This window comes from Stigmatopora argus, chromosome 6 (genome assembly GCF_051989625.1).
Source record: "Stigmatopora argus isolate UIUO_Sarg chromosome 6, RoL_Sarg_1.0, whole genome shotgun sequence".
NCBI classification, from domain to species: Eukaryota; Metazoa; Chordata; class Actinopteri; order Syngnathiformes; family Syngnathidae; genus Stigmatopora; species Stigmatopora argus.
The window spans coordinates 17,878,940-18,432,500 of NC_135392.1; the positions used below are offsets into that span (position 1 = coordinate 17,878,940).

General features: G+C 40.9%; 12 protein-coding genes, 1 long non-coding RNA gene and 22 other non-coding genes across 52 annotated transcripts in view; 30 read left to right on the top strand and 5 right to left on the bottom strand.

The window, feature by feature from the left end:
* The first annotated feature begins 490 nt into the window (after positions 1–490).
* On the top strand, positions 491–573 carry trnal-aag (transfer RNA leucine (anticodon AAG)). Its single transcript has one exon. It is a non-coding gene; the product is annotated as a tRNA-Leu (tRNA).
* A 117-nt stretch (positions 574–690) lies between these two features.
* On the top strand, positions 691–773 carry trnal-uag (transfer RNA leucine (anticodon UAG)). The gene has a single exon. It is a non-coding gene; the product is annotated as a tRNA-Leu (tRNA).
* A 117-nt stretch (positions 774–890) lies between these two features.
* trnal-aag (transfer RNA leucine (anticodon AAG)) lies at positions 891–973 on the top strand. Its single transcript has one exon. It is a non-coding gene; the product is annotated as a tRNA-Leu (tRNA).
* Positions 974–1,378: 405 nt separating this feature from the next.
* trnal-cag (transfer RNA leucine (anticodon CAG)) lies at positions 1,379–1,461 on the top strand. The gene has a single exon. It is a non-coding gene; the product is annotated as a tRNA-Leu (tRNA).
* A 117-nt stretch (positions 1,462–1,578) lies between these two features.
* trnal-cag (transfer RNA leucine (anticodon CAG)) lies at positions 1,579–1,661 on the top strand. Its single transcript has one exon. It is a non-coding gene; the product is annotated as a tRNA-Leu (tRNA).
* A 117-nt stretch (positions 1,662–1,778) lies between these two features.
* On the top strand, positions 1,779–1,861 carry trnal-uag (transfer RNA leucine (anticodon UAG)). Its single transcript has one exon. It is a non-coding gene; the product is annotated as a tRNA-Leu (tRNA).
* A 463-nt stretch (positions 1,862–2,324) lies between these two features.
* Positions 2,325–2,407, top strand: trnal-aag (transfer RNA leucine (anticodon AAG)). The gene has a single exon. It is a non-coding gene; the product is annotated as a tRNA-Leu (tRNA).
* A 117-nt stretch (positions 2,408–2,524) lies between these two features.
* trnal-uag (transfer RNA leucine (anticodon UAG)) lies at positions 2,525–2,607 on the top strand. Its single transcript has one exon. It is a non-coding gene; the product is annotated as a tRNA-Leu (tRNA).
* A 117-nt stretch (positions 2,608–2,724) lies between these two features.
* On the top strand, positions 2,725–2,808 carry trnal-cag (transfer RNA leucine (anticodon CAG)). The gene has a single exon. It is a non-coding gene; the product is annotated as a tRNA-Leu (tRNA).
* A 117-nt stretch (positions 2,809–2,925) lies between these two features.
* trnal-aag (transfer RNA leucine (anticodon AAG)) lies at positions 2,926–3,008 on the top strand. The gene has a single exon. It is a non-coding gene; the product is annotated as a tRNA-Leu (tRNA).
* A 409-nt stretch (positions 3,009–3,417) lies between these two features.
* On the top strand, positions 3,418–3,500 carry trnal-aag (transfer RNA leucine (anticodon AAG)). Its single transcript has one exon. It is a non-coding gene; the product is annotated as a tRNA-Leu (tRNA).
* A 117-nt stretch (positions 3,501–3,617) lies between these two features.
* On the top strand, positions 3,618–3,700 carry trnal-aag (transfer RNA leucine (anticodon AAG)). Its single transcript has one exon. It is a non-coding gene; the product is annotated as a tRNA-Leu (tRNA).
* A 117-nt stretch (positions 3,701–3,817) lies between these two features.
* On the top strand, positions 3,818–3,900 carry trnal-cag (transfer RNA leucine (anticodon CAG)). Its single transcript has one exon. It is a non-coding gene; the product is annotated as a tRNA-Leu (tRNA).
* A 117-nt stretch (positions 3,901–4,017) lies between these two features.
* Positions 4,018–4,100, top strand: trnal-cag (transfer RNA leucine (anticodon CAG)). The gene has a single exon. It is a non-coding gene; the product is annotated as a tRNA-Leu (tRNA).
* Positions 4,101–4,905: 805 nt separating this feature from the next.
* trnal-cag (transfer RNA leucine (anticodon CAG)) lies at positions 4,906–4,988 on the top strand. The gene has a single exon. It is a non-coding gene; the product is annotated as a tRNA-Leu (tRNA).
* A 117-nt stretch (positions 4,989–5,105) lies between these two features.
* trnal-uag (transfer RNA leucine (anticodon UAG)) lies at positions 5,106–5,188 on the top strand. The gene has a single exon. It is a non-coding gene; the product is annotated as a tRNA-Leu (tRNA).
* Positions 5,189–5,797: 609 nt separating this feature from the next.
* trnal-uag (transfer RNA leucine (anticodon UAG)) lies at positions 5,798–5,880 on the top strand. Its single transcript has one exon. It is a non-coding gene; the product is annotated as a tRNA-Leu (tRNA).
* A 609-nt stretch (positions 5,881–6,489) lies between these two features.
* Positions 6,490–6,572, top strand: trnal-aag (transfer RNA leucine (anticodon AAG)). Its single transcript has one exon. It is a non-coding gene; the product is annotated as a tRNA-Leu (tRNA).
* A 717-nt stretch (positions 6,573–7,289) lies between these two features.
* On the top strand, positions 7,290–7,372 carry trnal-uag (transfer RNA leucine (anticodon UAG)). The gene has a single exon. It is a non-coding gene; the product is annotated as a tRNA-Leu (tRNA).
* Positions 7,373–7,489: 117 nt separating this feature from the next.
* trnal-uag (transfer RNA leucine (anticodon UAG)) lies at positions 7,490–7,572 on the top strand. The gene has a single exon. It is a non-coding gene; the product is annotated as a tRNA-Leu (tRNA).
* Positions 7,573–7,689: 117 nt separating this feature from the next.
* On the top strand, positions 7,690–7,772 carry trnal-uag (transfer RNA leucine (anticodon UAG)). Its single transcript has one exon. It is a non-coding gene; the product is annotated as a tRNA-Leu (tRNA).
* A 317-nt stretch (positions 7,773–8,089) lies between these two features.
* Positions 8,090–8,172, top strand: trnal-uag (transfer RNA leucine (anticodon UAG)). Its single transcript has one exon. It is a non-coding gene; the product is annotated as a tRNA-Leu (tRNA).
* A 57,009-nt stretch (positions 8,173–65,181) lies between these two features.
* Positions 65,182–78,049, top strand: hrh1 (histamine receptor H1). Of its 3 annotated transcripts, XM_077603144.1 has the most exons (3): positions 65,182–65,375; positions 74,492–74,526; positions 74,649–78,049. In XM_077603144.1, the coding sequence occupies exon 3, from the start codon at positions 74,650–74,652 to the stop codon at positions 76,240–76,242; it is 1,593 nt and encodes a 530-aa protein (XP_077459270.1). In that variant the 5' UTR covers positions 65,182–65,375; positions 74,492–74,526; position 74,649; the 3' UTR covers positions 76,243–78,049. The 3 variants fall into 3 exon arrangements, with proteins under 3 accessions (XP_077459270.1, XP_077459267.1, XP_077459269.1); XM_077603141.1 differs by having other exon boundaries at positions 74,492–78,049; XM_077603143.1 differs by lacking the exon at positions 65,182–65,375 and adding an exon at positions 73,475–74,097 and having other exon boundaries at positions 74,492–78,049.
* A 2,018-nt stretch (positions 78,050–80,067) lies between these two features.
* On the top strand, positions 80,068–172,729 carry atg7 (ATG7 autophagy related 7 homolog (S. cerevisiae)). 3 transcript variants are annotated; one of them, XM_077601948.1, is made up of 20 exons: positions 80,307–80,351; positions 80,467–80,540; positions 91,530–91,698; positions 93,142–93,196; positions 99,265–99,382; positions 99,456–99,533; positions 99,618–99,734; positions 104,481–104,627; positions 105,885–105,973; positions 106,912–107,033; positions 109,790–109,880; positions 111,062–111,206; positions 111,293–111,451; positions 114,642–114,836; positions 121,622–121,846; positions 123,539–123,654; positions 125,783–125,858; positions 130,603–130,683; positions 137,115–137,237; positions 172,299–172,729. In XM_077601948.1, the coding sequence occupies exons 3-20, from the start codon at positions 91,545–91,547 to the stop codon at positions 172,329–172,331; spliced, it is 2,124 nt and encodes a 707-aa protein (XP_077458074.1). In that variant the 5' UTR covers positions 80,307–80,351; positions 80,467–80,540; positions 91,530–91,544; the 3' UTR covers positions 172,332–172,729. The 3 variants fall into 3 exon arrangements, with proteins under 3 accessions (XP_077458073.1, XP_077458076.1, XP_077458074.1); XM_077601947.1 differs by having other exon boundaries at positions 80,068–80,540; XM_077601950.1 differs by lacking the exons at positions 130,603–130,683; positions 137,115–137,237; positions 172,299–172,729 and adding an exon at positions 129,249–130,106 and having other exon boundaries at positions 80,068–80,540.
* A 60-nt stretch (positions 172,730–172,789) lies between these two features.
* On the bottom strand, positions 172,790–218,529 carry vgll4b (vestigial-like family member 4b). Of its 3 annotated transcripts, XM_077601952.1 has the most exons (7): positions 218,256–218,529; positions 213,391–213,482; positions 210,968–211,041; positions 188,831–189,050; positions 176,783–177,002; positions 176,598–176,715; positions 172,790–175,216 (listed from the first exon to the last, which is right to left on the bottom strand). In XM_077601952.1, the coding sequence occupies exons 3-7, from the start codon at positions 211,029–211,031 to the stop codon at positions 174,945–174,947; spliced, it is 894 nt and encodes a 297-aa protein (XP_077458078.1). In that variant the 5' UTR covers positions 211,032–211,041; positions 213,391–213,482; positions 218,256–218,529; the 3' UTR covers positions 172,790–174,944. The 3 variants fall into 3 exon arrangements, with proteins under 3 accessions (XP_077458078.1, XP_077458079.1, XP_077458077.1); XM_077601953.1 differs by lacking the exon at positions 213,391–213,482; XM_077601951.1 differs by lacking the exons at positions 210,968–211,041; positions 213,391–213,482; positions 218,256–218,529 and adding an exon at positions 196,224–196,597.
* On the top strand, positions 198,825–203,115 carry LOC144076151 (uncharacterized). Its single transcript, XR_013300750.1, has 3 exons — positions 198,825–198,972; positions 202,564–202,683; positions 202,787–203,115. It is a non-coding gene; the product is annotated as an uncharacterized LOC144076151 (long non-coding RNA).
* Positions 218,530–222,525: 3,996 nt separating the features above from the next.
* On the bottom strand, positions 222,526–231,434 carry tamm41 (TAM41 mitochondrial translocator assembly and maintenance homolog). The gene is made up of 8 exons (XM_077603889.1): positions 231,053–231,434; positions 229,648–229,830; positions 229,473–229,565; positions 228,812–228,962; positions 227,764–227,909; positions 223,539–223,704; positions 223,084–223,146; positions 222,526–222,989 (listed from the first exon to the last, which is right to left on the bottom strand). Exons 1-8 carry the CDS (start codon positions 231,188–231,190, stop codon positions 222,898–222,900), a joined length of 1,032 nt encoding a protein of 343 aa, XP_077460015.1. The 5' UTR covers positions 231,191–231,434; the 3' UTR covers positions 222,526–222,897.
* Positions 231,435–238,679: 7,245 nt separating this feature from the next.
* syn2b (synapsin IIb) lies at positions 238,680–326,599 on the top strand. Its single transcript, XM_077602496.1, has 13 exons — positions 238,680–239,544; positions 280,217–280,274; positions 282,265–282,356; positions 288,002–288,158; positions 288,750–288,839; positions 304,199–304,261; positions 304,446–304,588; positions 306,607–306,681; positions 306,762–306,864; positions 311,625–311,804; positions 311,907–311,973; positions 315,775–316,522; positions 321,930–326,599. Exons 1-13 carry the CDS (start codon positions 239,099–239,101, stop codon positions 322,084–322,086), a joined length of 2,379 nt encoding a protein of 792 aa, XP_077458622.1. The 5' UTR covers positions 238,680–239,098; the 3' UTR covers positions 322,087–326,599.
* On the bottom strand, positions 288,809–366,436 carry LOC144075469 (metalloproteinase inhibitor 4-like). Of its 2 annotated transcripts, XM_077602503.1 has the most exons (8): positions 366,270–366,436; positions 365,639–365,728; positions 337,889–339,710; positions 301,632–301,777; positions 294,565–294,662; positions 293,058–293,172; positions 292,836–292,960; positions 288,809–290,943 (listed from the first exon to the last, which is right to left on the bottom strand). In XM_077602503.1, the coding sequence occupies exons 4-8, from the start codon at positions 301,762–301,764 to the stop codon at positions 290,746–290,748; spliced, it is 669 nt and encodes a 222-aa protein (XP_077458629.1). In that variant the 5' UTR covers positions 301,765–301,777; positions 337,889–339,710; positions 365,639–365,728; positions 366,270–366,436; the 3' UTR covers positions 288,809–290,745. The 2 variants fall into 2 exon arrangements, with proteins under 2 accessions (XP_077458629.1, XP_077458630.1); XM_077602504.1 differs by lacking the exons at positions 337,889–339,710; positions 365,639–365,728; positions 366,270–366,436 and adding an exon at positions 302,044–302,269.
* On the top strand, positions 337,896–382,157 carry pparg (peroxisome proliferator-activated receptor gamma). 5 transcript variants are annotated; one of them, XM_077602499.1, is made up of 11 exons: positions 337,896–338,086; positions 359,061–359,205; positions 359,501–359,835; positions 366,307–366,573; positions 369,685–369,851; positions 371,818–371,956; positions 373,262–373,461; positions 375,979–376,093; positions 376,387–376,571; positions 377,199–377,442; positions 379,523–382,157. In XM_077602499.1, exons 3-11 carry the CDS (start codon positions 359,799–359,801, stop codon positions 379,768–379,770), a joined length of 1,602 nt encoding a protein of 533 aa, XP_077458625.1. In that variant the 5' UTR covers positions 337,896–338,086; positions 359,061–359,205; positions 359,501–359,798; the 3' UTR covers positions 379,771–382,157. The 5 variants fall into 5 exon arrangements, with proteins under 5 accessions (XP_077458625.1, XP_077458624.1, XP_077458623.1 ...); XM_077602500.1 differs by lacking the exon at positions 337,896–338,086 and adding an exon at positions 354,845–354,863; XM_077602502.1 differs by lacking the exons at positions 337,896–338,086; positions 359,501–359,835 and adding an exon at positions 338,340–338,359.
* Positions 382,158–393,690: 11,533 nt separating this feature from the next.
* terf2ip (telomeric repeat binding factor 2, interacting protein) lies at positions 393,691–412,763 on the top strand. 2 transcript variants are annotated; one of them, XM_077603448.1, is made up of 9 exons: positions 393,691–393,809; positions 395,078–395,307; positions 398,005–398,129; positions 398,719–399,563; positions 400,653–400,769; positions 402,215–402,740; positions 408,389–408,471; positions 409,469–409,750; positions 410,958–412,763. In XM_077603448.1, the coding sequence occupies exons 1-9, from the start codon at positions 393,771–393,773 to the stop codon at positions 411,177–411,179; spliced, it is 2,469 nt and encodes an 822-aa protein (XP_077459574.1). In that variant the 5' UTR covers positions 393,691–393,770; the 3' UTR covers positions 411,180–412,763. The 2 variants fall into 2 exon arrangements, with proteins under 2 accessions (XP_077459574.1, XP_077459575.1); XM_077603449.1 differs by lacking the exon at positions 400,653–400,769.
* Positions 412,764–416,683: 3,920 nt separating this feature from the next.
* Positions 416,684–467,260, bottom strand: iffo2b (intermediate filament family orphan 2b). Of its 4 annotated transcripts, none has more exons than XM_077602699.1 (8): positions 466,457–467,260; positions 440,930–440,990; positions 437,663–437,758; positions 434,239–434,400; positions 430,723–430,862; positions 426,761–426,932; positions 426,587–426,685; positions 416,684–421,484 (listed from the first exon to the last, which is right to left on the bottom strand). In XM_077602699.1, exons 1-8 carry the CDS (start codon positions 466,924–466,926, stop codon positions 421,251–421,253), a joined length of 1,434 nt encoding a protein of 477 aa, XP_077458825.1. In that variant the 5' UTR covers positions 466,927–467,260; the 3' UTR covers positions 416,684–421,250. The 4 variants fall into 4 exon arrangements, with proteins under 4 accessions (XP_077458825.1, XP_077458823.1, XP_077458824.1 ...); XM_077602697.1 differs by having other exon boundaries at positions 426,761–426,962; XM_077602698.1 differs by having other exon boundaries at positions 430,723–430,865.
* A 1,446-nt stretch (positions 467,261–468,706) lies between these two features.
* Positions 468,707–477,553, top strand: mrto4 (MRT4 homolog, ribosome maturation factor). Its single transcript, XM_077602974.1, has 8 exons — positions 468,707–468,814; positions 468,992–469,050; positions 469,130–469,233; positions 472,099–472,180; positions 474,553–474,620; positions 475,391–475,542; positions 475,791–475,867; positions 477,215–477,553. The coding sequence occupies exons 1-8, from the start codon at positions 468,787–468,789 to the stop codon at positions 477,374–477,376; spliced, it is 732 nt and encodes a 243-aa protein (XP_077459100.1). The 5' UTR covers positions 468,707–468,786; the 3' UTR covers positions 477,377–477,553.
* akr7a3 (aldo-keto reductase family 7, member A3 (aflatoxin aldehyde reductase)) lies at positions 477,506–484,642 on the bottom strand. The gene is made up of 7 exons (XM_077602973.1): positions 484,328–484,642; positions 480,385–480,572; positions 480,193–480,297; positions 479,580–479,676; positions 479,304–479,403; positions 478,400–478,529; positions 477,506–478,328 (listed from the first exon to the last, which is right to left on the bottom strand). Exons 1-7 carry the CDS (start codon positions 484,512–484,514, stop codon positions 478,167–478,169), a joined length of 969 nt encoding a protein of 322 aa, XP_077459099.1. The 5' UTR covers positions 484,515–484,642; the 3' UTR covers positions 477,506–478,166.
* A 6,615-nt stretch (positions 484,643–491,257) lies between these two features.
* megf6b (multiple EGF-like-domains 6b) overlaps positions 491,258–553,561 on the top strand; it is an 83,008-nt gene continuing 20,704 nt past the window's right edge. For 2 of the 3 annotated variants that reach the window (XM_077603515.1, XM_077603517.1), the window contains exons 1-18: positions 491,258–491,636; positions 496,180–496,314; positions 496,878–496,987; positions 504,173–504,277; positions 522,716–522,838; positions 530,656–530,778; positions 535,174–535,299; positions 535,661–535,783; positions 536,353–536,475; positions 536,553–536,690; positions 538,649–538,771; positions 540,352–540,474; positions 540,546–540,716; positions 543,976–544,107; positions 544,409–544,537; positions 544,612–544,740; positions 548,981–549,115; positions 549,187–549,321. In XM_077603515.1, coding sequence (XP_077459641.1) covers positions 491,533–491,636; positions 496,180–496,314; positions 496,878–496,987; positions 504,173–504,277; positions 522,716–522,838; positions 530,656–530,778; positions 535,174–535,299; positions 535,661–535,783; positions 536,353–536,475; positions 536,553–536,690; positions 538,649–538,771; positions 540,352–540,474; positions 540,546–540,716; positions 543,976–544,107; positions 544,409–544,537; positions 544,612–544,740; positions 548,981–549,115; positions 549,187–549,321 — 2,287 coding nt within the window. In that variant the 5' untranslated portion in view covers positions 491,258–491,532. The remainder of the gene's footprint in view (positions 491,637–496,179; positions 496,315–496,877; positions 496,988–504,172; positions 504,278–522,715; positions 522,839–530,655; positions 530,779–535,173; positions 535,300–535,660; positions 535,784–536,352; positions 536,476–536,552; positions 536,691–538,648; positions 538,772–540,351; positions 540,475–540,545; positions 540,717–543,975; positions 544,108–544,408; positions 544,538–544,611; positions 544,741–548,980; positions 549,116–549,186; positions 549,322–553,561) is intronic. The other variant, XM_077603516.1, reaches the window with a different exon arrangement.

A 553,561-nucleotide genomic window follows, 5' to 3' on the forward strand; every position in this document is an offset into this window, starting at 1 on the left:
CAGAATGGCCGAGCGGTCTAAGGCGCTGAGTTCAGGTTGCAGTGTCCACTGGAGGCGTGGGTTAAAATCCCATTTCTGACAGCCTGTTTTAGATTACAAAAATGTGATCTACTCTGACAAATTGGGTACTTTGTCAACCTTGAGTTCTGCTAAAAACCAGTTCGTTTACGGGAAGTTAGCCCAAAAACGAGAATTGGAGTCAGAATGGCCGAGTGGTCTAAGGTGCTGCGTTAAGGTCGCAGTCTCAACTGTAGGCCTAGGTCCGAATCCCCTTTTCTGACAGTCTTGTGTTTCTCTTAAAACTTGTGCGTTTATCCAAAGTTACCCCGAGTGTACAAGTGGGAGTCAGAATGGCCGAGTTGTCTAAGGTGCTGCGTTAAGGTCGCAGTCTCAACTGTAGGCCTAGGTCCAAATCCCCTCTTCTGACAGTCTTGTGTTCCACTAAAAACTTGTGCGTTTAGCCAAAGTTACCCCAAATGTGCAAGTGGGAGTCAGAATGGCCGAGCGGTCTAAGGCGCTGCGTTAAGGTCGCAGTCTCCACTGGAGGCGTGGGTTCAAATCCCACTTCTGTCAGAATGTTTTAGATGACAAAAAGGTGATATACTCTTAAAAATTGGGTACTTTATCAAACTTGTGTTCCGCTAAAAACTTGTGCTTTTAGCCAAAGTTACCGCATGTATGCAAGAGGGAGTCAGGGTGGCCGAGTGGTCTAAGGCGCTGCGTTTAGGTCGCAGTCTCCACTGGAGGCGTGGGTTCAAATCCCACTTCTGACAGCCTGTTCTACATTACAAAAAGGTGATCTACTCTGAAACGAGGGGTACTTATTCAACCTTGAGTTCTGCTAAAAACCAGTTCGTTTATGGGAAGTTAGCCCAAAATTGAGAGTAGGAGTCAGAATGGCCGAGCGGTCTAAGGCGCTGCGTTAAGGTCGCAGTCTCCATTGGAGGCGTGGGTTCAAATCCCACTTCTGACAGGCTCTTTTAGATGACAAAAAGGTGATCTACTCTGAAACATTGGGTACTTTGTCAACCTTGAGTTCTGCTAAAAACCAGTTCGTTTAAGGGAAGTTAGCCCAAAAACGAGAGTTGGAGTCAGAATGGCCGAGTGGTCTAAGGTGCTGCGTCAAGGTCGCAGTCTCAACTGTAGGCTTAGGTCCGTATCCCCTTTTCTGACAGTCTTGTGTTTCTCTTAAAACCTGTGCGTTTATCCAAAGTTACCCCGAGTGTACAAGTGGGAGTCAGAATGGCCGAGTGGTCTAAGGTGCTGCGTTAAGTTCGCAGTCTCAACTATAGGCCTAGGTCCGAATCCCCTCTTCTGACAGTCTTGTGTTCCACTAAAAACTTGTGCGTTTAGCCAAAGTTACCCCAAATGTGCAAGTGTCAGAATGGCCGAGCGGTCTAAGGCACTGCGTTCAGGTCGCAGTCTCCACTGGAGGCGTGGGTTCAAATCCCACTTCTGACAGAATGCTTTAGATGACAAAAAGGTGATCTACTCTTAAAAATTGGGTACTTTATCAAACTTGTGTTCCGCTAAAAACTTATGCTTTTAGCCAAAGTTACCGTAAGTATGCAAGCGGGAGTCAGAATGGCCGAGCGGTCTAAGGCGCTGCGTTCAGGTCGCAGTCTCCACTGGAGGCGTGGGTTCAAATCCCACTTCTGACAGAATGCTTTAGATGACAAAAAGGTTATCTACTCTTAAAAATTGGGTACTTTATCAAACTTGTGTTCCGCTAAAAACTTGTGCTTTTAGCCAAAGTTACCGCATGTATGCAAGAGGGAGTCAGAATGGCCGAGTGGTCTAAGGCGCTGCGTTTAGGTCGCAGTCTCCACTGGAGGCGTGGGTTCAAATCCCACTTCTGACAGCCTGTTTTAGATTACAAAAAGGTGATCTACTCTGAAACATTGGGTACTTTGTCAACCTTGAGTTCTGCTAAAAACCAGTTCGTTTACGGGAAGTTAGCCCAAAAACGAGAGTCCGAGTCAGAATGGCCGAGCGGTCTAAGGCGCTGAGTTCAGGTTGCAGTGTCCACTGGAGGCGTGGGTTAAAATCCCATTTCTGACAGCCTGTTTTAGATTACAAAAATGTGATCTACTCTGAAAAATTGGGTACTTTGTCAACCTTGAGTTCTGCTAAAAACCAGTTCGTTTACGGGAAGTTAGCCCAAAAACGAGAATTGGAGTCAGAATGGCCGAGTGGTCTAAGGTGCTGCGTTAAGGTCGCAGTCTCAACTGTAGGCCTAGGTCCAAATCCCCTCTTCTGACAGTCTTGTGTTCCACTAAAAACTTGTGCGTTTAGCCAAAGTTACCCCAAATGTGCAAGTGGGAGTCAGAATGGCCGAGCGGTCTAAGGCGCTGCGTTAAGGTCGCAGTCCCCACTGGAGGTGTGGGTTCAAATCCCACTTCTGTCAGAATGTTTTAGATGACAAAAAGGTGATATACTCTTAAAAATTGGGTACTTTATCAAACTTGTGTTCCGCTAAAAACTTCTGCTTTTAGCCAAAGTTACCGCATGTATGCAAGAGGGAGTCAGGGTGGCCGAGTGGTCTAAGGCGCTGCGTTTAGGTCGCAGTCTCCACTGGAGGCGTGGGTTCAAATCCCAGTTCTGACAGCCTGTTCTACATTACAAAAAGGTGATCTACTCTGAAACGAGGGGTACTTATTCAACCTTGAGTTCTGCTAAAAACCAGTTCGTTTATGGGAAGTTAGCCCAAAATTGAGAGTAGGAGTCAGAATGGCCGAGCGGTCTAAGGCACTGCGTTCAGGTCGCAGTCTCCACTGGAGGCGTGGGTTCAAAATCCCACTTCTGACAGAATGATTTAGATGACAAAAAGGTGATCTACTCTTAAAAATTGGGTACTTTATCAAACTTGTGTTCCGCTAAAAACTTGTGCTTTTAGCCAAAGTTACCGCAAGTATGCAAGAGGGAGTCAGAATGGCCGAGCGGTCTAAGGCGCTGCGTTAAGGTCGCAGTCTCCATTGGAGGCGTGGGTTCAAATCCCACTTCTGACAGGCTCTTTTAGATGACAAAAAGGTGATCTACTCTGAAACATTGGGTACTTTGTCAACCTTGAGTTCTGCTAAAAACCAGTTCGTTTACGGGAAGTTAGCCCAAAAACGAGAGTTGGAGTCAGAATGGCCGAGTGGTCTAAGGTGCTGCGTTAAGGTCGCAGTCTCAACTATAGGTCTAGGTCCGAATCCCCTCTTCTGACAGTCTTGTGTTCCACTAAAAACTTGTGCGTTTAGCCAAAGTTACCCCGAGTGTACAAGTGGGAGTCAGAATAGCCGAGTGGTCTAAGGTGCTGCGTTAAGTTCGCAGTCTTAACTATAGGCCTAGGTCCGAATCCCCTCTTCTGACAGTCTTGTGTTCCACTAAAAACTTGTGCGTTTAGCCAAAGTTACCCCAAGTGTGCAAGCGGGAGTCAGAATGGCCGAGCGGTCTAAGGCGCTGCGTTAAGGTCGCAGTCTCCACTGGAGGCGTGGGTTCAAATCCCACTTCTGACAGAATGATTTAGATGACAAAAAGGTGATCTACTCTTAAAAATTGGGTACTTTATCAAACTTGTGTTCCGCTAAAAACTTGTGCTTTTAGCCAAAGTTACCGCAAGTATGCAAGAGGGAGTCAGAATGGCCGAGCGGTCTAAGGCGCTGCGTTAAGGTCGAAGTCTCCACTGGAGGCGTGGGTTCAAATCCCACTTCTTACAGCCTCTTTTAGATTACAAAAAGGTGATCTACTCTGAAACGTTGGGTACTTATTCAACCTTGAGTTCTGCTAAAAACCAGTTTGTTTACGGGAAGTTAGCCCAAAAATGAGAGCAGGAGTCAGAATGGCCGAGCGGTCCAAGGCGCTGCGTTCAGGTCGAAGTCTCCACTGGAGGCGTGGGTTCAAATCCCACTTCTGACAGAATGTTTTAGATGACAAAAAGGTTATCTACTCTTAAAAATTGGGTACTTTATCAAACTTGTGTTCCGCTAAAAACTTGTGCTTTTAGCCAAAGTTACCGCATGTATGCAAGAGGGAGTCAGAATGGCCGAGCGGTCTAAGGCGCTGCGTTCAGGTCGCAGTCTCCACTGGAGGCGTGGGTTCAAATCCCACTTCTGACAGCCTGTTTTAGATTACAAAAAGGTGATCTACTCTGAAACATTGGGTACTTTATCAACCTTGAGTTCTGCTAAAAGCCAGTTCGTTTACGGGAAGTTAGCCCAAAAACGAGAGTCCGAGTCAGAATGGCCGAGCGGTCTAAGGCGCTGAGTTCAGGTTGCAGTGTCCACTGGAGGCGTGGGTTAAAATCCCATTTCTGACAGCCTGTTTTAGATTACAAAAAGGTGATCTACTCTGAAAAATTGGGTACTTTGTCAACCTTGAGTTCTGCTAAAAACCAGTTCATTTAAGGGAAGTTAGCCCAAAAACGAGAGTTGGAGTCAGAATGGCCGAGTGGTCTAAGGTGCTGCGTTAAGGTCGCAGTCTCAACTGTAGGCTTAGGTCCGTATCCCCTTTTCTGACAGTCTTGTGTTTCTCTTAAAACCTGTGCGTTTATCCAAAGTTACCCCGAGTGTACAAGTGGGAGTCAGAATGGCCGAGTGGTCTAAGGTGCTGCGTTAAGTTCGCAGTCTCAACTATAGGCCTAGGTCCGAATCCCCTCTTCTGACAGTCTTGTGTTCCACTAAAAACTTGTGCGTTTAGCCAAAGTTACCCCAAATGTGCAAGTGTCAGAAAGGCCGAGCGGTCTAAGGCACTGCGTTCAGGTCGCAGTCTCCACTGGAGGCGTGGGTTCAAATCCCACTTCTGACAGAATGCTTTAGATGACAAAAAGGTGATCTACTCTTAAAAATTGGGTACTTTATCAAACTTGTGTTCCGCTAAAAACTTATGCTTTTAGCCAAAGTTACCGTTAGTATGCAAGCGGGAGTCAGAATGGCCGAGCGGTCTAAGGCGCTGCGTTCAGGTCGCAGTCTCCACTGGAGGCGTGGGTTCAAATCCCACTTCTGACAGAATGCTTTAGATGACAAAAAGGTTATCTACTCTTAAAAATTGGGTACTTTATCAAACTTGTGTTCCGCTAAAAACTTGTGCTTTTAGCCAAAGTTACCGCATGTATGCAAGAGGGAGTCAGAATGGCCGAGTGGTCTAAGGCGCTGCGTTTAGGTCGCAGTCTCCACTGGAGGCGTGGGTTCAAATCCCACTTCTGACAGCCTGTTTTAGATTACAAAAAGGTGATCTACTCTGAAACATTGGGTACTTTGTCAACCTTGAGTTCTGCTAAAAACCAGTTCGTTTACGGGAAGTTAGCCCAAAAACGAGAGTCCGAGTCAGAATGGCCGAGCGGTCTAAGGCGCTGAGTTCAGGTTGCAGTGTCCACTGGAGGCGTGGGTTAAAATCCCATTTCTGACAGCCTGTTTTAGATTACAAAAATGTGATCTACTCTGAAAAATTGGGTACTTTGTCAACCTTGAGTTCTGCTAAAAACCAGTTCGTTTACGGGAAGTTAGCCCAAAAACGAGAATTGGAGTCAGAATGGCCGAGTGGTCTAACGTGCTGCGTTAAGGTCGCAGTCTCAACTGTAGGCCTAGGTCCGAATCCCCTTTTCTGACAGTCTTGTGTTTCTCTTAAAACTTGTGCGTTTATCCAAAGTTACCCCGAGTGTACAAGTGGGAGTCAGAATGGCCGAGTTGTCTAAGGTGCTGCGTTAAGGTCGCAGTCTCAACTGTAGGCCTAGGTCCAAATCCCCTCTTCTGACAGTCTTGTGTTCCACTAAAAACTTGTGCGTTTAGCCAAAGTTACCCCAAATGTGCAAGAGGGAGTCAGGGTGGCCGAGTGGTCTAAGGCGCTGCGTTTAGGTCGCAGTCTCCACTGGAGGCGTGGGTTCAAATCCCACTTCTGACAGCCTGTTTTAGATTACAAAAAGGTGATCTACTCTGAAACATTGGGTACTTTGTCAACCTTGAGTTCTGCTAAAAACCAGTTCGTTTACGGGAAGTTAGCCCAAAAACGAGAGTCCGAGTCAGAATGGCCGAGCGGTCTAAGGCGCTGAGTTCAGGTTGCAGTGTCCACTGGAGGCGTGGGTTAAAATCCCATTTCTGACAGCCTGTTTTAGATTACAAAAAGGTGATCTACTCTGAAAAATTGGGTACTTTGTCAACCTTGAGTTCTGCTAAAAACCAGTTCGTTTACGGGAAGTTAGCCCAAAAATGAGAATTGGAGTCAGAATGGCCGAGTGGTCTAAGGTGCTGCGTTAAGGTCGCAGTCTCAATTGTAGGCCTAGGTCCGAATCCCCTTTTCTGACAGTCTTGTGTTTCTGTTAAAACTTGTGCGTTTATCCAAAGTTACCCCGAGTGTACAAGTGGGAGTCAGAATGGCCGAGTGGTCTAAGGTGCTGCGTTAAGGTCGCAATCTCAACTGTAGGCCTAGGTCCAAATCCCCTCTTCTGACAGTCTTGTGTTCCACTAAAAACTTGTGCGTTTAGCCAAAGTTACCCCAAATGTGCAAGTGGGAGTCAGAATGGCCGAGCGGTCTAAGGCGCTGCGTTAAGGTCGCAGTCTCCATTGGAGGCGTGGGTTAAAATCCCACTTCTGACAGCCTGTTTTAGATGACAAAAAGGTGATCTACTCTGAAACATTGGGTACTTTGTCATCCTTGCGTTCTGCTAAAAAACAGTTCGTTTAGCGGAAGTTAGCCTGAAAACGGGAGTTGGAGTCAGAATGGCCAAGCTGTCTGAGATGCTGCGTTAAGGTCGCAGTCTCTACTGGAGGTGCGTGTCCGAATCCCTCTACTGACAGGCTGTTTTAAATGACAAAAAGGTGATCTACTCTTAAACATTGGGTACTTTGTCAAACTTGTGTTCCGCTAAAAACTTGTACTTTTAGCCAAAGTTACCGCAAGTATGTAAGAGGGAGTCAGAATGGCCGAGCGGTCTAAGGCGCTTCGTTTAGGTCGCAGTCTCCACTGGATGGGTGGGTTCAAATCCCACTTCTGACAGCCTCTTTTAGATTACAAAAAGGTGATCTACTCTGAAACGTTGGGTACTTATTCAACCTTGAGTTCTGCTAAAAACCAGTTTGTTTACGGGAAGTTAGCCCAAAAATGAGTGCAGGAGTCAGAATGGCCGAGCGGTCTAAGGCGCTGCATTCAAGTCACAGTCTCCACTGGAGGCGTCGGTTCAAATCCCACTCCTGATAGAATGTTTTAGATGACAAAAAGGTGATCTACTCTTAAAAATTGGGTACTTTATCAAACTTGTGTTCCGCTAAAAACTTGTGCTTTTAGCCAAAGTTACCGCATGTATGCAAGAGGGAGTCAGGATGGCCGAGTGGTCTAAGGCGCTGCGTTTAGGTCGCAGTCTCCACTGGAGGCGTGGTTCCGATTCCCACTTCTGACAGCCTGTTCTAGATTACAAAGAGGTCATCTACTCTGAAACGTTGGGTACTTATTCAACCTTGAGTTCTGCTAAAAACCAGTTCGTTTACGGGAAGTTGGCCCAAAAATGAGACCAGGAGTCAGAATGGCCGAGCGGTCTAAGGCGCTGCGTTTAGGTCGCAGTCTCCACTGGAGGCGTGGGTTCAAATCCCACTTCTGACAGCATGTTTTAGATGACAAAAAGGTGATCTACTCTTAAAAATTGGGTACTTTATCAAACTTGTGTTCCGCTAAAAACTTGTGCTTTTAGACAAAGTTACCGCATGTATGCAAGAGGGAGTCAGAATGCCCGAGTGGTCTAAGGCGCTGCGTTTAGGTCGTAGTCTCCACTGGAGGCGTGGGTTCAAATCCCACTTCTGACAGCCTGTTTTAGATGACAAAAAGGTGATCTACTCTGAAAAATTGGGTACTTTGTCAACCTTGAGTTCTGCTAAAAACCAGTTCGTTTACGGGAAGTTAGCCCAAAAACGAGAGTTGGAGTCAGAATGGCCAAGCGGTCTGAGATGCTGCGTTAAGGTTGCAGTCTCTACTGGAGGCATGGTTCCGAATCCCTCTCCTGACAGGCTGTTTTAGATGACAAAAAGGTGATCTACTCTTAAACATTGGGTACTTTGTCAAACTTGTGTTCCGCTAAAAACTTGTGCGTTTAGCGAAAGTTACCGCAAGTATGCAAGAGGGAGTCAGAATGGCCGAGCGGTCTAAGGCGCTGCGTTTAGGTCGCAGTCTCCACTGGAGGCGTGGGTTCAAATCCCACTTCTGACAGCCTGTTTTAGATTACAAAAAGGTGATCTACTCTTAAACATTGGGTACTTTGTCAAACTTGTCTTCCGCTAAAAACTTGTGTTCCGCTAAAAACTTGTGCGTTTAGCCAAAGTTACCGCAAGTATGCAAGTGGGAGTCAGAATGGCCGAGCGGTCTAAGGTGCTGCGTTAAGGTCGCAGCCTGCATTGGAGGCATAGGTTCAAATCCCACTTCTGACACCCATTTTTAGATTACAAAAAGGTGATCTACGCTGAAACATTGGGTCCTTTGTCAACCTTGAGTTCTGCTAAAAACCAGTTCGTTGACGGGAAGTTAGCCCAAAAACGAGAGTCGGAGTCTGAATGGCTTAGTGGTCTAAGGTGCTGCGTTAAGGTCTTGGTCTCCACTGGAGGCATGGGTTCAAATCCCACTTCTGACAGGCTGTTTTAGATGACAAAAAGGTGATCTACTTTAGAACATTGGGTAATTTTTCAACCTTGCGTTCTGCTAAAAACCAGTTCGTTTAGCGGAAGTTAGCCTGAAAACAGGAGTTTGAGTCAGAATGGCCAAGCGGTCTAAAATGCTGCGTTAAGGTCACAGTCTCTACTGGAGGCGCGGGTCCGAATCCCTCTTCTGACAGGCTGTTTTAGATGACAAAAAGGTGATCTATTCTTAAACATTGGTTACTTTGTCAAACTTGTGTTCCGCTAAAAACTTGTTCGTTTAGCCAAAGTGACCGCAAGTATGCAAGAGGGAGTCAGAATCGCCGAGCGGTCTAAGGCGCTGCATTCAGGTCACAGTCTCCACTGTAGGCCTAGGTCCGAATCCCCTCTTCTGACAGGCTTGTGTTCCTCCTAAAACTTGTGCGTTTAGCCAAAGTTACCCCAAGGATGCAAGTGGGGGTTAGAATGGCCGAGCGGTCTAAGGCACTGTATTCAGGTCGAAGTCTCCACCTGAGGTGTGGTTTCAAATCCCACTTCTGACAGCCTGTTTTAGATTACAAAAAGTTGATCTACTCTGAAACATTGGGTACTTTGTCACCCTTGCGTTCTGCTAAAAACCAGTTTGTTTAGCGGAAGTTAGCCTGAAATCGGGAGTCGGAGTCAGAATGGCCAAGCGGTCTAAGAGGTCTTATGGTATTTGATGAGTGCATCTGTCGCACTGGTCATCCAGGGTTTTTGGTTATGAAAAACCTGTATCCATTTATTAACAGTGACATTGCCCATGCAGTTTTTGATTTGGGAAAGTACAGGGTCCGTGTAGTCCTTGAGTTTGTGGTGTTCAAAAAGTTCCCAAATGGTGCAGGAAAAAACAGTCCTGCAGCTGAGAAAGGGCATCCTAGGGCCATGTTTTTATTATCTTTATTTGTTGCCTTGTTAGCCTCCGGAGTGGGGTGTATGAGGGGGTGAGGGACAGGCAGGGATGGTCTGATCCAGCAAGGTGAGAGAGGGGTGTGGCTCTATAAGCATGTTTGATATTAGAATAAATATGGTCTAGAGTTTTATCTCCTCTGGTGTGACACTTCGCGTACTGGATAAACTTACGCAGAACAGTCTTTAAACATGCTTTGTTGAAGTCACCAGCGACAATAAAGACTCCATCGGGGTGGTCAAGCTGCTGTTTGTTTACAGCCGCTAGCAGGAGGCTAAGTGCCATGCTAACGTTAGCATCTGATGGGCTGTAAACAGCCATTACAATGACAATTGTTAGCTCTCTAGGTAGATAGAAGGGCATGCACTGTACTGTCAAGAGCTCTAAATCCGGGGAGCAGTGAGTGTTAATGATCCTACTGTTGCAGCACCATTCATTGTGTATGTACACGCAAAGTCCCCCCCCTTGCTTTTCCCTGATAATTCTTTCGAACGATCATTTCGGAATAGCGTCCGGCTAGCTAGCGATACCTCGGCGTCAGGGATTTGCGGATGTAGCCACGTTTCCGTGATGAAAATAACGTTGCAGTTCCTGACAAAGCTGTTGGTAGCAAGCTGAAGTTCCAAATCGTCCATTTTGTGGGTGATGTTTCTGGCGTTGGTTAAGAAGATACTCGGAAGCGGTGCTCAGTGTGGTTGCTTCCTTAGCTTAGCAGCTAGGCCCGCCCAGCATCCTCCGTCGTACTCTGAGTGGGCTGACTATCCATGGACATCCCGGTGTTCTCGAAATGTCCTCGGGGATATTGTAGGTCCGTTGGTAATCTGTTGTGATGGATAAATCGCATCTCCTCCCGAGAGTAATTAAATCCTGGCGACTGTAGAAAAAGTTTGCCTCGCAGATGTTAGTAAATAACGATAAGATTGAGAAAACAAAACACCAAACTGGGGAGCATAGAGCCGCTGCACACGTGCGCGGCGCCATCTTGGATCTCCAATGTCTCCATGTAAAAACATGTTTACGCTGTTGCTAATCAATGCTAATGAATGCATGCAGAAGAGTTAAATGGAAAAAAGAAATCTCTAAAAGGTACAAGAGGTAGTGTCGGCGCCACAGTGCCAACGTGACGCTCCTATTGATGTGTTCGGGACTCCGCTCCATATTTGATCTCACAGGTTAGCGGGAGCCATATTCACTGATCAAAAAAGCCATATATGTCTCGAAAGCAATAGGTTTCCTACCCCTTCAGTACACATAGAGGCTAACCATTTCCAAATGAGAGAGAGACAGACACAGACAAAGAGAGAGAGATACTGAGACAGAGATACAGACAGACAGAAAGTGGATGTGTGTGTGTGTGTGTTTGTATGAAAACTATATTTGTCACACACTAAAATATACATTTTGTACTCATCCAGTGATTAGAATTGAGAGAAGTATAGCAAAGTGTTGCAAAGCCGAGCTATTGAAAAAAGGAACCTCTTTAACATCTATTAGGATAGTCAATTGTAGAACAAATGTTTGCCTTGGCTAAAGTCTAAAATACGCTAATTGAAGATAGCAGCTGAGCTTCGGGCACTGTGTGTGGTACAAACAGTTCTAAAATTGGATTTCAATTTAAAAATGATTGCAACCCCTACACCCTCATCCTTCTCCCAGGCAATTGTCATGAAGCATTTATGTCACCATACAGTTAAAAAAAATTTTTTAACCGTCTTTAAAATGTTTTTTGGTTTGTTTGTTTTTCACTGAAATAAGCATAGTAATTTAGAACGAGGCATTATAGAAGATTGGTCTATTTTAAAGACAGCATGTAGTGGCCATCCCTGGTATTGCAAGTTTGTTTTTTAGATGCTTCCGGGACTTTGATTAGAAAGACACAAGTTTGGGCCTTGGGCTACATAGTAGCAGCAGTGCAGTCTGCAAAGAGGTGTGTGTACAATAGACAGGAATAGGCTCTCTGGTTCTCTGGAGAGCTACAATGGAACTCTGTCATCAAAGTAGCTTTCCATCGACTACACATTGAAGATAATAATAATAATAATAATAACAATAATAATAATAATAATAATAATAATAATAATAATCGGACATAGGCCCTGTCGTCATTATCAACAACAAAAAAGCCTACTTGTCATCACACCCAGAAACTGCGTATGACGAAATTGGTGGTGCTTCTCCATAAGCTGCGTTTACTCGGCAAAAGACCTAAATAAGTGATAGTTACGGACTTGTAATTTGGCATTCTGCTGTTATGGATACAGGTCACTTACCTCTCACTGTCTTTCACTTACCTTCAGTCAGCTAGTAGGAGGCAGATCACCACCCAAACATCTTTTCATATTACCTCAGAAGGGAATGTGTGTTGTGTTACCGCAAATTTAGAGTTCTGATGGATGTGGGGAAAAAACTGTCCTTAAGCCTATTTGTCCGTACTTTGTGGAGAGAGCATAAAGCCGCTGCGTCAGTGCGCGCCGCCATATATATATCAACATATATATTTACACTACCAGTGATATTGGCTGTTGAGAACCTCCTGTGCTCATGCATTGTGAGACAGGTTAGAGGAAGTGTTGTAAACAAGGCAAGGAATCAGAACTGAAATCTAAATACTGAATCCAAACATTAGAAACAAACAGCTAAAGAACATTCACACACATATGTATGTATATACATACTGCGATGATTTTAAGAACATGGTTGAGAAACTGGGCATCCACAGATCGGGGAATGTAGGGTGTACTGACTAGAATAATGGAGGGAGATAGTGACTACTGTAATCCCTCAAATATTGTGGTTAATGTAGACCAGATATGGCCGTGATAAATGAAAAACCGCAAAGTAAGATCACCCCCATTTTAATTACCACAATACATGTTTTCGGGCCTATACAGAAATACAGTACAAGTACAATCATCAAAGTGAATATTTATTTACAGCTATAAGCATGTCAGAAGACTGTAATGTATTCATATCCAAATATAATGTATATATTTAAAAAATTAACTACTTTAAATACTGTACTCACAGAGAAAATAGTTCCTCTCCGCTTGATATACAGTGGTACCTTGAGATACAGTGATACCTTGAGATACGAGCTTAATGCGTTCCGGGACTGAGCTCGTATGTCGATTTACTCGTTTCTCAAATCAACGTTTCCCATAGAAATGAACTAAACACAAATGAATTCATTCCAACCCTCTGAAAAAAACACCAACAAGCAGGATATTGGAATGAAAAAACATTTTATTTGTAATTTTATATTTTTAATTTGTTCTATTCGCCATCTATTAATAAAGTAATAAATAACTATTGGTTATGATGTTTAATTGTATTAAAATTAGACGGATTTCGCGGAGGGGAGCGAGAGAGGGACAAAGAGAGAGAGAGAGAGACTTTTTGCACGGCAACACGCTCGCAACATAACATAAACAAATTTAAATGAACGTGAATTACAATACAGACACTCAAAAATACGTTTAATTTAACTTTACACCAAACTTAATTCTAAACTAGTTAAAATCTTTTATACCTTTCTCCTCCCTCTCCTTGGCTCAATTTGCTCAGCTTCCACCCTGACTTTCAGCTGCAGTTTTTAAAACCTATCGAGGGTTGTTTGCTTGTCTTCACTTCAAAATATTCCGAAAATTATGCACACAAATGTCCTCACAATAGGATAACGCACGACCACTTGCCAACTTGCCCGGGAAGTAATACTCCTCTCGTATTGGCGAGCAAGCTCCGCCATTCTGCAATGACTAACGGGGAAAAAAACACTGAAAAAATACAACGCTCCACCAAGTGCTCGTAGAGGCATTTACACGAGGGAGTTGCGACAGGAAAGACAGTGCCCATGTTGTTCTCAAAAGCAGCCTCGTACGTTGGCCACATTTGGCTGTATGCTCGTATATCAAAATGTGTCTCGTGTCTCAAGGTAAATATTTGCTGGAAATTTTACCCGTATCGCAAATTGCTCGTGTGTTGGGACACTCGTATGTCAATGAATTACTGTAGATTTAAAAAAAAAACAGGTAAATTGGAGTTTTAGTCCAAGTTCTTTGTCTTCCTGTGGCCATGGGTCCATTGTCCGCGGTATTTGCGGGATTACTGTACTCACCTGACAAAACATGTCAGGGGAAAAAAGGAATTAAAAACACCATTGCCTGTTATAAACCTGTATGACAAAACATAGGCTTTGTTCTTGTTTTTCAAACCATGAGGACAGTCAAACTTATTGATTAAGGCTGGCTTTTCCATGAAGCTAGCCACTAGCATCCCCACACATGCGATCCGTGTGAAGCCTGGCATCATCAGTTTGTTTTTAAATAAAAATGTCCGGCATCGTCTTGCAAAAAACTTTTCGCTGCCTGTTCCGGGGCAGACCTTTCTTACCGCCGAAACTGCGGACGACGCCACGGGCATGGGCCGCCAAAGCCGCGGGCATGGGCCGCCAAAGCCGCGGGCACGGGCTGCTGAAGCACCGGCCAACCCTACGGGTAGGGCCCTACCGTCCAATTCGCCGAGCAAGTTTTATTTTCAAATAAGTGCCATTGCGTAATGTTGCACGGGGCTCACATTTCTGATAAATATTGACCCTCACACAACTCCCGGGCGCTCAGAAAGGTCTTTTTTTTGGATGAAAATGATGTCCACCATCCGCTGCCCGCCTTTTTTTGTCAGTGCTGACTCCTCTATCTTCCACCATTTTCCTAGTGGCAAGCGGAAGCCACTCCCCTGTCTTCCGCTCGCCACTAGGAAAATGGCGGAAGACAGAGGACACAGCACAAGTTTCAGTGTGGATTTTTACATTTTTATGAACTTATTTTTCCAGATAAAAATCTGCGATTCGTGAATCTGCTGAAGTTGATGCCGCAATATTCAAGCGGTTACAGAGACACCTTGCTTTGTTGTGCTTCGGTTATCGCTGTTTCACTACATCGCAGATTTTTTTCTGGAAGAAAATAAAGAAGACAGGAATGCAGGGAATTACATACAAAACAACATTGTGGAGTGACCGCCCACTGTTTTGTGGAAAAGTATTTTGCATTAACGTGTTTAGAGGGTAACATCATTTAAGAAACCTCTTCAAAACCCTTTAAATGTTTTAGACAGGGACAACAGATAAGAACCTCTCGGTTCTAAAAGTAGGAAAATTCATCAAAAATCATGAAATTATTAGAGAAGACATTTTTACAGGTGGGAAAGTGTGTGTCTAAAACAGATTATAGCATGGAACAGCCATAAACTGGTCCCACTTGATGGTCCCTACTGCTCCCACAAAACCAGTCCAGCTGTTACATTTGGATGCCAAGATGCAGCTTTCCCAATTGTGCTACTGTTCAAACACCCCAGTGGATGGTGGTGAAGCCGCATTTGATAGACAGTTCTCTGATAGAATATCTGCTCCCTGCAGACTGACAGAAAGAGGAGAGGAAGCGAGAATAGCATGAAATGATGGAATGAGCTAACAAAGAACTAATGAAGTACTTTAATTGCCTGCTTAACAAAGCCTGCCCACACACAGGCACAAACGCACACATACACATGCACAGATGAACACTCACATGCACACATGGACTATTGTCAGATAATATGATATTGACAAGAACTCATTAGGCCATTGAAAAAAAATGACACAGACAGCGGTACCTTCTTCCCTAAAATGTCGGTGCAACATGGAGGTATTACGTGCAATTGACATGTGCAACACTGAACAACTAATAACCATTTGGTCTTTATCAGCAGGACATAAATGAACAACGGCTATCATTCCAGTCCACTGAAGATGTTCATTCTAATTAACCTCCATTACTTCTTCCTCAGTTTCACATTTTAGTCAGTAATTATTTTTCATCATTATTCTGACTTTCAGAATGATTTCAAAAAAAGAAAATAGATTATATAGTTGCGTAAATGAGAAGGAATGCCCTCCTTGAGGGAGGCCCCTTGCTCTGATCAATCTATCTATTTTACCACGCTTATCCAGGGTTGTGTGGCAGGGGCAACAAGAAGACATAGTTTCCCCAGCATGTCCTGGGTCAGCCCTCCAGTCTTCTCCCAGTGAGACATGCCCAGAATACCACACCCGGGAGACATCTAGGAAGCATCAGATGCCTGGGCATATCTTCAGAATCTCTATCTCAACAGATGTCCAAGTTAAGACCCAGCAGTATTTGATTTCAAACCAGCCATGTTCCTTGCAACTGAAACCCACCCACTTGCATTCAAATTAACGCCCACTTTGGGCAGAAGCAATGAAAGCTTTGAGAAATCGAGTCAGAACAAGAATCTCGCCTTTTCTCTAGCCAAAAAAGGGAACTGGTCATGGAACCTTTAAAAATGTCTTGCCTATATTTTTGTTGACACTTGTCACAGAAAAACAAATGGTGTTTATCATAAAAGGACTCTGACATAAAACACAAGTAATATAACTACAAGATTGAAAGTGTTACGATCTTTCAATACAAAGTGATTACCATTGAGCGAGCTCTCAACGCTATTTTCACTGCTTTTTTTACTGCACTCTTTCACTCAATACTTTGTCTTCAGTGCTTGTTCTCTGCTTGAAAGGTGGGTGACTGATTGCTATGGGGGTCAGGAAAGCCAGGCTGGGTGCACAACCAATGAACCCAGCCTGTTTTCTAGAGTCTCTAGGGCAATTTTGCCACATTTATCACCAATTGTAGTTGGGCCAGTGGCTGTGCTGTACATTCCAAGACTCAAACATGAATCCCCATCTTTTACCCAAATTGCACCACCACTGCTACCACCACTATTCACGTGTGCTGCAAAATCTGCAGTTGTAAAATACTTATCTATAGATGGGGGATTTTTCTAATGTAAAAAATAGAAGAGAACCCCTGAGAAATTAAAACATTGCTTAGAGATTTTCACTGATCTAGGATTACTAGAAATTTACTTTAAATCTTCTATGAAATAATAATGCAATTGACTTTAATGATAAACAAATATATTTTTGACACAAGGCCATCAAAAATGTGTCAGAAAAGGTTTAATGATAAAAGTATATCTTCCACCCTGTTGAGAATTGCTTCTTTCTCAACTACTTTCACCCTGCCCTCTAAAATAATCTCCAAACTGAAGGTGAAAAAAGCATGCTTCTCAGAGGTTTTCTATTCTGTTGTCGCATTGTGGCTGTCATGTGTGGAGTATTACCCATACTTCCGCAATACTGTAATCCTTCACCACTTCGCGGTTTCAACATTTGCGGCTTCGGTCCATCGTGTTTTTTTAGATTAAATATAAAAAAAGTTCATAAAAATGTCAAAATTTACGCAGAAAGTCGTAAATGGAAAACACTTCCCTGTCTTCCGCTTGCCACTAAGAAAATGATGGAAGACAGGGGACTGTCACTCAACTCAGCACAGAGAAAGAAAAATGGCGGTCAGCGGCACCTCCTGAAGATTCCATCGATGATCCAATGCCTCTCGAATCCGACGAAAAAGACATGGACTAAAGCTCTCAATTAGTTGTTTTGGTTTTAAATAGATTTAGATTTTAATACATTACAGTATTTTCATATCCCCATCTCATTTCATCTTCTTCCACTTTATACGAAGTCGGGTTGCGAGGGCCGGAGCTTCAGCAGGGAAGCCCAGACTTCCCTCTCCCCAGCTACTTCATTCCGCTCATCCGGGGGGACCCCAAGGCGATCCCAGCCCATCCAAGAGACATTCTCCCCAGCGTGTCCAAGGTCGGCCCGGTCTATAGCCTCCTCCCGGTGGGACGTGCCCGAAACACCTCCCAAGTGAGGCGTCCAGGGTGATCCTGATCAGATGTCCGATCCAACTCATTTGACTCCTCTCAATACAGAGGAGCAGTGGCTCTACTCCGGGCCCCTCCCGGATGACCAATCTTCTCACCTTATCTCTAAGGGAGAGTCCGGACACCCTCCGGAGGAAGCTCATTTCAGCCACATGTATCCGAGATCTTGTACTTTTGGTAGATAGATAAGGGTGGGAACATAGATCGAATGGTAAATAGAGAGCCTTGCCTTTTGACGCAGCTCCTTCTTCACCACAACAGACCGCTGCAGAGTCCCCATCGCTGCAGACGCTGCACTCATCCGCCAGTCGATCTCCTGCTCCATTCTTTCCTCACGCGTGAACAAGAACCAAAGATATTTAAACTCCTCCATTTGGAGAGGGACCTGATCCCTGAACCGGAGAGGGCATGCCACCTTTTTCCAACTGAGGACCATTGTCTCAGATTTGGAGGTGCTGATTCTTATCCCGACCGCTTCACAATCGGTTCGAATCGTTCCAGCAAGAGTTGGAGATCATGGCCTGATGAAGCCAACAGAACCACATCATCTGCAAAAAGCAGGGGTACACGGTCGATTGGTCGCCGGTCTTTTGGTCGCCGATCTTTTGGTCACCGGTCTTTTGGTCGCCCGGAAGGTAAGTGATAATTACCATTTAAATCGTTGCCTAAATTCCCTAAATACAAACTGCGAATTACTATTTAGTGTCATGAGCGGCCCGTTTGTCCCTCCTGGCGTGCCGTCAGGGCAGACGGGCTGCGGTAAATCTGGTGATGATTTCCTGTTTTGGTACTTAAACATCAATGAGTTCTAGTGTCATTGTCGGATCGTTTCCTGCATGCGTCCTGCATGCTGCTGCATATTCCTGCATGCTCCCATTTTGGTTCCAAGCCTTTGTTGATTTGTAGAGCCCTTTTGATTTATTAAAGATGTTGTTTTGAAGCTAATACCTCGTCAAATCCTACTTCCCCGCGCCTGGGTCCGAATCCACTCCCGATCACGCCACGACGACGCGGCGTGATCGTAACAGAACGATCCGACCATCATGGACCCAGCGGGAAGCCACCCACGCTCGCGCTGACGCTCTTGTCGACGCCAGCCACCCTTCTCGAAGCCCCCCAACCACATGGATTTAGTGGTAAGCTCCCCAAAATTTAGTTTATAATGGACACGCCGTGATATGGGCATCTCAGAGACGTTCTGGCAGCGGAGGAATCCCAACTAGGAGGTAATTCTGAGCCTCCTTCCACCTTTAAACCGACACTTCGCTCAGCCCGTCGCACCGGGCTGCCAGCAAAGCTAAGTCAGTACGTCCAAGTTCCTCGCTCGACCTCGCCCGTCCAGACGCCTCGCCCAACCACGACGTTCAAAATTCCTGTGCCGAAGCCACGCAAAATACTCCCTCTGCCACCTGGGCCGCCAGTCACACCCGTGCCGAAGCCACGAACCTTGCTTTCGGTGCCGCTGGCCCGCCAAGTTCCAGCCTGCCAAGTTCCAGCCTGCCAAGTTCCCGCCTGCCAAGTTCCAACCTGCCAAGTTCCAGCCTGCCAAGTTCCAGTCTGCCAAGTTCCAGCCTGCCAAGTTCCAACCTGCCAAGTTCCAGCCTGCCAAGTTCCCGCCTGCCAAGTTCCAGCGTGCCAAGTTTACCCCCCGGCCTCCCTGCCTGCTTTTCGCTTTTCATAGACATTCGGCATTAGGACGTCTAGAATATGTTCCCTTAGAGGGGAGGTACTGTCAGGAGTGGCCCGTTTGTCCCTCCTGGCATGCCGTAGGGGCAGAGCGGCTGCGGTCAATCTGCTGATTACTTCCTGTTTTGGTACTTAAACATCAATGAGTCCTAGTGTCATTGTTGGATCGTTTCCTGCATGCGTCCCGCATTGCTGCTGGTAATTCCTGCATGCTCCCGTTTTGGTTCCAAGCCTTTGTTGATTTGTAGAGCCCTTATGATTTATTAAAGATGTTTTGAAGCTAATACCTCGTCAAATCCTACTTCCCCGCGACTGGGTCCGAATCCACTCCCGATTATGCCATGACGACACGGCGTGATCGCAACATTTAGACATACTTAATGCCCTAGTAATTATTAGGCTAAAGAAAAGCTCAAAATTTCCCAGACTTTTATTGTTTTTTGTTGGAGAACTTATTAAGACCCTGACTGACATAGCTTCTTGAAGGGACAACGCATGTACATACAAACTCTTATACACTCACGCGTCGGCTCAGTGAAACTGCTTATGGCCATTGTTGGCTTTTATTGATGCGTAAACCATGTTGTTTTACCTTGTTTGGTCGCCGGTCTTTTGGTCGTCGGTCTTTTGGTCGCCGGTCTTTTGGTTGTCGCGGTCGGGGTGACCAAAAGACCGGCGACCAAAAGACCGGCGACCAATCGACCGCACACGAAAGCAGCGATGCAATCCTGAGGCCGTCAAACTGGACCCCTTCAACACCACAACTGCCCCTAGATATTCTTTCCATAAAAGTTATAAACAGAATCGGTGACATAGAGCAGCCCCGGCGAAGTCTCACTGGAAATGGATCTGACTCACTGCCGGCTTCGTGGACTAGACTCTAACACCGCTCATAAAGGGACCGGAGCCCACGTGTCAGGGGTTCCGGAAACCCATACTCCCGCAGTACACCCTGCACGACTCCCAGGGGGACACGGTCGAACGCCTTCTCCAAGTCCACAAAGCACATGTAGACTTCAAGAATCTCTTACATACTTGTCCACCTCGGCTAAATGCCCCCTTATTATTATTACAATATTATTAAGTGATTAAAACTCGTACAAATGCAATGTGGCACATATTTTCACACACCCACGCAGGGTACACGTAAAAGTCTAAAATGTATGTAGTAGTACCACAAAGTGGACGGCTTTCGGCCCTGATAGACGGGCTCTTGCCGCCATCTGGCGGACAAACACGAGTATTACGTCTCCCTATATAACAGGGAACAATTTCAGCGGCGCAGGGCACATTTTCTCATGGACTTTTGGCCATTATATTCTTTTTAAGAATATATATTCATTTTCTTATAATTTTCTCTAATTTTTGTGTGCTTCTCACATCTTCCATACAAAATTGGGACACTTTGACCAATTTTAAAGGGTTTAGTTGGTAGTTGTGTGAGGACCGTGGAACGAATTAGAGAATTTACATATAAAGTACACCTCTACTTACGAAATTTACAAGTTACGAAAAAAGTTCTGGAATCAATTCATTTCGTAAGTAGTAGTACGACTGTATGTTGGGGATTAAAATATAATAATCATGTGGTACTTCAATATATTGCCATTGAAGCAACAATGCATCATAGGTCAACATCCTTCAAACTTACTCCCTTGCTCCCTCTTCCTCAAATACCACTTATACACTGAAGTAGAAACACTGTCATGCCTGCCATTTGCTCTCATTCCTTCTGACACAAAGAAATACATGCACACAGACACGCACACTCACTCATGCAAACATTATTTATAGTATAATTACTTCCCTGCCACTTCCGGTGTGAGCCCATCACTCAATATTATCCACTGATTGAGGCATGTAGCAATAATATATATACACTATATATATCATGGATGGAAAAATCATTGAGTTCCATGACAAGGCCACACACAAACACGCAACTCCACACACCATCCATGAGGTATTATCCCTTCCAAAGGAAAATAAACGTTTTGAAATTCTATGATTATTGACACCAAATGAGGCTGAATAACCAATTTTCCTCATATCTATTCACATATGAATACAAAATTATATGCCAAAATTCACGGCAATATGCAAATTGCTTATGATGGTTTAGTTTATAGTTATAATTTAAGTCCACTCTTTATGGCTGCCTGATTGCAACTCCATGCAGTCTCTTTTAAATAGAAAAAAAAGCCTTACTCTATGCGGTCTTTTAAAAAAAATAACAACAAAAAAGCCTTACTATTCATGGTTCCTAAACTTTTCTACTATTATTTGAATGACTAGTGTTGCGTTCATGGCACCTCTGCTTGCAGGCAGACAGGTTGTCTCTGCTTCGAGTGCGCATGCGCGTCCACATGCGGCTCGCGTGAAGCAACGGCTGAACATCCTCGTTGAAAAAGTTAATTACAAATCTAACTTTTGGCAGGTTCGCACGCTTTCATTGTTTTATTCAAACCCGTAAGTAAGTGATCACTTGTGACCTCATATACATTTCAAGATGAGCAGATAAATGCTTTTATGTTATAGTTATTTAAAATCAATGACCCAAGATAGTGAAAAAATAGGAAAAATAGTGAAGCCCCTAATGCCTTTGCTTTATGCTTCAATTTTTACTAGGTGGTTGTGTGGTGTGTGTACATGCGTGTGTGTGTGTGGGGGGGGGGGGGGGGGAATCTACTCATCAATGTACTTAGTATTTGTTGTTGTTTTTTAATACTGTTTACATTTTGATGGAGCCGATTTAAGGTGGCAAACGAGCTATTAAATTTCACTTTAAAAAAAAAAGTAAAACCCCTTGATTCCTATTGTCAGGAAATAGTGACATTCCAGATCAAATTAGTGTGGATTCTTTTTGCCATAGATGCCTTAAGTGGGCCCTGAAGAGGTGGAAAGTAATTAGTAGGATTTTTTTGTTGAGATGCATATATATGTAAGCATGGGATCAATTGCTCGACATTGCGATTGAATGCCATTTGTATAACTCCTGTTGTGGCCTCATGTTAGCGCAGATGTTCTTCAACACTGTCTTGCCAGAAGATCACAGAGCTCTCAAGCTAATTGTACACCTGCAATCCAGATCCTAAGATATACCATAAATATGCCATTCAATTTGACATTCTGCAAATGTGTCACATCAGAGACAGATCCAGCAATTACCTGGCCTTTGTTTTTAACCAGAACAAATCTAAGGAAGCTAATTTTGTGCCAGTCTCTGAGAGCCTGTCGGAAAATTGCCCAAAATACCTTAAAATGTAGTTTTAAACTGAAATGACACGCTTGTGTCATCTTTTTATGTTCTGTTTGTGTCAGACAATTGGTCTCAAGTCATGGGGACTCAGTCATCAGTCTAGCTCACCAGCAAGTCTAGGACCAAGACAGACCAGGACTTTTGGAAATTGAGGCAAAGACCTTTAAAAGTTTCACAACCAAAGGTCAACCTTCTCAATTTAAAATAGTTTTAAAAGAGTCCCACTGGAGAATGACTTCAAAACAGAACTATCTCCTGTTGACTTACCCACATCACAAAACACGCAACTTTAACATTAAAATAAGACTGTTTAAAGCCTTATACACACTATATTTAGACTGTTGCTGACGTTCTAAAGAATTAACAGGAAAAAGCAAAGGAGGGGGACTTTGCGTGTTCATACACAATGAATGGTGTTGTGACAGTAGGATCATTAACACTCACTGCTCCCCGGATTTAGAGCTATTGGCGATACGGTGCAGGCCCTTCTATCTACCTAGAGAGCTAACGGTTATCATTGTAATGGCTATCTATATATTCCTCCAGATGCTAACGTTAGCACGGCACTTAACCTCCTGCTAACGGCTGTAAACAAACAGCAGCTTGACCACCCCGATGGAGTCTTTATTGTCGCTGGTAACTTCAACAAAGCGTGTTTAAAGACTGTCTTCCTAAGTTTATTCAGTACGTGGAGTGTCACACCAGAGGAGACAAAACTCTAAACCACGTTTATTCTAATATCAAACATGTTTATAAAGCCACTTCCCTCCCTCACCTGGCTGGATCAGATCATCTCTGCCTGTCCCTTACCCCCGCATACACTCCACTCCTGGGGGTAACAAGGCCACAAATAATGATAATAAAAACTTGGCCCGAGGACGCCCTTTCTCAGCTGCAGGACTGTTTTTCCCGCACCAACTGGGAACTTTTCGAACACCACAAGCTCCAGGACTACACGGACACTGTACTTCCCTACACCAAAAACTGCACGGACAACGTCACTGTTAATAAACGGATACGGGTTTTTCCTAACCAAAAACCCTGGATGACCAAGGAGACACAGGCACTCATCAAATGCCGTAACACCGCCTTCAGGTCAGGGGACAAGGTACAATGCCAGAGCAGAGCTGAAGAGAGGCATTAAAAAGGCCAAGGCAGCATATACAAGAAAAATTGAGGAGCAGTTCACAGGAAATAACCCAAAGAAGATGTGGCAGGGAATACAACATATTACCAATTACAATGACAATGTCTGTTAACGCAGATTCCTCACTAGCTGAGGAACTGAACCGTTTCTTTGCCCGCTTTGAGACTGAAAAATCAGACCCAGTCTCAACACCCCCACCACCACCCTGCAGCAGTACACTGAAGTTTCAGGAACATGAAGTGAGACTGGTAATGCGGTCTGTGAACACAAGGAAGGCTGCTGGCCCCAATGGAGTACCTGGGACGGTGCTCAAAGCCTGTGCTCACCAGCTGGCTGGAGTTTTCACAAAAATGTTCAATTGTTCCCTGCAACAATCCATCATTCCATCCTGCCTGAAATCTGCCACCATTATCCCTGTCCCCAAAAAGCCAACCATTGACAGCCTGAATGACTATAGGCTTGTTGCACTCACGCCTGTGATCATGAAGTTGATCGTTGAAAGTTGGTCGCCCGCCATATCAGGAATACAATCCCTCCCTCAGTTGACCCTCACCAGTTTGCTTATAGAGCAAACAGATCCAATGAGGATGCTATCGCTATTGCTCTACACACAGCACTGAGCCACCTGGAGCACCGTGGGAATCACGTGAGGATGCTTTTCATTGACCATAGCTCAGCCTTCAACACTATAATACCGGACATTCTGACTGACAAACTCTCCCACCTTGGACTATCCTCTTCCATCTGCTACTGGATTAAGAATCTTAACCCACCGTCCACAAACTGTTAGACTTGGTCCCAACCTCTCTTCCTCCATTACACTGAGCACTGGCTCCCCTCAAGGCTGTGTACTGAGTCCTCTTCTGTACTCCCTGTACACATACGACTGTACACCAACCCACCAGTCTAACTCCATCATCAAATGAGCCGATGACACCACTGTGGTTGGACTCATCTCAGGAGGGGATGAGTCGGCCTACAGAGATGAGGTCAACAAACTGTCTTCGTAGTGCTCGGGGAACAATCTCACACTGAACACCACGAAAACTAAAGAAATAATCCTGGACTTTCACAAACACAGCACAGATCTAGCCCCACTCTTCATAAATGGAGTATGTGTAGACAGAGTCCAGTCCTTTAAATTCCTGGGGGTCCACATCACGGATAAGGTCTCCTGGTCTACAAACACCACGGCAGTAGTGAAAAAGGCCCAGAAACGACTCCATTTCCTCAGGGTACTCAGGAGGAACAACTTGGACACTAAGCATCTGGTAACCTTCTATAGAGCCACTGTGGAGAGCATTCTGGCATACTGCATCACAGTGTGGTACGCTGGAAGCACGGCAGCAGACAAAAAGGCCATGCAGAGAGTGATTAACACTGCCCAGAAGATCGTCGGCTGCTAAGGTCAAAAGCATCGCTAACACCAACAAGACATTTTTTGGAAGCAAAGTGATGAATTAGAGTAAAACTCTTTGGCTGGAAGAAATTGCCAGCCCTCGTTACCTCAGCAGAGCCAGGAATATTGACGGGGACCCATACCACCCTGGTCACAACCTGTTCCTGCTGCTGCCCTCTGGCAGACGCTATAGGTCTCCCAAAGTATGGACAAAAAGGCTTATGGACAGTTTTTCCCACATCCGTCAGGACTCTAAACTTGCGGTAACACGATACACAATCCCTTCTGTGTAATAACTTCGGGGTGAGGTAACATGAAAAGACTTTGGGCGGTGATCTGCCTCCTACTGGCTGACTAAAGGTAAGTGAGAAGACAGTGAGAAGTAAGTGATCTTTTTTTTTCTTTGTTGGCATCTGTGAGTCAAACTTTTTCTGCAGTCGCCGGAATGTGTTTGCGCTCGGGGGGTGATGCGATGTATCCATCACGGCAGAATGCCAACGAGTCTGAAATTATCACTTATTTGGGCCTTTTTTGCCGGGAAAGCGCACCTTGTGGAGAAGCACTACCAATTTCGTCATACGCAGTTATCTGGGTATGATGACAATTAGGCTTTTGTCGAGTCAATGATGATGACAAAGCCTATGTCCGATTATTATTATTCGGCCGATATGCAAACTGATGCTGGTCGAGGATGAGGGGATGACAGGCTTTGATGTGTTTCAGTACCAAATTTTGAAAGCACTTTGTGATGATGACTGGGCAGTAGTCGTCCAGATTGTTTGTGGGTGACTTCTTGGGTACTGGGATGATGGTGGCCGATTTTAGGCAGGCTGGGACAGAGGCTTGTTCTTGTGACAGGTTGAAAAGGTCTGTTAAGACTGGTGCTAATTGGACAGCACGTCTTAAGCACTTTGCCTGGTATTTTATACTGCCCTGTGGCCTTTCTGGGGGTGACTGCACGGTGCACTTGTCTCACGTCCCCGACCTCACAGTGAGTTGGGTGAAGCTTTTTCCCAAGCTTGGTGTAGGATGTATTGGAGGTTGGGGTGTTGTGACTGGGTGCTGAGCTTGGCACTCAAAGCAGGCAGAAAAGTTATTTAGCTCCTCTGCCAGCTCTGCAGCCCAGCCCTTGTAATTGGTGAGTGACTGTATGCTCTGCCATATCATTCAGGGTTTCTCGAATTGCCTTCTATCTTCCTCTTGTCGTCGGCCTTGGAAGACTTGAGGCCTCTCCTCAGGTTGGTGCGAGCTGTGCTGTAAAGTGCCCTGTCGCAAGATCTGAAGGCTGCATCACGGGTCCGGAGGATTGATGGGACCTGGCTGGTCATCCACGTTTTCTGGTTTGGGTACACCTGGATGGTCTTCTCCACAGTGACAGTGCCATGCAGTACTTGATGTAAGACAGTACTGTGTCTGTGACTGTGCCCAGGTCCTCATTGTGGAGAGTTTCCCACTGTGTCTGTTCAAAGCAGTCTTGGAGTCAGGGGAGAACGTTGTCAGGCCATGTGATAATGGTTTGCTTTTGTGGCTTTGTTTGCCGGCTGAGGGGAGTGTATACTGGGGCCAAGTACAAAGAGTCGTGATCTGACTTTCCAAAGTGTGAGCGTGGTATGGCTATGTATGCATCTTTGATGTTAGACTAAACATGATCCAGAGTTTTATCCTCTCTTGTTGGACATTTCATGTGCTAAAATTTCGGCAAAACAGTTTTGAGATTTGCATGATTAAAATCTCCTGCAATTATGTGCGAGGCACTTGGATAGGCGTTCTGGTGATTGTTTATTGTGTCCATTAGTAGGGAGAGAGCAGTACTTACCTCTGCGTCCGCTGGGATGTAGACAGCAGTGGTGATAACAACGGCTATCTCTCTGGGCAGAAAGAAGGGTCTGCATCTCACCGACATGAATTCTATGTCTGGGGAACAGTGTGTATCCAGAACAGTGATATTGTTACACCATCCCTCCATTCACATGTGTGCAAAGTCCGGCACCTCTTTTTTACCTGAGTCGGGTATTTGTGGGTGTAGCCACATTTCTATGATTATTAATGGAGCATTCGCTAATGTAGCGATTAACAATGAGCTGTAATTCAAAATCGTCCGATTTGTTCATAATACATCTGACGTTGGAGAGTGTTAAGAATTATTTGTTATAAAAAAAATTAAGTTTTAAGACATATTCAAATTCACTTACTGAAGCATAGTGCCTGTCACTATCTAATCATGGGGGTTGCGTAGCGTTCTTTACAACAATGTGTGAAAAACAGTATGTAGCTCTGGGTGTTTGTTGTATAAACAATTTAGCTGTGTACTGGCAGTTGTAAAACTTTCCTGACCTATCTAAATATCTCGTCTTTATGGTTCGAAGGGAAGTGCCATATCTTCAGAATCTCTATTTCAACAGATGTCCAAGTTAAGACCCAGCAGTATTTGACTTCAAACCAGCCATGTTCCTTGCAACTGAAACCCACCCACTTGCATTCAAATTAACGCCCACTTTGGGCAGAAGCAATGAAAGCTTTGAGAAATCGAGTCAGAACGAGAATCTCGCCTTTTCTCTAGCCAAAAAAGGGAACTGGTCATGGAACCTTTAATAATGTCTTGCCTATATTTTTGTTGACACTTGTCTCACCAGTTATTTCAGAACAAAGAAAAGAACATCTAACAAGAGATATATGCTTGGCAGCGGTGGTTTAAGTGGTTGTTTCCTGAGTTTACACAACAGGTCCGCTCTGTTTTCTCCCACCGTGCCACTAGTATAAACAAAGAATTTTTTTAAAAATGACTAGTTCTGCTGTTATTACGTCCGGAATACAAATAATCCATTACAAGCTTGTTTTCCTTAAAGTTTCAAATAAAGCTTGAAGTCAATTAAATGACGGATGACAGTTTAGTTGTTGTGAGTGCACTCAACGGTATAACCATACTTGATGATTGGAAAAAAGCTGGTACAACTTAAAATGTACACTTATATGAGATACTTATGTTTTACCAGGTCTCTGATCTATAAAGATACACTTACAACCTTGACTAGTTGAACGGGCAACAGACAGGCTCACAGCAACAATACAAAGTGTATTGAAAAAACACATTTCATAAGTGTTTCGTGTGCCATGCTCAGCCTACCAAACAGTCCATTCCTGAGCAGATGTACCTAACAAATTTCCTGATGCCAAGTGCCACTTGTTTTTGGAGCTGAATCTAAAACAACCCCCCAAAGCAGGAGCAAATTAGTTTTTTTTTCAGTCCTCAGATTTTGGCACCGTGTTCTGCCCACACACTTGGAAACTCACATGCCTAAAAAAAAATTGAGTCACCTATTTTTCTTGTATACAGTAAATGATTCTAATTTAGTGACAATCCGTTGACTTCTGGCGATAGTTTGCCTTTTAAGGATCCCTGAAAAATGTAACAAAGCAATTGATTGTATTCGCTTTACACTTAATACAGTCCTATTAATTTTTTAGCCATTGTTTCAGTTTATTTTTCTTAGGACATTTTAGTGGGTCTACACATAATAGACATACTCTCTATGTCATATTGTTAAGTAAAACAAACTTTGAGGGCTATCTTTTTCTCTCAAATAAACTCAGTGAAACATAAGTATCATAAGTGGATTAATTTCAAATATAGTATATAAAGTGTGTGACAGAACCAAACTGAATCGGATATGCTTGGAGGCAAAATGACAGAGACAGATTACAGATTAAGTGTGCCACCTCCACTTTCCAACACTCCTTTTGGGTTTCTTTTCTCATGGTAAATGGATTCCCCCCAACTCCCCTGCCACTCTTACTTTTTTCTCCACGTTTTAGGAAAAAGTACTGGGAAACACTGAGCCAGGCTGGAGTGTGCAGAGCAGGACTAGACTGTTAATGGGACCCTGTGAATTCAGAGTGGGTGCCGCCGGTTTACCATTTGAAAGACGGAGAGCCTTGGGAAGGTCTGGGCAAGATGCTGGGGTGCAAAGAGAGGCTTCAGAGGATGCCCTTTGCTTCTCTTCTAGATACATGTCTAAATATTTACCATCAAGGAACATGTTGTCATTAGTCTGTAAAAACGTAAATACTGACTATAGTGTCATTAGACCAGACCATAATCCAAAAGTCCTACAAATATTTTGGGGGAAACACACTTCAGTGAGCTTTCAAAGTAACATAAAGAGACGTAATGTAAAGCAAAGCAAAATGACAGAGAGAGAGAGAGAGAGAGAGAGAGAGAGAGAGAGAGAGAGAGAGAGAGAGAGAGAGAGAGAGAGAGAGAGAGAGAGAGAGAAGAGAGATTTAGCTTAGTGCATTCACTTGTAAACTAAGATTATAAAACTTCATTTTTTACCAGTCTTTCATCTATCTTGTGATTACAATACAGTAATGCCTCGACATAGGAGTGGCCCAACATACAAGAAATTTGAGATGAGAGACTGAATTGAAGACTTTCTGATCAACTGACCCCAGCACGTGAAGCTGGGTTGCCACCTCTCATCTGCCCGAACACTCAGCACTGGCTCATCCCAAGGCTGTGTACGGAGTCCACTCCTCTACTCGCTCTAAACACACGACTGCAGACCCACACACCCTGAGAACATCATTGTGAAATTTGCGGACGGTACAAAGGTGATGGGGATGATCACAGGGGAGAATGAGATGGCCTACAGAGATGAGGTCCTTATACTCAGCAAGTGGTGCGCTCTCAACAACTTGGCGCTGAATGTCTCCAAAACCAGAGAACTCATCCTGGACTTCCAACAGATCAAGGCCGCTCTGCTGACCTCACTTGGAGGTTCTTATTCATTGATTATTTATCTCTACTATATATTGATTTTCTATGTCTGCTTGTTTGTTGTTGTGTTCATAGACTCAGCGAGTGGTGCGAACTGGCGCTGGACTTCAGGCGGAACAGGCCCGCATCACTCTGCTGACCTCACTTGGGCGACTTATTTATTCATTTCTTATTTATTGATTATTTATGTCTGTCTGTTGTTATTTTTTCACTATCTGGTGAAACCTTTAAATCTCAATATACTTGTATAATGACAATAAAAGCATTCAATTCAATTCAAAATTCCGAGCAAATATTTGTCTTGAGATACGAGACAAATTTTGAGATACGAGCACACGAGACAGTCAGGTGGCTGAGACGCGAGAGTATGCTTATGATAACTTTCTTGCCTCATCTCCCTCATGGAAATGTATGTATATCTACAAGCACTGGGTAGCGTTGCATTTTTTCAGTGCTTTTTTGCGTTAGTCAGTGCAGAATTAAGGGAAAATCAATGGGTCCAAAGCAAACAGGTGCAATGAAGGGTAGTGCGAAGAAAGCCGTATGGTGACAATCGATATTAAGCATGAAATAATAGAAAAACATGAGAGTGGTGTACGCGTGATGGAGCTGGCTCACCAATACGAGAGGAGCACCCGAACAAGTTGGCAAGTGGCCGTGCGTTATCCTATTGTAAGGGCATTTGTGTGTATCATTTTCCTAATATTTTGAAGGGGAGACAAAAGCAAACAACCCTAAATAGCAGTGGCGGGCCGTCAGGGCCTTCAAGGCCTTCTCTGCTGGCCTAAGAAATATCTGAATCATATTATATTTTTTCCATCAATACTTATTATTCCAAATGGTCTGTTAGCTTCCTTTCATTGCTTCCCCCCTGGTTGCACTGCTTCCAGATGTGTTTTCATATTGAAGCATTTAACCAATCACATTTCAGCCATTATTTGTTGCCAGATCAGATCTGCCTCAAAGCCTTCAAAATCAGTTCTGTGGGGTCTGCTGCATTAAACAAGACTGTTGCTTTTAACCAATCAGATTTCGAATTGGCAACCCCACAATGATTTTTCATAGGTGTTGGCATTTTGCTGGCTGGGACATGTCATTGCTTTCAGCAACTATGATTGGCTAGTAGGCGGGCCAAAGCAGCCAGAGATCGCAAACTCCACCCAAATGGCCGACAGTGGCAAAAACAAATGGATTCTGTTGCAGATTTCTCTCACAAAGCTATTTTCCAGACGGACTTTTCCAGAAAAAAATGGACATCATTAAGAAAGGGCGGTCAACTCCGAAGCTAGCAAGCCTGTTACAGCCGGGAAAATGGTGTGTGCTGCACTTTCAGTGTGCTAACTTAGCTCCACAAGCAAATAGTATATTGTTGTTTTGATTTAAAGCCATTTTCAAAACGGACTAAGCCAGAAATATGACAGGACAGGCTCGACTTTCGTCATTAGCTTCGATGGCGATCGCAAAGAAGGCAGAAAGAAAGGAGGATGATATTGTGTACAGTTAAAAAGGATTTTTGGTGAGTAAAATATGGCTATATTCCTAAATAATATATCTGAAAAGCTCCAGTGTTTGTATTTAATCACTAAATGCTGCTAGGATGTGGATTTTATCCCAGTTTAATTTTTGCCATTTCGCTATTGACGTCCATCGCTGTCTTTTCCCAAGGAAATCACCCCCCCCTGGCCTGGTTGTAATGTCTCAAAAGCTCCAGTATTTGTATTCAGTCAATAAATGCTGCTAGGAAGTGGATTTGACCTAATTTTAGTGCATTTTTTGTCATTTCATGTATGGATGTATCGATACTCCGGGCCCGGTTCTGATGTCTAAAAAGCTCCAGTATATGTATTTAATCAATAAATGCTGTTTTCGGCTGGATTTTACCCCATTTTCGGGCAATGTTTGCCCGTACGCCATTGACGTTTATCGCTGTCTTTTCCCGGGAAAATCGCCCCCCTGGCCTGGTTTTAATGTGTGAAAAGCTCCAGTATTTGTATTTAATCATGAAATGCTGCTAGGAAGTGGATTTTACCCCATTTTTGTGCATTGATTTATTGATTATTTTTTATGTGTCACAGCTCTAGCTGCAGTAGCGGTTTTATAGCCATAAAATAGTTTTTGAGGGTTGGATTGATACGTTGAAGGCGCTACCAGAAAATGCACCGCCCGCCACTGCTAAATAGTTTCCTTTTAAAAACTACGGCTAAAAGTGAAGGTGGAAGCGAGGCAAAAAGAGTCAAGCCAGAAGAAATGTATGTTTATATTATGTTACGAGCGTGGGTAGTTGCTGACATGCAAGGAGCTGCCAAGCCCAGTGAGAGAAATTTAGAGCTTAGGGTTTCTTGCCTAAAAACAATTAGTAGCCGGAAATTGAACTACGGATCCTTCAGTTCCATAATGACCAACCAACTGCTTTAGGTAAGCACTGTGCACAAAACTGAGGCGGTGGTCAGGTGGACCCCAAGGAACCTTCAAAGAATGGCAATTTAACAAACTGTTTTACCACCCGGCTGATGAATGACTGCTTGGTAAATAGAACAGTTACAACAACACAATGACAACAAGACAAGAGCTTAAGCTTTATTTTGATCTCACTGGCGAACATGCACTTCAGAAACAGACAGTACATTTCTGTATGGATGACTCTACACTTAAACATGGAAGTCCAAAAGCCTTTTTGTTTTGAAACAAAAATAACTGAAACATTAGTTGCATTGAGTCACACTTTGCGAACTTTTACAGGTGATTCTTACACACCAAATCTGTGCTGAAATATGTGTTGAGTCTCGCCAATGGGGTTCTGAAGCCTTCTAAGTTACTTCTGAGACCAAGCACCAAATAGGTCCACCGAGGACGCCATCGCCGTACACACAGCACCTAGCCACCTGGAGCACCATGGGAATTACGTGAGGATGCTTTTCATTGACTATAGCTCAGCCTTCAACACTATAATACCAGACATTCTGGCTGACAAACTCTCCCACCTTGGACTATCCTCTTCCATCTGCTACTGGATTAAGAACTTCTTAACCAACCGTCCACAAACTGTTAGACTTGGTCTCCACCTCTCTTCCTCCATTACACTGAGCACTGGCTCCCCTCTCCTCTTCTGTACTCCCTGTACACATACGACTGTACACCAACCCACCAGTCTAACTCCATCATCAAATGAGCCAATGACACCACTGTGGTCGGACTCATCTCTGGAGGGGATGAGTCGGCCTACAGAGATGAGGTCAACAAACTGTCTTTGTGGTGCGCAATGAAAAATCTCACACTGAACACCACGAAAACTAAAGAAATAATCCTGGACTTTCGCAAACGCAGCACAGATCTGGCCCCACTCCTCATAAATGGAGTATGCGTAGACAGGGTCCAGTCCTTCAAATTCCTGGGGGTCCACATCACGAACAAGCTCTCCTGGTCTACCAATACCACTGCAGTGGTGAAGAAGGCCCAGAAATGACTCCATTTCCTGAGGGTACTCAGGAGGAACAACTTGGACACTAAGCTTCTGGTAACCTTCTATAGAGCCACTCTGGAGAGCATCCTGGCATACTGCATCACAGTGGGGTACGCTGGAAGCACGGCAGCAGACAGAAAGGCCATGCAGAGAGTGATCAACAGTGCCCAGAAGATCATCGGCTGCTCTTTCCCTCACTGGATGACATTGCCAGCCCTCGCTACCTCAGCAGAGCCAGGAACATGGTCAGGGACCAATACCATCCTGGTCACAACCTGTTCCAGCTGCTGCCCTCTGGCAGGCGCTACAGGTCTCACAAAGCACGGACAAATAGACTCAAGGACAGTTTTTTTCCCCACAGTCATCAGGACTCTGAACTTGCGTTAGCATGACACACAATCCCTTCTGTGCAATAACTTCGGAGTGTGCAATAACAATGTGCAATAACTTAGAATTTACCTAGCCGTGATGTGACTTTTTCTACTTTTATATAACTTTTTTTTTCTTTACTGGGAAAACGCACTTTGTGGAGTAGCACATCCAATTTCGTTATACGCAGCTGTGTATGATGACAATAAATGCTTTTGATTTGATTAGCCAAAGCAAACAGCAATGTGGCACTGACAAATGTATTTTTTACTAAGCGAGAAGCATCGTGTGTTGAACTCTTCCTTTTATATCCTAGCCAAGTCCGGAGAAGGCAAAAAAAGTCAGAGTGATGGAGACAGACCGAAATCGGAAAGTAAGCCGTGGGCTACAATAACATTGCAAGACGTTCCATGACAACTGAGACAGGGGATACATTCCGCCCTATTAGGAACGTCACACTCTACATCATGACGACTAGGTCCAGCTGCCTAATGACCTATATAGGTTATTTCTCATGCTCACAAAATGTTACGGGGGACGTTGCATTGATATTACGCAATGCTTGGAAAAATATATAGTTTACACGCAGCTTGTTCTGTGTAACTTTAAATCAACCTTGACAGCCTCAAGCCTACAGCCGTGTTTGCCGCAATGTAGAAATGTTCCAGGCTAATTATACACGTAATAAAAAGTCAAAATAAAGCCAGGGGTCCCAATTTAGCAAAACAATTAGACAAATAACTGCGACACGTCGTTGCTTGGGAAGCTCATTTCCATCCTATACTGAATGTCACGAGTCAAAGCACGGCCCGCAGAGTCCGCGTTGCCCATTACAAATCAAATTCACGGAGGAATAAACAGGACTTCAGTATGAAGTTCTGCCTCAAGTAAGCGCGCATTCATGCGTCACGCGGAATAGGTCACATGGTCCCGAGACGCATGCAAATCATGGCGTACAGTGCACAGTAAAAAAAATACTTTTGTTGTCATCTTCATAGAGGTTGTGGGAGATTAGCATAGATTTACATTAATTTTGCATGGCATCCATATTTGTGATAGGAATGAACAATACAGGCCTCTGCATATTATGAAGCAGCGTTAGGGTCAAACTTCGAAGAGAATATTGTAAAATGATGTGGAATTTATTTCATGATGGGGCATGGGACATTTTTTTCCTTAAAAAGAGAAGAAAAATCTCAAAATAAGTCTTTTTTTCTTTAAATACACATACAGTATTCTCTGCCTCTGGCAAATAAGCACTAGACTGGTCACTCAGGTCAGCTGACCAGCTACTTCTAGTTCTGCAAGCCGATGAAAGATGGATCCACACACAACTCAGGAGAAAAAGGAATCGATATTTACAAAACTAGTATTTATTAGATAAAGGGAGCACGGCACCCGCAAGTATCAAAAGAAAACAAAAAGCACGACCAAGTCGGCGAATAGAACTAAGGATCAAAAGGTACAAAACACAAAAAGGCAATCATCAAAACGTGTAGGAGGTCTCAGCAGAGTGTTGAGAGTCTGCTAATTGTGGCAGGTGTTCTTAAATGCCGGCTGCACCAATCTGCCGCAGGTGCGTTGCATGACCTCGCCTCTCTTGTCTTAAATAGCCGCTGGAAAGGAGAGAGTCAATGCAGGCTACAGAACATGACGGTAGCCCGCCAGAGGTGGACGTGAACTGACGGAACCACCACCTCAGCCTTCTAGCCCGGGAACAATGGCGGCTGGAACCTATACGTTCTCATGAAGGGTAACCTACCAGTAGCCGAGCAGACAAGGGTATTGTGTGCATATTCAATCCAAGGAAGATGTTAAGACCAGGACCCCGGCTGTAGTAGATACACGCAGCATAGGGCTCTGTCTGTCCGTTGGACTGTGGGTGATAGCCGGATGAATGGCTCGTAGCAGCCCCCAGGTAATACAGAATACTTCCCAGACTTGTGAGACAAATTGGGTGGCAGGCACAGTAACTCTTTCAAATTCCATTTGCACAAGATCCTCAACCTCCCACCTCAGTGCACCAACAATCAGGTTCCCCGGGAAAATAGCATCCTCAGAGGCCCCCATCCTCCCATCCAAAAGAAAACAAAAACGACGAACAAAACTAAGGATCAAAAAGTACAACAAAATAACACACCCGAGTCAGCAAATAAAACTAAGGATTGGAAAGTACAAAACACAAAAATACGACCATCAAAACTCTTAGGAGGTCCCAGTGGACTGTTGGGCAAGCACGGCGGTAAACAAGGGCAAAGCAAGTAATATTCCGACAGTCTGCTGGTTGTCGCATTTGTTCTTCAATGCCGACTGCACCAATCTGCTGCAGGTGTGTTGCATCACCCTGCCTCACTTAGTTTAATTATCTGCTGAGAGGAGAGAGTCAATGCAGGCTACAGAACATGACACATTTGGAGGTTCCAAAGAAAAGCTGGCATCACAGGCTAAATAGATCAAGCCGGCCAAAGACAACTCTGGTCATTGCGGTTTCTGTTCATACAAATGTACCGGGGCAGGGCGAAGGTACGAAGGAAGGAGCGTAGGCAGGCCGGTAAACGTGGTGTGGACGTTGAGAGGCGTGAGGTCGAGGCAGGGCGAAGTTATGAGGGAAGCAGCGTGAGCAAGAGCCGTGAAGTCTGTAGGGGAATTTATGACGAAAGTACAAGAGCCGTGGGCATAGACATGGTCTTGGAAAACAAGAGGTAACGATGGACGGTACTGACTGGTTAAGGTGATATGTATATATATATATATATATATATATATATATATATATATATATATATATATATATATATATATATATATATATATATATATATATATATATATACGATCTTAATCCGTTCTGGGACTGAGATCGTATGTCGAGCTTTTCGTAACTCGAGCGAACGTTTCCCATTGAAATGAACTAAAAACAAATTAATTCGTTCCAACCCTCTGAAAAAATACCAAAAACACGATATTGGATTGGAAAAAATGTTTTATTTCTTCTAATTCGCCATCTATTAACAAAGTAACACATAACTAGTGGTTTAATAGTAATAAAATGTTTTTAATATAACTAAAATTGGGCAGATTTCGCCGACGGGAGAGAAAGACGCACAGGGGGGGCGGGTTGGGGTTTCGGGGGGACTTTCCACGACAACGCACTCGTAACAGAACAAACAAATTTAAAATAACCTGGATTAATATATACAGACACACTCAAACATACGTTTAATGTAACTTTACACAAAACTGAATTCTAATTTTGTTTTAATTTTTTTACCTTCGTTCTGGGCGGGTTAGCTATTTGCCACGCCTCCACCCTCACGTTCGCTATCGATGGGCTGTTTGCTGTTGTATTCCCTTCAAAATATTCCGAAAATGATGCACACAAATGTCCTCACAATAGGATAACGCACGGCCACTTGCCAACGAGAAGTAGTCATGAATGAGCGATCGCGGGAGCTAACAGGCTAAGGAAAGAATAACAGCCTACCCACGTATTGATTGTGGGTAATGAAGTTTTATTCTGAGAAAGGGTGTCATTGGCTATCGGTGTTGTGTGCACGAGTATACTTCATTACCCAGAAAGCCCTCTTATTGCACGGGCATGCGCGTTGTGCGTTTCCTGGTCGATGCGTAGGAGAAACTCGTCTGAATAATTCATTCAGTGCTCGTAGAAATCTGTTATACACAAAAGAGATGCGACAAAAAAAGACAGTGCGCTACAATGATAAACAGCCTCTCATGTCATGGCCTCCTGGCTTGGTCGCATCTCGAAATTTTGATCGTATCTAGGGCGAATTATTCGATCGAAATTTTCATCGTACCTCAAGCATGTCGTAGGTAGAGCTGATCGTAGGTTGAGGTACCACTGTATATATATATATACATATATATATATATATATAAATATATATATATATATACATATACATATACACATATATATATATATAAAATTGGAATATAGGTATATATATATATACCTCTATTCCAATTTTTTAACGATATATATCAGTGGCGGGCCGTCAGGGGCCTTCAAGGCCTTCTCTGTTGGCCTAAGAAATATCTGAATCATATATTATATTTTGTCCATCAATACTTATTAAATACAATCAGTTCTGTGGGCTCAGCTGCATTAAACAAGCGTCGATAAGACTGTTGCTCTAACCAATCAGATTTCGAGTTGGCAACACCACAATGCCTTGTCGCGGGCGTAGTGATACGTCATCGATTTCACCAACTATGATTGTCTAGTGATAGAGTGGATTAGCCAGAGCTACCAAACTGTATCTGGAGCGAGCTGCACAAGCAAATATATTGTTGTGTTGATTTAAAGCCATTTTCAAGACGGACTTTTCAAGAAAAAAAAGCTGGACATCATTCAGAAATGTCGAACAACTCCAAAGCAAGCAAATCTGTCACAACCGGGAATGAACATTTTCAGCACTAAATCGAATGCTAGAAATACGACGGGACAGGCTCGACTTTCAGCATTAGCTTCGATGGCGATAGAAAAGAAGGAAGGAAGAAAGGATGGATATGGTGTACAGTTAAAAAGGATTTTTGGTGAGTAAAATATGGCTATATTCCTAAATAATATTTCAATTGTATGAGGTTATTATTGATTATTTTTATGTGTCGCAGCTGTAGCTGCAGTAGAGGTTTTATAGCCATAAAATAGTTTTTGACGGTTGGATTGATTCGCTGAAGGCGCTGCTAGAAAATGCACGGACCGCCACTGATATATATATATATATATATATATATATATATATATAGATATAGATATAGATATATAGATATATAGATATATATATAGATATATAGATAAATAGATATATATATATATATATAGATATAGATATATATAGATAAATAGATAGATATATATATATATAGATATAGATATATATAGATAAATAGATATATATATATATATATATAGGGACGCCCCTATAAAAAAAAATTCTATGTGGCTTCTGGTTACGAGTTTCAGCGTGGATTTTCACATTTAAAATGTTTTTTTTTTTTAAATTGCAGGCCGCTTTGTAGAAAAGATGTTCATGTTTGCTTCATGTTTTTATATGAACAAAAAGTAGACAAATGCATTTGTAGTGGTTTTCAATGTGACAGTTTTACATTAAAACATTTAGAAGTAGAAACTCTGATGTCTGCTCCCTTTTTTCTCTACCTCTCAACCTGATACTTAAAATTAAGGCAACAGAGATTTACGGCCAAGTGAAACTGACTTTACAATCCCTCATGCAGATTTAATATTAGTCTTGTTAAAAATGTGAATTCATAAAATGTGGCAATCACTTTATTCGTATAAACATCGTTACTCACGTGTCCTGTGTGCCTGCAAGAAAAATCATCCTGCAAATTAAAAAAAAGTGTATTAATGAGTTAAATGCAGCGTGCTTTCATCCAAATGAGTAACCGCCACACCTCAGGCATTGGGAGGTCACTTTTTACAGACTTGATGAATGCGTTGTGAGTCAAAATTTTATCCAATTTAGTTAATGAAACTAACCTATTGTACTTAGATCATGAAAAGTGTAAGCGCTATCAATGTTTTTCCAATTAATGGGTTATTCAAAATGACCTATAACAGCATCTTCAAATATTTTTCACTCTATTGCGCTTTACAATGAAATATTTTATACATATACAGTGGGTCATACACTTATTTGGCAGCCATCAACTATGCAGGTTATCGCTCTAAAGTAGTCTGTAATTCTATTACAGGTACAACTGTGGGAAACAGAATTGTCTCTCTTATTTTTATAGAAGAAAACAAAAATAAAAAAAACAATACAGGAAGTCATTCATTGTGACTTTTAACCAAGTTATTCAATTTATTCAGTGTTTAGCAATTTTATATGAGCAAACTGCTCTAGTTTTCTCCGGTTTGAAGATTGTGAGTTCCAGTCGCCCAGTTTGAGTTTCTTCCAGAGATTAATCTGAGTTAAATAAGGCTCAATGAACACCACTTCAAAATAGTACAATGTTTTTCTCTCCTGATCATCCTTGGATTTTCTTTTTGCTATAAAAAAGCTCATTATCCTATAGCAAGATCCATCCGTTGCAACACTAATCTTTCCGGCACTAGAAAGCACATTTTCTTTCTATGATATTGTGATAGTCTCATCTCCCATCTCATCAAATTTTCTGAACCGCTTTATCCTCATTAGGGTTGCAGGAGGTGCTGGAACCTATGCCAGCTGACTCCGGGCCAGAGGTGGGGGACACCCTGAATCGGTGGCCAGCCGATCGCAGGGCACAAGGAGACGGACAACCATGCACACTCACACCCATACCTAGGGGCAATTAAGAGTGTCCAATCAGCCTACCATGCATGTTTTGGGAATTTGGGAGGAAACCGGCATGTCCGGAGGAATCTAACGCATGCCCGGGTAGAACATGCAAACTCCACATAGGTGGACCGACCTGGATTTGAACCCCGGACCCTAGAGCTGTGAGGCCGACGTGCAAACCGCTCACTCCACTGGGATGCTATCGTAATAGTATTACCATTTTATTTTACTCAGCATACTATATTAAAAATTGCATGTACAAGAAGCAAAAACCAACACAATAAGAATAGCAATATTCCTCCATATTAAAGTAGCAGGTACACTGTATATATTTCTGTGACCACTGTGGTTTAACTGAGGGGTACCAACACTTTAACATGTGAATAGATCGCAAAAAAAGGGAGACTATAGAGTCGACATGGTCGCTGAGTTCTTAGGGCGCCGGCCTCACAGTTCTGAAAGTTTACCAAACTAAATTTTGTCAAGCTATACAGCTTCCAGGGGAAATGTCCCATGGCTTGACAAGCTTCAATTCCACTTTTTTTGTTTGCAGGGGATTTATCTTATTTCAAATTGTCCTATTTCCGTGATATACTTTATATTATTAAATTTGAGTTTGACTTTGATTTATTTAATGAGGGACAGTACATATTAATGAACATATTTATATTCATGTTAATGAACATACATATGTAAATATGTAAAATTGTAGCCTAGGGCTAACACATGCGGCACCGTTTGAAACAGCATTGTGATTGCAATTTTGTTCGTCTAACAGCCAGGCTTTAAGATGATTGGTGAAGAGGTTCAGAGACAGGAGTTCACGTATGTTAATTGGTATTGAGTTCCAGGTATGTGAAGCACGGACAGAAAAGGTGTTTTGGCTGAATGCAGTCTTTTTGAAGGGAACTACACAGTCACCTCTAGAGCCAGCCCCTGTTGATGTGTTAGAATTTTTTGGTAAAAAATCTTGGAGTGGAGGAGAAACTAACATTGTGTTGGAAGATTTTGTAAACTAAGGGTCCATCTGCATATTTAACAGTATTGTTCAAGTTCAGGCGTTTGTGTTTTTTTAATCGCTAACAGTGGTGGTACGTTTTTTTTTGCTTTCTGTCCAATACTTTCATCCTGCCAATCTCATTTTCTGAACCGCTTTATCCTCATTAGGGTCGTGGGGGGTTCTGGAGCCTATCCCAGCAGACTCCGGACCAAAGGCGGGGGACACCCTGAATCGGTAGCCAGCCGATCGCAGGGCATGAGGAGACAGACAAACATACACACTCACACCCATACTTAGGGGCAATCTAGAGTGTCCTACCATGCATGTTTTTGGAATGTGGGAGGAAACCGGAGTACCCGTAGGAAACCCACGCAGGCGAACATGCAAACTCCACACATGTGGACATGACCTGGATTTGAACCGAGGACCCCAGAGCGCTAACCACTCGCTCCACCAGGCTGCTTCCAATACTTTCAGAGTTTGCTTATGTAAGGTTTCAATTGGTTTTAGTGTTGTTTCGCAGGCCGTTGACCAACTTGTTAGGCAGTAACTCATGTGTGATATGATCATTGTGTCAAAATATAATTTTGCTGACTCAGGCATTAGATTGTTTCTAATGAACCTAAAATTGGACAAATTCAATTTAATTTTATTCATTGTGTTTTTCTTGTCTGTCGTTTAAAGACAAGTTAAGAGTCGAGTGATCCCTCGGTTTTTAAATTCTTGGACTACATTGATTGTTTTTCCTCGGACAAAAACGTTGGGGTCACTGTTATTTTTCGCTATTTTTGAGAAGTACATACAGACAGTCTTAGATGTGTTTAAGTGTACTTGGGATTTTTCAAGCCAGTTATTCACGCTCGTCATTGCATCTGTGACTTTCTCTGCAGCATGTTTTTGTCTTTCACGTGGCATCATTGGCATACATTTGGCAGGTGACAATTGAAGGACAAAAGCTTGGCAGATCAATTATGTAAAGACTGGAGAGGAGTGGACCTACCACTGACACCTGTGGTACCCCAAGGCTGTTATTCCATGAAGTAGAATTTGTGTTTTGTATCCTGATGTGCTGGGACGGGCACGCAGGAGCGGTGCGCCTGGACAGGTGCACAGGAGTGGGGTGCCAGGAGGCGCGCAGGAGCGGGGAGCTGGGAGGGGAACGGGGCGCCGGGAAGTTTGACAGAAAAAATATAATTTTGAGTTCTTGCAAAAAACTAATTTTTTGACAGTTTTTGATTTCAGAATTTCATGTATACTTTCATACCTACTGCTGTTATTGCATAGTGGTGCGCCTCATATATCACATATACAGGGTGGTTAACTGCTTATCCTCACAAGGATCGCAGGGGTTTTGGAGCCTTTCCCAGCAAACTACAGGCACCAGTCGAAGGCCACCCTGAATCGGTGGCCATCCAATTGCAGGGCACAAGGAGACGGACAACCAAACCTACCCTGCGAAACTCAGAGTACACGGAGAAAACCCATACAAGCTTGGGGAGATCATGCAAACTCCACACAGTGAGGACCGAACTGGGATCGAACTCTCAACCCCAGAACTCTGAGGCTGATGTACTAACCGCCATTCCACTGGGCCGCCTCATATATAGGCAGTCCCAAAAAATGTACATACACACTTTTAATTTTTATAAATTTTATGTTTATTATAATTAAAATAACTTTTAACATTTCAAAGAATTTACAAATACCTTTTCATTGTCTTGGTGTGACTGCTCTCAAAGTGATATCCGTTCTCGTTCAGATACTGCCGAGAATGCGAAGGGATGGAATGGCAGATTCTCGTATATTCACGTTTAATGGTTGATCTCATCATGGAAATTCAGTTTCCTCCTTGATAACGGGAGGCCAGCGAGTTGTTGGGAGAGCAAATGGCTAGCAAGTTGACCACAACAATTTAAAGAAAAAAATCCAGTTAAATGAAGTGGATTTCAGTTTTGAGGATGGATGATTTCGCTTGCCATTTTGCAATATTTTTTGTTCGCATCTTGGGACAAAATGCTTCCTACTGAGGCTTTTCATAATCTGAATATTTTGTATGTATAAGCATTCTTAAGAAGTTCCATAGTTTCATTTTTTCACAGTCAATCAATTTAGCTTTGTTTTAAATAATCAATTAGCATTTGAAAACGTTTAATGAGTGTGGAAAGACTTACGTTTAAATAAAACACACAAAAGTATATTTGTACAAAAAAAGAAACAACGGTCGCAACTCCCCATCACCATGTTCCTTCCTTGTGCGCCACAAACCTCTTACAGAAGCTCCCTCTGCTGCCCCTATGGCACCCCCTAAAGATTCCATCGATGATCGAATACCTCTCAAATCTGACAAAGAGGACTTGGACTAAAGCTCCCAATACCCAGTTTTTTTGTATTTAAATCATGCGGAGAGGATTTCAGGCCCAGGGTTTGACAGATAGGTCCAGCACCAGATGGGTCGAGCAACAACCGGTGTGACTCATCACCATCACTGGCCTACTTAAGTCACCCTGAGCTTGACCACATCACTGGATCATCTTAATCATTTCACTGTTACTACCTTCTCGCGTTTCTTTCTGTTCATGTTGTCTGATCGCCAAATTCTTGTTTTTTCCTAGTACCACGTTTCTCAATCAACGGCTCTTGTGCCTTCGCCTCGGATTTTCCCATGGACTTCATGGCTCTCGACCCTCATGCCACATTCTCCGACCTGCCAATGCTGCTCCCCTTGTAAATCCGCTCTGCCTGGGTAAAGGCGATAAAGAAATCTTCACGATCAAAGCTGTGTTTGTGCCTAGTTCAATGCCCTCTGCCCACAATCATAACAGAGGAATTATTTTCACTGTGAATACAGTACTTCAAGTATTTACAGATTTTTTGTATAGAGATTTTACTATTTAGATATTAATACAATACAGTCTTTTCATATGCCACTCGCTGTAGCATTTAATAAATACACTTCTTGATAATTGCACTAGTGTACTGGTATTTTTGTATATGCATGAAAACATGTATGGCAAAAATAAGGGTGATCTTATTTTCGATTTTAATGGCCATGGCTGGTCTACATTATCCGCGAGATTCGAGGGATTACTCCTACTACTATTACTATTGTGCTTTGTACTAAGTTACTTTGCAGCTGCACATTTCTTCATGTATTTCAATTTTCATTTCAATATTTATTTAATGAATGCCGTCACATCATGTTTTTGTATTGAAAGGAAGGTCTGGTTTGCGGGTGACCCGGTGGATTGAGTGGTTCGCGCGTCGGCCTCACAGCTCTGAGGTCCTGGGTTCAAATCTAGGTCGGTCCACCTGTGTGGAGTTTGCATGTTCTCTCTGGGCCTGTGTGGGTTTTCTATGGGTACTCAGGTTTCCTCCCACATTCCAAAAACATGCATGGTAGGCTAATTGGACACTCTAAATTGACCCATAGGTATGAGTGTGAGCGTGAAAGGTTGTCCGTCTCCTCGTGCCCTGCGATCGGCTGGCCACCGATTCAGGGTGTCCCCCACCTCTGTCCCAAAGTCAGCTGGGATAGGCTCCAGCACCCCTCGCAACCCTAGTGAGGATAAAGCGGTTCACAAAATGAATGAAAGGTCTGGTTTGCACACAGATAAATATCTTTCATATTTGGTCTCTCTGTTTTTTAAAATATATCCCTTAAATGGGCTTTTAGATCAAATTTGTCTGAACTGATATCTCCACTGTACTTATCTTTATTTTATTTTTTAATATTCACTATCGTGAGTAATATTATTATCTACTCAGACTCTTAGAGCATTGCACATAAGTGATTTGCTGACACAAGCTGTACAAAGAGATGAAGAGGTTTGACCTGTGAGCCCCCTTTAATATGCTGTGATGATAGCTGAAGTAGTCTCTCTGCATTCAGGAAATCCTTTTGGGTTTTGTTCCTTAACAGATACCGAAACGGAAGCAGAACTGCAAGAAGGCTGCAGCATTATGTAGCAGCCTGGCGTGGCATAAAGACATCATGGATCATCAGTTCCTGACGCTGCCGGGCCTTGTGCTTTTATCTTAACGACACTCTGGGCATTCACTAACTTTATGAAAAGGAGCAAGGATTAATTCCTCTGACTCCCCCCGGTACCCACTGCTCTATCAAATGTATTAAATGTTGATGACTGAATATCTGTGCTTTTCTTTTCAAATACCCGCCGCCGCCAGCTCTTTTTACGTTATCATATTTCTCAGCTCACAGAGAGCCCCAAGAATCTTAGAAACTCTGACACAGTGACACAGAGACCGTCAACGCCCCCTTTTTGCCAAAACACACTGTACAGTAATCTCTCGAATATCGCGGATAATGGAGACCAGACATGGCCGCGATAAACGGAAAATCGCGAAGTAGAACCACCCCCATTATTCCTACCACACAGTGGCGGGCGGTGCATTTTCTGGTAGCGGCTTCAACGTATCAATCCAACCCTCAAAAACTATTTTATGGCTATAAAACCTCTACTGCAGCTACAGCTGCGACACATAAAAAATAATCAATAAATTAATGCACAAAAATTGGGTAAAATCCACTTTCTATCAGCATTTCATTATTAAATACAAATACTGGAGCTTTTCAGACATTAAAACCAGGCCAGGGGGTGATTTTCCCGGGAAAAGACAGCGATGAACGTCAATGGCGTACGGGCAAACATTGCCCGAAAATGGGGTGAAATCCAGCCAAAAACAGCATTTATTGATTAAATACAAATACTGGAGCTTTTTAGACATCAGAACCGGGCCCGGAGTATCATTTCCCCGGTAAAAAGACAGCGATGAACGTCGATACATCCGTACGTGAAATGACAAAAAATGCACTAAAATACTAAAATTAGGTAAAATCCACTTCCTAGCATCATTTATTGATTGAATACAAATACTGGAGCTTTTGAGACATTACAACCAGGCCAGGGGGGTGATTTTTTCCGGGAAAAGACAGCGATGGACGTCAATGGTGAAACGCCAAAAATTAAACTGGGGTAAAATCCACTTCCTAGCAGCATTTTGTGATTAAATACAAACACTGGAGCTTTTCAGATATCAGAACTTGGCCCACAATTGAAATATTATTTAGGAATATAGCCATATTTGTAATTTTACTCACCAAAAATCCTTTTTACACAATATCCATCCTCCTTTCTTTCTTCCTTCTTTCCTATCGCCATCGAAGCTAATGATGAAAGTCGAGCCTGTCCTGTCATATTTCCGGCACAGTCCGTTTTGAAAATGGCATTAAATCAACACAACAATATACTATTTGCTTGTGGAGCTAAGTTAGCGCGCTGAAAGTGCCCCACACACTATTTTCCCGGCTGTAACAGGCTTGCTAGCTTCGGAGTTGACCGCCCTTTCTTAATGATGTCCATTTTTTTCCTGAAAAAGTCCGTCTAGAAAATAGCTTTGTGAGCAAACAGAATCTATTTGTTTTTGCTTCTGTCGGCCATAGTGGGTGGAGTTTGCGATCTCAGCTGCCTCGGTACTGCTTTGGCCCGCCTACTAGCCAATCATAGTTTGTGAAAGCATTGACATGTCCCAGCCAGCAAAATGCTAACGCCTATGAAAAATCATTGTGGGGTTGCCAACTCGAAATCTGATTGGTTAAAAGCAACAGTCTAGTTTAATGCAGCAGAGCCCGCAAGAACTGATTGTGCAGGCTTTGAGGCAGATCTGATCTGGCAACAAATAATGGCTGAAATGTGATTGGTTAAATACTTCAATATGAAAACACACATCTGGAAGCAGTGCAACCAGGGGGGAAAGCAATGAAAGGAAGCTAACAGACCATTTGGAATAATAAGTACTTATTGATGGACAAAATATAATATGATTCAGATATTCCTTAGGCCAGCAGAGAAGGCCTTGAAGGCCCTGACGGCCCGCCACTGCTACCACAATACATGTTTCCGCACCTATACAGAAATAATTTCTGTATATATATATATATATATATATATATATATATATATATATATATATATATATATATATATATATTCCAATTTTTGAATATTGCTCAGATCTCAGGATCTTATCAACTTAGTTATTTTCAAAAACAAGACTAAACATGCTAAATCCGTTTAGATGTACGACACACTTGAAACGTTTTGGCACAGGGAAGCTTCAGGTGCGTGATGTAATCTGTGGATTTGAATGCCAGCATCCTGAAGGCATTTTTTCTGTTCTCCTCTTTCCCGCAGTTTGATCCCAACGTTGATGCAGAGGACTCATTCCAATGGCGAGATAAATAAATAAACATGAGCCATATAGATTGAGGCTGCTTGCCTTGGCTCGAGGGTCCTCATCAAGGCTCAGACCTTGAATCATTCTGGTCAGATGTTGCCTGAATGAATCGACTGCGACACCTTTCCCCATTTCATACATGTTAGATTCTTTGAAGACCATAAATTGTCCATAGATGTGAAAGTGAGTGCAAATGGATTTTGCCTTGCTATTACCTTGCGACCAGTCCACGGTGCATCTCACTGGATGGCAAGTTGGTCACCCCTGATCTAAACAAACTTGAGACATGTCAAGGTCTATCACATTTCCAGACAGGTCAACTCGATACTTCTTTGCCCTGTCTTCTCCTTAACATACCCAGTGCAATGCCTCATTTATCCCACACATACGCTCACATTTCATTCATTACTTTCATGTGAAAAGTGCATGTTTTAAACCTCTCTAATATGTCTTAAGTCAGTGTGTAAGCAGTATTTTTTATTTTATTTAAAAACATAGAAGGATCTCACTGAGTCCAGTGGAGCAGAGGATCAGGACAAGCCGAGATGGTCTGTGACCCACAGTGAGAGAGTGAAGAAGGGGAAAGCTGACCTGTAGTTGAGCACACATTTATAACCTAACTGTTTACTATTTATTACATGAATGCCCACAGCTAGAAGTAGAATGTTTGCGCGAAGCCTTTTGGCATGTTTGAAATGTTTACACGTGGGAAATAGAGCGGTTTCCATGTTTGCCATAATTACGATGAGAAAACTGTATAAAATAATGTGGCTGCATTTCTCCATCTGCCATCCAGCTGTACATACATTCTCTTGGTTTTGGCATCCTTTGGGTCGATTTTTGCTGAATTTGAAGAGAGGGTCAGATACACGCTCAATGGAGAAGTATCCAAAATCCCATAGCCTCAACACTGCAACACAAATATGTTTTTTTAATCTTAAACTGCTAATTTTGTGTACAAGTTGAAATGATTTGTTTTGTTTATTGCAGCCAACAGATGATATGATATAAACACTGTCAATATTCATTACTTCAAGTGGAATAATGTATGTTTTTGCAGGTACACAGTAAAATAAAGATTTGATCTAAACAGTCAATATTCATTACTTGAAGTGGAATGAAGCACTGGTTTTGCATCTAAAATGTTACACTTTGTGAAGTTTATTTATTATAACTACAAATTAGGATAGTTAGGGTTAAAAATAAATCGATTGAGATCTGAACCACCTATAAGTACAGTGGTACCTCGTCATACGACCGTTCGTCATACGGAATGCTCGTCTTACGGGGGAAATTTCGATCGAATAATTTGCCCGTGATGCGGTCAAAATTTCGTTATGCGACCAAGCCAGGTGGCCATGGCATTTTTTTTTGCATATCTTTCGTGTACGTATAACAATATTTACGAGCACCGGATGAGCTATTCAGACCAGGAAACGCACAACGCCCATGCGCGGGGAAAAGAGGGCTTTCTGGGTAATGAAGTATACTCGTGCTCGCAACAGCATCCCCGGTAGCAACTCTATCATAGGCGCCGTTCGAGGGGATGCGAACACAGATGCTACAAGCTAAAAGGAGCCGCTAGCCAGCGCCCCTGAAGCTCCCATGAGCAGCGGGGCGATCGCTGATAAAAGACTCTGCTCGTTGGCTGCTCATAAGAACATCGGGGGCACTAGCTCCCAACAGCATCCCCGGTAGCAACTCTATCATAGTCGCCGTTCGAGGGGATGCGAACACAGATGCTACAAGCTAAAATGAGCCGCTAGCCAGCGCCCCCGAAGCTCCCATGAGCAGCGGTGCGATCGCTGATAAGACTGCTGCTCGTTGGCAAGTGGTCGTGCGTTCTCCGATTGTGAGGACATTTGTGTGCATCATTTTCGGAATATTTTGAAGGGAATAGTACGACAGCAAACAGCCCATCGATAGCGAACGTGAGGGTGGAGTGTTTGTTCTGTTTACGAGTGCGTTGTGTGGAAGAAAAAAAAAAACGAAGCCCCTCTCCCCTCGGCGAAATCCGGCCAATTTTAGTTAGATTAAACACTTTATTTCTATTAAACCACTCGTTATTTATTACTTTGTCAATATATGGCGAATTGGAAGAAATAAAACATTTTTTTCAATCCAATATCCTGTTTTTGGTGTTTTTTTCAGAGAGTTGGAACGAATTAATTTGTTTCCCATTCATTTCAATGGGAAACTTTACCTCGAGTTACGAGAATCTTGTCATACGAGCTCAGTCCCGGAACGGATTAAGCTCGTATGTCGAGGTACCACTGTACTAGTTTCACTGTGCAACCACAAAAGTCTTGATAGCCTAATCATCCACATCACGACCCCATTGCAAGAAGTATGACATGTCAGAACCTGTGTGTTCCTAATATTTATTGATGAAAAATGACAATAGGCTCCAGCACCCCCAGACCCTTGTGAGGATAAAGTGGTTCAGAAAATGAATGATTGAATGAAAAAAAAAATGTTCTCAGTCATTTCAGAAAATTAATCTCAAACTCAATAGAATTATTACATATGAGATTATTTTTTTAGACTTTGATGATTAAAATAACGGTGGCCCGGTGATTGAGTTGTTAGCGTGGCGGCCTCACAGCTCTGGGGTCCTGGTCGGTCCACTAATTTTGTAAGAATGATCTGAGAAACACACAAATGAGAGAAAATTAGCATAACATTATTTATTAATGTCTTAAAGTGAATAACAATTTTGTATAAAATCTACCTGTGTTGAAACGCAGGGGAACAAGAGGAAGCAACGTAGAGAGACCACAGGAACACATGAACACACATCTAATAATTTTTTAATTTTATTATTAAGAGTATTTCCCCGTTGCTTTTGCTTTGTGATCAATAACCACATGAGTATGATTGACAGTACAAAATACAGCTCATCTCATTGGTCAAGTTTACTGTCGCCTGTCATGAAGATAGCATCGCATCATGGATGGCCCGAAAAAAATGCAGTTTTTTTTTAATATATACATACAGAACTTGTTTTCATTACAAGTTTACTTGAGAGTTTATTTTTTCACTTCCTTTTACTGCACAGAATGGTCTGTTTTGTATATTAACCCTCAAGACTCCCATAATCAAGTCTGCATGATCAATCACGTGTTCCTTAAAACCCCGTAGAAAAAAAACTGTTTAACATAGAGCACTGCAAAATGAATCAAAACAGAGGTCTTCAAACTGTCTCCCAGTGGTTATTTAACACCCATAGAGCTCAGAAAACAAGAGACATGATCATTTTAATTTCATGAGAGATTATTGCCACAGGAGGTTTTGTTTCATACGAAAATTTGACCCAGACGCCACGGGAGTAAAAACTCCTCCATGAATTGCACGTTAAAAAGAGAACATTAATTAATCTGTCATTTTCACCAGCATCAAAAAAGTCAATGCTGTAAGCCATTGTATAAAGAAGAAACCCCTGAACAGAAAAATCATTGCAGAAGCACACTAATGTTACATTCTGCAAGCTATACCCTTTAGTAACGTGTATTTTCTGGGGACTTGGATAGATCTCCCATGGTGCCTTCACATGGTAGAGCGCCTTGTGAATATCAGTACAAGCGGCTATGATTTATGGCAGCCCACAATAAAAATGGGTCACCAGTGGCTCCTTTATCATAGCGTAGTGTGAATAGACTGTCATTCTAATGTGGTAATATGGTACAAAATAATCATGGGAATGCCACGTTTTGAGGCGAACAAATAATGGGGGGGGCGGCAGATTGATTGATTGGGTAGTTAACCCGGACCTCACAGCTGGACTGCTGACATGCTTACATACTCAACACTGCCATATAACTAAAGGTTTAACTTGTGGGAATAGCCTTAGAGACATTTTTCTAAATAATTTGACCTTCCGCACATAAACTCAGAAAAAAAAAATCAGCTGTGACACTTCAACAAAATTTGTTTGATGCAAAGTATGAAAAAGTCTCAAGATCATGCTTTTCAGGTGATAATTCAAAATCGTTCTTTGATCTAAAATATGCTTGCATGTATGTGAAAGATTTTTTTTAAAACGACATTTTATTCTTACATATCGAAAAACTTCATTTCCTCTCAAGGTCAAAAGAACACATCATTGAATCTCCATCTTCATTCCTCCTAGTCATTTTTATGATAAAGAAACAATTTAAAAAATGTGCTGAGTGTTCAGGACTGAGGCGGCTTGGGGGACAATCGGTTTGCATATCATCCCAAAATTCTGGGGTCGAGGTGTAAATTCCAGTTTGGTCCGCACATACGTTTGTATGTTTTTTTATATATATTTTATTTTGTGTGTGAATACTTTCTAACACTGTACCGGAGGAATCATATGTTTAGGACACTTTGCACTTAATCTAGACACATATAAATCATCGAATATGTCACCATGATTTAACCGAGCAAGTCTTGCAAACATGATTGGCTCTCATTTCCTCTTCCCAATGTGACTTTAATGATTATGTCGACAACAAGGCAGCCCAGTGGTGAGAAGCCATTTTTCTCCTTGTCTCTATTTGCAGCGCCCGTGTTTCCTCAGAGGTTTCAGAGCAGTAGAATGGAAGGGGGAGGAAGGGTTTTTGGGGTATAGGACTGACTTAAAGGGGCTGGGGGGTGGTGGGTTAGGGGCAGGATGGTGGAGGGGTGCTGTAAGCTTCAAGCTGCATATGGAGATAAAGAGCAGACAGTGTGTAGGGTGGGGTGGGGGTGGAGAGGTGGATTAAACTGATTTTGACTGGCTCTGCTCCATTGTGACAGCAGCTACTAAAAAGCTGCACACTGCCACATGATGGACACGGCTTGGAATTGCACAGATAACACCCCCCAGCACCAGCTTCCATTTAAACCTCCCAAACCAAATCTCTCCCTCTCTCTCCCTCTCTCTCTCCCTCTCTCTCCCTCTCCCTCTCTCCCTCTCTCTCCCTCTCTCTCTATCTCCCTCTCTCTCACTCTTTCTCCCTCTCTCCCTCTCTCAGCCTCTCTCTCCCTCTCTCCCTCTCTCACTCTCTCTCACTCCCTCTCTCTCCCTCTCTCCTTTCTCCCTCTCTCTCCCTCCCTCCATTTCTCTCCCTCTCTCCCTCTCTATCCCTCCCTCTCCCTCTTTGCTCCCTCTAATTCCCTCTTTCTCCCCCTCTCCTTCTCTCTCTCTTTCCCTTTTTCTCCCTCTCTCCCTTTCTGCCTTTCTCTCCCTCTGTCCCTCTCCCTATCTCCCCCCTCTCTCCCAATCTCTCGGCCCTCCCTCCCCCGTTCTCCCCCTCTCTCCCCCTCTCTTTCTATCCCCCTCTCTCCCCCTCTCCCTCTCTCCCCCTTCCCCTCTCTCTATTTCTCTCCCTCTCTCCCCCTTCCCCTCTCTCTATTTCTCTCCCTCTGTCTCTCCCTCTCTCCCCCTCTCATCCCCTATCTCCCCCTTCCCCTCTCTCTATTTCTCTCCCTCTGTCTCTCCCTCTCTCCCCCTCTCATCCCCTATCTCCCCCTCTCTCCCGTTCTCTCTCCCTCTATCCCCCTCCCTCCCCTCCTTCCCCCTCTTGGTCCACCTGTGTGGAGTTTGCATGTTCTCCCCGGGCCTGCGTGGCTTTCCTCTGGGTTCCCCTTCCACATTCCAAAAAAAACATACATGGTAGGCTAATTGAACACTCTAAATTGCCCATAAGTATGAGTGTGAGCGTGAATGGTTGTCTGTCTCCTCGTGTCCTGCAAATGGCTGACCACCAACTCAGGGTGTCCCCCGCCTGGTGCCCAAAGTCAGATGGGTTAGGCTCTACCACCCCCTGTAATCCTTGTGAGGATAAGCGGGAAAGAATATAAATGAATGTGTGCATATGGTTGCGTTGTGTGTGTGTAATATTACACTTCTTGAGTCAAACCTTTATTTTTTTTCCAATCATATTTTTGATGTACACTTTCCTTTTAAATATCAGCTATTTCTTTGCATGTCACTGGATCATGATGCCCTCACATCACCAGCAAAGCCAGTCATGCATGAGTATTGGTCAGAGTTGTCACGGGAGGCATTTCACGTCTTTCAGAAGAGCCAAATTAAGAAATACTCAACATACACTATACTATGAGTATACACAATGAGATTGTTTTTTTTCTTCACATTTTGGCATCAGCAAGGGTAATGTTTTTGGATGATGACTCCCTGCAGTGTTAATAATTCCTGAAACAAATGCAGCAATACAAATTATGAATTTAATCCACTGCTGATGGAGTGAACCTAATATTAATTGGCTTCTATTAATTCTTGTTGTTCTGTCTAAAGCCTACACAGACATAAAAATGAAAAACAATGACGCGTTCATATTTGTGTGCGTGTTGAGGGGCAGGGGGCTGGTAGATTTGTCTCAAAATTATGTCTTCCGAGATCTATCAGCGAAGTCCAGAGCCGAGATACAGGGTACTCGGTCGTTTGGTCGCTGGTCTTTTGGTCGCCGGTCTTTTGGTCGCCGGTCTTTTGGTCGCCAGTCTTTTGGTCGCCCGGAAGGATATTGATAATTACCATTTAAATATTTGCTCAAATTCCCTAAATACAAACTGCGAATTATTATTTAGTCATACTTAATGCCCTATTAATTATTAGGCTAAAGAAAAGCTCCACATTTCCCGTACTTTTATTGTGTTTTGTTGGAGAACTTGTTAAGACCCTGACTGACGTCCCTTCCGAAGGGGACAACTCATCTACATACAAACTCTTATACACTCACACGTCCGCTCAGTGAAACTGCTCAGGGCCATTGTTGGCTTTTATTGATGCGTAGACCGTGTTGTTTTACCTTGTTTTGTCGCCGGTCTTTTGGTCATCTGTCTTTTGGTCGCCGGTCTTTTGGTCGTCGGTCCTTTGGTCGCCGGTCTTTTGGTGGCCCGTTGTTTGGGTCCGGGCGACCAAAAGACCGGCGACCAAAAGACGGCGACCAAAAGACCGGCGACCAAAAGACGGCGACCAAAAGACCGGCGACCAAACGATCACACACGGAGATACAGAGATTGCAATGATTCTCCAGAAACAGTCCAGCATATCCTCAAAGGGTTTACGAAAAATGCTAGCTGAATCAGCGTACATGGAGGACACAACTGATTGGCTGGGATAGTATAAGGATATATCTGCAACCAGTTTGAAACATAGTGCCCAGATCCCAATGAGCAATGCCCTAAAGGCAACAAGGCCAAGGTTGTGTGTTACTTCAGATTCCAGACTGACAAAGAGCTCCAGGCTAACAAATTGAACATTGGTGGTGGACAAAGAGCAGATGAGAATCAACTGGGTCTCACCCAAGATTGAAAATAGCAAATAGAAATCAACAGCAATGGATTCTAAATCAACAGAAGTGATCCAATATCAACAGGAAAAGACCCCAAAATGCCCTCAAATCAATTAGTCTTAAGGGTTTACCGACCATCACAGCAAAGCTAAACAATTTCTCCACAAGCTAGCACTTCTCCAGAAATTCCCTTTTCTAATAAGATGTCCAATTGAGTTTTTCTGCCTCTTACTTGTATTTGTCTCCACTTTTTTAAAATTTGTTGACACCATGAAATTCAATATAAGAATATATTTTCCTTCAAAGTGATACATTGTGGAGTTGGTGACCCTGGGCTAAAGCATTCGTTGTATTTACAGTTCAATTCCATCCCTCCTGACCGCCAGAGGAAGTGCTTTAAGTACTGAATGATCCAGTTGCGCATGTGTAGTGCGAGTACCATTACCAACAAATTAACAGTGACCTCAGGTTTTTGTATGGGCACGAAACATGTAGTGTGGTATGGTCACGATTCGTGCGGTGTCAAGCGTGGACCGTGGAACCCAAATGCAGGGAAGCAGGCAATGGACGAGTGCATGGAGTGCTGTAACAAAACTGACAGGAAGACATGGGGAAACGAGGAACATGGAACATGGCGTGGTAACTTTGCATGAAGCAAACGAAGCAGGGTAGAGCAGACAAGGCAGACGATCTGACAAAGACTGACAAACACACAGGGTTTAAATAGACAGACAAGGGTTGATTACAAAGTACACATACCTGTTCACACGAGAGAAGGGAGACAATGAGGGACATAATAGGCAAAAAGCATAGAAACCATCCCAAAACCCCAACTACACTTCAGGCACCAAGCGGACAACATGTATTGCTGGCCAGCCAATCAATCGCAGGGCACCAGGAAACAAACAACCATAGATGCTCATACTCATACGTAGGGGCAATTTAGAGTGTTCAACCAGCCTACCCTGCATGTTTTTGGGATGTGGGAGGAAACTGGAGCACCTGGAGAAAACTCATACAAGCCCAGGGAGAACATGCAAACTCCACACAGTGAGGACTGACCTGGGATTGAACCATCAGCATCAGAACTGTGAGAACAACGCGCTAACCACAACAACAACAAAAAAACTGTGGTATCAAAATTTGATAGGCATGTATTTCAGAAAAAAATGTTTAAGGAATGTTGCATATACTCAACGTTTCTCCACTAGTGACATGTAGTTTATATAAAAAAATAAAAAAATAAAGCTAAGAATTGAACAATTGTGGGTGATGCACCATGAGTGGCGACTGTTCATGTTCAAAATGTTCTAATGCGTATGATGATGTCATTGGATTTAGAGACTCCACTGCGTTTTTTGCACAGTGGGGGAGCAAGCCCGGTAACAGAGTCGATTTTATTTCCCGTTTTCACTGTCAACGAGAAGCCATTCTAAATTACAATCGTTGCAGTGTGGTGTCAGAGCTCAAGTTAATCTGGTGTTGAATGAATACATATCAATTGGCCATTTGGAAGGGATTTAGCAAGGTCCTGCTTGTGCTGTTTTCAACACATTAAAGCTTATATCTTACAGTTTCTGTTTTTGTTTCTCGTGAATGTCCTCAAGATATTTTCTCTTGAAATTGAGAACAATTTAGTGCTACCACCTCACTTGTCTGCTCCTTTCTCCCCACCAATTCCTTTGCTGTTTGTAATGTTCCAACACATCTGTTCCAGTCATGGGGTGTACTGAAGCCTATCCCAGCTAATTACAGGCAGGAGGTGTGGTTTACCCCGAAATGGTTAACAGCCAATTGCAGGGATGTTGTCTTCTTCGCCTCCATTGCAATAAGTTGACGGCATCAACCGACATTATGTGCATCCTATGAGTCATCCCATTTTCTCATCATTGTGTTTAAGGCCTTTTATCTGTATCTAGTGTATTATTCTTCATTAGAAACAGATGAGTGCGGTAAATCATAGCGAAATGTAAAAATAATGTTTTTTAATACATTGTGCAACTTGGTTTGTCAAACTATGACGGCCCCTATATGACCGGTGTCAGAGTCTGGTCTGAGTAGCCGGCAGTCAGTCGGATCCATTTCCAGTGGAGGTTGGATTCTGACCGGGCTGCCCTATGTCACAGATTCTGTTCATAACTTTTATGGACAGAATATCTAGGTGCAGCCGTGGCATTGAGGGGGTCCGGTTTGGTGGCATCAGTATTGCATCTCTGATTTTTCGCAGATGATGTGGTTCTGTTGGCTTCATCAGGCCGTGATCCCCAACTCTCTGGAACGATTCGCAGTGTGAAGCGGTCGGGATGAGAATCAGCACCTCCAAATCTGAGGCCATAGTCCTCAGTCAGAAAAAAGGGAAGGAAAAATGGAGCGGGAGATCGACAAGCGGATCGGTGCGGCACCATGGACTCGACATCGGTCTGTCACGGTGAAGAATGAGCTGAGTCAAAAGGCGATGCTCTCTATTTACCAGTCGATCTACGTTCCCACCCTCATCTATGGTCACCAGCTGTGGGTCGTGACCGAAAGAACGAGATCCCAGATACAAGCGGTTGAAATGAGTTTCCTCTGCAGGATGTCTGGACTCTCCCTTAGAGATAATGTGAAAAGTTCGGTCATCCGGGAGGGGCTCTGAGTAAAACCGCTACTCCTCCAGATCGAGAGGAGCCAAATGAGTTGGCTCAGGCATCTGATCAGGATGCCCCCTGGTCGCCTCCCTGGGGAGGTGTTCCTGGCACGTCCCACTGGGAGTCCGCAGGGCCGAACTCGGACACGCTGGGGAGACTGCCTCCCAGCTGGCCTAGGAACACCTTGGTGTTCTCCCGGAAGAGCTGGATGAAAAAGGCTGGGGAGTGGGAAGTCTGAGCTTCCCTGCTGAAGCTGCTGTCCCCGCGACCAGACTTTGGATCAGCCGATGAAGATGAGATGAGAGATATCTGGCATAGCCGCGAGCCGCCTCATAGTGTAGAGCAGGGGTCACCAAACTACGGCCCGCGGGCCGGATACGGCCCGTCAGCACATTTGGCCCGGCCCTCTGAACAATACCAGAGACGCTATCGGATTTTTTTTTCCTATTTGGCCTTGAAGACTGGGACGTTTTAATCTTGTGTTTGGTTCATTGCACCCCCGCTGAGCCCACAAATCATCCCAGTGAACTGGGGCTTCGCATTGCTTCTTTGGTGACACGCGCGGGGAGAGTGTTTCCATTTGATGCACGCGGGCACATCCACCAGTGCATGCGCGATCAATGTGCGAGCAGTGTTACCGAGACATCTGGACGATCAGAGGTGAGGGCAGAGCCCTGGGACCATCGCGGACTATTCAAGCATATAAAAACTGTGTAACCTGTTTGAGAATTGTTCTTTTTGACCCAGAGCTGTGGAGGGGAGCAACTCTGAATTGGATTTATATATTAGGAATAAATATCTTCTATGAAGAACCCAGAGAGAGTTATTTACCGTAATTACTCGAATATAACACGCAGGTTTTTGCAAAATAATTAATTCCAATAGTTGGGGGTGCGTGTTATAATCAAAAACTAATTTTTTTTTTTTTTTTTTTTTTTTTTTTTTTTGTGTCTTGTTACATGGCCCTTAGCCTGGTGCTTTTTCTTGCCAAATAAATTGAATTGAAATTGAATTGAATAAAATAAATTACAAATTTTCGATCGAAAAAAGCATTGTCAAACTCACTTTGACGCACGGATTTTACGTCATCTCGTAGAGCCGACGCACAGATTTTACGTCATCTCGTGAAGCCGACGCACGGATTTTACGTCATCTCGTGAAGCCGACGCACGGATTTTACGTCATCTCGTAAAGCCGAGACCACCACTGCCCCCTCTAGCCTCGTACCCGTCTCAGTTCACCCTCTCTCAGTTCAGTGTTATAATCAATAACTAAAATAAATTACAAATTTTCGATCGAAAAAAGCATTGTCAAACTCACTTTGACGCACGGATTTTACGTCATCTCGTAAAGCCAATCGGATGATGTGTTGTGGGAGGAAGAGGAAGTGGATGAAGGAAGCGTGGACGTTGATAGGATTCTCAACGAAGAGATGTATGAGAGGACAGACAAAGAGAGAGAGGAACTTTTCATTTGAAGGATTCTAATGAATAAATTTGTTTGAACAAAACAATCGTGAAACGAAGAAAAAAAGGTAAGATTTCTGATTTTCGTCAGCGGGAAATTTTAGGTGCGCACTATATTCGAGTACTGCGTTTTTCCAGATTTTTTTGGCCCAAAGTTATACCTGCGTGTTATTTTCGAGTGCGCGTTATATTCGAGTAATTACGGTAGTTATTATTTATTTCATAAATAGTTTTATTTATTTCCTGTTTTTTCTGTGAAGAACTCAGAGAGGGTTATTTAGTTATTATTTATTTCATTAATAGTGTTATTATTTGTTTCCTGACTTTTTTTCTGTAAGGAACCTGGAAAGGGTTATTTGGTTGTGTGGCTTTCTGGAAAACAATATTATTTTTAAGCTCCCCTACGATCGTCACACTTTTTCTGTTACAAACTGACAAACTGACACCAGCCCCCCATCAGAGAAGGGAAAAGTTATGTGGCCCTCACAGGAAAAAGTTTGGGGAGCCCTGGTGTAGAGGTTCACTCACCTGACTTCGGGGCAGGCAGGCGCTGGCTCAATTCCCGCTGGTGGTGGTATGATTGGGGGTGCGGATGGTCGTTTGTCTCTCTGTATGCCCTACGGCTTGCTGGCGACCAGTCTAGGGTGTAGTCCGCCTTTCACCCGAAGACAGTTGAGTTAGGCTCCCACAACCCTTTCAAGGATGGGCGGAATGGAAGATGAATGAATGGATGAATACTTTATCCGCACGTGGAGTCTTGTGCAGCCCCTAATACTTGGAATAGGAAAATTCTGGCAAATGGGATGGTGCTGGTGGTGGCGGCCTGCCATTTAATTGTCAAATTAGCACCAACGGAGAGACAAGAAAGAGGGTGACATTAAGGGACTGCAGAGCAGATTACATAAATCCTTCATTCACCTCACATGCCTGACTGTGTGACTGAAAAATGCGGTTGTGGAGGGGGACGGCGAGGAGAGGAAAGCAGAGCAAATTGGAGAAAATTAAATGGAAGGATGAGAGAGGGGTGGATGACGTTGGGATTGGGAAGACGAAGAAGAGAAGGAGGTTGGGGGGCGAGTTACTCATGAAAAGCAAAGTCAAGATGATGTAAAGGGCATATGAAGTGTCATTCTAATAAAGGCGGTTGCCTTGGCACACATACAAATAAAAAGTCATCACATGAAAACTGCTGACAGAAAATGTAGAAATCAAGACAGCTCCACACTGATTAGGCTATTTCCAAAGTGGTTATGCAATCCAGCAATTAACACACTCCTTTTGTGAAATTCTGCCTACTTTTAATTTTAGAAAATGTCTTCAATTATATGACTTTTTTATTGCTTTATAATGATGCTTCTTTTGTGGTTATTGCAAGCATGTCCTTAAAAAGAAAGGATGCTTGCTCTTTTTGTTAGTGTGTGTGTATGTGTGATTCATGCTCCTACAAATCCAAATGTGTGGAAATGGCAAGGATGAAGCATCCTGCTCAAGGACATAATAAAAATGGCCCAGGATTTATTTCAAGGCCCAAAACTCTGTTGACTAGCGTCATCTGGTGGAGATATCTGTTAATATCATGAAATTGAAAATCAAAGAAGTGATATGAAATTGCGGTCACTGGATGAAATTAAATGGCTGGCATCATGGAATGACATTCAAATACATTTTTCAAAACGTGCTAATAGGTTGTTTTTTTAATCATACAAAACTTGCAGTTCACAATATCAACATTACCCAGCAGATGTCACTCATAACTTACAAGATACATTTTGTTTACCTATTTGCTATAGTCTAAATAATATGCCATAACACTACCAGATTTATATCAATGAGTAATGTTCTCAGACTTTCACTTCAGTCTTAGCACTGTAATTTTTTTCATCCCTGCACTTTGATACTTGCACTAAAACACCATACGTTCTGCTAAAAACTTTAGTAGCTTTTTTAACTCACTTCATTTTTATTGTATATAAGGGTCATTTTCACATAATTCAGCAAATAACGGTAAAGACACTTTCAGAAAATGAATAATTTACAAAATGCAATTCAAGCATTCTGATTATCTCTAATTAGCAACACTAGCACTGCCTGGAAATATCTTAGCTGGAACTTTAATGAAAACATAATTAATTAAAATTTAACCTGGATTTTACTAGTCTGAGCTCCTTGTACTGGTGAATGATACGATATTGGTGCCCCATAAGAGCCACAAGGTCTTTCTCAAGGTCATCACAGAGTTTCGCAATGGTGACAGATTTTTCTTTCTTCTGGATGACAACAACATCAATTGGCCCATTATTTGTCATTCTGGTCTCTACTCCCTTCTCCCATTCGTGGTATAACACTTGCTCCTTTGATTGCCTTATGTCATCAGTTCCATCCCTGTAGATCTTTTTGATGTATTTCTTGCAGACAGCACAGTTTCTAAACATACAACGGTAAAGACAAAATTTATTAACGGTAAAGACACAACATTCCACCTCAGCCTTTGACATTGGTAGATGGTATTTCTTGGCACTCAGTAAATGATAGTGTTCTGCATGCATACACCATGCCCAGTTCATTAAAAAGCAAAGTAATTATGTTCACCAAGTTTTTAGGACATCGGTAAAGACATGGAATTGTTACGACATTTCACAGGTATGGTCCTTACCTTGGTTTTAGTTTCATTCTCATGGCTTCTGCTTAGCTGGCGTTGACAATATGGCTGACAACATCCTGGTACTTCTCCCACACCAGCCACCTGGTGTATTTACTGTGAATTTTTTGGTGTATTTCTCATGTGATAACGGTAAAGACACACTAACTGATATGAAAGGTACATCAGTAAAACTGTTTGCAGTTGCAATTCTTTTGCATTTTTCTCAAAGACAACTTGAGTGAAAATACTATTGAAACAAATCTAAACAACACATTCTAAATAGAGACAAACAAATAAATCATAACCCGACTTTTCATTCCTATAAACTGTGACACTAGATTCTGGACATCTAACGGAGTGGACAAATTCAACATAAACTGGCTCTCAATGTATTTGTGTCTCAAATAGATTTCTCTTAAAATTGGTGCCAAATGTAGTATAATATGTGGCAAACAAAGCAGTAGTAATTAATTTTTATAACTTTGTAACACATAAAGGGAAAGTCCAGGGCCATATCTTTACCGTTATTTGCTGAATTATGTGAAAATGACCCATAAATTCTTTTATGACTACTTATTCATGTGTGCACTTCATTGTAAAGCTTTAAATCTTATTGTACTTGTATAATGAAAAATAAAGGCTTTCAATTCAATTTTTAGTTTCCGTTTTCTAAACGTAGCAGTTAAAAAAACATCCATTCGTTCATTCATTCTCGGTACCGCATATCCTCACAAGTGTTGCAGGGGGTGCTGGCGCTTTTCCCAGCTGACTTCAGGCACCAGCCAACATGAATTGGTGACCAGCCAATCAATCGCAGGAGACGGACAACCATTCACACTCATACCAAGGGGCAATTTTGAGTGTTCAACCAACCTATATCCTGCATGTTTTTGGGATGTGGGAGGAAACTGGAGAACCCAGTACCAGTAAAACCTACACAAGACCAGAGAGAACATGTAAACTTATGTTATATTAAAAATCACATTTACCAAATACTTGACCGTCATTAAAATAGTCTCATCTCCTTTCCTGAACCGATCATCCTCATTAGGGTCACGGGGATGCTGAAGCCTATCCTAGCTGAGACGGGGGACACCCTGAATCGTAGGCCAACCGATGGCAGGGCACAAGGAGACGGACAAACATGCACACTAACATCCATGCCTAGGGGCAATTTAGAGTGTCCAATCAGCCTACCATGCATGTTTTTGGAAGGTGGGAGGAAACCAGAGTACCTGGAGGAAACCCACGCAGGCCTGGGGAGAACATGCAAACGCCACACTGGTGGACGTGACTTGGATTTAAACCCAGGACCCTAGAACTGTCAGGCCGACGTGCTAACCACTCGATCCACCGGGCTGCCCGTTAAAATAGTTAGTATTTTAATTAGTAAAAAAAACGATACACCAGTAATACTGTAAATGCATCTGTATTTGAATATAGGGGCCACCACATATAGTTCTGGTCAAAAGTTTACACACATACACTTGTCAAGAACATAATGTCATGGCTCTCTTGAGTTTCCAGTTATTTCAACAACTCTGATTTTTCTCCGAGAGAGTGATTGGAACAGATACTTTGTCACAAAAAAATATTCATGAAGTTTGGTTCTTTTATGACTTTATTATGGGTGAACAGAAAATAGTGATCAAATCTGCTGGGTCAAAAATATACATACAGCAGCGCTAATATTTGGTAACATGTCCCCTGGCCATTTTCACTTCAATTAAGCCCTTTTGATAGCCATCCACAAGCTTCTGGTTGAATCTTTGACCACTCCTCTTGACAGAATTGGTACAGTTCAGTTAAATTTGATGGCTTTCTGACATGGACTTGTTTCTTCAGCATTGTCCACAAGTTCTCAATGGGGTTTAAGTCAGGACTTTGGGAAGGCCATTCGAAAACTTTGATTCTAGCATGGTTAAGCCATTCCATTACCACTTTTGATGTGTGTTTGGGGTCATTGTCCTGTTGCAACACCCAACTGCGCCCAAGACCCAATCTTCGGGCTGATGACTTTAGGTTATCTTGAAGAATTTGAAGGTAATCCTCTTTTTTCATTATCCCATTTACTCTCTGGAAAGCACCAGTTCCATTAGCAGAAAAACAGCCCCACCCCATAATACTACCACCACCGTGCTTGACGGTAGGCATGGTGTGCTTGGGGTTAAAGGCCTCACCTTTTCTCCTCCAAACATATTGCTGGGCATTGTGGCCAAACAGCTTGATTTTTGTTTCGTCTGACCACAGAACTTTCCTCCAGAAGGTCTTATCTTTGTCCATGTGATCAGCAGCAAACTTCAGTCAAGCCTTAAGGTGCCGCTTTTGGAGCAAGGGCTTCCTTCTTGCACGGCAGCCTCTCAGTCCATGGAGATGCAAAACATGATTGACTGTGGACACTGACACCTGTGTTCCAGCAGCTTCCAAAAAAATCAGAGTTGTAGAAATAACTGGAACCTCAAGAGAGCCATGACATTATGTTCTTCACAAGTGTATGTAAACTTTTGACCACAACTGTAACTTCATCAAACAAGTTTATGTATGGGCGGCCTGGTGGCTCGAGTGGTTAGCACAAATGAATTAGTTCCCACCCTCTGAAAAAACACCAAAAATCAGGATATTACAATGGAAAAACATGTTTTTATTGGTTCTAATTCACCACCTACTCACAAAGTAACAAATACCTATCTAGTGGTTCTGATCTTCAATACTATAATGTGATATTACTCAGTACAGACAGACAGCGCGGACGAGAGCGAGAAAGGAAAGGACAGAGACTTAACGGCAACGCGCTCGCTGACTGTTTATTTTTTTAACCATATTAAACCACTCCACTCCATCTCGTTATGAATGTCACTGTGCAGCTTGGAAATGATGGTTAGCCCTTCATTGCACTGGCTTGCTTTGGACCCATTGTTTTTCCCTTAATTTTGCAACTGATTAATGGAAAAAAATGCAAAATGTACGGCCGGTGCTCGTAGAACAAGAAAGACAGAGCGATGCTGTTCTCTCGCATACTCGACCACTTGGGGGCCACATCGGGAACCGTCTGGTATGCTCGTATCTCAAATTTGTCTCGTATCTCAAGGCAAAAATGTACTTGGAATTTTCCTCGTATCTCACAATTCTCGTATGTCGGGACACACGTATGTCATGGTATTAATGTATGTCATTGCTCATCGTTGCTGCCAGTGAGTAATAATAATATTAGTGCCTTTTCACCACTAACCAATACAAGCAAGTGCACAAAACATCGATATAATATGGATGTGTAGACAAAACGAGAGGAAAGGGAAGCCAGGCGGGACAGTAAAAAACACACAATCACCCAACCAAGGAAACACACACACGCACACATACGCACACACGTACCTCCACCAAAACCACATCAAAACGTGCCATGTAGTTTAAATCCTCGTCTTGCATTGGATTTAAATGAATGAATCATAATAAAATTGGAAGGCAGCAATGGGCTCACAGATCTGGGGTCCTGGGTTCAAATCCAGGTCATGTCCATCTGTGTGGAGTTTGCATGTTCTCCGGTTTCCTCCCACATTCCAAAGACATGCATCAAGGCTGATTGGACACTCTAAATTGCCCTTAGGTATGGGTGTGAGTGTGCATGGTTGTCCGTCTCCTTGTGCCCGTGTGTCTCTGGCCTGGAGTCACCTGGGATCAATGTTCCCTCTAAGCTGCGCGCGTGCGCAATTGCGCACTACTCTTGTCTTCTCTGCGCACAGCAAATATGGAGCGCACAAAATAAAATCCCCTTTTTTTTTTGCTGTGAGGCCGACGAGCCAACCACTCATCCGCCGGGCCGCCCATTCATAGATATTAATCATTACATTTTATTATTACTAAATCATTTATGTGTAGTAGACATACACCTGCTTATGGCAGGTGTGATACTGGTGTGTGCCCACAGCGTACAATGATGATGTTGCTCACACCGGTACTCAGTGTGCTCAGGGAGGTTGTCTTTCTGCCCAGACAAACAAAAAATTAGAGGGAACATTGCCTGGGATAGGCTCCAGCACCCCCGGCGCCCCTAATGAGGATAGAGCAGTGAGATGAGAGATGAGATGAGAGGCAGCAATGGGACAGCGTTATCTTGAGTATGCAGCAATTAGATTATTACCAATGCCGTCCAATCAGTGAAAAGACCCCCAAACCTCCACCCACCCCTAAGCTGATAGAAGACACTCGTTACATACTATTTGCCAAGCTTCACAGGCTTCTTCCTTCCATTTTACTTCGTCGTCTACGGACAACTTTTTCACTTGAGGAGGGGGCGGCGACATTGGTGAATCAGAGCCCTCCAGACTCTGTCAGGTGTGACCGAGACATGGAAACGCATATAAATGACAACATTCGCGACTGAAATGCACAGTGGAATATTTACACGTCGTCTGGTAAGAGCCGAACCTTCTATTTTGTCAAATTAGCTAAAACATCTTCCTCTCGTGCGTCTAAATTACAATTCCGTATTCTAATTGAGATGTGTGGGCGTTTTTTTAACCTGCTTAAAAGTTGAGGGGTGCCGCTCAACAGGCTTGCGCGCTTCAGAAACCTCAAGGTTGTAAATAAATTGTTTTTTTTGTTTTTTGTTTTAATGATGATGATTCTGCGAACAGGACACGGAATGTGCACTTCCGCTGATAACCAGAGGCAACCGCTGTCATTACGCACAATTCAATTGTGAGGAAAGGGCGCAGACAAATAGTGTATTGCTAACTCGAAAATGATTACATTTAATCCATTTCCTATTCTGTAGGACAGGTTTACATTTTAGTGATGGAAGAAAGTAAAATTGGAATATGATTCGATTTTAACGAGCAATAGACATGATGATTCATTAAATAGTTTCATTTTTCAATCAAGTAGTCTACATTTTTAGTCAAATATTATCTTTGGAGCAAATTATTTATTTGGGATTAAAAGAATCCTTGGATATGAGTCACGGCTCAGTGTGACACAAAATACTGCGCCTCTACACGTTCTCATTTCTGTCTCTCATTTTCTGAACCACTTTATCCTCATTAGGGTTGCAGGGGGTGCTGGAGACTGACCCAGCTGACTCTGGGTCAGAGGCGGGGGACACCCTGAATCGGTGTCTAGCCGATCGCAGGGCACGAGGAGACCCTCTGCATGTTGTCAACACATTTTTTTTACAATGTAGTACTTTGTGTTTTCCGAATATTGTCACCATGATAACTAACGCATTTGCCAGACAGGATATGGCACAGATATACAGATAGGTTGTTCTGTGGGTTCAGGTGTGGATATTACCAACCATAAAACATGTACATAGCCTCATGTGAACCAAACCATCCAAATGGTAAATTACTTTATCTTTACCCAGCAACATGCTGCTTCATCATGTGTCAAAGGAACTACAAAAATGTCAGTAATATTATAATCGTGTGCATCTTCTATAGCTGATGTTGGTTACTCAAATTTCCATAATAAATATTCATTTATTCATTCATTTTCCGAACCACTTCATCCTCATTAGGGTCACAGGGGGGTGCTGGAGCCTATCCCAGCTGTTATTTTGTTTGTAAATGATGCACGCACACTGTAAACAAGTTTCAAAGTAAAAACACTTGTTTTAGTCCACACAATATCAAAGATTTTGAAAGGTGCTTTTACTTCCAAGCAACTTTACATGGGCCACTTAAAGCCAGTCCGCGGCCCAATATGCATTGTGGACTTTTGAAATGGAGTAGCCTTTTTTTTGTAATGCCAAACACATCTTCGTTAGTCTGTAAACCCTGAGTGTATTCGACTCATGGGCTTAGGAACACAATCGCCACCCAGTGTTGCGGAGAACAATGTTATGCCCACTTGATGTAAATTGAGGCCTCTTTTCATATTGTATATCGTTTCCTTGACAGTCCTCTTTCTAGTAATGTTCAATATTTGGATATGAGCCTAGTATTCCATCTTCTAAATATCATTCTCAGTGCCACAAGGAATTTGTGATTCCTTGCAAGTAAAAGCCAAACAGCCTTTAAAAATTGGCACCTAGTGAGACCAAGGATATGTGTAAATTGAGGCTTCAGTGTGTAAAGGAATATTGGTGTATAAATATAAGTACCTTGATACATGTAAACACGCAACTATAACCAAAAGGATCCCATTAGTAAGTTGGCCGTAATCGTGGCCGTAGTCATGGCCGTAATCATGGTCGTGATGCTGGGGGAAAAACAACAGGTCGAAGATCAGGCAAGACGAAGCAAGGAGGTAAAGCGAGAAGGTTCTTAAGAGTGAACTGATTAAGACGATCCAGCGACGTGGTCATGTTCTGGTTGGCTTAGATAGTCCTTGACGTCTGATGAGCCGCACCTGCCATTGGCTAACCCATCAGCTGCTGAACCTGACAGGAGTAACCACCCACCTGTCTGGCCTTGGGTCTGACAGACCAGGGGACATTTTTCCACTATCCATGAATAATATTTAATGATATTAGTGGTATAATGCAATTAATGTCAAATTAAGATCCCATTCAAATTATAATGATATTCAATACTTACTACAAGGGCAGATACCAGACACTTTCTAATGCTCCTAGAAACACACATGGGAACATAAAATCAACATTATATTGAATTTACTGGAACATTGTTTGATATGCCATGTCAACATAACACAGAATTATCAATGTAATTTATTCAGTGATTCATCATCTATGTAGTGCTTGTGCTCACAAGTATTGCAGGAGTGCTAGAGACATCTCAATCAAATTACCTTACGTTTTTGAATATTCATTCATTTTCTGGATCGCTTTATCCTCATCAGGGCCGAGGTGGGTGCTGGAGCCTATCCACAGGCCACAGGCGGGGGACACCCTAAATCGGTGGCCAGCCGATCACAGGGCACAAGGAGACGGAAAACCATCCACGCTCACACCCATACCTAGGGGCAATTTAGAGTGTCCAATCACCCTACCATGCATATTTTTGGAATGTGAGAGGAAACCAGAGCACCCGGAGGGAACCTAGGCAGGCCCAGGGAGAACATGCAAACTGTACACGAGTCGACCGACCAGGATTTGAACCCAGGACCCCAGAGCTGTGAGGCCGACACACTAACCACTCAATCCTCCAGGCCGCCGTTTTTGAACAGTTTTATGTTTGTGTAGGAAAGGTAGATTCTGTGCTGAGATTGTACAGGCTGTAGTGTTTTTTTACTGATGAAAAAATAGAAGGCACCTGTTAGGGAGAAGCATAGAGTGGAAAAATGTACCTGGTCACTCATTGTCATTTTTCTGAAAATGCCAAATGCCACACTCCATCCTAGAGAGTGAAGACTGGAAATAGAAGCAATGCACGCAACACACACATGATTCCATGGCAACAGGTATAAGCCCATTAAAACAATTCCTCTTTGGAATCAACATCAGAAATTAAAACCAGAGCATGTCCACATGTTTTAGATATGATTTTTCTCGCTGTTCTTTATAATATGACAGATAAACCATGCCATTTGTGTTTCAGTTTCTCTGATAACTGTTTGTGTCCCGAATTTGTGGCCACCCAATCACATTTGCGCTCACACTCACACACAATTTTAGAGTGTTTAACCATCCTACAATGCATGTTTTTGGGTTGTGGGAGTCCCTGGAGAAAACCCATGCAAGCCTAGGGGGAACATACAAATTCCACACAGTGAGGACTTTTTGTGTGCTGAGTTAGAACACAAAATTGTAAGTCAGAGGGGGAAGTGAGTGGCAAAAAAGATGCTTCCAGGTAGATTATACCATACAGGTTCGAACCGGAAGCAGAATCACCATCCCATTGTGCAAGGTAAGAGTTGTAATGAAATAATCCAAATCAAAAAAGCCCCCAAAAGTTTTCCAGACCTATAATTGTGTTGTAATATTATATCATAATAAATATCATATTAATATCTAATGTCACTTTTATATTTTATTCTAAATACATGAAATCTGTTTGAAAATAAGTGCTAAAAACGGGTGCACAATCTGAAAACAAATGAGTTCTGAATGTCCGGGGTCTTGGCAGAAAGACTTGGTCTCCTTTTGAAGTTTTTGTTTTATTTGCGCCTAACATGATATTGTACACAGCATTTCAATTTCAAATGACATGTTATGATTGTGTTATTTTAAGAGGTTTGTGTGTTCTATTTAAGATAAAAATATTTATTAAATGGGTGACATGGTGGAATGGAATCAGATTTGTGTCTAAACCGGGGTGGCGGACAAATTAGAAACAAAGAGGCAACATTTTAAACTGTGAGGGTCCAAGAGCCACACCTTATGTCAGAAGCAGTACAAAAAAATCTAATCTGCCAAATTATTTTTTAATTATAATTTATCATTTGTTTTTAATGGGCCGTGATGAATTAGAGTTTGAGTTTGATTTATTTGATAAGGGACAGCACATATTAATGAACATCTTTATATTCATGTTAATGAACATGATTTGAGGACCGGTGTGATAACTGAGCACTTCCAAGGTTCAGGGAAAAGACTCTGATTCATGGATTTGTTTACAATAGTGGTTAATGGAGCTATGAGAGATTATTTGTGGTATTTCATGTTAATACCGAGGGCTAATTTCCATCTTTTCTCCCTTGTGTAGGTATAAACGATGTGTAAGTTGAACGATGACACATACTAGACACATACACACTCAAACGTAGTACAATTTTAGATAGCGTCGTGATCGCAATTTTGTTCGTCTAACAGCCATGCTTTAAGATGATTGGCGAAGAGGTTCAGAGACAGGAGTTCACGTATGTTAATTGGCATTGAGTTCCAGGTATTCAAGTATTGTTCCAGTTCAGGCGTTTGTCTTTTTTAAATATCTGACAGTGGTGGTGCGTTTTTGGCTTTCTGTCCAATACTTTTAAAGCTTGCTCATAAGTGGTTTAAATTGGCTTTAGTGTTGTTTTGCAGGCCGATGACCAACTTGTTAGGCAGTAAGTCATGTGGGATATAATCATTGTGTCAAAATATAATTTTGCTGACTCAGGTGTTAGATTGTTTCTAATGAACCTAAAATTGGACAAATTGAATTTAATTTTATTTAGCGTGTTTTTTTATCTGTAGTCCGAAGGCTAGTTGAGAGTCAAGAGTGATTCTATGTATTTAAATTCTTGGACTACATTGAATGTTTTTCCTTGAACAAAAACCTTGGGGTGATTGTTATTTGTCGCTCTTTTTCAGAAGTACATAGAGACAGTCTTAGATATGTTTAAGTGTAGTTGAGATTTTTCAGGCCAGTTATTGACACTCGTCATTGGATCTGTGAGTTCCTGTGCAGCATGTTTTTTATCTTTCGCGTGGACAAATAGGACGGCATCATCAGCATACATTTGGCAGGTGACAGTTGAAGGGGTCCTGGGTTCAAATCCAGGTCAGTCCACCTGTGTGGAGTTTGCATGTTCTCCCCGGGCCTGCGTGGGTTTCCTCCGGGTACTCCGGTTTCCTCCCACATTGCAAAAACATGCATGAGAGGCTGTTTGGACACTCTAAATTGCTCCCAGGTATGGATGTGTGCGTGGATGTCTGTCTCCTCGTGCCCTGCGATCGGCTGGTCACCGATGTTTATTTTTTATTTTTTTCCAAGATGGCGCCGTTCACGCGGCAGCCAGTGGCAGTAGCTCTGTCCACTCTTATGTTTTTCATGTTTTACAGCCCTTCTATCTTTTTTTAATTACATTTTAATATTTCTTAATACATTCCTTTTTACTTTACTTTGTACTTTATACTTTTTACTTTGATGTTTTTACAACTTTCCTTGTTCTGTTAGCCTGGCTTCTTTCTGCTACTTCTTTTTTGGAACCATTCAGCCATGCCTACGCTGTCATACACATGGGACTAGCTGTTACAATACGCAGCAGAAGGAGCAACACCTCAATGCCGCTGGAAATTCGGAGCTGGACAAAAGTGCTGGGAGAAGAAGCAACGCTTCTGTCCAACCATTCCATCATGGGATAAGATGGAAGAGCTGTCGGCGCTTACTAGGCCGGAAACGCAGTCGAGGGGTTCTACTCTGCTACTGTTGTCTTCAGCTCCAGACTACTGAGGAACTGTGCGGATAAGCTTGGAAGAGTGACTCAGCATATTCCCTACCTCAGTCACAGTCTGCAGAAGTTTCTCATCTTGTGGAAGACTTCCTGTGTGTGGTTCCAGTTTTTGTCCAACTTTACAACGTCTTTTGAGTCTGTATCCGTGTTTGCTACCGCAACCAAGATGGCGCCGTTCAAGTGGCAGCCGGTGGCGGTAGCTTCGTCCATTCTTGCTCGTTTTGTGTTTTTGCTGCTTTTCTGTCTTAATGATTTGATTTGGTGATTCTTAATGAACCCATTTACTTTGATTTGCTTTGTACTTTGTGCTTTTGCTTTGTTGTTCTGCGGCCTTTGCGACTGTACTGTGTAACTTATAACTATGCCTTTCCTGTATCTGCATTCTCACCCGCTTGCTACTGTCACAATGAAATTTCCCAAATACGGGATGAATAAAGTTATCCAATCCAATTCAGGGTGGCCCCCGCCTATGGCCCGGAGTCAGCCTCGATAGGCTCCAGCACCCCCGGCGACCCTAATGAGGATAGAGCACTGAGATGAGAGATGAGATGAGAGGCAGCAATGGGAAGGCGTTAACTTGAGTAGGCAGCAATTAGATTATTACCAATGCCATACAATCAGTGAAAAGACCCCCAATGGTGTCAAATGCCTTTTTGAGATCAATGAAGACTGCACCAATGACCCCGCCTTTATCTCATTTTGATTTGATGTTTTCTTGAAAGAAACAAGCTGTTGTTTCGGTAAAATGATGTTTTCTCAAGCTGAATTGCAGCCTGTTAACGGTGTATGGACTGCTGTTAATGTGATCCTCAATTTTCTCCGCTACTATCTTTTCCAAGACTTTTGAGATGGCTGGAAAGATGCTCATAGATCTGTAGTTGTTGGTTAACGCGGGGTTCCCTGATTAGAGGACCGGTGGGATAACTGAGCACTTCCAAGGTTCAGGGAAAAGACTCTGATTCATGGATTTGTTTACAATAGTGGTTAATGGAGCTATGAGAGATTATTTGTGGTATTTCAGAAATGTGACATCCATGTTAAACACATCTTTTGCTTTGGAGCTTTTGAGGCCACTAGATACCGTTTTCTTAACTTGTGACTGCGAAACTATGTTAAGATTAAGAATGGGTTCATTGGTGTTTAGTGGTTGTGGTGGGTGATATTCTATTTGAGGGATGCTAGGTGTCAGTTCTTTAACGGAGTCTTAAAGTAATCATTTAAAGTGGCTGTGTCCTTTGGGTCACGGATTGTTTTCTCCTTCAATTGTAGTTCCTTTATTTGTTTGTGCTTTGAAGTATTTCCTGCCAGTTTCTTAATATTTTTCCTGATCTCTTTTGTGTTCCCTTTCTCAGTGTTATTTATGTTTATAAAGAAATTTGATTTTGCAGTTCAAATATATTTTATTACTTTGTTTCTTAGAGAAGTAAATGTCTGTCTGTCATTGATCATTTTTGTTTTAAGTGATATTCTGAGAGCATGGTCTCGTTTTTTCATTAATGCCTGTATGTCTTCATTTAACCATTGAGGTGACTATTTTTTGATGGGTTTTTTTCTTCTGAATGTAGACACTGTCTTGGATAATGATCATGAAAGTGTTACAGCTGCCATTAGTTGGTTATGGTAGATGTAATCAACCCAATTGATATTGTTTAACACCTGTGTCAGATTTGAAATCTCCCTTTTTGGTACTCTCATCTGCTCTGGTATGTTTTTTTGGGCGCATGTATATCTTTTTTTAGGAAGCTTTCTTGAGAATAGGATGAGGTTGTGAGCCCATAGACCTGTAGTCATATTGAACGTGTTTTGGATCCTCTCAGGTTTATTGGAAAAGAGTAGATCTATGCATGTTTCGGAAGAAGCAGTTAGTCTAGTAGGACTTTTGATTAGTTGCGTAAAGTTAAATTTAGCAAACAGTGATTTCAACTGTCTCTGATTTGATTTGTCGAGCCAGTTAATATTTAAATCTCCAAGTAAGATAATTTCATTTTTTGTGTCGCATTCCCTAAGAAGAGCTCGAAGCTGCGTGTAGAATGTATTAGAGGCGGATGGAGGGTGATATATGCCTATTAGAGTAATTGACATCTGTGGGGATAGTGATATTTTAAGGCTGATGCATTCTAGGTTGTGTACGTTGACCTATTCTATCTGTTTACATTTAAGGTGCTCCCTAACATACGGTTATGCCACGGTTTCCCGCACGGTCCCTTCTGAAGATATTGTATCCCGGTATTTGACATCCTGCCATTGGTGAATTTACATTTAGCCAGGTCTTGGTTAAGCATAAAAAATCAAGGTTTGAGTTACTTAATAGATTATGAATTTGGTCACACTTTGGTAAGATGCTTCTGATATATAAATGACCACCGAGGAGTCTCTTTGGTTTATGTCGTGGGTCCTATAGCGCCTTGGCTTGCTTAAGGGTAACCGTTTTTTTTCTTAAATAGGTACAATGTTTCTTAGACAAATCATTCTGGGACTTACCCGCCGCTGGTTTTATTTGAGCAGTTGAAAGCTGCCTATGTCCGTATAAAACACTCTGGGACTTACCAACCGCTGGTTTAGCTTGAAGGACAGGGAGTGGAGTGCACTAACAAAAACTTTAATAACTGTGGCAGGATTATGAAAAAATAACTAAGACTTTGGAATCAAATGACAAAATCTAAATTGACGGGAGGATGTAGGGAAATGAGGATCACAGGACATGTGCTTAACAAACGCAGACGATCCGACATCGACTGACAAACACACAGGGTTTAAATTGACAGATATGGGTTGACGAGAAAATTTGAAACACCTGGGTCACACAAGAGGCAGCAAGCAGGAGATACACCAGGACCCAGGGAGATGACAGGTGAACTCAATTGGCAATCATATGGACAGGTCAAACAGGGGGAAAAAACATAACAAAACTAATCCCTAATGCATCTGAACCCAGGACTGAATCCTTGATATCTGAACTGTGAGGATGTCACGCTAAACACTCATACACCGGGCCACCCGGCTCAGATTCAATTAAAAAACAGTTTCTGAGGTCTGTCCATTAAAAAGTATGTCATCACTAAAACCAAAGTTGGCAAGGTATCAGTGAAAAGCAAAGTGGTTAATGAATAGAATCTGAGTTTTGCTCAGCAAATACAAGCATAAAATGGATCCTAAGTGTAAAGGTAGAAAAATGTTCATAAAAAAATGACACACGTCCAACATGACAAGGAACAAAATGTTTGGTCGGTGTAAAAAAAAATCCTAAAAACTAATCCAAAACTAACTAAAGTGATAGGCACTGACCAAGTGACCAACCTATTAAGAAATATAAAACAAGCATGACTAATTCTAAAAGAAAATACATGGACTTTTAAGATGTGCCCTACTATTATGTTACCACCTACCATCAGGTTAAGATGAATGGCAAATTGATGAAATGAAATTCACGTCACTGACAGTCTTAACAATTATTCTCATTTATGTCTTTCAGATGTAAACAAAGGACTATTCATTGAGACACCAGGGGTATTCACCTTTTTCTAGACATCATTATTTTTGCTGCACCCTTAGAACTTGTTTGTCCATCCATTTGGGCAACCACTATCTGTTCTATGATGGGATTTGACCAACAGGCATTCATCTTGTAGGATGGAATCTGCTCTGTCTCTTTCCACGGTCCATCTGCACCTGAACATAAACAGTTATGACGACACCAGTGGCTTCAACAGCTGGAGCAGCACCCCAATTGATCCTGACACCTGGCCAGTCAACCAGACATTCCAAATCCATGGTCAAATGCACAGCATCCTGCTGGGTGTCTCTCTGGGCTCCCTTTCCCTAATCACTATGGTGATGAACGTGCTCGTTCTTTATGCTGTAAAAAGAGAAAAGAGCTTGCACACTGTGGGTAATCTCTACGTTGTAAGCCTAGCAGTAGCTGATTTGATAGTTGGAACCACTGTGATGCCACTTAACCTTGTGTATCTGTTGAAGGATGAATGGAAGTTGGGCAGGGCTATCTGCCAGTTTTGGCTGATTATGGATTATGTAGCAAGCACAGCTTCAATATTTAGTTTGTTCATCCTCTGTTTGGATCGTTATCGTTCTGTCAGACAGCCGCTGAAGTACCTAAAGTATAGAACGAGAGGAAAAGCCGGAGCAATGATATCCGGAGCCTGGTTGCTTTCTATGTTGTGGATTTTCCCCATTTTAGGATGGAGGTCTTTTACCCATGTAGAACTTAAGCCTGAAGAGGAAAACAAGTGTGACACAGATTTCCGCTTTGTCACTTGGTTTAAAGTAATCACCGCTGTCTTCAATTTTTATGTACCCTCAGTTTTAATGCTTTGGTTTTACACACACATCTACTTGGCTGTAAGGCAACATCTGCGAGATAGAGAGAGGATAATTCATTCAACAGATTCATTTGGAGAAAAAGACATGGAGCAAAATGGTGCATCATCAAATGACTGCAATACCCCCAAGAAAGGATGTGAAGATCCAGAGAAACTTTTAAGAAGGCAGCTTGATCTTAAACTTCTCGAGCAGGCCTACTCTCTTGAGGAATTGGAAAAAAACAAAAATGCCCTTTGTAGATCACACCGAAAAATTGGTGCACAGTATTCAGATCCAGGTTTGCCCGCCATGACAGCAAAGGAACATAAAATGTCTACAAAACCAGCAAGGGAAACCTTATCCACTAAGGAAAAAAGCCAGGATGTTCCCGTTCTACGCAGTTCACAATGCTTAGAACCAGAAAATGTTGGTGTATGTGAGAACCAGGAATCCTCTACAAATGAATATTGTGTAAGAGGTGTTGATGAGATCAGGCAGGTGCAGAGGGACACGTCCGTACTCTACAACAAACCTAGCCGCTCTCTGCCCTGGTCTAATGAGACTGATGGCCCTGATATGGACCCAGCAAAAGAGGTGACACTGAGACAGACATGGCAAAGGTTTATCGAAATCTCCGGTGAGAGACTACACAGTTTGAGGATCCACAAGGAGCACAAGGCGGCCAGACAATTGGGCTTCATCATTTCAGCTTTCCTGCTGTGTTGGATACCATACTTCATGGTCTTCACGGTCATGGCATTCTGTAGAGAGTGTGTCCACCAAGACCTTCACATGTTTACGATTTGGCTAGGTTACATCAACTCCACTCTCAATCCTTTCATTTACCCACTGTGCAATAGGAATTTTAAACGAGTCTTCAAAAATATTCTGCATATAAATTTTTGAATGTGTGAATTGTATCTGCAAAGGTTTTGTTTTCATTCTTTATGTTTTGTTCAAGAGGAATCCAAATGTTTGGAGCCAGAATGTAATCATTTTGTCCAAACAAATGACAGAGTGAATTACTTTGATAATGCTACAACCAATATTCCTCTTTGCTGTGTTTATGGTGCAGAATTCCTAGTTATCCTATCATTGATCACCAACACTGCCAACAAGAAGAAAAAAGCTCATGGACATGACATGACTTTAACAGTAAACTCTTTTACTCCTTTACTTAAACCATAATTACCACACATGTTCCAGATCTACCACGGTTAACTAGAAGGCTAAAATTTTGTGAGAAAGTAAAGTGATCTGTAGAACGTAATCATTACAAACAGCAAATCAACATACTTTCCAACTAGTGCAAGGTGACCCAAAACAGGCTCCAAATGTTCTCTTTTTCCAGAATAAAAAGTGCCTGTGGCCAGAACTACATGTTATCCCCGGGCCTGCGTGGCTTTCCTCTGGGTACGCCGGTTTCCTCCCACATTCCAAAAACATCCATGGCTGATTGTGCACACTAAATTGCGCCTTGGTATGGGTGTGAGTGTGCATAGTTTTCCGTCTCCTTCTGCCCTGCGACCGGTTGGCCACCAGGGTGTCCCCCACCTCTGGCCCGGAGTCAGCTGGGATAGGCTCCAGCTGATTATGAAAAATCCAAGTTGAGGAACAACTTCTGCAACCAATTCAGTACAACAGCTTTGGTCTTGGTGCACCACTAATAATGAGTGTTAATGATGACACAACAAGCAATTTGAGATATATACTCCTTTACAATGACCATTTCCTGAAAACACAGGGTTTTATTTCATTTATGTTTTTCTCCATTGTTATACATTAACATAGGATATTTTGTTGATTTTCCTTTGAAATGTAATTCTTTTTAGAATGGAAAACGGTACACTTTCCGTTTTCTTGATAATTTCCCATTTAGTTTGCCATAATTATCAAGTATAATCTACCAATTTCTTTGGATTCTACTATTTTGTGCTTTGCAGAAGATATGAAATGCAGTTCAAAGTTTTGGAACTATGGCACAGGGGTTGAGTGGTTAGCTTGTCAGTCTCATAGAACTGAGATCAAGAGATCAATTCCGACCTCCAGCCTTTCTGTGGTAAGTTTGTTCCCATTCCTGTCTCGGTTTTCCCCAAGTATACTACGGTTTCCTGCCATATCCCAGAAACATAAATGTTAGGGTGATTGAGCACTCCAAATTGTCCCTATGTATGAGTGTGTGAATGGTTGTTTGTCTCCTTGTGCACTGTGATTGGCCCGGCCGGTAATCAATTCTGGGTGTACCCATCTTACTACATATTATTAACTTAGATAGGTTCCAGCACCCCACAACCCTCGTGAAATAAGCAGCGCGGGAGATGAATGAAGTTTCAGAGGCTAAATGACAGATCTCTGTTTTTATGTATTTTTTGTCATTCACAGTTTTCAACACTACTTTGAAAAGAGATGAAAGCTTAATGAAAATTAAATCTTAATGTGTCTTTATATCCCTTTGATGAATCTTTATTGCTGCTGCTATGCATGTATCATCTGCAGGCATACTTTTCAGTTGGCAAATTGATGTTTTGCTCACCTCATTTGCCAGACCACCACTTGTTACCCACTTGCCTTTGGGATTTCATTGCAGGCGCAATGTTGGTCAGTGTATTCAAATGTATATATTTGTTGGGATTTTTTCTTTTGTTGTTGTTGGTGGAGTTGCCATTTTGACACATTTTTATTGTAATTATAATAAAGTTCAGAAACTTGAAAATCTTGGCTATTACTTGTGTGTATGTTTGTGTGTTGGGGTGGATATTTATTTATTGATTTTATAATTAACATTAAATATTGTTCAAATATATTGCTGTTTAAAAATAGACAGAACTTGAGTGATTCGAATTTGGTTCATCATAATAAACAGCTCTTAAAAACAAGAAACAATTCAAACAGAAACACAGCATTTATTTGGCTTCAGCCAGCATGTAGGACGTTATTTCCCACCAAAGTGAAGTCTAATATCTGAGGTCAAACATACTCTCGGCTGTTAAGCATTTACTAAATGAGTGTTTTAAGTGAATTTTTGTACCAGTGCAGACCAAGCCACTTGTGTTGCAATTTTAGACCAGACTGCGAATAAATGAGAAATGACGGAGTGATGGTGTGTCTTTCTGGTCACGCCCAGAATAAGTGACATTTCGTCTTTTAGACGAAAGGCCCATTTACTGTCACTGGCAGGAAGTAGGCCACTAGTTTTGTGCACACCACACTGGAACATCTCTACTGACCTCAGGTGGATGTCAGTGTCGATAACTAAAAAACCTTTCTGTGCAGAGCCTATAAGACACCTGGGATCAAAGTGGATTATGACAATGTATGAAAACGTCTTGCCCAACTTTCTGATTGACATTAATGAGTGTTAGTTTGCAATGTCTATCCTGTGCTATAATTGATCTCAAGTAGATTTTGGTTTTGACACCGTTGATGTAATTTTGCTAAAGCGAAAATTATATTAAAAGCAAAGGCTACTGTCAGGTTCACTATTAGCAGTGGCGGGCCGTCAGGGCCTTCAAGGCCCATGAATTTGGGAATATCTAATTATTAAATATTCCCAAATTCATGCACAAAGACAGTCCTGACATGCTTGACTGTCTGGGTATATTGCTTGCTGACGCGCTATGTTTATAATAGTGAAAAGGTAATGCGCGTGCCATATCATGCTTAAATTATGCATGACAAACTTAATTAGCAGTCGGCGATGACGTTTTCGTATGCTACCACTGACCAAGACAATCCAGATTAGTGCCGAAATGGGTAAAACGACATCGGTTTTACAAAAAACGGACAGAAAATAAATCCCGTAAAAAAGTTGTTATATGGCGTACACAATTTGAAATGATCAAAAACGTATAAAATACGTGAAAAACGTATACGTTGACAGGTATGTAACGTCAGTGCAACAAGATCATGGTGGAACATACACATCACTGGCATGTTTCTAGGGAAGTCTCACACATTATCGCGCAATTGAGCCTAGTGAGAGCAATCATGATTTCCGCCATCCAATTGCTGCAGACATTCTTAGCCCAAAAGCAAACAAGAGAGATTAACCTGAGATTTTTCCGTAGTTGCGACACATTTGTATCGCGGGTGCAGTTAGTGTAATTTCTAGGTTCAAGTTCCAAGATACAGGGCTGCCCGGCGTTTGAGTGGTTAGTGCGTCAGCCTCGCAGTGGGGGTCTTGGGTTCAAATCCAGGTCGGTCCACCTGTGTAGAGTTTGCATGTTCTTCCCAGGCCTGTGTGGCTTTTCTCTGGGTACTCCAGTTTCCTCCCACATTCAAAAGACATGCATGGTAGGCTGATTGGACAGTCTAAATTGTCCCTAGGTTTGAGGGTGAGCGTGAATGGTTGTTTGTCTGATTGTGCTCTGCTATTGGCTGGCCCCCAATTCAGGGTGTCCCCCGCCTCTGGCCCGAAGTCAGGTGGGATAGGCTCCAGCACCCCCCGCCACCTAAGTGATGATAAAGCGGTTCAGAATATGAAAAAAAACAGTTCCAATTTACATAGTAGGTAAGATACATCCCAAAAGTGAGTCACTGTGAAAATAGATTTGCTGTATGTGTTTATATAATTCGTTATCCTGGGAGAATTTTTGCGAAAGATGACAACAGACACATTATTAAGATACATGGTAATAGTTTTAAATTGAGAATAAACCAATAATCTTTGTTTTATAAATTACAACAATACATTCCCCTCTACGCTTTTTTTCAGCCGTGTAGTATTGGGACTGTCCCTAACTGAGCCCTGCCGAGGTCTGCGGTAATTTCCCAACTTCCTGGATCGTTTTCATGCCAAACAGCTTTCACCCGGAACGAATGGCAAAGCGTTTCCTTTCTGGATGTTTTGCTACCTATTGAGGATTGACGGTATTGTTTGAGGTGCCTCTAAACTCTGCAAAGGTTTCTTTGAAATAATACTACACAGTACACAGACAGAGACATCACTTTCACAATGAAGAGGACGAGGACCGGAACGTACAGCTTTTTATCAGTATTCTCATTCCTTGTCGTCTGTGCGTTTGTTTTAATGTTTTTGTTTTTTGTGTTTTACTCAATGATGTATGCGCCATAAATCTTGGCAAGTTTTCTTTTTTAATTACTTTTTTAAAACTCGGCTACTCTCTTAAGAATGCCCATAGTGCACCGTATCGTGACGTCACGCCGAATCACATGACCAAAAGAACACGGAAGTAAGGATCTAGGTAAGTGAATCAAACCTGGCTGGAATTTTTACAACAAAGGTGTGACTGTCTTTAACACACGAGCAAATGGAGAATGTAATTCCGTTATACTTTCTCACTCTTGCTGAACCTGCAGACAAACGTTTTGCGGGACTTTTATTTAGGGCACGTCAATTTATAATGTGTGTGGGGGACATGAAGCATCTTTGATGAAGTTTTACGCATTAAGCAGAAATGTGCTTATCTTTAAAACGTCAAAACGATGGTGGTACGCTGCAATCTCATCTAATCTCATTTTCTGAACCTCTTTATACTCACTAGGGTCGCGGGCGGGGTGCTGGAGCCTCTCCCAGCTGACTTCAGGCCAGAGGTGGGGGATACCCTGAATTGGTGGCCAGCCAATTGCAGGGCACAGGGAGACAAACAACCATTTGCTCACACTCATACCTAGGGGCAATTTAGAGTGTCTAATCAGCTTACCATGCATGTTTTGGAATGTGGGAGGAAATCGGAGTACCTATGGAAAACCCATGCAGCCCCGGGGAGAACATGCAAACTCCACACAGTTGGACCGACCTGGATTTGAACCCAGGACCCCAGAGTTGTGAGGCCGATGCCCTAACCCAGGGGTGGGCAAAGTGGTCCTTGAGGGCCGCTGCGGGTGGGTGCAGCTTTTTGTTCCAAGCCATTCAGCACAGACACAGACCCAGTTGAACCAATGGGGGATGTGCTGAAGCCAGAAGCACCTGACTGCAATCCACGGATTGCACTTCTAACATACCAGATTGGTGGAAAGGTTTCCTCTCATAGGTTGGAACCAAAGCCTGCACCCACTGCGGCCCTCTATGGAATAGTTTGCCCACCCCTGCCCTAACCACTCATGCCACCGGGCTGCCCTCCACTTTAACTTGATCCATCATTTAAAAAAAGAAAAAAAACACAAACCTTTTTCCCTACATGTTTGTAAACAACCTTCGGGTTAGCAACTGAGGCTATACACTAGTTCACATGTGTCAAAGTGGCGGCCCGGGGGCCAAATCTGGCCCGCTGCATCATTTTGTGTGGCCCGGGAAAGTAAATCATGAGTGCCGACTTTCTGTTTTAGGATCAAATTAAAATGAAGAGTATAAATGTATATTAAATTTCCTGATTTTCCCCCTTTTAAATCAATAATTGTAATTTTTTAAATCATTTTTTCTGTGTTTTTAGTTCCAAAATCATTTTGTAAAATCTAAATATATATATTTATATATTTATATAAAAGCTAAAATAAACGTTGTTTTAGACCTATAAAAAATTGATATTCGGGGCTTTTAATCCAGTTCTTTTAATCCATTTATCCATCGAAAGAATTTAGATATTTTGACATTAGAAGCAATATGGTTGCCACAACATCTTAAACTTCTGGTAAGAAAATTGTAATTTCTGTCATTTAGAAAGCATCAAGATAGACATTTCTTTTTTTAAAATTGAATAATTTGATATTTTGCATTTACAAAGACCGGTTATATTACCGTCCTTATGATATTGACCCTAATAATGTGCTTTTGATTCATACAGCATCTCAGAAATACCACTTGTGATGTTTTTTCTTAAGATTGTCCCTTCAAAGTAACATCATTTTGTACTCCCTATTAAAACCATGAATATGGAGGTGAAAATTGGGAATCGGGGGTGGCTTATACGCGAGAAATTGTAAAGTAAAAAAAATTCAAGGCAACTTTCAGGGTGCGCTTATACGCGCGGGCGGCTTATATGCGAGTAAATACGGTAATTATTTATCACCAAAAAATGAAACGGATAATTATAGAAGGCTTCTTTTCAAAAATCTCTGTTTCCGGTTACATTGTAGAATTTCAAAAACATGCATGGTAGGGTGATTGGACACTCAAAATTGCCCCTAGGTATGGGAGTGAGTGTACATAGTTGTCCGTCTCCTTGTGCCCTGCGATCGGTTGGCCACTGATTCAGGGTGTCCCCCGACTCTGGCCCGGAGACAGCTGGGCTTGACCCTAATGAGGATAAAGCGGTTACGAAAATGAGATGAGATGAGACTTACTGCTGAGCCATTTTCTGAATTTCCCCTTGGGAAACTCATTGCCTTTCGGGACAACCTATTTGATACCCTAAACTGTCCATAATTGTGATCGCGAATGTCTGTGGTTGTTAATTAAAGCCTTCAATTCTTTCAAAAGCTGACTATGCGCCTGTTAGGTTCATCCAATTGTATGTTTATCCTTAGGTTTTTCCAATTCAGCTTTCAATAAAAAAGGCATCTGTAGTCACATCACATTTAATTCTTGCAAGAGAGAATACATCCGGCAGCTCGCCCCACCCAAGATTATTCTAAAGAGCGGCATTATGTCCTGCCTATTTAAGGCTTCAAATCAAAACAATTACAAGGTTATCGATTCCATTTGCGTAAGCAAGAAACAAAACAATTCCATAATCAAGCAACCCAAGCGTCAACCTGGCGTCACAAATTAAAACAATATGCGAGTAATCGATCCAATTGCGTAAGCAAGAAACAAAACAATTCCATATCAAGCGTCACAAAGGAAAAACAATATACCAAGTTGATTGATAGCCATCCGTTGAGCCAACAACAATTTAAGCGTCCTTCGCCGATCTTCCCTGTTGAACTCGCATCTGGGGAAGAGGTCGACGCGTATCTTCAGTCCTCGGAGCAAGAACTCAGTGGATTGTTTTATGTCCTTTCGAACTCGTATCTCTCGACCTTGGCGTAGGCGATCAACACATATAACTATATTGTTTAATATAGTTACACATTTAGGATGAGCATTACTATTCCTAATAAGCAAATATATTGATTAATATAGTAAGCTTTATATTCATTGCAAACACATTTATAATAATGAATTACCCCAACATTCCCCCCTATATTATAAATTTGCACATGATCCCCTTAATAAAACTTCCTTTCAGCTTTATTCCATTAATTCCAAATGAACATATAGTAACATCCCAGAATAAACCCAACATTCCCCCCTTTTTTATTATATGTTCATTATTTATTTTATGGCAAATCCAAGAAGAGAGGGATATCTCCGTTGGCTGTTTTAATTTTACCCGCTTAGGCCCTACTCGTTCGGCAGGTCTGAAAGCAGAAAACAAAATCATTTTCGCCATATTTTCCATCCCCGGAACTACCATGCTCTTGAAATTCACTGCTGCTGTCAGCATTAGTAGGGGATATAATTCATGCAATTTAGAATTTGTAGGGGCAATCGCAGCGGTTATAAGTCGGCCCATCAAAGATCTTAAGCAGGGAATAATACAACACCCACATAATGTCAAAATCGTAGCAAAAAGGGCTACGGAAAATGCAACAAATTTGGGCCAAAATCCAAAGGACATGCCACCAGCTTTCAAGGGCGGATTCTCTGACTCCAGAATGCTCCTTCATATTGCGGTTGAGGGTCTGCAGGCCACTAATGGCCTGGGTGAGGGACCCACCGGGTGACGTGTTGTTCGGTATGAAGGTGCAACATTGATCTCCAAACATTGCACACACGCCCCCTTGCTCCGCAAGCAGCATATCAACTGCTATGCGATCCTGGAACGCCATAAGACTGGTGGCTGCCAATTGTTCCTTTATCGCCACAAATCCCTGTTCAGTATAGTTTCCAAGTTTTTTGACATTGTAATGCAGGTAATTTATCCAATCAACATTTTGTTTGGAGTAATTAAAAGAAAAAATATACTCCCAACCTGCTGCGATCTGATTAGCCAACTTATACTCATCTGGTACGCACCCTCTCTCCATGCCGATCGACGCCATTGCGAGGGGCCCGCCATCATACCGGATTTCTGTGCAGCCAATTGTATCTCCTCTACTGTAGATGGAAAAACAGACACTGGTAACAGCAGTGAGACCAAGGCACAAAGTCCTGCTGTCATTTTGGCAGGAGTCGTATAATTTGTTTTGACCCCACCACCACTATAGGTCAGAACGTGGTACCAGGGTGTAGTCGGTTTTAGGACGTGGGCACACCACGTCTCATTTATCGCCTCCAGCTTCAGACCATGCCCTGTAAGGTTTTAAGCAGGTAAAATGATTTAAAAGCGACATGTGTTGAAAAGTTCTTGTAACTGGGTAGACATTATTCCATTTCTCACAATTGGGGCTTACATTTTCATTTGTCATTATCTCCATTACACAATCAGGAGTAATTTGCGCGGGTACTACTCGTAAGAGAGGGCGGGGCCCCATACATGTTATGCAGGTTTGATTTATAGTAATAGCTGCATTTTCCATCAACAATAACCAATTTTTCTTACCGCCTCCCGTTTTGGGAACTCCCCGTTGCAGAAATGAATTCTCTGGTCATTTCAGATTTTAATTTTACTAGGGCGAATCCGGGTGTTTCCATCTCTGACGATTTTCTCCACCTGCCCATGGACTTAGGAAAAACGTCAGACAAGGATCCACAAGTTAATTTGTCAGTCTGAATAATGATTTGTAATGCCCCCACCGTATGGTTTAATTTTATCGAAGGCCTGTTTTAGGACTGTTATGTACCACACATATTCTATAAAATCCATGTGTATCCTTTGAAATGGATATGTAGCTTTTGTAGCTTGACATAAGGGGGAATCGCCCGTGTTTTGGCCATATATCTGCATATAGATTGAATATATATAACCTCCCCCTTTTTTGAGGCATGAAATTTACCATGACTAAAAATGGCAACCCTCCCAGATAAGTCTTTTGTTTTTGTTTAGTCCCCCAGGTTCCCAAAATTTCCCATTGCAGAAATCAAAAAATTTCATTTGGCGAAATTCTTTTCTTTTTGTTTCTGTCCTACTCTGCCACCGCCGTCCTCGAAAGGCTTATCAGCGATTTCAGAAATATTCCACCTTGATATTAGAATATTGATATATCTTGGTGGCCAGCCAATTAAAACACAAAAGACAGACACTCATCCACGCTCGCACTCATAATCAAGGAATTTGCTTTGAGTGCTCCCCCAATCATCCACAATTTTGGTTTGTTGGAGTACAACTGGAGTACCCAGAGAAAACCTACGAATTCTTGAGGACACCAGGAATACTCCACACTCCGGAAGGTCTGGATCCACTCCGCATTAGTAGATCCTCGAACCGCAAAATTGATGCCTGAAGAAACTAGATAATTAATGTATTAGATCCACATGCCACATATCAATAACGGAAAAGTTGTGACACATTGAAACACACACACCCCCCCCTTTTATTTAACCGTTTGTAAAAACTTTATCTCCATGTTCTGGATTAAGTTACACCCCCTTTCAATGTTATCGAATTTTGCCCATTCTAGTCAACCCATCTACTTAAAGCATTTCTCCAAGGTTGATATTTTATAATTTGGAGATGTTATTTTTAAAACATAGACATTATTTCATCACTTGTTTCCCACCATGAAAGGCCCCACCTGAATTTAGATTTTATTTTATTTTTTTGTAGATATTCCCCTTTATCTAAGCTTGTTATTGCCAATCGTTATCACCGTAACATTCAGGTGTATTAACCCCATAATTGCAATGCAGTAAGTTTTGGCTAAATTCTTAATTTGTATGCCCCTAAAGCAATAGACAGTAATAATGCCCCAATAGTCATCAAATTCAATATGACCTATACCAAAGCATACTCCCCCTCTAGGTCAAACAGGGAACGTATTTGTGCACTGAAAGACGCTCCATGTTTCTTCTAGGGAAACTATGCCTATCCTAAATCAATTATCTTATCCACCCCAACCAGGTTCAATTTACCTAATAATTTGGACGAATGCCATGAAATTTCTCATTTCCGCATTGTTAATTTCATGTCTGATTTCTTTAACAACCAAATAACTCTTAATACCTAAGACATAAATTGCAAATCACCCCATACTATGTTTACTTAAGATAAGAGCCATTTCTTATAGCTCCCTGTTACCACAAGAAAAATCTACAATTAAATTAGAGAAATCCACCTTTTACTAGGCATTTCCTAATTACAATTTTCAATGCTTAATAAAGGACCCTCAAATTGTCACCAATATGCCATAATATTGTAAAAAACAAAAACAAAATTCCATTTATTTTTTCTTTAACCAGCCAATCACCTATATTGAAGTATTTTGAACAAACCAACCATTCAAAAACTGTAATAATATCGTTTTATCCTCCAAAACTAGCTCTCTTCAATCAAGAGCCCTTTGAACTTCACAAAACAAAAAAATAAAATAATAATAATAGTATTATTCCCAATTCCAAAGCTTTTACCAAATCAATCTTTGCCAAACAGATTTTCTATCACCTCGAAAGACATTTCTTATTCTGAAATGTTTAAACGGAAGCGCGCCCTTAGCCGCTGACTGTGACCTTCACGCTCGCTGCAGAAGCAGCTTATCAATGTTGACATTCCTAAGCGACCTCTTTTTCTTTCTGCGCACAATGTTTCACCTCCTGTGTACAATTACAACGCACAATATGCTGCAAGCACAACTATATCATAGCAAAACCCATTTCTGCCCTCAAGTTTGCTTCAGCGCCCTCAAGGCCAATAATTGTAATATTCTCCACGGAAGGGGTCCCCCAAAAATTTTAGTCGCTTGTGCGGTCCGCGCGCATACTATAATGTCCAACACCATCAAATCAGCCACACCAAAACAGAGCGCTTCCCCCCAATCAACACATTATTTGGCAAGTTTAGAGTATGAAAAAAAACGCAGTTTTGGCAACCCCGCTAAACATTTAATTTGCTGTTTTGTATTTCTGTTAACCAAAATATTCCCGCTAGCAGACGGGAACGAAATCAGGATAAGCCACAATAAGCCATTTCATTCCAGTACATTTAGTTACTATTAACAAAGCATGCCTAGCACTTGGAAATAACCATTTTAATTGCCGTTTTACAACTTTCAGCATCATACAAAAAATTCCAATTGAATTCATTCACAAAGAATGTGATCTCTGGTTTAAAATTTAGCTCAAACATCCTCATTCAAATCATTTTGAGCAGGCCTGTCTTGTTTTTAGAATAAAACAGCCCATCGCCTCGCTCCTATCAACCAGCCGAGGCCCGCTATCATATACAAAACAGCACGTTTTGCCTTTCCCCGCCTCGTCATCAAAAACAATAATTAGTATCTGTGGAACAAGCCGTATCGCTTGTGTCTCCCTTCACATTTTATATATAGATTACTTCTATGCTTAGTGCGTATTTTATCCCGCAGGTTTTAATATTTCATGCATATTTAAGCTGGCCAGCAAACCCATATTTGTTTATCCATAAATTTAGGTGTTTAACCCTTGTAGCGCTTTGATTTTCAACAAATTTCAAAATCCCCATTCTTTGATATTTGAGCTGCCCATCTTTGGATGGAGCTCGCGTGCACTCAGTTATCAGTTAGCAAATTTCTTTTCCGCGGAAGGACATACGTAACACACGCAACACGTAACACACGCAACACAAATTTATACCCTAGCTTGATATACTGTCAGAGTTATATTTGTACCTTTCCGGACCACAGCACAGGACACCCCGAACTGCCCCAAGTTTTATAGACTCATGCTCTGTCTCGTTACCTGGCAGCGACTAGTATACCCAGGGTTTGTAACGCAGTCCCCTGGACGCGTGTCGCAGTCCCCTGGACGCGTGTCGCAGTCCCCTGGACGCGAGTCTCATTTAAAAAAATGGACCTCACGTGTAATGCCCCTTCAACAAACGCAGACATTCACGTGGACTTACCAGATATGACACCAGATGTCTCTTTCAGAGTGTTAGTCATCAACCGTCGAGAACCCAAGTCGCCTCGTCGAGTAATCCAGCCCGGAAAAGGGTATTTAAGCGCCGTGCACGGTCTTTCCAGATATCGAACGGAAGCGACCTGGATTCTGCTCCGGTATCTTGACCACAGGCTCGAAGGACCAAATGTTAGGTTCATCCAATTGTATGTTTATCCTTAGGTTTTTCCAATTCAGCTTTCAATAAAAAAGGCATCTGTAGTCACATCACATTTAATTCTTGCAAGAGAGAATACATCCGGCAGCTCGCCCCACCCAAGATTATTCTAAAGAGCGGCATTATGTCCTGCCTATTTAAGGCTTCAAATCAAAACAATTACAAGGTTATCGATTCCATTTGCGTAAGCAAGAAACAAAACAATTCCATAATCAAGCAACCCAAGCGTCAACCTGGCGTCACAAATTAAAACAATATGCGAGTAATCGATCCAATTGCGTAAGCAAGAAACAAAACAATTCCATATCAAGCGTCACAAAGGAAAAACAATATACAAGTTGATTGATAGCCATCCGTTGAGCCAACAACAATTTAAGCGTCCTTCGCCGATCTTCCCTGTTGAACTCGCATCTGGGGAAGAGGTCGACGCGTATCTTCAGTCCTCGGAGCAAGAACTCAGTGGATTGTTTTATGTCCTTTCGAACTCGTATCTCTCGACCTTGGCGTAGGCGATCAACACATATAACTATATTGTTTAATATAGTTACACATTTAGGATGAGCATTACTATTCCTAATAAGCAAATATATTGATTAATATAGTAAGCTTTATATTCATTGCAAACACATTTAAAATAATGAATTACCCCAACATTCCCCCCTATATTATAAATTTGCACATGATCCCCTTAATAAAACTTCCTTTCAGCTTTATTCCATTAATTCCAAATGAACATATAGTAACATCCCAGAATAAACCCAACAGCGCCTTATAATCCAGTGCGCCTTATATATGGATCAATATTGATTCCCAACAGGTCTCACAACTACTACTCATGGTCGGACTCATCTCAGGGGGGATAAGTCTGCTTACAGAGATGAGGTCAACAAACTGTCTTTGTGGTGTTTGGTGAACAATCTACCACTAAACACCACAAAAACTAAAGAAATAATCCAGGACTTTCGCAAACGCAGCACATATCTGGCCCCACTCCACATGGAGTATGCGTAGACAGGGTCCAGTCCTTCAAATTTCTGGGGGGGTCCACGTCACGGACAAGCTCTCCTGGTCTACCAACACCACGGTAGTGGTGAAGAAGGCCCGGAAACGACTCCATTTTCTGAGGGTACTCAGGAGGAACAACTTGGACACTAAGCTTCTGGTAATCTTCTATAGAGCCACTGTGAAGAGCATCCTGGCATACTGCATTACAATGTGGTACGCTGGAAGCACGGCAGCAGACAGAAAGGCCATGCAGAGAGTGATCAACACTGCCCAGAAGATCATCGGTTGCTCTCTGCCCTCACTGGATGACATTGCCAGCCCTCGCTACCTCAGCAGAGCCGGGAACATTGTCAGGGATCAATACCACCCTGGTCACAACCTGTTCCAGCTGCTGCCCTCTGGCAAACACTACAGGTCTCAAAAAGCATGGACAATTAGACTTAAGATCAGTTTTCTTCCCTCAGCCATCAGGACTCTGAACTTGCGTTCACACACACAATCCCTTCTATGCAATTACAGGATGTGACTTTTTATACTTTATTACATTTATGTTTATTTTTACTGGGAAAACGCGCTTTGTGGAGTGGCACCACCAATTTCGTTATGCACAGCTGTGTAGATGACAATAAAGGCTTTTGATTTGATTTGATATAGCTCTTTTGTCTATCCACCCGCTATGACAGCGAGCACACTAATTCGTTTTCCGCCGTCATTCCGGGTGGATTTACAAAAGAACTCCAGCCGCTAGATTGGCGTCATTCATTGTAGACTGCGAACTATATATCATATATGGATCAATATTGAGCCGCAACAAGTCTCACAACTACGGCAAGTAGCCGCCGAGTCCATTATCCCCCTTGGAAGACACCACCGGACAACATTCACCACTATCTGCCAGTGAATCGAAAATGCCTGTGCTCATAAATCAGTTTCAACTGTGGTTTGAGCTTTCAGGAAGGCAGGAATTCTCACTTAGCTGCCAGACAACCAAAGCGACACGGACTCAAATAATGACAACTTTGATGAGACGGAGCCGAGGTGATGGATGCCACATTCGCCCAGCTGTTCATTTCGTACACTGAAGACAAATAATTCGAGGGATTCATAGATGAGGAATGAACTGATAAAGTCAGCTTTACATATTTCTTTTGTTTACAGTTGAACAAGGTTAGTCATATTGTGAATATGGACGTCAACAGCTGATTGTTATAGTGCCTCATTGTGTACGTGAGCGCACGCATGGTTCACCCGAGTGAACACTGAGTTATTAATGTTATTGTTATTGCTTTGCATTATCACGAGTGTTACTATATTGTGATTGCACTAACCTTTAATGTACCGTAACAGCATTACTGAATGGAGGAAAAGCTCCCCGCCACTATGTTATATAAATGTTGCACTTGCATGTTATACCTTGCTGTTGTTCAAAGATAAACCGTGTCACGGAAATACTAATACTTTACCTTGGAGAAAGTAATAAAACAGTTGTTTATTCCTTTTTCAAAGTTTATGGAGTTGTTAGAAAGCTGATTTGTAATCTAATAATAAAGTTTGACTAACCTATGACTGTTTTGTTGACGTTCCCTTTAGCGCAGCACCATCTAGTAGAAGCATAACGTGACCCTAGCCTCGACTGTAGACCCGTATATATGGGAAAAAAATTGAAATATGTCATTCATTGGGAGTGCACCTTATAGTGCGGAAAATACGGTACATGTTTACTTGAGGTGTCCCCCACCTCTTGCTCAAAGTCAGCAGGGATGGGCCTCCTACTTATCCACGAACCTAATGAGAGCCAGGGCTATGAAAAATTGATCCATGGACAGCACATTATTTCATCTGCATTCATTGCTTACTTTCTCTTGTTTTCATTTGGAAAATTGATGACTACATTCCAAGCCTTATCAGAGTAACCGAAGAAAAATAGTAATGGAAAGTTTTTATGAAATCAAACTACAATCTGCAAAATTTAATAAAACAACCTTGCATTCTCATTTATCAAATATTTTTTTAATGTCAATGTCAAGATATGCTAACGTTATAACTGTTTTTGCATAGCCGTCTAGTGTCTTAATGGCGGCCACCACTTCTGGAGACCACAAGCTGCAATTTGCGCCTTTCAGCAGTGCGCTTGAGGCAGGCTTCTGGCATCAACTCACGCAGAAAAAACTCGATGACTACAGACTGGATGAAAGCCCCAAATGTATCAAAGGGTACTACTACAACGGTGAGATGCAAACTATCAGAGGGCTTTTACCCATGTGAGAATTAAAATGTGCAATTACATACCTGTCAACTTTTTTACCGGACAAGTTGGCAAGCGGTCGCGCGTTATCCTATTGTGAGAACATTTGTGTGCGTCATTTTCGGAATATTTTGAAGGGAGAAAAAAAAGCAAACAACCCTCAATCGGTTCCTTTTAAAAACTGGTGGTGTGGTGTGCGCAACCTCCATAAAAATGCAATTCCATTGTTTAATGATCCCCCCTTATTACCGTATACAGTAACTTGCATGTGGGAATGGCGAGCCACAGTCGCCATCAAATGGTTTACGCCATTCATTGAGTTTTGAGAGTATATCACAAGCACAGTACAAATGTTGCAAATGTCCTCAACTCGGGTTCACGCCTAAACACTCAAATGTAGAATGGAGATGTCACATGACACTTTTATTAACTAAAATATTCATTTTTTTCTCTATAGTCGATTTTTCCCATTTGTTTTTTTTGTGTTCACAATTGTTGTCTGCTACATTTTCAAAATGGCAGATATCACGACATTTTGCAATGTAGGCAGTGACCTTCAAATGCCAGCTAATACAGCAATCAGAATGAGTGTTTTTATTGATTTTAGGTAAAATGTTTTATCAATTAGATTGTTTGTCCATTTAATGTCTCCTTAACCAAAAAGGCAGATATAAGATTTGACCTGTAGTATCACTAGTAAGTGACAAGCATCCTAATACAGGACTTGGAATTAAAAAAAGATGTTTGTTTTGTTTTTGAGGGGCACTGACACATAAGGTAGGCATTCACAGCTTCCATCGCTGTTTTTCGCAAATGAATTCGTAGGAACAAGAGGTGCAGCCACAACCTTTTGAAGGATTATTTCTGTAATCGTCTCTACATCAATTGTGATAGATTAGTTGCAAAAATGCAGTAGCTTTAGCTTTAAGATTCAATGCGTGTCGAGCATTGAAGACCCAGAAAAGGTTTACTCTTTGCTCCTACCTCTTTTTATGAATCAGTCAGACGCCAATTAATATTTGGCCTGAATGATTGAGAATAATTGCAGAATCAGAAAGCAATGTACTGGTTGAATTAGAATCTCACAAACAATGCAAATGCATGCTAACAAAATATATTTATACACAAACGACAAATGCTTACATGGCAGTGAAAACCTCAAATCAAATGGAAATGAATCGCTAGTAAATTAAATGTCACATACAGGTGATTACCTCCTTGCACGTAAGCGTCACTTAAGCACCTGTGGCATGGATAAAGCATGGCTTTGAATGAGACTGTATGGTGTCCTGAAAACACTGTGCTCCTTTAGGCCATATATATTAAAATAGGGTAATTAATTAATATTTGGCTGTTTGTATGATTTTTCACAACATGACCTGAGAATGTCTAGAAATTCCCACCTGTTATTTATATTTCTTATAGGTGATCCAGTTGGTTTGCCTACCCGTCTGACTTTGGAGTTCAGTGCATTTGATGTGTAAGTAGAAATATTTGTCTTTGTTGCCAAGTCAGCCAGATGGCAAGATTTAAACTGAAGAATAGGGACCCATATTTAAAATGAAAGATCATGGAATTCTGAAACTTGCCTACCATAGTCAATTTTGCAATGAAGTCCTTATTATTTTTGAACGACTCAATTATAACTCTTAAATCAAACATCCATCCTCCCAGTCATCCATCTTACCCTCCTTAACCGTTGTAGGCTCACAGGCCCAGCAGCTTCAGTAGGAAAGCCCAGTTTTCCCTCTCTACTTTGCCATCCCATTTTACTCCACTTTGTTCAGTTCTTCAGGGACTATCCCGAGGCGTTCCCTATACAGCCAGGTGACATAGTTTATTCCAAGGCTCTGTCCCAGTGAGCATGCCCAGAAAACTAAACAGGGAGCCATTTAGGAGGCATCCTAATTAGTTGCCCAAGTCACTTAATCTGTATCCTCTCGATGCGTAAGAACAGTGGGTTTTACTCCAAGGCCCTCCCAGGCGAGCATCTCAGCCTATCTTCCTAACTCGTGTGTATGAACGTCGATCGATTAATAACTAGAGAGCTTTGCCTTTCAGCTTCTTTACTCTAACAGACTGATATAGAATCCACATTACTGTAGACCTGAATTGAATTGAATGCTTTTTATTGTCATGATACAAGTACAAATATAACAAACAGACAAATAGATAATCAATAAATCTGAATAAATAATCAATAAATAACTACCGTATTTACTCACATATAAGCCGCCAGTGCGTATAGGCCGCACCCTGAAAGTTGCCTTGAAATTTTTGAATTTTACAATTTCTTGCGTATAAGCCTCCCCCTGGTTTCCAATTTTCACCTCCATATTCATGGTTTTAATAGGGAGTCCAAATGTGTTACTTTGAAGGGAAAATCATCACAAGTGGTATTTCTGAGATACTGTATGAATCAAAAGCACATTATTAGGGTCAATGTCATAAGGAAGTTAATATGCCTGTCTTTGAAAATGCAAAATATCAAATTATTCAATTTGAAAGAAGAAATAAGTCTATCTTGATGAGAACCTGATGGGAAAATATAAAAGGTGCACTGGAGTAGAAGACGCACCCTCTAGAGATGCCTATTTTAAAACAGTTTCAATATACAGTGGTACCTCGACATACGATCGTAATCCGTTCCGAGACTGAGATCGTATGTCGAGCTTTTCGTAACTCGAGCGAACGTTTCCCATTGAAATGAATTGAAAACAAATTAATTTGTTCCAACCCTCTGAAAAAAACACCAAAAACAGGATATTGGATTGGAAAAAATGTTTTATTTCTTCTAATTCGCCATATATTGACAAAGTAATTAATAACGAGTGGTTTAATAGTAATAAAATGTGTTTAATAGAAGTAAAATTAGACTCATTTCGCAGAGGGGAGACACAGCGGCATACACGGAGGCGGAGGGGGAGGGGTTCAGGGGGCATTATCCACGGCACTCGTAAACGAACAAACAAATCTAAATTAACTTGGATAAATATATACAGACACTCAACGTTTAAAGTAACTTCACACAAAACTGAATTCTAATTTTGTTTTAATCTTTTTTACCTTAGTTCTACGGGTTGACACCCCCCGGACGCTCCGCCGAAGTCTTCAAAACGAACGCATCAAGAGTTGTTATTTTTTGCCTCCCCTTCAAAATGTTTCGAAAATGACACGCACAAATGTCATCACAATAAGCGTAATCCAAGCTTTAGAATTAGCGCGCCACATAACTTGTAGGTTTTCTTTCTTGAGGTTGTCTCTTGAAAGCACACGGGTTCTCCGCATTGTACACCAGCAGCGGCTTAATTTTACAGTCACCGTTGGCATTGGCACACAAAGCTAGAATTAAGCGGTCATTTATAGGTTTATGCCCCGGTAATACCTTTTCCTCTGCCACGATGAATGTCCGCCTGGGCATCTTTTTCCAAAAAGACCAGTTTCGTCGCAGTTGAACACTTGCTGGGGGATGTAACTTTCCTGGGTGATAATCGAGGCAAATGTCTTGATAAATTCCACCGCGGCTTTCGAATTGGAACTTCCCACTTCCCCGTGTCTGATTACCGAGCGTATTCCAGATCTTTAAAAAAAAAATTCGAACTAGCCGAACTCGCTTTAAAGGGTTCTGAATTTGTTGAAGGCACTCCTTTCGTTGTTATCAAATCCATGTAAATTCCGCTGGCTTTTTCACATATGGTTGACTCGGTCACGCTATCTCCTGCTAACTGTTTTTATTTTATCCACAATAAAAGAAGGCTCTCCATCTCGTCGTGAATGTCACTGCGCCGGTGGGAAATTATAGTTAGTCCTTTGGAAGGCCTCTTCTCCTTAATTGCGTCCTTCTGCTTAAGGATGGTGGATATGGTTGACGGATTCCTCTTGTAGCAAGCTCGGTACCACGTACCCCACTCATTTTTCAATTATTTCGCATTTCATATCGATTGTCAACGGTCGCATTTTCTTTGCAAAACTCTGCCGATCCATAGTAGTTGTTTACTTTGTATGTAAATGTAGACCAACGTGGGGGAAAAACGGGTGGGGAAATGCAAAGTCCGCCCAGTGCTCGTAGATGTATTTTATACACGAAAGAGATGCAAAAAAGACAGTGCCATGGCCACCTGGCTTGGTCGCATCTCGAAATTTCGATCGCATCTCGGGCGAATTATTCGATCAAAATTTTCGTCGTACCACAAGCATTTCGTACCACGAGGTGATCGTAGGTCGAGGTACCACTGTACTGTATTATAAGGGGCAGTAGACATAGTAAAAGTAGTGCTTACGGGGTTTACATTATGAATCCACGAGATGATGCGCAAAAGGGAATGTCATACCATTTTAACCAATATTGATCCATATATAAGGCGCACCGTCGTCTTTTGAGAAAATTTATGTCTTTATGGTGTGCCTTATAGTGTGGAATATACGGTACTTATTTCGATTATTTAGGTACTTGAAGATATATTTCACATTCATTTACTTCAAGTATTACCGCATTTACTCGCATATAAGCCGCCCGCGCATCTAAGCCACATCCTGAAAAGCGAGCAGTGACGGGAACGTGGTTTTTTTCACGGTTTATGCAAGATACATACGTTTTTTTTCCTGAATTTCATTCATAGACGTCAAAGTAAATTTATTTTAGCGTTTTATCTGTTTATCCTTTGTCCGGCGACAAACTGTCCGCCCGACGAAATGTCCGGGTACCAAAGCCCGCGACCGGACGTTTCGCGGACGGACACTTCGCCGCAGGCGTTTCGTCGCCGGACATTTCGGCGACGGACAATTCGTAAGGATAGTGGTTAGAATTAGGGTTAGGGGATAGTAGTTAAGGTTAGTGGTTAGGATTAGGGTTAGGGGATAGTGGTTAAGGTTAGGGTTAGGGGTTAGGGTTAACCTAACCTCAACCTCACGAACGATTGTTTAGTTGCATAAATTATTATTAACCAGGTCATCTCTCTCTCAAAATTATAATCATGAGAGAGAGTTTTTACTTCAGATTTTTTAAAGGAACTTTGACATTAAAATAAAAGGCAATAAATAAAACGGAAATTGTCCATCGACGAAATGTCCGCCGACGAAATGTCCGCCGACGAAGCGTCCGTTCGATGAACCGTCCGGGGACGAAGTGTCCGTCAATGAAATGTCCAGTGTACTGTCTAAGCCACACCTTGAAAAGCGAGCAGTGACTGGAGTCACAGACAAGTCGTGTTTTTATGCCCATATAAGCCGTACCCTCGATTCAGTAATCATTTTTTGTCCGACGAAAGCGGCTTATATGCGAGTAAATACGGTAATAAATAAGTAGTCAAAGTGAGATCAGCAGAGCGGAGCGGCCTTGTCTAGGATGAATTCCAATGTTTTGGAGACGTTCAGCGCCAAGTTGTTGAGAGCGCATCCGTCGCTAAGTCTATGGACAAACAGATAGATAATCAATACTATATAGTAATGATGAATAAATAATCAATAAATAAGTAATAAATAAATAAGTAGTCAATAATAAATTATTAGTATAAGTAGTAGTCAGAGATATGTAGTCACATGAATAAGTGGTACAAAGTGACTAAAGTGGCAAGCAATAAGTCTTGATTAGGTCCTAGGTGCAGAACTCGAGTGGAGTATGGTGATGGCTCTTGGGAAGAAGCTGGCCCTGTAGCTCCTGGCACAGGGCTGCAAGTTGAAGTGGTGGAAGCTGGGATGTGTGTTGTCTTTAATGATCCTCTCTGCCCTCCCTAGGCATCGGGATTTGTAGACACTGGACAGGGTAGGTAGGGGGCAGTTGTTGATGGTTTGAGTTGTGTTAATCTCCGTCTGCAGTCTTTTCCTGTCGGCTTCTATGCATCTTGAGTGCCACACTGAACGCGAACTGGACGGCAGAGAGCCTCGGTGAAGGTGGATTTTTTTTCAGAAATGCGAGCCTCGGGGGACGTTACGGCGGACGCTGTGGCCCTAAACCAAAAATAGAGCTTGCTCAGCGGACTCTGGGAGCCTCATGGTCGCGGAGATAATGGTGGAATTTCCAAGAAATGTTTCAAAGTGCAAGCTTCGGGCGACACTACAGCAGATGCCGTGGTTCTAAACCGAAATTGGAGCTCGCTCAGTGGACTCCGGGAGCCTCATGGTAGTGGAGCTGATGGTGCAAGGTTTCAAAGTGCAAGCTCCGTGCGATGTTACGGCGGACAGTATTGGCCTTGTCCGAAAATAAAGCCCTTTGGGTGGCTAAGACGGCTGGACGCAGCGGAGAAGCGAAGTGGAATTTTATTTTGCCCCAAAACAATGATGGCAATAATAATGAAGTACGTGGTTTTAATACTTTCAGAAATCGCAAGTAATTTACGGTGCCCCCTGAAGATTCCTTCGATGATCCAATCTCTCGAATCTGAATAAGAGGACTTGGACTGAAGCTCCTAATAACCGTTTGTTTTTAAATCAAGGGGAGAGGAACTATTTTTAATTTCAGTACAGTACTTACATTTTTTCTATAGAGTAATACCTTGACATACGAGTGCCCCGACATATGAACAATTTGAGATACGAGTAAAATTTCGAGCAAATATTTACCTTAAGATACGAGACAAATTTTGATATACGAGCATACAGCCGATGCGATATGCTGCTTATGAGAACATCATGGGCAGTCTTTCTCGCCGTAACTCCCTCGTCTAAATGTCTATAGGAGCCCTGGGCGGAGCGTTGCATTTTTTTCAGTGTTTTTTTTCCTCCCCGTTAGTCAATGCCGAATGGTGTACGCATGGCGGAGCTTGCTCGCAACTACAAGAGGAGTATACTACTTCCTGTTGGCAAGTGGTCATGCGTTATCCTATTGTGAGGACATTTGTGTGCATCATTTTCTGAATATTTTGAAGGGAAGACAAAAGCAAAAGCGAATAGAGCCAACCCAGAAGAAAGGTATAAACATTTAAAACAAAATTAGAATTAAGTTTAGTGTAAGGTTAGATTAAATTTAAAGGTCAGTCCTGAAACGCATTAAGCTCGGATCTCAAGGTACCGCTGTATCGGTTATATTTAGATATTAATACATGACTTTCTTTTCATATGCTTATAGCTGTAATATTTAATAAATACACTTCTTGATAATTCTACATGTGTACTTGTATATGTGTATAGCCACAAAAACATATAGTATGGTAGTAATAATAGGGATGGATGATCCTACTTTGCGGTTTTTCAATTCTCGCGGCCATGTCTGGTCTACATTATTTGCGATATTGGAGGGATTACTGTACACTAAATCTAAGATGTCTATTTAAGGGTAAATGCAAATTGTAAAACGATAATGCAGTCCCGATTCTTTTTTTTTTTTCTTTCTTTTTATCTTCTGTACTGCTTATCACAAAAGTTGCGGGGGTGCTTGGACACAATCCCAGCCAATCACTGACTGCAGGCAGGGTATACCGAGAATTGGTTGCCAAAATGACAGCAGCACCGAGTAGGAATTGAACTCGTACTGCCTGCAACAATGTCAGGTGGAAGAACCACTGGACCTATGTTTGGCTTTTTTTCCTCTAATGTATTGTATTTTAACTCCAGGAATGGGTCCACTCCGGCTCATTGCTGCGAGGCTGTTGGGAAACTGTACAACACTAACACACTGGATGCCTTTAAGAGCACAGACAAGAAAGGTTTGCTGGACAAAGAGTCTAAGGAGGTGAAATGCTATAAATCAGATGTCCTGCATGTAATTGCTTTTGCGAAAAACCTAAATGGCTGTTGTCTTGTAGCTTTGGGATGCCATACGGTCAGGAGATGCACTAACAGACCCAAGCATCCTTTGCAGGTTTATTCTGCTAACCTTTGCGGTATGTAAAGTACTTTTCGGCATTGTGTAACATCGCATATGCAAATTTCATTTAGCGGTCCAATTTCTTCCCAAATTCCTCCAGGATTTGAAGAAGTACCATTTCTACTACTGGTTCTGCTTCCCTGCACTTTGCTTACCAGATGGAATAGAAATTGTAAAGAAGCCTTCTCTCCTAGAAACAGTTTTCACAATAAAACAAGTGAGTAAAATTCATATTATTTCTCTCTCTCGCTCTCAACCGCAACCTAAACATATTTAGTACGCATATATATGCACTGCCGTGAAAAAGTATCTCTACTATAAGAAAAACACTGGCCAAAGCTGGCATCCATGGCAGAGTTCCAAGGCGAAAACCATTGCTGTTCAAAAAGAATATAAAGACTCATCTTACTTTTGCCAGAAAACATCTTGATGATCCTCCACACTCTTGGAAGAACATTCTGTGGATTGATGAGTCAAAAGTCTAAATTTTTGGAAGATCTGCTGCTCATTACATTTGGCAAAAAAATGGCACAGCATTCCTTGAAAAGATCACAATACCAACAGTGTAGCATGGTGTTGGCAGTGTGATGGTCTGGGTACACGGTCGATTGGTCGCCGGTCTTTTGGTCGCCGATCTTTTGGTCCGGAAGGTTATTGATAATTACCATTTAAATCGTTGCTCAAATTCCCTAAATACAAACTGCAAATTACTATTTAGTCATACTTAATGCCGTAGTAATTATTAGGCTAAAGGGGAAGGTGATGTGAATGATGAGGACAGCTACAACAGCGACGTGTCACTTGATTTTCACCAGGGAATTTGTAATTACTTACCAGTAATCGCCTTGTATTTGTGCCTATTGTTAAATAAATATGGATATGTTACCTGTTTTCTCTTTTCAGCCATAAAATGTACCGCATCTTCTCAAAATTCTGACCAGCTAGTTGAACAATAAAGTGGCAGCCTCTAATTGAACGGCACTATGGGGGAAAGTTTGAAAAATAGAACGGCATGCCGTTGTAATAGTGGTTTTTACGGTGTATATATATTATATGTATATTTATATATATTTTGTCATACGCAGCTGGGTATGATGACAATTTGTCTAGTCAATGATGATGACAAGCCTAAGTCTGATTTTATTTATTTATATATAGAGTTGTGGTCAAAGGTTTACATACACTTGTGAAGAACATAATGTCATGGCTCTCTTGAGTTTCCAGTTATTTCTACAACTCTGATTTTTCTCTGATAGTGATTGGAACAGATACTTCTTTGTCACAAAAAACATTGATGAAGTTTGGTTCTTTTATGACTTTATTATGGGTGAACAGAAAAAAGTGATCAAATCTGCTGGGTGAAAAATATACATACAGCAGCGCTAATATTTGGTAACATGTCCCTTGGCCATTTTCACTTCAATTAGGCACTTTTGGTAGCCATCCACAAGCTTCTGGCAAGCTTCTGGTTGAATCTTTGACCACTCCCCTTGACAGAATTGGTGCAGTTCAGTTAAATTTGATGGCTTTCTGACATGGACTTGTTTCTTCAGCATTGTCCACAAGTTCTCAATGGGGTTTAAGTCAGGACTTTGGGAAGGCCATTCGAAAACCTTAATTCTAGCCTGATTTAGCCATCCCATTACCACTTTTGATGTATGTTTGGGGTCATTGTCCTGTTGGAACACCCAACTGCGCCCAAGACCCAATCTTCGGGCTGATGACTTTCTGGCAAGCCTCTGGTTGAATCTTTGACCACTTCTCTTGACAGAATTGGTGCAGTTCAGTTAAATTTGATGGCTTTCTGACATTGACTTGTTTCTTCAGCATTGTCCACAAGTTCTCAATGAGGTTAAAGTCAGGACTTTGGGAAGGCCATTCAAAAACCTTAATTCTAGCCTGATTTAGCCATTCAATTACCACTTTTGATGTGTGTTTGGGGTCATTGTCCTGTTGGAACACCCAACTGCGCCCAAGATCCAGTCTTTGAGCTGATGACTTTCGGTTATCTTGAAGAAGGTAATCCTCCTTCTTCAGTATCCCATTTACTCTCTGTAAAGCACCAGTTCCATTGGCAGCAAACAGCCCCACAGCATAATACTCCCACCACCGTGCGACAGTAGGCATGGTGTACTTAGAGTTAAAGGACTCACCTTTTCTCCTCCAAACATATTGCTGGGCATTGTGGCCAAACAGCTTAATTTTTGTTTCGTCTGACCACAGAACTTTCCTCCAGAAGGTCTTATCTTTGTCCATGTGATCAGCAGCAAACTTCAGTTGAGCCTTAAGGTGCCGCTTTTGGTCCATGGGCTTCCTTCTTGCACGCCAGCCTCTCAGTCAATGGAGATGCAAAACACGCTTGACTGTGGACACTGACACCTGTGTTCCAGCAGCTTGTAATTCTTGGCAGATCTGCTTTTTGGTGATTCTCGGTTGAATCTTCACCCTCCTGACCAATTTGCTCTCAGCAGCAGGTGATAGCTTGCGTTTTCTTCCTGATCGTGGCAGTGACAAAACAGTGCCATGCACTTTATACTTACAAACAATTGTTTCCACTGCTGCTCTTGGGACCTGCAGCTGCTTTGAAATGGCTCCAAGTGACTTTCCTGACTTGTTCAAGTCAAGGATTCGCTTTTTCAGATCCATGCTGAAGTCAACCACCAATTGTGCAAGTTCTCCTACTTGATAAGATTAGAGAGGCCTGTAATTGTCAACATGGGTAAACCTCAACCATGAGAGACAGAATGGAGAAAAAAAACCCAGAAAATCAGTTACCCGGACATTTCGTCGACGGACACTTAGTCGTCGGACGCTTCGTCCCTGGACGGTTCGTCGAACGGACGCTTCGTCGCCGGACAGTTCGTCGACCGGACACTTCGTCGCCAGACAGTTCGCCTAACCTTAACCACTAACCTTAACCACTATTAAAGAAGACAAAGGAAATACACATATTCTTTATTAAAGAAAATAAAACAGCAAAAACTCGCTTGACAACACAAACACATTAACATTTGGGCGTGTGCAAGTACTAAATGTGCTCGTGTCTAAACACACTACGCACGAAACGGTTCCTACGTTGAGCGCTCGACGTTTGGAAAGACCCCCACAAAATCAATGTGACATAACTCCGATGTCACGTTGATTCTTCATAACTAATAGGGACATCTTGCAATAGAAAAGTTCTCGGGGGCACTGGGTGACTCCACTAAATTACTATTAACTGTTTGTTTTTTATTCGCGAAGTGATTCTGACTGGATGCTGATATTTGTTATGAAGTATGCCTAAAATATTGCATCTCTGACTTTGATATAGACGCACGTTTGATTTTAAATCAAGCAATATTGTCCTTTCAAAGAACAACATACCTACGTACCTACGCACCTACTACCTACGTACCTACCTACGTACCCACGTACACATACACTGTGTGTACAGACGCTCCCCTACTTACGAACGCAATTGGTTCCGAGCGATTGTTCATAAGTTGAATTTGTTTGTAAGTTGATTCAGTGCTATATTTTGTATTATAATTTATGTTTAAGGCCGATATAAGTATATTGAAGGTTTATATAAGTGCATTTGTATGTTTAAGGCTTGTATAAGTAACACGCATTGGTTTGTACTGAAAAAAAAACATTTAATAAAATGGAGAGAATATGTACAGTACTGTACAGAGAGAGATTTATGTATTAGAAACTGGCCAAAAGAAGCGACCTAATGACGATTGCACAGTTTTCTTCTTTTTTTCATCATAAATGATGCGGTAGCACTGTATGGCATCATTCAATTGATTTGCAAACTTTGTGCAACGTTCAATATTTGGGTCCTGCTGCTCGATCTTTCTGTTTATAAATGGTACTGACGGTCGAACGATTCAATGCCCGTGAAACGCTCACCACTCTCACGCGCATCAAGCTTCGTTATTATTGCCACTCGTTTCAAATGAAATGGCTTGCCTCTTCCTTGCAACTCCCTCAATAGAAGCCTTTAGCTTTTTGCCAACCATATTCAATATTGGATGCATGAGATATTTAATGATACAAATGAAAAAGGTTATTTGCACACTGGAGATACATTCACACACTTCCGCATTGCAACGAAGAAGAAGGTAGATGCTGGGTGAGCTGAGCTCTCACAGCGCCAGGCGTCGGTATTAGCGGCGGAAAAAAGTACTACTCCGAAAAAGGCGCGAAATACAAAATTGGACTTGCGAACATTTTTGGACTTAAACGCAATTTGCAGACATGTTCGTATGTACCGTTGTTCGTAAGTTGAATGTTCGTAAGTAGGGGAGCGTCTGTAATTATAAAATATTTTGGTTGTGTGTCCATGGTTGTCCTTTGTCTCCTTGTGCCCTGCGATCGGCTGGCCACCGATTCAGGGTGTCCTCCGCCTCTGGCCTGGAATCAGCTGGGAAAGGCTCCAGCACCCCCCGCGACCCTAGTGAGGATAAAGTGGTTCAGAAAATGGGATAAGATTCTGACAGTTCAAGATTTCTTAAGTTGCTATTTGCTGATAAATTACCATATTTCTGATGTTAAATTCTGGTCTATGTGGTCTTAAGAATGTATTAAAAGCCTTGAATTTCACTTGTTGAAACTTGAAATAACCTGGATTGAAGTCTAACTTTTAGGAATTGCGCTAACAAATCATCATACCGCAAGATCCTTCAATGATGGATAAACAAATTTCACCAAGGAGTCTGGCAGTACATTAAAAACTCATTCGTTTTATGCCTACAATACAATAAATCAACATTCCCTTGGTGGTTCTGATGGGTAGACTAATACTTAACATTTAATTATACTTTGATAAATGATGTATACGAAAGTATCATTAGCTATTTATGATCAGCCCTTTCAAGTTGGATATCACTAGTTTTAAGGGGTGTCCATTAACACTTGCCACCATGCATTGAAATATATTTTATTTATTTATGTCCTCTAATTGTCTCTGCCTCAGATTGCATCCTTGCAGGAGGCCTATGATGGCTTGTGTATCAAAGGCAGAACCACTGCACTTCCCTATTTCCTCATGAAGTACTCCGATGACACCGTTCAGTTGGCACCATTAGCAGAGTGGGGGACGTTCTTTTCTGATGTGCAAAAGGTTTGTTTCACATTTTGTTTTCAGTTTAAGCAGCAATATATAGAAATTTGCTTTGAAGAACTGCCCTGAATTAACATGTTTCAGTGGTATGAAAAAGTTTGGGCATTGCTCAAAATGTTCATTTATAAATCATGGGGTGTTTAAATCAGCAACGTAACTGTCTTGTATATATTTTAAAAATAAGTATACAAGAATACTTCTTAAAAGGAGTTTTGTCTATGGTCGTCCATTCCTTTTCTCATTATGTTCCTCACAGTGGAAACTGAAATTTCAGAGATTGCTTTTTGTACCCTTGAACTACGCTATAGAGAATATTTTTTATATGGTAATAGCCCCTTTCAGATAGGTCCTAAAGTCCAGTAATGTTCTGGTATTTAACCAGTAAAGTAAACTCAGTGTGCCGGCCGGCTCAGTTGACTCAAAAATTGGTGGAACTTTACTAGCTCGTAACATGATCGCAAGTCCAGTACATTACTTGGTCACACTTTGTCTGAATGCAGTGGTTGATGACTTTCTAGCTATCACTTGTATAAACGCCACTTACTCCTTTTTTAACAACATTTTGACAAGCAGTAAATGAAGAATTTAAGTCCTGCTTGATAGCAGGGATTCATAAAAATGAGTATTTTGCCCCATTCTATTTCTAAACCACCTCATTTGTGGGGGAAAAATATAATCTGCGTAAATGTGGTTTTATGCATATTTCACAAGCTTGCCAGGCCATTTAGAGCAGGGTTTGTGAACTCTGCCAAACCAACAAAAAGTAAAATTCGTTGGTGAGAGCGTTTGTGTCTGTGTTCCGCCCTTCCCTAATTCTCTGCCGAGAAATCTCGAAAAGATTGATCCATGTGCAAGAATGAATAATAAGATTTAACTTCATTAAAGCAAGAATTCATGGTTTCTTTAACATACTTTGAATTAGAATCACTCAGGTTAAGATAACATCATGCACTCCAAATGATGAACAGAAATGTTAATTATTATTTAGTAATGCTTATTATTTATCATACAATTAAGATATCGGTAAGTTTCTATAAATTTAAAAAAAAAGAACTAACAAAAAATAAACACTCAAAATACTCTTTTAATGACTGATGTGTAATGGTGAATCTCTGGGAAAGGATATGGGACAAACTGGAGTTTAACTCTAACCCCTTGACTTCACGTCACCTGTTGATGTTGGTCCTTTCTGGCGAATGAGTGATTAAGTTAATATAAAATTTGAAGAGGAAGAAAATCATTTATGGTTATCCCTAGGTCACCGTTGGTGTGTATGACCCGTGTACTCTCTCCCAACATCCAGGATGGCCTTTGAGGAATCTACTGGCCCTCATAGCTTGCCAGCGGTAAACAGTTCTCTGTCTCTGTCTGTTTGTCCGTCTGTGAGTGAGTCTTCTTGTTTATTGGCACAGAAATCCCATCACCCAATGGCATTTACTAGGTATTGCTGGAATTAATAAATTTTTGTAGTGTACAGTGCTTTTACACTAGAATTTCAACACTTTATTTTTCCTGTTATAGTTAGTTAATTTTAGTTTAGATGAGCTGTCACCGATTATCCTTTAAATCAGATGGCTTCAGGTAGCTCTCAGATCACATGGCTATATTTTTGAAGAAATTGCTATTTCCTAGTAACATGGAAGTGATCTTCAAACCATGTTTCATAAAGTTACGTATTGTTGTTTCCTACCCAGTTAAATCTGTGTTATGGTAAGAAATTGTTTGTTTTCACTCAGATACTGTTTATTATTAGACTGAAAAGGAATACCAAACTTAGTAATTTACCTTAAAATAGGTTATTGAACCTTTTATGCTGAACAAATTCCCAACAAGGTATTCTGTTGTCACCTGTGCAGATGGTTCAAAACCCCTTGTTTTTTTGAGACTTTTTTTCTAGACCTTTCTTACTCAACTCAAATAATAATTTCACTTTGTGACCAGTTGCGTGTAGGGAGTTTCGTGCCAGATTTTTTTTGCCTTGCATGTATTTTAGACCTTTTTATACAACCGCAACATTCGTACAACTTCATAAACAATAATAATGGTGCAGTCACTCAGTCCGAAGCAATTATGGACCCCAAAAAATCATCTATTTTTGTACTGTCCCTCCAACTAAATAGTAATTTGAATGTTTTCATGTACCTCACACTGTACCTTACAAGGAGTGATTTGTGCTTCTATCATATCTTGGTGAGAATTTGTTTACGGGTTAAATTTCAAGTAAGCATATTTTCCAGTCTTGATAATGTATAGACATTAATTTGACAATCATTCTCTCTGTTAGGGGCGCAAAGTTGGACACAGTGGAGGTGCTCTGTTTTAGGGATCGAACACAACAGGGAATCCGCACAATTCAACACAGTGTCATTTTTCAGGTCAAACGGCCTGAACTACTGCTCGACTCTGGTAATATTTTTTCATTTGTTTGCATTTCCGTTCTCCTTAACTGATATGAATCATCATGCCTGTTTGCCTTTGGGGGTGGACTGCATCTTGTGTTGTCTTTAAGCATAAGTTAGTTATTTTGGCAGGGTTTTTGTATATCTAGTCATCGACACGTTTATATCAACCTTTTAAGGTCTGGCCCTATTTTGTCTGATTTTACATATCTTTGTTGTTTCTGTTCATAACGTTTATGGACAGAATATCTTGCCGCACCTGTGGCGTTGAGGGGGTCCGGTTTTGTGGCCTCAGGATTGCATCAACTGCTTTTTGTAGATGATGTGGTTCTGTTGGCTTCATCAGGGTGTGATCTCCAACTCTCGCTGGAACGGTTCGCAACCGAGTGTGAAGCGGTCGGGATGACAATCAGCACCTCCAAATCTGAGACAATGGTCCTCAGTCGGAAACGAGTTGCATTCCCTCTCCGGGTCAGGGCTCAGGTCCTTCCCCAGGTGGGGGAGTTTAAGTATCTTGGGGTCTTGTTCACAAGCGAAGAATGGAGCGGGAGATTGACAGATGGATCGGTGCAGCGTCTGCAACCATGCGGACTCGATCGGTCCATCGTGGTGAAGAAGGACCTGAACCAAAAGTCAAGGCTCTCTATTTACACCCTCATCTATGGTCACGAGCTGTGGGCAATGACCGAAAGAACGTGATCCAGGATCCAAGTGACGGAAATGAGATTCCTCCGCAGGAGGTCCGGGCTCTCCTTAAGCGATAAGGTGAGAAGCTTGGTCAACTGGTAGGGGCTAGGAATAGATCTACTGCTCCTCTGGATCGATAGGAGCCAGATGAGTTGGCTTAGGCATCTGATCAGGATGACCCCTGGACGTCTCCCTTGGGAGGTGTTCCGGGCACGTTTCACCAAGAGGAGGCCACGGGGCTGACCTCGGACAAGCTGGGGAGACTATGCCTGCCTGGCCCGGTAAGGGCGTGGGGTCCTCCTGAAAGAGCTGGATGAAGTGGCTGGGGAGAGGGACGTCTGAGCTTCCCTGCTGAAGCTGCTCCCCCTCGCCACCCGACTTCGGATAAAATTGGAAGATTGAATGAGATGGTTATTGTTTCCTTCATATTTCAAATAAAGAGTTGATTAGCATTGCCTGTTTTGGTCCCTTTTTGCTGGACAACATAACCTAGATGTCCAAAAAGTGTTTTCTTTTTTTTTCTGACCAAATATATCAACATTTTGGGCCGATTAAGTTAAAAAAAATACTGTTTCAACATTTTTAAGAATTGTCCTATTGCCTGCCAAACATGCTAGTTGACCTCTTTTGAAACTACATATGTATTTAAATTGTAAATATGAACATTCAATGGTAAAAAATGACACTGATTAGTTTTATATTTTGTAACTCAACTGAAACAGCAGGTATAGTCATTGATGTTTTAGGCTTAAAATCATAATATGGTCAAAACAAGTTCTAAGGAAGTCGCCATCTTGGTCCAAAGTTGGAAAAATTTTGGTTTGACGTCAAAAGACAAATATGAGGTATGTAGACCGAAATGGTGTTTAAGGTTCAAGGCAAGAAATTAAAAAAAATGTACATGACCCATGATCCACGCAGCATTTAACACTTAAAACACATTTATTACATGAGACTATAATGCTCAAATGGCCCTATCTATTGTTTTACTTGGTGCATTGACTTCAGGTAAAAACAAGGATTGCCAACTCCCCAGGAGAAAGTAAATAGGGACACCTCATTGGTGAAGCCAGTTGGCCGGATAGCTGTCACTCTCTATTTCTTTTTTTACATGTGGAAATTTATTTTGAAGTATTATTAATATTTTACACAAGTCCGAATTAATTCCATATTTGAGTTTGAAAATTCAACCCTTTTGTGCCCTTTTCTTAAGCAATACTTTTTATTTTGTATTGTCAGACTCCTATTGGTCACAAAGCAGGAGAGACAGGGCATATGCTTCTTAAATAAATCTTTAAAAGCCCCCCCGTGTGTGTGTGTGAGGGCTGGGGGGGATAATGCATTTTTAACATTGGTCAACGCGCTTAGTATGCAAGGAGAATCAGTTCCCGAGCCAATGGGAGAGAAACTCTTTTCCGACAATTTCTACATAAAATTCACAATGCTACAACAGGATGTTTGGATTTTTGAGATTTTCCCACTGAGGCTTTGCATAACTTGAATATTTTGTATGTAAAGATGTTTCTAAGTAGAGGTACCACTGTATTTGGGTTTGTTAAAAAACACCACCCTCACCCATCACAAAGGGGCTCCATGAAAATAAAGTGCCAATAGTCTATACCAGGGGTAGGGAACCTATGGCTTGGGAGCCACATGTGGCTCTTTCGGTGGGTGCATCTGGCTCTTCGCTAACCTGTGAGCTAAAATATGGAACCCGCTGGTGACAGAACTGAGATACTACGTCCAGTGCTGCTTTAGTCTTCTTTTTTTACATTAGACTCTGCTAGAATGCATACTCTCATTGATTAGCAACTGCATGAGAATGTTGTCAAAAGTATTCTTTTTTTCCACTTTAAAAGTGGTGAAATTACTAAAATAAAAGACACCCATTTACATGTATTTTAACTTTTAAATTCGGAGTATGGCTCTCAAGGAATAACATTAGAAAATATGAATTGTTTATGGCTCTCTTCATCAAAAAGGTTCCCGACCCCTGGCCTATACCATCCTACATTTTTGTTTGTCGTGTAGAAGTAAATCTTGTGTCATTCATCTTTTGTTTGTTTGTCTCCATAGTGTGTCCAAAGAGTGTTGGTTGGGAAAAGAATGCCAAGGGGGTGATGGGACCCCGAATGGTCAATCTCAGTGAATGTATGGACCCAAAAAGGTAGTGCAAAGCAAAAAACAAAACACTCGATCACTTAGTGTAATACAGAACACTACCGATGATGATTGTAACAGTTGCATAATCTGGTCTCTGCATGATGGTCCACTTACTAGTGGACTACAAAAATGAAAAGCTAACTTGCTTTCATTCAGAAGAGCAGTGAACCAGGGCCAACAATTGTGTCATGCCCTTCTGTTTGGAGTAAGAGATACGTACAGTAATCCCTCGATTATCCCGGTTGATGTAGACTAGACATGGCCGCGCAAACAAAAATCTGCAAAGTATAGTCACCCTAGTAAAAAGAAAAAAATTAACTTCAGTGCTGAGTCCTAGTAGTAAGCAGAGGACAGGGCAGTGGCTTCTGCTTGCGAGTTTCAGCGTGAATGTTCACATTTTTATGAACTTAAAAAATAAATAAATATTATTTTTATTTATTTTTAACTTCAGTGCTGAGTCCTAGTCGCAAGCGGAGGACAGAGGAGTGGCTTCCGTTTGCGAGTTTCAGTGTGGATTTTCACATTCTTGTGAATTTACAAAAAAAAATGTAATTAAAAAGAAAAAAAAAATCCCCCGGGAAAAAAAGTTGTAACCGCTATATCTGAGGGATTACTCTAGTGTACTTGTTAAACTATATTATCTCACTTAATTGGACCAAAATTATTTATTTATAACATTTTTTTTTCATCTACATCATTTATACAAATTACAAATTCCATTAGTATTGAGCAGAATTATTAAACATGTCTCCACTAGATGCTTGAAGGTACACTGTTACCCTGGGTATATAAGTTTTGTGACAATTACCTTAAATGGCATGCTAACAATATTTTGTGACACTGATAATCAGTCAAAAGTGTACCTCTCTTGTCCAAAACTCGTATCATGGCAAACATGGTGGAATTTTTTTTTTTTCCACTTTCCAGAAACTGGTTGTCTAAAATAGTTTTTACACGTATTTGTCAATAAATATACTCTATTTGTTGAGCATTATTTTCTTCAAGGTAAATAATATTTTGTGTTTTAATGCCCATGCAAATAGTTTAAACTAATCCATGTAAACTCAACAACTATGCTTAGCTTCTGTCTTTAACACCACAATGGTTCCATATAGTCTTATAAAAAGTTCTAGAAACAAATTTATCTTAGCCAATTTTGCTAGCTATATCAACTATCTTTTTTAGGCTTGCTGAGTCATCGGTTGATCTTAATTTGAAATTGATGCGATGGAGACTGGTCCCTTCACTGGACCTGGACAAGGTGGTCAGCACGAAGTGTCTTTTACTAGGGGCTGGAACTCTAGGCTGCAACGTGGCCAGGACCTTAATGGTGATTTGCAAATAGATAGGAGCAAATTTTAAAGAAACAAACAAAAAAACTCAAAGACCAATTTTATTTCACTTTTCCTTGTGTAGGGATGGGGAGTGAGACACATAACCTTTGTGGACAATGCAAAGATCTCTTATTCCAATCCTGTGCGGCAGCCTCTCTATGAATTTAAAGATTGTCTTGGAGGAGGAAAGACCAAAGCCGTTGCCGCTGTGGACAGGCTCACCAAAATATTTCCTGGTGTGGTGAGTGCAGTAAATGTACATTGGTATGAAAGGGTTTAGGAAGCCCTGACAATTTCTATTATTTTAATTACTACATTTTTGGTTTGGATCAAGAACTTCATTTTGATATAAAAAAATTACGCAACAGAGTAATATTTTAGACATTACAGTTAAGTTTAATCGAAGTTTAAAATTAGTCAAATGGAAGATGTGCAATTTGAATCAAAACAAATTAATACAGCTGGAAACATTTGGATGCCTTGACACAAAACAAAGAATCAATATTCTGTAAATCTTCTTTGGTGAAAATAACGGGAGATTGATTCTGGATAGAGATATGGTGCCACCATACCTCGATACAAAATGACTCGAGTTAAGTTTAATAGTTGATCATCCCACATTTTCAACAATATTGTGTGCTCAGGACTGGGGTGGCCCTCATAAACATTGTGCTTGTTTTTTGTCTGAATAACGTAGTAGATTTTGAGCCACGTTGTTGATCGTTATTTTGGTTAAAGCAGGGATTGGCAATGCAAAATGTTGAAAGAGCCATATTAGACAAAAAAAAGTTTGGAGCTGCGAAAATTTAAAAGCCTTATATATGTAAGCCTTATAATGAAGTCAGCATATGCTGTATCTATATTAGCCTGTGTTCAACTCCGTTCACCTCAGTGAAGATACATAACAGAATTAATGCAATCCCACTTTTTCTCTCTTTCCCAAGTGGGTACTGTAGCATGCCCTACCTGGAAATGGCTTTCCACATAACTCTTTTTGTCTTCTCGCCACAAAGCGAACATTTACTGTGCCGTGAAAAAGTATTTGCCCCCTTCATTATTTCTGTTTTTTTTTGCATATTTATCACACACACACAGGTTTCAAACAATCAAATCAATTTAATATAACACAGAGACAACCCAAAGAAAGAGAAAATGCAGTTTCTAAATTATGATTTTATTTACCAAGGCAGAACAAATTACAAACTTGTCTGGCCCTCCCTGAAAAAGTAATTGACCCCCTTTGCTAAATCACAAAATAACTGAGTAATCACAATTGTAGGAAAGCTAAGTTCAGTTTCACAGGCCACACCTACACCCGATATCCATCACGTCTTGAATCAAGAAAACACTTTAATAGAATGTGTCAGACAAAGTGAAATAGGCTACGAGATCAGAGCATTATGCCACGCACGATTCAAAGAAATTCAAGAAGAAATGCGAAAACAAGTGATGGACTTCTATCAGTCTGGAAAAAGTTACAATGCAATTTCTAAGGCTTTGGGGCTCCAGCGAATCACTGTCAGAGTCATTATCCACAAATGGAGAGAACTGGGAACAGTGGCAAACCTTCCCCGGAGTGGTCGGCCAGCTAATATTACTCCAAGAGTGTGACGACGACACACCCAGGAGGTCACAAAAGAACCTAGAAAAACATCAAAAGAAATGCAAGTTCATGATTCTGCTATAAGAAAAAACACTGGCCAAAGCTGGCATCCATTGCAGAGTTCCAAGGCAATAACCATTGCTGTCCACAAAGAATACAAAAGTTCATCTTACCTTTGCCAAGAAACGTCTTGATGATTTTCCGCACTTTTGGAAAAACATTCTGTGGACTGATGAGTCAAAAGTTGAACTTATTGGAAGGTGTGCGGCCCGTTACATTTGCAGAGCTGCCAACCTCCATCGACCCCATTACAGGAGTACCCTTATCCCATTTCAGGATTTTTATGTTTTCACCAGGAGTGAATGCAATTCGCGCAACATCAATATTAAATGTAAAAAAACAAGCCAGTCTGTCTTTTGCTATGTACAAGATACAAGTGAGTCTGGCCTAGTGTTGATTTGGGCTGAATTTCCTAGAGGTGTGGCTAACAAGTACAGACTGAATCTGAGGAAACAATGGCAGAAACACAAATGTGACAAACTAAATGCAACTCAAATATTCGGTTATTGTCAATTTGTAGTTCTCAAATCATCATGACATGCAGTCACGCTAACTGACATTGGCGTGAAAAAAAACCTAAGAGTACACGGTGAATGGTTTGGAAAAGAGTACAAACGCTAAGTCAGTCTGGAAGATTTGCGGCATTAGGAACCCACAACACCCTGCATAAAATCGATTAGGTTTTGCTCCCATTCTTGACAGATGGAAAAGGCTGCTTTGCGCGTGGAAATCCAATTGAAACCACAGAACACCAGACTGTTTTGCCATGTATCTTCTGCATGGTGAAAGGAAAAAAATCAATAATACAATAAGTTATAAAATGGAAATACCGTATTTACTCGCATATAAGCCACTTTTGTCGGACAAAGAAATGATGACTGAATCGAGGGTACACGACATGCAAAAAAAACTGAAAGTTGAGGGCGCCGTGACATGATGACGTCATGACAAAATGGCGCCGTTCCGTCATGACACAATGGCACCATGACGTCATGGCCCAAGCAAATGTGGCCGATATGGTCATTTATTTCAAAACAGAGGAAGGATAAACAGATAAAATGCTAAACATAATTTATTTTGACGTCTATGAATGAAATTCAAGAAAAAAAACGTACGTATCTTGCATAAAACGTGAAAAAAACTCACGTTCCCGTCACTGCTCGCTTTTCAGGATGTGGCTTAGATTCGCGGGCGGCTTATATGCGAGTAAATACGATAATACTTGAAGTAAATAAATGTGAAACAAATGTTCAAGTACTTAAATAATTGAAATGAGTACCGTATATTCCACTCTATAAGGCACACCATAAACACACATTTTCTCAAAAGACGATGGTGCACCTTATATATGGATCAATATTGGTTAATATGGTATGACATTCCCTTTTGCGCATCATCTCGTGGATTCATAATGTAAACCTCCAAAACACTACTTTTACTATGTCTACTGCGCCTTATAATACAGTATTTTGAAACTGTTTTAAAATAGGCCATCCAATGAGGGTGCGTCTTCTACTCCGGCACCTTTTATAGTGCAAAAATAGTTTAAAAAATATCAAAGTAAAATGTTGAAATGAATAATTCAAATCAATTCTGAAATGTAACTTATTTTTTTCAATGTACCTATATGTAATATGTTATTCTCACACTACTACCCTCCATACCCCACTAAATACTGTCATAGATGGCTAAAATGTAGAATTACAAATCAAATGGACAAAATCAGATTAATATGTCTCTCTCACATTTCCATCTTTTGCCCTGTCAGAAAGCAGAAGGCTTCAACATGAGTATTCCCATGCCAGGCCACCCGGTGAGTTTCTCCGAAGCCACTTTGGCCCAGACCCAGAAAGATGTGGAGCAGCTGGAGAAGCTTATCTCGGAACATGATGTGGTATTCTTATTAATGGACACAAGGGAGAGCCGCTGGCTTCCCACAGTTATTGCGGGTTGTAAGAGGAAGGTAAGGTTCGAGCATTGTTTGGAATATCTTAAGTCAGGGGTGGGAAAACTATTCCACAAAAAGCTGTAGTGGGTGCAGGTTTTCATTCCAAGGCATAAAGAGGACACCTTTTAACCATATGGTGTCCTACCACTGAAATCAGTGGATTGCAGTCAAGTGCTTCTTGTTTTCTGCAGGAAATCTCATTGGTTAAAGTGTCTGTTATGGATCGGTTGAAACAAAAACCTGCACCCACAGCGGCCCTCGAGGACTGGTTTGCCCACCCCTGTCTTAATTGATGTATCACATGCCTTGTTTTTATTTTGTTTATATACCCTATGCTATTTCTGATAAGAGCTTCCTTCAACAACTTATATTAGCAGAATTATTTTATCCCGAGGGATTATCTGCTTGTCACCACTTATTCTGGTCAGGGTTGTGGGGTGCTGAAGCATAGTCCAGCTGACTTTGGGCGAAAGGCGGGCAACACCCTAAACTTGTTGCCAGTCAGTCATAGGGCACAGAGGTAGACAACCATTCGCACATACAATCACAATGACACTAAGTGAGTATTGACCTCACACAGCCCGCACTGAAGTCAGTTGAATGAACCACTACACCACCAGGGACTTTTTTGAGACGTATTCACACCTGCCCTGAATTGGTCTGGATCAAACCTAAAAAGTCCATACTGTGCACCTTTTGTGCTGGTGTGAATACAAACCAGCAAATTATAGTCAAATCAAATCAAAAGCCTTTATTGTCATCATACACAGCTGCGTATTACGAAATTGGTGGTGCTACTCCACAAAGTGTGTTTTCCCAGTAAAAAAAACATAAATAAGTAATATAAAAATATAAAGAGTCACATCCTGGCAAGATAAATTCTAAAATATTGCACAATCTAAGATATTGCACATTGGTATTGCACACCCCAAAGTTATTGCACAGAAGGGATTGTGTGTCGTGCTAACGCTAGTTCAGAGTCCTGATGACTGTGGGAAAAAAATGTCGTTAAGTCTATTTGTCTGTGCTCTGTGAGACCCGTAGTGTCTGCCAGAGGGCAGCAGCTGGAACAGGTTGTGACCAAGGTGGTATGGGTCCCTGACAATGTTCCCGGCTCTGCTGAGGTAATGAGGGCTGGCAATGTCTTCCAGTGAGGGCAGAGAATAGCCGACAATCCTCTGGACAGTGTTAATCACTTTCTGCATGGCCTTTTTGTCTGCTGCCGTGCTTCCAGCATACCACACTGTAATGCAGTATGCCAGGATGTTCTCCACAGTGGCTCTATAGAAGGTTACCAGAAGCTTAGTGTCCAAGTTGTTCCTCCTGAGTACCCTCAGGAAATTGAGTCGTTTCTGGGCCTTCTTTACCACTACCGTGGTGTTGGTAGACCAGGAGACCTTGTCCGTGACGTGGACCCCAGGAATTTGAAGGACTGGACCCTGTCTACGCATACCCCATTTATGAGGAGTGGGGCCAGATCGGTGCTGCGTTTGAGAAAGTCCAGGATTATTTATTCAGTTTTTGTGGTGTTTAGTGTGAGATTGTTCACCAAACACCACGAAGACAGTTTGTTGACCTCATCTCTGTAGGCAGACCCCCCGAGATGAGTCCGACCACAGTGGTGTCATCGGCAAATTTGATGATGGAGTTATACTGGTGGGTACAGAAGAGGACTCAGTACACAGCCTTGAGGGGAGCCAGTGCTCAGTGTAATGGAGGAAGAGAGGTGGGGACCAAGTCTAACAGTTTGTGGATGGGTGGTTAAGAAGTTCTTAATAAAGCAGCAGATGGAAGAGGATAGTCCAAGGTGGGAGAGTTTGTCAGCCAGAATGTCCGGTATTATAGTGTTGAAGGCTGAGCTATAGTCAATGAAAAGCATCCTCACGTAGTTCCCACGGTGCTCCAGGTGGCTCCGTGCTGTGTGTAGAGCTACGGCGATGGCGTCCTCAGTGGACCTATTTGCTCTATAAGCAAATTGGTAAGGGAGGGATTGTATCCCTGATGTGGCAGGCGACCAACTTTTCAAAGCACTTCATGATCACAGGTGTAAGTGCAACAGGCCTATAATCATTCAGGCTGTCAATGGTTGGCTTTTTAGGGACAGGGATAATGGTGGCATATTTCAGGCAGGATGGGATGATGGATTGTTGCAGGGAACAATTGAAAATCTTTGTGAAAACCCCAGTCAGCTAGTCAGCACAGGCTTTGAGCACCTTCCCAGGTACTCCGTCAGCCTTCCTGGTGTTCACAGTCCGCAGTGCCTGTCTCACTTCATGTTCCTGAAGCTTCAGTGTACTGCTGCAGGGTGGTGGATGTGTTGAGACTGAGTCTGATTTGTCAGTCTCGAAGCGGGCAAAGAAACGGTTCAGTTCCTCTGCTTGTGAGGCATCTGTGTTAACAGACATTATTGTCATTGTAATTGGTAATGTGTCATATTCCCTGCCACATCTTCTTTTGGTTATTTTCTGTGAAGTGCTCTTCAATTTTCCTTGTATATGCTGGCTTGGCCCTTTTAATAATAATAATCGGACATAGGCCCTGTCATCATCATCAACAACAAAAAGCCTACTTGTCATCACACCCAGAAACTGCCTATGACGAAATTGGTGGTGCTTCTCCATAAGCTGCGTTTACTCGGCAAAAGACCTAAATAAGTGATAGTTACGGACTTGTAATTTGGCATTCTGCTATGGATACAGGTCACTTACCTCTCACTGTCTTTCACTTACCTTCAGTCAGCTAGTAGGAGGCAGATCACCACCCAAACATCTTTTCATATTGCCTCAGAAGGGAATGTGTGTTGTGTTACCGCAAATTTAGAGTTCTGATGGTCTGGCTGAGTGTCTGATGGCTGAGTGTTAAGACCTACCGTATGCATGCATGTACATTTATGTGTATGTATGTATATATGTGCTAAGCAACACGCTTATTTATTTATATATTTATTCATGTATTTATTTCTTGACCTACTTATTACCTATCTATTTATGTCTAAAATCCCTTTCCTATTCCTGCATCCTCACCCTCTTGCTACTGTGACAACGAAATTTCCTGAATACGGGATGAATAAAGTTATCCAATCCAATCCAATCCGATGTGGGGAAAAAACTGTCCTTAAGCCTATTTGTCCGTACTTTGTGGGACCTATAGCGTCTGCCAGAGGGCAGCAGCTGGAACAGATTGTGACCAGGGTGGTAAGGGTCCCCTATGATGTTCCTGGCTCTGCTGAGGTAACGAGGGCTGGCAATGTCTTCCAGTGAGGGCAGAAAGCAGCCGACAATCCTCTGGACAGTGTTAATCACTTTCTGCATGGCCTTATTGTCTGCCGCCGTGCTTCCAGCGTACCACACTGTGATGCAGTACGCCAGGATGCTCTCTACAGTGGTTCTATAGAAGGTTATCAGAAGCTTGGTGCCCAAATTGTTCTTCCTAAGTACCCTGAGGAAATGGAGTCATTTCTGAGCCTTCTTCACCACTGCCGTGATGTTTGTAGACCATGAGAGCTTATCCGTGACGTGGACCCCCAGGAATTTAAAGGACTGGACCCTGTCTACACATACTCCATTTATGAGGTGTGGGGCCAGATCTGTGCCGTGTTTGCGAAAGTGGTGTTCAGTGTGAGATTGTTCACCGAGCACCATGAAGACAGTTTGTTGACCTCATCTCTGTAGGCCGACTCATCCCCTCCTGAGATGAGTCCGACCACAGTGGTGTCGTCAGCGAATTTGATGATGGCGATGATGATAATGCCTCTCTTCAGGTCTAAATCAGGGGAACAGTGAGTGTTAATGATCCTACTGTTGCAGCACCAGTCGTGTATGTCCACGCAAAGTGTATAATAACAATATGAATTAAAATCCTGACAGCGGTCCATTCTTGCATAATCAATGCTTGAGTTTGTCTGAATTTGAGGGTTGACCACAAGTTCTCAAAAGGGATCTGGAGAGTTTCCTAGCCAAGGGCCCAAAATCATAATGTTTTGTTCTCTAAGCCATTTTGTTATGACCTTTGCTTTATAGCAAGGTGCTCCATCATCCTGGAAAAGGCATTCTTCATCATCAAATTGCCCCTGGATGGTTGGCAGAAGTTGCTCTGGGTGGACGTTCTGGGACCATTGTTTGTTCATCACTGTGTTTTAGGCAAGATAGTGAGAGAGCCCACTCCCTTGACCGAAAAGCAACCCCACACATGAATGGTCTCAGGATGCTTCACTGTTGGCAGCGCTCACCTCATCTTACCCGAACAAGCCTTCTTCCAGCCACCGCAAACAATCGGAAAGGGGATTCATCAGAGAACATTACTTTACCCCAGTCCTCAGCAGGCCAGTCTTTGTAACTTCTGCAGAATATCAGTGTGTCCCTGATGTTTTTGCTGGAGAGAAATTGCTTCTTTGCTGGCCTCCTTAACACCAGGACTTCCTCCAAAAGTCTTTGCCTTACTGAGCATGCAGATGCACTCACACCCGCCTGCTGCCATTTCTGAGCAAGCTCTGTACAGGTGATGGCCCGATCCCATAGCTGAAACAACTTAAGGAGACGGTCCTGCCGCTTGCTGGACTTTCTTGGGTGCCCCAGAGCCTGTTTGGCATCAATTGAACCAATATGGAGAAGAAGAATGCCTTTGCCAGCATGATGGAGCACCTCGCTATCAAGCAAAGGTCATAACAAAGGGCTTAGGGAACAAAACATTAAGATTTTGGACCCTTGGCCAGGAAACTCTCCAGATCTTAATCCCGTTGAGAACTTGTGGTCATTCCTCAAGAGCTGGGTGAACAATCAAAAGCCAAGCATTGATTATGCAAGAATGGACGTCATCAGTCAGGATTTGGTTCAAAAGTTGATTGACAGCATGTCAGGGAGAATTGCATAGGTTGTGAAAAAGAAGACGCATGTCCGACTTGCACAGAGGGGTGTTTGAGCCCGTTTAGTACTGCTCTCACTTTTTGTTCAATTTATTTTCTTATTTTATACACACCAAGGAAAAAAACGTTTAAATATGATTGTCCCTCAGACGCAATTTCCATTGGTTGTCAAGGCTTATAACGGAAGGCGTTCACACCAGGCCATCCGGGAGACACAGTCAGCCCCGTGGCCTCTTCCTGGTGGGACGTCCCTGGAACATCTCACCAGGGAAAGGTCGAGCGGACATCCTAATCAGATGCTTCTCAACTTATCTCTAAAGGAGTGACTGGAAACCCTGCGGAGGAAACTCGTTTCAGTGGCTTGTATCTGGGACCTTGTTCTTTCAGTCACATTCCACACTTTGTGACCATAGATGAGCGTGGTAGCGGTAAGGCGTGTCACTGCAGTTAAGGTCTTCAAAGTATTCGGCCCACCGAGTAACGAAATCGCGAATTGAGGTCAGCAGCGCCCCATTCCCACAATACACTGTGTTGATTGTGCACTGCTTTCCTCTTGTGAGGCGTCGGATGGTGGACCAAAATTTCCTTGAAGCCACTCGGAAGTCGTTCTCCATGGCCTCATCGAACTCCTCCCATGCCTTGGTTTTAGCTTCGGAGACTACCAGAGCGACGTGCCACTTGCCGAGCTGGTACCAATCAGCTGCCTCCAGAGTCCCGTGGGCCAAAAAGGCCTGATAGAACTCCTTCTTCAGCCTGACGGGGCCCCTTGACGCTGGTGTTCACTAGCGGGTTCTGGTGTTGCCACCACGACAGGCACCGACCACTTTCCGGCCGCAGCTCCGGTCTGCCGCCTCAACAATAGAGGCGCGGATCATGGTCCAGTCAAACTCAATGCCGCTTCCTGGACATGTCGGAGGTGGGAATTGAAACTTCTTCTGATGGTGGACTCTGCCAGGCGTTCTCAGCAGACCCTCACAAAATGCTTGGGTCTAGTGGGCTGCTCTTGGCATCCTCCCCCACGACCGCAGCCAACTCACCACCACGTGATGATGGGTTGACAGCTCTCCCCCTCCCTTTATCCGAGTGTCTAAGACATGCGACACAACCACAAAATCAATCATCGAAATGTGGCCTAGGGGAGGTACTTGCATTATAGTTACATAACCCACTGTTTCGAGAACACTTTAACTTGGAAATGCGATTGCAATCAAATTAAATCCCTATACACATACGACACTTGAACTAGGGCACACTTCCATTTTTACCCATCTCATGCATGAAACACTTAAAAACAGTATGGTAGATGAGTTTAATTGAGGTAAAATCTAAAATTGCCTTGGACTTGCTGGAATGTTTTAAGAGTAAAATAAATCAGTTTTTAAATCTGCAAAATTTGATGAATTATACATGGTGAGGACATATATTGACAACGAAATTTCCCGAATACGGGATGAATAAAGTTATCCAATCCAATATTGGACTGTGGTCTACACCTTTTTTGATGCCCAGTGTCCTTTCCAATTCACATCACCCACATGTTTTTACACGAGTTGGCGTTACCGCTGCCATGCCTGAGTATCTAAATCTCAATGTCCTTTATCACTACTTGTACTACTTCACAGCAGGCCAAAGTTAGAGAGGAAGTGCAGAAATCTATTTAAAAAAAACAACAACTTTAGTTTGGTGCTGTTAATTGACAGAACCAATCGAGATACACTAGGAATTTACTGTAAATGTTGGACTCTGAGGGCACCCAGTGAAAAAATAAAAATTATTATGTACATGTGCAGGGCGCACATGCCTATACATAATAGCTTATGAAGGGTTGACTTAATGATGTCATTAAAATGTCCAGTTCATGTTTTCACCCATGTTGAACTCTAAAAACAACTTTCTATTAAGTCTATTTCACACATTCTCGGTTTTCTCTTTTTTGTAGCTTGTGATCAATGCCGCTCTTGGCTTCGACACATTTGTAGTGATGCGCCACGGCCTGAAGAAACCTAGGCAAAATGCTTCTGGTGATGCACAATCGTCTACTTCCTGTTCATCCACGTCATCTTCCCCTTCCACGCCAGTCTGCTCGTCATCCTCCCTGTTCTCCAACATTCCCGGACACAAGCTGGGCTGCTACTTTTGCAATGACGTTGTGGCACCAGGAAATGTAAGAACTTGTCACACATTTTGTATATGTAATTTTTTGAACCTAAAGATATTTTTTTAAATATAGTGGTACCTATACTTACATATGGTTCTATATAGAATATATTAAGATTTCGAAAAGCTTTGATGGGAAACCTTCAAGATGGGAAAAACAATCTAAGTTACGACAAAAGAAAGCTTGTATCCGGCATGTTTTTAAAAATTGTCATGCTAGAGTTGCTTTCCCATTGGCAATCTCCCAACACCCCGGTGGCCTCCCATTTGCTAACAGGGAGCTCTCTCCATGTTGCCAGAACCGAGATTAGCGCGCTGTAGCCGGAAGCTAGAGCCAGCCCAGGCCCTGTGTGGGGTATCGGCCACCGGGGCCGACAGGAGAACATGGCGCCAACTCGAGCTAAAAACAGACCCTTTACGCGGTCACCAGAGCCGACGCAAAATGGGGCAGCGGCCACTGTCAGAGTATTAGCGCGAACCTCCAACCAAAAGGCCCCGTTGTGGGCACTTTTTAATCCTTTTTTGGAACCATGGATGTTCAGCTGTTGTGTGTTTATGTGCATGGGTAGATTGTTTACTCAACAGCCACTCACGATTCCCCCTTTTTGGAAAATGTTTTTGCATGTTTTATCAATTTTAATGGCTTAAATAATTTCCTCATCTTTTTTCTTTTTTTGCTAACAGATATACATGCATATTCTCATCTCATCTCATTTTCTGAACCGCTTTATCCTCATTAGGGTCGTGGGGGGTGCTGGAGCCTATCCCAGCTGACTTCGGGCCAGAGGCAGGGGACACCCTTAATCGGTGGCCAGCCGATCGCAGATCACAAGGAGACGGACAACCTTGCACTCGCACACCCATACCTAGAGGCAATTTAAAGTGTCCAATCAGCTTACCATGCATGTTTTTGGAATGTGGGAGGAAACCGGAGTACCAGGAGGAAACCCACGCAGGCCTGGGGAGAACATGCAAACTCCACACAGATGGACATGACCTGGATTTGAGGCAGAGGTTCCACCAGACCCCTGAATACGTCTCACCGAACCCTTAGGGTTTGATCGAACCCAGGTTAAGAACCACTGGTATAGTATGTGTAAATGGCGCCCCGTTGTACGAGTGGTTAGGGCGTTGGCCTCAAAGTTCTTGGGTCGAGGGGTTGAGCCCAGGTGTGTCCTCACTGTGTGGAGTTTTCATGTTCTCTCCGGACTTGCGTGGGTTTTCTCTGAGTACTCTGATTATTTTGTTTCCTTCAGAGGCTAGCTTTTTGTCTTTTACGCCCAAGCTTTCAATATGAGTCATTATTAAAATCATTTGACTCATCTCGTATAGACTCAGTGGGAGTAGGCATTCAACAGTTCTCTACTGCAAACATTCAAATATCCCTTTCCTAATTGTTGGACACTTTTTCAAATGCTGTATTCTAAAATAATCAATTTGTGCTGTATCATAGCATTGGAGCTACCCTTCCACATGCATGTGCTGTCAGTTTTTTTTTATGGATGAATTTTTTCCAGTTGTGTGCATACATTTGGGTGAATTTAATTTTTTATTTATTTTATTTTTTAAATTTATTTGTATACTTAACATAAAATGTACTGAAGCCACAAAGTGGTAAAGGATGTCAGTACTGGTATGTCAAACATCATGCAAACAAGCTGTATGGTTAACCTTTCAGTATTATTGTTTTTGTAAACAGTCAACCAGGGATCGGACTCTTGACCAGCAGTGTACTGTAAGCCGACCAGGCCTGGCCATGATTGCTGGTGCACTTGCTGTGGAGATGATGGTGTCCATTCTGCAGCACAGTGAAGGGTGAGCAGAGTTACCATAGCAACAATATCCTGAGTTGAAAGTGATGACAGTGATACATTTGGGTCCAGAATTATTTGGACACGGACACAAGTTTTGTTTTCGTGTTTGAGAAAGCCTTTTTAGGATAAATTCATGACTAATGAGGAATCAATGATTAATATAGGCTTAAAGTAAAGTGATTGAAGTGGCAAACCTAAGGTTGACCCAAGATCTTTCTTATGTGAGACAAATTTGGCATTGATGCAAACATTCTTTTTACTTAGTTTTTGGGTACCGAATTGAAATCTGACCTTAGTCTCCTTCTGGATGCAGTAGTTTTATTGCTTTTGCTTTGTTGTTGTGCAGCCTTTGCGACTGTACTGTCTAACTTATAACTATGCCTTTTCTTGCTACTGTCACAATGAAATTTCCCGAATACGGGATGAATAAAGTTATCCAATCCAATTGCAAATCACAATTAATTTTTTTGTGGAATGCAGATCAAATTCAAAGCAATATTTTGAACAAAGTGGTTATATACAGTAGTTGGCATTCAAAAAAGTAACAATATGTAGCAATATAGCACCAGTCATGTCATATTTTACACAACAGCTGACACAGGACACCAATAGGGAAACAGTGACCTGGCTGTACTGCACTATTTCCAAATTACTCAATATGTGAAAATCCGTTAACCTGGACAGGTAATTGTAGAAAAACATAAAAAAACTAACCAAATGACTGAAGAGTTAAACTGGTATCGTTATATAGGTCATATCGATTTTATAGTATTGGGGTCAGTATACTAATAACTAATATACAAGGAAAACGCATTAATTGAGTCAACTCTTTTTGAGTCTACGTAATAAGTACTTAATTATATATTATTTAAAAGTAGTGTATTTTCTCGACTATAAGTCACAGCGTTTTTCTAATAGTTTGGCCAGGGTTACACAGGTGCACGAGAAGCACTGGATGTGAATAAGCATGTTGGGAAATAGTAGAAAAGGAAAGGTAAAAGCAGACGATCCGACAAGGGCTAACTCGGACACAGGGTTTAAATAGACAGACATGGGTTGGCGAGAATATTAAAGACCTGGATCACACGAGGGCTGGAAAGACACAGCAGGTGAAACTAATGGGTAATCACATGGACAAGTCATGCAAGGGAAATACAAAACAAAACCAACAAACATGGCAGATGGAAGACGTCTTACTAATTTAAGATTCGTCCTTCTTGATAGAGCGAATGCTAGACTCATTTAGCTTTATCTTTGTGAGGCTAAGCGGTACAGAAAATTAATGACTTTTTACATCCGCTTGCCCAATCGCCCGTGTATTATAGAAAGGCCGCTTTCCTGTGAGTTTTTTATTCCATTCCGCTGGGATATCGGCAAACGCTTGGTTTTGATCTCAGAGTTTTGTAACGACAAATATTCATTTCCTCATTTTAGAGGTTCAAAATTGGACCATTGAATCACATTAGGAAAAAAAATAACACAAGGCTGCATGGACTGGTCCTTTGATAAACTTTTTTGAATTACAAATTTTAAAAAGTTGATTCCAGGTGTGTGTGTGTGTGTGTGTGTGTGTGTGTGTGTGTGTGTGTGTGTGCGTGTGCGTGTGCGCGCTTGTGCGTGTGCGCGCTTGTGCGTGCGTGCATGTGTGTGTGTGTTGCATTTGGAAGCTCTAGCTGTCAACGCAACATATGGTTAAACGAGCTCTCAATGGCAGTCAAACCGACCATCCAGAGGCTATTTTTTTTTTTAATTTCTGTTCTGTTGGTCTTAAATAGTCATACATTTCACTTATTGACACCTGCAGGCACCCTCAATTAAGCTAGCTTTTTCTGACACGACGCCACACACACATCTTGGATAAAAAGCTTTGAAGTCCTTGGATCAACCACCAAGGGTTCTTTTTGCCTTGTAGCCATGGTTATTCATTATGAATCCAAACTTCGTTACCTCTCTGGGTTTTACCTGTTCAAGACTTTTTGTTTATTAGAGCATCTTTTCTCCGCCAAGGCACTATTTTATTTGATACAGATTTTATTCTTATTTTTATTATATCATCCTCACATTTGTATGAGCTTGATGGATGTCACCTATTGTCACCCTATCCATTTATTATTATTATTTTTTTCCAGCGGCTATGCAGTGGCTAGCAGCAGCGATGACCGAATGAATGAACCTCCCACGTCACTCGGCCTTGTTCCTCATCAGGTACTAAGGACTTGTTGTTCCAACAACTTGCTAAATTAACACAGCTCTAAATGCATCCATGTTTTCAATGATGATGCAATGCAATTTCAAATTGAAAAATCCAACAACATTGACAAAGACGGAGAAAATACCTAAACCTAAAACACAGAAGCCTACAATTCACTTCACCGGTAGAGTGTCAGGTCCCAAAGATGATTTCTAAGTTAATGTCTCATATGACTAAAAGACAGTAGAACAACATATTGATTTTTTTTATTACATTGTAAGAATTAAAAAAATATATAATTTATAATAAAACAAAACATTTCTAGTGACAATATTAAATCTAAAACTATCGAAACAAAAGTGTAAAGATTAGTGCTATTACATGACATATAATATATAATTATAGGTGATAACAATATTACAATTTTTTAAGAGGCACGTTTCATGGCACTCATAGTTGCCTAACAGTCAAAAAAAGGAATATAGTAGGATAAAAAGACTTTACTGTCACAATTCTGAGTCAGATGTCTTTTTCTTCAGTGGCCCTAATCCTCATCCATAGACATAACAGAAAACATTCAATAGAAAACAAAGAAACGTCCCAACAGTGCATACCGTATTTTATACCTGTAGGGTGCATCGACTGAAAGGGCGCTGTCTGAGTTGCGGGTGCAATTTCTGTATTTTGTCCATACACAAGGCACTTCATCTCAACAGTCGCAACATATAGCAGTGCTAGCATGACACATACACTAGCATGCATGCTACCATATGTTTTAAAAAGGCAACAGGAGCAAAAATGAGTTTGGTTGTGTTTTATTGAAGTAATGTGTATTCGCAGTTATATAAGTCAAAGCATTCAAACATCTACAAATCCGTCAAAGTCCTCATCTTTGGTATCCGACATAAAGAGTTTAGCTAAGTGGGCGAGTTCGCAGTCCAGCATCCTGGGTTCCAACTCACTGTCAGGGTCAAAGTTGTTACTGTGGGATTCCGTTATAGTGATTCCGGCTTTCGTGAGCGCTCAAACTACATTGCTCACCGACACTTTAGCCAAGGCATCGCCAATTCATTGCAGATCGTCATGTAACCCGTGTGACGCTGCCTGCCAGTCTTTGTTTAACAGTGTTTGCCATCCGATATCCGTCGCTCCCAAACCGTCCGCAACCTTGCTTCTCCCATCTCCCAGCGGCTCTTTCATGTTCGATCCATGGCTTGAGTCCATCTTCCAAGTTTTCACACCCGCATCCTGTCGTCATTCACGTCAGCCCTTCCCTCAGTATAGCTATATGGTGTTGTTTCTTTGACTATAGAGAGATTTTTTTAGGGTTAAAAGCGCTACAAGCATAAGGAAGACAAGTGCCTTGCCACTCAGTTGTTTCGAATGCATCTAGCATAGCGGGCTATTTTTTAGCATCTGCTTAACGTTTACTGGGTATACCGCAGTAAGTCGCGTGTTGGCAAGAATGGAAACCAGTCTGTCAATCGGTCAGAATTTAGTGCATACACAAGGCGCAGTGTCCATTTTGGAGAAAATTTTATACTTTTAAGTGCGCTCTATCCTCCTGATTACCAGGAAAGAAAAGGTTGTCCAATCACATTTATTTTGAAATTCCCCAATCTATGTGAAGTAATTGGAATACCGCAAAAGAAATTTGGTATCATTGGAAAGCTCCGAAAGTCCTCTACAGAGCTCCAAAGGAGTTAATGCGATTGGATGCACTGGGTGGGAGATATTTATGTTTACAAATGTCCTCTACAGAGGACACATTTGAACTACTGGTAGTCCGGAGGCTATATGTGTGAACACACAGTATTTAAAATTACAACAGCAAAAAATGAGTATACTGATTAAAAATAGTAGTCACTGCAGGCCTTGTGACATGTAAGAATAATACCACACCAAACCAGAGAATGTTCCCTCTGATAATGAGCTTCTGGTAGGGATACAGACATATTTTTCTTAGGCTAGTAAGCTGAGGAGTTTCTCATGATTTTTCCTCCATGTGACTGGATTTGCTTCGTCAGTCAGCTCTCTGTCTTCTAGAGAGATCGGACTGTGTGCTGAAAGAAGCTCTTAAGGCTTCGCTAATCATCTATTAATATCCAAATATAATCTATAAATTAATAAAATGTAAATACTTTAAGTACTGTACTCACAGTGGTTCCTCTCCACTTGATTTAAATATTAAAAACAGGTTATAAGAGCTTTAGTCCAAGTCCTCTTCATCAGATTCGAGAGGCATTGTACATGTACAAATATTGCTGTTCTTGTTGTCTTGACACTCAAGATGATTGCCAAATTCAATGGCCCCGACCATATTGTCATCAGTCTCCTTCTGAGTAGCCCCATGCAGTGTGTTGAAGTCCCATCGTCATGCCAGCTTCACGACCGTATCTACGGCGCAAATCCCTCATAATGCTGCTTCATTTTTTTAATGAGTCGGAAGCGGAGGCGGGCTGTCTTAGTCCACACCAGAATTTGCAGTTCCGCACCTCGGAAGATGCGAGCTCCGGGCGATGAACAGTGGCACATGCGCGCCAATGGGCAAGCGAAAGCGGCAGTGCTTTGTGAAGAACGGTCGCTGCAATGTGCTGCACGGCAACTTGGGCGGAGAGACCGGCCGCTAAATCTCGGACCTGTCCACATCACTGGTGGACCTCACAAGAATATATTTTTATTTATTCGCAGCATAGAGATTTTTTTTCATTTTCAACGGTGACTCGAAGCAAATAGTCTTTCTCCACAGGTGATGTGCGCAATGCGAAATGGCAAGACAAAGTCCGTCTCGGCACTTCATATAATATTCGGCGCGCCCATTCTTCTATGGTATATCGCTTCTTCGGCGCTGAGTGCCAAAGAAGAAGCGGTGCCCTGACATCCACCATTTTTCATCTGTCAGACCCTTGCGAGTTTCACCGTGGATTTGGTTTTTTATGAACTTTTTTTTATACTTCAGAAAAAAATCCACGATGTAGTGAAGCCATGAAAGTTGAAGCCGTGAAGTGGCGAAGGATCACAGTAAACTCAGGTTCTCTTCCTAATTTAATCTAGAGAAATCACTGGTCTCACTGTGTTGAATATATTGCCCAGAATTTACAATGGTGAACAAAGCAATTAACTAGAACATTATTCAAAATATTATTTAGCTTTCCTCTCAAAATGAGACACTTGAGACAGGAGAATTACGTGTTATGTAGATTTCCAAGCTGTGCTCATTTGCAACAACTTGGAAGTGTTAACTCTCTCACATGACATTTGCATCTTCATCTTTATCACTTTGTATTTGTCACACTGACAAATATTCCCATTTGCCTGACACCTCAGTTGCCTGTAAGTTTTCAATTTGATGTCGAAGGAATGCTTCAATCAATAAAAGGTGCTGTCTTGTGTTTATTGGGTAGGTGATAATAAAGATGGTGATGCAAGGTGCTGAATGTTTGTACCTCTTATACCTCACTAAAAAGTGATATGCTGCTAAAATGCTAATAGGAAAGCTTTTGTAAAGCTGCAGTGACCACTTGTGGCCTTTTGAAGAAAGGAAGAAAGAAACTCTTATTTTACAGATTTCCATTTCCAAATTGATTCACATTGCAAGTTTACTTTTCCTTTGAAGCTGTCACGTTAAATATTCTGTATATGTTTATATATGTACGTGTATACTGTGCCTTGTGAAAGAATTCGGCCCCATTGAACTTTTCAACCCTTTGCCACATTTCAGGTTTCAAACATAAAGATATAAAATTAAATATTTTCCTCAAGAATCATCAAGTGGGACACCATTGTGAAGTGGAATGAAATGTTTTCAATCTTTTCAACTTTTTTAACAAATAAAAACCTGAACAGTGGGATGTGCTATATTTTTCGGCCTCCTTGCATTAATACAGTCGTACCTGTACTTACGAAATTAATTGGTTTCAAGAATTTTTTGGTAACTTGAAAATTTCGTAAGTAGAGGTGTACTTTATATGTAAAATCTCTAATTCGTTCCACGGTCCTCACACAACTGCCCACTAAACTCTTTAAAATTTTTCCAATTAATTTTATATCTTTATGTTTGAAGCCTGTAATGTGGTGAAAGATTGAAAAGTCTAAGTGGGCTGAATTATTTCGCAAGGCACTGTACATATATGGGTGGGTGTATGTATACATCTATGTCTGCGTGTGTGTGCGTGTTTTTGTATGTGTACATATGTAATGTTTTACTCTGGAAAATTATTAATAATTTATACTATGTAAATAAATTTGTTGCAAAATCTTGACCCCCTCAAATGTTTTCCTTTTATAAAATCACAACATTACTCCCAAAATATTTATCAATCCATGGTATATTAATCAAAGTAGGACAGTGGCTATTGGTATATAATATATTTAGAGTTATTAACCAATCAACAATGAATTTTTAGCAAAGATTCGTCTAACTTTTTTTCAGGTGGTATGCAATCAATTCTCAATTGTTTCTATTGTGCTGGTTGGCGCCAATGGTCGGTGTGTGTGCCCAACAACTAACTGGCAACCAGTTTTGGTTGCAGTGCTCAAAATGGTGTGTTATGTATTGAATCAGATTCTTATTATAATACTGCACAGCAAATGCTATTCCTTTGAATGCCACAACATGGCGCCATGATCATGTATTTCAACCTTATCGATGCTTCCAAGGCCTCTAAGTGTCATGTTTATTGTTTGGCTAAATACATCAGTGACATTTTAACAATAAGGTAATGTTTTGTAACTCATTATTTATGCTTCTCTTCTCAGATACGTGGCTTCCTTTCCAGGTTTGACAATGTACTGCCTGCAAGCCTAGCTTTCGACAAGTGCACCGCCTGTTCACCCGTTGTAAGTAACGACACACAATTAATCCACCTGAAACTGAATATTGAGAAATATGTTAACAGGGGGGCTATGTTGTTTCTTATGATGTCATGTGACTCAATGGAGAAATGAGTCGGACTTTGGTTTGCGTTTTATGTGTATAGGGCAGGGGTCCCCAAACTTTTTCTTGTGAGGGCCACATAACTTTTCCCTTCTCTGATGGGGGGCCGGTGTCAGTTTGTAACAGAAAAAGTGTGACGATCGTAGGGGAGCTTAATTTTTTTTTATTGTTTTCCAGAAAGCCACACATAACCAAATAACCCTTTCCAGGTTCTTTACAGAAAAAAAGGCAGGAAACATATAATAACACTATTAATGAAATAAATAATAACTAAATAACCCTCTGAGTTCTTCACAGAAAAAACAGGAAATAAATAACACTATTTATGAAATAAATAATAACTAAATAACTCTCTCTGGGTTCTTCATAGAAAAAAAAAAGCCATGGAACATTAACTTTCTGTTGTGCCATGCACAATCTTCTCCCTTTGCTCTGAAGTTTATGCACGACACCACAACCGTCATTACAGAATCCCACGTCAACATTTTGCAGCACAGTGCTTGGTGGTGAATTTGGCAGTGGACTCGTAGCCGGGCGGTGAGACCCCTTTTTTCCAACTCCTGGTTCATGCGTCCCATTATTAGACCGCGAGTTTCGGCCACCATGCTAGGAGCCCCGTCAGTCGTGATGCTAGCTAGCTTTGACCAGTCCAGGTCCAACTTCTCCATGGTTTGGCACACTTTGTCAAAAATATCCTCTCCCGTTGTAGTCCCTTTGAGACTTTGGAGGGCTGCCAGATCCTCGCAAATCTCAAAGTTTGCGCTAACTCCACGAATAAAAATGAGCAGTTGCGCTGTGTCTTGCACGTCCGTGCTTTCATCCAGTGCTAATGAAAAAAAGTCAAATTATTTCGTCTTCTGCTGCAGCTGGGCATATACATTACTCCCGATTTCTTCAACGCGTCTGGTCATTGTACTCACCGACAGACTTACGGCATTAAATGCATCTTTCTTCTCGGGACACACCTCCTCCGCGACAGTATCCATACATTTCTTAACAAACTCTCCGTCAGTGAAAGGCTTACCGCTGCTTGCTATCAATTTAGCAACCCAAAAGCTGGCCCGAACGGATGCCTGGTTCTGCTGAGATAGTAGTCCACTTTTTCGCTTTGAGAGTTTGTCTGCTCGTATTTGGCCTTGCAATCTATCGTACTTGTCTTTGTGACGGGATTCATAGTGTCGGCAAAGATTGTATTCTTTGAATACCGCCACCGTCTCTTGACAAATGAGACAAACAGCCTTTTCTTTGCATTGAACAAAAAATAATCGTTTGTCCACTCCAGGTTAAATACCCTGCATTCTGAATCAATTTTTCTCTCACCTAACTTTTTCGCCATTATTCCGTTCTCAAACAGGTTGCAGTTTTAATATGCTTGAATAGTCCGCGATGGTCCCAGGGCTCCGCCCTCACCTGCGATCGTCCAGATGTCTCGGTAACACTGCTCGTGCATGCAACGGTGGACGTGCCCGCATGCATCAAAGGGAAACACTCTCCCCGCGCGTGTCACCAAAGAAGCAATGCGAAGCCCCGCTTCACTGGGATGATTTGTGGGCTCAGCAGGGGTGCAATGAACCAAACACAAGATTAAAACGTCCCAGTCTTCAAGGCCAAATAGGAAAAAAAATCCGATTGCGTCTCTGGTATTGTTCAGAGGGCCGGTCCAAATGTGCCGGCGGGCTGCATAAAAAAAAATAAATAAAAAAAAAATAAAATAAAAAAAATCCGATAGCGTCTCTGGTATTGTTCAGAGGGCCGGTCCAAATGTGCCGGCGGGCCGTATCCGGCCCGCGGGCCGTAGTTTGGTGACCCCTGCACTATAGGGTGTGAAAGGGGGTCCCCATAATTCCTTTCTCATTACAGTCAGAAGAGCGGGTGTTGAAATATCCCCCCTGCAGGAATATGGAATGCTAAGAAAAGCTGTAAAATCAATCAGGGAGCAGTTGCTTACTGATGTCCATCGCTGTTGTATGAGCTTGCGCATGTGTTGTGTCTTTGAGAGATGTTTGTCAGCCAGTTGGCCTCTGACAAAGAAGTATTGCGATGCACACACTGAAGAATACATGAATATGAAGGACCGTAGAAGTAGAGGATTGATTAGTAGTTGCTCTTTTTTGGACAAATGGAATTTAAAAAATTGCAGTAGTTCTTGGAGATACAAATGATCTGACTTAAGAGCTGTTCATGCTTTAAATTGATTGATTTATTTTCTTTGCTTTGACTTACAAGGTATACATTTACAATTTGGAGCACTATATTATAGGAGTAAATACTGCATAACTTAGCTGAAAAAATAACGTAATTGTTATAACCATGTAGCCCTTTAATTACCAGCCTCTTTTAGATCATCCAACCACATATTGATGTTCATTTTTGAACATTTTGAAAGATTTTCGAAAACCACTGAATATTTGGCTGCAATTGTACTGTATATAAAATGAATATTCCTAATGAAAAAATATCCTCCCGACTTTCATATTTATCATTATCCTCTATCTGTAATACTTTTATGCTCCTATTATGTTTGATCGGCTGACCGATTTAGGGTGTCCCCCGCCTGGTGCCCGTAGTTAGCTGGGATAGGCTCCTGCACCCCCCGTGACCCTTGTGAGAATAAGCGGTTCCGACAATGAGTGAATGATGTATTTGTACTACCGTATTTTCACGACTATAAGGCACACATAAAAGTCTTACATTTTCTCCAAAATAGACAGGGCGCCTTATAATCCAGTGCACTTTATATATGGACTAATAGTAAAATTGTTATCACGATAAAATAAAATAAATCAGTCGATAGGGTACACCATCCTCTATAGCTCTCACAACTACGGCAAGCAGCCCCCGACTATTTTCCCCGTAGAAAAAGTACTGCGCAGTGACTGCTGGGATATATAGTTCTTTAGTCAATACACCCAATGGATTGTGGCCTGGACATCGACATCAACATAGCTTTATGAAGCGTGGAAAGCAGCGCCGGAATAGTTACGCTAGCTACTAGCTAGCTACTATTTGCGAATGGATTGTGGCCTGGGCATCGAGATCAACAGCTTTACGAAGTGTGAAAAACAGCGCAGGAATAGTTACGCTAGCTACTAGCTAGCTACTATTTGCGAATGGATTGTGGCCTGGACATCGACATCAACACAGCTTTACGAAGCGTGGAAAACAGCGCAGGAATAGTTACGCTAGCTACTAGCTAGCTACTATGTGCGTATGGATTGTGGCCTGGACATCGACATCAACACAGCTTTACGAAGCGTGGAAAGCAGCGCCGGAATAGTTATGCTAGCTACTAGCTAGCTACTATTTACGAATGGATTGTGGCCACCTGGACGAATATATAAAACTCAGCGTTTTCGATGACTCATTTGGACAATTGTTCAATTTGGACACAGAAAATGAGGACTTTGATGGATTTGTGGGTGATGATGACATGAGTACATTGTAAAATGGCTAAATAAAGTACAACCGAACTCAGTTTTGCTTCCGTTGCCTTTTTAAAAACGTATTTTTAGCGTGTGTCCCTATGTTTAAGCTGGTGTATGTTTTGCCATGCCTGGCTGCGTCTATAAAAACGGTGCGTCCTTTGAGTGTGTAAAATACAGAAATAGCACTCGTTACTGACAGGTAATCAGCAGCTAAAGATGGCTAAATTCTATGAATTGTGGTGTTTTCTACCAAAATCTGGAGAGAATGAGCTTCTTCACAACTTAAAACAGCTTCAGGCGTATACTGTTCCAAACCGTAATGTGGCGCACTGAGCTGTACTGATTTGTGAAAATGTGGCTGTGGTGTTAAAAGAGACAGTAAGGGCAAGAAAAGGGCTCGCCAATGTCTCCCTTTAATGCCCTTCTCAATACAGCCTTTGTCTCTATAAAAAAAGTTATAAAGCCACATATCTATCAGTTTCATGTGAAGACGAACCTACAAGGAGGGTCTCCACCTTCATTGCTAATTGGGTTGTTTGTGTGGCTGCTGCGATTATTACCATACTAAGACAGCGAAGTAAAAAACAAAAAAAATGTTGAGACCATGACCGAAAACTAAGTGGTTTAATTTGATCTACTTTAATCCCATACACACATTTCCCCTTCCTTCTTTTCCTGTGAGGGCAAATTATGTCTTCTGTCTAGTCAATTTTACATCTCAATGTTTAGTTTTACATTTTTGACTCCTTTTCCACCCACCTCCTACTTCCCCCTTCCATTTGTATAACCCAATATGCCGGCCGTTCCTTTAGTGTGTGTGACTCTTTGTAGTCTGGGTGTGCTTGTCTGTGTGCGGCAGTCAGCTGTGTGCTGCTGGGTCACTATGGAAACAAAACAATTCAGCCCCTGTTTGGGCTGGAGCAGTTCCTGTAGAGTTGGGGCTTTTTCAGTTTGTGTGGGGGGCTGTGTTTGCCTGGGTACGTGTGCTCTTATACTTTTGTGTTTCTGTGTGTGCTTATGCTCTCTGGGACCGTGTGCCAATAAAACTAAAAGACGCAGCATAAAACACTTCTGATGTGGTTTCATCTATATTTGTGCCAAAACCTTCTAACTACAATATCATAACACCACTAAATGTGATAATTTTATTAATAGAAACTGTCTTGTTTTTCCATGGTTAAGTTTATTTTTCTCCCTTTTCTACAACACAACATGGCCTTACTCTACTCACATATGACTGCTCTGTCTGACCCATGATACTTTGGTAGCATCACCTAGTAAGATATTGTTATCAACTATCACTTTCATTTTTTCATTTTCTGAGCCGCTTTATCCTCATTAGGGTCAAGGGGGTGCTGGAGCATATCCCAGCTGACTTCGGGCCAGAGGCGGGGGACACCCTGTATCGGTGGCCAGCCGATCGCAGGGCACAAGCAGACGGACAACCATGCACACTGACACCCATACCTAGGGGCAATTTAGAGTGTCCAATCAGCCTACCATGCATGTTTTTGGATTGTGGGAGGAAACCGGAGTACCCGGAGGAAACCCACGCAGGCCCGAGGAGAGCTTTCGTTAACATAAAATGCTCATATTTTACTTTATTTACAAATGATGGCTTTGTATCAGATAAATCAACTACTGTTTCAAGTACTAATTCAAGCACAGAATCTGGGGTTGATTTCGTAAACATTTCTCAATTTGAATTTAACGTTTGTGGGCATAATGTATAAAGAATGGAAAACATACTGTGGTGGCTTGAGATGCAGGTCACCAGAGCTTTCAGAGCTAGAGAAGCCATCAAAAAGGAAAGATGGTTGTTGGGAATTTAAACATCAGTTAAAGCAACAGGTAGTAGAACAACACATGCAGACAGATAATATAACAAAGAATGACTAATAACACTTAAGCGCAGAGACCGGCTCCCTGTGCAGTACACCATTTCTCTGTATTACCGTATTTAAAATCCCACCTGAGAATAAATTGTACCAGCCAAAGAATACGAAATGAAGACGGGGACAAAAATAAATAAATGAGTCACACCAGAGTATACTGTGATCCTTCACCATTTCGTGTCTTTGGTATATCGGAGATTTAATTAATTATTGCAATTCCCCTTAGTAAGTGGTAATAAACCGTACAAATGCAATGTGGCACATATTTACTCACATGGGGTGCACTTAAATGTCTAAAAATGGATGTAGTGCCCAATCAGTCTGTGCGCCTTTTGTATGCACTAAATTCAAGATTTTGTAGATGGTGCTGTATGACGCTGACCGCTTGAATGTCTGGGTACATTGCTTGCTGACGCGCTATATTTACATAGTGAAAAGGTGGACGTGTGAACGGGGAATACAGGTGCGCATATCATGCTTTAACACATGACAATATTAGCAGTTAATTATGATATTTTCATCTGCTACAGTGACCGAGACGATCCGGATTAGAGCCGAAATCGGTAAAACGAGATCGGTTTTACAAAAAACTTTCTTTAAAAAAAATCCTGTACAAAAGTTGTTATACAGCATACACAATTTGAAATGATCAAAAACGTATAAAATACGGGAAAAACGTACAAGTTGACAGGTATGATATTACCGTATTTTCACGCCTATAGGGTGCACCTACTAAAAGGGCACTGTCTCATTGTGGGTCCAATTTCAGTTTTTTGCCCATAAAAAAGGCCCTTTGGCTTAAAGGCCACGCTGTAATGGTCATCAGCTGGGATAGGATCCAGGACTCCCTGTAACCCTTGTGAGGATAAGCTATTCAGAAAAGGAATGAATAAATTGACATTTAACAAATCAAAATGAAAAGTAAATCAGGTTCCATAGTTTGTCAAAGAATGAATAAATCTCCTTAATTGTGGTACTGCGGAATTTAAAAAAAGATATTTGTTTTTTTTCTAGGTCCTAGACCACTATGAGCGACAAGGCTTCAACTTCCTGTCCAAGGTGTTTAACTCGTCGCACTCTTTCCTAGAGGATCTTACCGGTTTGACATTGTTACACCAAGAGACCCAAGCAGCAGAGGTAAAACAGTCTCCTATCATAAATTACTTAAAGTTCTCCACATAATTATTAACAACAGTTTGCCATATGATTTAATGAAAAAAATAATTCAAGCTGTCAAAATACTACCTCCAGTTGAAGTGACATTTAACCTAAACGTGAAACAAATAATTAAACTTGGTACTGTATATTCAAAACAACAAAACATTATCCTATGAAGGGCCCTACTACCTTAATGCTAACATAAAATATCAAGATCTGTTGACATGCTAACTGTTATCATAAATAGTTTTAACTATTAATAAGATTAAAGCATTGGGTGTTTCTGCATGACTGTATTTTACAGTACAAGCATCAATTGGCCAAGATACCACCAGAGCATTTTTTTGATTTTTTTTTTGTCTTTGTTACATTAATTTATTAAGTACTTGTAGATTTTGGATTATTCAAATTTAGGTGTTTTTTTTAGTTATTGTAATAAAATAAACACATAACTACATTGATCATTTTTATTATAATTTAACTGTTATTTTTTTAAATAATTGGTTGCTTCACTGAATTATAAAATAAATTATTCAGAATTGTAGAATAATGAGTTAAATCCGTTATTATAAGAATAAATGAATTGGGGCCAATAGCCAGTGTTAAAAATTATTGCAAACTAACCTGCCAGCCCCACCCCTACTCATCCTCCTGGGACAATGTGCAATATACGTCCCTGTGTAGATATAGCTGTGCAGCGTCACCCTGTTCTCATTTAAACAACACATTATACGCGTACAAGACACCGGAAATGAGTGCTGTAAAGTTCCGAGAAACATCCCAGAATACTTGGTGGAATATGAGTGTTTCTCCTCAAGACTCACCCCTGACATGAGACTGAGGGAAAGACAGAAATAGGGGTGTTGGTATCAAGTCCTGCAAAGCGGTGGGAAATTCCCACGTATGTACTTCCTTGTCGACTCCTACTCATCAGACGGGGGCGGAAAACAAGGTTGAGGAAAGATAAGAGTGGAAGAGGGGAAAACGAGGTCTAAAAAACTTTAAATATGGCAGTCAGTTCAAGTAGATGTAGAACTCTTATTGTCTATGGAAATATACCATCTGCTACCTGGTGATCCGTTTACACACCCCAGAATGAGTCACAATGAATTAATCAAAATAAATCTAACGCTTGGTGTTAGAATACAAATTAGAAAAATATAGTTCTGTGACAAGCATTTCCTGATGAAATCACCCTAAAAATGTGTTAACCTAAATTTGAAAGTTTTTCATATTGTGATACAATGTTTCAGTATCTAAATCCGTGGTGCTTAACCTTGTTTGACCTACCCAACCTCACCAGTTTAATATGCGCATTCACCAAACCCTACCTGATTTTTTTTTTTCAAATTCAAGCTATATAAATTCCTTGCAGCACTGATTGGCCAGGCAATGTCACATCTGCAGCCTGTGATGGCCAAGCGGGGCATGTTATAGTGTATAGATGTTATCAGTCGATGTGTCTTGACCTCCGCGGCAGAGGCTTCACTGAACCTCCAGGCTTCGATCAAACCCAGGTTAAGAACTGGTTACTGATCTAAATGTATTTAGTAGAGTCCCATGTAGGCATCAGTTGTACATATTGTAAAACAATTATTAATATGTGCTACTATGGTCTATGAAGGAGTGTATGTACTTTTTTAAACTGGATTGCACGTCACCAGAGGCTGTGGTATGCATTTAAGGCCTATTTTGGGTGAATCATAACCTAAGAAGTACTTTTCATGTGGTTGCTGGTTTTGGAGAAGTTTATGTTTAGTTAAAATTGACTCAGAGTGCTTGGGTGTGTGGGCATGAATTGTTTGAATAGCTTCTTTATGAAAATGGTCCTGTTAAGATAAATTTAGGAAGGAACTCTCACTTGGATAGAAATGGCTTTATATCTATGTTTGTGTCTGTGTGTATAAACAGTGGTACCTCTACTCACCAAATTAATTTCTTCAAGAAGATGACAATTCGTAACTTTGACTTTTGTAAGTAGAGACCTATTTTCATATTAAATTAACATAATTCGTGCCATGATTTTTATCATGATCCCTAAACTCTTGATAAATTATAAACGTATACTAGCTTTGTATGAAACACATGCATATGTAAGTATGCAATAACAAGAGAAAGAAAATTATTTATTAACCCATTAAAAGGAATACAAAATGTTTAGACATTTTCCAATGGGGTGATATTGCGAGTGGCAGATCAGTAAAAATACATGCGCGCATGTAAACACACAACTGGACATCTTCAAATTATGCTACCGCACTCTGAAAAATTCAAGTAACAATAGGTTAGCTGTCTGAGGAACAAGGGTCGAAGGCACAGGAATCAGGAACCGGACAGAGTTGCTCAGCCATGGTCCAGGAAAAATTGCCTGGAAAAGGCCTTTTGTTCGAGCGGTTGTGCTCAAACTCTGCCAGTGGGCGCTACGCCATTTTGGGCCGCCTCTGGCGTCCACCTGGAGCCCGCCTTTTTCGGATCGGACTAGCACTGCTCCCCCCATCGGACCCAGTGGCCCATTCACGGGCTTGCTTTTGTGTTCGCCTACAGCGCACTAATCTTGGTTCCAGCATCATGAGGCCAGTGTGAGGTCACTGAGGTGTTGGGAAAGCTAGTTTACCACAACAATTGCAAAGAAAAAGAAAGTGTATTTACGTTTTGGGGGTGTTTTCGTTGTGTATCTTGTATTTTTTTCGTATCATGGGACAAATTGGTTTCCATTGAGGCTTTTCGTAACATGAATATTTCATAAGTATATGTACCACACTGTATATAAAATGCCATCTGGTCAGTGAAGTGTGCATATTTTCAAAACCTATTTTGTTTAATTGGTGTTGTGCAAATTAATTTTCGCCTTTCAGTTCATAGATTGTTATCGTCATAACAATTCTATAAATGGGCAGCAGTGTTTAACACTTAAAACTTGTCCGCTAACTTTTATATCTTGTGTTTTTGCCCTTTTTGCCTTTAAAACTGCCATGCTCCTCAAGCTTATGTGGCTTTAAATCGATTGTAAATTACATATGGCCAAAATAATTTTCTTTTAATGTCACCTTATAGGCACATTGCGCCCTGCAACATTAGCTTGACTGTGGGATGTATATTTGTTAAAAACTGGCCAAAACGGATAAATCACAGTTCATTGGAGGAATTGATATCCCTAAGTTAAAAATAACAATAAATGAAGACAAATTCCATGATCTATGTATATTTGTTCTTACTTCTGTCTCGTTTTGTGTGTGCATGTGTGTGCGTGTGGGTGTTTCATTGAGGCATATGTGTGTGTGTGTGTTTGTGTGTATTTTTTCCATCAATTTTAGTGGCTAAAATTATTGAAAGTCCCCTTATGTTAACCGTACTGAATTCGATAGATTGGATTTGGCTGAGCCAGAACCCATACTCCTTTTCTTTGTAAAATACAAATAAAAAGCACACTTAACAGCTTTAATCCCATTTCACTGTTTGCGAAAATACTATAGTGTTACCACTGAGTGACATAACAAACTAACGTACTCCGCTTAAAATACTGTGGTGTCCAGTGTTTTTTCCCCCCAGAAATGTAATTGTTCATTCATTCATTTTCTGAACCGCTTACCCTCACAAGGGTCGCAGTGGGTGCAGCTAACTACAAGCAGCAGGCAGGGGATACCCTGAACTGATGGCCAGCAAATCACAGAGCACATAGAGACGGACTAACATTCACCCTAACATTCATACCTAGGGGCAATTTAGAGTGTTCAATTAGCCTACCCTGCATGTTTTTGCAATGTGGGAAGAAACTGCAGTACCCGGAGAAAACCCACACAAGCCCGGGAAGAACAATTAAAGCTGACCTGGGATAAAACCCATGACCCCAGAACTGTGAGGCCGACGCGCAAACCGCTTTTAACTTGTACAGTAAAAGCCAATGTTCTTTGGGACTTCCTATTTTCAATTTTGTGTTTCATTAAAAAAATAGAAAAAAAATACTAAATAGTCTGTGAGCCAGCCGCCTCATGGAGTAGAGGTTCACTCGTCTGACTTTGGTGTGGGCAGGCACTGGCTCGAGTCCCGCTGGTGGCTGTATGATTGGGTGTGCGGATGGTCACTTGTCTCTCTGTGTGCTCTACGGCTGAGTGGCGACCAGTCTAGGGTGTTGTCTGCCCGAAGACAGCTGGGTTAGGCTCCAGTAACCCTTTTGAGGATGGGCGGTATGGAAGACGGATGAATGAATGGATAAATACTCTGTTTCAATTGAGGCATAGGCCTTCTGCTGGTTTCCTTACGCTTGCGAGGTCATATTTTTTTAAGACACCTTATGGCAACGTTAAATAAATGATTTTTTGGGGTCCAAATTCAGTATTTATATATCTGTCAGTTTTGATAGTTTGTTTTGTAATTGTTTTTGACAAGATTCTATCATATAATTGGTGTGTAAAAATCTGTGATAGTGCAACTAAATCCATATACAGTGGTACCTCGAGATACGAGCTTAATCCGTTCCGGACTGAGCTCGTATGACAGTAACTCGAGCGGAAGTTTCCCATTGAAATGAATGGGAAACAAATTAATTCGTTCCAACTCTCTGGAAAAAAACACCAAAAACAGGATATTGGATTGAAAAAAATGTTTTATGTCTTATAATTCGCCATATATTGACAAAGTAATAAATAACGAGTGGTTTGATAGTAATAATGTGTTTAATAGGAGTAAAATTAGACACATTTCGCGGAGGGTACGCGGGGGGGGGGGGGGGGGGGGCTGTTCGGGGGGCTTTATCCATGGCAACAATCACTCGTAAACGAACAAACAAATTTAAATTAACTTGGATAACTATATACAGACACTCAACGTTTAATGTAACTTCAAACAAAACTAAATTCTAAATTTGTTTAATCTTTTTTACCTTGCGTAGTTCTACCGGTTGACACCACCTGGCCGCTGCGAACGCATCAAGAGTTGTTTGTTTTTGTCTACCCTTCAAAATATATTTCGATAATGTCGCATACAAATGTCATCACAATAGGATAACTCACGACCACTTGCCAACGAGAAATAGTCTTTAAAGAACGATCGCGGGAGATTCTTTCCTTAGAAAGAATAACAGGAAAAACAATAGTTGACCTTACCCACCTATTGATTGTGGGTAATGAAGTTTTATTCTGAGAAAGGTTGCCATTGCCTATGGGTGTTGTGTGCACAAGTATACTTCATTACCCAGAAAGCCCTCTTTTTGCCCGCGCGTTGTGCGTTTCCTGGTCCTATGAGAAACTCGTCTGAATTAATCGTTCCGTGCTCGTAGATATTGTTATACACGAAAGATATGCAATAAAAAATGCCATGGCCACCCGGCTTGGTCGCATCACGAAATTTTGACCGCATCACGGGCGAATTATTCGATCAAAATTTCCCCCGTAAGACGAGCATTTTGTATGACGAGCGGTCGTATGACGAGGTACCACTGTATACATGGAAATAGAAATGCTATGGGCCTCTCCAGACATTGCTACCATTTGCATATGCCATCTTAGTGTATCTGGATAAAGTTAGCTTTTGTGTTAAAAGTGCACATGTAAGATTTGTCAAAATACAGTGGTACCTCGTCATACGACCGCTCGTCATACAATATTCTCGTCTTACGACGGAAATTTCGGTCGAATAATTCACCCGTGATGCGGTCAAAATTTCGTGATGCGACCAAGCCAGGTGGCCATGGCACTGTCTTTTTTGCATCTCTTTCATGTATAAAATATATCTACGAGCACTGGGCGGACTTTGCATTTCCACACCCGTTTTTCCCCCCCACTTTGGTCTACATTTACATACCAGGTAAACAACAATGGATCGGCAGAGTTTTTCAAAGAAAAGATCTGGAATATACACTCGGTAATCAGATACGGGGAAGCGGCAAGTTCCAAACAACTCTTGATGCGTTCGTTTCGAAGTATACTCCGGTGTGACTCATCCAAGTTAATTTTAATTTGTTTGTTTGTTTACGAGTGCCGTGGATAAAGTCCCCCCCAACACCTCCCCCCGCCTCCGTGTGTGTCGTTGCCTTCCCCTCCGTGAAATGCGTCTAATTTTACTTCTATTAAACACATTTTATTACTATTAAACCACTCGTTCTTTATTACTTTGTCAATACATGGCGAATTAGAAGAAATAAAAAGTTTTACACGAGTGCGTCGTTGCCGTGGATAAAGTCCCCCCCCCAACACCTCCCCCCGCCTCCGTGTGTGTCTTTGCCTTCCCCTCCGCGAAATGCGTCTAATTTTACTTCTGTTAAACACATTTTATTACTATTAAACCACTCGTTATTTATTACTTTGTCAATATATGGCGAATTAGAAGAAATAAAACATTTTTTCCAATCCAATATCCTGTTTTTGGTGTTTTTTCAGAGGGTTGGAATGAATTAATTTGTTTTCCATTCATTTCAATGGGAAACGTCCGCTCGAGTTACGAGAATCGGTCATACGATGTCAGTCTCGGAACGGATTACGATCGTATGTCGAGGTACCACTGTAGTAGAAATATATGATCAAAATGTTGACGCGTGCATCGTCCCCTTTGGGCTGCTAGATACGTGCTTAACAATGGACATTCAAGCTGCGTTATATCAATTTTGTATTTCAATCTGAAAATAGAAAATGAAATTTCTGGAGAAATTGAATTGGCATTTTTACGATGCTAGTGTGCAAACCCACACATACATATACTTATAGTGACAATACACACACTTGTTACCCGTAGTACAACGTAGACAAATAACTTGTCTCTTCATTTGCTGTTTGGTGGAGGGCAGGACATCCGTTGTAATCACCAAAATAAAACAATAACTTAACGGGCTCCTAAACAATTTTTAAAATGTATTTAAAAATAAAAAATATATATTTAAAAGTCTGTTTAACAATTGAGAAGGATGTTAAGTACATAAAAACAAAAACACGTAACACACATTTACGATCATATAAAAATAAATGGACACAAAACTATGTATGAATGTACTAAACGGTAATTTATAGGAAGAACAACCCACACTAGCCAGAGTGGAACACCTGGCGAGCCGGTACTGACCCACAGACTGTAAAATTGACACCCTTGTCTTTAAGGTTTAATGCTGTCTAAAGGCTCAAGTTGTCTTAATGTATTGATCAAATGACACTTCATTTATTCATTTGTCTGTAAAATATGGATCCGGTGCTATGAGTCACTTTGCCCTTAATCGGGAAGATATGTCCATAACTTGCAACCTCGGCCAATTGCTTCCATTATTAATGATTGCCATTCCCCTTATTAAGTAATAATAAACTGTACAAACGCAACACGGCACATATTTACCCACATAGGGTGCACTTAAAAGTCTAAAATTTTCCCCAAAGTGGATGGGGTGCCTAATCAGTCGGTGCGCCTTTTGTATGCACTAAATTCAAGATTCTGTATATGTTACTGTATGTCGCTGACAGTGAAAAGACAGAAGTGACTGATGTTCAAAGCATGACAACATTAGCAATTTGACGATGGCGTTTTCGTCTGCTACCAATGACCAAGATGATCCGGATTAGAGCCGAAATGAGGAATACGAGATCGGTTTAACAAAATCAATGTACTTTTTTTTAAAAACATTTTTCTCGTACAATAGTTGTTATACGGCATACACAATTTGAAATGATCAAAAAACGTATAAAATACAGGAAAAACGTACGAGTATGTCCCTCTTAATGCTCTGTAATATTCCTTTGGCCATTTCCAGTAAACTACTGATTTTCTTGTCATAAATCTTTTTCTGTGTAATGGTATGACTATCCCACACAAGAGAATGTGTGACTGCCACACACAAAGACCCTTTTTGTGCACCCACCTTCCGCAAGTGGGCCTGCTTGAATGTAACAAGGGTGGCCACATTGACCTACAAGAAGGCTGTCTTATTTGTCACTCTAGTTTGTCTGCTGACATGATCCAATGTTTGCTCATTTGAATAGAGTGATCATTTCTGCTTTGCAATCAGTCAGTTGCAATGCTCGCATGATAAATGAACAGCAATTTGGCCTGACCTCCGCCATTTTTCATCTCCTGTCCTCCCCTTGCGAGTTTCAGCGTGAACTTTTTTTAATACTTAATATAAAAAAGGTGGTGTATATATATATATATATATATATATATAAATATATATATATATATATATATATATATATATATATATATATATATCACTCACTAATGTTGTGTCATTATGTCTGAAAGCAGGTAAAGAAATATTCAAGAGGTAGACGGGGAGGGAAAAAAATATTTTCTAACTAATGTATTACTTAGAGTCAAAGTTCCCAAGTACAATTGTATGACAAGACATTTTGATTCTCATTTAAATTCATTTCAATAAAAGTTGAATCACCTCTGTAACAGTTTCTCATAAGATATCAAAGTTCATCTTTGGTTGTGTGTTAATGTGTGGTTGTTGGATAATTGTGTGCAAATGCTAGTTCTGAGGCTTTCAAACGCACCCACAGAGGACATGGAGCAACAGGACACCCCAACCACCTACACTAATTCCAGTTGTGGCTCCCCGACGTAAAATCTTGAACGCTAATGATAAAGTTGTTTTAGTTTTGTGGGCCCTAGCTGCTCTCACGCTCTTTTCTTCCTGTCTCTCTCGCAACCCTCCCACTTGACCACATAAACACATTGATGCAAACACACTCTGAGACACACACACAGTGGCGTCAGAGGGCCCCATGTATGTCAGAGCTTTATCCAAACAGGGCTATGGTTGCTACATGCAGCAATTATTACCAGATGGACTCAGAGAAAACACATTAGCAGTGCCTTTTCATTAGCGTCCTACACACACACACACACACACACACACACGCACACACACGCACGCACACGCACACACACAAACACACACTTGCACACCTATTAGTTTTGGATTTTAAATTTTGCCCTTGGATGGTCCTGATTACATGGCAACCCCAATATTTGAAATAGCTCTCAGCATGATACATTACGCTTTTGTTGCTATTGCAAACAAGCCATATGACTGTGTCAATCAAAACTGAACATTGACATAATCCCCAGCCACTGAGTCTGTGAGTATTTGGCAGAAAATATCTATATAAATTTGGGTACTGTATTTTCCGGAATATAGGTCGCTTTAGAGCAGGGGTCACCAAACTACGGCCCGTCAGCACATTTGGCCCGGCCCTCTGAACAATACCAGAGATGCTGTCGATGCTGTCGGATTTATTTCCTATTTTGAAAAAAATAATTTTCCAGAATTTTTTTTTCCCCAAAAAAATTCCTAGACCCCGCCCTGTCAAAGAGAGAACGGAATAATGTCGAAAAAGTTAGGTAAGAGAAAAAATGATTCAGAATGCAGGGTATTTAACCTGGAGTGGACAAACGATTATTTTTTTGTTCAATGCAAAGAAAAGGCTGTTTGTCTCATCTGTCAAGAGACGGTGGCGGTATTCAAAGAATACAATCTTCGCCAACACTATGAATCCCGTCACAAAGACAAGTACAATAGCTTGCAAGGCCAAATACGAGCAGACAAACTCAAAGCGAAAAAGTGAACTACTATCTCAGCAGAATACATTTGTACGCCAAGAGCTCAGCTGAACCAGGCATCCGTTCGGGCCAGCTTTCGAGTTGCTAAACTGATAGCAAGCAGCGGTAAGCCTTTCACTGACGGAGAGTTTGTTAAGAAATGTATGGATGCTGTCGCGGAGGAGGTGTGTCCCAAGAAAAAAGATGCATTTAATGCCGTAAGTCTGTCGGCGAGTACAATCACCAGACGTGTTGAAGAAATCGGGAGTAATGTATATGCCCAGCTGCAGCAGAAGACGAAAGAATTTGACTTTTTTCATTAGCACTTGATGAAAGCACGGACTTGCAAGACACAGCGCAACTGCTCATTTTTATTTGTGGAGTTAGCGCAAACTTTAAGATATGCGAGGATCTGGCAGCCCTCCAAAGTCTCAAATGGACTACAATGGGAGAGGATATTTTTGACAAAGTGTGCCAAACCATGGAGAAGTTGGACCTGGACTGGTCAAAGCTAGCTAGCATCACGACTGACGGGGCTCCTAGCATGGTGGGCGAAACTCGCGGTCTAATGGGACTCATGAACCGGGAGTTGGAAAAAAGGGGTCTAACCGCCCCGCTACGAGTCCACTGCCTAATTCACTAGCAAGCACTGTGCTGCAAAGTGTTGACGTGAGAGAGATTCTGCTCTGACAACTGAGCTTTTTTTTCTATGAAGAACCCAGAGAGAGTTATTTAGTTATTATTTATTTCATAAATAGTGTTATTTATTTCCTGTTTTTTCCGTGAAGAACTCAGAGAGGGTTATTTAGTTATTATTTATTTCATTAATAGTGTTATTATTTGTTTCCTGACTTTTTTTCTGTAAAGAACCTGGAAAGGGTTATTTCGTTATGTGTGGCTTTCTGGAAAACAATAAAAAATGTAAGCTCCCCTACGATCGTCACACTTTTTCTGTTACAAACTGACACCGGCCCCCCATCAGAGAAGGGAAAGGTTATGTGGCCCTCACAGGAAAAAGTTTGGGGACCCCTGCTTTAGGGTTACAAGATTAACCCTAAGTAGATGGTGGTATGGTATTGTCGATGAAGAAGAACCCTTTGTTAGTAAAAACTTTCGCACTAACCCTCCACTCCTGCAAAGACATGAACTTTGGCCACAGCCGCTTTCTTATATGTATTATATTTACCCTTAATAGTATATGACATTTTTGATGAAGGGAAAGCCTATAGTGTTTTTCTGCATTGTCTCTGTGTTAACTTTCTTTGTTAAAAATATCGTTTTAGTGGGTGAAACATTGCTATGGCAATGCCATGTGTTCACATGATTGGTTAAACTGGCATCGCAATCTTTTGCCTTGGAAATTGAGCCACCCGTATTTCAATCATTCTCCTAGGAAGTAGCTTCAGAAAAAAGATTTGTTTTAGAAAAAGCACTTTCTACAAAGCATGGAAAGTGCATTTATTTTTAATACTTGAGGTTCTGGGAATTCAATTGCCGATGACGACCTTACTAAATTAAACAATTTTAACTTGTAAGACCAAGTAAGACCAATTACTCATATTACTTCAGCAAATGACCAGTTCAACAGAATAGAATAGTTGCAAAACGTGGCGTTGAAACCACTTTCACAGCCTATTACCATCGCAACATTGTTTCAGCCGTGTTACTTTGGTAAACGATGTCTTAGACAAAAGACATTTTCAGTTCTGGTTTTAAAAAAAAGACATTTTCGTGCTTTCACAGGGGGCGGTTTAATTACGGGAAATTACCTCTGTGTATAAAGTAGGCAAAGCTGCGAGAGCTTAAATATTTGTAGCCCTTTTATATATAGGACTCTAACAACGCCTCCACAAAAAGGGCAACCAAAACTTTCTTGGTAGCTCTGATTTTGATAACCTATTAAAACCAATAAATAATTTGTGAATTCATTCATTTACCTGATCTGAATCTGAATGTGCTCTTCTCTTTTTGTGACCTCCTTTCGATTTGCTGTATGTACGTCATCCTTATGGTATCACTGCACTAAGCATCCGTGTATTTTGGTGTCATGAAAGTATGCAAACAATGCTATGCCAGCCATGTTAATAATAAATACTCACAGGGAATGCATGTCTGTTATGTACCCACATATTTCACCTCTCATCCTTCCTTTCTTTACATAGATTCTGCATTCAGTACTATATATAGTTGGTCTTCATTCCCTCCGTCATGCAGACACTAAATTCAACAGCATTATGTCAGTGGTTGACTTATAACCTCCTTCACTAACCTTTTCCAATTTTGACCTGCTTAAAGGTTACTGTCCTTGCGACATTGTATTTTTATCTACAGCTAGATTTTCCACACATTCTCCGTCTGTCGACTGCTGGGCATTACAATGTCTGCCATGGTCAAGAGTTCAATAATTTTCTTTGCCTTCCTAGGTGAGTGTACTGAAGTGGTGCAAGTTTCCCAGAAATTACACCCACTTTCACACACAACCCTTTGAAGATTGATTCACTTTAATGTATGTTACAATTTTGTCATCTTTACAGCAACATGATAGATAATCAAATCAAAATCAAACGCCTTTATTGTCATCATACACAGCTGCGTATAACGAAATTGGTGGTGCTATTCCACAAAGTGCATTTTCCCAGTAAAAAAAAAAAAAAAAGTAATATAAAAAGTCACATCCTAAGCTGCAAGTATCACCATTATGGCACGCTGGGTTTGTATATTTTAGAGTAATTGGATAACTGGATTCCCTACTTTATCAATTCATTCCCTGACAATCCAAATGTATACTCGTCAATTATTTTTTTAAACATTGAATGGTTCACTGTGAATTTCAACGTTAAAGCAATTTACGTGCCACACATCCGCTACTTGGTGTCATCCTTTTACTGAGCTGAGCCGAGTTTGTGCAAGGAGTCTTTGAGAGGACAGCAATTTATTATAGATAACCCAAGTTTTACTTTTGATTATTCAAAATTGGAAAGTTGTCTAGTGTGTGTCATTGTTTATCTTGTACCTACACAAGGTACAAAAGATGGAAATTAGCCCACGGCTACAATCTTACATATTTACATATATATGTTCATTAATATGTGCTGTTCTTTATCAAATAAATCAAACTAAAAAAGGTAGCACAATCCTGGCACAGACTGCACGATTTCACTCCGTCAAACACGTCATGAAGAATCGTTAAGTCGTGGCTGGCATTTTGAAGGGATGGGGGAGGTCACAATGACTTTTATAGTATGACATTTCCACGGACTGCTGAACTGGCGCTGGAAGCCTGGCATGTCACGGTTCCATGTGTTCCTTGTTATTTTGAATGACTATTAACGAATAGTGTAATTCCATAAGCATCCTGTGCTTTTTCTTGTGTGCGGGCTCTTGCTCTAGTTTTTCACTGGCAGCGTATGACACGACACATTCCCTGTGGACGACCCACCGCACACAAAATAAACATTGAATCCCAATTTACCTTCTTTATAGTGAAGGTCTTGATTCAAGCAAAGCAGACATCCTTCAGCAGTGATGTGCTAGCTAGCTTTTGGAGGCACTTACCTCTTTGGTCAAATTTATAAGCATATGAGGCCTCCAGAGCAGCGTGTTCAAGCTTTTATGGCAGCAGTTAACGGTTCTCATCTCAAGTTCTGAACTTCTTTATCCTCGTTAGGGTCACGGGGGGTGCTGGAGCCTATCCCTGCTGACTCTGGGGCAGCGGCAGGGGACACCATGAATCGGTGGCCAGCCGATCGCAGGGCACAAGGAGACGGACAACCATGCGCACTCACAGCTATACCTATGGGCAAATTTAGTGTCCAATCAGCCTACCTTGCATGTTTTTGGAATGTGGGAGGAAACCGGAGTACCCGGAGGAAACCCACCCAGACGCGGGGAGAACATGCAAACGCCACAAAGGTGGACCAACCTGGAGTTGAACCGAGGACCCCAGAGCTGTGAGGCCGACGCGCTAACCATTCGCGCCACCAGGCCTGCAGTTAACAGTTTGTTTAAAATCACATATCTACATTCTTTATGCATCCAAAATGTGGCACCTAGCACATTGAAGCAACCCTGCTACTCTTTTTTAACAAAGAATCTTTGAAACAGTTTTTTAACAGCAGTTTATTTTGGAGGTAGATGTAACTTTCATTTAGCCAAGTCACGTGAAAAGAATTTTAAGCTCCTGCAAATATTCTCATTTGAGTGAATTAATTCTTGGGGCATTGCCCTGATTTTTCTGTTAGGCTTAGAAGACTATTTCATCTCTCATCTCTAAAGGTTTCCTCAGTAAAAACAAGAACTAGTTGTGTCCAAATCTTACTGTGTATTAAGTTCTTTCCGAGAAGGTGCCCTAAATGTATATTTACTTCGTCTTCTTTGAGCAGGAATAGTGTAACCACCAGGCAATACGACAAACACAATTTTAGCGAAATTGCTCTTGTGTATATTATTATACCCGCTCATGGTGTTGATGTCATGCAGAGGTGTGGTTGAAAGCCAGAGAGGAAGCATTGGCACCCACACCAGCTGTCCATCGCCCAAATGGGCTCATACAGAATTACTGATCATCAATCATAGGGGAGTTATTTTCATAAATAGGACCCCTAAAGCCATCTTTTCCCCGCACCACGCAAGGAAAGTATGCATTCTATACATGGCTCCTGCTTACTGACGCCAGTTGCTCAGTGGCTTGTCTTCTGGACTGGAAGCTGGCGGAAGTTATGGGTAGACCCAATAATGCACGATGGACCACTAAGCTCAATTTGCATCCCTGGTAGGACCAACTAGCCGGAGTAAATTCATTAGGCTTTATTTGTTTGAAACTAAGAAAGTTTCCCGATGTTCTTTCCTGGGCCGCACATAAAAACTTATGAACATCCTAGTGCTCAAAAAAGGTCTAAAGCCTTGCCTGATATGAAGGTTAGTATTTGGGAAGAAGGTACTTGTAAATGGTATCTAAGCAATATTTTAATGTCAAGAGGAGCCAAGTGAAGTTGTTTTAGGACCGGGGTGGTGAACAAGTTAGACACAAAGAGCAAAAAAATTTAAACGGTGAGTCACCTTACATCCTTTATGTCAGTAGCAGCATAAAAAATCCAATACTTGCGAGCCATAGGCTCCGGACCCCTGAAATAGCTCTGAGATGATACACCGTGTAAAACTATATTATACAGTACAGTATTCACAACATGGATCAGCATAAAACCAGATTAGCACAAGGCTGGTCTGTCGGAACCATATGAGGTCATAGGTCGACCACTACCTGTAGTTCTCATCACCATATGTCAGAAACAGGTTTAGACACGATTTGTTACATTTTTTTAAAACAATCCCAAATAATATTTGGTCTTAAAATATGGTACAAAGGGCTTTTGACGTGGCTCACTAATTGTTTGGTTATCATCATATGTGGTTTATACGGAACTTTGCAAGTCTGTGGATGTGTGTGTGTGTGTTTGTTTGCATGTGTATAAGTCAACACTTTCAAAGTTCATTAAAGCTATGAATCACTGGAAGGCCTAATGTCTTTTAGAACAACACGCTAATGGGAAAGCTATCAGATGTCATCATTTGGGGTTTTGTCATTTGTGTGTGTGCGTGTGTGTATGTCTTTTTGTGGGGGGTGCACTTCCAGCCATTGCTCATCTTACCACACATAATTTGGCTTTGAATCATGTCTCTAATTACACATAAGGCAGGTCTCAACTGGCAACACTTGCAAACACGCCATCTCTGAAGTTATTTTTGCCATGTGGTTTGCTGCATATATACAAATATTGCCCAGCCAGAGCAGAGCCCTCACGCTCTTCTTAACCTAGCTATTGATAATGGCCCCTTCATATACCGTATTTGTAACTACCTCCTTTGCATTAGGCTCAAAATTTTGATGGCGCCAAAACAATTCGTATTTTCAAACATTATTCCTTATGAGCCATACTCAGAATTTAAAAGTAAAAATACATGAAAATGTGTGCATTTATTAATCATTTCACCACTTTGAAAGTTAAAAATGTATCTGAATTATTTTAAGACCATTTTTTCACTGTTGCTAATCAATGAGTTTCAATGTGAGTATGCATGCAGAAAAGTATAATGAAGAAAAATTATGATTAAAAAGGCGCTAGAGATAGTGTCGGCACCACAGTGTGATGCTCCCATTGGTTCGTTCGGGACTTAGGTCTCTCACCAGCGGTTCCCATATTTTACCACACAGGTTAGCGGAGAGCCATATACACCCATCAAAAGAGCCACATATGTTCCCTAAACACTACCGTCTGCTTATAGGGTAATAGTGGTAAAAAAAAAAAAAAGTTGCTCTAGGGAAACAAGTCTGCCCAGGGAGCGCTACCCTTGCTCAAGAAGAAAGGAATAAATTGTTTGGTGAATCTGATGATGAATCAGACTTTGAAATTTTTTAAATATTATGATGATGAATTAGACTTTAAGGATTTGAAATTGTAAATTCCGTTTGAGAATTGTGTTCATATTGGTAGTTTAGTTTGTTTTACCAGGTTTCCGTTCCATATGTTGCGAGTAAATATTTTGTCATGGCAACATGTGTTCAGCATTTGCCAGTTACCAGTACCGGTGTGAGCTGAGGAAAAACTGAAGAAAAAAATTATACCAATTTTTAGTCACTAATTATGGGTGCGCGTCATACAAGGGTGTGCGTTATAGTCGAATAAATACGGTATTTGTTTTGGCTGCTCTTTTTCAAACTTTCCTCCATAGTGACATTCAATTTGAGGTGCTGTTCAATTAGAGGGTGCCGTTCTATTTTTCAATTCTCATACCTGCCAACCTCTGCCGATAACTGCCCTTATAAATGATTATGATTCCCCTTACAACCCCCCCAAAAACCTTACAAACACCGGTGTTTGTAAGTTTTTTGGGGGGTTTGTAAGGGGAATCATAATCATTTATAAGGGCAGTTATCGGCAGAGGTTGACAGGTATGAATTCTTCCACCAAGGTGCCGTTTTATTAGAAGTGCCGCTCTAATAGAGGTTTTACGGTATATAGAATGGCGAGATGGGGTGAATGTTGCATATTACACACCATTGTACTTTGATTAATGGGATTATTGTAATTTTCAGTCAATAAACTGCTACCTTCCCCCTACTTTGTTTATAGCCCAGTGCAATTTAAATATGGATTTTTTACAGGCTAATGAGCTTTGTCTTTTGCTGGGAATATTCCTGCACTTTATAGTCCAGTGCGGTTGTTAAGAGTAAATAACTTTTCTTAAAAATTTGGAGGATGGTTTATTGTCCAAAGATTACAATAATTTGTTTTCAGACATATAATAATAAAAAATAAGTCATTAAAAACCTATTTGGAGGTAAATATTTAGTTTGCAACTAGGCTGTGAAAATTGTGATGTTGCAATTGTGGCTCAGACAATTTGATGAATTGTGCAGGAAGTGTGTCAGAGGAGTTCCCGAAAGAGTGGTGGTGGTGGTGGTGGGTGGGGGTTGCTTGATAGAGGGACAGGAAGAAAGCCATGGGAACTGACAGATTACGAGGCGTGGCATTGGACAAAAAAGAAACAAGCTGCTAGCCATACTTGGGAGACAATTCCAATAGCTAATGTCAGTGGTAGTTAAAATCTCTCCAGTCTTCTGCTATATTTGTTTACTTTTCCTCTGTATGCTTCTTCTTTGGGCTTTTATGTAATACAGAACTGTGATGCAGCATTGACTATTAAGGCTTTTTTGCTGCCACTGTCTCCTTTTCGTAACGTATTACTTCGATTTCATTGCATTGTTCTGAACAAAGTCCTGAAAATGAAGATTTGTGGACTTTAAAGCCAGCCTGTCAAAGAACCACGTAGTAGGCATATAGCATGACAAAAAAGTGTATATACCAAATTATGATGTGTGAGGCCATAATGTGCCCCTTGAAGAGAACAAAAGGAAAGTGTCAAGTTTTTAAAAAAAAAGAAAAAGAAAAAAAATACAGGGCTGGTTTGGGGGGAGGAGTCGTACTATTTTGTCGGAGTCCCAGGAGAAACAACAGGACTCAGCTGTTACTCCACAGGCTACCACACCCGACCGAGAGCCACTAACTTTGTTGTTGTAGCTGGCTTTTATAACTTTTGAGAGCTTAGCCAAGTTGGGGAGTGGGGTAGGTCTCATGGTAGAAAATAGACAAGAATAGTTCATGTGCGGAAATTAAACAAATCATTTTTATCTTTACGTTGTCATGATAAGGTTCAACTACATGCTTTGCACTGTGAGTGCAGGTGCTTTTGTGGATAAACCCAAGTTTATGAAAACATGGGTATGGGAGAGGAAGGGTGATGGGGCTGTGTGACTTTCTTGGGACTGCCATATGAGCTGTGTTCCCAGCAAAATGTCCTCTAAAGCACTTACCCTTTGGCATCATGATGTACTAAGGTGTTATGAAAAAGTTTGGGCACCCCCTGATAACTTTCAAGCATTTCCTTTATAAATCATTAGTTGCTTCTTGATTGCAGTTCAATATATAATTAAGCAGACAGTAGACCTGGGGGCTAAAACGATAATGATAATTATCGTATTTTAAAAAAAAAAAATATTACGAAAAACTTTTGCTGAAAGTCGATAAATATTAACTGCAATAACACCACCTGAACACCATAGCTGATACAATGTGAACGGTAGTTCCAGACCAACGTTTAGTCGACGAAGAAGATGGTAAGAACAGCTAATTATCTAGCATGGTTAGCAATAGAGCAGCGAAAACAGGTATTATGAAATGCAGGACAACAACAAGCCTACCGACTAAAAGGTCCAAGTGAAGTCTCCTGTTGCGTACGTATGTACGCACGTGTGCCACAGTGGGATATAACACAACCTCGGCAGCACTCCACATCATATCCTCTTGTAAACAAAGACGTGGAAGGGATTTCTTTCCTTTTTTATATGCCTCTTAAATACCTGTGCACAAACAGCAGCCTCATTGAAAAATTCCTTAACCCATTTTAACCCACTCTCCTCATTTGAGGACAGCCTGTAATTCTTTTCCTAGTTGATATCAAGGAGTTTCCCTGTTTTATGCAAATCTTGTGAAAATGTTGCAAAGATTTAAAACTTGTTTACTTGGGTTAAGATGGGTTAAGTTCATCCAACCTTTTATTTTTTAAATGGACACGTGAGGTAACTACATTGTTTCTTTTCGTGAGGCTGAAAATAGTTTGATTGCCAATGGTGATATCTTCAGTTGATTATTTTATTTATTTCATAATGGAAAGCAACTTTTGGTTTGAAGGCAAATTTATAAAAATAATGATGCCTGTCAAAAGTTCAGCAGGTTTTATTATTCATTACTTTTCATAGTGTGAGGGAGTTCTTATTTGCATTGCAGAACAGAGCCACGAAAACCTTTTTAAAATCATCATATTTTATATTTCCTTTTTTAAGTAAGGTGACATAGTTATGTTCATAATTGAATGAGTAAAGTAATTTATTTACTTATTGAAATCAAATTTGAAAGACAAAAGATGTAATAGTTATTGTGATAATTTTCAATATGTATTGGTTTTTTTGGGGCAGTGGCTCTTTAGCCGATAATCGGTCAAATAGTCCCAGGGGCTATTTAGACGGTAACCTATTATTTAACATTGAGTGAATAGGGGATTTTCTAAACCATTCAACCAATCTTATTGAAATTTGATGTGTAATTGCCAATTGATAGATTTTAACATTAGGTGAATAGGGATTTAATGACTATTATTTAGGCAGTGGCTCGGTAGCCATAGTTTCTTACTATTTACCCCACACAGAATTCTTACCGGCTAAATAGCCATATGGGGCCATATAGGCTATTTGACCGGTTACCGGCTAAATAACCCCTGGGAGTATTTGATCGGTTACCGGCTAAGGAGCCACTGCCCTTTTTTTAATAATGATAACATTTTTATCATATCGCCCAGGACTAGCAGACAGTAATTGTTGTAATTGTTTAGTAAAGTTTTAATAACTAATTAAACAAAATAAGTGAGGATCATACATTTGGGCAAATTTATTAGAGCCTCCTTTTGCAAAATAACAGCCTTTCAAACTCCCTGTACAGCTTTGAATGAGTGGCTAGATTCTGGTTGTAGGCATTTTGGAAGCTTGGCAAAAGATATGCTGTTCACTCAGGTTTGATGCTTTTCGAGTGTGGACAACCCATCTTCAATCACACCACAGGTTTTTCATAATAATCAGGTCTGTGTACGGAGATGGCGGTTTCAGAATGCTGTACTACTTTTTCTTCTGCATGAATGCCTTGCCTTTGACCAGTGGCTATGGTCATTCTTTGGTGAAGCCATGGCTTCAACTTCAACTTTGTCACTGATTCTTGTACATCAGGGGTGCCCAACTCCGGTCCTCGCGTCCCCCAATCCAGTGTGTTTTCCATATCTCCCTCCTCTACCACACCTAAATCAAACGATCAACTCATAAGCAAGCTACCCAGAAGCTTCATGTGTGTTGGTTGAGGGAGACATGGAAAACAGACTTGATAGGGGCCCTCGAGGACCAGAGTTTGGCACCCCTGTTGTACATTGTTCTCAAGAATTTCTTAATACTAACTGAAATCCATGCGATCTACACTTTGAACTACCACCAAATTTTATTGTGCGTAGCAATTGTTCTTCTTGTAATTGTGTTCCTCATCTCGCATCGGGACTGCCCAGATAACTAAATTTTAGTTTCGTCAGTTCACAGTATCTTATTCCAAAGGGAAGCTGGCTTGTCCAAGTTTGCTTTAGCATACATCAAGCGAATCTGTTTGTGGCATGTGAAAAGGTTCCATTCACATTTCTCACTCGTCTCGCATCTCATTGTCCAAAGTGCGCTCAGTAGTTGGCTGATGTACAATTATATTTGTAGCAACATCATATTTTAAGGACCTGGCTTGTCGGTTGAGTTTTCATGTTCTCAGCATTCCTTCACCCTGATTTGACAAAGTTTCTTGACATGGCACTCCGCTCCTTAACTAAAGAAGTACCTTTGATCTTTCATTTCATCTCTATGTTCAACTGACAGCTGAAATCGCCTAGCTAGCATTTTCTATCTTTTGGATGTTGAACAAGCTTTGTTTCCAGTTTTTTGTGCTTCCCATGATGCAACTCTTTATGGAAGATCCAAAGAGTTCAAAAATATTTTAAGTACCTTCTCATAATTGATGATCAAGTTGTGGAAAGTTTTCCTAGCAATATTGTGGTAATTTATCACTTTAGTTGTAAAGTAGCAGTATGTAAAACTGTCTAAAAAATTATGGTGTCCTCAAAAAGTCAGTTCCGCCCCTTTGTACATGCTGTATTTCGTAGATAAAATGCTGAGGTACCATAGCATATTACATCAACTTATGAATTTGCAATCACTTGACTGACTACGTGATGTATCGGAACTACCTAGATTGAACTCTGAGGCCATATTTTTTGGCCCTGCCTCTACTCCCTCTACTCCTCTCCACACCCATGTCCTCTTCCTGTCCCTCAGAAGAGGTCATGCTTCAATGTTTTCCCCGTGAGAGGTCTAATGAACAATGAAACACCACAGAGAGCACAGACAATCAGTGGTGTAAATGGATCGGTGCTTCCGTTGGGGACAGACACAAATGTGGTTCTCTATGAGTCAGTCCAGATTTTAAAAAAGCACAAAGTGTACCCACAGAAGCTTTCCTCTGTTTTATTTAAGCCCATTTCCAAGGGTTTGCTGCTTTAATTTGGGAGAGTTTTTTTTTCTTCTTTCTTCTTCTACCTATCCGTACATTAGCACCATGGAGGGAGGGAGGGAGTTGAGGGAGGAAGAGAGAGAGGGTGAGAGGGTGAGCGGGAGAGAGGGAGAGGAAGAGAGGGAGAGGGAGGGAGGGAAAGAGGGAAGGAGAGAGGGAGCGAGAACGCACAAATAGAATACCCCTAAAAATAGTTGCCTATTGTTACCATTTCCATATTACTACACTGCTCATCATAGCTTACACATTGGCCAGCCGTAGCTTTCATTTTGCATGAGTTATTCTCACCAAAACCTATTTGCATTGTCGTCATTTTTTCTTCTTTTTAACATTTCAAACATGTCAATTAAACGAAAAACACTGCTGTTGTGTCTTCTTTTTGTTGCGTGAGCAGAGTAAGAAAATACAAAAAAAAAAATCCTCTTCTGCTTTCTTCCTCGGTACGCCCCACAAACCACATCAGTGTGTGTGTGTGGCCCACTAAATTGCATATTACATGGAGCCAGTCTCCATGATGAAAGCTCCACGTTACGCTTTTGTGTCACTTTTAATATGTAAAGCAGATGTGTGTTTAATGGCCGATCCCATCAGTGGTTGTGGAGGAGTCCAGCACCCACCAGGGGCCCACCCGCATATACACTAACTTCCACTTACTGTAAACCTTGCTGCCAGTTTTCGCTGCACTTAACGTAAGTAGATTTTTTTGCTGTAAAACAATGCGGATTGACTTTCAGACAGTGACTCAAAAGCCAAGGAAATATGAATGTATATACAGTAATACCTTGAGATACGAGCTTAATGCATTCTGGGACCAAGCTCGTATGTCAATGTACTTGTATCTCAAATCAATTTTTCAAACACCCAAAACAGGATATTACAATGGTAAAAAATATTTGTATTTCTTCTAATTCACCACCTGCTCACAAAGTTATCCAAGTAACTGTAACATTATTCAGTACAGACAGATGGTAGCGCGGAATGGGCGAAGGAGGGAGAGAGACTTGATGCAACACGCTTGTAATATCACAAACTTTAAATTTAACTCCAATGAACTTAGATTGCTCTCCACCCTTAAAAATAAGTTTGAATCTTACGTTACACTAAATTCAAACCTTGTGCGATAACTGAAGAAAATATGTCAGTGTATTCCACCGCGGCTTCCGAGTCGGAACTTCCTGGCTTCTCCTCTCTTCGGAAGTGTTGCAGTGTTCGTTTTTTTAAATTGTCAACCCAGCCAAGACTCACTTTGAATGGTTTCGCTCGTCTTTTTGAGATGCTTGCTTTCAAGTCCACGTACATTCTGCTGGCTTTTTCGCACATTATCGACTCGGTCACACTATCTCCAGTAAAAAATGCAACCTGTACGGCCCGGTGCTCGTAGATATCTTTACGTGAGGGAGATGCGGCGAGAAGGACAGAGCGATGCTGTTTTCATTAGCAGCCTCTCGCATACTCGGCCGCCCGGACGGCCGCATCGGGAACTATCTGGTATGCTCGTATCTCAAATGTGTCTTGCATCTCAAGGCAAAAACATACTTGGAATTTTCCACGGATCTCAAATTTCTCACATGTTGGGAAACTCGTATGTCAATTTATTACTGTACAGTGCCTTGCGAAAGTATTTGGCTATTTGAACTTTTCAATCTTTCGCAACATTTCAGGCTTCAAACATAAAGATATAAAATTAAAAATATTAAGTATTGGCAATAAGTGGGACACAATCGTGAAGTCCGACACAATCGTGAAGTCCGACACAATCGTGAAGTCCGACACAATCGTGAAGTCCGACACAATCGTGAAGTCCGACACAATCGTGAAGTCCGACACAATCGTGAAGTCCGACACAATCGTGAAGTCCGACACAATCGTGAAGTCCGACACAATCGTGAAGTCCGACACAATCGTGAAGTCCGACACAATCGTGAAGTCCGACACAATCGTGAAGTCCGACACAATCGTGAAGTCCGACACAATCGTGAAGTCCGACACAATCGTGAAGTCCGACACAATCGTGAAGTCCGACACAATCGTGAAGTCCGACACAATCGTGAAGTCCGACACAATCGTGAAGTCCGACACAATCGTGAAGTCCGACACAATCGTGAAGTCCGACACAATCGTGAAGTCCGACACAATCGTGAAGTCCGACACAATCGTGAAGTCCGACACAATCGTGAAGTCCGACACAATCGTGAAGTCCGACACAATCGTGAAGTCCGACACAATCGTGAAGTCCGACACAATCGTGAAGTCCGACACAATCGTGAAGTCCGACACAATCGTGAAGTCCGACACAATCGTGAAGTCCGACACAATCGTGAAGTCCGACACAATCGTGAAGTCCGACACAATCGTGAAGTCCGACACAATCGTGAAGTCCGACACAATCGTGAAGTCCGACACAATCGTGAAGTCCGACACAATCGTGAAGTCCGACACAATCGTGAAGTCCGACACAATCGTGAAGTCCGACACAATCGTGAAGTCCGACACAATCGTGAAGTCCGACACAATCGTGAAGTCCGACACAATCGTGAAGTCCGACACAATCGTGAAGTCCGACACAATCGTGAAGTCCGACACAATCGTGAAGTCCGAAACAATCGTGAAGTCCGAAACAATCGTGAAGTCCGACACAATCGTGAAGTCCGACACAATCGTGAAGTCCGACACAATCGTGAAGTCCGACACAATCGTGAAGTCCGACACAATCGTGAAGTCCGACACAATCGTGAAGTCCGACACAATCGTGAAGTCCGACACAATCGTGAAGTCCGACACAATCGTGAAGTCCGACACAATCGTGAAGTCCGACACAATCGTGAAGTCCGACACAATCGTGAAGTCCGACACAATCGTGAAGTGGAACAAAATCTTTTGGATATTTTAAACTTTTTTTACAAACAAAAAACTGAAAATTAGGCCTTGCAATATATTTGGCCCCTTTACTTTTAGTGCAGCAAACTCACTCCAGAAAGTCAGAGAGGATCTATGAATGATCTAATGCTGACTGATGATAAATAGAATCGACCTGTGTGTAATCCTGTCTCCATATAAATCCACCGGTTCTGTGATAGTCACAGGGTTCTGTTTAATGTGCAGAGAGCATCATGAAGACCAATGAACACATCAGGACCATCCAAAATACTGCTGTCGAGAAGTTTAAAGCCGGATTTGGGTACAAAAAGATTTCCCCAGTTTTAAACATCTTAAGGAGCACTGTGCAAGCAATGACAATGAAATGGAATGAGTATCAGACCACTGCAAATCTACCAAGACTAAGCTTTCACCTTGAACACTCTAAACTCGACCTCGAACAAGAAGACTGATCCGAGATGCAGCCACGCGGCCCGTAATCACTCAGGATGAAATGCAAAGATCTATAGCTGAGGTAGGAAGAGTCTGTCCGTAGGACAATAATCAGTTGTACACTGTACAAATCTGGCATTTATGGAAGAGTGGCAAGAAGAAAGCCATTTCTCAAAGATATCCATAAAAAGTCTCGTTTAAAGTTTGCCACAAGCCACCTGGGAGTCACAACAAACGTAGAAGAAGGTGCTCTGGTCAGATGAAACCAAAATAGAACATTTTGCCCGCAATGCACAATGATATGTTTGGCGTAAAAGCAACACAGCTCATCACTCTGAACACACCATCCCCCACTTTCAAACTTAGTGGCCCTGCTTTTCTTCAGCAGGGACAGGTAAGCTGGTTAAAATTGATGGGGGAGATGAATGGAGCCAATTACAGTACCATACTGTTGCAGTCTGCAAAAGACCTGAGACTTGGACAGAGATTTATCTTCCAACAGGTCAATGATCCAAAACATAAAGCCAAATCTACAAGGGAACAGTTCACAAATAAACGTATCAAGGTGTTAAAATGGCCAAGTCAAAGTCCAGACATGAATCAAATTGAGAATCTGTGGGCAGAGCTGAATACTGCTGTTGACAAACGCTCTCCATTTAACCTCACTGAGTTCAAACTTTTTTGCGAGGAAGAATGTGCAAGAATTTCAATCTCTTGATGCGCAAAACTGATAGACATACCCCAAGCAACTTCCAGCTGTGATTGCAGCAAACTATTTATGCAAGGGAAGCGTATATTAATCGCATGCCACACTTTTCAGGTTTTTATTTTTTAAAGTTTAAAATATCGAATAAATTTCATTTCACTTCACTATTGTGTTCGACTATTGATTCTTGAAAAAAAAATCAATGTTATATCTTTGAAGCCTGAAAGGTGTCGAAAGGTTGAAACGTTCAAGGAGTACAGAATGTTTTCGCAAGGCCTGTGCCCCGCCGTTCTACCTTTTATTCTTACACACAGTGGTTAGCGCTGTTCATTTATGTAATTTTCAGTTTTATTTTGGTGGGTTCCTGTCTTTCAGTGCTCACCATGGCAGGCTACCTCTCGTAATCAACTGTGTCTACACCTCTGTGTGATTAACCTAGCCCTCTCTTTTATTGTCCATTGCCAGTGCGTCACTTTGTTTTGGACGCTAAGGCACGACAATCATCTTTGTTTCAGCTTTTTGAGTTTCCTTCCCTGACCACGTTTTTGGAAACAGAGTTTTTTGTGTTGTTTCCTTGAGCTGGCCTGTGTTTATCTGCAGGTCAAAAACCTTTGACCTCCACCTTCCTCTGGCCATGTCTCGTGTGTTCACACCCCACTATGACAAAGGCATGTTTGGATATTGTGAGTTAATCCTTTTGTTAAACAAAGACATATATACTACGTATCATAAATAAAATACAAAAATAGATTTAAAATATACAAAATATTAAAAGGGTCTATTAAAAAAGCCATTCAATTTGGAATTTGCAAAGGCAAGATTTTTAGAGCCTTTGGATTTTTTTAACTTTGATTGTTTGAATATGTAGAGCATTTGTTGTTTTTAAAGGCAAATGGGATTTTGAAATTTACAGTTTTAAAAAAAATATTGGCAAAAATAATATCAGACTAGAAAATAATATTCTTCGATTATAGACTATCAAATGATATAAAGCAAAATAATTACATTCTATACTAAGATCAAAGTCAGATAAAATATTTTCTCATTCACTATCATTTTTTACTGATGGTAAGTTTCGAGGCATCAAAACTCTTGTTTCACACAATTTATTTGTTTCTGCTTACTTGGAAGAATCGAAGGTAGTTTTACATACAGAGCCATCTGTTATTGTAAGATAAAATAAAAATGAATGAAATTCAGCCAATCAAAACCAGCTATTTTGGGGGAATTTCAGTTAAACTAGATCTGAGCAATTATTATATTAGGATAATAGTTTTTGGATAGATTTCCCCTGTAATGACTACTTAAAAAAGGCAATGATGGTTCGCTTCCACACATCGGCGTGTTTGTTTTAAAGACAAGAATTAACAATGCTGAGTTGGATGCAAAGGGATACGATCACAGTTTCCGGCTAAAGCGCTCTCTTTATTTCGATCCTATCTCAGGATTAGGAGTGCTGGGATATCAGCAACCGTGCAGCTGATGGCCAAAACAAATGCATTACATGCTGCTTTAGCCGAGAGGTGTTTCAAACCGGCAAGCAGCGATAAGGCTGATTTGCATTTAAAAATGGCTGTCTGATCTCCCATGTGTGTGTGTGTTTAGTTTTTTTTCTACACATTTCTACACGAAGATATCGTCTGAGTTAAACTTTTAACTCAATATTCTCCTATCTCGAATTGCAAATGAGGTATTTGCTGCAGAAATTTAGAAGCTGAAAACATCTTGAACGAAAGTGCGGCGCATTAGCCAAACACAAAACTAATCGATCCTTTCAAGTATTATATACAAAAATACACAAAAAAAATTGTATCCTTGGGTTTTTATTAGCGGTTTCAGAGACAGTGGTACAGTAAACAGCGATTCAAAAGTAAAAAGTTACATAGCTTTAACCTTTTGTAGAGCAAGTTACTATTTTAGTAATTAAAAAAAGCTTTTTGGAAGGGAAATTTATAACCCCTTAACACCAAAATAAAAAGAGATTTAAGAATCATACAATTTACTCATAATAAAATAATAAAGAACAAATTATTTTAAAAAATAATTTAAAAAAAATCAAACTAAATAGTATATACTTTTTTAAATTAATTTATTATAATAACATTGTTATTAAAAAATAAGACTGCGTGGAACGAGATGTGACTAAGTGATTATCTTTGATCGATTTAAAACATAAAACTTTATATTATACTTGTATATTATATTTTTTATTATTCATTGTGCTACATTTATAACTAAATAGATTTGTAAGTTATTACATTGTCAATATTAACAGATCAAAATTAATAAACCTAGAAATACACACTGGTTATGACTGCAACTAACATAAAATCTAAAAACCAAAATTCTACTATTGACGTCATTGTAAGAGACGCGTCCAATTCATTTTGATTGGTTGAATGAGTGTCCCAAAAGAGTAAAAACAACAAAAACAGCAACAAAAAAACAACAATAATTCCTGCGAAAAAGGTTAATGTTCAGCATTTAAGTTTTTAATAACAATGACTTTAAGTTCTTTTGCCCATTTTGGAGTATTCCTGTCAACTTATTGCACCTATTCATGTTACATAAGAACCCTCCGCCCCACACCCCACCTTCGCCTGCCTCCCGGCCCACTTCTTTTATTTTGTCCAAATCGCGGACACGGAAAGCGCAGCGTGGCGGCCGTCCAGAGAGGATCGGCGCCTTTCAAAGGGCTCTTTGCTTGCCTTCCTTTTGATGGCAGCCAGCCGGCACAAATGTTGCCCTTTGATATGAATTTGTCCTCATTCTCCACACTGCGAGGAAACCTCAGCAGCCTGCAGGCAAGCGCAAATTTGGGCGTTGCGGCTTGAACGGCAGGCCATGTCACGGGTCACAACAAGCGCTGAACACAGAGAAGTAGCTGTTTACCTCTGCTCATGTTCTGACACTCGCCCGCCACCAGGTGTACTGGCACCTGCGTGTTCACAAATTTGAGTTTACAATGTGATTTTTTTTGTGGTGGCCTGGGTTCAAGTCCTCCTTTGCAGGTTGAGTAAGAATGGGCATTTGTCGTAAATCCTGTGTGCCAAATCTACCGTATGTTTTTGCATATTGGCCGCCTCAGTGTATAAGTCGTACCCTTAAAATTGCCTTAAAATGGTTGAATTTTACAATTTCTCTTATATGAGACGCCTCCTGATTCACAATTTTCACCTCCATATTCATGGTTTTAATAGGGAGTACAAATGTGTTACTTTGAAGGGAAAATCTTAAGAAAAATCATCTCACGTGGTATTTCTGAGATACTTTATGAATCGAATGTGCTAGATTGCACATTCCGAAAGGGTGTTGCTTGCATGTAGACAATTTCAAAAAGGAAGTCATGTGAGCAGTACAACCCTGAAGTGTGTCCGTAGAAGTCTAGTTTGTAATCCCTAGGTAAGATGGCGGCGCCCTGAGTGAGCAATTTCACGTTTTATGCAAGATACGGTTGATTTTTTTTCTTGAATTTCATTAATAGACGTCAAAATAAATTTTGTTACGCGTTTATCTGTTTATCTTTTCTCTATTTTCAAATAAACTACCGTATCGGCCGCATTGTCTTGCGTTATGGTGTTTCGTCTTTCTCAAGTCTAATTTGTGCACATACGCCATAACCTCGATTCAGTCTCGTTTTTTTTGCGACAAATACGGCGTATATGTGAGAAAATACGGTAATGGGTGATTCTACAGTTTAGCCGTGGAAGCCCCTGAGCGTATAAGCCGAAAGTCCACCACCAATTTGCAATGTGTTATTTGGTACTGCTACTTGTGAAATGAATTGGTTCCAGAAATGGTTTCGCAACTTGAGTTTATTTTAAGTAAAGACATATTTTACATTTAATTTGCATCATTTGATCCATGATCTTAATTACTACCCCTAAACTCATTAAAATGATAAAGGTATACTACCAGGTTTGTATGAAAATGTATGAATGCCTGCAAAAAAAGAGAAAAAAAGACATTTATTAAGCCATTAAAATAATAAGAAATGCGAAAACATTTTTCAATGTAGGTGAAGGGAAAGAAGGCAAATGTTTAGCAGCTTAGTAAACATATGTAGACTCTTGTAAACACAAATTAACAACTTAATGTATGTATGAATGCCTGCAAAAAACAGTAAAAATATTTATTAAGCCGTTAAATATGAATAAGAAATGCAATGGCATTTTCCAATGTACGTGAAGGGGGTAGAAGGCAGCTGAGTAAACATATGTACCGTATCTGATAGGGTGCGGTCTCAGTTGTGGGTATATTTTCAGTTTTTTGTCAATACATAGGGCACCTCGTCGGATAAGGCGTGACAGGCGAGCGTATGTTATGCTAGCTGCTAGCGTATGTTAGGCTACCCGCTAGCGTGATTATTAAAGACAGCATAAGCTAAACTAAGTTTGATAGTGCTTATGGAGGTAAAAGGTACACAAGTTAATAGAAGTTAAAGTAGTTTAACATCTACAAAACCGTCAAACTCCTCATATCTCTCTGTATCTGATATAAAGAGTTCAGCGTTCAACATGTTGTGTATTCCGGGAACTTGATTCCAGCATTGGTGAAAGCTCGAACAACAGTGCTGGCCGACACTTAAGCCCAGTCATCCACAATCCATTGTAACTCGCGACATGCATAACTCCCAAGCCTTTGATTCTCCTCGCTGCTCTATTGGCATCGACAATTCATTCCAAATCGTCACGAAACTCGTGCGTCGTTGCCTGCCTGAACTACTATGTTGGCCATCCGTCATTCATCACTCCCAAGCCGTTAGCAAAGCTGTTCAATTGTGTTCGATCCATGGCTTCAGTCCATTTTCCAAGCGTTCACACCCGCATTGTGTTGTCATTCACTTTGTGACGAACGAGGGTCGAAGGCACACGAAGCAGAAACTCAACCGGCTGGAGCTAATTAGCCATAGTCCAACATAAGATTGAAAATGCCCAGAAGAAAGGCTTTTGGTTTGACGGTCGCACCCGTGCTCCGCCGGTGGACGGCTTCTGTGTCAACCTACATCGCGCCATTTTCGTGTTGGGTTGGTGCAGCCCTTCCCTGTCACAGAGACACAGTAATGTGACATCAGGGAGAAGCAGATTCCTTCTGGCCAATAAGAGGGGGGCTAGCGAGGCATTTTGACATTTACATATAACCACAATCGAAGCCATAACTTCGAACATATAGTGACTGGTAAATGAGCAGAATAAAAACTCCTCTCCTCAACAGACCAAAAGGACAGCGCTGTCATTTTCCATTTTACACAAGTATATAACAACCTTTTTTCGACCTTCACTATTGTGCCTTTTCTTCACTTTCTTCTTTGGCAGCTTTTCTAATCTTGGTCACTGCTTCTTTTACCAGCAGCGATCATAACTGGCAGGCGTCATGGGGAGGACAACTGTTTTTTGGAAACTAAATCTCGAAGAGTAGATGCGTATTGCCAAAACCTGCAGTTTCGCATTCGTGCATGAAAGGGTTAAAATAGTTCAAATGAAATTTAAATTGTATCTTTTTTTATTTTCTTTGCTATCTCTTCTATTTCTCTCTCTTTTTTCACTGATATATTTCAAATATGAATGATGATTTCTTGGACTGTGTACCCCACACGAGCGAATGGTATACTCTAAAATTGAGCCAAAAGCAGGGTGTTTCATTTCTTTGCCATATCGAGAACTTGCACCTTCCCGACGATTATCATCATTCTCCGTTGCCTTATAGATGTAGTAAAAACACGCATAGCAGGCGCCAAAGGATCCAAACTGCATTATAGATGGACACTAACTGAGCATTAACAACATATTGTATCATCAACAAAGAAGTCACCAGCTTTGTCAGGTTTTTATTGTTTATTCCATCGAAATCTTCTGCATGCTGCTTCTACCTTCAGAGCTGCCAACTACTCCAGAATTTTCGGAGGTTACCCGGAATTGCAACGCAAACGGAAATTCCCCAAAATTGTCACTTAATTTTTTTTAAAGCAACCATTTTGGATAAGTACCAAATTTCCAATTTAAGTGCCTTGAAATTCACAGCATCGCTACGGCTTCCGCCATCTTGATTCAACTGCACTCTAAACCGGAAGCATTGTGAATCATCAGAGTTACACGTTCCGACAAATGATTCGTCTTGTGCGACTTCAGCGTGGCAATCAATTCAGGAATCATTCTCCGTTGCCATCGATTCAGGAATTGATTGCATAGGCAGCGTCTTTCGCTTTAACATTTTCATTTTTTTTTTCATAAGGGAAGTACCGTATTTTCACGACTATAAGGCGCACATAAAAGTCTTAAATTTTCTCCAAAATAGACAGGGCGCCTATAATCCAGTGCGCTTTATATATGGACCAATACTAATATTGTTTTCACGATAAAATAAAATAAATCAGTCGATAGGGTACACCATCTTCTACAGCTCTCACAACTACGGCAAGCAGCCGTAGAAAAAGTACTGTGCGGTGACTGCTGGGATATGTAGTTCTTTTGTCAATACACCCAATGGATTGTGGCCTGTATACATCGACATCAACACAGCTTGACAAAGCATGGAAAGCAGCGTTGGAAAAGTTACACTAGCTACTAGCTAGCTACTAATTGCGAATGGATTGTGGCCTGTATACATCGACATCAACACAGCTTGACAAAGCATGGAAAGCAGCGTTGGAAGTTACGCTAGCTACTATTTGCGAATGGATTGTGGCCGTCTGGACGAACGTATAAAACTCTGCGTTTTCGAAAATGAGGACTTTGATGGATTTGTGGGTGATGATGACGTGAGTACATTGTAAAATGGCTAAATAAAGTACAACCGAACTCAGTTTTGCTTCCATTGCCTTTTTAAAAACGTGTTTAGCGTGCGGGTGTAGCGTGTATGTTTAAGATGGTGTATGTTTTGCCATGCCTGACTGCGTCTATAAAAACGGTGCGTCCTTTGTGTGTGTAAAATACAGAAATAGCACTCGTTATTGACACTACGGCTAAAAATACGATGCGCCGTATAGTCGTGAAAATACGGTATTATTAAGGCTGACTAAATCACCAGTCTTTTGTTTTGAAACAAATCCTATCATTTCCGGGCTTATCAATATGAGCGCTAAATGGATCGCAAATTGGATGAAACTTTTAAGAAATCCAAACACTCGCAGAACTTTATTGCTTCTTATTCGACAAAATATCCCATGTTGATACCGTCTCCAAAAGGACGGACATTTGCACATTGCACAACATGCAAGTGCGGGTAAGGGACCAGCTGAAAAAGTTATGTTAATGTTGTGGACATTTGAATTTGGAAATAAATCATTAACAAATTATACTTTATTTACGCTTTATACTTATTTTCATTATGCTGTACTTTTTCAATAGTTTGTAAAAACACAATATTTCAATTAATGTAAAAACATAACAGTTTGATTTATCCTATGCTTTTTTTTTTTACATTTTATATCGATTTTACGTGGATCGCATTTACCCCGGAAATACTTCGGAAATGGGACAAGGGTAGTCCTAAAATGGGGTCGACGGAGGTTGGCAGCTCTCAGTGGCAGGCCGTCAGGGCCTTCAAGGCCTTCTCTGCTGGCCTAAGAAATATCTGAATCATATATTATATTTTGGCCATCAATACTTAATAAATAATTCCAAATTGTCCGTTAGCTTCCTTTCATTGCTTTTCCCCCTGGTTGCACTGCTTCCAGATGTGTGTTTTCATATTGAAGCATTTAACCAATCACATTTCAGCCATTATTTGTTGCCAGGGTCAGAAATCTGCCTCAAGGCCTTCACAATCAGTTCTGCGGGCTCTGCTGCATTAAACAAGCGTCGATAAGACTGTTGCTTTAACCAATTAGATTTCGAGTTGGCAACACCACAATGCATTGTCGCAGGCGTAGGGATATGTAATTGCCTTGTCGCAGGCGTAGGGATACGTCATCGCTTTCACCAACTGTGATTGGGTAGTGATCGCCTGGATTAGCCGGAGCTACCAAACTGAATCTGGAGCTAGCTGCTTAAGCAAATATATTGTTGTGTTAATTTAAAGGCATTTTCAAGAGGGACTATGCCAGAAATACGACAGGACAGGCTCGACTTTCAGCCTTAGCTTCGATGGCGATAGAAAAGAAGGAAGAAAGAAAGGAGGATGGATATTGTGTACAGTTAAAAAGTATTTTTGGTGAGTAAAATATGGCTATATTCCTAAATAATATTTCAATTGTGGGCCAAGTTCTGATATTTGAAAAGCTCCAGTGTTTGTATTTAAGCTCGTGTGTTTGTATTTAATCACTAAATGCTGCTAGGAAGTGGATTTTATCCCATTTTAGTGCAATTTTTGCCGTTTCGCAATTGACGTCCATCGCTGTCTTTTCCCAGGGAAATCACCCCCTTGGCATGGTTGTAATGTCTGAAAAGCTCCAGTATATGTATTTAATCATAAATGCTGCTAGGAAGTGGATTTTACCCGTTGAAGGCGCTACGAGAAAATGCACGGACCGCCACTGGCAGCTCTATACCACCCTCCCTTTTCCCACTCCCACGGTGCGTTCAGGGACAGTAAGAAAACACATTTTCAACATTGCAACTAATTCGTTACAATATCTTAGACATTGATTGAGTGCGGGGAGATGCCAATACCTTGGACGCTGACTGAGCACGGAGAGGAAAAAGGGGTAAAATAGCAGATGCCAGGGCAGGCTGCATGTAAACTCTGCTTTATTGTTCCTACAATTTGACAATATGACATGTCTGTCTTGTGACTTATACTTTTTTATTTTATTTTTTTCCACTTCCATTTAGCATTATTGGGCTAGTGCGACTCATACTCAGGTGCGATGTATAGTCCGGAATAAATGAGGCATTTGTGTGTGCATAGCTACAAAGTGAGTGCATGCATTTGATTTGCAACTCGCCATTTAGGTGTAATCTGGAATCGAAGGGGGCTAAGGTCAGAAGTTTAAAGCAGCACTTTCCAAGGAATGCAGCATGGATGTGTCAAATGTGTGTCTGCGCGTGTGCGTGTGTGTAACATTCCCGGCCGTGTTAGAGGTATGTGAATTACGTCTTACAGGGCGGGAATGTGAAGAATCTGCTGCCACCAGAAGACCGCTTTTGTTTACTGACGCAGCGCTGCCAAGGAACTTGCAAGTGTGCACGTATGCGCGTGTGTGTAAGCGTCACATGCTCTTGTCACTTCCTGGTAATAAAGCCTTCACTAGGATTATACTGAAGTAGAACTCAATAATCCATTTGCCCATTTTATATGCGTTTTACCATGTTTTTGTTGGCATTCTAGCGGGGTGGGCAACAATATCTCATCTCATTTTCTGAACTGCTTTATCTTCATTAGGGTCGCGAGGGGTGCTGGAGCCTATCCCAGCTGACTCCGGGCCAAAGGCGGGGGTTCACCCTGAATCGTAGGCCAACCAATCGCAGGGTACAAGGAGACTGACAACCATGTACACTCACACCCATACTTAGTGGCAATTTAGAGTGTCCAATCAGCCTATCATGGATGTTTTTGGAGTGTGGGAGGAAACTGGAGTACCCGGAGGAAACCCACGCAGGCTGGGGAGAACAAGCAAACTCCACACTGGTGGGCATGACCTGGATTTGAACGCAGGACCCCAGAGCTGTGAGGCCGACGGGCTAACCACTCGCTCCGCCGGCAACAATATCATTTTCAGAAATCTGAACTCCGACCAAAGATAATTTGGCTCTAGCAACCAAAATATTATAACTTAAATGTTTCAAGTTGGAATTCATGCTGGGTAACAATTCATATATTAATTCTTGCATCACTCATTTGCATCATTTGTTTTTCCATCAGATTTGGGACATGAGCGACGATGAGAGCATCTGAGGAACCAAAAATGTTGAGGTTACAGCCATTCACGTCACTTTTGTTGGACCCACAACTCAAGACTTGAGGCGGGAAGACCTAAAAGCTTCTCCTAGAAAGTTTCTAACTCCACATCTAAAGAAACTTTTAAAATACTCTAACTTTGAATGTTACATTTCTGGTGTTGTGATCATATATTGTTATTGATTGATAGTGATGAAGTGGGAAAAACAAAATGTGTGTACACCTTCAGCAAACAAATGGTTTGTTAGTCATCATAGTATTTTCATGTATCCACTAATTGCAACATCACTCATCTTTTAATACTACAGCGTGTCGATTTGATCTTTAATGATTTTGCTTACATTATGGTGTATCTATCAGTGTATTCTGTTGATTAAATATTAAAGTAAATGGGAGTAATTCTGCTTTTTTTGTAGGATCAAAATTTGAGAAACCACATTCAGTCAATCAGGTGCTGATTTCAAAGCACTTTATTGTTCAAGGCTACTTTACGTACAAAAAAAGGTGGCCTGCCAAAACCTTTTCAGTAGGAGACAGAGCCACAAACAGTTCATTTGTGTGTACTATTTTTGTTTTTACAGTTCAGTGATTCTAGCACTAAATACATGCTACTTGTTAAAAAAAAAAGAATAATAACTGCTTGCTAGCCACGTTGCCCGTTCTTAAAGACATGACAGCTGATGACCAAAAAACACTCGCAATGCTGACTGGCAACAAGGCAGGTTGAAGAGAAACGTGTTTGACTCGGATTTAAGATGGATTTGTGGATTTTTGGAAGAAAGCGGCCATCAAGACCTTAGTGGCTGAATCACTGGAAACCTTATTTTTTTAAATAATTGAAGAGCGATCGTCACTGACATCGTCCAGTTGCTTTTTGTGTGTAATGTGTTCCTGCACTTGAACTTTTTACGAAAAACAACAAAAAAGATCAACTTTTTCAATGAGAAAGGAAAAAAGATTATAATTAAAAGGACAGGAAGGAAACAAATTAAATAGCTACGTCATTAACAAATTATTGTTCCTTGAAAAATACCTATGATTTTTTTTTCCTCTGCACATCCATTACGCACAGCGTAATGCTGGTGTCATAGTTAACTATTATAGAGAAAAAAATCCTACTCCACGTGTTCTAGTAGACAGGCGGCCTCCAAACAAACCACAGTGTTGGAGGTGAAATGATCAAAAACAGCGAGCGGTTGACGTGACGTTTTAGCGGCAACAGAAGCACAGCTCCCGTGAACGCCTCGTCCTCATTGGCCGTTTAACTGACGTCCTCTTGCTATACTGGACAAAATAATAATGGAATGTGCGGAGGACCCCTTTTTGTTGAGATCACGCCCACTTAACTCAGTTCGGAAGACAATTGTGGTTGGTTGCTGTTGTATTGATTGATTTAGCATTGGAGCAGTATAATAGATGGCAGCTTCCACTTTGTTCTTCTATTGACACTTTTTAAAGCCTGATTTGCTTTAATCCAATCAAGACAGGCGTTGCAGATTTGAAACTACTGAATACCATTCACCTAATTAATACAGAATTACCATTTTTACTTTAATTTGAGCCTCAAAGGGTTTAAATCTGTATTTTCAAATCAACCTAATTTTACATCAATTTGGAGTTGCCTACTTTTTTTTTTTGGTCAAAGTGTAGGAGACCTTTCAAATCGGGATTCTTTTTTTACACCGTACCCAACTGTACTGCTTTGTGTAAACCTTACACATCCCACTGATGTGTCCGTCATTGTGCCAGTGACAGGTCGTCTTCAATCTGTTTGTTTCAGTAGAAAAATGTTTAGCAGAGCACAAAAAACAAACTAAAGGGGGGAGGGAAAGCACGGGTGTGATATTAACATCAACGATATCATGGATTACAACTGATCCAGCAGTGAGTGAATATTGTCTAACGCGAGTAACCAGAAAACGTCCGTAAAGCCGGGGGAGGGGCTGACTGGATAGCATTTGAAATGCTCACTAGTAGATGCCAGCTATTCAAAACCCCAAAAAACATGCATGACAGGGGAAAGGTCATTTTACCATTTGCACCTTTCAAGGGTCGATTATCAAAAATGGGTGGAGGTGCGTCAGGCTGGTTTCGTTTAATACTATTGTTAACATTCGAAAAGATCGAACAATCGAAGCCCCTTTCTCACTGGTTTTCATGATGCGCGAGTTGTAACCCAGATCTTCAACTTTTCTTTTTCAAATAAGATCCATACAAGTGGAAATCCTTGAAATGAAAGTCCCCCAAATATGAAAGAATGCCCTGGTGTAAAACCTTTTCAAGCTAACTGGTGTCAAACGTCTCATCTGGGGTCATCGGCGTCCCTCAATTCCTTGTTGGGACCTCTTTGCTCAGTCATTGTGGGTCCAGTCAGCATGGCCTTCGGGGTACAGTTTGAAAGGGACTGTAGAAATTTTGGGTGGAACAGTCTCATGCTTTTTGTTTCTCGCTTGTGTCTATCGATGCAGAAAGTTAAACAAAACCCAAACAAATCTACGAGAAAAAACTGCTTATGTACAAAAAGAAGATGCCGCCGCATTCCTCGTTAGTTCCTCGCTGCAGCCGGGCTCTCCCTCAAGGAGGCCGGCTTTTTCGGAAGTCCCGCCACCTTCAGGAGACCAGCGAAGGGGAGCGATCGCGGTTGATGACGCGGCTGTCGGGCGACGAGTCGGGGCTGCTGGCAACTGACGACGGAGCGCTCTTATTCTTTATCTGCAGCCACGTCTCTCCGAGCGCCTTGGCGAAGTGGTCGTCCACCGAGCCCGTGATGGACACCGAGTTGCCGGCTGTTGCCTGCACCGCTGCTGGTTCGGGCTCTTTGTAGTTTTTGCCCAAGCTACGGCGGAAGTGCTCCTCGATGACAGGGTCGCATGCAATGTTGGCTGCAAGCGAGAAAGAACGGAAATTGGTCAGACACAAGGATGCTTCGCTCTGGTTTTGCCACGAATAACGAGATCACACAATTAAAAAAAATGTGGCACACATCTGTCTTAATACTGAGTTCCCCACAACACAAGTAACAAGCATGTAACCTGCCCTGTTCCCACCCTATTGGTTACTGGGTGTATCCCCTTTTGCATCATTACCGTATTCTCTATCATATCAGCCACCCCCGGGTATAAGCCACACCCTTAAAATTGCTTTAAAATTGTTGAATTTTACAATTTCTCATAAAATATGCCCCCTCTCAGGCTTAACACTAAAAGGTCACTAAAACTATGCCTCTCCAATAGCTCAGGCCAGCTGTCAAAACCTGACGTGTTGAAAACATGGTGTAGACTGTACAATGTGATTATTGTCTTATATAAATAACAATAATCAATCCAATTCACCTATTTTGGTTATTTTCTTGACTTTGTTTCCTGTTTCCGGACATGTTCTCTTTATACTGCAGTCATTCAAAGTAGTTTACAGTAATCCCTCAAATACCGCAGATAATGTAGACCAGACATTGCCACAATAATCGAAAAATCGCAAAATAGAGTCACTCCTATTATCTTATCTTCTGAACCGCTTTATCCTCACTAGGTCACGGGGGGTGCTGGAGCCTATCCCAGCTGACTTCAGGGGACACCATGAATTGGTGGCCAGCCAATCGCAGAGCACAGGGAGACAAAGCATTCACGCTCACACTCATGCCTAGGGGGAATTCAGTGTCCAATCAGCCTACCATGCATGTCTTTGGAATGTGGGAGGAAACCGGAGTACCCAGAGAAAACCCACACAGGCCCGAGGAGAACATGCAAACTCCACACAGGTGTAACCGACCTGGATTTGAACCCAGGTCCCCCAATGTGAGTCCGACGCGCTAACCACTCATCCACCGAGCCGCCCTACCCCTGTTATAACTACTTTTTTCTTCTTCTTCAGTCCTCGTAGCAAGAGTGGCTTCCGCTTGCGAGTTACAGCGTGGATTTTAACATTTTTTATAATAATAAATAGCTAAAAAAAAACACAAAGAAGTGAATTCACGATAAGTGAAGTCGCAATAATCAAAGGAAGACGTAAATAGAAATGAAAGGATGGTATCAAATGATCATGTTTCACTGCCATTGACGGCGAGTGACGTCCAATCCAGTTTGACTGGTAGGTTAGTAGCGATCAAAGAAACTGCCACATTAGAAATTGGCCCTTGCAGCCTTTTATTTTCCTCCTGGCGACTCTCGGAGGTAAACGTTTGCCCCTGCCTAAAGCCCTATTCTGTCCAGCTTCAATTTGAGTTTTTTTCCCATTTTGCCTTGTTGAGCATGTGTGAGCACTCACAGGGGACTCTCCTGTAGTTGTTAGTGAGGCTCGAGCATCCGTTGTGGGAGAGTGGGCAGTGCGACAGGTTGCAGTTGCGGTTGTTGGCTGGCGCGCACGTGATCACCGATGGCCGATTCTGAAAAATTGAGCATGCGTGTCAGTGGTTAGATCTTGAAACGAAACATCTGCATGTCAACAGTCACCTGCTGGCGTTCTGTGATACCAAGCACGTGCGGCAGGGCAACCGGAGCCATCGTGCCATTGCTCTTGGTCAATGCCAGCGGCTGGTCCATGGCGGCCAAACTGTGGTGGTGGTGCTGGAGGTGGGCGTGGCCATAAAAGTGGTTGGCATGGACGCCGGGCACCACCACGCGCTCCATTGGACCCCGACTTTGGTCCTTGCGATAGTCACCGTGGGGTTTCCTGTGGTCAAAAAAAAACAACAACAATGGGGTACATTAAAAATTCATTACGTTTTTTGGGTAGTTTAGTCATAACTGGAATTGTTTTGACACTTTTCCTAAATACAGCACTTGTAAATATAGACAGATCAATGTTCAAGGCGGCCCGGCGGATGAGTGCTTAGCGCATCGACCTCACAGTTCTGGGATCCTGGGTTTGAATCCAGGTTGGTCTTCCTGTGTGGAGTTTGCATGTTCTCCCTGGGCCTGCGTGGGTTTTCTCCGGGTTCTCTGGTTTCTTCCCACATTTCAAAAACATGCCTGGTAGGCTGGTTGGACGCTCTAAATTGCCTCTAGGTATGAGTGTGAGAGCGAATGGTTGTCCGTCTCCTCGTGCCCTGCGATTGGCTGGCCATCGATTCAGGGTGTCCCCTGCCTGTGGCCCGAAGTCAGCTGGGTTAGGCTCCAGCACACACTGTGACCCATGTGAGGATAAGTGGTTCAGAAAATGAAAGAATGAGTTCAATGTGAAGTTCTGCCCTACATTACTAGAACCAGTATCAATTTTGTTGCTGAGTGAATCAAAAGCACTCTGCTTCACTCTGCGCATGCATATTTTTTGTGTATTAAATCCTTCCTGCAACTTCACGACCCACTGGCAATTTGTAGGCCACCCAAGGGGTCGAGAGTCAAGTCTTTTTCTCACAAACATGAAAATGGAGCTTCATCTAACAAACGTTGACAAACTAGAACTTTAAAAGTGCCTTCAATTAGAGGCAGACACTGCAGTACTGAGGTATTTCCACAGTCTTTATGTAAATATTGAAAGACAACACCACAACTCAATGGTCACTGGGGTTGAAAATACAAGTCCCTCTAAAAAAAAACATACTTGGTTGGACACCATTTCTAAACGCTTGTAGGAACATGTGACCAAGCAACCTGACTGCTAGTTCAAGCATCTGGAATCAACAACGACAACCAACCACAAATAAATGAGCCCCCCACCTTGCACAATACAGTGAGGAGAGAGGAAGAGCTAAAGAGATGTGTGGGGGGTCCCCCTGGGTGAATGGTCTAGGCTTCGTCTACTACAAGAGCAACTTGTTTCTTTCGTTAGTGGCCAAAGCTTGAGAGGCTCGTTTTCCCCCTTTCTCCCCTTTGCTTTGTTTTGTTCTTTCACCATCAGCTGCAAACTTCCTGAGCGATTTGGCAGTCTTCCCATAAACCCGCCAACAGACACACTCAGAAAACCATGACATCAAGTTGCCATTTTCTTGCTCTGAAGTTTCGATGTAGTAAAAAAAAGCCATTTTATATTATCAGACGATAAGTTATAAAGTATCGTTTGATATTTTAAATATCGGACAATTAAGATATTGTAAAAACTACCATAGACCATTTTAACAAATCAAACGATACAACGATATAGTATTTATCGTGACAGGCCGACTTATGTGTTCCATTAACTCATTTATTATCTGTTGGAAGGTCCAAAGAGCGTCACAAAGTAAAGGAGTTCATGCATTCACTTTTCAAACCGCGTATCCTCACAAGGATTGCAGGGGGTGCTGGAGCCTATACCAGCCAACTATGTGAACCACTATGGGGACATCCTGAATTGGTGGCCAGCCAATCACAGGGCACAAAGACACAGAGAGCTATTAACACTCACACTCATACGATACCTCGGTGCAATTTAGAGTGTTCAACCACCCTATCCTGCATTTTTTTTTATTTGGGAGGAAACCGGAGTAAACCCACCTGCAAACTTTACACAGGAAGGACCTCACCTGGGAATTGCGAGCCCGATGTGTTAATCACTCCACCTCTGGGCAACCAGTTATACAAGTTGGAAAACAAAATGGGAATCACAATGGGTTTTCCTAATGCACGCTTTTTTTTGACGGACGGCCCGGCAAAAAAAAAAGATCTGACATTCAAAAATGGCTGATCATTGCCAATTAATTAATAAAAGTTATTTTTTCAAATTCTTAAAGATGCTGTAAATTAATTTTGATTATTATGTTTAAATATGAGATCTGTTTGAAAATAGGCAGCCCGGTGACACGAGTGGTTAGCGCATCTGGGTTCAAATCCAGGTCGCGTCCACCTGTGTGGAGTTTGCATGTTCTCCCCAGGCCTGCGTGGGTTTCCTCTGGGTACTCCGGTTTCCTCCCACATTCCAAAAACAGGCATCGTAGCCTGATTGGACACTCTAAATTGCCCCTAGGTATGTGTGTGAGTCTGAATGGTTGTCCATTTCCTTGTTCTCTGCGATCAGCTGGCCACCGATTCAGGGTGTCCGACGCCTCTGGCCCAAAGTCAGCTGGGATGGGCCCCAGCACCCCCCCCCCCCCATCTTCCGACCCTTGTGAGGATAAAGCAGTTCAGAAAAAGAAGGTATGCTTTTTTGAAACGGTAGCCAGCATTGTAGTCAGACAGTGAAGATGAGATCAATGTTGATATTCTCACCGGCGGTCAACCAATTTGTGTGAGGTTTCAACGCCACCTTGAATATTGTTTTTTGGAGGGCTAGATAATAAATATGTTATATCTGCAGGAGGACAAAACATCATTGTAGTTTTTTTTATCCCAATTTTGACAATTTTGGGTTACAGTTCAGTATTTCATTTTGAGTATCACATTTGGGTATTTTTTTGACAACAACTGCTGTGAGAAACAAGTTTTCTATATCAAGTCAATCACTATCAGTAGACAAATTGGTGTGCATGTGAGACAACCAAATTAACAAAAGTATTCCTGAAAATGTTCTGATACTGAATGTGATGCTTTTTTCTCTACTTTGATGGTCAGTAAACTGGAGGGCCGCTCTTTTTGCCCCTCAACACATGAGTGCCTAGGTTCTTCCTAACTTCAACCACTGCCAAAACAAAGGAGTGACCATAATGCCGCCGAGGCAGCAGCCCCGGTTGCAGAAGCCAGAGAACAGAACCAATCAATGACAGTTAAATCCTCCATCAGCCTCGAGCCTAACTAAACATTGGCCCAAACACATTGCTTGATTTTGCGCCATCAGGCAACCAAGAACCCACCTGCTTGCTACTCGTGCCAGCTGGTCAGACTACACAATGAAACCTGCCTGCTTTTGGAAGCAGTCCTTTGCTTTTGATAATTTTGTTTTTTCTTTTTAAACGAGCTGCCGATCCTCGAGATTTTAGATTTGATGTTGGGTTGACTTGCCATTAAAATGAGAACTAAATGATGGACATAAAAACACGTCTCATGATGAGCAGACGTCCGTTTGAATCTATTTTACGAGGCTTTATGTGTAGCCGGCCATTAGTGGCGGCGTTTGTGGCCTGCGCTTACAGGAGAATCCTTTCGTTCTAAATCCAGAGACTTTTCCTCAGCCTAAAACCAATGCACTATACGCTTCAATATGACTACTGTACTTAATTCCAGCACTTTCATTCTCTATCATTAAATGCAGCCTTTTAAGTGACGCCTGTTTTCCTATGAGTTTGGGAGGGATGTGGTCGTACTGAATTTTACTTGCATTGTGAATTTATGAAGATATACCATATTTATTCAAGTATAACACGCACCCGTGTATAACACGCACCCATAAATTGTGACTAAATATATTTTAAAAAAACACTTTTTCTCAGTTCACACCAAGGATTGCACCGGTACTCGTAACCGGTGTATGCTGAACAAATGTCGCCATGACAAAACATTTATTCACCATGTTCATTCATTCATTCATTCATTCATTCATTCATTCATTCATTCATTCATTCATTCATCATCTATACTGCCCATCCTCGAAAGGGATGCAGGGGTTGCTGGATCCTAACCTAGCTGTTGTCGGGCGAAAGGCAGACTACACCCTAGACTGGTTGCCAGTCAGTCGAAGGGCACACAGAGAGATAAACAACCATCCACTTCCAATCATCACCAGTGGGAATCGAGCCCACGCTTGCCCGCACCGAAGTCAGGTGAGTGAACCTCTACACCACGAGGCGGCTTATTCAAAACATATGGTACGGGTAAAACAAACTACCATTATGAACACAATTCTAAAAAGGAATTTACATTTTATGCTATAAAAAGTAGCTTAGCGCTGTCTTGTCGGTGTGGCAGTAGCGGTGATAAAAAAAGGATAATAAAATATATATTTTTTTAAACTTGGGAAAGACCAATTAATGTTAAAAACAATGGTATCAGGCTTTGTTTTCCCTAAATCGTTATCCTTCATGTTACCGAGATTTATAATGTACAATTCTATGCTTGGTTGTCCACACAGCAAGGTCCATAAAAGGCATGCTTGGATGAATTTGGTTTGGAAAAACCTGATCCTAACGCCATTGAGGCTGTTGGGACGATCAAGAAGAGAGACACAGCCCTTCACCCTCTTACATTACACCGCTTTGTCTCTTAATTATAGTCACAGCCAGGTGTAACACTATTTATAACTATACATCTAAAAACATCAAAACCGACATGTTCAGTGTATTCTCCTATGTTTTGGGTCACTTGTTTCAGGTTAAAACTACACTTACAGGGGGAGAGGACACTTCTCCAGGAAAATCTTCACAATAAATCTTAAAACTGGGCAGATGTTGATATCCTCAGAAAGATCTATGGAAATGGGGAGAGTGGGAATGACACACACAGGAAACATCTGGGAAGAATCAGCATGTAGAGAAAAGACAGACAAAAAAGAAAAAAAACGGGTGAGGGGGCGGATGAAGACGCAACCGCAGGTTACATACAACCATACCGAGCTTATGCAAAGCCACAGAGTGAAATTATATGAATTTATATATAGAAAGCCAGCCACACTGCTCATTCAGACTGTTTTTACATCAATCCGGCCTTAAACACAATTTCTGACACCGCCCGTGTTGCAGCTGTACAATTTCTTTGCAAATTTTCACTTGGACAGCATTACTGACAGGAATTAAACATGCTGGCCAGCTAAGCGACTTTGTGCCAGGGGTAGGGGGCAGAAAATCCTTTATCTAAGATGGGACAGATCTGATACAGGTACCCCAACAAGGATGCCAAGAAGACAACACGTGACTCCATGATCACAAAAAAAGGAAACCACAAGCTTTTGAACAGCTTTGATCATCACACACATACACCCACATGTGCTTCCTCTCTCTTTTTTTCATCTTCCTCCCATTTGGCCTCTGGAGAAACCTCTTAACTCTTTCAGTGCCGTTGATAATGACAGACAGACAATCATGTGGCTCTTTTCATTGTTACGCAAGTAGATTTCCAATACATCTGAACTTAGAGGGCTGGCAGCGAATGAACAGGGTTGAAGCACAAACTCCGGTACAAAGAAGCCAGCTTTCAAGCTTCTGAAGTTGCTTGCTCCGACAACATATAACAAGCAGGTCACTTTTTACTTGGTACGCTTGTTTTATCTTCCCATTTCAAACCTTCTTATTTGAGAAGCAAATGCAATGGGGACATTTGCACCGGAGGGTTTACAACTGCTGAGTGGCAGCCAGGAAGGCAGGCAGCAGCAAGCTTCCAGCCCGCAGGCTCCAGTGAGCGGGATAAGGCTTCTTTGTTCCAGACTCCACCTACCTCCTCCTACTTGCACAGCCCAAAAAAAGGAGCACAAAATGGCAAAGCTCTGCTTGAAAATCATTCGCTTCGCACTAATAAATACTCTGACGTTAAGAATCAGTGCTGTAAAAAAGTTAGGCTTTCAGCTTTAATTTGAAACTACTCATTTAAAGAAATAAAACAAGAAAGTGACAATGATTGTCACTATTTTCGATGTTGTTGTTGATTTCTGAATGTATGACAATTAAAAAGTTTGGGGTCACACAGTTGATTTCATGGTTTTCATAACAACGTACTATTGTATTCCGTTCCGTATATTCAACACGTTCAAAAGTTTGTATATTACGTAGAGTCGTTATTTTTGAAAGTGCATTATTTTTACCAAATCTAGCACAGTGGCGTCAAATGTGTGGGCCGGGAACGGCCCACCGTGGGATCAAATCCACCCTGTGGGGTTGTTCTGCCTGTGAGGCACGTTTTACAATAAAAATAATAATCACATGATTTTATGTGACATGAACATGTAAAGCACAGACAATCTGTGGTTCTGCAGAAGCAATGCTCCCGTATCATATTGTTTGTTAGAAAATTTCATGTGCATGTAATAAGTGAGTATGTGACGTTGCATGTTTAATAAAACCTCACTACAGTGGTACCTCTACATACGAGCTTAATTCGTTCCGGACTGAGCTCGTATGTCGATCTACTCGTAACTCGAACGAACGTTTCCCATTGAAATAAACTAAAAACAAATTAATTCGTTCCAACCCTCTGAAAAAACACCACGGCAACGCACTCTTAACCGAACAAACAAATTTAAATTAACTTGGATTAATACATACAGACACACTCAAACATACGTTTAATGTAACTTTACACAAAACTGAGTTCTAATTTTGTTTTACATTTTTATACCTTCTGGCCGGGTTAGCTGTTTGCCATGCCTCTACCCTCACGTTCGCTATCAATGGGCTGTTTGCTGTTGTATTCCCTTCAAAATATTCCGAAAATGATGCACGCAAATGTCCTCACAATAGGATAATGCAGGACCACTTGCCAACGAGAAGTAGTCTTGAAGGAGCGATCGCTCCGCTAACGAGAACTAACAGGCTAGGGGGGATACTGAAAAAATGCAACAGCTCAGCCTACCCACGTATTGATTGTGGGTAATGAAGTTTTATTTATTCTAAGAAAGGGTGCCATTGGCTATCGGTGTTGTGTGCACGAGTATACTTCATTACCCAGAAAGCCCTCTTTTTGCCCGCGCATGCGTGTTGTGCGTTTTCTGGTCCATGTGTAGGCGAATCACATGTGAAGAAACCGTTCAGTGCTCGTAGATATCTGTTATACACGAAAGAGATGCGGCAAAAAAGACAGTGCGCTACAATGATAAACAGCCTCTCATGTCTTGGCCACCTGGCTTTCTCGCATCTCAAAAATGTTCTTGTATCTAGAGATAATTATTTGCTCGAAATGTTCCTCGTATCTCGAGCTGCTTGTATGTAGAGGTGCTCGTATGTAGAGGTGCTCGTATGTAGAGGTACCACTGTATAAGGCAATGGCTAACAACGCATTTTGATGCATACTTTTACAAATACAGGGCAGAGGGACAAGCGCACTTTTATTCCTGAAAGTTGCCAATTTTGATACGATGAGCAAGGAGTTGTCATTATTTCAAGAGGGATGTGGAAATCTATGTAAATGTTATATGATGTCTACATCAAACATTGTTAAAATAATAACATGAAATGGAAGCCACCCAAGCGTGTAGTGCAGTGGTTCTTAACCTGGGTTCGATCGAACCCTAGAGGTTCGGTGAGTGATCGCAGGGGTTTGGTTGAGCCTCTGCCGCATAGGTCAAGAGTCTTGACCTATGCAGCTTAGACACATCTCCTTGGCCAATCAGTGCTGCGAGAAATTCATATATCTTGAATTTGAAAAAAAAATCATTTTATTTTACTCTCAAGTATAGTTAGGTGAATGTGTATATGAAACTGGTGGAGTTCAGTAGCTCCAACCAGGTAAAGAACCACTGGTGTAGTGGTTCACTCGCATGACTTCGGTGCAGGAAAGCATGGGATCAATTCCCGCACGATGGCGGTGTGATTGTGTGTGCAAATGGTTGTCTGTCCGTGTGCGCCCTGCGACTGACTGGCTGCCTTTCGCCCGAAAATCAGCTGGGAGAGGCTCCAGGATCCCGCGACCCTGACCAGGATAAGCACTGTTGAAAATGAATGAATGAAAAGGAAAACTGGTAATGATTTAGATGGAGCAAGTAGTTTTGTAATGGCGAACAACTGAAATTTCCATGGATGTAGTAAATGAAAGCACCGATTCATAGAATTGTTCAAAAAAAGTATCTAAAAACTAGATAAGGCGCTTCGGCCCAAAGGGTGCTAGCATGAAACTATGCTAGAGTATGTTACGCTATCGTATGTTATGCTAGTGCTCGTATGTTACCCAGGTCTAGACTCTGATAGCTGTTATCTTCAAGTGCTTGAAGATGAAGTTATTTTAGAGTCAAATCAAATATTTTTAGCAAAACTGTATATCACACAACAATGCAGCCTTTATCAATCTTATGAGTAGCATGTGTGTGCATGTATAAGCAGGTGGAGCTTGTTGAGACCCTTTTGCTTTGTTCTCACACAAAAGTTTGACTGCCCCCACCCGCCAACACTGATGTGTGTTGGAACTGGAAGACAAAAGAAGATGTGACCTTCTTTAGTGCCACCCCAAAGTGAAGGTGTCAGGTGTCTGGATGGGCCAACAGAACAACTAATACTTCCCAAAAAAGTATAGCCAAAGTAGTGGGATTTCAAAAGTACTAGGTTAAAAAAAATACAAGACATTGTATAGTGAATCTAGCTTTGGGCGATAACTTATGAATGCCAGTAATCCCTCGAATATCACGGTTAATGTAGACCAGACATAGCCACGATAAACGAAAACCCGCGGAGTAGGATCACCCCCATTATTACTACCACAATACGTTTTCGCACCTACACAGAAATACAAGTACACAAGTACAAAGTGTATATTTATTATATATTACAGCTATAAGCATACCAAAAGACTACTGTATTAATATCTAAATATAATGTAAATATATAAAAATCTAAATACATTAAATACTATACTCACAGTGAAAACAGTTCCTCTCCACTTGATATAAATCCCCAAAAAACAGGTTCATGGGAGTTTTAGTCCAAGTCCTTTGTCTTCTTGTGACCATGGGTCCATTGTCCGCGATATTCGAGGGATTACTGTACTCGCCTGACTAAGCGTGGGATGGAAACATGTCAGGTGACAAAACGACCTAAAAAACCCACCATTGTCTGTTCTGAATGAATCAGTCAAAACATAGGCTTTGTTCTAGTTTTTTTAAAGCATGTGGACGGTCAAACTTGTTGATTAAAAGGTGGCTTTACCATGAAGCCAGGCAGCAGCATTCCCACACATGATCACGATGATCCGCACGTTCACTTAATCTTTGAATATAAATGTCCGGGAAGCGGAAAACTTGTTGCTGCGTGTTCAGGCCGGGGCCGGGTCAAGGGGCATGGGCCACCGGACCGCCAGCCAAGAATTTAAACTTCCGCTTTGCTCCTCCTCGCCGTCCAACCGTCAAATAGCCATCCAGCGAGTTCTATTTTCGTCGGACGGCAACGACGTCAGCCTTCTGCCCGGACTTGAATGGAATCTCAACTTCCACCACGGTGTACCGCCATCCTCACTGGCTGACCGTCATTTATTTTCCTCAGTTGAGTGGCCTTCTTCTGTGTTCCACTATTTTCCTAGTAGCAAGCGGAAGATAGAGGAGTGGCTTCCGCTTGCGAGCTACAGCGTGGATTTTCACAATTTTGTGAACTTTTTTTCAGAAAAAAATCAGATGTAGTGAAGCCGTGAAAGCTGAAGCCGCCGAAGTGAAGAAGGATTGGATTTTTATTTTATTTTATTGCAGATTTAAAAAATAATTTGATTTTGTTGTTATTTGTCCAAAAGAAAATCAAGCACCCAGTTATTGCTAAATGAGAAATTGTTTCTTTGTGTAGTTATTACTTCGTATTTGCAGGGTAACAGCACAAATAAAAAATATATTTCCTACAAAGGTTTTACACGTTATTTATCCTACTTTGGTTCAACATCTAAAATTATTTAAAGCCCTTATTTGGTCAAGTGAATATTTTGATGTGGAAAAAAATGGAGGTCACGTAGGCCACAAAATTTGGTGCACAAGTGTACCCGACATGACCCTAAAAAGTATATCCAAATAGATTTGAGTTTGAGTTTGATGAATTTAATAAGGGACAGCACATATTAATGAACATATTTATATTCATGTTAATGAACATATATATATATATATATATATATATATATATATATATATATATATATATATATATATATATATATATGTATATATATATATATATATATATGTAAATATGTAAATATGTAAGATTGTAGCCGAGGGCTAATTTCCATATTTAGTCCCTTGTGTAGGTTGAAGATAAACAATGACACATACTAGACACACACACACAAAAGTAGCAGTTTTAGACAGTGCTGTGATCACAATGTTCGTCTAACAGACTTTAAGATGATTGGCGTAGAGGTTTGGAGACGGGAGTTCACGTATGTTAATTGGTATTTAGTTCCAGGTATGTGCGGCACGAACAGAGAAGGTGCTTTGGGTGGAGACTCTTTTTGAAGGGAACTAAACATCTCTAGAGCCAGCCCTTGTTGATGTGTTGGAATTTTTTTGTACAAAATATTGCAGTGGAGGAGGAGGTTTGTGATGGAAGATTTTGTAAACTAAGGTGGCATCTTCATATATAACAGTACTGCCCCAGATATAATATGATCATTGTGTCAAAATATAGTTTTTCTGACTCATGTGTTAGATTGTTTCTAATGAACCTAAAATTGGACAAATTGAATTTAATTTTATTCAGTGATTTTTATCTGTCATTTAAAGACAAGTTGAGAGTCAAGAGTGATTCCTAGGTATTTAAATACTTGGACTACATTGATTGTTTTTCCTTGGACAAAAAAGAATTGGGGTCAGTTATTTGTCATTCTTTCTGAGAAGTACATCCAGGCAGGTGGACACTTGATCTCAATTATATTAATTATTTTTTATTTCATTTTTTAAATGAATGTATACAAATATAAACTGATAAACATGTAAACAAAAATATTAAAATATATTAAAAAAAACTACCTGCAATAACAAGTTTTTCCTTATTTTTCATTGTATGTACCGTATTGTTTAAGCATTGATAATGATAGATGCCCAACTTGTTTTTACTGGGAGGGTGGTTGTGTATGCTGATGCTTCAGTGCCATTGACTAAACACTCAATCCATTCTGACTGTGACTCTAATGCCTGTTACATATGAAGCACACACACAGTATTGAACGACACTATGAAGTTGACCTTCATGCCTAATTAAATCTGTACAAAATGCAATTTGAATTCCCTACACACTCATGAGCAGGAAAAGATGATGACTCTGCACGAACATCAAGTCGTACAAGCTAATCCTTTGTTATGAGGGCCCAGTCACAAGACCGGCAAAGAAAAAGACCCTTTTCTAATTCCCCCCTGAGTAGCATGGTGGCTCAACCTGATGTGTAACACAATCCGAACACAATTATAGATGTCTGGTGTGAAAAAAATCTCTGAACAGTAATACCCAGGATTGTAAGCCGCTTTCTGCGTTTCCACATTCAAATGGTTTTTCTTGCATAATCAGAGACTTTATCAGTCAACGATGGCCATTGAAAGTGACGTGCAATTAGCTCCATCATACACGATCACTATAGCGGAACTAAAGTGAAACACGACACAGCTCGAGCTTTCCGATTCCCGACATCGCCAAAACGAATAATAGTCCCATGACCGACTTCAGATCGCCTGGTCTACAACCTGTTCGCCAACAGAATTTCTGGAATCTGCGCAAGATCAATTGGCAGGAAAGTGGGCCGTATAACTTGTAGAACCTTTCTAAGACTTTAGAGTTCCAAGCAAATGACTACCACATCAAAACATATTTTCCTTCCCCTATTGGGAATTCTTTATTCCCTCGAAAGAGCAAACAAACTCATACAAGGCCAAAGAGACAACTATTTGTCCTTTTTGAATATGATTCTTAACATCATTATTTTTATTTTTTTCCCGATGAAATAAAGCAAAACAGAACAAATCTAATCACAATCAAAGAACCAAAAATAGAATTAATCACCGAAGAGGTAAGTGGTACAAATGTTGAGTCTGCGTAATGTACTCACAATTGTGTAGCGAAAAGTCGGCTCATCTTGGCCACATGTTCATTGTCGTCCAAGTCACTGTCCCCCTGCTCTCCGCTCAGCTTCCTCTTGCTTGGGCTGATCGGTGGTGGGCCCGTTCTGTGGCTGGAGATGGATGAAGAAGAGGATGATGATGGAGACGATGAGGAGGAGGACAGGGACAGGCACTGGAGTCGAGGGTCTCCTCGAAAGGTTGCTTCTCCTAAGACAGCAGGAAACCATCAATGACCATAGGTTTTAAGTAAAGTTTATGGTCTCGTCTCGAAATGCATTCAATGTCATTTTCAATACAACATGTGTTTTCATAAACAGTTTTACTGAATTGGTTTTCTCCTCTAGAATTAGCAGAGGACTATGTGTTTTGGAAACCTGTAGACAGGGTCTGCGTGCAACTGTTTGTGGACATTCCCCTGACTGACTGGGTCCACTCACCCAGTCTTGTCTTGGTCCACAAGGTCTACTGAGTAGCCAGTGAGTGTGAGCAAAAAAGAAAAGAATTAGGGAAAAGTACTACTGGTTGTGTCTCCACTTGGGGACTTTCCACTGTTTTGGATTCATGCATCTGAGTTTTCCAAAAAAAACAAATCATACAAGCCGAAGAAAAAGCCTATTGCAACTCAAAACTCTCCGTAACTACTCCCAAAACCAAGACAAACAAAAAGTTTGGTTGCTAGGGCCATGTTCCTAATGTTGTGACAATTCAGCTTCTTTCAAATGACAATTTGGTGGAATTGGTGCAGTCACTCCCAGAGCAGAACAGAACGGCAAAAAGCTTTCAACCATCATACTGAAAGTTTACGTTACCCACAATTACTCGTTTGACACTAACAATTTGGATTCATTTGAAAGAAAGCATTATGCTTGTGATTTTATAGTCAACAGTTTCCAAGTAAAAAAAATATAATTTGGTCACCTTAGATCAATGTGTCAAATTTTATCCAACCAAGTAGTAAATATTCCAAGTATGTCCAATGAAAGAAAGTGTGGGCCCATGCGCTGCAGTGTTGGTATATGTCTTATAACCTCACCCCCACCGCCACAACCACACATGGCATGTTCCTGCTTGCTCCGCCCGCTGTGTGCCATGACAACAGGGATGACATCATTATTTTGGGACAGGCAGATAGACAGCAATAAAAAGGCCAGGCTTTTGCCAGCACACTATTGAATGAAGAGGCAGAGCAAATGGGAAGGTCAAGTGTTTTTCCTAATGTCCATTTATTCCTAGGAAAAAAATGAATAGTTTTCATTGTCGCCATTATGGAATCTTTGGTCATTTCCAATCAATATTTTTGAGTTAAATTGAAGTTGGAGAGCAGAATACTCACTGTTTGGGTGGAATTTTCTAAAGTGATACAAATTTGCATTACTGTCATTAGGTATTATGGTTTGATCTATATGTTACTTATATTGGCATCTGCATTTCAAAAGTGTGATATTTTTGGGTGCGGCTGATAAACATAATACAATTCTAAAGTGTCAAGATTACTAGTTGTTCACATACTTCCCTGTGGACAAAACAGAGGGTCCGAGACCTCGCCGGGGAGGAGGTTTTGGTTCGCTTCCAAACATTATGGGAAATTTTGTTCAGATAGCAGTACGTGGGTTAATATGAGTTGAGGTTTGACGTGGAGCAGGAGGTGACAGGGCGTCTCTAGATATTTATATAGGGAATGGACGTTGCATAAAACCCTCTGATTGGTAAAGTGTCTATCAAACGCTTGTAGTTGAACCGTATCAATATGAGCACGAGAACAGGAAGCTCTAGCTCTATGATTGTTTACTTCCATATTTTACTGTGTTACCCCTTTGTTTTGTCCAGTACTTGAACTGTTTGCGCATGCATCGGTTTGTTGTCAAATCCTAGGCCGCTTGCAAAAATTTCAATGTGAAAAGGAACAGCACCAGAATAGTCCGGACCAAATGTATTGTGGTACAGAGAAACGACAGTGAACTATGGACTTTCCTGGTGTGAATACACCCTAAATTAGGACACACTTCTGTGATCAGGGGGAAAAATGATTGTTTCTACTGAAAGAAATGCATATTCTTATTCTGTTTAAATAATTGGCTGAGTAGCATTTAAAAATAATAAATGTGAAAGTTCAATGTAGAGGTATTTAGGGGTAAGGGGATGATTTGAATTTCTTGAAGTCAATATAATGTTTTAGCCCAAATGGTAAATCATAGCACCAAATGTGATCACCACGCCGTTATGTAATAAGTGGTTTTTTAGGCATATTTTACCCAAAAACCTTTGCTTTAAGTGCAAATTGTGAGACTTTGGGCATTTAACTTTTGACTTCAAATTGCCTTTGCATCCATTTTCATAGGACCAAGTAACAAACAAAGTTAGACTAATTGTGACCATGTGTGCGACAATTTATGTACTGTGCACATTTTCACTTAAGGCTTCTAATTAGGGAACAACATAAGTGTAGTAGTAGAAATGATGAAAAAATGCTCTTGAATGAAAGTCAAGCGCCTCTCCTCCTTCATTCGATTGGGCCCACAAGATCAAAGTCTATTTTCCTTGAATAAACTTCAAGCAGTTTGAAATCTGGATGAGATTAGATTACAAATAGAGCTGAACTCTCTCCCTCTCCTTTCCTCATTATAGTCACCAGAGCTGCCAACCTCCTTGGACCCCATTTCAGGAGTACCCTTATCCCATTTCTGCAGTTTTATGTTTCCATCAGGAGTGAATGTGATTTGCGCAAAATCGATATAAAAAGGTATAATAAAAAATAACATGGGACAATTTAAATCAAACTGTTATTATCATGTTTTACATCAATTGAAATAGTGTTTTTGAAAACAATTTAAAAACAGTACAGCATAATGAAAATAAGTACAAAAAGTGAACAAAGTATAATGTAAAGATCATTCATTGGCAAATTCAAATTTCCACAACATTAACATAAGTTTTTTAGACGGTCCCTAACCCGCACTTGCATGTTGTGCAATGTGTCGGTCCTTTTGGAGACGGCTCCAACATGGGATTTTTCGTCAAATACGAACCACTAAACGAGTGTCTGAGTTTCTTATTAGAAGCTTAATGCAAATTGTCATCCATTTTGGCCTTATGAATATCGATATGACTTACCAGTGATGTGTACTCCTATTTCCTTTAGAACAACCCCGGAAATGATAGGATTTGCTTCAAAACAAAAGACTGGTGGTTTAGTCATCCTAAATAATACTTACCGTATTTTCTCGCATATACGCCGTATTTTTTGTCTAAAAAAATGACTGAATCGAGGCTATATGCGCACAAATGAGACTCGACATGCACGAAACTGCAAGGTGACAAAGACGAAACGCCATAACGCAAGACAATGCTTAACAAAATATATTTTGACGCCTATGAATGCAATTCTAGAAAAAAAGCATCTTGCATAAAACGTGACTTGTGCCTGCCATTGCTCACTCAGGGGGGCACCATCTTACCTAGGGATGACAAACTAGACCACTACAGGCACACTACCTGGTTGTACTGCTCACGTGTCTGACTTTTTGAATTTGTCTATGTGGAGGCAAGACCCTTTAGGAATGTGCAATCCAGCAGACAATCTTTTCGATTAATAAACAGTAGCTCAGAAATACCACGTGCAAAGATTTTTCTTGAATATGGAGGTGAAAATTGTGAATCAGGGGGCATCTTATACGACGGAAATTGGAAAAATTCAACGATTTTAGGCAATTTTAAGGGTACGGCTTAGACGCGGAGGCGGCTAATATGGGACAAAATACGGTACTTCCCTTATGAAAAAAAACAAAAATGCTAAAGTGAGAGGCTACCTATGCAATTGATTCCGAATTGATTGCCACACTAAAGTCGCACAAGACAAATCATTTGTCAGAACTTATAACTCAGATGATTCACAATGCACTCGTGTTACTGAATTCATCCGGTTTGGAGTGCAGTTGAATCAAGATGGCGGAAGCCGTAACGATGATGTGAATTTTGAAGCATTTACATTGGAAATTTAGTACTTTCCGAAACACTTGCTTAAAAAAAAAATTTGAGTGACAATTTTTTGGATTTCCGGAGTTTAGGGAGGTTGTCAGGAGTCCCGGAATTTGCGTTGCTTGTCCGGAGCAAACTCCGGAAATTCCGGGGAAGTTGGCAGCTCTGAGTCACCCTTAAGACACTCCAAGAGGTTTGCCCAGTTATCTCTTGCTTGCGTGCTTCGTCCTAGGGTGATGGTGTTATCTTGCACACCATTCATAAGAAAATTTAATGCAAACTATAATAAAAAATTCAACATTGGGGACACTTTTTGGATTCAGCCAATGTAAAAAACAATCTAAGAATACACAGCCAAAAAAAAACGCAACTGTAAACACCAGCTTCTTAAACACCACTTCAGCAGGTTTAAAGTTATTGTCATAACTAGGGATTCAGTTTTTCTGCAAATACACTGAGTTTTTCTGCAAATACAATGCATCTATTGTGCAAACACACATTTTATTGTTTACCTGCTATACCTCTGGGGAAACAAGCCAGAAAGACTGTGCTTTGCTGGTTTTGGGTCTACTAGTGAACAGAGCAGTGCTACGGATGCACATGCACAAGATGTTGTCACTTGATAATTACTAGGTTGCTTTGGAAATGGGAATCAGCCCTCTATTACCTTATGTGGAAATAGGTTAAAGAAATAAATGAAAATATATTGAAACCTTGTAAAAATTTGCTCAACCACAATTTGATCTTATTTACTAACCACTGTCTTTTAACGGAGGAAAATGTAAAAAATATTCTAAATTAGAATTGTGGCCATTTTGAAATCTGATAGCCACACTGCACTTAAAGATGTCTTTTAAATAAATAAATAAAAAGTGTTTTCTTATTTTCAATGGCTTTCTAGTGTTGACTACTAACAGAAGTTTAATATTATCCACATATGTATACCAAACCACAGTTAGAAAACAGCCAACATTCTACAGCTTCACTATAATCACTCTCCAAGTAGCTACTGAAATTCCAATTTCTGGCTCAGTCCTTTTGTCTAAGAGGCATAAGCAAGACAGATAATTATTTGGTACGCTGAGGTTTTGTGGGGATCAGACGCATTGATTGTGTATGGCATTAATATTTCGCCACGCTCTGGTCTATTTTCCAAATATAAATCCAAAAGCTTTCAACACTTTTCTCATTAGCAACATTTTAAAAATGTAAACACTAAAATGACCACGTCAGCATGAGGACAGTGTCACATCTTCATTCCACCTCGTTGTGAGCGTGTCTGAACACGCACAGCTTTTCTTTCCCTATTCTTACTATGAGGCACAGCGCTGCCTAGTCAGTTAAAAGAAAGCAACACAAATGTGTTGTGAATTATCATATAAGAGCGAACCAGAGGGCAAGAAAACAAAGCAAAACCTTCTGTTTGGATTCAATCCATGGCACTTTTATCGGTTTTAGTCAAAGTGCAGAGGAATAAGCTAAGACAAGACTGAAAGCTGCTGTTATTTCAAGAGACGTCTTGAGTTCTCACTTCTTAAAAGCTATACAAGTGCTGTTAATCAGAGTGTAATAAAGCTCAACGTAAAACACCTCCCTAAAAAGAGCAACAACAAAAAATACTGGAGTGGGTTTTATTTCAGATGATTTTCATGCAAGTCAGCAAGCTAGCCCTACCATAGAACGTGCTTTGCGACATGATAATTGATATTTCAGTCATAACTTATGTTGCTCATAAAGTGGTAAGCACCCTGCCAATTTCTCAAGTCAGTCGTCCATTTACTGTATGATAGAAATGAGCCAAAATGGAACAACAATCACTGCCCTAACATAAAAAGTTAGAATGCTATCAACAAAGTGATGATTAAGTAATACACGAAGGTGTAAAAGAGACTAAAAGGCATCTATTCACAGCCTAATGTGAAAAGAGAATGACCACATTTTCTGAAAAAGTAGAAACAACACTCTTTTGTCAAATTAGTATCTGAGCTAATCTGCAAATTTTTCTACTACTACTACAGGCTTATTTTATGGAGTGAAATGTAGATTTGAGCTGTGTTTTTACAACACCATTATTGGGTTCCGTTTTGGATATGCTTGATAACAGGCTACTTTGGAAAGCTTCAATTCACTTTCATTTGTTCAATAACATCCACATTCAATATCTGGTCAAATAAACAAAGCACCTGCTAAATTGTACTTTTCTCATTTTGCAGGTAATAACTAGTGCAATACAACCGTTATAAACATATTTACAAGTAGTACTACATAGATTTGTCTAAGACCGACCTGCTGGTGAATAAACTGCTAATTTAACACATTTACTACCATTAAAGAAGACAGATCAACCAGAGTTGCTGTTTTTACACTGGCCATGCAGTAAAGTTGACAAATTATCACTTATAACAAAGTTCTAGGGCAGCCCGGCGGCGCGAGTAGTTAGCGCATCGGCCTCACAGTGGGAGACCTGGGTTCAAATCCAGGTCGGTCCACCTATGTGGAGTTTGCATGTTCTGCCTGAGCCTGCATGGGTTTTCTCCGGGTACTCCGGTTTTCTTCCCACATTCCAAAGACATGCATGGTAGGCTAATTGGACACTCTAAATTTCCCCCGGTATGAGTGTGAATGTCCTGCGATTGGCTGGCCACCAATTCAGGGTGTCCCATGCCTCTGGCCCGAAGTCAGCTGGGATAGGCTCCAGCACCCCCCGCGACCCTAGTGAGGATAAACTGGTTGAGATATGAGATATGAGAACAAAGTTCTAAATGCTTTAAAAAAAACTCAGGGTACTGAATGATGATCAATCAATGTTAGCCATGCCAGTTCAAACAGATTTGATGTCTATCGCTGTCAATGGCAGGGAATTAGTTCATTTCAAAACCGTAGGAAGTTATGAAATATCGCCGAAATCTTTTTTTACAACTAATAATACATATTTACTCACTTACCCATGCCAGCACCTATCGTGGCAGGCAGAACATTTAAACACTTCCACGAGATAGCAGAAGATACGTGTTTAATCTGGGCATCCATTTTCTCTATCATGAGACATTGTGTCAGACGAAGAACGTGAAAAATAATGAATAAATTCATCACTTTTTTCAATTTGTTAAATTGACACTAGTATTTAACGTGAGCTACAAAAACGTCGGCGCTGCAGACCGCTATACTCGATTGAACGTACAAACGCTTATTGTACATTATAACGATAGTACGAGGGTAATGCCAAAACACGCAGTTATATTCGAATACAAAACTTAGTTATACTGTTATTACGAAATGCGAACGCATCGACAACGATGAGTATAAAGAACACTTAAGCCCACGAGCAAAGTTGCAAAACCAAGCAGAAAAACATCGACGAAGACCACCCGCCACCCCCATGAGAAAAAAGGCTTTCAAGTTTACCTTCGTAGCAGAGTATACCAATGTTGTTGTTCATCTTGTCCAGATACTGGAAATTCAACAGGTCCATTTTTGTGAGTAGCATTTATCGCGTTTTCTGCTCTTTACAAGACTACGACAAAAAGTAAAGTTTTGGGGTATTTTTTTCAGACGACAAAACAACTAAATTCAAAGGCCCAGCCTCCTAGCTTTAGTCTCTCTAGGGAAAAAAAAGACCTAGATAGAACAAAGTACGCTTAAAAATGAGTTTGGTGACAGATTTGGCAAGCGTACGTATTAATGACAGACTGTAGCGCCAGGTCTTCTCACAGCCAGCTGTAAGTAGACTGCACTGACACGCAGGCTATGTTGAGATTAACTCTCGATTGGTGCTCAAATCCCGCACACACAAGTGGATGGAGCCTCAAACTGTGACGTCACGCCAATGCGGAAGTTCTTCAAAGGCTGCTTTCTTTCATTGGACAACAGGTGGCGACAACACGCGATACAAAAAAACTTGATTTTTAAAGAATTTATTGGCAAAATATGGTGGAAAATACCTATTTTGTCAATAACAAACAAGCCAGATTTCAGGATCTCACACACCTGAAAGTCCTCTAAGAAGCTCCTCTTCCCGCCACTGACATTCTGTATTGATGACACCCATCTTCCGCTTATCCACATAGGAGTCGCAGGGAGTGCTGGAGCATGTCCCAGCCAACTACGAGCAACAAGCGAGCGGGGGGGAAACCTGAATTGGTTGCCAGCCAGTCGCATGGCACAGTGAAACGGACAAACACGGACGCTTACACCGCTACCGAGTGGGAGTCGAACCCATACTGCCCTCCACTCATCATGTTATCAGTACAAAAGGCATGCGTCCACAGCCTCAAACAGCCATGGCCAAAACCAGAGGGCTGTCAAAGGACTACAGAAACAGAGTAATAGAACTGCTCCAAATTCGGAAGACAGAATCTTAGATTAGAACTTTATTTCATCCCGTATTCGGGGAATTTCCTTGGTTGCAGTAGCAAGAAAGACACAGAAGACATTGTAGACCTAGGTACAAAACTAGAGCCACACACAGGAAGTCCACAAAGTGGAGATCTTTTGCAGACTGAGACTGAGGTTATATATGCAGAATGTGCAATATAAAAAATATTTTAAAAATAAATAAATAAAAATAACATCTTCAATAAGTAACGGTGGGAGCTATAATTAGAAAGTGGAAGACCTACACACCACGGATAATTTCTCTCGACCTGGGGCTCCAAGCGAGATTTCACGCCGTGGGGTCAAAATTATCACAAGAACGGTGATTCTAGAACCAAATAGGGGTGGGGGTGGTTTAGTAAATGACTTTCAGACAGCTAAGACCAAAGTAACAAAGGCTACCATCACTTACACGCCACCAAGGACTCAAATCCTCCACTGTTAGACTTGCCTCTCTGCGAAGGCCAGTACATATCCGAGCCCATCTGAATTTTGCCAAAGAGCAGTTATATGATCCAGAAGAGGACTCGAAGAAACTCATGTGGCCAGATGAAATCAATACTGTACAATTTGGTAACAATCATTACTCGTTTTGGAAGATGCTGCGGAATGCCGAGTTGCTTGCATCAAGAGAACACTATATCAAATGTTAAACATGGTGGTGGAAACCTCATGCTTTGAGGCTGTTTTTTTTTAGTAAAAGGACCAGAATGACCAATATGTATGAAGGAGAGAATAAATGGAGCCATGTATTATCAGATTTTGAATGAGATGAGACACTCCATCCATCAGCAAGGACAATAAAAAAGAACCATGGGTGGGTCTTTCAAAATGACAATAATCCCAAACACACCGCCTGGGTAGCGAATGAGTGGATTCCAAAGGAGAATTTCAAGGTCCTTGAGTGGCTTTACTAGTCTGCAGATCTCAACCCCATAGAAAATCTATCCAATGTCCATTTTGCCCCACATGTGGCCCCAAAATATCACTGCTCTGGAAGTGATCTCCATGAATGAATAGGACGAAAAACATCTAACTATGTATGAAAATCTGGTGAGGATTTACAAAAAAAATTGAATAATCTTTGCCATTGCTAACAAAGGGTATAAAACAAATATTAAGATTGACTTTTGTCAATGAGGGTTGTGGTGCTTAACAACATAATTTGGAAATAAATTCTTTGTAATTTCCTGTTTTTTTTTCTCTTTTCATCTCCTGTATGTGAGGTACTGTTCTGATGAATATTATGGATCAACTTTTTAAGTGGGAGAACACTTAAACAGTTGGTGTTTGACCAAATACACATTTGCACCACAATACACTATAGGATTGAGTGGTAGCATAGCTGCAGAGCACAAGAATGGGAGCACCAGATAGTAGAGGGGAGAACTTTAGCCCGAGCCCGACTAAAATGTCAATCATTACAGGGTCGGGCCGGGGTTCTCTCTCGCTGAAAAAAAAATGTATACTAAAACGAAATGTCCCTCGCTGACTTTTTAAAAATAAATATATGTTTATAAAAATGTATACTAAAATGGGGTGTGGATACTAAACTAAGCAGTACTTGTTATAAAATAAATAATTTGGATAAAAACGAGAAGGCTCTATAATGTAATTGCAATTGGAGCCGCAGGGCCAGAGCATGCTCTGCGCATGTCACATAAACGCCGCCCTCTAATAATTATCCCCTGCGCAAGTTTTGATCTGATATCCCCGATATGGATGAATCAAGTTAAGGATAAACTAAAGACAGGAGAACTGAAAAGACAAACACGCACTGGTAAGAGTGAGATGTGGAAAAGCTTCAAATTTATTGTTGAATATGCTAGAGAAACCTGCATTGGCTTCGCTGAATGTAGTCAATGTGGCGCTTTGCTTTACCAGATAGCCACATCAAATTAAAGTATGGCAAGGTAGAATAACCTACAGGTATGTGAGTAGGACAAAATTCACAAGTTTATTTTGTCATATCATTTTTGTTTGAGCAAAAACAGCACATTTATGCAACCATAGATGTTGCGACTTGCCACCACAATAGCCGAAAGAAATGTTAGGTTTATTTGACGTCACGAGGGGACGGCTGACAACCAAAGATTGGCTAAAGAAAATCTGGCATGTCAAATTAATAAGTTATTTTTTAAATTCTTAAAGATGAAGTAATGTTGATGATTTTCTTTGAAAAATATGAAACGTGTTTGAAAATAGGCGGCCCGGTAGGAGAGTGGTTAGTACGTCGGCTTCACATTTCTACACAGGTGGGTCTTCACTGTGTGGAGTTTGCAAGTTCTTCCCGGGCTTGTGTGGGTTTTATCCGAATACTCCGGTTTCTTCCAACATTATAAAAACATGCATGGTGGGCTGGTTGAACACTCTAAATTGCCGTTAGGTATGAGTGTAAGCGCAAACAATTGTCCGTCTCCTTTGCCTTTGATCTATTAGTTTCCAGTGCCACCACTCGGAGGCATAACATCAAATCAAGATGTAAGGGGAATGCATAGCTGAATTAAAAAAAATACAAAATAAAAGAACCTGCTAATGGTCCTGACTGGAAAGAGAGATTGTACGAATTCAGAAATGATAAGTTTGATCAGAAGACTCAGTGGTATTTATTTTGAATTTAGATTTTAACAACTCCCCAAAAAATATCAACAAAAAAGTATGACGATAAGTTTGATAAGATATGTGAAATATCCAATAAGACAATGACGATTGGATGTACAGTAAGCAATGCAGCCTTTATTTCTAAAGAGTATGTCTGCTGCGATCTAGGATACATAATAAAAATGTGGTTTATGAAGGCAAATAACAACTCTCCTCTGTTCTTGTACATAAACATTACACATAACCATGCCACAAGCATATCTCTACACCCACCTCCATTGCCTTCTCCATTCAAGTGTGATCACCATTAGCATTAGCAACTCAGGTCCCTTGTATTGTGTCCACTTTCAGGGCCTCAGTTAGAATAGAGGGTTCCATTGTGCTATTTTTTCGAAATAACGATGCATTTTTGGAATACAATGAATAGGTTAAAGCAGTGGTCCCCAACCACCGGTCCGTGGACCGGTACCTAGTGCTGGTCCGTCAGAGTAAAAAATATTAATGTTTTCAATCTCGCCTTCCTACTTGAAATGAGAAAAGTTGCTATAATAATAAATAATTGCTATTATCCTTGGGACTTGTTTTTTATTTTGCCGTCGTGGAAGTTATTCATGCATCGACCCCATCCCCACACAATTTTGTCTTAAGTTGTCGCCCTCCCCATTAGCCGGTCCGCGAGAAAATAGAAAGAGCTTTATCAGTCCACAATAAGAAAAAGGTTGGGGACCACTGGGTTACAAGACCCATGCGGCCTGGTAGATAAGGGTTCGATCCCAGGTCGGTCCTGATTGTGTAGAGTTTGCATGTACCCCCCAGGCTTGCATGGGTTTATTCCGGGGACTAAGGTTTCCTCCCGTCCTCCCTCCGTCTCTTTGTGCTCTGTGATTGGCTGGCCACCGATTCAGGGTGTCACCCGCCTGGGGCCCATTGTCAGCTGTGATAGGCTCCGGTCACAGGGCACTCTACAGCGCAGCTCGCACCAACCTGAAGAGAGGCATTAAGGCTGCCAAAGCAGACTACGGGGAGAAGACAGAAGGGCACCTTGACGACCCCCGAAACGATGTGGCAGAGCATACGGACCCTCATCAACTACAAGGGCCAAGCTGCCACTCCTGCGGACTCAGATGCGGCACTGGCAGAGGACCTAAACAACTTTTTTGCCCGCTTTGAATCCCAAGCCCACCAACCACCCTGTCACACCACATCAACCTCGACTACATCCCACACCAAGCTCGGAAAGAAGCCCCGCCCCACTCATTGTGGAAGTAGTGGATGTGACACGTGTGCTCTGATCAGTCAACCCCCGGAAGGCGACAGGACCGGATGGAATACCAGGCAAAGTACTTAAGGCCTGTGCTGACCAACTAGCACCAGTCTTCATGGACATTTTCAACCTTTCACTGGAACAAGCCTCCGTCCCAGCCTGTCTGAAATCGGCCACCATCATTCCAGTACCCAAGAATTCACCCGCTAACAGTCTGAGCGACTACCGCCCAGTAAATCTGACACCAATCATCACAGAGTGCTTTGAAAAATTGGTACTGAAACACATCAAAGCCTGTCTTCCCCTCACCCACGTCCCACATCAGTTTGCATATCGGCCGAACAAATCTACCGAAGATGCAATAACCACTGCACTCCACTGAGCCACCTTGAGAAAAGAGGGAGCAATGTCAGAATGCTTTTCATTGACTACAGCTCAGGCTTTAACACCATAAGACCAGACATTCTTATCCCCAGGTTGGCCAACCTAGGATTCCCACATGTTCCTGTATTGAAGACTTCCTGATCAACTGAGCCCAGCACGTGAAGCTGGGTCGCCACCTCTCATCTTCCCGAACGCCCAGCGCCAACTCGCCCCAAGGCTGTGTACTGAGTCCACTACTCTACTCGCTCTATACACACGACTGCAGACCTACGCACCATGAGAACATCACTGTGAAATTTGCGGACGATACAACGGTAGTAGGGATGATCAGAGGAAAATAAGACGGCCTACAGAGATGAGGTCCTTAGACTCAGCGAGTGGTGCGCTCTCAACAACTTGGCTCTGAACGTCTCCAAAACCAGAGAACTCATCCTGGACTTCCGACGGAACAAGGCTGCTCCATCGCCCCTGTATATTAACGGCGAATGTGTGGAGCAAGTAGAGACTTTCAAAGTCCTAGGAGTCCACATCTCTGCTGATCTCACTTGGGCAGCAAACACCACAGCACTCATCAAGAAGGCGCAGCAGAGGGTACATTACCTGAGAGTACTTAGGAAGGAGCAATTGAACACCAACCTGCTGGTGACCTTCTATCGGTCTGCCATCGAGAGCTTGTTGACCTACGCTCTATCAGTGTGGCACTCAAGCTGCACAGAAGCCGACAGAAAAAGACTGCAGAGGGTGATCAACTCAGCCCAAAAGGTCATCAACCGCCCCCTACCCACCCTTTCCAGCATCTACGAATCCCGGTGCCTCAGAAGGGCAGAGGGCATTATAAAAGACAGTACGCATCCAGACTTACACCACTTCAACCTGCTGCTCTTTGGAAGACGCTACAGAGCTATAACTGCAAAGACAAACAGACTCAAGGACAATTTCTTCCCAAGAGATGTCACCATACTCAAATCGAGTTCTGCACCCAAGACCTAATCAAGACTTATTACTACTACTTAAACTTCTTAGCATTTATTATTTGACCACTAAACTATCTATTACTATTTCGTGATTATTTACGCATCATTACTATATACTGATTTCTATGTGTTTGCCTGTTTGTTATAGCGTTTATAGACTCAGCGAGCGGTGCAACTAGGCGACGAACGTCTCCAAAAACCGTGGCACGATCATGGACACCCATCCTGGACTCTGACGGAACGAGCCCGCTCCGCTCTGCTGAAATCAGTTGGACTACTCATGTTTCTTATTGATTGATTATTTAATGATTATTTATCCATACTATATATTGATTGTATCCGCTTGTTTGTTGTTGCGTCCATAAACTCAGCGAGTGGTGCGACTTGGCGCTGAACGTCTCCAAAACCAACCATGGAACTCATCCCAGACTTCAGACGGAAGAAGCGCGCTTCACTCTACATTAACCACGATAATCGAGGGATTACTGTACACTCACAATCAGACTGCCACCGAGCGGGAATCGATTCCACGCTTACCCACGCTCAAGTCACGTGAGTGAACCCCTAGGGACACTCTCAGGTGGCTCTTTTCGTATAGTGTAACAGTAATTTGCATATCAAAGTGTTTCGGGAAACTGAAAATTTCAAATGTGGAAGCGTTTGTAAGTAGAGGCACAACTCTGACATGAAGTGAATTGTAAGCGCGAGTGTGCGTATCACCAGTGTACGCTTAAAACAAGTTTTACGCTAGTAGTATTTCACATAATGCTTATGGAACACGTTCTACGCGTGCGGTACTTCAAATTAGACTTAAGGAATACATTTTAGGGCGGCCCGGTGGCGCGAGTGGTTAGTGTGTCGGCCTCACAGCTCTGGGGTTCTGGGTTCAAACCTGGGTCACATCCACCTGTGTGGAGTTTGCATGTTCTCCCTGCGTGGGTTTCCTCCAGGTACTCTGGTTTCCTTCCACATTCCAAAAACATGCATGGTAGGCTGATTGGACACTTTAAAATGCCCCTAGTTATGGGTCTGAGTGTGCATGGTTGTCTGTCTTCTTGTGCCCTGCGATCGGTTGGCCACCGAATCAGGGTGTGCCCTGCCTCGGGCCCAGAGTCAGCTGGGATAGGCTCCAGCGACCCTAATGAGGATAAAGCGGTTCAGAAAATGAGATGAGATGAATACATTTTAGGCTTGCGGTATTTCACAATATCCTATGGAATTGTGGCAGCAATCTAACACCATAGCCCCATGGGGCGCTAACATGATGGCCATTCGTTGGGCGGTTCATCGCCTTCCTTTTTGACTGATTGCACCGATGTGTAGCACAAATTAAAGAGATATTTAAGGTTCCCGAAAATACACGTGAAAATCATCGACATGTTTGTGGATCTTTCTCGTTTAAATCATGGATGTGTTTGTGTGAATATTTTTTAAACAAATTCTTCCCCAGCCGCCTCGTGGTGTAGAGGTTAAATTGCCTGGCATCGGTGCGGGAAGGCGCGAGCTCACTTCCCGCTGAGGGCGTATGACTGTATGTGCGGATGGTTGTTTGTCTCTGTGTGCCCTATGGCTGACTGGCGACCAGTCTAGGGTGTAGTCTGCGTTTCACCCTAAATCCGCTAGCTTATGCTCCAGCAACCCTCACAACCCTTTCAATTATGCAGGGTAGGGAAGATGAAATGAATGCAAAAAAAAAATTCCTCCCCATAGCTGGGTGCAAGTACTAGCTCGGGCAAACTGCAAGGAGCAGGCAGGGGCATTTGGTTTGAACTCGAGCGTACTCAAGAGCAGTTTTTCCCTTCTCTTATGTTATAGGACACAAAATCATCCAACAAAGGATGGTAGCAGCACACTACTTTTAGTCAAAAGGAGCTCCGACTGGATTAAAATGGATTGAAAAGCCGCAGCTACTGTGGCCCTTTGTGGAATAAAATGCCCATCAGAATTGAGGACAAGAGACACAGCTGCAACAGGAAGTTGTACTGTTGACAGGAGCCATACAAGTGAGTGAAGAAGAAATATCTGGTTGCTAAGACAAAACAATGCCGTTATTGTCATTTCCCGATTTTTCTTCTAAAATTGTTCAACACTGAAAGCTGACCCCCAAAAATAGTAACAGCATTCATTCATTCATTCATTTTCCATCCGGCTGATTCCCACCAGGGTCGCGGGGATGCTGAAGCCTATCCCAGCCAACTACAGGCAGCAGCAAGCCGCAAAAATAACATTTTTATTTCCACTTTCTGCAACTGTAAGAAACTGCTGAGATGTTTTTTGTCAGACTTTTTAAGAATGGATGAGGACATGTATAGTGATTTCTAACGGGTTTGCTTGAATTACTAGTTTTGTAGCTCATAAATAATCGTGAAATGTAGAAAACATTGTAGAGCTACCATCTATTTAAAGTACATATATTGGAACCCTAATTAATCCTCAAAATATTGTATTTACGATGTGTGTTGTCTGTGCATGCTACTGGTTTTGTTACCAATATGTACTGCAATACTTCAAGGGGAGGTAACACATTCAAATGAACTATGACATCCTATACTGCCATCTTTTGGATAACTGGAGAATCTACACAACAACTCTGCAATAATTCGTCAGCATTAAGATTGATGCATATTCTATCTCATCTCATCTCATTTTCTGAACCCCTTTATCCTCACTAGGGTCGTGGGGGTGCTGGAGCCTATCCCAGCTGACTTCGGGCCAGAGGCGGGGGACACCCTGAATTGGTGTCCAGCCAATCGCAGGGCACAAGGAGACAGCCAACCATTCACACTCACACTCATACCTAGGGGTAATTTAAAGTGTCCAATCAGCCTACCATGCATGTCTTTGGAATGTGGGAGGAAACCGAGGACCGAGAGAAAACCCACCCAGGCCCGAGGAGCCCCTTTGGAAGCGAAGGAGCAGTGGTTCTACTCTGAGGCCCTCCCAGATGACCGAGCTACTCCCTGTGGAGGAAACTCATTTCGGCTGCTTGTATATGTGATCTTTTTCATTTGGTCACGACCCTCACCGGATGAGGATAGGGGTGTAGATTGACCGGTAAATAGAGGCTCGCCCTTCAGCCCACCTCGTTCTTCACCACAAGAAACTGATGAAGAGTACACTCTTGAACAGGACCCCACTTGGGGAAGGAGCTCATCCGTGACCTGGACAGAACATGCCACTTTTTTCTGACTAGGGATTAGCTCTCAGATTTGATGGTGCTGATTCTCATCCCAACCGCTTTAAACTCTGTTGCAAACCATTGTAGTTAGAGCTCAAGATCGTGGCCTGATGACGCCAACAAAAATACACCATCTGAAAAAAAAACTCTTACAGAGGACACCATCGCACACATGGAGACTCCTACAATTGGAACATAACCTTGATCCCCTAAAAGTGAATATAAATGAAATAAATAAGAAGTGAGGTTAAATATTTTAAAACTACAGATATGTGGAAAGAGTGGTGAGCACATCTGCCTCACGGTTCTGATATCGATGGTTCAATCCACATTAGGTACAGACTTCCCTGTGTGGAGTTGCCATATTTTCGCTGTGCCTGTGTGGTTTTTTTCAGGGAACTCCAGTTTTCTCCCACATCCCTAAAACATGGATGATAGGGTCGACCCGGTCACCCCACATCTGGCATCCCGGACGCCAGCCAGACAGGCCCTGATAAAAATGGTTTTAGAGAATGCTGTCTGAAAGCGGCACCAAAATAACTTTTATTTTGTGCTTCATCAATTTGTCACAAGATACATGCATCAGGTACTAGTCAAGAAAATCCTGGTGTTAAAAAAAGGCTCCATAAAGCAGATTGATCAGATGATTTGCTGCTCATCTATCCTTTGTTCCCAGTACTGTTCACCTGTGTAGACCTGTTCACCTTCGTTACTCAAACTAGTTTCAAATTAGTTGCCTTAAGCCTTTGAAAATGTTACCACATACAAGGAAAAATCTGACTGTCAGCATTTGCCTTAGTGTATGACTAAGACCCTGAATTCTATCACTCCACAACCAAGGGAGGTCACCAAATCTGCTAATGTTTGCACAACCAGTGTAAATAAAGGAGGGAATGATACACTGCGCTTAATTTCTCTTACACGGTAAACAGATAAGGCTGTAGATAATTGTGTGTGACTTTTTCAAAGACCACCTTCTGTTAAAGCAGTTAAAAAGACAAGACAATAAGACCGTAATTAAAAAAAATGCTGTAGCATTGAAAGTGGAAAAAAATTAGATCATTTCTCATGGTTTACTAGGAGTCAAAGGCTGAATAGTAATGCCAGATTGAGTGGCAACCCTGACAGGTTGATAAAACAGCGAATATGACAAAATTCAACATTTTCAGAAGGATTTTTTTATTCATGAGCGTTAAACTTGTATGTTGACACTTGGATGTTCAGCTATGTCACCTGTTTACAAGAGCAGCATCTTTGCTCTAATTGTAAAGTAATGATGAGCAATGTTCCCTCTAAGCTGCGCGTGTGCGCAATTGCGCACTACTCTCGTCTTCTCTGCGCACAGCAAATCATATGGAGCGCACAAAATAAAATCCCAATTTTTTTATTTATTTTTTAGCTGTGAGGCCGACACGCAAACCACTCATCCGCCATTCATAGATATTAAAAATTACATTTTATTATTACTAAATAATTTATGTGTAGTAGACATGCACCTGCTTATGGCAGGTGTGATACTGGTGTGTGGCCATAGCAAGCAATGATGATGTTGCTCACACCGGTACTCAGTGTGCTCAGGGAGGTTGTCTTTCTGCCCAGACAAACAAAAAATTAGAGGGAACATTGATGATGAGACTGTGTGGCCCGGCGGCCCGGCGGCTTGAGTGGTTAGCGTGTTGGCCTCACAGCTCTGGGGTCCTGGGTTCAAATCCAGGTCGTTCCACCTGTGAGGAGTTTGAATGCTTGCGTGGGTTTTCTCCGGGTACTCCGATTTCCTCCCACATTCCAAAAAATGCATGGTAGGCTGATTGGACAGTCTAAATTGCCCCTAGGTATGAGTGTGAGAGTGAATGGTTGTCCGTCTCCTCGTGCCCCGCGATCGGCGGGCCTTCGATTCAGGGTGTCCCCCACCTCTGGCCCGCAGTCAGCTGGGATAGGCCCCAGCACTCCCCGCAACCCTCGAGGAGAAAGTAGTTCAGAAAATGAATGTATCAATGCACTATGAATTTTGGGGCTGTTTCCCATATATTCTGGTGTGTTTTGAACCGTTTCCTTGAGTCAAGTGTGTTTGCTTCTAACACCAATCTCACTAAAAATCAGTGGCGGTCGTGCATTTCCTAGTGACGCCTTCTGCAAAAACCATTTTATGGCTATAAAACCTCTACTGCAGCTACAGCTGTGACACATAAAAAATAAAGAAATAAATGCACAAGTAGTTCAATGCACAAAAATGGGGTAAAATCCACTTCCTAGCAGCATTTAATGATTAAATACAAAAACTGGAGCTTTTCAAACATTACAACCAGGCCAGGGGGGTGATTTTGCCGGGAAAAGACAGCGATGAACGTCAATGGCGTACCGGCAAACATTGCCCGAAAATGGAGTAAAATCCAGCCGAAAACAGCATTTATTGATTGAATACAAATACTGGAGCTTCTTAGACATCAGAACCGGGCCCGGAGTATCATTTCCCCGGGAAAAGATAGCGATGAATGTCGATACATCCATACGCGAAACCGCAAAGATTGCACTAAAATGGGGTAAAATCCACTTCCTAGCAGCATTTAGTGATTAAATACAAATGCTGGGGCTTTTCAGACATTACAACCGGGGGGTGATTTTCCCGGAAAAAGACAGCGATGGACGTCCATGGCGAACTGTTCAAGTTACGCTCGAGTTACGAGGATCTCGTCATACGATCTCAGTCCCGGAACGGATTAAGATCGTATGTCGAGGTACCACTGTAATGGCTGAAATGTGATTGGTTAAATGCTTCAATATGAAAACACACATCTGGAAGCAGTGCAACCAGGGGGAAAAGCAATGGAAGGAAGCTAACAGACAATTTGGAATTATTTAATGTATTGATGGACAAAATATAATATATGATTCAGATATTTCTTAGGCCAGCAGAGAAGGCCTTGAAGGCCCTGAGGGCCCGCCACTGGAAAACATTGGACTGTGTTTGACTTCACATGTTCTATTGTGCAATATTTTGGTTAGAGTTTACTGGAAAAAGAATATGAGGAATTCAGCCTCAAGTCTCCTGACCTTAAAAAAACAAATACATAAAAAAGCTAATAATGGAATTGCCTAGTATCTGATTGGAACTTTTCAAATTATGGATACAAATCCGATACCTATCAGACCAGATATCTGTGAATACCAGTGCAATGCAAACATGCGTCAATGCAAGGTTAGGGCAATCTAAGTCCAGTGAACGCTCATATATATTCTCTAAAATATTTTTAAATCTCCCTTTTTGCATGTATCCTTTTTCTGTGTTTTATTGTTAAGAACTGTTGAAGTGAGTTGGAGCGCTCCATTGATAAATAATGTTTGCAAACATCTTGTGGTTTCAACTGCCAATCACATGACAATAAAACCTTTTTGGGCGTTCGTGTTTTTGATGTAGTTCAAAACTACAGTAAAGTACCTGCCCTTTTTTAAATTGAAAAATTAAATTAAACATTGATTATTCATGCATCATTGTTTACTTTTGCGTTCTGACTGCACAATGTTGAGGTTTAATCAAAAAAATAGTTGTTGCAATTATATCGAAGTGTAAATCCAGCCTGAAGCAAAATTTTATGCATGTCATCTTTTCACATAATACAGCAGCTGCAAAGGTGTGGTATTAAAAATTGAGGCAACTCTCCTGATTGCAAGACATGTAATTATGTGTCGTACCGGCCCTGACAAGTTTGTGCCTCTCCCTGTAGCGTACACCTAAAGTGCAGTTAAAAACTCTTGTCACAGGTGAGAGCAAATACTATAAGTCAAGGCCCGTCGGTCTGGTTGCCGCTCTTTGCTCGTCAGCTGCTTGTCTGGGTCGCCAAGCAGGATGGTTGACTCACTCGCTTATTTCCTCTTGCACAATTGTGTACGCATTGTTCTGAGACAAAAGGGGTCGTACCACTAAGCTCAACAAAACAAAAACACAGCAGGGGTGTGTGGGCAGGAGGGAGGAGCAAGGAGCTAGTTTTCAGTTGATACAAGACAATGCATGATGGGATACCAGCTGCTGACATGCGAGACAAGCTGTGCCTGAACATTCTCAGGCTACTGATACACAAGTGAACATTTTTACTAGAGACATTCCAAGTTACTGGGAGACCACAAGAGCCAAATTGTGTGCCCTTCTCAAATACTAGCCTGATCTACATTATGAAGATTATTAATGGAGATTGAAAATAGAAAAAATTGCCTTGTTGTTAACATTTTTTAATGAAAATTAAAGTAATCCCGTGAGTTTAATTTGTTCCATCAACACACCCATAACTAAAAAAGAACACCTTTTGTACTGAAGGTTACTTCTTTCAAGGAGTGGTTTGTACTATAAAGAGCACAGTAGATGACCTCAGGTAAACAATGTTTTTAAAAAGCCGTCCACATCTCTGACGTATCTACCATATGTAAAATAAAATATAAAAATGAGTTGAGTGGAAGAACAAGCTGTGGATAAATGAAACCAGAGTAGAATACACAATGTCATGTACAAAGGGAAAAGTTTATCAAGATAGTATTCAGAACTACTTGAGCTCTTCTTTCCAAAGATTGAAGCCAAGTACTTTAGGAGAGTAATGATTTACAATACAGAAGGTCAATGGCAAAATGGCTTCAGAAGAAAACATTAAGTGCTCTAAAGTGGTCCAGTGAAAGTTCTGACCTCAACTCGAGTGAGATACTGTGATATAACCTCCAGAGAGTTATTATATTCACGCCTGACATTTCAGACCACTGTTTTGTTAAGAAGAATGGTGTCAAAATAAAAGAAAATAATTCTGTGATCGATTCCATGGACTAAAAATAAAATTTCATATATTCCATCACAACTATAGACATGGTATATAGATCAAATCTCACCATTTAACGTACACTATTTAAAAAAAATGAAATTAACAAATCAATATTCAAACCCTTCTCATTGGCACTTTCTCCACCTTTTCCTGTTTCTCCCTCCAACGCATAGGCGACAGAGTATGAAGTTAAGTTAAAAAGAAATGTAACTCTTTCGATCAAAGCCAAATCCTCACCATCCAGAATGATTATCCTGGCTAATTAAGTCGGGTGTTGGGTGTCCCTGTGCTGTTCAGAAAATGGCATACGTCAATGATTGTAAATGCTAAACTTGTTCAGTATTTACTAGAGCCGGACGACTGTCATCGAACTTTGAAAGAGAACAATAACGAAGTGAAATGAAATTAATGCTGTTTCAAGATGCAGGACAGGGACCAATACTTTCTGAAATTAGTCACCACATTAGATATAATGAGGAGACATCAACAGAAAAGCTAACAGTTAGTCGAGTGTAGTCTATTACAACAACCAGTTATGATACAGTCACATCAAAAAGAAAAAGAAAACAACTTACGTTCTTCTTCGTTTGCATGAACAAATGATGCTGCTCTTGATAGAACATCCAGTGGTGTCTCCATGCTAAATTGTCTGCAGGACAGAGCATTGGGTTAAAGCATTGGTACAGAATACACAAACTGGTACAAATTTGTATGCAATACACAAACTATGATTTATCATGATCATAAAATCTACGAGACACAGTTGAATATTTGAGTGTTTTTCATTTTTGTGTGGGTGCATGTTACGATGTAGGTTTAAGCATTATAATTAGTGTTTGGTTTTGGTGTGACGAAACTGTAGCCTGTTCTAAAATAAACAACAAGAAAACAAATGCATAAATTGTGATTTCTGGAATTTTCATTTTAAATTATCTCTGTAATAGTGGACATGTACCTATGGCAAAAATTTCAGACCCTTCCATTATTTCTAAGTGGGGGAACTTGTATTACAGCATGATGTTTAAATACTTACTGAACTTACTGTATAAAATAATCGCATTTAAGTTTGAGTGACACTCTTACAGCGGTATATATCGTACAGGCCCGAATATAAGACGATCCTGATTATAAGACGACCCCTTCTTTTTCAACAATCAAGTTTAAAAAAAAGACTTTTTGAACACCAAATAATTTTTTTATACAGAAAATAATTACAGTACATCTGAAACAAATGAATACAACAAAATATTGGAGAGAAAAAGCCTGTTATTTTGCCACTTTCAAATCATGCAAAAACTGATTTCAATCCACAAAAGCACCGTCTTATATTCGGGCCAATATTATAAGATATGCAAAACATGCTCACAGTGGTTAGTATGTAAGCTAGTGGTCAAGCACATCTGTCGCTAAATTTTCAGATATAGAATTTAGATCCAGACTTCCTGTGTGAAGTTTGCATATTTTTGCCCATTGTTCTGTGGGTTTATCCACACATTACAAAAAGATGCAGGTTTGCTTCCTTTAAGGCAGGGGTAGGGAACCTATGGCTCGGGAGCCACATGTGGCTCTTATGATGGGTGCATATGGCTCTGAGCTAAAATATGGAAACCAGTGGTGAGAGAGCCGAGTCCCGAACGCACCAATAGGAGCGTCACGTCGGGACTGTGTCATTGATTTCATTGATATTCATTGATATTCATTGATTAGCAACAGCGTAACAACGTTGTCAAAGGAATTCAGACTTTTTGTACTTTAAAATTGACAACATGACTACAAAATTTCATGTATTTTGACTTTTAAATTGTGAGTATGGCTCGCAGGGAATAACATTTGAAAATAGGAATTGTGTATGGCTCTCTCTTTCAAAAAGGTTCCCGACCCCTGCTTTAAGGCCTGAAATCAATGGCCTACAAGTGTGTTGCCAATCCATTTTCGATAGGTGGAATACAGGGTGTCCTCAGTATAAACTGGTATTAAACATGACATTGTGAGGTACCAGAGGGCATATGAATAGGTTTCCAAATATTTCAAGGCCCACTTGGTTAACACTGTAACTTTTGTACTTTATTCATGAGATAGGTTTATATTTATTGCCTTAAATATTGTTTATGCAAATGCTTATTCTATCTGTGCTTTTCATTCTATGTTACTATAGGTTAGATGATTGTGATATGATATGACATTCAAATGTTGCCAAGAAGTAGTACATTATACATGGACTCGAGGTCAGAATTGCTGTTAATTTGGGAAATTACATTTTTACAGACATCGGAAGCAAAATGTGTCCATAATTTCAGCAGCATTTATATAACATGTCATAACATAATAATACAAATGTTTGAATTGTTATAGTGGCTTTCGGTTTTTTTCTTCCTAAAAAGTAAGATGAGTAGGTGTGTGTACACAGTGTCATGTCTATTACTTTTAATAATGTGTTCTGCAAGCACCTAGAACATGTATGTTAGTGTAATTAAATGCATGTTGAATGTTTTAAAATGGTACACCGATGGGGTCTTCCTTAACCGGGACAAGATATGGCTTTCAATTGAAATTAAAAACCCAGACCACCAACAAATCCGTTTTAATGGTTTTTCATTGTGCCTAACATAGCCCAATTAAGAGATACTCGGGTTAGGCACCCTTACCCATGAACTGGGAGAGCAAAGATTTCAACTTACCTCTCGTTTGTTTGATTCTGTGTTTTGACTGTCTGAATTTGCATGCTATGGTCACCTCTTAAATGGCATTACTTCTCTGTACATTATTTTTGTTGTTATTATTATTTTATGATTATTATGTGAGTTGGTGTGTCTGTATATGTATTTTTCTGTTTATACAGTGTAAACATGCAAAGGTAAAAAGCTTTTTTTTAAGTCACAAAAATGCAGGTCCAGTTTAACCAGACATACAATTAATGCTCTGTATTGCCCATTTAATTTAAAAGTGAGTGTGGATACTTGTTTGCAAATGCACTATAGTACCCAAAGTATTCACTCACCTTCCTTGATTCGTTTATGGACTGAAGAGACATCTTTTTCTTAATCCATAGGTTTGTAGTTAGAACACCTCGAACTCTTCTGAGAAGGCTTTCTACAAGGTTGAGGGGGATTTTTTTTAAAGAATTGTTTGACAATTCATCTAAAATATAATATAAACAAATATATCATTACACACTAATGTTGAATGAGAAGGCCTTGCTCTCAGTCGCTGCTCTAATTCATACCAAAAGTCAGTTTGAGGTCAGGGTTCTGTATGCCAGTTAAATATTACATTCATCCACATCCACATCCACAACTTCCAAGATGGCGCCGTCACGCGGAAGCCAGTGGCAGTAGCTCTGTCCACTCTTATTTGTTTTTCGTGTTTTACAGTCCTTCTATCTTTTTTTTAATTACATTTTAATATTTCTTAATACATTCCTTTTTACTTTACTTTGTACTTTATACTTTTTACTTTAATGTTTTTACAACTTTCTTTGTTCTGTTGGCCTGGCATCTTTCTGCTACTTCTTTTTTTAAACCATTCAGCCATGCCTATGCTGTCATACACATGGGACTAGCTGTTACAATACACAGCAGAAGGTGCAACACCTCAATTACCGCTGGAAATTCAGAGCTGGGCTAAAGTGACGGGAGAAGAAGCAACGCTTCTGACCAACCATTCCATCATGGGATAAGATGGAAGAGCTGTCGGCGCTTTCCAGGCCGGAAGCGGATTCGAGGAGTTCTGCTCTGCTGCGGTTTTCTTCAGCTCCAGAATACTAAGGGACTGTGCGGATAAGCTTGGAAGAGTGACTCTGCATATTCTCTACCTCGGTCCCAGTCTGCAGAAGTTCCCCATCTTGTGGAAGACTTCCTGTGTGTGGTTCCAGTTTTTGTCCAACTTTACAATGTCTTTTTGAGTCTGTATCCGTTTTAGCTAACGCAACCAAGATGGCGCCGTTCAAGTGGCAGCCGGCGGCGGTGGCTCCGTCCACTCTTGCTTGTTTTGTGTTTTTGCTGCTTTTCTGTCTTGATGATTTGATTTGGTAATTCTTAATGATGCCATTTACTTTGATTTGCTTTGTACTTTGTGCTTTTGCTTTGTTGTTCTGTCTAATCACCCTCTTGCTACTGCCGCAATGAAATGTCCCGAATACAGGATGAATAAAGTTATCCAATCCAATCCAATGTACTGATGATCCACAGTCATGTTTCAACAAGAACAAGCCATCTCCAAAACTGTTCTGACAGAGGTGCAGCAGAAGCGTGGAATTGGTATTTTTTCACCGCAATATTTTTGCATAACTCCATGCTCCCAACTATGTGGGAACAGTTTTGGAGTGGCTTGTCACTATTCCAATATGACTTATGTACAAAGTAACGTTCCGAAAGAAATGTACAGTATACGAGTTCGTTTAGGATTAACTTGAATATTTTGCACAGTACTGACCTTACCCCAGTGCTTCACAATTATTTTATTTTGTTCAAGAAACCGTCTTAACTTTAACATTACAATTGTTTCAACAACACAACAACCCACACATTACTCAAAATCTAGTCTTTTTTAATCAGGCAAATCTCAAAACAGCATGTAACATGTCCAACAAGAGAGGACAAAACTCTGGATCATGTTTACTCTAAACATTAAAAGGGAGCCAAACCACTCTCACACTTGGGACAGTCAGACCAGGTCTCTCTGTTCTTGGCCCCTGCATGCACTCCCCTCCACAACCATTACCACATGGCCTGATGACGCCCTCCACCGACTCCAAGACTGCTTTGAACAGACACAATGGGAAACTTTCCTCCATGAGGACCTGGGCACATTCACAGACATAGTACTGTCTTACATCAGGTATTGCATGACTACGGTCACTGTGGAGAAGACAATCCAGGTGTAGCCAAACCGGAAACCGTGTATGATCAGCCAGGTCCGATCACTCCTCTGGGCCCGAGATGCAGCCTTCAGATCCTGTGACAGGGCACTCTACAGTGCGGCTCACACCAACCTGAAGAGAGGCATTAAGGCTGCCAAAGCATACTACAAGGGGAAGATAGAAGGTCAACTTGACGACTCCCGAATGATGTGGCAGAGCATACAGATGCTTACCAACTACAAGGGCTGAGCTGCGACCCCCGCGGACTCAGATGCGGCATTGGCAGTGGACCTAAACAAATTTTTGCCCGCTTTGAGTCCCAAGCCCACCACCCAGTCACACCACCTCAACCTCCAGTACATCCCACACTAAGCTCAGGAAGAAGCTCCACCCCGCTCACTGTGGCGGTAGTGGATGTGAGACGTGTGCTCCGTGGAGTCAACCCCAGGAAGACCACAGGAACGGATGGAAAACCAGGCAAAGTACTTGAGGCATTTGCTGACCAATTGGCACAGTCATCACAGGCATTTTCAACCTGTCACTAGAACAAGAAACTGTTCGAGCCTGCCTAAAATCGGTCACCATCATCCCAGTACCCAAGAAGTCACCCGCAAACAATCTGGGCGACTACCACCCAGTAGCTCTTACACCAATCATCACAAAGTGCTTTGAAAAACTGGTACTGAAACACATCAAAGTCTCTCTTCCCCCTAATGAAGCTGGGTCGCCACCTCTCATCCGCCTGCACGCTCAGCACTGGCTTGCCCCAAGTCTGTGAGCTGAGTCCACTACATTACTCGCTCTACACAGACGACTGCAGACTCACGCACCCTGAGAACATCATTGGGAAATTTGCGGCAGAAACAACGATGGTGGGGATGATCACAGAGGAGAATAAAAAGGCCAAGAGAGATGAGGTCCTCAGACTCAGTGAGTGGTGCGCTCTCAACAACTTGGCGCTGAACTTTGCCAAAACCAGATAACTCATCCTGGACTGCCAAAGGATCAAGGTCGCTACGCCCCCCTCTGCCGCAGAGGTCAAGACACAGCGACTCATCATGTCTATGCGATGACATGCCTCGCTTGGCAATCACTGGCTGCAAATGATCATGTGACATCGCTTGGCCAATAAGTGCTGCAAAGCATTTAGTGCACCTTAGAAGTGCCCAACGTGTATAACATTGGAGTACTTCGTGTAATTAATTTCTTCAACTATGTTGAGAAAAAAATTAAGTAGTCAGACTGCACAGTTCATTTTGTGCGCCAGTAGGAAAAACATGTTATTTTACACTTAAGTAGGGTTCAGTGAATGCATATTAGAAGCTGGTGGGTTTCTCTAGCTCCAACAACGTTCAGAACCACTGATCTAGACGCAGCATCCCTGCTTTTTGCAGATGTGGTTCTGTTGGCTTCATCCGGCAGTGATCTCCAACTCTCACTGGAACGATTCGCAACTGAGTGTGAACCATCGGGATGAGAATCAACATATCCAAATCTGAGACCATGGTCCTCAGACAGAAAAAGGTGGCATGCCCTATCCGGCCGGGTCAGGGATGAGGTCCTTTCCCAAGTGGAGCTTAAGGAGCTCGGGTCTTGTTCAGGAGTGAGGGAAGAATGGAGAGTGGGATCGTTAGGCAGATCAGTGTGCCATCTGCAATAATGCGGACTCTGCATCGGTCCAATGTGGTGACGAAGGAGATGAACCAAAATCTATCTACCCAAATCTATTTACCACTCGCTCTACATTCCTACCCTCATCTATGGCCATGAGCTATGGGTTGTGACCGAAAGAAAAAGATCCTGGATACCAGCGGGTGAAATGAGTTTCCTCCACACAGTTCACTCTCCCTTAGAAGATAAGGTGAGAAGCTCGGTCATCCGGGAGGGGGTTGGAGTAGCGCTGCTGCTCCTCATCTGATTAGGATGCCACCTGGAAGCCTCCCCGGTGCGGTGTTCCGTGATGCGCTGGGGAGACTTTGTCTCCTGGCTGGTCCGGGAACGCCTTGGCATCCTCCTGGAAGAGCTGGATGAAGTGGCTGGGGAGAGGGAAGTCTGGACTTCCCTGCTGAAGATGCTGCCCCCAGGATCCGACCTCGCATAAGCGGATGAATGAGTTGAGATAGATAGATATACACATTATATCATTATACATTATATCATTATACATAATTCATACATATACATACAATACAGTCCAAAAATGTTGACACTTCATTCATGCGTTTTCTTTATTTCCATGACTATTTATAATGTAAAGTCAACCTTTTGAGAAATATATTCTATAGCAACAACACAAATAAACATTCTCAAATATCTTCTCAGACTGTTTCAATTTAAACTCAGCATGATACAGCTTTTGTACTTGGCTTTACTGACCCCTTAATGTATTTATTTCTTTACATTTTTCTTCATTTACCAGAAGTATTTGTAAGAGCATTTTTTCCTCCAAATGTGGAGCCGACTGTGCTGCAAAGCTATGCAAGGAATTTGTGGATTTAAAAAAAAAGATACAATTCTGACTGCATTCTTTAAATGCCTCTCTACTCAATATTTCGTACGAGTAAATACACAAACAAGCTCACTACGAACGTTGTTACATAATCAAGATGAAAATGAAAACAACATCACAAAGTTTGTTCCAGACGTAAAATGAAACTCAAATCACCACAAAGTGCGTCCGCATTCCTGTGCATCACACTTTGAATTACTTCACTATTGCTAACCTTGATCAACCCCAAAACGTCTTTAATGACAATTGATAGTATTAATCAAACAAAAAAATCTTCCGTTTGTGACATACACGACTGAGCTACATTACGGGAAAATACCACTTCCAACACAATAATTCCACTCCAACAAAATTAGATATTTCATCACCATTCCCGCTGTATTGTTATTCCCATATTAAATTTGATTTAATGTTCCTCCCAAATTTTTCAAGTAAATATTTTAAATCGAAAACGGGCACGAAACAATGTGACAACTTCTTGTTTAGCAGCACGTACCTCCTCTAAGCGCCACTTTGGTATCTTCCAGTAGTACGACGTCCACGCAAAGGAAACAACGTGTGGGGGAGTGAATATTCCACAGAGATCCGAAGCTTATTCCGCGGCTATACTGCTCCGTGGGAGGGAGTACAATAGTAGTGTCTGAGCTGTCGGGAATAACTTGGGTAACGAGGAAAAGGAGGAGCCGGAGGAAAGAGAAGGAGGAGGCAGGAATGCCGGGAATGATGGAATTCGGTCGCTAGCAGGTGGTGAAAGTGACGCATGATGATTGGAGGAGCCTCAAAGGCATGATATCATCATAAATTATGCTAACGAAAGACGTCACATCCTCTTAAGGCGTAACCGCTGCATTTATGGCGCGTTCCGGTGCAGTCTTCTTTCGATTATTGTGACTTCACTTCTTCGCGATTTTTTCTGGTATTATTTTTATTTTTTAAAATAATAATAATTTAAAGTTCATAAAAATGTGAAAATACACAATAATAATAATTTAAAGTTCATAAAAATGTGAAAATCCACCCTGAAACTCATAAGCAGAAGACACTCCCTGAAAAACTCACTGGAAAAAAAGTTAGTTATAATAGGGGTGACCTTACTTCACAATTTTTCGATTATTATGGTCTACATTAACCGTGATATTCAATGGATTACAAATGACTACCGGTCTCTGATTGTTTATCATGTGAATTTTTCTGTACACTGACTCTACTGTGCAGTTAAAGCAGATCAAAGCATTTTTTTTCATATTGTGAAATGTTTCCCCCCAGTTTGAAATTGAGAAAGGCAACATTGAATTGAACTGAATTCAATACTTATATTGTCATTATAGAAGTATAACTACATTTATAGCCACGAAGTGCACAAATAACAACAAATAAATAATCAATAAATAGATAAGTAGTCAACAAGATAAGTAGGGAAGTGTACAAATAACAACAAATAAATAATCAATAAATATATAAGTAGTCAACAAGATAAGTAGGGAAGTGCACAAATAACAACAACAAACAAAGAGACAAACAATCAATAAATATAATAAATAAATAATCAACAAATCAGTAATAAATAAGTAGTCAACATAGATAAATAGTCAATATGAATAAGTGGTCACATAAATAAGTAGGTACAGAAAGTGACGAAACTGGTTAACCCATGGAGTTTTAGAGCAAGATAAGAAATTAGTCTTGATCAATGTTCCCTCAAAATTTTCTATGTCTGGGCATACAGACAACCTCCCTGGCACGCTGAAGACCAGTGTGAGCAACATCAGTAGTGCTCGTTATAGCCACACACCAGTATCACCCCGGCCATCACCAGGTGTATTTCTACTACCCATAAATGATCTAGTCCAGGGGTGGCCAAGTCCGGTCCTCGAGAGCCCCTATCCGGTCTGTTTTCCATATCTCCCTCCTCTACCACACCTGAATTGGATAACTTTATTTAACTTTAATATTCAATATTATTTAACTTTATTCATCCTGTATTCGGAAAATTTCGTTGTCACAGTAGCAAGAGGGTGAGGATGCAGGACTAGGAAAGGCATTTTAGACATAAATAGATAGGTAATAAGTAAGTTAATAAATAAATGAATCAAATGATCAGCTCATCAGCAAGCTGTCCAGAAGCTTGATACCGATCCAGATTATTTGATTCAGGTGTGTTGGTGGAGGGACACATGGAAAACAGACTGGATAGGGGCTCTCGAGGACGGGACTTGGCCACCCCTGATCTAGTCATGATAACATTTCATTATTAAAATACATAAATAACACATCTTAATAAATGTCAGTAGAATTTGCACGAATCTGATGAAACTTTTACCATTTGTCCTTCTCACTTCTCATTTTCAATCAAACGACTTTGTGTCGCTTGGGGTAGTCTAGCTTCCATTTGGTCCATATTTTCCCCTAGGAAAATTGGCACAAATTTGACCTCCGCTGCATGTTTTGCAGAACAGACCCTTCTTACTCGAAAAACAAGATGTCTCGCAGTTTCACCGCTTGTTCTTCTATTTGCACATACTCCGACGGCCATTCCAATTTAAAAGATGCACAGTTCTTTTTTACTCTGGTTTGGGGAGTCGACATATCACATTCACTTTAGTAGAGTTAGCTTTAGCCTCATGCGCAAGTACTGTCAATGCCCTCCGTGATTGGCTGTGTAGTGTCAATTGCATCATATCCATTGATTGGCTGGACCATTGTCACCCAATGAAAGCAAAATGATACAGAAAAAAAGTTATATAAATAAATTCATTTGCATTGTGTACACTGCGCTGGATAGGTTTTCTTGTGCGCTGAGTGTGCGACCAGTGCGCAATTGCGCAGTTACACATCTTAGAGGGAACGTTCATCTTGATTAGTTCCTCCTCGGTGCAGAACTCAAGTTGAGTATGGTGACAGCTCTTGGGAAGAAGCCGTCCTTGAGTCTGTTTGTCTTGGCTGTTTTGGTCCTGTAGTACCTGGCAGAGGGCGGCAGCTGGAAGCCAGGATGTGTATTGTTTTTTATGATGCTCTTTGCCCCTCCTAGGCACCAGGATTTGTAGATGCTGGACAGGGGAGGTACGGGGCAGTTCATGATCTTTTGGACTACTTTGATCACCCATCAGCTTATTTGCAGCTTGAGTGCCACACGGATACAGCGCAGGTCAGCATGCTCTCAATGGCTAAACGGTATAGGGTCACGAGCAGGTTGGTGTTGAGTTGCTCCTTCCTGAGTTCTTTTAGGAAATGTAACCTCTGCTGCGCCTTCTTGACGAGTGCTGAGGTCAGCAGAGATATGGACCCCCAAGAGTTTGAAAGTCTCCACTAGCAACACACATGCACTGTTAATATCATCCTCATCTTTATTGCCAAATCCCACCTTTTTTGCAAGGGAAAGAAAGGAACGTCAATATTTAGGAGGCATTTTCAACGGCGACTCAAAAAATAGTCTTTCTCCTCAGATAATGTGCGTGATGCAAAATTCACTCGCAACAAAACAGGAAAGGGCAAGAAGTAGTGCATCTTGGGGCTTTATATAATATTCGGCACGTTATTCTTCTACAGTGAAATTTTGCTGACCATTTTTAACCCGTCTTCCGCTTGCGAGTTTCAGCGTGGATGACATTTTACTGACATTTTTTTATACTAAAAAAACGCAATGTAATAAGCCGATATGTGGTGAAGGCTCACAGTATTACATTTATTACAAGATTTCGTATGGAACTGGGGTCCGTTGAGTACAGAAAGTATTTTTTGTTGCAAATATGGTGTAAACTATGAAACGTAACAATGCACGCCACATTTGATAATCACTGCATTAGTGTACTAACAGAATGGGGCATTATATCATTTGTCAACAGAAATTATGCAATTTTCTTTAAGACATTCTCTGCATATCGAGATAATGTCCGAGCAATTTGAATGCCCTTATTGATTACAAATATTATATTATGGCAGTGGCGGGCGGCGAATTTCATACCGACGCCTTCAGCTATGTCTGATCCAACCCTCAAAAACTATTTTATGGCAATAAAACCTTTACTGCAGCTAGAGCTGCGACACATAAAAAAACATCAATAAAACCCTCATACATTTGAAATATTATTTAGGACTACAGCAATATTTTACTCACCAAAAATCCTTTTATCTGTACACAAAATCCATCCTTCGTTCTTTCATCCTTCTTTTCTATCGCCATCGAAGCTAATGCTGAAAGTCGAGCCTGTCCTGTCGTATTTCTGGCATACGTTTTTATTCGATTTAGTGCTGAAAATGTTCGTTCCCGCTTGCTTCTGAGTTGTCCGACCTTTCTTTATGATGTCCAGCTTTTTTTCTTGGAAAGTCCTTCTTGAAAATGATTGACAGTAAATCTGCAAACAAATCCATTTCTTCTCCTCCTTCAGCCATTGCGGGTTCACAAAACCGCTATAAAATCAATACAACATTATATTTGCTTGTGCAGCTCGCTCCAGATACAGTTTGGTAGCTCTGGCTAGTCTACTCGATCAGTAGCCAATCATAGTTAGCGAAAGCGATTACATATCCCTACGCCTGCGAGAAGGCATTGGTGTCGCCAACTCGAAATCTGATTGGTTAAAGCAACGGTTATATTGACGCTTGTTTTATGCAGCAGAGCCTGCAGAACCGATTGTGAAGGCCTCAAGGCAGATGTCTGACCATGGCAACAAATAATAGCTGAAATGTGATTGGTTAGATGCTTAAATATGACAACATACATCTGGAAGCAGCGCAACAAGGGGAAAAGCAATTAAAGGAAGCTAACAGACAATTTGGAATTATTTAATAAGTAAGTATTCATGGTCAAAACATAATTAACATCAGTCTGTGATTCAGATATTTTTGTAGGCCAGCAGAGAAGGCCTTGCAGGCCCTGACGGTCCACCACTGTATTGTGGTAACCCTTACCCATGTAAACTGGTGATTCTGAATGTTTAAAAAACAGTATTGTTGAGCATGTAAAATTGGTGAATCTTGATTAGTTTTAGAGCAAGTTTATTTCTTTATAATTGAGTTAAATCCCCTCAAAGTGGCAGTATCTAATTCATATAGTTGATCTGCAACGAGTGTGTGAATGTTCATGTTACAGTTTATCAGATTTTAAGATAAAAGAAAGATTGACTGATTCAAAGAAGAAATCATGAAGTCTGTGAAATAGATGGTTTCCTCTTCCAACCTTTCCACATCTTCATAAGTTTCTTAGCGCTATAGGACATAGACTTCCACATGCCTGAGCAAAAAGGAACACAAACCAAAGAGAATTGTTTTAATTACAGAGAAAAAAAGTGAATAAAAGGAACATAACACAAGGAAAAGTAGCGTACCTGCTGTTGCAATTCCTTTGATACTCTGTGTTATGCTGGATGATTTCACAATTGAGGAGATTCCTAAAATAATATAAATTTCATTCATTTGCAATCTGCATGTGGGGGAGTAAACATCGCTTGAGTCGCAGTCTTCAGAAGTCTTAAACTCAGCGAGATATGATTACTACAATTTAGTGTTTATATCCTCTTTATATCCTAATTTGGGGGATGGCGGTTCAGAAAATGAATGAATGAATCCTCCGTCTAGCAGGCGATATGACAAAATTTATTATCACGATAAAAAAATATCAGCCGATATCAATCATCACAATAACGATCACATCCTTTGTCCTTCAAATTTGAAACTTAAATGTTTTGTGAAAAAGTAAATAAATTAGTACTTTCCTCATTATTCAATTTTGAAACTAACTATGTTACCCTACTCTCAAAAAAAGCATTTTTTATTTTTTTACCTTGCTGCACAACTACTCCACAGTCAGGGTCCTGAGCCATCTGCAGCAATATTTCCTCCACATCCCTATTCTTCCCAGGAGGATCCACCAGTTTGGTAATTCTCTGCTGCAAGGTCCGAGGAAGCGCCATCAACTGGACAAACTGGCCTTCTGGGCTTTTGTCGACCTGCATATAGATTCAAATGTTTTTCCATCAACTGCATTTGGTTTAAGATTGAAACAGTCTTTTAAATGCAAAAAATAAGGTGTAGTTTTTGTCTGTTTCAGTGTGTGCCTATAACTGAATGGCGACAAGTTCAGGGCGTATTCTGGCTTTGAAGTAGGACAGGGTCCATTGCTCTGCAACCAATCAGCAGTGTTGAAAATAAATGGATGACTTCTTTTTTTTACTGTATTCATGTTTTAAACAAATCACGACAGAGTTTTAGATAGTGGTTGTTTTGGATGGTATTTGCTTTTATGACAAAAACAAGAGATCAGAAAGCTGTCTTTTAGAGAAAAGCAACACTTAATTTGAAACTCAGAGAAAAGAGAACATCAATCAGAGATATTACACAAACAATGGGAATAGCCAATAAAACTACAGTAGTATCTCTACTTACGAAATTAATTCCTTCCAGAAGTGATTTCCTAATTTGGATTTTTTTATCGAAAGAATTTACATGGAAAAGCCATAATTTGTCACAACTGTTCTAAGGTCCATAGTATTACCAAAATTATATAAGTATACCAATTTTGTATGAAATATGTGCGAAAAACAAAAAAGAGAAAAGATAAGGAAATAAATTGTGAAGCCATAACAATTAACAAGACATGCAAAGACATTTTCAATTGAGGTGGATGGGCGAGTGTATGGCTGAGGGCGGAGGAGGAGGCAAATGTTTAGCACCTGAGTAGGCATACGTACACACGCATGTAAACACACAACTTAAAAAAATGTTGGGGAAATATCGGTCCATCAACACTTGCTGTTGGAGAGGTTTTTCTTGGACTATATAAGGTGCTTGCTCAATATGGTTTATGCTCTGTTCGCTTGGGGGTGTCAGTCAAAACACACGAAATTGAAGAGAGTTGGGTTTGGTACTTTAATCTGGAATTTGGAACAAGGGCACTTGACTGCGCGTGCATTTGTGGTATCTTGCACCTTTCCAACACTTGCCTTTAATGATTTTTTCATAATTTTCCTAAAATGTGCAAGGCAATTCATCAACTAGCTGAGCGATAGCAAGACACGCGAGCACAGCGATAACAGAACACTTATTTTCACTCACACCGGGAATAACTTTCTTGGGTAAAAATGATGACAGGCAAAGAATAAATCTCCATTAAGCACAAACTTAAGAAACAACTTCGCAACGAATGAGGGTTGAAGGTACACGAATCAGGAACTCACTGCTGGAGCGACTCGGCCATTGTACTGAGGAAAATGAGAAAGTGCCTGCAAAGGGGGCTTTTGACCAGACGGTCAAGCTCACAATCTGCCGGTGGTCGCTACCCGGGCCCGGCATCAAGGAGACGTAGCCTGTTAGGAGAGCAACTGTATGACGAAAATGTCATAATGAAATTCTGTACAGTCATACCTCTACTTACAAATGCCTCTAGGTACGAATGTTTGAGGTTACGATTTTTTTATATGCAAATGAGTGACTCAAGACACGAAAAAGATACAAGTTACGAAATCCCCCAAAAAGTAAATGCATTTCCTTATCCGTTATTTTATTTTGAATTCCCCTATTATTTTCACACACACACATAGGGCACACGTAAAAGTCTAAAATCTACTACAAAGTGGACTGCTTTCGGCCCTGGTAGAACGGGCTCTTGCTGTCATCTAGCGGACAAACACGTGTATTACATCTATAGCGTCTCGTGACCGGACATTTTGTCAACGGACACTTCGTCGCTGGACGGTTCGTCCCTGGACGGTACGTCGAACGGACACTTCGTCGCCGGACATTTCGTCAACGGACAATTCGTCGCCGGACTCGCGAACGATTGTTTTTAAAATAAAAGGCAATAAATAAAATTATTTTATTAAAAAAAATATTAAAAAGAAGACAAAGGAAATTCACATATTCTTCGTCGTCTTCCTTCTTTTTTTGCTTGGTATTCCCATAGGTATTGTGTATACAGACTACATTTCCGATGCGCGTTGTGAGGCAACGTAGCTAGACGTCGTCGCTTGTCGGCCATTTTAAGCACAGGCCCATTCGCTCCTATTAATAGAGTCAATAGAATTTGTTCTTTGAAAGGACAATAGATTGCTTGATTTAAAATCAAACGTGTGCGTCTATATCAAAGTCAGAGATGCAGTATTTTTGGCATTCTTCATAACAAATATCAGCAGCCACTTAGAATCGTAGCCACATCAATTCGCGATTAAAAACCAACAGTTAATAGTAATTTAGTGGAGTCACTCAGTGCCCCCGAGAACTCGTCTGTTGCAAGATGTCTCCCTATTTGTTATGAAGAATCAACGTGACATCTGAGTTGTTATGTCATGTTGATTCTTTTTGGGGTCTTTCCAAACGTGGAGCGCTCAACGTAGGAACCATTTCGTGGTAGTGTGTTTAGAGACAAGCACATTTAGCACTTGCACACACCCAAATATTAATATGTTTGTGTTGTGGAGCGAGGTTTTGCTGTTTTATTTTCTTTAATATAGAATATATGAATTTCCTTTGTCTTCTTTAATAGTGGTTAAGGTTAGGCGAACTGTCTGGCGACGAATTGTCCATCGAAGAAGTGTCCGGTCGACGAAGTGTCCGGCGACGAAGTGTTCGTTCGACGAACCGTCCGGGGACGAAGTGTCCGGCGACTAAGTGTCCGTTGAAGAAATGTCCGGGTACCATAACGGCCGCGGAGGAAGATATTTCAACGGCACTGGGCACATTTTCATATGCTTTATTTATTTTATGATATTAATAAATACTTTCCTTAAAATTTTCTCTCCTTGTTGTGTGTTTCCTCACATCTTTCATGCAAAATTGGGACACATTGACCAATTTTAAAGGGTTTGGTTGGTAGTTGTGTGACGTCCCTGGAACGAATTAGAGAATTTACATATAAAGTACACCTCTACTTATAAAAATTTCAAGTTACGAAAAAGGTCTTGGAACCAATTAATTTCGTAAGTAGAGGTATGACTGTATTCGGAAAGTCCCGAAAAAGAAACTACCGTTTACGAAGCAATAGAAATTAACCATTGGTATTGGTATATCAACAGCAATTGATGATGGGGACAGTAAGCGTTCCGAAGAAACAATCGGTGACAACATTCCCTACCGCCTCAGAGCAGGGAGGAATGCATCATAATCTGCTTCTTGAAGATGACTTAGTCAGTAAAAATATTCAGGATATGCTACAAAAGGATTTTTTTCCCTAAAAGATTAGGATGGGGAGATTGAATTTCACGAAGAAGTGGAGAGATGAGCCAACAATGGTCATATATTAAAACATAATTTAATCTCTACGAAAGTTATAGAAAGGTCAAAAGAACTGCTCACAATCCAAAACACCCAAGATGAAACATGGTGCTAAAACTCAAGGCTCGGTCTTGCATGGCTATTAGGGAAGCGACGAACAGAGAAGAACAACTCCGCAAACTTTCCCCTTCTTGACAACTGTATAAATAAGATCGAAGATGTGTGTGGAATTGGTGACATTTCTGTACGCATGGAACTAAAACAAGCAATTGTCACACACTTAGATGAGCTTATAAAGTCTCTCGAGGGATACTTTCCTGCACGAGACTCATATCCAGCATGGGTGAGACAGCCATTCACATTTGATGTTGAGACAGCAGAAGTTAATGATGAATACCTCGACGAAATCATTGAAATTCAGGAACAGCCAGGTTCAACAGCATCTCTTCAGAACAACAACACTCTCAACTTGTAACTCAGATGATTCACAATGAACTCATGTTACCGAATTAATCCAGTTTACAGTGAAGTTGAAACAAATGCGGAAGTAAGATGGCGGATGGCGTAGCGTTGGTGGGAATTTCGAGGCATTTAAATTGGAAATTTGGTACTTTTCCGAAATGGCTGCTTCAATAAAAATTTAAGTGACATTTTTTGGGGATTTCCGGAGTTTATGGAGTTTGTCAGGAGTCCCAAAGTTTGCCTTACTTGCCCCGAGTAAACTCTGGAAATTCCGGAATTGGCAACTCTGATAGTGTGATCATCATTTTAACAATTACCTAACAGTCACAAAAGCATACCTCTAGTTTTCCTTGTTGGGCCTTGTAGACCACTTGCGGACAGTCTTTTAAGATGTTACTGTAGAGAATCCGAAAGTGCTCAATGTTGTCGTTTACAATGTTGGCCACCTTGGATTTATCCTCTCCAATCACCATCCGGAAATCACCTTGAGAGGAGCACATCATGATTTTCTGAGGTTCAGCAGTTACAGGCAAGGCAATAACATGTGATTCGACACAACTGAATGGGTCTGAACTGTTGTGCAATGTGCAGGGTTATGCAAAAAAAAAAAGACATAGTAACACCTGACCTGTCTGGTCCGGATCAAACCTAAAGTCAGTGGTGTGCACTTTTTGTGCCAGTGTGAATACGAACCAGCGAACTTTGGTCCGGACCAAACAGTCAGCGTGAGACCTATCAAGGGAGGTGGTCTTGGACTGTGGTGTGGTTCACTTTGTATGAAAGCAATGGACTAAAGCTGAAAAAAAAACATCTATTTGCACATTCCGGACTTCGATAGCCACAGTAAAGTGATGGAATGTGGGAAATACTGTTTGATTTGCAGTATGTCGGCTAACAGGAATTGGGGGTTCGATGAGGAGAGAGCCAACGTAAAATAGATGTTACATCAATACCCTCTGACTCGCCAAATGTGGCTGGAAACACTTGTAGCTGGATTAACCATATCCGTATGAGCACGAATGCTGCACATTGGGGCTCCGTGATTGTTTACTTCAGTATTTTATCCCGCTCAGTCCATTTTGTCCAATTATTGAATGATGTTTGTACATGCATAGGTTTGTTGTCAAATCCTGGGTCGCTTGCAATAATTGTAATGTACGGAGGAAGCGCACCAAAAGAGTTCGGACCACATACATATATTGGTACTGGCCAAAGAAAGCAAACTATGGACTTTCCTGGTTTGAATACTCTAGTTTTGGCAGTTAAAGTGAAGGCCTGGTCATTAACTATGCGGTCGCAAGTGATGATGAGTGTACAATTCAGTTGCCCTCAGTGTGTAAAGTAGACTCTATGAACTTTATAGATAGAATCATCTGAAAAACATACCAGCATAAGAGAGACCAGCTATCTGCAGGAAAAGCTCCTGTTCACTGAAACTTTCAGGAAGCATGAGAAATGAGGCCGTTACAGCACTCTTTAGGTTGGAAACCATTGCTGCACGCAGCTTTCCATTATCTCCCTGCACCAGCAACTTCACCTACAGAGAAGCCCAAGTACAACATCCTCATTCATAATTTTACCATCAAGCTATGCCTACAATTACAACATTATATGTGTGTGTATTGTGTGTGTATATATGTATGTATATATATATATATATATATATATATATATATATATATATATATATATATATATATATATATACACATACACACACACACATATATATACACTTACATTAATGTAACAAAGTTTTTGTTGAACACTGTTTACTTATTTAACATAGGCTCCAGCACCACCCACAACTTTTGTGAGGGTAGGCAGTAAGGAGAATGAATGAAAGAATGAATAATTATAGTAATATTTGTATATAATTAATACGTTCCTACTGTTACTATACTTTACCATACACTACATTCTATTCGTTTACTGTGTTTCTTGCTATGTGCAGTGAGGTCCTAATTCTGCCTGCATACATTAGTATGTATGCAGGCAAAAGTTCACAAAGTAACTAAGTGAGGATAGTAATGGACATACTACTTACCGGTTTGTGCAGACGTCCTGCAGCATACATGGTTTTCCAGTGAATTAGATCATCAATTAGACACTCTGTACTTATCACGCCATATTTAATAACCTAGGAGGAAATAAACATGATTTTCTGTATCTTTTTATTCATTCAAAGTTACGTATCTTGGTGAGATTGTGATTGATTTTACCCTCCCATCAACTGACACCAGCGTGTTATAGTACATAGCGGCCCCGTGGTCACTCTGTATGGAACTGATCATAGCGGGTCCCAAGAATTTAAGGATGGAGTAATGTTTACGGTTCTGCAGCAGATTCATGGTATGCCATGTGACTGGATCATCCACCGCAAACACAAAGTCCAGCATGTTTTTCTGAATGGAAAAAAAAAACATACAGACGTAACAGTTTTACCGCAGCAAAATGCCCAGGTACAAACCTAAATATATCTGTATAAAATTCATTCATCTTCCATACCACCTATTCTTGAAGGGGTTGCAACCACTCACACGTTCACAGAGTGGGAATAGAACCCACACTGCCCACACCAAAGTCAGGCAGAAATATAGCTGTATAAAATTGCTTGTTCCATTACAAGGCATGTTTAAAGCAACATTTCTACAGTTAACACCATTTTTTTTACTTATAGACCAAAATGCAGGTAAACATGATTTTTTATGCATTTTTTCCAAAGATCTTTTCATGTTTTAACTCGTTTTCTTTGCTCCATGATTTGTATTTTGTTGTTGCATGTTTACCTTCATTGTGTCATGCACTTTTCTTCCTTACTTTTTCTACCACTCTGAGCCCATTCCTAGATGCTTCCCATATTTTAAGCATATTTTTCTTTCTTCATAATTTCATATCCATCCATCCTATATAACAGGGGTCGGGAACCTTTTTGATGGAAAGAGCCATAAACAATTCATATTTTTTAAATGTTAATCCTTGAGAGCCATGCTCCGAATTTAAAAGTCAACATACATGAAAATGTGTGCCTTTTTTAGTCACTTCACCACTTTTAAAGTACAAAAAGTCTCTGAATTATTTTGATAACATTGTTACGTTGTTGCTAATCAATGAGTATTAATGAGAAAATCCATGCAAAACAGTGTAAGGAAAAAAAATGATTATAAGGCGCTGGGGTAGTGTCAATGCCATAATACCAATGTAACGCTCCTATTCCTGCGCTTTCTCACCAGCACTTTCCATAGTTTACCTCATAGGTTAGTGGAGAGCCATATACACCCATCAAAAGAGCCATATGTGGCTCCCGAGCCATAGGTTCCCTACCCCTGCTATATAACATTGTCCAATCTTCGCATTAAATTACTTTTCGTTTTTATTTATTTACTCATCACCCCCTGTCATCAAAGTTGTTTGTATTCATGCATCATTTAATTAATAGTATTTTGCCATCTACCCTTCGCTATTTTTTAAACCGATTGGATTACTCTTTCAGTATTATTTCCTGAAATCCCTGCATAGGTAAGTAAAAGTTATTAACGACGACTATAGCTGTCTCACCCTGTATACAGCGCATAGTGCGTATATCAGTGCCCTGTGTGTGCTCTGTGTATAGTTGTCACTTGTTACCTCCATTTGACCTTGGGTGGTCCCTTGCTGTTTGAATACGCCAGATCCATATGCAAAAGCTAAACTGATATCCTGGGGAAATTGGGACAAAATTCTTCTGTAAAGCACGCCGGTGTTGTGCAAAGTCGGAAGAGTCATGTTTTCAGTACTTATTACTCAGCTTTAGCTCCCTATCAAAAACCTACGATTTTCGACAAGAGCCACTGACATTAAATTCAGAATCATTGCTAGGGGCTCGAGAAGAAAAAGAACGGATTTCAAAATGATTAGTAATACAAACAGACAACGCGCTGCCGTATAAAATTGTGTTTTAATTTAGGTCCACTACAGCCATTCTGCAGTTTCCATTTGTTGTCAGTGTCGCATTTTACGCGTCATAACTGAGCTACAGTAAGTGAACAGGTTCATGGGAAATGTAGTTTAGCACATGAAATAGGTCTGAAATAGAAAACTAAGGACATCGTGGGTTAACAATTACTAAATAATTTACCACCAAGAGTTTTGTATTAAGTAATGATTTCATATGTATGGTGTACGATATAAAAAAAAACGTTTTTCTGGACGAGGTCGAAAACCAGTTATATAGTCATTTGGCCAGTAGATGTCAGGTTTGAAGCCTCTCATCTCATCTCATTTTCTGAACCGCTTTATCCTCACTGGCGTTGCGGGGGATGCTGGAGCCTATCCCAACTGACTTTGGACCAGAGGCGGGGGACACCCTGAATTCACAGAAAGACATACTACATACAAAACCAACCAGAGCAATAATAATATTAGTATAGCAGTGCCCTTCATCAGATGCGCTAAAGATACAGAAACTATTTTAGGTAGGTGTTGCAGAGTGAAGATTTTTATTTATTCATTCTTTCCATTTATATTGATCAGGGTTTGGGAATGCTGGAGCCAATCCCAGCAGACTTAGGGCGAAAGACCACAAACTGGTCGCCATCAAGTCGTAGAGCACACACGGACACAGAAAACCATTTGCACTCCCAATCCACTAAGCGGGAATCGAACCAACGTTGCCCACACCCAAGTCAGGCGAATGTATTACTACACTATGGGTGGCACAGGTTAGAAGGTTAGACACAAAGAGCACAAATTTTAAACTGCGAGAGTCAAAGAGCCACACCCTACGTGAGAAGCAGCATAAAAAAATTCAATCTGCCATATTATTTTTTAAATATAATTTATTATTTGTTTTTAATGGGCCTTGATGAACTTGAGTGTATATTAAGCGAGAATGAAAATAAGAGAAACATGAGCCACAGAGCCACAGTATGTTCAAAATATGATAAGAAGCAAAAAGCCGCATTCATTTTGGCTGAGAGCCGCATGCAGCTCGAGAGCTGCATGGTCACCACTCCTATAATACACCATCAAGTTTTTTTTAGTTGGGTTGTTGTTTCTTTGACTGATTTGACCATAAGTACCTGAAGTCTTCAATGGTGAGAATTGTGCTATATTAAAATCACAGGGGGTAAACAGTTATTCTCGTCTCTTTACAAATTAGCCAATGAAACCTAGAAAATTAACAACTTCTAAGAATGTCTGTCTTTGACAGATCTTTTAAACTATTTACTACTAGCTATACATTTTGGCAGGTGATGTTTGCACATTTGCACCATTATAAGAAACAGTATACTTTTTCTTTATTCATCTCCCATACCGCGCATCCTTGAAAGGGTTGCGGGGTTTGCTGGAGCCTAACCCAACTGTCTTCGGGCTTTCGCCGACTGACTACACCTTAGACTGGTCGCCAGTCATTCATAGAACACACGGAGAGACAGACGACCGCTCATTCTCACAATCACATTGCCACCGAGTGAGAATCGAACCCAGACTGCCTGCACTAAAGCCAGGCGGAAGGACCACTGCACCATCGGGTGGCTAACAGTATCCTGAAGTGTTGAAAATTGAGGCAGTAGCACACACATTTAACAAGGGGAAAAGAATAGGTTGTGTTGTGTACATGTACAACTGCCTCACTCTGTTACATGTCGCGGTCAGCGGAGTTACTAATTTATGTTTTATTTTGGCGGGTTCCTGCCTGCAGGCCTCGCCATTGCAAGCTGGTCGCTTAATTATCATAAGTGTCTACACTTGAGTGTGTGTGCTAAGACTGGTCTATATACAACTCCCTATGTTTGTGTTTGTTGCCAGTGCGTCACATTGTCAAGGAACTGAGCCACGACGGCCATCCTTGCCTTCTGGAGTTTCCTTCCCTCTCCCCATTTTGAAAACTGGTGATGATTGTCTTTGTTCCTTTAACTGACCTGAGGTTTCTGCAGCTCAGTAAACCTTGATCACAAACTGCCTCTTGTCCAACCTTGTACCTTTGAGACCAGCTGTGTGTATACCTCTCCGTTGTAACAGAACGCATTGGCCAATATGGACTCAGCTTAGAACTGGGTTCCCAGGGGGCTAAGGTGAAGAGGCAGTAAGAACACCTCAATGCTCTTAACCAGGCTGTAGAACAGATATCCCACGAACGGCGCTGTGGGAACGCCAATGTGGCTCATCAGATCCAGCAGTTGGGCCAAAATCTACAGTTGTTGCTGGGTCATCATGCGGAGTGTTTGACCGGTGGGCCTCAACAAGTAAAGCGTGGGACCTGGAGAACCTGCGGGAAGGCTCAGTGTGGCTGATTCAACCATCCGGTTTGGGGCTGCAGCGGGGGGAACTGGACGGAATGACGCAGCTCTGCGGGGCTCATTTCGCTAAGGACTCTCCGAATATTAAGGACCATCTGGCAGCTTACGAGAATCCACCAGACCTGGAATCGTTGGTGGATTTGGCCTCCTGCCTGGACCATCGCCTCCGTGAACGAGAGGAGAGGCATCGCATCTTTCCCACACGTCACGTGGCCTGTGCTGATGTACTGTATTTTCTCGCATATAAGCCACACCCTTAAAAATGCATTAAAATTGTTGAATTTTACAATTTCTCGCAGATATGCTGCCCCCAGATTCACAATTTTCACCTCCATATTCATGGTTTTAATAGGGAGGACAAATGTGTTACTTTGAAGGGAAAATCTTTTAAAAATCATCCCATGTGGTATTTCTGAGAAACCCCATGAATCAAAAGCACATTATTAGGGTCAACCTCATCTTATCTCATATTGTCAACCGCTTTATCCTCATTAGGGTCGTGGGTATGCTGTTTTTATTGCGTTATGGCGTTTCGTCTTTGTCACCTTGCAGGTTTGTGCAGGTCAAGTCTAATTTGTGCGCATATAAGCCGTACCCTCGATTCAGTCATCATTTCTTTTTGCGACAAATACGGCGTATATGTGAGAAAATACGTTAACAAGCAACTCTGACAGGTCATTTATGTTAGGCGAGGATGTCGGCACCACACTTAAGACCTTGATGAGAGTCAAATGATTGTTAAAAGAGAAGGATATGCGTGTTCAAAAAAAGTGTGAGTATTGCTGTGGGCACATTGCGATGTCGTGGCACAAGTGAGACATTGTTCAGGGCAGAAGGAAACTAACAGACTGGATCAAATATTACTCTCCAGCGATGTGCCAATAGTACCTTGGAGATCGACTGGTCGATCGCGATCGACGTAATGAGCACCCCTACCTCAAGAGAACATGTATGTCTGCTGGAGACATTTAGCTAAGAGTGACGCCTTACGTCCAGACTGTTTAATCCAATTGTAATTGAGTATTTTTTGCGTCAAAAGATCAATTGACTCAGCATGTGAAGAATCAACAATCAATCCATTGACTAATTAGTCATTGTGACCATTCACATCAGGAGGACATTCTGAAGCAATTTTCCAAATATTAGACACTCGCCTACATGTCCATCGAATAGAATCATGTAAACAATAACTAGAAGATTCCCTTCAGCTCTTGTGCAGCAGTTACCATGGAGATTACCATTGCTGTCCGTGCCATTGGGATAGAACATCAAAAGCACCGTCGTTATAACCCCCCCAACACACACAGAGATTTGTGTAGATGCACAGATGCTGTACAATCCTCTGGGAAGATGGAAACATCCACTTTAATCTTCACATCTAAGTTGTCATGCTTTTTGACCCTTTCATATACTTTATATGACATTAATTGCAATCCATACCTAATGTCCATACATTTTTATATCTATAAGCATTACTAGTCTTACAGAGACATTGTGCAAACATAAAATGACAGAGGAACTGACATAAAACTGTTTCATTTAAGCCACGTTTTGACCGAGCGGTCTGGTGTGGTTCTGGTCAGATGGTATGGAACATTTGTTAGCGTTTCCACTGAATCCAAGTTGTGGTTAGCATGCTGCAATTAACAGCCCTAACGTTATTATAACTCTATGTTAATGTTCCTTTGTCATCTCGGTCGCTTGTATTGCTTACTGGATAGCAAGCTATCAAGGTACTGGGTTTTGTCTTGTGATCCTCTGCCTATGTATTTATTTAAACACTGACGTTGTCAGTCGTTGTGGGATTATTTATTTGACCTATCATAACCTATCATGGTGTCTTCTCGTCGGTGTGCGTATTTATCATCCCCGTGAAATTTGTTGCTTTGTTAATTTTACCCAGCCCCAAATTTTTTATGGCTTTTCTGTTACTTTTCATTAAAGTCTTTAGTTTTGTGTACCAGCACTCCATTTTGTCATTTCGTATTTCCTGCTCTCTGGGTCCCGCTCCGCTTCTCAGCCGAACACGATTCATCAGCTATGTTATGGACAGTATTGTAAATCACATGCAATTTGTACAGCAATTTATTGGAATACTATAATAAAAAAGCAAACATTCAGTTTTGCTAAACCCCTCCTTAAAAAATGAATATGTTTTTCATGTTTAAATTGCGTATATCTGATAATCTGAAAATCTTTGTCACTATTTGCTTGATTTTTTTTTTTTCAATTCAATTCAATTCAATTCAATTTATTGGCAAGAAAAAGCGCAAAAAGCGATTTTTAATCAATAACAAAATGAACAAACTAGAAATGTTCAATTCCAAGTAACATTTCCTGGTATTAATTCTTTAATGATACTGCAGTTGTAATATCGAGTTCCTTTCGTTCATGTCAACTGCAACATTGGGCAACTACTGTTAATGTGTTTCATTTCATTAGGTTTTTTGTTGTTGTGTTACTTTCGGAGCAAAAACTCATCAAGAATTTAGGAAGTGTCAGCACTGTCACTTTTTAAATAACATGAGAAACTGTATTACAGTGGTACCTCGAGATACGAGCTTAATGCGTTCCGGGACTGATCTCGTATGTCGATTTACTCGTATCTCAAATGAACGCTTCCCATAGAAATGAACTAAAAACAAATTAATTTGTTCCAACCCTCTGAAAAAACACCAAAAACAGGATATTGGATTGGAAAAACATTTTCATTTGTTCTAACTCGCCATTTATTAACAGAGTAACAAATAACTAGTGGTTATGATGTTTAATAGTACTAAAATTAGACGGATTTCGTGGAGGGGAGAGAGAGAGGGACAGAGAGAGTGAGATTGAGAGAGACTTTGCACGGCAACGTGCTCGTAACATAACATAAACAAATTTAAATGAACTTGGATTATGATACAGACACACTCAAAAATAAGTTTAATCTAACCTTACACTAAACTTAATTCTAATTTTGTTTTACATTTTTATACCTCTCTTCTCCCGGGTTGGCTCTATTTCCTCGCCTCCACCCTGACTTTCAGCTGCAGCTAAAAGGAACCTATCGAGGGTTGTTTGCTTTTGTCTTCCCTTCAAAATATTCCGAAAATGATGCACACAAATGTCCTCATAATAGGATAACGCAGGACCACTTGCCAACGAGAGGTAGTATACTCCTCTCGTATTATCGAGCAAGCTCCGCCATTCTGCACTGACTAACGGGGGAAAAGACACTGCCCATGATGTTCTTATGAGCAGCCTCTCGCGTCCGCTGTATGCGCGTATATCAAAATTTGTCTCGTATCTCAAGATAAATATTTGCTCGAAATTTTACTCGTATCTCAAATTCCTCGTATGTCGGGGCACTTGCATGTCGAGGTATTATTGTAAATGATTGTGTTAGTTATATAATCCTTGCTTGGAAATTGTGATTTGTGCCATCCATGGGACATGTAGGCCAGTAGGAGCTTATAAGATGTTGTTTCAGTTCACACGGCAACCTCGGTGACACATGCATCGCTAAACAGCAACGGAGGAGAGGCGATCTTCTATGTTTAGCTCAAAGGTGCAAACATGCATATGTTTTACTTGGGATTGCTCTTTAAATTCATCTGTCAGAATAACACTTTCTTAAATATTTGGGCGTTTTTTTATACTCACCATTTTGTCAGCTGAAACTATTCTTGCCCTGGTGATTTACTATTGTACAAGCTGACATCCAAAGTGAGCTATCTGGGGCACTAGTCATCATTAGCTTTGCCTGTCGAAAGTTATTGTGTGTACATTTTAAACAGGGTGATCCGTCTCTTGTGGCAGATGAGATGAGGTGAGGTGAATTCAGCCAGTGTGTGACCTTTCACGGCACATGATTTCCAACATTTTGGATAAATTCTGATGTGAAAGAAAAAAAAGGAAGAGAGAATGCAAGTCACAACATCACAAGAATTTGCTAAAACGGCAATGCATGAAAATCCTGAATTTCCTGGGAATGACAATTTCAAGCTCAGTGTGGGTAATGGATTAGATCCTGTACTTTATTCGTCAATAGTTTTCCATCTATCAATCCAAGGTCAGGCTGTGGTGGCAGCAGATCCAGCAGGGCGCCCAAATGTCTCCTCCCACAAAAGCCAAAAGACATAGGCAACCCAGCATGTCCTGATTAACCCAACCTTCCCAGTGGTACATGCCCGCAACACTTCACCGAAGGGAAATTCAGGGGGCATCCTAATCAGAGGCCCCAGCCACCTCAAAAGCCTCCTCTAATGCCAAAAAAATCTTATATAAGCTGTCTCGTAATAAAAGCCATCAGGTTAGAAAGATAGCATTTTAGTGATTGTGGCAATATTATTATATATCATAATTACAGTACATGTGGCTTATCAAAACCATGCACACTCACACTCATACCTAGGGGCAATTTAGAGTGCCCAATCAGCCTACCATCCATGTTTTTTGGAATGTGGGAGGAAACCCACGCATCCCCGGGGAGAACATGCAAACTCCACACAGGTGGACCGACCTGGATTTAAACCCAGGTCCTCCACTGTGAGGCCGACGCACTAACCACTCATTCACCGGTCCGCCCGCCTTTCATATTCTGACACAAATTAATTTCCAATGCAGAGAGACCGAGAAAGAAAAACTAGAGTTGTTTGTTTCAAACCAAAATAATGCCACAGAAAATACCTAAATTGAGAAAGATTTGGCATCCTTTAGAACATTCGTATTCTTTGCTGGTGCTGCAATGACTCAGCAAGATGTTACACTATGATGATACAATACAATCCTATGACATAAATAGTAAACTTAGCTGTCATTGGCATTTGCAGGCTTCACTCGTTTGTTCGCAAATAAAAATGGAATGGGAGGGTTAGTAGATGGATAACACGTGAAGGAGGAAACCCCTTCCACTGCTTGCACACGGCACACACGTTACCAGGCAGCAGCAGGACACACAAGCACATACACTAGTGGTGTGTGATGTAGGAGGAGGAGGGGCAAGTGATGGAGAGACTGCAAAGGGAGGAGGCACGAGGAGCCAAGCGAGCAGCATCTCTTTATTTGGCTCGCAGGTAGTCAGGAGGCAGCAGCCATAGTTGAAGGGCAGAAGAGCAACAACATCTCACCCACAGGGGGCGACGACACACTTCTCTTTCCAACACACACATCACGCACATGTTTTTGTGAGAAGCCCAGCAAGAAGGACAACAACGTGGACAGTAGTCTCCTGAAGACTGGAGTCGGGCTGCATCCATCGCCTCCATCCATTGCTCCATATGCTCTCCGTCAACCTACACATTGCCTTGGATTCTCACCTCACTGCTTCAACGTGACCCTCTTTGCCCAACTGTGCGTGTTTTTATTTGACTACTAACTCCAAGAAGGAACAGGAAATCCTCCCGCCATCATGAACTTCCTCCGACGTCGTCTCTCTGACAGCAGCTTTATGTCAAACCTTCCCAACGGCTACATGTCGGACCTCCAGAGACCAGACCCACCTGCACCCCCTCCCCCAACTGCCTCGATTCTATCCCAGCAGGATCCAGGTGTTTCCCAGGGAGCTGCCCAGTCTCCCACCCAAGCCCCCTCTCAAGTGTCAGCCAGCTCCCCGGCTCCACAGGAACGCCGCCTGTCCCAGGTTCAACAGCAGCCTCAACAATCCCAGCAATCTGCTTCAGCCACTTCTTCCTCAGGTGGTTCCTCCGGGTTCTTCAGCTCCTTCAGCTCCATCACTAACGCGGTCAAGCAGACAGCAGCATCTGCTGCTGGCTTTGTGGAGCAATCAGCACCCTCTCCCTCCCTTTCCAAGAAGTTTAAGATCCTTCTAGTCATTGATGAGGTTCAACATGAATGGTAAGTCACCTCCAGCGTAGTAGGTAAAAATCTGATGCAGTAATATGATGAACTGAGTTTTAGGAAATGTGCAGTCCTCACTGATCTATACCACATTCATCTATCTGTCATTGTGCTCCATTTTACATTCACCAGATCAGTTCCCAAAATAGAAAAAGTCTCATAGACAAGCTCAAAGGATCACGTGTATAGTGCCTGTGCATGTGTCAGAGGGCTGTGAGTGTTTCAGCCCTGGACAGCACACATTGGCTAACAGGTTATTATCCTTATGCTAACAGCCCATACATCACCCAGTGTCATTAAAAGGGCATGTAAATTCTGAATAAAACATGACTCTTGATGGATATATTGTGTGGTAATGGTTCTAAGTCACAGGATGCGCTCAGAGACTCTATATCACGTGTTAAGTATTTGGTTTGTAAAGCATGGCTTGGATTATTGATTGTGTGGTGTTGAGTATGAAATTCTGTTAAGTTTCAAATTCTCAGGGAAGTGATTTTGTGGATATTGACTCCTGACACTTGCGAGCCCCTGTGTTCCTCAAAATAGCTTGTGTGAGTTATTGATTTTTCGATATCACCTATCCCATTTACAGTCGCAGAGCCTATGCCTAGCTTCTTCTCTGATAAAGGCAAAAGACACCCACAAATGGACATCAATCAGTTGCAGAGAAAATGAACAGATGGTACACTAAGTTGGAATCCATCCAATTAACGTTATATTAACCAAAAATCCTTTCATCCATCCTTTCTGGGTCCATCGTCATTAAAGATGTCAAACAGAACTTAGTATAGAGCACAATGGACCACCAAAAAACGACAATTATCACAGATTATAATACATACCTATGTCCGAAATGAGTGGCTGGTGCAGGGGTTTGGCAACCCCAAATTTTGAAAGGGCCATATTAAAAAAAATACGTCTGAAGCTGCATATTTTTTTAAATCTATATTAGCCTACTATCAAAATGACTACAAATAACTCATGATTAAATGTTTATTTTCCCTGCAGTGCATTCTGTAGGGAATGACGCACCATGTGACTGCTCTGTTGTACGATGCCGCCTTAATTTTAAATTCATTACAATATTAACGAATTATATTTCATTGCTTTGATGAAACTAAAGAAATGCCATTTCTATTTTGAGGATTCGACAAAATCACAACATAGTGCATAACGTCAGGGTCACCACGGAGATGCATTCCACTTCTTAAATCTCTTTTTGCACTCCTCTAATTTCTCCAGAAGTAATGCAATCACACTTTTTCTTTCTTTCCCAACTGGGTATTCGGCTGCAAATGTAGCACGACTTACTGGAAATGTCTTTCCACATGACTCTTTTTGTTATTTGACAACCTCTCGCTACAGAGCGAACATACAGGCATTCCTTCCACATTGGCAATGAATGCAAATGATTCGGTCCAAGAATTGTTGAATCCTCTGTTTTCCTCAGTTATATTCTCTTTTCTGTTTCTCTTTTCCCTGTGTCACATTGCACTGTCACCGGTTTGTTTACAACACTGACCTGCCTCCATCCAGCCCTGCTGATAGAAACGTGTGTGACAGGCTATGACGCATAGTATCTTCTTTGACAGAAATGTTGAAATGTAATTTTTATTCAACACATTCAGAATGTTTGAGTCATGCATGTACTCCTACAGAAACCATATTAAAACAAAAAAATATATTTCTCCCCCCCATTTTCAAACATTTTCGAAATGCCCGCCAGTCAAATCTCCAATTTTGACGTCGCCAACATAGATGAGAAATAAAGAGGCGCAGTTGGAGTCGGGGGTAAATGGAAGCTGGCCATACAAATTGTATTTTATTCATTTATTTTTACACTTGATGAGTATTCAAATTGTTAGTCAGTCAACGGCGAGTCTATGGCTTGTGTGGCATGAGTGTTGATAACACATGCACAAGGATTCAAGCTAAAAAATATGGAACTAAAAATTGATTAAAAATGTCTTGACTCCATTGTGGACTACAAAAGTATGATTTCATTGATCTATTACTCTGTAGTTATGGTTACATAATCTTGAAAGACACATTCTGCAGCAAGCACAGCTTTTTGGCAGTTCAGTTGAACAGATAGGGCTGTTGGTGAATGATAATTTTTCACTTCATTGCTACTGACAGCAAAAAACGTAAAATCCATTTGATTTGAAAGCTCAGACAGGGAATGATCAGTTTCCAATTATATAACTTTCCAAGCCACATAAACTGGGAGGGGTTTGCAGTAATTAACTATTGCTGTCTCTACCAGTCCAAATGATTTGAATGGCAGCCACTGAATTTATTGGGGCACAAAACTGAAACAGTCACTTAAAACATGTAGAAATTGGTTTTCGAACTTCAATTCTGTAGTGTTACCATTTTTGTAAGGCACATAATTGAGGTTGAGTGGTAACAATTTTCACTGTTAACTTTCTTTACAATCCCTAGAGTATTTTATACGATTGTGTGAATACATGTTTTATTCAAGCGGGTTCCAATACACAGTGGCTGGCCTGAATATGAATGGCAGCTCTGCAGTATGTTAGACCTGCGTGTCTTGCTGGGAGTGTTTTGGTGACATATGATTGGATGGTGGCCACCCATGATGCGGTGACGACCAAGTATGAGAAAGCGTCACAGCCTGCTTCCATAAAAAAAACCTCACATTTGGATGCATAGCTGAACAGAAGGCAATCCTCCTTTTATGTAATCTTCGGGGGATATGTTTGATTAAAAAAATTCACAACGTTCTGATTTAGATTGTAAAATACACCACTACAGTAGTGCATGTGAATGTAGTAATGCTTGGTGAATACGCTGAATGGATGCAATTTTTTTATCCTAATACTGACAGGCAATTTAAATTGAAAATCTATAATATATTCAAATAAAAAGAGAAGTATCAGAAAATTACAAATTAGATCTAAAAGGCTCAACATGATTATTGATGGAATTTCTTTCCGAGCATTCCTTTAGGCATGAGTCAAAGAGGCATTCTACTAAATGTTATTGATTTTCCACTTGGCAAAGGACCACACAAGATGCTTTTATGCTCCTAACACCCATAACAACAAACCATATTAGAAACCCCATATTTAGATACTATTCTATGATCATCATACTAGAAAAAAATAGTGGTATTAGTATTTTAGTGGTACTGACATCATACAACAATCAATCACCCGCACATTTAGCATCAAGCATCAACCTTTCTTTTTCTATTAAAGAAAACATGTCTCAGAATAGCAATATTGTCTTTTTATTATGGCTTGATATCACTGAAACCAACTGTTATATTTTAAATGGATCATGGAACATTCTAAGAAAAAAATAACTAGAGCACCAAATATATAGTTGTTAATCCAAAAACAAAAATGATTACCATTACCTTGTTTCAATGAGAGTCAAGACAGTAAAATTGGTGCAAATGTATAGTAATCCCTCGAATGTCGCGGATAATGTAGACCAGACAAGGGCGCGATAATCGAAAAACCACAAAGTTGGATCCCACTATTATTATTCATACCATACTATGTTTTCATGCTTATACAAAAATACAAGTTCACAAATACAATTATCAAGATGTGTATACTAGTTATTAAATATTACAGCTACAAGCATGACTGTAATGTATTAATATCTAAACATAATGTATATATTTAAAAAATTAACTACTTTAAATACTGTACAGTCAAAGTAGTTCCTCTCTGCTTGATATAAATTATAATAAAAAGTTTTAGTCCAAGTCCTTTGTCTTCTCGTGACAGTGGGTCCATTGTCCACGATATTGGCAGGATTACTGTACTCGCCTGACTAAACATGTCAGGTAACAAAACGACTTAAAAAAAAACACCATTGTCTGTTATGAACTAATCTGTCAAAACATAGGCTTTGTTCTTGTTTTTTTAACGATGAGGATGGTCAAACTTATTGATTAAGCCTGGCTTTTCCATGAAGCCAGCCAGCAGCATTCCCACACATGCGATCCCTGTGAAGCCTGGCATTTTCAGTTCATTTTTTAAATAAAAATAGCAGGCATCCTCTTCCCAAAAACTTGTCACTGCCTGTTCTGGGGCAGACCTTGCTCGCCGTCGAAGCCATGGTCGCGGGCATGGGCCACCAGAGCTCCGGCCGATGCCACGGGTAGAGGCCGTGGAATCGTCGTCCGACTGGCCGGCAAATTAAACTTCAAAACCTTTTCAATTATAGTACGGAATACGCGTAAAAAAGGAAATCAGGCTTTGAGCACTCAGTGGGAATCTATCTGAAAATACCAGCACAGAGTCAAAAAAACACTTTACAGTTTGTGAAATAATGGTATCAATTTGTTGCCAGCTCCTTTACCGAACCGAAATAAAAATTACAGACTCAACTATATTAAAGGAATTCAAGTTGTTATGTCTGGCAGTAATGAATGTCCTTGTAGTAATTCTTTTCTGTCCTTCCTTGGGTACTACATTTTAAATAAGTTTTATTCACATGGCAGGCACTTTTTATTTTTTAGTCAAAGTTACTTACATTTAATCACCTCACAATTTGAAAAGGTTAGTCTGGAGCAGGGGTCACCAAACTACGGCCCGCGGGCCGGATCCGGCCCGCCGGCACATTTGGACCGGCCCTCTGAACAATACCAGAGACGATATCGGATGTTTTTTTTTTTTTTTTTGATGCAGCCCGCCGGCACATTTGGACCGGCCCTCTGAACAATACCAGAGACACTATCTGATTTGTTTTCCTATTTGGCCTTGAAGACTGGGACGTTTTAATCTTGTGTTTGGTTCATTGCACCCCTGCTGAGCCCACAAATCATCCCAGTGAAGCGGGGTTTCGCATTGCTTCTTTGGTGACACGCGCGGGGAGAGTGTTTCCCTTTGATGCAGGCGGGCACGTCCACCGTTGCATGCACGAGCAGTGTTACCGAGACATCTGGACGATCGCAGGTGAGGGAAGCCCTGGGACCACCGCGGACTATTCAAGCATATAAAAACTGCAACCTGTTTGAGAACGGAATAATGGCGAAAAAGTGAGGTGAGAGAAAAATTGATTCAGAATGCAGGGTATTTAACCTGGAGTGGACAAACGATTATTTTTTTGTTCAATGCAAAGAAAAGGCTGTTTGTCTCATTTGTCAAGAGACGGTGGCGGTATTCAAAGAATACAATCTTTGCCGACACTATGAATCCCGTCACAAAGACAAGTACGATAGCTTGCAAGGCCAAATACGAGCAGACAAACTCTCAAAGCGAAAAAGTGGACTACTATCTCAGCAGAACCAGGCATCCGTTCGGGCCAGCTTTTGGGTTGCTAAATTGATAGCAAGCAGCGGTAAGCCTTTCACTGACGGAGAGTTTGTTAAGAAATGTATGGATACTGTCGCGGAGGAGGTGTGTCCCGAGAAGAAAGATGCATTTAATGCCGTAAGTCTGTCGGTGAGTACAATGACCAGACGCGTTGAAGAAATCGGGAGTAATGTATATGCCCAGCTGCAGCAGAAGACGAAATAATTTGCCTTTTTTTCATTAGCACTGGATGAAAGCACGGACGTGCAAGACACAGCGCAACTGCTCATTTTTATTCGTGGAGTTAACGCAAACTTTGAGATTTGCGAGGATCTGGCAGCCCTCCAAAGTCTCAAAGGGACTACAACGGGAGAGGATATTTTTGACAAAGTGTGCCAAACCATGGAGAAGTTGGACCTGGACTGGTCAAAGCTAGCTAGCATCACGACTGACGGGGCTCCTAACATGGTGGCCGAAACTCGCGGTCTAATAATGGGACGCATGAACCGGGAGTTGGAAAAAAGGGGTCTCACCGCCCCGCTACGAGTCCACTGCCAAATTCACCAGCAAGCACTGTGCTGCAAAATGTTGACGTGGGATTCTGTAATGACGGTTGTGGTGTCGTGCATAAACTTCAGAGCAAAGGGAGAAGATTGTGCATGGCACAACAGAAAGTTAATGTTCCATGGCTTTTTTTTCTATGAAGAACCCAGAGAGAGTTATTTAGTTATTATTTATTTCATAAATAGTGTTATTTATTTCCTGTTTTTTCTGTGAAGAACTCAGAGAGGGTTATTTAGTTATTATTTATTTCATTAATAGTGTTATTATATGTTTCCTGACTTTTTTTCTGTAAAGAACCTGGAAAGGGTTATTTGGTTATGTGTGGCTTTCTGGAAAACAATTAAAAAAAAATTAAGCTCCCCTACGATCGTCACACTTTTTCTGTTACAAACTGACACCGGCCCCCCATCAGAGAAGGGAAAAGTTATGTGGCCCTCACAGGAAAAAGTTTGGGGACCCCTGGTCTGGAGCTTTAGCAGTCAACAACTTAATTTGCGTTGTAACAGCACTTTTCTGATATTCTTGCGGGCTTCTTCCTACTGATGAGAAAAAGCTTTTACCCATGGTAAAGAAAGGCTTTTAGACGAGCTATCAGATTAGTTAATGACCACTGTATAGATTGCTTAATGTCTCTCACCCAATTGTACAGACAAATATTAATCTTTCTTGCAAGGTAAAATAGAGCCCACAGATAAAACCAAATAATAGTGACATTTTCTGCCTAAATACAGTATCAGTTCAGTTTCTTTCAGCAAAATGCCATTAAAAAGGCTTTCCATGCACGTGATCCAACAAGAGAGGGGGCGCATGGAAGAGTGTGCAGAGCCGCATACACGTAGTAGTTACATAATACACTGTGAGCTCATGTTGGCGTGACGTAAAGACAGCATCTAGGGACGTTCAAGGTGATTCCAATATAGAAAGGGGTGATTAGCAAAATAAGAGGTTTGTTTCAACAACAAAAGAAAAATGTATTATTGCATGTCACGCCCACCCTTGCCTATGGTTATCTTTCATCACGGCATTTGCTCTGTGTGCCTCTTAAGAGAGTGAGACTGCCTTTACTGCTTCAGGTTCAGAAAGTGATGAAGTAATGCGATAAGACGTGGTGATTCAGCAGTTCAAGCCCAAGGGCCACATCTGTTCTCCTCCCTTTGTGCTCCCAAATAAAGATGGCACATCCCCTTTTTCGCCAACTTTGTCTCTATTGTACTAGTAATTACAATTTATGTTTTCACGTCAGTATATCTGATTCCATTTGCTGCCTGCTATGCCCATTCATGGTAAACAACTGTTATGAAACAGATTCCATGGCAGATTGTGCATTTGCCTTGCATTCAGAAGTTGAGTTTCGAAATGCTGTTAATCACAGTGACGTGGCTACACCCACAAATACCCGATGCTACAGAGAAGCTAGCAGCCCGCACGCTACTTAGATCAGACAAGACGTGCGACACAGAAAACAAGAGAGGTGGTGGGCTTTGCATCTGTGTGAATGAGGAATGTTGTAACAATAGCAGTGTTCTGGTTAGATACTGTTCTCTCCCTGCTAATGGACACACTAAACAGTCACCAGAATGCATATCCATGTGCCACGCATTAATTGCAGGAGATTTTGATCAGGCAAATCTCAAAACTGTTCTGCCAAAATTTTGCCAGCACGTGAAATGTCCAACAAGAGAGGATAAAACTCTGGATAATGTTTACTTGAACATCAAAGGTGCATACAGAGCCATACCACGCTCACACTTGGGACAGTCAGATCATGTGTCCTTGTTCTTGGCTCCAGTTCACACTCCCTTTAGCTGACAATCAAAGCCACAAAGGCAAATTATTATCACATGGCCTGACGACGCCCTCCCCTGACTCCAAGACTGCTTTGAACAGACACTGGGAAACTTTCCACCATGAGGACCTGGGAAACTTCTCAGACACAGTACTGTCTTACATCAAGTACTGCATGGCTAAGACCATCCAGGTATACCCAAACCGGAAACCGTGGATGACCAGCCAGGTCCCCCGGGCCCGAGATGCAGCCTTCAGATCCTGTGACAGGGCACTTACTCTACAGTGCGGCTTGTGCCAAGCTGAAGAGAGGCATTAAGGCTGCCAAAGCAGTCTATAAGGGGAAGATTGAAGGTCAACTTGACGACTCCCGAATGATGTGGCACAGAATACGGACCCTCACCAACTACAAGGGCTGAGCTGTGACTCCTATGGACTCACTGGCAGAGGACCTAAACAACTTTTTTGCCCGCTTTGAGTCCCAAGCCCACCACCCAATCACACCACTTCAACCTTCAGTACATCCCACACCAAGCTCAGGGAGAAGCTTCACCCCACTTACTGTGGAGGTAGTGGATTTGAGATGTGTGGACCGGATGGAATACCAGGCAAAGTACTTAAGGCCTGTGATGACCAACTAGCACCAGTCTTCACAGACATTTTCAACCTTTCACTAGAACAAGCCTCCATCCCAGCCTGTCTTAAATTGGCCACCATCATCCCAGTACCCAAGAAGTCACCCGCTAACAATCTGCCCTCTTTTTTTTACCCACAAAGACGAACCACATACCGAATGAGGATGAATCCATTTTGGGGTGGGTAGAGTCTTTGGAAGGATTGTGACTTTTAAGCCAGGGCAGACCAAGGGTGTGCGAGGACTTGTGAAAATGCACAGTGGTTGCCAGAGAGCAGGTGGTCAAGGATGCCAGTTGGCTGAGTTACACGAAACAAACCCTGTCTGACCAGTCTGATGGTCTTCAGTGCAGAGGGATTGAGCGCGTACCAAATGGGCAGCTAGTTCACAGTCTACAATTGTTTTGCCCGAGCTGCAAACAACAAGGGCGGTGAAGATGTGTGACTGACCCCTCCAGGGGATGGCAGCAGGAGGCTGTAGGCGGCGTGAAGAGTTATTTTCTAAATGGTTCACAAGCAGACCCTCCTCCACAGGTGAGCTTGGCAGTTTCCTGCACTCACCAGAGAGACGTGCAGGAAATGCTCACCTTCCCCGCAGTAAATGAATGAGCAGGTCTTAAGTCTGCGCGCACGTTCCTCCTGAGATAGCTTTTTGCAACCCAACTGCATTGGTTCAGTCATAGCAGCAGGGCACACCATTTGGTCGCAAGAGGAAACAGGAACGGCTCCTGTGCTCATGGAACCGGTTTTATTTTATGAGATACTTTTTTTGTGTGTCTCAGCTGGAGCTGTAGTAAAGGTTTGATTGACATATAATAGCTATTGAGGGTTGGATTGATACAGGCGGAGCACTACCTAGCTGTCAAATGCACGGCCCACTATTGAGAAAATGTACTCCCCTGCTTTGTGACCAATGAGCTGGAATACGAGTACTCTAACCACTCGTTAACTGTATTAATAGCATCTGTTTTAACTCATTATTGGTATAAAAGACACCTGTCCACAACCTCAGTCTCTCACACTCCAAACTCCACTATGAGCAAGACCAAAGAGCTGTCGAAGGACATCAGAGACAAAATTGTAGACCTGCACAAGGCTGGGAAGGCTGAATCTGCAATAGGTAAAACGCTTGGTGTAAAGAAATCAACTGCGGGAGCAATTATTAGAAAATGGAAGACATACAAGACCACTGATAATCTCCCTCAATCTAGGGCTCCATGCAAGATCTCACCCCATGGCGTCAAAATGATAACAAGAATGGTGAGCAAAAATCCAAGAACCACACGGTGGGACCTAGTGAATGAGCTACAGAGAGCTGGGACCACAGTAACAAAGGCTACTAACACAATGCGCTGCCAGAGACTCAAATCCTGCACTGCCAGACGTGTCCCCCTGCTGAAGCCAGTACACATCCAGGCCCGTCTGCGATTCGCTAGAGAGCATTTGGATGATCCAGAAGAGGACTGGGTATATAACAAAGTATTGAGATTAACTTTTGGTATTGACCAAATACTTATTTTCCACCATGATTTGCAAATAAATTCTTTAAAAATCAAACAATGTTATTTTCTTTTTTCTCATGGTTGAGGTTTGCCCATGTTGACAATCACAGGCCTCTCTAATCTTTTCAAGTAGGATAACTTGCACAATTGGTGGTTGACTAAATACTTATTTGCCCCACTATATATGTTCATTAATATGTGCTGTCCCTAATTAAATAAATCAAGATAGATGCCCTTGAGGACCGGAGTTGGTGACTTGGCTCAGAGTTTATTATGGTAATTTTTTTGTCTGTTAGTTTAGTTTTTTTTCATTTAAAATATTACTTTAGAGAAGTGGTTCTTTACCTTGTTGGAGCTACTGAACACCACCAGTTTCATATGCCCATTCACCGAACCCCAGTTTCATATGCGCATTCACCGAACTCCACTTTAGTGTAAAATTAATCCGATTTTTTTTCAAATTCAAGATATATAAATTCCTTGCAGCAAGCAAGCCACCATTCCGAAAAGGGGGGGAGCGGACCGACAGAGCCCATGTCGATCTAGTAGCTCTGCTTTGCCAAATACACTCGAAAAGGGGACCGCAAGCACTTTTATTCAAGGTAGGTGGAGACAAACTTTAGGCGGGAACAACAAGGGGAGGCGCTATATACAAAGTGATGACAGACCTTGACCAGTAGGTGTCACTAAAATTATATTCTAGATGCTAATGCTAAGAATACAAAATAAGAATACAAGAGAAATACATTCCATATTCCACATTATCGTGAATGGACATGATGAGTCGATGTGTCTTTACCGCCGCGGCAGAGGGTCCACCGAACCCCTGAGACCGACTCACCGAACTCCTAGGGTTCGATCGAAACCAGGTTAAGAACCATTGCTTTAGAGCTTGTTTGTACTTTTCTTGCTGCACAAAAAGTTTTGCTTTGCATAATAACCTTTTGAGTGCTATGACCTTGCCAGCGTGATCAATCATGTGGGGTTGTTAATAAAAGAAAAAAATACTTTTGCATCCATAGAACACTGGCGTCAACTTTACCCCAAAATACAGGCATCCAAATCTCTCCCTTATCGTAGAGGAAGATCGTTTTTATTCGATAGGTAGAGAGAAATGTTTACTGCAATCGGCTGGCCACCGATTCAGGGTGTCCCCCGCCTCTGGCCAGGAGACAGCTGAGATTGGCTCCAGGACCCCCGTGGCCCTAATGAGGATTAAGCGGTTCCGAAAATGATAGATGAGAGGGAGATGTTTATTTGTTCATGTGTGCATACTACACACTAGAGGGGATTCATGTTCTTAGGACGGCAAGACTGTTGCGCCAATTCTTTGGAATTTGATGATTTTGGTGTATTTTTTGGTCCAATACGGGAATGTAACGGGTTATAGTGCAATAACAGTTCACATAGATGATTTTGTGCTGATAAAAAATATACCAACCAAGAGGGGGATGTTAATCATTTGTACCTGGTACAAAGAGACAATGACAAGATCAAGATCAAAAGCTTTTATTGTCATCATACACAGCTGCGTATAACGAAATTAGTGGTGCTACTCCACAAAGTGTGTTTTCCCAGTAAAAGAACATAAATAAGTAATATAAAAATATAAAGTCACATCTTGTTAAGGTAAATTCTAAAATATTGCACAATCTAAGATATTATTGCAAACCCTGAAGTTATTTCACAGAAGGGATTGTGTGTTGTGCTAACGCAAGTTCAGAGTCCTGATGGCTGTGGGAAAAAACTGTCCATTTGTCCGTGCTTTTTGAGACCTGTAGCGTCTGCCAGAGGGCAGCAGCTGGAACAGGTTGTGACCAGGGTGGTATTGGTCCCTGACAATGTTCCTGGCTCTGCTGAGGTAGCGAGGGCTGGCAATGTCATCCAGTGAGGGCAGAGAGCAGCCGATGATCTTCTGGGCAGTGTTGATCACTCTCTGCATGGCCTTTCTGTCTGCTGCCGTGCATACCACACTGTAATGCAGTATGCCAGGATGCTCTCCACAGTGGCTCTATAGAAGGTTACCAGAGGCTTAGTGTCCAAGTTGTTCCTCCTGAGTACCCTCAGGAAATGGAGTCATTTCTGGGCGTTCGTCACCACTGCCGTGGTGTTGGTAGACCAGGAGAGCTTGTCCGTGACGTGGACCCCCAGGAATTTGAAAGACTGGACCCTGTCTACGCATACTCCATTTTTGAGGAGTGGGGCCAGATCTGTGCTGCGTTTGTGAAAGTCCAGGATTATTTCTTTAGTTTTCGTGGTGCTTAGTGTGAGATTGTTCACCAAACACCACCAAGACAGTTTGTTGACCTCATCTCTGTAGGCAGACTCATCCCCCTGAGATGAGTCTGACCACAGTGGTGCCATCGGCAAATTTGATGATGGAGTTAGACTGGTGGGTCGGTGTACAGTCGTATGTGTACAAGGAGTACAGAAGAGGACTCAGTACACAGCCTTGAGGGGAGCCAGTGCTCAGTGTAATGGAGGAAGAGAGGTGGAGACCAAGTCTAACAGTTTGTGGACGGTTGGTTAAGAAGTTCTTAATCCAGCAGCAGATGGAAGAAGATAGTCCAAGGTGGGAGAGTTTGTCATCCAGAATGTCCGGTATTATAGTGTTGAAGGCTGAGCTATAGTCAATGTGCTGTGTGTAGAGCTATCGCGATGGCGTCCTCAGTGGACCTATTTGCTCTATAAGCAAACTGGTGAGGGTCAACTGAGGGAGGGAATGTATCCCTGATGTGGCGGGCGACCAACTTTTCAAAGCAATTCATGATCACAGGCGTATGTGCAACAGGCCTAAAATCATTCAGGCTGTCAATGGTTGGCTTTTTAGGGACAAGGATAATGGTGGCAGATTTCAAGCAGGATGGGATGATGGATTGTTGCAGGGAACAATTGAAAATCTTTGTTAAAACACCAGTCAGCTGGTCAGCACAGGCTTTGAGCACCTTCCGAGGTACTCCATCAGGGCCAGCAGCATTCCTGGTGTTCACAGTCCGCAGGGACTGGCAGAGATGGTCTGATCCAGCAAGGTGAGGGAGGGGTGTGGCTCTATAAGCATGTTTGATGTTAGAATAAACATGGTCTAGAGTTTTATCTCTGGTGTGACACTTCACGTACTGGATAAACTTAGGCAGAACAGTCTTTAAACATGCTTTGTTGAAGTCACCAGCGACAATAAAGACTCCATCGGGGTGGTCAAGCTGCTGTTTGTTTGCAGTCGCTAGCAGGAGGCTAGGTGCCGTGCTAACGTTAGCATCCGGTGAGATGTAAACAGCCATTACAATGACAATCGTTAGCTCTCTAGGTAGATAGAAGGGCCTGCACCGTACTGCCAAGAGCTCTAAATCATGGGAGCAGTGTGTTAATGATCCTACTGTTGCAGCACCAGTCGTTGTGTATGTACACTCAAAGTCCCCCCCTTGCTTTTCCCTGATTCTTTCGAACGATCGTGTCGGTGTAGCGTGCGGCTAGCTAGCGATACCGCGGCGTCGGGGATTTGCGGGTGTAGCCACGTTTCCGTGATGAGAATAATGTTGCAGTTCCTGACAAAGCTGTTGGTAGCAAACTGAAGTTCCAACACCAAACTGGAGAGCAAAGAGCCGCTGCACCCATGTGCGCCACCAAAAAAGGACATTAAATTGAGCAGGCCATGTATTTATTTAAAATCTTATTTTAAAAACAAATTAGCATTAAAGCCACCTGGGGGAGGCGTGGTTCAAACGCCTGATTTCGATACGATCAAGCATGGGCTGGATTCCCGCTCGGTGGCAGCATGATTGTGAGTGCAAATGATTGTCAGTCTTTCTGTGTCCCCTACGGCTCACTGGGTCTAGGGCGTAGTCTGCCTTTTGCCCGAAGTCAGCTGGGATAGGCTCCAGCAATCCCCGCAACCCTTAGAAGGATGTCCAGCACAGAACCTGAATGAATGAAAAAAATGGAAGTAAAAATAAATTGCTGATAATTATTGTTTTTTCATGTGCTTGTATGACTCAAATATGCACTTAATTCAGATTTGTGTAGTATAATATAATTCACTTCTCGCACACAAAAATGACCTAAATACTGATGGTTATCAGGCCCGCTGGCTCTACCAATTAGATGTTGCATCCTTTTTTTTATTGTCGCTTACAGTTCAGCCTGATAAAAGAACATTTACCATATAGGCTTTGATACATTAGATATACATTACAAGCATTAAATTCAACCAGACATTACTGCTCAATAGCATAACTTACATAATGTATGTTTTCCAGGGCCACTATTTGTCATGTGCAGGCCTTAGGGCTCCCAAGAGCCCAGGTCACTAGTTTAATCAATATTCTGCACTGACTAAGTAATCAACATCAATTGAGGATTTTGTCCTCAAGACCTGCTGCATCAAATACTTTTGTGAGTGATGGGAAGTAGCCATTTCACATTTTAATAACTGTGCTTTATTTTTAAAATTGCCTTCAATGATTTACAACCGAGCTTGCCGACATTTATTGATTTAATGCAGAAATTAAAAATCGTAGGCAACAGATAACACAAACATCCCACAAAGTATGTACGTACACAAAATGCAAATAATGAGGTTCTCAGATCAATTTATTACAAAATGTACCAAGTGGGAAATTACGCTGCATGAAGAGAAATGGGTGGATAGATGAGTTAATTTAGCATTCTGCTATCCAATAAAATAGCATTGTGTTCTCTGTGAGGTGGCATGGTGGACGAATCATTAGCACGTCTGCCTCTCAGTTCTGAGTTCAAGGGTTCGACGCCTGGTAGGTTCTGGCCCTCCTGGGTGGAGTTTGCATGTTTTCCGCATGGCATTTCCTCCAATGCCGAATAGACATGCATACCAAGCTCATTAAACACCCCAAATTGCCCTAAGCTATGATGTGTGTACTGGGCTGTTAGTGTCCATGTGCACTGATTTGGTGCAACACTATCAGTGAGCAACTGGACAGTCCGTGAAAGACAAGCTATCGTGGCGCTTTGTCCCTTTACTTGGGTGTCTTTCTTGTCAGAGTACATAAAAACTGATGATCATTTCCAAATACCATAACACCCAAAAACTCGAACAACCTGGCAAAATGTGGTGCTGGTTTAAATGAGATCAAGAGGAAATATTTTGATGGCTTCATTTCCAAAATGTGGGTTGCATTTAAGGCATATTTTTCCCAAGACATTTTGGTGAATTTCCTCATTATTGCTTTTGATTTTTGGCATTGGACTTTGGAGGTCAGCTAACAAAATTCAAAATTTTAAAAAGTACCAAACTGAATGGAGAACACACAGACAGGGGATGCACACCAAAAAAAACGGCGATATAACCAAAGACAGAAAAATACTTGCACATGGACACAGAATACACAGGGTTTAAATAGAGAGACAGGGGTTGATGACAATCACAAACATCTGGGTCACACAAGGGATGGGAAGCCAGAAAAAACACAGCAGGTGAAACTCATATAACACACAAGGAAACACACTCAAACACCAAAACCCCTGCCTTCAGAGCCACTGCCATCATTGCCCCCGCCTTTATAGTCGCCGCCATCAGGGCCACCGCCTTCAGGGCCCCCGCCTTCAGATTTGGCGCCGTCAGGGTTTGCAGACTAGCGCCAGGACTGGCGCAGAGGAGTGGGTTGCCGGGGCTGGTGCACAAGAGCGGGGAACAAGAGATGGCGCTTGAGAGCGGGTGGATAAAACCCCTACCTGGGCTACCCCGCACCACCATGCGGAGGACCACGGTTAATGGTCAGATGAGAACCCCAGTAGGGGTTCATCGAAAAACTGTCCAGGGAAGGGTCTGTGAGGAAAGAGTCCAAAATGGTCTGACACCAGGGCATACTTCTTAAAAAATAAAAAATAAATTGATCAGGGAAGTTCCCGCTGGGTCCATCATTGGTCTGAGTATTGTTATGATTCACCTCAGCTACAGAGCGAAGTGGAACCCAGGGTCAGGAAGCAGGCAACAAACAGGGAGTGCAGGTGATAAGACATAAGGCTTTACTCTCAACTCAAAAGTGTACAAAACAAAACCTTACAAACCTAATACTGGAAAAATTAACAAAGAGAAAAGGAGCCAGAAAAGACACAGCAGGTGAAACGCATACAATAATGCGGACAGGACGCACAAGGAAACACACTCGACCACCAAAACCCTAACAAAACATGACAGCGTTAAGCACTCCACTTGATAATCACTGCAAAATGGGCTTGTCCAGCAATGTGTAAGGTCCTTAAGGCAGCTCATTGGAACCAGAAATGCCTGATTCTGAATTATTTTAAATCTCATCTATAAACTGCCTGACCTTTTGCTGATTGTTGGCTATTGGATGAACAGACCTCTTCATTTCCCCTCTATTATAAGTAGCTTCTCCTGGAAGCAGAGAGGAGATTCATATTCAGGAGATGAAATTATTTGCTTAACAAATGCACAAACTTTGTTTTTCAACAGGATTTAAAAACACAGTCTCAGGTCTTCTGTCAGCAGGACAGACAAGTGATAATGACATATTGAGCAGTGTTAAATTGATACATTTACCTTTTCCTTATGTCCTCATAGTTTATCATATTGGGAAAGGGCAACCTTTGATGGAAAAGTACGAAATAAGAGGTGTTGTCAGGCTTTCTGTGTGGGTGCTCTGCAGATAAACCCGTTACCATGTGTGACGCGTCAAGATACGAAAGGCCATAAAGCATACCGATCGGCCTTGCAACAACTTGGGTTACCATTGCAACAAGTCTTTCTCCTAACTTGCCATCACAGTGTTGTCAGGAGACTTCCAGGTGATTGATCACTAAACTGTTGGTCAATGATTAAAAAAAAAATCAATAGTACATTCAGGAATAGTTATTTCATTCATTTTCAAATATAGTTATGTGTACGGGTGCATCTCAATCAGTTTGTTTATTAAACATAATTTATTATTTTTAAATTGAAAAGACAAGCTGAGATATTGGGCTGCATGGATTCACTATAAACTGAGTAATTTAATTAATGAATTAAATGAATTAAATTACATTAATTAAATTAAATTAATGCGGTCCGGTGGAGCGAGTGGTTAGCGCGCCGGCCTCACAGCTCTGGGGTCCTGGGTTCAAATAAAGGTCACGTCCACCTATGTGGAGTTTGCATGTTCTCCCAGGGCCTGCATGGGTTTCCTCTGGGTACTCTGGTTTCCTCCCACATTACAAAAACGTGCATGGTAGGCTGATTGGACAGTCTAAATTGCCCCTAGGTATGGGTGTGAGTGTGCATGGTTGTCTGTCTCCTTGTGCCCTGAGATCAGCTGGCCACCGATACAGGGTGTCCCCCGCCTCTGGCCCGGAGTCAGCTGGGATAGGCTCCAGCACCCCCCGCGACCCTAATGAGGATAAAGCTGTTCAGAAAATGAGCTGAGGGAGATAATTAAATTAATTTACTTAGGGCGGCCCGGTGAATGAGTGGTTAGCGCGTTGGCCTCACAGTGGGAGACCTGGGTTCAAATCCAGGTTGGTCCACCTATGTGGATTTTGCATGTTCTCCCCTGGCCTGCGTGGGTTTTCTCCGGGTAGTCTGGTTTCCTCTCACATTCCAAAGACGTACATGGTAGGCTGACTGGACACTCTAAATTGCTCCGAGGTGGGAGTGTGAGCATGAATGGTTCTTTGTCTCCTTGTGGCCTGTGATTGGCTGGCCACCAAATCAGGGTGTCCCGCGCCTCAGGCCCGAAGTCAGCCGGGATAGGCTCCAGCACCCCCGGCGACATTAGTGAGGGTAAAGCGGTTCAGAAAATGAGATGAGATGAAAATTAATTTAATTCATGATTTATATTTGATTAATATTTTGGGGAGTTGAGGCGGGAAACCCAGCCAGCTGATCAGAGGGCAGAATGGGACAAACAATCATCTGTGCTCATATATCTTCTGGATATTTACACATAAACACATGTTGCATCAATACCCTCTGATCCGCAAAATGTCCCAAAACGCTTCTAGTTGGATGAACCATATAAATATGTGCTTCTTTGGAGGTCCATGATTGTTTATTTCTGTATTTTACCTTGTTACCCTGTCCATAGCATTTTTTTTCATTAATTGAACGATTTTTGCACATGTATAGGTTTGCTGTCAGATCATGGGTTGCTTGTAAAAATTGTGATGTGAAAAGGAAGCGCACCAACTAAGTCCGGACCAAAGAAAGTGAAGTATGGACTTTCCTGTTTTGAATATGCCCTTAGATTGCAAACCTTCACATCTAATTTAGGTCGTCAGTATTGAATGCAGCATTGAAATGCCTACAGCATGTTCTAATCTATACTGTGTATGATTTGTCTTGGTAGAAGTCTATTTTCTGTTTATGTTTCTAATATCCAGCTGGCAAAGCCATAAAGTTATTTTCCATCTCCACTTTTAAGTTAAGGTAATTAGTTCTGCTCTGCAGTGGTACAATGCAATTAGTAGACTGAAGCAAAAGAGATGCTCTCTTCTGCAGGAACACTATATCGAATTAAAATTTATAATCTCAGTTAGAGGTTCACTCACTTGACTTCAGTGTGGACAGGCGCGGGCTCTATTCCCGCTGGTGGCAGTGTGATTGGGGGGTGCGGATGGTTGTTTGTCTCTCTGTGTGCCCAACGGCTGACTGGTGACCAGTCTAGGTCTGCCTTTTGCCCGACGAGAGCCGGGTTAGGCTCCTGCAACCCCCGCAACCCTTTCGAGGATGGGCGATATGGAAGGTGAGTGAATGAATTAATCTCAGTTGGTTTAGTCCCAGGGGCAACACATTTGAAATGCCCTCATAGAAACATGCAATAGCAAATTTAGTCATTCTGTGGAAGTGAGCTGCATCATTTTTTGTGTTGTTACCCAGCGCTTTCATATTAGGCGGAGCACTTGATTGCTTGCCAGCCAATCGCAGGAACTTACTATTTACATTGTTTTTACATTTTTATCGTATTTACAACAAAAACTGTATATCTTGTCCATGTATCTACACATATGACCAGGTGGACGGGAAGGAGAATGGACAATACCTATGCAAATACCCTCTTTTTTTCTTTATTTTCATTATTTTTACCATATGTTACAGCCAAACTCAACACAGGAAGGTCGGAACTCATCGGGGAATGAACACACGATCTCAGAACTGTGAGGTTGACATGCTAACCACCAGAATCTTTGCCTTCCACGAGTTAATAATTGCTCCCCCTGTTGTGTGTTCACTGATCTGACACCAAACAGGTTTGCTGCCCAAGGGCCTTCTAAATTAATTCTGTTTTTTACTTAGCTTCCATAAACACGAAAAAAATCTCAGCCTCTCTGTGAGCTAGGAGAAGCTTCCATGCATCCCCCTCATCAAGGTACAGTCGATGTGAATCAGCAGTTTGTTTTAATGCTCGTCTGCGGGGGAATTGAAAGAGAGATAGTAAAGGGAGGAAAATATTGGAGTGGGAAGCTGAGCTAGATAAGAGACCAGCAAATTTTGAAGGAGAACGTTCGGCTCTCAATTTGTGCGCTCAAACTCCAGCGCTCTTGGAGCATGTAGCATGACCATGATCTAAAGAAAACCAACATGTCCACCTCTGAATGACTCAAAAAAAAACTAAGTTAAGGTTTTGGAGTGGCCAGGTCATAGTATTGAAATGCTGTGGTGTGATCTGAAAGGGGCTGGTCATGCTAGAATACCCTCTAATATCACAGAATTGGAACAAGAAGAGTGGGCCAAAATTCCTCCAAAGCTTTGTGAAAGAAAGAATTATCGTAAACGCTTGATTTCAGTTATTGCGTCCAAAGATGGCACAACCCGTTTTTAGGTTCAGGGGGCAATTACTTTTCCACAGAGGGCCAGACAAGTTTGTAATTTCTTCTGCCTTTGTAAATAAAATCATCATTTAGAAACTACATTTTCTATTTTCTTGGGTTGTCTCTGTGTCATACTAAAATTGGTTTGATGATCTAAAACCTTTGTGTGTGATAAATATGCAAAATACACAGAAATCAGGAAGCAAATACTTTCTATTTATATATATATAATATATATAGTGCCGTGAGAAAGTATTTGCTTCCTGATTTCTGTGTATTTTGCATATATATATATATATATATATATATATATATACATATATATATATATATATATATATATATATATATATATATATACATATATATATATATATATATATATATATATATATATATATATACATATATGAATATACAGCTCATACCTCTACTTACGAATGCCTCTAGGTATGAAAGTTTCAGTTAGCGAATTTTTTTATATGCAATTGAGTGACTCGAGATCCGAAAAAGATCCAAGTTCCGAAATCCCCCAACAAGTAAATGCATTTCCTTATCCATTATTTTATTTTGAATTCCCCTTATTAAGCGAATAAAAAGTGTACAAATGCAACGTGGCACATATTTCCACGCACACACAGGTCACACGTATAAGTCTAAAATATAGTACAAAGTGGACGGCTTTCGGCCCTGGTAGAACGGGCTCTTGCCGCCATCTGGCGTGTGTGTGTGTTTGTATGTATCGATGTATACGTACAGGTAAATGTGTTTACATTATTCGTAGTGATACACCTTTCTGTCTTCTGTGTTGTCTTCCATTTTCAATTTTAAATGGAATGATTTTAAGATGAGGCGGTTTCATTACAATTTTGCATTATGACGAAACAACGTGTGGAGTAGACAATTAGAATGATCTAAAATGTGTGAGACACAGTCAATGGCATCTCAGTAAGTCAGGAAACAGCCATTAGTTTGATATCATTACAATTACTATGAAATCTGTTATTCTCAAAATGACATTGATTTAAATCAGATTTTAGGAATCTGTCTTGTATATTGGTCAGCTGGTCTATACCGCCACTCCTATTCACCGACTGCCTTGTTTCCTGTTCTTCAGCTTGATAGCTATTGTAAGCCCCATTCATATTCGTGCCACTGGCCACATAAATCAAAGGTTAAGTAATTGAAGCACTGCCGAGATAGCTGTCCTTAAGTCCCATAACTTTCAATGAATCATTTCCATCACACTAAAGAGATTAAGAGGAGAGGAGAGAATACGTCAGGGTTTCTTTGCCTGTATGTGCTGCAGCAGCATGCTGCTGGCGTGGGCGGCTTCACACTGACTGCATTGCATGGGTTATTATTGTTGTCTATGTATGAATTTCCCCAACCGTGGGGAAGGTCATGTGACATTTCACTGTAAGCATTTTTCACATTAAAGAACCAAAAGAACACAATGAGCTTACACCATATTTTCTTGCATATAAGCCATATTTGTAACAAAAAAAATGATGACTAAATCAAGGGTATGGCTTATATGTGCACAAATTAGACTTGCACGAAACTGTAAGGGGACAAAGACCAAACGGTAAAACACAAGACAATGCAGCCGATATGGTCATTTATTTCAAAATAGAAAAGATAAACAGATAAAATGCTAAACAAAATTTATTTTGACGTCTATGAATGAAATTCAAGGTGACCCGGTAGAGCGAGTGGTTAGCGCGTCGGCCTCACACCTCTAGGGTGCTGGGTTCGAATCCAGGTCGGTCCACCTGTGTGGAGTTTGCATGTTCTCCCCGGGCCTGCGTGGGTTTCCTCGGGGTACTCCAGTTTCCTCCCACATTCCAAAAAAATGCATGGTAGGCTAATTGGACAGTCTAAATTGGCCCTAGCTATGGGTGTGTGCGTGCATGGTTGTCCGTCTTCTTGTGCCCTGCGATCGTCTGGCTACCGATTCAGGGTGTCCCCCGCCTCTGGCCTGGAGTCAGCTGGGATAGGCTCCAGCACCCCCTGAAACCCTAATGAGGATAAAGCGGTTCAGAAAATGAATAAATGAAAATGAATGAATGAAAATGAATGAATGAAATCCAAGAAAAAAAACATCTTGCATAAAATGTGAAAAACTTACTTGTGCCTGCCATCTTACCATTTATCGGTGATTAAACGTGCTGACTGGCTAGACACAACTAGCCTTGATACATGTGTTTGTAGTGTTTACCATGTCAGCACATCCCAATAGTTGTCAAGGCTGATTGAAGGTCTTGGGGTCGATCATTAAAACATTAGCCTTGATACCTGGGTAATGTGTATCTCATGCTATTATTGCATCCAGAGACTTGGTGATTAAGGATGGTATAACAAAACTAAACTGCTACGGACATACTTCCTGGTTGTACTGCTCATGTGATTTCCTTTTTGAATTTGTCCACGTGCAGGCAACACCCATTCGGAAATCCAGCAGACGATCCTTTCGATGCATACAGTATCTCAGAAATACCACTTGCGATGATTTTTCTTAAGATTTAACCTTCAAAGTAACACATTTGTACATCCTATTAAAACCATGAATATGGAGGTTGAAATTCTGAATCAGGGGGCGTCTTATATGGGAAAAATCGTCAAATTCAACGACCTTAAGGCAATTTTAAGGGTATGGCTGATATGCAGAGGCAGTCAATATGTGACGTGACTAGAAAAAAAACTTTATGAGGCTCCGAACAGAACCATCTGTTTTGCTAAATCCTCCTCCAAATGTGAAAAACAATCTCAATGTAAAATATTATGGTTCTTGCCTCCCATGACACAACACCAGAATTGTCAACAATGATGAAACAAAACATCCATGTTTTGTATTCTGAATAATATTGCTTCATTTGAATAATATTTTAAACAGATCATACGTTTTAATGGGCAATATATCAATCTGCTTTTGAAAGAAAACTCTCGAGTGGTTTAGAAACTACTGGAAATAGGAAATGCACGTGGCTAAACTCATGTAACCAAATCTTTTGTTAAAGCGCGGTTACATATTCCACAACTTGGTGGCTCCCCTAATAAATAAATATGTAATCTGAATTGTCTTCATTTACATCTTGAAAACACAGTATTATTTCTAGCCTAGAGTTCCCTTACTAATTGAATATGCACAATAGTTTCTTTCCTTAGCTAAGGAGTCAGAATTTAAAAAAGGAAAGAATAAGTGATGTGCTATAGCCAAGTAGTGACAACAGTTCTAACCCGGTCTGCGATGCCACAAGATATTTGTAGAATAGACATCAGGGATGAAAAGACGTGAAAGGGGGAGGGAGAAAGACTGCAAGGCTGTGCAGTTGTTTGCTCTCTTGAGATATGGAGAGGATGTCTGAGATAGCACATTAGAGCTGAAATATGGAGAGTACAATGTATGGGCTTGTCTGTGTGGGTGTGTGAATAAAGAAAATGTTTTTAACTGTATAGGAGCAGCAAAGAGATGTGTGTCTTAGTGGTCCGACTTAGTACAATAGCACATGACTGCCCTGCGGAGGCTTCTGCAATCAGCCATGGCAAAACTCAGCACAAGCACGCCCGCACCCCCACACATATAAATGACAGTGTGTGACTGAATAGCGACAGGAACAGAAGTGTTGCTCAGCCATTGAGACAGTTTTATCTTAAGGGTTACCTTGCTTTTACGTAGTTCCAATTTTATTTTGTGGTCTACGTAATTTGACTGTACAGTGGTACCTCGTCATACGACCGTTCGTCATACGGAATGCTCGTCTTACGGGGGAAATTTCGATCGAATAATTCGCCCGTGATGCGGTCAAAGTTTCGTGATGCGACCAAGCCAGGTTGCCATGGCATTTTTTTTGGCATATCTTTCGTGTATAACAATATTTACGAGCACCGGATGAGCTATTCAGACCAGGAAACGCACAACGCGCATGCGCGGTGAAAAGAGGGCTTTCTGGGTAATGAAGTATACTCGTGCTCGCAAAAGTATCCCCGGTAGCAACTCTATCATAGGCGCCGTTCGAGGGGATGCGAACACAGATGCTACAAGCTAAAAGGAGCCGCTAGCCAGCGCCCCTGAAGCTCCCATGAGCAGCGGGGCGATCGCTGATAAAAGACTCTGCTCGTTGGCTGCTCATAAGAACATCGGGGGCACTGGCTCGCAACAGCATCCCCGGTAGCAACTCTATCATAGTCGCCGTTCGAGGGGATGCGAACACAGATGCTACAAGCTAAAATGAGCCGCTAGCCAGCGCCTCGGAAGCTCCCATGAGCAGCGGTGCGATCGCTGATAAGACTGCTTGCTGCTCGTTGGCAAGTGGTCGTGCGTTCTCCGATTGTGAGGACATTTGTGTGCATCATTTTCGGAATATTTTGAAGGGAATAGTACGACAGCAAACAGCCCATCGATAGCGAACGTGAGGGTGGAGTGTTTGTTCTGTTTACGAGTGCGTTGTGTGGAGGAAAAAAAAAAACCGAAGCCCCTCTCCCCTCGGCGAAATCCGGCCAATTTTAGTTAGATTAAACACTTTATTTCTATTAAACCACTCGTTATTTATTACTTTGTCAATATATGGCGAATTATAAGAAATAAAACTTTTTTTTTCAATCCAATATCCTGTTTCTGGTGTTTTTTTCAGAGAGTTGGAACGAATTAATTTGTTTCCCATTCATTTCAATGGGAAACTTTACCTCGAGTTACGAGTAACTTGTCATACGAGCTCAGTCCCGGAACGGATTAAGCTCGTATCTCGAGGTACCACTGTAATCACTTTTGTATGACCGAGTGCTTTGTAAAAGAGCATATTTTGACATCGTGACGGTGTGATGTCACACTGCACCTTATTTTGCTGGTATGTACTAGGCTTTTGCTTTCTAGATGCCCACTCACCAACAGCCCTGCAATGTGTTAACCGAATTGTATATATATTCATAGACATCAAAATACATTTTGTTTAGCATTTTATTTGTTTCTCTTTTCATTATTTTGAAATAAATGACCTTGTCGGACACATTGTCTAGCGTCAGGACGTCACGGCACCAGTGCGTCATGACGTCACGGCGCCATTTGTCGTGATATCATCGTGTCATCGTCATCAACATGCAGTTTCATGCACGTCGTGTTTTTATGCGCGCATATAAGCCGTACCCTCGATTCGGTCATCATTTTTTTGCCCAACAAAAGCGGCTTATATGCGAGTAAATACAGTAAATTACATTGTGGCAAATACGTTTTTGGTTAGCCACCAATTGCTAAAGTTCTCCCACTTGAAAAGATTAAATGAAAAAAAATCCAAGAAATCACACAATACGATTTAGAAATTATTTATTTGCAAATTGTGATGGAAAATAAGTAAATAAGCAGTGCCAGACGTGCCCCTCTGCCTAAGCCAATACACATCCGAGCTCGTCTGAAGTTTGTTTGCCTGTCAGAATTTGTATGGCTTGGAGAAACTCATATGGCCAATTGAAACCAAAATAGAATTGGTAACAACCGTACTCGTTGTTTTTCATAGTACGCTAAAGAATGCTGAGTTGCATCCAAAGAACAGTACATTAACTGTTAAAAATGTAGGTGGAAACCTCATGCTTTGCTGTTTTTCAGCAAAGGGATGAGGACGACTGATATGTTTAAAGGAGAAAATGAATAGAGTATTGTTAGATATGAACCTTGTTCCATCAGTAAGGGGAATGAAGATGAAACCTGGGTCTTTCAACATGACAGTGATCTCAAACACACCACTGTTTAAGTGGTGTGGCTTCCAAAAAAGTATTTCAAGGTCCTTGGGTTGCCTAGCCAATCTCTTGATCTCAACCCCATAGAAAATCTTTGGAATGTCCGTATAACCCCATGATTGCCATGATCACTGTTCTAGAAGAGATCTGCATGGAATAATGGGCCAAAATACGAATAATCATGTCTAAAAACCTGGTGAGGATTTACAGAAATTAATTGATACCTGTCATTGCCAACAATGGTGTGATACTTTGCCACTTCGCTGCTTCAACTTTCGCAGCTTCACTACATCGAGGATTGTTTTCTGAAGTATATAAAAAAGTTCATACAACTGTCAAAATCCACACTGAAACTCGCAAGCGGAAGACAGAAGAAAAATGGCGGAAGTCAGGGCACCGCTTCTTCTCTCAGCGCCAAAGAAGTGAGATACAGAAGAAAAATGGGCGCGTCAAATATCATATAAAGTGGCTAGATGCACTAAGTCTTGTCATGTCCTGTTTTGTTGCAGGTGAATTTCACATTGCACACATCACCTGTGGAGAAAGGCAATTTTTTTGAGTCGCCGTTGAAAATGCCTCCTAAATATTGACGTTCCTTGATATGCTAAAGGCGTAGCACACCATAACTGAATCTACACTGTGGTGTTCCTTTGTACACAATTCAGCTGCTAAGAACAATGTTAATGTTAATGGGCTCCGCCGTGCGGTTAAGAGTGAGACACACGGGAAGTGAACGCTCTTCCCCTCTTGAGATGCATGCGTGTTGTGGCGATCTGTATGCTACGAATAAATAAAAATACATTCTCGTGAGGTCCACCAGCGTGATGAAGAGGTCTGAGATGTGGTGTCTAATCTCTCTGCCCAGATTTCCGTACTGCACGTTGCATCTACCATTATTCGCCATGAAGTGCTGCCTCTTTCGTTGGGCACCGGCGTGCACGTGCCGCTGTTCACCGCCCGAAGCTCACATCCTCCGAGGCGCGGAACTGCAGATTCTCGTGCGGACTACGCCTTTGACTCCGAGGAATAGAAAAAATGAACCAGCATCAGGAGGGATTGGCACCCTAGATTTGGTCGTGAAGCTGGCATGACGATAGGACGTAAACATATTGCATGGGGCCACTCAGAAGGAAACTGATGACAACATGGTCAGAGCCATTTGGCAATCGTCTTGACAGTGTCAAGACAACAACAACAACAATATTTGTACAAGAAAAATGCTTCTCAAATAAACCTATTGATTATTGCAGTTGTGTAATTATATTCTTGTATAGGCGTGAGAACGTAGTATGGTATGTAGTAATAATAGGGGTGATCCTACGTCACGATTTTTTGATTATCGCGGCAAGGTCTGGTCTACATTATCCTTGCAAAACGAGGGATTAGTGTATTGAAATTGGCTTTTGTCAATGACCAAATAGGCAGCCCGGCGGCAGAGTCGTTAGCGCGTCGGCTTCACAGTTCTGGGGTCGAGGATTCGATCCCAGGTCGGTCCTCATTGTGTGGAAATTGATTGTTCTCCCCAGGCATGTGTGGGTTTTCTCCAGGAACTCCGGTTTCCCCCCACATCCTAAAAACATGCAGATGCAGTGTAGGTTGGCCCCTAGGTATCAGTGTGAGCGTGAATGGTTGTTTTTCTCCTTGTCCCCTGCGATTGGCTGGCCACCAATTCAGGGTGTGAGAAAATGAGATGAGAGAGATGAGTTATTTGTCCCCACCTTTATTTCTTGGTCACAAACACATGGTCACAAAGATGCTTAAACCAATGATCGTCTTGGCTAGGCTCAGCTCAAACTGTTAAGCACCAGCCAGTAGCTGCTTTGACATCTGATAGATAGCTTGAGAAAAGAATCAAATTTAAATTTAAAATATAATAGTCATTTATTTATCCCCAATGAGGGAAAGTCACTTGCCACCCCTGCATAGACAAAACATAGATGTAACAAAAGACTTACGAATTAGCGCTCCTTCTTGTAGGGTGGTAGTTTGCAGCTGAAGCAGCTCCTTAAAGCCTCCACAGTCCCATGGGGAGGGTGAGAGGGGTTTTAAATGATATCCCACGTAACTCTCTTATGGAAGCCAGAGAGGACAGAGTTGGCCCTCCTGATCCACCTGTTCAGTCTTCTCCTGTCTGACTACATGCTCCCTGCAGAAGCCAAACTCAGTGATGAAGGTCCTATACTCCCAGTAGTCCCGCTCACATACACATCCAACACTGGCTGTCGCCAAAGAACTTCTGAAGGTGGGAGCTCACAGAGTTGTGGCTGGAGTCTGATGTGTACAGGGTGAACAAAAAAGTGGAGAGCACTGTTCCCTGTAGTGCCCCTGTGCTGCAGACTTCCAAGTCAGACACTCAATGCTGGAGCCTGACTTATTGTGATATGTTGGCGAGGTAGAAGAGTGCTCACCGTATTTGTGTTTTAAGTTTCTATTTTCTCTGATATTGTAGCATGACGTAACAGAGAAACTGTATTTGATGGATGCAAGTTACTTTAAGGGAAAAGATAACTGTCCATTCAAGTTAATATATTCTATGATGTGTTTTAAGAAGAATGAGTCACTTTTAGCAGCCCAACCTCATTGTATTCTAATTGTCTCCCTGCATGCATGTTTTTATGAAGTTATATTTCTCATTACTGTCAATGTGCTTGTCCTGTCTCTTGTCTAGAAAGGGTTCACAAATTTTCCATGGCAGTGTGCCTGACTTTGGAGGTTCAAGTTATCACAGCCATTTAGCACTGTATTTCATATTCTGTGTTCAAAAATGACAAGTTGTAACCACCCATGATCATTGTGAGGATAAGCGGGAGGTCATCAATGAAGCAACACAAAGTGAAGCGGGTTGGTTGTTGTAGAAGTAACTTATCTCACAATACAATTTGGTGGTTTAATATTATATCTCAATATAACACAAACACTGCAGCTTGGTTAGATATTTTGTTCACCACTAACCTTTCACTTTTTCCGTCTCTCACGTTCTCCCTGTTGCACACTTTGGATGTTGGACTGAGCCAATCAGGGAAGCAGAGTCATGTGTTCTGCTAATTAGTATATTCAATAATGCATGAAATGAGGAATGGCCTGCTGATGAAAGTACACTGTTGTGCCATTTAAAGCAAGAGTGACTTTCTATAGGAGGAGGCATTTTATTTAGTTTGGAATAATTCAACCCAAATAACCGCCATAACCCAAATGATTATCCAGAACCGCCTTGCCCTTGACAGAATAACTGCCCAGCAGGGAGGTGTGTGTGCCATGGTAGGAGACTCATGCTGCACCTTCATCCCTGCCAACGCATCCTACTCAGTCCATGATGCCCTACAAACTATGAAGAACATACAGAACGCTATGACAAGAGATCTGGTTCCACAATGAGGATGGCTTGACTGGTTCCTCTCGGGCTCATGGACACAGAATCTTTTGAAAGCCCTAGTACCGTTCGTAACTGTTATTGCTCTCGTGCTTGTTATCCTAACCTGTTGTTTACCCTGCTTCAGCTTTGATCAAACGTACCATTGATGCCACAGTAGAACGTACCATGATTGTTGAAACCCAGATAATGCTAACTTGTATACACATGCAACAATCCATACCCCAATCTGACCCTGATGTTGTGCTACTGTCTGACAGTGATTAATATGTCTTTCCTATTCTGAGACACCAGGCCATGAGGCAATCGTCCCAAGCGGGAGGTCAAGGGAGGAATTTTCCCCTCAACTGCACAAGGGTTTTTGCCCCCTTCTGGTCGGTCTAAACTCCAGTTCGAAGTAATTTGTGAAGAATTTTATTCAAAAGTAGCGTCGCTAACGAACGAGGTTCCGATGTTTTTATACTCACAACAGGAGGGAATTGTAAGAAAAGCTGACAAACTCACTTTGCAATTGCTTGTTCGTATTGCACCAGTTTGTGTGAGTTATAAAAATATCGTTGAGACATCTGCTCTGCAGATGTCTGGGCGTGTCAGCCCTCACCCTCTTTCTCACACCCTCTTTCTCTTATCTTCTTTTGCACAACATCCTGTTTTTCACAAATATAGAGAATCACATCCTGTTCGTTCTCTGAGAGTTTCAAGGAACAGGCTGTGCGTCCACACTGTTTGAGCTCTCCCCATTCTGCAGTCTGGTAATAAACTGAATTTCCAAAATTGGTCTCCCTCTTTCTGTGCCTGGTCCTGAAGCCAGAACAGACCCAACAAGACCCACTATGAAAAAAAATGAACCAGAATTTTGAGGGATTTACGCGGCAGATATGGCCGTGAAGCTGGCTTCTTTCATGGTAGGAATACAGTTACCTTTTTATTGTTTTACACCCATTTGAAAAGGTTTCAAATCAGTGTGAAGGATTACGTTTCAGCTTGCACTTGATTTTAGAAATTAAATGGTACTCAAAATGTCATCTGTGATATGTTATGATAAGCCCTTTGGCAAGGTGACCAAAAACGTTTAAAAAAAAACACCCTTTTGAAGATAAGATTCAAGGCTCGTCATAATAGGGCACTTTGCTGTGCAGCTACACATTTTTCAACAAGAGCATTTCAGTGGATCAATAGCAGTGGGTTTGGTATGTGTCCAAAAGCTACTGTGGCAGGGTGAGAGATGATCATATTTGAATACACCCCACAGATGGAATCGATGATTTCCTGGGCACCTGTGTAATCATAGGCCTTAACTAGGGCCAATGTGATTGTGAATGTGAAGATTGGTTCTCTCAATAGAACCTACACCTGAACAAAATATTTGGGATTAGCTGGTTGGAATGGAGCCCCACCCCTGGAAAGAGGGGAGAACATGCAAACTCCACACAATGAGGACCAACCTGGGATCAAACCCTCGACCAAGCCGATGTGCTAACCATTCGGCCGCCGTATCGCCCTAATTTGAATTTAAATTTATTATATCCCACAATGGCATATTCATCCCTGAAAGATAAATGCTGTTTTTTCCCATTGTATAACACACAAATGCAAGCACTAATTACATGTTTAGGAGATGCAAAAGTTTAATTGCAGTTCATGGCTATTGATTTTGTGAATTATTCCCTCCAAAGAAAAATTCTCAAGCTTGTATTGGCTTTGTTCTCAGCTGTGCTCACCAGCTAGTCACTATCTTCATCAGTATAATAATTGGGTCTGCGCACAATTGGGTTTGGAAAGTTTAGTACAGCTTTTCTGTGGGATGTGTCAAAATGCTCCCGCTGAGAAGACTTTGTTGAAAAGACTACCCTTTTTTCCATCTACCGAAATGCTGATTTCGACATATGGTGAGGGAGAGCCAGGGAGTTAAATGTAAATCATTGCCAAGTGCTAAAATTATAGCAAGTGATGGCACTTAGCATTTATATAGCAGGAGTGGTGGGCCAAAAAGCAGGGTTTTAGGTGAGGTCACATGGGACCCTGTTTAAGCACACATAAAATCATGGCATCTGAGGACCTGGAAAAAAGTGTTGTTTCTGTCACTTAACAATTCAGCACTAAATTGCTTTCAGTCTGTGCATGTTTACAACTCTTATTTTTAAACAGCCCTCTATTTTTGTAACAAATCCAATACAATTATATTGAAACCCGAGTGAGGGCAATAAAGTTCAGTAAGATCAGCTTTTTGGTGTCATTGTTTCTTTGTGACCTTGGCCTGAAGCACATTTCAACACTACTCAATTGCTTGTGGGTGAGAGATTTGTACACATACAAGCAGCCTAGAAAAAAAGTGATGATGCGTTTGCTAACAGATAAATGTCATGTCATTAATTAAAAATTGTATGTATCAGAAGTCTTATCGGTCAAAACAACCCTAACCCTATGACATAAAAGTAATGTAATCTGATCAAGCAATTCTCGTATTTTTTCATACATTGACACACACACTAAATTGGTGGCCAGCCAATTGCAGGGCAGAAGGAGACAGACAACCATTCATGCTCACACTTGTACCTAGGGGAAATTTAGAGTGTTCAACCAGCCTACCATGCATATTTTTGGGATGTGGGAGAAAACCCACACATGCAAACTCCACACAGGAACTGACCTGGGATCAAACCCTCGATCTCAGAACAGTGTGGCCGACACACTAACCACTTGGCTTACAGGACACCTTAAATTCATTTGTTTTATTTATTGCTTGGATGACTGCAATTGGCCCAAAGTCAACTGGGATAGGCTCCACCATCCCCTGCGACCCTAGTGAGGATAAAGCGGTTCAGAAAATGAATGAATGAATGAACAATTGGATGAATTATCAATGTGTGTTTTGAGCAGTTTACTGGAGACGTATAATACACTTATGCTCCAACAAAATAGCTTTGTGATCATTAAGCACAAGTTTTTTGCATAAACCATACTGGATTAAAGAGCAGACTTGAAGTTTATGGGAAAAACATTGTCCCAAAAATATGATATACATTTTACTTGTTTTGAATGTATAATGCCCATTGAGGAAAACAGGTGCCAATTTGTATTATACTCTCATAAGATTAACAACTCTGGCCCTTTGCATGTTCTCTCTGCATCAGAAGAATACACTTTTTAGCATACAATGCTCACTTGGAATTTTTGTCATAATAACAGTAAATGTTTGAATGAAAACTCAGTATTGGTATATATTTGAAGCAAAAAGTGAAATTACGCCGTTGATTGAGCTTGGCTTGCTGTTGTGTTTTTGCTTGGCGGTACAAGACAAAGGAACCCATGCATTGTTTGGAGTTGTAGAATACTACTCTCTCTGGCTACAGAATGAATTTCTATATGTCACAGCAAGTCATGCACTGAGCTGAGATTCACCTTATTAAAAAATGAATCACTGTGCTCTTACTACCTCAATAAGAGAGAACAGGACTGGAATTTGGAGATGTACTCCCAGCCACTCATGACTTGTACCTCTCATTTTCACCAATTGTCCAACTGCTACAATGCCCTTAGAAATGTAGAAATAATTTTGGAGAAGTTTTGAAAGGAAAAGAGTTTTAGTTAATTAGGTTGGATGGATGGATGAATATCAGCAGTCTGCGATTGGCTGGCCGCCGATTCAGGGTGTCCCCCGCCGGTTGCCTGTACATAATTGGCTGGGTGTTTCAGAAAATGAATGAATGAATATCAGCAAAACCGATTTCTAATAAGGGTTGTTTGATTGTTTAAAATTAATTATTGCCATGAGCATTTACCTCTGAGACCCAGACTCTTGCAAGGCATGTATTTTTATTTTCTCTTTGATATTTAGGCTAATTGGGACCTGATGAGTGTAAAATCAAAGAATTATCTTTTTCATGATATAGTTTCTGAGAAAAATGATGTCCACATCATAACTGGACGCCAGGTTCTGTAGTCCAAAATTTAACATTGTAGTCTTGTGACAACCAAAAATGTGATGTCCACACATGTGGACACCAGGTCCTAGGAGGTTAATGTTCTTTGATAAAGCTCCTCAATATGATTGAACCAGGTGTAAGTCTCTCCTCCCCAAAACAGGTTGATTAAAGCACGTCTAAAAAAAAGGTGTTAAATTGCAGTAAGACCAAATGTATCACAGACATCCAGGAAGAAAAAAAGTAATGTAAGTATAATATAATGTAATATGATATACGTATAGTGTTCCCTACTTGGATGTCCTGGGTTTAAATCCAGGTTGGTCCACTTGTGTGGACTTTGCATGTTCTGCGTGCGTTTTCTCCGGGTAGTCCGGTTTCCTCCCACATGCCAAAGACATGCATGGTAGGCTGACAATCTAAATTGCCCCCCAGGTATGAGTGTGGACGTCAATGGTTGTTTGTCTCCTTGTGCCCTGCGATTGGCTGCCCACCAATTCAGGGTGTCCTCCGCCTCTGGGCCAAAATCAGCTGGGATAGGCTACAGCACCCCCTAGTGAGGATAAAGCGGTTCAGAAAATGAGATGTTCCCCACTTATATTTGGTAATATTGACATCTTTAATGTGTTAACACATTGCTGAAACATTTAACTACACAGCTGGTGTTCTTCCACAGTCAGAATACTAGCGTGGTTTCCAAGAATACACACAGATGTGTTTCAGGCCTCACCATGCTGCCTCTTCAATAATTCAAGGGACACCTTCACCCCAGAGGAGCTCAGTGAAGTCAACATGGCTGATTGGAGGCTTGCTATACTGTACTAGTGTGGGAAATCGGAACCCTGCGTTAACGCTCAAACATTACTCGAAATGAAAGGAAACACAAACAACAGTGATCCTGTGATGTTATGGTGAGGCACTTCTTTTTACAAGACAAACACATGTCCGCAGGTAATGATTTTAAAATGCATTTTTTTTTTATTTTTGTGTATGGAGTTGATATTGCAAGGTATTTTCAAGTTTAGCTTATGGCGGCCCCGTGTACGAGTGGTTAGCATGTCATCTTCAAATTCCTAGGGTCAAGGCTTCAATCCCAGGTGTGTCCTCACGGTGGAGTTCATGTTCGCCCTGGGCTTGAGTAGGTTCTCTCCGGGTACTCTGGTTTCCTCCCACATCCCAAAATCATGCATGGCAGGCAGGGTGAACACTCCAAATTGCCCCTAGTTATGAGTGTGAATGTGAACGATTGTCTGTCTCTTTGGGCCCTGCGATTGCCTGGTGTGCATAGATAGCTGATAGGCACCAGCACCCCCCACGACCCTTGTGATGATAGGTGGTTCGAAAGTAAATAAAATAAAAGTCAAGCTTATTTATTTTACTGTCACAGCCACAGTTAAATAAAAGCATTTCACTGAGCACATTATATATATAACATGAACAAAAAAACAACACTAATACAAAAAAAACCTTATCACTTATAAGATATACAATATATGAACACATTGAGATGCAGTATTTCAATTACAGTTTTTGGTGTTAATGTTGGGAATCTCATGCGATGTCAACATGATATAACACTTACGCACTATTTGATGTTGAGAATTGCTGTATTTTATTTTATATTATATTATATATATATCTGTCTCGTGGTGTAGAGGTTCCCTCGCCTGACTTCGGTGTAGGCAGGCGCGGGCTCAATTCTCGCTGGTGGCCGTATGGTTGGGAGTGCGGATGATCATTTGTCTTTCTGTGTGCTCTTAGACTGACTGGCGACCAGTCTAGGGTGTATTCTGTCTTTCGCTCGACGACAGCTGGGTTAGGCTCCAGCAACACCTGCAATCATTTCGAGGATGGGCTGTATGGAAGATGGATGAATGAATGAATTAATTAATATATTATATACCCATACTAATTGGAGCTGCGGCCGCAAGGTGGTTGGTGCCTGTCATTGCGGCAACCCCAGTACCCATTGGTGGACACCAGCCGTAATTGATGAAGAAGGAGGGAAAAAAAATTGAGGTGACCATTAACTTTAGAGTATTAAAACAAAGGAGCAATCCTTCATATTAAAAAGACACCTTTAAAAATATTGGACATAAAACACAATGTGTTTATCTTGTCTGTATTTGACTGTATACATATTTTCATACTAATGCCTTTTCTGTTAACTCTCATCTTCATTTAATTTTTCAGTTCTGTCTGCAATGCAAATACTGCTTCTTTACTAATATTATGTATTCACCTTGTTGATGCATATTTTAATCAGTAGACCGTTAACCTTGGGCAGCATAATCAATTTGAGCACAAGAGACTAAAGTATGTTAATAGCTGACACTATTTAAAGGCCATCCATTCATTGCTGTTATGCGTTATTTTTTTTTTTTTCCCTTTTGCTACACTTAGTTTTGCTCTGTCTGACCACACACCACTCCAAAGCTGTCTCGGACTTCCGGACTCCACCGATCAATATTTCAAGTTGGACTGCATCATACTATCCTGAAAATTGAGTCACTAAAGCCCATCCCATCAATCTCACCAAGCGCTTCACTGAGCCTTATACTAAATCATCATATGCTTATTTATATAAAAGCTTCTCAATAGCACCCTGGCATCAAACCAGAAGCTCTGACTAAATTTAAAAGTAGAATATTCACTCAATGGTTACCATATGACCTTAACTAATTCCCTGCCATCGATGGCAATTCATGTTGAATCAGTTTTAACTTGGAGGGCTGGCAAAAAAACAACATGAAAAAAGAAACGCCTGTCTTCAAGTCTGCTAAATTTGTATGAACGAAAGTATTGTAAGTAATAAGGAGGAAAATTGGGATTTGCCCATCAAGTCTCATGTGCTATAATATTCTCAAAACACGCCCCGCACAAGAGGCAACCGTCGATCTCTCCTTGTTACAAGGTGGAAAATGGATGCTACCTTGTCTATCTTGTTTCCTCTCCCCATGCAACTAATCTTGCATCCCAATGAGGCTTCTTTGGCAAATTTGTAAGCATCTCTTTTGGCCTCGCATCACTCCTAGCTCTGAAGGACTTAGCCAAGGTTTGCTCAGGAAGAACTATTTCTCTCAGCGACAACCTGTATTTGCAGACCTCGGGAAGTAACACAGTGATTATAGGCATCTTTTACCCAATAAATGACTTAAATACTGTAGTGGTGGATAAATGTCCCTTCAAATTAAAACCAGGTTAAATTGCAACAGTTTGCCCCCCAGGCACCTTCAAGGTGTCTCTGTAGTAGAGCAACACAAATGAAATTGCTGCTGTCTGACACATCTAGTGTTAGTCACTTCTGCTTGTTGCACCGCTTGTCTGTGGGCTCCCGGTGGCACTGCATTGCATTTCATCGACATACAGCTGTTTTGCCATTAGTCTTTACACAAAGCCAACCAATCTAGCCTAACAGGCATGGTACACGGTCGATTGGTCGCCGGTCTTTTGGTAGCCGAACTTTTGGTCGCCGGTCTTTTGGTCGCCCGGAAGGTAAGTGATAATTACCATTTAAATCGTTGCTCAAATTCCCTAAATACAAACTGTGAATTACTATTTAGTCATACTTAATGCCCTAGTAATTATTAGGCTAAAGAAAAGCTAAAAATTTCCCGGACTTTTATTGTTTTTTGTTGGAGAACTTGTTAAGATCCTGACTGACGTAGCTTCTTAAAGGGACAACGCATGTACATACAAACTCTTATACACTCACACGTTGGCTCAGTGAAACTGCTCATGGCCATTGTTGGCTTTTATTGATGCGTAGACCATGTTGTTTTACCTTGTTTTGTTGCCGGTCTTTTGGTCGCCGGTCTTTTGGTCGTCGGTCTTTTGGTCGCGGTCTTTTGGTCGCCGGTCTTTTGGTCGCCCGTTGTCGCGGTCGGGGCGACCAAAAGACCACGACCAAAAGACCACGACCAAAAGACCACGACCAAAAGACCGGCGACCAAAAGACAGCGACCAAAAGACCGGCGACCAAAAGACAGCAACCAAAAGACCGGCGACCAATCGACCGCACACGACAGTCATAAAGACCTAAAGGAAGATGAATTTTGGGGGACTATAACTTGTGGGCCTAAGCAAGTTTTGAATGAGTATGTGGCAATTGTGCCAAAAAACAGTCATGTGGTGATATATTTTTTAATAGTAGAAAGGGCGATGCAGAAACTTGAAAAAAACTCACTATGTTTGAATGGAATGCTTTTATTGTCATTATACAAGTAGTCAGGAGAAGATGAAAAAGTGTATTGCTTTACCATTCAGCACGAAATTGTTATCAGTCTCAGTGTGTGTTCACCTCTTATCTAAACTTACGAGTTCTCATTTTGAAACCTTTGAAAATGACTTGACATTAAATGTGGTCGCATGTCAATCACTTGACAAAACAGGTATTGATACTACAGGGAAAAAGTTCTTAAATTTCTCTTCTGCTCTTTTTGGAATGGCGACGTTAAACAGAACACACGTTTGGGAGAAAATGTGAATCCCACACAGGAGGGCAATATAAAAAAAACTAAAAATGGGAATCAAACAATTTTCCCCCTTTAAAACTGATTGTTGAAGTCAATACCTTCGCCCACATCAATAAACACAATAATTCATTTAGTTTTTCTGTACAGGATTCTCAAAGATAATGTTGCGATTGAGCTCAATTTGTCAGTGTTTTCTGGGAGGACTGTGTGTCTCCCCCGCAGCTGATTAAGCCGAAGGGGTGGGGCGGTGCAACACACCTGTGGCAAAAAGGTACTACGAGTACTTAAGGACAAGTCTGATAACTGTGGTATTTTTCATTCTTAGTTTTTCGCAGACTCAGTCGTGCTAATTCTATTGTTGGTTTGTTACTTTTTCGCTGTGTTTTATTTAATTTATTTTGTATACTGCCTTTAGCCATTAAACCTTACGTAGTGCACCCACACTCCCTTTTGTCCGCCTGATTCGCTGCACCTGGGTCCAACTCCCTCTCACTACCAAAACAATTCATAACACAATTAAACAAAAAGGCCACTTGATGGTGTAGAGCAGCGGTCTCCAAACTATTCCACAAATGGCCGCAGTGGGTGCGGGTTTTCATTCCAACCCATAAAGAGGACACCTTTCATGAATATGGTGTCCTACAAGTGCAATCAGTGGATTGCAGTCAGGTGCTACTTGTTTTTTGCAGAAATCTCCTTTGTCAAAGTGGCTGTGCTGGATCGGTTGGAAAAAAAAACCTGCACCCACCGCGGCTCTCGGGGATCGGTTTGGGGACCCCTGGGGGCAGGCGTGGGCTTGATTCCTGCTGGCGGCGGCATGATTCTGAGTGCAAATGGTCGTCTGTCTCTCTGTGTACCGTACACCTGAGTGGCGACCAGTCTAGGGTAATGTTTCCCAACCAGTGTGCCGTGAGCGATCCTCAGGTCTGCCGCGGGAAATTACAAGTCATGCATCGTAATAATCCAAGAGAGAAATCTCAATATTAACAGATTAAAATAGAACTATTACGAGTTTAAAATTGAAATATGAAATCATAGATTGTACTTTAACAAGATTCAAATCGTAACATTATGAAATGAATGTCATTTTGTTGCTTATTTTAATGCAAAGTAAATCGGAAGCTCTTTGGTTTTTCGGGCTTCAACTTTTGTTGACATTAAGTCTGTGTGAAAACAAAACGGCTCTTCTCGTGCTGTTAGGTGGTTGAAGTAATATCGGGAGGAAAATAGTCGTAATATTACGAGATTTAAGTCATTTCCCTATTTCTACGGTACTTGAAACAGAAGTTGTTTGGTTTCAGGTGCATCAACTCTTGGTGACGTAAAGTCTCTGTGATCAAATTACCTTCTGCGTAATATTGGGGGGAAGTAAAAAATTAAAATAAGGTTGAAAAACGTTGCATTAATCAGTCGAAGTGAAAGCGGTCTGCGGACATCAACTTTGATGACGTTAGATCGGTGTGAAAAAAATGTTTTTGGAATAATTTCAGCTAGTGGTGTGCCTTGAGATTTTTTTAATGCAAAAAGTGTGCCGCAGCTCAATAAAGGTGGGGTAACACTACTTTTCACCCAAAGTCAGCTGGGATATGCTCCCGTAACCCTTATGAGGATGTGCAGTATGCAAGATAAATCAATGAATAAACACTATTATTTGTGTCATGCCATTGTCAGGAGTGGCCTGTTTTGTCCCTCCTGACGTGCCGTCAGGGAAGCAGCTGCAGTCAATCTGCTGATTGCTTCCTGGCTTTATTATTTAAGGAGCAATGAGTCAGAGGACCATTGCCGGATCGTCTCTTTTGTTTGTGCGTGCGCGTAGCATGCTGCCTTTTTCTTTCCAGGCCATTGTGGATTTGTAGCCCCTTGTTTATTCATTAAAGAATGTAGTTTGAAGTGAACTGGCTCGAGTCAACTCACGTCTCCCGCGCATGGGTCCCCTAAAATATTCCCGATCGCGCCGCGACGATGCAGCGACGCAGCGTGATCGTAACAGCCATGAAGTTATCTTTAATTTATTGTTCTGCAAATGGTCATTTCCCCCGCCAACAAGAAACGTCCTGATTTATTAAGGCATTTTTTCTTCCATACCATTACATTAAAATACAATACGGTGTGATTGACACTTTGCTTTCACTTTGTTCATTTCTTTTGTGCAAGCTGGCGCATCATTAACAATTGGACATAACACATCAACAGGGACATCCATGTTCGAAGTTGCAATTCGTTGTGGAAATCTGTAAATTGCATTCTGTGCCTTTAAAAACAAGAGACTGGGTATCGAACCTGGTGGATCACCACATAGGATAAGATTGCTATCAGTGAGGAAGAAAAATATAGAAATAATCTAGGCAGGTATGATTCTCTAATGCAAAGGCAGTTACTGTTAATTCATTTGTGACAATATCAGTCGTTCTTGGGGTAATTTTTTTATATAATAAAATGGTGAAAGTTTGGTTTCCCAGTCAGTGACCATGGTCTTCACACAATTGTGTGTTCCTGACAGCAAGGCGACTTGTATTGTAATCCTAAAGGGAGCTGTAGTAAACATTTTATATTGCATTTAATAAGAAGATTACATGTGCCCTTCAAAAAAATCATTTTAAAAACATTGGACCGGATATAGTGCCCTGCCGGAGGCCAAATGCAAAAGACATTTTATAAATGACTTAAAACATAAAAATACACGAGGAAGAAATGTGCCTAAAAAGGCAGCCTCACTTGCTGTTTATTGATTTGTGACAACCTCACTTGTCCTTGTGTTGCCCAATTACAGATGTTGTTATACTAATGAACCCCACTAATTAGCAAGATCTCAAAATGAAGATCTGAACAAGTACCTATGAGTGTTCATGAAAGAAAATACAATGTACATGTTTAATCTAGAAAGCTGGCCTTAATCTGTACATAATCTTTTTAATTGTATTTATTTTCTAATTTTATTTCTAGAATTTTTGTAGTTTGATATACAATGCACTGGAAATAACACACTAATGAGGCATCATAAAACTATACATCAAGTGCATGAATAAAAAAGGATTGGATTGGCGGTGTGTGCCTTACAGCTGACTGGCGAGTAGTCTGTGGTGCCTAAAGTCAGCTGGGATAGGCTCTAGAGACCCCCACAACCCTTATGCAGATGCGCAGTACGGAAGATGGATGAATGGGTGATGGAGGGGACTCACCCCAGATCGCCTGTGGTTGCTTACATAGCCTCAGTTGGTTGGGTCTTGATTCATGTAACAGCCATCGCCGATCCAATGTAAAACACAACGTAAAGAAATGGGGAAAAAAACGATCAGCTTGGCTCAAAACCTCATCCTAATCATTGATCTGCTGGCGTATTCACTTGTCATCTGTATGTACATGTACTTGAGCAAAGTTGCAGCAAATATAGAGGAAGTCAGCTTTAAAGAGACCAGTTTGACTGATCTCTTTTATCATTCAAACTTCTAGTAACTGCTCTGTTATTTTGAAAAGCCATCTAGTTTGTTTATGATTGGAAAAATATGCCCAATTATTACTGAAGAACCCGGCCTCCATTTTCTCTCTGATCATTTCAGTATGAATAAGTGTGTCCAATAGAGGCAAGTATGGAAATGAACGTTTACAAATGAAAATGTCTCCTTTTCTCTTACAGGGCCAAAGTGTTTCGGGGAAAGAAGATTTTGGGGGAGTATGACATCAAAGTGGAGCAGGTGCGGAGAATTCATTAAAACTAAATATAATGCTATATATATGTATATATATATGACATTATGTTCTTCACAAGTGTATGTAAACTTTTGACCACAACTGTATGTATATGTATGTATGTGTATATATATATATATATATATATATATATATATATATATATATATATATATATATATATATATATATATATATATATATATACACATACATACATATACATACAGTTGTGGTCAAAAGTTTACATACACTTGTGAAGAACATAATGTCATGGCTCTCTTGAATTTCCAGTTATTTCTACAACTCTGATTTTTCTCTGATAAATCAGCAGATTTCAGCAGATTTGATCACTTTTTCTGTTTACCCATAATAAAGTCATAAAAGAACCAAACTTCTTGAATGTTTTTTGTGACAAAGAAGTATCTGTTCCAATCACTCTATCAGAGAAAAATCAGAGTTGTATAAATAACTGGAAACTAAAGAGAGCCATGACATTATGTTCTTCACAAGTGTATGTAAACTTTTTACCACAACTATATATATATATATATATATGTATATATATATATATATATATAACAAAAAACAAAGAAATATTACAAAACGTGAATACACACTTAAGTGCAAAAAATCATCACAATATAAATTGCCAACATGAAAATACAGTTTATTGTTAAAATTATTCGAATGGTTATAATATTGGACTATGTGATAGGCAATTTTTCACTATGGGTTAAATCCAGTGGCGGTCCGTGCATTTTCTGGTAGCGCCTTCAACATATCAATCCACCCCTCAAAAACTATTTTATGGCTATAAAACCTCTACTGCAGCTACAGCTGCGACACATAGAAAACAATCCATAAACCAATGCACAAAAATGGGGTAAAATCCACTTCCTAGAAGCATTTCATGATTAAATACAAATACTGGAGCTTTTCAGACATTAAAACCAGGCCAGGGGGGTGATTTTCCCGGGAAAAGACAGTGATGAACGTCAATGGGGTAAAATCCAGCTGAAAACAGCATTTATTGATTAAATACAAATACTGGAGATTTTTAGACATCAGAACCGGGCCCGGACTATCATTTCCCCGGTAAAAAGACCGATGAACGTCGATACGTCCATATACGTCCATACGTGAAACAGCAAAAAAAATGCGCTAAAATGAGGCAGAATCCACTTCCTAGCAGCATTTATTGATTGAATACAAATACTGCAGCTTCTGAGACATTACAACCAGGCCAGGGGGGGTGATTTTTCCCGGGAAAAGACAGCGATGGACGTCAATGGCGAAAGCAGCAAAAATTAAACTGGGGTAAAATGTCTGGAAAAAAGCTTTGTGAGCAAATCTGCAACAAAATCCATTTGTTTTGCTCTGTCTGCCATTGTGGGTGGAGTTTGCGATCTCTGGCTGCCTCACTATGGCTTTGGCCCGCCTACTCTCTATAGCAAGCCAATAATAGTTGGTGAAAGCAATGATGTGTCCTAGCCAGCAAAATGCCAATGCATATGAAAAAGCATTGTGGGGTTGCCAACTCGAAATCTGATTGGTTAAAAGCAACAGTCTTGTTTAATGCAGCAGAGCCTGCAGAACTGATTGTGAAGGGTTTGAGGCAGATTTCTGATCCTGGCAACAAATAATGGCAGAAATGTGATTGGTTAAATGCTTCAATATGAAAACACACATCTGGAAGCAGTGCAACCAGGGGAAAAGCAATGAAAGGAAGCTAACAGACCATTTGGAATAATAAGTATTGATGGACAAAATATAATATGATTCAGATATTTCTTAGGCCAGCAGAGAAGGCTTTGAAGGCCCTGACGGCCCGCCACTGGTTAAATCACTAAGTGAACCAAATGTATTAGTCCTGCTGTTTCTTTTCACCTTAATCATTCATGCTGAACGATAAGTATAATGTTATTCAGATTTCAGCTTTATTGTAATGCTGGTTAATAATTCAAATGGACTATATCTGCTCCGTCCCTGCAGGCCGAGTTCTCGGATATAAACCTCATCTCACATTCAAATGGAAATCTCACTGTGGACATGCTCGTCGTCAGAGGTGGTGCTAAAGCAGCCAGGTAAATACTACTCTGATTGATCAAATCATGATTATCACAGATTTGGACTGATTAGAGAGCTTCACGCCACGGAATACGACCTGTGCTAAAGTGTATCTTCACATCGTGCTTCTTGAACCAACACAGGAAATGAGGACAGCACAACTGTAATTATGTTATATGGCTGCCTGTTATGCAGACGCACGCTCTGTTTATGATGGGAAAAGGTAGAGAAGTGTTGGGTGGATGGGGTTGGGGGCTTTATAGAAGCAAACATGCTTTTTTTCCCATCAATGAGATTGCAATCAAATGATTTGTTGCTCATTTAGTCATTTCTGTGGTGGCTATTTCTCCATCTATCTCTACATTTAACGCTTTTAAGTGATAATCATACTGTATAGCAGCAGTAGATAATAAAGTAAATTATAGCTCGTATATATTTTCAAACGTTTTGCCCACTGCATCTTTCCTTTGATGCTAGCTGCATAACCTGCTGGCATCAACTATACACCCATCAGAGAAGATTAAAATCATAGTCTCTTGTCCTAAAACATTTACTCATTCTAGCTTGACCGCGAGAGCTTCTTGGTTGGCTCTGTAATGACAACACGTCTTTTTCTTGTATTTATGTAGTATTACTTTAGTTATTTTGTTTTACTAAATGCTATAATATCTTTAGTTGCTGATTTCAATTTTATTCCTTGTACTATGATTTGGTTTTCATTCATAGTTTCATTATACGCCTTTTTATTATTGATATTATCCATTCCTTCATCTTTCGTGCAGCTTATCCTCACAATAGTAATATCATTCTCTTTTAATACAGATGCTTTATATATTGATTGATTGATTGATTGATTGATTGATTGATTTGATAAGGGACAGCATATATTAATGAAAATATTTATATTCATGTTAATGAACATATATATGTAAGATTGTAGCCGCCGGCTAATTTTCATCTTATATATATATATATATATATATATATATATATGAAAATGAAATATAAAGAAAATTAATACAATTTATATATATATATATATATATATATATATATACATACAGTTGTGGTCAGAAGTTTACATACACTTGTGAAGCACACAGATAGCGCGGGCAACACCCACTGACGGATTTGTCTCGAGTTTTCAAACATGTCATGGAAGGCTGGCCAGCCCACACAGATGAGGAGTTAAAGGTGTACTATACAAAAAAACATGAGCTTTCCACAGAGCAAGGCTGCGTTTTGTGGGGAACTAGAGTCATCATACCTGCAAAAATGAGAAATGTAGTGTTAAAAGAAATTCACTCCAGACACCAAGAGATTGTGAAGTTAAAGGCTCTAGATCGCAAGTACACTTGGTGGCCTAATCTGGATTCTGACATTGAAAAGATCTGCAAAGAATGTGGTATATGTGAACTCGAGCAGAAAATGCCACAACATGTACCACTTCATCCTTGGGAATTCCCCGGTGAGTCCTGGAAGAGGCTGCACATCGATTTTGCAGGCCCCTTCCTTAACAGCATGTTCATGATGGTTGTGGATTCATACACCAAGTGGTTGGAAGTCTATCACATGTCACAGATAACAACACAAGCAACAGTGACAAGGCTGAAAAGACTGTTTGCTTCATATGGACTTCCGGAACAAATTGTGACTGATAATGCAACAACCTTCACCTCTGAAGAGTTTCAGAAGTTCGTGATAAAGAATGGCATCAGGCATACAACGAGTGCACCAGGGCACCCAGCAACAAACGGCTTGGCAGAGAGATATGTCCAAACATTCAAGACCGGCATGAAAAAACTTGCCAGCCTGCCCTGCAGCATCGAGGGCAAACTTTCCCTATTTCTGCTACAGTACCGGACCACTCCCAACTGCACCACGGGTCATTCTCCAACGGATTTATTTCTCCACCGACATCCGTCTGACCCGCCTTAACTGAGACGCTCAGCCCGTGTGCGTAAAAAAACAAGCAGATATCTTGAATAGCTAAGTAAATGATACATGCTGCTGTTTATACTGTTGTTTGCATGCTTATTTTTTGTAAAAAAATAATAATAATAATAATAAATAAATAAAACTTTGTTATGAGAGGAACGGGTTATTTTGAAAAAATACTGCTTTAAATTTAAGAGGGGGATTATGTGGTGTATTTCAACCTATTAGGGATATGTTTGTTCAGTCCACCTGTCTGCATTGTTGCACTCTTGGTTCAAAGTAAAAGACGTTAACGGATGACTGTGTCCCGGCTCTCTTCTTCAATACAGTACAGTATCCTAATCAGATTCCCGACCCAACTCAACAGCGGAGCAGCAGCCCTACTCTGTGGCCACCCAGAGATAGAGTCAGACATCAATTGGAGGAAACTCATTTCAGTCGTTTGTATCCGGGATCTTACTGCCGACTACGCAGACCCAACGCTAACACCGGTCATACAGGGACCGGACCCCACTTATCAGGGATTCTGGTACCCTATACTCTGGGAGTACACCTACAAGACACCCTGGGAAACACGGTCAAATGCCTTCTCCAAGTCCACAAAGCGCACGTAGACTGGTTGGACAAACTCCCATGAACCTTCGAGAACCCTGCTGAGGCTATAGAGCTGATCCAAGTAAAAACATGAAAAAAAAATCTTATTTTCAACTAGGTTGAAAAAAAGGGACACCTCATTAGTAGAAACTGACTTAGTAGAAACTAAGTGTCACCCTTTTGTGCTTTTTTTGTAAATGAATTTTTTTCATACATCATTATTATTTAATTCACACCTTACCGTATTTTCTCGCGTACAAGCCGTATTTGTAAATAAAAAAATGATGACTTAATCAAGGGTATGGCTTATATACGCACAAGACTTACAGCGTTGCTATACTTTCTTTCACCAGTAGATGTCATTAAATTAACATTTACTGTTTGTTGATTATTTTCTGTTTTGCAGTAAGAAAACAAACATTACTAACTTCCTTATGATATTGACCCTGATAATGTGCTTTTCATTCATTCAGTTTCTCAGAAATACTACGTGTGGTGATGATTTATCTCAAGATTTTCTCTTCAAAACAACACATTTGTACTCCCTATTAAAACCATGAATATGGAGGTGAAATTTGCGAATCAGGGAGCGGCTAATACTCGAGAAATTGTAAAATTCAATGACTTCAAGGCAATTTTAAGGGTGCGGCTTATATGCGAGAAAATACGGTAATTGATTAGGCGTATTTGAGTGATATAAGAATGTTTAAAAAACAACCATTACCAATGTGTTTTAATAAAAAGCTAAAAAATAATTCATTCATTTTCTGAACCGCTTTATCCTCACTAGAGTTGCGGGGCGTGCTGTAGACTATCCGAGCTGAGTTTGGGCCAGTGACAGGGGACTCCCTGAATCAGGGGCCAGCCGATCGCAGGGCACGAGGAGACGGAGAACCATTCACTTTCAGACTCATACCTAAGGGAAATTTAGAGTGTCCAATCAGCCAACCATGCATCTTTTTGGAATTCAGTACACCAGAGCTGCCTGGCCGACGTGCTAACCACTCAAGCCGCCGGGCTGCAAAATGTATAACTTAACCCTTCTCTAATTCCCATCTTGAGACTTTTTTTTTTTTTTAAATACATTGTATTTTGTCTTTGTATCGCATGTAAATAGTATATATACATATAGTATACTATAGTAAGGCAAAAATACATGAAAATATGTATTGATTAAGTGAAGCCTTGAGGCCAAAAAGCACAGCAGCAGAGAAAACCAATAAACCAGGGGTGTTCCAACTATTTCGCTTGAAGATCTACTTTTCAAGGAGTTAACCTTCCACGATCTACCTATTTTTTACAGGCCACCGAAAATGCTCAGTAGTTATTTATGTTGATTATGCCTCGCATTAGACTCAACATGCATGGGAGGGGTAGAGAACAGATGTGAAAATCCTTTCTCAGATTCATGCTAAAGCTTACTGCGGACATGCCAAATTCATAAGACCCTAGCTAAGAAAACTGACAGGGATAGGCTCCAGCACCCCCCATGACCCTTGTGAGGATAAGCAGTTCAGAAAATGAATAAATGAATGAATGTGGTGCAGTGGTTCTTGCGCCTGACTTCGGTGAGGGCAGTCTTGGTTCGATTTCCGCTCCATAATAATGTGTTTGTGGGCGTGAGTAGTTCTCTGTTTCATTGTGCCCTGTGATTGGCTGGCAACCAATTCAGGGTGTCCCCAGCTTGTTGCCCGTGGTTGTCCCTTGTGAGGATAAGCGGTAAGGGAGATGAATGAAGGAAATTGTGTTCATAGTCCAATATTTTTATTCTTAAAGTCAGTCAACTTTGTAGAACCCAATGTGACAAAATGATTGGTTAAGAACTTAATCAAAGCTAAAGGAACAGAGGATAATCTTGAGTTTCTTGGTCACATCTGATTTCCTTCTTGTGAGGAATGAAGAGATTAGGCTGCCCCATTAATTGCTGTATCCTCTCCAAATGAGCACTGCAAGTTCCAGAATGTCTGATTAGTATTCGCAATGCACAAACAGCCTGTGGTTGGTACACTGAATGAGATATTTCCTCTCCACTCTTGCTTTTCTATAATGAGTTACTATATGTTTATTTCACCCAGGATAATGTGATTATCTCAGAAACGACCACGTGGCAATGAATACAAATTAAGACTATGGTGCTTAGTTAACATCAATCTGTCATTGAATTTAGCTTCCATTATGATTGATTAAATTTCATTGTTTGAGTAACCAACAATTAGGTGAATGATTGGACAAGCTCTAGAGACACAGACGATAAATTCTAAAATATTTCTTGGGAATAGTTTTGACATTTTATTTTTAATTACATTATACTAACTGCTATATCAGATAGAATTGTGAAAGGATATACAGTAATCCCTAGATTATCGCGGGTAATGTAAACCAGACATGGCCGTGATAAACAAAAAAACGCAAAGTAGGGTCACCCCTATTTAAAAAAATATATATATATTTTTTAATTTATTTATTTTTTTACTTCAGTGCTGAATTCTAGTAGCAAGGGGAGGACAGGGTAGTGGTTTCTGCTTGCAAGTTTCAGCATGGATTTTCACATTTTAAGGAATTCACAAAAAAATGTAATTAACACAAAAAAATTCCCCCAGAAAAAAAATGCGATCTAGTGAAGCCGCGATAATCGAGGGATTACTGTAAATGAACTTCAATCCGTCTGCATCACAGTTTGTGGTGTGGGCTCTGATCTCAGCACTTACCTGTGAGGATTTTTGTTGTTGTCTTTTTTGGTACTTTAGATTCTTCTAAAATTCCCAAAACATAAATGTGCGTTTTACTGGAGACTCCAAATTGTTCTTAGTTTGTTTGTTTTAGTAGGGTATGCTTGTTTGTCTATACCATGTACTCTACAATTGGCTGGCGACCATTCCAGAATATATACACTGCCTCCTGCCCCAAAGTCAGCACATACTTGACCCTCATTAGGAGACGTGGTATTGAAACGGGTAAATGCTCTGAGTTTTCCTTTGTAGTTGGTGTGTGAAGCATGACGAGAAAGTTTAAACGTTAAAGACTAACCATTAGATAGATTTTTTAAATCAGTTTATATATTTTCATTTATTGCATTTGTTGACAAAACTGTTTGATTTCTTCACCCGGATCCCCTCTGTTGTACCCCCAGATCTTTTAGGCCAGACTTTGTCTTGGTGCGCCAACATGCCTTCAGCATGGCCCAGAACGAAGACTTTCGAAACCTAATCATCGGTCTGCAATATGCCGGTATCCCCTCTGTCAACTCACTGGACTCTATCTACAATCTCTGCGACAAACCCTGGGCTGTAAGTCATTTTGATGCGGTGCATTTTGAAAAGATAAAATACCGTTTAATGGCAAGAATAAGAGCAAATATACAGTATATTAGGACCAGATATCTTTTTTCTTTCATGTAGAACTAGAGTCATGTAAAATTCATGTCAATGAAATTGTGTTATCTAGCTGGAATGGGTACAGAATGGATTTGACTGATAGGCTATAACTAGTAGAAGTTCAATTGATTTCCTGCCTTACGCAACAAGTGAATCAGTGCATTTAAATCTAGTAGCATGAAAGACTTCTGGATAGTCGCTTCACATTCTCCTGCCAGATAATAAAAACATGCTCACACTACAGCAATGGTAGGAGTACCAAAGGTGGTAGTTAGCCTTGCTCTTCTGGACCATGAATTTAAATGTTTAAACTATGTTTTTTTCTAAACCACTACTGTTCATTTATGATGTACCGTTCAGTTTATTTGATCCAGACTGCAAAAGATTCACATCAAATATTTTAGAACTATCCACATAGATATAATTCATTATTATATTAATATTTTTTGTGTGAAAATGTGTGTGATTAATTTGCTTCTTTTTTCATCCTGTATTTGTTCCTAGTTTTCCCAGTTGGTTAATAATCAAAAGAGACTAGGTGCTGATAAATTTCCTGTGATTGATCAGACATTCTACCCCAACTACAAAGACATGGTGAGCACTTTTTAAATGTGTTTTTCATTATTTATTATTACACAAAAATGTTGAGATTCCTGAAGAATGGGGTAAAAGCAATTGATGTACCTGCCACTAGACAAACATTTTTACAACAACTTTAGAGACATATTTTGTAGCTTTTGGGAAAAACTAAAGGAATGGGTTACACATGTTTCCGTACAAACATTTTATATACAATCTTTTTTTGGTACATGGAAATACAAAAAAAACAAAAAAGAAAAAAACAGCACTTTTTAAAAAGCAAACAGACATAAATACAAATCCAAAACAATGTTTTTCAGTATAAAACAAACTGTTGCATAATATTTTACTAAAACACATGTTTTGTCTATTGTCATAGTTATGATTTTTAATTTTATTTATTATTTAATTTTAATTTATAATCCCTCGATTATCGCAGCTTCAACTATCACGGCTTCACTATTTTAATTTTAATTATTAAAATATATAAAATATACTGAAACATGCATCATGTAAAAATAATATTTAGCTGTAAAGTTGACTGACTGTAATATTTCATCAGCGGCTCAAATATAATAGCAAATGCCAAGTCATAATGCATTTTATAATGATGCATTATATCAAATAAGGTTATTATAGCTTCTCCTGTGGAAAAGTCACTTTTTAGCATGATAATTTAGTAAATAGCAAACATTTTAAATTGACCCAAGGAAAATAAAACGGTCTGTTTAATCTTGCTAAGCTTTTAATTTTCAACGGTGTAAAGGTATATACAATCACATGTACTGTTGTCATGTACGTATAATTCTTGTGTTTGAGTAAATTTATATACAGTGTATGGGCAGTGGCAGTAACAAGCCTTATACATTGTTTAGAGAGAAAAAGAAACACTCCAAAACATTCACAAGTTATCACTTGCTTTGACCATTCAAAGCCAGAATATCCAAACTATTCCACAAAGGGCCGAGGGTATGTAGGTTTTTGTTCCAAATGATCAAGCATGGACAGTTTAACCAATTTTTTTTTTCTGTTGAAACAAGCAGTACCTGACTGTAACCAGTGAAAAAATATCCTCTTTCTTAGTGGGAATGAAAATCTGCAGCCACTGTGGCCATTGAAGACCAGTTTGGGCACCCATGAATTAAAGCAATTAGAATTTTCTATTCAAAATTGGTGTGGATTTTTTGATGATAAGGGATTGCTTGTCCTAATTGAAACTTGAGCAGCAGCATTCAAAAACAGCTGATCTTTAGAGGCCCTGATGGACTAGACGGCATGCAATCCATCATATAAACGAGCAGATTTCAAAAGAAATGTTGATTTTGCAATGTTTAGTGGTAGCACATTAGTTAATTTCGCAGCAGACATTTTGTAATTTGCAGAAAATTATTCTAATATTTTAAAAAGATATCATCATCTTCGACCAGTCACTAGGGTACAAGTAGCCTGTTAGATTCTATTGTGTATTAATGTTAATTCTTTATTTCAGCATTGAAAAGCAGCATTCTTAATGGATGGTCTTTAGAGGCTATTTTTGCAGCAACTTGATAAAAGAGAGTTAAATCGATTTAACCGTGATATCAAGAAAGCATGCACGTGTTTTTGTCAACATAAATTTTAGTGATGTTAAACAACTAGCACAATGCTATGTGCAGAGTTACTGGCTAGTCTTCCTAGTGCAGAGGCACATTTTTTTAATTAAAAACTTTAAAAAAATCTTTTAAAGATGTCCAATACATTAGTTAGCATTCCCCCAGCATCCATATGAAAGCAGTAGCTCTTTCAAATATGAAAGTAGCTACGTGACATATTCTGTTGCTATGTTACCAATAAGCAGCCACACTTGTGCTACACAAGCTATACGGCATCCATCTGACTGAAGCTGGTATAGGAGTCAGATGGGGATAGAATTTTGAGCCGGTCATGGGTCTGTCATGTCAAGGAAGTCTTTCTCGGGGGCGTGTCCTCCCCTGTACCAGCCACAGGTGGTGTCGGAGCGACGGATGCATGCGTACTGCCGTGCCTGCTCACCATTAAGGCTGTTATCCAGCAGCCAGTCCGTCCACAAACATTCGTTTTCTCCCGTGGATGCGCACGGCACTGTGTAGCACACATTGATCTGCCAAGGGAAAAACTAGCATCAGCTATGTCAACTTTAATAATATGAGTAATCAACATTGTTTGCTTTGTCCCATTATTCCCTCACTCATGGCTTTATTAGTACCTTAAATGATATATTTTTTATTCAACCGTTAAGTTACCCAAAGTAATACAATTAAAGTTATGGGTTCACAATAAAATAGTAGCTTGTGTCTATGTCAGCTTATGATTTTGCTTTAGATCTAGCGTTACGCTATGTAGTTTGCAAGTTGTTTGTGTATTTTTTTGCCCATCCCCCGCTACTCTGTTTTCCTACCAAGATCATTGAAAACTCTAAAAATATGGTGCTCAATAAGTGATCACAATCTCCCAGTTGCCTACCGTATTTTCTCGCATATAAGCCGCCCCCGCGTATAATCGGCACCCTTAAAATCGTTGAATTTTACAATTTCTCCAGTATAATCCGCCCCCTGATTCACAATTTTCAACACCATATTCACGGTTTTAATAGGGAATACAAATGTGTTACTTTGAGGGGAAAATCTTAAGAAAAATCATCGCACGTGGCATTTCTGAGATACTGTATGAATCAAAAGCACATTATTAGGGTCAATATCATAAGGAAGTTAGTAATGTTTGTTTTCTTACTGCAAAACAGAAAATAACCAACAAATAATAAATTTTAATTTGCCTACAGCTACTGGTGAAAAAGAGTATAACAACACTGCAAGTCTTGTGCGCATATAAACCGTACCCTTGATTCAGTCATCATTTTTTGAGTTACAAATACGTCTCACCTGCGAGAAAATACGGTAGATACAATTGGTAGATCGCATGACAGTAAGATTTAATGAACAGATTGACTAAATGTATGTTGTAAAATTTTCTATGGAAGTGAGTGAGTCCAGGCACGATTACTAGCTCCCTGCACTATGCTGGCCCTTGGTGCCAGGTATATCAGGATACTATGTAACTGCTGAGCTTTGTCACATCGCGTGAAGTTGTCTCCTTGAAAAGCAGATCTTGGAGCAAAACTGTTTCAGCACCCCTGCTCTAAAATTTCTGTAGTAATAGTTTATTCAGAGCAATGGTAGGCAAACCCCAAAAGCCATGGCTGTCTACTCAAAAAAAAAGGAAACACAATAATCATTTGGAAATGTAAAATGTCCATATTAAAAAAACATCTGTGTATGTATTATTTTGAATGAAGTACTATGTGACAGATGGTTACTGAAAGTTTGCAAATTGAAAACTTGTCAGATCTTTGAAAAAGGACTTCAACACAAAATATGACACCATTTCTGAGCACTTATATGCTCTGTGATGGGCTGGCGACCATTTCAGGGTTGACCCCAGCCTTTTTCCCGAAATGAGCTATGATGTGTTCCATTTCATCTACTAACTCATTAGGATTGAAGACTTCGGTGGATATTTATAGTTTTGTCTATTAGGTTATTGTTTCTAAAGGCAAACGATAGGAACCAGGAAGTCCAATATAAAACAACACTATCCCCATCCCCTAGTTTTGTCAGCACTTGAGCAGCAGTTGTTGGGATAAAATGTCATGTTTTTTGGGACTCTTTTCAAAAGCATCACATTAGAGAACCGCAAAAGGATGTACCAGTAATCTTTTTCTTCTTCAACAGGAAATTGAGATTTTCCAGTGTTATCCAAAGGATCAAAGTCCTCCAAATTACTTCTTAATGAGATTTTTCTATCGTGCAGTTCGAGTCGCCTATTGGCAAAAAACCTTTGATATTGGGCAAATGATACTTCGTGCAATACCTTAATTTATATAGTATGACGAATCACAGGATTAGAAAATAACTTTTCAGCTGTAGTTTCTGTTTCTTGAGCCATCATTGACAGTTCTGAATTTTGACAAAGGTGGCATGAAAAACCCTGACTCACTCTGCATTCGCAGCCCATCTGGTATCTGTAGTTGAGATTCTTCCTTTGTGAGAGTGACAAATTGTCCCAGGACTCAACCAGGTCACATTGTCCAATCGAAAGCCTCCCGTCACTCCACATACTTCCTGTTTAGCAGAAAAGCAATACAAAGTCACAGTATTTGCTTACACTAATGCTGCTGTATTACATGACATTTGACATAAAAATCTAAAATGTTCGTACCTGAGAGGAGATAGCCCGCTTTGTTGTTGGAGTCTAGCTTAACTCCACAAAGAGATGAGAAGACAGGGGTGTACACATACTGAATATCCTTAGCCTTGTCAAACCCTTTGAACATCTACATGTTTGTAAAAGACATTGGAGAGAGTTAGGGTGGATGTGCAGGATTTGTATGGAAGGAATACAATTTTATTAGATTATTTTTTCCTTTTTCAGCATTACTGTGGTAAAGTGAGCACACAAGGAATGGAATTCTAACTTTTTCCAGTTAGCACTCAAGCATAAGAATTCTTAAACCAACCGGTAGAAAACAGCTTTTTGCAGATTATATGGTAGAGTAAACTGTCCATCCACTAATCAGTTCATAGAACGAACATGATCTGAATTTGTTGTCTCAAAAGATGTATTTTTCTGACAGTTTAATTGTGTGAATAAGTGGTTAGTGCGTCAGCTTCACAGTTCTGGGGTCCAGGGTTCGAATCCAGGTCGGTCTTCCTGTTTGGAGTTTGCATGTTCTCCCTGGGCCTGCGTGAATTTTCTTTGGGTAGTCCAGTTTCCTCCCAAATTCCAAAAACCAGCATGGTAGGTGGACAGTCTAAATTGCCCCTAGGTATCAGTGTGAGTGTGATTGGTTGTCCGTCTCCTGGTGCCCTGTGATTGGCTGGCTACCGATTTAGGGTGCCCCCCGCCTCTGGTACGAAGTCACCTGGGATAGGCTCCAGCATGCCCTGTGACCCTTGTGAGGATAAGCGGTTCAGAAAATGAATGTTCAATGGCATGTCTGCTATTTTAGTAGCAAGTGTAGCATATGAAAAAAATATAAGAAAAGAATCCCTCTCTCCTCAAAGAAAAAAGCCTGATAAAGTTGGTAACATAAAGTTTGTTCTTTAAGCCAATCATGATTTGACCCAAGAAAAAGGCTTTACACTAAAATGCAAGTTGTTTTCCATTTTGGCCCTAAGTGGCCATGTAAGGGTGATTTTTCCGAATTCCAAGGGTCTTTTCAAAATGAATGTGAAATTTTGTCCAATTGCTTCTAAATTGGCATAACGCATGAACGCTTGACAAATGGGTGACACTAATTCTCTTTCAAAAAAGAAATTTCATAATGATGCGCAGGGGGTGCTGGATGCTATCTCAGCTAACTACGGGCACCAGACGGGGGCACCCTGAATCGTTGGCCAGCCAATCGCAGGGCACATGGACAGGGCATTCACAATCACACCCATACCTAGGAGCAATTTAGAGTTTTCAACCAGCCTACCATGCATGTTTTTGGGATGTGTGGGGGACAGATGGAGTACCCAGAGAAAACCCACACAAGCCCAGATAGAACATGCAAACTCCACAAAGGGAGAAATGAACTGGGATTGAACCCACAACCCCAGAAATGTACTTGGCTGCCAAGCTGCCTATTGTATGATATCTGGCCTCTAAAATAAAATTGCGCCAAAAATATGACCAGTGCTGCTTATACATAGTTGGTATTGCCACAGGCATCACATCTCACCTTGATCATCTTTATTTCATACTGGATCATCTTCATGTAAGGAGAGGAGCTGTTGCTAGGCGACACAATCTTTTCCCCGGCAATCTTTGCCCTGATGACTGTCAAGAAGAGAAGTGACTGGACTCAGAAAAGGATGTAAAAAATAAAGTGCAATTTACATTTCACAGACAATTCAACTCGGCTTCCAGTTATCTTTGCTTCTTCCTCGTCACGAGAGGACTGCTCATATTTGTCCTGCGAATACGAATAACTTGGTACGTAGTGTAAAACTGTCTCATCCAACAGCTAAGAGAGGGACCAGTTAATGTCAATTTGCTCTGTAAAAAAGACAGATGCATATCCCTTAACCAAACAGCGTCCATAAAAATACTTGACTTCTAGTTAAACTAACAGATTTTAAGAGAATACACCTAGCTGTGAAGGGGAAAAAGTCAATTGGCATCAGTCTGTCCCCAGTAAAAAATAACAGAAACATTTTTAGTTGGCATTTTCCTTGTAAAGCACCATCAATATTTCTACTTCAATGATTACCATACAGGTGGCCCGGCGACCAAATGGTTATCGCGTCGGCCTCACAGTTCTGGAGTCCTGGGTTCGAATCCAGTCCACCCGTGTGGAGTTTGCATGTTCTTAATGGAGATTTTTCTTCTGATACTTGGGCATGGGTTTCCTCCGGGTACTCCGGTTTCCTCCCACATTCCAAAAACATGCATGGTAGGCTGACTGGACACTCTAAATTGCCCCTAGAAGTGAGGCCCATGAGTGTGAGCGTGAATGGTTGTCTGTCTCCTCGTGCCCTGTAATTGGCTGGTCACCAATTTAGGATGTCCCACGCCTCGGGCCCTAAGTCAGCTGGGTTAGGCTCCAGCCACCCCCCGGCTCACATTGTGAGGATAAAGTGGTTGAAATTAGAATGAACTCTAAATAATATTAATTGCATATTTTGATCTAGCACACATTGTACTGTAGCGTTTCCACAATTTATACAAGGTTGTCTATACAAATGTAGTGTGCATCTTTTGGCCATGTGAGAGCGTAGTAAATCATATATAAGCATGAGCCAAATTAAAAAGTTTAAGACTAATTACAATCACTACAAACTAAAATTGGTTCGGTTGTGGTAAAAACAAACAGTTGAGTACAATGATAAATAATGCTCAACAAATACAGGACATAACTAGAAGCCAGTTAAACTGGCATCCTCAAAATAAATCAATAATTGTGGATCTTAATGAAAAGTGTATCAGAAGAAAAATCTCCATTAAGACTGATTCAAAATGTAAAAAGAAAAAAGATCTAAACTAGGCTCATCTCATTTTCTGAACCGCTGTATCCTCACTAGGGTGGCGGGGGTGCTGAAGCCTATCCCAGCTGACTTCGGGCCAGAGGCGGGGGACACCCTGAATTGGTGGCCAGCCAATCGCAGGGTACAAGGAGACAAACAACCATTCATGCTCACACTCATACCGGAATACCTGGAGAAAACCCACACAGGCAGGGGGAGAACGTGCAAATTCCGCACAGCGGGACCAACCTGGATTTGAACCCAGGTCCCCCACTGTGAGGCCAACCCGATAACCACTCAGCCGCCAGGCCGCCCTGGTAGGCTGATTCGACACTCTAAATTGTGTGTGTGTTTTCATGGTTGTCCGTCTCCTTGTGCCCTGCGATCGGCTGGCCACCGAATCAGGGTGCCCCCGCCTCTGGCCCAGAGTCAACTGGGATAGGCTCCAGCACCCCCGTGACCGTATTGAAGATAAAGCGGTTCAGAAAATGAATGAATGAAAGATCTAAACTATAGATAGATTTTCTGATACAGACAACATGTCATACATGTTACTACTGTTAAACATAAATTAATTTGTCGTCTGAATGACATTCTTATGCAGGGTCATACGATTAAATATTCATTTTTTTATATCAACTGTTACAACGGGGAGGTAAACACACAGCTGGGCTCAAAAAAGCTTTGGGCATTGGCCAAAGGTGTCGGATCATGGAGGCGGGATAGGGGATCCGGCTTCCCGTTCTTAGAGCCGGGCCTGTAAAACAGCCTGTATGACCACCTGGACTGCCTGGGATTGAGCCTCTTGGCCTTGTGGATGTACTCCAGGCTCTTGTGGTCCATCCAAACAATGAAGCCAGTGCCTCCATTTTTCTAATGCCACTTGGACAGCAAGGAGCTCCTTATCACCGACGCAATAGTTGCTCTCGGGAGACGTCAATTTCCGTGAAATGAAGGCACACGGGTTGTGGCGGTTTTCCCTCTCGGATCACTGCAAGAGAATCGCACTGTTTGAGGCATCCACTTCCACCACAGACTTACGCCATGGGTCAGGGACGGTGAGTACCAGGGCAGAGACAAACGCCTTCTTTAGACAGCAGAAGGTCTCAGTGGCCTGAGGAGTCCATTTGAAGTCGGTGCCATTTAGGGCATGTAGTCAAGCTGCAATAGTGCAATAGTAAAATTATGGATGAAATTAGCGGACCCAGGAAACTGCTGCACCTTCTTCCTGTTGGTGGGTTCGGGCCAATCCCAAATGGTGGACACCTTAGCAGGTTTCATCTCCATCTTATCCGGAGATATTATGTGAGCAAGGAAACTTACTGAGAGCACATGGAATTCGCTTTTTACAGCCTTAATGTATAGGCAGTGTTCTAGCTGCGGGGGGATATAGTCGCGCAAGACAATATTGATCATGTTCTGCTAAACAGTGGGAGCATTGGGAAGTCCGAATGGCATTACGAGGTACTCAAAATGTCCTGACGGGGTGTTGAAACCTGTCTTCCTCTCATCCCCCTCTCGAATCCTGACAGTTGATAGGTCAAGCTTAGAAAAAATACATGCCCCTTGCAGATATTCAAAAGCAGTTGACAACAATGGAAGTAGGTGGCGGTTCATTACATTAATGGGAATTAGGGGACTATAGTCAATGCAAGGACGCAGTGATCCATCCTTCTTCTCTACAATGAAAAACCCCGCACCAGATGATGACGGCCTAATAATTCCCGATTTCAGTGACTCCTGAAAATAAGGGTCCATGGCAGCCCTTTCCTTGAGAAAAAGGGAGGAGATATGGCCCTTCGCTATGGGGGAACCAGGGATGAGATGGATAGAGCAGTCAAACTTCCTAGCCCTTTCCCATGTCCTGGTTCCGCAATTAACCTTGTTGATCAGACAAATCTCAACCCTCTCCCCCACTCAGTTTCCCAGTGGAGCAATCCAAAGTCGGACTGCGTCTCCTAAATGAAGGGGACCCCAAAACTGTGAAGAAAATGGTCCAGCCGGGAGGCCAAATCCACCATGGATTCCAGGTCTGGCTGATTCCCATGGGGTGGCAGATGGTCCTTGAAATTTTTGGAGAGTCGTCGGTGAAATGAGTCCCATAGAGCTGCATCATTCCATCCAGTTTTTTCCGCTGCAACCCGAAACCAGATGGCGTGCTCAGACACACTGGCCATTCTCTGCTCCAGGCTCTCCAGGGCCCACATTGCTTCGCCTGTCGAGGACCTCCAATACAACACTTTGGAGTGCTGTCGTGAAACACTCTACTGAGATGCAGAGTGGGGATCCTCTATCCCACTCCATAGTCGCCCATTCAGCTGCTCGGCCTTTCAGGTGAGAGACCATGAAAGCTAGTTTGGGCTCCTCACTCCCATAGGTTTGGGGCATGTTCTTAAAATGAAACAAAAAGGTGCGTCAGTTTCCCGTCTCCCCCAAGAATCTGTCAGGAGGCGCAAGGTGTGGGGATGAGATACTGTGGGACCCAAGAGTCATGGACGAAGGTGCAGGAGGAGAAGGTGGTGAGGCAGTGTCAGGTCAGGTTTTAACTGCTGCTGCCGACGCATGATGACTCGGCAACAACTGTAGCTTTTGGCCCAGCTGCTCGATCTGAAGCCACGCTCTTGTTCCCACAGCAATGTTCTTGGGAGAGTCGTTTGACTGCCTGACTAAGAGCATTGAGGTGTTCTTCCTGCCTCTTCAGCTTAGCCCCTGGGCACCTCGGGCAGGTCTCAGCTTTTTGGCCTCAGATGAGGCACATAGCTTCTGTTACAACGGTGAGGTGAACACACAGCTGCACTCAAAAGCACAAGGCTGGACAAGGGGCAGTTTTTTTGATCAGGGTTAATTGACCTCCAGGAACCTCAAGTCAGATCAAGAAAGAAATACAATCGTCACCCGTTTCCCAAATGTGGACAGGGAAGGAAACTCCAGAAGTAAATGACAAGCCTGCCATGGTGAGCCCTGCAGGCAGGAACCCACCGAAATAAAACATAAATTTCCGCTGACCATGACGTGCAACATTAACACTCAAAATCCTTCACCCTTACCTGTTTACATTCTATAATTATCTGTCACTGTTTTCTTAGAAATCTAGTGTGATAAAATGGTTGCTCTACTTCTGTACCTTATGTCACTATAAGATTGGATTCTTGAGATCACAGAATGATATAATTGAAAAGCAGTGATGGCTCTGCTTTCTTATAGACCACTGAGACAAAACATCAACATGGATGGTACATAGCATATAAACTGGACCATTTAAATCTCTTCTGAGCACAATAATGAAGCAATGCCACCAGCTAATGGTAAATAACATTGACTTCACATTGCTGTTTGTACAGATCAGATCAATGAGCTGATGTGGAAATATTTTTAAGCAATTAGCCAGAAAAAAAACAGAAACCAGAAGCATAAAGTGCTTTCCCATCTGCGTAAATTGTGAGCAGATGAATTACATGCAGGCACCAAACCAAATATAACTAGCACCAATTTCAGGGAATATTGGCTTTGGGCATTTAATGGGCCTTTAAAAGACAGACAGGATAGATATCCGAGTAAACAAATGTTAAAAAGTAAACTCACTATAGGAAACGGTGGATCAATAATGTAGTTTACGTCTTTGCTGCGAGCAATAGCGAGCATTATTAATACAGGCTCTCTAAATGGGGTGTCCAGCAGTTTGGAAAGTGCCATAACCTTAGTTTTGGACTATTCTGTTTTGTTTTTAAGTTTTATCATCAGCTTTCCAATGGTTTACAAAGTATTTTAATGCATTTTATAGTAAAAATGGAGCAAAGGGGGCAGAGGTTTGGTGTGCAAACATTCTAAATGAGTTGGAGCACCATGGTCACAATTTTCTTTCAGGTCTGACTGATATGTATTTATAATGTAAACAGTGTGGTTTAAATTGATAAAGAAATCAATCAAAGAAAACATATACATCATTGTCAGACTTGATCTCTTTGCAGCTTTAACCGGTTTCTGCAAGAATTAAACAGGAGTTGAATTGGCAGAAATTGGCGTGGAACAATTTTTTTAAACAATTGTTTTCTGGCAAGAGCTGGCCTGCCAACACAAATAAACAGGAAGTAAACAGGCAGATGTTAGGCGTGGAGTGTTTTTAAACATGAATAACATTTTCTGCAGCCCAGTTTTTAATGGTAAAAATTCCCAATTTTTTCGAGTGTACAAGAACATCATATTGCAAACTTAAACCATGAGAACTGATGTTGTAAAAAACATCCCTCGGCCCAGATGAATCGGTACCCTTGTCATCCTCACAAAGCTGCACTGTCAGTGGGCTTTCACATTGATATTGTTAGTATGCAGACCATTGGGCCCAGCCTATAGACATGGAAATGAAGTGGAAGGAAAGGGAGAGCGATGGAGTAAGCTGGCTTGGCTTCTCTCCAGTACGCACACACACATAGACATGGCTTGGGAATCTTTCAAGGTTTGTACAGATGGGATATTCGTCAGATGTTCGGCTTTATTCAAAAGTTACACTAACTCTCACGATGCTAATAGGTCAACTAAAGACCGGGAACAGCCAATTCGTGCAAAACAACATGGACTGTGGGGCCACTAAATATTCCCTATATTGTTGTGCAGAGTTCGACAAAGACATAAGTAGCAAAAAAATCATTAGAGTTGCAGTCGAATGACCAAGATCAAATCTTGACGACAGCTGAATACAACCTCTACTCTTGCTTTGATGTTAGTTTTCACAAGAGTGAAGAATGTTGAGAGGCTAGCAACACATTCAAATGCCATTGCTTATCCTCACAAGCATGGTGGCTATAAACTTCCACAATTCTTCATCTTTACTTCCACTCAAAGGGCACTTGTTATATAAAAGGCATCATGTGATCAAAGCTGCTATGGTTGCACCAATACATTTTGGTCTTTGTCAATGACGGAGGACAAATTTTGACTGTCCTGAAAAAATACTCCTAATTATGCTCTCATAACCTAGATTTAGCATGTGAGCAGGTTTCTAAAACCAGCTCACAGCCACAGTTTCACAACACATTTTGACCCACTGTCAGATACTCTAGATTTCTGGTGAAGCCGAGTGCTCAGCAGTGTTGATTTTGGCTTGTGTTAAAAACAAAAAAGAAAACAAAGTGAAAATAAGAAAGGGGATTACACAAGCGAGGCAACTAAACAATCAGATAAAAACCTCGACGCTGAGCAGGGATTTAAACAGTTGAAATCATCAAACATCTATATTATCATATAAAGGATGTAAATGTTTATACAGTCTTGTTTAACTTAGATTTCGTTACAAAATACAGGCTTTAATCTGTTATCATAAATCACCCCTGCCCCCGACTCAGAAGTACCGAGTCCTGACAAATAAAATATGAAATTTCAGGTTTGCTTCAGGCTCGGTCCTGCAAATCAAGTTAATTTGCCGGGCTCTAAAACCCGCGGGCCGGATTTTTCCGGCCTGATCTTACCTCTAATTCTTACAGTAGGTGACAAGAAACCTTGTCACATGTTTATTGTGATTTCAAAGAAAAAGTGATTTTAATGTTATCTTAATACTTCTATCTTTGTTTCTCAGCAAACTTTTACCAGTTGTCGCAATGAAATTAAATCTTTGACAAATAGTATATAAAAAAAGGCAAATTGTTAAAGAAAGTAGAAGTAAGAAGTAAAAATTGGTCTCTGGTGTGTGTTTTGCACCAAACTAGGCTCAAAAGACAATCAGTAAACAATTAAGAAGAGTGTTTTTACAATTTTGTGCCTGAAGAGGAACTTATGATCTCCAACTCACCCGTTTCGGCACTGCAGAAGAGCTGTTGTGGGTGAGCTGGGTGGCAGCTGCATGCGTCCACAACCGTTCCTGCTCCCAGCAAGAGGAGCACCCAGAGCCCCAGACGTACACTCCTCACGTGGGTCACGGTCATGATGAGACTCCCGCTGACACCCACAAATGAAACAAATCTTTTCCAATGCTGTTAAGTTCAAGTTGAATGAAAATCAGAATTGAAGACACGATAGATTTAAAAAGATGAGCTCCGGAGAGCTTGAGTTTCAGACGCTTTGGATAGAAATGATTTCTCAAGTTTCAAATGAACCTCTGAATCCAGGCTGGAGGAAAGATGGATTAGCAAAGGCTTCTTCTCGTCACCTGCCCCCTCCCCTCTCACTTGCTCTCTAGGACGACGACACACGGATAAACTTACAATCGTTGGATCGCCTGGCACGCTGGTCCTGAATGCTGAGAGGGTCGCGCACAGGGAGCCTCTTATGCAGCCGACAAGTTAGGCACAGCCTCCTCACACACAGCATTGAAAAAAACGACCACTCTTTCCCCTCTGTCTTTATGATATCCTACCCACTACTTCCTGAACCGCGGGCGTCCATAGGCGAGTTAATTTTTGCTGAAATTTTTGCAATCCAGTGAAAAGCATATCACATGCCAAAGATGATTAAGGCAGGGAATGGGTAGATGGACTTCTTTTTTAATCACTATATTTACAATAGAAAATCCCAATAATCCACAGCATGCAGGATTGAATTTGTCTAATGTGAAACAAAAGACAGCAGGACGGCCTGGTGTACGCGTGGTTAGTGCGCCGGCCTCACAGTTCTGAGTTCAAGGGTTTAATCCTTTGTTCGGATCTTCCTATGTGGACAAGGGTTGCGGGGGTCGCAGGAGCCTATCACAGCCAACTATTGGCACTAGGCGGGGATACCCTGAATTGGTGGCCAACCAATCGTAGTGGACAAGAACATGGACAATCATTCATGCTGCTTCATGCAAATACATATGCGCGATTTATAGTGTTCAACCAGCACACCATGCATGTTTTGGGGATGGGGAGGAAACCGGAGTATCTGGAGAAAACCCATGCAAGCCCAGGGAGAACATGCAAACCCCATACAGGAAGGTCGGGAATCCACCTGGACTTGGCAGTCACTCAACTCAGCTCTGAAAAAGAAAAATGGAGGGCAGCGGTGGCCGTCGCTTTTATCCAGAAAAAGAGCTTTCCAAGCGGACTGGACGGCCGGGAGCCTCAATGAGGGTGGATTTCTTCAGAAATGCAAACCCTGGCGACCTTACGGTGGACGCTGTCACCTTTATCCGAAAATAGAACTCTGTGGGGGCCTGAGACGGCTGAACCCCGCAAAGGAGCAGAGGGGAAGTTTAGTTTCTGTTTAAGTGCAGGAAGTGGGGAGTTTTTTTGTTTTTAATTAAGCGCTTAGGAACTATTTTCAGGGCGAGTACATTACTAAAAGTATTTACATTTAAATATATAGATTATATTTAGATATACATTTCAGTCTTTTCATATGCCTATAACTGTAACATTTAATAAATACATTTCTTGATAATTGTACTTGTGTACTTGTATTTTTGTATAGACGCAAAAACGTATAGTATGGTAGTAATAATAGGTGTGATCCCACTTTGTGGTTTTTCGATTATCGTGGCTATGTGTGGTTTTCAGTATCTGCGAAATTTGAGGGATTACTGTAGTCATTCATGAAATATTCACCTATTGCCTCCAGTTCACTGAAGACAGAAGAGAAAGCAGCAAGACTGCTTCAAAGCAAAACACCTGGTGTTTAATGTAGTTCCCAAATCTCAACTCAATAGAGCACGTGTTTCTTTTAAATGAGACCAAGGTGTAAAGAGTCACATAATGTTCTAGCAACTAAAGACAAATCTTTAGGATTGAAAAACACATTTTGGGGATGTCCATTGGCACCATCCTTACAAATTAAACGCTGTTTGAACGAACGTTCATTCGGCGACCTGTCTGTCTGTCAAACGTCCGTCGGCAAAACGTCTTTAGGCGAATCATCCGGTCACGACATCATCATTGCTCGCTATGGGCACACCAGTATCACACCTGCCACAAGCAGGTGCATGTCAATGTTCCCTCTAATTTTTCATGTAAAACATGCTGTAAAACACGAAAAACATAAGAGTGGACAGAGCTACTGCCACTGACTGCCGCTTAAACGGCACCATCATGGGGAAAGGGGTAAAAAAAATAAAAAAATACTGCGCGCCATATGATTGCTGCTGTGCAGAGAAGACGAGAGTAGTGCGCAATTGCGCACGCGCGCAGTTTAGAGGGAACATTGCACCTGATTGCAATCCACTGATTGCATATCTAACATACCAGATTGGTGGAATGGTTTCCTCTTATGGCTTGAAACGAAAACGTGCACCCATTGCGGCACTTTGGGGAATTAATTGCCCACTCCTGCTTTAGAGCTTAGTATTATAAAGACACTGCATTTTAAAATGGCAGAAATAAAACACACAGCTGATTTCCCTTTTTTCTGTTCTAATTGGCTTTAATTGTGTTTTGCACTCTTTTCCAGATCACAACACCAAACTTCCCTGTCGTGGTGAAGATTGGACACGCCCATTCTGGAATGGGAAAGGCAAGTAATCCTTAGGAAAGAAGGGCTATTGTTTTTTCATACACCCAAGAAGTCATGTCATGTTGTGCATCACTATCGAGCTTACAGGAAACGTCAACATTCATCTTTGTACGATCCGTCATAGTGGGGAGTGTTAAATATTTTAAGGATGCTAATAGAATAATAGCCATCACGTGTTCCTCAGGTCAAAGTGGATAACTTGAGCGACTTCCAGGATATCGCCAGCGTGGTGGCCATCACTCAGACCTACTGCACGACAGAGCCGTTCATAGACGCCAAGTATGACATCAGAGTGCAGAAGATTGGCGCCGACTATAAGGCTTACATGTAAGTAGTGAAGAGCTGTTGAGTTCTAATGCAAACGCAGGAACTTTATTAAGAAATCTGCCTGCCTCTAAGGATCCAATATTGCTTAATTTGACAGTACAGACGCTCCCCTACTTACGAACGCAATTGGTTCCGAGCGATTGTTCATAAGTTGAATTTGTTTGTAAGTTGATTCAGTGCTATATTTTGTATTATAATTTATGTTTAAGGCTGATATAAGTATATTGAAGATTTATACAAGTGCATTTGTATGTTTAAGGCTTGTATAAGTAACACACATTGGTTTGTACTGAAGAAAAAAAACATTTAATAAAATGGAGAGAATATGTACAGTACTGTAGAGAGAGAGAGATTTATGTATTAGAAACTGGCCAAAAGAAGCGACCTAATGACAATTGCACAGTTTTCTTCTTTTTTTCATCATAAATGATGCAGTAGCACTGTATGGCATCATTCAATTGATTTGCAAACTTTGTGCAACGTTCAATATTTGGGTCCTGCTGCTCGATCTTTCTGTTTATAAATGGTACTGAATGTGCAACGCTCACCACTCTCACGCGCATCAAGCTTCGTTATTATTGCCACTCGTTTCAAATGAAATGGCTTGCCTCTTCCTTGCAACTCCCTCAATAGAAGCCTTTAGCTTTTTACCAACCATATTCAATATTGGATGCATGAGATATTTAATGATACAAATGAAAAAGGTTCTTTGCACACTGGAGATACATTCACGCACTTCCGCATTGCAACGAAGAAGAAGGTAGATGCTGGGTGAGCTGAGCTCTCACAGCGCCAGGCGTCGGTATTAGCGGCGGAAAGAAGTACTACTCCGAAAAAGGCGAAATACAAAATTGGACTTGCGAACATTTTTGGACTTAAACGCAATTTGCAGACATGTTCGTATGTACCGTTGTTCGTAAGTTGAATGTTCGTAAGTAGGGGAGCGTCTGTACCTTTCAGAGGCATTCATTAGCTATTTACGCTTCAATTGATATTTATATTCAACAGCTGAAATCCCAAAAATTACTGAAACTGGCACGTTCATATAATTTATAACAATGCAATGTTATTTCTATAGCACAATTCAATGCAGTAATTTTCATCACATTAATGGCAGTTAGACACAAAATAAAAACAGTCAATAAATATACAAATAAAATGGTAAAAAGCACAAGTGAGATGTTGCGTATTGAACCAAGTACGGTCTACAGAGTATGAAAAGTCTTACATTATAATTACACCATAGTAAAGAATTGTGTTTAGTCTTGATTTAAAAAAGTTAGTCTGAGAAGATCATTTTCAAAAGCAGCAGCTAAATGTGAGTACAGTAATACCACGAACAGTACTGTGATTTTACGTAATAACTTTTTTTCTATGCAGGATGCAATCAAAAGTAATACGATTATACATATTTCTGTATAAATGTGTATATTTTTTATTATTTTAGTATAATCTCATGTACTGAGATTAGCTGGCAACAAATTCAGGGTGTCCCATGACTAGTGCCCATTGTTGGCAGGGATTTACTCCCAGAACACATAAAGATGGAAATAACCGCTTTATCCGCTTAAGGGTCGTGGGGGTGCTGGAGCCTATCTCATCTGACTTCAGGCACAAGGTGGGGGAGACCCTTAATTGGTGGCCAGCCAATCACAGAGCACGAGGAGACAAACAGCCACTCACACTCATATGTCGGGGCAATTTAGAGTCTCCAACCAGCCTAGAATGTTTTTACCATCTTTGGAATGTGGGAGGAAACCATAGTACCCGGAGAAAGCCCACGTGGCCTTGGAAAGAACATGTAACCTCCACACAGGTGGACCAACCTGGTTTCGAACCCAGGACCCAAGAACAGTGAGGCTGAGGCGCTAACCACTCAACCACCGGGCTGGCCTGAATGAATAAATTATATAATGTAATTCTTGTGGGCACTGTATATCTACGATTGTGTGTTTGTGATGAGATTATTCGTAATTGGAGGTGGTATTCACTAAAAATTAAAAATGCTCCTTTTGCAGGCGAACATCTATCTCTGGTAATTGGAAGAGCAACACAGGTTCAGCCATGTTGGAGCAAGTGGCCATGACTGACAAGTAAGCACAGCGTTATTATTACTCAGGAAGTTTCTGCTGCTCTAACACATTGCCATGTTGGATGTTTGTATCCATCGCAGGTATAAATTGTGGGTCGATGCTTGCTCTGAAATATTCGGTGGCCTGGACATCTGTGCTGTTAAGGCCATTTGCGGTAAAGATGGCAACGACTATATCACCGAGGTGAGGGAATTGCCGATGGGACCATTTGGTGACTTATAATTGTTATTTGCACACAGCATCAGAAGGACAAATGTTGTCCTGGAGGTTTAAATTTAACCTAATTTGACTGGCATAATTTAAACTCATGGGAACAACAGATTCGCTCCCTGTTAATATATTGATTGAACATAACCTCAGTAGACGGGCTGAATTGAATATCAAATATGAAAGGAGACATATTTCACACACACAAACAAACTGCCCTAATGTGTTTTAATAAATATTAATGTAAAAAATATGCAGAGACTCAAGAATCATGGAACACTTTTCATGCAATTATGGCATGTTAGATTCATAGTTTTTTCCTCCCACACAAACGAGATATCCCCCAATCTGCCCTAAAAGCTTGTTGTCCAATGGGGAACGTGGCTCTTATTGCCATGACGACCAAGCCTGAGCTTTTCAATGGGAGAAGTTCTGAGGGATCTCACCCTCTCAGCGGCAAGTGTCAGCTGCAGCTTTTACTTGCAAAAGCAGATTTCCGATTTTTGAAAGGAAAAGGGGAGCTCCTCTAAATGTCATGTTTTGTTGGGGTTTTGGTGGAGGTGTGTGTTTTCCTTGGCTGGGCGATTGTGTGTTTATCGCCTCTTACCGTATTTTCACGCATTAAGCCAAATTCATGGGTTATGATTATTAATGGTGCTTGGACTCACTATGCCGCTGTTGTCCAGCTCAAGTTCCATAGAAAATTTTACAACATACAATTAGTCAATCCGTTCATTAAATCTTACTGTCATGCGATCTACCAATAGTACCTACTGTATTTTCTCGCATATGAGCTGTATTTGTAACTAAAACAAATGGACTGATTCAAGGGTAAAGCTTATATGCACACAAGACTTAATTCGTTGCTATACTCTTTTACACCAGTAGATGTCGGCAAATTAACATTAACCATTTGTTGGTTATTTTCTGTTTTGCAGTAGGAAAACTAACATTACTGGATGAATTAACAACTTCCTTATGATATTAACCCTAAGAATGTGCTTTTGATTCATACAGGATCTCAGAAATAACACGTAATAATTTTTAAGATTTTCCCTTCAAAGTAACACATTTGTACTCCCTATCAAAACCATGAATCACGGGGGGGTTATACGTGAGAAAATACCGTATGTCCCTCCTGGCTTCCCTTTCCTCTCATAACCAACTGTGTGTATTTCGTGATTAGCCCCTGTACGTGTATTTAAACGTGAGTCTCTTGTTTCATTGTGTGGAGTATTGCCTATTGTCCTTTTGTTTCGTGTTTCCCTGTTCGGGATTTTGTAAGTACCAGCTGCCTCTTCGTTCAGGTTGCACCCTTTCTGTTTTGTTTGATAGTTTTGTAACTTTTGCCGCCTTTTTCCTTCTCTCGCATCCTGGGTTCTGTCCTCGCTGCACACCTGAGGCAGTCATGACACTAAAAGACCAAAAAGAATTGCAACTCATAAAGGCAGCAGTTCATAAGTTACACTTTGTGTATGTATGGTTGGACAAATGCAAATAGGAGATGTAAGGTACCGGTACACTCTATACTGGTCGCATGCCACATACATTAATTACTTATGCTCACGATAGTGTTAGAGACTATGGTTAGGAGGTGGGGTATACCCTGAAATGGTAGCCAGCCAATCACAAAAGGTTGCATAAATTGCTATTAAAAAATATTTGCCAACATGTTACATTGTGTCCACAAAAAATCTTTCAAATCACCAAACAATAGCAAAAATTTGTGTAAACCAAATTATTGAAACCATTTATAAGCAAGCTTTGAAAGTATTGGACAGAAAGCCAAAAACTGTCATCTATTTAAAAAAACACACAAATGCCTAAACTGGAACAATACTGTTAAATATGCAGATACCACCTTAATTTACAAAATCTTCCAACACAAAGCTCCTCCTTCACTGCAAGATTTTGTACAAAACAATCCAACACATCAACAAGGGCTGGCTCTAGAGGTGACTGTGTATTCCCTTCAAAAAGAGTGCTTTCAGCCAAGCACCTTCTCTGTCTGTGCCGCACATACCTGGAACTCAATACCGATTAACATACGTGAACTCCCATCTCTGAACCTCCTCGCCAATAATCTTAAAGCCTGGCTATTAGACGAACAAAATTGCGATCATAACGCTGTCTAAAGCTGTGCTACGTGTGTGTATGTGTGTGTAGTATGTGTCATTGTTTATCCTCAACCTACACAAGGGACTAAAAGATAGAAATTACCCCTGTATATGTATGTTCATTAACATGAATATAAATATGTTCTTTAAGTCAAACTCAAATGAACCTAAAATGTCTTGTTTAATTTTGATTTATTAATGACAAAAGTACTTCCCATCGCTCATCTCTCATCTATTAATGACAAAGGTACTTCCCTCTTTCTGTAAATCATTAATAATGTAGCTTATCACATTTTGTGGGAAAGCGGAGTTTGTTTTCAATGACAATACCTCGGTCTGACTTCCTCCAGACTTGTTGGATCAATAAACTAATTAAATATGGCCAGTGTGACAAAATAGTTGGGCTCAGTCCAAAGTGGTTAAAGAGATGAGCAATTTTGTAATTGTCTTCTATAAATCAGAAAAAGGGACGGCCCGGCAGATGAGTGGTTGGCATGTCCATCTCACAGTTCTAGTGTGGAGTTTTAATGTTATCCCCAAGCTTATGTGGGTTTTCTCTGGGTACTCCGGTTTCCTCCCACATTCCAAAATCATGCAGGGTAGGCTGGTTGAACAGTCTAAATTGCCTTTACGTATGAGTGTGATCTGAATGGCTGTCCATCTCCTCGTGCCCTGCGATTGGCTGGTCACCAATTCAGGGTGTTCCCTGCCTCATGCCTGAAGTCAGCTGGGATAGGCCTTTTTGATTGAATTTATTTAAATTCCTTTATTGTTGTTACACAAGCATAATGAGATTTAAAGCTACAATTTGAAGTGCACAAATAAATAATAAAAAAATAAGTAATAAATAAATAAGTAGTCGACATAATAAGTAGTCAAAATAATGAATAGTCAACATAAAGTAGTAGTCGACATAGATAAATAGGCACTTGATTGAACCATGGGGACTCTCCTGATCCAAAAAGAGCACAGAGAACTCGTCTCAGATAGTAGTTAAAACTTGCAAACCTTTTTTTGAAATGCATCTTAAATGCTGTAAACACATTTTAATTTTCCCTGCAAACGGATAAACTTAAACATATGATAATTTTCTCAACACAACTGCAAAATATAGACCAAGGAAATAAAGTCCCAATCAGAAAACATGTAATTTTTGTGGGTTTTCGTAACTTAGATATTTTTCTTATCTTGAGGCACTCATTTGCATATAAAAAGCTTTCGTAACCTGTACATTTAGCACCTAGAGACATTCGTAAGTAGATATATGACAGTATACAACTAGAATACCTTCATTCATTTTCTGAACCACTTATCCTCACAAGGCGGGCGCTGGAGCCTATCCCAGATAACTACGGGCACCAGTCGGGGGACATCCTGAATTGGTGGGCAGCCAATAGCAGGGCGTAAGGAGACGGGCAACCATTCACGCTCACACACATAATTTGGAGCAATTTGAGTCTCCATCCAGTCTACCCTGCATAATTTTGGGATGTGGGCGGAAACCGGAGTACCTGGAGAAAACTCAGGGTGAACATGCAAACACCACAGGATTGAACCCACGACCCCAGAACTGTGAGGCCAATGGGCTAACCACTCTCCATCGGGCAGGGCAGCCGCTTGAATGCCTAATAAGCCTCTCTGAGTATCAATGACTAGATGAGAAAGAAAGTAAGTTTTTCAGTTTTTTTCTTACAATTTAGAAACCCTAATGGCACCTGCCTAACATAATTGTAAGAAAGTAGACGAAAGATAGAAAAAAAGAGTAAAATACATATTCTGCAGTTTTTTGTCATAAATTATAATGATTAGGAATAATATTTCACCCCACTTATTTAGGTCTTTTGCCGAGTAAACGCAGCTTATGGAGAAGCACCACCAATTTCGTCACACGCAATTTCTGCGTGTGATGACAAGTAGGCTTTTTGTGTTGTTGATAATGACGACAGGGCCTATGTCCGATTATTATTATTATTTTAACCCAACGAGTTGCACGTCACTTGAATTCATACAGTATTTATTCGAGTATAATGAGCAAAATTTTGTACCAAAAAAAACTGAAGCAAAGTTCGGGTGCACGCTATATACGAATCCCGGTGAAAACTGACCTTTTCCCGTGAAAAAGTCCTCTCCGCAGCCGTTATAATGGGAGACGTAAAAAATGTCTTTGTCCGCCAGACGGCGATAATCTACCTTCTTTTATAAAAGCCAGACCTCTACAAATAGCCTTTGGCAAGTTTATAGGGGAGGGCAAAATAAAAAAAGTTGCTCCAGTGAATCTGATGATGATAAATCTGATTTTGAAATTTTTTCAATATAGTGATTATGAATTAGACTAAGGATTTAAATTGGAAATTCCAATTGAGAATTGTGTTCATACTGGTAGTAGTTTGTTTTACCAGGTTTCCATAGCATATGTTGTGAATAAATGTTTTGTCATTGCGACGTGTTCAGCATTTGCCAGCTATCAGTACCAGTGGAACCTTTGCTGTGAGCTGAGAAAAAGTGGAAAAAAAAAAAATTGTCACAAATTATGGGTGTGCGTCATACACGTGTGCACGTTATACTCGAATAAATACAGCTGGTTAATTTGATCGAAACTCAATTTGATTGTGTTCCCAGGTGATGGGCTCATCAATGCAGCTCGTTGGCGATCACCAGGCAGACGATCGCCAGCTAATATCCGATTTGGTCCTAGCTAAGATGAGCCAGGTCCTAGCTGCAAAAAAGTCCTCCGTTTCCCGCTCACCAAGTCACTCCCTTCAAGGCCAGAAAATGAGCCCCTCTTCTGCACCCACACAGGTACTGGAGGTTATTGTTGTACTACGGACAATACAGTCCAAGATTGGGGATTTTATTCCAGTTTCATTGGCTGTGATTTATTTTCCAATTGCTCTCTTCCAGAGTGGTGGTGTTAAAGAGGGTGTACCAGATTCAAGCAAAGCCACAAGCCAGCATCCTCAACTTCAAGGTTCTATGAAACTTGAATGAATCAATACTGAAAAGCATTTTTTTTCCAAATACCGTACCCATCTCGTTCGACAACTTTAACAGCTGTGTCTTGACGTCTGAAATTATTTCATTCTGTATCCACAATTAAAACCCAATTTTCCAATGAATGAATGGAAATTCAAAAAACGAGCCCAGAACTGTGAGGCCGAAGCGCTAACCACTCGGTCGCCGGGCCGCTGCCATACTATCAAACAACAAAAAACCCTATGAAATCAGATTTGTGCCAAAATGCTTTTGGCATCAAACAAGACTTCGCAAGTTGTAACAAAAAAAGACTAAGCAAAATAATGCAACTCAAGCAAACAAAGTCATCTAAAAATTCGAACTGCACACTAAAAATATTTCCCAGTCCTTTTTTACGTTATCACTGACAGAAATCTGCTCTTGATGTCAAACTTTCTCACTTGCGCCACCTGCATTTTTGCTTATGAAACACACTTCTCTTTCTCATTGCCTTGCTTTTCTCATGCGCTCCCAGTTCATGCTTTTACAATTTTGAATCAAATATTACTGGTGTACGTGCTTTAAGGGAAGTGTGTCCTCATTGGTCAAATAGATTTCCCATGCTTCCGAAAAAGGCACAGGAAACGTATTTGACTAATGAGGACAACTTTTAGATGACTTTGTTTGCATACATTTCATTATTTTGCTTAAAGACTTTTTTTCTCAGTTGCAACTTGGAAAGTTTTGCTTGATGCCAAAAGGTGGTTTAAATCGTTTTGACACAAATCTGATTCCACAAATCCAACTACTCTCTGGGTTTCATCAGGCTTTTCATCACAGAGGATACCTCTGAGTAATTGGGATCTCTGCACATTTAGATCTTCCTTTTTTGTTTTAGTATCCATTACTTTATCAATTGAGAAATTGATTGAAATCTTTATTTGAATTTGGTTATAAAAATGAACAGACATGACATGAAGCATAGCAATATTTTGCATTGCATTCACTCATTCATTCATTTCCCAGACTGCTTATCCCCATAAAGGTCGTGGGGGGTGTGGGAGCCTGTCCCAGCTATATACAGTGGGGCAAATAAGTATTTAGTCAACCACCAATTGTGCAAGTTATCCTACTTGAAAAGATTAGAGAGGCCTGTAATTGTCAACATGGGTAAACCTCAACCATGAGACAGAATGTGGGGGAAAAAAACAGAAAATCATATTGTTTGATTTTTAAAGAATTTATTTGCAAATCATGGTGGAAAATAAGTATTTGGTCAGTACCAATAGTTCATCTCAATACTTTGTTATGTACCCTTTGTTGGCAATAACGGAGGCCAAATGTTTTCTATAACTCTTCACAAGCTTTTCACACACTGTTGCTGGTATTTTGGCCCATTCCTCCATGCAGATCTCCTCTAGAGCAGTGATGTTTTGGGACTGTCATTGGGCAACACGGACTTTCAACTCCCTCCACAGATTTTCTATGGGGTTGAGATCTGGAGACTGGCTAGGCCACTCCAGGACCTTGAAATTCTTCTTACGAAGCCACTCCTTTGTTGCCCTGGCTCTGTGTTTGGGATCATTGTCATGCTGAAAGACCCAGCCACGTCTCATCTTCAATGTCCTTGCTGATGGAAGGAGATTTTCACTCAAAATCTCTCGATACGTGGCCCTATTCATTCTTTCCTTTACACAGATCAGTCGTCCTGGTCCCTTTGCAGAAAATCAGCCCCAAAGCATGATGTTTCACCCCAATGCTTCACAGTGGGTATGGTGTTCTTCGGATGGAATTCAGTATTCTTTCTCCTCCAAACACGAGAACCTGTGTTTCTACCAAAAGGTTCCATTTTGGTTTCATCTGACCATAACACTCTCCCAGTCTTCTTCTGGATCATCCAAATGCTCTCTAGCGAACCGCAGACGGGCCTGGATGTGTGCTGGCTTCAGCAGGGGGACACGTCTGGCAGTGCAGGATTTGAGTCCCTGGCGGTGCATTGTGTTACTGATAGTAGCCTTTGTTACTGTGGTCCCAGCTCTCTGTAGGTCATTCACTAGGTCCCCCATGTGTGGTCTTGTATCTCCCCCATTTTTTATAATTGCTGCCACAGTTGATTTCTTTACACCAAGTGGATTACCTATTGCAGATTCAGTCTTCCCAGCCTGGTGCAGGTCTACAATTTTGTCTCTGGTGTCCTTCGACAGCTCTTTGGTCCTGGCCATAGTGGACTTTGGAGTGTGAGAGACTGAGGTTGTGGACAGGTGTCTTTTATACCGATAATGAGTTAAAACAGATGCTATTAATACAGGTAACGAGTAGAGACATCGTTTCACCTCGTTAGAAGTTAGAACTCTTTGACAGGCAGAAATCTTGCTTGTAGGTGACCAAATACTTATTTTCCACTCTAATTTGGAAATAAATTCTTTAAAAATCAAACAATGAGGGGGGCAGCAAGGTGTTGGGAGCACACTATTTCACACCAATTTCAAAATAAAATACAGAATGCTGTAAGTGTAATTACGTTTCAAGGGAATGTTTAAATTTCTGAGTTCGCGTTTCGTAATTTAAATTTCTTGTGTATCCAGAGACAAAATTTTCCCATTGAGGTGTTTCGTAACCTGAACATTTGGTATGTCCAGAACGTACATTTTTCATAATCACATTTGTAATTCATACCCCCAAAAATTGCCCCTATGTATGAGTGCGCCATTTAGAGTGTCCAATCAGCCTACCATGCAGGTTATTGGAATGTGGGAGGAAACCGGAGTAACCGGAGGAAACCCACGCAGAACATGCAAACTCCACACAGCTGGACTGACCTGGATTTGAAACCAGGACCGCAGAACTGTGAGGCCAATGTGATTACCACTTGTTCCACCGGGCCGCCCTTTATATAATTAGGCTTCAGAAACCCCCCGCAACCCTTACAAGGATGCGCGTTAGGGAAGATGAATGAATTTAAGTTGGGTTAATCAAACTTTATTCTCATAATGTTGACATTAGTTTTGTTACATTACAATTTTATTATATATTTTTTTATTTTCTTATGATATTTTGACACTATTCTTAAAGCATTAAGATGAAATTACTGTAACTTTTGCACATTTTTATTTGTAACTCCTAGCTAAAGGGACCCTGAGTAACTTACAATAGAATAGGGATAACATTTCGGATATACTTAATAAAGATATGCAAAAATTTCTGGATTGGAAGCAAATCCATTTTTAATCATCTTACTACAAGCCGCCTGATGTTGTGGGCGTGGACTCGATTCCCGCTGGTGGCGGTATGATTGTGAGTGCGGATGGTCGTCTGTCCCTGTGTGCCCTATGGCTGACTGGCAACCAGTCTAGGTCGTAGTCTGCACTTTACCCGACGTCACCTGGCATAGGCTCCAGCAGTCCCTGCAACCCTTACGAGGATGTGCGGTACACAATCGTACTGTCACCAGCGGGAAATGATTCAGCGCCTACATGCACTGAAGTTCGTCGAGTGAACCACTACTCCATCATGCAACTCTAAAGTCTATTGAGGAAAGATATGTCCCTTCCTTGTTCTTGCCACATTTTAAATGAAAACAGACGTGATAAAACTCTCTGACAAAGTAGATTACTAAAACAACATGAGAGGGGGGAAAAGTAGCTCAGAGTATAAAGATTTTGCTTCTTAAATAAAATTACTGAAACAATTAACAAAAATCTCTAGTCACATTACTGTCCCAAGTACAAATTATCTTAAAACAAAAACAGTGAATATAGTATTTGTGTAAACAATTCCACACCTTGTTTGATAATTTTATTACTATGTCTATTTCTAGGTCCATCACTCAAAGCACAGAGTGTTGAGTCATCGTCAGACACATTCAAGAAATCTTCCGAGAGTCCATCAAAGCCTGCCCAGGCCCAGAAACCAGCTCAAGTGCAGAAGCCAAGCCCAGTCCAAAAGTCTGCATCGATTGCAAAGCCTCCTGTGCAGCGGCCTCCCCCCATGACAAGAGCTCCGTCCATCACAAAACCCACTTCAGTTTCTGCTTCCGCCCCAGAAAAACCTCCCCAGTTTTCCCCTGCAGTCTCGGCAGCACCCGTGGCTTCAACCACAGCCTCGGCTGCTACCTCTCATACAGTGTCTGCCCCCACCACAGAGCAGCCCAAGCCTCAGCCCCCAGGTTCCCCAGCCCAAGCTCCTGGAAAGCCGAAGGACCTGCCACCTAAACCCACCCCGCCTGCCAAGCCCATCCCTCCTGTCCGCAGGAACTCCAAGCCGCAGCTGCAGCCAAAACCCAGAACGCCTCCTCCTCCCAGAGCCTCATCCAACTCTCAGTCCACACCTCACAACCCCAAGCCTGGCGAGGACTTGGACACCGCCCCATCTACCGGCGAGCCGCAGGTCCAGTCTCCGGCCAAAGCCAGTCAATCTCTGCCTAATGTGCAGTCTCCAGCTAAGGCACAGCCTCAAGCTAAGCTCACTTCTCCATCCCAGAATCCCGAACCCGAAACTGCCATGGAGCCTTCTGAGGACCAGGACGACCAGCAAGCGTCCCAACCAAAAACCCACCCTCTGCTCAAGTAAGACCCATGTAGTTGGCCCAATAGTGACTATGCTAAAACATCCATTTAATTTGAAACCTAAACAAATCCATCATAAAAATGAAAGAATCATCTCTATTGGACGAGTATATAAGAAACACACCAGGGGTTTGTTTTCAGTTTCAACCCACCAAATGAATATGAAAAAGAAAGTGTCACATACAGTGGGAGGACAGAGGAAACGGGAACTCAACAGAGTGCAGACGTGCCAATTTTTTACATACTACACAAAGACAGAATATGACAGAAGAGGTAAAATAATATTGAACGAGAGTCACACTTCTATTGAAATATATGCAAAAAGTATTGGTTTATATTTGTATATGCGTTGATATTTCGCCCCAAGGTACAGATTACAATGGCAGTCCGGTAACAATTCATTCACTCATTCATTTTCTGAACCGCTTTATCCTCATTAGGGTCACGGGGGGGTGCTGGAGCCTATCCCAGCTGACTCCGGGCCAGAGGCGAGGGACACCCTGAATCAGTGGCCAGCCGATCGCAGGGCACAAGGACAACAATGCACACTCACATCCATACCTAGGGGCAATTTAGAGTGTCCAATCAGCCTACCATGCATGTTTTTGGAATGTGGGAGGAAACCGGAGTACCCGGAGGAAACCCATGCAGAGAACATGCAAACTCCACAGAGGTGGACCGACCTGGATTTGAAACCAGGACCCCAGAGCTATGAGGCCGACACGCTAACCACTCAGCCGGAGGGCCGCCTTGAACCAAAATACAAAGAAGAATTAATACCACACATGTTTTCCTTTGTATTTATAGCCATCTATGTAGCATTACCATAAAACAACATTTTCTTATAATACAGTGGACAATTAAAAAAAATACAAGAAATGTATTTACATTTCAGGAGGTGTTTGATTTCGTTTGACGTTTCATAGCTTGAATTTTTTTCGTATCGGATGTAGAGACATTCATAAGTAGAGGTCCCATTGTATTACAAATGTATTCCTTTAATGATGACATTATTCCCAAAACATCTTTGACTTTGAAAAAAGTCTTCCTCAACCTTTGCCTCAAATGAATTGGAAAAACTCTTATTTTTGCCACATTTCAGGCTTCAAACATAAAGATATATAAAAAAAAATCCAAGAATCAACAAGTGGGGCAGAATTGTGAAGTCGAACGAAATTTATTGGATATTTTAAACTTTTTTAACAAATGAAAACCTGAAAAGTGGGACGTGCAATATTATTTGCCCCCGTTGCATTAAATCTTTGTAGCAATTCCTGCAATTACAGCCGCAAGTCGTGTGGGTATTTCTATCAGTTTTGCACATTGAGAGACTAATATTCTTGCCCAATCCGCCCTTCAAAAGAGCTCAAGCTCAGTGAGGTTGGATAGCGGCAGTCTTCTGCCCACAGATTCTCAATTGTATTCAGGTCTGGACTTTGACTTGGGCATTCAAACACCTCGATACGTTAATTTGTGAGCCTTTCCATTGTAAATTTGGCTTTATGTTTTGGATCATGGTCCTGTTGACAAATCTCTTTCCCATTCTCAGCTCTTTTGCAGACTCCAACAGGTTTTCTTCCAGAATGGTCTTGCCCTTTGCTCCATTCATCTTCCCATGAATTTTAACCATCTTCAATGTCCCTGCTGAAGAAAAGCAGGCCCAAACCATGAGGCTGCCACCACCATGTTTGACAATGGGGATAGTGTGTTCAGGGTGATGATCTGTGTTGCTTTTAAGCCAAGCATATGGTTTCACATTGTGGCCAAAAAGTTAGATTTTGGTTTCATCTGAGCAGAGTGCCTTCTTCAAAATGTTTGATGTTTCCCAGGTGGCTTGTGGCAAACTTTTATCAAGACTTTTTAATAATAATCGGATAATAATAATAAGGTGCGCTTTCCCAGCAAAAGGCCCAAATAAGTGATAATTTCAGACTCGTTGGCATTCTGCCGTGATGGATAGATCGCATCACCCCTCGAGCGCAACCAAATCCCGGCGGCCGCAGAAAAAGTTTGCCTCGCAGATGCCAACTAGGGAAAAAAACGGATCACTTACCTCCCACTGTCTCCTCACTTACCTTCAGTCAGCCTGTAGGAGGCAGATCACCGCCCAACGTCCTTCATGTTACCTCACCCCGAAGTTATTACACAGAAGGGATTGTGTGTCGTGCTACCGCAAGTTCAGAGTCCTGATAGCTGTGGGAAAAAACTGTCCTTAAGCCTATTTGTCCATACTTTGTGAGACCTGTAGCGTCTGCCAGAGGGCAGCAGCTGGAAGAGGTTGTGACCAGGGTGGTATGGGTCCCCGACAATGTTCCCGGCTCTGCTGAGGTAACGAGGGCTGGCAATGTCTTCCAGTGAGGGCAGAGAGCAGTCGACAATCTTCTGGGCAGTGTTAATAACTCTCTGCATGGCCTTTTTGTCTGCTGCCGTGCTTCCAGCGTACCACACTGTAATGCAGTATGCCAGGATGCTCTCCACAGTGGCTCTATAGAAGGTTACCAGAAGCTTAGTGTCCAAGTTGTTCCTCCTGAGTACCCTGAGGAAATGGTGTCATTTCTGGGCCTTCTTCACTACTGCCGTGGTGTTTGTAGACCAGGAGAGCTTATCCGTGACGTGGACCCCCAGGAATTTAAAGGACTGGACCCTGTCTACACATACTACTCCATTTATGAAGAGTTGGAAACAGTTGAAAATGTTTGTGAAAACACCTTTCCAGGTATTCCGTCAGGGCCAGCAGCCTTCCTGGTGTTCACAGACCGCATTACCAGTCTCACTTCGTGTTGCTGAAGCTTCAGTGTACTGCTGCAGGGTGGTGGTGGGGGTGTTGAGACTGGGTCTGATTTGTCAGTCTCAAAGCGGGTAAAGAAACGGTTCAGCTCCTCAGCTAGTGAGGCATCTGCGTTAACGGACATAATATTGTCATTGTAATTGGTAATATGTCGTATTCCCTGCCACATCTTCTTTGGGTTATTTTCTGTGAAGTGGTCCTCAATTTTCCTTGTATATACTGCCTTGGCCTTTTTAATGCCTCTCTTCCGCTCTGCTCTGGCAGCACTGTATTGTACCTTGTCCCCTGACCTGAAGCCGGTGTTACGGCATTTGATGAGTGCCTGTGTCTCATTGGTCAACCAGGGTTTCTGGTTAGGAAAAACCTGTATCCGTTTATTAACAGTGACGTTGTCCGTGCAGTTTTTGATGTAGGAAAGTACAGGGTCCGTGTAGTCCTGGAGGTGGTGGTGTTCGAAAAGTTCCCAGTTGGTGAGGGAAAAACAGTCTTGCAGCTGAGAAAGGGCGTCCTCTGGCCAAGTTTTTATTATCTTTATTTGTGGCCTTGTTAGCCTCCGGAATGGAGTGTATGCGGGGGTGAGGGACAGGCAGAGATGGTCTGATCCAGCCAAGTGAGGGAGGGAATAAACATGGTCTAGAGTTTTATCTCCTCTGGTGTGACACTTTACGTACTGGATAAACTTAGGCAGAACAGTCTTTAAACACGCTTTGTTGAAGTCACCAGCGACAATAAAGACTCCATCGGGGTGGTCAAGCTGCTGTTTGTTTACAGCCCTTAGCAGGAGGATAAGTGCCGTGCTAACGTTAGCATCCGGTGGGATGTAAACAGCCATTACAATGACAATCGTTAGCTTTCGAAGTAGATAGAAGGGCCTACACCGTACCGCCAAAAGCTCTAAATCCGGGGAGCAGTGAGTGTTAATGATCCTACTGTCGCAACACCATTCATTGTGTATGAACACGCAAAGTCCCCCTCCTTTGCTTTTCCCTGTTAATTCTTTCGAACGTTCATTTCGGAATAGTGTCCGGCTAGCTAGCGATACCGCGGCGTCGGGGATTTGCGGGTGTAGCCTCGTTTCCGTGATGAGAATAATGTTGCAGTTCCTGACAAAGCTGTTGGTAGCAATCTGAAGTTCCAAATCATCCATTTTGTGGGTGATGGATCTGGCGTTGGTCAAAAAGATACTCGGAAGCGAAGCTCGGTGTGGTTGCTGCCTTAACTTAGCAGCTAGGCCTGCCCGGCATTCGCGCTTTTGCTTCCTTTGCCGCCTCCGTCGTACTCTGACTATCCACGGAGATCCCGGAGGTCTCGAGATGTCCTCGGGTATATCGTAGGTCCGTTGGTAGTCTGTTGTGATGGATATAGCGTATCTCCTTCCGAGAGTAATTAAATCCTGGCGACTGTAGAAAAAGTTTGCCTCGCAGATGTTAGTAAATAACGAACGACACCAAACTGGAGGGCTTTGAGCCACTGCACCCGTGCGCGCCGCCATCTTGGATATAGGATATCATATTTTTATGAATATCTTTGAAAAATGGCTTTCTTCTTGCCACTCTTTCATAAAGGCCAGATTTGTGTGCTGTACGACTGATTGTTGCCCTGTGGACAGACTCTCCTACCACAGCTGTAGATCTTTGCAGGTCATTTAGAGTGATCATGGGCCTGTTGGCTGCATCTCGGTTCAGTCTTCTCCTTGTTCGAAGTGAAAGTTTAGAGCAGGGGTGTCAAACCGATTCCGCCGAGGGCCGCAGTGGGTCCTGGTCTTTGTTCCAACCGATCCAGTGCCGACATTTTAACCTATCAGGTGTCTTCTAAAATAAGTAGCACTTGACTTTAATTAACTGATTACACTTGCAAAAGGTATCCTCTTGTTGAGTTGGAATGAAAACCTGCACCCATTGCGGCCCTTTGAGGACCGGTTTGACACCCCTGGTTTAGAATGACCATGGTCTTGGTAGATTTGCAGTAGTCTGATACTCTTCCCATTTCAATGTGATTGCTTGCACAGTGCTCATTGAGATGTTTAAAGCTTGGGAAATCTTTTTGTATCCAAGTCTGGCTTTAATCTTCTTCCCAACAGTATCTCGGACCCGCCTGGTGTGTTTCTTGTTCTTCATGATCTCTCTGCACTTTAATCAGAACCCTGACACTATTACAGAGCAGGTGCATTTATACAGGGACATGAATACACACAAGTGGATTGTACTTAACATCATCGGTCAACATTGGATCATTCAGAGATCCTCACTGAAGTTCTGGAGCGAGTTTGCTGCACTGAACTTAAAGGGGTCGAATAATAATGCACGCCCTACTTTTCAGGTTTTTATTTGCTAAACAGCTTGACATATCCAATAAATTGTGTTCCACTTCACAATTTTATCCCACTTGTTGATTCTTGAAAGAAAAAATATTTTTATTTCTTTATGTTAAAAGCCTGAAAAGTGGCAAAAGGTTGAAAAGTTCAAGGGGGCCTTATACTTTCACGAGGTACTGTAGGTTAACAGTGGTCACCTGTACTTCAAGTTTCTGTGGTCAGGTTTTCTCTGTTTAACTGGACAATCTTCCATCTTCCTTCCACACATTCTGTCCTCCACCCTGCTCTCTCTCCTCAATTCCCAGCAAATCCCAGTCACTGACCAATGCCTTCAACGCCTTCAGTGACTCCTCCTTCTTCCGTGGCGTGTCCAGCTCTGGAGGCGGTGATGGCCAAGATGAGGCTAAGGCCGAGACCATTCGCAACATCCGAAAGTCCTTCGCCAGCCTTTTCTCTGACTAGACACCGACCTCCTGCCCTCTTCTACCCCTTTCCCACTCCTCATTGGCCAGCGATGACTTGACTGACATTTCAATATGGCGCAGTCATAGATGAGTGTTTTAGATTTTAAATGTACTCTATTCCCTTTGTCCGTTAATCTGTTAGTCCTGTGTGTCAACTTGTCTGTGCGAGTGAACTCCGATTTCCCCCAGCTCAGATTTTAAGTGCATGTCGCTGTGCCAGAATAGGTGGAATAATGAGTTATGTCACTGATGCACCCTCGGGTAGTACAACATAGTTTAGCATAGCGTACCATATCTTAGTACAGAATAGAATATGTTTTTCCAAAAGGACATTAAAACACAAGTTATATGAAATTATAATGATATATGGAGGCAGAATGTACATAGAGTATATATGCAGTACACATACAGTATATAGTTAGACAGACAAATATAAAGCCAGTAGCTTTTATCAGTGACATAACTCGTTCACGAAGTGGCGGGATTTATAAGCGTTTTAACTATTAGTAATATATTTGATGGTTTCCTTCGTGATTCTTCCGGCAAATACACTTTTGGTGCCCCTAAGTGAAACTTGTGTGTGATTTTAAAAGTTGTAAGGGGAAAAACACATCAAGTATGTGTTTAAGTGCAAATCTAGTCTTGGTGTCTCGGTGTGAGGAGATCTGCAAACATTTTCTGTTTTTGTGCGTCTATGTACATGTGTGTGTGTGTGTGCATGGATGTGTGTGTGTGCGTGTGTTGCATGACTCCTCATAGAGGCTCCAGTGTGACCTTTGGAGAAGATGTCAGGATCTCTATCAGTGTTGACTGCCTTCCGTTGCCTCTATCTCTCTTTTCTCTAGATGTTGTAGCCTTATCGTGTTTTCAACTCACAGTATTGTTCGTTAGCTGTGCAGACCAGAGTCAACTTGAAATTCATTCATCAATTACTCACAAACAAGGGGACCAGCTCTTCCAATTCACCTTTCACCCTCAAGACACCCCAAAAATGACTGTCCAATAAAAGAGCACCATACAACTCAAACATTTTTGCTTATTTTAAAAGACGGGTTTTGTTCTATTTCTAAAACCCCAAACAAATCCAGGCAAATTTTCACTCTGGATGTTGTTGTTAACCAAAACACATGGTCATCTTTAGCGCTATTAAATTTCACCAGCAAAAGTAATCAGGACATCTTATTAAAAACTCCAATGCATCCACCTTGATAGTGCTTTTTAGTACACATCAGTCTAAGGAAGTGATGGGAAAACTATCTCACACAGGGCCGCAGTGGGTGCGGAGTTTCGTTCCAACCCATCAAAACGGTTGGAACCAATCAGTGGATTACAGGAAGGTGCTTCTTGTTTATGTGGAAACTTCATTAGCTAAATGTGCTGGATTGGTTGGAACAAAAACCTGGACCCAAAGCAGTACACAATTGCCCACCTCTGGACCAAGGTTACCGAGTTGGAGGACCGCAGTACACAGAGTTTGTTGCGCTTGTTAAAAATACCAATGTCAAGTGGCATTATGAAACAAGGGACAAAACATTTGACACAAACTCCTCGTCAGGGTCAACAATAAGAAAATGGAAAATAAGTGAAAAGCAAGGATAGTGTCAGTGTTCAACACCGGTTATATTTCAAAACCTAGCAGCGCGTTTATAGGTGCAGCGGGTTTTGGACAAGCGCAAAAAGGCTTTTACTGACTCTTGTGTGAATCAAAGATTATTTTGTTTTTAGTACAGAAGTGTTCAAAATAATAGCAATCCAATATGAGTAATCAGATTACGCCACATTTTCAGTATATTTTTTATTGCCACATCTCTAACAAGCTTATCAATTGGTGCAGTATGTGGATTCTTAGAAAAACAACAACACTTAGCAATCATAATGTACACATACGTATTCAATAAGGAGAAATGTAAATGAATTATGGAATGTTGTTATGGAATCTTGGAATGGATTGACAGCTAAAAGGTGCCACAAGGTGTTTGACTCCATACCACACAAATGTGAAGCAGTTATTTTAAAAAATGGTGGTCATACAACAAAAGATTAGTTAAACGATTTTGAGGATTAGTAAATCCTAGAATGAAAAAAGTTTGCACAAAATAGTTTGGAGTTTGGAGTCAACGGCAGAGTGCTATTTCTTTTTAAACACCCCTTTCAACTATTTGCCAAATTGCACATCTTTATGATGGGTTTTCTGAAATCTACTACCTCTACAAGTAAATTTGTTTGAAATAATAGACAAAATATTGCGGATTAATTTGGTTATTCACATTGGACTACTATTATGTTGGAACCTGTGCCACTTGACTGATTAAAATACTGGACATCTTGCACATTTAGATGAGGAGTCCTGGTCTAGACTGTGGTAAGACCCTAACCTAAGGTAATCAGATCCATAACAGTCAGCCCTATCAAAAATTGAAATGAATGCATTTCAAAGCGGAAAAAGACATCTGTTGCCGTGACAGGTGATCTTTTTGTTTCACCTACTGTAGAGCTATCTACGGTGTTGTAAGTTGTCGCTAAGAAGATATTGAGACAGTAGTGCAATAACTCTTTGACATGACTGTTGAAAGGTGTCATCCTATTATGCCATTATGAATATGAAAGTCTGTGTGAGTATTGCATCTTTTAGACATCTTTTCCTTTGACATTGCTTAAAGTGGAAACCCACTCCCTAGTTTTGACATGGAACATGAGAAAGAAGAAAGAAGGGGTTTTCACACTAGCACCCTTTGAACCCATTCTTGTTCCTTTTCCTCAATTGGTACACTTAGGTTTTAAGTACACAAGCTCATGGTCTTCCATCCCAAAGACTGGGACCAAAGTTGAGCTAGACGAAACGATGCCAGAGATTATTGGAGCCGGTTTCAATATTACTCCCTACTTCTCACCTCAACAAGAATTAGGCTGTGTTGACACTCAGGTTTGGATATAATAAGGCAAACCTGAGCACAGTTCATTTGTTTAGCTCTCTTTCTGGCTGTGTTCACAATTTTGATTTTCATTAGGAAAGACTCCAGTCTGATCACTCTGCCAGGGCAGATGGTGTGTGGGAACACAATTTTCTTGAGGTATTTGCAGAAAAATACTAACTTGCTTCTTAGGCTGGTCATCTTGTAAAACATTGCTGCTACTGTATTTAATTGACTTGGGTCATTTAAACAAACTTTGGTCCAATTGGTTCTGTCTGCAATTATTCAGTCTGATTTGGGTCAACATACGGAAATGGAACACCTTGATAAGGTGGTTCTGGTTCCATTGCACATTATTTCCATTTGGTTCACCTTCATCTCAAGAGTGAGCAAGACAGTCTTAACGAATAGTTGTGCTAATTCTTTCCTACGCTATCTTTAAGAAGGAGTGTAACAGCTCCATCCCAACTGAATTCCAGCATGGTCAAATTTCCTTTTTTATTAAAGCACGAACTGGCTCTGACTGTAGTAATGCAGTTGTGTAATTGCTTAATTTATGGAGACTGCTGGGTCAATTATGAATGCTAAGGTTGGAATCACTTGAAAAAATAGGTTTGTTTTCATGCCTACTGCCTGTGGTTTGGGTCACAAAATCTTTGGTTGGGAGAAATTCTGATCCAACGGCTTCGTTAGCCCAATTTCTAGTATGTAAGTATGAATATACAACATCTGTAAAAACGCTTACAAATGAACTCTAGTGTATTTCGGTTTCACTTGACTTGAGGGTGAACACAAATGAATGTGTTTGCTCGTGTAGTTCATTTTAATTGTGAACACGTCATGAGACCCACATGAAGAGGTGATAGGTTTGGCCCCATCCAAAGTGAACTCAGGGGCCGGTCAGTTCATGGGTAAAAAATACACAGAAGAAAGGAACAGACAAGAAATGATATGGTAAAAAAACACATCTATGTGAGAATCCCAAAGCTTTGGTTTCAAACAATAACCTTTCTGAAATGTGTGAAATTAAACTTGATTTCAGCCAGACCAAAGGGTGCTACCCCAGTAAGAGCAGACTAGTTCTAAAATAAAAGAAAGGCTGGAGGCGTCCTCTTCTGTTTAATGTGCACTGGTGTGTTAACGTGGCATTTTACTGTATAGTCCTCATCTTGTTGCCAACAAGTAACCTTATTGTTCGTATGAATGGATGGATGAACCGTGTATTCAGACGGGTGACAAAAAATGAGACAATTGCGTAGGAACAGTGGAAAATGGGGCAATGTGTTTTCAGCATTTAACAATGGAAATAAGTCATATAACATGATGGTTGCTTGTCAATTTAATGATGTTAGTTAATGCTGGTTTTAACCTACACTTGTCACCCCTCTATATGTGTGATATGAAGAGTTTATTTATTTTGTAATTAAATGGATTGATTTATTTTTTGGAGGCTTCATATTTACAGCAATCTAGTAACAAATTGTTTTTGTAGTGACTGTTTATATTTGTAACTGCAGAATAGTGCTTTGCATGACTTTGTGACTGAGGTTGTCATTTATGTACAGATGATTCACCTTAATAAAGAGATGTGGCTCCATAGTTCCTCGGCTGAAATCAATTTGATGTTGCAGCATGTACCTACCTAAATGCGCACCAGATGGCAATCTGCACATGCGGAAATTTCTCTAGCGAGCGTCATCATTGGAGAACAACACACTGTTTAATGATTAGTAGTGTCTCAATTGGACACTCAGTGCTACACATTTTTACATTTGATGTAATATTAAATACAACAACATTAGGAAATTTAGGCAGCTTTGTATATTACACGGTGGTACCTTGAGATACGAGCTAAATGTGTTCCGGGACTAAGGTCGTATGTCCATTTACCCGTATCTGAAATCAACATTTTCCATAGAAATGAACTAAAAACAAATTAATTCATTCCAACCCTCTGGAAAAACACTAAAAAAACATGATATTGGAATGGAAAAACATTTATATTTGTTCTAATTCGCCATCTATTAACAGAGTAACAAATAACTAGCGGTTATGATGTTTAATAGTACTAAAATTAGACGGATTTCGCGGAGAGGAGAGAGAGAGGAGAGAGAGGGGAGAGAGAGAGAGAGGGGAGAGAGAGAGGGGAGAGAGAGAGGAGAGAGAGGGGAGAGAGAGAGAGAGAGAGAGAGAGAGAGAGAGAGAGAGAGAGAGAGAGAGAGAGAGAGAGAGAGAGAGAGAAAGACTTTTTGCACGGCTATGCACTCGTAAAATAACAAATTTAAATGAACTTGGAATACAATACAGACACAGTCAAAAATAAGTTTAATCTAACCTTACACTAAACTTAATTCTATTTTTTCTTCTAATTAATCTTTCTTCTCCCGGGTTGGCTCTATTTACCCCGCCTCCACCCTTACTTTCAACTGCAGTTTTTAAAAGGAACCTATCAAGGGTTGTTTGCTTTATATATTTTCCAAAAATGATGCACACAAATGTCCTCACAATAGGATAACACACGACCACTTGCACACGGGAAGTAGTATACTCCTCTCGTATTGGCGAGCAAGCTCCGCCACGCGTATACCATTCTGCACTGACTCACAGGGAAAAAAAACACTGAAAAAATGAAATGCTCCACCCAGTGCCTGTAGAGACATTTACACGAGCGAGTTGCGGGGAGAAAGACAGCAGCCTCTCGCGTCGGCTGTATGCTCGTATATAAAAATTTGTCTCGTATCTCAAGGTAAATATTTATAATATTTACAATATTATATATAATGCGGCCCAGTGGCATGAGTGGTTAGCGCGTTGGCATCACAGCTCTGGGGTCCTGGGTTCAAATCCAGGTCAGTCCACCTGTGTGGAGTTTGCATGTTCTCCCGGGGCCTGCGTGGGTTTCCTCCGGGTACTCCTGTTTCCTCCCACATTCCAAAAACATACACGGTAGGCTGATTGGACACTCTAAATTGCCCCAAGGTATGGATGTGAGTGTGCATGGTTGTCCGTCCGCTTGTGTCCTGTGATTGGCTGGCCCCCGATTCAGGGTGTCCCCCGCGTCTGGCCCAGAGTCAGCTGGGATAGGCTCCAGCACCCCCTGCGACCCTAATGAGGATGAAGCAGTTCAGAAAATGAGATGAGATTATATAATACCTGTAGGCAGCCCGGTGGTGAGTGGTTAGCGCGTCGGCCTCACAGTTGGAAACCTGGGTTCAAATAAAGGTCGGCCCACCTGTGTGGAGTTTGCATGTTCTGCCCGGGCCTGTGTGGATTTTCTCCTGGTACTCCATTTTCCTCTCATTTCCTAACCCTAACCCCTAACCCCATTCCAAAGACATGCATGGTAGGCTAATTGGACACTCTAAATTGCCGCTAGGTATGAGTGTGAGCTCATTGAACAGTTTTTGTCTCCTTGTGCCCTGCGATTGGCTGGCCATCAATTCAGGGTGTCCCCCGCCTCTGGCCCAAAGTCAGCTGGGATAGGCTCCAGCACCCCCCGCAACCCTAGTGAGGGTTTGAATTTATTAGATTTCTTAATTTGTAACTTGGTATTTATTTCGTATCTAGATACAAAAGACTTTTCTTAACCTGAAGAGACAATTTGTAAGTAGAGGTAACACTGTTTATGTATATATATATATATATATATATATATATATATATATATATATATATATAGATATATATATATATATATATATATATACTAAATCAAGTTTGAAACTTGGAATACAATACAGACACAGTCAAAAATACGAGTCGTACGAGTCGTACGGTGTTTTTAAGGTTTTTTTGGGGTTTGTAAGGGGAATCATAATCATTTATAAGGGCAGTTATCGGCAGAGGTTGACAGGTATGAACAGTTTCACACTTACAATGGTTAGTCATGACAGACTTCCAAGCAGACCGAAAAATAAACGAACCCAAGATAATCTTTGGGTTTCCACCACACCCAATCGCCATTCCACCGAAGGGGAAGTTAATTATTCCTAATCACGACCACCTGCACATTGTTACCAGCTGCTCTGCTGGGTGTATTTAAGGACCAGTCTCGTGACATTCACTGTCAGATTGTCTGCGACCCAACCTATTCCTGTTTGTTGGCATCCTTTGACTGATCTTTGCCTTGGCCGTATTCTGCTCAACCAAACGTGCTCTTCTGACTTCTCCCCTGCTGATGGACTCTGTTCACCCTTGACTGATCTTCGCTTCTGATGTATCCTGCTCAACCGAACCTACTTTCCTGACAACTCATCTGATTATGAACACTTCCTGTGCCCGCGTCTGCTGCCAGTGTGACATACTAGAGTGTTTGATCTATTAGTGTGACATACTAGTGTTTGATTTATTAGTGTGACATGCTAGAGTGTTTGATTTATTAACGATTGCATGTAAAGAAGCTATGACGAGTTTGGATTGAATGTGTGTATCGGTGTTCGATTGGTGATCCTTGGATCCACATGGCAAGTGTGGGGCATGTTAAAGTAGATCGGTATTCGATTATTGATGTCTTAGCAAATAGCTTGAAGCACGGGAGGTGTGTTGAATCATTACAGTAAAAGTTTGGATTGAAGTAACAACAACATGTCGCTGTTCTGATTATTTCCCCCTGTGTGTCAAGGTATGCTGTTTGTTGTAAAGGCTGTTTGAGTTTGGGGTTTGTAATATACACTGTTTAGCGTGTGAGAAAAGAGATAATGGTTATTAATGTTTATTTACTTTTGAATTACGGGCGTGAATGTGAGAGTCTCGGGGCACGCACATGGAATAGCATTTAGCACGCTACCTTCGGCCACCATTATCGTTGACAGTGTCTATAACGGTCATAGAAAGGATGTTATATTGTTGATATTGCATTGTTTGCCCTGTTGAATAATAGTAGGACTACTGGAAGTTGTAATGGGAAAAGATATGACAAGTTATGACCGTGTGTTGAACGAGTGTGTGTGTGCATTGTGTTTTGGGTTCTAAAGTGTTGAATATATATATATTTATATATATAGGTGTAATTGTACATTATGTTTTGGGTTCTAACGTGTTGATAATGTATATATATGGGTTGAATTGTATGTTATGGGTTTTTGTGTTAATTGATTACAGTAAAAGTTTGGATTGAAGTAACAACAACATGTCGCTGTTCTGATTATTTCCCCCTGTGTGTCAAGATCGAATGCAGGGTGTAACATTTTGGAGGCACTGCTGGGATTGCTGTTCAGATGTCCAGTGTCCAAGACCTGCTCACTGAATTCTGAGCCAGCTAAATCCCCCCACAAAACCAGGCCGATGGCAGTGAGAGGAGGTGTTGCTGTTTAAGAAGAACTGGAAGTTGGCGGTTGAGTACTTGTCATCTGAGGCCTACGAGATCATCAGATGGACAGTAAAGACGTGCCAGTTCAGAGTTCACTCCTGTACAGTCAACAGAGCTCCTAGATCGTCAACAAAATGGAACAGTTACTCGAAGAGGTGGTAGGAACATGGAACAACCTGACGGAAAATAACCTACTGGAAATATGTGATTTTCTTAACATATTAAGAAGTGTTAAACGGAAATCACGTCTATCATTAGTGGCTCACATTGTAAAGTACCTAGAAAGAGAAGAACTAGAGGAAGTAGAGGATGAAGGCATGTCTGAATTGTTGAAACTGAAAGATAAAATATCAGATATGAAGCATGAAGTCAAAATAGATGAAAACGAAAAGCAAGGATCAAGATTGGAAGAGACTCCAATAACTTTGCCCCAGCTACCAGATGCTGCGGACCCTCAAGGGGGTGTGTCTCCCCAGCCCCAGCCAAGCTCATACTGGCGCAAGGACTTCAAAATTGCTGGCCAGATAGGTGAACCAGGCCAAAGGGACAAGCTGACATTCTCCAGCCTTGTTCATCAAATTGAAAATGGACTGAATAGGGGTTACCTAGATGTGGAAATTATTGATGCAGTTATCAGAGCTATCTCCCCCAGTTTGCAGCTACGTAATTATTTGGAAGAGAAACCTAACCTCACTCTTCCCACACTCAAACGCATCCTACGCGCTCATTTTCAGGAAAGGAGTGCTACCGACCTCTATGTGCAGTTAGCTTCAGAAGTGCAGCATATCAAAGAGACTCCTCAAAGTTTCTTAATGCGAGTCTTAGTTCTTAGGCAGAAGGTACTGTTTGCATCTCGAGAATCAGAATCAGGAATCCAGTACAACCCAAGTTTAGTCCAGCGTATGTGCTTGCACACGATACTCACTGGTCTCCAGAGTGACAGTGTTAGAGTAGATATGCAGCCTCTCTTGCTGAACTGTAAGACTTCAGATGAGCTTTTGCTAGAGCGGTTAAATGTAGCCTGTGCTAATGAAACAGAAAGGAGAAATAAAAAGAAGTTTAGTACCCCACAGGCAGCGACACATATTAGCAAGGTGCACTTAGAAGAACTACGACCTACCAATTGCCCTGGAGAAGAAAAACCAAAAGTGTCCCGTGAGGTACGAGCGGAGTTGACTGAACTTAAGGCAAGTGTTGCTTCTCTTAAAGATCTCAGTGCAGAGATAGCTCAGATCAGAAAGACACTACAGCAGGCTATGTTTCAGCCTCAGTCCTACCTCCCACCTTCAGTTAGAAGACCAGTTAGGGAGCCCCAGCCACCTTTTGCAAAACAAAATTACTACAGCAAGCCCCCAGCACCCCCCTGGAACACTAGCCGCCCTGCTTATGTCCCAAGAAGGTGTTTTGCTTGTCAGCAGGGAGGGCGAGATGTGAAGTGCACACATTGTTATCGGTGTGGGAGTGGAGAACATTTCCAAGCTGGATGTAAAATCCGAGGAGGCAGACCACTAAAAGAAGAGACTATAGCAGAGCTAACTCAGGAAAGGGAAGGTGTGGTTCGTGTGCTTTGTGGCACACCCAGTCCACTGGCCATCGTCAATCCTCCCAGCATGCAGCAGCAGCAGGTGGGAACTCAGCAACACCTGATGGTGGAACCTGCCGATTCAAAGGCAAAGATCAGACGACTTAGACAAGAGCTAGAAGAGAGGAATGAACAACTGCTGGACAACAGACACCAGCAGGAAAACATGGAGGAAGAAATAAAGAGGCTCCAGCAGGAGAATTTGAAGCTGCTCGTAGACGCCCGTGCAGCCCGCGCCTATCGCGATGAACTGGAGTTATACAAGGCCAAAGTGGAGAAAGGGAGACAAGGGATGGAGGAGGCGTACACCATTGCCACCGTGAGTGTACGAAACGCTGCAGAACGAGGTAAAAAGCACTATGACACCAAAGTGAGGAGCTCCGTGCTACAACCAGGAGAGCGCATCCTGATAAAAAACCTGACACCAGAAGGAGGAAAAATTGACAAGAGTATGGAGAGAAATAAACAGCAGCCGGTATCTCATCTTCAAGAGACAGACCAAGACAGTGGTTACGAAGATGACTTTCACTACAAGCCCCTCCAGGTGCTAAATGAGGGAGATGCCCAAGGGATGGAGTCTAAGCACAGGCCACTGTCAGCGAATCGGAGACTCGGAGTGAAGGGCCCTGCTTCCGGACCAGTACAACGAGAAGATGACTATCAGCGGGAGGACCTGCCTGGTGAGGGAACAAATCTGGCTGTTGAAGATCCTCGTGATGATCATTTATCAGAGACCTCTCCGCCAACCACTGTGAATGAACCTGAGGCGTTGACTTATGAACGGCCAAGAAGGGAGAGACATCCACCACGACGAACGACCTATGATCAGCTTGGTGTCCCCTCCTGTTATAGTACTCAGTCACCACATCAGCTGGTACCTGCTTACCCTGCACCAGGAGTGGTTCCTTGGTTAGTACACCTGCAGCCATATTACATTCAACCACCCTTTATGTATGGACTCCAACAGGCTTGAGCCTACAAGGGTGGCATGTATTATGCGAACATGGACTGTTACGACTGTGATTACAGTTTCCATCCAGTGAACGTGGACCGTACGAGTTGTGGATTATATTTGAACTGTGGCCCTTGCCGCCTGGAGTTTTCATGAGTATCAGTTTACAGAAGAGGATGTGAAATGACAAGTTCGCTAGACTGTTCAACATTACAACCAACAAGGGGAAGATATTTGGAATATACTGATGTCGGGACGACATTTATTTTTGTGGGGGAGAGTGTGACATACTAGAGTGTTTGATCTATTAGTGTGACATACTAGTGTTTGATTTATTAGTGTGACATGCTAGAGTGTTTGATTTATTAACGATTGCATGTAAAGAAGCTATGACGAGTTTGGATTGAATGTGTGTATCGGTGTTCGATTGGTGATCCTTGGATCCACATGGCAAGTGTGGGGCATGTTAAAGTAGATCGGTATTCGATTATTGATGTCTTAGCAAATAGCTTGAAGCACGGGAGGTGTGTTGAATCATTACAGTAAAAGTTTGGATTGAAGTAACAACAACATGTCGCTGTTCTGATTATTTCCCCCTGTGTGTCAAGGTATGCTGTTTGTTGTAAAGGCTGTTTGAGTTTGGGGTTTGTAATATACACTGTTTAGCGTGTGAGAAAAGAGATAATGGTTATTAATGTTTATTTACTTTTGAATTACGGGCGTGAATGTGAGAGTCTCGGGGCACGCACATGGAATAGCATTTAGCACGCTACCTTCGGCCACCATTATCGTTGACAGTGTCTATAACGGTCATAGAAAGGATGTTATATTGTTGATATTGCATTGTTTGCCCTGTTGAATAATAGTAGGACTACTGGAAGTTGTAATGGGAAAAGATATGACAAGTTATGACCGTGTGTTGAACGAGTGTGTGTGTGCATTGTGTTTTGGGTTCTAAAGTGTTGAATATATATATATTTATATATATAGGTGTAATTGTACATTATGTTTTGGGTTCTAACGTGTTGATAATGTATATATATGGGTTGAATTGTATGTTATGGGTTTTTGTGTTAATTGATTACAGTAAAAGTTTGGATTGAAGTAACAACAACATGTCGCTGTTCTGATTATTTCCCCCTGTGTGTCAAGATCGAATGCAGGGTGTAACACCAGCACTCGGATAACTGTCGGGATCCGTGGTCGCATTTGGTTCCCCCATTATTGACATTAGGAGCAACCGAGAATCAAGCCTTTCTGTCTTTGATCAGAATGTATGCTCAAATTTGGCATGATTATTGAAATGAGTGTACGCTGCCTTATTTGAAAGGTGCGTAGGCGAGTCTCATGCAAGCGGGAAATGACAGAATACTTTCAAAGTATTCCACCCACGGGTAAAAAAAAAAATGCTGGGATATTTTCCTTGGTTATTACAAAATCTTCAGAAAAATACTCCCGAGGGAACGATAAAAAAGTTTAGTTCCAACACTTGTTTTATGTTGAATCCTCTTGTAGAGTTTCCAAAACCAGTTTTTGCAGAAAATAGATGAACTGCAACAATTACTTCGAATTTGGCATCATAAAATGACTTATAATTCCACAATATATTTGTCACTAAATCTCAATAAAAGGCTTCAATTGATAAATTGAATGAGCGCTTAATTTAAAAAAAAAGTATGACTATAATATCACTATTGCATATATGGTAAGCCATTTGAGATTGTAGTTGATCTCTTTACTGCATGTGAGCAGCTATCCATTTCTTTAATATAGCAGTAGAATTATGACCTTTTTTCTTAATAGAATGGTAAGTTTTGTTTGTAAATGTGGGAAAAGACAAGGAAACTATTTTAAAGCTTAAACATTTTATCTCAGTGACTCATGTTCCCACATGAAAGCGAATTAATTTTGACTTAAGGGGCTCTTTGCTGCACATTTAACTATTACAATTGTTGATCGTATGACCCACACATTTCTGGTTTCGTAAAAAATGACAGGCATGGTTTTATGCTTACTTTCTGAATAAACAGAAGATTGAGTTTTAAAAAAGCCCAATCTTTTCAAACACCCCAGACTGGTCGCCACACAGCCATAGGGCAACAGATACAAACTATCATTCACACTGACAATCATACCGCTACCGAGCGGTAATCGAACCCACGCTTGCCTGTACTGAAGTCAGGCGAGTGAACCGGAAGAGAATTTGGAATGTTCATAAGTGATCAATCATCTATCAGAAAAGCTGTCAATTCCTTAGTCGATGAATAAAAATAGGTTTGCCTGGAAATTATTTGACTTTAAATGAGAAGTCCTTGGTTTCCTACAGTGTCAATGCCAGCGACATCTAAACATTCTTCGGGTACTGTTATCAAAACCATTACTGGAACAACTGTGAGGTGCTGTAAGTGGCAAATCCAATCCAATCCAAGCCATTCGATGCCCGTCATTTTCATTGCCTTCTGACTCTTTTTGAATGTTATTGTTTTGTTTTCTAAACAAATATCAGACTCCATACTAGGGCAAGGCAATGTTATGGTCAAGATTCAAGCTTGAAATATTTTTAGCTAGATATCAGTGATCAAACAAGTCATATTTAATTGACCAAAAGCAACATTTGCCAGCATTGTCAAACAAAAAAAGTCTAATCTTGATAGTTTTCAGGTACTTTATTAACATTCAGGTGAGGTCAACTGTAGAGCTAAACATACATAAATAAAATTACACATTGTGCAATAAGTAGAAAATACATTTAATTTGATGAGTGCACGCTAGCTTAATGTTAATAGAAACAATATTAAAAGTTAAATATGCTATTGTATAAAAACTACTACTAAAAAAAGCTGAGTTTAAGTTGGAAAAAATCATGAAAAGAATGGTGACCGGAAGGTAGAGCTGGGCGATATGACAAAAATTGTTATCACGATAAAAAAAGCTAAAAAAACTGTCAGTTGATATCAATAATTATCACGATAACTATCACATCTTTTTTGTTTCAAATTTGAAACTTCAAACTTCTGTGAATAAGTAAATACATTTCTTTCCTTAACTATGTTACCTTACTTTATAAGAAAAGAGAATATGAAATAATATGATTTTAGTATTTTTGTTGTTCTGTTGTGCAATAAAGATAAGACAACTCCCTCCTTACACGATGCAAATTATAGAATAAAACTTGCAGAAATTTTGACAGGCGTCTTTATTTTCATAAATTTTCCTTCAAACCAAAAGTTGCCGTGCAATATGAAATAGATAAAATAATCAACTGAAGCCATCATCACCATTGGCAAGCAGACTATATTCAGCCTCACAAAAAGAAACTGAGTGAATTTACTTCACATATGGCCATCTACATAAAAAATCAAATAAAATTGATATCAAGTGTAAGAAAAATATTACAGGTTCCCTCAAATGAAGATAGTGGGTTAAGGACATTTACAATAAGGCTGCTCTTTGCGCACAGGTATTTATGAGACATTTAAAATAAAAGAAAATGCCAGGGAGAATTTACTTGGATCTTTTAGTGTATCACCTCTGTGTTGTCCTGCATCTCACAATCTCTTATTTTGGCCGTGTTATTGTCCCTTTGCGTTCATGCTCCGTGTATAGCCTCTATTGCTCACATTGCTCACATGCAAAAAACACATTTCTTCGTCATCCTCTTCTTCTCCTGAGTGTTGGTCTGGAACTAGCATTCATCTTGCAACAGCGTCCCCGTTCTATGTGGTGGTCGGGTGGTGTAATTACAGTTTGAAATTATCAAATTTTTGTTGAAAGTTTAATATTATCATTGACAAAAATTATTTCACGCTAATTATTGTTATCGTGTTATCGCCCAGCTCTACCGGACGGTGTAAGGAACGAACCAAACAAACAAACAAAAAACGTTTTCAAGCTCTTAATGTGGCGGCCCGGCGACCGAGTGGTTAGCGTGTCAGCCTCACAGTTCTGGGTCTAGGGTTCGATCCCAGGTCGTTCCTCACTGTGTGGAGATTGCATGTTCTCCCTGGGCTTGCGTGGGATTTCTCCAGGTACTATGGTTTCCTCCCAAATCACAAAAACGGGCAGAGTAGGCTGGTTGAACACTAAATTTCCCCTTGTCATGAGTGTGAGCGTGAGTGGTTGTCCGTCTCCTCATTCCCTGCGATCGGCTGGCAACCGATTCAGGGTGTCCACCGCCTCGTGCCTGAAAAGTCAGGTGGCAAAGGTTCCAGCACCCCCCGCAAACCTTGTGAGGATAAGTGGTTCAGAAAATTAATGTCAAAAATCTCTTAATGCAATTGCACTTGGGCCGCAATATCAAATGTTGGAACGGTATGTGTGCACGCCACCTTACTTGAAGGAGGCTTAAGGGTGTCCCTAAATAAAACATGGGTATTTTTTTAATTGATCTTTGCTGGCTACCAGTATTTCAAAGTTGTCTTTTGTAAATGAAGATGCAAAATCCATCATCAGCTCAAACATTTGGTTCTGTTTAAACTATAGTTAGGACCTTCATTGGCAATTTTATTTTGCCCTACCACCCCAAAGTTCTCTGGCATTTGGCTGGCCACCAATTCAGGCTGTAGAAAGCTGGGATAGGTTTCAGCACCCCCACGATCCTTGTGAGGATAAACGGTTACGGAAAATGAATGAATGAAATTACTCCGTCATCGATGTTTTAAGAAATTTGTGAGTTGCATACAATGAACCACCATTTGTCACATGGTATATACACTAAATCTCGTATTCACCCTTAATTATTTTTTTAAATCCAAGCTTTAATTGAACAAGGTTTGCGATGAAAACTAAAGCACATCCTGAAATTCATAAAATTATGACATCCATTCATTAAATTAACTATTGTTTTAAATAGCCCTCATTTTTCTCTGATCTCATTCTATTGTTACAATATTGCTTCCAATTCACTAGTTAGACATTAATATTTAAGGCATTTCCCTACACACTTACCTAACATTTTTACATTCTGTCTTTACTTTTCAACTTCAAAAAACATTACGCAGTAAACGAGCCAAACTTATTAGACTCATTTCGCCCGGAAATGATTACCGATAGTTGTGCAATTGAGGACTTGAATGGCACTTCCGAGCTGGATGGGCGGAGGAGGAGGAGCCCGTGTAGTGATTGACGAGAGGCCGGCAGTCGGTGGACTAGAGGCGGCCACAGATTGGAGAAACTACCGCGGCGAAGTAGAACGGGTCCTCTGCAGCCAAAAAGGAGACGGGTTGGAAAGAAGCAGGAATTCAGGTCAGCTCATTTACACGTTGGTCTTTTAAATGGGGTTTCTGCTCAGTGGGGAAAAAGAAAATGTTTTCTGACCGAACCGAGCGGTACTTTGAGGGTGGACTGAACCGTCTGGGCGCGCGGTCAGTGGGTGGTTGTGATCGCTGTTTGGGGGTGCGGTCAAAGAACGCACGAGCGGCAGCCAGTCAGGTGCTCCTGAACCACACTTTGAATGTAACTTTGACATGCAAACACCAGGGAGAGACTTAAGCTATCACGCAGGTCACAGTTATTTAGGTAAGTTAATTTTCTTTTCCTTTTTATTCTTATTTTTAGAAGGTTTTCTTTTCCAAAACGGATATGGTAAAATATGTGCAGGTGTTGCTCAACTTTTTTTTCTGACAAGAATCTGTTGATAGCAATGTTGTTCATGATGAGTCATTGAAATGTTGTTATATTGTATACTGTATGAAGTTTGCTGAGTCATTGCAGACTGGTTAAATCATGTATCCATTAATTTATTTCAAAAGAAAAACGAAGAAATAAGCAATTGCTAAATATATTGTATTTGACAACACAACATGATTTCAGATCATGTTATTGAAGAACTGATGAGTTCTCATAACTAGTTTAAAGTGCATCAAAAAACATTTCAATTGTAAAAAGTTAAAGTTGTGTTCGACAAAGTGAGGAAATAAATTCCAACCCAACAAATCGCAACCCAGTCTGATAAAATCTCAGTGACGGGTTTTTACATTGTGACTTCCATTACCAAACACACTATGTCCACAAAAAATAGAGCATATAAATGATAGAAATAATAATAATAATAATAATAATAATACAAAATAATACATTCTAAATATAATAAAGAAAAATGTCTTAGTTTTTTTTAGCTCCAAAGTGGAAGAGTGTCTAGTTTACACAATATTTTCAAGCTTAATATACCTTAAAAAAACAACAACAACTAATGTTCAAAGAAAAGACTTCAATCACCTAATATCTGGACTAGGGTCTCAAAATTCTGAGGTGTCTGTTAATGGTGGATTTCTCTTTGCATCCAGCCACATATCAAAATGTTTTCATTGGCGTAGCCGACCCGTCCATAAGGAAAAAAACATTTTATTTACATTCTTACAACTCTTATTTTTGTTTTTGCAAAAAAAAGTTGTGTTTTCTATTTTGTCTGTCCACTATATTGACCCATGTTCATCCTTTTAAAGGGTAACAAGATTAGGGTCAACAACAATAAATCACATTATTTTATCATTGAGTAGTCCCTAAATTACATAAAAATCGAGTGCTTCTTAAATACACATCATAACCTTTACACAATTCTCATTTGAACACAATGAACAGCAATAAGTTAAATATTCAGTAAATGTATATATTTCAGTACAAAGTAGATATGATTGTTACAGCACAGGAGGCCCGGTGGCTGAATGATTAGTGCGTCGGGCTCACAGTTCTGAGATCGAGGTTTCAGTCCCAGCTCCGCACTTTCCTGTGAGGAGTTTGCATGTTCTCCCTGGGTTTGCGAGAGTTTTCTCCAGGTACTCCGGTTTCCGTCCCAGCTCCGGACCTTCCTTTGAGGAGTTTGCATCTTCTCCCTGGGTTTGCGTGAGTTTTCTCCAGGTACTCTGGTTTCCTACCACATTCCAAAGACATGCATGGTAGGCTGATTGGACACTCTTAATTGCCCCTACGTATGGGTGTGAGTGCGAGTGGTTGTCCGTCTGATTGTGCCCTGCGATCGGCTGTTCACCGAAAAGTAAATGCATTCCTTATCCGTTATTTTATTTTGAAAATATTGTCGCGGGTGCATTTATTCTAACTTTGGAACATCGCTACACTCTACTGGGCTCTGATTGACTCTCTCACAACAACCCTCCATTTTTCTCTGCTTAAACTTCTGCTTGGAAGAAGCTGTGGCCAAATGCCTGAGACCAGTGGTCCCCAACCATCGGTCCGCGAGCTACCTAGTGCCGGTCCATCAGAGTAAAAAATATTTGCGTTTTCAATCTTGCCCTCCTACTTGAAATGAGAAAAGTTGTTATAATAATAATAATAATAATCATAATGATAATAATAATAATAAATAATTGCTATTATGCTTGGGGCTTGTTTTTTTCTGCCCGTTGTGGGTGTCGTTCGTGCACCGACCCCACGCCTACACAATTTTGTCTTAAGTTGTTGCCCTTCCCATTAGCCGGTGCGCGAGAAAATCGAAAGAGCTTTACCGGTCCGTGGTGAGAAAAAGTTTGGGGACATGTCTTCATGTTTCAAGATTCTCTTATGTTTTTTTCACCGCCGTACGTGGTTCGTCGTCTTGAAGTTTTTCTTGGAGAAAGCTGTGGCTGCCGAGTGCCTCGACGCACTCACAGTTGAGCCTCAACCTGAACCGTAGCCTGCGGTGGCCGAAATTGTGTCGTGGGCAATGTTCCCTCTAAACTGCGCGCGTGCGCAATTGCGCACTACTCTCGTCTTCTCTGCGCACAGCAAATCATATGGAGCTGACAAAATAAAATCCCAATTTCTTTTTTTTAAGCTGTGAGGCCGACGCGCGAACCACTCATCCGCCGGGCCGCCCATTCATATATATTAATCATTACATTTTATTATTACTAAATCATTTATGTGTAGTAGACATACACCTGCTTATGGCAGGTGTGATACTGGTGTGTGCCCATAGCGAGCAATGATGATGTTGCTCACACCGGTGCTCGGTGTGCTCAGGGAGGTTGTCTTTCTGCCCAGACAGACAAAAAAATAGAGGGAACATTGGTCGTGGGAGCAGGCGATGGGGCTTGTGGTCAGTAATGAGGACCGCCGAAGGGGGAACTTAAATCCAAACAGGTAGGAAGCAGTGGCAATAAATAAAATGGGTGAAAAATTAGATGCCAAGAAATCATAAAATGCTACTGAATAAGATTGAAATTTCAATGTAATATTGTTTTGAATTCTTAATTTTATGTATATTAGATTGTGTGCATTGATTCGTGTGCTCTCTGCCTCTGTTGCCTAATGTTAGCTTCCTCTTGTTTCCCTGCGTTTCACCACGGATAGATTTTGTATGCTTGTTATTCATTTTAAGACATTAATAAATCATTTTCTTATCATTTTCTCTCATTTTCGTGTGTTTCTCACATCTTTCATACAAACTTGGGACACTGACCAATTTTAGAGTTTAGTTGGTAGTTGTGTGAGGACCGTGGAACAAATTAGAGAACTTACATATAAAGTACTGCACTACTTGTGAAATTTTCAAGTTAAGAAAAAGTTCTGGAACCAATTAATTTCATAAGTTGAGATACGACTGTATAGTCGTACCTCTACTTATAAAATTAATTGGTTACAGGACTTTTTTGTAACTTTGATTTTGGGGTTAAGGAAATTTTTGTGCACAGGTATTTAAGAGGCATATCTTAAAAAAGAAAGAAAGAAAACAACAGGGAGACTTCACTTGTATCTTTTTGTGGGACGGCTCAGTGTTGTTCTGCATCAATCATTTTGGCTGTGTTTTAGTCCTTTTGCTTTCATGCACTGTTAGCTGATCTATTGCTAACCATCTTCTTCGTCCCCTGACCGTTGGTATGGAACTAGTCACTAGTTCATGTCGCATCAGCGCCCTGGTTCTTTGCAGTGTTGGGGTGGTATAATTGCAGTTTAAATCTATTGAATTGTATCGAAAGTTTTTATTATTATTGTTGACAAAAATGACTTGACAATCATTTTCTTTATTGTTTTATCGCCCAGCTCTAGATGAAACGCTTGCAAACAATTAGAAGTTGAGTATCTTAGCCCTAAATTCCACTTAACACTGTACAGACAAATTAAGACTATTTTTTCAATTAAAACAATGTTTTGTTTATCTTTAAATAACTTCTTGGAAGCTGCAATGATTCATATTACAAAGAAAACATTTTTAAATGTGTGTTTACTGTTTATTTGAACTTTGTTGACTTGACAGTCATGTAATAATGTTGTTTCTTGTCTCCCAGCTCATTTCTCTTTTAATTTCTGTTCTTCAAGTTTAGTGAATGGTTAGTTGAGTCTTGTGTCTCACTAATTGGATTTTGAGCAAATATTTCTATTATCAATCTGTTTCAAGTATAAATCACAGGCGAATCATTTGAAACAGACAGTCTATGGTTCTGCTACATCTTCACGTTGATTTGCGAAGGTATTGTAGATGACAGACCCACCCCTCATTATTTTCCCATGGCCCGCAGTCGTGGTCGCTGCCTGGTCCTGGTGCAGATGGCTCCCGGAGCCTCAGGTCATTGATGTCATCTTTTATTCTGTGTGTATGTCTTTGTGTCTCCTATGTAGTAAAATTGATTGATTATTTGTTTGGTTGGTCGGTTGGTTACTTGTCTTAGTTTGGGTTTGGATTGATTGACTAAATGACTTATTGAAAGAAATATATTCCAAGTTAACCAACGCTATTTCACCTTGTTGTTGTTGATTGTCGTCATTATTGCATGAATTCGAATATGAAGTCACTAGACTGTTTAGACCACTGTCACATTCTAAACTAAATCTAAAACATATAGAGAAGTGGCCCAAATAGGATTTTAAAATTCCACTTCTAACTTGGCACACTAATACTGTCATGAATGAATCTCACACAGAAAGTTAAAGGCAACAATGTCCGATTTGTTTCACTTCAAGATGTGGTCTCACATAGCCTTATTGATTTAGTCACAATATTTAACCTTTTCTGTGGCAATTATTCCGAAATAGTGATTTTGTCTTTTTTCAAAACAAGCAACATAATTGAATTCCTTTTTACATTGTTTTACGGGTAAAAGTGGAGTAGGAGGATATCCCAGAGTTAAATGCACTGAACAATTGTCAATGCACAAGACGGGGTGTCACATGTATAACCTACAAAAGCAGTCATTAATGAACATTTTGTAAATATTTTCACTTGAAATACTAGGTGATTCCAAGCTGCAAATATTCTGCCTCACCTCACCATAAAAAAGTAAGAGCTGGAGATGGTGCAATGGGATTATAACATATGAGCCACATACCTTTCATTGTCTATATTTTACGTTTATGTATGTTCATTTGCATATCGGCAAAGAGAGCAAAGTTCTTTAAGTGATGTTTTTTATCATGAAACTTTTGAACATTCAAAATGTGGATTTTATTAAGTACTGTGTTTACATACGTGTTTTGTTTCTGTAGAAGGTGATTCAAGTTAATGTTGGGAAAGAAAATTAGAAAGCCGGAAAATTAAAGCTTCAAAGATTGTTTGGTATCAGGAGAAATAAAGAACATCCCAGTTGGGACCAAAACAAAACTTTGTTTAAAAATTGTAATTCCATTCATCCATATAACAACTATCCATGTATCCACCACCCATCTCTCATGCCATGCATCCCAGCTGTATGTCGAGACAGAGGCTGGGTACACCCTGAACTGGTTACAAGGCATATGTCAGCTTTATTATTCTTGTCATTGCTTTGTAGTTTGTATGACAGTTGAGAAGGTTTAAATTGATATTAAAAAGAACATAAACCCTTACCTGTACATATAAAAGAAGATAGATTTACCAATGTCCGTCTGACCTTTTTCCATTACTTTTGTGTTACTTTCCAACTAAAATCTTCTCACTCTGTCAAATGTAATACCTAAGTATGTCACAACTACTTGCAGGAGCAGCCAGTTTCCCCAGAAAGGCAAAAGGAACTGTTCAAACTTACACACCTCACTGGAGGTTTGCCCAAATGACATGTAGCTTTCATTGGTGATGACATATATCATCAAAGAAAGCACAAAGGGGAATGTTATTTCAGTGAGTCAAACAATAATTGTTAAATTGTTTCCTCCTCCATCTTCCTGAGCTGGCAGATATAATGTAATTAGAATATTGCAATGGCAACAAATCCAAGTTTTACTTTGTATTTGTTAACCTGAATTTGGGTGGGGGAGGGCGGTGGTTGGTGCAGCAAATCTAAAATCTCAGCACTAATGTAACAGGGCTATTTTTAAATATAGGAAGTCAGAATGATACATATTGAAGGATAGTCTTTATTTAGAAAGCGTTACAAAAGGTCTCAGAAGGGTCATACTGGCATCTTGCACAATATAGGGTTTTGTTGAAACCATTTTGGGAAATAGAAAGGCTCCCTCAGAGGAGTATGTCTGTTCAGTCAGTTAGTTCATAGATAGTTTGGGAGGAGGGCATTCTATACTGACCTTGATGAAAAAACACAACAACTCTAAATACCGTATTTTCACACCTATAGGGCACACTTAAAAGTCTAAGAAAAAATCTAAAATGGATGGGGCACCCAATCAGTTGGTGCACCTTGTTTTTACACTAAATTCAACATTTTGTATGACCCTGACCGCTTGAGTAACTGGATTCATTTCTTGCCGACACACTACTCAACCCAGCGGACGTTCACCCTAAAAATAGCCTCCCCGCGTGCTCCAAGCATTACGGTAAATCCATACAAAACATCCCAGACAAGTCGCGAGGCAGATGCCCTCCGTGTGGTAATAGCGTTTTTAAACCTCCTCATGAAGACGGGCAGACAGCGTCGCACGAGTTACATGACAATTTAGAATGGATTGTCGATGTCTGGGCCAAAGTGTCGCCGACCACTGTAGTTTGAGCTTCCGTCAAAGCTTGAATCACTATTCCAAACCTCCACAGTGACAACTCTGACCCTGACAATGAGATGGAACCAATGTTCCCTCTAAGCTGCGCATGTGTGCAATTGCGCACTACTCTTGTCTTCTCTGCACACAGCAAATCATATGGAGTGCACAAAATAAAATCCCAATTATTATTTATTTTTTATTTTTTTATCTATTTTATTTTTTTCTTCGCTGTGAGGACGACGCGTGAACCACTCATCCGCCAGGCTGCCCATTCATAGATATTAATCATTACATTTTATCATTACTAAATCATTTATGTGTAGTAGACATGCACCTGCTTATGGCAGGTGTGATACTGGTGTGTGCCCATAGCGAGCAATGATGATGTTGCTCACACCGGTACTCAGTGTGCTCAGGGAGGTTGTCTTTCTGCCCAGACAAACAAACAAGTAGAGGGAACATTGGATGGAACCCAGTATTGTTGGCGAACTTGCCTACTTGGCCGAACTCTTTATGTTGGATACAGAAGATGAGCCTTTTGACAGATTTGTAGATGTTTGAATACTTTTACTTATATTTTCGTGAATACACATTACATCAATAAAACAAAATTAAACTTAGTTTTGCTATTCTTGCCTTTTTAACAAATACGCTAGCATGCATGCTAACGTGTGTGTCATGCTACCACAACCATTGCAGCTCGTCCTTTGAAACGAACTGCTGTTTGTGTTGACAAAAAGAGAATATACACCCGCAACTGAGACCCATCCTTTCAGGCGCATGGTGCGTCCTATAGGTTTGAAAATACGGTACATCAAAACAATGACAAGATTTTTTTAAAAATCATAAAGCAAATAATTCAAGTCAACAGCTAACTTTTCAACAGATAACTAATCATTTAAAGTGTTTTTGCGATAGCGGAGTTTGCTGTCGAGTATTTTGAGTTGTACCGAAGCCGTGAAGTGGTGAAGAATCACAGTACTATAAAAGACTCCTGTCCATAGGCTTAAAGGGTCACACTTTAAACCATGGCCAAAACCGGAGATCAAAGGACACCAAAATCAGAGTAATAGACCTGCACCAAGTTACGAACTTGGAATCTGCAATTGGCAAGCGCTTGGTGTAAAGAAAAAAATTGTGAGCACAATCATTAGACCCGGGGCTCCCACAAGATTTCAGCCCGTCGGGTAAAAATTATCACAAGAACAAGGATTGTAGAACCACACAGAAGGAATGACCTGTGGAGAGTGGGGACCATCATTAACATACCACACCGCCAGGGACTCAAATTCTGCAGTGCCAGACTGACCCTCAGTCACTAAATGTCCGAGCCCATCTGAAGTTTGCCAGATAGCATTTGGATGATGCAGAAGAGGACTGGTAGAAAGTCATATAGTCGTTCGTTCATTCGTTCATTCATTCATTTTCTGAACCGCTTATCCTCACAAGGGTTGCAGGGGGTGTTGGAGCCTATCCCAGCTGAGGACTGACTTTGGATCAAACCCTGGACTCCAAAACTCACCCGCTCATCCAGATCGGTCCACCTGTGTGGCATTTCCGTGTTCTGCCCGGGCCTGTGTGGGTTTTCTCCGGGTACTTTGGTTTCCTCACACATTCCAAAGACGTGTATGGTAGGCTGAATTGCCCCTAGGTATCTCAGTAGCGTGAATAAACGGCTGAAACTTTGCACTGTCGTCGTAAATGATGGGTGTGTCTCAGATAGCATACCATCATATGTTTATGTTTCCTCCTCACATGGCTTGCCAGTGGCGTCCTTCAGAAGACATGTTTGCCTTTCTGTTTTTTCACATTAGATAAGCAAGATTAATAGCACAATAACAAAGTCATACGCTTAATAGGTGCCCGTAAATTTTGTGCAGTGATTTGGTTCTGTTATTGTCAGTTTTTGTAGAAAGCCAACCTTTGATTTTGCTTAATCAGGGCTCATTTAGATAATGTTGATTTTTTTTGTAGGCTTTTAATGTCATTGTTGGATTTTGTTATAATTCAGATTATATATACCATATTTACTCGCATATAAGCCGCGTTTGTCGGACAAAAAAATGATGACTGAATCGAAGGTACGGCTTATATGCGCATAAAAATTCGGTATGTACGAAACTGCAAGGTGACAAAGACGAAATGCTATAACACCATAATGCCATGACTTCATAACGCAAGACAATGCAGCCGATACGGTCATTAATTTAAAAAACGAGAAAAGATAAACAGATAAAACGCTAAACAAAATGTATTTTGACGTTTATGAATGAAATTCAAGGGGAAAAAAACGTATCTTGCATGAAAAAACTCACTTGTGCTTGCCACTGCTCGCTCATGACGTCGCCAGCCCATCGCAGCTCTGACTGGCCAGATGCGAAAAGCCTTGATAAATGTGCTTGTTTACCATGTCAGCACACCATGGAACTCATCCTGGACTTCAGACGGTACAAGCCCTCTTCACTCTGCTTACTTCACTTGGACTACTTATTTATTTATTTATTATTTATTTGTCTGTCTCTTGTTATTTGTGACTATGTTGTCAAAGATTTAAATCTCGTTATACTTTTATAATGACAATAAAAGCATTCAATTCAAAATTCACATCCCAATAGTTGTTAAGGCTGATCGAAGGTCATGCGGTCGATCGTTAAAATATCAGCCTTGATACCTGCGTAATGCGTATCCCATGCTATTTTTGCACCCAGTGACTTGGTGAACACTATACCGCTATGGACACACTTCCTGTTTGTGCTTACGTTACTTCCTTTTTTCTACGTGCAGGCAACACCCTCCCTTTCCGAACACAGAAAGGAAATGATTGTACATTTGTGATTATGAATTCAAACAAAATTCCGATTTTGATGTATTTTTCTTTTTATTTATTGTTCGAAAGTGACTATTGCAGTTATAATAAATACTTCGACATTAGAACCAATGTGGCTAGCACAACATCATAAACTTCTAAGAAAATTTTAATTTCTGTCATTAAAAAGCATCAGGTTTTCATCAAGATAGACATGTCTTTTTTCAAATTGAATAATTTGATATTTTGCATTTACAAAGACAGGCATATTAACTTCCTTATGATATTGACCCTAATAATATGCTTTTGATTCATACAGTATCTCAGAAATACCACGTGCGATGACTTCAAACTTACACATTTGTACTCCCTATTAAAACCATAAATATGGAGGTGAAAATTGTGAATCAGGCGGTGGCTTATACGCAAGAAACTGTAGAATTCAATAATTTTAAGGCAATTTTAAGGGTGCGCCTTATATGCGAGTATATACGGTAATAACTGCAAACACTAGCAATAAAACCATTTTCTCACTGATCAGGGTAGTTAATTCAAATTTCTAGTGCCACATAGATACCTACTTTTCAGGACTTTTGTTCAGCCATAGAACTACATTTTACAATGAGATCATGTGTGTGAGTGTATCAACCTTAAAATTGACTGTTTCTGGTTCATTCTGTGTTGCGTCCTATGTTCCATAGAATCCACTATAGGTTCATTGAATCTAAAAAGTGTCCCTAAGCATGAATGTTGTTGTCAATGATTACGTGTGCGCTGCAACTGGCTGGCAAAACTGTTGTGGTGTGATCCCACGCCACTAAAACTTTAATTAGGATAAAAGTTATAGAAAATGGATAGATCAGTGGTTCTTAACCCTGTTGGAGCTACCGAACCCCACCAGTTTCATATGTGCATTCACCGAACCCTACTTTAGTGAAAAATAAAATATAATTTTGTAAAAATTCAAGATATATAAATTCCTCGCAGCACCGATTGGGCAAGCAATGTCGCGTGATCATTTGCAGCCAGTCAAAGTCAAGCGGGCCATGTTATCTTGAATAGCCATGATGAGTCGATGTGTCTTGACCTCCACAGCAGAGGCTCCATCGAACTCCTGAGACCGACTCACCGAACCCCTAGTGTTCGATCGAACCCAGGTTAAGAACCACTGGGATAGATATTATTTTAGGTCTTCTAACTTACTTATGTTTTATTCATTCATTCATTTTTCACCGTACTCATTGTTAGGTTTGGATGCAAGTGGGGGTAGGGACCCTTGTGCAGGGAAGCAGGCAGCATACCATTCATGTTTTTGAAATGTAGGAGTACCTGGAGAAAAGTGCCTCAGACACAGGAAGAACATGCCAAGTCCACACAGGAAGGCCAGAGCCCAGGATTGAAGCCTTGATCTGTGAACTTTGGCCCTTACCTTTATATTGTTTATATTTAAAAGGATATAGTTTGATAAGGTATATTGATTGTGTTTAACATCATGGTTCGCGTCATAATTGCAATTGGAGCAGATTTGATGGTATATACAGTTGTGGTCAAAAGTTTACATACACTTGTGAAGAACATAATGTCATGGCTCTCTTGAGTTTCCAGTTATTTCTACAACTCTGATTTTTCTCTGATAGAGTGATTGGAACAGATACTTCTTTGCCACAAAAAACATTCATGAAGTTTGGTTCTTTTATGACTTTATTATGGGTCAACAGAAAAAGTGATCAAATCTGCTGGGTCAAAAATATACATACAGCAACCCGAATTAGCAATTTTGGTGACTTAGAAAGTTGTGTCAGTGAAATGAGCTTCATAGCATGGCCTCTTAACTTCTTGTGAGTGATTGAGTGACTACAGCTGGTGACTTCGCTGAGGCCATTTAAATAGGGTCCATTGGATGCAAACGCCCACAAATGCTACAATGGGAAAGTCAAAGGAGCTCAGCATGGATCTGAAAAAGGAAATTCTTAACTTGAACAAGTCAGGAAAGTCACTTGGAGCCATTTCAAAGCAGCTGCAGGTCCCAAGAGCAACAGTGCAAACAATTGTTTGTAAGTATAAAGTATAAAACCCACGATCAGGAAGAAAACGCAAGCTATCACCTGCTGCTGAGAGAAAATTGGTCAGGAGGGTGAAGATTCAACCGAGAATCACCAAAAAGCAGATCTGCCAAGAATTAGAAGCTGCTGGAACACCGGTGTCAGTGTCCACAGTCAAGCGTGTTTTTCATCTCCATAGACTGAGAGGCTGCTGTGCAAGAAGGAAGCCCTTGCTCCAAAAGTGGCACCTTAAGGCTCGACTGAAGTTTGCTGCTGATCACATGGACAAAGATAAGACCATACCTACCGTCAAGCACGGTGGTGGTAGTATTATGCTGTGGGGCTATTTCGCTGCCAATGGAACTGGTGCTTTACAGAGAGTAAATGGGATAATGAAGAAGGAGGATTACCTTCAAATTCTTCAAGATAACTTAAAGTCATCAGCCCGAAGATTGGGTCTTGGGCGCAGTTGGGTCCTGACTGACAAAGTCCTGACTTAAACCCCATTGAGAACTTGTGGACAATGCTGAAGAAACAAGTCCATGTGAGAAAGCCATCAAATTTAACTGAACTGCACCAATTCTGTCAAGAGGAGTGGTCAAAGATTCAACCAGAAGCTTGCCAGAAGCTTGTGGATGGCTACCAAAAGCGCCTAATTGAATTGAAAATGGCCAAGGGACATGTTACCAAATATTAGCGCTGGTGTATGTATATTTTTGACCCAGCAGATTTGATCACTTTTTTCTGTTCACCCATAATAAAGTCATAAAAGAACTAAACTTCATGAATGTTTTTTGTGACAAAGAATTATCTGTTCCAATCACTCTATCAGAGAAAAATCTGAGTTGTAGAAATAACTGGAAACTCAAGAGAGCCATGACATTATGTTCTTCACAAGTGTATGTAAACTTTTGACCACAACTGTAAGATAAACCACACCGTGACCATACACCCCCAATCCAGGTTTTACAAGCCCAGGAAAATTCTTAGAATTACAAAAATAAAATATATGTTACTTTAAAACAAATTGCTTGGAAGTAAGAAAATAAAACCAACTTCCAAAATTTTGGATAGTGTGTGGGCTAAAACAGTGTTTCTTCACGGAATAACACTTGCTAAAGTTTTCCCACAAAACAAGAAAATACAAAACAACAACAAAATACAGTTAAAACTATTTCCTTAGATTTTTCTCTGTACTTTCTGGCCCAAACATGATATCATTTACATTATTAGTGGCATACAAAGAAAGACATTGTGATATCTCAGTAGAATGTAGAAAACAAAGAGCATTCTTGTGCTAATAATTTTGAAAAAAGAGGTATGACTGTTACAGTTATCTTCGTTTTGCATTAATATCAGTGTTTTTTTTCTAATACCGGGTTCCTACGTATTACATACAATGCGTGTTAATTCACCTATACCCTTCATAAATTTATTGTACCTGTCTTCCCTCTTCCTTTCCTTCAGTTATGAGGTATCCCTACTCACATGTATCTCCTTGGTGAGCGTTGGGATAAAGACAGCAACGCTACTCTTACTGAGTGGCATATGTATTTAATCATGTTTTGTCCTTTCTTTTGCATCACAATTCATTCTGTTCCTTTGTCTCTTCTTCCTTTCTCTCTGTCTCTACTGAACCCTTTTCTGTTTGGCTGCTTTCTCTGAACGAACTATTTTAAACACCCACAATTGCAGTAGAAAATCAACTGAACAACACTGGTTAAAAAACATACCTATTGGCCTTTTCAGTACATTAGTAAGTGTTTAAATTACATTAGCACCTGCTTGATACATTGAATTTGTGTGCGGTTCCACTGTTCGATCTTTGCTGGACATTTTGAATACATGTTTATCCTTTTACCCACGACTAGATCTGTGTATATCAATGGAGACACAGTCTCAAGTATGTCTACATATTATCTAGTAGGCACTGGAGTTGGAGTTCCCCCTACGGGAAATAGCACGCCCACAGGCCGCTTCCAAACTCGCAACTTACTACCGCTGGAAGGAGCCAGAAAGAAAAATCAAGTTATTAAAAAGTATGCAGAACAGTATGCCATAAAAAAATCCTGTTCAGCGAAGTGAGAAAATCTATTAGTTACATATCTTTTTTTCCAAGCTTCTGTTTAAAATTTGAACATACGTATAGAGCTGGCGGCCCGGTGGTTGAGTGGTTAGCATGTCGCCCTGACAGTTCTGGGGTCTGAGGTCGGTCCTCCTGTGTGGGGTTTGCATGTTCTACCTTGGCTTGCATGGGTTTTCTCCAGGTATATGGTTTCCTCCCACATTCCCCCCAAAAATATAGGCTGATTGAACACTCGAAATTGACCCTAGAAATGAGTGTAAGCATGAATTGTTGTCTGTCTCCTTGTGCCCTGCGATTGGCTGGCCACAGATTCAATGTGTCCCCTGCCTCATGCCCGAAGTCAGCTGGGATAGCTTCCAGCACCCCCCACGATGCTTGTGAGGATAAGCGGTTCAGAAAATGAATGAATGCATATAGAGTTGGAACTGTCGTGTCATTAATTGACTCAGATGCACACCTAATTTCAGTCACCATTAAAATATTTTGCGTCTTACACCTTTTCCCACACTTTATGGAATAATGATGCAAAAAAACAAATAACCATGATAAAAGCAAACTTGCCTTTCAAGCAGAAAATATGTTCAGTGTTAGCAATTGCTTCGTGGTTACTTTAAAGGGCTATTTTCCACTGCAGCCTACAGGATTTTTATCAGTGGGATGCAGCTTCCTGTTTTTGTTTAAATTATTTTGGATTTTTATACGATCTAGCAAGCATTCTCCAAATTTCCACAAACAAAATTGAAAAATTTGCATTTTGAGTCCATGTAATCTGCTGTATATTCATTCCAAGACCAGAACAAGACCATTGAGGTTTTTTAGTGGTAGTACTGGAAATTTTACAGACACTTGTAATCAGGGTAATTTGAATGACAGCGATTTGTGCTGGTGTGATCTTAAACTGTCTTTCCTTATTGTCTCTAAATTTCCCACTTCACATGGAGCCATCCATAGCATATAGTGATCTGTGCATGATCCTAAAAAAGGTGCATCGAACAAAATGTCCTAGCCCATCAAGGATTTTTAAAAGCCCAGAACTGCCAGTCTAGATTTTTGCAGATTTCATTTTTTTCCATACATAACAGCATCCATCTTCATTATTCCAATCAATCTTATTTTCTACTGAAACATTGAACACTCCACAAAGACGGTTTTGTTTTTACTGCATAGGCAGCAGTTCTTGAAAATATAAAAGAAAAATAAACTTTTCTATTATTAGTTTAGAATAATAAATTCTAACTTCATATACCTGAATGTAGCAGTATTTGCTTTAGAAAAAAATTTTTTTTGAGGATATACTTAAAAAAACATTTCTCGAGCTTAGAAGGTAAGTGAGAAGACAATGAGTGATCCATTTTTTTCTTTGTTGGCATCTGCGAGGCAAACTTTTTCTGCAGTGATGCGATGTATCCATCTCGGCAGAGTGCCAACGAGTCTGAAATTATCACTTTTTGGACCTTTGCCGGGAAAGCGCACTTTGTGGAGAAGCACTACCAATTTCGTCATACACAGCTGGGTATGATGACAATTAGGCTTTTGTCGAGTCAATGATGATGACAAAGCCTATGTCTGATTATATTATAGAACTAAATCATCATAATTTCAATCAAATAAATCATAATTTGTCTAACTTACTCTAGACATGATTAGCAGATAAGATGGTTTATATTTCTTGTAATGAACCATTCATCTTTCCACCAAAATGTGTTATTGCCTTGCCTCTAGATCTGAATATTGTCTTTTAAAAGGCTTTCCTATTTGACCAGGTATGGCAAACAAATTTTACATCATTGTTATGGTTTTCTACAGATGATCAGAAAAATGCTTGCAAAAAACTAATGTTTTTAAAAGTGATCTCAATCAAATGGGCTCCCAATTTGAAATCGGGTGAGTAACTTGGTCATTCATGAGTGCCTTAGAATTGGGCAGCTGCTCCTTTGCATCAAGTGGAACCAATTAAGGTGGCTCGGGCATCTGTTTAGGATCCCCACTGGATGTCCCACTGGCGAGGCATGTTCCACTGGGAGATGGTCCAAGGGTCATCTCACGACATGCTAGGAGGACTATACGTCTCCTGACTGGCCAAGAATGCATTATGATTCTAATGGAACTGGACAAAGTTATGGTGAAGAGGGAAGTCTTGGCTTTCCTGTTGAAGCTGCAGCCCCCACAACCTGACCTTGGATGGATGGAACGATCTATATTTTTTGTATTTTTGAAAGAAACTTGAAGTAAATGGACATGATTGCAGGCTGCACATAATGATGTGGAACCCCATGGACCTCGAGTTCGACACATCTGCTTTAAACCAACTATGCCACATAATTGCCAAGAACTCTTCAGGGACACATCTTTGCTACTCCTAACTGGTGCAGAACAGTCTGCCAAATTCCAAAAGAGAGGCACGAATGCTTTAACTGTGATCGATCTGTGGAGTCAAAAGTCCTAACTTAATTTAGCCAGAATAAGTTCCACAAACCACCTTAAATACAAAAGTGCTTTAGAACATGGATTGATAGGTGTATTAGAAGCAGTATACCATGTCATTTCAGTCCTAGTCATTTTAATTGCAACTAATAGTATGAAAAACTAATAAACCTGGATTTTGTCTTTTGAGACACTAATCTGTGACAGTAAAGTGACCCTATCCACAAAATGTAGCAGGGAAATATTTTCTAAAGCGAAATATATCTCTGCCAGTGCACTTTAGCATATTTTCAACAGAAAGAGAGTGATGTCAATAGCCTTTGTTCCACTTACCCCTTTGGAAAGCTATGGGACTAATTCACAACAATGCATCAGGACAAACCATCTTTCTCCTCTGGGACTCATGGAGAGTTTGATTGCCCAAGACTATGTAGCAACACCGGGACATGTATTGCTTGGGATGCATGACATCCACCCAATTTTTGTACTTACCCTCTTCAAAGTAAGTGATGTGAGGTTTCAGCACATCATACAATAACTTACGACAGGGAGACCACGCATTGTACATTCTGGACTTTTAGACTGTGAGTCCCGTGCCGATCAATATGTCATTTTAAGACTTTTTTAGGGGCAATCCAGTGTCCAATCCGCCTACCATGCATGTTTTTGGAATGTAGGAGGAAACCGGAGTACCCAGAAAAGCCCAAGCAGGCCCGGAGAACATGCAAACTCCACATAGGAGGACCGACCTGGATTTGAACCCAGGATCCCAGAACTGTGAGGCCGAGGCGCTAACCACTCCTCCACTACGCCGCCTTTTTGGTAACTTCTAAAAATAAATTTCTAACTAAAGAATCCTAAGGTAATAACACAATTTAGCTACTTTCACAGTGCAATTGCAGTGCTGTTCTCCAAGCTTGCAACAATATCAAATCAATCATCCTAATTGGAATCAATTGCAGTGCCAATAATCCATTCCAGCCTCCAAAAAGCACTGCTGTCCTGTGTTTTGAGGGAGAAAGAGAACTTTACTGTGCGAATACTTATATCAAAATGGAATATAAAATGTAAGACAAACAGAGTAAATACAAAATGGAATATAAAATGTACGACAAACACAGAGTAAATAAACCAGCTATTCTTATGAAATTTAATAACAGTTGGTCGGAGTTGTAGTTTTTTATGTTGGGTGTGGAACAATGAGGGGTGCAGCACATTGAGTGTAGTGAGTTTGGCATGGTTGCGTCATTCTGCATGTGAGCATATAATTCGTGATCTCAAGTAGCCCTTTATGAGTGTTTTCATTTTGGTTTTGTGTTTGACTGTTTGTCCTGCTCAACAAATCTGAAAGTGCTGGAGTAACTGTGGATTTCCACGTTCACACCTATCTTGAACTTAATTGTTGGCTAGCGTATATAGCAATCCCTGCGACCCTTGTGATGATTGCGTATTTGTCAATGAGAATCACATTAGCTGTCATCTGTAGGCAGCCCCCTCATGTCTTTTCGTCAGTATTGTGAGGAACTACGCACAACCCTTCCCGCATTCTACCTCAGGCTGTTCTTGCCAAGTTACCTCCTTTCACTCCTACACATCATTGGGCATACAGCATTTTGGTTGAAATGAGCTCTACATTGACCTTAATTGAACTTGGATGGCCTCAGTTCAATGATACATTGTGTACACACAATCCACATGTGCTCATACACACACTCCAGGACCATAGCCCTTACTTTGTGTGAATGTGAGTGCACGTGTATGTGTGTGTGTGTGTGTGTGTGTGTGTGTGTGTGTGTGTGTGTGTGTGTATGTGTGTGTATGTGTGTGTATGTGTGTGTATGTGTGTGTATGTGTGTGTATGTGTGTGTATGTGTGTGTATGTGTGCGTGTGTGACCTTGACAAAGTGCACCACTCCTTCCCCTTATCCATCGAAGGAAGTGTTTGAGACTCTTGGGACTCATCAACCATTAACTCATAACTATTTAAAGAAATTGGGGGAAAGTTCATGTCCTCAGTTTATTGTGAAAATTGTCTTTTCACTGCTAGCAGCATATGGAAGCAACGCACACATCTGTTCAGGCCATTTTGTTAAATTTGGTTGAGGCTGTTACAACCCCCAAAAAGTAATGCATGTTTCTGGGTTTTATTGAATGAGATCAGACTGGGTACCTGCAAAGATTTTTTTAAAGAACCCCCATAATTGGCTGAGATAGGCTCCAGCATCCTCCACAACCATAGGAACGATAAGCGATTCGGAAATCCAAACAAGGGGTCACGGGGGTGCTGGAGCCTATCCCAATTAACTATGGGCACCAGGCGGGGGACACACTGAAACGGTGGCCAGCCAATCACAGAGCACAAGGAGATGGACAACCATTCACGCTCACACTCATACCTAGAGGCAATTTGGAGCGTTCTACCAGCCTACTCTGCATGTTTTTGGGGTGTGGGAGGAAACCAGAGTACCCGGAGAAATCCCACGCAAGCCTGGGGAGAACTTGCAAACTCCACACAGTGGGGAACGATCTGGGATCGAACCCCAGAACTGTGAGGCCGACATGCTAACCACTCCATCACGGGACCGCCTAAATGAATATTTTACATGCTAAATTCAATTTAACAAATGTACTCAACAATTTGTGTTGAAAAAAAAAGAATGTTATTGTTTAAGCTATTTCGGTTAACCTATGAGTAGATGGAGGTAAAACAAATTGGGAATTGAGGCTCTATGTGACGTCTTATTTTTCCATATTTAAATAATAGGTTCATTTGTAAAGCAAGATGAACCTCCAAAACAATTGCAAGCACATCACAACCTTCAGAGATGACAAACAAAATCCTGGTCACAAAGTCATTTTTACCTAGTAATTAATGTATGAAATAAAGCTGAAATTTAAGTTTTTGTACTTTACATTCCCAAATAAAAGCAGCTAAGCGATTTGGCCTCTTTTCAGGCTAATTAATACCTCTCATCTCACTGTGAGTTGCGATAGAGCAGTCGTGGCATCTGTAGAGCTCAATTTTACAGTGAAGTTCAAATGAGAAAGTGCATGGAAGTTTCTTTTTGTCTTTTTTGAGGATGCAGTTTTGTTTACAGTATAAAATAACGTGCGTTGGCATATCCTGTTACCCCAAAAAGTGTCTCATTTTTGGCAGAATTTACACATTACATGTCAGTGCAACACCAAAATCCTTGTCTTTATAGAACTTTGTTTGCATTATAGAGATTACGTTTAGTCATTACATCCAGTCACCTTAGTTGCCTTGAGGACACGATTCAGGATTCATTCACGTTTGTGTGTGCAATACTCTCTAATTTTACTCTCCAAGTTTTTTTCCCCCATAAGATTTAAGTGACAAAAGGTTTCTTCAGGTTTTTGATAAACACTCAAATTCTCTTGTCGTTTTAAGCCGTTGAACTCACAGAATTAACTTTGCCCCCTGTGTGTCAAAATAAAAAATTCCAGTGAATGATTGACTGCGGCAGACTAGTGAGGGAGACAGACTGTCAGTTTGCCTTGTTTATGTTTTTTTTAACCTTGCAAAGTTGTCGTTTTGTCTGAGTAATAATGTTAATATTCATACTCTTAATACATTTTTTTGCCAAATAATGCATTGTCATGTCAGTTATGTGTCACGTTGTTAGGGACAACAATATCCAATACATTTACCCAAAAATTCTGCCTTTACAAATCAAATCAAATAAGGCTCAATTTTTAAGTTCCTTTCATTCTTTCATATTCTGTACTGCTAATCCTCACAAGGGTCATTGAGCGTGCTGGAGCCTATCCCAGCCAGGCAGGGGGACACCCTTAATTGATTGCCAACCAATCGCAAGGCACAAGAAGATGGACAAGCATCCACGCTTACACTCAAACCTAGCAGCAATTTAATGTTCAACCAGCCAACCATAGATATTTTGCGGTTTTTGGAGAGAGAAAAGCCACACAGGCCTACGAAGAACATGCAAACTCCACACAGGAAGGTTGAAACACTGGGAATAAACCCTCGATCTCAGAACTGTGAGGCCAAGCACTAGGCTACCGAGCCACCCTTTAAAAATCCTAAGGCGCATTAAAAAAAAATCTAATAAATATATATATTTGCTGAACCTTTATTGAACACCTGACATCTTTAACAGGTTGTTGTATATTTTATGTGTATATTACATTTGGGAATGTGACTTCTGTTTGATCACAAAACCGCTTTTGACATAATATTAGGAGATTCAACTATATTAAATAAAGTCAATTGTAAAAAGGCGATGTTAAAGTCATAGTACTTTATTGTATGTTACCAGATCCAGAAGCAGACTTCAACTTTTGGTCACTTAAGGTCGACCTGAAGAAGTGTGTAGAAATTCAAGTACTTTTTAAAAATTATTTGATTACCGATGATAAAAATTGACGTTACACTAAATTCAAACCTTGTGCGATAACCGAGGCAAAGATGTCAATGTATTCCACGGCAGTTATCGAGGCGGAACTTCCTGCTTCTCATTTTTTAAAATGATCAAACCCGCCACAACTCGATTGGAAGGGTTTCGCTGGTGTCTTTTTCAGATGCTTGCTTTGCTTTCAAGTCCATGTAGATTACGCTGGCTTTTTCGTAGATTGTCGACTCGGTCACGGTACCTCCAGTAAAAAAATGCAACCTGTACGGCCCGGTGCTCGTAGATATCTTTATGCGAGGGAGATGCGGCGAGAACGACAGTGCGCTGTTATCATAAGCATTCTCTCGCATACTCTCATCTCAAATTTCTCTCATTTCTCAAGGCAAATATTTGCTTGGAATTTTCCTCGTATCTCAAACTCTCGTATGTTGGGGCACTCGTATGTCAAGGTATTGCTGTAAATGTACCTTGGTATTTGCTGCAAAGCCACACAGTCGTTACACACACTTCTTATATTATTGATTAGTAATCAAAGACTCATAGCCCAACCACATGATGCTGAGCTGACTGAACCTCTGCTGAGTCCAGACTGTGTCAGAGAGAGAAAATGTGTGTGTGTGCGTAGGTTCCCTTTCTATTGGTCATCACTTCCTGAGGAAAAGCATGACCGTGTGTACTGACACACACGGACAAGAAAACCTCCTCTTCTCTGTCAGTTGTTGGCTATTGAGCACATTGGTTAACACTTGGAATAGATAAGGAAAAACCTGGTGAGTAGATCATTTGTGTGCTTGAGTGTTTATGTGTGTATGTGTGTGTGTCTAGACGGGTTTATGTCAAATATATATTCCAATGGTGGCGAAAACGCGGCTCTCAGGCCGCATGCGGCTCCTGGCCGCTTCTTATCATATTTTGTATATACTGTGGCTCTTTGCTTCATTTCATGTTTCTTCTATTTTTATTCTCTTAAAACACACTCAAATTCATCAGCGCTAATTAAAAACGAATACGTTATATTAAAAAAATAATTTGTGTGTTTTTGTCTGTGTCTCTCTGTTTTGGCAGGTCCCTGCGTGGTGTGGCTCTTTGACTCTCACAGTTTAAATTTTTTGCTTTATTTCTATCTTGTTCGCCACCCCTGATGTATTCAGTTAATTCTTTGATCTGATGGCTTAGATTGTTTTAATAAAATTTTATGCTTTCATTTCAAATTTTATGTTGATTGCTTTTTCAAATCTAATAGGGAGAAATGCTGCCTAGTATGTTGCTTTAACTCTCCTTTTATAATTGGTCAATTGATCCCTTTCATCTGTCATTTAATTTTAGTTTGTCTCTTTTTTTTTTTAAACGTTGATTTTTTAACATGCAGCAGGGCACATTGACCGATCAAACACAAACAGGTCAGTAACGTTAAAATGAATTATTAAGCAATATGGTTAGCAAGCTGGCCTCACAGTCGACAGGTTTAAGGTTTAATTCTTGACTCCAGGCTGCCTACCAATGGAGTTTGCACGTTGTACCCATGCTTCTTTGGGTTCTCCAATGCTTTCTACTTTTTAAGAAACTTATTAGAGCTATGTGTAGGGTGACCTGTCCGTTAACCTAAGGAACAGTGGTTCACTCCACGCTCTGACTGTGGAAGTCTCTTTTACATCAAATCGTCTATTCCACAGAGCAACATAAAATGCCATTTTTTAATGTTTCTTTTAACTCATTTTCTACATGCACACCACAAGTCATCTTATCTCATTTTTTGAACCGCTTTATCCTCATTAGTGTCGCGGGAGGTGCTGGAGCCTATCCCAGCTGATTCCAGGCCAGAGACAGGGCACAAGGAGACGGACAACCATGCACACCCACACTCATACCTAGGGGCAATTTAGAGTGTCCAATCAGGCCCGGGGAGAACATGCAAACTTCACACAGGTGGATGTGACCTGGGTTTGAACCCAGGACCCCAGAGCTATGAGGCCGACGCGCTAACCACTCGCTCCACCGGGCCGCCCACCACGAGTCATATCCTTAAAAGTATCTTCTACTACTTCTACTACATTTTCTGCTTGTCCCGTGAAGGGTCCCCACAGCGAATCAATATTTTCCATTTCCTTCTGTCCTGTGAATCATCCTCTCCTACACGATCCACTTTCATGTCCTCTTTCATAACATTATTGGATCTTCTCCTAGGTCAACCTCTAGCCTGTTCGCTCACAGTTCCACCCTCAACATCCTTATACCGATATAATCCCCATCTCTCCGATGGACATGATCAGACCATTGAAGTCCGGTCTCTCTGACCTTGTTTCTAAAATGCTTAACCTTGATTGTCGGTCTTATGGACTCATGTCTAATCATTATTTAAACTGGCCACTCCGAGAAGAACCTCAGCATCTTCATCTCCGCTATTTGGGCTCTGCCTCCTCTCTCTTCCTGCATGGTACTGAATCTAGACCATACATCATGGCTGGCCGTACCATTGTCCTGGAGACCTTTTCATATGTTCCAGCCTCCCTGCACATGGTTCTTCACTTTCTTTCCACATTCTCAACCAGCCTGCATTGTTGACCCTAGTACTTGAAGTCCTGTACCTTCTTTTCATCTGGTCCCTGTATCTTCAATGTTCTCCTGTTCTCATTTACACACATGCATTCTATTTTACTTTTGCTTACCTTCACTCCTCTCTTTTCTCGAATATACCCTATTTTCTCGCATATATGCTGTATTTGTCGCAAAAAACAGATCATTGAATCGCGGATGCGCCTTATATGTGCACAAATTAGACTTGACACGCACGAAACTGCAAGGTGACAAAGACGAAACGCCATAACGCAATGTGGTCGATACGGTAATTTATTTAAAAATTGAGAAATAATAAACAGATAAAACGCTTAAGAAAATGTATTTTCACGTCTAAGAATGAAAATTCAAGAAATATTATCTTGCATAAAAAGTGAAAAAAACTCACTTACTTGTGCCTCCCATTGCTCGCTCAGGGCGCTGCCATTTTACCTAGGGATGACAAACTAGACCGCTACGCACACACTTCCTGGTTGTACTGCTCACATGACTTCCTTTTTGAATTTGTCTATGTGCAGGCCAAATCCTCTAGGAATGTGCAATCCAGCAGACGATCCTTTCGATTTACAGAATCTCAGAAATACCACGTGCGATGATTATCCCAAGATTTTGCCTTCAAAGCAACTCAAAGTTGTACTCCCTATTAAAACCGTGAAAATGGAGGTGAAATTTGTGAATGAGGGGCATCTTATACGAGAGAAATTGTACAATACGACGATTTTAAAGCAATTTTAAGGGTAGGGAGGCATGGAGGGAGCTAATATGCGAGAAAATATGGCACCTCTATTTCTCTTAGTTCTCCTTTAACTGCTCCCTGTTCTCACTGCAGATCACAATATCATCTACAAACATCACATTCCAAGGACCTTCCAGTTCATCAGCATGGCAAACAAAAAATAGCTCATAGCTGACCCCTCGTGCAATCCCACCTCAACATCAAACTCTTCTGTCACTCCTTCTTCCCACTTCACTGCTGTTGCACAGCTGTCATACATGTCCTAAACTACTCTAACATACTTCTTCGCTACTTCAGACTTCCTCATGCAGCAACATAATTCTTCTCCAGGTACCCTGGCAAAATTTCCCATTCAGACCTTTCATAACCTGAATATTTTGTATGCAGAGGCATTCATAAAATTGCTGATTCGTTTGAAAGCATAGAATGACGCAGACAGTAAATGCAGAAGTGCTTTAGTCACTGTTACTGCAAACCACACGATGACAGTGAATTGCTTTTTTTAGAATTTATTGCTACACTTTCTCCTCACTTACACATTCATACAGATCCAAGCTATGCCAAAATATTTTCCCCTACTTCTCGATTGTACGTGTGTGTGTGTGCGTGTGCTTATTTGAACACTTATTTGTTTCAAATTAAGTTTGCCATACCGTACCCACAAATCACCAAATACCTCATGAGGCTTTATTGGCAAAAAGACAATTTTGGATAGTCAAAACAATTATTCATTCAGTCATTTTCTGAACTGTTATGGGGTCACGTGTGGTGCTGGAGCCTATCCCAGCTAATTACGGGCACCAGGCGGGGGGGGGGGGGGGGGGGGGGGTGCACCCTGAATTGGTGGCCAGCCAATCGGAGGGCACATGGAGACAGACGACCATTCATGTACACACTCATAACTTAGGGCATTTTAGGGTGTCCAACCGGCATACCATGCATGTTTTTGGGATGAGAGTTGAAACCGGAGAACCCCAGAGAAAACCCAGAAATATGTATTGTCCCTTAAATAAATCAAACCCAAACACCAATTGTCCTTAGGAGTATGATCTTAAATTGTGGTTTGTCTCCTTCTGCCTTGCATTAGCGTGGCAACCTATTCAGGGTGTCCCCCAACTGTTGGCCATAGTTGTCTGGGATAGGCTCCAGTGCTTCTGCAACCCTTATGAAGATAAGCAAAACTGAAAATAAATTAATGAGCTCTTGGTTATGCAAATTTTTCCTTGAACAGTGTTATATCACAGGTACATCCTGTTAATAACGTAATGTTTTTTGCCCCCACATGCAGTAGGTAGATATTTTCTTCTCCAATTTGTACTATTTACTGGCTTTCTATTCATGACAGTTTAAATTGCTTATCTTAGTTACAATAAGGCTACAAAATATTTCTGACAAGCAGAAGAAACTAAGAGTTGTTTATATTGTTTGTTAAAAATCCAAAACCGCAAACTTTACAGTTTAAAATCAGGTGTTTGTTTACTGATTATTTAAGAGAGGCCTGAATGGGAAATTTTGCCTCTGGATAGGAAAGAAATTTCAAGTTACATAAAATAAAATCTCAAAAGCTAAAACATCCTCTACGAGCATCTTGTATTTTATTTTGAAATTGTTGTGATTGGAGGTGCTCTCCTATTGGCTATCTCCCAAAACGCTGCTGATGGCCTATTGGCTAGGAGGGAACTGCGTCTTTATGATCTCAATCTCAAGGCGGCACACCATCTTAGACACTTATAATTTAAAACTCTGTCATCAATATTTACAGTATCATAAAATAATTATTATTATCATTAAAATGTAATCTACAGGAATCAAAGAAACACGAAAAAGTATTCCAGTATCTAATCATTGACAAAAGTTGAATTCCCCAAACACGGGTGGCCTTGAGAGCCCCTATCCAGTCTGTTTTCCATATCTCCCTCCTCCACCACACTTGAATCAAATAAACAACTCATCAGAAAGCTATCCAGAAGCTTGATATCGATCCAAACTATTTGATTCAGGTGTGTTGGTGGAGGGAGACATAGAAACTTAAGACTTAAGGATACCAAATGTAAGATTTTTTTGTCAGTTTTACAGCTTTTATGTACACTGTAAAACATTTCTCTGTATAAATTACAGTATTATAGCGCACACATTAAATACAACATGTCACTATTTGACTTTTGATAGAAAAGTAGTACAACGATTTACAGTGTGGGCGAGCTAAAGGCAACATTGAATGCTGCAAAACCGGTTTGTCATCTTTTTTTCTCTCATGCATATCTACATTTGTCCTTAGTTTTGACTTGCCCATTTCTTTACATTGTCCATTCTCCACCCACTGGATGTTCTGTTTGCGTGAAAGGTGTTTGATCAATTTCTTAATGTATGGCTTACATATGGACACTTTTTGATCAATGCCCTCCGCTGATTGACCGAAGAGAGTTGATGTTTTTTTTTCTTAGAAACATTAGTGGTATCGGTTGGATTCTGCACAAACAGAAACTTTGGGATGGATTTAGATCAGGGGTGGACAAACTATACCACAAAGGGCCACAGTGGGTGCAGGTTTTCATCCCAACCTTTTCACCAATCTGGTGTCCTGCAAGTGCAATCAGTGGATTGCAGTCAGGTGCTTCTTGTTTTCTCCAGAAATCTCATTGGTTAAAGTGCCACCCACAGCGGGCCTCGAGGACCGGTTTGCTCACCCCTGATTTAGATACATATATTGGGCATAGCACCAAAAAAAAGATTTTATCACTTAAAACATCATCAAAAGTAAATTGCAAACATCAGGACCTTTTTTTCGAAACTGGCAGTATACCCGACTGTTGGCCTTTTACTATGTGATGTAATGGCTGAAACAAAGTCTTCTTACACATTGCCGGCCGGGTGCACTAGTTCGGACGTGAGGCAGGACAAGACGTGGCGCAATATCCACAAGCATCAGTGTCACGCATGTGCGCCGAAAAACACACATGAGTGACGAAACCACGCTAATCATTTTTCATCTTTTATAGTGTCTTGACAGCGTGTTTACTCACGCAGCTCGCAGATGTATGCGTGTTTCATTATTTCACTTTGCCATCCTGCCACACGCGTACAAAAAAATGTTGGTGTTTTTCTTGCAATGTGATTTATTAGATACCAAAGCTACAATGGGATTGGCAGAATTCTTCTTACTCGCTAAGTTTTTTTTTTACCCAACCTTGAAGGGTTTGCAAACTTTAGGTGTGTCTATTTTCAGTTTGTATCTTGCTGACAGCCTACAAACAGACATAAATCCAGCATTTACTTTCCGAAATAGCTTCCCCGGCAGCATAAGCTTAAAGTTGCACTCAAAACTAAGTGACAACAATGCTGTGAATTCTTCTCTAAGTATTCCCAAACCTGTTGCTACAGTCCATAGCAGTTAAACAGCAAACAATAAGGTAAGTGCCAAAGGAGGATGTTTTTCCCCCATGATCCATTTTTATAACACTACTACCTGCATCTTCTTATTTGGCTTGTTGCATAATTCAACCCATTCATTGTTTTTGGCATCTATGAGTGCATTGAGCGGCAAGCATGTTTATCGGAAGTTTATTTTAAGACTGTAGTAATCCTTTATGTATTATTTATAACCTGTTTCCAGAGTTATTCATAGTTGCTTAAAACACTAGGACACTCTGTACTATCAAACGTTTTGTTCCTCATAAACATGAATAACTTAATTTAAAGAAACTCAGTATATATATTTTTTCAAACTTCATTGAAATGAAAAGATGTATTTTTACGAAATAATCTTCCTGTTTATAGTGATTAAACTTATATTATGGAGGATTTTTTTTTCTCAAAATGGATACACTTTTCTGTAAACATCACAACACCACTCAATATATAACTATTAAGAAAAAAATGCTGAATGGAATTACCCTGCGACTAACTGGAGACCAGTCCAGAGTGTCGTCTGCATTTCGCCCGAAGTCAGCTGCGATAGGCAAACGTGATGAGGAGCTGCGGTACTGAGGATGAATGAATAGAAGAAAATGTTAGTTTAACTTCCTATGGCCAGTATACTGTTTAATTGGAAGTACTTTTCAGCCAGGTCATCACAGTGACAGGAAAATAAACAGAATGAGTGACTTATTTCATGGGTCAGAGTCAAGCACACAGGAGTGCATTATTTGTACGTCCTTTGCTTGAGCCACCCAAACATCATCAGGGATAAGACAGCCCCATTAAAAGCAAAGTTCGTCCTGTTCCAATGCTGTCTTGCTGTTGACTAGATAATAGGCCGAAGGCAGGGGCAAACCTGAAGATGTAGGGAGGTTGATCTTGTAATTATATTGTAATTGTACAACTGCACATTCTTGTCAACTCTCAAATAAAACACACAAGTGTCTGTATCTCCAACTAGACTGTTCCTCCTTATTTTCTTATCTCATCACCCGCCGTCGCTCTCCCCCCCCAGTCATTCTTTCTTCCTTGTTTTACATTCTTTTTGCTGTTTTTCTTTGAAACAAGGACACATGCAGTAAATACGGAAATGTTGTATCAACTTACACGTCAATGATCCAGTTTCTCTCTCTCTCCATAACAGACATGGTGGACACGCAACAACTCCTAGCCTGGCCTGTGGGCTTCAGTCTGAGTGCTGCCGATCTACCCGAGCTGGACGACAGCTCCCATTCTCTGGATATGAAACACCTGACTACGTTGGACTACGCCTCCATTTCGTCGTCCTCCCTATCGCCCTCGCTCATGTCCTCCGTCGGTGTGGCCTATGATCCGCCGCAGGGGGAAGACAATCTCGCCAACCTAGACTACACCAGTATGCACCATTACAGGACTCATGCAGACATACAGAGTAAGTTATGTCTTCCTTATTCATGTAGACTCGTGTTGTAGATACATAGTTTGTAATCAAAGGTTTAAATTGGGTCCCTATAAAAAGGTTACAAGAGCAAGTTTAAATGTTGAAAGATAACATTTTTAATCAAAATGTAACAGATTGTGGACGGCCCGGCGGCTGAGTGGTTAGCGCATCAGCCTCACAGTGGGAGACCTGGGTTCAAATCCAGGTCAGTCCACCTGTATGGAGTTTCCATGTTCTCCCCGGGCGTGGATTTTCTCCGGATCCTCTGGTTTCCTCCCACATTCCAAAGACATGCATGATTGGACACTCTAAATTGCCCCTAGTTATGAGCGTGAATGGTTGTCCATCTCCTCGTGCCCTGCGGTCGGCTGGCCACCAATTCAGGGTGTCCGCCTCTGGCCCGAAGTCAGCTGAAATATGCTCCAGCACCCCCCATGACCCAAGTGAGGATAAAGCAGTTCAGAAAATGAGATGAGTAACAGATTGTGCACCAAGCCAAGACTGAGACAGTGTTTTTTTCAGTATGTTAAAATGCCTGGCATGATTTGATCTATAATACGTTAAATTCATTAGCTCAAGTTTTAAAAAATACAAAGTGAAATGGCATTATTTAGTGCATGTACAGTTAATGTAGAAATACACTTGAAGTTAATAATGATGATAATAGTCATTAAGATTATGTTAAGAGCAGCTTGGCGGTGGTTAACTGTGTGGAGTTTGAATGTTCTCCACGAGCTTGCGGGAGTTTTCCCCGGGTACTCTGTTTTCCTCCCACTTGCCAAAAACAAGCAGGGATGGCTGGTTGAAAGCTCTCTATTGCCCTAAAGTATGGATAGCGAGAATGGTTAACTGTGACCTTGTGCCCTGCGATTGGCTGGCCACCGAAACAAAACATAGTAAGCAAGGTAACTAGCCTGCCGCTGTCAATCATTCACTGGCAATTTTTATTTTGACACACAGGGGGCCAAGTTAATTCCGTTGGCTCACCGGCTTAAAACGACAGGAGAATTTGAGTGTATCAAAAATATAAGCAGTTCAGAAAATAAATAAATATTATTATTTTATTATATATTTTTTTATTTTATTTATTTATTTTTTGCTAGAACTCATCTCGAGCTCTTCATCGCCAAACTTAGATGCACGACTCTGCCTCCGAGGCCCTGTCTAAATTGTAACGTAGTACAGTAATTGGTGGCATGGGACTACAGTATGTCGAAGAAATACATCATGAATGTGGAGCGTTGGGCTTGGGCTGTTGTTCTAGGTGTAACAATGAACAGATCTAGACTGATATATTGATCGGTTCGGCAAAACTGAGTAAAAAATCATCAATTTTATTTCCCATTTTGTTAAAATTAATAGTTTTCCTCACAATGTATGAAATGATTCAGCAACCAAATTGTCAAACATCAAAATTTCTTAGTTTTTTTCATCAACACATATTGTATTAAATTAATGAAAGTTCAGTTAATTGGATCATAATACCTAATCACGACAGCCTTTGTAAATTTTACCAATACTGTATAATACAAAGAATCAATATCGTATCATCTTGTTGTGAAACTGGTGATTTAAACCAGGGCCTAGAAAATATTGATTTTTGTGTCAGAAATATATTTGTCTCAAAAATAAATATATTTTAATTTAAGCCGTAGAAAACAATAATTGAAAATTATTGCAATATATTTCTAAATCCAGTTTTAATATTATGCAAATTTACAAAAGAGAATCAGTGTGTAACTTGCTAAGTTTCAAGGAAATTTATCACGTTTGGCTACCTTTATAATTGAGCGCACTGTCTAGAACTTGCGCCGGGATGTAAAATTCCTCACTGTAAGAAATTAATAAAAATATATTTCAATAATTGGGCGAAAATTAAGTAGGTGCTTAGCGTGAGAAAATTGTTATTATTTTATAATGGAGAAAAACAGATTTAAACCCCCAAAATTAAATTTTGATGACCCCTGACAACCCCGAAGTTCCCATCCGAAATCAAGAAGAAAATTGCATTTTTTGGGTTCGCGGTTGCGGGGGAGAATTTTTGCACCGGTGAATCGTAATATAACATAAACAAATTTACATGAACTTGGATTACGATGCAGACACACTCAAAAATAACTTTAATCTAACCTTACACTAAACTTAATTCTAATTTTGTTTTACATTTAATACCTTCTCCTGGCTGTTTGCCCCGCCTCCACCCTTACGTTCACTATCCAAGGGCTGTTGGCTGTTGTATTCCCTTCAAAATATTCTGAAAATGATGCACACAAATGTCCTCACAATAGGATAACGCACGACCACTTGCCAACGAGAAGTAGTCTTGAATTAGCGATCGCTCTGCCAACGGACAGGCTAAGGGGGAAAAAAACACTGAAAAAATGCAACGCTCCGCTCAGTGCTCGCAGAGACATTGCGAAGAGAGATTTGCAACCAGAGATATTACACGAGGAGTTGCGGGGAGAGAGCCAGTGCCCCGATGTTCTTATGAGCAGCCAACGAGAAGTAATATATACTACTCGTATTAGCGATCGCTCCGGCATTCGCGCTGAGTGACGGAAAAAAACACTGAAAAAAATGCAACGCTCATAGATATCTGTTATACACGAAAGAGATGCGGCAAAAAAGACGCTACAATGATAAACAGCCTCTCATGTCTTGGCCACCTGGCTTTCTCGTATCTCGAAATGTTTCTCGTATCTAGAGATAATTATTTGTTCGAAATTTTACCCGTATCTCGAAATGCTCATATGTCGGGGTGCTCGTATGTCGAGGTACCACTGTACTTACAAAAAAAATCCCAGTTACGAAACCACTTCTGGAACCAATTAATTTCGTAAGTAGGGGTACCACTGTATTAGGTGGTGCATTTTTTTCCTGTCGCAGCTTGTTTTGGAACGTGTTGCATATTTTCTAAAAAAAAAAAAAGCAATAGTTATTCCATTCTAAAAGTGCTATAATATCATGTAGTTGTAAGTTATTTCATCAAAGATACAGTAGGCCTTGAAACAGATTATTCAAATGATTGTATTCTCTCTTTAAAAAGATTTTCAAAAGATTCGGGTCACCTGTTCTTTTGACATCCATGCTTGTCACCGGCAGATTCCATAAAGTTGGAGCCAGAGTCACCGCCGCAACACACTGACAGTGCAGTGTTTTCCAAACTCCAGGATGATGCGTCAACAGCCGCGCTCAACATAGAGTGTCGTGTTTGTGGAGATAAGGCATCCGGGTTTCATTATGGGGTCCATGCCTGTGAAGGATGTAAGGTAAGACAGACAGAATGACTATATGAAGTTTCACCTAATAACTATTATAATTTGCTCATTGCTAGTCCAATATATTTGAACTGGAAGAATTAGCAGTGAATGTGTCAGTGCCATTGACACCAATTATTTTAAATTACAGAAGTAACATAAAACTATCAAGTGCATAGTATAATTTAAAACATGTCATACATATTTAAGCAGAAAGTAACAAACATAAGTCACTACCATTTGATCACCAGTGGCTATTAAATCTTGACATAAAAGACTTGCTGTATTAGTCATATTCAAAATTTTCCATAATTAGGGGTTCTCATTACGTCAATCGGCAGAGAGTAACATTTGATCCAGTCAGTTGATTTTATTTCGGCCTAAACAATGTATCATTTGTATTGCGAAATCACAATGGGCCCAGTGCAATACTCGCACTTTTTTGGACACGCATATCTGACTCTTTGAACAATCATCAGGCTCGTCGGGATCTTCTTTTACGTGGTGTCAACATCCTTGTCTAACATCAACGAGTTGTGATAGCTGCTTGTCTTGGAAACATAAAGAGGATTGTTGCAACTAGGCTTCAATTCAGCACCCTTTGTAGGGAATGAGACGCGTCTCAGTTGCCCTCCCTCCAAACTCAGTGCCGAGTGTTTTCCCCCTCCAACCCTCAAATGGCCACACACCACCACCAACAAATCTGAGTATTTGTAGCGTAGTAGCACAGCTCTCCCTTACGCCAGTGTGTTAACGCGCATGCACCCACATACAGATGCAACGCGAGACAAATAATTTTGAATTGTACATTGGTGGTTATGCAGCACAGATCAACATAAAGTGTAATAATCCTTAACCTCCTATGACCAGGCATCCACATGTGTGGACATCATATTTTTGGGTGTCAGACTACAATGTTAAATTTTGGACTACAAGAGCCTGCCATCCACTTATGATGTGAACATAATTTTTCTCAGAAACTACGTCATGTAAAAAGATAATTCTTTGTTTTTACACTCATCAGGTCCCAATTAGCCTAAATATCAAAGATAAAATAAAAATGCATGCCTTGCAAGAGTCTGGGTCTTAGGAGGTTAATATATTTCTTCATAAATATATGAGAAGAAGAGATCCTTTTGTCTTGGTCATTTCTTTAGCCTATGATCATGCATAACAGCTAAGCTTCATTGGTGAAAAGAAAGGTAAATCGCAGGAGGTTGGCTCCTTTACAAGTAGATCTTGGAGCAAAAAAGTGTGAGTGGCCCTGATTTAGATCTAATTACCTTAATTATTTTATTGTCAAAGTTATGCTGCATTTGTGGAGCCGTGGATCATTGTCGAGTGAAAAATAAGGGATTCATTTGATTTGTAAAGGAAATTTGCATTTTCATATCCAATGCTCTTATGCACATTTTCTCTGTATTAGCATTCTTTTAATATAAAATGAATTGTAGTGGTCAATAACTTTCTGCAGCGTGTAAGGAAGTGTCATTGTTCTTAAGTCTCGGGGGATTGTGGAGGGAATCGCGAGATGCACAGGTCAGCCAAGGAGGCAAGCATTTAATTGTTTTAAAACATTCTTTTTAAAACTGAGTCTTGACTCACTTTAACTTCCTTTTGCTTTAAATAACGGATAATTTTATAAACAAAAGCTAAATAAAGCTGCTGCCTGGAAGAATGAGGGCCCTGCTTAGAAATATAATGTAATCGACCAGAAAGTAATGGAGAGTGGCTTAAACTAACACATACGTATTGTACAATTTAGCTGCGTTACCCATTTGAACTCACCAGTACCTGGTAAAACAGTCTCTCAGATGCCAAAAACTAGGAACAAAAAAAACAAATATTTAATAGTCACAAAAAGCTTTAAGTCAATTTGCACATGTAAGCATTTCCCTCAATTAAAAAAAACAACAACTATTTTTCCACCAGGTTTGGGACTTTTTAGATTATAATAATATTTGTTTCTTTCTCACAGGGTTTCTTCAGACGCACCATCAGATTAAAGCTGGTCTACGATCATTGTGATCTCCATTGTCGCATTCACAAGAAATCACGCAACAAATGTCAGTACTGTCGTTTTCAGAAGTGCCTGAACGTCGGCATGTCTCATAATGGTAAGACAACATCTTGAGTTGGTAAAACAAACATAAACAGAACATGCATGTTACCTAGAACTCTGCTGATTTGCCAAGTTTTTTGGATCATTAAAAAATATTGATTTGATTAATTTCACATTGGTTGCACATCTTCTTATGCCATGCGATTGGCTGGCCACGGATTCAGTGTGTCCCCCGCCTGGTGCCCGTAGTTAGTTGGGATAGGCTCAAGCACCCCCCGCAACCCTTGAGAGGGTAAGCATTTCAGAAAATGAATGAATGAATGATTCATAGATGTAATACTCTTGTTGGTCCGCCAGATGGCGCCAATAGCCCGTACTACCAGGGTCGAAGGCTGTCCACTTTGTAATACATTTTAGACTTTTACGTGTAGGTGTGTGTGTGTGTGTGTGTGTGTGTGTGTGTGTGTGTGTGTGTGTGTGTGTGTGTGTGCGTGTGTGCGTGCGTGCGTGCGTGCGTGCGTGCGTGCGTGCGTGAAAATATGTGCCATGTTACATTTGGAGTTTTCAATTGCTAAATAAGGGAATTCAAAATAAAATAACGGATAAGGAAATTCATTTACTCTTTGGAGAATTTCGTAACTTGGACCTTTTTCATATTTCGTATCACTCATTTCCGTATACAAAATTTCGTAACCAGAAACTTTCGTACCTGGAGGCATTCATAAATAGAGGTATGACTGTATTTGTAAAAGGAATTGTGTAAGATACATGTACATAATGAAAGACACACACTGAGATGTTTCATAATAAGTCATTTATGTTTGCTGCCAGCCACCTGAGGGTGTCTGTAGAGGTTCATTCGCCTGACTTCGTTGTGTACAGGTGCGGGATCGATTCCCGCTTGTGGCGGTAAAATTGTGAGTGCGGATGGTCCTATGTCTCTCTGTTTGCCCTACGGCTGACTGGCGACCAGTCTAGAGAATAGTCTGCCTTTCCCCCTGAAGTCAGCTGGGATAGGGCCTGGCAACCCTGATAAAGATATGTGGTACAGAAGATGAATGTTTGCTGCTAAAATGTTTACCACCATTCATTAAATGACAGTTATGAAGAGTTATCCAGGTACATCGCTGTTGCCTGTTGAAAAATTCCAAAAGGTGTACACATCGGAACAGACATCAAAAGTACAATGGGTCATTCATTAGCATAAGTCGAGTTTAGCATTTAAACCCCTTCAATGACAATCTTTGCTTTGTCATTTTTCTTCCATTTTGCAGGGAGTTCCCTTTTTGTAAATGTATTGAAAAGTCAGACTCCAAATCCATGTAATGATCTTGATGTTCTTGGCTTGTGTCATTTGCAGCTATTCGTTTTGGAAGAATGCCCCAGGCTGAAAAGGAGAAACTACTGGCGGAGTTTTCGTCAGACATGGAACACATTCACCCGGAGGCTGCCGATCTGAGGGCCCTTGCCAAACATTTGTATGAGGCCTATCTCAAGTACTTCCCCCTCACCAAGGCCAAGGCCAGGGCCATCCTTTCTGGCAAGACTGGAGACAATGCGGTAAGCAGCATTTTCAGTGTTTAATTGTTTGCAGCTTTAATTTAACAGTAACTGGAAAATAAAACATCCAAAAATTTCTTTGCACTAATTGATTACTGCAAACCTTACAAACATCATCACAAGTTGGAATCATGGTATATAGAGCAAGAAATTAGGTAGGTTATAGGTTGTATATACAATGGACCTACTCTTTTTCACTTCTACCTCAAAAAATATCTGAGCAACAGCTCAGCTATAATTTTTTTTAATGGACATATGCATGTCTATAGTTTCCAGATTCTTTGGGTTTGCATGGGTTTTCTTATGGTACTCTCCATTCCTCTCACAAGCCCAGAACACACATGCTAAGTTAATTGAATTGTCCACAGTATTAGAATAGTCCATAGTGCGTCTAAATGGTTGCTTGTCTCTCTGCCCTGCAAATTGCTGGGAACCATTGCAGGGTGTACACACTTTCCCCCTTTTTGAGAACAGATGATGTATAAATTAATTAATTAAGGACTACCTAATACTGGCGGCCTGGTGGCACGAGTCGGTTAAAATCCTGGTCATGTCCACCAGTGTGGATTTTGCATGTACTCCCCAGGCCTGCGTGGGTTTCCTCCGAGTACTCTGGTTTCCTCACACATTCCAAAAACATGCATGGTAGGCTGATTGGACACTCTAAATTGCCCCTATGTATGGGTGTTAGAGTGCATGGTTGTCTGTCTCCTTGTGCCCTGCGATCGGCCGCTGGGCCGCCCCCATTTTAATACTCAAATAATGGTATTGTACTCATGTAGTCATGTCTATTGTTAATTCATGTTTAGTCACTTTAACAGTAAGTAAAGGGATTTCTAGCAGAGGGTGAAAAGCACCAACAGCATTATCTGTAGCTTGTCTCTGTCGAGTCAGAAAGGTTCAAGGCTCTTCAGTCAGCTTGTTATGACTGTTCACACCAGTGATAGCCGCTGAATGGTTCCAAATTATCAGTTTGTTCCTCGAGAGTCTTGCTGTCCCCCCCCTAAAAAAACGCCAGGGTTCTACCTCAATCGCACAGGGAACGACCAAGACTGTAAGGACATCTATAGTTTATCAACACGATATCCAACATGAATAACAAATAAACATTGATCAGATGAAGGCCCGGTGGATGAGTGGTTAGTGCATCAGCCTCACTGTGTGGTGCTCGCATGTTCTCCCTGGGCTTGCGTGGGTACTCCGGTTTTCTCCCACATTCCTGAAAAATGTTTGAACACTGTAAATTGCCCCTAGGTATGAGTGTGAGTGTAAATGGTTGTCCGTCTCCTTGTGGCCTGTGATTTGCTGGCCACCGATTCACTGGTCTTCAGTCTTTTCATAAATGATATGCCAAACTGTTGTCCCTCGATTTTCACTTGCCAAATGTATGCTGATGATGCCGTTCTATATGTCCACACAAAAGACACAAAACATGCTGCAAGTGAACTGACAGATGGAAAGACAAGCATGTATAACTGGCTTGAAAAATCCCAACTGCATTTAAACATATCTAAGGCTGTCTGTATGTATATATCACACGACTTACTGCCTAACAAGTTGATCATCGGCCTACAAAACAACACAAAAAACAATTGAAACCGTTTATGAAAAAGCTCTGAAAGTATTGGACAGAAAACCAAAATCCTACCACCACTGTCTCATTCTCTCACATTTTCTGAATCGCTTTATTCTCATTAGGGTCGCGGGGGGTGCTGGAGTCTATCCCAGCTGACTCCGGGCCAGAGGCGGGGGACACCCTGAATCGATGGCCAGCCGATCGCAGGGCACAAGGAGACAGATAACCATGCACACTCACACCCATACCTAGGAGCAATTTAGAGTTTTCAACCAGCCAACCATGCATGTTTTTGGAATGTGGGAGGAAACCAGAGTACCCGGAGGAAACCCACGCAGGCCCAGGGAGAACATGTAAACTTCACACAGATGGACATGACCTGAATATGAACCCAGGACCCCAGAGCTGTGAGGCCGATGCGCTAACCACTCGCTTCACCGGGCCGCCACCATCATTGTTAGATATTAAAAAAACACACCTTGGTTTCCAATGCAACAATTTGTAAAAAAAAAATTGCAACAAATCAACACGGCTGGCTCTAGAGATGACTGTGTAGTTCCCTTCAGAAAGAGTGATTTTAGCCAAAGCACCTTCTCTGTTCGTGCCTCACATACCTAGAACTCAATAGCAATTTCCATACACGCTTCTGAACCTCTTCACCAACCATCTTAAAGCCTGACTGTTAGACGAGCAAAATTGTGATCACAACGCAGCCTAGAATTGTGCTTCTTGTGTGCTTGTTCGTGTGCGTTTGTGTGTGTGTTTATTAAATAAATCAAACTCTAATTATATTACATGGACCCAGTCCCAGTTGATGGGAAAGATTTTAAATTTCCATCCTGACTCTTGCAATTCCTGACCAATGTGTATTATTGAGTTGTATCTGAAATGCTGTTTGTCCTTTATTTATTCATTCTTCTTGATTCCATCTTGTCACACAGCCTTTTGTAATCCATGATATGAAGTCTCTGATGGAGGGTGAACAGTTCATCAACTGCAGGCAGATGCCCATTCGGGAGCACCATCAGCAGACAGCTCATTCTGCCGCAAACGGAGGTGAGTTGGCCACAAACCAACAATCACTTTTTTTGTGGAGGTTGCATCTCCTATAATAAAGTGATTTACTGAAATACGTACACCTTTACAAGATACACATACTGATGGTAGCAAAGAGTAGAATTGGTAACTTGGCTGGCTGAAACTAGCTTTTTTTGCCAGAAAACTAACATCAGAAATACAAAATCTACTCGTGTTATTTTCTGGAGGAATTAACTCACAATGCAGAATGCCTTCATTTATTGATGTTTTTTTTTCAAACACACGTTCAAAATATATGTTCTCATTAACAGGCGCTTATCTGGCATCAGATTATGGCTTTGTAGGAATGACAAGCGTCACAGACCATGGAACGACAAATGCCGTCGAGCTCCGTTTTTTCCACAGTTGCCAGTCCCGCTCAGCTGAAGCAGTAAGGGAAGTTACCGAGTTTGCCAAAAGCATCCCGGGATTTGTTGACCTGGATCTTAATGATCAGGTAAGGTCTAAACTGGGGTTTATTAAATATGTTTAATCCTTCAGAATATATTGAGCACAGCTGTTTTTTAGCCTTTGCCAAGTTTAGACTCCACCACAATTGATTTTCAATTCAATTAACATGAAATACCAATAGTGGGCGACCCCGCGGGTGAGTGGTTAGCGCATCCGCCTCACAGTTCTGGGGTCCTGTGTTCGATACTAGATAGGTACTTCTGTGTGGAGTTTGCATGTTTTCTCCGGGTACTCCGGTTTCCTCCCACATTCCCAAAACATGCATGGTTGGCTGGTTGAAAACTCTAAATGGCCCCCAGGTATGAGTGTGAGCGAAAATGGTTGTCCGTCTCCTTGTGCCCTGCAATTGGCTGGCCATCGAGTTAGGGTGTCCACCACATGGTGCCCGAAGTCAACTGGCATATGCTCCAGCACCCCGTGCGACCCTCGTGAGGATAAGTGATTCAGAAAATGAATGAAATTCCACTATATTTACTCATCACATCATCTGCTGACAAAAGAAGCTTGATGAATTCTGAACTGCCCGAGGCAATATTATCTCCTCATATTCACTTTGCCGCAGAAATTTCTCTAATGCAGTCTTATTGAATACTCTTTTTTTCTTTCTTTCCAGGTAACATTGCTCAAATATGGCGTGATCGAAGTCCTCATCATCATGATGGCGCCCTTGATGAACAAAGACGGAACCCTGATCTCATATGGCCAGATCTTCATGACGCGAGAGTTCCTTAAAAGTCTGCGGAAGCCCTTTTGCCACTTGTTGGAGCCCAAGTTCGAGTTCTCTGTCAAGTTCAACACACTAGAGCTGGACGACAGCGACATGGCGCTTTTCCTGGCTGTTATTATCCTCAGTGGAGGTGAGTGATTGCCTTGGACATATACATATATATATATATATATATATATATATATATATATATATATATATATATATATATATATATATATATATATATATATATATATATATATATATATATATATATTTAAATACAATCGTACCTCTACTTACAAAATTAAATGGTTCCAGAACTTTTTTAATAGCTTGAAATTTTTTTAAGTACATATGTAAATTCTCCAATTTGTATCACGGTACTCCTACAACTACCAACTAAACCACGTGTCAAACCGATTCCGCCGAGGGACGCGGTGGGTCCTGGTCTTTGTTCCAACCGATCCAGTGCCGACATTTTAACCAATCAGGTGTCTTCTAAAATAAGTAGCACCTGACTTTAATTAACTAATTACACTTGCAAAAGGTATCCTCTTGAATGAGTTGGAATGAAAACCTGCACCTACTGCGGCCCTTTGAGGACCGGTTTGACACCCCCGAACTAAACCCTTTAAAATTGGTCAAAGTGTCCCAATTTTGTATGAAACGTGACGAAACACACAAAAATTAGAAAAAGAAATATAAGGAAATGATTGATTAATGTCTTAAAATGAATTACGCAAAAGAAAATGTGCCCCGCGCCGCTGAAATAGTTCCCTTCGTGACCGTTATAATGGGAGATGTAATACCCATGTCTGTCTGCCAGATGGCGACAAGAGCCCATTCCACCAGGGCCAAAAGCCGTCCACTTTGTATTACATTTTAGACTTTTACGTGTGCCATATGTCTGTGTGTGTGTGTGGAAATATGTGCCGCGTTGCATTTGTACGGTTTTTAATCGCTAAATAAAGGGAATTGCAATCATTAATAAGGGGAGGATTTAGTCGAGGACAGGTATGAAAGAGATAATCTTGGTTGTTGTGAGACAGCCAATTGAATGCTTTTATTGTCATTATATTTCAATGAAAGCCCAGTAGAGAGCAAGGTTCTAAATTGTGAATCAATGCATCCACGACAATATTTTCAAAATAAAATAACATACAGAAATGCATTTACTTTTTGGGGGATTTCGTAACGTAATGTTTTTCGTATCTTGAGTCACTCATTTGCTAAAAAAAAAAAATCATAACCTGAAAATGTTATACCTAGAGGCATTCGTAAGTAGAGGTATGACTGACTGTACAGTGGTACCTTGAGATACATTTTAACATAGGAACCCTTATTTGATAGCAGCTTCACAATTCTTGCCTCTATTGAATTCGTGACTTTTTGGAGAGTTTCTGCTGGAATTTCTTTACATGATGTCAGACTAGCCCCCAGAGCTGCCTGACACCCTCATAGATATTTTGCTTGAGGATGCTCCAAAGCTTCTCAATACAGTGGTACCTCGAGATACAAGCTTAATTCGTTCCGGGACTGAGCTCGTATGTCGATTTGCTCGTAACTAAAATGAACGTTTCCAATTGAAATGAACTAAAAACTAATTAATTTGTTCCAACCCTCTGACAAAACACCAAAAACAGGATATTGGAGTGGAAAAAATGTTTTGTTTGTTCTAATTCGCCATCTATTAACAAAGTAACCCATGGTTTAATATTACTAAAATGTGTTTAATAGTACTAAAATCATACGGATTTCGAAGGGTGGAGAGAGAGAGAGACGGACAGAGATAAATATATATATATATATATATATATATATATATATATATATATATATTTATCTCCGTCCGTCTCTCTCTCTCTCTCCACCCTTCGAAATCCGTATGATATACTATATATATATATATATATATATATATATATATCTGTCACATACATATACATACATATATATATACATACATATATATATATATATATATACATATATATATACATATATACACATATATACATATATATATATATATATATACATACATACATATATATATATATATATATATATATATATATATATATATATATATATATATATATATATATATATATATATATATATATATATATATATACCATAGGCAACATCTGATTTTGTACTGATTTCTTTCTCCCCATGTTTTTTTATAACATGCATGTCTGTCTCAATTTGCTGTCACCCAGACCGTCCAGGCCTCTTGAACGTTAAGCCCATTGAGCAACTCCAAGAGACGGTGCTGCACTCCCTGGAGCTGCAGCTCAAAGTCAGCCACCCGGACTCCATGCAACTGTTTGCCAAACTGCTCCAGAAGATGACCGACCTGCGGCAGATCGTCACCGACCACGTGCACGTCATCCAGCTGCTCAAGAAGACTGAAGTGGACATGTTGCTGCACCCGCTGCTGCAGGAGATCATGAAGGACTTGTATTAGAAATGAGACGAGGTTGCGACGAGGGAACGGAATTGAGAAAGGGACTAGGAAAAACAGGAAGGTCAAGAGTGTTTGCGCCTTGTCTAGACTGTGCACAGTCATCCATCCCGTGGTTTCGCCTTGCAAAACTGCAATGTGCTGTTCCGATTCTGACCCGGGAGAGTTGTAATTAACAGGCTGCGCTGCTGATGCCTGCAGGGCAAATGTAACTGTGAATGCCACACAAACTGTTTGTTTGTCTGCAAAATATCTACGCGTACCTACACACAAACACACACAATGTGCGACAATGTCCATGATTGCGTGATATCATGGGAGAAAAGACTCACCTGCTTTCTCATGGCCCTAAAGATATCTGAAAGGTGCCATCTTGTCATGCTAATCATCTTCATCGGATACACATGACAAGGCATCAGATTATATCCTATTGCATATTTTCATTGTCAACTGTCAGGGAACAATCAAGAAGAATGTGTCACTACTGTGCCTTTCTGCTGTACAATGAATGTATTAGGCATACAGTGGTACCTCGAGATATGATCTTAATGCATTCCGGGACTGAGCTCGTATGTTGATTTACTCGTATCTCAAATGAACGTTTCCCATAGAAATGAACTAAAAACAAATTAATTCGTTCCAACCTTCTGAAAAAAAACACCAAAAACAGGATATTGGATTGGAAAAACATTTTTATTTGTTCTAATTCGCCATCTATTAACAAAGTAACAAATAACTAGTGGTTTAATAGTACTAAAGTGTGTTTAATAGTACTAAAATTAGACGGATTTCGCGGCGGGGGGAGAGAGACTTTTTGCGCGGCAACGCGCTCGTAACATAACAAACAAATTTAAATGAATTTGAATTACTATACAGACACACTCAAAAATAAATGTAATTTAACCTTACATTAAACTTAATTCTAATTTTGTTTGACATTTTGATACCTTTCTTCTATTTGCCCCGCCTCCACCCTGACTTTTAGCTGCAGCTAAAAGGAACCTATTGAGGGTTGTTTGCTTTTGTCTTCCCTTCAAATTTTTCCCAAAATGATGCACACAAATGTCCTCACAATAGGATAACGCACGACCACTTGCTAACGCGAATTAGTATATACTCCTCTCGTATTATCGAGGAAGCTCCGCCATTCTGCACTGACTAACGGGAAGAAAAAAAACACAGAAAAAATGCAACGCTCCACCCAGTGCTCGTAGAGACATTGCACGAGGGAGTTGCGACGGGAAAGACAGTGCCCATCATGTTCTTATGAGCAGCCTCTCGCGTCCGCTGTATGCTCATATATCAAAATTTGTCTCGTATATCAAGATAAATATTTGCTAGAAATTTTACTCGTATCTGAAATTGCTCGTATGTCGGGGCACTCGTATGTCGAGGTATTACTGTACTGTGGAATCTTCAATAATTATCTTTTTAAATCACTATTACTTCATTGGGAAAAAACTGTCAAGATATTAAAAGTGAAACAAAATCAGCTTGCAAGCACAAAGGCGACATGCAGTATGGGAACCTTTTAAAATTTCCTACATTTTTGCATAATTTTGTCATATATATGAATGCAAACTATCAAGATTTATGTGAATGGCCAATGTCTGCGATTTTCTACTCCTTGATTAATATGTGAACAAACTGTAAACAATCTTAAAAGGTTTTACTTCCTTGACAGTAAATATCAACAGAGTTTTGCAATGATGTGCACAATCTCCAGAACTGCCGCCTGATAGAAAAAATAGTCAAGAAAAGTTATATCTTGTTTCACTTTGGTGGTTGGCACATTTTATTCTACGGGTCAGACATTCTGGGATTTAATCTTCGTTTTGCAGCTTCTATGTGATGCTTGTGCATTCTCCCTCTTGCTACACTGGTTTCCTCCCTCATTCCAAACACAAGCATACCAGGGTCAGCAAAGTCGAAATGGTCACTTTATTTAAAAATAGTTGTTTTCCAACACTTGCTTGATTGACTGAGTGATGACTACTCCACAAAGTACCACGCATCTTTCCCAAAATCAACTTGGATGGCCTTGGATAGCGTCTTTGCTCATACTGATAGACAAGACAATGAAAATATGTGAAGTCTGATGTTTCAGTTTGATATTTCAGCACAATTACAGCTTGAAGTTGTGTTTGACTTCACTCGTGTCCACTTTGTAGGTTCTACTGTACATAGTATTCAATGTGTGTTAAACAAATCTGTACACTTGTTTCTTATTTTTATATGATGCTTTTTATGTTTGTTCAAATTATTTTGACCAACTTGTCTCAACAAAGTTCTAGCTGTGCCTTATCAATTAATCGCTGTGATGAATTCTTTAAGACGGAAATACAGATGAAGGGATCTTATTATCTGTAAATAAATCAAGATATTTTTAAGTGTTGCATGTCGCTGAAATTTGTTGCATTAGAGCATAGGAACATTTCCAAAGAGAACTTCTTTGAACGCCAAATCTTGGACGTGTGTTTTACCACGGTGACATCTTGGCAAACACGCCCGTCAACCATAGCACAACCACCATTGATTTGAGTACAACACTCATTTTTGGTGCGTACATTTGAGTGGTCATATTCATCCCCTTTTTCTCATCTGATTTTAACACGTCAGATCTGAGGCAAAATACCAGAAAGTGCAGATCAGTGGGTGAGCGGATGAGCGAGCAAGTGAGTGACTAAGTCAACTCAACCGCTTGTCAATGCATGTCTTTGGAATGTGGGAGGAAGCCGGAGTACCTAAAGAAAACCCACGCAGGTTTGCAAGATGATGCAAACTCCACACAGGAGGGCCGACCTGGATTCAAACCCAGGACCCCAGAACTGTGAGGCTGAAGTCCTACCCACTTACCGCCGAGTCGCCTAATTAATAAATATATATATATATATATATATATATATATATATATATATATATATATATATATACACATATATATATATATATATATATATATATATATATACACATATATATATATATATATATACATATATACAAATATATATGTACATATATATATATATATACATATATATGTACATACATAATTTTTATGTATTTTTTGCCCGTGTGGTTCAGCTGCTTCAGACATGGAGAGCTTCAGACAGAGTGAAAAGTTTTAATGTCCCAGAAGGGATTGTGAACCAGTTTTTAATACTATTGTGTGCCACTACCACTCAATTAAGAGTAAAATCCCTAATCCCAGTGTATGTAAAAATGGCCTGGTATTAAAGATGTTGCATCATCAGTACACAGTCACACTTTTAATATTCCAAATGTTAGGCAAGTGTAAAGTTTAAGGCTCTTAAGACTTGATATTTTTACTAAAACTAATAAAAATAATGACACAAATAAGACTTTAGTTTGAAATATAGAGGATGCTATTTTTGTGTGTGCTGCAATGAACAGCTAGCTTCTTCTATTTGCAAATTCTTATATTCTCTCAATTGGACAGAAGAAGGTACAAACTTGACTCCAAGACAATAAAATGATACAAACAAAATCAAGTAAATTAGAAAATAAGGAAAAAAGCACAAATTAAAACAGACCAGGATGGGCTCTTCCCAGGAGTTCAAAAATCTCCTTTACCGGTCAGGGTTAGAATAAAGTAAGGTCCAAAAGAAAGTCACCCGTCCCTCCCAAGTCTCCTTCTTTTATCCTGTCTCTGCCAATACAAGCCTTCCCCAGACAAGGAGACTAGTTCGGGATCTAAGGTGTGAGGAGGTGTAAGGTGACAAGGAGACGAAACCACGCACACTCACACCCACACCCTTACCTAAGGGCAATTTAGAGTGTCCAATCAGCCTACCATGCAAGTTTTTGGAATGGGAGGAAACCGGAGTACCCAGAGGAAACCCACGCAGGCCCGGGGAGAACATGCAAACTCCATACAGGAGGACCGACCTGGATTTGAACCCAGGACCCCAGAGCTGTGAGGCCGACACGATAACCGGCCCCTCCTCCTTCGGGCATCCCTACCAACATAATTGAATTAGCTATGTAAAAGCCTTATTTTTACCTACACAGCCCACAAAGGATCTTAAATTCCACATACGTGCTGTCTCCAAACCAAAGGATAGCTAAAAAATAAAAAGTACTTATTTCAAAACAATTAAAGAATGTGATTATAAGAAATATTTATCCTCAAAACCAGCCTTTGAGAATTTCTGACACTGATTCTGATGCACTCCGATGACAGGTGACGTAAAAAAAGATGAGGTAATAATGTCTTGCACCAACACTTATACAAGTTTAAAAAACAAAAAACATTCAGCCTTGTTAAATAAAATGGGATAAAGTAATAGAATGTATAATGACTCAGTCTATGACATAAGGAAAGAGAGCCAATTTCTTACTGATGTTGCAATAATTTCTACTTCCCCTTCAGACATCATCACACTTTCCTACCTTTCATCACTTTTTTCAAGCTACAATACATGAGACGGTCAATTGAAATGAATTGAATGCTTTTATTGTCATTATACAAATAAATTGAGATTTAAACCCTCACCACGAACAGTTGGATGCACAATTACAACAACAAACAAACAAATAATCAATAAATAACAATAACTAATAATTAAATAATCAATAAGTAAGTAATACAGTAATATCTCGACATACGAGTGCCCCGACATACGAGCAATTTGAGAGTAAAATTTCCAGCAAATATTTATCTTGAGATACGAGACAAATTTTGATATACGAGCATACAGCAGACGCGAGAGGTTGCTCATAAGAACATCATGGGCACTGTCTTTCTCCCCGCAACTCCCTCGTGTAATGTCTCTACGAACACTGGGCGGAGTGTTGCATTTTTTTCAGTGTTTTTTTCCCCGTTAGTCAGTGCAGAATGGCGAAGCTTCCTCGATAATACGAGAGTGGTATATACTAATTCTCGTTGGAAGTGAATTGTGAGGACATTTGTGTGCATCATTTCATGAAGATTTTGAAGGGAAGACAAAAGCAAACAACCCTCAATAGGTTCTATTTAGCTGCAGCTGAAAGTCAGGGTGGAGGCGGGGCAAATAGAGCCAAATAGAAGAAAGGAATTAAATTTAGTGTAAGGTTAGACTGAACTTATTTTTGAGGGTAATTTTAGTACTATTAAACATCATAACCACTAGTTATTGGTCACTCTGTTAATAGATGGTGAATTAGAACAAATAAAAACGTTTTTCCAATCTAATATCCTGTTTTCGGTGTTTTTTCAGAGGGTTGGAACAAATTCATTTGTTTTTAGTTCATTTTTATGGGAAACGTTAATTTGAGATACGAGTAAATCGACATACGAGCTCAGTCCCGGAAAGCCTTAAGCTCGTATCTCGAGGTACCACTGTACATAAATAAATAATCAATAAATAAGTAATACATAATAAATAAATACGTAATACATAATAAATAAATAAGTAATACATAATAAATAAATAAGTAATACATAATAATTAAATAAGTAATACATAATAAATAAATAAGTAGTCAACATAATAAGTAGTCAACAACATAAATAAATAGGGCACAAATAACAATTTAGGTTAAATGAATATCCCTTCTTCATGAGCTCTATTAACTTTGTAAAGGCAGAATCATACTGGTTGCATATTGGATTATACTATACTGTATATGGGAATGAAGACTGAAGAATTCCGTCGTCCTCCTGTTTGACGCTCATGTTTTCCCAAGTGCCACTCTTTGATGTGTGTCATTTGTACCAAACAGTAGTTTTTCTTTATTTTTGTTCAAGGGAGTGCTTTCAAGTTGTCACATGGGAAATAATATGGTGGCGTGAGAAAGCAGCTGAGAGGAAAATAAACCTTTGGAACTGGCAGACAACGGGGGATTCACGCACGGGGCGCGGATCGTCATCTTGGATGCACGATGATAATGGTTGGATTGGATTGGATAACTTTATTCATCCCGTATTCGGGAAATTGCGTTGTTCCAGTGGCAAGAGGGTGAGGATGCAGGAATAGGAAAGGCATTTTAGACATAAATAGATAGCTAATAAGTAGGTCAAGAAATAAATACATGAATAAATATATAATTAAATAAGCGTGTTGCTTAGCACATATATACATACATACATACACATAAATGTACATGCATGCATACGGTACGTCTTAACACACAGCCATTTTTTTGTTAAAGAGCCTGACAGCTGATGGGAGGAAGGATCTGCGGAAGCGCTCCTTCCTGCAATGAGGGTGCCGCAGTCTATTGCTAAAGGAGCTTCGGAGGGACTCCACAGACTCATGCAGGGGGTGGGAGGTGCTGTCCATGATGGACATCATCCTGGTCAGCATCCTCCGCTCTCCCACTTCCTCCACAGAGTCCAGAGGACAGCCCAGAACAGAGCTGGCCCTCCTGACCAGCTTATTCAGCCTGTTCCTGTCCCTCTCCGTGCTCCCGCATCCCCAACAAAGCACTGCATAAAACACTGTAGAGGCCACCACAGTGTCGTAGAAAGTCCTCAGCAGTGTCCTGCACACTCCAAAGGACCGTAGACTCCTCAGTAGGTAGAGGCGGCTCTGGCCCCTTTTGTACAGGGCGTCTGTGTTTGTGGACCAGTCTAGTTTGTTGTTGAGGTGAACACCCAGGTACTTAAAATTCTCCACGATTTCAATGTCTGTACCCTGGATGTTCACCTGAGTGGTCTGTTGAGGATTCCTCCGAAAATCTATGACCATTTCCTTTGTCTTACTGGTGTTGATGTAGAGGTGGTTTTGCCTACACCAGTCAACAAAGGCTGTGATGACTCCCCTGTACTCCAGGTCGTTCCCGTCCGTCACTCGTCCAACAATAGCGGTGTCATCAGAGAACTTCTGGAGGTGGCAGGTGTCTGTATTATGTTTAAAGTCCGATGTGTAGAGGGAGAAGAGGAGTGGAGAGAGCACTGTGCCTTGTGGGGCCCCCGTGCTGCAAGCTACCACATCAGACGTACAGTCCTGGAGTCTCACATATTGTGGTCTGTCAGTGAGGAAGTCGATGATCCATGCGGCTAGGTGGTTCCTTACTCCAGCCTCTTCCAGTTTCCCTCTCAGTAGAACCGGCTGAATGGTGTTGAACGCACTGGAGAGGTCAAAAAACATCATTCTCAGCGTGCTTCCCGCGTTCTCCAGGTGTGAAAGAGACCTGTGCATCAGGTAGGTGGTAGCATCTTCCACACCAATGCCTGGACGATAGGCGAACTGCAGAGGGTCCAGCTCTGCATTCATCAGGGGGCTGAGGTGATTGAGGATGATTCTCTCCAATGTCTTGATCAGGTGAGAGGTTAATGCTACCGGCCTGAAGTGGTTTGGCTCCCTGGGGTACGCAGTCTTAGGAACTGGGACCACGCAGGAAGTTTTCCACAAGGTGGGGACCTTCTGCAGACTGAGGCTGAGGTTGAAAATATGCAGAATCACTATACCAAGCTGATCCGCACACTCTCTCAGTAGTCTGGAGCTGAGGCCGTCTGGACCGGTAGCCTTCCTTGCCTCGATCTTCTTGAGCTGTTTTATCACCTGATCGACAGTAATGCAGAGACCGGTGGAAGAGGGGGAGGAAGAGGAGGAGGAGGAGAACGAGGGGGGAGCGTTGCTTCTGGTCTGGGGGGTCAGGGGAGTGGGGGCAGGACTGAATCTGTTAAAGAACTGATTCAGTTCATTGGCCCACTCCCTGCCGCCAGACTCCGGGTCTCTCTCGCTGTTGCCTCCATGGCCCGAAATAGTCCTCAAGCTCCTCCAGACCTCTTTGGTGTTGCCTCTCTGGAGTTGGTTCTCCAGCTTCCTCCTGTAGATGGTCTTACCCTTCCTTATCTCTCTCTTCAGCTCCTTCTGGACCATTTTCAGGCTCTCTTTCTCCCCAGACCTAAAAGCCCTCTTCTTCTTGTTCAGGAGTAGTCCTATAAATGTGTCGATTGAGCATAGCCAGGACCTGGAAAATATTAATTTTTGTGTCAGAAATCTATTTGTCTCGCAAAGTAAATATATTTTAATTTAGGCCACAGAAAATAAATATATTTACATTTCCGCCGTGGTAAACAATAATTGAAAATTATTGCAATATATTTCTGAATCTAGTTTTTCATATTTAGCAAAATTACAAAAGAAAATTGGTGTGTAACTCGCTAAGTTTTGAGGAAATTTATCAAATTTGGCTACCTTTATAAATGAGTTCTGACAGTGAGGGGGCACACTGTCTAGACCAGGGGTCAGGAACCTTTTTGAAAGAGAGAGCCATAAACAATTTCTATTTTTAAATATTATTCCTTGAGATCCATAATCACAATTTAAAAGTCAAAACACATGAAAATGTGCGATTTTTTTCCGTCATTTTAGAACTTTTAAAGTACAAAAAGTCTCTCAGTAATTATTTTGACAACATTGTTAAGCTGTTGCTAATCAATGAATGTCAATGAGTTCAATGAGTATCAATAAGAAAATGAATGCAGAAGACTAATGAAAAAAAATCAATGCCACAATGCCGACGTGACGTTCCTATTGGTGCGTTCGGGACTCTTTTCTCTCACCACCGGTTTCCGTGTTTTAGCTCAGAGCCATATGCACCCATCAAAAGAGCCACATGTGGCTCCCTACCCCTGGTCTAGAACTTGCTTCCGGGTGCAAAATGCCACTGTGTTTGTTAATCCAAATATACTTCAATATTTGGGTGAAAATTATATTGGTGCTTAGCATGAGAAAATTCTTATTATTTTCAATGGGAAAAATAGATTTAAACCCCAATTTTTTTATTTTTATGACCCCTGGGACTACAACCCCGAAGATCCCATCCAATTTTTTTTAGAAAAATGTGTTTTTTGGGTTTGCGGTTGTAGATTTATATGAAAATGGGACCATCGGATGATACGATACGAGAAACGAACTTGCGATCCCAGACGGAGAAACGTGAGTAATGTGCGTGCAGCCGTGTTTTTTGCGCGCATGCATTTGCGAATTTCTCTCAGGCTACGGAAAATTGCCAAGGAAATTTTGGGGAAATAATTTTGCTTCAGCGACCAATAATTGATAACTATTTTGCATAAACATAAATATATTTACATCGTGAAATCCAAATTGAAAATATACTGCAATAAATTTCTACCATTTATTTATTGCCGACCCCTGAGCATAGCCTCACTTTGTTTCACATCCCGGTCTCTGCTGACTGAGTGCTGCCAAGATTCCTGGAGGGCGACGTGCCAAATCATCTCCATGCTATTCATTTCTGTCCCAATCCAAATATAGAGCGGGGGATTTAGCTCAAGAAGTCTTATAAGAATGAAATGGCAGCTTTATAAATCTGTAACGGAGCCTTTTGTTTTAGTGTCAGAAAGGAATTCCACTCTTGTGTATTTCCTTCCTGAAATAATACACCTGTTATGTTACCTCATTGGCCTCTGAACAGACTGTTTCCTTGGCCGTTGATTGGAAACACCACAGAAATTCATTCAAACCACTTCAGGGGTTAATACAGCCACCCAAAAAAACATTTTCCAGAACACCTTTTGTTATGATCGCCTCGGTTGCGGAACAGAGTGAGATCCAAATTTAGGAAATGAAGGCAAACAAAAGAAAATGCTGATGAACAAACGTGAGATTTAAAACAAAAACGCTAACAGAATAAACTTTACAAACTAAAAACTAGGGAAAATAAATAAACTAACTGAACGAGGAAACACACAGACGAGGAGATGCACACTGACAAAAGGCAAAATAACGGCAATAGAAAATAAACGCACGGCTGACAGACAAAGACACTGGGTTTAAATCTACAGACAGGGGTTGATGACAATCACAAACACTACTACACAACACAGGAATAAATGGTCAAATAAGTGAAAATATGTAATATAAATAGTGTTTTCTAATTAACCAGTCATTCTGGCTGTCAGCATTCTGGATCTTCTGTCTGATGGACCAAATACGTGACCTCCACTTTTCCAATGCATCCTCCATGGCGTCCAGTCGTCTTACCTGCCCTCCTTCTTCGACGCTGAGTTGAGTGGCAGTCCACCGTCTTCAGCCATTTTCTTCTTCGGTGCTGAATTGAATGGTGGTCCTCTGTCTTCTGCTAGCGAGTTTCAGTGGGAATTTTGACATTTTTATGAACATTTTTTATTGCTATACTGCGATAGACTGAAGCTGCGGAGTGGTAAAGGATGACAGTACGCTGCCCCTGTGTGAATTCCGGACATGATGGATCTACTAGGTCAGGTCACTACTGTGTGTTAGTTGAAGAGGAATATTGACTAAATATATTTTGTTCAAAACTTGTTGTTGTTGTTGTTGGAGTGCCTGCTGCACATTCATTCATTCATCATCCGTATCGCGCATCCTCGCAAGGGTTGTGGGGATCGCTGGGGCCTAACCAAGCTGACTTCGGGTAAAAGCCTTACTACACCCTAGACTGGTCACCAGTATGACGTAGGGCACAGAGAGACCGACAACCATTCACACACAGAATCTTACCACCACCACTAAGAGCGAATCGATCGCACTTTTGCCTGCACCGATGGCGAGTGAATCCTACACCATCAGAAAAAAAAATTCTTTGGAACAAAACTATTCCCATAAGCATGTTGATTTCAGAAATCATACTCACTTTTTATGGGAGGTGTTCGTATTGCCTGGTGCCCATAGTTGGCTGGGATAGGATCCAGCACCCCCGTGACCTTTCTGAGGATAAACGGTTCAGAAAATGAATGAATGAAAACTAACCAATTTACTCTGGTGCAGAGCAAGCTCTGGGTCTGAGACCTTGCTGGAAAGGTGATCTCGGTACACTTCCAAGCGTACCTTTGTGCAGTTCACTGTATGCGTGAAAGCACACACGGTTGGAGATTGATTGGTGCGTAGAGGAAACGGAAAGTCCTCTAGATATTCATTCATTCATTCATTTTCTGAACCGCTTTATCCTCATTAGGGTCACGGGGGTGCTGGAGCCTATCCCAGGTGACTTCGGGGGACACCCTGAATTGGTGGCCAGCTGACCGCAGGGCCCGAGGAGACCGACAACCATGCACACACTCATACCTAGGGGCAATTTACAGTGTCCAATCAGCCTAGTAGGTGTTTTTTCTGGAATGTAGGAGGAAACTGGAGTACCCGGAGAGAACCCTTGCAGGCCCAGGGAGAACATGCAAACTCCACACAGGATGGCCGACCTGGATTTGAACCCAGGACCCCAGAGCTGTGAGGCCGGCGTGCTAACCACTCGTGCCACTGTTGCATCATCATCATTTCCCTCTTATTCGTCAAATATCCCACAAATGATTGTAGTTGGATGAACCTTATCAATATTAGTACGAGTGATTGTTTGTACAGTAATGCCTTGAATATCGCGATTAATGCAGACCAGACATGGCCGCGATAATAAAAAAATAAAAGTAGGGTCACCCCTATTATAACCACCTTTTTTTCAGTCCTGAGTCCTAGTAGCAAGAGTGGCTTCTGCTTATGAGTTTCAGCGTGGATTTTCACATTTTTATGAACTTTAAAAAAATAATAATAATAATTAATAGCAGAAAAAGATCACAAAGAAGTGAATTCGCGATAATCGAGGGAAGTCTGTATTCATATTTTACCATGTTCCACTGTCCACACCGTTTGGTCCAGTGATTGAACAATGATTGAACAATGTTTACATGCGTAGGTTTGATATCAAATCCTGATTTACTTTGCAACAATTGCAATGTGTAAAGGAACCGCTTTGGGTTACAAAATGTGTTTGGGGCCTGCGCCTGAAGGTGAGTTCTGTTATCCTCGCGATATGATTGGCCGAGCCGCCTCGTGGTGTAGAGGTTCACTTGCCTGACTTCGGTGTCGACAGGCGCGAGCTCGATTCCCTCTGGTGGCGGTATGATTGTGAGTGCGTATGGTCGTTTCTCTCTTAGTGTGCCCTACGACTGACTGGCGACCAGTCTAGGGTGTAGTCTGCCTTTCACCCGGAGTCAGCTGGGTTAGGCTCTGGCAACTCTGGCAACCCTTTCGAGCATGTGCGGTATGGGAAATGAATGAATGAATGATTGGCCGAAGAGTCGAAATGCTTGCCTATAAAGTGCCTGATTGAAAATGTGACAGTTGTTCCTGAGCGTTGTAATGCATTTGTTTAAAACTGCCCATTTAAAAATGTGTATGTAAAGTGATTAACGATATCACACACAGAATTTTTAATGAACAATTAAATGAAAATTTTATATCAAAGAATATATTGTGAGCACACATCTGTCTCGTGAAAATATAATAAATAATATACATATCAGGTCCCATCACTGTGTATCTCTAAAACGAGTTTAAAAAGGCATTCCCCTTGGATTTAATCCTGCGAAAGTCTCAACCTTTTTAATATTTAATGTTTTTTTTTATTTGTCTTTAACTGATACATTATTTACGGTACTTTTTTCCAACATGTATGGTTTTGAAGTGTTTTATTCAAAAAGTTGAGTAGAGAATGGTAAGAATTACTGTTGTACAATTCTTTTTTTAAATAATGTGATTTTTTTACATCTTTCTTAAGCAAGAGTTGATTTCTCATGTTTTTTTTCTTGCTTGTTTTAGCCATTATTTTTTACTGTTTTTGTTCCTGCTTTTTATGTACTGTGATTTATGTTAACGTATGGTTTTAAGAGCTTTATAGAGAAAAAATATTCCTTTCTTTAAATAATGAAAAAATAAATTTTAAAAATGTTCATAAAGATCATCCATTATTCCTGATTACGTTTGACTAGAATAAAGAATAAAATCATCTTTAGCGCAGGGACGAGTCAGTATTCGAACAACGGCATTTTATATAGTTTTTTCATCTTTCATACGGCCCATCCTCGAAAGGGTTGCAGGGGTAGCTGGAGCCTACCTCAGGTGTCGAGCAAAAGGCAGACTATGCCCCAGACTGGTCGCCAGTCAGTCGTAGGGCACACAAGAGAGACAGACAACCTCTCACACTGCCACCGAGTGGGAATCAAACCCAAACTGCGTGCATCCAAGTCAGGCGGAAGAACCACTGCACCATCAGGTGGCCTACGTTTTATATTATTTATATAACATATCAAAATGTACTCCTTGTAAATAAAGAGAACAGAAAAAGTGTTTATAAGTAATCCAATGTTTGTTATGGGCAGCCGGGTGGGTGAGTGGTTAGCACGTCGGCCTCACAGTGAGGTTTCTGGGTTCAAATTCAGGTTGGTCCACCTGTGTGGAGTTTGCATGTTCTCCTCAGGACTGCGTGGGATTTCTCCGGGTACTCCGGTGTCCTCCCATATTCCAAAGACACGCATGGTAGGCTGATTGGACACTGTAAATTCCCCCTAGGTATGAGTGTGAGCGTAAACGGTTGTTTGTTTCCTTGTGCCCTGCGATTGGCTGACCACCAATTCAGGATGTCCCCCGCCTCTAGCCCGAAGTCATTTGGGGTAGGCTCCATCACCCCCCGCGACCCTAGTGATAAAGCGGTTCAGAAAATGAGATGAGGTGAGACTTGTTCTCTAATTGCGCCCTTGTTTTCAGCACTTATTTTCAAACTATTTTCATGTAATTAGAAAAAAATCATCAAAATTGACCTTAAACCATCTTTAAATATATGGCGTCATATTGCCCCCTGCAGGACTATGCAGTTATTTTTTTTTGTTTTGCTCCAGGAGTTTAAAGTAATGGACTGATGTGTGGGTGTTTACACAGCACACACTGCCTACATAACTATTGATCAAAATGACACTGTCAATGTGTTCAAGACGTTTGGAAAATTTTAATTTTAAATCATTGCTAAAAATATTGACTTCAAACGTTTTATCAATGCAGGAAAAATCACTCACTCAGTTTTTTTCTTTAGAGAAGCTATAAATGTTTTACATTTTGTATTTTTTTTTCATCTGACTAATTTAGGAAACAGTGTATGTATTGGAATTAACGCAAACTGTTGTTACCAAAACATTACACTAGATGGCGGTGCTAAAAATATCAACCACGTATAATGTGCCGTTCCCAAGAAGAAGACCATCACATTAATAAGTTTATTCTCCGATGATTCTGCAAAGCGCGAAATCTTTGAATACTGTCGTGGTAGGTTTTGTCATGTTTTTGGCCCATTACTTCTTATTGTGGCACATTTAAGTAAAAAATATTCGAATGGAATTGATTTCGTGGGTTGCCAGCAAATTTACAAAGTAACGTAAACGCCAGAAACGTCATTTCAGACGATTCTGTTCTAATATGTTGGTGCTCCTTTTATGAATTATTAACCCCATAAAGAACAATGGAAGAGACTATAATAAACTAATACGTGCTCTTTTCGAGTATTTAGGAAAAACAATCGTAATTATGTTGTTAAGAGCGCAACCGATCCATTATAGATTGACTTGTTTACATTGTCACGATATAATCTCGTGCGGAGTGTCGATCATAATTTTCTTGATGTATACGTCATTTTACATAATCTGATATAAAGACAAGCGTTTTACCTACAATGTAGATACACAAATAAACATCATTCGGTGATGGAATGCCCATGTAGTGTTTTAGTAAGATAACCAAATTTAAATTTATTAAAGACCGAAATAACCACACTTGTGTAATACGTGTAATAAAAATCTGTGTCAAAGACAGAGATGGGAAGTTAATAATATATTCGCAGTAAGCATATGAAAAAAAAGACCGAAATTTAAATGCTGAGCTGTTTAACATTAGGGTACAGTTGTGTGACCTAAAATAAATAAATAAATGATGTGACGCCTTAAGGAATAAGAAAGATTTTGAGAAATATGTCATTTTACTGTTAACATTACTGGCTTCTTCAATTACAAGCGATTGACAATGACATTTTATACACATTTTATTTGTATTTTATTACATTCTTTCCAGAACACTCCATCTTAAATAAGCAATCTTTTGTCTTTTATTGTGTACCTCCTATTGTTTGAAGAGGCTAGCACAGTGGTTCTTAACCTTGTTGGAGCTACCGAACCCCACCAGTTTCATATGCGCATTCATTGAACCCTACTATAGTGTGAAATAAAATATTTTTTTTTCAAATTCAACATATATATAAATTCCTCGCAGCAATGATTGGCCAAGCAATGTCAAGTGATCATCTGCAGCCAGTAATGGTCAAGCGGAGCATGTTATCTTGAATAGAATAGACATGATGAGTCGATGTGTCCTGACCTCTGTGGCAGAGGCTCCACCGAACCCCTGAGACCGTCTCACCGAACCCAGGTTAAGAACCACTGGGCTAGCATATAATTGTTTAACCTCACAGCTAACGAAATGTGGTTGGGCATCAATGCTCAAAAAGGTATTGTCTCTGTGCTTCTTCATCTGTTTTTGCTAAGATGGCGTCTGGAGGGCAGGATGCCACTCAATGCAACATATCACCGGTTCTCTTCATGACTGTGGAAGGAGAACCCATGTCCTTCTATCTGCGACCAGGTTCCATCAAGCGAGAACTCCATCCTCTCATCAAAGCAGGTGGAGGCATTATGTGCAAAGTCCAGAGGCCTGGATCCATTTTGCTGATGGACCCTGATGAAAAAAACACTCTTAGTGAGAGCACATCTTACCGGTAAGTGTACAGTGAAGATCGAACTAAAATTCTGATCATGAGACTTATGTGATATGTGATATTATGTGATACAATATTCCATTTAGTGATCAAACGATATGGGATTTTCAGGACCGATACCGATTATTGGTATTTAGAGGATGCAAGCCCTTAACTTCATACAACTTTATTAAAATACACGTGCACACGCGTATATACACACACACGCACTCACATACACAAGCATATACATACATACATACACATCTATACATGTATGTGTTTATGTATGTATGTATATATATGTATATATGTGTATGTATATATATATATATATATATATATATATATATATATATATATATATATATATATATATATATATATATATATATATATATATATAATGTAAAACCCTAAAAGGAAAATAAAATCATTTTTTTACCCAAATAATCTTTCTGAGCAAGTTTTAATTTAGTAATGCAATTTTTATCAAGAGCAACCCGGTGGAGTGAGTGGTTAGCGCGTCGGCCTCACAGCTCTGGGGTCCGGTTCAAATCCAGGTCGGTCCACCTGTGTGGAGTTTGCGTGTTCTCCCCGGGCCTGCATGGGCTTCTTCCGGGTACTCCGGTTACCTCCCACATTACAAAAGCATACTTGGTAGGCTGATTGGACACTCTAAATTGCCCCTAGGTATGGATGTGTGTGCATGGTTGTCCTTCTCCTTGTGTCCTGCGATCGGCTGGCCACTGATTCAGGGTGTCCAGCATCCCTCGCGACCCTAATGAGGATAAACCGGTTCAGAAAATGAGATGAGATGAGATTTTTAGCAAAATTTGTAATTGCAATAACTTGCAATATATTTATTAATTAAGGCAATGATCTTTTATAATTTCGCAACATTAAAACTAGACCTGAATGCTGTTACATTTGAACTGTGACATCATGATGTGCGCATGTCGAATCCTGATCGCAGGATGTGCGATAATTTTATTTAGTAGAGTTCATTTTTCATTAAACATAACTTCCCTTTTGATTACGCTCTCTTTCTGCCAAGAACATCTTAAGGTTTCTTTGCTTGACATAAATGAACATTGACAGCTGCTTGTTAAACAATTGATTGATCTTGGACTTCAACGGTTTGCTGAATTATATGCTTGAATTCAGAGCCCTTTGGTGCAGACGTCTCAGCTGTCCCCCCTTTTCAGCCAGTGGGAAAATTGTGATTACAATAAAATTAAATAAAAAATAATAATTTCATTTTTTGAGTAACTTGGACTATTTTTATCTTGCGACAAAAATGGCTGCTATCTAGGCTTTTTGTAACTTGAATATTTCGTATGTAGAGGTAACACTATACAGTCATAACTTGAGATACGAGCTTAATGTGTTCCGTGACTGAGCTTGTATGTCGATTTACTCATATCTCAAATCAACCTTTGCCATAGAAATGAACTAAAAACAAATTCATTAGTTCCCACCCTCTGAAAAAAAAACACAAAAAGATAGGATATTGCAATGGAAAAACATATTTTTATTGGTTGTAATTCACCATCTACTAACAGAGTAACAAATAACTAGTGGTTATGATGTGTGGAGCTTTAGGTCCACACAATCAAGTAAAACAGAACGGGGAAAGATCTGTTTAAAAAAACACTAGAAAACAAAGTATAAATGGTCAATATTGTATTCGGCTGTTCCTGGCATTGTCTGGGAAAAATGCTCCCCTTCCGGATTTTCATTTTGTGCATTCAGTGTCTGAAAGAAATTAAAAAAATCATTCATTTTCTGAACTGCTTTATCCTCACTTGGGTCGAGGGGGGTGCTAGAGCCTATCCCAGCTGACTTATGGCCAGAGGCAGGGGACACCCTGTATCGGTGGCCAGCTGTTTGCAGGGCACAAGCAGACAGACAGCCATTCACACTCACCCATAGCAAATGGCAATTTTAGAGTGTCCAATCAGCCTACCCTGCATGTCTTTGGAATGTGGGAGGAAACCGGAGTACCCAGAGAAAACCTACGCAGACTGGAGAGAACATTCAAACTCAATAGAGGTGGACCGACCTCGATATGAACCCAGGATCCCAGAGCTGTAAGGTCGACGTGCTAACCACTCAAGCCGCCAGGCTGCCCCTGTAATAAAAACATTATGAATATATTATTACATTTTGTAGCAGTTTGTTCTATTATACAACAATGTAGACAAATTGTTAACTGAAAGCTCTAATGACTTAAATTAAAGGAATATTGCCTATTTTTCATTGCAAAAAAAAAACAAGTCTCGCCATTATTACAAAACGAGGAAGGCTGAAGCTCCTGTTGCTGCTGGCCTGAAGTGGTTCTGAGCATTGCTCTTCCCGTTAGTCAGTTGATGGCTGCAACAGCCCACATAGGTGCCTGTTTAATCCGTGGCTGGAAGACGGCCAGGGAATGATCTTAATATATTGGCATCTTAATTGTGCCGCTGTCCTCTTCCTATCCTGAAACGGTGGTATCCTGTGCCTCGCCATTTTAGCTGTGCAAATGCGTTTTCAGCTTACTTTCTGATGCAACGTATTCACATTATTAATTGTTGATGGTATGTTGTGCTAGTCGACACATTTACACCATTGTCAATGTCAGCTATAGTCGACACAACTCTAGGTCTATGTAGGGGCCTTCAGTGAAGACTTTTGGGAGTTTCAAATCATTGTTCTTATTTCATTTTTCTTATTTAGGTATGTGTCAATTCAGTATATCCACGATTGTGTGGAGCAAGCTGAACAGCTGAACATGGACGACTACAGAATTAACACCAAAACGGTCTCGATGTGCTCTAACAAATCTCCCTCCATTTCAACAGGTATACCCTCGTGCTACAATTTTACTAAGCAAAAACAAAACAAAAATAATTGCTATCTAACATGCATTTATTGTGCAAACACTGCAGTGACACAAAATTAAAAAAAAAATGCTAATATACTTACGTTAATTTAGGGTTGCTTGAAATCCTTTAAAAATGCTTGAATTTTTTTGTGTAAAGTTCTTTGAAATTATTGGGCATGTTAGGCACACAATGTTTTTCAGCACCCATTCTCAATAAAGCAATTATCAGATGAAGAAAAATAAAATGGTACTGGCTTAATCAAGGCAATGCACTCGTTTTTAAGCTCATTTCCCATTGAGTCAACGAATCTGATTTTGGTCACCCCCAAAAGGACAGTGCATTGGATTCTGTGCCTGTTACTTGGCGCCCTAGGGAAGACATTTTATCCCATCTGGTCACAGTATAGTGACGAAATTAAATTCTTTCTCCAAAACCCACTAATACTTGAAGTCCTGTAGAGTTTGGCAAGCTAATGTTAAAGGTGAACTACTGACCCTAATAATTGCATGAACACTCTGACACAACATGGCACACCTGACCCTTAAGCTCGTTTACTTTTCATCAGGCAGACAGACGTACAGCCCTGCTGAAAACTCTGCCATTCTGAAGTACATCAGCCGGCGAAAGTCAGAAATTAAAGGCAACCGTGTGTGGCAACAAATGGAAAAGGAGCATGTAACCACTCACAGTTGGCAATCCATGAAATCCCATTACAAATACCTTACAATGAAACAGTCAAAAGATGTTGGAGAGGCTGGCGGAGATGCCGAAGACGCCGACGGAGATGCTGAAGAGGTCAGCGGAGATGCCGAAGAGGTCGGCGGAGATGCTGAAGAGGTCAGCGGAGATGTCGAAGCGGTCGGCGGAGATGTCGAAGCGGCCGGCAGAGATGCCGAAGCGGCCGACGGAGATGCCGAAGCGGCCGGCGGAGATGCCGAAGCGGCCGACGGAGATGCCGAAGCGGCCGGCGGAGATGCCGAAGCGGCCGGCGGAGATGCCGAAGCGGCCGGCGGAGATGCCGAAGCGGCCGGCGGAGATGCCGAAGCGGCCGGCGGAGATGCCGAAGCGGCCGGCGGAGATGCCGAAGCGGCCGGCGGAGATGCCGAAGCGGCCGGCGGAGATGCCGAAGCGGCCGGCGGAGATGCCGAAGCGTCCGGCGGAGATGCCAAAGCGTCCGGCGGAGATGCCAAAGCGTCCGGCGGAGATGCCAAAGCGTCCGGCGGAGATGCCAATGCGTCCGGCGGAGATGCCAAAGCGTCCGGCGGAGATGCCAAAGTGTCCGGCGGAGATGCCGAAGCGTCCGGCGGAGATGCCGAAGCGGCCTGCGGAGATGCCGAAGCAGCTGGCGGAGATTCTGAAGTGGCCGGCGGAGACAGCGGAGAAACTGAGGCGGCTGGCAGAGATGCTCAGGTCATTTTTACTCGTACACAGTCATTTCTATTACCACAACATATGGTACAGAAACCTGGTAAAACAAACTACCAGTATGACCACAATTCTCAAATGGAATTTAATTTTTTTTTATTTGAAGTCTAATTCATCATCATAATATTTAAAAAAGATCAGTCTGATTCATCATCACCAGATTCACCAAACAATTGATTCCATTCTTCTTGAGTAATTGTGAGCAGTGGCCAATGAGCGGCTGCCCCACTAACGTTTCTCTGGAGCAACTTATTTTATTTTACCCTCCCCTATAAACTTGCTGAAGGCTATTTGGAGAGAGCTGGCTTTTTTTAAAAGAAGTTAGATTATATCCCCTGAGAAGGGGGATCCCTTTGGTCATTAATATATTTACATATATATATATATATATATATATATATATATATATATATATATATATATATATATATATATATATATATGAAGAGAGAGATGGACGGCAACGCACTCGTAACAATAACAAACTTTACATTTAACTTAAACTTCGATTACGATACACACACTTAAATGGGTGTAATTTTGTTGTGCTATAACCGAGGCAATGCTGTTAATGTTTTCCATCGCCGCTTTCAAATCGGAACTTGCTGCTTCCCTGTGCCTCACAACCGAGTGTATCCCAGTTCGTTTTTTAAAATTATCAAACCAGCCACGACTCACTTTGAAGGGTTCAACTTTATCTTTTTCAGATCCTTGCTTTGCTTTCATGTGTAGATTCCGCTAGCTTTTTTTGCAGATTATCAACTCTGTCATGCTAACTGTTTATCTTTTAAACATATTAAATGAAGGCTCTCTATCTCGTTATGAATGTCACTGCGCAGCTTGGAAATGATGGTTAGCCCTTCATTGGTTCGCGTTCTTCCTGGTGTGTTTGTTTGTTACCAATAAAGAATGCAGTGATTTGAAGCACAGCAGTCGCAACAACATCAAAGCCCTCGACCTAACGAGCAGCTGGAACAAGTGGGCAGCTGAAATAACTCAGTTTTAACTTGATTTCTTCATATGCCAAATATCGGCCGGTCGATCACTAATACTATGGTATCTGCCTGGTTGCAGGACAATGAAGTAGAAGTGTTAAAGAGCCCTTCCTGTGATGAAGACTCTGCTTCTCTCCAAACATACACTCAGCCAAAAAGCCCTCCGCAGACTAACTCAGCTGATGATCTAACATTGGTACGGCCTCACATTCAATGCCACACAAGCCAGATTGTATCTCAACCCGAGACTTGCATAGCTAAAATTACTACTGAATCGGTGATTACATTACACAAAAAGGTGCAAATGGACCTTCTGTGTAATTGGAATTTTATTTTTTACATCCATGGTTGCGATTTACTTTGCATGTCAAATCTCTCTGCAAAGGAGTTGATGTGAAATGGCGACAACGTGACGCCAGTTGGTGCAGTCTACAGTTCCTGGGTGTTGGGGTGGGATGGGTTGCGCTTCAGCCTTCTCTGGGCCTGATTCCTTTTCCTACCTTGATATACGAGACACATTTTGAGATACGAGAATTCGAAAAAGCCAGGTGGCCAGGCCGTGAGAGGCTGCTTATGATTTCCGTGCACTGTCTTTCTCACCGCATCTCCCTTGTGCAAAGATCTCTACGAACACTAGGCAGAGCGGTGAATTTTTTTCCCGTGTTTTTTTTTTATGTGAGGATAAAGCGTTTCAGAAAATGAATGAATGAACAAGTGCCCTTTGTGTGTGTATGTGTAAATATGTACCGCGCTGTATTTATACGGTTTTTTTATTGCTTAATAAGGGGAACATTTAGCCGACGTTGACAGATATGTAAGAGAGAATCTGGAAACATGGATAGTGGTTGTTGTCAGACAGCCAATGAGAGCCCAGTAGAGTGTAGCGAGGTTCTAGAGTGAATATCAATGCAACCGCGACAATATTTTCAAAATAAAATTACGGATAAGGAAATGCATTTACTCTTTGGGAGATTTCGTAACTTTTTCGTATCTCGAGGCACTCATTTGCATATCAAAAGTTTTGGTAACCTGAAAATTTCGTACCTAGAGGCATTCGTAAGTATGACTATACACTGTTCCACAGTCTATTTATTCATTCATTCATCCACACAATTTAGTAGGTATCTGATAGGTTCACCAATAGGCATTCCCAAATGCACGCACAAATAAAAGAGACAGGACAATCCTCTGGGAAATTCTTGCAAGAGAGAATCGAACCGACTCGTCATTGTCCAGGTTCATTCTGGCGTCTCACGCATCTTTTCCTTGTTTATTAGCTTCAAGGACCCTAGTTACAATGGACGTCAGCTCTCAAGGGAGGGGTGGGAAAACAGGAGTGAGAAGTCAATAGTCAAGGACCCTAGTTACAATAGAAATTTTAGCTCTCAAAACAAATGAAGGTCATGTAGAGCCGAAGGATCTTCTCCACATTCCAGCAGTCCAAGAGGATTCAACCTTCCTGTTGTTTGGTCTAACTAAGGAGCAAAGCATTGACATCATTGCAAGCAGATGTACTATAATGACTTTTCTAATGTTAATAAGCTAAGAAAAGAAAAGCGTTCTTCATTGTGAGCAAATACATAATAATGTAAGACTAATAACCCTAACAGTATCTGACCATGGTCGCCTATGTGTCTACAGATTGACCTGCTCTTCGCAGCCGAAAAAGGACCATCTGATGTCCAAGTTCCCACCCCTGTTCAACAAGCTAAGATCTTAACCCTACTGAAGAAAAAAAACACTAAAGATCAGATGTGCGAATCCTTGATTGGGAGGAACACCGAGCTACAAACCGACGAGGCACAAGTAAATACATCGCCTCAGACTGAAAAAGCACCAGAGAACACAGACCCAACTGGGTTGGAGTGCCAAAGCGATGGAACACACGGCCTTTCAATGGAATTGGACGAGGGAGACAAAGAACCGTACACAAGAAAGCTCCGTTCATCATCAGTAGCAACCCAGTTTAGGCCAGTGCCCTCATTGCTGACCCCTAAGAGAACCCGGTCAGCTCTACTTCTGATTCTAGAAAAAGACAAAGAGGAGCCGCCTACAAAGAGAGCAAAAGAAAAGAGATCAGCACAGAACAAAGAAGCAGCCGCACCAGAAGATGCTGATAAGCAGCCTGCCACACCAATCGCCGGTCCATCTCATATCAACCAGCAGAGTAAGTCACACACATCTGCAATTTTTTTGTTTTGGCTGACTTAAAAATTCAAATATTTTATGAGCGTTGTTTGGTGGTAGTAAATTCAACTTGCTTCAAAATTTATAGAAGCTTGGCAAATCAATCGTTTTTTCTCCCCGAAAAATGACTTAAAAGTGATTAAGGCCAATCCCTTTTTACGTTCACTGTCAAAACAAACTATGGAAGCATTTTAGTAATTTTAGTAGCAAAATTATCTGCAAATGCGTACCTGCATTAAGAAACACGAATCCAGAGGCACAAATGTGTAACTCAATTCACGAGTGCGTAAATGGTGTCACGCAAAAATAACTAGTTACAGATGTGTAAGGCAAGTCACAAATACGTACCCAAAGTCATGAATACCTCACTTAAGTCACGTATGTCTACTTGGTGGAATTTTGCCAGAGTCCTGCTGCGGCCAAGTAAGAAAAATGTGTGTGGTGAGTTGTGTGTGTCGCTCTGTGTTTTTTTTTTCTCTAAAATTTAAAAGCAGAGCATGGAACCGTGCAAACCCCTACATCCATGGTTTGACCAGACAGACCGGTGCAGCACCTATAAAATGTTGACAAATGAGTCCGGTTGTCGCAGGTTCAGTAAATAATCATATTTTTTTGTAATTTACATTGTTTTAAATGTTGATGCTAAAGAAAACACATTTCAAAGTTCGCTTTAGAAATACTACATCAGGTTTTGATGAGTACTATGAAGACCCGAATAATCGTATGCCTACGATTATTTTTTCAACTCAAATTTTCGCATGCCTACGATTCTTATTCGGGTGCCTACGATTATTAATTTTTGCCTCAATTAAGTCCGTGCAGCAGCAACATTGTTCTATGTCATTAACTTTCTACGTGTAAAGCACACGTGCTGTTTTTACTAACGTACTAGTACTAGTAAGAACGTGCAATTGCCACTGGTAGAGTTGCAATATACATAATTACAATGTCATACCTGTCAACCTGGGCTAATTCCTCCCCGTATTAATGATTGGAATTCCCCGTATTAAGCAATAGAAAACCGTACAAATGCAACGCGGCACATATTTACTCACATAGGGTGCACGTAAAAGTGTTATGGTCGCGCCGCGTTGTCGTGACGCGACCGTGAATGTATTCGGACCCAAGCGCTATGACTCATAGCTGCTTAAATAACGAAACAGGAAATGATTTAATCATTTCCTGTTTCGTGTGAAAGGGGAATGCGTGTGCGCATAGTATGTAATCGATCATCATGACTTTAATTTGTAGCTAATTGTGGAATTTAAACATATTATTTTGTTTCATCCTACTAGTAAACTGTTGATTAAAATAATAATGATTGTCCTTGTTATGATTTTATAATAAATATTCCATCATAGCTTTAATTCTATGCATCAAATCTGTTCAGACACTAATTATCTCGTGCCTACTAATATTCATTATTTTTGGAATTTTCCACTGCCTACTATTATTCCGGTGCCTACTATTATTAATTCATTTGGAATTTTCCACTCCCTACTATTATTCCAGTGCCTACTATTATTCGGGTCTTCATAGTATGTACTTTAGTTTAAATTGCCACTTAATAGGATCATTTATTTCCTACCTTGCGTCGACCAGACTCGTTTGTCAGAGTTTTATGGGGAATGGAAAGGTCTGTCAGGTCAAATCACTTATGTTGGTGCTTGTGTGTTTTTGGACCGTGCTGGTATGTTTCACCCAAAACAGGTGAGATGCACACAACTCCCTACACGCATTTGTGATGTATCCGTGGCAGAACTCTTGCAAAGCCCACGTGCAAAAACATAATCACTTGAGAAGCCCGTTATTCACAACGCACATAAAGTACCCATACGTGTACGTATTTGTGACATGAGTTACACATTTGAGATGTGAGTTACACACTCATGACTTCGGGTACCTATTTGTGACTTACATTACACATTTGTTTACATATTTCTAATCTAGTTATACAGGGAGTGCAGAACTATTAAGCAAATGAATATTTGAGACCACATCATCCTCTTTATGTACATTGGGTTACTCTAAGCCAGGGGTCCCCAAACTTTTTCCTGTGAGGGCCACATAACTTTTCCCTTCTCTGATGGGGGGCCGGTGTCAGTTTGTAACAGAAAAAGTGTGACGATCGTAGGGGAGGTTAAAAAATTTATTGTTTTCCAGAAAGCCACACAACCAAATAACCCTTTCCAGGTTCTTTACAGAAAAAAAGTCAGGAAACAAATAATAACACTATTAATGAAATAAATAATAACTAAATAACCCTCTCTGAGTTCTTCACAGAAAAAAACAGGAAATAAATAACACTATTTATGAAATAAATAATAACTAAATAACTCTCTCTGGGTTCTTCATAGAAAAAAAAAGCCATGGAACATTAACTTTCTGTTGTGCCATGCACAATCTTCTCCCTTTGCTCTGAAGTTTATGCACGACACCGCAACCGTCATTACAGAATCCCACGTCAACATTTTGCAGCACAGGCTTGCTGGTGAATTTGGCAGTGGACTCGTAGCGGGGCGGTGAGACCCCTTTTTTCCAACTCCCGGTTCATGCGTCCCATTATTAGACCGCGAGTTTCAGCCACCATGCTAGGAGCCCCGTCAGTCGTGATGCTAGCTAGCTTTGACCAGTCCAGGTCCAACTTCTCCATGGTTTGGCACACTTTGTCAAAAATATCCTCTCCCGTTGTAGTCCATTTGAGACTTTGGAGGGCTGCCAGATCCTCGCAAATCTCAAAGTTTGCGCTAACTCCACGAATAAAAATGAGCAGTTGCGCTGTGTCTTGCACGTCCGTGCTTTCATCCAGTGCTAATGAAAAAAAGTCAAATTCTTTCGTCTTCTGTTGCAGCTGGGCATATACATTACTCTCGATTTCTTCAACGCGTCTGGTGATTGTACTCGCCGACAGACTTACGGCATTAAATGCATCTTTCTTCTCGGGACAACATCCATACATTTCTTAAAAAACTCTCCGTCAGTGAAAGGCTTACCGTTGCTTGCTATCAGTTTAGTAACCCGAAAGCTGGCCCGAACGGATGCCTGGTTCAGCTGAGCTTGGCGTAGAAATGTAGTCTGCTGAGATAATATTCCAACTTTTAGCTTTGAGAGTTTGTCTGCTCGTATTTGGCCTTGCACGCTATCGTACTTGTCTTTGTGACGGGATTCATAGTGCCGGCGAAGATTGTATTCTTTGAATACTGCCACCGTCTCTTGACAGATGAGAAAAACAGCCTTTTCTTTGCATTTAACAAAAAAAAAATTGTTTGTCCACTGCAGGTTAAATACCCTGCATTCTGAATAAATTTTTCTCTTAACTAACCTTTTCGCCATTATTCCGTTCTCAAACAGGTTCCGGTTGCACAGTTTTTATATGCTTGAATAGCATCGCAATAGCGATGGCCCCTGGGCTCCGCCCTCACCTGCGATCGTCCAGATGTCTCGCTAACACTCTGCTCGCGCATGCAACGGTGGAAGTGCCCGCATGGATCAAAGGGAAACACTCTCCCCGCGCGTGTCACCAAAGAAGCAATGCAAAGGCCCGCTTCACTGGGATGATTTGTGGGCTCAGCAGGGGTGCAATGAACCAAACACAAGATTAAAACGTCCCAGTCTTCAAGGCCAAATAGGAAAAAATCCGATAGCGTCTCTGGTATTGCTCAGAGGGCCGGTCCAAATGTGCCGGCGGGCCGTATCCGGCCCACGGGCCGTAGTTTGGTGACCCCTGCTCTAAGCCAAGGGTGTCAGACTCGGGTTGGTTCGCGGGCTGCTTTAACGTCAACTTGATTTCATGTGGGCCGGACCATTTTAGATATAATATTTACTTCTTTTTTTTTTTTAAATGGATTAAAAGAACTGGATTAAAATCTCTTAATATTCTGTTTTTTATAGATTTAAAACAATGTTTATTTTAGCTTTTTAAAAATATATTTTTAGATTTTCCAAAATGATTTTTGAACTAAAAACACAGAAAAAAATGATTAAAAAGGGGTAAAATCAGAAAATTTAATATACGTCTATACCAGGGGTCGGGAACCTTTTTGATGGAAAGAGCCATAAACAATTCATATTTTTTAAATGTTAATCCTTAAAAGCCATGCTCCGAATTTAAAAGTCAACATACATGAAAATGTGTGCCTTTTTTAGTCACTTCACCACTTTTAAAGTACAAAAAGTCTCTGAATTCTTTTGACAACATTGTTACGTTGTTGATAATCAATGAGTATCAATGAGAAAATCCATGCAAAAGAGTGTAATGGAAAAAAAAGATTATAAGGCGCTGGGGTAGTGTCAATGCCATAATACCAACGTAACGCTCCTATTCCTGCGCTTTCTCACCAGCAGTTTCCATAGTTTACCTCACAGGTTAGCGGAGAGCCATATGCACCCATCAAAAGAGCCATATGTGGCTCCCGAGCCATAGGTTCCCTACCCCTGGTCTATACTCTTCATTTTAATTTGATCCTAAAACAGAAAGTCGGCACTCATGATTTACTTTCCCGGGCCACACAAAATGATGCGGCAGGCCAGATTTGGCCCCCGGGCCGCCACTTTGACACGTGCTCTAAACTGTATAGGCTCAAAAGCCCACTACCAATTTAGCAAATCAGGTGATGTGCATCTCTGTAATGAGAATGGGTGTGGTCTAATTTCATCAACACACTATATTGGGTGTGCATCATTATTAGGCAACACCAGATTAGCCATATTTCAGTGTTGCAACATCACCCATACTCCACAGAGTACACTTTAAATATATTTTATGTTATGAAAATGTGGTATATATTAGTAAACTAGCCTTTTCCAACCATTTTTAGTTGAACCACACAGTTTACATTGAAAAAAATCTCAAGGGACGCTCCCAGCTGAAAATTTTAAAATTTAAAACTCTATTATCGTCTCATCTCATTTTCTGAACCACTTCATTCTCATTAGGGTTGCGGGTGGTGCTGGGGGCTATCCCAGCTGACTCCGGGCCAGAGGCGGGGGACACCCTGAATCGGTGAAAATATGGTACAGTAATCCCTCGATTATCGCGGTTAGTGTAGACCAGACATGGCCGCGATAAACTAAAAATCGCGATGTAGTCACCCCTATTTATTTATTTTTAACTTCAGTGCTGAGTCCTAGTAGCAAACGGAGGACAGAGGAGTGGCTTCCACTTGCAAATTTGAGCGTGGATTTTCACATTTTTATGAACTTTAAAAAAATGTAATTAACCCCCAAAAAAATTCGCCCTGAAAAAAAATGCAATGTAGTGAAACCGCGATATTCGTGGGATTTCTGTACTTGTATGTCTGTATAGGCGCAAAAACATGTATTGTTGTATAATGGGGGTGATCCTACTTCGCGGTTTTTCGTTTATCGGCCATGTCTGGTCTACATTAACCGCTATAATTGAGGGATTATTGTATTAAGTTTTGGCACACAGAGAAGGGAATTCGAAGGCTGTTGGTTGCTAGTGATCATATTGGAAATCAACAATCAAAGGCATCTATTGTCATACATTAATTAGATATTTTTGACAAAAAATGGTCAGAAATTGGTGGCTCATGACTTGAAAAAGCCCTCATTCTTACTGTTAACTAAGTTTGGCTAGTTTAGTTTTTTTCTCTTTGCTTTTTGCAGGTCAATCTAAACCAAGAAAGAGAAAAAGGAAGACGCTTATGGATGAAGTCTTAACGGACTGTTACGTTGCCAGTGAAAGTGAGGTAGGTAAATTGGTTGCATGTACATATACACCTCTGGGTGAGGTTGGTGGTACTTGAGTAATATTAACTCTACTTGTACTTATGTAATACTAACTGCCATTTTTGAGAGAACAACAAGTTGTTTACAAATGTTTAGTTGTTTGGCTGGGAAGTTTTTATTAATGTAAGGTAAAGTAGTCACTGCAATAAAGCACTGTTTCCCAACCACTGGGCTACAGCACACTGGTGTGCCGTGAGCGTGTTTCATACATTGTAATGTTCTGAGAGAAAAATCGTAATATTATGAGATTAAAATCGAACTATTACAAGATTAAAATCAAACTATTGAAAGATTAAAATAGAATTATGAAGAACATGAATTCATAGATTGTACCATTGCAATACAGTGGTACCTCTACATACAAGCAGCTCTACCTACGAGATGCTCGAGATACTAGGACAATTTCAAGCAAATAATTAGCTCTAGATACGAGAAAAAATTAGAGATGCGAGAAAGCAAGGTGGCCATGACATGAGAGGCTGTCATGTATCATTGTAGCGCACTGTCTTTTTGCCGCATCTTTTCGTGTAAAGGTGAATGTTTAATGAAGAAATGTTAGTTTTTTCATTTCATTGCTGACTATTGTGCCATAATCGCAGCCAATGAGACGCACACTCATCCGATATCCAACTATCACAAAGATTGAAAATATTAAACATTAAAATCCAATACCAGCCTAACTTAGATAATGAAAATTTGACTAAGCAAAAATTACCAGCTAAAATGCGTTCTGGGCATTTTACTTTCTTTTTTTTTTACAAACTCCTTATAATTACATCAGTGGTTGTGAAAAAGTAATTTGAAGAAAAAACAGTGCATGACTAGAAATATTTTCAATGAAATAAACATCTTAAAATTGGAGCTTTTCTAAAAAACCTTTACTGACACCTGGGCTCAGCAGCACAGCGATGAACCACTTGCACAAGAAGAATCACAAGTCATCTTTCCATTCCACAGTCTGATGAGGAAATGTTCCACACGCCACGTGAAACTCCGCTGACAAAAACAATAGTCTCTGTGAACGCTTCTTCACCCTGGCCAGACGAACACCTCGATGAAAGACAATACAGTGAAGCAGAAACCCGCTATCTGCGACCAAGGTGCACTATCAGGTCGCAATCCAGAGATGAATTGGGTGGCGAGAGGGATGTGGATGGAAAAGATGCGGCCCCGCCAGAGCAAATCCATTTGGATGAGGACGTGCAGTGCATCAGACACCTAATGAAGCAGACAAATCAGGTTCGCTATTTTCATTATGCATAACATGCAATAAATCCATTTATCGCACATTAAATAAAAATGACATCGGTAATTTTCACAGCTGCAATTTATCGCCCTGTGCACACATTGAGACTAATGGTGTGAAATTGAATGTACAGTGGTACCTCTACTTACGAAATTAATTGGTACCAGAACTTGTTTTGTAACTTGGATTTCTCATAAGTAGAGCAGTACTTTAAATGTAAATTTTCTAATTTGTTCCATGGTCCTCAAAAAACTACCAACTAAATCCCTTAAAAATAATCAAAGTGGCCTATTTTCATACGAAACGGGAGAAACACACAAAAATGAGAGAAAATGATTAAAAAAAATATGTATTAAGCTATTAATCCCGAACCTAAAAAAAACAAAACAAGTCCTGCTCTTCAGCACGGTCGCTATCTCACTCTCTTTCTCTCTTTCACCTCGCTCACATGGAGCAGTAAGAACAGCATTTAAATAATAACTCAAAATTGGAACCCAATTCTTTCCAAAATGTAAACAAATAATAAACAATAATAATACAGTAATACCTTGAGATAGGAGCTTAATGTGTTCCGGGACCGAGGTCGTAGGTCAATTTACTTGTATCTCAAATCAATTTTTCCCATAGAAAATAACTAAATACAAATTAAACTGTTCCTACCCTCTGAAAAACACCAACAACAGGATATTGCAATGGAAAAACATATTTTTATTTGTTCTAAGTCACTACCTACTGACTGAATAACAAATACCTATCTAGTGGTTATGATCTTCGATACTAAAATGTGACATTATTCAGTACAGAAAGATGTTAGTGGCTTACCGCCTATATATGTGTGTATATATATATATATATATATATATATATATATATATATATATATATATACATACATACAGACAGAGACAGACAGACAGACAGACAGAGATATAGATATGTGTATATATATATATATATATATATATATATATATATATATATATATATATATATAATAATGAGAGAGATACATAACACATTTTTTTTCAGCTTTTTTCTTTGCTGAGGTTAGGTAAATCCATTCTCCCTCTAATAACATTTAATTTAGGCTGTTTACATTTTAAATATAGAATTTATGTCAATGTATTGTGGTAATACTTTAGGAAAAATAACTTTTTGTATTGTTTTTAATTTTTTTTTTTTTTTTTATGTACTTGCTAGGACTTGATATCTGTCACTAAAGCCTTGCTGAAGACCAATGGCGATTTGGCCGCTGCTTCATGCCTGCTATCACATCCCAGATCCTTTATTGCACTTTTTTGGGATCCTCGAGATGACAACATCCTGCTCTCGGCCAACCGTGGCTCCCTCAAGCAGCTCATGGAGATTCATGGTCAAGTCGATGTTTGTAAGCAGATGGTATTCCTCAATGTAGAGCGCTGAAAATTTGGAACATATCCACTTGTTTTTTTTTTAACCTTTCCTGCTGAGTTGGTCAATGCATTTTTTTATCAATTGCTTTAAATTAGACATTTTAGCTTATTCACGTGTAACTTTTTAAAATGTGTTGTAATTAATATTCAGAATAAATAATTAATACTTTCCATCAAAATATTTTTTAACTTAGACTTTTTTTAATGTTATGGTCCATCTGCCTCACATTTGATAGTTATCAGCTTCCAGCTTGTCCAATATGGATCCAATTTTATATAAATGATGAATTGAATGGCCTTCCATTGCAGAGTTACTCGCCATCCTGTAACGCTACATGATCCGCGGTGCTGTTTTGCGATCTTACAGCCTTTTAATTTCGCATCTTTCTGTTTTTCTTTGTTTGTTTGTTGGTTTGTTTTTAAGGTATGGCATTTTCTGTGGGACAATTTCATCTACCCCCCACACACCACAATATTAATTTTGTTGTTTTGTGTGTACAAATTTGGATGCACAGATTTTTTCCACACCGCTGAAATGCTAATTACATCCAACAGTAATTTGTGGCTAGCTCTAATGCACACAAATTTCTAGAGAAGTTGCCAATCCGACCATATGATCAGTAATCGGGACGATCTATAATTATTTTACAATTAATACGCAGTTAAAATCTTGTTAGTGCAAATATTGACTGTGTTTTTCCAAAGGCTTTCATGTGAGTTTAGGCCTGTTGCGATGACAAATTTTACTGGGCGATATATTTTTCTGAAAATGTATTGCTGATATGCGATATTGTAATCTTTTAAATCTATTTAACCACTAATGTGACAGTATTTTCTAATAAACCACCTATTCAATTGAAATAAATGGTCATTCTTAAATGAAACACAAACTACTATATTTAAAAAAACATTTTTAATCAATGTGTAACATGTCATTTGAAAACTAATTTAGCGTTGAATATGAAATAGTTGAAAAACCCAATGTCATTTTTGTTCTCATGAGTGGAGCTAGGGGGATATGACAAAAATTGCTATAGCGATAAAAAAAATATCATTGTATTGATAATTATCACAGACTGTTTTGTGTTTAAAATCTGAAACTTAAAACTTCTGCGAATAAGTTAAAAAATTACTTTACTCATTATCAAATATGAAAATAACTTACCTTAAAAAATATATAAAATATGATTTCAAAAAGCGTTTTTGTTGTTCTTTCGTGTTATAAGAGATAAGACAACTCCCTCATAACACTATGGCAAGTGATGAATAATAGAACATGCAGAAATTTTGATAGGCATCTATATTTTTATACATTTTCATGATGGTGATCACTTGATAGCACCTTCAGTACAGAATCTTAAATATCAGAGTAACTGCAGGCAACCACATTTCTGTTCTTATTTTGAAGTGTTTAACAGACATGCTCACTCGCTGCCAGCTGTAAGTTTTAAACTTGTTGGGTTTTTTGTGTTATTTTTGTATATCCGAATTTTGATTCTGCTGTTTTAATGACATCATTTCTGTGCCATGAACTTTACAGACTTAGTAAAACAATTTCTTGTTTGAAATTGCACATAAATTAATCATGCTGTAACCCAATGTTTATTGGATTTTTTTTGCATTGTGGTTTGTGACAGTGTTTCTAAAAGAAAAATTAAGTTTCTGAAATACCAGTTGGGGTACTCAATTATGATGTGTACTGTAATTGAATACACTATAGACATGACAATATTTGACGTTCAAACTGACAAACGTTATTGTTTTTAAGTAAATGATCCTTATTTTTTTCATTTTATGGTTTCAAAATGTTCTAAAATAGCAGGTGAAAAAAGACTGAAAGTTACAGAATGCTAATCATACACCTGTTTTGAACATCCCACAGGTGAACAAGCTTTTTGAGAATAGGTGTGTGTCAGGATTGGGTGTAAGAGGAGCCTCAGTTATCCACAAGCAAAGATGGGACGGCATAGTTCACCTTCTTTAAGTGCGACAATGTTTCTAAACGTACAATTGCAGGGAATTTATGGATTCATGATTATTATATATAATCAAAAGTTTCAGAGAACCTGAAAAGCTAAGTTTTCTGAATGGCAAAGGCTGAAAAAGATACTGTAAGCCCATGATTTCAGAGTTGTTTTTTTTACAAACTACAACTAAGGCAGCAAGGCCCGTGGGGCCGAGTGGTTGGTACAGCGGCCTCACAGCTCTGGGGTCCTGGGTTCAAATCCAGGTCAAGTCTACCTGTGTGGAGTTTGCATGTTCTCCCTGGGCCTGTGTGGTTTTCTTCCAGGTACTCCGGTTACCTCCCACATTCCAAAACATGCATGGTAGGCTGATTCAAATAAATTCAAAAGCCTTTATTGTCATCATACACCGCTGCGTATAACGAAATTGGTGGTGCTACTCCACAAAGTGTGTTTTCCCAGCAGAAAGAAACATAGGTAATATAAAAATATAAAAAGTCACATCGTGGCAAGGTAAATTATAAAATATTGCACAATCTAAGATATTGCACATTGTTATTGCAGACCCCGAAGTTATTGCACAGAAGGGATTGTGTGTCATGCTAACGCAAGTTCAGAGTCCTGATGGCTGTGGAGAAAAAAACTGTCCCTATGTGAGAGGTTCACCAATAGGCATTCCCAAATGCACGCACAAATAAAAGAGACATGAAACTCATCTGAGGTGTTCTTGCAAGAGAGAATCGAACCTGACGCGCCTTCGTCCAAATTCATTCTCCCGTTAGACGCATCTCTCTTGCTGTTTATTACATCAGATTTACAACAGGCATCTCAGTTCTCAAAACAAATGAAGGTCCACCGGATCTTCTCAAGGGAGCGGTGTGAACAACAGTGTGAGAAGTCGATAGTTCTCAAAACAAATGAAGGTCCACCGGATCTTCTCAAGGGAGGGGAGTTGGAACAGGTTGTGACCAGGGTGGTATGGGTCCCTATCAATGTTCCCGGCTCTGCTGAGGTAGCGAGGGCTGGCAATGTAATCCAGTGAGGGCAGAGAGCAGCCGATGATCTTCTGGGCAGTGTTGATCACCCTCTGCATGGCCTTTCGGTCTGCTGCCGTGCTTCCAGCGTACGACACTGTAATGCAGTATGCCAGGATGCTCTCCACAGTGGCTCTATAGAAGGTTATCAAGAAGCTTAGTGTCCAAGTTGTTCCTCCTGAGTACCCTCAGGAAATTGAGTCGTTTCTGGGCCTTCATCACCACTGCCGTGGTGTTGGTAGACCAGGAGAGCTTGTCCGTGACGTGGACACCCAGGAATTTGAAGGACTGGACCCTGTCTACGCATACTCCATTTATGAGAAGTGGGGCCAGACCTGGACACTAAATTGCCCCAAGGTTTGAGTGTGAGTGTGCATGATTGTCCGTCTCCTTGTGCCCTGCGATCTGCTTGCCACCGATTCAGGGTGCCCCCTGCCTCTGGCCCGAAGTCAGCTGGGATAGGCTCCAGCACCCCCCGCGACCCTAATGAGGATAAAGCGGTTCAGAAAATGAAATGAGATGAGATTAAGGCAAATCCAAGCAGTAACGTAGTGATCAGTCTCAGAGCGTGTAACGGCTGTCAGCCTAGGTACACACTATGTAGTAGGGTGTGTTGTTTTGTGCTGGTTTCTTTTTCTTCTACAGGTACATGGAGAGGTGGCTCCACCCCTGTGGCAAAGCCCTGCCCAGGCCAACACAGCTGTGACTACTTCCCAATCATCCCTCCTCCAATCAAGATCCACTTCCTGTCCTTATTTAAACCCTCTTATTTTTCAGTTCTGGGCTTGACTGTCTGACATGCAGTTGCTAAGACAGTGGAGTCCTTACTTTTCTTTAGAAGGCACCAATTGTCTAGAGCAGGGGTCGGGAACCTTTTTGACGAAGAGAGCCACAAACAATTCATATTTCCAAACGTTATTCCTTGTGAGCCATACTACGAATTTAAAAGTCAAAATACATACATGTAAACGAGTGCCTTTTCATTTTTGGGGGGGTAATTTCACCACTTTTAAAGTGGAAAAAACTGCATATCTTTTAAAAGATTCTTATGCTGTTGCTAATCAGTGAGAGGGTGCATTCCAGAAGAGTCTACTGCGAAAAAAATGAAGATTAAAGCAGTTCTAAAGGTAATATCTCAGTTCTCTCAACAGTGATTTCCATATTTTAGCTCACAGGTTAGCAAAGAGCCAGATGCACCCATCAAAAGAGCCACGTGACTCCCGAGCCATAGGTTCCCTACCCCTGGTCTAGAGTTAAGTAAGTTTTGTTTGCCCCAGCTTCACCTGATATTGTAAGTATACGCTATTCATTGTTGTGTTGAGTATTTATGTTGATAGAGTTAATTATTTTGGGCTGCATAGGGGCACTTGAGATAAGTTTAAACACCCTGGGGTATACATATAGTTTGTTGCACTTATACATGTAGTTTATTCCCCTGTCTAGACTTTTATTACATCAGTTCTGACAGTGGCACCCTTAAGCCTTATTTCCTGTATTTTTGTGGGTGTTCATTTGAACACCTGTCTGGGAGGGTGGTTTTTTTTAACCTTTTTTATTTGAGGGTGCCCCTTTAGTGTCTTTTGCTTCCCCTATATTGTCCAGTTGTCCAGGTTTTGGTGGACTTTTGTTGTAAATAAATTATCCTTAAATGCTACTTGCAGTGTGTGTCCGGCTCGTCATTGACTGAATCTTTCTGCTGTGGTAGTTGCGACTCCCTGGTATATCTTACCATCAGGGGGAGTCGTAACAGAGCGTGTTTACACCTGCACTGTTTGGTCTGGACTAGACCCAAAAATCTGTGGCGTGGAACTTTTGGGCTGGTGTGAATGCAAACCAGCGAACTCTGGCGCTGGTCTGGTTTTGCGTCCATGTGTTAAGAGTCACCACACGTTGGTACGAACCAGTCTTGAAATCACACACCTTTTTGCAGGATTCCTTAGTCATTATGCTAAATGTTGTTTTGTCAGCATTACAACTCTGTTACTATTAGTACTTCTATATGTAACAGTGTTACCCTGTCTGTGCTGTTTTGTCCAATTATTGAACGATTTTTGCACCTTTGTGGGTTTGTTGTCAAGTCATGAGACTTGCAAGAATTGCAGTGTGAAAGTGAGCCACAGCAAGCTACTAGTGTGAATACACCCTCAAATTTGTGCTTCAAACAAGCATATGAACGATTTCAATCATTTGCTGCCAATAACTGTGGTTGAGTGATCATTCACTCCCAGCCCTTCCAGTTAAAATTGATTTAAAGTCTATCGCCATCAGCAAATGAGTTGAGTACAGGTATGTTTATACTGGTAAATGACACCTACCTTCAGAGGGTAAATAGTATTGAGTGTATTTTTTTCATACAACATACTTTTTTGAGTACTTGTATGAACGTTTGTGATCTTAAAATGTTGATTCAAACAGTACATGCACCTTTTAATAAAGTTTTTTTGTAGCATTGCTTCAAAGTAAATCGTAAGAATGCTTTTTTTGGTATTTCCAAAAGACGTAAGACAAAAACAATATTTACCCCTCACTGTTTATTTCATCTTATCCCCAACACTGACTGACTACATTCGTTGTTTATGCCACAGACCCTCATGAAAACATGAATACTTAGTTTCATAAAGAAAAAAAACAATGCAGAATATTGACAAATAGGTGGAAACAAAATTAAAGTGATGTTTCATTATAAGGCCATGAAGAAAAAACTTACTACCTCATACTACATCATGGAGGTAATTACGTAAAAGGGTGTTACACTCAATTAAGAAAAAAAGTTGACCATGTTACCAGTTTTTAAAACGTCTAGTATAAAAATCTTTTAGTATGAAATATTCTCATCCCTTGCACATTAAATAAATACATATCCCTGCTTTTGAGTATTTACACAGCGACACATTTGCACAGCTTTGTTGCAAAACTCAATCACCAGCCTTGTTACATAGCCTGCTGGTTTTTAGTTGAACACATAAAACATGATCCAGATGTATAACATGTACTATATACATGCATACATCAACATATACAATGTGTATATGTTGTGCAGTATATTGCGAGTGAAAGTCACTCTCGTCTCAACATACCGTGTTTTCTCGCATATTAGCCGCCTCCGCGTATAAGCCGTACCCTTAAAATTGCCTTAAAATCCTTGAATTTTACAATTTCTCTTGTAAAGACGCCCCTGACTCACAATTTTCACCTCCATATTCATGATTTTAATGGGGAGTACAAATGCGTTACTTTGAAGGGAGAATCTTAAGCAAAATCATCGCACGTGGTATTTGAGATACAGTTTGAATCCAAAGGATCGTCTGCTGGTTTGCACATTCCTAAAGGTTGTTCCTGCACGTAGACAAATTCAAAAAGGAAGTCATGTGAGCAGTACAACCAGGAAGTGTGTCCGTAGTGGTCTAGTTTGTCATCCCCAGGTAAGATGGTGGCGTCCTGAGCGAGCAATGGCAGGCACAAGTGAGTATTTTTTTCATGTTTTAAGCAAGATACGGTTGATATTTTTCTGGAATTTCATTCAAGATCGTCGAAATAAATTTTGTTTAGCGTTTTATCTGTTGATCGTTTCTCTATTTTGAAATAAATGACCGTATCAGCTGCATTATCTTATGGCGTTTCGTCTTTGTCACCTTGCAGTTTAATTAATTTCAACTCTAATTTGTGCGCATATAAACCGTGCCCTCGATTCAGTCATCCTTTTTTTGCGACAAATACGGCGTATATGCAAGAAAATACGGTACTGAACGGGATCTTCTTAAGCTATTTACATGGTTATCAAAATATGGCAAAGTGAATGAATGCAGTTAAAAAAATTGCAAATAAAAGTTTTGCATCATGCCATGTTAATTTAATCCAGAAGCTACGAAAATGTGCTACAAAAAATAGTATTTCTTCAGATACAAACACGCATAGAAAAAACATTTTTTCATTGACATTCGGCTTGATCTGAAATTATTTCAGCACATCCATAAAATCAATACAAACAGACCATGGAGACCTCAAACGCGCCCCTGCGTATCATCTTTGATGCTAAACTAGCGTTGTCATCACTAAACAACACATTGTGTAATATACAGTGGAAGCTCCGAAGTAGAATATTACAATGAAATGTAGAATCTTATTCAAAAGAGGTTTTGGGTTATTTCAGATTTATTTTACCAGGGTGAACTTTTCTTTCTACTTGAATAAATAATTGAGTTTTGGGAAGGGAACATTTTGAAAGTCAACGAGCATCAAAGAGCCCTTTGGAGCCTCCACTGCATCAGCTAAAAGGCCTCTGGGAGTGTGCAATGTACTGTAAGAATAAAATGTGACCTCGTGATGGATTAAAACACAACTTTAAATGAAATGATGATGAAAGATGAAGGCAATTTTGCACAGGACCTCAAGATATGTCCTTTTTACCTTTGAGGTTCGAGCGCTTTGTTTGGTTTTGACCATGTCCTGGATATGTGTAATTATTTCCAACCTTTGGAAATTGTTTATCAGTGTGATGTACAAGGCTTTGTATGGGCGTTTTACATCTGAATGCAAACATTTGCTTTCTGTTTGATTATGGATATAAGGCAGATATTCTTGGGAAAAGGGGAAAGTTCTACTGATATACACACAGAAAGACCTGAAGAAAGCATATGCGCTGTAAAAAACTTACTTTGGTCAGAAGGCTCATCGTATTGGTTATCGGAGAGAAAGAAGGAAGCTCATCTAAATGCAAGGCCAGCTTCATTGCATAGAATCTCGGTAGTGCACTGTTGCTTCAAAAACAAAAAGGTTGTGCTCTTTCCCCCCTTTTCATCAGCAAAACATACAATAACTACCTTTAACATAACACGAAACCTTCTTTGAAATCACAAACCAGGGTCAGAAAATCCTAAACTCGTCTTTCAGCATAGGCTTTTGCTGAATCCGTTGAACGCCTTTAACGTTGAAAAAAGATAATCGATCATGTTCGATCAAGTCACACGGTCGTAGCGTACTATATAGCACCAATTTCCATTATTTTCCTTTTTAAAAATCATTGGTAATTTGGATTTTCAGCTTCCTTTGTACGTATATATTAAAAAACAGATTGACAAATTAATTTTTCTGTAGTAAAAGCAAGTTTATAGGAGTAACTGAAATATGCACGATGCATTAAAAATATATATACAGGTGCTAAAATCTGGGCACCCCAACAGAAAAAAAACGTACGTTTCTTATGACGTTCAATGAATATATGGATTCTGTACAGAGCTATTTCGGCCCATTCCTTCTTACAAAACATCTCCAGTTCCCTTAAAATTTGTGGTTCCCTATTAAGGATTGCCTGTTCCAGATCGTCAATGTCATATTTCATTCAATGATATGACTAGTACATTGTACTTGGGCCCTTGCATGATTGCCAGAGTAGATATTGAGTAATATTTTTGGAAGCTTTATTGATAAAATATCTAGCCCTGTTTCTACTTACGTTACATTGAGCAGGTATGTTTTTGTCATGTTTAAAGAAAAGGCTTCTTACTCATGAGTCTCTCATTTGGCTTCTCCCTCCATAGAGTACGCTAAAATGTCGAACAATTCAGATTTACACCATGTGCAGCAAAATTGTTATGGTGTCTTTGACCATTCATGCCATCCTTCGCCTTGGCATCTCCAATATCTTCCTTGACCAGCTACTTCTGGCTTAATAGGTATTGTTTTTGGTTTTCTATTTCTCATTGTTTCGCACAATGTAAACTGAAAGGTGAAATTTCAGTCATTGGTTTTTGTAGCCTTCCTAAACCCTGATGTTGAGTTTTTTTTAGGCCTTCACACGTTGCTTGAGATTTAAAGATTTAATTCACCTTAAATACAGTTTTTCTAATGAAACAAAATGACAATGGTGCCCAAATTTGTGGATGTAATCTGATAAACCTCGTTTCAATTTTGAAATGTTATATGCATCAGTTACATGAAAATGGAATTTTCTAATCTATACACTCAATTGTTTATTAATTAGTGAAATGGAAAGTTCAATGTGCCATGTCTTGATTTATACTTTTCAGAAATGTACAGCCCTTGAAATATGTTTCATGGTTACGAACAATGTCTAATTGGTTTCGGTGACTGGCAGCCAACACACTAACGTTACTCTCTTTTTTTAAAGTACTTGTTTTTTGGGTGTAAAACTCACTAGAATACATTAATCCCTCGATTATCGCGGCTTCAACTATCGCAGCTTCAACTATTTCGGCTTCACTACATCGCGTTTTTTTTTTTTTCCTGTGGGGAATTGTTTTTTTGTTAATTACATTTTTGTCCTCCGCTTGCTACTAGGACTCAGCACATATACATATACATATACACAAATATATATATATATATATATATATATATATATATATATATATATATATATATATATATATATATATATATATATATATATATATATATATATATATATATATATATATATAAATTTGGTTTTTTTTGTATTTTTATTTATTTTTAAATGAGGTGACCCAACTTCATGGTTTTTCCTTTATCACGGCCATGTCTGGTCTACATTAATCGTGATAATCGAGGGATTACTGTAACCACATCACACGAAAAATTCAATTATTGTAAACTCCTACCCAAGACGATCTAACCAAAGATTGGGACCAAGGACCTCTTGACTTTAAGGAAGTGCTATCCACATTGCTGCCCCATCTGAAGCGGGAACTTCACAAAAAACATTTTCTTATTCATTCCTGTTTCTGCTCCCCAAAATCTTGACGTTCAAAAGTAGTTTTACTTCATTTATATTTGCTTTCCTTACTAAGTGCAAAATTATGCCAGCATGGACAATTTGACATGCCACAAACCTGATTTTCAAAATAGTTCATACGGAAATCAACTGTGCTGGTCTTTAACAGCGATCTCTCAACATAAGAAGCGTTCCATAGAGGACAGACCCCCAATACCATCGCTTGAGGGAAAAGAGCACCCCTTTGTCTTTGTGACAACCGTCACGACCGTCTAAACAAAATAGTTATTGAAGCACCAAAATTCTGAGCCGACCACAGTGAACATCCCTCTCTTTTTTGTGATATTTTCTCATACCAACCCGGGCAGTCATCAACTAACAGGGACTTCAGCATCCCCATCCTTGTCTGAAATCTCATCCTGGATCTCGTCGGTGTTCCCTGAGTCGCTGCTGGCCGCTGAGCTTAACGACGGCGAACTCCTGCCACCTTTGATCATGCGCCGGCACGTCTCCATCTGTACGTCCAAGCCACGCTTCATGCTGCACATCTCCATGTACTCGTGCAGGTGTCGGTTCATGTCACTCTTGGCGGTGGCCAACTCCACCTGAACCCATGTGAGGAAGAATTAGTAAGCCCACTTCCCAACTTCCACTAACAACCTAGGCAGGTCTACAGGATTACAATTTTAGTTTCTCAGGAACAATTGTTCTTCTCTGATCCCACCGCTGGGACCAACCAAACTGTGGCCTGCTGCCCGTTTTTTTTTTAGAGGGGGATTGGGTCCATGGCAAATTCTAAAAATATAATTGAATGTGGCACACACAAGAAGCTTAACTGACCAGTCTAGGGTATAGTCTGCCTTTCACCCAAACTATGCTAGGATAGGCTCCAGCAACCCTTGCGAGGATACGTGGTGTGGAAGATAATTGAATGAAAGAAGCTTAAATACAGCTTACCTTCTGTTGCACTTATTTACTTTACCACTAGATGAAGCTTGTCATCTCAACAGTGCCACTCAACTATTTCTAATCAACGTAGGAAACTAGAATTTCAATATCTCATTTTGCATAAATAATCTTACATAGAACACAGAAAGTAATCATTCATTAATTCATTCATCTTCCATACTGCCAATCCTCGAAAAGGGTTGCGGGGGTTGCTGGAGCCTAACTCAGTTGTCTTCCGAAAGGCAGACTACACCCTAGACTGGTCGCAACCAGTCGTAGGGCAAGCAGAGAGACAAACGACCATCTGCACTCCTGATCATACCTACACCAGCAGGAATCGAGCCCACGCCTGCCTGAACCAAAGTCAGGCGAGTGAACCGCTACACCACGAGGGGGCAGAAGATAATTCAATGCGATTAATTGATTGAATTACCTTGGTTGTACCAATACTATATATATCTACTTACAAAAATTCATTGGTTCCAGAACTTGTATCAAAATTTGGATTTTTCGTAAATAGGAGTATTTTATATGTAAATTCTCTAATTGGTCCTAAAAAAAAATCCAACTAATCTCTTTAAAGTGTCGCAATTTGGTATGAAAGAGTGTGGAAAAACACAACAATTACAGAAGATAATAAGAAAATTACATATCAAAATGAATAACAAACATACAAAAACATTTTCTATTTGTTTAGGTTCATCAGTGTAAGGAGAAAGCTAACATTAGGCAAAAGTCAGCACACATACAAATGAACATTAACACAAATCCCCCCCAAAAAACTTTAAATTATGAATTCAAAATAACTTTGCATTGAATACAACTTGCAATATCAGTCATGAATGGATTACAGCGGCCACTTCTTCATTTCATTGGCACCAGTAACCAAGTAGCAAAGTGTAGGAAGATTGTCATGCAGGGCGCAATGGGTCCGCAACAGTTTCAAAATAAAATAAGATACAGGAAATGTATTTACGTTTTGGGGGATTTCGTACCTTGGATGGTGTTTTTGTTTATTGGAACAGTAATTTGCATAGCAAAGGGTTTCATAAGCCGAAAATTCCGTAAGTAGAAGGTAGCGGTACCACTGTATATACCAGGAGTAGCGAACAAGTTAGACACAGAGCAAAAATTTTAAACTGTGAGAGTCAAAGAGACACACCCGCAGAGATGATTGGTGGTCCCTTACGTCAGAACCAGCATAAAAAAAACAATCTGCCACATTACTTCTAAAATATAATTTATTATTTGTTTTGAATGGGGCGTGATGAATTTGAGTGTGTTTTAAGAGAGAATAAAAATAAGATAAACATAAAAACGAGGCAAAGAGCCACAGTATATCACAAATTGATAAGAAGCAGAGCCGCCCGCAGAAGTAATACGCCAAAACATGTCAACTTAAAAGCACCATTGTCTGTCATAAAGGAATCAGTTAAAACATAGATTAGGTTGATGTATGTAATTGAATGTACAATTCAACTTTATAGAGCAGGGGTGGCCAAATCCGGTTCTCGAGAGCCCCTATCCAGTCTGTTTCCCATGTCTCACTCCAGCAACACACCTGAATCAAATAATCGGGATTGGTATGAAGCTTCTGGATAGCTTGCTGATGAGTTGATCATTTGATTCAGGTCTGGTAGAAGAGGAAGATATGGAAAAGGACCGGACTTGGCTACCCCTTGTGTGCAAGGCAACAGAAGGTTAAGGGGCTAAATTTGCATTGGTGCTGGTGTGTCTGTGTGTGTGTTTATTACCAATAAAGGTCGCTGCGAATTGAAGCATAGCAGTCGCAACAACCTCAAATGCCTCGACTTAACAAGCAGCTGGTTGTTTATGTTAGAGAAAGAGAGAAAGAGGAGAGAAAGAGAGAAAGAGAGAAAGAGAGAAAGAGAAGGAGAGAAGGAGAGAAAGCGACAAAGAGAGAAAGAGAGAGAGAGAGAGAAAGAGAGAGAGAAAGACAGAGAAAGAAAGAGAGAACAAGAGAGAGGTTGTATCTGAGCCGAAATGACTCCGTTTTGAATTGATTTCTTCAAATCGACCGGTTGGATATAATAAAAAGGCTTATACCGATATACATCAAATGTCCAAATATCACCCCTAGACAATCACTAGTATAAAGATAAGATAATTACCGTATTTTCACACCTATAGGGTGCACTTAAAAGTGACATTTTCTCTAAAATGGTCGATGTGCCCAATCGGTCGGTGGGTTTTGTCTGTGCACTAAACTCAACTTTTGAATGGCCTTGACCGCTTGAGTGACTGGTTTTATTTCTTGCCGGCACGATACTTATTGCGATTAACCCAGCGGACGTTCACCTTAAAAATAGCATCCTCTTGCACTCCAAGCATTACGGTAAATCCATTCAAAACATCCCAGGGGAGTGGCAACGCATTTGACTTCTGTGTGCTTGCAGCGCTTTTAACCCTCAAAACACTCAATACTTAAAGAAACAGCATATCAGAGCTATACAGAGGAAATGCCTGACGTGAATGACAACACAATGCGGGTGTGAACGCTTGCAAAATGGACTGAATCCATGGATCGAACACAATTTAACAGCTTTGCTAACGGATGGCCAACATTGTATTTCGGGCAGGCAGCTTCGCACGAGTTACGTGACGATTTGGAATGAATTGTCGATGCCGATATAACAGCGAGGAGAATCAAAGGCTTGGGAGTGATGCATGTCGCGAGTTACAATGGATTGTGGATGACTGGGCTCAAGTGGCGGCCAGCACAAAGCTGGAATCAAGTTCCCGGAATACACAACTCTGACTGCTGACAGTGGAGCCTACCATGTTAAAGGCCGAACTCTTTATATCAGAGTGTACCTTTGACCTCAATAAAGCATTATCAAAATTAGTTTTGCTCGTGCTGTCTTTAAAAAAAGGTCCAAGCCTAACATACACTAGCATAACACACGCTAGCATAACACATGCTAGCATAACATACGCTAGCATAACATACACTAGCGGCTAGCACAACATACGCTAGCGGCTAACATATGCTAGCCTAGTGTCACGCTAGCGACTTATTGGACGAGGCATCCAATGTATTGACAAAAACAGAAAATATACCCGCAAATGAGCCTGCGCCCTATCACACGATGCGTTGTATAAGTGTGAAAATATGCTATTTATTAATCTATTAAAATGAATAAGACATGGAAACACATTTTCCAATGGGGTGGAATTGAGAGTGACTGCTGAGTGAACATACTACATTCACGCACCCAAACATAGATGAACAACTCCAAATTATGTTACGCACACTCAGAAAAACTCAGGAAACAACTTTGTGATGAACAATGGTCTAAGGCAGGGTTTCCCAACCACTGTGCTGCGGCACACCTGTGTGCCGTGAGCAATGGTCAGGTGTGCCGGGGGAAATTGCAATAATAATAATTTTGGAGGTTTATGTGATTCCTGCTGATAAAACTTTGATGAGAATGACTATTTTTAATAAAGGCGACAGTTTTAAATGAAAAGATTTTCAGATGGTGATGTCCCTTGAGATTTTTTCAATGCAAAAGGTGTACCGCGGCTCAAAAAATGTTGGGAAACATTGGTCTAAGGAACATGAATCAGGAACTCACCACCAGGGTCCTGGGAAAAGATTAAAAAGTGCCCGGAAAGGGGGCTTTTGGTCAAACTCCTGCAGGTTACTGCGTCCACCTGGAGAGCACTGTTTTCTGGGTCGGAATGGGACCCTTCACCCCTCTCGGACACGGTGGACACTACTCCTTCACAGGCTGGCTCTCGCGTTTCTCTACAGCGTGCTAACCTCTGTTCTGGCAAAATGGAGAGGCAGCTCCTTCTAGCCAATCGGAGGCCAGGTCTTTGCGATAGCCAATGGGAAAATAACTCTACCACGATAATAAAAGAAAATACTGGATGCAGAAAGTGTATTTACATTTTGGTGTCTTTGATTCTGTTTGATGTTTGGTAACTTGGGATTTTTTCCATATTTTGGGACTTTTTTTCCCCTATGGAGGCTGTTTGTAAACTGAATATTTCGTACATAGAAGCGTTCGTAAATAGATGTACCATTGTATATCGTTATAACTCTTGGAGAGTAGGGTGTTCCTGGATGTCGATAAAGAAATAATATCATAAATCACGGTTTATTTTGTTGCTGGTAGGCCTTAAATCTTTCAATGTCACCGACAGTTATAAACATCAAATCCGTTTCATTGTAATGATAGCGTGAGCTTGATCGCTGCTAGCCCTTCAGTCAAATTGGATTGGACTTGAATTTTAAAAACACTATCGTTTATGGACAATTTAAATCCTCTGTGAAACAAGTGAAATGTGGAAGGATTTCAAGGTGGCCCTTTGATTGTTTTGAAAGAAGCCCTAAGAGAAAAACATTTGGCGACCTCTTTCACACCAAATTGAATTTAATGTTGTTTTTGATGTAATGTTTTGGGCTTTTTCATTGTTCTTTTGGGGTTCAGATCAGTGGATGTTATAATTTTCTGTCAAATGTGGCCCCATTAGGCCATTTGAGACATTAGTTTTAATTGCATTTAACCCTTAGAGATAGCATTTTTTCATTACGAAGGAATTTCAAGAAAACAACCTCACTGAGTCATTTTTGACCCATTTATGCATCTAAGGATTAGATAAATGTAACTTGAACTAGTGGGAATGTCTACCTCCTGGATACGAAAAATCTTAGTGTTGTAGAAAAGGTAAAAAACACATGAATACTGTATCTGAATTTGTGAAAATAATTACATAGGAAAAGTTGTACCTCGATCTGACCGATAGTCTTCTGGTATTCCTTCTCTCTGTTGATAAAGAGTGACTCTGTCTCATCAATAAGGCTTCCGAGGCTTCCGTCTTGGGAGTCCTTGGAGAAAACAGGAAAAAAATTAGGCTCATCAATCATCTACGCGATCTCTTTCCAGAAAATGAGAGGACCCACTGGTTCTGTGCCCATGTCGCCCGGAACTGTGTTGGCGCAGGGCGGTGCCGTTGTCGTCATAATGCCGCATGGTACATTATAGTTGGCGAAGTCCTCCCACAGCAGCAGTGTCTCCTCGTTCTCCTCCCATGTCAGACTGTCGCAGTCATCGTCCAGGTCGAATGTCTCACGCCTAGCAACAGAGGGGTTATCTGAACAATGTCTGGATAGGGTGAAGAAAGGGAGGAAAAGAAGGGGAGGAAAAAACTAGTGACGCAAGGTTAAGCAAAGATGATATGCAAAGAAGAAACTGAATCTCTGTGTAAAATAAGTGTTAGAAAAGACAAGTCAGCACAGAGACATTTTTAACATTTATATAGCCCACAACAGTCTTCAATCAAACAAGGAAGTGCATCACATCACGAGTCAATAATGCTCAAAATGATCTCTGCCAGTTTCACTTCTTGCCGCTTTGACACATAAATTTACATCTCACTCTAGTGTGATACTTAAATTATTGGTGCCCTTTAGTGCTCAAAGGTATGTGGGCAACACCTGTGACTTAAAATTGATGTAATGGAAAACCAATAAATATCTATCGATACATTTTATATATATATACATACTGTTTATTCTGAATACACAGTTGTGATAAGCCATAACTCACGTGACGTAGGGTTGCAACCTAGGTCAAAAAGGTCTCAACTGGATAGCTCAATTTATGTCTCTAATTTTGATAATTAAGATTAAGTTGATGAATGTATTAAACTGAACAAAAACAAATCAGTCTACATTATAAATGACAAATGTCATTGATAATAATAATACAGTAATACCTCGACATACGAGTGCCCCGGCATACGAGCAATTTGAGATACGAGTAAAATTGAGCAAATATTTATCTTGAGATACGAGACAAATTTTGTTATACGAGCATACAGCGGATGCGAGAGGCTGCTCATAAGAACATCATGGACACTGTCTTTCCCATCGCAAGTCCCTCATGTAATGTCTCTACAAGCACTGGGCGGAGCTTTGCATGTTTTCTGTGTTTTTTATTCCCGTTAGTCAGTGCAGAATGGCGGAGCTTCCTCGATAGTACGAGAGGAGTATATACTACTTCTCGTTGGCAAGTGGCCGTGCGTTATCTTATTGTGAGGACATTTGTGTGCATGATTTTGGCAATATTTTGAAGGGAAGACAAAAGCAAACAATCCTCGATAGGTTCCTTTTAGCTGCAGCTGAAAGTTAGGCTGGAGGCGGGGCAAATAGAGCCAACGCGGGAGAAGAAACCCTAACAAAAATGTAAAACAAAATTACAATTAAGTTTAGTGTAAGGTTAGATTACATTTATTTTTGAGTGTGTCTGTATCGTAATCCAAGTTAATTTAAATTTGTTTATTTTATGTTACGAGCGCGTTGCCGTGCAAAAAGTCTCTCTCTCTCTCTCTCTCTCTCTCTCTCTCTCGTTGAGTCCATAGACTCAGCGAATGGTGCTCTCTCAACAACTTTGCACTGAATGTCTCCAAAACCATGCAACTCATCCTGGACTTCAGACGGAACAAGGCCCCGCCGCTCTGCTGATCTCACTTGGACTACTTATTTATTTATTATTTATTGATTATTTATTTGTCTGCTTGTTGTTGGTATTTGTGCATTACATAGTGAAAGCTTCAAATCTCATTATACTTGGATAATGACAATAAAAGCATTCAATTCAATTCATTCAATAATTATAAATATGCCAAATAAAAACCTATTCTTTCTTGTTTTGTCAAAATTGACCTAGGTAGTAAAATTTTTGCATTTTAGTACAGTTGTGGAGAGAGTACATATTAGGGGCACACAAATGAATAGCTTCAACCCTGAACAAGCTGTGAACCAATTCCAGCAGAGTGTGTCTCAAAAAATAACTGCCCAGTTAAGATCCCCCTGTCTTGGCCCCTTGTATATGCAAATTTACCTGGTTGAAATTGGTACTCGGTCGTTTGGTCGCCCGGAAGGTTATTGATAATTACCATTTAAATCATTGCTCAAATTCCCTAAATACAAACTGCACATTATTATTTAGTCATACTTAATGCCCTATTAATTATTAGGCTAAAGAAAAGCTCCAAATTTCCCGTACTTTTATTGTGTTTTGTTGGAGAACTTGTTAAGACCCTGACTGACGTCCCTTCCTAAGGGGACAACTCATGTACATACAAACTCTTATGCACTCACACGTCCGCTCAGTGAAACTCCTCAGGGCCATTGTTGGCTTTTATTGATGCGTAGACCGTGTTGTTTTACCTTATTTTGTCGTCGGTCTTTTGGTCGGCCGTTGTTTGGGTCCGGGTGACCAAAAGACCGCGACCCAAACGACCGCACACGGTTGAAATTAGTGCGGGGCGATAAAACGATGACGAAAATTAATTGAAATAATTTTTATCAACAATAATTATAAAAACTTTCAATAAAATTGTGATAATTTTACACCACCCGACAAGCACAGAGCTGTTGCGAGATGCACGCTAGTTCCAGACCAATGCTCAGGAGACAAAGAGGATGATAAGGAAACGTGTTTTTAGGTTAGCAATAGAGGCTAACATGGAGGATGAACGTAAAAGGACAATAACATGGCCAAAATTAGTGATTATGAGATGCTGGACAACACTGATCCAATCCACTAAAAGATCCAAGTGAATTCTCCTTCGTGTTTCCTTACTTTTATATTTTAAATTCCTTATAAACACCTGTGTAAAAGGCAGTCTTATTGAAAATGTCCTTAACCCACTGGCCACAAAGGAGGACAGCGTGTAATCTTTTTCTCACTTGATATTCAGGTGTTTCCCCATTCTATGTAAATGTTCCGAAAACATTGCAAAAATCTAAAACATATAAAAAAATATTTCTTTATTTTTGGGGGAAAATGGCCATATGTCAGGTAGTTTCTTTTTGTGAGGCTGCAAATACTTGCCAATGGTGATGATGTCTTCAGTTGATTATTTTATTTATTTCATATTGCACAGCAAGTTTTTGGTTTAAAGGCAAATTTGTAAAATTAAAGACGCCTGTCAAAATTTCTGCAGGTTTTATTCTTTACTTTTCATAGTGCAAGGAGGGAGTTGTCTTATCTACACTACACAACAGAACCAAAAATACTTTTCAAAATCATCATATTTTATATTTTCTTTTCTAATAAAGTAAGGTGACAGTTACTTTCATATTTGAATAAGGAGGAAAGTAATTTATTTACTTATTCACAGAAGTTTGAAGTTTCAAATTTGAAAGAAAACAGATGTAATAGTTATAGTGATAATTATTGATAGACTGAATTTTTTTAACCAAAAAATAACAAATCTTGTCATATTGCCCAGCTCTAGTAGCAGTCTTCACTTTTCGGACAGTTTCGCGGCAATTTTAGTGTGCATCGCGACCGCATGTTTCATTCACTATTGGCAAAATGTCTAGTGCGCAGCTCAAACATTATTTCCTTTTTGAAGTTTGTTTTAACTGAAAAAAACAAATTCACACTTTTCCTCCTCCATGGTAAGTCAGTTGAGATGTACAGTAGCAGCTTTTATGACCGCGAAACCAGTGATCACGCAGAATTCACTTGAGAAGCGAGAGTGCTCAAGATAAATATGATTTCTTATTAATTTTGTCTAAATTACTAACTGAAGGTATAACAATCATCTGGAGTGAATAATTCAATTCCCATTTTCCATGGTTGTCTTTTTCTTTGTGCCCTGGTTTTCCTTGGTCTTGAACAGGTTAGCAGTGTTACTAACCAACTAACTAAAAAGAATATGAATAATATCCCTTTAACTTTTAATTATTGGAAAATTGTTTGGAGAAATTGGTAAAAGTGAAATTGCAATACTTTATGGAAACACTAGAGAGAGTTAAGTGCCTATTGTTGAGAACACTGCAGTACACAACAGTATGCTGTCTTAGTGCAGATGTATTCACATGGGTGTGGTGGTGTGATAGTTACTTACAGCTGGTTGAGCATGCGCTTCATCTCATCTGTAATGTTGCGAGTGTCTTCCTCCAGAGGACTGGGGTGTGCATCCATCTCGGAAATGTCCTCGTCGGACAACTCCTTACGCTCTTTTCTTTTGCAGCACGCTGAGGCACCCTGCTAAAAAGACTTAAATTGAAGGCTAAACATCTTACACACTGGCTTCACCTAAATGGAGTAAATGCTAAAGCATGATTGATCAAAAATGTTCATCTTTCTTTTTTGCTCCGTAAATTTGTAACTGACGTTTCGCAAAAGCTCGACGATTACATAAAAAGAAAGCATCGCTTTTATGTTAACGCACTCATCGAACGGACTGCGAATGAGGGCATCAAGTTAACCAACTTTAGCTGACAAAACAGCTACACTCATGATATTTGATGACATATAAGCAGCACCCTTAAAATTGCCTTAAAATTGTTTAATTTTACAATTTCTCGCATATACCTCCATATTTATAGTTTTAATAGGAAGTACAAATGTGTTACTTTGAAGGGAAAATCTTAAGGAAAATCATCCGTGACCTGACGTTTCGTCGAAAGACGTTTGGTCGACCGGACGTTTGGTCGACCGGACGTTTGGTAGAACGGACGTTTGGTCGCCGGGTTCGCTCGCTGTCAAATTATGACAGAGTATACTGTTGATATTTTGATATTAGATATTAAACTCACTCACTCTCTCTCTCTCTATTATAATTTTGAGAGCTGGTTTCAACAGTAACAACCCGGCGATCAAACGTCCGTTCTACCAAACGTCCGTTCTACCAAACGTCCGTTCTACCAAACGTCCGTTCTACCAAACGTCCGTTCTACCAAACGTCCGTTCTACCAAACGTCCGTTCTACCAAACGTCCGTTCTACCAAACGTCCGTTCTACCAAACGTCCGTTCTACCAAACGTCCGTTCTACCAAACGTCCGTTCTACCAAACGTCCGTTCTACCAAACGTCCGTTCTACCAAACGTCCGTTCTACCAAACGTCCGTTCTACCAAACGTCCGTTCTACCAAACGTCCGTTCTACCAAACGTCCGTTCTACCAAACGTCCGTTCTACCAAACGTCCGTTCTACCAAACGTCCGTTCTACCAAACTTCCGTTCTACCAAACGTCCGTTCTACCAAACGTCCGTTCTACCAAACGTCCGTTCTACCAAACGTCCGTTCTACCAAACGTCCGTTCTACCAAACGTCCGGTCGACCAAATGTCCGGTCGACCAAACGTCCTGTCGACCAAACGTCCGGGGACCAAACGTCTTTCGTCGCAACGTCCGAGTACCAAAATCATCACACGCGGTATTTCTGAGATACTGTATGAATTAAAAGCATATTATTAGGGTCAATATCAAGTTAATGTCTGTCTTAGTGAATGCAAAATATCAAAGTATTCAATTTGAAAAAAGAAATAACTATCTTGATGAGAACCTGATGCTTTCTAATTAAAGAAATTACAATTTTCTTACCAGAAGTTTAAGATGTTGTGGCAGCCATATTCCTTCTAATGTCGAAATATCTATTTTTTTTCTCCGATGGTTCATATTACTCCAATACAGACGCTCCCCTACTTACGAACATACGACTTACGAACAACGGTACATACGAACATGTCTGCAAATTGCGTTTATGTCGAAAAATGTTCGTAAGTTCGATTTTGTATTTTTTTGCGAGTAGTGCTTCTTTCCGCCGCTAATACCGACGCCTGGCGCTGTGAGGGCTCAGCTCACCCAGCATCTACCTTCTTTTGTCCAATTCGTTGCAATGCGGAAGTGCATTAACGTATCTCCAGTGCGCAAAGAGACTTTTTCATTTGTATCATTAAATATCTCGTGCATCCATTATTGAATATGGTTGGTAAAAAGCGAAAGACTTCTATTGAGGGAGTTGCAAGGAAGAGGCGAGCCATTTCATTTGAAACGAGTGGCAATAATAACGAAGCTTGATGCGCGTGAGTGGTGAGCGTTGCACATATACAACTTGAATCGTTCGACCGTCAGTACCATTTATAAACAGAAAGATCGAGGAGCAGGACCCAAATATTGAACGTTGCAAAAAGTTTGCAAATCAATTGAATGATGCCATACAGTGCTACCGCATCATTTATGATGAAAAAAAGAAGAAAACTGTGCAATCGTTGTTAGATCGCTTCTTTCGGCCAGTTTCTAATACATAAATCTCTCTCTCTCTCTAGTACTGTACATATTCTCTCCATTTTATTAAATGTTTTTTTCAGTACAAACCAATGCGTGTTACTTATACAAGCCTTAAACATACAAATGCACTTATATAAACCTTCAATATACTTATATAGGCCTTAAACATAAATTATAATACAAAATATAGCACTGAATCAACTTACAAACAAATTCAACTTATGAACAATCGCTCGGAACCTAACTCGTTCGTAAGTAGGGGAGTGTCTGTAGTTTCCACTTTCGAACAAGAAATAAAAAGAAAAAAAATCAAAGCGAAATTTGGTTTTATTTCATAATCGCAAATGTAGAATCATTTCCTTTCTGTGTTCTGAAAGGGAGGGTCTTGTCTGCACGTAGACAAATTCAAAAAGGAAGTAACGTAAGCACAACCAGGAAATATGCCCATAGCGGTATATGGAGTGTTCACCAAGTCTCTGGGTGCAATAATGGAATACACATTACGCAGATATCAAGGTTTATATTTTAACGATCGACCGCAAGACCTTCGATCAGCCTTAACTATTGGGATGTGCTGACATGGTAAAAGCTACGGCCGGAGCATGTTTAACTACGGTAATTTGGCGGCGCCCTGGGCGAGCAATAGCAGGCACAAATAAGTGTGCTCGCGTATGGCCAGTCAGAGCACGTTTAACTACGGTAAGATGGTGACGCCCTGAGCGAGTAGTGACTGGCACAAGTGAGTTTTTCACGTTTTATGAAAGATACAATTTATTTTTTGCTTGAATTATATTCATAGACGTCAAAATACATTTTATTTAGTTTTATCTGTTTATATTTTCTCTATTTTGAAATAAATTACCGTATCGGCCGCATGACGTCATAGCGTCATGGCGTTGTCAACTTGCAGTTTCATGCATGTTGTGTTTTTATGCGCATATAAGCCGTACCCTCGATTCAGTCATTGTTTTTTGGTCCGACAAAAGCGGTTTCTATGAGAGTAAGTACGGTAAACAAGACAGCTCGCTAGTTAGACTTTGGTGTTTATATAACTTTAAGAGAACACGTATATGTCTGTTTGCAACAATGTTGCTTGCACCGGGTAATCTTAGCAGTTGGGATAATTAGAGATCTACAAAAGGTGTTGGGCCAGGCTGAGTAAATTCAGTGGTATTTCTAACAATTATGTGTCCAGAACACTGGTCTGGTCTATTTAAAAACAAATAAAAACAATTTTAAAAAAATTAAAAAAAAACATCAAAAATTGTAAAAGAACTTTCTATCATTTTTTTTATTTTATTTTAGGGGCTTAGTTTTGTTTCCAAAAAAACCATTGTTTAAGGACTCACCTTCTCTGGCAGTGCCCTGCTGCTGAACATCTTGGACATGTCCTCTGAGTTGCGTTGCTGCGCTACATCGCACAGCTTGGCTGTGATGTCAATTCGTCTGCAGATGTCCATGTCAACTCGCCGTGCTTTCTCTTGAATTTTGGAGTCCAGGTCAGACATTTGCTACATGAAAATGTAAACGATCTGTCAATTCCATTCATTGTGGAATGATTCAAAAGACAGGTAGCTGTTGAGCTAATTTTTCTGGTGCATATCATAATGACAGGCGTAGTAAGTGAAATTCTGTTTGGAAAACGGTTTGTTTTCATCAGTTCTAAAGCAGGGGTTCTAGGAATTTTGTCAGTGTGATGTGAAGAAAATCCCAATGCCCTCTGTTTTATTTTTTCTGATGTCATTTCACTGAAATAGCATTGACAATTTGGTCCATGTTTTATCCCTTCAAATTATGATAGAGAATTCCGAGTACCGTAATTTCACACCTACAGGGCACATTCAAATTTGCTCCAAAATGGTCGGTGCGTTTTGTCTGTGCACTAAACTCAATTTTTGTATGGCCCTGACCGCTTGACTGAATGGTTTTATTTCTTGCCGGCACGCTGCTTATTGTGATCAACCCAGCGGACGTTCACCCTAAAAATAGCCTCCCCGCACATTCCAAGCATTACGGTAAATCCATTCAAAACATCCCAGGGGAGTGGCAGGGTATTTGACTACCGTGTGCTTGCAGCGCTTTTTAACCCTCAAAAACACACTCAATACTTAAAGAAACAGCATATCAGAGCTATTCAGAGGAAATGCCTGGCGTGAATGACAACACAATGCAGGTGTGAACGCTTGGAAAATGGACTGAAGTCATGGATCAAACACAATTTAACAGCTTTGCTAGCAGATTCCTAGCAGATTGCTAACAGATTGCTAACGGATTGCTGAAGGATTGATAACGGATGGCCAACATTGTAGTTTGGGCAGGTAGCGTCGCACGAGTTACGTGACGATTTGGAATGAATTGTCGATGCCAATATAACAGCGAGGAGAATCAAAGGCTTGGGACCGATGCATGTCGCGAGTTACAATGGATTGTGGATGACTGGGCTCAGGTGTCGGCCAGCACTGTTCAAGCTTTCGCCAAAGCTGGAATCATGTTTCCAGAATACACAACTCTGACTGACAGTGGAGCCTGGCATGTTAAACGCCGAACTCTTTATATCAGAGTGTACCTTTGACCTCAATAAATCATTATCAAACTTAGTTTTGCTGTCTTTAAAAAAACATGCTAGTACCAAACCTAACATTACTGAAGATCATTGTTTAATTGTTTTTCCTACCAATTGTAACATGAATGAATCCCAATGAATGATTTATGAATCTCAACATTTTACACTGAACAATGCAGTTCTCAAGGTAGAGATGTCATTCAAATATTTTTGTATTTCACTGATGATGCTTTACAATTTGATATTCAATATATAAACAAATAAAATTGATTGGGTTGAAAATGAAAGAATTTCCAAGTGGCATTTCCTTACATTTTCCTTATTCACCTAATCAACTGAATCAAAAAGCTGTGATGTATCTTTTTTTAATAACTTGAAAACAGTAAAACTGCCTAAATAATGATTCCTTGAGTAATTTTAAAATTACAATTCAATAATTTCAAACCTGCCCTTGCATCTTTATGTTTTTTCATTATTTTTAATTTTACAAACAACACCAAGCTAAATTGGTTTGGAAGAGATTTGGTTGGTTACGTCGGAAGACAAAAGCATATTACAGAAACGAAATCCATCGAGTTAGTTAGTCAAAGGATATTGGATTAGTTGGTCAAAATCATGTCAAACATGATCACCAAAAATTGTGACAATATCTAAGAATCAGTATACACAATCTCTAGAACAACACAAACCAATTTATTCATTACCACTTACCTGTCTCTGGATTTCAATATGTGGGATGAGGTAAACACAGAGAAACATATATTTTGTTTAAAATTGCATATCTGATGTACAACAAAAGCTGTTAAGGGTATATATTTCTGGAGCAATAATAAGCTTGGAGTTGTCAATTTTAGTACTTCAACCGAGTACATCGATTGGAAGAACAGCTGGTTAGAAACAATTCAATACTTAACATATGAGGAAAATGGCTTTGGAATCCATGTCACTTCTTTCAGTGGAAAATTTATTGGATTGCTACCACCACATTCTTTTAAGAACAGAATGGTTTCCCTGTTTACTTTTGTCTCAGAAAAATAACAAAATGTTATCGATCTATCACAGGGGTGGCGAACAAGGCTCTCGAGCCAGACTGAAATCTCTTTTGAAAGAAGGCCCTGTTACGTTTTGGAGAGCTGTACCAACTGAAAAATACCAGTGTATAAAAAGAGCCTCTTTCACGCTGCTGTCTATGTTCTCTTCAACATACATCTGTGAATCCCTCTTTTCTACTTTGAAACATGTGAAATCAAAGCACTAGTCCATTCTGACTGACACTCACGTAAAGGAATTGCTCCAAGTGGGTACAACTGAATTTAAATGTGATTTGCAGAGGATTACTGAAAACAAAAGATGCCAGAAATCCTACTGAGATTATTACAGTGACACCTCGCTACTCCGCATTTCAGTTATCGCTGCTTCACTACATCCCGGATTTTTGTGTTCAGTGTTTCTGAAGTGAGTTCAGTATTTGTGTGTATTCTTTTGTGATAGAGTGAGAGAGAGACAGGTACCACAGCAACTTCCAAAGTCATTGATGTGTGTTAGGGTTATTAGTCTTACATTATTAGATATTTGCTTGCAATGAAGAACGCTTTGCTACACTCAGGATTATTAGTCTTACATTATTATATATTTGCTTGCAATGAAGAATGCTTTGCTTCACTTAGGATTATTAGTCATATATTATTGTATATTTGCTTGCGATGAAGAAGAATGTTTTGAGAACCATCGACCTCTCACAATGTTGTTCACACCGCTCCCTTGGGAAGATCCGGAGGACTCTCAATTGTTTTGACTTCTACCAAGGTGGTTCATATCGCTCCCTTGGAAAGATCCGGAGGACTCTCAATTGTTTTGACTTCTGTGATGCCTGTTGTAAAATCTTATGTAATAAATAAGCAAGCGTGGTGTCGATCGGGAGAATGATCTGGGACGAAGACGAGTCAGGATCGATTCTCTCTTGCAAGACCCCGGTTATGAGTCAGATGTCTGTTTTATTTGTGCGTGCATTTGGGAATGCCTGTTGGTGAACCTATCAATGTGTTAACTCTGGCTAAGTTGCATTTGATATTTGTGTTGAGGGTGAACACTTACCTTGAAATGAACACAATGTTGTTTTGTAAGGGGAAGAAAGTGGTGTGGCTTAAAATTTTTGCTCTTAGTGTCTAACTTGTTCGCCACCCCTGATCTATCAGATGGTGAGTACTTACATCGCTCATAAGGCTCTTGAAGATCACCAGTTCCGCCTTCAGTCTCTCAATCTTGTCATTCAGGTCAACTTGAACCTCTGATGATTCTTTGGCACGCTGCATTAACCGTCAGGGAATGAAAACAAGTTTAAAAAATGATTAATGATACTAGCATCTTGCTAATATTTAAATTTTCCTTAATGAATATCACTTCAAGAACATGTGAAGATGCAACCTCAACAAAATGCTGTACATTATGAGAATACAACTGCATGAAATATTGTTTATTTCTAACTATACATTATTTACAATGCTTGTTTTGGTGAGCTCAAGCCTATCCCAACTGACTTATAGCATTTAGCGACAGGCAATTAATTGTATGGGACACATTGTCCAAGTAAGCATTCTTAGCAAACATTTACATTCTTCATTAAACTTAATATGCATGTTTTTTTGTTTACATGAGAGAAAGTCAGATAAGAGAACATGTTAACATCGAGGGTTGAGTGATTAATTGAAATATTAGGTAAGTTGTATTTTGAGGATTAATTTTGCTGACTTGGCCAGAGGCGGGGGTCACCCAGAATTGGTGGCCAGCTGATTGCAAGGCACAGGGAGACAAACAATCATTCACGCTCACACTCATATCTGGGGGCAATTTAGAGCGTCCAATCAGCCTACCATGCATGTCTTTGGAATGTGCGAGGAAACCAGAGTACCCGGAGAAAACCCACGCAGGTCCGGGGAGAACATGCTAACTCCACACAGGTGGACCGACCTGGGTTTGAAATCAGGTCCCCCACTGTGAGGCCGACGCGCTAACCACTCACCCACCGGGCCCCCAAATTTTTTTATATTAAGTATATAAAAAGTTCATAAAAATGTCAGACACTTCCCTGTCTTCCGCTTACCACTAAGAAAATGGCGGAAGACAGAGGACTATCACTCAACTCGGCACCGAAAACGAAAAATGGCGGGCGGCGACCGGTGGCCATCGCCCTAAACCAAAAATAGAGCTCGCTCAGTGGATTGAACGGCCGGGAGCAACGGGGCCGCGGAGCTGATGGTGGAATTTCCCAGAAATGTTTCAAAGTGCAAGCTACGGGTTATGTTACGGCATATGCCGTCGCCCTAAACCGAAAACAGAGCTCTTTGGGTGGCTACGACTGCAGGAGCAAAGTGGAAGTTCAGTTTCCATTCAACTCTGGGCAGCGGGCTGACGCCATTGCTCTTATCCAAAAATAGAGCTCTCTGGACGGGTAAAACAGTTGGATGGCGCGGAGGAGCGAAGTGGAAGATTAATTTCCCCCAAAACAATGACGGCCATAAAGATGAAGAACGTGATCTTAAAACTTTTAGAAAACGCAAGAAATTTTCAATATGGCATGCAATTTGCAACAACAGGCCTTGGAGATTGATGACAACATGGTCATAGCCATGGATTATGGCAATCCTCTTGACCGTTTCATGTCCTAGTACAAAAGCATATTTGTACCCCAAAAAAAACGGCGGTCACAAATCCCCATCAAAATCTTCCTTGTGCGCCAAAAACCTCTCACAAAAGCTCTTCCTGAAAAGCTCCCCTTCTGACGAAGAGGACATGGATTTAAGCTCCCAATAACCTGTTTTTTTTAATTTATTTAAATCAAGCGGAGAGTAACTATTTTTGCTGTGAGTACAGTACTTAAAGTATTTACATTTTAAAAAATATATAGATTATATTTAGATATACATTACAGTCATTTCATATGCCTATTATTGTAACATTTAATAAATGCACTTCTTGATAATTGTACTTCTGTGCTTGGATTTTTGTATGGGCATGAAAACATGAAGTATGGTACTAATAATAGGGGTGATCCTACTTTACGGTTTCTCGATTATCGCGGCCGTGTCTGTATACTTTATCCGCGATATTCGAGGGATTACTTTTGACGTTTCTGACATTCAAAAGTAATTCAGTGACTACTATAGCCACCTTTCTTTACAAGGACACTTAAAAACCTGATATCCATGGATTCTGTCAGTGTTTTTTATCTTTCTACGATCAACATAGTGTGTAGCAGCAACCACAACCTACCAACTCTGTTCAGAGGTGTACTGTTTTGCCTCCTTGTAAATCTCACATTTGATGAGGGACCACGGGTTCTCTATGGTGTTCGGAACAAGAACAAAGCCTATGTTTTGACTTATTCATTTATAACAGACAATGGTCTTTTAGGTCATTTTGTTACCTGACATTTTTCGATCCCAGGCTTAGTCAGCCGACTGCAGTAATCCCTTGAATATTGCGGATAATGTTGACCAGACATGACCACAGGAAGACAAAATGAACTTAATACAACTCAGAACAAAGCCTCGCTGCTTGTATACTGGATGAGCAAGGGAAAAGCCTGGATCACGAAAGCTTTTACAAACTGTATCATCCCGAACACGAACTGTACCTCGCTGAAAGGGGGCTCACCTTCAAGGACTTGGACTAAAACTCCCATTAACTTTTTTATTTATTTATTTATATCAAGCAGAGAGGAACTATTTTCACCGAGTACAGTATTTAAAGTAGTTATTTGTTTATGTATCTAAATTATATTTAGATATAATAATGTCTTTTCATATGCTTCTCATTGTAATATTTAATAAATATACTTTTTGATCATTGTACTTGTGTTGTACTGTTTTTTGGGAGCAAAAATGTAGTATGGTTGTAATAATAGGGGTGATCCTACTTCACGTTTTTTTCGTTTATTGCGGCCATGTCTGGTCTACAATATCCGCGATATTGGAGGGGTTACTGTACTTGTATAATGACAATGAAAGCATTCAATTCAAAATATTATTACTGTCTGCTATATGATTTATTTAGTAACTGAAATTGTTGATCCAAATTACCAATGATTCAGAAAGGAAAATCTTGAAAATTATCAGGGGTGCCCAAACTTTTTCATATGACTTTTACATACTTTTCTTGCGACCCTGTTGACTATTTTGACTTGACAGTTCGATGATCACGCTTCAGAAGCTTGGACATTTTAATAGAACTGCACCCCTCTGCAAAATATCTCACTATTTTTGACTTTTCGGAGCCTGTCAAGTCCCTCTTCTGACCCATGGTAGCCTGCTTGCTTCTAAATGTCCTTATTTTAATGCTATTCACAACAATGCACGTAACTTGGTTAGGGTTAGACAAAAAAGTTATTTGGATGTCTGTTTAACATACAAGTTCATGCTATTACAGTAACACTTCACAACTCTCATAATGTGATGCATAATAAACATTTCTTTCCCAACCTCGTGCAGGGATTCTACCGAAGACTCCAGCTGCTGGCGTTTGGACAGCTCATCCTCCCATCTGTGAATACAAAGCTAAATCAGTCGCTGTCACGACCATCCCAGGTCCTCCAAAGACAAAAACACAGAAGTAATGTCTTCTTAATAATCTACAGAGCTGCCAACTACTCCGGAAATTGCGGAGTTTACCCGGAAATGCAACACAAGCTCCTGACAGCCTCCCTAATCTCAAAAAATTGTCACTTACATTTTTTAAGCAACCATTTGGGAAAAGTACCAAATTTCCAATTGAAATGCCTCAAATTTTATTTATTTTTATATATATATATATATATATATATATATATATATATATATATATATATATATACATCTACATATATATATATATATATATATATACATATACATATATATATATATATATATATATATATATATATATATATATATATTTTTTTTTTTTCAGCAACACGCTTATTTATTTATATATTTATTCATGTATTTATTAACTTACTTATTAACTATCTATTTATATCTGAAATGCCTTTCCTATTTCTGCATCCTCACCCTCCTCTTGCTACTGTGACAACGAAATTTCCCGAATACGGGATGAATAAAGTTTCCACCCTCACGAAAAAACAACTGTTTACAATGGAAGAACATTTTTATTGGTTCTAATTCATCATCTACTAACAGTAACAAATAACTATCTAATGGTTATGATGTTCAAACGGAGTGTGCGGAGGAGTGAGAGAGAGAGAGAGAGAGAAAGAGAGACTTTGAATTGAACTTAAATGAATTTAGATTAGGATACAGACACACTTAGAAATAAGTTTAAATGTTATCTTACACTAAACATAATTCTATTTTTTTTTTCTTCTTAATAATAATAATCGGACATAGGCCCTGTCGTCATTATCAACAACACAAAAAGCCTACTTGTTATCACACCCAGAAACTGCGTGTGACGAAAAGCCTTCCAGCTTGGCTCTTTTTGCCTCGCTTCCACCTTCACTTTTAGCTGGATTTTTTATAAGGAACCTATATAGGGTTGTTTGCTTTTGTCTCCCCTTAAAATATCACCAAAATGACGCACACAAATGTCCTCACAATAGGATAACACACGACCAATTTGTCCGGGTGCTCCACTCGTATTGGCGAGCCAGCTCCGTCACGCGTGCACCACTCACTTTGATTATTTTGTGCTTAATATCGATTGTCAATGTACGCCTTTTCTTTGCACTACCCTTCATTGCACCTGATTGCTTTGGACCTATTGTTTTTCCCATTCTGCAATGAATAACATAAAAAACGTGGAAAAATTGCATCGCTCCGCCCATTCCGCATAGATATCTTTACAGGAGGGAGAGGGGGCGAGAAAGACGCGTTGAAAAGTGCGAAAGTGCGTTGTTATCATAAGTAGCTTTTCACGTCTTGGCCACCTGGCTGTCTCGTATACTCATATCTCAAAAATGCGTCTCGTATCTCAAGGTAAATGCTTTCTCGGAATTTTACTCGTATGTCAAATTTCTCTTATGCAGGGGCACTTGTATGTCAATGTATTACTGTATTGATAATCTGTGGGTACAGATTACTATGAAAAATATTTTTTTCTAACCTGGCAGCTGGGGAGCTGTGTAGAATTTTTGAATGTGCGAGTGTCATCAGGGGAAAAATTAAGCAAACTTAAGATCACATTTGAGGTGTAAAACTTGTCATGATATATTTATGAGAATCATGTGTGCATGTGCAATACAGTATGGTTTATCTAATCTAGTTTGACATTTTTGGTTAAAACTGGAAGTTTCACACCAAGAAAAGCAGTGATGTATTCAAGGCACTGGGCTACTTTCAAGCTGCAGTCCTAAACTAAAAATACAATTTTAGACCTCATGGTGTCTGGGGGCAAAAATTGGCAGCACTCATCTCTGCATTGACACCTTCTATCACTTATCAACTGCAAAGCAGCCGCCCTATCCTGCAGCATACTTGTGGCTTTAGACAATGGACAGGATCATATTCCAACACCGAGTGAGAAATTTTGAGTTTGCAGGCTGAATCACACAGATGTTCAGAATGGACAAATGCTTCATTATAATGAACTTATGCTTCGCATCTGTGAGAAATCAGAAATTTTAACATGACTACAGAAGAAAATAAAGAAGAAGGAAAAAAAATCGATGACTTGTGTGTGTGTATATATATACACATACACACACACACACACACACACACAGACACACACACAGACACATTGCATCTCCAACTCCACTATTGGTGCATGTTTTGTTGCAACCCAGGAGATAATATATAGTGGAAAACAGTTCACAGATGGCGAAGGGGGACATTATGCATGTTCCATTTTGTTGTGGTTTTGTCGAATCCTTAACATCTAGGATGTTGGTCAAAATTTTGATCAATAGTTGTTTTACCAGTAAAAGCTCTGGTTGAATAAAACCTGTTAAACTCCTAGTTAGTACAGACGCTCCCCTACTTACTAACATTGGAGTTACGAACAACGGTACATACGAACATGTCTGCAAATTGCGTTTATGTCGAAAAATGTTCGTAAGTTCAATTTTGTATTGCGCGCCTTTTTCCGAGTAGTGCTTCTTTCCGCCGCTAATACCGACGCCTGGCTGTATTATCCAACTATTACCCTCAGTAACATTTTTTCTAAACCAGCAACATTTGGAGGGTCCTTGTTTGACTGGGTAGCAAAAACAACTTTATTTTTTCATGAAAAAAAATATTCCAGATTTGGAAACATTTGTGAGACCAAGTGTGTTCCAAATGCAGGAACAATTCAAGCATAGTCAGGTCTCTTAGGTCCTTCTACAGAACATATTAATAATAATTAAATAGTAGAACCATTTAGTGCAATTGCTGACAAATTAAACTGCTGGTGGAACCTTTGGAGCATCTAAATGTTGCTCTTATTTTTGTTGCGTGGTGGACAACAAAGTCAATGTGCAGGCTGTTCACAATACCACCTTTTGAAATGCAGGATAATTCAGTCAGTTCTATTACTTTTCTTTTGTCATCCAACTAGTACGAATATTCCTTTGACCTTGCAAGAGAGCAATACAGACACTCTCCTACTTACGAACGAGTTAGGTTCCGAGCGATTGTTCATAAGTTGAATTTGTTTGTAAGTTGATTCAGTGCTATATTTTGTATTATAATTTATGTTTAAGGCCTATATAAGTATATTGAAGGTTTATATAGGTGCATTTGTATGTTTAAGGCTTGTATAAGTAACACACATTGGTTTGTACTAAAAAAACATTTAATAAAATGGAGAGAATATGTACAGTACTGTATAGAGAGAGAGAGAGAGAGAGAGAGAGAGAGAGAGAGAGAGAGAGAGATTTATGTATTAGAAACTGGCCGAAAGAAGCGATCTAACGACGATTGCAGAGTTTTCTTCTTTTCATCATAAATGATGCGGTAGCACTGTATGGCATCATTCAATTGATTTGCAAACTTTGTGCAACGTTCAATATTTGGGTCCTGCTGCTCGATCTTTCTGTTTATAAATGGTACTGATGGTCGAACGATTCAAGTTGTATGCCCGTGCAACGCTCACCACTCTCACGCGCATCAAGCTTTGTTATTATTGCCACTCGTTTCAAATGAAATGGCTTGCCTCTTCCTTGCACCTCCCTCACTAGAAGCCTTTCGCTTTTCACCAACCATATTGAATAATGGCTGCACGAGATATTTCATGATAAAAATGAAAAAGCTTCTTTGCGCACTGGAGATACGTCACACACTTATGCAACTTACGCACTGCAACGAACTGGGCAGAGGAAGGTGGATGCTGGGTGAGCTGAGCTTACAGCGCCAGGCGTCGGTATTAGCGGCGGAAAGAAGCACTACTCGGAAAAAGGTGCGCAATACAAAATCGAACTTACGAACATTTTTCGACATAAACGCAATTTGCAGACATGTTCGTATGTACCGTTGTTCGTAAGTCGAATGTTCGTAAGTAGGGGAGCGTCTGTATTAGCCATCTTAGTTCCCACAACTCATGTAGTCTAGCAAGAACGAGAAATTTGTGGCTGTATTGTTTAATTAAAAAGTGGCAATGTCTTCCACATTTTAGCTCAATGTGATCTGCATCATCTTAAAAAAAATAATTGTTTTGTCACCATCTGAGTATTGCCTCTGAGACTAAGGATTTGTCTATGCAGAGTCTTGTTACAAGGGCAAACATCAGCAGGATGCCGGAAGCCTGTCATACTGAACGGAGTTCATATTTTTAACTATCTACAGTAAATCAACATCCGTGTGTGTCCTCTGTGCACAAAAAAACGATACACATGAAGTTGGCAAACTTATGTAAACCTCAGTGACATAATACACTAATATGCAAGCTACGGAACATCATCTTGAAGTTGAAAAACTGCAATTTTGCAAATGTTGTACAAAAATGTAATCCAATCATGTCATACAATTAATTCATTAATTTTCTGAACTGACAAGCATTCACACACTTTCATACCTAGGGGCAATTTAGAGTGTCCAATTAATATACAGTGGTACCTCGAGATACGAGCTTAATCCGTTCCGGGACTGAGCTCGTATGACAAGTTACTCGTAACTCGAGGTAAAGTTTCCCATTGAAATGAATGGGAAACAATTTAATTAGTTCCAACTCTCTGAAAAAAACACCAGAAACAGGATATTGGATTGAAAAAAAATGTTTTATTTCTTATAATTCGCCATATATTGACAAAGTAATAAATAACGAGTGGTTTAATAGAAATAAAGTGTTTAATCTAACTAAAATTGGCCGGATTTCGCCGAGGGGAGAGGGGCTTCGTTTTTTTTTTTCCTCCACACAACGCACTCGTAAACAGAACAAACACTCCACCCTCACGTTCGCTATCGATGGGCTGTTTGCTGTCGTACTATTCCCTTCAAAATATTCCGAAAATGATGCACACAAATGTCCTCACAATCGGAGAACGCACGACCACTTGCCAACGAGCAGCAAGCAGTCTTATCAGCGATCGCCCCGCTGCTCATGAGAGCTACAGGGGCGCTGGCTAGCGGCTCCTTTTAGCTTGTAGCATCTGTGTTTGCATCCCCTCGAACGGCGACTATGATAGAGTTGCTACCGGGGATGCTGTTGCGAGCCAGTGCCCCCGATGTTCTTATGAGCAGCCAACGAGCAGAGTCTTTTATCAGCGATCGCCCCGCTGCTCATGTGAGCTTCAGGGCGCTGGCTAGCGGCTCCTTTTAGCTTGTAGCATCTGTGTTCGCGTCCCATCGAACGGCGCCTATGATAGAGTTGCTACCGGGGATACTTTTGCGAGCACGAGTATACTTCATTACCCAGAAAGCCCTCTTTTCACCGCGCATGCGCGTTGTGCGTTTCCTGGTCTGAATAGCTCATCCGGTGCTCGTAAATATTGTTATACACGAAAGATATGCCAAAAAAAATGCCATGGCAACCTGGCTTGGTCGCATCACGAAACTTTGACCGCATCACGGGCGAATTATTCGATCGAAATTTCCCCCGTAAGACGAGCATTCCGTATGACGAACGGTCGTATGACGAGGTACCACTGTACTATCCATGTTTTTGGAATGTGGGAAAATGTCATTTTAAATATTTAGACATATTTCAGATTAATATCTACATACGTATAGAAATATTTACCAATTTATTGTATGGAAACAATTACCTTTTGAAAACCAGCATTTAAAGACCACAATTTAAAACGTATCTAATCATTATTTCAGTATGAGAATTACGTTACAGTATATTATGTTCAAATTATATCCCTCTAGTTTTTGTTTAATTCAGTAGACATTTATATACCTTGTGATCTGGAGGGTTATAAAAGACATATTGCTATAGTTACTATTATTATAGTACAGTACTTGTCTTATTAATGCATTTTTTGCCTTTTAACTAAATAATTAATACAAGTACTGTGTTTTTTGTAGTTTTTTTAATAAAAGTTATTTTAAAAATCTTTGCTTTTAGCCTGTGATGGAGAGTAGAAAATCTTACATTGTCATTTAAGATGAAATGAAATATTGCTTCTAAAAAAAAGGCAGAAAATATTTTCTAATGTAATTTTCTAATGGTCCTTGATAATATCAGATGATTATCTTTGTGATTACTCAAATTTTGATATTTGCAAACATTTTCTTTAGCTTTAGAAAACAATGTGCACAGTCATTTTTTTTTCTCTGAATCACTGTTACTGTATATGGAAACCACATCCTGCACATTTCCCAACAGAGGGCAACAACAAAAAGGGTTTCAAAGAAATATTTTCCTTCTCCCAGAACTATTGGCCAGTCGCAACATTCTAGAACAAAAACGTCCTCAGCAATGTCTGGATGTTTGGGAGTAATGTTGCACTACATAGTTTACCGATGGGAGGATAAGCACGTTTTGGCAAAGCAAGCACCTCCAAACCTGATGCTTTTAGGCGTGTTCGTTGTTTGTATTCTAAACTATAAAGAAACACCCATGTTTTATCAAAATTGAAGTTTTCAAATAATTTACATCATGTGCCTCAGTAGATTTAACTTGATGTTATCTCAAATGAGCCATATTTGAACATTCTGTACAGTCTGTTACTGAAAAGACAATGGAAAATCTATTGTGACGATATAACATACCCCCCCCCCCCCACACACACACAGACAGACATACAAAGTGGTGTTTTTCCACAATCTTTTCTTAAGGAACGCCCAAATTAAGCCTGCGCCAAGACATTACAAACATAAAGGTGTATTTATACAAGGCTCCTGGAGAATTTCCTCAAAAATGTCTTATGATGCAAATACATTTTTCATATTTTCATGCCTGTGTCGCTACAAATTTCTAGCTAAAAAAAAGGTTAACTATATACATATATATATATATGTATATATGTGTAGGTATATGTGTAGGTATATGTGTATGTATATGTATATGTATATGTATATGTATATGTGTATGTATGTGTATATGTGTATATGTATATGTGTATATGTATATATATATATATATATATATATATATATATATATATATATATATATATATATATATATATATATATATATACACACACACACAGTTGTGGTCAAAAGTTTACATACGCTTGTGAAGAACATAATGTCATGGCTCTCTTGAGTTTCCAGTTATTTCTACAAGTCTGATTTTTTTCTGATAGAGTGATTGGAACAGATACTTCTGTCACAAAAAAAATTCATGAAGTTTGGTTCTTTTATGACTTTATTATGGGTTAACAGAAAAAGTGATCAAATCTGCTGGGTCAAAAATATACATACAGCAACACGAATTAGCAATTTTGGTAACTTAGAAAGTTGTGTGAGTGAAATGAGCTTCATAGCATGGCCTCTTAACTTCTTGTGAGTGATTATGAGTGACTACAGCTGGTGACTTCTCTGAGGCCATTTAAATAGGGCCCATTGGATGCAAACGCCCTCAAATGCTACAATGGGAAAGTCAAAGGAGCTCAGCATGGCTCTGAAAGAGCGAATCCTTGACTTGAACAAGTCAGGAAAGTCACTTGGAGCCATTTCAAAGCAGCTGCAGGTCCCAAGAGCAACAGTGCAAACAATTGTTTGTAAGTATAAAGTGCATGGCACTGTTTTGTCACTGCCGCGATCAGGAAGAAAACGCAAGCTATCAACTGCAGCTGAGAGAAAATTGGTCAGAAGGGTGAAAATTCAACCGAGAATCACCAAAAAGCAGATCTGCCAAGAATTAGAAGCTGCTGGAACACAGGTGTCAGTGTCCACAGTCAAGCGTGTTTTGCATCTCCATGGACTGAGAGGCTGCCGTGCAAGAAGGAAGCCCTTGCTCCAAAAGCGGCACCTTAAGGCTCAACTGAAGTTTGCTGCTGATCACATGGACAAAGATAAGACCTTCTTGAGGAAAGTTCTGTGGTCAGACGAAACAAAAATCGAGCTGTTTGGCCACAATGCCCAGCAATATGTTTGGTGGAGAAAAGGTGAGGCCTTTAACCCCAAGTACACAATGCCTACCGTCAAGCACGGTGGTGGTAGTATTATGCTGTGGGGCTGTTTAGCTGCCAATGGAACTGGTGCTTTACAGAGAGTAAATGGGATAATGAAGGAGGAGGATTACCTTCAAATTCTTCAAGAAAACCTAAAGTCATAAGCCCGAAGATTGGGTCTTGGGCGCAGTTGGGTGTTCCAACAGGACAATGAACCCAAACACACATCAAAAGTGGTAATGGAATGGCTAAATCAGGCTAGAATTAAGGTTTTCGAACGGCCTTCCCAAAGTCCTAACTTAAACCCCATTGAGAACTTGTGGACAATGCTGAAGAAACAAGTCCATGTAAGAAAGCCATCAAATTTAACTGAACTGCACCAATTCTGTCAAGAGGAGTGTCAAAGATTTAACCAGAAGCTTGCCAGAAGCTTGTGGATGGCTACCAAAAGCGCCTAATTGAAGTGAAAATGCCAAGGGACATGTTACCAAATATTAGCGCTGCTGTATGTATAATTTTAACCCAGCAAATTTGATTACTTTTTTCTGTTCCCCCATAATAAAGTCATAAAAGAACCAAACTTCATGAATGTTTTTTGTGACAAAGAAGTGAAGTATCTGTTCCAATCACTCTATCAGAGAAAAATCAGAGTTGTAGAAATAACTGGAAACTCAAGAGAGCCATGACATTATGTTCTTCAGAAGTTTATGTAAACTTTTCACCACAACTGTACATACACACACACATGTATGTATATATGTCTCATCTCATTTTCGGAACCGCTTTATCTTCAGTAGGGTTGCAGGGAGTGCGGGAGCCCATCCCAGCTGTCTCCGGGAGGCGAAGGACACCCTGAATTGGTGGCCAGCCGATCGCAGGGCAAAAGGAGACGGACAACCATGCACATGCACTCTCACACATGCCTAGGGGCAATTTAGAGTGTCCAATCAGCCTACCATGCATGTTTTTGGAATGTGAGAGGAAACCAGAGTACCCGGAGGAAACCCACGCAGGCCTGGGGAGAACATGCAAACTCCACACAGATGGACATGACTTGGATTCGAACCCAAGACCCCAGAGCTGTGAACCCGACGCGCTAACCACTCGCACCACCGAGCCTTCATATTACTTCATGTATGTATGTCTCATCTCATCTCATTTCATTTTCTGAACCACTTCATCCTCATTAGGGTCACAGGGGGTGCTGGAGCCTATGCCAGCTGACTCCGGGCCAGAGGCGGGGGACACCCTGAATCGGTGGCCAGTCAATCGCAGGGCACAAGGAGGTGGACGTGACCTGGATTTGAACCCAGGACCCCAGAGCTGTGAGGCCGATGTGCTAACTACTCGATCCACCGGGCCGCTATGTAATGTATGTATTACTTCATATTAAAAAAAGGCCTAGACTGATACACGTCAAATGTCCAAATATCGGTTGAACACTATCCATGAGGCATGCAAGGCGCAAATGGTAGCCTTTCCTTGACAAAAGTGGGTCATCGATTAAGTGTCACGGCTGTCTGTAATCTATAATAGAGAGAGCTGTGCACTAATGGGTTGGATGACCCAGAGACCTCACATGTAGCTACTTGGGGGGATGTGTCTCATCCTCTGCTCTCACCATTTGCTGGCCTGCATCCAATGTGTGTACAGGTTCAGCCAACTGTGTGTTTTACTATTACCATATTTTCTGGACTATAAGTCGCACCAGCCAAAAAATGCATAATTAAGGAAAAAAAACATAAGTCGAGCTGGAGTTTAAGTCACATTTTGGGGGGAAATGTATTTGATAGAATCCAACATCAAAAACATACATGTCATCTTGAAACGCATTTTAAAATTAAAATAAAATAACGATGATTGCATTTTACTCTACTCTAGTCTCGTATGCAATCAATGGGCAAAGTCTACCGCCCCACGCCTCTGGCTCTAAGTCAACTGGGATAGGCTCCAGCCTTCCCCGCAACCCTAGTGAGGAAAAAGCGGTTCAGAAAATGAATGAATGAATGAAGGAATTTATTGCAAATCGCACTAGGCAATTGCGTTGGCTGCTAAAACATGTCAGGTAGGGTGTGTGCATGTAATTATCTCCAACACACCGTTTTAAACTGATTCATCAGTGCAGAGAAATGAATAAAACAGAAACTAATAGTTTTACATTCAACTTATAGTTATATACTGTGATCCTTCACCACTTCATGGCTTCAGTACATCTCGTTTTTTTTTTTTAATTAAGTATGAAATCCTGGAAAACACTTAAATTTGCTTTTCACATTGTGTAATGCACGCGTAAAAATCCTGCTTTTAAGTTGTTGTCTCATGCTACAACATGAAATAACATTTAGAGTAGAGGGAGCGGGAGACTCTCATTAACAGGGATTTATGATGTTCTTTCAAAACTGAAGCGCAAACAGGAAAATGCTTGCATGTCTGAGCCGCATTCAGGTAAGAAGAGAGAAAAAAAAGGCAAAGATGTTTTTGTTTGGCATACATTTCATGGGTGTGTACTAGCAACTGTCACAACTACTACCACACAAACACCATTTGTGTGACACACAGACACACACCTGGATGACTTCACATGGCAACAGGAACTCTATTCAAGAGATGTTTGCTCCTCTTGACCACAGCTATGCCAATTAATCACAAAGTATAGCATTTGCCTATGGGGGGCACCACTCCCACTATTTCACACTGGCCAGCCATTTCATTGCACGTCAAATGTTGTTTCCCAAGGCAAATATTTTACTGTAGTACATGAGAAAAATACCACAGCACACTACCAAGCACAAAAGTCATGTAAATAAGATACACAGAATAATAAGATGTCATTTTATGGCTATTGTGTCCTAACCCATGTCCTACAAAGTAAACTTAATAAATAAATAATAAAATATGTTGAATAAACTGTTGGTTTGTGTGAAAGTAAAGACTGTTTTTTTTTTTAAAATCTAGACACATTTAAATGGACAAAAGAGTGCCGAGTGCATGAGATAAGGCTTTAAAGCAGTGGTTCTTACCCTTGGAGCTACTGAACCCCGCCAGTTTCATATGCGCATTCACCGAACCCTACTTTAGTGTAAAATAAAAAATGTTTTTTTTTCAAATTCAAGATATTTAAATTCCTCGCAGGACTGATTGGCCAAACTATGTCACGTGATCATCTGCAGCCAGTGATGGTCAAGCGGGGCATGTTATCGTGAATAGACATGATGTGTCGATCTGTTTTGACCTCCGCGGCAGAGGCTCTCTTAAAATCGACGCCCCACAGTAGCGAGATTAGGGGGTAGCATAGTCAATTTATTTTGTATTGAATGTTGTCGGGACCGAGCAAAAATGGCATAATAGCGACAGTGGCATAATAACAAGGTGGCATAGTAACGAGATTTCACTGTATTTTTATTTCATTTTTTTTCTTCACTTGGTTATGTATTTTTGTCCTCTTGGTTAACAGTAACAGCGACTTTCTCATGGAAAAAAAGCTAACATTAGAACAGATTTTTAACCCTGGTACTATAATTATGCCAAGTATTGTACATATGAATTATATAATGTAGTACAAATGTTATTATTGATCTGTAAGCTCAGCTAATAAATTGTCAATTGCAATTGATGATAATAGAGCAGAACACCCAAAAAGTGAATGCTTATTTTTCAAATATTTTGAACTGAAACGTCCTCCAAGGGCGGCCCGGTGGAACGAGTGGTTAGCGCGTCGGCCTCACAGCTCTGGGGCCCTGGGTTCAAATCCAGGTCACGTCCACCTATGTGGAGTTTGCATGTTCTCCCGGGCCTCCGTGGGTTTCCTCCGGGTACTCCGGTTTCCTCCCACATTCCAAAAACATACATGGTAGGCTGATTAGACACTCTAAATTGCCCCTAGGTACGAGTGTGAGAGTGTATGTTTGTCCGTCTCCTTGTGCCCTGCGATCTGCTGGCCACCGATCCAGGGTGTCCTCCGCCTCTAGCCCGCGGTCAGGTGGGTTAGGCTCCAGCACCCCCCACGACCCTAGTGAGGATAAAGCGGTTCAGAAAATGAATGAATATATTATGGAGCAGTGTGTTGCACAGCATCTCATCCAGACTCAGTCTGCTGTAGACTTTAGCTCTATTGAAGAAAGGCACCGCAGAAATGAATGGATGAATAGTTATAGTTTCAAACATGGCCCATGTTTCCCACCAACCCACTATGAACTATTATAACATTACAAATTGTCAATCCAAGATCTGGTAATTATTTTATTTCAAATAAAACTGTTTAAAATAAGCATTATTATGGCAGAGGATGTTAATGTACCTCATCCCACTCTATGTCAAGCTCTAGAAACATTCATTCCCTGGCTTGGAGAAGAACATATGCTGTAGTCTAAGGCCAAACACACTCCTCAAGATTGCATCTTGTCAAGCCTGCGCCTCTTTTTATAATACACACCCGATCTTGCAATTTCATTACATGTTCCAAACACAATCACGGCCACACCTTGAACAGCTGCATGTCTGGCAAAAAAAAAAAAAACAATACAAAAGTTCTTGGAGACAGCAGGCGGTGCACATGCATGCAACCATTTCTGTGGGGATTAACAGCTTTCACGCGTGAACATTTCTGAACCCAGTGTATTAAATGAGAATTAGCCCTATGTTCAAACATTTTGGTGCTGGATTTAGCTCAAATCAGCAACAAACTTTTAACTGCTGTGCATTTCTGCCAAACAGAACACTACAATTAACTCTTTTCAAAACAGCAAACACAACACATCCTACTTTTTATGCCAATATATTGCCAATCTCAAACTGTCAATACACGACAAAAATTACAACAATGTAAACATTTTAATTGTCAAAACCTTTACACAAACATGTGAAAATTCCTAAATACCACGTTGGAAGCAGGTTTTCTGATTAACACCTAAATTATTCTACTTTAGATTGATTAAAAAACCACTTGCATGTAATTGGGAGGTGTAGTACAGTAGAAAGCATTCTATCGTTGTTAATTCATTAATTCATCTTCTGAACCGCTTATACTTACAAAGGTCATAGGGCGTGCTGGAGTCTATCACAGCTAACAATGGGCACTAGGCTGGGGACACCTTAAATCGGTGGCCAGCCAATCGTAGGGCACAAGGAGGTAGACAACCTTTCACGCTCACACTCATACGTAGGGGCAATTTAGAGTGTTCAACCAGCCTACCCTGCATGTTTGTGGGGTGTGGAAGATAACCAGGAAGCCAGGGACAACATGCAAACTCCACTCGGTGAGGACCGACCTGGGCTCGAACTGTTGATCCCAGAATTGTGAGGCCGACGCGCTAATCACTTGGCTGCCTTCAGTCATTGTGTAATGTTTAATCAGCATTTTCGTGCCTTGTGGTGAAGTTTGGTCATCTACATCCGCTACCTCTGTAAATCCAATGTGACTGAGTGAATACCGTATTTTCACGACTATAAGTCTTACATTTTCTCCAAAAGACAGGGCGCCTTATAATCTAGTGCACCTTATATTTGGACCAATATTAAAATTGTTATCACGATAAAATAAAATAAATCAGTCGATAGGGTACACCAGGGGTCCCCAAACTTTTTCGTGTGAGGGCCACATAACCTTTCCCTTCTCTGATGGGGGGCCGGTGTCAGTTTGTAACAGAAAAAGTGTGACGATCGTAGGGGAGCTTAAATTTTTTATTGTTTTCCAGGAGGCCACAACCAAATAACCCTTTCCAGGTTCTTTACAGAAAAAAAGTCAGGAAACAAATAATAACACTATTAATGAAATAAATAATAACTAAATAACCCTCTCCGAGTTCTTCACAGAAAAAACAGGAAATAAATAACACTATTTATGAAATAAATAATAACTAAATAACTCTCTGGGTTCTTCATAGAAAAAAAAGCCATGGAACATTAACTTTCTGTTGTGACATGCACAATCTTAACAGATAAAAGTTCAGCTCAGTTGTCAGAGCAGAATCTCTCTCACGTCAACACTTTGCAGCACAGTGCTTGCTGGTGAATTAGGCAGTGGACTCGTAGCGGGGCGGTGAGACCCCTTTTTTCCAACTCCAGCGTCCCATTAGACCGCGAGTTTCGCCCACCATGCTAGGAGCCCCGTCAGTCGTGATGCTAGCTAGCTTTGACCAGTCCAGGTCCAACTTCTCCATGGTTTGGCACACTTTGTCAAAAATATCCTCTCCCGTTGTAGTCCCTTTGAGACTTTGGAGGGCTGCCAGATCCTCGCATATCTCAAAGTTTGCGCTAACTCCACGAATAAAAATGAGCAGTTGCGCTGTGTCTTGCACATCCGTGCTTTCATCCAGTGCTAATGAAAAAAAGTCAAATTCTTCCGTCTTCTGCTGCAGCTGGGCATATACATTACTCCCGATTTCTTCAACGCGTCTGGTGATTGTACTCGCCGACAGACTTACGGCATTAAATGCATCTTTCTTCTCGGGACATACCTCCTCCGCGACAGCATCCATACATTTCTTAACAAACTCTCCGTCAGTGAAAGGCTTACCGCAGCTTGCTATCAGTTTAGCAACTCGAAAGCTGGCCCGAACGGATGCCTGGTTCAGCTGAGCTTGGCGTACAAATGTATTCTGCTGAGATAGTAGTTCACTTTTTCGCTTTGAGTTTGTCTGCTCGTATTTGGCCCTGCAAGCTATCGTACTTGTCTTTGTGACGGGATTCATAGTGTCGGCGAAGATTGTATTCTTTGAATACCGCCACCGTCTCTTGACAGATGAGACAAACAGCCTTTTCTTTGCATTGAACAAAAAAATAATCGTTTGTCCACTCCAGGTTAAATACCCTGCATTCTGAATCAATTTTTCTCTTACCTAACTTTTTAGCCATTATTCCGTTCTCTCTTTGACAGGGCGGGGCCTAGGATTTTTTTGGGGGGGAAAAAAAAAATTCTGGATTTTTTATTTTTCCAAATAGGAAATAAAGCCGATAGCATCTCTGTTATTGTTCAGAGGGCCGGGCCAAATGTGCTGACGGGCCGTATCCGGCCCGCGGGCCGTACACCATCCTCTACAGGTCTCGCAACTACGGTAAGCAGCCTGCGACTGTAGCGTTATGTAGTTCTTTTGTCAATACACCCAGTATGACGGCGAGCACACTAATTTGGTGGTTATTCATGTTGGGAGTGAATGGAGTTGGCAGAAAGCTGATTTGTAATCTATTAATAAAGTTTGGCTGACCTATCTGACTGTTTTGTTGACATTCCCTTTAGCGCAGCACCATCTAGTGGATGCGTAACGTAACCCCAGCCTCTACTGTAGACCCGTATAATGCGGTGCGGTAGACCAGTGTAATGTGGAGCAGTGCGCCTTACAATGCGGTGCGCCTTATATATGGAAAAACATTAAAATGTGTCATTCATTGAGGGTGCGCCTTGTAATGTGGTGTGCCTTATAGTCGTGAAAATACGGTAATCAGGTCTCGGGAACTGAGTTGTTGATAGATTGGTAGAAAGGAGGAGGGAACTTGTTTGAACTCTGTGCTTACGGTTTGGGTATCTTAGTTATGTTTGGCCTTGGTCCAGGCTTACCCTGAAAGAAAACCTCTTGTTAATAGCACTTGCATTAGTCTTATGATAAATCATCTTTTGTTTTATTTTATCGCACGACATGAAGGGATTCGTTTTATTTTGCTTTTGACTGGGATTATCAATGTCCCAAAATTGTGTCAATGAACCCAAGTGATTATACTTTTTAATATCATGCAGAGAACACCTTGAGAGTTGTCAAATAAAATGTTTGTATCCCGAGATTTGGTTAGAAATAGCTTGACCTGAGGTGATTAAAGGTCAACCAAGGTCAAATTTAAATGCATAAAACGTTGGATTGGGCCAAACCAAAGACTTGTTACCAACCCTGATGACTAATAATGGATTAAAAAAAATATTAGTGCATGAAATTAGTCTTTCAAGTTGGCTTATGTTTTGTAGACTGTCACGACTGTCAATCACACTCCCGGCGCTTGTTAGCTTGATGCAATTTGTTTAGTATGCTTCCTTTTTCAACACAATTGTGCATGTTTGAACCATCGAGCCAGAATATAATTCCGAAGGAGAAGACAGTGTGTTTCTGAGTGTTTTTCAGTCAGCAGCAGATTGGTACAGTATTTTTTACAGTATTTTCAAATATTTTGAACTGAAATATCCTCCAAGGGCGGCCCGGTGGAGAAAGTGGTTAGCGTGTCGGCCTCACAGCTCTGGGGTCCTGGGTTCAAATCCAGGTCAGTCCACCTGTGTGGAATTTGCATGTTCTCCCCGGTCTTGCATGGGTTTTCTCTGGGTACTCTGGTTTCCTGCCACATTCCAAAAACATGCATGGATGGATGATTGGACACTCTAAATTGCCCCTAGGTATGACTGTGTGAGTGTGAAAGGTTGTCCGTCTCCTTGTGCCCTGCGATCGGCTGGCCACCGTGTGTTCCCCGCCTCTTGCCCGAAGTCAGCTGGGGTAGGCACCAGCACCCCCGCAACCCAAGTGAGGATAAAGCAGTTCAGAAAAGAAATGAATGCATATTTTACCTGACCGCTAAGGTAAAACATATTTAGGTGGAAGAATTTAATTGTCCTTGAAGTAAACCAGAAATAAACCTTGACAGCTGAAATAAGCACATTAAGAGCTCAACATGTGGTTCACTGCTGGTCAGTACCACAGACATATAAGCTTGTTTGATAGGTTTAAGCCTGACACCTATTTACAGGGCGTCTGGCATCTCAACAGAGACTAGCCGCACACAATGTGGCTGAATGCTACCAAACCAGATAATCAGTAAAAAGTTACAATGTGTGACTTGTATTTGAGGCATTTAACCCCAACATACACTATACTAGCTACTCTCTGCAATAAAGATAATTTATAAAGAGTGTTTGGATATTTTAGGAACTATGATAACCATGGTCAATCATTGAACTGCAGACTAGAGTGTCCTGTTGCCAACTGCACATGTGGACACCCTTATACTTGAACATGGTGTTTATTATTGACAAGCCATGGAGCACGCAGAAGTTCAACAAAAGAACACTCCTTGGGTTCTGATCAGGGGGGATTCTTCCCAATCACACCCCTCTTGGTCTCACTGTCATCGGCCATGTGAGAATTGAAGTACCATATTGAACGGAAAATAAGACGACCATGATTATAAGTCAGCCCCCTCTTTTTCAAGACTCAAGTTTAAAAAAAATACATTTGAATACCAAATTCAATTTTATACACAAAATAATGACAGTACATCTGAAACAATGATTATAACAATATATTCGAGAGAAAAAGCATGTTACTTTGCCTCATTCAAATCATGCAAAACTGTCTAGCACATCTTAGTAGCTGAACATTTAAATATGTAAACTAAAGTACAAACATATTTTAAAATTACCGTACTTACTCGCATAGAAGCCGCTTTTGTTGGACAAAAAAAGACTGAATCGAGGGTGCGGCATATATGCGCATAAAAACACGACATGTCAAAAAAGTGTGAATTGACGCCGCCGTGCCACGATGACGTCACGACAAAATGGCGCCGTTGCATGCGCCGTTACGTGATGATGCCGATACGGTCATTTATTTCAAAATAGAGAAAGGACAAACAGATAAAACGCTAAACAAAATTCCACTTTGATTGTTATAAATTTCCTATGTTTTCTGTTGTTTTTATTAAAAGGCAGGTTATATCCTTCTTTTCTTTCAGACACCTAGGCAGACAGCTTGGGGTCGTTGTTGTAGTTGTAGTTTGAGTTGTAGTCATTAGTGGAGAGCACCACTAACGTTTCCAGCGGAGTTTGATTCAGTGTTAATCAAAGTTCACTGTAATGTGTTTTCGAAGAAGAATGCTCTACATCAGTGGTTCCCAAACTATCTTACCTGACGCCCCCCTTCTTGCTTCCAGTAGACCCGCACGCCCCCCCCCCCCCCCTCCCAATTCCTTTTTTGCTCATGTGAACTTATTTTATTTTATTGCATTTATTTCTTTGCATTGTTCAGGAAAACAGATCTCTGTTAATAGAAAACGGGTTGGACCGTTGGAGTGACTGCTATAATCATATTTTGCATGTATTTAATGGCAGATATTTGTTCTTTGATTTTATTATTCTTATAATCTATTTAAACATTTTTTTTAGCAGATGACTTCACGCCCCCCTTGAATTCTCTTTACGCCTCCCTAGGGGGGCGCGCCCCCCAGTTTGGGAACCACTGCTCTACATTGTCAATTACTTGGATTTGATATAGAAGAAGCTGAAGAATCATCTGTGTGCCTTCGTCTCACTCTCTGACCGGAGTATCTGTGTAGATAAGGTGTCCCATTGCTATCAAAAAACATCGCAACGCTAAGCTAACTCGCTAATATTGATTTTTTTTGTTGCATTTCTTTTTCGAAAGTCACAACTATTGGAGTAATATGAACCATCAAAATAACTGTGATAAAATTGCAATAACTGCATCAACTCGAGTTCTGAACCTAGGAGGACCTGATCAAGACTAATTTCTTATCTTGCACTAAAACTCCATAGGCTGCTAACTACTTTAGTCACTTTTTGTGCCAGACTACTTATTTATGTGACCTCTTATTCATGATGACGACTTATCTATGTTGACTATCTATTATATTGACTATTTATTTATTTATTACTTGTTTATTGATTATTTGTGTGCACTTCATGGTGACGCTTTGAATCTAATTATACCTGTATAATGACAATAAAAGCATTCAATTTAATTCAAATAACCATCAAAGTGTTCAGCATTCGCTTTAAAGGTATTTGGCGCTACCTAGCGTTGTGAATGGTTATAATGTCGCCGAATGTAAGCTGACCAACACTTTTTAAGTATTTTTTCATTCATTCATCTTACATACCGCCCATCCTCGAAAGGGTAGCAGGCTTGTTGGAGACTAACACAGCTATCTGTCTTCGTGCGAAAGGCAGACTACACACTAGACTGGTCGCCAGTCAGTCGTAGGGCACACAGAGACAAACGACCATCCGCACTCCCAATTATACCGCCACCAGCAGGAATTGAACCCACGCCTGCCCACACCGAAGTCAGGCAAGTGAACCTCTACACCACGGCCAGTCTTATTTCAATGCAAAAAAATCGTCTTACATCCAGGCCAATACTGTACTTCAGCAGAACATGGGTGTCCCCAGGACGAAAACACTCCAGCACCCCTTGCAAGCACTCCAAAAAGGGTGGATACTCTGAGCTGCTGTTTGGTGTGTAAGCACGAAACAACAGTCAGTTCCCATGCCCAACCTCGAAGGCGGAGGGATGCTGCCCTTCCCTCTATATCAGGGTGAACCCCAATGTACAGGTACCAAGCCGGGGGGCAAAGAGCATGCCAAACTTGCTCGTCGCCTCTCACCGTGAGCGACTCCAGAATGGAAGTGTGTCCAACCCCCTGACCCATTCTAACAGGGACACAAGGACCCAGACAACATAGTTCCTAGAATCATTGGGACACGCAAACACCACATTAAGATGATGACTCTTTGTAATGTCTTTGTATATCATCAAACAATATGTAAACACATCAGTTTGAAATCGAACTTTAACATTAATGGATTATCAATTAACCATACAATAAATAATAATCAAGACAAAAATGACTCAAGGAATAAACATTTTCCATGGGCAAAATGAATTAAAAATGCTATTATCTTGTTTGACAGCATTTTCTCTCAATCTGTCGTTCAGACTATGTATGTTGATCCCTTCTGAGAGTCTAACTTCTCACACAATACTCATCCTCTCCAACACATTTTTTCTCTGTCGGCGTTTCTCAAATTAATATCGCCTTGATTCCTCAGTGCATTTCTAATGGCCTCTTACTGTAAACACACTATGTGCCATTGAACACTGTTTGGGAATCACTGTACTTCTGTCCTTCCAGTTTAAAAACCATCCACAGAAGTGAAAAGAAGTAGTTGCTTGATTTTAAGTTGGTATACAACACAATTTTTGTTTATGTAGTTTACATTTAGGCCAGCCCGGTGGAAGAGCTAATAACGTTCCAGCTTCACAGTTCTAAGATCGAGGTTTCGATCCTACATGAGATTCGACCTTCTTTTTTGGAGTTTGCATCATCTCCCCGGGCTTGTTTAGGTTATCTCCAGGTACTCTGGTTTCATGCCTTATCCCAAAACATGCATGGTAGGCTGGTTGAACACTAAATTTCCCCATGGTATGAGTGTGAGCGGAATGGTTGTCCTTCTCCTTGTGCCCTGCAATTGGTGAAAAACCATTTCAGGGTACCCCCCGCCTACTGCCTGTAGTTTTCTGTGATAGGCTCTAACTTCAGTTTGTCTAAAAGCCACAAGACAGGTAAATTCTGGTCACGTTGGCCAGGAACGTTCCAGTATATTAAGTCTGAAAGCAGGTGTTATTTTTGAATGGCTTGCTTCATGTCTGCAGTCGGCCACTTTAAACTCATTGACCAAAAAGTGTGACATTTCACAGGATTGTGAAGTGAAACAGAATGTCATGTTTTGGCAAGTTCACTTCACACATCTCCCTTTTTGTCAACCAGTTCCCTTGTTAAGTACATTACATGTCAAGCTAAAGGATTTACTTAGTCCATCCATGGAGAGCTTTAATTAGTGTCATTTATTTTTGTCTTGAATAATTAGCACATCAACACAATCACCATCGTTGTTTTCCTCGAAAAAAGTCATATGGGTAGAAAAATTCTCTAGCCACTGTGCGACAACGCGTGCACGAGTACACTATAACGTGGCAAAGCAAACATGTTCAAGGATTTGAAAGTTTGAATACAATTGGTGCTGCTTTTTGTCTACCAAGAGGTTCTGAGCATTTAGCCCTTTATTGAACAGCAGCATACCATATTTTCTGGACTATAAGTCGCATTTTTTTTTTTTAAATAACTCGGCTGGACCTCCGACTAATACTAAAGTGCGACTAATGTTTTTTTTACAACATCTACTATCAGAGTAACAAATAACTAGTGGTTATGATGTTTAATAATAAAATGAGGCATTATTCAATATAACAGGGAGTTCGCGGATGGGAGAGAGAGAGAGACATGACGGATGCGCTCGTAACATAACATCAACTTTAAATTTAAATTAAATGAACTTAGATTCCTATACACACTTAAAAAAGTTTTAATCTTACTTTACACTAAATGTAATCCTTCTTGTGCAATAACCAAGGCAAAGTATTGTGTATTCCACCATGGTTTTCGAGGCGAAAATCCTGCTTCTCCATATGTATTGGCGAGCCAGCTCAGTCACGAGTACACTAATGTTTTTCGATTATTTCGTGCTTAATATCGATTGTCATCATACGCCTTTTCTCCACACTACCCTTCATTGCACCGGCTTGCTTTGGATCCATTGTGTTTCCCTTAATTGGGCACTAACGCAAAAAACAAGGAAAAAATGCAACGCTCCGCCCAGTGCTCATCGAGATCTTTGCACAAAGGAGATGTGGCGAGAAAGAAATCATAAGCAGCCTATCGTGTCTCGACCACCTGGCTGTCTCGTATCTCAAGACAGAAATATTTGCTCGAAATTCCTCATATGTCCGGGCACTCGTACGTCAAGGTATTACTGTATTTGACAAAGGTATTTACGGATGGCATTGTGTGTATTAAATTGCAGATTTTAATTTTTTCAATATGTTATATTTTTTGATTTTTTTTATACTGCCTTAAAAGTAAAATTTTGGGGGGAAAGAATCCATGGAAAACTGACTGACCACGAAGACACCTAGACAGTCTGCATGCTCCAAAACCCACACAGGCAACAAAATTCCTTTAAAACAGCCCCATTCAGCAATTCAAAAGCTAAATTGCTACACTTTTTCTCCTATCCCACCCATCGTGGATGATGAAAAGCCTACTTTGAATAGAAGACTGTTGGCGTAACCAATGTTGTGTCCTTTGAGCGAGGGTTGCATTTTCAAGTCGAGCGAAAGTAAAAGAAAAACTGCATCAACGCACAAATGCAAGTCCTAAAAAGTCCACTCGCACCATCCACCCATAGCTTGTTTTGCGCAAGAAGGCCTTGCACAAAGTGGTCCACGTGACATGGGATTTAGGGGAGGGGGTTGAGGTGTTGTGAAGGAGGAAAGAATGACTGAACAGAAAGAACTGGGAACAAAAGGAGGAGATGTGGAATGAGAGGAGGTTAAGGGTCTCTGAGGAGTTAAGGCTGAAACGTGACGACAGTAAAAAAAGATTTAGACGATGGGACAAAATGAGCAGTGTAATAACCAAGTTGAGAAGACCTTTTGTTTGCCCTGGAAGGTGGCAAGGTCATGTGGCAGCAATGAAAACAATGTATTCTGGGGAAACAGTACTTACAGAATATTACAATTTGTGTTAAAACAAGGCCACCCAATGGTGTAATGCAGGGGTCGGGAACCGTTTTGACCAAGAGAGCCATAAACAACATATACTTTCAAATGTAAGTCCTTGAGAGCCAAACTTAGAATTTAAAAGTAAAAATAAAAAAACATTTTTTGGACATTTAAACACTTAAAGTACAATAAGTATCTAAATTATTTTATTAACATTGTTACGCTGTTGCTAATCAATGAGTACAGACGCTCCCCTACTTACGAACGAGTTAGGTTCCGAGCGATTGTTCATAAGTTGAATTTGTTTGTAAGTTGATTCAGTGCTATATTTTGTATTATAATTTGTGTTTAAGGCCTATATAAGTATATTGAAGGTTTATACAAGTGCATTTGTATGTTTAAGGCTTGTATAAGTAACACGCATTGGTTTGTACTAAAAAACATTTAATAAAATGGAGAGAATATGTACAGTGAGAGAGAGAGAGAGAGAGTGAGAGAGAGAGTGAGAGAGAGAGTGAGAGAGTGAGAGAGAGAGAGAGAGAGAGAGAGAGAGTGACAGAGAGAGAGAGAGAGATTTATGTATTAGAAACTGGCCGAAAGAAGCGATCTAACGACGATTGCACAGTTTTCTTCTTTTTTTCCATCATAAATGATGCGGGTGCACTGTATGGCATCATTCAATTGATTTGCAAACTGCAACGTTCAATATTTGGGTCCTGCTGCTCGATCTTTCTGTTTATAAATGGTACTGACAGTCGAACGATTCAAGTTGTATGCCCGTGCAACGCTCACCACTCTCACGCGCATCAAGCTTTGTTATTATTGCCACTCGTTTCAAATGAAATGGCTTGCCTCTTCCTTGCACCTCCCTCACTAGAAGCCTTTCGCTTTTCACCAACCATATTGAATAATGGCTGCACGAGATATTTCATGATAAAAATGAAAAAGGTTCTTTGCGCACTGGAGATACGTCACGCACTTACGCAACTTACGCACTGCAACGAACTGGGCAGAGGAAGGTGGATGCTGGGTGAGCTCAGCGCTCACAGCGCCAGGCGTCGGTATTAGCGGCGGAAAGAAGCACTGCACTACTCGGAAAAAGGCGCGCAATACAAAATCGAAATTACGAACATTTTTCGACATAAACGCAATTTGCAGACATGTTCGTATGTACCATTCTTCGTAAGTCGTATGTTCGTAAGTAGGGGAGCGTCTGTATATGTTATAATTTATATTCAAAGTACTGCTCTGCTTTTGAAATTTTCAAGTTACGAAAAAAAGTTCCGGAACCAATTAATTTTGTAATTAGAGCTACGACTGTCATGTACTTGGGAAACGACTTGCTGGTCACATTTTAGAAATGAGCATCGAGGAAACTGCACGGAACTCAGGGAGTGGTCTGGACAGGATATTCAGTTTCCCATTAGAGGGGAAAAGAATGGGGGCGGTTACGCTTACATTCTGTGTATGAGTCAAAAGCTCACCCGATAAGTCAGTGCTGTTCATCGGTGACCTCACAGACTGTTGAAGTGCCTCACACTGAATCACAGCGGCAAACATGCACAGGACAGACAGAAGGCCACTGTGGCCCACTTCCTGGCCGTGGCGTGCCAAGAGGCCGCAAATGACCTCGTCTCGATTTAGCTTAGGACGCTTGTATGTAAAGAAAATTCTTAATAGGAGTCATGTCTTCATTTGACTACAATGTACACAGAAGACGCAGTGTCCTATCCTTCATTTTACATGACATTTGCATGACAAAGGACATAAAACTTGCTCACCTTGCTTAAAGGATGGCCACTAACACTAACTCGGATGGATGGATAAATGAATGGGTGATAAAGAACTGGACAGGCAGAAGGACCAAGTAGATATGATGTCAAAAATAAATGGTATAGGTACAAACCATCCAACACAATTTAGCTAGGAAGGTTAAATTAAAAATTTGTGACAATATGCTGGCAAAAATGTGTACAACCTCTCAACAATGATGTGAATATGTTGAGAATTTACCAAAAACATTCAGTCATGACAAATGAGAGACAGCACACATCTACCATTTCATTGCTTCACATTCATCCTGTAAAAAGTTCAGCTCTTCTAGAAAGCTTTTGCTGACATTTTATTTACTTTGGCAAGGAACACCAGATGCAGTAAATAGTGTTCTGTACATACAGCAGATTGTCAGATAGTGTACAATGCCTTAAACTTTGGAGGATGAGCTTTTTCTGACAGTGAAAATGTAGGCATTTATTTGAGGGAGTTATTTCATCTACAGATGGACAAACACTAATTTCATCGAGAAATGTTCTACCCATAAGTTTACAATAAACATAGATTGGGCACCTATGGTGTGATTGTGTTGATAAGCTGTCTCTTCTTGTTTTGTTTCGTGATGGAGGAAATGTGGGCATTATTTAGAGATTTTATTTGGGAAAAAAGTGGATGACATAATTTTGAGAATAGTTTAATTCAGCCAAAAGCATCCGGGGCACTTCTCGTTTTGGGTATAAATATTCCTGATTGGGTGTTAAGAGGTAGACAAATAACTTCATGAGGTATTCCTTGGCTCATGAAATGTTCTAATTCCTTCACATTGATTGATTTGTAAGTGTATAATGGATCTTGTGGCACCTATTTTGACAATGAAAGTATCGTGAGGGTATAACTTCTGAATGGCTCATCCAGAAACAGGGACTAAAGATGGAAATTAGCCTTTGGCTATTATCATACATATTTACATATATATGTTAATTAACATGAATATGTACATGTTCGGCGCGTTGGTCTCACAATGGAGGACCTGGGTTCAACTCCAAGTCGGTCCACCTGTGTGTGGCGTTTGCACGTTCTCCCTGGGCCTGCGTGGGTTTTCTCCGGGTACTCCGGTTTCATCCCACATTCCAAAGACATGCATGGTAGGTTGATTGGACACTCTAAATTGCCCTAGGTATGAGTGCGAGCGTGAATGGTTGTTTATCTCCTTGTGGCCTGCGATTGGCTAGCCACCAATTTAGGGTGTCTCCCACCTCTGGACCGAAGTCAGCTGGGATAGCCTCCAGCACCCCCCACGGCCTTAGTGAGGATAAAGCGGTTCAGAAATGAGATGCATACGTTCATTAATATGTACTGTCCCTTTATTAAATAAATCAAACTCAAACATGCTTTGTGAATGTTTTGATTTGGGTCTCACTTACCTCCACTTATACTCAGCCCTTTCCCGCTTGACTTTACCCAGCACGTTGTAGAGCGCCCTCAGCTCTGGTGTGATGGTGTCGATCTGCACGCCCACCCCATCCGGATGAGTCCATGACACCCCGGGTCCGTGCAGCGTTTCCAGGCGCTCCCCTTGTTTGCGCACATGGGTGAAGGACCAGATGGTACCGGGAAGCCTGGACCCTGCGCCGCCGTCGGTCTGCACGGCCACATCGCGGCCGTACAACCGTGGGTACTGCGGCCTCTGCAAGGCTTGCTGCAGCTGGCTTTCCAGCAGCCGGTTCCGCCGCTCCAGTTCGTGGACCTTTGCCAAAAAGCAACGAAAGCGCAGGTTGAGCGTCTTGAGGACGTGGATGTTGGAACCCAGGTCGTTCCGCAGGGCGCTGGTCGCCGCCGGGGGAGAATGGCCGACCGGGGCGGCTGCAGCATCAGGGAAGAATAGCGAACTCATGTCAGAAGAAAAAAAAGTAATCAAATAAGAGGCACCGAAGGTATCAGTAGCAGCATCAACACTGTCCAACGGAGGGTCGAGTCTTTTGACGCAGACAAGATCAGTACAGCCCTTCCAACTCTCCCTTTGTATAAATCGTCACACAACTAGCGGGCACATTCTCCTTCTCGAAGCCGCATGCCGTGCTCTTAGAGCCAGTCGCCACGGCACCACAGACGCCGATTTAACCCGTCCAGGCAGCGTGCAAGTATCATGTTGCATGCCGCTAGAAAAAAAAATCATTCAGGCCACACCACCTCCCATCCGGACACAATCTCGAGTCACTTCCTGTCTGTTGCCATAAAAATATTTATACATGAGAAAAAAGATATCAAATATATACAGAGCTAGATGTCTCATACGTTTAAGTGGATGTCATTTATCACTTTTTGGCCGTTTATATATATATATATATATATATATATATATATATATATATATATATATATATATATATATATATATATATATATATATATATAAATTTATTCCTTTTCTGAACCGCTTTATCTTCACTAGGGTCGCCGGCAATGTTCCCTCTATTTTTTTGTTTGTCTGGGCAGAAAGACAACCTCCCTGAGCACACTGAGTACCGGTGTGAGCAACATCATCATTGCTCGCTATGGCCACACACCAGTATCACACCTGCCATAAGCAGGTGCATGTCTACTACACATAAATGATTTAGTAATAATAAAATGTAATGATTAATATCTATGAATGGGCGGCCCGGCAGTTGAGTGGTTCGGCCTCACAGCAAAAAAAAATTGGGATTTTATTTTGTGCGCTCCATATGATTTGCTGTGCGCAGAGAAGACGAGAGTGGTGTGCAATTGCCCACACGCGGAGCTCAGAGGGAACATTGGTCGCGGGGGGTGCTGAAGCCTATCACAGCTGACTTCGGGCCAGAGGCGGGGGACACCCTGAATTGGTGGCCAGCCAATCGCAGGGCACAAGGAGACAAACAACAATTCACGCTCACACTCATGCCTAGGGGCAACTTAGTGTTCAATTGGCCAATCATGTATGTTTTTGGAATGTGGAAGGAACCTGGAGTACCTGCAGAAAACCCACCCAGGCCCGCGAAGAGCATGCAAAATCCACACAGGTGGGCTGACCTGGATGTGAACCCAGTACCCCAAAGCTGTGAGGCTGATGTGCTAACTACTATATATATATATATATATATATATATATATATATATATATATATATATATATATATATATATATATATATATATATATATATATATATATATATATATATATATATATATATATATAATTATATATATATGTAATCACCAAAATAACCAAATGTATCTTTATATTATAAATATAAATTTGTTTTTTGGGTGATTATTTTTATTTATAACATCTGTACGTATTATATTTCGCATTTGTGTAGCTCAGCTCTCTCTAGTGGTTGGAAAGTGTTAATGATTGTATTTAAATATATTTTTGTTCTGGCACCTGTCTCTCCTCGAATCTATATAAAATTCCGCGAATGACGTCACCTCTACAAATAAATACGATTGATGATCATGCAATAACAATTTAACATTTGAATCATTCGTACATGTGTTGAGTGACACGTGGCATTTTCGAGCTAGTTGAAATGAATGGACAAACACACAATCTAAAGATTTATATGTTGAATACTACTCATCCAGACACGTATACGATATTTATGTGAAAAATAATGATTTAATTTTTAATATAATAATTTTAGACAGGCACCTTACGGGCAAGCCTCACGTGACAGAAACATTTAAGGTCCTTTTACTACTTCACGTGCACGCCGTGGGAAATACTAACCATGCCTAAGTCAAAGCGGGATAAGAAAAGTAAGAGAAAAAAACTGATCTGTTGCTAATTGTCTAAAATTACTGCATGGTATTTTTTTGGTAATGAAACTATTGACGCCTCAATACGTACGTAAGGGAATGTAACGTGCTCATGTTATCTAGTGGTGCAATTCTTGTTGGTCACTCAGGAAAATTCTATCTATATCTCCCCCCCAGTTTCTTTAACAAAAACAGCCAAGAAGGGACTCGAATCAAAACAGAAATTGATAGAAGAGGTAAATTTTGTTTTACAAATTTTTGCATACCGAACTCAATGATTGCTACTATGTCTAAGTTTGCTTTATCTTACTGTAGTTACGGAAATGTGTCGACACCTACAAATATTTGTTCATCTTCTCTGTGGCTAATATGAGGAATAACAAGTTGAAAGACGTCAGGACAGCGTGGAAACACAGCAGGTAACCCACTTATATGTTCAAGAAAAAACATGAACAGCATACATATACTGACCCACGTCGAGAATGGTTTATCATTGATAGTAACCTCTACTATATTTCGGTGCATGGTTGTTCACATTTTTTCTAGTCGTAATATTCTGCTACGTAATGTATAGCAACAAACTGAAGTCTGAGCAGGGAAACCTCTTAGAAGAGTCTGCAGAATCAAGTTTTTATCGATGCCGAGCTCCAGTCCAGCCCTTTCGGGTAGTCTTTGCTTTTACTACTCGTTGGATCTGTGTGATGAACATAAAATCTATCAAACAAGTGCTTAATTGGACTTGGGAGGAGATGAAACACCTTGCCAATGGCCCATTTTGCAATGCTATGCTAATGTAATTGAGGCTCAAAATGGCAAAGGATAGGGATAGGATATGATACAAAAAACTGCATTCTAAGGCCTCAAATGCAGACGATCTCATGCTGGTCTGAATGATATCTGAAAGAAAATTGGACAATTCATCTCATTTTCGGAACCGCTGTATCCTCACTAGGGTCATAGGGGGTGCTGGAAACTATCCCAGTTGACTTTGGGCTGGAGGCGGAGGACACCCTGAATTGGTGGCCAGCCAATCGCAGGGCAAAAGGAGAGAAACAACCACTCACGCTCACACTCATACATAGGGGCAATTTAGAGTCAGCCTACCATGCATGTCTTTGGAATGTGGGAGGAAACCGGAGTACCCGGAGAAAGCCCACGCAGTCCCAGGGAGAACATGCAAACTCCACACAGGTAGACCGACCTGGATTTGAATCCGGGTCCCCCATTGTGAGGCCGCTGACCACTCAGCTGCCGGGCCGCCCTGGGACAATTCAACCCCCCCAAAATAATTGAGACTTTTGCCAGGTGCAGCCTTAGCCTTGCACTACGGTTTTGGGCGAATACCCACATGAATATGTAATCCACTAGAATTTCTTTATAGAAATGTTACATGACTTTTAAAAGTCCAATATCACGTAGCATGAAGCATACACCAGCATGCATGCTTGCGTATGTTTTAAAAAAGGCCGCAGGAGCAAAACTTAGTTTGATTGTGCTTTATTGACGTAATGTGTACGCACGTTAATATATTTCAATGCATTCAAACATCTACAAATCTGTCAAAATCATCATTTTCTGGATCTGACATAAAGAGTTGGCAAGTGGGGGAGTTCGCCTTCTAACACGCATGGTTCCAGTCTGATTGTGATACCGGCCGGTTTCGGCAAAAGCTCACCTTGCTAGCCAAAACTTTAGCACAGGTATCTACAACCCATTCACATTGCGTAACTCGACCAACGCTGCGTGCCAGTATAACTGTTTGCCATCAGACATCAATCGCTCCTAAGCTGTTTGGCTTTTCCGATCCCTCCACTTTCGAACCATAAGCTCGTTTTTGTTGAGGTGAAGCAGCTCGATATCCATGTTCCTCTGGAGCACGGTTCGGGTTACTTTGAACTTTGCCTCGTAAGCGTATCTTTTTGCAGGGACCATTTTCAGGGGTCAAAGCGATATTGTTTTGCAAAATGAATCCCGAAATGCATTTCTAATTGATATGTGCTCTTTTCTTGCACCCCCTTCCCTGTCAGGCCTTTTCCTCTATATAGAAGTAGCATGTCTGGAAGAAATGCACCCAGACAGTCAAGCAGTCATGGTCGTCCAGTGACATCTACGGAATTTTGAATTTAGTGCATACACTAGCCACACCAACTGATTGGCACCCTGTCCATTTTAGATTTTTAAGTGTGCCGTATAGGCGTGGAAAAATGGTACATGAAAATATAGACCATTCAACTGGTGTTTGTTTCTCCAAATAATCACAAATTAGATGTTTGTAAGTTGGGAACCTAATCTTCTCATATATTTTTCTAATACATACTTCATGTACCGATATGGCTCAAATTCTTTAGCTGAATAAGTACTGAACTTAGTTTTGAACAGCTGTTTTAACAGCTGATGAACTGCAAACTTCCATCGCTGGCAATTGTGTACTAGGCCTTTTTTTTACAATTCTTTTCCATATCACCTGTACGTCGTTGATCTTTTTATTTTAGCCTTTTTCATACACACAATTGTTACAAATATACTAACATAAGGTACAGTAATCCCTTGATTATCGCGGCTTCACTACATCGGGTTTCTTTTCTGTGGTAATTTTTATTTTTTTGTTATTTTTTTTTGGGTACATTCATAAAAATGTGAAAATCCACGCTGAAATTCGCAAGTGGAAGCCACTCCCCTGTCCTCCGCTTGCTACTAGGACTCGGCACTGAAATAAGAAAAAAAATATGTTTTTAAATAGGGGTGACCCTACTTTGTTATTTAGTTTACCGCGGCCATGTCTGGTCTACATTTACCGTGATAATCGAGGGATTACTGTATAAGTATACCTTTTTAGGAGATATAAATATTCTTTCATTTTGAGAAGTTATTATTTTTTGAATTGATACAAGTCATTCATTTTCTGAACCGCTTTCCTCACAAGGGTCGCAAGGGTGCTGGAGCCTATCCCAGACAACTTTCAGGTACGAGGCTGGGGACACCCAAAATTGGTGGCCAGCCAATCGTAGGGCATGAGGAGACAGATAACCATTCACGCTTACACTCATGCCTAGAGGAAATTTACAGTGTTTAACCAGCCTACCATGCATGTTTGTGAGATGTGGGAGGAAACCAGAGTACCTGGAGAAAACCCACGCAAATTCCACACAGGAGGACCAACCCGGGATCAAACCCAGGACCTCAGAACTGTGAGGCCGACATGCTAAACACTCATCCGTCGAGCCGCTAATTTAAAATTACACAAATAAAAATCATACAAATGAAAATTGTCTTTTCCCTCACAGATTCTTCTTTGGAAAAAACAAAGTCATGATAGTGGCCATTGGGAAAGGAGAAACGGACGAATACAGAGATAACTTATGTCAGGTAGGAATCAGCAATCAGCTGTTTTTAACACACTTTGGTGGCAGAATCCAAAACTGATTTTGTTTTTTTGTTCATCAAATTTTTCAGCATTAAGATCCCCATTGTAGGGAAATAGAAAAAAAAAACAAAAGCAACAACAACAAAATGATGTGTATGTCTGTATCAGTATACCACATTGGCCCGAATAAAAGACGACCCCGATTATAAGAGGACCTCCTCTTTTTCAAGACTCAAATTTGAAAAAAGACTTTGAAGACCAAATTAAATTTTTCTACAGAAAATAATTACAGTACACCTGAAACAAATTATAACACTATATTCAAGAGTCTTGAAACAAATCTGAAACATTGCAATAAAATAATGCAAACTGATTTAAACTTGAGTTGCTGAGATCTGTCATGTCAGAACATTACTCCTCACAAACATCGACTTCGCTGTGCTCAGTGTCACTATCATTCCCATCTTCTGGCTCCTCCCATAACGCGTCATCTTCACTGCCATCCAGGGCATTTGATATGCAACATTTTTTAAACCCGTGGATGATACTCTTTGAGGAAACTGCATCACATGCATGGAGGATCCACTCACAGAGCAAACGTACTGGAGGCACCTGAATCTTTTTAGTCGCGTGATCGCCAGACAGGAGCCACTCTGTGTTTTTCTTTTGCAGATTGTCTTTGAATGGTTTGTTGACCACAACATCCAACACCTGCAGCTGATTTGTCATTCCCCCCCAGAATGATCACAGAGTTGCCGTTCATCGCCTTCACTAGTTTTTTGATTGAATCAGACAAGTGTCCACAAAATGCATCCAAAATCTGCATGTTCCTCTTTTTTTCTGAACAACCTTGAGCCAGCCCACTACACGCTCAGTTTACATCCAGCCCTTTTCCTGGGCACGTACAATAATGCCAGCTGGCATCGCCTCCTTAGGTAGTCTTACGTTTTAAAATCACATACGGAGGGAGTTTGGTTCCGTCTGCGAGGCAAGCTAACAAGATGGTAACCCTCTTCTCATTTCCAGTGGAGTTGAAAATAACAGATTTCTCACCTTTCTTGTGTACAGTGACAGGTGTTGGCATGTCAAAAAACACGCGTGTCTGATCATCATTGTTAATCTGATTTAGTGGGTAAGAGTGCTTTTTCTTCAAGTTGATCACATAGCGTTGAAAAGACAAAGTCAGTGGGCAGGCGCTGGGCTAGACTTGTTCTGCGTCGCAGCGTTAGTCTGTTATGCCGCAGCAGTCTTTTACATCAGCCGAGGCTTGGATTGAAGTCAGCTGTGGGTATGCATTTAGCTCTTTGGATATTTCCACGGCTTTGAGCTGAATGATGGTTCTGCTGATAGGCATCCCATCCTTTCGTTTCTCGTCCACGTATGCGCACACCTTCCTGTCGAGCTATTGGAACCGGCTGCTGTGTGGACCATGGAAAGCTTTTCTCTGACTGAGAGCAATTTTTTTAGGCGATCTTTTTTTAGCTTACACTCTGACACCATATTTCAAAGCTGCTTTGCAATTGTTTGACGACTCTGCCTCATTTATCACCATCATCTTGAGGTTGGCATCATAACTTCTCCTCAGCTGCCGGTTAACCTGGCGAATCTTCGACCCACTTCTCTCTAGATCACTGGTCTCAAACCGGTCCTCAAAGGGCCGCAGTGGGTGCAGGTTTTCATTCCAACTCAACAAGAGGATACCTTTTGCAAGTGTAATCAGTTAATCAGTTGATTGCAGCCAGGTGCTACTTATTTTAGAAGACACCTGATTGGTTAAAATGTCAGCACTGGATCGGTTGGAACAAAAACCAGGACCCACTGCGGCCCTCGGCGGAATCGGTTTGAGACACCTGCAGTCTAGATTGTCGCTACGTTTCCCCATTTATCCCTTATCTTCTTTTCCCCTCTTCTTTCTTACCACTATTGTATTTTTCTACTTTGTGCTCGCGCTCTTTTTATTTTTCTTCCTCGTGATGGGTTTGCTCTGGCCTAGAGTTAAGTTCAGCGTTCGCATTAAAGATATCTAGCGCTGTGAATGTGTATGATCCGAACATAAGACGACCACCACTTTTTTAGCCTTATTGCAATGCCAAAAACATCGTTTTATAATCGGGCCAATCCGATATGTATATGTATATATTGTCTTCTAACACTGTTATTACAAAAGATGTATCAATTTGGTAAACACAAAGTGAAACAGCAATAAACTTAAATGAAAACAATTAACTTATTTTGAGGAAAAACTCATTTTGGATTTCACGCCCAAAAATACGTTCAAAACAGCTGTCAGACAAAATATTTTCTTTTCTTTTTGCCTAACGTAATGGATCTAATGTTTAAATTGTGGATCAAGAGCTCATGTCCTTTTTTGCAGGTCAGCAAGCGTCTTCGGGGGGAAGTGGGCGTGCTTTTTACAAATAAAACCAAGGAGGACGTACAAGAGTGAGTAAGCACTACCAGGGCTTAGTTATTAAAGGCTAACTAGTTGTTTCATTGTTCTGCAGAAACGCATTTTGTATCAAAACTACAAACAAACAAGAAAATCAAGCAATGTTTGTTTTCCGCAATTTACATAAAAATAAATGTTGAGAAAGTTGTCGTTTTTTGCTCGCCATTTTATTTTACTCTGATGATTAATTTTTAAAAGCAACATCATGTTCTTAATAAGTTTTGCATTTTGCACTTTGTCAAAACGTTCAATTATTTTAAAAGTTAAGTCTTCACTACCTTTTCACCAATAGGTGTGCATTCTGATCAGTTGTTTCAAACAATGTAGATTTGTGTTAGCTATGTCCACAAAATAAAAACGTGAGTAATAGTCGTTGCTGTTTGTTTATAATAATATGGAGCTTTATTTTTGTTAGCGTCACTGTTAAACGCCAATAGAAAAAAGGTCACAAAATCACAAATCCCTCTGTACCCACTGAAATATGACTTTTGGCAGCTCTGGTATTACTAAATGTATTGTTAATATAATAAAAAGAAGAAACTGTCTCAACTAATTAATCAGTCCATTCTTTTAATTTTTAGAGTAATGGGATTTTAGTAGATAGCAAAATTTAAAGTTTTTTTTTCCTAATTAGGATTGTAAATAGTGACGTCAAAATCATTTTAACTTTTATTCAAAAAAACAAAAGAAAATTTTCAAAATGGCAACAAGGCAGGTTGTAATTTTTGTATGTGGGTTGTTTTTTTTCCCCCTTTCCACACAGATATTTTAGCCATTACAAAGAGATGGATTATGCACGATCAGGAAATCGGGCTAAGAGGGATGTGACTCTGGATGAAGGGCCTTTGGAGCAGTTCACACACTCCATGGAGCCTCAACTTAGGCAGCTCGGCCTCCCTACTTCGCTCAAAAAAGGTAGCAATCCCAACTTTGGACACAATACAGAGGAAATCTGTATATTTGTGCATATTTTTATCGCAATGGCTCATTATTTGATTCCACGACAAAACCAAGATGGTTTTGAACTACTTTAATCCCTAAGATATTTTTTTGTGTTTGTGTATACATCTGACAATATTATAGGACCACACGGTCTGCAAAGACGGTGACATTCTCATCCCTGAACAAGCTCGTATATAAGATATTGTTTTGTTTGTGTATAGGGGTCGTGACACTATTAAAGGATCACACGGTATGCAAAGATGGTGACGTTCTCACTCCTGAACAAGCTCGTATTTTGGTAAGTTAATGAGATTAAAAAGAAAGTACTAAATATTACTGTTAAGTAGACACAATAGTAATATAGAGGTACCCTAACTTACACGTTTCCCGACTCATGGGCTTTGACTCAAATTGGGAAGTGAAAATTAGCTGAGGACCTCACAAAACTTGAAATAGAACATTGTGCACAGTTCAAAAAAAGTGGCCTATCTGTGGTGATTGGCCAGTTAAGTCACCTGCATGCTGACGTACTCATCTTTCCCTGGCTCAGCTCCATGACCACGCCATTTTAAAAATCAAATATGAGCAGTGTTTGCACTAAATAAAGCAAAATAGCACACCATTGCGTTGGGTCTAAGAGGTGTACATTCCAATGGAGGTAAAAATTCATGACAACGGAGGCTACATTCGAAAGAAAAGTAGAGTAGGTGGAAGGAGTGGGAACCCTGGTGGCCATACAAATCCCAGCATTACCTTATTTTTTGCACGACATTGCACTCTCTCCCTCCATTTGACGTCAGTGCTAATGTAAAAGCAACTGGAGCACATTTTCAAAACAAACAAACAATTTCACACTGGTATATGTAAATGTATGCAAACATGTAAACACGTGTATATATATGCCAACACGTCATAATAATTAATGAACTCATTGATTCCATCTAGAACAGTGGTCTCAAACCGGTCCTCAAAGGGACACAATGAGTTCAGGTTTTCATTCAAACCGAACAAGCAGACACATTTTGCAAGTGTAATCAGTTGATTGCAGCCACGTGCTACTTATTTTAGAAGACCCCTCATTGTTTAAACTGTTGACACTGGATCGGTTGAAACAAAGGCAGCCCTTTGCAGAGGATAAAATAGAGTTCGTCAAGCACCTCAGTACTTGCACAACGATTTAACCGGCAAAAGTGATTGCAATAATAAACTACGCAGATAACACTTCCAGGGCACACTCCCATTTCAACCCATATTCTGCATTTAAGTTATAATAATTGAGAAATGTTTTAAGTGCCTTAAAAAAATCTTTTTTTTTTAGGTATGCCATTTTGTTAGGAATTATTTTCTTTCACATAACATGTTTATTCATAAAGATAAAACTGAAAATTCAGTTGTTTCACCAACCAAATCTCAACGGTTGGAGGTCTGATCTGTAAATAATTCGCCAATAGGTAATAGTCAACTTTTAACATAAACCTTACAGAAAAAAACACATCAATACTCGCTGGAAAATTAGCATTTTTCCATTAGATTAAATAGATACATTAACATTACTAGATGTCTGGTACTCTAGTCTAGTAGTTATTCATTACATTTTCTGATGTTTTTAGTTTTTTTTTGTTAAAAAAAAATGTTTTCCCCCCAGAAACTGTTGGGTATAGAGATGGCCGAGTTCAAAGTGACGATCAAATGCATGTGGAGCTCTGAAACAGGCGCATTTGAGGTCATGGAGGAGGATGACGACCAGCCTATGCAGGACAAAGAAGAGGAGGAGGAGGAAGATCAAGAGGCAGAGGATGGAGAGTGAAAGATTGTACTTCAACTTAATTTTTAAATGTCACATTGATCAGGATTTTGAAATCTAGTACATTTTTGATCCGGTAAACTGATTTTTTTTCTTTTTTTAAGCTCTGTACTGAATTGTTGCTCACATGTGTGATGGGTTTGAAAACATGGCTTTTATCAAATGTACCAATTCCACAAACTGTCAACTGTTATTTGCATTTAAGAACAGGCAAAACACTTGAAGTTTATAAAAAATAAACTAAACAATTTATCTTTAGAGTATAATTGAGTTAACAAATTCTGGGACAGTGTGTGCACATTAAAAGTGTTTTGCAAAAAGTGGGAACCAAAAACTGCCGAAGGACATTCGCCATATGCTGGAGCCTGTACGAGGTGCTCTGGTGAGAGGCCAGCAGGATACTCATTGCTATCAGTCTGTCACAGCATTCACTAGTCAAACTCTCATTGACACATTATTTATTGCCTTCAAATAACCAACCACGGTTGCTGGGATGCGTTAGGAAAACCACCGCAACCACAGGGAGACCAAAAAAGGCGAGAGGAAGCTGGATGTCTGAAAAAGGCACACGGATAGATGCCAACGTCCATAGGAAATACACATTGAAAAGCTAGGCAAGACCAGTCAGGTTTCCAACCGGGTCAAATTAAATTCACCTGTAAAAGGTGGATTGTATTCAAGGTTCATTATCAATTTCATCCTAAAGTCCAATACCCCCAATCTATTTGGGGGTGGGGGGTCAATATTGTATGATTAGCGATCTACAATTTTTGGGGGTGATCTTTTTCTGCATCTATCGGAAGTAGTTGGGACACTCGTGAATGACCAGCTTCCAAGCGTTCTCGAAGGCCTTCACCACCACCTCGTCAAGAGGACCTTCCTCAGCGGCTGCCAGATTCTGTTTGAGCTGCTCCAAGTTGGACATGCCAATGATGACACCGTCCCCGAGGTCGCCCTTCAAACAAACGAGACAAGTTAAAACGTTTACTTTGATCATGTTGATGGATGGGTGGGTGTCTTTGGCACCTTGAGTTGGGAATGGTGGTACATCCAGCGCATGGCGGCAGACAGCAAGGTGGGTGGTGTCGAGCCATATGCCATCTCCAGACCCTTTTGGACCACTTCTATTGCCTGAAAGTGACTGTGCTTCCAGTATCTATGAAGGAAATGAAGTAATTCATCCAAGTTTTTTTTTTACCATCAAGTAGTATTTTGAGGGAGCATACTAGTCAAAAAATGTGAATTATAAGTTAAACGATTCATCTCTTGAAGACACTTTTAATGTTCCGACTTTGGAAACCCACAGTAACTCACCTTTGGCAATTTTTAAATATTTCTCGCAAATAGAATGACGTTAAACATCACATCTTAAAATAAATTGAGGGGGAAAAAATAAATTTGTGTATTATATAATACATTGGAAAAACATTGCTAAAACATTGTTTGTAAAAAAATGCTGAAATAAATAGAACAATAAAAACACTAAATATTATAAAGTAATTTGAAAAAATTGTATTTACCCTTAGAAATAGATAAATCGCTATTTTATTTATTGTTTTTAAATGCCAAACAAAGAAATACATTCACCTTATAAATTTTGAATATTTTCAGTACTTTTCTATAATATATATCATTAAACTTTGATGATAGTATGTGGCTACAGTATCCTTGTCTAATGAAAATAAATTGTGTTCAAATGGTTATGTTTCAACCTGAAAAAAGCTCCAAAACTCAATTTGAGACACTTTTCAATGTATTGATTATAAAGATTTTTTTTTACCATCACTCTGATATTCCATAATATACTTTTTTTTGGCAACGATGGAAATCACACCCCGTGTTGGCTTCCAGTTATTATAAAAGGTAATTAGAGCATCCATTAGTTTTCAAAGTAATCGGGCAATAAATGTCTGAGGCCATAAAAAAATACCTGTCCCTGTATGCAGCAGCCCAGTTGTTACCAAAGAATCTCCCTTCAGGTTGAGATGAATCTTTGTCTTCATAATGATACTTCCCTGTCAGAAGGCCACCTAGTGAGAAACAAAATCCAATTATTAGCACCTATAATGTCCTTTCCATGTCGTCTGAGATGTTTTTTTGGTAAACGAATGAAAAAGTGAGAGGACATAGTACAGGCACAAATATCTCAGCTCAATAGACTAACTGTAACAGGTAAATGAAGTCTCCTTTAAAACAAGTTGTGTACCTGCGAGAGGGTTGTATGCGTAGAACTTCAACCCAAAGTACCTCAAACATGGCAGCAACTCTGTCTCCACCTGCCTTGTGGTGGCATTGTACATTCCCTGTGAGATGTAGCACGTGAAGATTTTTGAACTTTAGGAGACAAAACTGCAGAAATTGTGATCCAAGATACAGTAATTCCTCAAATATCGCGGTTAATGTGGACCAGAAATGTCCGAGATAATCGAAAAACCGCAAAGTAGGGTCACCTCTATTAAAAAATAAATAAAATAAAATTCTTCAGTGCTGATTCCTGATTCAAAATAAAAAAAAAGTTTCCTTTTGAAAAGAAGAACAAATGATTAAAAGACGTTTTCCCTTACTAAGAAAAAAAGCTCAAATAAACAATGTTTTGGATCTATTTAAAAAAAAATAATATTTAAGGCTTTTGATCCTGTTCTTTTAATCCGGTTTAAAAAAAAAATCTAAATATTATATCTAAAATGGATACATTAAATTGAGTTGACGTTAATGCGGCCCGCGAACCAACCCGAGTTTGACACCCTGGTTCTAGGCAGTGTAAATGAAGATGAAAAAGGAGATATCCTCCTAAATATAAATAAATCACTGCTTCTTACCTGATAAACAGTGGGCAAAATCCAATTATTTTCTCTGCACAAGCACACAATTTCAGCCACTTCCCATGATGCATAATTGGACAGGCCAAACTCCTTAAATTTCCCCTAAGGTGATACATTTTTAAAACACATTAGCAGGTGGACATGACAGGGAAAAAAATGTTTTGTTTTGTTTTTCAATCAGTTTTTTGCCTCTTTATGTAGCTGGTCGCAAGCCTGCAGGGTGTCCGCGATTGGACTTAAGTGATCAGGTGCGTGCAAATAGAAAAGATCAACACACTCGGTCCGCAGACGCTTGAGGGAGGTCTCCAGTTGAGACCGCACGCTCTCTGGTTTCAATGTCTTGCCGTCCCACGGGTTTGCCTTGGTGGCAATGCTGACTGCATTCAATAAATGAAAAGAAGTTACTTTTTTAATTATTTACTCGCATATAGGCCACTTATGTCGGACAAAAAAATGACTGAATCGAGGATACGGCTTATATGCTCATAAAAACACGCAATTTGACGGCGCCGTGACACGATGACATCACGACAAAATGGCACCCATGCATGCGCCGTGACGTCACGACGCAAGCGAATGCCGATACGGTAATTTATTTCAAAATAGAGAAAAGAGAAACAGATAAAACACTAAACTAAATGTATTTTGACGTCTATGAATGAAATTCATCAAAAAAACATCTTGCATAGAACGCAAAACGTTCCCGTCACAGCTTCGGGGCGCGGCCATCTTAGTGAGGTCGGGGCGCAGCGATGCCGTCTACATTTTTTTCACCAGACGCGAGTAGCCTTGATTATGAAATAAAACAAAATTCCACCTGGATTTTTTTTCGTTTCATTTCTTGTTTGGAAGTGACAACTATTGGAGTAATATGAACCATTGAAATAATTGAGATATTTTGATATTAGAAGCAATATGGCGGCCACAACATCTTAAACTTCTGGTAAGAAAATTTAATTTCTGTAATCCTGTTCTCAACAAGACAGACTTATTTCTTTTTCTCAAATTGAATAATTTGATATTTTGCATTTACAAAGAGAGGCATATTAACTTCCTTATGATATGAACCCTAATTCAAACAGTATCTCAGAAATACCACTTGTGAAGATTTTTCTTAAGATTTTCCCTTCAAAGTGATAGAATGATAGCCTTATTACTTATTAAAAATGCTTACAAAACATATAGAAACATCCCATAATAAATCCAACACAAAGTAACACATTTGTACTCCCTATTAAAACCATGAACATGGAGGTGAAAATTGGGAATCAGGGGACGGCTTATACGCGAGAAATTGTAAAATTGAAAAAAAATATGGCAAATTTCAGGTTGTGGCTTATACGTGCGGGCGGCTTATACGCGAGTAAATACGGTAAGTCACACGCTTTAGTAAAAATACACAATAAAATGAAATATCTTGAAACTTTATTCATTGCAGCATCTATAAAACTCCAGTATTACATTCTTTACAATTTCTGGAAGGCATTTTTCTGTTCCTTACAATTATTGGCTCTCAGTAATGATAGGCTAGAAGTTTTATTTTCTCTTATTTCATTGAAGTCAACTTATGTCCTAATGTATTTCAACACAATTTTAAGTGTTGGCAATACATCCTAAATTTAAAAAAAGGTAACCACATATTTTAATTAAAGAGCTGATAGTTGTAGGCTAATGCAAAGCATGGCTTTGTTGCTATGGGAACTGGGGGCAACACAGGGGCATGTGACAATAAATGTTACTTTTTTATAATGAACAAGCATTAGGCGATACATTCTATAAATGTAATGAATCGATAATCAGTAAAAGCTTGCTGAACAAAATTTTATAAGAGCTAAAGGATACAGGAAAAATAATGGCAGATTTCAAATCAGGGACTAAAAAATGTAAAATATCTGAAGCAAGAGAAAACTATGTTGGTCTATGGTATTGTGTTGTTACGTTTATTTCATTTTATTCTTTTAAATATACAATACGGACCACCGGTACTTATTTCAAAGAAAGGATGAGTGGCACCCCATTATTGCTGCTGTAGTGCTTTACTGACAGAGTTGAAGGTTTAAATGTACAGAGCTGCCAACAACTCCGAAATTTCCGGAGTTTACCCGGGAATGCAACGCAAACTCCGGAACTCCGGACAACCTCCCTAAACTCCAAAATGGATCGCAATATGGATGAAACTTTTAAGAAATCCAGACACTCGCAGAGCATTATTACTTCTTATTCGACGATATATCCCATGTCTCCAAAAGGACTGACTTGCACAACATGCAAGAGCAACTTCAGCGTGACACATGGTGGAAATACTGACTGTAAAACGCACGTAAAAAGACCCAAACACAAAGATAAACTTATTTTTATAATGATTTCAATAGTTTGCAAAAACACAATACAGACGCTCCCCTACTTACGAACATTCAACTTACGAACAACGGTACATACGAACATATCTGCAAATTGCGTTTAAGTCCAAAAATGTTCGCAAGTCCAATTTTGTATTTCGCGTCTTTTTCGGAGTAGTACTTCTTTCCGCCGCTAATACCGACGCCTGGCGCTGTGAGAGCTCAGCTCACCCAGCATCTACCTTCTTCGTTGCAATGCGGAAGTGCGTGAATGTATCTCCAGTGTGCAAAGAACCTTTTTCATTTGTATCATTAAATATCTCATGCATCCAATATTGAATATGGTTGGTAAAAAGCTAAAGGCTTCTATTGAGGGAGTTGCAAGGAAGAGGCAAGCCATTTCATTTGAAACGAGTGGCAATAATAACGAAGCTTGATGCGCGTCAGAAAGTGGTGAGCGTTGCACATTCAGTACCATTTATAAACAGAAAGATCGAGCAGCAGGACCCAAATATTGAACGTTGCACAAAGTTTGCAAATCAATTGAATGATGCCATACAGCGCTACTGCATCATTTATGATGAAAAAAAGAAGAAAACTGTGCAATCGTCATTAGGTCGCTTCTTTTGGCCAGTTTCTAATACATAAATCTATCTCTCTACAGTACTGTACATATTCTCTCCATTTTATTAAATGTTTTTTTTTTCAGTACAAACCAATGCGTGTTACTTATACAAGCCTTAAACATACAAATGCACTTATATAAACCTTCAATATACTTGTATAGGCCTTAAACATAAATTATAATACAAAATATAGCACTAAATCAACTTACAAACAAATTCAACTTATGAACAATCGCTCGGAACCAATTGCGTTCGTAAGTTGAGGAGTGTCTGTATTAGATCAGATAAGATAACTGTATTCATCCCGTATTTCAATTAATGTAAAACATGATAATAACAGTTTGATTTAAACTCCTACGCTTATTTTTGTTTTTACATTTTATATCGGAGGGCCCGGCGGATGTGTGGTTAGCGCGTCGGCCTCACAGTGGGAGACCTGGGTTCAAATCCTGGTCGGTCCACCTGTGTGGAGTTTGCATGTTCTCCCCGGGCCTGTGTGGGTTTTCTCCAGGTACTCCGGTTTCCTCCCACATTCCAAAGACATGCATGGTAGGTTGATTGGACACTTTAAATTGGTCCTAGGTACGAGTGTGAGTGTGAATGGTTGTTTGTCTCCTTGTGCCCAGTGATAGCCTGGCCACCAATTCAAGGTGTCCCCTGCCTCTGGCCCGAAATCAGCTGGGATAGGCTCCAGCGCGACCCTAGTGGATAAAATGGTTTGGAAAATGAGATGAGATGAGACATTTTATATCGATTTTGCGTGAAGCGCATTCACCCTGGAAATACTCCAGAAATGGGACCAGGGTACTCCTGAAATGGAGTCGACGGAGGTTGGCAGCTCTGATTATGTATTTGCATTGCACAACAAATTGACCTCGTACTCTTTTCATTTAATCAATTTATTGTTGGACCCTTCCCGGCGACAATCCTTTTTTATAGATTGATTGTTAACAGCACAAGTAACTAGTAAATTTTCGTTGCCCTTCCAATAAACATCATGACATTTGAAAATGCGTTATGACACACGGTTTACCAGGAAGAAAACGAAGTGTGCATGCGTTGCACAAAAACAAGTCAGCTGTCTGCACTTTGAATATTTTACGGCACACGTAAAGTATTAAAGAAGGATTTGGCATTGTTTTTAGGATATGTTTTACTGAAGTAAACCTGTTCGGGGTAGGTTCATGTCTCCCATGATGGTCTCCGCCTTTCCATCCATATACATGTAGGCAGTGTCCAGGTGTTTGTGCCCGTGGTCCAGGAAGATCTTGACCATCTCCCGACTCTGCTCAGCGTTTGCCCGGCCTCCAAAGGCCATGGTGCCAAGCAAGGTAACCGGTCGTGTTGCCGACATTTTTGACCGAGGAACAAAGTCCAGACAAAAATTAGCCCTCTGCGCTCTCGCTATGATAACTGAATTGGGGAGCGGGACAAGTCGCGGTTTGATTACGCACCGCTGTATAAAGTTCAAAGTTCACTTCTGACAGCACCGTCCAACTCAAACTCCTCCTCCATTGGGCGAATCATAGCGACGCTGTACCACAACATCACACTAGAGAGAAGCAAATATCACTAAATGGATACGTGTCACTGTGGTATAAATCAGAGTAGCTCAGATTTTTTGGCTGCAAGATCTACTTTTCAAAAAGTCAACATTGCACGATCTACGTTTTTTTCCCCAGTCCACAGAAAAAGCTAAGCAGTCATATGTGCGGATATTCTTTTAAACAATGCATTGTGTGGCGATTTAGTAATCCTACTTGGACGCACGATGACGCTGTTTGCTCAAATCCCAAATCAAATTTTATACAATAAAACTTTACGAGCGTTCCGGGGCCGAGCTCGTATGTCAATTTACTCGTATCTCAAACCAATTTTTCCCATAGAAAATAACTAAATACAAATTAATCCGTCCCCACCCTCTGAAAAAAAAACATTTACAGGATATTACAATGGAAAAACATTAATTCACCACCTACTCACAAAGTAACACATACCTATCTCGCGGTTATGATCTTTAATACGAAAACTCATTACAGATTTACCATGAAGGGTTCACGGGGAGGGGGTGGAAGAGACTTGGCGGAATGCGACGTGCTCATACCATAGGTAGCATAAACCTTTAACTTACATGAACTTAGATTACTATACACACTTAAAAATAAGTTTTAATCTTACGTTACTCTAAATTTAAACCTTCTGGTGCGATAACCGAAGATTTTAATGTATTCTACCTTTCGAGTCAGAACTTCCTGATTCTCCATGCCTCAGAACCAAATGTTTGTTTCGTCCAGTTCATTTTTTCAAATTATCGGACCAGCCACAACTTGCTTTCAAAGTAACTTTCCTCTTCATTCTTCCTCCATGCCCACTAAGGTAGGAAGCATTAAGCATGGAGCAAAGTCATGCAGAAATAGCCTTTTCTTGGTTCTAATATTTGCTCCATTAAGCTTACAGTATATACTAAGTGATTATTACATTCTATATATGAACATTTGATATAGTTTGTTTTAATTCAACCATTCCTTGTTTTGTCACTTTTGTCCCGACAACCTCTCCTCCCACACATCTGTTCACCATTTAGCTGGCCAAAAGGACTTTTTCTAGGTTTGCACACCAGCACAAGTCAGCCTCATCTGTCTTTTCAGGTCCCTGCAGGACATCGATGACCCCCAGGCTTGTTTTCCTTGAGCAGAAGTATTTAAAAAAAAATACCTATAGGCCTTATTCAGATTGGAAGCCAAAATGTGATATGTAGCCCATCCAGATTGAAACTCAATGGCTCTTTTGCAGTCTGAACAGTCACAAAATGCAGAAATATGAATTTGAAAAGCCGCATTAAACCCACATATGAGAGATAGTTTATTTATTGTTTTATCGTGTTATATTGTATTATAGTTTTTATATTGACAAGATGATTCTCAGTCTGAACTGCGCCAATGGGTTTTGACTTTCCGTCACATTACTGTTAGGCTAGATGACACGTTTGTTGTGTCAGATGGGTCAATTATGTGGCCCCATCTGAACAGGTCCGATTCCAATTTGGAAACTTATGGTAAATAGTGTGACGAATAAGCCTTAAAAGTCAAATTTAAGGAGGAATCCAATTGGAGGCAGATATGTCAGGTGTCTGATCCCAGGTTCAGACCATGGTCTCCCCTGGCTGCGTGAGTTTTCTCCGCGTACTCTGGTTTCCTCCCACATTCCAAAAACATGCAAGGTAGGCTGGTTAAACACTCTTAATTGCGGTACACGGTCGATTGGTCACCGGTCTTTTGGTCGCCGGTCTTTTGGTCGCCGGTCTTTTGGTCGCCGATCTTTTGGTTGCCGGTCTTTTGGTCGCCCGGAAGGTAAGTGATAGTTACCATTTAAATCGTTGCTCAAATTCCCTAAATACAAACTGCAAATTACTATTTAGTCATATTTAATGCCCTAGTAATTATTAGGCTAAAGAAAAGCTCCAAATTTCCCAGACTTTTGTTGTTTTTTGTTGGAGAACTTGTTAAGACCCTGAATGACGTAGCTTCTTAGAGGGACAACGCATGTACATACAAACTCATACACTCACACGTCGGCGCAGTGAAACCGCTCATGGCAATTGTTGGCTTTTATTGATGCGTAGACGTGTTGTTTTACCTTGTTTTGTCGCCGGTCTTTTGGTCGTCGGTCTTTTGGTCGCCGGTCTTTTGGTCGTCGGTCTTTTGGTCGCCGGTCTTTTGGTCGTCGGTCTTTTGGTCGCCGGTCTTTTGGTCGTCGGTCTTTTGGTCGCCGGTCTTTTGTTGTCGCGGTCGGGGCGACCAAAGGACCGCGACCAAAAGACCGGCGACCAATCGACCGCACACGCTTAATTGCACTCTTAAAAGGTATGAGTGTGAGTATAAATGGCAGTGTCTATCCTTGTGCCCTGCGATTGGCTGGAAACCCATTCAGCATGTGCGGTCGTTTGGTCGCCGGTCTTTTGGTTGCCGTCTTTTGGTCGCCGGTCTTTTGGTCGCCGGTCTTTTGGTCGCCGGTCTTTTGGTCGCCCGGACCCAAACAACGGGCGACCAAAAGACCGGCGACAAAACAAAGTTAAAACAACACGGTCTACGCATCAATAAAAGCCAACAATGGCCCTGAGCAATTTCACTGAGCGGACGTGTGAGTGTATAAGAGTTTGTATGTACATGAGTTGTCCCCTTAGGAAGGGACGTCAGTCAGGGTTTTAACAAGTTCTCCAACAAAACACAATAAAAGTTTCGGAAATTTGAGGTTTTCTTTAGCCTAATAATTAATAGGGCATTAAGTATGACTAAATAATAATTCAGTTTGTATTTAGGGAATTTGAGCAACGATTTAAATGGTAATTATCAATAACCATCCGGGTGACCAAAAGACCAGCGACCAAAAGACCAGCGACCAAAAGACCAGCGACCAAAAGACCAGCGACCAAAAGACCGGCGACCAAACGACCGAGTACCCCCATTCAGGGTGTCCCCCACCTGATGCCCGTAGTTAGCTGGGATAGGCTCCAGCACCTTCTGAGAAGCGTTACAGAAAATGAATGAACGTATAACATAATCTCAACCCCAAAATAATTAGTTCCCCCATTTGAAAAGAAAGAACACAAGGACATTTGAAGGAGCTAATCAGCAAATGCATATAAGTGCCGAGTCTAGTTTTTTTCTTGTTAGTATTATTATTTTTATTTTTGCATAACTCTTATTTTGTGTGTTCGTGTCTGTTATCTGTAATGGAAACTCATCCACTTCTCTTTGATCAATGGCTCATGGATCAAACACAAACCAGCAGTGTCCAGCAATTATAAAGTGTAACCTCAACACATCCAACTTTTACAGTAGTCACAAAATTTGCCAATAGTCATTGTATGATAGAGTTCTGCTTCTACGACTACAATTGTATTTGAAGTACACATATCACTAACCTATGCCAAAAAACAATAGGAAGGAACAAGGAAATGTTTGTATCCTATATGGATTCACCTTTCAATTTGTTTAAATAGCTGATTAATTAGCTGTCTGTGGCCTAATTTGACCGTCATGTTGTCAACACTGCGTACTCCTCTGGGGCCGTTGAGCAGTGACCCACCATTCTTTAAGGGTCATGAGCACACATGTGAGCAATGAAAGTTCTGTTTACAACAGCAGCGGCCGCCAACCCCTCGACCACACCATCAGCTGTTTGCACCCCGTTCCATACATTAGCTTTTAGAGGACTTCACCAGATGCTCGGAATCTGGCGTAGATAATTAAGTTATTGTTTGATGAGGGCACCTTTTGTTTTATTTGTGACAGCCCAGCAAATGAGTGTTTAGCGCATAGGCCTCACAGTTCTGGGGTAGTGGGTTTGATACCAGGTTGGTCCTAACTGTGGTGAGTTTGCATCTCCAGCAACCCCGTGACCCTTGAGAAGATAAGTGTTTCAGAAAATTAATGAATGAATAATTTTAAGCGATCCCAGTGATTGAGTGGTTAGCACGTCGGCCTCACAGGTCTGGGTTCAAATCCAGGTCATGTCCATCTGCGTGGAGTTTGCATGTTCTCCCCGGGCCTGCGTGGGTTTCCTCTGGGTACTCTGGTTTCCTCCCTCATTCTAAAAACATGCATGGTAGGCTAAATTGCCCATAGGTATGGGTGTGAGTGTGCATCGTTATCCGTCTCATTGTGCCCTGTCGTCGGCTGGCCACCGATTCAGGGTGTCCCCCGCCTGTGGCACGGAGACAGTTGCGATAGGCTCCAGCACCCTAATGAGGATAAAGCGGTTCATAAAATGAGATGAGGTTGGATTTCATTTTCTACGCTGCATATGTTGGCTGTGTGCGGAGAACACGAGAGTAGTGCGCAATTGCGCACAGGCACAGGTTAGAGCAGGGGTAGGGAACCTATGGCTCAGGAGCCATATGTGGCTCTTTCCATGGGTGCGTATGGCTCTCCACTAACCTGTGAGGTAAAATATGGAAATCACTGGTGAGAGAGCCGAGTCCCAAACGCACTAATATGAGTGTCACTGTGGCGTTGACACTACTTCTACCACCACTTTAAGCATAATTTTGTTTTTATTACTCTTCTGCATGCATGCATGATCTCATTGATACTGATTTATTAGCAACAGCATAACAATGTTGTCAAAAGAATTCTGAGACTTTTTGTACTTTAAAAGTGGTGAAATGACAACAACAAAAATCACACTTTTCATGTATTTTTACTTTTCAATTCTGAGAATGGCTCTCAAGAAATAACATGAGAAAATATGAATTGTTTAGGGCTCTCTCTGTCAAAAAGGTTCCCGACCCCTGGGTTAGAGAGAACATTGCTCACAGGTCTGGGGTCGATCCCAGCTCGGTCCCGTCAGTTTGGAGTTTTTCTCGGGCTTGCGTGGCTTTTCCCTGGGTACTCCACCTATCCCAGCCTATCCCAGCTAACTACGGGCACTAAATCCGTGGCCAGCCAATCAGGGTGGGGCACGAGGAGATGGACAACCATTTACACTCACAAACCTAGGAGCAATTTAGAGTTTTCAATCAGCCTACCCTGCATGTTTTTGGGATGTAGGAGGAAACCGGAGTACCGAGAGAAAACCCACACAAGCCCGAGGAGACGATGCAAACTCCACACAGTGAGGACCGACCTGGGATCGAACCTACGACCCCAGAACTCTGAGGCCGATGCGGTAACCAGGCCACCCGCTTAAAACTAATTCTAAGCAATTGAGAAAAAAATATTCATTCATTCATCTTCCATATAGCACATCCTCGAAAGGGTTTCAGGGGTTTCTGGAGCCTAACCTCACTTTGGGCGAAAGGCGGACTACACCTTAAATGACCATCCACACTCACAATCATACAGCCACCAACGGGAATCGAGTCTGTGCCTGCCCACACCGAAGTCAGGCGAGTGAACCTCTACATCACGAGGCGGCGAGAAAAGAAAAAACTATTAATAGCTAGAAGCAATCAGATGATCGATCCCAGTCTCCCCCAGTTAAATTTTAATGGACGTCTATTGATGTCAAAAGCGGTGTTCAATATCAGTTTCCTTCTTTTACTCAATGTAACTACTACAACACATACTATACTCAAGGGCCCGGATGGGTAGTGAATGTAAGTACCGTAGTTTCTCGCATATAAGCCGTAGGCTGCCTCCTGATTCACAATTTTCACCTCTATATTCATGGTTTTAATAGGGAGTACAAATGTGTTACTTTGAAGGTTGAATCTTAAGAAAAATCATCCCACGTGGTATTTCTGATATACTGTATAAATCGAAAGGATTGCACATCCCGAAAGGGCATTGCCTGCACGTGTACGAATTCAAAAAGGGAGTCATTATCAGAGGGGGGGCATGGAAAATCAATGTATTCATTCACATGCGGATTTGAAGAAAAATAATATAGGCACAAAAAAACAAATATGGATACATACAGAAAAAAAAACAGTGTAATTCTAATTCATCCAGTAATGGTTGTTTTCTTACTGCAAAACAGAAAATAACCAACAAATAATAAATGTTAATTTGCCGACATCTACTGGTGAAAAAGAGTATAGCAACGCTGTAAAGTCTTATAAGCCGTACCCTTGATTCAGGCATCATTTTTTTAGTTACAAATATGGCTTGTATGTGAGAAAATATGGTAAGTTTTGAATTAGATGTCCACTTTAGTGACCACTGCCCCTGAACAGGTGAATGCACATTGACATTGTACTTCCTTGTAATAGTAAATAAAACAAATACAATATGTAAACACTCTTTACTTGCCAAATCAAAGAAAGATTGAAATGCTTTGTTAGAGATTTTGGGCGATGCGTAGTGTTTGTGCGCCAGTACACGCATTGCCATGAATTTGCCTCGCGTGCTTTAATAAGAATTACTACCAGGGGAAAAAAAACTTGGGACTGAGTAAAAAATAAAAATAAAAAGAAAGAAAGAAAGAAACAAACAAACCTAACGGGGATCGAACGTACGCACACTACTGACAGGTAGACGACATGACCAAATGCAAGCAGTACTGCAACAACAGACATACCAGGACGCTACGTATAAATAGACACACAAGGGATAATTATCAATCAAACACACCTGGTCACATAAGGAAGGGGAGCGTAAAGGGACACACATCACCCAGACAGCACACAAGGGAGACACTCACACACCACTGAACTCCCAAACAAAACATGACACGCATATTACAAAGAGAATAGAGGGAGCCTCCTCCAACTTTTCTTTTTTTCCCAGTGAAACATCTGCATAGGGCAAGTGTCTATGAGCTTCTGTTTTGTTGAAGAATTTTGGCAGCGTATCACAAACACGTCAGGAACGAGACAGCAGATCCACGCGTGTATTGGATGGTGAAACTTTGGAGCAAAAACCAAGAGGATGAGGAGGATTGCGGATAATCTATTTTTATTCCTTTTTGTCTCAGTTTTTGTTCAAGGAGCTCAAGTCTACCGGCATGGCAACTCCAGACTACAGCCGTACATGTGAGTAAATTAGTGTATACTTGAATTTGATGCATTTCTACGATTTTTGTATTGCACGACATGCAACAGATTTCTTCAGGAGTATAGTGGTGAAATCTTGCAAATGCTGTTGTGCATGCATTGGTTCACCTGCAACGTTTAAAGTGACGAGTAACCGAAGGGAAAATGAAGCCAGAATGGCGTTTTGACTTGGATGATGATGCCGTGTTTTGCTGTTGTGTAGCTGGACATGTTTTTAACTTTTGTCGGTGCACTTTTGATTTATTACTCATTATTCTGCATGTTTTAGTTGGACCAAAATGGTTTCCTCTAAGTCGACTTAAAAATGTTCTCAATTTAAAAAAGGCATGATTTTTTTTTAAAATTAAATATTTTGTAATGATTATTGTGTATACTTATCGTCATATTTGTGAAAACAGTCATTGTCAGTTTACAGCAATAAATGTAAATGATGATCTCATGAAAATCAGCTGTCTACCTCTTCCCTCTAATTTGATGAACAGGAAACTACAGCTCATGAAGAAAAAAATATTGGGACTGAAGCATGACTAAAGAACAATTTCAATTATTCATGCTCCATCCATAAAAATACAAATTGAAACACATCCGCCTCTCAGTTCTGAGATCAAGGGTTCAAACCTTGGTGGTTTCTGACTCTCCTGTGTAGAGTTTGCATGTTCTCCCTGGGCCTGCGTGGGTTTTCTCCAGGTACTACGGTTTCCTCCCACATCCCAATAACATAGGTTGAACAATCTAAATTGCCTCTCGGTATGAGTGTGAGTATAATTAGTTATCCTACTCCTTGTGCCTGGTGTCCTGTGTCCTTGAGAGGATAAGCGATATAGAAAATAAATGAATACCATATTTTCTCGCATATAAGTCCCCCCGCGTATAAGCCGCACTCTTAAAATTGCCTTTAAATCGTTGAATGTTACAATTTCTCGTGTATAAGCCGCCCCCGATTCACAATATTCACCTCCATTTTCATGGTTTTAATAGGGAGTACAAATGTGTTACTCTTAAGGGAAAATCGTAAGAAAAATCATCACACATGGTATTTCTGAGATAATGTATGAATCAAAAGCACATTATTATGGTCAATATCATAAGGAAGTTATTAACTCATCCAGTAATCCAGCGTTTCTCAACCACTGTGCCGCGGCACACTGGTTTTCCGTGAGCAATGGTCTGGTGTGCCGCTGGAAATTGCAAGAAGTCATACAATGTAATATTCAGAGAAAAAATAATAAGGATATAATGATATTAAAATTGAACTATTACAAGGTTAAAACCAATATATATATTGAAAGTTAAATTATAGATTACAGTGGTACCTCGACAAATGAGTACCCCGACATATGAGCAATTTGAGATACGAGTAAAATTTTGAGCAGATATTTATCTTGAGATTTATTTTGATATACGAGCAGGCAGTGGACGCGAGAAGCTACTCATAAGAACATCATGGGCACTCTCTCTCCCCGCAACTCCCTCGTGTAATGTCTCTGTGGTCGCAACTCCCTCGTGTAATGTCTCTGTGGTCGCAACTCCCTCGTGTAATGTCTCTGTGGTCGCAACTCCCTCGTGTAATTTCTCTGCCCGCACTGGGCGGAGCGTTGCATTTTTTTCAGTGTTTTTTTTCCCCCCGTCAGTGCGAATGGCGTATATACTACTTCTCGTTGGCAAGTGGCCGTGCGTTATCCTATTGTGAGGACGTGTGTGCATCATTTTGGGAAAATTTTGAAGGGAATACAAAATCAAATAACCCTCGATCGACTGAAAGTCAGTGTGGAGGCGGGGCAAATAGAGCCAACCCGGGTAAATAAAGGTATCAAAATGTCAAACAAAATTAGAATTAAGTTTAGCGTTAGGTTAGATTAAACTTATTTTTGAGTGTCTATCGTAATCCAAGTTCATTTAAATTTGTTTGTTATGTTGCGAGCGCCTTGCCGTGCAAAAAGTCCCCCCCTCGCTTCCCCTCTCTGTCGTCTCTCTCTCTCTCCCCCTGCGAAATCCGTATAATTTTAGTACAGTGGTACCTCGAGATACGAGCTTAATCCGTTCCGGGACTGAGCTCGTATGACAAGATTCTCGTAACTCGAGCGGAAGTTTCCCATTGAAATGAATGGGAAACAAATTAATTCGTTCCAACTCTCTGAAAAAAACACCAAAAACAGGATATTGGATTGAAAAAAATGTTTTATTTCTTATAATTCGCCATATATTGACAAAGTAATAAATAACGAGTGGTTTGATAGTAATAATGTGTTTAATAGGAGTAAAATTAGACATTAGACCCACGTATTGATTGTGGGTAATGAAGTTTTATTCTGAGAAAGGTTGCCATTGCCTATGGGTGTTGTGTGCACGAGTATACTTCATTACCCAGAAAGCCCTCTTTTTGCCCGCGCGTTGTGCGTTTCCTGGTCCTAGGAGGAACTCGTCTGAATTAATCGTTCCGTGCTCGTAGATATTGTTATAAATGAAAGATATGCAAAAAAAAATGCCATGGCCACCTGGCTTGGTCGCATCACGAAATTTTGACCGCATCACGGGCGAATTATTCGATCGAAATTTCCCCCGTAAGACGAGCATTTTGTATGACGAGCGGCCGTATGACGAGGTACCACTGTACTATTAAACACATTTTAGTAATATTAAACCACTAGTTATTTGTTACTTTGTTAATAGACGGCAAATTAGAACAAATAAAATGTTTTTCCAATCCAATATCCTGTTTTGGGTGTTTTTTTTCCAGAGGGTTTGAATGAATTAATTTGTTTTTAGTTCATTTCTATGGGAAACGTTCGTTTGAGTTACGAGAAAATCGACATACGAGCTCAGTATCGGAACGCATTAAGCTCGTATCTCGAGGTACCACTGTATACTATTTCAAGATTCTAATTGTGAAACAGTGATTTTCTTATTTTTCTTATTCTCATAATATTAATAGAACTAAAATTAGACGGATTTCGCGGAGGGTAGAGCGAGGGACATGGAGGGCGGGCGGGCGAGTGGGGGAGACTTTTTGCACCGGTGAATCGTAATATAACATAAACAAATTTAAATGAACTTGGATTACGATGCAGACACACTCAAAAATAAGTTTAATCTAACCTTACACTGAACTTAATTCTAATTTTGTTTTACATTTTTATACCTTTCTTCCGGCCGGGTTGGCTCTGCTTGCCCCGCCTCCAACCTGACTTTCACTATCGATGGGCTGTTTGCGTTTGTGTTCCCTTCAAAATATTCCAAAAATGATGCACAAAAATGTCCTTGCAATAGGATAATGCATGACCACTTGCCAACGAGAAGTAATATATACTCCTCGCAATAGCGATCGCTGCGCCATTTGCGCTGAGTGACGGAAAAAAACACTGAAAAAAATGCAACGGTCCGCCTAGTGCTCGTAGATATCTGTTATACACGAAAGAGATGTGGCAAAAAAGACAGCGCCCTACAATGATAAACAGCCTCTCAAGTCTTGGCCACCTGGCTTTCTTGCATCTCGAAATTTTTCTCGTATCTAGAGATAATTATTTGCTCGAAATTTTACTCGTATCTCGAAATGCTCGTAAGTCAGGGTCCTTGTATGTCGAGGTACCACTGTAATCTTGCCAAAGGCTATTTGGAGAGGGCTGGCTTTTGTAAAAGAAGGTAGATTGTCGCCATCTGGAGAACAGGTTCTACGTCACCCATTATACATTACGGCTGTGGAGGGAACTTTTTCACCAGCAGAGGGCAGTATCTCGAAATGCTTGTATGTAGGGGTGCTCGTACATCGAGGTACCACTGTAGTATACTTTATAATTTAACGTTCATCATATATTGATTTTAACCTTGTAATAGTTCAATTTTAATCTCGTTATATTCATATTAATATTTCTCTATGAATATTACATTGTATGACTTGCAATTTGCCACGGCACACCTGACCATTTCTCACAGCACACCAGTGTGCCACGGCACAGTGGTTGGGATAGACTGATCCACAGTCTTGACTATGGTGCACAAAAGGCGCACCAGCTGATTGGGCGCCCCGACCACTTTGGGAAAATTTTTAGACTTCTAAGTGCACCCTATAGGTACGAAAATACAGTAACTATGCAATCCTTTTCATACTTCGTTACCACATAGAAGGACTTCTGTCAGACCAGTCTGGGCCATGTCGCCCCCATGTAACCTATGTATTCTATTTTATGTTCTCTGATTATATATAGAAGGGAAATTTAGAATTGTAGGTTACATGACTGTCTCAAAACAAAAGAGTTTTATTGTAATATAACCCATTTTACATTTCCATTTACTATTCATAATTCAATCATTGATTTTCCGTGCCACTTATCTTCACAATGGGTCACAGGAGTGCCGGAGCCTTTGCCAACTAGCTGTAGGATAGGTTACCTGTCAGTCACACTGAGGTGGAAGTGCAAACCACTCATCCACTGTGCAACCCTACCAATGATATTATAAAGTATTATCTTATTAGTTCATTATATCAATGACAGCTCAAATATTTTCCATTTCACCGCACTCACAGGGCCAATGTTTGCATGGAGCAGGAGATGATGCTGGTTGCCCAGAGGCAGCCATGCGTGCAGGCCTTTACCCGCATGGTCAAAGTGTGGAAGCAAGGCTGCGTGGGACAGTCTTGGTGCATGGGATACGAGAGGAGGTAAGGAAATACTGTCTGAACTATACCCAGAGTCCACCAGTCATGTTTATTTGGTCTTTCTCTAAAAGCAGAAAACCATCATTTCTACTCCCTTCTCTTTTCCCATATCTCCATTTCTCTCTTGGACTCTTCTAATGATAGCCGCTTTACACTAAGTGCAAGGTGTTGCCCACCCCACCCTTTTCTAGCTACACCGTCCCCTCCCAAACCAACTAACTATTAAACACAGTCAACATTCCTCAGAGAGTCCTAATGGCAATGTAGCCTCTGAGTCATCCCACGTCGGAATTGCTCACTTCTTTCTTTGAAGGTGGATGAGGGCTACAATTACTTGTGAACATGCTGTCACAATGCCTAATAATGATTGTGGCAGTGAGGCAATGAGAAGGGTCCCTTAAGTGCAGAGGATCAGACAGCGTTAAAAAAGGATCAGGCTGATGTGTCTCAGGGAAATATATAGTAAATAAATTTGTTGAAAAACAAGACTGTCTATCCTACAGGTACTATCCACTATACACTGTCATGGGTCTGACTGTGTGCTTGTCTTTTTTTCCCGTTGACAGGACGGCCTACTACACGGCGTACAGACAAGTGTACCGACAGGATTATAACACGGTCTATAAGTGCTGCTCTGGATGGTCTCAGCTTAATAGAGAAGCTGGTTGCCTTTATCGTAAGTTCAGTGTGGGCTGCTTATTTTGTTAAATGTCTTTGGGTATCTAAAATTGACATTACTCCTATATTGCAGAACTCCACAGTGCGCAGTAATAGTTTTACCACATTTTCTCGCATATAAGCCGTATAGTTTTACCACATTTTCTAGCATATAAGCCGTATTTGTAACAAAAAAAAATGACTGAAACAAGGGTATGGTTAATATGCTCAAAAGACTTACAGCCTTGGTATACTCTTTTTCACCAGTAAATGTCGGCAAATTAAGATTTTATATTTGTTGGTTATACAGATGCTCCCCTACTTACGAACGAGTTAGGTTCCGAGCAATTGTTCATAAGTTGATTTTGTTTGTAAGTTGATTCAGTGCTATATTTTGTATTATAATTTATGTTTAAGGCCTATATAAGTGCAACGAAGAAGAAGTTGGATGCTGGGTGAGCTGAGCCCTCACAGCGCCAGGCGTCGGTATTAGCGGCGGAAAGAAGCACTACTCGGAAAAAAATACAAAATAGAACTTACGAACATTTTTCGACATAAACGCAATTTGCAGACATGTTCGTATGTACCGTTGTTCGTAAGTCGTATGTTCGTAAGTAGGGGAGCGTCTGTATTCTGTTTTGCAGTAGGAAAACAACCATTACTGGATGAACTACTAACCTCCTTATGATATTGACCCTGATAATGTGCTTTTGATTCATACAGTACTTCAGAAACACCACGTGTGATGTATTTTAGCAATGTTTTACAGTGGAAAAAGAGGAGTGCAAGGTTTCATTTGGTAGAGTCAATGTATATATACAGGAAGTCGTGGACTTATGACTGATGCTAGTTACATCTCTTCGACTTTATCAAAAGTTGTGAAGCATGATTCATGACAGTGCAGTGTGAGTGTTGCATACGACAGTTGTTTGTGTTGCTGGCAATGCCAGCATTTTAAAAGGCCAATAGAGAGATGATACAGCTTTAATTTCTAACAGCTTTTTGATGAAGTGCGGCACCTCAGCATTATCAGATCACAAATCTCTCTCGCTCTACTTTGTTTTAACACAGTCATCAACATATAATTTTGAAAATACAATACTCTTTATTTCTAATTGTCTCACTTGTTTGAGGAAGGAGTAATATTTTCATTTTATGATACCTGGCCAAATATTATACAGTGCTTTGAGATGGGGGAAAAACCCACATTTTTTTCAGCTCCTTGACCAGAAAATGAGTTAGCTCGCACCAAAAGCCTCCCACTTTGTTTTGAGACCTTTTCTAATGCATTAGTTCGTGCGTTGCTTCATTTACTCTTCGTGTGAATTTTTCAGGCAAACAATGTGATGTTGTTGAGGGGCAGTTGAGGTCTAATACTGTTGTAGGTGGAGTGCACAAAAAGGCTTCAAAGTGGTAGAACATCAGCTAGTAACATCTATAATTAGCTAAATATTTCCCCCTCTTTTGTCTCTATTGTGCTCACTTAATTACAGGTTTCGTGTCGGAGGGTTACTCTTAAACCCTGATTTTGAGAGATCATCCTTTTCAAATTCTATTAAAAAATAATGTTTTTTTTTCATTCATTCATTTTTCGAACCGTTTATCGTCACAAGGGACGCAGGAGGTGCTGTAGCCTTTCCCAGCCAACTACAGGCACCAGGCTGGGACCCCCCGGTGTTCAGCCTAATGAAAGGCACAAGGAGACGGACAACCATTCATGCTCACACTCATAACCAGGGGCAATTTAGAGTCCTCAACCAGCCTACCCTGCATGTTTTCCTCTGTGGGAGAAAACCGCAGTACCCGGAAAAAAAACCAACACGAGCCTGAGGGAAGATGCAAACTCCACACAGTGTGGACTGACCTGGCATCGACCACCTAGGGCCACCACAGAATAACATTTTTTCAAAAAAAATACTACAAATTTGTGTTGGTCGCCAGTTGTTACTCTCAGGTCATATGCTGACAAATGACTTGGCAACATATTTTTCTCTCTCCACAAAACCTTTTCATTCAATCATCTTCCATACCGCTTATCCTCATAAGGGTCGCAGGGGGTGCTGGAGCCTATCCCAGCCAACCACGGGTGATAGGTGGGGAGACCTTGAATTGGTTGTCAGCCAATCACAGTGCACATCCCCAAAACATGAATGCCACAATATTGCGAACATTATAATTGCAGGCTGCTCGAATACTCATTTGTGTCAATATTTGATTTATTGCTGTAAAATTAGACAAGAAAACAAACCTGCTTTGCCATTTTCCACATCATTCTTCATTATCCTTAAAATCTTAGAGCCCTTCCTCCTTTTGTTTTGTTTGAAACATATGTAAGGAGTCATTGAGTATCCTCCATTTCCTCTTTAAATCTCAACAGGGACTCTTGTACGTATCTCCAAGACGACACCAATTGTCTCAATGGCTCTGTGCTTTTGACGAAAAGAGAAGAGCACTTGACTTTGAGATGGCAACTTCCTCTAAATGATTTTTAAAGCATCATTCAAAGACTTGCCTCTACGCGGAGTCACTGGCTGGGAAAGGATGAACGGGGTCAGTCAGGAGTGGATGCAAGTGCCTACATTTATTGATTGCAACAATAGCTTTGGGGTGGTGGTTGGGTGGGGGATGAGGTTCAGGGACAATAGATCCTCTGGTTTGTCCTCCTGGTAAACCGCTTTCTGGCGGTGCAGAGCTGGCAGTACATGCAAAAAAAGGCCATGTGGTCTTGACAAAAGAAATGGTCCTGTCTCTAACCATGGGTGGTCTTTATGTGGGTGTTGTAAAACAGCATGTTAGACCTCATGTGGGACAGCCTTTTGCATGGCTCAACCCAAATTGGCACCGACCCAGATGGATCTAATTTTGTGAGTAAGGGATTACTGAAAAATAGTGAGCAAACCTCAACTCAAAGAAAGATATGATAAATTTACCACGTGATTACATGATATTCTTCATATCCACTTACCACCCCTGCAAATGTTTTATCTTCTATTAATTATTTATACAGTCATCTTGCACACCACTTATCCTCACAAGGTTTGCAGGGAGTACTGGAGCCTATCCCAACCAACCACAGGCAGCAGGTGGGGGACACCCTGATATGGTTACCAGCCCATCGCAGGGCACAGGGAAACAGACAGCCACTCATGCTCACACTCACGCCGCCACCGAGTGGGAATCAAATCCAGACTGCACGCAACAAAGGCAGGCGGAAGAACCAATGCGCTGTCGCGTTTCATTCATTCATTTTCTGAACCGCTTTATTCTCACTAGGGTCACGAGGGATGCTGGAGCCTACCCCAGCCAACTACGGGCAGTAGGCAGTGGAGCCCTTACATTGGTTGCCAGCCAATCGTAGTGAACAAGGAGACAGACAACCATTAATGCTCACATTCATACCTAGAGGCAATTTAGAGGCAACCATTTAGAGTCCAACCAGCCTTACAGGCATGTTTTTGGAATATGGGAGAAAACTCACGCAGGTCCAGGGGCAACATGCAAACTCCACACAGGAAGGTCAGAACCCAATGGGGTTAAACCTGCAATATGAGCTGGACGTCCTAACCGTTTTTCACCGGGATGCCATTTTATTATATATTTTTATATTATATATACATTATATTGGCCTGGCGGCTTGGGTGGATGGAACGTTGGCCTCACAGCTTTGGAGTTTTGGGTTCAAATCCAGGTCGGTCCACCTGTGAGGAGTTTGCATGTTCTCCTTGGGCCTGCGTCTGTTTTCACCGGGTACTCCAGTTTCCTCCCACATTTCGAAAACATGCATGGTAGGCTGATTAAATCTAAATTGCCCCTAGGTATGAGTGTGAGTGTGAATGGTGAAGGGTGAATGGGTGGGTTGGTGTACGATACTTTGGGTGGGTGGATGGATCGATGGATGGAAGTCTGGAAGGCTTGGGTAGGTTTTTTGGTGGATGGCTGGATGGGTGGATGGATTTACAGTGGTACCTCGAGATATGAGCTTAATGCCTTCCGGGACTGAGCTCGTAAAATAAAACAGCAAAAACTCGCCTTTTATTTAAAAAATGGAGCGCTCAACGTAGGAACCGTTTAACGTAGGAACCGTTTAACGTAGGAACCGTTTAACGTAGGAACCGTTACGTGCGTAGTGTGTTTAGAGACGAGAGCATTTAGTACGCACACGCCCAAATGTTAATGTTTGTGTTGTCGAGCGAGTTTTTGCTGTTTTAATTCCTTTAATAAAGAATATGTGAATTTCCTTTGTCTTCTTTAATAGTGGTTAAGGTTAGGCGAACTGTCCGGCGACGAATTGTCCGGCGACGAAATGTCCGGCGATGAAATGTCTGTTCGACGAACTGTCCGGGGACGAAGCATCCTTTGGACGAAGCGTCCGTTCGACGAAGCGTCCGTTCGACGAAGCGTCCGGGGACGAAGCGTCCGTCGACAGTGTCTGGTCACGGTTCAAACTGCTCTCTGAGGGTCATACCTATTGACGGCGGCTAAACAAACATTGAGCTACCACTGTGGCGATGTGGTCATCCCCTTGGCAAGTTGGATGAGCTACATCTGCTTTGGGCTTTTTAGTTTTCTCAGAATGAGCCGCTGCCTCCACTTTGTCTGGCTCCGCTCTCTGCAGATGCCACTAATCCTCTCGGAGAAGGCGTCTTTGTAGTGAAGTGCAGATTTCCTGGTCACGCATGAGAATGACTTTTATGCCACACTAAATGCCACATTTAAGCTTTTAATTCGTGGAATATTAATCATCTTGGCTACTCAAAAACATAGACAGAAAGCACAAGAGAATAGTGATTTTGTTTTTCTTGTTTTTCTATAGCCGTGATTCCCCATCCAAACATTTCTTGATTTTCTGTCACAAGAGGTGAACACACAGTTTAACTCAAATGCACAAAACGAGGGCGAGAGGCAGGCTGTAGACAAAAGTTTATTCTTATGGCAGGTGCTCACAGGACAGCCAAAAGACACAACTAAAAAAAAATGGTACCAAAAAACATGTACAGCCAGGGCATGATAGAAAAACCATGTGACAACATTTTCAGGATTTCTTCGCTTCAAACAGCTTTCTTCAACAAAAGTGATGTGGCAAAGGACACTGAAACAGAGGGATAAATAAGGACTAGGGCTAATGACACAGGTCTGGACACTCAGGTGATCAGGAGAGGCAGGACTGCCATAGTCAATACAGGAAACAACAAATACATAAAATAGGACCATATACAACATAAATCAACGCCGCTGAGAGCAACGTGTAACATTTTCCTTTTCCCATGGACTATCCACGGTTTGTGATTGAAAAGTACTGTTCCATAATTTTTTTCAAATGTTTGACAGAGCAGAACAATTATACCAAAGTACTAAACATCTCTGCCTCACAATTAAGAAGTACCTCGACTTTCAAAATTAATTGGTTGGAGAACCTGTTTCGTGACTTCGATTTTTTGTAAACAATGCAGTATTTTATATGTAAATTCTCTAATTTCTTCCACGGTCTTAAAAAAAAATAAAAATACCAACTAAGCCCAAAGTGTTCCAATTTTGAATGAAAGATGTGAGAAACACAAAAATGAGAGAAAATGATGACAAAAAGTTTCATTAATGTATTAAATGAATATCAAGCCTGTAAAAACATTTTCTTTTCATTCAGGTGCATAAGTGTACAAAGGAAGCCAATGTTAGGCAAAGCACATAACACACATCTAAACAACTTCGAATTATGAATTCAAAACAACTTAGCATTAAGTAGAATTTGCAATATGAGTCAAAAATTGAAAACGGGGTGTGTTTCTTCATTTCATTCACAGCAGTAATTTTAAAGACAAACAAACCGAAACATGGAGAATTGTTTTTGTGAAACAACCAATGATATTTAGGGAAATTGTCAAGCAAGATGCAAGGCTACCGTGACAATTTCAAAATAACATAATGGGTACACAATGTATTTACGTTTTGTGTGAAATGGCCGATTGGAATCTTTTTTTTGGTATATCTTTTTTATCTATTTTGGGGATTTTTTTGTAAATAATGCAGTATTTTATATGTAAATTCTCAATTTTTTTCCATGGTCCTAAAAAAAGTACGAACTGAGCCCAAAGTGTACCAATTTTGAATGAAAGATGTGAGAAACACACAAAAAAGAGAGAAAATGGGTTTTGTCACCTGAAAATTTCATATATAGAAGCATTTGTAAATAGAGGTACCACTGTGTTAGGTTTGAATCTTTTTTAAAGCATCCTGTCTGGATTTTGCATGTTCTTCTCGTGCAAGTTTGCTCTCAGTACTCCAGGTTCTTCACACATTAAAAATGAATGTCATTGTGTCAAGATTTGAGTTTAGCTGTTTATTTCGATCTTTTACATATGCTGCCTGGTGCCCGTAGTTAGCTGGGATAGGCTCCAACACCCCCGTGACCCATGCGAGGATTAGCGGTACGGAAGAATTAATACATGAATTCAACAACTCTCCCTTTAGTAGCCAGCCAGGATACGCTGATCAGTGTCGACAAGGCTTCTCTTTATATTTAGCAAATTATAGAGGTGTGTTTCATAGTTGCTCCAATTCTTGGTACACGTGACAGCCCTCCTAGTGATGAAATTACTCTAGACTTTTGTAATGCCGGAAAGGAAGGCAAAGTGCTTAAGTGTTTTTGACAGTCTGGAGGGTCCCGACTCCCGAGTGTTTAGCCGTTGTCTGACACCTGATGAAAGGCGGATGTTTTGGCTGGAGCACTGGCCTCTGTGGAGCCCCAACAAGTCTGCATTCAATTGGGCTTATTAGAAATCTCCACATTGTTTTTTTCCATTGAGTAGCGATGTCATTTCCCACAGCAGACCTGATACCATAAAGCACTGTATACATTTTTTGTTGCAGAGAAGCAGATGTCTCTTCATATCCAAATCGAATTTTATAAACAGCTGCATGTAATTAGAACAGCAATAACACTTTGCATAACATATAAATATCCTAATTTAGCCTTTGTTTGTTCATGTATCTAGGAAACGTCATGAATTAGATATGGCAGTTTTTAAGATATTAATAAAACAAGGATAAATAAGTACTCAATATAATAAGCAGTCAACAACATGAATAAGTGTTGGAATGGAAACATTACAGCTAGAGACAAATGTTAAAAGGCCTGGAGTAGTCTCGAAGTGTGACATCAGCCAGGTATCTCATCTGTGTGTTTCTGTTTGTTTGCTTTGTCCTACAGCTGTGTGTAGCTACGGTGTGTGCTTCAATGGGGGCCAATGTCGAGAGGGACCCACCCAGCTCTGTGAGTGCCCTGCTGGGTTCAACGGGCCTAGTTGTCAATATGGTGAGTACTGGCCTTAATTTTATTTTTACGCCGTATAATTAATTAAATTGTGGAAAATCCCTATTTGACATTTGTTTGGATTGTCGGGTTGTGTTATACATCAACTACTAGATGATGCTGTATTAAAGAACATTTTATTCAATGATTAACCAATATTGATCCATATATAAGGCAAACTGCCTGTTTTTAGTCATGCCTTACAGTGTGGAAAATATGGTACTATTTTTTTTACTTTTTATTTAGATACATTTTATTTGGTATTTTTGTATTTATATAAACATTTTACTCTTACATTTTCTGTACTGCATTTCTTATTGTTGTAATCAAGACAAAAGTGTGGATCATCATAATACACAGAGTACAAGAAAGTTGTGGGTGCTGGAGCTGGAGCCTTTCCCAGCTGACTTCGGGCCAAAGGCGGGGGACACCCTGAATTGGTGGCCAGCCATTCGCAGGGCACAAGGAGACAAATAACCATTCACCCCCAAACTCATACTTTGGAGCAATTTAGAGTGTCCAATCAGCTTACCAAGCATTTCTTTGGAATGTGGGAGGAAACCGGAGTACCCGGAGAAAACCCACGCAGGCACGGGGAGAACTTGCAAACTCCACACAGGTGGACCGACCTGAATTTGAACCCAGGTCCCCCACCGTGAGGGCGACACGCTGAACATATACAAATTCATGTTAATTAACATATATGTATGATTATAGCCAAAGGCTAATTTCCATCTTTAGTCCCTGTTTTTATAGTTTTGTAGTTATACCCTCACGATATTTTTATTGTCAAAATAGGTGACAAAATCCATTATACACTTACAAATCAATCAATGTGAAGGAATTAGAACATTTCATGAGCCTACGAATACCCGCTGGCTACTTTTATTGTTAACTGAGATCCGGCTAGCTCTAGCACCCTCATGATACTCCCCATGAACAGAAGATGAAGGAATGTGCCTAAACATATGGTTCTATCAGTCCTAATAGATTATTTCTTCTACCCTTAGTACATACGTACATGTGTGTGTACTTACATGAAAAATAAAGGGATAGAACAATGTTTACCTACCATTGGTAAAAAGTAACAAAGTTAAGGTTTTGGACTGGCCAAGTCAAAGTCTGGATTTATAAATCCTACTGAAATGTTGTGATGTGATATGAAACGAGCTGTTCATGCTAGAAAAACCTCTATTATTGCAGAATTGAAAAAATTCTGCACAGAAGAGTGGGCAGAAATTCCTCCAAAGATGTGTGAAAGACTCATTACAAATTACTGCTTGATTTCAGTTATTGCTGCCTATGGTGGAACAACCCGTTATTAGGTTCAGGGGGTAATTAGTTGTTCACAGAGGGCCAGACAAGTTTGTAATTTATCTGCCTTGGTAAATAAAATCATCATTTAGAAACAGCATTTTCTCTTTGCTTGGGTTGTCTCTGTGTCACACTAAATTTGATCTAGTGATCTGAAACCTTTGTGTGTGATAAATATGCAAAAACAGAGAAATCAGGAAGGGGGCAAATACTTTTTCATGGCACAGTACATAAGATACAAACAAAATGGTTGACTTGTAAAACACAGTAAAGGTATATATTATTCAATATACTGTATTTGTATAATGGAATCCCTCAAATTTCATGGATGATGTAGACCAGACATGGCCAGCATAATCGAAAAACTGCAAAGTAGGTTCACCCCTATTACTAATACCGAACTACGCCTGTACAAGCAATGCAAAACCTACACCCAGCTATGCAAGTACAATGTTCAAGAAGTGTATTTATTAAATATCAAAGTTATAGGTATATGAAAAGACTAATGTATTAATATTTAAATATAATCGAAAACTAAGAAAAATAGAAATACAGCATTTTCTCGCATATAAGCCGTATTTGTAACTAAAAAAAGGATGACTGAATCAGGGGTATGGCTAACATATGCACAAATTAGAATTGGATGGACGGACGAATGAATGAATGAATGTATGATTGAATAAAAGGAGTACAAAAGTAACAGTCCTCTGTAAGCGACCTGCCATCACTAAACAAATGCAAGATAGGGGATGATCAACACCTTCCTCATCTCAAAGACTAAATATGGCTAACAAAAGAGAACAGGACATTCTCATGGAAAAGCAAACTAAAACCTCTATAAAACTATTGTTTAAAGTCTCATGGTATGTGAACATGAGGAAATGATACCTAGGTTGATAGACATTTACAGTGAAGACACAGACAATGAACTTCATACTGAACTATTCTCATAGCTGCAGCTTGAACGATTTTGTGTTTCTTGATAATGCCATTTCTGTCTATATGAATCATTATCTCGGCCAGTTACCGGGGTCATTGCAATGCCAGAATACCATATTATCCTTCTAGCTTTAGTTAATATGGGACTGGAGTACTTACCCGTAGTGTTATGGCCTCCGATTCATGGAATGTCTTTTAACTGTTTATATCTTACATGGGCTGCTGACAGACATTTTTACTGCAAATGGGTCTATTTTTCAATTGAGACGTTGCACTGCTGATGCTGAGAGGACATTCCATTTGTATCTCTCTCTGAAAGGATTTATTTTTCAGTTTGTCCTCAAATGTAATGTATCAAAAGATCTTTGGATCCGATAACTGCATTCACTCGTATAATGTGGGAATGAACCCATAATGCATAATGCTCCATTCATAGATGATTACAAAGTATAGTCTATTTGTTTTTGACCATGTTAATGAATTACTTTGGCTTTCTGAACATTTACTGTAAATAATACATTTAAAATACTCTTAACTGTAATTGGCTAGTGAAGAATGTACCGTATTTATTCTAATATAACGCGGAAAATTTTGTACCAAAAAACGAAAGCAAAGTTCGGGTGTGCGTTATACACTAATCCTGGTGAAACACTGCCCTCTGCTGGTGAGAAAGTCCCCTCCGCAGCCGTTATGTATAATGGGAGACGTAGAACCTGTCTTTGTTCGCCAGATGGCGACAATCTACCTTCTTTTACAAAAGCCAGCCCTCTCCAAATAGCCTTTGGCAAGATTACAGTGGTACCTCGACATACGAGCACCCTGACATACGAGTATTTCGAGATATGAGTAAAATTTCAAACAAATAATTATCTCTAGATACAAAAATTTTTTGAGATACGAGAAAGCCAGGTGGCCAAGACATGAGAGGCTGTTTATCATTGTAGCGCACTCTCTTTTTTGCCTCATCTCTTTCGTGTGTAACAGATATCTATGAGCACTGGGAGGAGCGTTGCATTTTTTTCAGTGTTTTTTTTCTCCGTCACTCAGCGTGAATGGCGGAGCGATCGCTAAGAGCAGTATATATTACTTCTCATTGGCTGTTCATAAGAACATCAGGGACACTGGCTCTCTCCCGCAACTCTCGTGTAATGTCTCTGGTCGCAACTCCCTCTTTGTAATGTCTCTGTCTCGGAGCGTTGCATTTTTTCAGTGTCCCCCCCTTAATCTGTTAGCTCTCGTTGGCGGAGCGATCGCTAATTCAAGATTACTTCTCTTTGGCAAGTGGCCGTGCGTTATCCTATTGTGAGGACATTTGTGTGCATCATTTTCGGAATATTTTGAAGGGAATACAAACTCAAACAACCCTCGATATTGACTGAGAGTCAGTGTGGAGGCGTGGCAAACAGAGCCAACCCGGCCGGGAGAAATGTATAAAAATGTAAAACAAAATTAGAATTAAGTTTAGTGTAAGGTTAGATTAAACTTATTTTTGAGTGTCTGCATCGTAATCCAAGTTCATTTAAATTTTTTTGTTATATTACGATTCACCGGTGCAAAAAGTCTCCCCCGCCCTCCTCTATTTCTCTTTCTCGCTACCCTCCGTAAAATCTGTCTAATTTTAGTTCTATTAAACACATTTTAGTAATATTAAACCACTAGTTGTGTGTTACTTTGTTAATAGATGGTGAATTAGAAGAAATAAAACATTTTTTTCCAATCCAATATCCGGTTTTTGGTGTTTTTTTCAGAGGGTTGGAACAAATTAATTTGTTTTTAGTTCATTTGAATGGGAAACGTTCGTTCAAGTTACAAGAATATCGACATACGAGCTCAGTCCCGGAACAAATTAAGCTCGTATCTCGAGGTACCACTGTATAGGCTAATAGTAGGATTAAAAATTTATAAAAGTTGCTCCAGGGAAATGAGTCTGCCCAGGGAGCGCTATCCTTGCTCAAGAAGAGTGGAATCAATTGTTTGGTGAATCTGATGATGATCAATCAGACTTTGAAAATGTTTAAATATTATGATGATGATCTAGACTTTAAGGATTTGGTGGTGGCCCGATCCCGTAGCTGAAATAACTTCAGGAGACTGTCCTGCTGCTTGCTGGACTTTCTTGGGCGCCCTGGTGCCTGTTGGCATCAATTGAACCTCTCTCCCAACCATCCAGGGGCAATTTGGTAATGAAGAATTCATTTTCCAGCATGATGGAGCACCTTGCCATAAAGCAAAGGTCATAACAAAAGGGCTTAAGGAACAAAACATTAAGATTTTGGGCCCTTGGGCAGGAAACTCTCCAAATATTAATCCCATTAGGAACTTTTGGTCAATCCTGAAGAGGCGGGTGGACAATCAAAAGCCCACAAATTCTGAAAAACTCCAAGCATTGATAATGCAAGAATGGACGGCCATCAGTCAGGATTTGGTTCAGAAGTTGATCGACAGCATGCCAGGGAAAAATTGCAGTGGTTTTGAAAAAGAAGACTCAACACTGCAACTATTGACCTATTGCATGTATTTCTCAATAAAAGCTTTCGATACTTGTGAAATGCTTCTAATTGTATGTATCACACCATAGAAACATCTGGCAAACACCTAACAACCCTGAGGGAACAGACTTAAAAAATAATATTTGTGTCATTCTCAAGACTTTTGGCCATACTATACTCTGCAATCATTTTAAGGTTCAGTAGGGGTTTCTCCAGTCCTGTTCTAACCACCCCTTCATTTCACAGACAGACGGACCGACTGGTTCTGTAATTCTTTCTAGCAGTTCTTCCCTATGTGAATCCTTGTTACTTCAGGCATGTGTTTTTGTTGCTGTCGGGGCTTCAGGCACTGCCCTTTCATGTCGTCTATCTCGGTTTCTTGAGGGCAGAAAAATCTCTTAAAACCTCCACTCATATCTCAAGGGTGAACTGATTAGATTTTTGTCGGTTAAAGGGGGCACGTCAAGGTCAACGTGAGCTCGCATCTCTTGCGGCCTTGTTCAGAAGATAGTTCAGTAAAGCCTGGTTGGGATCGAGTCTTTTGGGTGTGACGTGTCCACAGGGCGTGATGATCCGGTGAACCTGGCAAAGGCCATCTTGCTGTCACTAAACCTGTCAGGAATTCCAATGCTAATGATGACACATTACAAATTGATGGAATGCTAAAGTGATAAAGAAATGGCATCTTTAGACCATGAGTTAAAATCTGCTCGCAAAAATGAGTTTGTTCACCAGTTCCCAAAACTACTCGGATGGACAAACGATCCATTTTTGGAGTACATATCCTCAAATAGAGTGGGTAATCTGGAGCCTCGCCCCTCTAAACCTTTAGGTTTAAGGCCTAGGCTGGTCTCCATTTAATTGCACAGCACATAATAAATAGACAAAAAAAAAATCATTCATACTCAGAAAATAGTCTTCCGTTAACCAATTGAATGGCAGAGACAACTTGTGTGGCCAGATTAGAAAACACACAGGCACAAGCTGAACTTTCCAACCAGCTGACTCGAAGTGCTTTACATGTAGTGATATTGATGAATAATATCATATATTGTATTATATGCAGGTCAGCATTGAATCGTTTCTCAATGTCCTTACCTAAAGAAATAATGTATTTTCCAGTTATGTTCTTCTTTCGGCATATTGCCAAAGTAGCTTCCACACAAACAACACTTTTATCAGCCGTAACAAGCATTTGCTGTCTTACTAAAAGTAATGGGAGGCGTTTTACTAATTTTAGCCTCGTCCTTATTGATAGAGTGAATAGTAGACTCATTTACTCTGAAATTGAGTGAGATGGCAGCGTAAGTGTTCCCTTGCTTTGCCTTATAGAGCACTTCCACCTTCTGAGGGTTGTCATCATTCTCTGTTGCCTTTCAGACATAGTAACAACACACTTGCGAGGCATACCAGGCATTAGGCATTCTGAGGTGTATGATAGATGGGCACTAACTGAGCACAAAGAGGAGCAACGCTGAAATATTTTGTATCATCAGCAAAGGAGTTGCCAGCTTTGTCAGGTTTTTAATTATTTACAGTCATCCCCCGTTTTCCTTGGATAATGTACACCAAACATTCATTCATTTTCTGAACCGCTTTATCCAAACTAGGGTTGCGGGGGGTGCTGGAACATAAACCAGCTGACTTCGGGCCAGAGGCGGGTGACACTCTGTGTCGCAGGGGACAAGCAGACGGACAACTATGCTTACTCACACCCATAACTTGGAGCACTTTAGAGTGTCCAATCAGCCTAGCATGCATGTTTTTGGAATGTGGGAGGAAGGGGAGGGGTTGATTACAAACTACACACACCTGGTCACACAAGTTAAGGGAAACCATGAGGGACACGATAGACAAAAAGTGTACAAACCATCCCAAAACCCCAACTACACATAACATAGTGGGAAGACAATATTTTTCCATCTAAATACCAACTTGTCATCAAGAATAGACCTATGGGTCCACTAAAGAGCAATTAAAGTCAAACCTTGCATTGTTAGAAATCTCGGCTATTAATAGCGCAGACAAAGTTTGCCTGCCGCTTCATCTGACTTCTTGAAACACTTTTACAGACAAATTGGGGTCCATCCAATACCGGTATATAAAACAACTTTAAATAGATGATATATAGATCGCCGTTACTATGACGACCGTTAGCTCTCTCGGTAAATAATAGGGCCTACACCGTATTGCCAATAGCTCTAAATCCGGGGAACAGTGAGTGTCAATGATCCTACTGTCACAACACCATTCATTATGTATAAACATGCACAGTCCTCCTCCTTTACTTTTGCCTGTTAATTCTTTTGAACGATTGTTCCGAAAAATCGTTCGGCTAGCTAGCGAAACCGCAGCGTCGGGGATATGCGGGTGTAGCCACGTTTCTGTGATGAGAATAATGTTACAGTTCCTAACAAAGCTGTTGGTAGCAATTCGAAGTTCCAACTCATCCATTTTGTGGGTGATGGATTGGGCGTTGGTCAATAAGATACTAGGAAGCGGTGCTCGGTGTGGTTGTTGTTTCAGCTTAGCAGCAAGGCCCGCCCGGCATCCGCGCTTCTGCTTCCTGTCTCTTCGCCGCCTTCGACATGCTTTGAGTGGGCTGGCTATCCACGGAGATCCCGGAGGTCTCAAGATGTCCTCGGCGATATCGTAGGTCTGTTGGTAGTTTGTAGTGAAATCGGATATATCGCATCTCCTTCCGATGGCGATTAAATCCTGGCGACTGTAGGATAACGAACGACACCGAACTGGAGAGCATAGAGCCGCTGCGTCAGTGCGCGCAGCCATCTTGGATATCTTTTATCTGTCTTCGTGGTGCTCTGTGAACAATCTCACACTGAACACCACGAAAACTAAAGAAATAATCCTGGACTTTCGCAAACACGGCACAGATCTGGCCCCACTCCTCATAAATGGAGTATGTGTAGACAGGGTCCAGTCCTTTAAATTCCTGGGGGTCCACGTCACGGATAAGCTCGCATGGTCTACAAACATCACGGCAGTAGTGAAGAAGGCTCAGAAACGACTCTATTTCCTCAGGGTACTTAGGAGGAACAACTTGGACACCAAGCTTTTGATAACCTTCTATAGAACCACTGTAGAGAGCATCCTGGTGTACTGCATCACAGTGTGGTATGCTGGAAGCACGGTGGCAGACAAAAAGACCATGCAGAAAGTGATTAACACTGCCCAGAGGATTGTCAGCTGCTCTGCCCTCACTGGAAGACATTGCCAGCCCCCGTTACCTCAGCAGAGCCAGGAACATCATAGGGGACCCATACCACCCTGGTCACAATCTGTTTCAGCTGCTGCCCTCTGGCAGACGCTATAGGTCCCACAAAGTACGGACAAATAGGCTTAAGGACAGTTTTTTTCCCCACATCCATCAGAACTCTAAATTTGCGGTAACACAACACACATTCCCTTCTGAGGTAATATGAAAAGATGTGTGGGTGGTGATCTGCCTCCTACTAGCTGACTGAAAGTAAGTGAAAGACAGTGAGAGGTATCCATAACAGCAGAATGCCAAATTACAAGTCCGTAACTATCACTTATTTAGGTCTTTTGCCGAGTAAACGCACCTTATGGAGAAGCACTACCAATTCCGTCATACGCAGTTTTTGGGTGTGATGACAAGTAGGCTTTTGTTGTTAATAATGACGACAGGGCCTATGTCCGATTATTATATCAACTGTTCCTACGCCTGACTTTAGAGCAGGCAGCGTGGGAACGAGTCCCACTTGGTGTGATTGTGAATGCGAATGGTTGTTTGTCTCCATGTTCCCTATGACTGACTGACAACTTGTCTGTAATGTCTGCCTTTCACCCATTTGTCAACTAGGATAGGCTGGAGTACCCCTTGACTCTGACACGGACAAACAGTGTTGATAATAGAATGGATGGATGAATCTCATCTCATCTTCTTCCGCGTATCCGCTTATTTCTACCAGCACTGAGAGGATATTGTAGCTGCTGAATTCTTCGTCCAATGCTTGATGCCATTGCAGATGAACAGATTTAAAGAGGATGAGGACTGGCATTTGGTAACTCTACCTAAATACCATATTTTCACGACTATATGGCGCACCACATTTAAAGGTGCAGTGTCAGTAATGAGTGCTATTTCTGTATTTGACACACAAGACGCACCGCACCAAAACACGCAGCCAGGCATGGCAAAACATACACCAGCTTAAACATACGGACACACGCTAAAAACACGTTTTTAAAAAGGCAATGGAAGCAAATCTGAGTTCGGTTGTACTTAATTTAGCCATTTTACAATGTACTCACGTTTTTTGATCAATCGTCACCCATAAATCCATCAAAGTCCTCATTTTCTGTGTCCAAATTGAACAATTGTCTAAATGATTCATCAAAAACGCCGGGTTCCTTCTCTTCGTTTTCAGAGTCACTCACATTGCCATCTGGCTCGACAGAAATGATGCCGGCTTTGGCAAAAGCTCAAACAACAGTGCAAGCAGACACGTTAGTCCAAGCGGCCACAATCCACTCGAAAATAGTGGCGTAACTCGCCCGGTGCTGCCTCCTACTCTTCGTAAAGCTGTGTCGGCTTTGGCAAAAGCTCGAACAACAGTGAAAGCAGACACGTTAGTCCAAGCGGCCACAATCCATTCGCAAATAGTGGCGTAACTAGCCCGGCGCTGCCTGCCACCCTTCGTAAAGCTGTGTTCGCCACCTATCAACCATTGTTCCCATGCCGCTCGCAACTTTGCTTTGAACGCCCGGTTGATGCCGATATCCAGCGGTTGGAGTTCTTTAGTTAAGCCTCCGGGAATGACGGCAAGCTCAGAGTTCATGGTTTTCATCCAAATAGCCAGGGGGTAGCTGTCCTATCTACACCGTTGATTAACCTTACGTTTTGGTTTATGCATTAACTGATGAAGCTTGTTGAAATATCTTCCATGGCAACCCGAACAGTGCACTCGCGATTTTTTGAACAGTTAGAAAATAAAAAGACCTATCCTACACCACCTCTTGGTGTTTTTTGTACACTGACTTGAAACCCTGTGAGGGCGGAGTTTGCCTTTGTACCCGCTGCCACTTCCTGCCAAGAAGCCTAATCTGACATAATTGTGCGCTGGGCTCCTGCCCTGTCTCATTAGACTCCCTCCGTGATAAAAGGCTGCTCCTGGTCATGCTGAAGGTGTCAAGGCTATCAAATAAGTGCAAATCACATGATTGAACCGTTTGCAAAATATCATAAAAAAAATAATCATCCAGGATAACCTGAATGAATTGTCTTTATCCATATGTCATTTTTTTACTCCTGATTTTTTTCTCAAACCAAACACTTATGATGTTATCTGTTGTGTTATCTTTGCATGGGAAAGTTACCTCTGGGCAACTCTCAGCAGGCAGAACCAGGATATTTTTGACATTTCAACAGCTGTGAAAAACAGATGTTAATCTGATAGGAATATATAACTACAGAATCGGTGTTATAACCTCTTTTAATCAACATCTTGTATCGGTATTGTCACAGGAGCTCTCCTTTTATTGCATCTGCCATAGCTTCTGACACACTTATACTGTAAATAGATAAAGCAGCGAGTGATGCAGAACATAAGATGATCACAGTTGACAACAACACATCACACTATATATTACTATATACACTACATATTTTTCAAAGTAAGTGAAAATGTATTGTGTAGGCCTACATCCTCATTATCTTGCACAGTGAATTATCATGTTTTACTGCCATTGATGGCAGTGGAATTCCTACCCATTTGAACTAAGCACAAATGGCTGCATATAATCTCAATCGGTGTCAGTCAATGACTTAAATCAACATTCATCATTGAACTTTTCTTCTGTAATGCCATTAGCATTGGATTGGTCTTTGCGTACTGGTTGAAACTGCTTAATGGTGCTAACAGTGGCTTCTTGTCATAGGACACACTTTTGTAGAGATTTATAGCATCAGAGGAAGTTCTTCAGACCATTCTTGGCTATATTTAAATGGTTCTTTGTCGTGGCAGCAAAGCTCTTCTTTTCCCTCGTTGGCATGGTTGCTACCTGAAATTATTTTCTCGCATATAAGCTGTATTTTTTGCAAAAAAAATGATGACTGAATCCAAGTACGGCTTATATGGGCACAAATTAGACTTGACATGCACGAAACTGCAAGGTGACAAAGACGAAACGCCATAATATTTCGAAATTAGGAGCAATATGGCTGTTTGTCTCCAACTCCGCTTCACTCACCCTGAGACTCATAATAGTTAGCTACATTTACTGCCTTTTTACTTTTATTTTGAGGACTATATTAACCTCCAATCATGGTTCCAAAGAAGTGGAAAGAGTAATGTTGCTGGTGCTGAAAAAGGAAAGTTGTACAAACAACTGTTGAAAAAATGATTTGAAAACCCTATTTTTAGGCTTGAAATGCATTATTTCTTTTTCCAATAGTTGTGTAGGGGAAAAATCGATTTGTATTTCAAACAAAACACTTCTCGAACAGCCTTTTGGAACGGATTGTGCTCGAGAACCGAGAACCGACTGTAGATCTTTTGGATGAAAATTTACAAGGTTTACAACAAATCATTTTTGGAATACTTGCAGTCTCCATGTGCTAAATATCCAAGACACTTCAAATATTCTGCCAGGGTCAGAATCAGCAGCAGCAGGTCTCAACAGGTAAAGTTTCAGATACAGCACACACAACAGGTCAAAGGGCAATTCCCCCGAGGTCTACAGGTATTTGTTCAAGTGTGCAAATCATAAAATGTGTTTCGCATAGCCGCCCTACTTCTTTGAGTTTTACAGATGGTAAAAATAAGCACGGAAAGCCATGAGAAATCCACATTTTTTGAACACCATACATACATTCGTTACCTGTTCTGGAATATAGTGAAAACATGTCCCACATTTTATGCTTGTTTATGATCAAGGATGTGATATGAAGTTGCCCGTCTGCAGGGAGGATTAAAGGTGTCCAGCTGCAGCAGAATTAAAAGTGGAGGAAAAAATATGACATGAGGTAACGACAGCTGCTGCTTAGGTATGAATACGCTTTTACATAAAGACATCAATAATGACGTTCATACAGATGCTTGTGTGGATACAGGTGATCCTAGAGCGACCATATATTTCTTGAATAAGAAAAACAAGTAAAAAATAAAAGAATGGGGGACAGTATAATGCATGACTACAAGCAAATACATGACTATTTGTAGTTAATTCATAGCAGAACTTCAAATCTTAATGTGACTTATGGCAAAACAGAGTTTGATTTCCGCCCATATGCACGTTGAAAAATATTATCATTCCCACTTCTGCTACTGAAAACATTAGCATGGTTGCTCACAATTCTATGGATTATATTGGTTTAGACCAGTGGTCTCAAACCGGTCCTCAAAGGGTCGCAGTGGGTGCAGGTTTTCATTCCAACTCAACAAGAGGATACCTTTTGCAAGTGTAATCAGTTAATCAGTTGATTGCAGCCTGGTGCTACTTATTTTAGAAGACACCTGATTGGTTAAAATGTTGGCACTGGATCGGTTGGAACAAAAACCAGGACCCATTGCGGCACTCGGCGGAATCGGTTTGAGACACCTGGTTTAGACTGTCCCACTTTGTTCCAGCTTGAAAGGGATGATGCATTTGAAGGACTGATTATTTTAAAAATCATGATCTGCTGAAAAATACAAACTTAAAACGGCTAATACAGTAAGCAGATTTTATTTTTCTTGAGTAAGGATACATTTGCAATTCAAGAGAGTGGACTAATAGATAGGAAAACATGCAATTCAGGTAGTTTGGGGCGCATTCAGTGTACTCAGGAAATCGAAAATGAAAATAAAAGAAATTAAAATCCTGGAGCAAAAGCATTTATTACTAACTATATATAACCTACCGTATTCTCTCACATATTAGCCACCTCTGCGTATAATCCGTACCCTTAAAATTGCCTTCAAACCGTTGAATTTCACAATTTATCTCATATAAGACACCCCCTGATTCACAATTTTCACTTCCATATTCATGGTTTAATAGGAAGTCCATATGTGTTACTTTGAAGGGAAAATCTTGAGAAGATCATCGCACATTGTATTTCTGAGATACTGTAAAAATCAAAAGGATCGTCTGATGTATTGCACATTCCTAAAGGGTGTTGCCTGCATGTAGACAAATTCAAAAAGGAAGTCACGTGAGCAGTACAACCAGGAAGTGTGTCCAAAGCGATCTAGTGTTCAAGTCTCTGGGTGCAGTAATAGCATGAGATGCACATTACGCAGGTATTGAAGCTGATATTTTAATGATTGACCGCAAGACCTTCGATCAGCTTTCACAACTATTGGGATTTGCTGACAGGGTAAAGACTACAAATACCACTCACAGCATGTTCAACTACGGTTAGATGGTGGTGCCTTGAGCGAGCAATGATAGGCAAAAGTAAGGTGCGAGTTTTTTCACATTTTATGCAAGATATGGTAAATTTTTTTCTTGAATTTCATTTATAGACATCAAAATAAATGTTGTTTAGCATTTTATTTGTTTACCTTTTCTCTATTTTGAAATAAATGACCATATTGGCTGCATTATCTTGCTTTATGGCATTTCGTCTTTGTCAGTTACGTGCATGTCAAGTCTAATTTGTGCGCATATAAGCCGTACCATGGATTCAGTCATCATTTTTTTGAGTGACAAATACGGCGTATATGCGAGAAAATACAGTATCTTAAAAAAGTAAGGGGTAAAGATTAAAATTTATAGTTTAGATTTTGTAAAAACATCACACTGGGTGGATAAATTGAAAGTCTACTTTATTTCTTTATTGGTTCTATTAGGCAAATGACTATTACCATAGAAAATACTGAGAGCAGAAACGCAATTACCTGGTGAAGCAACTTTGGGTTAAACCCACTGTAGTTTAAGTACAACTAAGTACAGGGAAGGTTACACAAACAGTGATTAGCAAAATCTCTGTCTCATAACACCAAGTTGCCTAGCACCCACCAAAGTGCTTCTCACGGAGGTCGCATAAATACAGCAGTTTGAATTCTTTACTTATCAGAGTGACCCGATAGCCAAGTGCTTAGTTGGCAAATCTCGCAGAGTGCCAGTGCATATTTCCACATTTCCTCTTCTGTTGAACTGCAAGATTCACTGAAAATTAAGCACATCAACCATCTCCACTTTGTAGCCCTTTTTTATATGCACAAAAGCTCCAAAAGAACTGGTATATGTTCCTGAGAGAGTGTAAATCCAATTCCCATCTGGAGTTCATGGACAGCTTGCCCCTTCATAGGACATATTATGGATAAGTGACTTTTTATTTGCTTCGATGCACATCTTTTGTTTTCTAGAGTCCAATCTCAGTGCCCACCAATCAAGTGTGATAGTACACGATCGAGTACATTTTTCATGAACTGCGTCCGTTCAAAAATAGGTCTTGAAGCAAGTGGTTTGAGTTCTTAACTACCGTATAAACTAAATAAAACAAGTGCCTTTCAGCCCCAGGTAAACATCTGGTATTTTGCTTGCAATGTGACTACTAAGAGCTAACCAATATCAGAAAGTCAATGCCGAGGCAGAGCTCTTGGGTTGTTGGATGCACGTGTTGCAGTGGAGACACTCAGTCAGGGCCTTGTTCACCTTCAGAGATGTAATACAAAAAAGAATGGCAAGAAAGCCTGGATTAATCATGCAGTACCATCTCAACAGCTTCAAGTCGCCCAATCAACTTTCAGAGGTCCTTCTGAGCTCCGGGCCATTCATGGGAAAGGGGCGGGAGCTGCAAATGTGACATCACCAGGAATCGCCCAATGGTTGAAGACAAAGGCAAATTGCAAAGTAGTATTCATATATTGTAGGTCAGTTTCCGAGGTTTTTTTTCACTTCAATTTCAATTCGCTTAATGTCCTCCGAAAAGACATGCGAGGAACGTCACTAAATTGAATTTAATTGAATTTAATGCTTTTATTGTCATTATACAAATATAATGAGATTTAAAGCTTTCACCCCATAGTGCACAAATAACAACAGACATACAAATAAATAAGTAGTCCAAGTGAGGTCAGCAGAGTGAAGCGGACTTGTTCCGTCTGAACTCCAGGATAAGTTCCATGGCTTTTGGAGATGTTCAGCGCCAATTGGCACCATTCGCTAAGTCTATGGACAGAACAACAAATAAGCAGACACGTAGCGATAAATGATCACTAAATAATCAATAAATAAGAAATAAAGAAGTAGTCCAAGTGAGGTCAGCAGGATGGATTCCAAGGTTTTCCACAAATTACAGAGGAAAGACTAAATAAAATAAATATGCAAAATGAAAAATATACACTGAACGCTCTCCTTAAATAAAGGTATAAAACCCTTTTCTGAATGGAAGCGATTAATTTACTATTCTCTCAACCAATGCGTCATACTGTAGCTTAACGGGATCTGGTCGGTGAAGTGTTTAACAAGAGTAACCATTGTCCACATAGCAGCTGTATGGCATCCCCCACCTTCCCTCACAACCTACCCCTCATCCTGCAATTTTACTACAATTTTCCACTCTACAGCTCACAAGATGATATCTCCTCCAGCAATTTTAGTAAGCTCTTTCTTAGTCACTCGTAGTCACACGGGACACAAGTGTGATCCTCCCAAGAACAGTAATGGTCCTTATCACAGGAAGTCGCACAATGCCGCGCCAGATTGTAAACCCTTTCAGTTTGCAGCTGAGAGTTCAGGGGGAAAAGTTCTTTGCAATCACACTTTTGTCTGGCTTATTTGTTTTTCATTCTTTTACAGAACACAGTGATATGTTGTGTGGAAATGCACATTTATGCAGCAGTTTCACAGGCGTGTGTTTGTTTAATGTTTCACTGAGAAGACAAAACAGCTGTAAGCAACATATTCCTAATGATGTTTAAGAAGTTACGCCATTTACTCAGTACAATGCACTTAATCTCTACTGGTTTGCATGAAGAAGTCACTCCATCTGTATTGCCACAAATATTGTTTCTGCTTTGGAAATGACATCCTGCTCCCCTATCGACAAATTAACTACTAATTCTACATGTAAATGCGTGAAGAGCAAAAGCATTAGTACATTTGCCAAAATGAAACTTTTCAAGTCACTTCAACATGCTTCCTTAAAATCAATCTGATGCCCGAATATTGGTTTTCATCCATCTCCCTAAACATAAAAGCAGTCAATAGGTACAATTTTATACAAATTACATAGAAAAGACTGAATAAAATAAATATGCAAAATGAAAAATATACACTGACCACTCTCCTTAAATAAGGCACTAGATGTTTCAATAATAAAACATTACTTTTATTTAAATTAAACTACTTAACTCACTAAAAGATGCTTCCGTGTCACAAACATCCCACAAAATAATGCCGGAGTAATACTTTTAGTACTTTGACCCAAACATGAAAATAGGAAATGCAGTAGTTTGGATTTTTGAAAATTTACAGATCTAAGTCTTAAAAACACAATCTGTGTGTTCCACAACCTAGCTCTTAACTTTATTATGCACAACGACCATTAAGGCAACATCCCAACTCCGTTCTGACCTTACACGTCTTTTCTGTTGTTTTATTAAATTCGAGGGCCCTGATTACAATGTAGGTCTCAACTCTAAGGGGGAGTGGGGTGGAAACACAAGTGAGACGTCAATAGTCAAAAGTCAAAACAGATGAAGGTCTAGAAGTCTTGTGGAGTCTTTGGTGGATGCTGGTGCAGTTCCCAGCTCAGATTCACAGTACTGCAAGGCATTCTGGATACTCTTTTTTTAGACTTCCAGGAGTAAAGTTTATTAGCAAAAGGCAAACTTCAGGAGTCCAGTCTGTTCTGGCTCCTCTTTATTTAGAGGGTTATCAGGAGGAAAGCATTTACTTTGTTGCAAGCAGGATATTAATAATGATGACAAAATGTGTGAAAACTAACTATACATTAGTTATATACAAGCATTTACCATGAGGCTGAAGTCTAGTGACGCTACAAAACTGCGAGGCAGCCAAGCAGCAGGAGAGACAAATTGTGAAGCCATGCATACACATTAAAGGAAATGATAGTATGACATGAACAAAACAAAGTTTTTGATCTAAGTAAACTTGGGGACATGTTTAATGATGATTAATATTAATAATTCAGATACCGGGGCGGCCCGGCGGATGAGTGGTTAGCGCCTAGACCTCACAGCTCTGGAGTCCTGGGTTCAAATCCAGGTCGGTCTGCCTGCCCAACCAATTCACAACATCCTGACTCGAGGTCTGCTGTGTCCCATCCACACTATACACATTGTTGCTGGTGCACTGCTTTACCCTCTTGAGAAGCGAATGTTGGACCAAGATTTCTTTGAAACTATCCGGAAGTCTTTTGCCGCAGACTCCCTGAACTCCTCTCATGTCCAGGCTTTTGACTCAAACACCACCAGAGCTGTGTGGCGCTCTCCAGCCGACACCCATCAGCTGCCTCTGGAGGTCCGCGGGCCAAAAAAGCCTGATAGTACCCCTTCAGCTTGATGGAATTCCTTACCGCTCATGTCAACCAGGGTGTTCTGGGATTGCTGCCATGAGTGGCACCAACCAGCTTGCTGCCACAGCTTTGGTCGTGTGCCTCAGCACTACACGCATGGAACATTGTCCCGTTAGACTCAAGACACTCTGCCAGGTGTTCCCACCAGACTCCCTCAAAATGTTTGGGTGTGCCGGGCCAGACCAGCATCTTCCCCCACAATGGTAATCGGTTGACAGCTCTCCCCTTCACAACATCCAAGTGTCCGATATATGCAGCCGCAAGTCCACTGACATGAATACAAAATATTCATCTAACTGCGCCCCTGGGTGTCCTGGTGCCAAGTTCACAAATGGATACCCTTACGCCTGAACATGGTGTTCATTATTGACAATCTGCGATGCGCCTAGAAGTCCAACAATAGAACTCTTATCAGGTACTAATTAGGGAGCCGTTTTTTTCCAGTCGCGCCCCTCCAGGTCTAACTGTTATTCCCCACATGAGCATTGAAGTCCTCCCCCCCCGACCCCCCCCCCCCCCCCCCCCCCCCCAGTTAATACTCTCCAGCACCCCTTCTGAGGACTCCATAAAAGGAGGGTACTGTGAACTGCTGTTTGGTACCTAAGTAAATCAAGCTTTAGTATAGAATTTTTTTAGTCTGAAAGCTTTTTTTCCCTTAGAGATGGTGTAAATGGAAGGTGCTCCTGGAATAAGTCAAATAGCTCTTTTTAATAATGTTGCCCAATGTCATAAAGTATACTCATTCAAAAGACATTTTTCAATACATCTGCATTTCCCAGTGATTAATAAAGGTTCCTGTCTTTAGTTGTAATTTGCCCTGTAAAATCGTGACTCATGCTTCACTGTCAGCACCTGAAGCAAGACCGTCATTATGGACTGTCTGGAAGCCAAAGATATGGTCTTGTGGACTTGATGACAAGTCTGGCATGATATGTAGCTGGTGGAGAGCAAAAAGATTAAAAAAAGGGAGATCAATTTTTGAGTATTTCTTTAACAGAATAAAATTTTCCGACAATTTCCAGCGAACTGTTAAAATGAACTCTTGACATTGGAGCAGCCCTAACTGTTTGGCACTTGTTCTTGCCTTGGAATAATAATTAAAAAAAAAAAACTAACCACACAGTGGCTTATCTGGTTTCAATTTAGCAATCACGATGTTAATGCTTGTTTTTGTTCCTCCTGTAGATGTGAACGAATGTGAGGAGACCAACAGCGGATGTGAAGTTCAGTGCTGCAACACTATTGGAAGTTTTTACTGCCGCTGTCCTGCTGGGCTCAAACTGAACCAAGATGGCAAAACATGTCAAGGTGAGAGTGCGCTTATATGACATAAAACACTGTGTGTACTTTAAGTAATACACACAGGGTTTGGCAAGGTTCTCACTTTGTAAAACATTGTTTTTAGTTTAATGTTTTACCAATCAAAGCCATCAAAACATAGCTGACATTTTATGTTGCTGTTTAGAACACTGTAAATGTCTCTAAATTGGTAGAAATCAGACAAAATCGCTCAAACAATTTCCCGTATATTTTGGATTAGTTCAAAATGATGCTTTCTGGCTGTAGAATTGGTCGATTTTTTTTGTCACTTCTTGAGAGGTTGATATTTTCCTTTCCTTTCCTTTTCCATGAAAGCATGCCAGTGTGTGGTTGGGTTTGATCAGGCAGAATTATCAGTAATGATTGGCTGGCAGACGATTAAAACAGCTTATCGGCTCCATGGTAATTAAAGTTAAATGTAGATGGAAACATTGTCACAGATGGAAATGATAGCCACTCGGAAAAAAAACAACTACAGGGGTTGTCAGGTTTTAGAAATCTGCAAAGTGAAGAAACATAATACTGTGCATGTTTGAACATACTAGAGAACATGGACGAAGACTAATATGATTACGTTCAACTCAATAATGTAGATTGGTAAAGAATGAAAATGTTTATCATGACTTAAGTTTTCTTAAATAAGAACTTAAGTGGGGTCCAGGATTCAATCCCGGGTCAACCTCACTGTGTGGAGTTTGCATGTTCTCCGTGGGCTTGCGTGGATTTGCTCACATATCCCAAAAAACATCAGGCTATTTTAACACTAAATTACCCCTAGGTATGAGTGAGCGTGAATGGATGTCTGTCTTCTTGTGCCCTGCTTCCTGGCTGGCCACCAATTCTGGGTGTCCACTGCCTGGTGCCCATATTTAGTTGGGATAGGCTCCAGCACCCCCCTTGACCCTTGTGAGGATAAGCCATTTGGAAAAGAAATAAATGAAAAAAAACTTGGGTGCTTTCATGTGTATTTCTGGTGCAAGACATCTTGGAGTGTTTGTCGCTTCTGTTTTGACTATAGTGATGAGATTATCAACATGTTTTAAAAATGCTGACGTCGCAAAAATCCAAAAGGGTGTTCCTCTTTCCTGACAGCGCGTTACTTTTAGTTATCACTTCGCCCAAGCTGTTAGCTAGCAGCCTACATTTGTAGGGAAGCAGAAGCAAGTGAAAAATCCCTGATGAATTAGAATTCAGAGTTGGGAATCAATTGATTTTTATTTTATATATATATTTTTTACATGGATTGTATTCTGTTTCCCAACTATTTAAGATTCCAATTCTTTCAGTGGATTAACATTTTTGCATGGTATATTAGTAGAAATGTCTAAACAAAACCCCTCAATAATATTTCCAACAGTCCCCATGAAACTGAATTTCCCCATATGGAGTTTTCTTCTATATTATCATGAAACTTGAAAATAGTGTCTGATTTCTAAAATGAACAAATTCTGATAAGCTGCTCTTTAAGCATATGTAGGGTAATAAATTATTTGGCTCTCCTCCTTTTTGACCAATGAACAGATATAACAATCACACACACGAGTATGACAATACAAAATCCCTCCACCTCTTTGGTCGAGGAACTGTAACAGAAGAACATAGATGACCCAAAAATGTATTATCAAAAAGCAGCCAATATGATATTTTATTAATTGAGTTTTACCTTTTGGTTTATCCGTTTGTTTGCACTTTTCATACCCCACAAATTGTTCTGCTTCCTTCTCTGAGTCCTATGAGCACGCAGGTGGGATCAATCACGTAAAATGTTTAATGTGTCTTAAAAAAGTAAACTGTTTCTCAAAGAGTGCAACATGTCACTCAGGATAACCCATTTTTACTTGGCAATGTTAGACCACGGAAAACCGGAGATAAGATATTTTTAATTATATGGTAGAAAATGGGGGCCCGGTGGCTTGAGTGGTTAGCATGTCAGCCTCACAGCTCTGGGTTCCAGGTTAGTCCACCTGTGTGGAGTTTGCATGTTCTCCCTGGGCCTGCTTGGGTTTTCTCCAGGTACTCCGGTTTCCTCCCACATTCCAAAGATATGCATAGTAGGCTGATTGTACACTCTAAATTGCCCCTAGGTATGAGTGTGAGAGTGAATGGCGGTCCGTCTCCTCGTGCCCTGCGATCGGCTGGCCACCAATTCAGGGTGTTTTCCCCGCCTCTGGCCTGAAGTCAGCTGGGATAGGCTCCAGCACCCCCCGCAACACTAGTGAGGATAAAGGTTCAGAAAATGAATGAATGAATGAATGAATGGTAGAAAATATCCATGTGCCCACTAGACACTAGAGGGAAGTCATGCTTCGGGACAGGAGTGCTGACACTTTACTTGTTTCTATCTGTTTCAGTGAGAATTTGATGATTTTGGCGTATTTTTTTGACTAATGCGGAAATGTAAAAGGTTTTAGTATAATAATAATTGTTCATACAAATTACGTTAGGCGGCCCGGTGACGCGAGTGGTTAGCGTGTTGGCCTCACAGCTCTGGGGTCCTGGGTTCAAATCCAGGTCATGTGCATCTGTGTGGCGTTTGCATGTTCTCTCGGGCCTGCGTGGGTTTCCTCCGGGTACTGCGGTTTCCTCCCACATTCCAAAAACATGCATGGTAGGCTGATTGGACACTCTAAATTGCCCCTAGGTATGGGTGTGAGTGTGCATGGTTGTCCGTCTCCTTGTGCCCTGCCATCGGCTGGCCACCAATTCAGGGTGTCCCCCGCCTCTGGCCCGGAGACAGCTGGGATTGGCTCCAGCACACCTCGTGACACTAATGAGGATAAAGCAGTTGAGAAAATGAGATGAGATGAGATAAATTATATTGTGCTAAGAGCAAACACACCAAGCAAGATGCTTAGTGCATGTTAGACATTTTACATGGTAAATAGAGGCAACAAGTAATTAAACAAATATTTGAGTGTTAGTATACGAAAAATAATAATACAAAATTTAAAAAGAGGCAGGTTCAATGTTTTAGACGTAAGACATACGTTTTACAGTAAATGAATGTGTTGGGTAAATAAATAAATAAAAATATTAAAACATCATTAGACTGGTGTCCTTTTCACTGGAGAGCGATAATATCAAAGGACCAAGAAATCTGCTCTTGGCTCAGAAAACATTTAGAAACTTGCAAAGTTTATCCCTCCCAGTCAGTTTTGATCACCTTTTCATTCAATTGTCACGCTAAAAAAGCTTTACAGCTTGCTCCGATGCGAGCATGCGGTTTTGCGAATGATGCTTTGCCAGCACACCAGCAGCTGAACTAACAGTGAAATTTTTGTTAAAGATACTTGTATAAGATGTTTTTTTTAAATCACCTTTTGCTAAACCACACAATCAAACTGCTTAATCAGAGTCTAGCATAGAACAAATGCTGATCTCCTGTCAGACAATGCAATTGGTCATGTTTGCACTTTGAACTATTTGCCAGATTTCGGTTTTAACTCTACTAATGTCTGTGTATTGACTTTAGAGGACACGGGGTAGGGGGCTTCATTTCGCTTTCAGAAGTTTAGATTGGAAACATGGAATAAGACTTCTGGTGAATTTTATAGCCTGCATTCTTGTCCGCATACCCAATAGTATCAAAGAGAAAAACATACTAGCTCATCAGAAGTTTTTCTCTGAACACCTGGCTCCTGGTTTGCTTCCCCAAAAAGCATACGTAAATGATCGATTTTCTTCTCAAGTTAGGCTCTCACTCTTAGCTTCTACCCCTTATCAAAATTTCTGAGAGAATGAGGTCTCATTTGATTCTCCCACTGCTAAAAATGGATATATCAAATTCATCTAGTTTGACTCAGTGATAGGTTTTCTTGTTTTTAGCTCACCTCTTGCTCCTAAAACAGCCTTTGAAAAAGTAACATAGAAACAAATGATCTTTGAATGAGACTGAAATTAGCCTCACTCATTTTTTTAGTTCTTTTTTTTCCCTTCTGACCGCCAGAGGCGGTGCTGTAAGCACTGAATGAACTGTCCTTTACCTGTTTTATTATTAATTTTCACTGTTTATGAGGGCTTTCTAGCTTGCCCCTCTTGCCGGGCAGGGGGAAGGGTTCTGATCATCCTTACCGAATAGCCGATACACGTACTAAAATGCGCTTGGGCTATTGTGATTGAGTTTGCCTTTTTCGCTCACGTAGCTTGCCTGGGCGTTAAGGTCAATCCATTCTGGTCCATCTCAGACCTTCTTGTTACGGTGTCTTAATTGGCATGGCCCTGCAAGGCTTGTGGCCATCACTTGCGGGGGCTTCATTTTCTCTGGCACATATATAGGTAGGCTTTGGCGCAGCTGGTCTGTGCTGGACCGACATCGACGTGCCCGAGCTGATGCAGTTCACAGGGAGGTGTGCCTTCCATGCTTGCACATACTCTCGTTTTGCCTGTTGTATTATGGCACTCTGGGGCTTTTGGTGTCTCCCGGTGACCTAATGTCGCCTTTGTGGCCTTGCTTAGGATTTCCTTCTTCCTGGTGAGGGCAGGGTCAGTCCGGGGCTGTGGTGCCTTTTCTGGGCCCCATGCACTGATGGATTTTACTGGGAATTTTTCGGGACTGAGCGCTGCCTGACTGAAGGCACTGTCTCTGTACTCGGGGGGCCTGAACGGCGTTCCCCAAATATTCATTTGTGCTTCTGTTTCATGGTTGTTGTCTGGCACTTTTTGCATATTACTGCATGTTTGTCACCTCCCTACCCACTGGGGATGGTCTTCATCTCCGCGGAGGCTCCCATGTGTGAAGTCCTTTGTGCACTCGCTGGTGTTGGTCATTCAATGTTTACTGCACCCAATAAGGATAAAGCGGTTCAGAAAATGAAAGAATGAATAATACAACTGTCTAATGTTAGAATGTGTGCTCCAGGTTAAAAGGACACAAACCATGTGGAACTGCTTTCCATGATTTGTTTATGTTGGTTCAACGTTGAGTTTTTTGGAGTGTTCAGAAGAATGTAAAAAAAAAAGTACACAGACGTCATGGCAAAACTGGCCTACTGCATGTGAGAAAATATATGACCAATGTACACGGAAATTTACAAGTGAAAGTTAACTTAAAATTAAAGTGAAAACTCAAATACTGTATTTTCACGACTATAAGGCGCACTAAAAAGTCTTAGATTTTCTCCAAACTAGACAGGGCGCCTTATAATGCGGAGCGCCGTGTGAAGCTCTAAAGCCTGACTGAGAACACTTCTTGCCGACACGCTTCTTATATAGAGAGAAGGCGGACGTGGGTGGGGTCAGACGCTAAAGGCACGCCCCTACAAGGTACCCGTATATAGTGCGGGCATGTGTTTATTGCAAAACAATTTCGGTTTGGTTTCTAAGGCCCCCTGAAGCAGCGGTGAAAAACCAAGTCACGAAAATGAACACTGAGCTTGCCGTCATTGCCAGAGGCTTAACTAAAGCGCCGGGCTAGTTACGCCACTATTTGCAAATGGATTGTGGCCGCTTGGACGAACGTGTCTGCTTGCACTGTGGTTAAAGGCACTAACAACAGATACTTGAAAACCGCTGGACATCGGCATCAACACAGGTTTACGAAGAGTAGGAGGCAGCGCCGGGCTAGTTACGCCACTATTTGCGAATGGATTGTGGCCGCTTGGACGAACATGTCTGCTTGCACTGTTGTTCGAGCTTTTGCCAAAGCCAGCACCATTTCTGTGGAGCCACATGGCAATGACAGTGACTCTGACAACGAAGAGAGGGAACCCAGCGTTTTTGATTAATCATTTGGACAATTGTTCAATTCGGACACAGAAAATGAGGACTTTGATGGATTTGTGGGTGATGATTGATCAAAAAATGTGAGTACATTGTAAAATGGCTAAATAAAGTACAACTGAACTCAGTTTTGCTTCCGTTGCCTTTTTAAAAACGTGTTTTAGCGTGTGTCCGTATGTTTAAGCTGGTGTATGTTTTGCCATGCCTGGTTGCGCCTTTAAATGCGGTGCATCTTGTGTGTGTGTGTCAAATACAGAAATAGCACTCGTTACTGACACTGCGCCTTTAAATGCGGTGCATCTTGTGTGTGTGTCAAACACAGAAATAGCACTTGTTACTGACACTGCACCTTTAAATGCGGTGCGCCATATAGTCGTGAAAATACGGTATGTCCTTAGCTTTTACTGGATTTACAGCATAGCTGCAAGTGAAGTGTCATGAGTTAAAGGTGCTTTTGCGAGAGCTGACCGCGAGGGGGCTGGTTCTTTCCTGTGAGATACATGCTGGATCGTTGGGAGGGTGAATGTAAGAGGAAGATAGAAGGGGTGAAAACTCCAGCGGCAGTTTAGACTGAACGAGAGATAATCCCACTGGCATTCCATGCGTTCCCATTTTTCATCATGATTTTTTTGACTGGAGTTTTCACTTAGTTTTTAAATTGGATTAACTGTATATTTATAAATCCTCCGGGGAAATACTGCATCATGGTTTCAGCGTCAAGATGTTTGATGGTCCTTCTGATACTCTTTAAAATTTTACAATTTTTGCATCCGCTGCAAATTTTCCCTGTGATTTCTTTAGGAGGCCGTATTATTTCCATGGTTACCATGGCCACAACAGGGCTGCAAGTAAGCGAAGCTTTAGTGGCCGAATTCTAGATTGGATAGGCATCTTCAGAAATTCCTACATGAAATCAATGTGCAATGAAAACATGCTTTGGCCAGTGAATATTTTCTTGAAAGACTGCATTACAAGAAAAAATGCTCGTATGTTTTAAATAATGATTTTTGTTCATCTTGGAAATACATCAAACGATATTCAGACTTTTTTTTCATCTTTTCTGTGTATGATAAATAAATAACTGAGAAGGATGTTTTGTGTGCTAGCATGCCGTCTACACTTGTGGTTAGTAGATTTGTTTTTTTTTCTTCCTCATACCATAGCAAAGCGTGCAGCATGCACAAAAAAGTGATGAAATTACTTCTGCCAGCTGTTGCACATGAATCAAGGCTGATGTTTGGCTACAAAACACAAAGAATCACAAAGATTAAATACCTCTTTGTGCCCCACACACTGTATCGCATTAATCGTATGAACAGAAGTTTGGTGGGTTCAACTCAAGGGTTAGAACTGTGATCCCAGCATTATTGTTGGAAACAAGCAAGCTCTTATTCCATCTTGCTGGTGTGGTTATGATGACCTGTGTTTTTATAGTCTGTTAAATTTGGGAGATTAAGAAACACCTAATGCTATTATTCCAACGGTGGCCAACTCCAGTCTTCGAGAGTCGCTATTCGGTCTGTTTTCCATATCTCCCTCCACCTGAATCAAATAATTGGGGATCGGTATCAAGCTTTTGGACAGCTTGCTGATGAGTTGATTATTTGATTCAGGTGTGGTAAAGGAGCGAGACATGGAAAACAGACCGGAGTTGGCCACCCCTGTATTATTCAGAGGGAAGGACAGTTTAAAACATAATGCGGTCATGTTGGCTAGCTGCTGCTTCCCCCACATGAAAAACACCACACAATTCTTTTTATTTTTTCTCCCCAAAATTCTGATGTGGCCGCATGGAAAGTGCATACTTCCATGAATTGGCTTTACCCACACGGGAAGTATTTAAATATACACTAATTGCTACCATATGGGGGAATTTGTTGTGCTTAATTTGCATCACAGTTTCTTGCTTACTTAGACTGCTCATCATTTACTCGACTTTGACTCCCAAACTCTGCTGTACGCCATTCGTCCAACTCAGTGGCTCAATTTAGTTTGCCTAATGACAGGCTTTAGTGACATTGCAGTGATTTCAATTCTTCTTTCTTCTTTCTCCTTCCAAAACTCACCCTCATCCTTCTCCACTGTAGATATTGATGAATGTCGGGTCCACAATGGCGGTTGCCAACACATTTGTGTTAACACCAGAGGCTCCTACTACTGCAAATGCCAGATAGGATCTCGCTCGCATGTCGATGGCCGGACCTGTCTTCGTAAGTACATAACATGTGGAGATGTACACAAATTTGGTTTGTATACATCAAAGCTTATTGAATTGTTAATAGCCTTTTCTTTCTTAAATCCTTACATACTCAATTTAAATAATGACATTATTTATTACTTTTCAGGCAAGAAAGTTGCCTTGTGCCTTGAGCATTATGGTACATGATCACAAATACAAACAAATAAAAAGTAAAAATCAAAATGCAGCGGCCTGGCGGATTGAGTGGTTAGCGCATGGGCCTCACTGCTCGGGTGTCCTGGGTTTAAATCCAGGTCAGTCCACCTGCGTGGAGTTAACTACTTCCCCATGGGCCTGTGTGGGTTTTCTCCAGGTACTCCGGTTTCCCCCCACATTCCAAAAGCATGCATTGTTGGCTGATTGAACACTCTAAATCGCCCCTAGGTATGAGTATGATGAGTATGAGCGTGAATGATTGTGGGTCTCCTCGTGCCCTGCGATCGGCTGGCCACTAATTCAGGATTTTCCCCGCCTCTAGCCCGAAGTCAGATGGGATACGTCATTCAACCCTCATCACTCATATCTGTCTTTAACCCTATCTATTTTCTGTAATGTTTGCAATTTTTTTAATTCAGGCAGTTTCACACATTTGGTTTTGCAGTTAGGATGGATGATCTCAGGTAAAATTGGTCAATGGGAGCAGGTTACTAAGGAATTGTGGGTTTAGGGAAATCATCGCAAGCCAATATTAGGAAACATTGGTCAACAACCATCCATGTTCATATTCACACCTATGGACAATTTCGAGTCTTTTGTTAAAGGTTTTAGAAAATATGCAAATTAACAATGACCTGACATCGGAGCATGTGAAAGCAGATATACTCACCAATATTTGATCAAGTTAACCAGAACATTAAATTGATGCATTACATTGAATCAAATCTTTAAATGGGAATAGATTCTGCACTCTAAAGCTAGTAATTTTTTGGCAGCTGCCTTGAAATGAATTCAAGCAGACGTTGGCCGTGAAAACACACAGCATGAAAGTGTCTAAGCCAGTTTTGTATCCAGCAATGGGAAGAGTTCCTGCTCACCGATGACATCTGAATGAAATCCATCTGCTCCTGCACATTGTCAGCTTCATAATTGGCTAGGAGAACACACAAACAATGTTGAACTTATAACTTTTTAGAACAAACTCATTGGTTTCTAATATATATATATATATATATATATATATATATATATATATATATATATATATATATATATATATATATATATATATATAATAGAAACCTGTCTCTACCCTCAAACAACAGCGATCCTACCTTACATTTAAAACTGTTCATCCATGTCCTTGCTTTTTGAGAACAACATAGCTTCCACCCCTCATGCCTGCAAGGCAAAATGTTTGAATGCACCACCCATAATTAGCATACACGTCGGGAGCAACTCCCAGGTTACGTCTTCTGTGAGACTTTGCAGATGGATCCAGTAAAGGTGTGAAGATGCCCCTCAGGAAAAAAATGCTAAGTATGCTCTCAAAAAATGTGAAGTGGACCCCTATCCCAGCCATTTATGGGCACCCGGCAGGGGACACCCTGAATTGCGCGGCCAACCATTCGCAGGATACGAGGAGAAGGACAACCATTCACGCACACACTCATGGGCACTCGGACGTTTCGTCAAAAGACGTTTGGTCGACCGGGCGTTTGGTCGACCGGGCGTTTGGTCGACCGGGCGTTTGGTCGACCGGGCGTTTGGTCGACCGGGCGTTTGGTCGACCGGGCGTTTGGTCGACCGGGCCTTTGGTCGACCGGGCCTTTGGTCGACCGGGCCTTTGGTCGACCGGGCCTTTGGTCGACCGGGCCTTTGGTCGACCGGGCCTTTGGTCGACCGGGCCTTTGGTCGACCGGGCCTTTGGTCGACCGGGCCTTTGGTCGACCGGGCCTTTGGTCGACCGGGCCTTTGGTCGACCGGGCCTTTGGTCGACCGGGCCTTTGGTCGACCGGGCCTTTGGTCGACCGGGCCTTTGGTCGACCGGGCCTTTGGTCGACCGGGCGTTTGGTCGACCGGGCGTTTGGTCGACCGGGCGTTTGGTCGACCGGGCGTTTGGTCGACCGGGCGTTTGGTCGACCGGGCGTTTGGTCGACCGGGCGTTTGGTCGACCGGGCGTTTGGTCGACCGGGCGTTTGGTCGACCGGGCGTTTGGTCGACCGGGCGTTTGGTCGACCGGGCGTTTGGTCGACCGGGCGTTTGGTCGACCGGGCGTTTGGTCGACCGGGCGTTTGGTCGACCGGGCGTTTGGTCGACCGGGCGTTTGGTCGACCGGGCGTTTGGTCGACCGGGCGTTTGGTCGACCGGGCGTTTGGTCGACCGGGCGTTTGGTCGACCGGGCGTTTGGTCGACCGGGGCGTTTGGTCGACCGGGCGTTTGGTCGACCGGGCGTTTGGTCGACCGGGCGTTTGGTCGACCGGGCCTTTGGTCGACCGGGCCTTTGGTCGACCGGGCGTTTGGTCGACCGGGCCTTTGGTCGACCGGGCCTTTGGTCGACCAAACGTCCGGTCGACCAAACGTCCGGTCGACCAAACGTCCGGTCGACCAAACGTCCGGTCGACCAAACGTCCGGTCGACCAAACGTCCGGTCGACCAAACGTCCGGTCGACCAAACGTCCGGTCGACCAAACGTCCGGTCGACCAAACGTCCGGTCGACCAAACGTCCGGTCGACCAAACGTCCGGTCGACCAAACGTCCGGTCGACCAAACGTCCGGTCGACCAAACGTCCGGTCGACCAAACGTCCGGTCGACCAAACGTCCGGTCGACCAAACGTCCGGTCGACCAAACGTCCGGTCGACCAAACGTCCGGTCGACCAAACGTCCGGTCGACCAAACGTCCGGTCGACCAAACGTCCGGTCGACCAAACGTCCGGTCGACCAAACGTCCGGTCGACCAAACGTCCGGTCGACCAAACGTCCGGTCGACCAAACGTCCGGTCGACCAAACGTCCGGTCGACCAAACGTCCGGTCGACCAAACATCTTTTGACGAAACGTCCGGTCACGCACTCATGTAGGGGCAAACACAGTGTCCAACCAGTTTAGGTTTGAATCCTCGATCTCAGAACTATGAGGCCGAAGCCATTACCACTCACCACTAAGCCAACTTATGTTTCAATAATCTTTAATTAAATATAGCTCCAAGGATCATTGGGAGACACAAACCCCACCACCATGATAAGGTGATGACTCATTGGGAGGCTACCAGGTGCACAACTTATATTACTATTTATGTTTTTTTTACTGGGAAAACGTACTTTGTGGAGAATATGACGAAAATAAATACTCACACAATAGCGGTGCTGTTGCGTACTTCATGCAACTAACTTTAAGCGGAAATGACTAATCAAAAGCACTCCCGTGTGCACTGAAGAAAGTATGAATTTTGGAATCGTGTGTAATGCTTAAAACCACCACAAGAGAGCAGCAAGCTGACACATTTCTGCTCAGGCATACTCATCGATAATATACTCGCAAATGCTCAAAGCTTGAGTTTACACACTTAGATAAGGTAAAGAAATTCAATCACTTGTCTATTAGGATTCGACAGCCGTTTCTGGCCACCATAATGTCAACCTTTGGACAAAAATAGCGTGAGAATGTTAACATAAAACATGATTTATGGATGGGTGGATGCTTTCTAACTCTTTTCACGACAGAACAAAAAAGTGTTCCGGGGAGCACTTAGAAACTCGCTGGCGGACATTCTTCCCAAAACGACGTTTGTAAATGACGTGGAAAGGCGTGCTACGTTACGACCAATCAGCCACTTGGTGCGTTTAGGGCACATTATACATCAACTCTGCTTTCAGCTGTAACAAATAAAAGTTGAGTTTACACACTTGGAGATGGTGAAGAAATTCAATCACTCGTCTATTAGGATCCGACAGACGTTTCTGGCCACCATAAAAAACTCTATGTTGCACGGTTTGGACAAACGTAGCGAGAGAATCTTAACATATACACACACACACACACCCATAAATCACACTTTATAAGGATTATAGATAAAGACAGGTAAGTGTCTTTCGCTTGCGAGTTTCAGCCTGTATTTTGACCTTTTTATGAACTTTTTTTATTTTTAATATAAAAATCTGCAATGAACCGAAGCCGCAAATGTTGAACCCGTGAAATGGTGAAGGATCACAGTATACTTTTTATAATTGTTCGCTGTAAACAACAATTAAAATGTAGTTCTGTTTATAGCAATATATTTGTCTGAATTCTTTTAACTGCACAATTCTGGCAACTACAGCTGCTAGTATTCTGCCATTAATGTAATGTTTTACAGTGAATTTCTTTGTTTACCATTTTCTGACTCACCATTTTTTTTCAAATGTTTTGTTTTGTTTTTTGCCTTTTAGCTGTCCACTCATGTGCCCTTAGTAACGGTGGCTGTGAACACTACTGCATCCAGCAGTCTACTGCTCACTTCCAGTGTCGCTGCAAGAAAAATTACGAGCTGACAGAAGATGGCAAGCATTGTAAATGTAAGTCGACCTGGATTAAAGAGTCAATCATGGCTGTGCTGTTTTCCATCAACATTTTTTTAGTTTGTGTACATGGGGCAAAAAGACAAATGTAATTATGTGACAGAATGTGCTGCAACCAGATGGATCGAAATGGCAAAATTTTTAAATATTTTTTGGGCATTTAAAATAAATCAGTTTATTTGAAATTGATTCTGCAAATTTTGAGCATTTTGGGGCTGCTTCATTTCATTTCTCTGAGCAGATGGTTACCATTCCTAAATTAACTTGAACAGGAATAATACTTAAATGCTGGTGTGATTTGCTCATAATGGAAGCATATTGGATTTTTGCAATCATTGTTAACTATCTGACCTTACAGTGCAGAACCCCTGTGCCAAAAATAATGGAGGGTGCATGCATCAATGTCAGGCCGATGGCGGCAATGCACACTGCGAATGCAGGCCAGGCTTCATTCTAGCCAAGGACGGGCAGACATGTGAAGGTAAAATCCACTGATCACAACTCTCTAACTTAACCCCTTTTCCAATATGCCCAAACACTCTACTACATGTGCTTTGTGGACGTAAAGAAGGCGTTTAACCATGTTCCCCGGGGACATGACACTGTCAAAACGATTACCAAATTCAATGGCTCCGACCATGTTGTCATCAATCTGTGGTGGTTAATATGTTGACGTCCTCTCGTCATGCCAGCTTCATGGCTGTATCTGCAACGTAAATCCCTCATAATGCTGGTTCATTCTTTTATTCCTCGCGGGCAGGGTGTCTTATTCCACACAAGAAAACAATTATTTTTATATATTCGCAGCATACAGACCTCTCGCGTGCAGCAACGTGCCATTTTTTTTATTCCCTGTCTTCCGCTTGCGAGTTTCCGCGTGGCTCTTGAAATTTTTATGAACTTTTTTAATAAAAAACGTGATGTACTGAAGGCGCGATGTTGTGAAGGATCACAGTATTATTTTAGTGAAATCGAATTTAATCTAATCAAAGAAAGATTTGAAGGTATTTGCATGTGATTTACTGGGAAGAAATCATTTGTTTGTATTAGATATTGATGAGTGTCAGACAGAAGAAGCCAAGTGCACTCATGGTTGCCAAAACACGCAAGGTTCCTTCACCTGCAAATGTAATGCCGCGTATGAGCTGGGATCAGACGGCAAACAGTGTTACAGTGAGTTTTGACTCCACACAAACTGCAATACAATGTCACGTCCCGATAAACTATCAATACGCTGACTGTGTTGAAAGGAATCGAGATGGAGATCGTGAACAGCTGCGAGCACAGAAATGGCGGCTGCTCGCAGCATTGCCAGCAATCCAACAGTGGGCCCATTTGTACCTGTAACAAAGGTTACCACCTCCAAGAAGACCTTAAAACATGCATTGGTAAGAAAATCCAAAACCCAAATAATTACTGTAGTTTTAGAATATAGGGGGTACTATACTGTAAACTGCACTGCTATAATAAAAAAAATGTGTTGGCCTCTCAGCTCTGGGATCCTGGGTTCAAATCCAGGTCGGTCCACCTGTGTGGAGTTTGCATGTTTTCCCTGGGCCTGCGTGGGTTTTCTCTGGGTACTCCGGTTTCCTCACACATTTCAAAGATGTGCATGGTGGGCTGATTGGACTCTCTAAATTGCCCCTAGGTATGGGTGTGAGTGTGAATGGTTGTCTGTCTGCTTGGGTCCTGCGATCGGCTGGCCACTGATACAGGGTGTCCCCTGCCTCTGGCCCGAAGTCGTATGGGATAGGGTCCAGCACTCACCGGGACCCATGTGAGGATAAGTGGTTCAGCAAATGAATGAATGAGTTCAATGTGCAGTTCTGCCCTACATTGCTCGCACTAGAACCAGTAGCAATTTTGTTGCTGAGTGATTCAAAGGCACTCTGCTTCAACTGTTCTTCCGTAATGATTAGGTCATTTACCTGTACAGTAATACCTTGAGATACAAGCTTAATGCATTCCGGTGCTGAGCTCGTATGTCAATTTACTTGTATCTCAAATACATTTTTCCCATAAAAATGAACTAAGTACAAATTAATTCATTCCCACCCTCTGAAAAAACATATTTTTCTTGGTGCTAAATCACCACCTACTCACAAAGTAACAAATACCCATCTAATGGTTATGATCTTCAATACGAAAAATGTGACATTGCTAAGTACCGACAGAAGGCGCGGACGAGAGAGAGAGAGAGAAAGAAAGGACAGGAGAGAGACTTGACCGACGCGCTCGTAACATAACGTAAACTTTAAATTTATTTTAAATGAACTTAGATTACTATTCACACACACTTAAAAATAAGTTTTAATCTTATGTTACTCTAAATTTAAACCTTCTTGTGCGATAACCGAGGGAAAGATGTTATTGTATTCCACCGCGGCTTTCGAGGCGGAACTTCCTGCTTCTTGTTTTTTAAATTTATCAAACCAGCCACGACTCGCTTGGAAGGGTTTCGCTGGTGTCTTTTTCAGATGCTTGCTTTGTTTTCAAGTCCATGTAATTTCCACTTGCTTTTTCGCAGCTTGTCGACATGCTATCTACAGTAAAAATGCAACCTGCACGGCCCAGTGCTCGTAGATATCTTTTCACTAGGGAGATGTGTCGAGAAAGACAGTGCACTGTTATCATAAACAGTCTCTCGCGTACTAGTATGCTCGTATCTCAAATTTGTCTTGTATCTCAAGGCAAATATTTGCTTGGAATTTTCCTCGTATCTCAAATTCCTCGTATGTTGAGGCACTCATACGTCAAAGTATTACTGTAATGATGTCGGGAGGGGGAAGCAGCAGCGTCAGCAGGGAAGCCCAGACTTAACTCTCCCTACCTTTTTCTGTTCAACTCTGTTTTCTGAATAAACAGCCTTTAAAGAAACTCAAATTTTCCATTCTCTGTGTCTCATTTTTAATAAAAAAAAACTCACAGTGGCATAATTGGCAAAATAAACTAATTATTTAAAGACCCCCCCCCCAAATAATCTTTTCATTACTTACATAAGCACTGCAAAAAATGTGTAATTTTGTTACATTGACCACCCTGGGTTGGCTGTCATTCAAAATCAACTGGGTTTTTACTTGGACAAAGAAAAATTATCCTTCGTAGCTTGAAGACTTGGAAATTGGTATTGGCATTCTGACAAGAAACATAGGGCTGCGTTTGATATCAAGTATGATAACAGAGTCATGTTTCATATGAATATTGCTTCTACTCATTTACTTGACTAACTAACATTAGACTTCTAAAAGTTCACAATTAATATCATTTTCACATTTATCTTTTTAAATGGCGCCTTAAGAAATCAGATTGTAAAATTTGATTTTATTGCTTGTTTTGGATTTGGCAGACGTAGATGAGTGTGGTCAGCGGAGCTCTTGCTGCCAGCAGAACTGCGCCAACTATCCTGGAGGTTATGAGTGCTACTGTTCAGCAGGCTACCGTCTCAGCTCGGACGGATGCAGCTGTGATGGTATGTTGGAAATTCCACACATTAGAACAAAAGGAATATTGAATGTATTTGATAAATTTAGACATTCATATATAACAGCAATATCTAGACACAATATTTACCAAACAAGAATTTGTTCCGAATGTTACGATGAACCTGAGCTCTTCCAAAGGTTGAGTAGTTAGGTGTTTTAGTGCAATTTCCCATTTTCCTTTCTCATTCAGCGTGTAGGATTGGTATAATCATTTCGAAAACAATTTGAAATTGGAACTCGTCAAACTATAGTACACTTCTACCTAACGTTGGAACTACTCCAATGAGCTTGACGTTTCTATTTCTTTATTTTAAGACTTGTGATATGGATGCTGAATTTATCATTGCATTTGTTGATGAATTATAATGAATAACGATTCCGTTTTTTAACAGATATGGTAACATATCTAACAGATATGCTGAGACTCTTACAGATTCTTAGAAAAGTTTTATGATATTACAGGGCAGGGATAATAAAATCTCTTTTTTTCCCCAATTGTCCACTGTTAAATGTTGTTTGTAAACCATTAGTGATAGGTTTATTAATAGGTATACTTAAATATAATATAAACAATACAAGGGAGGCTTCAATCAGGTACATCTCCGACGTTAACTTGCAAGTGAGAATCGTCCTGGCTCGTCCTCGCCACCGTGACATTCTAAAGGACCAAATTCATCTCCTGCCAATTTAAGACATCGAATCAAAACAATTACAAGGTTATCTATTCAATCCAATTGCATAAGCGAATAACACAATTAAGGTCGCGCATAATCAAAACACTTAAGGTTATCTGATTCAAACAATTGCATAATCTAACCGAATAACACAATTAAGGTCAAAAACCAACTGCCACAACAATTGCATATCAGGTCAGAAACCAAAAACAACTGCGTAAGAATTTGCACAAGTAAGCATAATAATTTTCATACAAGGTGAACCGAGCGGCAGTATTTTGAAACATTATGCGAGTATTTTCGGAAGTTGATTCGATTATCGCCATCTGCCGGAATCCAAGTCAAAGCAATTTAAGAGTCTTTCACAGATCTTCATTGCAAACTCAGATCAACAGTCCTTGGCCCGGAACTTGGTGATCTGTCAGGTCAATAGTCCTAAAAGCAATTAAATGTCCTCGGAGCCAGCTGCCATGGAAAGTGACCTCGAGCTTGCTCGGTCCCAAATTGAAATAAAGCTCATATACATATAATGATTAAAAAATGATATATAACATACCTGTCAACCTCTGCCGATAACTGCCCTTATAAATGATTATGATTCCCCTTACAAACCCCAAAAAAACCTTACAAACACCGTACGACTCGTATGGTGTTTGTAAGGTTTTTTTGGGGTTTGTAAGGGGAATCATAATCATTTATAAGGGCAGTTATCGGCAGAGGTTGACAGGTATGATATAATAATATCCCAGAATAACCCCAACAATTAGGCTTTTTTGCGGATTCAGTTTTTCCCAAAGTAGCAAACCCTGCCTCATAATTTTGCTTTGGGCAGCAAATATTAGATGTGTTCTCACCTGGACAGTGTGTTGAAATGTGTTTCTCATATTGTTTAGACATCAATGAGTGTCTGTCAGCAAACGGTGGATGTGATCACGCCTGTCAAAACACTGGCGGCTCTTATACCTGCTTCTGCCGGCGAGGCTTTCGTCTGGACGAGGATCACATCTCCTGCATCCGTGAGTACTTTCTGTCAAAATGTGGGTAAGTGTAGACACCAAACCTAACCTTCAATCTTCCCTTCACAAAGTTATGGACAACACAGTTGAGGCCCTGTACAGTGGGGGTGCTGCTGAGCTGCCTCTGATTCGTCCCCAACTCACATTGCTACAAGACTACAGCCAACCTCTAGAGCGCTACGATGACTATGAGGATGACGATAGCAAGCTGAGGGCTGAGAATACTCTAGCCGAGAAGTATGGTGCGTATTCCTTGAGTTATATCTTTCACTAATCCATCGCCCTGACTATTTACGAAGAGTCACATTCACTTATACCAATCCTTTTTCCAACCCTCAATCAATATGTTGAGCATGTTATTTGCTGAAGAGCCAATAGGATCTGCCTTTGTAAAATTTGTTAACTCTATTCAACATCTTTAAGGATATGGACCACCTGCCCCCCTCTCACCCATCCTAAATCTAGTTATGAAAAAAAGATTTGTAACAACCTTTTTAATCCATTCATTATCTTTAAATCAGGGGTCTCGAACTCAATTTACCTGGGGGCCGCTAGAGGCCGAGTCTGGGTGAGACTGGGCCGCATCAGGATTTCCACAAGAAAAGCACTGATAAAACTTTCCAACGTTATCAAATATCTTTATTTTTTAACAAAAAATAATGAATTAAATAAATTAACTTAAAGATGAATAAAAAATAAATCAATCAGTAATATAAAACCAAATAATACTAATGAGCATACAGTAGATATACACTGGCTGGCTAAGTAGAGAAAATGAATTATTTTTATTCCGTTTCAAATGTCTGTATTAACAGCTCTTTAACCTTTAACTTTCTGAACTTGAATGGAACATTGAACATGAAATATTCTGAACACGGCTTCTTTTGCCTACTCCTTGCTGCTAGAGACCTGGCAGCGCTTCTTCTCACATAGTCACATTTGGCTTGAGGGAGGAAGCAGTGGAGACCCTCAGTAGAGCTTGAAGATGCTCATCAGTAAGTCTGGACCTGTACTTGGACTTATTGAAGTTCAAGGTGGAGAAGAGCTTCTCACACAAGTATGTGCTCCCAAAAAGGCACATGGTCCGCTTGAACCTTCGGGAAAGTTCAGGGAAGCTGGGGGTCAACTCTCTCAAAAATTGCCCAAGCTTGTCTGCTTCTCCACTCACCTCCCTGAACTTGGCTTTGAGTGCAGAGTTGCACTGCAGGTCAATGAGCTCCATTTGAAGCTCAGGAGGGGCATCTTGCACATCAAAGGAGAAGGGGTCCGCAAAAATTTGAAATGTGGCTTTGTGTGTCTTGAAGTCTGCAAATCTGTGATCAAATTCCTCCTGTAGCTTCGAAATGGCCTCAACATACTTCTCACCACTGAATGGTGTGCCTGCATCCACGAGAGCCTTGCATGCTGGGAAATGGCAAAGGTTTGTCTGAGAGAGCTGGGCTTTCCATAACACAAGTTTAGTGCAGAATGCTCTCACATTGTCATAGGCAGCACTGACAAGTTGCCCCTGGCCTTGTAGCTTCTTGTTCGGTACATTAAGCTCATGTGTGATATCAACAAGAAAAGCCAAGTCCATGAGCCATTTGGGATCACTTAGCACAGGATCAATCAACTCACAAACGGCATAGCTAGCTTTGACTGCTGCATTACTGTCTTTGGTAGCCTTCTTGAAGAGATCCTGTTGCCTCAGAAGACGTGTTTTAAGACTGGCAACCTGGTTGGCTCTCTCATCTCCCTGGTATTTTTCGTACTCCTCAGCATGTCTCATAGTACAATTACGTTTCAAATTGTATTCCTTGTGCACCGCAACTTTTTCAGTGTAAATGAGACACGTCGGGGTGCCCGTGTTCAACAAAGAAATATTGCACTCCCCACTTTTCTTGAAACTGTCTGTGCTCATCACCGACCTTTCTCTTCACGGCAGGCTTTGAAAGAGACATCTCTGGGGCTCTGTAATATGTTTTTCCACTTGGAATGAGTCTCGGGTTGATCTTTCACATTCAGTCGCGCGGGTTTGTGGCGCATGTGCACTTTCGCTCTCCGTTTCAATCGCGGAGATGGCTACAGACACTGACACAGGCTGGATCACGGATCATAGCGCCTCATTCAGTTCTATGCTGAGAGCAGCGGAGGAGTGTGCGCGCCGAGCGGAGTGATCGGCCTCACGGCTTCTCCTCCGCCCAGCTGATTGGAGGAATGAATGAGTGAGTGAGCGAGGCACTGGACAGCCCGGCCGATGTCCCGCCCTCCAGAGCCGTATACCTCACCGTGATTGGTTCATTCAGCTCCGAACCAAAGTTCCCTCTAATTTTTTGTTGGTCTGAGCAGAAAGACAACCTCCCTGAGCGCACGGAGTACCAGTGTGAGCGACATCATCGGTACTCGGATGATTCGCCTAAAGACGTTTCGCCGACGGACGTTTGACAGACGGGCAGGTCGCCGAATGGATGTTCCACCGAACGTTCATTCGGCCGAACGGAGGTTTCGCCGAAACGGGATTCGAACGCTCGCCCCGCCGGATCGTGTGTGTACAAGTTTTTCAACCTCGGCCCGCGGGCCATATACGGCCTGTTAGGATTTTTAATCCGGCCCGCCGCCGGTGTTGTCCAAATTATAGTAAAAATCAATGTTCGTCTACCATCAATGGCAGTCCGGGAATAAGCACTCTTGGGCAGGCAGATGTAGCAGAACCGAGCCGTAAAATGACAGCAATCGGGTCAAATCCATCCTAAAACAGCATTTAATGATTAAATACAAATACTGGATGATATCGCGATGGAGGCAAAAAAACGTCTATAGACGTGCATTCGCCAAACGGCTCAAAATGCTCTCAAATTCGGTCAAATCCAGCTGAAAACAGCGTTTAATGATTAAATACAAATACCAGTATTTGTATTTAATCATTAAACTAACAAATACTAGTACGACCTGTCCGTCTGTCAAACGTCCGTCGGCGAAACGTCTTTAGGCGAATCATCCGGTCACGACATCATCATTGCTCGCTATCGGCACACCAGTATCACACCTGCCACAAGCAGGTGCATGTCAATGTTCCCTCTAATTTTTCATGTAAAACATGCTGTAAAACAAGAAAAACATGAGTGGACAGAGCTACTGCCACTGGCTGCCACTTAAACGGCGCCATCATGGGGAAAGGGGTAAAAAAAAAAAAAAAAAAAAAAAAAAAAATAAAAAAAAAAAAATTAAAAAAAAAAAAAAAAATCGATCTTTCATATTAAGACGGGGGCCGCAAATTATCGTCCCGCGGGCCGCAGTTGGCCCGCGGGCCGCAAGTTTGAGACCCCTGCTTTAAATGATGATGCATGGGCAAAAGCTCTCAGCAGGGTTCAGTGTACTCCTTGAAAACCTTAAAAGCACCTTGCGCACAGGAATGCTGAGACTACTGCTCATGACAGCAGCAGAATGAGAGGGTTGGACAAAGTATCATTGCAAGTTCTATTGTCAGAAATGTACTAAAATATGTTAATGGGTGTCTTGCAGTGTGTTTGGACGACACTTTTGGCAACGACTGCAGTCTGACGTGTGATGACTGTTTCAACGGAAGCAAGTGTAATGTCTGGAAGAACGGCTGTGATTGCCCTGATGGGTGGATGGGAATAATCTGCAACCAAAGTGAGAACACATACACATTACGACTTGTGATTGCAGTAAAATGAACTTTTTCTGAAATGTTGCAGTTCAAGCCTCTATTGCAGGGCTGGGCTAGCAGGTCCTCGAGGGCCGCTGTGGGTGCAGGTTTTTGTTCCAACCGATCCAACACAAGCAGTTTAACCAATGAGGTTTCTGTTAAAACAAGAACATACCAGATTGGTGGAAAGGTTTCCTCTTATAGGTTGGAACAAAAACCCACACCCACTGCGGCCTTTTCTGAAATAGTTTGCCCACCCCTGCTCTATTGTGTTTGATGTCACAGCATGTCCAGAAGGGTATTTTGGGCAAAACTGCACCTTCACCTGTAAGTGTCAGAATGGCGCCAGCTGTGATCCTGTCACTGGGCGCTGTCGCTGTCCACCAGGCATCAATGGGGATCTGTGCCAGGATGGTGAGTAGTAAATTCTTGAATCTGCCCTCTCCCAAAACGCTTTTTTTTCACACAGATTTTGTTTTTGTGTGCAGGCTGTCCAAAAGGCTTCTATGGTAAACATTGTCATAAAAAGTGTAAGTGCGCCAATAATGGACATTGTCACCGCACATATGGAGCCTGCTTGTGTGACCCCGGACTCTATGGACGGTTCTGCCACCTCTGTAAGACAATGTTTTAATAATCGACATATCCCTGCTCGTGATGACCGCGGCAATCATGTTGTTATTGCCAAAACACGTAATCAACGATGAGTTATGCTTGTTAGCAGACAATTCGATGAGTCCAATTGCATGTCATTTGGTCCAAGTCTCATATTATTGCCAAGTTTTTCTGTTGTCAATTCAAATTGAGTCACAAGTAGTGTGGGGAGACCGGTAGAACCCAAATGCAGGGAAGCAGGCATGGGCGGGGAGTGAAGGCGCACTAACAAAACATGAATAACTAACACGTGAACACAAGACGATCCAACATGGACTGACACATATTACACCGGGTTTAAATAGACAGACATGGGTTGACGAGACAATCAGAAACACCTGGGTCACATGAGAGGCAGCATGCAGGATATACACCAGGGTCGGAGAAACGACAGGTGAACTAACTCAATGGGCATTCACAAAGACAGGTCACACAAAAAAAACAACAAAATATGACCAAACCAATACGTACGAGCGTGGAATAAATCAGCAATGGTCTGTTCATTTATTTATCTACAGCAACATTTCATATTTGATCATTTAAACCTATCAGTTAATGAAGAATATATTCCAAGGAAGAAATGTTTTTAAAATGTTTATTCAGAAAATTTTGCAATGGCAATTTGAAATTGCAGGCTCAAACGACCTTTAATATTTTTTTGTTCAAAGTCAAATTATTTTACATTTAAGTCCTTGTGTGAACAATGACCAGCAGACAGCAAGTGCTAGCAAGGGTGGGCAAACCGGTCCTCAAAGGCCACAGTGGGTCCTGGGTTCCAACCGATCCAACACACACAGTTTAGCCTACGAGCTTTCTGCAGAAACAAGAAGCACCTGACTGCAATCAACTGATTTCACTTGTAGGACACCAGATTGTTGAAAAGGTGTCATCTTGATGGTTTGGAAAGTAGACCGCAGCTGCCCTTTGTGGAATAGTTTGCCCACCCCTGATTTAAGGGATTATTTTTTGCCAAGGTGCTTGCTTTTTATGGAATGAACTGATTTTATTTTAAATGATACAAAAAAGGCACGCAATACTCCGACGGTCACCTGGTTGTAGCCGTTGTTCTTAAATACAGGATATGTCAATCAGCTGCAGGTGTGCTGATCGCGCCTCCTCTCGTTGGGTTAATCAGCTGCTGAAATGAGACGTCATTGTAGGCAACAGAATATGACACACGCTATGTGGTTTTTGATGTTGAAGGGAAAGGATTTTGCTTCTTTTATGAAGTTTTGAAATTGCAGCTACAACTACAAAGTGAACTGTATGGACTGTATGGTGAATAATAATAATAATTATTATTATTATCCCCGACGCGGCGGTATCGCTAGCTAGCCGAACGCTTTTTCGCAACGACCGTTCTAAAGTATTAACAGGCAAAAGCAAGGGCGGTGGACTGTGCATGTATGTACATAATGAATGGTGTTGCGACAGTAAAATTATTGACACTCACTGTTCCCCGGATTTAGAGTTATTAGCAATACGATGTAGGCCCTATTATCTTCCAAGAGAGCTTACCGTCGTCATAGCAACGGCTATCTATATACCTCCGAATGCTAACGTTAACACGGCACTTAACCTCCTGCTAGCGGCTGTTAACAAACAACAGCTTGCTCACCCCGATGGAGTTTTTATTGTCGCTGGTGATTTCAACACGGCGTGTTTAAAGACTGTTTTACCTAAGTTTATTCAATACGTAAATTGTAATACTAGAGGAGACAAAACTCTTGACCATGTCTATTCTAACATCAAACATGCTTACAAAGCCACTTCCCTACCCCACCTAGCTGGATCAGATCACCTCTGCCTATCTCTCACCCCCGCTTACACTCCACTCCGGAGGCAAACAACGCCACAAATAAAGACAATAAAAACTTGGCCCGACAACGCACTCTCTCAGCTGCAGGACTGCTTTTCCCGCACCAACTGGGAACTTTTTGTACACGACAACCTCCAGGACTACACGGACTCTGTTCTTTCTTACATAAAAAACTGCATCGACAACGTCACTATAGATAAACGAATACGGGTTTTTCCTAACCAAAAACCCTGGATGACCAATGAGACACAGGCACTCATCAAATGCCGTAATTCCGCCTTTAGATCAGGGGACAAGATAAAATATAGCGCTGCCAGAGCTGAGCTGAAAAGAGGCATTAAAAAGGCCAAGGCAGCATATACCAAAAAAATTGAGGAGCACTTCACAGAAAATAACCCAAAGAAGATGTGGCAAGGAATACGACATATTACCAACTACAACAACAATACTATGTCTGTTAATGCAGATGCCTCACTAGCGGAGAATTTGAACTGTTTCTTTGCCCGCTTTGAGACTGACAAATCAGGCCCAGTCTCAACACCCCCACCACCACCCTGCAGCAATACACTGACGTTCCGGGAACAGGAAGTGAGACTGGTAATGCGGTCTGTGAACACCAGGAAGGCTGCGGGCCCTGACGGAGTACCTGGGAAGGTGCTCAAAGCCTGTGCTGACCAGCTGGCTGCAGTCTTCACAAATATTTTCAATTGTTCCCTGCAACTATCCATCATTCCATCTTGTCTGAAATCTGCCACCATCATCCCTGTCCCCAAAAAGCCAACCATTGGCAGCATGAATGATTATAGGCCTGTTGCCCTCACGCCTGTGATCATGAAGTGCTTTGAAAAGTTGGTAGCCCGCCATATCAGGAATACAATCTCTCCCTCAATTGACCCTCACCAGTTTGCTTACAGGGCAAACAGGTCCACTGATGATGCTATTGCCATTGCTCTTCATACAGCACTGAGCCATCTGGAACACCCTGGGAACTACGTGAGGATGCTCTTCATTGACTACAGCTCAGCCTTCAATACCATAAAACCGGACATTCTGACTGACAAACTCTCCCACCTTGGACTATCCTCTTCAATCTGCTGCTGGATAAAGGACTTCTTGACCAGCCGCCCACAGACTGTTAGACTTGGTCCCCACCTCTCTTCCTCCATTACACTAAGCACTGGCTCCCCTCAAGGCTGTGTACTGAGTCCTCTTCTGTACTCCCTGTACACCTACGACTGTGCACCCACCCACCAGTCTAACGCCATCATCAAATTCGCTGACGACACCACTGTGGTCGGACTCATCTCAGGAGGGGATGAGTCGGCTTACAGAGAGGAGGTCAACAATTTGTCTTCGTGGTGCTCGGTGAACAATCTCACACTGAACACCACGAAAACTAAAGAAATAATCTTGGACTTTCGCAAACACGGCACAGATCTGGCCCCACTCCTCATAAATGGAGTATGTGTAGACAGGGTCCAGTCCTTTAAATTCCTGGGGGTCCACGTCACGGACAAGCTCTCATGGTCGACAAACACCACGGCAGTGGTAAAGAAGGCTCAGACACGACTCCATTTCCTCAGGGTGCTCAGGAAGAACAACTTGGGCTCCAATCTTCTGAGAACCTTCTATAGAACCACTGTAGAGAGCATCCTGGCGTACGGCATCACAGTGTGGTACGCTGGAAGCACGGCGGCAGACAAAAAGGCCATGCAGAAAGTGATTAACACTGCCCAGAGGATTGTCGGCTGCGCTCTGCCCTCACTTGAAGACATTGCCAGCCCGCGTTACCTCAGCAGAGCCAAGCACATCATAGGGGACCCTTACCACCCTGGTCACAATCTGTTCCAGCTGCTGCCCTCTGGCAGACGCTATAGGTCCCACAAAGCTCGGACAAATAGGCTTAAGGACAGTTTTTTCCCCACATCCATCAGACATCTAAACTCGCGCTAACATACACACATTCCCTTCTGCGGCATATGAATAGATGTTTGGTTGGTGATCTGCCGCCTCCTAGCTGACTTGAAGGAAGGTAAGTGGCAGACAGTGTGCGGTAATCGAGAGGTAAGCGACCTGTATGTAATCGAGAGGTAAGCGACCTGTATCCACAACAGCGGAATGACAAATTACAAGTCCGTAACTTACACTTATTTAGGTCTTTTGCCGATTAAACGTAGCTTATGGAGAAGCACCATCAATTTCGTCACACGCAGTTTCTGCGTGTGATGACAAGTAGGCTTTTTTGTGTTGTGGTAATGACGACATGGCCTATGTCCGATTATTATTATTATTATTATTATTATTAAAAGGAGTATGCCCCCTACCAGATGGGTGCAGCTCTATTTTCTTTTACATGTGGTCACAGTATGATTTTCTCCCTCCAGCTTGTCCAAAGTGGACATATGGTGCCGGCTGCTCCAAGGAGTGTCGGTGCATCCACCACAACACTTTGGCGTGTCACCGGCGTTATGGCACATGTGTGTGCAAACCCGGTTACAAAGGCAAATTCTGTAAGGAAGGTGAGCACTTTGTCGAAGGAAAATGTATCATAATGTATTTTCTTACATACACTAGTGTTTCCCCTCTGTAGAGTGCTTTCCAGAAACATACGGCAGCGGCTGTGAAAAGAAATGTGTGTGCCCGACTGGGGTGTCATGTGACCACGTGAGTGGGGCGTGCCTTCAAAAGTGCCCCCCGGGTCGTCATGGTGATGGGTGCAAACTAGGTGGGTGGCCCACACTATTCACTTTTGTTTATTTTTATTTTATAGTAGAAAGATATTCAGGTTTAAGCAGTGAAGTGAGTTAGTAAGTAAACTCTTTACTTAATAAATCAATTTTACTTAGTCATTTTTGAAAAAAAATGCACTGTGATCGTCTAATGAACGGTTTAGGGCGGGGGTCAGCAACCATATAGTTTCAGCAACCATACTTTCTGGAGGCGCATGCGGTTCTTTAGCGCTGCCCTAGTGGCTCCCTGAAACTTTTTCCAAAATATTTGAAATATTAAATTTTAACATTCAACAGAGGATTCAACGTTCTTGGGACGAATCATTTGCATTCATTGTCAATGCGGAAAGATTGCCTGAATGTTCACTTTGTAGCCAGAACTTGTCAAAAACTAAAAGAGTCATGTGGAAAGACATTTCCAGGTAAGACATGTTACATTTGCAATCGAGTACCTAGTTGAGAAAGAGAGAAAAAGTGTGATTGCATTGCTTCTGGAGAAATTAGAGGTGCACAAAAATGTATTTAAGAAGTGGATTGCATCTCCAAACTCCACCACTACCGTTCACAGATGTTGTTGTTTTGTCGTATCCTCAAAATAGAAATGACATCAAAAATCAGATTTCTTCATTCCATTTCTTTAATTTCATCAAAGCAATGAAATATAATTCATTAATATTGTAATGAAGTTAAACTTGAGGCAGGATTGTACGACAGTTGTAACGTGGTGCGTCTTTCTCTCCAGAATGCACTGCAGGGAAAATAAACCTTCAACCATGAATGCTCATGATGTATTTGTAGCCAACTTACTCATTTCACCTCTTGCTATCTTAAGTGGTGTGATAACATGATAAGCCATGTTGAAAATAGGTAATGAAGGAGGGTTCAATCCCAGGTGGGTTTCCACCTTCCTATGTGGAGTTTGCATGCTGTCCTCAGGCTTGCGTCAGTTTTCTACAGGTATTGCGTTTTCCACGCAGGGGTTTCCTTGGTTGGTGCACATCGTTGCGTAAGATAGAATTCATCAGCCTTCTGACCCTTTTTGAGGTTATGCTGTAAACTTGCTTAGGTGGCGTCACATTGCTTTGGATCATAAATAGTGAAGCTGCCCTTTAAGCTGTGAAAATTAATGTTAATGTTATACCCTGTATTTACGCTGGAAACACAGGGAGAAATAATCACGATAGTGATTCGTTCCTCAATCCAACTTTACTAATATGTTATTATCAACACGTTAGAACAAAAACCCATAATATATAATTACACCCGTGTATATATATATTATAGCAACACGTTAGAACACAAAACATAACGTACAATTACACCCATTCAGTATACCGTCATAACAATGTGTTATCTTTCTTTTTACAAATTTGAGAAGTCATTCTCAACTATTCGACAAGGTAAACTATGAAATATTGATAACATAAATGCCTTGCTATATCCATCATAGACACTATACAGGGCAATGGCGGCCGGTAGCGTAATGAACGTTACATACATATCAATGAACCGGGACTCGCACATTCACGCACACACTTCAAAAGTAGATAAACATTACCTTCTCTCTCACACGCTAAACAGTGTATATTGCAAACCAAAAACTCAACAGGCCTCCACAACAAACAGCATACCTGGAAACACAGGGAGAAATAATCGGGGTACATTTAATAGTTATGGATCTGTGTGATTCTTGATCATTTAGTTAATGCACTAGGCAGAACCTTCAGTCACTCTTCATGTGAACCATGACCAGTGAAGGATGTACACCCTTTAAATTGTGAAAATACATTGGCTAGAAACTTTACAGTATTTAAAAAATACGGTGGTACCTTGAGATACGAGGTTAATGCGTTCCGGGACTGAGCTCGTATGTGGATTTACTCGTATCTCAAATCAATAGAAATGAACTAAAAACAAATTAATGCGTTCCAACCCTCTGGAAAAAACACACCAAAAAACAGGATATTGGCATTGAAAAACATTTTTACTTGTTCTAATTTGCCATCTGTTAAGAGTAACAAATAACTAGTGGTTATGATGTTTAATAGTATAGAAATTAGACGGATTTCACGGAGGGGGTAGAGAGCAATGTTCCCTCTAATTTTTTGTTGGTCTGAGCAGAAAGACAACCTCCCTGAGCGCACTGAGTACCAGTGTGAGCGACATCATCGGTACTCGGATGATTCGCCTAAAGACGTTTCGCCGACGGACGTTTGACAGACTTGCAGGTCGCTGAATGGACGTTCCGCCGAACGTTCATTCGGCCGAACGGAGGTTTGGCCGAAACGGGATTTGCGCGCTCGCCCCGCCCCCGGATCGTGTGCGTACAAGTTTTTCAACCTCGGCCCGCAGGCCATATACGGCCCGTTAGGATTTTTAATTCGGCCCGCCGCCGGTGTTGTCCAAATTATAGTAAAAATCAATGTTAGTCTACCATCAATGGCAGCCCGGGAATAAGCACTCTTGGGCGGGCAGATGTAGCCGAACCGAGCCGTAAAATGACAGCAATCGGGTCAAATCCATCCTAAAACAACATTTAATGATTAAATACAAATACTGGAGCTCTTTGGACATTAGAACCTAGCCCAGGGAAGCGAATTCCTCGGTAAAATGTCGCGATGATATCGCGATGGAGGCAAAAAACGTCTATAGACGTCCATCCGCCAAACGGCTCGAAATGCTCTCAAATTCGGTCAAATCCAGCCGAAAACAGCGTTTAATGATTAAATACAAATACTGGAGCTCTTTGGACATTAGAACCGAGCCCAGGGAAGTGAATTCCTCAGTAAAATGTCGCGATGATGTCGCGATGGAGGCAAAAAAACGTCCATATACGTCCATTCGCCAAACGGCTCAAAATGCGCTCAAATTCGGTCAAATCCAGCTGAAAACAGCGTTTAATGATTAAATACAAATACTAGTATTTGTATTTAATCATTAAACTAACAAATACTAGTATTTGTATTTAATCATTAAACTAACAAATACTAGTATTTGTATTTAATCATTAAACTAACAAATACTAGTATTTGTATTTAATCATTAAACTAACAAATACTAGTATTTGTATTTAATCATTAAACTAACAAATACTAGTATTTGTATTTAATCATTAAACTAACAAATACTAGTATTTGTATTTAATCATTAAACTAACAAATACTAGTATTTGTATTTAATCATTAAACTAACAAATACTAGTATTTGTATTTAATCATTAAACTAACAAATACTAGTATTTGTATTTAATCATTAAACTAACAAATACTAGTATTTGTATTTAATCATTAAACGCTGTTTGAACGAACGTTCATTCGGCGACCTGTCCGTCTGTAAAACGTCCGCCGGCGAAACGTCTTTAGGCGAATTTTTCATGTAAAACATGCTGTAAAACACGAAAAACATGAGTGGACAGAGCTACTGCCACTGGCTGCCGCTTAAACGGCGCCATCATGGGGAAAGGGGTAAAAAAAAAAATCCGATTTTTTTTTTTTTTACTGCGCGCCATATGATTGCTGCTGCGCAGAGAAGACGAGAGTAGTGCGCAATTGCGCACGCGCGCACCTTAGAGGGAACATTGGTAGAGAGAGGGACAGAGAGAGACTTTTTGCACGGCAACACACTTGTAACATAACATGAATACATTTAAATGGACCTGAATTACAATATAGACAGACTCAAAAATAAATTTAATCTAACTTTACACGAAACTTAATTTTAATTTTGTCTTAAATTTTTATACCTTCTCCCGGTCGGGGTGGCTCTATTTGCCCCGCCTCCACCCTGACTTTCAGCCTCAGTTTTTGAAAGGAACCTATCGAGGGTTGTTTGCTTTTGTCTTCCCTTCACAATATTCTGAAAATGATGCACACAAATGTCCTCACTATAGGATAACGCACGACCACTTGCCAACGGAAAGTAGTATACTCTTGTATTGGCGAACAAGCTCTGCCACGCGCACACCATTCTGCACTGATTAACGGGGGGAAAACACTGAAAAAAATGCAACGCTCCACCCAGTGCTCGTAGAGACATTTACATGAGGGAGTTGTGGGGAGAAAGACAGCAGCCTCTCGCGTCGGCTGTATGCTCATATATCAAAATTTGTCTCGTACCTCAAGGTAAATATATGCTCGAGATTTTACTCTTATCTCAAATTGCTCGTATGTCGGGACATTTGTATGTCAAGGTATTACTGTACTTCTTGATGTTCTGTAACTTTGGCAAATTAGGTTA

Excerpts from the sequence above, each read along its gene's own strand:
- hrh1 (XM_077603141.1), top strand. The coding sequence starts at position 74,650 with ATGGAATCTGCTCTGTCTCTTTCCACGGTCCATCTGCACCTGAACATA.
- iffo2b (XM_077602695.1), bottom strand. The coding sequence starts at position 466,926 with ATGAGTTCGCTATTCTTCCCTGATGCTGCAGCCGCCCCGGTCGGCCAT. Across the intron at positions 430,866-434,238 it reads GCAGGGCACTGCCAGAGAAG|CAGGGTGCCTCAGCGTGCTG; the intron begins GTGAGTCCTTAA and ends AAGTCTTTTTAG. Across the intron at positions 421,485-426,586 it reads AGACTATCGGTCAGATCGAG|GTGGAGTTGGCCACCGCCAA; the intron begins GTACAACTTTTC and ends ACATGGGTTCAG.
- terf2ip (XM_077603448.1), top strand. The coding sequence starts at position 393,771 with ATGATTCTGCAAAGCGCGAAATCTTTGAATACTGTCGTG. Across the intron at positions 402,741-408,388 it reads ATCTCATATCAACCAGCAGA|GTCAATCTAAACCAAGAAAG; the intron begins GTAAGTCACACA and ends TGCTTTTTGCAG. Across the intron at positions 409,751-410,957 it reads TAATGAAGCAGACAAATCAG|GACTTGATATCTGTCACTAA; the intron begins GTTCGCTATTTT and ends TGTACTTGCTAG.
- syn2b (XM_077602496.1), top strand. The coding sequence starts at position 239,099 with ATGAACTTCCTCCGACGTCGTCTCTCTGACAGCAGCTTTATGTCAAAC. Across the intron at positions 288,159-288,749 it reads TCTGCGACAAACCCTGGGCT|TTTTCCCAGTTGGTTAATAA; the intron begins GTAAGTCATTTT and ends ATTTGTTCCTAG. Across the intron at positions 304,262-304,445 it reads CCCATTCTGGAATGGGAAAG|GTCAAAGTGGATAACTTGAG; the intron begins GCAAGTAATCCT and ends CGTGTTCCTCAG.
- LOC144075469 (XM_077602503.1), bottom strand. The coding sequence starts at position 301,764 with ATGACCGTGACCCACGTGAGGAGTGTACGTCTGGGGCTCTGGGTGCTC. Across the intron at positions 294,663-301,631 it reads CTTCTGCAGTGCCGAAACGG|TCATCAGGGCAAAGATTGCC; the intron begins GTGAGTTGGAGA and ends TCTTCTTGACAG. Across the intron at positions 290,944-292,835 it reads AGATGGGCTGCGAATGCAGA|ATCAATGTGTGCTACACAGT; the intron begins GTGAGTCAGGGT and ends TTCCCTTGGCAG.
- mrto4 (XM_077602974.1), top strand. The coding sequence starts at position 468,787 with ATGCCTAAGTCAAAGCGGGATAAGAAAA. Across the intron at positions 469,234-472,098 it reads ACAGCGTGGAAACACAGCAG|ATTCTTCTTTGGAAAAAACA; the intron begins GTAACCCACTTA and ends TTTCCCTCACAG. Across the intron at positions 474,621-475,390 it reads ACCAAGGAGGACGTACAAGA|ATATTTTAGCCATTACAAAG; the intron begins GTGAGTAAGCAC and ends CTTTCCACACAG.
- tamm41 (XM_077603889.1), bottom strand. The coding sequence starts at position 231,190 with ATGACTCTTCCGACTTTGCACAACACCGGCGTGCTTTACAGAAGAATT. Across the intron at positions 223,705-227,763 it reads CCCAACAAGGAAAACTAGAG|GTCGACAAAAGCCCAGAAGG; the intron begins GTATGCTTTTGT and ends ATCTATATGCAG. Across the intron at positions 223,147-223,538 it reads TGGAGTAGTTGTGCAGCAAG|GAATCTCCTCAATTGTGAAA; the intron begins GTAAAAAAATAA and ends ATATTATTTTAG.
- pparg (XM_077602497.1), top strand. The coding sequence starts at position 337,915 with ATGGCACTTCCGAGCTGGATGGGCGGAGGAGGAGGAGCCCGTGTAGTG. Across the intron at positions 371,957-373,261 it reads CGTCGGCATGTCTCATAATG|CTATTCGTTTTGGAAGAATG; the intron begins GTAAGACAACAT and ends TGTCATTTGCAG. Across the intron at positions 376,094-376,386 it reads TCATTCTGCCGCAAACGGAG|GCGCTTATCTGGCATCAGAT; the intron begins GTGAGTTGGCCA and ends TCTCATTAACAG.
- vgll4b (XM_077601951.1), bottom strand. The coding sequence starts at position 196,305 with ATGCTACTCACAAAAATGGACCTGTTGAATTTCCAGTATCTGGACAAG. Across the intron at positions 176,716-176,782 it reads GTATCACAGAACGCCAGCAG|AATCGGCCATCGGTGATCAC; the intron begins GTGACTGTTGAC and ends TCAATTTTTCAG. Across the intron at positions 175,217-176,597 it reads CAACTACAGGAGAGTCCCCT|CCAACATTGCATGCGACCCT; the intron begins GTGAGTGCTCAC and ends TCTCGCTTGCAG.
- akr7a3 (XM_077602973.1), bottom strand. The coding sequence starts at position 484,514 with ATGTCGGCAACACGACCGGTTACCTTGCTTGGCACCATGGCCTTTGGA. Across the intron at positions 480,573-484,327 it reads CATGAACCTACCCCGAACAG|TCAGCATTGCCACCAAGGCA; the intron begins GTTTACTTCAGT and ends TATTGAATGCAG. Across the intron at positions 479,677-480,192 it reads TTTTGCCCACTGTTTATCAG|GGAATGTACAATGCCACCAC; the intron begins GTAAGAAGCAGT and ends TACATCTCACAG.
- atg7 (XM_077601947.1), top strand. The coding sequence starts at position 91,545 with ATGGCGGCCACCACTTCTGGAGACCACAAGCTGCAATTTGCGCCTTTC. Across the intron at positions 99,383-99,455 it reads TGGACAAAGAGTCTAAGGAG|CTTTGGGATGCCATACGGTC; the intron begins GTGAAATGCTAT and ends GTTGTCTTGTAG. Across the intron at positions 99,735-104,480 it reads CAGTTTTCACAATAAAACAA|ATTGCATCCTTGCAGGAGGC; the intron begins GTGAGTAAAATT and ends TCTCTGCCTCAG.